Here is a 555323-nt window from a genome sequence, read left to right on the forward strand (position 1 = left end):
AATCATAATTAGGTGTCGTTATCGTGCAATCGTTCTACAACGCGGGACGCCGCCATTTTTATTATAACCTTACTAGTTCCTTCACCGGGTTTTGTTGTGTTGCTGTTTATTTAGGAGTAACTGAAGTAAGACCACTGGGCATAAATATGGAGGAAAAACGTAAAAAAACTTTTCAGACACTGGCACTCCATCGGGAATCGGGATGTCTCGTCAGACCGTGCCTCTCAATGTCCCTTCAGAAACTTTGACTTACACTTTGTCTCGATGTCTCATTAGACAATCCGTCGCGATGTCTAATCAGACGATTACACAACAATTAGTTAAATACACACGAGCGAAGCCGGACCCATATAATGTAATTTTTGCTTTCTCGTACAAATAAAGTAAGGTGTAGGTACATCTACTAATTAGAAAAGGATATATTTTTTAAACCAATACAGAATTTACGAACATACGGACACAGCGACCAATTTAATATAACTCTGAGATAACGTAAGGCCCTTGTTTAAGGGTATTATAACATTTTTATCTGATTAGCCCCAACACCGCCTTACTGTGTGCGATCACGCTTTGGATTATTTGCATGAATTACTCAGTTTGTAGATGGTAGATTGTAATTCAGGAGGGGCAGTGGCTTGGCGGGGAAGTAAATTACGTGATACTTCATCTGTGACCTATTTTGTAACAGTTTTGCAGAATTTGTGTACTATTTGGTTATTTTTGAGGTAATTAATGTAATTATTATATAAAGATAGTTACATGACAAAGAATTAACTATAAGTAATTTTTTTTTTGTTTTTAAGTGCTTATTATATATTAGCACTTGTCTTTGTCGATATCGTTCAAAGCCGACATAAGAAATGTCTCCCATAACCGTCTTAATCATACCAACAAGAAGACAGTCATTTAATTATCCGTATACCTTTTTGTTTACATTGAAAAAAAATCCCCAAATTTGCCAGTGAGCGAAACCCCAGAACAAAAACAAGTGACTCATAACAATTTATCTCACATAATTTATACGCAGTTCGTAAATAATAAATTGAATTAAAATTCAATAAAATCTAAGTAGGTATGTACTCACGCATATTTATCTTTGAGGATTAAAACCGTCGACCCGAAATGCCCCGAAATTAAATTGGTTTCGAATTGATGTTGCTATTGTTTAGTCCGGAGTACTGGGTTCATTTGAATATTTTCCACTTAGCGTATAATTAAAATTTCCTCGCGCCATAACGAATTTCGATGGAGCCCGATATTGGTTGCGGAATTAGCACAGAAGAGTTATTCACGAAGGTTGATAAGGCATACATAGGCATGTCTTTGCCTAGATATGTCTAATCTATTTCTTTTTATTCTATTTTTGAAGTTTACTAAAAATCAGCGGATAAAGTTATTCCATGATACCTACCTATCGAATACCTGCATATCAGGATTATCGATGTTGTTTTAACGGATTTTTGATTTATTGTTATATGGTAATGGAGAATTGTGTTATAAACAATATGCGCCTGAAAAAACATGGCGTGTGTTTTTAAAGGGCGGTTTGGGTTAAAAAATAAGCCTCAGCAGTAATATCAGAGGTGTTGTGATGCGATAACGCCGCTTCTATCTGGGAATTTGTATTATCTCATGGACAAATAACACCAATGTAATCCTGTGCAAAAAAAATTGGACCATGAAATCAAATTAAGTGGTACCTACTAAAATTTGCAACATTGAAATCAGGTTGAATACCTTCCTAATTGAAGTCATAAATGATACTTACTTCGTATTTTAAAACTCATACAGTCAAAAACGTAATTAAGTGTAAAGTGTAAGGGGTGGGGTATATAATTTCAATATTTGTGGTTCACAGAATATACAGGTAGGTATAAGTATATGAAAAACGAGATTTGTTAAAGTTTCTTTACCTAAGTATACCCTGTGAATGCTCGTATTATTTACAAGGTAAATCCCAGTGGTTTTCCCCGATAAGCGACTTTCAATAAACTAGTGTAGTTTAGTAGTTTATCCCTTGATAATCCTGATTTCTAAATCTCGCACACATAAGGAAATCAGTGGAGGCATAATGGAATAGTTTCTTGGGTAGCACAAAAAAAAAAAATCAAACGATACGAAAGAAAGTAATATACCTAAGTTTAACTTGTAGGTATAGGTAGGTATTGCAATAAGCCTTCTAATTAAATAAAATAAATTACATACAAAAAGAGTACTCTTGTTTTTTATTATTTAGGTTTAGGTACGCTACGCCTAAATTTAGAGAGGGATTTCTTAATTAGTACTTTCATAAGAATTATACGTAGGTATTTCACTTTCATTATACGTAAGGAAATAGTTAATATATGTATATATGTACCACATATTTTATTTTATAAGTTAAACTAGTGAATTTATTTAGATATTTTTTTTTCTTGTATGCTAATGATTAGTTAAAACTTTTAAGTAAGTAGGTACTTACTTAAGTTCTCACTTAAGATCTGCCTAATTCAGTAGGCATGTTTGAGACCAAGTCCTTTCAAAAACTTCCCAAAAACACGGCAACATGTCAAAAAAGCGGCAATATTTCACCAACAGGCGCCAATCAAAAGAAAAAGTTGCTAAGAAATAATAAATCACAATCAGTACCTAGAGAGTGACTTATTTCTTAAATTCGCCGATACGGCGTAAGGCCGTAATAATTGATAAATGGCTGTTAAAAATAAAGTTGGGGCTCCCCAGGGTTCTAAAGGGATTCTTCATTCACTCGGCTCCGTCGGGATGATACATGGATGAACATAGATTATGTTCTTTATGGTTTAGTTACATTATTTCAGAAATATTATAGAAGAAGTATCAGTTAACAATTTTATGAGTTTGAAATTTTATTGATTTCTTATAGTCTTCACAGGCTTCATACAGATCTCCATTGTATGTGGAATCGTACAACTCAGCCAACAAATTGTTCATACCATCTGGATTGAATAACTTTACTGTTATGATTTTCACTGTTTATTACCAAGTTCACGAGGACTATGAACATTCTTCCAATATTTTGGCAAGTTCGATACAAAACTTGGGTCGTATTTTTTGCTGTACATTCATTTGTTATAGGTATAATTAATTAATCATTATTATATTGAACTACTTTTTTATATTTAAATGAATACACTTAATGTGGAAAGGCCTTTACAAATATGGCGGCAATTAGATTATGCGTTTAGGATATAAGCAGCTGAACGTTGTAATCTCATTGAATTGAAATACATTGCAATTTCTTTCACGAGAATTCGAAGTGATTGCTTGGTCTCACTAAAAAGATCTAATTTTAACAGAAAAGCTAAATAAAAGAAATGACAATGTTCCTGCTCAAGAGGCTGTTATTATGAAAAGAGTAAAAATTAAACTGCTGGGGGCGGACCACTTAAAACGAGTATTTTTGTCTTATTTTTAACAAAATGGAAGCAGACAGTAATATCCATTACTTTAGCAAAATTAAGTCTTATTTCGCGTGACATCGTTTGCCTTTCTCATTTTGGAATTAAGGCCCTCTATAACGTGGTCTGACAAATTGCATATTTTTCCTTCTTTTTGGAATGGTAATGGAAGCAAGTTTGTGTGCTTTCCTGATGTAAAAATGTTATGTATTATTTTCTTAATTTGGTTATGTATCTACTTGATACTGCATATAAAGTTGGCTTTGTCTACCCCGCAAGGGATATAGACCATCATTATATATATGTATTCATAGAAATCTGTACAATAATAATCGGAATGCTATGAATATACCTATTATCTAAACCAATTCTATCTAAAGCTAAACAGATGAACGTGGCCTATCAGTATTTTCGAGAGTCTGTCCCTGGCTTTGTCTACCCCGCAAGGGAAATAGACGTGATTCTATGTATGTTCACACATCCACACTTATCTTGTATATCCATTTAATATTATAATTGCTAAATATTTTGATTGTAACTTATTTCACGCAAAATCTACTGAACTAAAGCAATGAAAAACAAGTAAAGAAACTGAAAGAAAGAAAGAAAAATCTTACCTCTCTACTGACTTTCGCATTTATAATATAGGTTATTCCTAAGTTGCGAGATAGGTTAAATAAGATAGAATAATACCTTAGTTACAATTTATACCTACGCCAGTATTAATATGAATCTTAAGTACCTCACTAGTTAAGTACAGGTCGTTACAATCAAGATAACAGTTTGGCAGAATTCCAAATTAGGTAGGTATCTGCAACATGTGTCAAGACCATAATTCTCCTAAATTTGTAGGCTTTATTTATGTAGCTAGGTATATGGATTATGTATTATTTCTTGGTAAAATTACAGGTAAAATATGTGTAAGTAGTTCTTAAGTGTATTCTACTTATAAAGTAGGTTAAATGGGAACCTAACCTTTTTAGATTCGCCGAGCTTGTTTGAAAAGATTGATAAATGCGGATGAAACAAAAAAAGTATTCAGGTGTCGTGGCAAGCGGTAAGATGTACCCTAGTAGTTTCTGAGCACCTAGGAAAAGAAGTACCTAATGTAATAATGTAATGTAATGAGATATAAACACCTAATTTATTTATGTATTTTCAATATCGACATGTACCTACGAAATTATTACTTAAACTTTTCACAACATATAAAATCTATTAAAAAGAATTCCCGAGACCCCAATTATTGAAAAGCCAATAACTGAGATTGTATTCGGGAATGTGATATGTCCTTATTCCTATTTTAAATGTTAAGTATACTGGTATCATTCGTTCATTTCAGTAAGATAAATCTGTTTAATTTTCTGTTTAAATATACATATTTCATAAGTTCAAGGGTTTATAAATTTTTTTTTAAGTCTATCTAAGTAAGATAAGATTTCTAGTTAAATCGATCGGTAAGTAGGTACTCCAAACATAAATTCATTCATAGATCTATGAATGAATTTATGTTTGGAGTACCTACTGGATTTTACAGTTACCTTATCTATAAGGTAACTGTAAAATCCATGTCTGAAATTACTGTAGACAATATCAAATACCCACAACAAGCCTCGAAGTAGCTCATTGTGTGTTAAATTAATTTCGCGCGATCCATACGTATGAATTGAGGGCCCTTCTGCAGGAAATAGGGTTGCCATATTTGCATACATATATAAAAAATCGCTTTTTTCCCGGAGAGGTATGCATAGACTACATCTTTTCATATCCCTGCAAAACTCTTTCGCTTCATCCGCATTCAATACGCTTGATTCCGTAGAATTAAAATTAAAAGACTATGGCGAAAAGGAAGATGTAATGTTTTAAAATTTCGTATAGGTATCTTTTCCTGTTCGTTATATATTTCAAACGCTATATTTGATCCTGTATTTTTTTTATTTGAAGTCTATTAAAAATAGTGTTTTAAAAAGTTGCTTAATGACACTGTTTTGCATTTTTTTTTATCTGACACCTTGACAAGGCCTTTAGCGTTAATTTTCATGTAGGTAAACGTTAATCTCGTGCATCAATAGTTTTATATGTAAGTGACAGCCCTAAAGGGAAAAGGAACATTTCAGCTCGTTTGAAATAAGTACTCATACAAACGTGTATCGGGAAATAAAGCAGGATTTGCTTCGTACATACATACGTATAGCTTATACCTTACGGGGTAGAGATACCCAACAGTCTTGAAAAGTCAGATGCTTAATAAATAGAATTGAGTATCAAAGTGTGACAGGTTGCTAGTTCATCGCCTAAAATAAGAATCCCAAGTATTCTTTAAGTAGTCTTTTACGACATCCATGGTAAAGAGAAGGAGTGGTCCTATTCTTTTTCTATTGGTGCCAGTATTTTTGTCGTATTATTAATATACAGTGCAGTAGTCGATAAACCTATACATTCCGTGGCATAGTGTTAATGTTTGCCGTACAAGAACGAGCTTCTCACGTCTTCACTGCAACTTTACTTAATATAAGACGGTACACTTTGGGTTTTGGCAATATTTTAGGTAAGTAACGAGTATCGTGGGATCTCCACGACACTCGTTGAGATACAACTCTTGACATTTAAAAAATAATCTGTATGGATATTCTCAGTTCGCGTGCCAGACACTTACATAGTGTCACTTCTTAGCCATCGCTTCTATTTTCGAATCTGTCAACGTTTCACTTTTTTCAATACCCGTCTTTTTAGGGTTACGTACCTACGTAGTAGGTAGGTACGTACGTACGTAGGTACCTACCTAAAAGGTAAAAATAGGACCCTATTACTAAGCTTACGCTGTCTGTCTGTGCGTCCATCTGTCTGTCATCAGGCTGTATCTGATAAACCGTGACAGCTAGGAAGCTGAAATTTTCACGAATTATGTAATACAAATACTTACTAAAAATGAAAAAAAAAATATATGAAGTGATACAATAAACGTATTTTTTCGTATTGTTTTGCTCAGTTTACAGGAAGGACGATTAATTTTTTTACAGAATACTTATTTATTTGTATATGTTATTATCAATTTTAATAAACAAGGAGAAACGTTAATTTAAAAATAAATATTAAGGTAGCAAAAGTGATGCTGATACTGAACCCTTCGTCCGCGAGTTCGACGCGCACTTGGCCGGTTTTATTTAAATAATAAGAAGAAGTATTAACCACTTTGATACAGTTTTCAGATGAATACATGCTTCCATTATTGAATTTACCTATAGGGTTATAGGCCAATAACCCATAAATTTTAACAAATCGCTCATACTTCTAACCATTGTTATAAACGTTTTCAGAGTTACGAAATATCATTTAAAGAGGAAAATTTCAACAAAGTTACTTTGGAAGCAATACGGAACTCCTTTCACAAGGTTCTTTTATACCACAGACAGTTATTTATGGCGGGATTAACTCGACTGCGGCCGGCCGCGGCCAATATGGCACCCCGTTTGCGACTAAGCCGATGATTTAAACATAAAGCTATCGATTTAGTACGTAGTAATTAATCATATTTTACCCGCTTTTTAGGAAATAATGTTTACGGCCCTGAAAGGAATGAGGTTGGATTAAAAGCGTTTGAAAAATCGACGCAGCGGTGCCAGACGCGCTTAATTATGGCCGCGCGCGAAAAATTAGTTGTGAAATTATTTAAAAACTTAACGATTTAAAGTTAATTCTAAATTTGTGTCTTAGATTCCATGAACTGAGATAAAAAATAAGAGAAGTTACGTTAATATCTAAGTAAATAATTTTACTTTTTTTTTTAGGCAAACAACAATTACTTTGTAAAGGACACGAGTCTTCTTGACTTTTCCACTCTAAATACAATTATTCATACTAAGTAGTTTGTCATACTAGTAAGTATCTTAGGTTAATCTAAAACCAGTATACTACACGGATTTAAGAACATCACTTGCTCAAACGTTGTCACAAATCAACCAAAAAGTGCCACCCTTTGCTTTCTGGTTTATAATGTATCCAATAGCAAAAGTACCAGTAAGCTATTAATTACTAAATTGCGAATTAAAGCTATCGTTAAACAAATAAAAAAGAACAACATACCGTAGTCTTACTCTCAATACTTATATACTTACTATAATATCTTCAAGCCTTATCCACACAAACATAAGATCATCAAGAAAGTTAATATAAAAATGCGGTGAACCTAGTCGGTTAAAAATTACGCTCATTTGGCTTCATTACGCTTGGAGTATATTTGACGGCGTTACGAATTACCTTTTGTCCGGGTATTCGTTTGCGTGGCCATTTCGAGATCAAAATGGTACAGGTAACCAAACAACTAGCTATAACATTCTTATACGGTTCGAAATCTTGAATAGAGGGAGACCACAATATGATAGTAAATTGAAAGGGTTCTATGGGTTGTTTCAAGGCCGTCTTTGCCCTGTTTTCCCCACTGGATATGAGTGGGAAAAAACGTTTCGTTCGTCCATTGGTGTCGATTGGAACTTTTTGTTTGCCACCTGTTCCGTCCGTTAAAGATAGACTGAGAGTCAAAATGCATTAATCGCAACATTATACTTAGTTAATAAAAAAATAAATCTTATTTTGTCTATAATTCTTCACACTTTCATGGGAATAAAAAGTTATTAACCTAAATAAAAAGTTATTCTATTCTCCTAAATACTTATTTCTGTGGTTGACTGAACCCGCAATTTGAAACTAGATCTCGGCCTGCTTTCATTAAATTAGAACGTCCCATTGATATGCAAGCTAACACCCACTGAATGCGATTCATATTGCAAATCGGGCGACTTATGCAATATCACGGCTATGCATATCGGACTTCAAAGGCCTGAGAATTCTGGAGACGTCTTAGGATACCCACAATGGATTGACGAAGATATATCCCGCCTGGATCCACAATTGTGTTTTGAGAATTCGCTTTGGTTAAGACATTTAATTGGTTTAAGTTTCATCTGCCTCATTCGTTTGAAAAGCTAGCTGTTTTGATCACAAAATTTTACTAAGTTAATTGAAATTTCTACTAAAAATCTTTTTTGAAATGAAATGTCAGCTGAATTGTCCAGAAGAAGATAGATTTTACCGTCTGCTGCAGTTTGAAATACGAGTACATTGAATTTTTTTAAATTAAATGAAGATAATTTGAATATTTTTGCCGTTTCCATACAAGTAGTTCCAGGGACAGCCTACACAATAAACTCTCCCATGAGAGACGATGACGGACATTATAATTAAAGGCACATAGCTATTCATAGTGCCAATTTGCGGACGACATTGTGCTATTGCTTTTATCATGACGCTTAATAACCATATTGTAAATTGGAGATTGGATGATGGTATAATGGGTCATCTACAAATATTTATTTCTTTAATTAAAAACGTTATTGCACAAAATAAAATGTACAAAAGGCGGACTTAATGCCGTTTCGCATTCAATACCTGTCAACCAGCTGACTAATCAGAAAAACATTAAATGGGTGGTGCGATATTGCTGTACCTATCGATAAACACAGGCAGTGTAATGGCATAAGAATTCCATGATATATTTTTTATAGGTAAATTGATTAAGATTTTACGATAATATACTTAGCGTAGGTATTGTGTAAAAACCTGACCAGGATCCAGGATCACGGTCAACATGGACCCCGGGCTCCTCTCTAGAAGGGTGGAGAATGTAACCGGAAAAAGAAGGATAATATCATGTTTAGTTTAATTTTATTGAAACTCACTTTTATTAATTCTGACCACGATTAATTAAACAAAACACGCTTTATATTTGTAATGTTATAAAGTATATTCTTCTTTGTCGTAACTTTTTACCTTTTACCACTTTTTACTTGGGGTCGGCACAGTTTCTTAGTTTTTTTTCAATTACTTCTGTCAATTGCCATCTCACTGGTCACTCCCTTTCTACTCATACTATCCTTTACGCCGTCCATACATCAGGTTTTCAGTCTTCCCCTATTTCTTAAACTTTCCAATTCCATATTTAAGGCTTTTTTAGTAACATGACTTTCCTCTCTTCTCGTGATGTGTCCGTACCAACTCAGCTTATTACCAATCTTCTTTTCATTTATTGGCGCTATTTTCATACTTCCTCTTATATACTCGTTATATATTTTATCCATTCTTGTCACTCTACACATCCATCTTAACATTCGCATCTCACTTGCATCCATTTACCTTTCATCCGTAGCTTTCGTTGTCCAACACTCTGTTTCATACAGAATTACCTACAGGTCAGATGACAGTCTTGTAATGTTAAATTAAAAACAACACTATGGTCTCACATAAATTTATTTCTTCATATACATATGTATAATTTTGCGAATCCACTGTGTCCCGAGACGCAGCGCGGGATATTTTTACAAAATAATCGTCTACTAACTCCTACAAATACATTCAATCCTCCCGCCATATTACGTCCGCCATTTTAATTGCACTAAAATAATTGTTTTCAATTTGTAAGCAAGGACGCTTAGCGCGAACAACCACGTCCCCTTTAGCAAATCAATGTGTGCAAGAGGACACAATAATAAAAATATTCATAGGATCGCACTCGTTGAACAGAAGAAATAGAATAGCTTGTAGTTTAGGCGAGATAATTTTAAATAGCATACTTATACATTAAATTTTTAGGTAGGTACATGGGCATTGTCAATAGGCAATGGAAAAAAATCACTGTTCATGATTAATGCATGTTAGTTTCATCACATGATTTTATTTCTTGTGAAAAGAAAAATTAAACAATAAATCATTATCTTTAAAAATATTCATTAAAATATCTCGCACCTAAACGAAGAGCTTTACAAATAAGTACTTAAGTATATTAAAAACGTATACAATTTTCACCGGCAATTAAGTAAAGGTTTACACAAAAATTAATCACAAAACAATTTATTACGAACGAATCAAAATTACAAAAATCAGTCTTTTACAAACGCAACATTTATTTGTTCAATTGTACAGTCAGATTCATAAAAATAAATGAAATAATTTACATAAATTATATAATGCAATCAAATGCACTGGCAACACATGTATTTTGTACTACACTGGAAAAGCACCGTGGTATGGTATAACATAGAATATAATGCAATTATGGCTATTTAAAAATATACACTTATAAGCACAACAAAAAAAAATAACAATATGACGTGTGCGTAATCTTTCAATATGGATTCTTAACATGTGATTCGGAAAATGGAAGATATTTTTACCACCTAACAATAAACGGAATGAATTAATAAAGCTGTATTACTGGTAAAATAGAAATAAAAAAAGCACTCCACTCATTACCCATTTTACGTGGTACGTACGAGATAAATTTAAATGTTATGATAATTTCAACTAAAACGGTTGGACAAACGGAGTAAGTATAATAATATTATTTTAATCTTAATTTAAATATATTTTTATAGTAAATGACTTTGAATGGAGTGCTAATTAGATTAGCTACCGTACTAAGCTGCCACAAAATAATAAAAAAAAAACAAAAGTATTTAGCTCCCCATTCCACTAGCGCGTAGTATATCAAATCCCGCTAACATGATTCATCAACGAGTATTAAATTTCACTATAACCTCAATTTAACAATTATGTCATTAAATCTACGTTTACTCGTATTTTATTGGTTTAAAAATTTACTTTATTTTATAACTAAGTGAAACGATTGGCAGTTCGAACGACCGGTCGCATTAACCGACCAAATCGAGACGTACTTAGTTAACGGTTATCATAATTAGAAAGGAGTTCTTTTTAAATTCTTCGCGTAACTGCGTATAACGTGAGAAAACGCGATGAGAATTTATTCCCTAATTTACATACAAGCTCAAATTTAACTTATATGTAGATAAATAGATACAAGTAGGTATATTGTATAAAACGAGTGAAAAACCTAAAAACCTTATACGATACTAGGCAAGGGGATTACTGTAAAAGATTAATACTTAAAGATAGCTTAATATAGTGAAGTCGCAATCGCAAGTCACACGATCATACGAACGTCCATCGCGTTTCGAAAAAAATAGGAATACATGTTGCGAATTAAAAAGCATGAAATTGCTCGTATAGTTAACTCTTATATATCGCGTTTTCGCGGTTCACAGTGCCTTTAATGTTCTTATATCCTCATTTCTAGCTTAAGATAGTTGACCAACCTTTCCAAACCAGGTCCAAACAATACCACACCGACAGAACATTTTCTACCTACATTTAGATATGTCATTAAATCACGATCATTACTAAAAGCAAGCGGCAATTTTATTCAAAGCATATCCTAAAAAAAATATTATTGATCCATATCAGATACCTAAAGTTTGCTGACAGGCGAGAAAAAAAAAACATTATAAAAATAAAGAGTTAATCGAAAGTAAAGCTATTTACATAAGTTTCTACGCACAGGACTGACACATATATCCACATGACACAGCCGATTCGTCTAAAGAGTTATAATAATGTATTGCAATCATGAAACGAGTTACCACAATATACACTACTTAACATATATGTATTTTAACACCCGATATGAAAAATAAACTTCTAATTACAGCTGCAATAACTATTTATACATTTTACAATAAGTTTGCATATATATGTGACGATCAGTATTGAATATAAGTATGTTAAGTCATTTATGTAATTATCTAAGCGCACTGTTTCAATCACTATTTACTTTTTTTTTGCAAATGATAATTTTCAACGCGGTACACCGATCATTAAATACTTTTGGAAATCTGTCGTAATATTTAAATGCATCTAAGTATACTTTAACTGTATATATGGACTTCAACATTCCGTTCCATAGAGTTATAAATAGCTAGAACAGGCGTAAGGTCTATCATAAGTAGTAGGATAATTAATATTATATTTATTACCCTTTAGACTCACAATCATGTTTAAGTGGTCACATTCGTAAATTTACATCATAAGTTGCGTTCCTAGGCACTCATAAATATGTTAGCCTCATAAGTTATATAAGTGAAAATGATGTTTTCCTAACGGTCAGTCTGAATGGGAGACAACTACTTAACAGCAAGCGTCGCAAAGTACAACCAAGAAATACAATAAAATACTTTCATCTACGCAATAATATATTAAATAATTTATTGTCTTTCTCGGGTGTCTATCAGGAAGGCATTCCGAGAAACGTGCCACAAGATATATTGGATCAGAGGTAATTTTGATTACAATGAAATCGTAGCAATAGTTAATACTATTGTGTGATTTCTCATCAAGTTTCAATCACTAATAAAGTAAGATTCGATTACATAAATGATAGTCGTAAATGTAACCTAAAAGTAATTAGGTACATTTTAAATTAAATTGGTATAAATTACAATTTATGAATATGATGAGATTCATGAGACGATCTGTGCACTCATAAATTATGCCTTGTGCACAAATAATTATGCACCGTGCACAAATAATTATGCACTGTGCGCTTAAAGTTACGCCCTGTGCGTTTATAATTACGCCTTGTGCGCTTATAATTACGGACTGTGCATCATATAATTAAGATCTGTGCACATTTCTCGGACATCCAGCGATCTACACGGGCGATTAAGTACGTAAGCGACAGTTCCGTTAGACGAGCATATCTCATCGTCAGTTGGCGTAGTGGTCGAACGAGCCCAGGTACTCCAGCGCAGCTCGGTAGCAGAAATCGTACTGGTCCTGATTAAAAAAAGATTTGATACAGAACACTATTAAATCAATTATATTTCTCGATAACAAATTGTAATAAAAAGCGACTAAGGGAAAGGCTAATAAACTTGAGATTCTTCCTGTAGGCGATGGACTAGTACCTGTCACTTTTTGAATTTCAATTTTATGATATAGGTATACAGTTGACCGCGGTCTTTCAGTCTTTTAAAGACCCTACCCTGTGAGTGATATAGACATCGTATTCAATTCTCATTTGAAAGACAAAAATGTGCTATTGCCTTATTAATCTTAGATTATATATATAAGTAGAATCATTATGGACTGCCCGGAAGCAAGACGTATTGGTTGAAATTCCATTGCGGCCATCAATGACACTGAAGTGATGTATCACCAAATGATGATCTTAGGGTGAGCGATGGAAAATATTAGCAAAACCTGCACATTCAGTCAAACGTATTTGTAATCTTGATTCAATTTCGTTAGATTCTAGTTCTTTAACAATGAACTCTTTTCAGTTTCAGAATCTCTCTAGCTTTCAGAAAAGACCAAGATAAATACCAGGAGAAAAGTGCTTACAAGTAAAAAGAATAATTTTTCTTCTTAAATAAAACATACCGAGACGACGCTTTAAATAATTAAAAATTAAAAACAACTCTAATACTCGTACCTCTGTTTGCACCATAGCGGGGCGTTGCGTACGTAGAGTGCGCACCGTTTGGAACACGTCGACCACGCCTTCGTATTGCATGCGCTCTAGTACCGTCGATAGCGTTATGAACACTCCAGTGCGACCCACACCGGCGCTGTAACAAAAACACTTATTAAAGTCACGGTATTACATGGCGAGAGCTATTTGTTTGTCATTTTTTTTACGATTCCTTCGTAATAAGTTTGATGGCATAACATAGAAGTTCAAGAATTTTAGGGGATTAACTAAATAAATAAACTTGTAAGTAAAAAGACGATCGTTAAAGATTTGTTTTAACAGTTTTTAAGGTGTTATTTTCATGTTGTCTTTAGAAACTCAATAAATCTGGTAGGATGAGAATAAAAAAGTAAGTACTGAAGAAGAAGAAGAAGACTGCTAGTCTTTCTTATTAACTCTAAGGTGCTTTTAAATAAACGCCATACGTGGTACCAGCTGGAAACTGATTTATGCATATGAACCTAACAAATCTGTTAATAAACGTACCTGCAATGCACAGTAATAGGCCCATCTTGGCCAAACTGCTCCTTGGTCTTGTGCACTTGTCCAAGGAAGTCGATGAAACCTTCTCCGCTCTTCGGGACTCCTTGCTCGGGCCAGTCTGTGAACTGGAACTGACGGACCGTCCGTGATGCCCCGTCACGGGCGTCTGTGACCTACAAGGTAAACATCATCCATGTATGTGACATTTTATGAATTATAAGAGATAAGGCAATTGAGAATGGTCATTTCTACAGGCAATTCGACTAGTGTTTGTTCTATAGGACCATTGTTCTTTGAATGTATGTCATAATAATTGTAGATTTTTTAACAGGTACTTTTATTGGTGTACTTGATAAAGTAACAGATTTGGAGACTTTAGGTTACACAAAAAAATCTTGAAAATTTTGAAGAAACAATGCATCTTATTGGCAAATGGCAAAAGTTAAGGATTTCATAAAGATGCCACCAGGCACATTGAGGTCAAGTACGCGCGAATCTATTATAAAACAACCTGTTAAATAATCAGAAGAATATTACCTTAAACTCCCTCAAAATGTACTGAGGCATGTTGTATTCAGCGATGGGATCAACTACGAAACATTGGTAGCGCACAGAACGATCCGAAGGCCAGTACTGGTGACATTTCTCCTAAAAATGAAGTAAGTTAATTATTAATATTTTAACCAACAAAAATATATTTATTATTTATAAAAAATATATGATACTCACTCTTCCCATTTCTTTCAGCTTGGTGAGCATAACAATGATTGTGGAATTGTGCTCCCAGAGCATCCTCCAGAAATCGTCTGTTGTATCAGGAAGTGGTCCCTGCGTTGCTATATAAGCCGATCGGTATCTATATCCATCAACAAACGACGCGTTAATGTAATCAGATCCGTCGCGCGGAGTCAAACAAACTCTACTCGACTCGTACGGCAAGATGTGAACTAAACGGTTCTTGTGCTTGTTGCATGGCAGGCTAGCAGAAACGAAACGGCTCGAGTCAGCTTTCATGTTAGCTAACTTCTTGAATTCCAATTCCATGCCAGTAATATTTTCAATGGAGTCAACACGCATCAGTTTCTGAATATGAGCGTGCAAGTTACGAGCAGGAACTTCAGTATCGCCACAGACGACAGCTTCAAGTAATGCATCATGGATAAAGATATACTGGTCCTCGGTTTGCACCATGTAATTTCGTTGAGCTCTCAGGCAAGTTACATGACCGTAAATGTCAACAGTGCGTTCATGTCTAGCCCTTTCGAGCATGGAATCAATAACGATAAAGCATCCTGTCCTGCCGACGCCAGCTGAACAGTGAACGACGAGGGGGCCGGCATCAGGAGGATTCAGTGCTCGCACACGACGCAAAAATTGAAGGAAGGGAGCAGGGTGGTCCGGAACGCCGTGGTCAGGCCAAGCAGTGAATTGTAGTTGTTTGATCTCCCTACGCTCGGCACCTCCGTTCCTCGTTACTTGGAAGGTTCGAATGCAATAAGTGGCAAGTTCCTGAACTTCAGCGATTGTTACCGTCATCATGCCATATGTTTCACTACCTCGGCTAGGCCAATATTGGTCGCACTTAATCCTTGTCCGTTCTTCCAACTTAGTCATCATAACTATAGTTGATGTTCGAAGTTCCCAGCACATTCGCCAGAAATCAGTGAAGGTTTCTTGAAGCGGGCCTTGGGTTGCTACATAGGCATTATGTTTACGATAGCCGTCACAGTAGTTAGCATTTATGTAGTCACTTCCAAGTATTCCATCGATAGGCTGGAGAATGACGCGACTATGGTCATACGCAATGACATTAGCGTAACGATTTTTAGGCTTATTAACTTCCATGTTGGAATGGTCCCACGTAAATTGTTGACCAGGTTCTATGCTTTCGTATTCTTGAGAGAATTTAAGGTTATCATTAGATTTTAATCTTTCAATATGTTCGGCAAGTTCAGAGATTGGGATTGGAGGATGTGAAATCATAGCTGGAGTTTGGAAATTGAGACGTCTCATTTCTACTGGATCTGATGGCGCTCCAAATCCAACATCTGCTGACATCAATGGCCGAGTCACTGCCGCTTGGTCCGGAGTTTTACAGGGTTGTCTTCGTCTCTTCAATATGAACAGTAAGACGAAACATAACGACAACATCAGAGCTGCAATGATAGGACCAATAACCCAAACCATACCAGCTTCTTTCCTATTTTCCTCAATTCTAATTTCTGGATCGCCATTTATATCTTTGGGATCCGGTCTGCTTGGTTCTTCGCCAGGTGGGGCTTCTCGCATATCGAGTGACAAATATTCCGAAAATGGACTGGACGTATAAAGATGTTTTTGGGGTGTATCTACAACAGCTCGAACGAACACACGATACTTTTTACTTGGATTCAATTTTCTATTAAGAAAACCTTCATACATTTCGTCATTTCCGAGATGGAATGTGTACAAAATATTTCGTTGCAAGAATTTGGCAGCTATATAAGGAGCGTTTTCGTCGTCAGTTCTGACGTTACTTTTAATTAAATCATCGGTTAGGAACTGATCGGGATGTTTATGATTATGAGCCTTATCATCAGGTACTACAACTAGGTAATAATGAGAAATGGGTCCGTATTCTTCGGATGCTTGAGGTAGAATAACAAGAATTTCATTTTCAATGACACCATAGAAATCCGGTTTCACCATAGGCTTTGGTGCAGCCATCTGAGTAGTTACAGTGATCTTTGTCGGTGGTCTGTAAGAGTCATCGTTGGGTATGGCACTTACATTTACATTATAGGTGGTAAATGGAGATAAATCATTGATAGAATATGACGTTCTGTCATGCTTAACTATGATTTCTCTTTTCGGTATTTCTTGGGTTTGCGTCATACCTAATGAATCAACAAACTCTTTAATTGCGTTGTATGAAATCTTATAGCTAACGGGATTTAAGCGTAATGGGGATGTCCATGATAAAGTCATGGAGTGCGTGGAAACATCTTGAGCCCTCAAATTTAAAGGCACTTCTTCTGGTTTAACTTTAACAGTAACTTTTTCTGATAATCTACCTAGGCCATCTGCAGTTCTGGCCGCCACTGCGACGGCATATTCCGCAAACTTCTCCAAGTTTTCAAGGTCTGCCGAGTGCGTTACATGTACACTTTTCTGTTTCCATTCATCTAGGTCTTCTACTGGTGTCATAGTGTAAAATATGACATACCCAATAATCTTCTTTCTTGATCGGAATGTTTCCCACCATACTTCTACACCAGACTCTGAAGTTGCGACAGCTTTTACAGACATAGGCGCTCTGCCAATATCTCTTTCAGTATGTGCTGTTATCTCTTTACTATAAGGACCAACTCCTTGTATTGTGTAAGCCCTAACTTTGAAAACATAGTGAGCATCTTCCTCTAAACCAGTAAACACAGCTTTGGTTGCTTCAGTTTTCTTTTCAATAACCGACGACTGATCACCTTTCTTGAAAAATTGGACATCATATTTCTTAATCTGACCACTTCGGTCTGCTCTTATAGGCGGTTCCCATGTTATGCTGATAATGTCTGGTGTTTGGAAGTGGTAACTAACATTAGTCGGGGGGCCCTTTGGTGCTCCTTCTGGTGTGAGCCAATATTTAATTGTTTCCTGTCCAATGCCAATATGATTTTTCCCGGCTACCCGAAACTCGTACTGTACGCCTCTTTCTAAGTCATTTATTTTGTGAGACGTGACTTTTGTTCCAAAGTTCTCTTCATCTAGTAATTGATCTTTGATACCATATCGTAATCGGTATCCCAATAATTCTCCGTAGGTTTGTGTTGGCCTTGCCCACTCTATTTCTATAGACACAACCGGCTCTCGCTCTAAGACCCTGAAAAACAAAACGATGTTAGAAAACAATGATTGAAGATTTACTACGAGTATGGAACATAATTTTAAATGACTTACTTCAGGTTAACGGTAGGCCTGTTTGGCACACCGCCGGGTGTCTTTATTGACACCGGCGCACTTCGGTCACCGTCGCCTTTTCTTGTCAGAGCAGCTACTTGGACGTTATATTTGGTATCGGGCTGCAGACCTGAGATGTTCAGCTCGAGTGTAGTTTCATCCATCACGTTGAATCTCATTGGATCATTTAGAAGACTCTTGCCCTAAGAATAGCAAAAAGCAAGAATTACAATAATTTTATAGAACGTTACGAGCGTAATTAAATTTTGGCCAGACCTAACTCGGCTTCGCGTGAATAGATTAAGTAGTCACCCTTTATATTTTAAACTAGTGGCTCACCACGGCTTTGTGCGTAGTTCATAGTCACAAAGCCTAAGAATTTTTTTTTACATTACAAAAACAATAAAGTTACAAAATTGTATCTAATTGTATCTTCATAACATTAGTATAGATTATTTGGAGATGAACAGTTTACCTCTTCCCTGATTTCTTGCACATGAACATGGTAACCTCGGATAATCCCATTCTTCTCTTTTTCATGCGGCGGTTTCCACGTCACATGGATAGAGGTGGAGTTGATGGCTGTTACCTTCACGTCTTGGGGTTCTCCAGGCACTGTGAGCATACAAACAAAATGTGAGACATCTCTCCCTGATTTGCTCGAAAACTGACCTAAATGCCCTATCAGCATCTACGGGAGCGTGCTAGAGAAAAAACTACCTAAAGCGAATTTCAAGGGCCTAAAGTTGGAATTAAGCGTCAAAGGCTGGTCACAGCGCTGGAATTTCAAAAGTTAATAGTTGAAGTGCGGTCGGTAAACGCCGTCGCAGTGCTGATAGAGTATTCGGGTCCGGCGATTGTCTAACATTCGCCGCTCAGCATCTCGATCGGGCATTTGAATACCAACACACACTGAGATTATCATTACGCCCTTTCACATCACCATAACCAATAAAAATCCATTACCTTCCAATCCACATCGTTTAGTACAACTAAAATCGTCAAGCTTTTACATAGAGTGAACATTTAGTAAGTATCATCTATTAGTTGTCCAAAGCAGCATAAACTATAACTATAATCTTGTATCACACACTGCAAGGGCTCATGCTTCGGGAAGTCGGACTTGGGGACGTTCACTGCAATAAAAGTCACGCCAAGTCTTTCCAAACGCCTGAAGACATGCTCAATGGGCAACCGCTTGCAGTTTGTTATAAATCATCAGATTAAGTTGCTAAGAAGAGTTTTAACTACATAAAGCTTAGGCACAAGCACAAACGCACATCAAAACAAGCACTATAGTAATTTGTACTCACTCCTTATGGCTGTACGGGTTACCAGCGGCCCATATAAAGTCAGTGACGAGAGAAAAAAGAGAAAAACGCATTCAAATACATTTAAGACAAATTGTGCGAACATTGCAGGGCGAACGGAACTACTAAGTGAGAGATTACGAGTAGAACGCTTGTCGGCAAAATGGGGGTACTCTTATTTTACTTCCTCGTGTATTTTGAGCTCTTTAGGAGGCGCATTCGGGCTAAGCCGCTTGGGACGCCAGCGACGGGCTAGGTTCGCGTGCATTGCCTTTTTCTGTTCCTAGCGTGCACGGCGCAAATAGCATCAAGTAATTTCGCGAAATGTCAGGAGCTCTATATGTTTGTGCGAAGTCTTTTACAAAGAACATTTAGCACATATTTTAAATGTTTTTGGAATGCGGAAAAGAAAAAGACATGCATATCGTCGTTTCTGGTCCCACGGCGCAGAGAAGACACTCACACGCACATGTATTGATTACGCGACGGCGCCAGTCTATATGTGTGTGCTTCATTGTGTAGGTCTTGTCAATGTGCGCCGATCTTCTGTGTGTGTGATCCTCGTACCTTGTGTTGTCTTCAGTGATGTTTGTGACAGTGTCGGAGTGTCTCTGTTCTTGACTGTGGTCTTCGAAACTGTTCAGTATCTAACCAGCAATTTACAGGAGTGATCAGAGCCGGAATATCTCGCAGCGTTCTTTCGAGTCCCGTCCGTTCTTTGTTAACGGCAATAGCGAACGTTAGCCATAATAGTATTCTGTATGTCACAATATCTAGTGTGCATGCACGACGAAAGATTGATAGAGAATACAGAAGATAGAAGATAGGCAAGAGAGAAATCGCTACTGGCAAGAAGTTGTAGCTTAGAGCAAGTGAGATAGACAGAGATAGAGAGAATAAAGATAGAGGTAGCGCGTAGTCTAGAACCGAGCAGACGGAGTATATACAGGCGAAGAGCGTCGCTCACCTAATCCTTTGGATCCCAAGACCAATTGGTTGAAACTAAATTTTGAGGATCCTCGGGACTTCGCTTCGACAGCCTTCCCGCTAATAGATAGTAGTAAGATAGTACAGTGAGTGGAGAAGTAGTTGTGAGTAGTATAGTATAGCATGCGCGCGTGTCGTGTGGGGACGGTATTGGTATTCAAATGCGGCGCTCGGGCCTGGTGCGTGTCGAGCGCGTAACCGACTGAACGAGCCAAATCATGACCAACTGGAGTTCAACAGTCCTGTCTCGCTTCTCAAAATAGAACTAGGTCTTATTGAAATAGGGTTCAATGTTGAAAAGCGAGTGCATGAAATACGCAAGCTCATACGGTTATCGCCTTGTAGTGTCACGCACTCGCTCTCTCACCTCGTGTCGTCGCTAAGTGGTGCTGAGTGCTTCCTAAAAGTGCAGTCAGCCACACGCAACCACACGAACATACAAGCAAGGTTGCGTGCGCCCGACGTGAACCTAGCTGGGACCTTACTTTCAAGTTACGTACTCCATCGAACGATGAATCTATCCACGTCATAATGAAAACCTAAATTTTCCACCATACCATTGTGCTTGGCTCAATTTGGCTTGACGTTACAACGGGTTAGACTATACATACCATAATGTGCGTAACTCAAAAACAAGCCCTCTGGTGCCTAGTGAAATCAATTGAACGAAAAATGGTGCTGTGTCGTAAGGAAAACATGCAAAATTGTGTCCATCGCTAAATACTTAACAACTGTGCGCCAAAAATTAATATACAGGTGCCGTCGACACTATATCAGGTGCAATATAAAATTTGCATTTCAGTGAGTGCCATCTTGAGCCCGGGCGGCTCGTCACAAAAATAAATCATTACATGTGACAGTGAGTGGAAATATTTGATGCCGCTGCGCACAGCGGTGAAACGGTGAACAAAATGATCATCAGTGACATGATATACGATATAATACATGTTCATCGGCAAGCATAGTAAAATTTCGTTACGAGAATTAACCTCCTTGAATAGAATCCTGCTATATGCTCATAAAAAGGGAACAAAAGAAAAAATGACATTAGTAATTTTGATAGTAAACAGCGCTTCAACGGTTCGTGGTTGTAATGATATAATAATATTTGACGAATAAAATGATTTGGAATCAGATCCCACCACCAATGAGTTAGCAAACATTTGATAGTCATTAGTTTGGAAAACAGACAAAATTGAAACTATTTATAATATTTAATCTAGATAGATTACAATTGATTACTGGAACTCATTAATGATACAATGTATTTCAATTTTGACTCGAATCCCAATGCAAAGGGAAAATCATTCATGAACGAGGTAATTTAACGCTTATTAATGATTGATATAAAACTGAGTGAATATATTTAATCATCTTTCTGACTATCATGAATAATTTTCCTCATTCTCCCAACACGATTATTACTCCAGAAACCTTAGCACCAAAACATGATCAAGATAAAAGATAATGTTATTTTATTTAAATTGAAATGTTTAATCGATCTAAATGTAATATCAGAGGGCATTGTTAACTATAATCTTTCATGATTCCCTCAGGATTTCCTAAAGAGGGTTAAAGGAAGAGTTCCTTATAAAAGGCCTATGATATTACATCGCCAAAGAACTTTGTTAATTTTAGAGATGATTATAATATTGAAAGTTAATATAATCTTTGGCTTTAAAGTCTCAATTTTATGAATAAAATTCATCTGAAATTTAAACAAATGAAGATCAGGATTAGATTTTTTAATAAAATAAAGTAATTTTTATTGATATTAAACTTAATTATAGGTTAAAAATATTAACAACAAAGTCATAAAATTGAGACTGATAGCTAATTAAATTTGTTATTAGTTGCCAATGAGTGGTTGTGACACGTACCGTCTTCGTGCGTGCGCACTGTGACCGGGTAGGAGGCGGGGCCGTCGCCCACGCTGGTGCCCGCCAACACCCAAATGCGGTACTCCGTCCAGCGGCGCAGCTCGTCCAGGGTGAACGTCGTCTGGTTCAGCTTCACCACCGTCGCCTCAGAATCCCCTCTCTCCGACTCCACACAAAGCAGCTTGTAATAAGCGATCCGGCCGTTCGCCCGCTCGGCCGGCGGCGGTTGCCAAGACACCCGAATCGCAGTAGGGGAAATAGCCACGGCGGTTACGTTCATCGGGGGAGCTCCGGGAACTAAACAAGCTCAATTATAAGAAACCGAATCCCAGGACCTGCAACTGAAACGGGCGCGGGCGCTCGCGAGCCGCGCGCCCCGTTAGACCCGCCACCGAACCTAGCCGATGCAATCACTGAATGCGATTGGAAAACAAAAATAACGGTGCCCAAACAAAATGAAAAGACGGCTCAGCCGCCAAAATAAAGTCGAGCATGCACATTGTGTGTGTGTGTGAGTGTAGGATCCGCTCGCCCATACATCTCTTATGTCTCATCCGTCACACTTTCTCCTGTTGGAAGAAAATTGTGATGATTATGTTCGAGCTGACGACCAATGAAGTTGTTATTGTTGAACCCCGAATGTATGTTTGATGATTCTTCGGTTTAAGCGTGATGAATAAATGAGTCCCTTCGTTGGTCGCGTAACTCGCTGTATTAAAAAACAAAATGAAAACAGGTCACTCGAGGCGTTAGCCTCAGATTGAAACTGACCTACGAACAACATAAAGCTACTACTAAAGCCCTTGATCCATTAGTTAATAAGACCGCCGAGTTGCGAGCTCGCTTATGGAGCAATAACATAACTCCAGTTTTAAAATGGCGACTCAGCTCGGCGGGAGTTCGGATCGAACTTCTTAAAACTGCAATTTTGTCGGTGATCCGAAGCGAGTGAGACATTGGCCGGTAGGGCTGCGGCCTCACCAGCGATGGATGGAGGGCTCGAGGTACTGTGTACGCATTTAAATCGGAAAGCGGCATATGTTCGGAAGCGTAACTCGGTGCGTACACTTTACCCGTCCACAATGTACGATTACGAACACATATCGTGATATAAAACTGTGCTTGTGCTGAATTACTGGCAGCGTGCCGGGCAGGTGCTTTTATGTGAAATATTACAGTAGAGTTACCTGGACGACCGATCGGTCTCAACTTTCACACATTATCACAAACCGCCCGCTGGGAAGGCACTCGGTATTGAATTTTCAAAGTATCACCACGCATCCCCTTCCCGTCGTAAAAGAAAAACAGGAAGAAATAGCTGTTTCTCGTTGCCAATTACACTGGATTAATAAAGCGTTGGAACAAATATCAAGATCTTTATTTTTTACAGAGATAACAGTCGGAGCGAGCTTACAAGGGAGGTTTATTAGAACGCAAGAAAAAATATGAAAACTCGGAGATGGAAAAACCGGGAATAATAAAGTTTTTAGTTAAAATGATAATTAGAGCGCTTTCAAAAGTTTTCAATGATAATAAAATCTACTATGGAAGTTTATGTTAGTTTTTTATTTTAAACAGAATTTGTGATTCTTTGATAATAATAAGAAAATATCCATGTAACTTCAGTAAATGAAAGCAAATTAAACAAGTATCCAATGGAAGATTATAATACTGCAAATGAAATTTAGTTTGCTTGCTTATATTAAAACAGCAATCTGATTATCGTGTCATTATACAATTTTAAATACATACTTTATTGTTTAGAATATAATTATAATTATCGGGGTTAAAAAATTGTACCTACGCACCAACACTTTCTTTTACTTAATTAAATTTAAACCCAATTATTTATAGTAGCAAGAATAGGACATGGTGATACTGGCTAAAATTTATGTAATCCTTCTTCTTACAATAAAAAAAAAATATATTCTAAATTTAAACCCGTTGCCTTTCCAGCCGGCCTACACACTCTCACATCACTCCAAGCGGCCAGTAGTGGACATACCATATTGTTTTGTTCGGACCGCGATGGGGGGCGTCGTAGCCCCCTCGCCCCGTTGCGAACGCGCCGCCAACCAGATGTAGTATAAAGTGTTGGGGTATAACCCGTTTAGGGTGTACGTCTCGGCTATTGGTATCCGCCTAGATTAGGAAAATAGGAGTTTATTGACATAGTTAATTGGGCGTACTTAGGATTAAACTAGCACAAACTGTAACGTTTAAAGAAAGAAATATAATAGGTAAGATAGATCTGAAGAAATAAGAAAATAAGATAGATATAAAAAAAAAATGCTAACATTGTGAATGTTTTATGAGAAAATTAGATATTCTCAAAATAAGCTGGCAGCATATATTCGCAAAAATTCAAAATGGCAACTCGTAACAATGAAGATATTCATACTTTATCGTGTATCGATTTAATGCATTCTAATATTTGTTTTTTTTTTCTTATATTTTGCTGGCCTTACGTTCTTTTATGCGTGTTCAAAATGCATAAAATTATTTATATACTTATCAATTCAAAAAAAAATTTTTTTTTCATCACTAAAGTGACAATGACAATAAAAATAAACCGCTGGACTCACTTCCGATGGTGTTCCTTCGCGTACGTGTCATTCCAGTACAGCTCGTAGGACACAATGTTGTCGCCGGCGTGGGCCGGGCGGCGCCATGATAACGTCACGGATGTCTCGCCTGCTTCTACGGCTACTAGGTTCGACGGCTGGGACGGCACACCTGTTTTATGAGTGAGTAAAAGGCTGTATGTTAGGTATGCTTTTGCCTTCTAAATTTAAATTTTTAAACTGACAATCAGGCCTTTTGGCGGGCGTGGACACTTTTAATTGACCGGTGTGGGCCGTGCGACGCCATGATAGTGTCATAGTTGTCTTACCAGTTTCTGCCACTAAATTCGATGGTAGGTACTCCATTTTACTCCATAAGTAAAATAAGGCTGTTTGTTGAGTATGCATTTGCTTTCTACATTTATTTTTATAACCCCGTGACAACATACCTTGCTGTGTCTTCACTTGAACTGGCGCAGAAATGGGTCCAGGTCCTACTGACGTGAACGCTTGCACCCGTATCGTGTAGACAGTGTGAGGTGTCAGCTCACTGATTGTTGTCAAGTGGCTGTTGTCCATCTGTCATTAAAAATAAATTTTAGAGAATTTGCAAAAAGTTTTGAGTGATCCAATCTGCCTAATGGGTAGCAGTCCATCTTTGATTGAAAAATAATTTTGTGAGTTTATTTTAAGAGCATACATACATACATATGGTCACGTCTATATCCCTTGCGGGGTAGACAGAGCCAACTGGCCACGTTCAGCTATTTGGCTTAATGATAGAATTGAGATTCATAAATTTTAAGAGCGTTTTACTAAAATCTGGGAGAATGGGAGAGAATGGTGAATGAGGTCTAAGGTGGTAGACGCAAAAACAAAAAATAAAGAACAAATTAAACTGACAAACGTGCCGACTACATCGCGACCATATTTTTTGTTTCTATTTTGGTCGGGACAACACACACGATTTATACAAACGTACGTATCAAATCTTACCATTTGAGAATGCCAGGATTGTAGAGGTTGTGATGGGTCCGTCGTGTAGTAAATCTTGTAACCCTGTGAAGATAAAAATAATTGAATGATCTGATGAATAAATATATCTCACTTCAAACAGGGTAACAATAAACATATACATACATATGATCACGTCTATATCCCTTGTGGGGTAGATAGAGCCAACAGTCTTAAAAAGACTGAATGGCCACGTTCAGCTATTTGTCTTAGTGATAGAATTGAGATTCAAATAGTGACAGGTTGCTATCCCATCGCCTAAAAAAGAATCCCTAGCCTATCCCTTAGTCGTCTTTTACGACATCCATGGGAAAGAGATGGAGTGGTCCTATTCTTTTTTTCTATTGGCGCCGGGAATCGCACGGCACTAATAATACAAACGGTAACAATATACTACTTCAGAATCTAGTCATTTATATAATTTTTTTATGTACAATATAAATTAGTACCAATGTATATACCTAGCAAAAATACCTACTCAGGAAGATGAAGAAGGGTTAATTATCAAAATCTCCACTCCATAAAGACAAATGTTCATGCTGGTCAACTTACTGTGACTTGTCCATTCGGGGTTTCAGGTTCATCCCACTGGATGACCATAGTGCTGGAGCTGAGTGGACGAACTTGGACGTTTCTTGGCGCGGAACCCGGTTCTGGTAAAAAAAAATAATGTCAACGTTGAGAGGACGCTAATAATTAACAGGAAAATGATGATTTTTAAGAATTTGCATACCATCGTATGGTAGGTAAGTAATTAATATTTTTTAGTAAATAATAAAAAAATATTAAAAGATTGTTGGCGGATATACAATATTTCTTATTTGTTAATTGCTTTTTTCTGATTTATTAATTGCAAGTTTAAAGTTTTTTACGTAAGTAGGAAATCTATTAAAAAAAAACGAATGTTGGTAATAATTTTAAGGTAGAGTCAGCTACTGTCTCATACAACAGACTAAAATTATAACACAAACAGTAAACAACCTTGATAATTACCTAAATAAGCCCTAATCTACACACATACCAGAATCATGCTTGACGAATAAAAAAAATAGTAATGCGATACTATCTTATGAAAACTAAACTTTAAATATAGATTTTTTTATCCAGTATTCATATTTATATTACAAATAAATGATAAAAAGATGACAATTGTTCAATTGTATATTTTATTATTATGCTTATATAAACTTGTCACTAAAATAAGCATCTAGAATTCTACTTTCAGCATTATATTAAATGTAATATAACTCTTATGTTAAGCCTAAGATTAACGAAAACAAGTAATAATAAAGCACAATTTAAGAGAAAAAAAACGGGAAGCATTATATGATGGGCTTTCAATGTCTTGTCGAGTATAATGTCATCAAAGAGCTAAATAAAATATAGACATACATATGGTCGCGTCCTATATCCCTTGTGGGGCAGTCAGAGCCAACAGTCTTGAAGAGACTGAATGGCCATGTTCAGCTATTTGGCTTAAAGATAGTTGAGATATAAATAGTGACAGGTTGCTAGCCCATCGCCTAAAAAAGAATCCCAAGTTTGTAAGCCTATCCCTTAGTCGCCTCTTACGATTACATCCATGGGAAAGAGATGGAGTGGTCCTATTCTTTTTTGTATTGGTGCCTACACCTACACCTGCACATAAATAAAATAGATGCATGAAAGGCATATGCTTTTTTTTTTTTGCGTTTTGTTAACACCTCTGGAAATTCCAGGGCCACTTCTAGTACTCTTATTCTATAACGATACTTCAGGTTTTACGGGATTATGAACAGTTTGATGATTGTCATGTTTAGTAAAGCAGTATTGAGACTTTTAATAATTCGTGATAATAATGTTAGACACACTTTATCTTGAAAGAAAGAAAAATGAAATATCAGCTTTCTGAAATAAAAATCCACCATAGACAGTTAGGCCATGTAAGGCAGTTGTTATATCCAACGTTGCAGCAACACGCACCATTTACCCTAAGCTTAAACCATGCTCGCAAACAACCAAACTTCATTAACCCAAAACTTCAAAAGAAATAAATTCCACAACAACCGTTGTATCTGAAGGTTAAAGGTCTTTTCCATAAAACCGTAATAATTCAAATCCTATTACCATAAAAGTAATAATAAGAGAACTACGCAATATCAAATTAAGGAGCGACTCGGCTCATCTCAATTACGTTTAAAATGGAAATAAAAATGTGACAATAAGCGTCGCGGGCACAATAGAGACTTAATAGGATTTGTAATCGTAGCCTCCAACACAAAAAGGGGCGTGACTCAATGAAAAATCTCTTTTCTGTTTATAATGCCCAGAAAGGACGAAACAATAAAAGTTTTTCGGGGTTGAGCAATATTAAAACGCTATAATCTCATTTGGGAGCGAAGGCAGGGCGACGGCAAACTTTCCGTTACAACAAATATAAAGGAGATAAAAAACATCTCTGAACAATTTTGATACAGAAGCGTTTCATTACCAACTCATCTGAGTTGTATTTTTGTCTGTTCCCTGACACGGGACATTTGAAGCGAGTTTCCCGAGTTGAATTTAATATTATGCCAAGGTGAATTAGATTGGATAGCTTGACAAGATGTTATAAAATAAATGAATTTTGGATTAATTATATCAAAGTAGAATAAACATAAGAAATGCGGACAATAACAAATCTATTTACTACAGCGAAAACTAATACAGTTACAACATTAATTGTTATTGCGCCAGGTAAGAATGTATTAATATCATGCTGTTTAGACACCACTGATTCCCAAATTACTTGTTTTTGATACTTACTGGTACCTCCATACAAGGAATCCACTGGAAGGCGCAACATAAAGACATCATTAGTTATAGAGGACAGTAACAATAACAGTAGGTAATCATAACACACAAACGGTGCACAAAATAGAAAATAGGTGTGAACAAAGTACATATTGTTTTTTCATATATTTCATTCTGGATTGAGGTAACGTAATGGTGCATGAAAAACTGGAAACAAAAATTTACGCACTACGACTAAATTCTACAAAAAAATAAAATAAATGTGCAAATCAAACTGAAGATAAAGAGATTTAAATCACGGTACAATAAGATGACACGTAAAAGCTCCCTTATTGGTAAATCTGGGCTTTGTTAATATTATACTCTTATGATGCTGAACTATATTAATTGTATTTTGAATATATGTATAATTTTGAATAAATGAAAATTCCAGGTATCCATAGACAATAATGATATGATCAAGGATACTAATTTCACCATTATTAGAAACGTATTTTTATATAGCGCATTACTGATCTAAATGCTCTTTTTAAAGACATAAATTAAGATGCCTAGTTCTATTGTACCATGATAACAATAAAAAAAGTTAAAAGCGAAAACTTACATGAAGCGACGGCGTTGTATGTCGCGTAAACGCGTAGGCATGGAAAGACGTTGAAACAAATCTTAAAACTTATAAACCAGCGCAAGAAATCAAAACGATTTTACTTAATGAAAGAAATTAACTAAATCATGATGGTAACAGGCAGCAAGATGGAAACTAAATTTTAATAAGCGTATGGACAAATGCGTTGTATAAATTCCTTTTAAATTTAGACAAAAGCTAACTGTTAACTAAAATAAGTAGTAAATGAAACGCTACAGATGATGACTGGTAGATTTTTGGGAAGTCTTAAAAGATATATTCTATATAGTGTGATGACCAAAAATTCGATGGTTCTTATACGATAAAATATTGCAGAATAGCGCCGGTAGCAGGTATCCATATATAACTTTAATTAATTAATAAACTTTTGTGGTGTCCTAGAATGTCTGTAAGACGGCACTATACCTTGTATGTTCTTCTAATTTACCGATGTGGAAAATACGACCCTAATGCCACGATTCAAAAGCTGATTATTTATAATTTTGTACAATCCTAGATCCCTGAGTCGTTATTAAATGATCATTCGTCGAATAAATGGTAGCGCTTGGTACATTCCGGGATAAAATATCACAATATTGCGACAAGAACAGCCTGTCTTGGTTTTCTTGAGACTTGGTATATAAAGTCAATGTGTTGCTAGTGGGAGATTACAAAACAAAATTATTTCTTACCCGTTTCGCCTGTGGTGATGACCGCTGGCGCAGAAGGCGGGCCTCTACCAATGTTATTGACAGCGATGACGTACATCTCATACTCAGTGTACGGAGAGAGGTTTGTTACCGAGTAGTACTGAGTTATGACGCCGGAGATCTCGCTGAAGGCCTGTTGGACAATGTTTGTGAAGTTACAAGTATTTGCAAAAATATAGACTTCGTATACTCTTGGTTTTTAGAAGGCATCGGGACGGTCAAACCCAAGGCGGATGATGATGGCAAAAATAAAGATGAAATTCTTGAGAAAGAAAAGGTAGTTGCTGTTGAATTTCATTGTATTGTGTTAATCAATTGAAGAAATAATTCAAGATAAAACAATATTTGTACATACCTGGTTAGCATATTTGGGCTTGTACTGTATTACGTAGTACTGGGGCTCCTCAGGACCACTATAAGTCCAAGCGAGTCGCACGGTGGTCGCTGTGATCTCCGAAGCTCTCACTTCAGTTGGTGGTCCAGGTAGTGCTGGAAATTGTTAATGTTTCAGTTTTGCTTTATGAAGATAAATACCATAACAAATATAAAGCAAAGAAAAAAGGAATAAAAAAATTAGTTAATTAAATTTTTAAGATTGCTGACGATAGCAAGTCATAAAATATTTTGAGGATTTACAGAATTAAAATAAAATAGCTTAGGTAATGCTCGTAATCATAAGTTTTAGATACCGAGGTTTTGGTTGGGCTAAAACCATAAAAATTGGCAAGAGGCAATGTATGTACATAGTACAGTACAGCACATGTAAAAGATAAATTCACAAATTAAGCTTAAGAACAATTTAGCAACTGTCCTTCCTATCAAGCAATTTAGCCGGCTAATCTTTATAAATGTTCGAAATTACAAATGGAGCTATCAATATTGAATAGAACTAGATGGAACTTAATCCCGATTGAATGAGAAAACGGAACGCAAAGTAACAATAATAAATCATTGATGAAGGAACGACATTCGTTTGTCTCCGGGGCCAGCAACTTTCCAACCCTTTCAATTATGAATTATAGTACTAATTCATAATGGATGTCTCGACTTGCCACAATTTATCAAATTGATTTTCCCAAATCCCACCACCCACCTCCGAGGAGCTATTAGCATAAATTTGCAACAGTTATCCGAAGAAATTATGAGTGTAATTTGATTCAGTTACTCGTCTCAGCTGTCTCACAGTTTCCTGCGAAAGTGTTAACAAAAACCCGTTAAGGGTTAATAGAACCAAATGTTTTTTTAATAGCCTTTTACATATTATAATCTTAAACAAAGCTAGAAATGTATTCAGAGGCTCCCTAACTCCTTTGACATGTAAAATAGGAATCCGAATAAATGGAATTGCAAAATACAGTAGAGGTTTTAGACAGCGACAAAATTAACAGACAGAATAATCCTGATGAAGCCGAGAAAGAATTGTTAGAATGAAAGACCTAGCTCAGAAGTGTTCATTAATATTACCCGCCAACGTCATGTAAGCCCTGGGATCCAATTTGAGCGATTGGAAGAACCCATGTCTATTGAGGTGAGATATAAGTTCTCGATCGTTGTGATATGTTAACTATATATCTGTGGATTTGGCAAATTTTGTGTGTTGTTTGTTAACTGTGTAAGTTATTTGAAAAGTTATTTTTGTACCGATTGCCCATAATTTTTACTCATTTTTAACTCTGATGTGACAAATAATTATGTTAACAAATACATATCAAACCGTATCAGGTAAGATTTGGATGTATGAATCAAGTAGGACGGGAGATGCTTCGTTAAGAAAAGAATGACTAAAATAGAGCTTTTCTTCTCAATTGTGCGGCCTGGGCTCTATAAAAGTGAGGATCTAACCGGCATTAAAACTAAGAAGTAGAAGTTCTTAGATTTTGATTAAGTTTGCGCTAAAATACCCGATTGTGTACTGTAAAGAGATTGGCTCTCATACGTGTGACACAGATACAGAATAATCATAAAAACCGTTTTATTTTTATTGATTATTTTATAGAGTTATCATATGGTACTTACTCTGTACTTTGACCTCAGAAGTGGCTTCTATAACCCCGAGCACACTGGCTGCCTCGCAGGTGTAGTTAGCGGATTCCCTGATGTCTTCCAGTTTAAGAGTATTTAGGCCCAGTGGAGGATTATCTTCGGGCGTCAGCCATTTTGTAAGACCTGGTAAGAACAATAAGGTTTAATAGTCTTAAAATGACATTTTGCGCAATATAATTTGTATGATACATATCGGTCGTTTGTATGTAAATAATGTAAATTTTAACAATATTTTTACGTATTCTAATGTACATAGTAGAATGCTGCCTGCGTGATAGAAATCCTACGTAGGGGTCCAAACTTAAATAATATTTTTTTTGTTTGTAGTTTAGGAATTTTATGTCATTTTTATTAGGTTGTTTTAATATTATATAGTTCAGAAATTGTAATAATTTTGACACCTCTATTTATAAATAAATTCAAATAGTAAAAAAAACATGGATTATCGGATGTCATAATGAATGAATTTTGCTATATTTCACAAGTATATTTTTATATTTAATTAATTTCAAGATTGTTTACTTATATTTCAATACCTAAAGATATATCAAAGATATGTTATCTTACCTTTCCTCCATTTGACAGTAGGCATGGGTGATCCAAAGGCAACACATTTGAGAGTCAGGTTACCTCCAAGCATGACCTCCGTCTTGGGGGGTGGTGGGATGGAGAACTGCGGTGATACTCTTCTCACTGTGAAGAAAATCATTTGTTTAGGAATATCGAAAAGTATATGTCTCTCTGTTTGTTTTTCTTGATTCAGTAAAGAGTTTATTTATCTGTTATGATAGCTTGATGTGTTTCCAGTTGCACCCTCTGCCATTAAGCTTCGGAACCTGGATCCCATTTGCTTCAAAGATCTTTATTATATAGAAAAAAACGGAAACTCTTATATATAGGGGTCTGCTTAGTGCATTTTTTAATCTCAATTCAGCGAACCTCGAAGACGCATTTCCTAAAATAAAACATTCGTTAAAGTCCCTTAAAGGCTCTATGAATCAATGCTCAAGTATCTATGCAGTTATTAAATAATTGGATACTAATTTTCCTATATTTTTTTCTTGCAGTTTGCAACACAGTTAAACATTGCCGTGTTGATTGTTCTTTAAGGGGGAGTGTCAGTTTTTGTGTTGTGCCCAACAAATAAATTGTAAAAAAAAATATTGACATTAGTGTTGACTTTGATAATAATAAAATTGTCTAAATCAACGATATTTAACATTTTTTATAAATAACTTATATTATTACTATTAATACATGCGTTATCGTAAAAAAACCGTTCTAGCGGTATAGCTCAATAAGTTTCATTTAGAAAAACATGCGTTTAAAAAAAAAACAATCATAGTAGTTAGATATATATTATAAAATTGTAGCTTTACACAACTCCTTTTCGTAAACACTATACGTACATATTGTAAAGAATTTTATTCTAATATATCACCAGTAAAAAAGAAAATGGTGCACCCTCTTAAGTAATGGCGACTACAAGCAAAGGGTGTGACACCCAATCTCGTTAAAAGTGGCAGGTTGCATATTCAAAAGTCCACTTTGTTGGCTAAAAAGGGCGATAAAAGGGGGGAAAGAACAAGGAATAAGGAGTTTTACAGCACACTCAATGTAATTACAGTACGTGTTATTAACAAAGTTTTTCACTAACAAAGAAAACGAGTGTAATATTTTCGGAAAAAGTTAATATTTTCGCTGTGAGTCGTATGGGCGAATTTTTGTTTAATCAGCCACGCCTTTGTCCTAGAAGGGTAGACAGAGACTAAATCTGTCAACTTGCCACAATACCTGCATACTTCTTTTGTTTTGGTGTTGTTATTGACAGGTTGCAAGCCAATCGCCTAAAAGATGAATCCCAACTATATAAACCAATCCCTTAGTCGATTTTTACGACATCCATGGGAAAGAGATGGAGTAGTCCTATTCCTTTTTCTATTGGTGTCGGGAACCACACGACATATCGGCTATCGAATGAAACGACAAATAAATAAGTAGATGTAATTTTCCGTTTATATTCAAAATAAATTTTATATTCGATCTCAAAATGCATGTCTTCGATGAAATGTACTCAAGTGCACTGAAGTCCGCTTATCTTTTGTACTGGGCCAATTTGGTCCACCCGTCGTAACAACCGACCACAAATTCCCCTGTTGAAATGCATCTAATAGATTTACAAAACTTATAACATATACCTTTGATTACCAATATAATTTACAACCTATTGAATGTACACAAGAACGATAAACATGAGAAATTGTTGTACTTAGGTACTTAATTTGTTATTTTTTTTCTTTTTAAAACACAACTAGCCATGGACAGTGATCATTGTGACATAGCGTCTTTAAGTCTCCACACAAAATACATATTACTCCGACGTCGCTCGTCCAATTTACTTTGTTTACACTAATTATTCAAGCACCTCGGACGTGTCAAGCTACAATGTTTTTAAAGTGGAAAGAATTCCCGCCATTTTTAATCAACAGCCTTTAATTAATGATAATAAAAAGAAGCTAGCACTTAAAAGGAAATACCAGGTAATTTTTTTCATACAAGTGTATTTCTTCCGTTTTAACCGTGTTTATTTAAGAATAATGCATTATATAATTTCACGTTTTTGCATTTAATGGGAAAGAAAGAGCCAACAATCTCGAAAAATACGAAGGCCCGTTCAGCTGAATGGTGTTTTGATGGAATTGAGAAAAAATAAGAATAATTGACTTGAATCTTTGACTTTTTCAAGCTTAAAAATATTTTTATTAGTGTGTTTAGGTGTGAATCGAAAAAACACTGTTTCAAATTGGCGCCGGCCGCCATGTTTTTAATTGCATAAAAATATCGATCATCCAGAAACCAACCCAGATTATGTTATTTAAAATTATTTCGAATGTCTTAAAAAAGGGAGATGTTAGGAGTACCCGTAATCGTCGAATATGCATGAAAAGAGTAATGCGTGTGGAGGAAGCGTAGGAGGAGATATCTGTAAGGTTCTCAGCAAGTGGGAATGCATGGTCTCTGCCTACCACAATGGGAAACAATAGATATATCATTCCGGTTATAGTTTGTCAATTTGTACAACCTCCAATGCCCAAGTAAGATATCAGAAGTTTTATTTAAGTTGCAAACTTATAAACATCGAACAAACCTTTGACATCAGAGGTAAGTCCTCAGTAGTTTTATTTAACTTACCAACTTGAAGATAACCTCCAAATTACCCCAGCGAAGTCAATGTTAATCACAAAGTACGGCTTATCGTTCTTTGCAGGCTTCGATTGAACAAATGATTGTTGTCAATAAGAAATGATTGATGAGAGACAATCTAAATTGCTCTGTGAAAGTATTTTGATTTTGATTGAGCTAAGTAATGCTTGCATGTTTTGGTATTTTGGGAAAACTCAACCAAACAGAATGACAAGAGAAAACGTTTTAAAAATATTTGTTTTAAAAGCAAAAAAAATTTATTCGCTTGTTTTTTTTTTAATTTTCCTAAATCAGAACATGTTTAAATTTTCCATTGTTGTTATTTTAGGAATAACGAGTATAAACTTAATGTATTTTAGGAACTGTCATCAAATATGTATATTCGTGATGTAGGTTTGTAAATCCTACGATAAATATCGATTTGTTCTATCGTTATTTTGTGATTTCATGATTAGCCAGTCCGTTGATTAGGGAGTCGGACACGCTGAACATCGATAGGAACAGATAATTAATGTTCTTTGCAACTGGCTGGTAACACGCAACAGTCGAGGTAATTTTAGAAAATTTTAAAGAATATTTATATTTAATTTAATTTTATATTAAATTTAAAAAAGGAACACTTTGGTTTTTATGAGACAATAATGAAGTTGCTAGGTGCTGTGTGCTTTTCGGTCAAGTAAGGACTATTCCATCTCTTGTAGTTTTCATAGAAGGCGATAAAAAATAAAACCTTTAAAAATTGTCAGAGCTGGTTTTAGTATCAAATAGCCAGACAATATGTCCTAATATTTTGACAGCATGATAAAAATAATGTCTGACTAGAGAATCCTGAGATTTGTTCCCAATATATAAGAACTCAATGGGAAAAACGCGATTTTTTGCGTATATTATGCAAAACAGAAACACTATAAACCAAACTATATAAAAATGATCTTCACTGAAGTCAAAGTCTTCAATTTGACGACGAAATCGGTAGTCCCTTTCCGTCAACTTGGAAACTAATTCAATAAAGATCTGTTACCATTGCAAGTTTTCTTATTCCGCTTGTTTCAACTCCAGAAATACGAACGAGCGACGTTTTGTTTACCCTTTCCTTTTTATACGTTAATAAAAAGGACAGATGTAGCTGATTGGTACATTTATTTAGAAAATTCATCTATTCGTCGACATACATATTATACACAGTCGACATTGAGGGAGTATATATGCTTTTTGGCATACGTAGTACGAGCGACTATATATGTGTATTAATGATGAGAAATTGTGTAGTCTAATATTTGAATAAATTGGAGGTTTAAATAATTAATTTGAATTTAAAATTAAATTTGAATTAAAAAGACCAAAAAAAGAACACAAATCTCGATGAAAGGGTGAGAGGTTATTCTGTCTGATATATATTGTTTATCAAAGATTTTGGTTTTAACTTTTAATGAACATAAGATATGTTCTATAAAGGAAAGGTCTAGAGATGAATGTCCCTTAATCAAATCGGGGACATCCTGGCGGAATATCAAGTCAAGATTATCCTAAACTGACGAACTCGTGTGAAGAGTTATGAATTTGGATGAAGCGATTATTAGGGACCGTGGTAAGTGGAAGGATGTAGTCTCTGCCTATATAGGTGTGGGTCTATGTATGTATGTTTGTATCTTCATAATGTCAAAGTTTTGTAAACCACGTCAGAAGCTAAGAGCCACAATAAAATAGTAGACCTAAGAGCGAGTAGAACCTCAAATATCAATTCCTCGTATACCCCAAGGAAATATCAACAAAATCATTCTCACTATATCTGGTCAGAGTTACGGCGTCGTCCGACACTATCTGAGGAAATATATTGTGAATATTACACGTAGCCTACTTTCAACCGCTCCGTGTGCCTGAGTTATTTGAAGCTATTCGCATTATTAATGTTAGAGTTTGTAATGAGACTGCGAAATATATTTACTAGTGTTGTCGTGTACGTAAATTTGTATTTTAATTTTGAGATTTTTATCTAAACCAGTACAAATTGCAGTACCTTTGACATAAATAGCTCATGTTTTCAAGTATAATTCCACACAAAAAAAGTATAAACAAGCAATTTTTACGTCAGAAAATAAGGTGTTTTAAGGGTATAACCTGAACTATCTGAGGCACCTTTAAAATAAAGGTAGCTTACTCAAAAACTCTTTCTAAAAATACATTTAATTAACCTTATTACACTAAGCTATACACCATCACGAGACGCGATCCTGACACGAGATAACGGTGTTTTATTAAAAAGCAGATAGTTCATCTTGAAATGCTCCATTTATACTTTTTTTTTAATCAGTTCGACCTAAATGTTCTCGCAACTAATTAAAATTGGCCGAGCGTTTTCAACATTTCTCGGGGTTTTCGTGTTTTTTCTGGTTATTTTTTCTAGAAACCCTTTTTAAATGACTGAGAATTGCTAACATTAACTGTGTAGGTGTCTAGTTAGGTCAAATATATTGTATTTTTTGAAGATTATAAAGACTTTCCGAGGCAAAAGAAAAAACATATCAGAAATGAAATAGATTCTCACGAAAACATCTTAATGATACTTGTACTTTGTCTGTCTAGACAAAGAGTAAAGCTCTGTTTTTACGAAAAAGTTGTTAATACCCATGAATAAAGTAACATCTCGAGAAATACCTTTTAGAGGCCATTTTGGAAATCTCATAATACTGCGAAGTTGGACATGAAATAAAACTATTATTTTACCTTTTACATACAGAGATGTGGGCTTGGAGAAATCTGTTCCTATTGAGTTTTCAGCGACGCACTCATACTTGCCCTGGTCGTCCTCCTCACTCTTCACTATTTGCAATGTACCTGAAAAGAGACAGAATATATTATGTAAGTAAACCAACTGTGTATATATTTGAAATCTAGCGTCGTCATAAGAAGTACCCTTACTTTTATAGATTCTTAATTTATTTTTTAATTTACTAATTAACAATAAATAATAAAGATGTGTTAAGATAACAGTATATTACATTTCTTTAAAAAAAATAAAAAATAAATAAAATAAAAATAATGAAACTCCTAAAGTATTATGTAAGAAATATTAAGTATCTCTAATCCATTATTTTGGTACTTAAATAAAGGTTTAAATTTTACACACGAGTGATGTTACTTTATTTCAACAAACAGACGAAAGTATGTATCAACATTACTTTTATTAAGTACTTTAACATGGACTATACGGATAATAAATGAAGTGAAATAGTAAAATTTATATGAAAAGGTAAAGGGAAAAAGGCAGTGAGTAATAAATCTTAGTTTACATAATAAACAGTGCAGTCTATATTCAAGACACTGCGCTATTCTATTCACTGTCTTAATATATAAAGATTTATTGGCTAATAAAGGCGCAGTTAGTGGGCGCCATTAGCCACTGCCTTGCTTTATTCATACAATAAAAAGAGTTTAGAAATGAAACTTCCTGTAAAAACTTCTATTGGGAAATGAACCGTAAGAATCAAAGAGCTTTTGTAGTAAATTTCCGACGCTGTAATGGCCATATATCGTATCTTTTGTTAAAAAATCTGTTAAGCCAAGGATGTGTTTTCTAATTATTGTTTTACGACATTCTGGCAACTTTTTAAAAGATCTATTCAAACATTGCTGTCTCACAGAGTAGATTACCTTACTTTACAAATTAAAAAATAAATAAACCTTCACTACGAATATTCACTAACGTTTTTGTTGACACATCGGTTTAAGCCGAATTCATTGTTACACTTCTGTGATCTCTTAAATTTAGGACTTTGTAGTGGCTTAGTGTTCATACGTTATAGCCACACGAATCTTAGCCACCTGTGCGGTTGTTAAAACTGAAAGTAGCCTGTTTTGTACGCTAAATTGCTAAAGAAAAAGCAGTTATGAACACAATTTTAAGCAATTTTGAGCGTTTCAAGTTAAAGGTTCTTAAATTACGTTATTGAGCAAGGATGCGTGAAATTACATGACATGTTTTTATAAGTATTGAAAGTATCATTATCTGAGTCATCTTAATGAGCATATAAATCTTTAACACTTAAGAATTAATGCCGTGATCATTATGTTTTGACACTGTGTGGCTGGTAAGTTGCCGAATGCGTAGTGCACATTTATAGGTAAAAATCGTGGTAAGGTATGCGGATCGCCTTTGGGTATACCACCATTTGTATTTTTAGTGATAATTGGTAAACTTACAAACATCCACTAACATCAAATTAAACTTCTAAAATGAGGTAGGTAGTTCTGAAGTCTTCAATTCCACAAAAATAAAAGTTTCCTGAGTGTTTTCCGATGTTGTTTAAATTTTAACTAAAACAATAAAACGAACAAGTACTCGCGTGAAATACTCGTATTTTTTATCCTTGGAATAAAACGTAGATTCACACGTTTCCAAAAATAACTGCATACGCGATTTTTGCTCGTCGCCAAAATCCGATTTTGTTTCCATTTTTGACGTGCGGCATGTAGAACCTACATCGAAATACTTTTTGTCGAGTCTTTAAATAGTTTGTAGACTGAAAATAAAGGCGGCTTACTACTGCACTTTGAATTCTCCTGTTGTCAACCGTAGTATATCTTCGGCAGAGATAAAGCAAATGATAGCAAACTTTCTCTCATCTTTGCGTGTTCCCTTGGCAGTGATGCTTTGTCAGTTTTGCAGGATTAGTTGTCCAAAGGTGGGCAAGGAAAGCAAATATAACATACAGAAAATTATTGTAACCTAACAAGCGATAAGTTAAATAGCAACTGATTGACCTCCGCCATTTATTTTGTTGTTTCGCCGTTGTTTCTTAGACTAATCTACAGGGTTGGAGTATGATTATCTCTAAGAAAGGACTAACATTATCGGTTCGAGTAACAGGCACTGAAATGCACGGTCGGGCAGGGCCTTTCTATGAGTTTTCATGAGGTTCATCCATTTGTAATTTTTTACAATAGATTTCTTTTGTGAAACTTTTCTCTAACATCGATAGCGCATAATTTTTTCATCATCATTTTTGCCGCATCCACTGCTTCTCCAGCAATTTAAATACCATCATAATTTTCTCATAACTTACAGATTCATTAAGCCCCTTTAAAATACAGTGTCGGGAAATTACGTAACATGGCGGCGGCGGGTCACAAAGAAAATGCAATTACGTCATAATGCGGCCGCCGTGGCAGCCATAGTTTTTAATAAAAACAACACAATAAAACAAAGCGAAATGTAATTCTCCTGTAGCAGGAGCGATGCAATAGCATTCATTACCAGGCTCGTTCAATTTCATTCACTTTTGTTGGCGAGGTTTTCACTTTTGTACGAAGTCGATTGCGCAAATTTTATTTGTAACGACTTTTGTATGTTTTTTTTTATTTTTATGTGACGATCATTAAGCTGCAGTTAGTTTTTAAAGGAGTTAACGTTAATTCTTCTTATACTAATATTCTTCTCTTCGTTTATGAGGAATTTATATTGGACCTAGGTATATATAGACGTACAAGCAACTACTAAACTGATTTTGCTGAAATTCATTTACCTATATCTTTATACGGCATAATTACCGACAGCTAAAGCAACATTTTTTCAGCAACTGATAAGGTAGAATTTAACGGTTAATTCTCACGGATAAAGATAGTCTGATTTCACTACAATAACCACACATTATTAAGTGAAGTCCTCCTATTTTGCTCTGTATGTGTAAATGAAATGATGAGACGATGCGTTAATCTCGGTTAAATGGAGGACAGATTTTTCCTATCTGAAATGTTCGAAATAAGGTTTTCTGAGGAAGGTGTAATATCTATATAAATGCTACACGTGCCGTATGTCGGGGCGGTTCGCTAGTAAATAATTCTCGTCTTGCTGTTTTTTTTTAAAGATAACATTGTCTAAACTGAATTTTAAAATATAAAGAAAGTAGTTGAAGAATATGAGAATGTGAATGTAATCTAAGTATTGTACTAGACAGGTATAAAGGACTGTTTGTTACTAAACAAACTGTATAAACGAAATGTACTTCGCATTAGACATACACGCAGATAAGCTAGTTTCACCAGTTTATTTGAAATGACGAGACAATCTGCAGATTACACATGTTTATTTGCGGATTGTAAATACGCTAGCGCATGACAGAGAGAAAATATATGATATTCAACAGGAGTGGGCGGGAAGGTATGAGTTTGTAGCGTATTTGCAAACACCGGATTAAAGCAAACTAATCTACAACATTAACTAAGCACGATGTATCAGGAAGTATAAGGTTTCTGTTCACTGATTCTGATGGGAGATAGAAAACAATTTTTGATCTTGTCATAACATGTTATCATGTTAATAATACTTACCTATTGGCGATTACTTGATTTATCATTAGCTACGACATAAATTATGACATTTTCATCCGTTGTGTACTCCAAAATTTTACTCATCTCTAATTAACGAAATAAGGTTCAATTTTACACAAAAACATTAAGAACAAGAGTTCTCCACGCGAACATGACAAAAACAGCGCAAGTTTCAATGCGAACAGCAAACACGAACAAAGCGGTTTTATCTCAAAAAATGAAAATCATAATCGGGCACTTGTCAGACCCAGGTTGGCGGCCAAATGGAGGTTCTCTCTGGAGTCCTACTGTAATCAAATAAAACTAGCGAACCCTACGTGGTCGGGCCTATGGGGTCCGTGACAGCCGACGATAGGCCTCGCCTGACGAAGGTAGCTGAATATGCGACCAATGTCTTTTTATACGAAGAAGGTATGTTATGCGAGCGAAAAATGTCCTTTTTTATTCGTAGAAATAGAAGTATTACATGAACGAAGAGTATTTGAACTTGGTATCACGTAAAAAGAGATATCTTTCAGTTAATTATTCATTAATAGCAAGTAGTCGGCAAGTTTGACCATCGAAAGTTGACCTCGGAAATGATGTATATATTAATGGGCTTATTGATATTATCGGGAATGTCGATATTATTGATAGTATACCTTCAAGGAGTCAATAGTATAATATCAGTTAACGGTGCTACCGATACGATAGATTGCTTTAACTCACCCATCGACAGACTATCGATAATGGTCTATCTAGGGGCGACACTAGTTTAAGTGCATAGAAAATGGATAAACAAAACGCGAGCACTTTGAAAACTGATTTACTTATTTGTGAGATATTCACACATACATACGTCAATCACGTCTATATCCCTTGCGAGGTAGACACAGCCAACAGTTTTGAAAGACGTTTATTCATGTATTATTATATATCAAGAATGTATATTTTAAACGAGTATCATTTGTCGAGAAGAGCGATACTGTTTATGAGATAGAAATGAAATCTCCTAGAGTGTTGAATCAAACGCAATGAAATAAAAAAGATCGCGCGCTCGACCGTCTTGATCCTTAGGCTTTCCGCTTTATAACTTGCGCTGTGGTCTATTTTACAAACTGGAGCGGACTTCAGTTTGTTTATATGCGTTACTCGTTAAATATTCCTAATAAAAAAATTAAATGACTAAACAATAATAAAGGTGATAGCTCTATGTTATAAAGATATGTCTTTGTCGCTGAAATAGATTCGTTTTATTTTACCTGCTTGTTTCATGTTAATGGTCAATGAAAGGATTTTTTCAGATTGGGTTATAAATACCGGAGATATAACTTAAAAAGTACATAAAAATACGGTCGAATTAGGAATTCCTTTTTCGAAGTCGGTTAAAAATATTAAATAACAAAACAACTCAATTATTGGATTTGGCTGTGCGTTGAAAGATATCGTTGCTTTTGCTTTTTTCTTTTTTAGAAAAAATATTATAAAATTCGATAGCTAAGTATTTTTAAGAAATTGAAATTTAATTTTAATTAGCCGACGGCCCGATAGCGACTATGCTTTAGTATTCCTTAGAATCCACGGATTTTTGTTAAGCAACAAATAGAAAATAGTTACGAAGAATTATTTTAAGAATATTGTTGAGCTTTATGTTGCAAAAGGACTGTCTTTAGTGACTAATTCATACACATTTCACCACTAAATATTAAAAGCAAATTTTTTTTACAATAAAAATTAAAAGTTTGTGACTTGCGACACCAATCAAGCTGTCTTGGGGCTCAAAGGAATACGCTGCGAACGCCGAAAATTTGGCGGCCCCCTTCACTCTTTGATATCCTAGTAACTGGTTTTAACTCACTTCTCATATTTCAATTTGCATGTGTGTGAAGCGCCCTTTACAACCTACACGGTATTCCGTGTTTGTATTTGTTTTTTTTTCTGATGTACCAATGAATTTTGCGAGTTATTAATTTGCTTTTACGGTAAGAGAAAAGAACGTAAGAAATCCTCCATATTTAAAACTTATCCACGCCTGTTTTTCGGAGGGGTAGACAGAGACTACATTCTCTCACTTGTCACAATTTCCTCCGATTCACACACTTCATGCAAGCTCGTTGGTTTAGGACACCTGTATAAAGTTTGTAAATTGCATAGCCCGAATTACCCGTACTAAAATATCAAAACGAAATACCTTTTCAAATTAGCCAGCGTTCGTAATTAAGGCGGATAATAAATTGTCAAATATTAAAGTGGGATTTCGGGCCACTTGTAATTCTATAGAGCGCGCCTAGCTAACGGTCGCCGCACCCTTTCCATAGATTTGATATAGCGTCTAGACTCGCATTGCTTTATTGTTGGCGCATGACTCGGTTACCTGATTGCTCTCTATACGTTTAATTATCTAAATAAATAAGGTACGTATTTTAAGAGTAAATTTAGCTATTGATTCCGCTATAGATGCCGAACAATCTAAAAATGCGAATATTTATGAAATTATAAAATAGCACTAGAATTATAATAGGAACGATGCCTGAACTAAACGTCGGGCAGGTAACGATTAGGGTTGGGTTCCAAAGAAAATGTTCATTTACATATGGTTAGTTTAGACGTTAGCCCTAAGTATCGTAAATGAAGACTAAGGAATGATATCCCAAATATCCTACGGAAGCGGTTTGAAACGGAATTTCTACAAGTTTTCCAGACGCGGTCAAAGACTAGATAGGAATACCAGAGCCTACTTAAAACTTTCACAATAATTTTTAACGATAATAAATTTCAAGTTTAATCTGTACTCGTAATATCATAAAAGTAAAATATAAACACACAAGCGACTACATACATAATATTATGTACAATACTCGGATACAAGAACAATATTTGCTGTGCCTACAATATACGAACGTTCAAACATTTAAATTGTATGTGTTGATGGATGTAGTTACGTACGATTTCACAGAATGTATAATATGTATGTTAGGGGAAAAATGAATTTCTTTATTGACATGCTTGTTTTTAATCGAATAAAACAGGGTGTATGTATTCGTACTTTTGCAAATAATAAATAAATCAAATATAATAGATAAATCGTAAGTCTATCTTTTTCGCTTTAGTGGCTAAAAAGAACCAACCTATTAATAAGACTAACTTTGATGAAAATTTTGTGTGATAGTTAATTATCCAAGGTTAACTATAGACCACTTTTCTTAGGGAAATAACCACGGGTACGACAATTTTAGGTTAACGAAGCTGCGATCTAACACATGTATGTAACAAACTAGGTATTACAAATTATCAGACACATTCAACAACAGACAAAAACCATCCTTACTCCTAATTACCGAACGGCCGAATAAATCGAAAACGGTAACCATATAAGAGGATTTTCATCTTTAATATAATGTATAAGTAAGAATAATTGTGTCGTCAGATTAAACCAATAAATATAGGACTTCCCTGCGATGCCCTCCTTACACTATTTCCCTCATTGGCAATGTAAACAGCCGAAGTTTACGGTGACAAAATGCGTCAACAGGCGGCAGGGGGCGTAATTAAAAGAAAAATAAGCGCTATTCATAAACGTCCAGGGGAATAGCCGGGTCGTTGTGGCATTATATTGCCACCAGCCACTGTTGAGCCCCCCTGCCCCCTCCTGTCTTTATTAACACTGACCTGAAGGTATAGACCTGGAACTGTTAAGGGTTCAAGGTATGCTGGCATCAGGAGCTTTATCACCGAGGCCCGTTTAATCTGGCTCTTAGAGCGAGGACAGTGGGGTAAAGTATCTAGGACACAAAGGAGGTTCTCCTTGGGGAATGACTTCAAAATGTGGTTTTCAATATAGTAGGTATGATCTCTTGTTAACGCATTGTTTCCTTTCGGTCTTGTGTTACTTAGGAAAATTATTTTGTAATTGATTGCATATATTTTTTCAATTAACGTAAATTCGTTTTCAATACACTTTTTTGATGAGCTACAACGATCATATTAATGTTTCATACATATAAATTACAACAGCAATTATTTAGTGTGAGTTAAACATTTTGATTATAATGTACAATACGTTTCAAATGTTTATGCACTATGGTTTTAACATTTATGAAGCTAATGTGCTTTAAAAGGCATAACATTTGGTGAGTTAATAATTTGTTTGTTTCTTCAAAAATATTTTATTGTACACTAGCTTTCCGCCCGCGGCTTCGCCCACGTGTAATTCGGTTATATATAGCGTTTTTTAATGATCTCGACAGGGCTTTTTCTTCCACAGGCTGAAATCTTGTTACAACTGGAATTAAATATAGCCTGTGTTACTCAGGGATGATGTAGCTTTCTAATGGAGAATGTTTGAAATCGATTCAGTAGTTTCGGAGTTTATCGATTACATGTGTAAACAAACAAACATATAAAAAAATAGATTGTTCCTCTTTATAATATTAGTATACATACAAATCTATATAGAAAAAGTAAAGCGAGACAAAATCATCGTCTCAAAAGAAAAAAAAACAGGATTTATAGGACGAAGAGGCCTTACAGGATTTCCTTCTGTTTAAGTATTTGCGTCTGATAGTCATCATCCCATGTGAATGAGCTGATGATGGAAGGTACAACTCCTCAACGGTTAGGAGTTGAAAGAAAATTCTTACGAAGTTATACGTACATGTGAGGCTATTAGGTTGACCTGATAATAAAAAGTAAATCTCATTAACGTTAAGAATTTAGGTGAAAATGGATGCGGACAAATTTCGTCTCTTCACTTGTTTCCTTTTAGCTGTTTGTATGGGTAGTGTTAACACAAAATAGGGATTTAAAGGCGTGATGTTATTGATGTTATGCATGTATGTACATAATTATGTATGTTATTATGTATGTTAAAGAGACGACTGAAAGTTGTCATACAAAGTCTTTTTATTTAAGGATGGGAAATCATCAAATGACCTCTCCCGCTCTGGGTGGAACGGAAGGGAGTGTCAGACTTTTACTGACTAAAACCCACCTCGTTCCTTCAGTTGCCCTTTGCGTTCCGGGGCCACGGTATCTCGTTAGAACTTTCCCGCAGCCCCGGCTCAGTTTATCCCGTTTCCCCCCCTTGGGGGTTGACATTTCAAAAATCCCTTCTTAGTGCTCACTTATGTTACTAAAGGAACCTCTGTTCAAAATCTCAGACTCCTATACCGAGCGGTTTTGGCTGTGCGTTAATAAATCAGTCACCCAATCGCACCCCCTAAATCACGATTGGAGGGTAGTTTGAAAAAACTTATAATGTCAATCATATTTACTTGCCTATGTACGTGTTCATGCCAAGTTTCAAGTTTATAAACCCAAGGAATAAGATTTTTCATAGAAACGTTTTTACCCCTTTTCCCCCCCTTGGGGGTTGAATTTCCAAAAATCCTTTCTTAGTGCTCCCCTACATATCCCAAGGAACCTACATTCCAAATTTCAGCTGTCTACGACCAGTAGTTTCGGCTGTGCGTTGTCTGTCAGTCAGTCACTCAGTAACGGAAGAGTTTTATATATATAGATGAATTTTTTATTTCAAGTAAGTACCTATGTGTTTAATTTCATTATTATTTTATTTAATTTTTAACAATATAAATTCATCACTCGTTTTTGAGAAAGGTGAAGGAAAGAGAACACATTTTACGAGTGGCAGTGTTTTTGTAGTCTTTATTTTGGTATCAGGAACTTGGTTTACGTCTATCTAAGGTTGATGAAGTGGTATAAGTTGATCTACCGAGACGCTTATATGGCGACGTCTAGTGCGTAATGACTTCGTAAAGAATGATCGTGGGATATATCCCGTATAAAATCGTTTTATTATGACTAAGTTACATTTCATATGGTGAATAATTGTTATCTTGATAATTAAATTGACAGATTACACATCCACACTAACATTATAAATGTGAAAGTGTATTTTTTGTACGCGTTGGGCTAGAAACCTGTCACGATTTGAATCTCAATACCATTATAAAGCCACACAGCTCAACGTGGCCTCTCAGTCTTTTCAAGTCTGATGGCTGCCTACCCCGCAAGGAAGTTACACATGACAATGTGTATCTGTGTGTGTGCTGCCAGACCAGCGTTTCAGTCTTCAAATTTTAATGCACAGAGCACTTTCTGGGTCGTATATTTTCTGCCCCATGACAGTAATGTGCATACGTTTGCGTATTCGCAATATAAAAGTACCGGGTGAACTTTCGCAATAGTTTTTCCTCCAACTTTCCTTGCGTCCGATGCACTGTTCATATCTATTTTATTGTGTGAAGTTTGTCTGGGTATCATGAATTATGATAAAGTAAAATTTTTCTTGTTCTAAAACAGTAGAAGCAGTATTTCAGCTTTTCATGTGAAAATCGAACGGGAACTAAGGGGAAAAAGCGTCAAGAATTAGTGTAATAAAAATTTCTAAAGCAAGTTAGTTAAATGATCGCCAAATCTTTTCGCCCAATTTTTTAAGCCTTGCAATTGGGAATACATTATCATTAGAAAAGTAGAGTTTAAGTACTGGTGACGGTGAGGGAAAATATCGTGAGGAAACCTGCACATTCAGGCGACTGGATGTATAACCATGATCGGCTCAGGTTCTCCTGCAAAGGTTGCGGAGGTCGTATGGGAGTAGCTTCGTGTAAAAACCTGACTAAACCAATGTAGGATCCATGGTCAAAAGCATACTCCGGGCTCCTCTCCAGAGTGGTAAGGATGCAACTGGGACTAAGGCAAAGAGGAAAGACAAAACTAGAGTTAACGTTGAAATGATTGTATAAAAAATCCATTCAATATTTTTTCAAATCTATTTCCCTTTAACTTGTCAGTAGTGTCCGACCGAAGGTCTATTTTTGGCCGAAGCCGAAGCCGAAGCCGATTAATCGGCTATCGCCACAACCTTCGGCCGAAGCCGAAGCCGAAGCCGAAGGTTTATATTCTCTCAGCACTCAGTAATTAATTTTGTTCAATATTGTCTACAAGCTACAATTAATATTAAAATCTTTTCAAAACCTCAATATTGAAGGTTTATATATTGACTGTCTCATATACAAGTTGATGATATGATAGAGGTGGTTGGTTTAGAGATAAACTAGCTGTTGCCCGCGACTTCGTCCGCGTAAATTTCGAGTTGAATTTTAATCATACAGTCAGATACAGACAGACAAAAAATGTAAAAAAAAAATTCTCTATCCGTTTCAGTCAAAATATTAAATGTACAGAAAAAATATTTTTACCGTTTTATTATTATATGTAGTATTTTGATTTTCAGTTTTTTTACATAAAATACTCAAACAATACAAAAAAAATATATTTTTAATAATAAAAAATATCTTGTAATTGTTGGGATTCGAACTTGGACCGCCAACTTCACAGTCTCACGGGCTAACCACTGGACCATCGAAGCCGTTGCGTTGGTGTCGAAATTAAAGTAGACTACATACATATGGTCACGTCTTTATCCCTTGCGGGGTAGACAGAGCCAACAGACTTGAAAAGACTGAATGGCCACGTTCAGCTATTTGACTTAATGATAGAATTGAGATTCAAAAAGTGATAGGTTGCTCGCCCATCGCCTAAAAAAGAATCCTAAGTTTGTAAGCCCATCCCTTAGTCGCCTTTCACTTATATTTATATGTTATAGGTATAATGCCGTCGTATAATGATAAATGACTTTGAATTTTTAATTTCGTAACTTATTTGCAGGCATACTGATGCCTTGAGTTCATTCAAATGTCGATAACTTTTTTTTTGTGAACCGATTTTGATGAAACAAACTTTTAATGTTATTCTGAGTTAAAACAAAGCAATTGGTGAAAGTTTGAAGTAAATCGGTTTAGTACTTTCGGAGATAATCGTGATCATACATACAGACAGACAAACAAGAAATTAAAAAAAAATATTTTTGCTTTCTATTATTCATTCTAAGTGTCCCTCTATGCATTTCAGTCGAAAATACTAAATGTACAGACAAAATATTTTTACTGTTTTATTATATGTATAGATAAAAGTTTGTGATTTACCTACTGGTAAAAAATAATGATTTGATTTCTTACAAAAACACTCGTTTAAATACACGTACGGACTTGTTTTGATGCATGCAATCAGCAATGTGATATTTTGACAGTGACTCCCCGCCGCCTCATGACTTTCGTAACAGTTCGTTCAATCTCGACGGTCGCTCGGACCTTCGGCGAAACCTTCGGCTTCGGCCGGATTTTGGGCCGAAGCCGAATGTTTCGCCGAAGGTGGATTTTTTGGCCGAAGGTGGCCGAAGCCGAAGCCGAAGCCGAAGCTTCGGTCGGACACTACTTGTCAGTGATTTAATCTTTACTAGTATTAGCATTGTGACCTTATATTTCATGTGTGAGCGAAGGAAAGTGCGTTCAAAACATTCACTTTCAAACGCAAACTGTTGAAACCGTGGGTCTGTTTGTTATCTCGTCACCGCTAACTTCACGTTAACGGGAACAAGCACTTATTGTTGTTCGAATTAAGCCCGCTTTTTGCTGGAACAACAGTCAACGTCCATTCAAACTTGGAGGTCCACATTTGTATGTAAATGAATCGTAATCTGGCGCTCGGGTCGCAATCACTGCGTATCTTGCTCCCTTACGAGGGGAATAGGGGAATGATCGCGAAAAGGGAGTATACCTGGCCAGTTTGTTCTATTTTTTAAAAGTTAGAACTGAAATACGAATGTGGCTTTTGTCGGGGAATAGAAACATGGTCGCGATAAAAGGGGTGTACTTGGCCAGTACGATTTGTTCTATTTTTGAAAAGTAGAATTTTTAAAACTAACTAGTACTTTGCTCTGGCCAGAATATATTGTTTTTTTGATCGTGCGAATTTACAAAAGTTACTAAAGTTTTTTTACTTATCTTTATTTTTGCCTTCAATTGATTTTCAATTCCAATTACACGCTACTTATGAGGTATGACAAAGACAAGAACTGACGTGAAAGTCATTCTATCTATCCCTTTTCTAAAATAACAGTGGGAAAAAACTGAAAAAAATAACATGTCTCCTTTTGCGAGTCATAAAAGTCGGAAGCGCTGACTGTAAAAGTTTACTGCCTGAACCTGACGTTACATTTACAGAATTGGTACCTCTTGACGCCTTTTGTATTTTGCAAAGAGTCTTAAGGTAAAGAGAGTACCCTAATAATAAATCGACGAGCTTGTATAAAAAGATTGACGAACGTGGCTGATGCAACGGCAAATGAGTTTGCATAATTTTTACACGCAATACAACTTAAACATTAGAATAATATGCACATGCATAAACGTGACATATGTAGAGGTATAAATGTATGCATCCTTACGGGGTAGACTTGAGTCTACTAATAGTAAGAAGACTTAAAGATCCGTTTACATGAATGGCATAATAATAAAGAATGACATAAATGGCTATGGTTTTATTTTAAATCTATGCGAAAACCGCTAACTGAAGCTAGAATTTTAAGTACTTATTCCTGTTTAAATTATTTTTTTATATTTTAAAATATCAAAATTGCATTGATTAAACCCGCACCCATTCCTGGATTTCCCTTTTCGTATTTGAGTGTATGAATTAAATTTAATTGGTATCAATTTCAAATATTGCTCCCGTCTCGTTACACATAGGTACACATCATTCATATATTATGTTTAAAGAAAAGATTGATTACATATACGAAACTATAACGGTAGCTTGCCGGTCGCCTGAAATGAATTAAGATTATATTATGCTTATATTATGCTAGGTTGAATTTTATTGAACCATGGAGTTGACTATAGCCTTTCAATCTTTTCGAAACCGTTGGTTCTATCTACCCCGCAAAGGATAAATACCTGATTGTATGTATGTATATACGAGTAAGCTTATTAAATAGATTCATTGCACTACATTGTAGCGACTAAATTATTTAATGCATATTTGTATGGACAAATGCTATTATAGGATTAATCCGATATGCATTGGCACTTCTGAATGATTAATGCTTCTATGTTTTCGGCAATATGGGCATTAGTTATATTGTGGTAAAAAATCCAATTAAGTAAATTTAAATTTTAACATTTTTTTTAAAGGCCTTCATGGTAACCGTTCGTTTTTTGTTTAAGTGTGTATATATATATATAAATAGAACTATAGGAAAGATTCGTGTTGTGTCGCAGGATCAAATTGAAGAAAAAGCGTACTTTTTTCAGTCTAATATTCTTCTTAAACCATTAGTCCGATCTGAAGATAAGAAAGTTGGTTCCAGAACCTTAAGCCTACTCATTTGGAGTTACATTCTTTTCATTACACATATAGAATTTTTTAAAAGCAATAGTTATAATAATTGGTATTCGTTCCAATACGAGTAAGGCCAGACAGAAACGCTTCGAGTAAAAACCCGAATTACCTAAAGCACGTTCTTGATCGCTTCTCCAGTGAGGTGATTCAAAAGGGACTTACGCCCGAAGAATGACTCTAATTAATAGGTATACTTAAAAACCAAAAGTTATACCTCTACATAGAGCTATGAAATATCAGACGCGACGAAGAAGAAATAATCTACTCGAATAAATTAAAATTAATGAGATTAAAAGAGCCCACGGCAAGTCGCCGGCCCTAACTGAATGCAAATTACTTTCGCACCTCTCCTCAAGTGCATAATGGTATTAAAATTGAAATTATTAACATTTGGTGGGTCCGTCCGGGGATCCGTACCAACTCGTTTATTTGTATCGTTTAAATTTGACTGCATTATAATACAATTACTGCCACTGTTTACATTTTTGGACTAACAATAGCTTTATCCGGATTAAAATGGAGTATTATCAATGGAGTCCTCAGTAAATTGACAAAGTTAATTTTTATTTTATTGAATTATTGAATCAGAAAAAGCATATGTTGTTAATATCTTCTAACTCTTATATGAACAGCCCTATCATGATGATATGTTTTACTCTGAATAAGAAAATCTTAATCTTAACTCAATCTTATTGTATTTTGTACAATTGTCAAGTCTGTTTCACACGAGGCCAAGCAATCGTAAGGGTTTCCACTTGGTACGAGCATTATCACTATTCCTTTCGCTAAGCTCATCGAATTTTTCATTCAAAAGCATTGCTTCTTAAAATATAAAAAAGTACAAGCAAAGCCGACTGAAGAACTAACCTCAATTGAGGAAGAAAAGGTGCATCATAATTACGCTGCGACGATGCAGCTTCGACTAAATTATTTACCTTACAAAATTAAAGCGGAGTTCTAGAGGTGGCAACTTCGTTTTTGGTGTTCAGTAAAGTGTAGACATAATTAACATTTTGTTGCTTCTTCCCAGTTTTAACATAATCTTTCTTCACATTGTTACGTTTAAACTTTTCCACAACACGATATTCGTATTCAGTGTTGATGAATAACTTCAAAGTAGGTAAGTAAAGTGCACAATTTAATTAACTAAATTAACATATTGGGAACTAATCACACAGATTGAGCTAGCCCCAAAGTAAGTTCGTGACTTATGTAATGGAATATAGTATAGTTGAAATAATCTAATTTCAAATCAAACTCGAGGGAAAGTTAGCGTCGATATTCACTACGTTCAGACAGTTTATAACATTTGAGGATAGTCCTGTAATCCTTACTGTAAGTCCTGACTGTAAATTATAGTGAAAACACTCTCAATCTTTGTTATATGTGGCTAAATCATTTACGAACACGAATTTTTAAAACTGTCCGAGTTAAATGGTTATTTTCTATCATATTAATGTAATGAAGATTCAGTAAAATTAATTTTCGTCTTCCAAGGGTCGTTGTTGGCGATTTCGCTCGCCACTCGACTCGCCCTATCGACTCGTTCGATGTGAAGCTTGTCATATTATGGGAGGCAAGTCGGCAGCCTCAACTTTTATTAAGACGTGAAAATTAAGTCTCCAAGACATTTTTAATTTTCTCATCTCAAAAATTAAATTAGTGGCGTGAGGGTCGATTTTTTATGGAAACTAAAATTTGGCTAATTAATTGTTAGGTAAATTTGTATAATGAGTAAAAATTATAAAAATATTTTGTTTCTTCAGCAACTATGCAATTATAGATTTATATGATATGAATAGGTAAATTTTTCTAAGATTTTATTCTTTAGATTTGTGCATTAGTCGCTATTTAAGACATCAACACAAGGAGATACTTACGTGCTACGTCTATGTAGGTACGTAATTTATTTATTTATATTTCGGAATATTAACAGTACGATAACATGTGAGAAAAGGAAATCTAATAAATATCTTCCTTATGTGGTAAATGTTGAAGTTTTGTTTTAGTTTACTAATCGATTGTTTTATCTATGTTATATACGGTCGAGGTAAGGTAAACTACAATAGTAAGTTCTAAGTTTTGGGTAATAGTGTGTTACAAAAACTTTGAAGCGGCTTCTAAGGGAAGTAAAGACGCTAGAAGTGATATAAATAATAAACGAATATACGAAAAAAAGGATATAGGTATTACATTTAATTCAATTAGGCTCAAAGAAAGGTTTCACGTGTTCTAGAACGATACATAATCAAATGCAATTCACTTTTCAACCAAAGATATTGAATTATATAATTAAACTTATCGTAAAACTTTTGATGTGTTTATCCATAAAGGTACATTTTGTTTTATATATTAACTGTTCACCCGCACCTAGCTAGCTAGCGTAGGTAACGTAGGAAATTTCCGTTCGCACGGGAATTTCGGGAATTTCCTCCGTTACTGCACCTCTAGACTATAAATTTATCATTTAATGAACTCATTTACATATTTAAATATATGAAACTATTTCGCAACGTTTCGTGGCTGGGTAACAAAACTGAAGTATCAGAAATAAATAATTACTATTTTTGAAACCAGTGAGTCAATAAAATTTTCGTAAAAAACCATTTCTCAAACAAAAAGACTAGACCTACAATTTCATTTCGTTTTCTGAACTAGCCATAGCACAGACAAAATCACCGACAGACATGGAATCAAATAGGTTAGCAGTTTGAACGGAATTCTAAAAAAAAATAACAGAGGCATTGCGGGGCAAATTGTCGATGGTGGGATTTATCGGCGTTTGCAGTGTCAGACATTCTAGTTTTATAGTCTATGGTTGGTCTCTTTTTTATAAAGCTCGAATAGCGAATCGGAGTTGTACCCTACAAAATTCAGGGTAGTACGACTTGCTTCTATATTTTCTGTCTACATTTATTTTCACTTACTTGTCTAGTGAAATATATTATTGTAAACAATTTTTATTGTTTAAATCATTGAATTCTATAATGACTATATTATAGTAAATCGTGAGTTAAGATGCAAGCTTGATGGACAAAATTGAGAGAGTAATTTCAACAAATTTCCAAACATGCAAAGATGAGAAAGAGAGAGTGAGACATATGTTTTGAAACATTAAAATTCTAATGTTTTAGATGATTAAATTCCTTTAACTACTAATGTTTCTTGACAGGACCTTTCCATAAATTAGTGATCTTTGTTGGGACTTAACACAAGTTGTTAGAAGGATCAACGGTACAGATAGCTAAGCCAGGTAAGATCGTAATTACAGGGCGCAATCGACTGTGAAGATTTCTATCAGGTGTGGGGACTAATGTTGTCCTAGGGGTGTACTTTATATTGTAAAGTCGGTTAAGAGTCGTTTAATTTTATTAAAACACTCATTTATTTGTAAATTCCCTGGAGCCTTGTTGTGGGTATTTCGAGATAAATAGGGTACTTAATCAGTCTGCATAATCTTGTTCTTTTTTTAATCCTGCTGCGTTCTCCCGGAGGACCCAGGGTCCGCCTATGACCATGTCTTCAAGAATTGCGATTATAAAAGTAGAGGGATGGAAGAAAAGCCAAAGGCGCACCCCTGGCTTCTCACAAGAATTCTTCAGAATGTTTTTCAATAGAATAATTTACTTTATTAATTAAATTTAAAGATGTAACTTAATACATTCTTCGGGGAAATGGAGGTACTAATAGCTATTTGATATTGCTCATGAAAATCTTAGTAACTGGAATGTAGTCAATTGGCAAGACGCCACGGAGCCAGGCCAGAAACACGCTGAGTGGCCTGAACATAGGCAATCACTTTGTAATTGAAGAATCTTTAAGAAACTTTCACACATACATCGTACATATGGAAATTTTAGATATTTTCTTAGAAACAGTACCTTTTATTGGAATGAATCAAAACGACAGTATAATGTAGTATGTATGTTATTTGTTTAGTATACTCTGTAGCCTAAAAGACAATAGGACCAAATCACTTTGTCGCGTAACGATGTGGTGATAATTTTCGAAATGGTACAAACTATCGTATACATAAGAATTCGGATTAAATAAGTATTAATTTAGTATAAGATAATGGTAAGTACTGGTGAATGCGTAGTCGCACTGATGGTACACAATCTTCAGTCACCATATCATTCTTATGTTATTTACACAGCTTTACCACTGCACAGAGAGGCGACACATCACTCCTGTAGTTTTAAAATACCCTATGGCATATCTAATGTCTTATTTTAGTACGATTTCTATGACGTTACCAATTTTCCTCTTTCTTAAAGACAAATAATAAACTTACAAAAAACACTTACCATGCATCTTATCATTGAGCAGCGCGTATCTCGGATTAGAGGCGACATCTAGCGGCAAAGAGTTGAACAGCCACTTGACCTTCGGCGTGGGGTTGCCAGTAGCTTGGCACGGCAGCGTGGCGGTGTGGCCAACTTCTACTACCATGGTAGTTGGTGGAGGCGCGATGCTCGGGAAACCAGGCGGGACTTTGTCAGCTGGAAAGACAATGCTGGATTAGTATGTAAATAAAAATATTGTGATTATTTTGACAGAGACTAATAAACGTCTGAGATAGCAGTCAACATTGTCTATAAAAAATAATAGAAGTCAAAACAAAAGCTCCTCTTCTCGCGCAAGTAAATTGTGAAGGCGATGAGCTAGTAACATATCACTATTAAGCCTCAATTCTATTATTAAGCCATTAAGCAAAAACTGGTCTTGTGTCTATTGTCTCTTATCTATCCCATACGGGATAAAGACAAAACCCGCTTTATAATGATAACGGAAACGAATATATGTATTCAGTTTTTACAGCACACATAGGAATCGTTTCAATACGTGGAGTTTTATACAAATCCCTGCAAGATAAAAGTCACATTCACCATCCTGTAAGATTCCCCATAATCTCAAAGGGACTATTCATTCCCACGCTCAGGTAAAGATATCGAAATTAATGCCCTTTCACCATCTAATTCCGAGTCAAATCCAGGCCAGAATACCCCGTTGGAGATCTTAAAATGCCCGTAAAATTTCAAATAGTGAAATGTTAATTTGCTAAATGAAATTCTCCCCGCTTTTCGGGAAAACTGAACGAAATTTGATTAAGTTAAGGCTGACATTATTTCTTGGAGATTCGCGTTCTTGGTTTGAAGTTTGTTGGGTCCGTCTTATGGCTATGCTATGTATCCATACATGTAATGATTTTTTTTATTACGAAGAAAAACTATATTGGTTTATTAAATTTCATAATCATTTTGGTCAAGCCTCTTGTCCAGTTGCTTTACTTATTATATTTTTGTCACACTAGAGTCTTCTTCAAATATATTTGTAAAGTTTGAGACCTAACATTAACATTGATGACCAAAGCCGATTTCACGTGTGTCGTAATCTTTCTTGACAGTTTAAAAAAACTGTACTAAATTGATTTCCTAACCCAATTATTGAAGTTCTACGTACAAGCAAATATATATATGTATATATATAAAGTAGCCGGCGTAGTAGGCACGTCTGTCTGTCTTGTGGCATTCAAATTGGTAACTTTCCCCTTTTAAAGTAGGTTTAGATGAGAAGATTGCTTTGTGAACTTTTGGATGCTTCGAAATTCATTGCCTTGTAAAACTCCTCGATTAATTGAATAAACGGGCTGGTCTGTTTAGAAATTAGCCAATTTGGAGGCAACTCAATGCAATAGCATTTCCTCTGTTTTATTACCTTACTGGAATTGAAATAGAGACTGAATTCGAATGCCAAATAAGAAACGTTTGGAGTAATTAAGAGTGATTAAATTAAATATATAATGGAATAATAAAGTAAGTATTTGAATAAATTTTCAAGTTTTAAGACTTACTTAGAGGAACGTTTTTAAGTAAAAATGAATGGTTTTATATAATCAGATAATCCTTTGACTTCGTTGTTATAATTATAAGAATTTTGTTTCGGATTTTGTTCATTACATTGAATAATCTTCTACTTTTCATTCATTATGTTTAATTATACATAGGTACAATCACATTTTTATCCCTTGGGTGTATTATCCCGTGGGTAGATTAAACCAATAGTCTTGAAAAGTTAAAGGCTACGTTCAGCTGTATGGCATGATCGAATTAAGATTCAAGATTCAAAAAGTAGCAGGTTGTAGGCGATATTATATATATATATATATATCGCCTACAAGAAGAATCCCAAGTTCAGGAGCCTTATAAGTTAAATCTATACTAATATTGATAATATAAAGCTGAAGAGTTTGTTTGTTTGAATGCGCTAATCTTAGAACTACTGGTTCAAATTGAAAAATTCTTAGTTTTTTTTATGTTTCATGGATTTTTTATCGCGGAAGACTTTAGGATTTTTATCATCACGCTGCAACTATAAAGCAGCGAAGAAATAATGGAAAATGTGAAATAAAACGTGGAAGTCGCGGGCACAGCTAGTTTATTGATAATTACCAGTTTTTAACGTATCTACCCCTACGACTGAATATTGATGTTATGATATATTTACGTCGCTGTAATGGCCGCTAGCTGGTATAACAACGTAATTGGGTAATAGTGAAACTCGAGGGCGCTTGTTACACATATATTTCAAGATTCCCTTTGGGCTCCACATTAATAATAATTACATCGGCCTACATCGGTCCGACCGTTACGAATACTATTTGGGTAGGAAGCGGTAGGCAATGGGCAGAAAATAAGTAGGTATTAGTATTAATAGATAGGTAGCTAGGCGTGGACACATTAACAATTGATTACCCTAATTTAGATTACAAGTTCGAAAAGCCTGTCTAGTGAGTCGTGGCACAATAAAGCACGCGGCAAATCGAAAATCATTTAGTTTTTAACACTAAATGTACCATGATATATCAATTGAATGCAGTCTGACTACTGAGTTTTTTTTACGAAAAACGTTTGGTGATAATCAAAGTATGAAGATGGATTTTGTGCATTGTATACAGTGATAACGACTGAAAGAAATTTGCGAATTTCTTGTGCAATAAATCTAGACTTATATGGCTACTATTAATTATTTGTCTGTAAAGAATGCGCATACAATACGCATAATCTATTTACTATAGAACGAACAGGGCTTCGCCTACAAAATCATGACAAAGGCAAATTTCCGTTCTTGCAGGAATTAATGCACTTCTAAACCACTTAAGGAATATACCATTTATTTGTTTGTTTGTTTGTAATATCTTTATTGCGTAAAAATTTACACAGTAACAAGAAATAGTACATAGTTATAAAAGCAACAAATCACTTGCAATGGCGGACTTATCCCATAATTAATCCCATTTAATAGGTTAATATAACATTTGATTTGGGGTTTGCGTTTATACACGATGAATACTCTGTTGGTTAAAATTTTATCGGAATAAACATAGTTCATGACTCTTTTCCTCTCTTCATACAAGCTTGTCGGTTTCGGGTACTCTTGACCTGATTGATATTTAGCTAGGACGTAATTCGAAGTCAAATTCCGATTAAACGTGATAGTCTACATCAGCGATCTTAGGGGTAAGGTCGGTCGCTTCAAGAACCAGAATTGTATCGAATCAGCGTCATGGCGATCGATCCGATGTACTCAAACAATTTTATCGTGTACAAAATCCGATTATCGTAGATTGTTTTTGCTATGTCGCTGAAGATCCCCAAGTTATGGGCTTGCCTTGGACAAGATGTGGGATATAAGTGATAAGAAACGAGCGATTTTGTTTTTAATTGCCGTGTGGTTTCCAGCATCTTAGAATAGAACCACTCCATATCTAGCCCATGGATATCGTAAGAGACGACTTAGGGATAGGTTTATTACATAGGCACTTCTTGTTATAAGTTTCGTTTTGGTTAAATAAGTAATAGATAATAAGTAACAGAAGTTTAGGTGTTTAGGCACGGCAAACATTTGAAATATCATATTCTGAAATATTTAAGAAAACGTAAAGTTTGCCTTTGATTTTTTAGACATCGGTATGTTGTGCCATAGGTATTATTCGTTTGTGACTTGTACCACACGGCAAGTTTTGAGACAACGCCGTGTTGATGTGATATGATGTGACTTCGTTCAGATACATTATGGACGCGGCCAAATTGGAAGCTGTGCGGGCTGACTTTATACCTACTTCAAAAACAAAGAAGTGTTATGTTTAGGTTATTTTATATTTATTCATTTCTACATACATACATATGGTCACGTCTATATACCTTGCGGGGTAGACAGAGCCAGCAATCTTGAAATAACTGAATGCCCACGTTCAGCTTTTTGGCTTAATGATAAAATTGAGATTCAAGTAGTAACAGGTTGCTAACCCATCGCTTAAAAAAGAATCCCAAGTTTGTAAGCCTATCCCTTAGTCGCCTTTTACGACATCCATAGGAAAGAGATGGAGTAGTCCTATTATTTTTTTATATTGGTGCTAGGAACCACACGGCACTACGGTCTAAATAAAAACAATAATAATATTCGCCATTCCAAACTCAAAATAAAGCAAAACCCCAAAGTTCAGGTTTCACAATAAAATTCTTTCACTTATGCATTTCGAACTTTTTAAAAGGTATCTCTACCGTTCGAATTTCAGTCTTATCATCTACATTATAAAATTGAAAATCGTTTGTCAGATGCATCGCAGCGGGGGCGTACCTTCATAAATTTATTGCAAACTTGATATTAATTACGAGCAGGCCGGTACCGCAGAATTGTTATATATCGTTATATTCTTTGTTCGCCGCTATCTGATACCGCCGCTCCTTGGGATTTTGGCTATTTCTATTTTTATTTTTTCACAAGGGTTACAAAAACCTCTACAGGTTATAAAAAAAGAGGGATACACAAAAAATAAAGACACTACATCGGGCTATCTTTTCAATTTTTACTTAACGTATCTATTAATGTCTTACTATGTATTAAGTTGCATTCAATAACAAATGAGACTGTTTTTTAAATAATAAAATATCATTCTGATAAACTTTTAATACCTTTTTTTCGGGACTTTGGTAAAGGCTGCCTTTTTGAACTAAATAGTCCTAAGGACGCGGAGTAGTAGGAGAGTAGATAAGCCCTATGAAACCCATTTCAAGGCTAAAGATATCGCACTAGGGTTATCATGGCCTTTTATAAAATGTGGGCAATATATTCTGTACTAAATTTAATTTATTTATCCTATAATGTAGCTTTCGAATGGTAAAAGAATTTTTGAAATCGATAATAGTGATAAGCCACCTCAAATATACAAAGTCACAAACGCTTACTTCTTTATAATATTAGTATAGATTAGGATTTATAATTCATATAATTAGGATTTGTAATATGAATTAATTTGTCACTGCTATTTAGGTAATAGCTAGTTATAAAATCATTTATTCATTCATACAATCACGTCTAAATCCCCTGTGAGGTCATGAAAGACTGATAGGCAACGTTTAGCTGTTACGCTATATGATAGAATTGATATTCAATTAGTGACAGGTTGCTAGTCCATCGCCTAAAAGTTAAAAAGTTAAGTTAAAAAACTCAAACTTCAAGTAAGCCTCAAATTTCATTGTACTTATTTATTTGTGTACACAATATTACATACAGGAGCATTTAATACAGTAATTCTAGTACAAAGGAGCTACTTATTGCAAAAGAAATCTCTTTCAGTAGACCCATGAGAGGAGGGATGAATTTTGGAGCGGTATGGCGATTGCATAAATATCGTTCGTTGTATGAAACTGCTTTTAATATCAGGTCTTGATCCGTTTTGGGATACACATATTCATTCAGTCAATAATTAGCAATATGTTTTTTATAATTAGTAACATTTTGGGCAAGTCAAGAGTACCCCATACCGACCAGCTTGCAAGAAGAGACTTATTAATGTGAACACAGTGAAAAAAAATTACACAACATGCAAAATTTCAAATTCTAGACCCATCCATCCATCAATCCATATGATCACGTCTATATCCCTTGCGGGGGAGACAGAGTCAGCAGACTCGAAAGACTGACAGGCCACGTTCAGCTGTCAGCCTTAATTATAGACCCAGCAGTTTCATATATGAGTTTCATATGTATTTATTTATTATTCTACAATGAACCTGCAGGAAAGTGGTCGACGTTATCGTGTTTTTTTTCAAATAACACTCATTGATCATCTCAGGACCCAAACAGCTATCCGAAATAAAGTTAGCTCTCCGATACGGATGTCCATTTGAACAAATCGTATTGTAACTTTTTACGTCTCTCGGGTAATTGTGTTACGGATCCTGGACGAATTATATTGCCCGCCGATATTGATTTATCGGACTTATGTCGTGGGTAAACTGGCCAAGCCAGTGATTTTTAAACAAGCTATATATATATATAACGTGCGTCGTGTGGTTCCCGGCACCTATACAAAAAAGAATAGGACCACTCCATCTCTTTCCCATGGAAGTCGTAAAAGGCGACTAAGGGATAGGCTTACAAACTTGGGATTCTTTTTAGGGCGATGGGCTAGCAACCTGTCACTATTTGAATCTCAATTCTATCATTAAGCCAAATAGCTGAACGTGGCCATTCAGTCTTTTCAAGACTGTTGGCTCTGTCTACCCCGCAAGGGACATAGACGTGACCATATGTATGTATGTATGTATATATAACGTAAACATATTAAAGCACACTATCCCAACACCACCCGTGGATCTACCAACCTTTCAAGAAGAAGTAAACTAAAACATTGAAATGGACTAAGAAATGATACAATGAAAACGCGAACAAAAAAAAACGAGATTATTGTGTGCACTCGCAAAGTGTAATTATGCGGTAATTAGCTTACCAAACAGAATGCAAGGACGGCAGGATTTACATGCGCTTACATGCACAATTTAACTTCATTTTTCTATCCTCAAACTTAGCAGTTTAACAATATTGTTAGTAGGTGTTTTTTACCTAGCGTTAATACATTATCTTCAGGATCATAATGTCACATACTATTTGTCACGTTTCTAGAGGGGTAGGCAGAGGTTGCATATTCTCACTTGCCACGAGTTTGTTGGTTAAAAGTGCTCTTGACCTGACTTTTCACTAGAATGCCCCCGATAACATGAAAATACTTAAAATTTTTTGAAAAACTCACAACAAAATGCATCGTGGATAGTGATTAATATGTATTCTTTGCTTAAGCATGCTTATTTCATACAGAATACCAGCCATACATCTGAACATGTCATTTCAAGACTGTCGGCCCTGTCTAAGGGGCAAAGACGTGATTATATGTATGTTGATTACCTTCCCAGAAATGGGACATTTTATTCTATACATGTATGTTATTTAATAAACAATAAATCATCGCGTGTCGGCTTGCATATGCGTCCGCTGTAATTACGCGTGTAATTTGTGCTGTAATTGTTTACAAAATGGATTTAATGCTCTGTTTGATGACCCATATCATTGTCTCCATTCATTTTTTTTATTACTACTAGATTAAACCTTCGTGACATCGCTTTTGAAGGCTCTTTTAAAGCGAAAGACCCGTTACATTTCCTCCTTCCTCGGAAATCCTCTCAGCCCTAGACAATTCTAGATTCAGCGTTTGCGTTCAGTTAGTGAGCATATTTTATATACATAGAAGATACATAATTAATTATTTAAAATTGAATGCCTTAAAAAATAGCAGACGAATCTTTGAACCACAACTGAGACGTATTTATCATGGGTTTACCCATACATCCATCCGTCCATATCCATGTGAAAGTATGTTTGTTTGTCTGTCTTTCACTTCAAATCCACTGAACCGATTTCTATGTAATTTTACATACCTACATAAGTATAGTGTGGAGTACGGAGAAGGACATAGGGTAGGTTATAGATATATACTAATATACTTATATAGACTAAGTAACTATACCTAAATATAACTGTTTATACTTTTATTAAACTTCTAATAAAATATCTAAAATCGTATCGGAGTTTGCTTATTTTTATTATGGATATATTCAGAACGGTAATTTGTTCCTTAGAAATTTTTGTTATGGAATTTATGTTACAATTAACGCACAGATTGACTCCTACGTAGACAAGTTAAAATTATAACACCCATCTATTTTAAATCGAGTTTTAATTATATATTTTAAGTAACTAAACCTTTCCTACATGGATCAAAGAGTTTCTTGATAACAGACTTAATTATTTCCCTTATAAAGGCTTAGTAACGTCTTTTAATTAATATATACAAAACAGTGAGTAAAATTTAATTGATTTTCGCATTTTAGACCGCATCTTTTGCTGTGCAACCTTTTACGCGAAAAATATTTATTTTGTAAACATAAAATTTTGTTTAACTCAATATATCGGCTTACAAAAAACGACAGTGTCTTTCCCGATTACATCTTTGTATATACAAAGGGTCACATAGAAAAAGGCGACTAAGGGATAGGTTTATAAACATGGGATTCTTAACCCGTGTCTATTTGAATCTCAATTCTATCATTAAGCCTAAGCGCTAAACGTGGCCTGTTAGTTTTTCAAGGCTGCTGGCTCTGTCTTCCCCGTAAGAGATATAGACGTTACCATAGGTATATGTCACATAGAAATGTGTACTTTTGATACTAAACACTGTACATAAAAATATGATATTTTTAACATTAGTGGCGACGTCTCTACGCCACACGTCACAACAGCCAATTACACAACAACTGTCAATCATCACGAAGAAATTGACGCGCTAAACCAATAACAGCGAAGAATCTAAATCGCGCAAACAACATTTTCACGGATAGGAGCATAAATACGACCTCCGACACAACATCGTCGGAGCCGCGGTTCCCCAGGCATCACACCTAGCCTGGCGGAAGATCTTCCCTTTGGTGGCGGTCGAGCCGAATCATCTCCCGCTACACATTCGATATTTTATGTCGAGAGTGTGAAAAGACCCTTCGGCCCTTACCGAATCGTACTGTGAACAATACAGCTATTGTTTATTTACAAATACGCCCTCAATTTATCGACTGAAATTAACAGGCAAATGGAGGGGGAAATTGTTCTACTTCGCCGTTTGTTACTCAGTTATTGAATGACCTAAGAGCTTTTGTTTTCATTAAGTGCTTTGTCGAATTAAATAAGCTGAAATTTTGGTTTTGAATCAGATGTTTGGCCTTGAACTTTATTAATTTACGCTTTTGATTGTAAATTTAAACTCTAAATTGACTAGTTTGCTTTAAAAATTGTTTTTTTTGACAATCTCCTCCTTTTATCATGTTGATTAAAAAAAGATATTAAGTAACTATGTATACAGTAGAATTGAATGCAGCCAACATTTGAAAAATGTAATCAGGAGAAAGTAGATGTTACATGTCACAGAATTATAACAAAGTTTCTAATATATAATGTTCAAATTGAGTCGGAGTCTGTATATAAGTATTTTATTCTTATTGATTTTCGCCACTTATAATAACAGAACAAAAATTAAAAACATCTTGGCATCAGCATGAGTATCATGAATACTACACCAACACATAATAAAAACACATAAACAATAATGAAATTCAAAACAATCCTTGAACACCCAATTTATCACGATAAATATTTCATCAACGCCTCTCAACTTGGTCGGGTTTCGTCAATAGGCTTCTCAAATTTCCCGGGTAACCAGACGCCCGATCCCTCGTGAAGAATCACCCTGATCCTTGATCAAGTAAGACGATGCCTTTGATACGGAAGACGGGTACCTAGTTTTAGAATACGAGAATGTTTGTGCATATTTGATTGTTTCTTAAGGAATTTCGCCATGAATTAAACATACATATAAGTATATGTACATATAGTCACGTTCAGCTGTTTGGCTTATTGATAGAATTGAGATTCATATAGTCACAGGTAAAGGTCAGGTCAAAAGTACCCGAAACCGCCGAGCTTGCATGAAGAGAGTTATGAATGTGGATGAAGCGAAGGAAGTAGGTATGCAGAGATCGTGGCAAGTGGAAAGAGGTAGTCTCTGCCTACCCCTCCGGGAAAGAGGCGTGTTTTTATGTATGTATGTATAGTCACAGGTTGTGGCCCGTGGCCTAAAAGAAGAATCATCAATTTATAAGCCTATCCCTTACTCGCCTTTTGCGACATCCATTGGAAAGACACGGAGTGGTCCTATTCTTTTCTCTATTGGTGCCGGAAACCACATTAGACGCGTGTGGAATATAAATTGAGGTAATATATAAGAATAAATTATCTTATTACAGCATTAGTGGTTGTGTTTTCAGTATATGCTCCGCTAGTAAATTGATAGACTAATACGAGAGGATTAATCCAAATTAAGATGATTTTAGAGAGAATGAATCAAAATATATAAAATACTTGTATAAAATTTTCACACTTACATTTGTAAATAAGAAATGTTAAACTGACGAGTGCGCAAAAGTACAATACATCTCTCAGCTTGGACAACTGAACATGTGGACAAAAAGGCGCAAGAAATACGAGGGGGACGTTCAAAAGTGGGGAGAGATCCTGCTATCTTGTATTCTCACCTGCCGAGGAGCGTTTGAATTGAATGTGGACTTGACAAAAATGTGAGCAAGTAAGTTTTGAGTGCGATCTGGTAGCTTTATCATAACATCTTTTTGTGTAGTTGATGATAAATAGGAAGAAAGCTCTAGATCAAAGTCATACTAGAATATTTTTTTTTAGTTGTGTCCATCAACTAGTTTTCAGTAAAACAGAAAGGGACCATTTTAGGTATTCCATTTCTTATTGGGTATGTTGTAAGTAGTAAAGTAAAAACCTTTATAGCCAGTGTTGATGTCAGTACTAGCAAAGCAAATGATTTTAACAGCAAAGATCACTAAAATGCCTTAAGCAAATTATGAGCTTTGTAGCTCACATTTTAAAATAGATTCGGGAACTATTTAAAAAGTGAGAGAAATACCAAATTCTTTAAACGCAACGCGTGAACATTAACAGTCCTATCTTAAGCAAGTAAACTAAACGCTCCTTCACGGGGTCATCTCACACAATGGCCGCTTGAAATCTCAACAATAACAGAACGAGGGAGCAGTTTTAGGGCTCTTGTCAACTTAAGATTACATGATGACGAATACGTGTGCTCCGAGAAAGTCGACGTGCGCCGGAAAGCGACGCTGTTTTACATTATACCACATTTCTCATAATGGCCGGATTAAGTTACTTGCAAGATATATTTTTACCACACGTTGTAAGCGCGTGGAATCATGTTGTCATATGAATGCGGAACTGAAATGATTTGCCGTGGTTTTGGTGATTTTTTTTTTATCCAAACCAATATTATGAATTCGGAAGTAAGTTTTTTTGTTTGTTACCACTTTACGCGTTACTTACTGAACCAATCTTCCTGAAATTTCGCGTATACGCGCTTTCATTCAGGTTAACTATAGCCCCCGTGGGATTTGTGAAAAATCTGTATTCTTTTGTAGGTGGCGCTAATATCGCAAGAGCGAAACTGCGGGTAAGAGGTACTTACGAGTATTAATATTTTATTAAATGAAACGTATCATGCCGTGTGGTTCCCGGCACTAATACAAAAAATAATAGGACCACTCCATCTCTTTCCCATAGATGTCGTAAAGCGCGCGACTAAGGGATAAGCTTATAAAATTGCGATCTTTTTTTTTTAGGCGATGGGCTAGCAACCTGTCACTATTTGGATCTCAATTCCATCATTAAGTCGAGCAGCTGAATGTGGCCATTCAGTCTTTTCGGGACTATTGGCTCTGTCTACCCCGTAAGCGATATAGACGTGACTATATGTATGTATGTATGAAACGTATCATCCCGCTGGAGTTTGTCTCAGTTGTGTCTTTGGAGACCTAGGGTCCAATTATAACCACGATTTAGGAGTAGAAAAGTCAGGTAATGACTATGGATCATCTTACAACTGAGTTTTTAACCTTACTCATTGTTGATTTGTAAAAAATACCTTACGACGTTTGGCGTCCGCGTAAGAGCATCGTTTAGTAATAACACGAAATACATTACTCAAAAAAGAGTAATTAGGACACGGTTGCGATAGCTATTGAATCAGTGAATTACGTTTATTTATATGGGCAACTTAGTTGTTCGACCGACCACGCTCAATCTTACCTCCGTGACCATATTAATAGTAAACTTACGTAAGTTTTTGAAAAAAAATATATTTTCTTTTCAATCGAACAGAAATCCACCTAGAGTTCTATGAAATGAAATTTATTTGTTTAAAAATATTGTCACGTTACATTATGTTACGCTGTCACTCATCTATATAGACTTATTTCCGACCCTTAACTACCCTGTCTTATGAAATATTCGGATATAGCGTCAACCTAGACTAAGAATTTTGAAGATTCCATTCGGCTTACAGACTCAGCTGCTAATGGAAACACAGTACGCATGTGATCACATAAAATGTTTATGAGTTGTTAAGACTCCGCACTCCTAACTTAAGGGCCATGGATGTCGCCGTAAAGTGAGTGGAACAGAAACTTCGTAAATATACATTATGTTTTATTTTACACAGTACACCATGGATTACATATAAAGATTTGATAAAATATATGCCGTGTGGTTCCCGGCACCAATACAAAAAAAGAATAGGATGTCGTAAAAGGCGACTAAGGGATAGGCTTACATACTTGGGATTCTTTTTTAGGCGATGGGCTAGCAACCTGTCACTATTTGAATGTCAATTCTATCATCAAGCCAAATGGATGAACGTGGCCATTCAGTCCTTTCAAGAATGTTGGCTCTGTCTTCCTCGCAAGGGAACGCTGAGGCCAAACGTCGTAAGGTAGGTATTTTTTACAAAATCAACAATTAGAGTTCGGTTAAAAACTCAGTTGTAAGATGACCCATAGTCTTTACCTGACTTTTCTACTCCTAAATCGTGGTTATAATTGGATCCTAGGTCTCCAAAAACACATGAGAGACAAACTGCAGCTGGATGATACGTTTCATACATTCATACATACACATAATCACGTCTATATCCCTTGCGGGGTAGACAGAGCCTACAGCCTTGTAAAGACTGATAGACCACGTTCAGCTATTTGGCTTTAAGAAAGGATTGAGATTCAAATAGTGACAGGTTGCTAGCCCATCGCCTAAAAGATGAATCCCAGGTTTATAAGCCTACCCCTTAGTCGGCTTTTACGACATCCATGGGAAAGAGATGGAGTGGTCCTATTCTTTTTTGTATTGGTGCCGGGAACCACACGGCACATTGTCAAATGCAGATGATTATAATTATGTTGCTACCACTCGTTTTACTAAGAAATACTGTCACTATTTATAAAGCCATACAACTAAACGCAGTCTTTTTGACTCTTCAAGACTGTTGGCTCTATCTACCCCGCAAGGGATATAAATGTGACTATAAAAGATATACTTTGAAAGTATTACGTAGCATCTGTAGCGGGTCTTACCTGTATTTTTATACCTTATCGTTTGAACCGGGCTCTCTTCTTAGTACTAATTCTATGAATTATTTATTCAAACACTCAGATACGTATCATTGTTAAGGCGGAACGTGATAGGAATTTGCAAGTAATCGTTTTATCTTATTTTGTGTTTTCCTTTTTCAATAAACATGAGCTTAAATTTTATGAAAGGAGATTAGTGAAAGGAATAGCAAATGTTCAATTGAATTATTTTATGTAAATCCGACAGATAGGAATTTAAATCTTGCAAGTAGTAGAAGATTTTCGATCACAGAAACTAGAATAATATTAGTTATTATCTTTTACGCGTGGCTCCACTTCTACCTATGTGCTAAATTTCATCACAATCGGTTCAAAAGTTTTTGAGTTTATTCGTTACAAACATACAAATCTTTGCTTTATATTATTAGTGTGGATATACTGTTCCAATTAAGTTTGGTTAACTAAGTAATGTCAAAATAAAAAAAAAGGTTGGACTAAAAAATATTTGATTTCTGCTTTCACAAATCAGAGATTCGTCTTCTACCTTCCTCCTGGTGACTTTACGGCCATGAAACTGGATAAGGTGAGTCAGGTTACACGAAGCAACTCCCGTCTGACCTCCGCCACCTTTATAGGGGAACCTAACCCATATTTTATCATGGTTACACATTCAGTTGCCTGCATGTGCAGATTTCCTCACAATGTTTTCACTTACTGTAAGTGTAACAGTTAACACTCAAACCAATGTACGTGACTTAGAAAAGAGTCATTGGTACATAATCGAGGTAGGATTTGAACCTGTGTCCCGTCACGCATTTTATCCGGGCACCATAAACGTTCGACCACCGACGCTCCAGCCACCTGTTATTACTTACCATAGTATATAAAATTGTATACAGCTTTAGACCGCCAAAACACGCTTATGAAACCCTACCTCATAATACGCGAATATAAACAAGCGTACTTGCAAACAAAATAGACATTTAATTAAACATTTCCAACCGCGATCTGCATTCTCCTAATACACATTCATAACTTCGGCAATCTCGGGCGCCAGAGATGGATCCGGGCTTATTTTACGCACGCAAAATGCATAATTAACTTTATATTAACATACAGCGTATGAGCCTCCGTACACAAAACATGCGGCAAGATTAAACGGGCTCTGGCAATGGTATCTGGTGACATAACCTCTTTATGCGGAGCGTGAACATAATGCGGCCCTGTCTTACCTTAGATTCCGCACGAGATTACCTAAGGAGCCTGTTATGACGTGTGCGCGAGCAGCGCCCTTTATTTTTCTTATGTTTAAACTCGTGTCGTCTCAATAAATATCCATTTTGATGCTGTACATTTCATTGAACTGCCAAAAATTATATATTTCTGACAGAAAATCTATCTTTAAGCCTAACAGCTGAACGTGGCCCGTCTTTCAAGACTGCTGGCTTTGTCTACTCCGCAAGGGATATAGACGTGATTATATGAATGATTGAATGAAAATTATATATATTCAAACAGTTTTGTTATAAACATTTTAATAAAAACGCAGTTTTTATTCGAAAATTGATAAAGAATCTATTCTGAATTGCTCAATGTACATCTAAAATATAATAATACAAACTCATTCAGGAATTCAAAACAGACGAGCGATAAATTTAGCAAATTTTATTACTTCAGGCGTCGCCTCGAGAGTATTGCGAAATAATTATTTCGAGTGGTTCACGAAAAATAGACGAGAATTCTAGATACTCCTCACTGTAATTCCAAGAACTTCTTTATATATAACGAACGAACTTTAAATGCGAACGCATACCATTTAAATTGTTATTGTATTTCTATTCTTTGACAAATATAATAAAACAATAAAATATATCTCTCAACTTTGGCATGCATGTGCACGGATGGACTCTGTAGCGCAGCGGTAGTGCGCTTGACTGTGACACTGGAGGTCCTGGGTTCGAATTCCGGTCTTTTTCTGATGATCTGAGCCTTGGTTGTTTATCTATATAAGTATTTATTATAAAATACGAGTATAGTATCGTTGAATTTGTCTCCCGTAAAACAAGTCTCGAATTTACTTCGAGGCAAACTCAATCTATGTAATCTGTCCCGTATATATTTATTTATATACTTAAGTCCCACGCTCCACTGCTATGGTTCATGGCCTTAGGTACTTGTATTACTTACAAACCTGTGTTCCATATATATACAAAGAGATAAGGCAGGGCTTCTTCGTTAACTCGAATGGTGATACTTCACACTTTCAAGGCTTATCTATCCTTATTTATTTATTTATAATATTACCAAATCATGTACACAGAAAATATACTTATACTCAAATTAATGATAAACACAAGAAACAACATACAAAGTTTATCTTATTTCTAAAAAAATGACCATCCAATGAAAAAAACCAACAATGGTGTTGGATTGACCTTGCAAAAGATAGTATGTAGTCAAATGATAAGTAGATGACACTAACATACTGTCACCAAAACATGATTTATATATTTGTTTTTATTCTAACATCCAACACTTCTTCATTCACTTGCCATTTGGATTTGAAAAACAAAAGAAAAACGAACTAATCAACTATATATACATATAATGTGAAAACCCAGACCGTACCACAGAATATCATCGGACAGAATTGAATTACTGCTGTCCATAATGACATCTGTTACTGAGCCGAAAGACCCTCAGCCCACAGTACCTACCTAATCCTAACAACATTTGGAAATAGGCCAAAAATACTCTATCGCAAAGGAAACGTATTTACGTCATGTTTTCATAAGGGACAAGTATAACTCGATTCGTCGCGTAGGCATCAATATACCATCTCATTGCTTTTGTGCGTAACGGAATAAATTGGATAATGTAGGGCCCCTCTGTGTGATTCCTGTCAGGGTTGTCACAGATGCGAAACATACTTGGTATGGATGCAGACTTTTCAGGATTCCAGGACATTTTAAGGATCCAAAAAAAGCAGCTAATTAAATAAAATTCCAATTAATAGTATGCCGTGTGGTAATCGGCACCAATAGGAAAAGAATAGGACCTCACTATTGTTTCCCATGAAATAACGAGAAAATTAAACAACCATGTCACATATGAGGATGTGATGACATCTAAATTCACCTTATCTTGATACAAATTAGTGGAGAAGTCTTTTCTGATTACTTACTTGTGTCAGGAAAACAGGGTTGGAGTAATAAAGAATTACATTTTACTAATGACCCGGCCTAGCTAAAACAACGTATGTGTCGTCCTATTAAAAAAAAAATTCTTAACCTTCATGTCATCGATATGAAATTTTAACCATTTAAGTCAAATTTATCGTAAACATTAACCGAACAGTCTTCAATGATACCTGAACATCCAAGGCACAGTTTAATAAATACTTGACATGGCGTAATTCCCACTTAAATCCGCAACCACAAGAATTCCGTATTGAAAGATGCTGATGCATATTTCCGAATTGATTCGGATAATCCGAATATACGTACGTATCAAGCCATACAGCTGAACGTGGCCTTTTAGTATTTTCAAGAATGTTGGCTCAGTTCTATCGTCCCGCAAGGGATATAGATATAAATTTGAATGCGAATAGCATCAACCCTAGATTTCATGTCTTTTAATAATAAGTACAGTACGTATTACGTTGCTTAGCGCCGGAGGTACGTGTGTTTTGCTTTCAAACGAGTCTATTGTGTGATGAGGGTGAAATGTAAGAATTCAGGTGTTAGCCATAGTGATGATCTTGCTTAAAGATCTATTTTTGTACAGATTAGACATTGAGATATAAGATACTGACCATCTGATCTTCATTTCAATTTGTAAATAGAAAATTTTACAGTTACCTATAGGTATCGTAGTGAATTCAAGTAAATTCTATTTCCATGACAGATTTGTTCGGGAAAAATGCTACGGGCACTGTTTTTATATGATTACGAGATAAGAAAGGATTTGAAGGCATCCGAGAGTGCCACCAGCGCCTTCTAAAAGCGGAGGTGTGTTGAAAAACAAGCTTAACATTACGTACATTTGCGCGGAAAAATGTTAGGAAATTACTAACAAAATCAAATATGCTTGTTTTTATGTAGGCAGAGACGTGACTCGGCAATATTTTAGTAAGTTAAGAAAGGATACGCGCGTAATGTAATATGACGTGACGGTACGTGTGCATAATTTTTTTTTTCATATTTTCATATTCTGAGAAGAAATTCTATTGTTTAATTACCTTTGTTCCAACGTGAATGATAACCAACGTGAATGTTGTAAATAATTAATAAATTAATGTATCAAATAATAATTATCTTAATATGATCAAATTGTTTATTGTATATACTCATTATTTGGTTAAATGTTGAAAAAATCTATAAGTAAATAAAAAATGAAATTATTTATTGATTGCAAGAGCAATAAACTGTTTTTTGTAGCCTTAGGCGAAGCAAACTTCATTTTTAATATTTTGAAATATAAACTCCTCGACAAGAGTTTAGTCTTCCAAGAGAGTGGGTATATAAAAACCATAAAGATGGTTTACAAAAAATTTGGAAAGTTCGATGGGTGGTCTTATAGCAATAGCGAGTTCTATCAGCGACCCAGTAGTAAACGCAGAGTAAGTAGGTATTCACATACTGACAGATAATGAGAACACGATCGAAATCTGCTTGTTTGCTACCGCGTGACGCACAAACAATAATCAGCACACGAACGAAGCTGTTCATTAGCTTATTTGTTTCATTAAACAACACTTGATATTTACTAGGAATCGATTCCAAATTGTAAATAGAAGAAACTGTAATTCTGATTCTATTGACGAATCGATATTTCGGTTTAATTGTAACGAACAACATACATATATCGTTTTACCTACACAGGTGGAAATATGACAATGTTTTCTTTTAAACTTAATTTGGTTTTTAGGTTCGTAAGAAATTCATAAGAACCATTCGGTTCGTAGTTAAAAATGCACGTACCATTTTCTATCTCACGTAGAATTTATCTGTATAAGATTAAAAAGGAAAACAACACTAAACAAGGCTAGTACAATACTAGAATTGGAGAATAAAAGATTTTACATTTAAAATTATAATGCACGTACACAGCTAAGATTTCCCAACCGTATATTTTTCTAAAAAAAAAGTAAAGACGGAAGGTAACACAAGCTATTCTCTTTCAAGAGGACACTTCTTTTCATTACCCCTGAGACACTTTGGCACTGCACTGGATAGGTACAGTCGAGCTCACAAGCGCTGAATCAAAAGTTTCTTTACTTCCTTTTTCTTGACTACGTTCAGTCTTCTGGGAAATAATGCAGCATATTTTTTATAACTCACTGTTCTAAGTTTTACTTTGAAATTTTAATACGCTGTAAAATAGTTTTGAAAATTATGAGAACTATTATTTTAATATAAATCGTGACAGAATTCTAGTCTTCTATAACTAATAGAATAATATTAATCCAAAAATTTTGTGTATAAATATTTCACTGGTTGAATGAAATTTTGAATAACGGAGGCAGATTAATGTGTTTTCTTGTATGCATTTTCGAAAAACATTTTCTTAGTAATTGCTTCTGTCATTATCTAAATCTATTTAGCGGGTTTTTAAACACAGTCAGTTCTGAAAATATTTATTTAATAAATTTTACTGAATTGAATCTGGCTGCGAGTGTACAAAGGCGTCTGGTCCGTGAGATAGTGTTAACTAACGCGCCTCTTGAAAACGGCAAGATACTTCTTCGCTGGATGTAACTAGAGATTTTAATAAAAAGAAAATGTTTGTAGATTTTAATGATATTTTTATAATAATAAATTAATTATATTACACCTTAATTTATTTCGGTCGATTGAAAAACATAAGCATATCATTGCGAATATTGCGATGAATAAGTGTATTGTGAAATGGTAAACTCCGATAACATTTCATATGATTTAGACCTCAGTTTTTACTATTTCTATTATTCAAATTACACTACAAAATTACACATCCAAAACCGACAGCTGATTAAATAAAGATGAAGACAAAAACACAATTGCACTTGACTGTACCACTGCAGATGGACGCGAATTAATTTAAAATGTTTTCATTCGCACTCTTTGTTCTTTAATTTTAAAATGTCGGGTGTTTAGTTTTGTTGAAAAAAAGAATTTAATTCAGAAGCTGTATTTTCATACTCGACTACAACAAGCAAGGAGTTTAATGTATTCAGCGATTGTAAACGTATGTCAACGCGTTAAATTTTTATATCGATTATTATGCTACTAATATTCTAATGCAAGAGTTTGTAGGGATATGTAGATGTGAGGATGTGTTTGTTTGTTATTCTTTTACGCAAAATCTACTAAACGGATTTTGGTGTAATTCAGTGCACGGATAGAATATAACCTTGAAAGTGTATGGAAGTGTAATTTTTATCCCGAAATTCTCAAAATGAGCGAAGCCCCGGGACGCAGCTAGTATAAATATAAATAGCTATGTCTTTAGGTAGCTGTAAATGGGATGAAAACATTTTTACGATACTATCGAATATCTTAAAAAACAACCTTTTTTCGTGGTCGGATAAAGTACTGTTAAAAAGTAATTATTTGTATAAAGCTATAATTGTCTACGTATTAATTTTCGACACAATGTGTATTGTTTTTGAAAATGAATAAATATGAATATTTTTAAATTACAACATTTAAGCCAGATACAAAAATAAAATATCGAGTTATTTGATACGATACCATATTTTTCAATAATGAATGCATATTCGAATTTCATCAATGAGGGTGAACATATCCCGAACTCACCCCTAATTAAGGCTGTCGATATAAGGGAAGCATTTCCTCGAGTCCCTATTGAGTTCGAGTAGACCCTTATACAATATCTTCAACTTTAATCAACGAATTTCTATTTATTGATACATTTAGGATTGACGATTTTCATAAATCTCATCGATCGAAGTCGATATGAATTAAAAAGATGCATAAGTAAGAAAGCACACGATACTGACTATAATAATACATACATATAATCACGTCTATAACCCTTGCGGGATAGACAAAGACAATAGTCCCGGAAAGACTGATATATAAGTGATCGCTACCTTTAGCTGTTCAGATTAACTATATTATAATAAAAAATCTATTTCTTATTTTGCATGCTTGATAAAAATATATTAATGTATTATTTTTACTGCATAATATAAATACATACATACATACATAATGATCACGTCTATATCCCCAGCGGAGTAGACAGAGCCACCAGTCTTGAAAATACTGATAGGCCACGCTCAGCTGTTTGGCTTAGTGATAAAATAAATAAGGAAAAAAAATTAGGAAAGGTCATAAATTAGGATTACAAAAATAAATCGAGACCTAATAACCCTTCAAACTCTTTAAAACAACTGAAACAAACAGTATAAACTAATTACAAAGTGAAAGTGAAAGAGTCAGTCATAATTAAAAGTGTCGCAACGGTGCATTCCTGTGTTTCTTCCAGACGAGCCCCGAGAGCCCTCGAGAGACCAAACGAGGTGGGCTCGGGTCTCCAGACGAGGGCGCTCCAATTCGGATCAAATATCCTTGATTTTTTAATGAATCCAACCGAGTCAAAGAAGGAAATTATTCAGCGACGCGTTTTAGATTTTGACTCATTTTACCGCTATAATTATGGTGTACTACTAACTTTCGGTAGGGCTTCGCTCCCGTGAAAATTATCAGGAAAAGTAGCATATGTTTAGGATGATTATTAACTTGTAAATATAAGTAGTATAGATGGATGTGAAATATAGGCGTGGCGTGTATGTGAGTCGTAATTTAGGCCTAGGAGTGTTCTCAATATTGTATCTACCATCTATCCAAGAAACTAAACTATGCACTATGTATATGATATGTGAATAAAACATTACGAACCTCATCATTTGATTTATCCTCACGCTTAAAGGTTTAATGTGATTATGTATGTTCAGAATGTAAGACAGCATTAATCGCAGTTACTAAGAAAAAATTTCTTCTTTATCGATGTTACAAATTTATCGTACAAAATAATGAGCACTTTAAATATCTCTTCTTAGTAATCATATACTTGAGATCTGAGAATGGCGTTCATAAAATAATAACACAAATATATTATCGGCTTTATTCCATACAGGTTATACAGAGTCAATAATTTTAAGAAAGCGGAAGCGGTTTTTTTTTGTAACGAGCTTTTACCCGCAGTTTCGCCCGCGCGAAATTGGGCAACCTACAAAAAAAAAACATGTTGTTTTGTAGGTTGCGAATTATAGTTTTTACTGGATGGTAAAAAAAGCCTTTGTCTTTGTACCTAGGCAGAGACAACAAATAAATAAGTTTACTTTCGCATTTATCATATTAGTTGGGATTTATTTAGAAAACTACAGGAAAGTCTCTTTTGTCTAATAATATACGGCATTTGGGAACATGCAAGCCTTTTTTGCTTCATCAACATTCATCAATCTTTTCATCCAAGCTCGTCAGTTTAGTTTTTTAACCTGACTTTTTTAGAACGTCCTCAAAATGATCAAGATGCATTCGTTCGTTTATTTACAAGCCGTGACAAAAGAGAAGTACTCATAACGAATCGCATAATAAAATTAAGCTACAAATTTATCAGTGTAGCCTCAACAGGGTATCCAAACACTGTAATATATAACGGGAAGCCCCCATCAATCTACTTAATTAACTTATTGCTCTGTCCTTTCAGTTTGGGAAATAATGTCCGTAACTCTTTATTATGAGAGTTGATTAAACAAGGAAGAGAAATACTTATAGCTTCCATGTTGTAGCGGCTTATAAAATTGGGATTCTTCTTTTAGGCGATGGGCTAGCAACCTGTCACCATTTGAATCTCAATTCTATCATCAAGCCAAAAAGCTGAACGTGACCTATCAGTCTTTTCAAGACTGTTGGTTCTGTCTGTATGTATGTATGTATGTTGTAGTGCGAACGAAGATTTCCCTGATTATTAATTTACAAACCATTACAGCCTTTGAGAGAGGGAACACATAGTAAACAACACAAATGCGCAAATCTTCTTCTGGTTTATGTTCGTAAGCTTAACCTCTTATTCTTTAGTACAAGCTAGAAGATTGACAAAATCTAATTCCGAAATTTCAAGAAAATCATTCGTAAACAAACCATTGTCGTCCCACTCCACTCAACAATCTGATTTGCAATATTTGAAAATCTATGGATGGAGTACACTGCGCCGTTTTATTTGCATTCCATCGCGCCACGTTGATTTGGATTGATATTTTCCAGCATTTGCCGAATGGGATTTCGTGCGGTGTGTTATATTTATATTGTGTTTTCGATATAAACTACGACGGCTAAGAGAACGACTTTTGTTTACTTGCTTACAAATATCAACTAAAACGCTACATATAGGTAATAAATAAATATATACGTGACAAATTACACAAATTGAGTTAGCCTCGAAGTAAGTTCGATACTTATGTTATCAGATACTAACTCAACGATACTATATTTTATATCAAATAATTATATAGATAAACATCCGAGACTTAGGCAAATCAGAAAACGTTCATTTGTCATCATATCCAGGCCGGGATTCGAACCCGGGACTTCCGGGGTCACAGGCAAGCAAAATACCGCTGCGCCACAGACGCCGTTCGATACAATAGAACTAGTTATATACACAGCCTATCCCGTTGTAAATGTAGATTTCTTATGTGGTCTTCTCTTCTTACTTCTGTCTTTAGTCCCGGTTGTATCCTCACCTCTCTGGAAAGGAGCCCAGGGTATGCCTTTGACCACGGATCCTAGATTGATTTCTTATATGGTCTAGATGGGCATTATAAAAGTTTATCTGGAATGGATTTTTATTTATTTATTGTACAAAATACAAATGTACACACATTAGTAGCACAATAAGCGGACTTAATGTAAGAAGCATTATTTACCAGTCAACCATCAGGTTTTTTTCGCTTAAACATGCGGGTGTGCTCTAGTATTAGATAATTGATCTTGCAGTTTTAGGGCGTCGTTTTATTATTAAATCCTTTGATAGCAATGTTACATGCTAGCATACGTACTTTGAACCCTAGAGGTATATATTCTAAAGAGAGATGATTTTTCGTACTACGCAAGTTCTGTGGGACTCAACCTTTTTGCGTATTAATATTCTTATTTGAATCTCAATTCCACCATTAGCCATATGGCTAAACGTGGTATTTCAGTCTTTTTGACTGTTGGCCCTGACTATAAATACATACATAGGTACATATAGTCACGTCAGTTATGATAGAATTGAGATTCAAATAGTGACAGGTTGCTAGCCCAACGCCTAAAAGAAGAATCCCAAGTTCATAAGCCTATCCCTGAGTCACATTTTACGACATCCATGGGAACGAGACGGAGTGATCCAAATGGCGTAATATTTTAAATTATCCTATTAATCCGGTAGATGGCGTCGTTAAGCAGGACAGTTGCGAGTGTCAAGTTGGACATAGAGTGACGCATGGGCCCTCCGGGAAGTGCAAGGGACGGGACATTTGGGACCAACTGTCTGGCACTAAATGAATTAATTGCACTTAGATTGATGGCCACTCAATGATGTTGACAGAGGGTTCAATGCTAGTTGAATTACACTGATAAGTAGATATTGGCTATGCAAACTAGTAAATGATTAAATAATACCTTTGATGATGAAATATTTCATACATATACATATAGTCACGTAGTCCTTACGGGGTTGACAGAGACAATAGTGTTGAAAGGACTGATAGGCCACGTTCAGCTTTATGGCTTTTGGATAGTATTGAAATATTTCAAGTGTTAATTAATTGGAAAAAATTCCAAATCTTTATTTAATGAGCTGTCATCTATGCGATAATCTATTATCTGTCCTTATATCTTTTTCTGTGTGTTTGTATAACGCTTCCACGGCTAAACCGTTGGACCGATTTTTATGAAATTTTGATAAGTAACTGAGGTAAAACATAGGGTAGTACTTATTTTTGGAAATGCTAACAGGTGTGTTCACACCTGTTAGAATTTCCACTGGGCAAAAATTACATAATGAATATTCAGCTAAGTTTTTCAGTCAATAATAATTTAATAAATAGGGATACTTCTTTTATTATTTTTCAAATGTCTTGTAGAAATGTAATCACACAACCTCAAAATAAAATCTAGACAACTTTAAGTCCTATCTTAAATTCGCCTGTACTCGAAAGATATTTGCACACAGATTTTAATACGGCACAAACGTAAAGCGGACGTTTAAGCGGGTACTGGTAGCGAAATTACACTGCGCACCGGCACGAGCTGTAATCACAAACAATTTCAAAGAGAACAGTATTGCCGCGATTCGCTATATTGTTAGGTCGAGGGCTGAGTGGCGGGCGGAGAGAAACGCTATCACTTGTTACGTATGATCATATCATATAATAAAGAATATATACGTATTATCATATCATATAATAAAAAATCGGGTGCAGATTTATTTACGAATGCAACCTGACGGTGAGTGCAATGGCGATTGAGAAAAGTCTCCTTTTTTTTTGATAAATTTTGTATTTTGATCAGACCATAGCTAAATAGAGTGGACTACCAACAATAAACAGTTCAACAAAAATTAAATACATTTAGGTACTTTGGAGAGTCAACAAAAAAATATTGCTCAATACTACTAGGTACCAAACGAACTCTCTTTTGGTTCCTGCTTCATTAATATAGTCGCTTAAGCAAACCCGACGACAGTCCCACTATTTTCCAGATTGAAAAGTACCCTTCATCCTTTTTAGAAATCTTTAATATGTTTGTAGGTATGTTTGAAATTTCAAGTACTTTCAATAAGAACAAAATCTGAGAAGAGGTGAAAAAAATTGGACACAAATAATCTCAAAAAACAAAGAACATCTATAATTGGGATAGCAATACCACACAGTACTCGTGTATACACAATCTCATAAGTTTTGGAACTATTACACGAATTTTCTAATACAACTTAATAGAATAACAAAAATAAGACCAGAAATACTTTATCAGTTTACATCTTAACCCCGTGCTTACAAGCAAAAGATCTTTTAAAGTGAAAATACAGATTGCGACTTTCCATAATATGTACTCGTATATGTTGGTAATTTTGCTTTCAGAACAAACTTTGATTGAGGAAATCTCACCGCCCTTTGCTGCCTCGAGTCAAACTTAATGTCAAATATTATGCCTTAAAGTTACTTTCAGGGGGAAGTTTTCATATTATGTGTAACTAAACTGAAATATGTAGTGCGGTTACTGGTTTTTATAATACTTTCTTTTCTATGCTTGTCGCTAGAGGTGACAACAGAATTAAGTCACCTTTAACGACCCCCAGACAGAATGTAAAAAAAAATGTATATACGGGACAAATTACACAGACAATTAATACGGGACAATTTTTTTTTAATGGGAACAGAGAAGAAGTATTGAGCATATGAACCGAGTGCAACAGCCATCATCCAAATTAGGTTAGTTTTTTTTTTATATATAAAAAGAAACAGTATTAATACTTTTATAAGTTGAACCGATGTATCTGCGCAGATGTCAAATTTTTCTAGAGCGCGAAAATATTTGAGCGGTTGTGCCGTATATACCTACCTAAAATAAACTGGAACTAAGAAAAACAAAAAATAGTCAGCCTAAAAATATACCTATCTATTTTCATGACTGGTTACTTTCCCAAAAATATTTTAAGACAATACTGTAATACCAAGTAGCAATGTATCAAAGTCTTAAGGGTCCTTCATCGACTTGATTAATTTTGACAAATGATGTTTCAAATTACAAATGACGCGCTCAACGAAATAAGTTTAAAACAGAAGAATAACCTGTATAGGGCAAGAAATATCATTTATTTATGATAGGGAAAATAAATTATTTATTAACAAATCGAGGGACGTGTGCCAACTTCAACCCGTGAAGAAGAACATAATTTAGAAAAGAGTCATTGAGTGGTTCGCGAATCATCTAGATCGTGGAAAGATTCGAATTCGAATTCGAGCTTTTACAACTCTGTACATCAGTCTTTTTTATTCGGGCACCTTAAAAGAATATAATAGATTTATTCTCAAAATTGGATACAAGGTTACCTTTCACATCACTCAAATCTAAAAATATCTACTACCAAAACAACAAAACAGAAAATGATGCAGTGTAATTTGTTCCGGACGTCAATTTACAAATACTGATCTCTTTTATCTAAATCGTGGATGAGTACATTGTTAACATTAAAAATATGAATGAATAAAAAACTAATGATTTAATACGAATATTTTGTCAAATCGTAATCGTCGCTTTGTAACTACACATCTGAGCTTATTAACTTCATTTGAAATTAAACTACACATTTTTTTTTACAAAAATAGTAAAATCATACGAAGCGCTACATGAAAATATTCGATATTTTCCGTTGACACGGGAGCACAAGATCCTTTGTGCATTAATTAGCGAGCAATCGGTGAACCTCAGTTTACATTGCTACAAGCGGTTCGAGCAAATATTTACTCTGTATACACCGTTTTGTGTGTGCACAGTGACGGCTTTGTCCTGTAATTATGTACTGTCTGATCTTGTGGGTATTATCTATATGTATGGAAAAAAGTGTTGACAAGTCGAAGTAAAACAACTTTGCAACTGATTTCGAAGGAGGTTCTAGAAAGTGAGGCATGCCATTTTGAATTTCTTGATTTCATAAATAACACACTTGTTTACTAATTACCATAGTTCCATTAAAGCTATAATGATAATCAGAATAGCTGCTAACTCTTCAGTTAAGCCAAGTTAGTGTTGAGCTACTAAAATTTTTCAAACTATTGATACTGTTATTGTTAACAATGAAGTCTGAGGTTAACTTTATAACGTCTTTATCGTTACATATTTTCTTTAAATTGCGATGCCCAACAGGGTTTATATTGTACCTATTTATAAGCAGTAACTGTAATTATACTGATGTACTTTATGATATGCAATAAAGATATGAAATTTATTTAAATTAAATCAAAGTTATGGTGCTAATCTGATCCATTTTATCTATAAGGGCTACCGGTATAAATAATCTCAAATAAAAATAAGTCAAATAATCATTTATACATGTTGAAAAATAAATAACAACTTCTATTCACTAGAGGCATAAAAAACACATATTTTTAAGCAGTGTACCACTTCAAAACATACCCTTGGGACTTGTAAAACAAACGACCGGAAAACTCTTTTAAAACTCCCAGCTTACATGGAACGTGTGAAAGAGGTAAGCGGAACAAGTTTGGTATCAATACGTGCTATCAGTTATTTGGGTTCCGCAAATATGTGGAAAAAATACAATTACATACATACATATGGTCACGTCCACATCCCTTGCAGGTTAGACAGAGCCAACAGTCTTGAAAATACTGAATGGCCACGTTCAGCTATTTGGCTTAATGATAGAATTGAGATTTAAATAGTGACAGGTTGCTGGCCAATCGCCTAAAAATAAGAATCCCAAGTTTGTAAGCCTATTCCTTAGTCGCCTTTTACGACATCCATGGAAAAGAGATGGAGTGGTCCTATTCTTTTTTGGTATTGGTGCCGGGAACAACACGGCACAAAAAAAATACATTTATTTTAATTAATATTACAATTGAGAAAGTAGTAGACTTTTTGATTGCCAGGATCCCTGTATAATTATACTTTCGGTTTATCCACATTCCCATTCAAACCAGACATTAACGATTTTTTTATGCCTGAACAGACTTTTACGATAGAAAGGTGTAATGAAATAATAACCCGGCCAATTATAATGTAAAGGGTTTTTAAGGCAAAAATTAAGGCATCATTTCCTGACCAATGTTGACATTTGATTTTGATAAAGTTTCAAAATCGATCACAAGCCTGAATATAAACGGTCAATCTCTATACCAGGTCAACAAAAGGTGAGAATAAAAACAATGAGTAGGTACGTATATACTAACTAAACATACAAAAACTACTAATAAAATATATTAACAGTAGTATTTATAAAGCTTATAGGATTTTTTCCAGCTTTCTGAAAATACTGTCTCGAAAAATGAACAATACTGGTAGGTATTTCGTACAAAGGATTTTTTTGATGTGGGCATTACTTTGTGTACTCGAATGCCCAAAGCGAATTATTATTTCAATGTTAATACATATGTGAATTAAATTTTTGGAAGCTTTGCCTTCCTAGTAACATAAATACATACATAAATGTACTTTGACCTGTAAAAGCACTTTTAACGCAAATAAACTTACATATAATCATGTCTATATCCCTTGCGGGGTAGACAGAGCCACCAGTTTTGAAAAGACTGATAGGCTACTTCCTAGTAACGATGAGAAAATTTAGTGTGTGCTTCTATTCTCGCTCAGATTGTAAAAGTCGATTAAGGGAATCTTCTCTTAGGCGTCTTATGCTTTCATTTTCAATTCCTTCTTTTTCTTTTTGTTTGACCAACGAAGCAAGTTCGTCAGTTTAGGGTACTCTTGACTTGACCTAGGCAACAAAACTAAACCGCTGAATGTAGAGTTTTGAAATTTGGCTTTGGTTCCTTATATGGTCTAGCGGTCAAAGGAGGATTTCCTGAAATTTCGGGAAAGTAAATTAACGGGTAATCACTTTTTACGCGAGCGGAGTCGCGGACGTCTAATACTCAAAACAATATGAAAGCCATACGAATCATAAATCCGATAGTTGCATTAGAGTCACGTGCGTATAATAGACCGGTGGAAATCCTACCTGGGGGTAAATCTGAATATAAATTATCCATAATTAAAGAGGACTCGGACGCGGGCAGAATAAATGCGACCACTTGAAACAAACCCCGCGGGAGCTAAGTGATAGAACTGAGCGATTATTATTTGAGTTTATTTTTACCTTAAGAGCTATGTATATTTTCGGCAATGTTAAAGACTAAATAAATAGTCTCATGTTATGGTAGAAGAGTTTATAAATTTATAAAGGCGTTTCTTAATTTAATAACTTTTGTTAGAAAAAAAGAGAACCGCGTACAATCGATATCCTCCTTTTTTGATTATGATCTATTTTCCAAAATGTAACAAACACTTTCCTGAAAATCGCATCAAAATTGGTTCAGCAAAGCCGAAACGAGTGATGCTTTATATGCTGAAAAAATACATATCACAGATTTTGCGATCATATATAAGGCAAAAACGCAAAAACAAATAAATATAAAATGATAATAAATATATACGGGACAAATAACACAGACTGAGTTAGCCTCGAAGTAAGCTCAAAATTTGTGACACGAGATACCTACTAACTCAAATATACTATATTTAATAATAAATACTTATTAAGATACCTATTCAAGGCTCAGCTAATAAGAAAAAGATCGTTTCTCATCATGACCTGGCCGGGATTCAAACCAGGAAACAGGAACTCCGGTGTCACAGACAAGCGCACTACTGCTGCGCCACAGAAGCCGTCTTGAAAATTTATAATAATTTTCAAATTTATTGCTATTGTCCTTTATTGACCTCCTACGATATTTTTTTTTTTTACACCGCAACACCCTATTACTTGCACCATTCATATTTCCGAGCCCATGTAAAGCTAACCCAAACGGCGCCATATTTTTTCAGAGCTTTTGTGGGTAATGGTAGTAAATTTGGCGTTACGTGTCGCATTAGAGCCGGATGGTAACTATCTAAATGCACTGTCGGACGCCCAAATACCTATAATTTATAGTTTGATAAGAGTTAGGTGGGAAAAATGTGGACTCGGTGACTTTGAGGGTTAATAAGAGAGTATATTTGATAGATTAGATAGTCCTCATCTACATATCTACACTAATATTTTACAGAGGAAAGATTTAAGATATGGATACGAATTTAATGGTTTTGACTTAAACGTAGACAAATAAATACATATACTTGAAAGTATAATTGTCATTATATCATAATGATGGAACCTGCACATTCAGGAAACTGGATGTATAATCATGATCGATCCAATATGGGATAGGTTTATCTGCAAAGGTTGCGGAGGTCAGATGGGAGTCGCTTCGTGTAAAAACCTGACTCACCCAATCCAGGGTCCATGGTCAAGGGCATACCCAGGGCTCCTGTCCAGAGTGGTGAGGATGCGACCGTGACAAAAGTCAGGAGAAAGAAGACTGTAAATACTCATAAATAACAAAGAGAATCAAGTTTACTTAAATCAAACATGATTTTTATCCATTTCCGAGTATGCAGTGTACATGGTGAAAAGATGTAGTCTCTGTCTACCCCTCCGAGGAAAACGGCGTGATTTTATGCTTTTATGTGTGTATGTCACTTAAATCATTGTGTTTATGTCTCATCATAACATAACGCCATTAAAGACAGAAACTCAGATTATCGTTATCTCAATTTATGTGCAATCAACTTAACATAACCCATAAACTAATGGCGAGCCGCGGCGTCGCCTGCTCTCCGCGATTTCAGTTAATCGTGATTTACAATATTAGGCCTGCTTTTAATCCCTTCATTTGGCAACATCGAAAGTATAGAAGTTAAGAATTGTAACTTTAAACAAACGGTTGATAAATTTTTCATCTGATAGTGACGTTAAAGTGTTGGTGATAGTGTTCCCGCGTTTAAACCACAGGGTCCAGGTTCGACCTCCGATTACGACATGATGATAAACTTGTAAGTATTTATTTCTCATATAGATTCGTTGAGTCGATCCTTTGATCTTGCCCTTAGTAAGGCTAGTTCAAACTGTGTGTACGATATAATAAATATTATTTATAAATAAAACAGGTATTAAACGCGTACGCAATGCAGGTACCAGGTAGGTAATAAAGGTACAATGTACCTTTGTTTCATCTCAAACGTTCCGAATCATGTTACAATGATCCGTGGTCACTGTATAATGCAACGCGAAAGTTCAAATCAGTTATAATAAGAACATACATACATATTACCACGTCTATATCGCTTGTGAGGTAGACAGAGCCAACAGTCCAGTAAGATATAAATACTTATTAAAATATGATATTCAGAGAATGAGACATGAAAAACTATTAAAGCTTGTACATATATTTTGCAAGACGCGACGTGATGCACATTACATTTCCCAAGCTTGATCTCTGTACATACTTTTATACATAAATGAACTTAATAGTCATAAAGGCTTATCAGTTTGCAGTTTCGAGTTATATTATTGATGATACTCCAGTTACTAGTAACACGGCCTGGTTTTGCATGGTTATTGACTTATCCTCAAAAAATATCCAGAGAATGGCGAAAACTACATTTTAATCCATGATTAAGAAAGGTTGGTCGAGATTTGAATCCGGGATTTGTGGTTATAAAGCAAACACACAATCAAATAAATATATAGCTCACCTTCTCCAAAAGTGATTAACAACTTACTGTTAATCGAATTTTCTGTCTTGTTTTTATTTATATTTATTTTTTGATTTTCATTAAGATTACTTAACCCAAAAAAAAGAAACTTTTCATGTTCTACATATTCATAATACTATTGAAAAATTTCTTGGTCTGAAACGCACCGGTTGTGAATTAAATGAAAATGGACCATTTCAAGCACTTATTACTCTTTTAACAATTTAAAAGACCTACTTCCGTTTTTATGGCGCGTCTCGAGAAAAATTAAAATGGCGGCAACAAGTGTCATTTTCTCTGTGCCTATAAAACAGCTATTGAGAACGTTTATACCATTCGTTTGGATATTAACTTTATTTCAAGTTAATAAAGATGATATTTTTGAGAATCAATGCAGAATTAGAGTTGATGTGTATTTTAAAAAATACAATCTTATTTGATAAGATACTAACGTATAGATATGTAATAATATAATATTAAAACAAGTCCCTTGAAAAAGAAAGCGGAAAAAATATTACTTTGTTCTGACACGTCAGATTTTATATTTTATCAAGTTTATAACTCGACACAGGCAAAAACAAGCTTTGAAAAGAATTTTGGCAGCCTAAACGAGTGCCGTGTGGTGGCCAGCACCAATACAAAAAAGAATAGGACCACTCCATCTCTTTCCCATGGATGTGGTAAAAGGCGACTTAGGGATAAGCTTGCAAACTTGGGATTCTTTTTCAGGCGATGGGCTAGCAACCTGTCACTATTTGAATCTCAATTCTATCATTAAGCCAAAAAGCTGAACGTGACCATTCAGTCTTTTCAAGACTGTTGGCTCTGTCTACCCCACAAGAGATATAGACGTGACCATATGTATGTATGTATTAAAATTAAAAAAAAAAACATTTACAAACAGACCAGAGACTGCATGTTAAACTAAAAACATACTGAAATTTAGAAGTGGACGAAATGAACAAAAAAGTTTAAATATGTACCTAATTAATTTTTTTCGTTCCATATCAACTTTCCAAAAAAAAAAAAAAATATATCAAGAAACACAACCAGCCAGTATTAAGATTCTATTCACGTCAAACGGAGGTGCAATACAAGTTTTGATTGGGCGTGATCTCGTCAGGTTTCTAATCCGATTATCGGCCAAGTTATAATGACAATCGACGGGGTATGCTAATCGAGCGAATCTTGCCAAGACCGCAGTATAGGGGTTGGAATCTCTATCTATAAACCAAAGTATCTAGTATGACAAATGAATACGGAAGAAATGTTTTTGGTATTGATATTATATGATATACATATATTTAGTGACGGAGTACGATGTTACGGTATTCCGTAATAATAGATATATATTTATTATCAAAAAGAAAAGTAATAAAAAAAGGAAACCGTTCCGATTCACGCAAAATTGGAGAGGCTGAAAAAACGCACAATAAACAAATCACTAGGAACCGTTTGAGTGAAACTGAAATAACAAAAAAATAAAATATCGTACCACGGACATGTGGATATTAATGAATGGAAAAACTTCCGATGAATAATGAGACATGTTGAATGAAAACCATTTGGATACATAAAAGGTATCGTTTCGTTGATTTTTTGTGTTATAGGAAATAAATGTTGATTTTGAACGGTATCGGAAATTGTTGTTGTGAATTGTGTTTTATGAGCATTTTAAGGGCTGAAGGAATTTATTTCACTCAAACATTTAATTTATTTGTAACTTACAATTATCATTACAGGATCCAATCTAATCCAATGCGTCAGCGGAGCAAAACAAATATTAAACATGCATTAAGATATTAACAAACTATGGCTAATTATTGCATGATTCCTTTCAAATCCAGCCTATTGACTAAAAGACAAATTTCAAGTTTATCAGCTTTGATTGCTTATTACAACCTGCGGGAGAAGAGAAGTAGAATCTTTAGTAGATATTTATGGGCGATATAAAAATAACTTAGTAAAATAACAAAAGTTTCTTCAAAATATATATTTATTTCCCTATATTTTTTTTATATCTTAGCATCTCACTGGGTAGAAAGGGCCTCAGGCTGAAGGGTTTTAAAAACAAATGTTTGAAATCATAGTTTATGCTCACACAAATACACCCACGTAAATCTACACTACCGCCTTAACCTGTATCACAAAATAGTGAGAGTATGGAAGTCGAATCACTAAACGTTTTCTTAACTTAGGTAATATGGGAGGGAGCTCTGGAAAAATAAATGTTTAATGACGAAAAGGTTTCTACTTTTTATGTTTAATAATTTTGGGACTATTATATAGACTATAGATTAATCAGTTAAAACCTATTGTACTGAGGCTTATCAACACAATATTAGTACAAAACCGCGTTTTAATCAGTATTGCATTAAGTAGGTATTAACCTTTTTATGGAAGAGCACATAGGTAATCATAAACAACGCGCGAAAGAGTAGTTAGTCACAGTATTATAGGAGTAAATTTTTTAGTGTTGCCGTTGTGTTACGGATAATTTCGGGGGAATCATAGTAGCATTACTTCAATAAAATTAATATGTAAAAACACCATATGTCAAAATAAGCATGTGAGTATATTTCTTTTGTCGACTAAGGGTTAGGTTTATTAACATGGGATTTTTCTTTTAGGCGATGGGCTAGCAACCTGTCAAGATTTAAATATCAATTTTACCATTAAGCCAAACAGCTGAACGTGGCCGATTAGGGTTTTCAAGACTGTTGGCTCTGTATACCCCGCAAGGGACGTGATTAAATTGTATATATATATCCTTTATTTTAGAAGGCTGCTATTTCTTAGTGGAGCTTATTTTCTGCACTTTCTATATTTTATGTTTGTCCCTATAGTACACACGGGCGTCGGTTTAATCCAACTCTTTGTTTACTTACCAACTTTCCTGCTTACTTTCTTGTTTATTCGTGCGTTTGTTTCTACACTGTACGCCTAGGTACTTATTAAAAACGTTTATTTTCTGCTATTTAACTAAAACTAAAATAGAATTAGTTTGTTGTCTTTTGGGATTAAAGTTTCACAAGTTGCTACCGTAATTATACAGGTTTCACTTATTTCTCTAGAGTGGACATAATTACTGGCTCGTGTACATGTCTAAGTCTATCTCATTTAGCCTTAGTTGACCTTAGTAAAAATCACCGAATTAAAAAATAAAATAAGGTAGAACTAAAACTCAATTATATCATTAAGCCAAATAGCTGAACGTGGCCATTCAGTCTTTTCAAGACTATTGGCTCTGTCTACCCCGCAAGGGATATAGACGTGATCATATGTATGTATGTATGTATGTAGAACTAAAATATAATAGAAATAAAATGTTTCACTACAATTTTTGTATTCAATAATTTTCTTATCTTAAAGAAGAAGAATAACAAGTTTTTTAAGCCCTTCCCTTGATTGGCCTTTTGTTAGGAAACAAATCCTTGTAATTCCGCTAGTACAGTTAACTTCCAACAAATTGACACGCAGATTACGGAGTCAAAGCAAATCGGCAACAAATTACCGCATATTAATTATATTGATGTTGATACGCATCTGATCCTTGAGAGCAATTACTATGTGTTCTATTATGTAAATATGCCTTTATGTTTATCTGGTATATCAATCAAGGAATATATCTGCATAATTTAGATTAGGACGGAACTAAATGCTTTGAACTGTTAAGTCGATGGGGAATTGTAGGTTAAACGGAATAAATATAATAAATATATATATAATGGGCTAGAGGAACCTGTCTTTATTTTAATTTCAATTCTATCATTAAGCAATTCTATCAGTCTTTACAAGACTGTTAGCTCTGTCTAACCCGCAAGGGATATAGACGTGATTATATGTACCTATGTATGTATGTATGTATGTTGTAAAAAGAAATGAACAATAAGATTAAGCGAATGAAACCCCGCAAGGGAATATAGACGTGATTATGTAAGTAATACAACACAAATAACGAATCATTCCATTGAAGCTCTATTTATATATATTATCATACAATATATATTACATTACATAATATATAGAAACATAACATTATACATTTAAATTCTATGAAAATAAGTACTACACTAAAAATCTTTATTTGCGTTTTATCTCTAATTGTGTTGCAGTACTATCATTTAAATTACTTAAATATATACATTAAAACATACATAAAACGTATGCATGTTTATACAACATAAAAAAAATTGCTGTAATAAATTGAATATAGTAAAATTATCTCCATAGTCTAATTAATTAACGTTGTACAAAACAGCGCCTTCTTACAAGCAAATATTGGAACGTTGCGAGAGAATATCGGAAAACTTAACATATTTAATTAGAGCACAATTTTACAGCACAAATTCGGGAGTAATAACCTTAAATTAATGTTGAATATAACGGGTATGTAATAAAAATCTTTTGGCACGGCGCCCGCGGCTCTTGTAATGGTTCTTCGGGAAATTCTGGAAACTTTACAATAGCTCTATGATGGAATAATTTAATACACTTTTAGAGTTCGTCGGCCAAGTTGTGAAAATCTTTATAGTTACAATCTATCAGTCTGTTTCTTCCGTGTGTTTTAGTCTTTCTTTTGTTTTCACTTTCTTATTATTGTGAATTTCCATTGATTTACTTTCTAACACACTTCAAAAAAATGAGGTTCTCAATTCAACTGTATTTTTTAGTTCGGACTCAATATAATAAAAAAATCACGTTAATTTGTCTTAGTTTGCGTTAGAATTTCGTCATATCCTCTATTAGTGATGCCCTTTACCAAATCACACCAACTAAGGTCAGAATCTCGTTATATACCTCTGTAATGAGTTGAATGTGTCCCTAAGAGCTGAAATGCACATAATTATAGCGATTTAATCGCCAATTACAGTGGTAATTCTAGAACTTCAGGGACGCTCGTTAATTACAATACTTACTATCATGGATGTGCAGAGTAAATTATGATAAGACTAGCTTTTCCCGGAATTTCAATCTTTTGGGAATTTTTAAGACTCCTTCCTTAGCGAACATTTGTATGATCTCAATGAAAGATTGTGGTCATGATGTATGGCAAAAATTTAAGCGTAAACCCATAAGTGCCTTTGCAAAATACTGAAAATATCAAAGGATCTTTTTTATAAGTGCTTATCTAAAAACTCTCGTAGTTCAAATCTATGTAATTGATTTTTTTAATTAAATATATCATACATTCAGTCAGAAAAGTATCGGGAATGGATTATTTATTTATGGTTCCAAATTCAAATTTTTGTTTTTTTTGTTGTTGTTAGATTGGCACAACTGTTTTCCATTTTGGCGCGGAGTTTGAGTTGCATCTGTTGTTTACATTAAATACAGTGCTATTTTTAGTTATATCATATCTAGTGTGTATTGCTAATTTCATAATGGATAAAAACATCGAACAAAGAGTTTGTCTTAAATTTTGCATTGCCAATGGAATATCGTGTTCGGAGTCACTGAAAATGTTACAGAAGGCTTACGGTGAATCGACTTTATCAAAAACTCGTGCTTATGAGTGGTACAAAGCGTTCAAAAGCGGTCGAGATGTGATGGAAAATTTGCCTCGCTCTGGTAGGCCATCAACGTCTGCAACTGAAGTTAACATCGCAAAAGTGAAGGAAATAGTGACTGAAAATCCTCATTCAACTTTGAGAGAGATAGCCACCGAACTTTCTGTATCTCACGAGTCGATCCGTACCATTTTAACTAATAATTTGGGTATGAAACATGTTGCCGCTCGGCTAGTCCCAAAAGACCTGTTTTTTTTTCAAAAACTCAATCGCATGAGAGTCGCTGAGGACATGCTAGAACGAGTCAATTCCGACCCAACATTCATGAAACGCATTGTTACTGGTGACGAGACGTGGGTTTACGAGTTTGACATGCAAACTAGTCAACAAGCTTTGGAGTGGCGCCTTCCAACTGAACCGAAACCGAAAAAACCACGCCAAAGTCGTTCAAAAGTCAAAGTCATGTTGACTGTTTTCTTTGACTATCGCGGTGTTGTGCACTCGGAATTCTTGCCGGAAGGTCAAACGGTAAATAAGGAATATTATTTGAGTGTTATGCGGCGTTTAAGAGAGCAAATCCGACGAAAAAGGCCAGATTTGTGTAAAGAAAATTCTTGGATTTTGCACCATGATAATGCACCTTCGCACAAGGCCATCATTGTGAACGAATTTTTAACCAAACACTCAACAAATACCATCGAGCAACCACCATATTCACCAGATATGGCTCCAGCCGACTTTTTTCTTTTTCCTAAACTCAAATTACCACTTCGTGGCACCCGTTTTCAATCGGTAGAAGACATAAAAGAGAATTCGCGGCGAGAACTGACCTCAATTCCGGAAACAGCGTTTAAAAAATGTTTTGATGATTGGATTATTCGTTGGCGTAAGTGTATCGTTTCTAAAGGAGCATATTTTGAAGGTGATAAAATAAATTTGGATGAATAACAAACAGTTTGTGTATTATTGATCTTTTCCTGCTACTTTCTTGACAGAGTAGTATATCCATCTTTTCATGTAAGCTTGTCGGTTTAGGGCCTCACTAATTTACTTTAGAGGACAAAACTTGCCAAAGTAACTTACTCGACCAACGAAAATATAAAGAGGTTGCCACAAACCTCCATAAAACAGGGTCGGCGACACAATGATCCTGGCTGAATATAACTCGCCACCAAGACGCTAAATAAATAAGAATTAAACCTCGGACGCCGATAACGACCGCCTAAATTGCTAGTAGGAAACCGCGACAATCTCTTGTAAGTCTCCGTCGTTTTTCGCGAAACGCCGTAGGTATGAGAGAGACAAACTTACTCGCTAAGTTTAGTTCAAAACAGCGAATTTTGAGCTACGTTATTGCTTCTATTTTTAAAATTACGTGTTTCTTTTTTCATTACTTTAATTTTTTTAAACTGCCTGTTTGCAAAACGCTATTGTTGACAATCCCACAAATTTTCCAAAAAACACACGAAACATGGTTGGTGTGTTTTGCACACAAACATTGCATTTGTACAAAAATCTTTAATTTATTTTAGCATCTGGGTAATAATTAATTATAAAAGGCCTTTCAAGAGAGCTCATTGGCCACAGAGATAATTCACGGTGACCCTTAACCTGACACTCGGGTAGCCATAAACCCGAGGATTGAGAGGGTAACCCATAGATTTTCTAGTGATAAGTACTCCGGCCGACTACTGTCGGAAATTCCGCAAATAGAGACAAAATACTAACCATGATTTAAGATGGGCAAGGTGGTCTAAAAACAGCGAAATAAATTCAGTGAACATTCAATTCAATACTTAATAACATAAAAGAAATGACTGATTTTAGCTTAAATACTAAAGGAAATTATCCGGCAGAATACTACTCCAAGTGGGATTAAATCAAGATTTGAAATAGCAGAGTAAGGATAACCAGATCTAATCTATCGCGAAATCTTTTGAGTACAAAATTTAGAGCTATTGTTGTTCATTGCCATTGACTTTGTTGCCTACACCTAAATAGAATGAATAAGTGAATGTCTTCCTAATCATTATTATTTATTTAAAAATTTATTTCTTAAACATAAATAATCCGGTGTCAATTTAAGACTCACTATAATTTATACTATGTTGTGGTGATTCTCTCTTTTTTTTCAATCTCAATACCTGAGGAAAGTAATCTTGAGAATCAATTCCGTATTTTCTTTAAAGAAATTTGTCATTCGTATCGCAAATTCTTGTAAAAATTTAATGTGTATTTTGAGATTTAATTTGATCAAGACGATTCTGGTATTAGACACAAATAAAAAATATTACTTGAACCAAACTGTGCGGTATCAGACGTTGTCTTACAAGATAAAAATACTATCCAAGACTTGTCTCGTATATGTCTTGTCTTGTGTTAATTACTCCTTACGAGTGTCGTCGGGACGTAATTGAGTTTCCTCGCTGCAATTGCAGTTGCGAATCGTGAAATTTTCATTAATAACGACTGAGTAATTACTCTTGTAAGAGTTGTGTTAATATTCTTAGTGGGATAGAAACTGTTTTATGAAGTTGTAGAATCAGGAGGTTCCTATTACTTTTTTGTATGTAAATTTCAAGTGGAAACAGTATAAGACGCAAATGTTTTAAATTAATAAATATTTATTATTGAGATTCAATTTATATATGTATATATTATCCAATAAGATTTTTGTTATTATATTTTGATATGACGAAGAGAACCAACCTCAAATGATTCGTGGTACAGTAAAAAGCAAAATGTTTCATTTTAAAAATATATCGCGTGTACTCCTGTTCTCTCTGACGCATCGTAAGTTTTTATTGTCACGAAAACCACCTTTTAACCAGGCAAAATGTCATTACGATGATGCAGTATGCATAATCCTATTTTTAGAAAGAAAAGTTACTCCAAAAACCGTAAACGTAGCCTTGACCACCGCGTCCCTTACACCGCTGTCTGCGACGCATTCTTACGATTTTCTCAACGCAACCAACGTTGGAATGAAAAAAAAAATACCTAATAGGCTTTACGTGAAAAAAAAAAAAATTACTGCGACTTACTTTCAAAAACAGTGAGCGTAGCCACAGCTGACACCGCGTCCCCTACTCCGTTCTCGGCGACGCACTCGTACGTCGCGTCGTCACGAAGCGCTCGCACCGGTTCGATTCGAAGAACTGCGCCGTTCGCCGCTGGGCCCGCAGCTGCGTCCATCCCGGACACTTGGTAGCGGGATTGCATGTCTGTGGAAGAATATTGAAGCTTATATTTCAAGTTACAATAGAAATCGTTAAATATAAATTCAGTTAAATTCTATTTCTGTAAGAATTTTGAAAAATCCATTTTCTCTTCCTTTTCTACACTTTCTAAGTAACATACATGCTAAATTTCAGCTTTTTAAACCTAGGTACGAAAGTATTATATTTTGATGTATTGATACTTCAGAATACGATTTTTTCCTGGACTATGAGAGGCTTCTAAGAATGTAGGCCCTGGTTTAGGTAACGCATAATCTACCTTAAGAGTTACTAGGATAAACAAAAGGATTTCTTACAACACATTCCTTTTATCCCTAAAATAACATTTACACGTCCTTCCGAACGAAAACGTTGAGCATTATAAATGTATACCATTTATAATACGCTATCCCATTTGTCTGTTGAGAGGATCCGTTATTATCGTCCAGTAAAAAACTTAAAACTACAATATTAATGCGCCTGTTCTTTTGTTAAGCATCCTTGCATTTTGCATTTTTCCCGCCCAGGATTGTCGCCGCGGCAAAACTTGGTTTGTTCTGCGCTCTTTACAACTCTTGTCTATGGGGAGTAAAGTTTAAATTGGCGTGCATCAGCGTCTGTAGTACGTTGTAAAAGTTGGTAGAATGTGGGACGACAGAGCTAAATCGCCACTCGTGGTAAGTGCCAAGAAAATGTATTTCACAACAAGTGAGAATAATCGTTGTCTTGCACTCCCTGGTTTTAAAGAGGTAATGGGTTTGCGTGGCTAGATCGCTGCAGATAAAAACCGTGGTAGTGGTCGAGCAATTATTTTGCAGTAACTATAAATGGATGGTACGTTAGCTAAGTTATGCTTTTTTTTGTGTAAAGATAATTTTTAGGTGCCGTGTGGTTCCCGGCGCACCAATACAAAAAAGAATAGGACCACTCCATCTCTTTCCCAAGGATGTCGTAAAAGGCGACTAAGGGATAGGCTTACAAACTTGGGATTCTTTTTTAGGCGATGGGTTAGCAACTTGTCACTAAGTGGCCCTTTTGTATTTTTTGGTCTGTCACTGAATCATTATCTGGATAAGCAGCACAATATTCCATTTTTCTTTTGTTATAATGCGTGTAATATTCCAACCATCACCAAAAATCATCCATCCATCTCTTTCCCATGGATGTCGTAAAAGGCGACTAAGGGATAGGCTTACAAACTTGAGATTCTTTTTTGGGCGATGGGCTAGCAACCTGTCGCTATTTGAATCTCAATTCTATCATTAAGCTAAATAGCTGAACGTGGCCATTCAGTCTTTTCAAGATTGTTGGCTCTGTCGACCCCGCAAAGTATATAGACGTGATCATATGTATGTATGTATAATTTACATATTATCACGACCGGAGAGACAGAGACTACACCTTTTCACTTGCCACGATCTATGCATTACTCTTCTGTTTCTACACACCTTTATAAAACTTAGCATTTAAGAACTGACCACAGTTCTAAGATGTTCAATAGTATTTAAAACTTATGAAGAATTTTCACTAATAGTACTACTGACCTGAACATTTTATGTAAAGAAACTTTGCCGCTAAAATATGGTTGCTTAAGCCGTAAGGAATAAAAGTTGCTGGAAGCCACCATCCCCAGAGAATCGAGTAGAAAACTGAACGAAAATTTATGTTAGCACTTTAAAAGCACTACGTATCGATTACGTTTAAAATATTATCTTTACGCTAGCTGTGCCCGCGACTCCGTCCGCGTGGAATAGTTATTTTGGGCATCATTGAAGCCCTCAAGGGTAAATAATTTTCCCCGTTTTTGTTTCTCATTACATACATACAAACATATGATCACGTCTATATCCCTAGCGGGGTAGACAGAGCCACCAGTCTTGAAAAGACTGATAGGCCACGCTCAGCTATTTGGCTTAGTGATAGAATTGAGATTCAAATAGTGACAGGTTGCTAGCCCATCGCCTAAAAGAGGAATCCCAAGTTTATAAGCCTATCCCTTAGTCGCCTTTTACGGCATCCGTGAGAAGAGATGGAGTGGTCCTATTCTTTTTTGTAATGGTGCCGGGAACCACACAGCAACTTATTTCTCATTTTCTGTTTCAAATGGTTCTGTAGTATTTGTGTGACAGAGTAACAAATTTCCATACATACATACTCACAAACTTTCGCATTTTTTATAAGTACGGCTGCACAATGAGAGGATTTATTTAAAAATCCTTGGTAAATGAAAATTAGCAACATTATTCATTAAAAGCGAGTGGACATGCGATCGCAACTAATGCAATTGTAACGTAAATTGTGTTTGCAAAAAATATTTTACAAATTGGTATAATTATCTCGATAGTCAAGTTTACAAATGTAACCTAAGTACTTCTGTGGCAAACCCCAGCTTTACAGCGAGACGTCCCCTGGACTGTAATAAATCCAGTCACATTCTGGGGGCGTAAACACCACAAGTACCGCACTCGTAAAGCTTACATTACACGGAGCTGAACACTGCTCATCACAGGTTATACTCTCCCAAAGTATCATGTTACATTAGGAATCTCAAAATGTGTTTTATTACTTTTGCATTAGTGATTATGACCAGAAGAAACTTGAAACTGCTGATTTTGTGCCAGTGACGTTCTCTTGTTGGAGGATCCCAATGCATTTTAAGGTAAACTTTATCACTGTTTTGCCATATCATGTCATATCAAAATCATGGTATAAATACCATGGTATTTATCAACTGTTTTTTTTTAATAAATTAACTTTGTATATAATAAATAAAACATAAACCATACGGCTGAACGTGGCCTTACAGTATTTTCAAGACTATAGTCTCTGTCTACCCCGTGATAGACGTGACTATATGTATATATCTGTGTTTATCATGAAATATGTATAGGTCAAAAGTGAACTGATGAGCTTAAATGAAAAGATTAATGAATTTAAATGAGAAAAGAAAGAAGTAGTCCCTTCTTGAAAGAGGCGTGATTACGTACATATATTTTATTTTTACAAAATTTAACAATGATTTATCATGCGTAAAACCAAAACAATAAAGGTATTAAGATAGCTACACGGGGATTATTTATAGCCCTTAAATTTCAGCGGATTAGATTGCCAGCTTAAAATATATAATTTATTACCATCAGATTTCAAACTGCCATTGTTGTGGGCTCGATATCATGGGAAGGGTTTGAATTTTATGTTATGTTGTTTATTAATTAAATGATAACATTGTTCCTATTTGATTTTTTAATGAAAAACAAAGGGAAGACGGCAATAAATGCACCATAGAAAAGACATATGGACTGGATATAATGTCATGTACATGTCATGACATTACTACATGAAATTTTGCCATTTGAAAACGGAACCCTAAAAATGTTTTTCTTCGACACATCGGACATATTATAAAAATTTTATCACCTAAACATAAAGCTTCAAGCCGCTCTCTAGATCTCGAAAACTATATTTTTTCTAAGGCAATATTCAGGACGTTACGTGAGAGCTCACAGAAATCGAGTCAGCATCATCCATCATGAGGCGCGACTGTCAATCCGGCGCGACGTGACTTGTCGCTTTTATTGTACCACTGGCTGGTAAGAAGGTCACATACAAACGGAATCAAGGAAATAGGATTAATAATATTTCGATGTCTATGTTCGAATTTGAAATCGGAATTCCGTTCGATTTCCAAATAAAGCTTATTTATGGTTATAGAAAAATAACCAACGGAAAACCAATTCAAAACAAAATAACTGTATGAGAATGAAAAGATACCACGAATGTACCTTTTTCTCTTTTCATCTTCTTCAATTTAGGCCAATTATGAGAAGATGATGAGGTAGAGATGAAAAATTTTTCAAGCATTTTTTTTTTAGTCTGGAGTTTTAATTTTCTAGTACGGAATTCACTTTGAGTCTGATACAAAAGCTTTGCAGAATTACGATTGGAAACAAAACTATTTGTGTGACGGACTTAAGAAATAATTTTTTAAACGTCTTCATAAAAGGAGAGGGAAAGTACTTTGTATATTAGTCAAAAAATTTTTTAGTCACGACCGTGTCTATACACACACGAAGTGAATAAATCTTGTGAGTGCACATGTGTGTAGCCTTTAAACTAATACAAAACCCTTGAAGGGCTGAAGAAATAAGAGAAAGACAAATTAAAGCCTTATTGACATAGCACTTAAATTTAACTTTAAAACAAAAACAAGGTTGAGGCCAGACTTGGTTTGCGAAACTTCCTTAGCGTTGCGTGAACTAAAGTGACGTGAGCTCAATTCTAACTCGATCTTAAAATGGCTGTAAGCGGTTATTTGTTAACTGAATAAATAAATAAATAACAAATATGTATATATACGGGACAAATTACACAGATTGAGTGAGCCTCGAAGTAAGTTCGAAACTTTTGTTACGAGATACTAACTCAACGATACTATATTTTATAATAAATACTTATACATATAAAATTCCAAGACACAGACCAATCACAAAAGTTCTTTTCTCATCATGTCCTGGCCGGGATTCGAACCCGGGACCTCCGGTGTCACAGGCAAGCGTACTACTGCTGCGCCATAGAGGCCGTCAAATGAAAATGAGAGAGTTATATCTATCACACATATATTAAAGAAAATATAGAATTGTAATTATATTCTGTGACTTCTAAGAGATTCTAAAATGTTGATCGACTTGCTTTTTTTAATTCAAGAAAAATAAATCCTCGTATCACTCTTGCATATGACTAAGTTTGATTTTGGTGTATTCGTGACAAAATTCCACATATTGGACTGGCCCAAAGTAAGTTTGAAACTTGTGCTACGAAGCCATCCGGAAAAAGTTCGTCTCTCGACCTGACAGGGATTCGGAGTGCTGACTTTCTGATCTTGACGCAAAAATGACCAAGCCACAGCGAGTTCGACATAACTATTTTTTCTGAAATAAGTTTCAAAGCTTCACAAAGAGCATTAATCATTGTAAATTAAGTTAAGTCAATTGGTATATATAACACAACCGAAATGAAAACAAATCGCCCACGACGGCTATATGATCGGAAGTCACGCACCGTACGTCCAACTATCGGAAAACAATGACAATACAATAACAATAATTCAGCATGACTGAATGTGTTGTGAAAACTTGCCTCTTTGGAGGAGTTATCAACTTGGAGTGGCCGTGTTTTGTAACTTATATAATCTGTTTCTGAGTGACGTCGTGAGTTTATATAGAATAGTATTGCTACCCGTGGGGTTACCGCGAGTTTTACGCTAATTTGTATAGAAATTTCCATGGATGTCGTAAAAGGCGACTAAGGGATAGGTTTATAGTCTGTGGAGGGTGCAACAGGGAATATGCAGAGATGAGTGAGGGAGAGGGAGGGAGAGAGAGGGAGAGGCGCTAAATAAGTCACATCAGATTCGCTGTTAATTCGTTCGAGTAAAACTCGTATTAATCCCTCAGTAAAAATTGCCATATAGTGTTACAAATTTCATGTATTATAGAACTGCAACAAAACGTTGTCTGTCAACTCACTACAGTCACTCGTTCAGGAACGAAAGAGATATATATGATACGTCTCAAACAAAAATAGTTAATGATATACCGCATTATTTAAAGGCAAAACGGGCTATGAGTAACAGCCACATTACTTCCACTATTTTTATTCGCGATTGAAATGTAAAACCCTGGGTCCCATAAATATTGGGACCGGTAACGACGGCTATAAGCCCGGGGCAATGAGCTGAAAAAATGTATCGGCCACGCACGCGGGACTTCCTGGAATATGGGGAAAAAATGGGAAGACTGCCGAATCAGCACGCCATTTCATGGAATCCATACTTTCATATTAATGTTATGAATGCGGAAGTGTGTTCGTCATCTCTCCGTGCTTTATTTACTTCATGAATCTACATATGTATATGAAACTTAGCATATAATTTAGAGTACTCAGAAGGACGTAGAATATCTTTCATTAAATATATATATATATATATTGTTACGGAGTTGCGGTATATAGAACTGATATTATAATTATGAAAATGTGTTTGTTTATGCGTCTGTCACTAAATGTGTGTTTATCATTCTGTATTACACGTTAAAACCACTTCACCATAACCATGAAGTTTTATTTACATACAGAATAGAATATGTAGGAAGGATATAGACCTATAAGGACTTATTTAGGACATATAATATTATAGCTGTGCCCGCGATTTCGTCCGCGTGGAATGGTTATCTTGGGCATCATTGAAGCCCTCAAGGATGAATAATATTCCCCGTTTTTTTTCACATATTCCATTATTTCTTTGCTCCTTATTGTTGCAGCGAGATGTTATATATCCTAAAGCATTCCTAGATAAATGGTCTAATCAACGCAAAAATATTTTTTTAATTCGAACCAGTAGTTCTTGAGATTAGCGCGTTCAAACAAACAAACAAACACACTCTTCAGCTTTATAATATTAGTAAAGATTACATTTAACGCAAAGCCGCGGGCGAACCCTAGTACAGAAATCAAATCACAGAAGCAAAAACATTTATGCCGCCACGAAATGGCATATTGTTACAAACTTTGCCATTATACTATATTCGTGATGAATTTTGTTTTAGTCTCATTATCATAACAATATTATGCTAATGAATCTAAAACGTTCGTTTATGGTCAATGTAACAATGCACCATAATAACGATTGCTGCCCGAATAATTTAGATTAATTTTAAGTTAGCTGTTATTATATTTCATATAGTCACTTCTATATCCCTTACGGGGGAGACAGAGCCAATTGTCCCGAAAAGACTGGATGGCCACGTTCAGCTGCTCGGCTTAATGATGGAATTGAGATCCAAATAGTAACAGGTTGCTAGCCCATCGCCTAAAAAAGAAAGTTTGTAAGCCTATCCCTTAGTCGCCTTTTACGATATCCATGGGAAAGAGATGGTGTGGTCCTATTCCTTTTTGTATTGGTGCCGGGAACCACACGGTAGTTTACATAAATATAACTTCCATTTCAGTCTGGTAGCCAAGAAAACTTCTATGGCAGCTTCTTTTCCCCTCCCGTGTAAAAGATAATGAAGAGACAACGAACTGTCTCTATATGAATCTTATGTAACTATGTTAAGTCTGCACAAGACGAATGTTACCATTCTCTTAGTTATTTAGGAAAAGAGATGTCTTATTCTTAAGTGCCGGGAACCACACGGCACAATTGCAAGTATCATTGGCTATAGATAAAAGTCAACCTGTGACTCCTATGATTTGTCTGCCTCCATGATATTGATCTATGGCAAGGGTCCCACCCCGTCACCCCCTAAATAGTTTGATCGTTTTCCAAGAAAAATGTTATCCCTGTATCATTTGCCATAAAGAATAATAGAGGCGATCACACCTCCCGCCATCTTGTTTAATATTCCATGTGATATATCAAATCCATAGATTTATTATACACTAGCTAAAATATAAGGTTGTGTTAATATATCACTTGACATATTTTCAGTATTAAGAGTTCTCAAAAAAGACGAGATAGTGTAAAGAGAGCTTTGAATGTAGATGAAGCAAACCGCTTCAAGGTATATGTAGTCTCTGCCTACCCCTATGAGAGAAGGGGCGTGATGTATATATTTACTATTTATATAGGCGGCCTTTCAGCCTCTTCGAGAATGTTGGCTTTGTCTACCCCGCGTAAGGGATAAAGACGTGATTTCATTTCTTCTTCCTGGCGTCAGTGCTGGTATTGTATACACGCTACTCCGGAGGAGCCCGGGGTACGACTTTTGAACTTAGTTAGGTTTTTAATATACATACATACATACATATGATCACGTCTTTATCCCTTACGGGGTAGACAGAGCCAACAGTCTTGAAAAGACTGACAGGCCACGTTCAGCTATTTGGCTTAATGATAGAATTGAGATTCAAATAATGACGGGTTACTAGCCCATCGCCTACAAGGAGAATCCCAAGTTTATAAGCCTATCCCTTAGTCGCCTTTTACGGCATCCATGGGAACGAAATGGAGTGGTCTTATTCTTTTTTTTATTGGTGCCGGGAACCGTACGGCGTTTTTAATATATTTATTACAACTATGACAAAACAAAAACGCATCCAAATATAAACAAGAAACATTGCGACAATTCGTCGCGACGTAACAAAAAGATTTACTTACAAAAAAATGTCATTGTTCTTTCCATCGCAGTTTTTCCAGACGCCAGTGATGGATGACGCCGACAGAGAAACAGATAACATAGAATACTTACATAAATAAATTGTTAGGTTTTTGTGTCAGTCCTTAGGCGTTTTTTTATGAATGAAAACACGATACGTATGAGTTGAGAAAAGAAACATGTTTTCAATCTCAAAAGTACTGGAAGGCTATGTTCAGCTGTACGGCTTAATGATAGATTGAGACTCAAACAGTGACAGGGTGCTAGTCTGACGCTTAGCAAAAAAAAAAACAAAATAGTTAAAAAAAAAATACTTACTAGAGACGCGTTTTCCGTTTTTTCGCCACTGTATGTTGGGTATGGGGTCTCCTCTCGCAGCGCAGTAGAACGCGGCGATCCCGTTAGCCCGCACTTGAAGGTTCCGCGGGCGTATCGTGATCTCCGGTGGGTCTGCACACAGAGACAAAAGGAATAGTCAATTGAGGGTTTAAAATAGATTCGAAAAATATAAACAGAACATTCGAAATTTAAAAAATATTTTAACAAAAATTAATCAGTCTGAAATCAATGAGTCTGAATGAGAATCAGAGAGTTGGTGGATAATTCGATATTTGAAATTGCCAAAAATTATTAACAATTTTTACAATTCTTTTTTCTACTTTTTAATTTTTCAGTTTATGCAGATTTTAAATTTAAAAATTATACTGCCAACACCAGCCCGCAAAAAAAGAAACAAGATATGTTTAAAGGGTAACGAATAATATTTAATATTTTTAAAGGAAATATTGCTCATAGATTTAAACATAGAGACATTTATAAGTGAAAAAATTGGGAATCAATATCAAAACAAAAAGTAACATACATAACAATTAATGCACCACGAGACATAAACACCCCTTTTTTGTGCATGGTAAAAATGATAAAGTCGAGTAATAACCCTAACATAGTGTAAAGTGGCAAAATTCCCAGCCTGTCATACATATTCATACGAAGACCGTCGGTTGCCGATTACTTATAACATGCCAAGGGACAAATTTGCATTTTGGACAGATGACGTAAAGTTTTTTATTAGATTAACATGAATGTAAAGCGATTCATTATTAATTTCCATTATCTTTTATACCTATGTGGTAACGTGATTATGCGTTTTGCATCAAGCAGAAAATTCCTCTCCTTTTTTGAGTGAAGACTGGTTTAAATGATATCCTACTACTATTATAAAGGCGACAGTTTGTATGGATGTATGGATGTTTGTTACTCTTTCACGCAAAAACTACTGAACCGATTACCATGAAATTTGTTTGTGCAGTTTGTTACCGCTTCTTCTGCACTGACGCCTTGGAAGCGGCATTAAACTTAGTTTTTAAGTAATTTATTTGACGTCAACCAAGTTGTTAAACCATACGACAATTATTAAGCGATATAATAATATCCTATAATAATGAATAAAAATTTTTTTTTATATATATGTTAGAGAAATTTAATTTTTTTTTCTGGTAATGACATATTATTTCAAAAATATTTTATTAAATATAAAACAAATAGTATATCTGTTGTCATTGCCCGTAGGTGAAATTTAACTATTGGTCATTAACTTATTAAAAGTAATTTTTTTTTATTGAAATGTAAAATACATTTTTAAACAAGCCATCTAAAAACTTGGTAATAAAAATGAGCAAAAAAATATTGGTTATGCGTTTTATTTCAAACAATGGAATCAAGTATATATGTATGTATATCTAATATACATTACTCGCAGTTCGCGACCACAAGACAGCCACAAGTTCACAACTTTTAATTAACAAACGCACATATAGTTTACGGCACAATAAACCACAGACACACGGATTTAATTCCGAAAGACTCCGGAAACTTCCGGCACGGAAATGCGGGAATTCCGTCAAATTACTGCGTACATTTTCATTACTCTAGCGAGATTAATGGCGTCATCACCGGGAAAAATACCGACTCAGACTTAACAATTATGTGAGAACATCGGAAACTATCTGTGTTGGGGAAGAAAGACTATAAGATTACACAGAAGAGATAGTTAATAATATTCTGCCGTAGGAAACACGTAAGATGCATTATTTAGGATCTAAAAATGTCTGACATTATTTGAATGACATAAAAATAATGAAATTTAAAAAAAATGATACAATGCTCTGCCACCCGTGCAGTCATGTTGTAGCATCTTCCAAACATCATTATTGTTTTGGTCCAGCCAATGTCAAAACAATTACGTGATCGCGACTAAACGGTCCGAAGCAAAGTATCTGAAGGGGTCCATCGCAAAAAGAACATTGGAGAACGCCGCGGGGATCGTTTGATTTCTGGACTAGAAAATGAAATCCCATTTAGTTCTCTATACGTCGAACGAGGGCCGTCCCAGGGGCACGCGGAATCGACTATGCGACATTAATAAACGAATACGGAACGTACTGTCATGCGAGTTAAAATATTCATGAAATGGACACCGCAGAGGTCGCAGATTAAAGATTTGAAAAAAAATCGAGATCCGCTTTGGCGTAAAGGTGGTTACATACCGGGAGTGAAAAGCTGACTGCGCTAATAACGCTCATTGGTGGAAGCAAACTTGAATATAGTATCGTCGAGTTAGTATCTCGTAAGCTTCGAGCTTACTTCAAGGCTAATTCAATCTGTGTAATTTTTCACGTATATATTTATTTTTTCTCATAAGCTTGACAAGATGTTTCAGACTTTTAAGTAATTATTGTAATTTTTGTGAACTATTTCATACAACTGTTACTTTCTCTTAGAGCTTCATTCTCATTTCCAAACAGGCTATGTCCCACGCTTTTTTACCAATTTGTACATATCAAATTTTATAGAATTCCATGATCATTACCAGATTCAGCTATTCGTCGTTGTCATTTCAACGGGATCGATCATGATTTCAAATGTATTGTGTGTACTAAGGCCTTATAATCAATGGGAGCGTCCAATTCATACCGCGACGGATGTACATTGTTTCTGAATAACCCTAAAATTGTTCTGTGGAAACCGAGAATGGAAGCAGGAGGGCGGATTTTGAAAATGGAATAAACATTCTCGACTCGTTTTGAATTTTCACGTTCGAAAATGGAAATATTTGAGCGAAAAAAATGACAATGATTTCGCTACACATAAGAATTTGTTTCTTTTTTTTATTTTATTTTATGAGATCGTTTTGTGGGTCTGAACGATGTACCGTATTTAGTTTCGAACGAAACCTAGAAATAATAATAGTAGTTTGCTCACATGAATTTAACTTACTGAACACAGTTAAAGAATTACAATAAATTATAACCATTATGTATCTCACATAAAAAAATTGGGGTTCTAAAACCTAGACGAGGCATCATCTATCTGTACTTATAACCAGAAATAGAAGTCTATATCGAATGAAATCGATAACAGTGCGCGAATGCAGTGTAATTGGACCATTCAGATTTGGAATAACTGGGGGTTTTATAACCTCAAATAAAAATGCCATCTAAATTCAGCGCTTTCAAACCGGTGCAATGATGGCGGCCATTGATACCGGCGCTAACTATGCGGATTGTCGAGTGTCCAATATTTGCTTTAAAGCGTGTCAAGCGAACGAGAGGGATCAGTGATCGATATGTTTATATCTCAGAGGACTATATGAATGGTCACGTTTTGTTTACCCGGGATTAGTAAGCGTACTAGGTTTTTTTGTTAAACATCCGACGATATAACGACGGGGTGTTATTATAACGACGTTTCTGTCTGTGTCGAATGTGTGCTTGTTTGTTTCTATGTAGCTCGTGAACGAATTAACATATACATAATATGATCACGACTATTTCCTTTGCGGGGTAGACAGAGCCAAAAGTCGTAAAAGACGAATTAAAGATTTATTTTAATATAAGTGCAGTGTGGTTCCCGGCACCAATATAAAAAAAAAGGATCACTCCATCTCTTTACCATGGATTTCGTAATATAACAAAAATTATGTTGGGGTTTTGAAAAAAAAAATATTATTTTTTTTACCTCGGTTTGGTAAGCGAAGGTACTAGTTTTTTTTTAAGAACGTCGGCATGCATTCGAATATGCGCGGCCATTTTTCATTCGGCCCATTCGCGTTAACCAGCCAGAATTAAATTACGCGGCGCCTAGACGCCCGTTCTAAAATTAAACCGCCAAATTGGAAAGACTTGCTTTGACTTTTTTCGGTTCCATCTAGGTCGGATTACATTGGGAGGCTTAAATTTGAAACCGCGATACGACTTCGCGTTTTTAGAGACCGGCGGATAGTTCTGGAATTCGTGAAAATAAAAATGTTAAGTCGGTGAGTGAGCGCGTTAATGTAATTAAAAAATAGACTATTTCGGCAGCCGACTGTATCTAAAGATTTGTCTTAAATATGACGAAGATAATATTTTAGGTAAAAACTCAGGTCAAGTGTACCCCTAAACAGACGAGATTGTATGCAGAAGAATATGGATGAAAAATAAGAATTCTTATTCTCCGGGAAAAAGGCATTATTAATGTTTATTACCTGACTATTGCGCCTCTTATAAATAAGATTTTTTATAACATATGTTTCTAAAACAAAGTTAGTCCTGAAATACTTATGATTTAATTCATAGTTACTGTCAAGCCATATATTTCCCTAGAGGATTACTTGGAACTGAATTCGGGACTCGTATCCCGAGCAGCATACTAAGGCAACGGACAGTCGAACTTATTTACATAGTCATTCAACGAATACAGGAACGTGTATGTTATTTAGAGGACTTACATTTACATTAACTAGATTTCGTTATCTATGAGGTGGGTATAGAAAGTGTTGTGAATACTATATATTTTAATAATCTTTATACCTTCTTTCTTCTTCTACTATTCCTATTGTTTTTAGAATTAATTGTTATTAACGAAGAAAATAATACCTTATGAACTGAATTATGCTCATGTTCATGTATACATTACAGATAGGTATTTAATGGATTTGAAAATCTATCAATTATATCTTGAGGAAGAACTTTTTATTTCAAAAAAATAGGGGGGGGGGAATGGTTATAAATATTTGAATGGAAATTATTCACGATTAAAGATTTAGCAGCGAATATTTTTAAATTAGACACTAACAAAAGCGCGGACAAAAGCTACTAAACATAATACACACGAACTGAAAGCATAAACACAGTAATTTCGAGCAATCGCGCAAAAATATGTCATGCTAAAAGCCAGACTTGCTATTACCACCACCAGTGCCACTGGGTTCCACATATCTCACTGCTGAATTTCTAGAAATTTCCAGCAAAACGCAACACATTCGGAGATTCCATTAGGAATTATGGGGCAGATTTAGCCGTTCCATATCCTCACCTCGAGCTAGACTCGTAACACAAGTCTTATCTAGATATTATACCTGGAACTGAAGCTAAAAACGGATGTAGGAATTTTAGGCATTAGCTTTTCTCTCAGCCGGTAGGTTAAAAAAATTGTGAATAGATTTTTTATTAATAAATATTGTTTTACGCATAAAAAACATTCAACAGTGTAATGGGTAAAACGGAACGTTACTATCGAGCAGAAATCAAAATGTGACAGACACCGGACGCGATGCAACGGTGAATTGGAACGTCGAATATTGCTATCAATTAACTGCTGAGTACCATTCAGCAAAGCATAATGGCACATTTATGGATGACTGAATGTAATATTTGCTGTAATGTGTTCATGTGTGTGTGTGTGTGTGTGTGTGTATTATGTGTGACTTACAATATATTAAAGCAGCTTTAGCCCGCGACTTCATCCGCGTGGTTGGTTTTTTTTTTCCAATAAAAGTCTAAGTCCTCAGGATCAAGTCCTGTACCAAATTTAATCAAAATCGGTTACTGAACCGAACCGGTTTCGACGTGAAAATATAACAGAAAAACAGAGTTACTTTCGCATTTATAAGTCGAGTTAGTTATATTCGCTACCGACTGTACGTATACGTATAACAAGATACAATTTGTAACGATTTCAACATAAAAAAAATGGCATAAAGAAGTTGAATTGCGCATATGCAAACCAAGAAAAACTGTAGTGGATAGCGTGATTATTTTATAAAAAAGACTTTATTTATGTTAAGTTTGTTCTGTTTCATAAATATTACTTAGAATACCTGTGGTGTGTAAATCATTACCCCCGTGTAAAATATCTATAAAGTGAATTTTGCCGAGTTAAACATTTTGTTCCGATTTCATTGAATTCCGCCGATCGAAATTCCTGAACGTTGCAAATTTTCGAACACAATTTGCAGGCTACGAATAAAATAAACTAATTTTGCCGATACGGCGAATAACCAATTTTTGATATCAACAAATTTAATTTTATTCTTGGGACGCGTTTTATTACGTCAAAATAGGCTTAATTGAAATGTGCACACGCTGCTGGATATATCCGGATAGAATATGTCAATAATCTGGATATAACTAGCTAGAACCGGTTTGGACGCAATGTCCCATATGATAAATATAGTCCGTATGTATTTCCAAAGAAATTGACATGTGTTTTTGCTAAAATGAACATTTTTATGATTTTTTTAAACATCGAATTATCCACCTCATATTGTTTTTAACATTTCTTTGTTCCAAAATTAAACACGCTAGTCTGAATTTAAACAATAGATTCAGCACACTCTTGCTACGCTCCAAATTATCAATGCTGGCAAGTAAAAAACCAACATTCTTAATTCAAACCGGTCTCCGCCAACGCCATCTGCAACAGAAGAGTATTATAAAATACTTACGTGTTAAATAACGTATATAGATATATCCAGAATCGTTGACTAGCGGTATAACAGGGGGCGGTCGCACGGTAGTCACTTCTATAGTTGTCAGCTCGATTTCTTCTTGTATTTCGTCGTCTAAAAGAATTAGTTTAAACTGAGCGGTTGTCGTATTTTTGCAATTCTTTTTTTATATTTTTTAGGTTAACGAGTGGTTTCATTTTATTATGTAAACTTAAACTCATTTTATTCAAATTTTCACTTTTTTCAACATTCTGTATGCTATGTTTGACTCTAATGCCATTTGTGAAACTACGTGAGTTGTTTCCATAATAAAATACAATATCAATAATGAAAATTTGAATTTTATAGCTAGTTATAAGTTCTTACTCATTTAATTTAAAAAATATTGTATCATTATTAAATAATCATACTTCATTTCAATTGTTCACAAAACGTTTTAAAATAATAACTAAATGTAAATAGTACAGAACAATTAAACATGTCAAATCGACATTATCATAATGATTACTTATTGCGTATGCTTAGTCTATATATACAACTGTTTTTTCACAATAATTAAATTAAACTGTTTCACAATAAATTTGGACATGATGTTTCAAAGGCATATTCATTCGTCTTATTTTAGTTTTTTTTTTGAAGTTTTATTTTCTTCGCATACACATACATATACATCCACAATTGAGCTTCAAAAAATGCATGAAATAGTAGTGTAAAATAAAATAATTGCCACTGAAATTATATCAAGACACTTCTTCCTCCTGGCTTTAGTTCCGGTTGCATCTTCAACATTCTGGAGAGGAGCCCAGGGTATGCCTTTGATCAAGGATCCTGGATTGGGTGAGTCAAATTATATCAAGACACTATTACTACATTTATCTATACAGTCTTGATGCCTTGAGTTTGAATAACTATCTTGCATACAAGACTATATAGCCGCCATATTGCAAGTCAAAATCAGCCAACACGAACTCCTAGTTAAGTATATGTTTGTTGACCTCTTTGAAACAGAAAAATGACTTCGCCCGGCCTTACATCATATGCTGAGCCCGCAGAGAAAGTATATGTTTGCATTTGATAGAGTGTGTAATAACTATTGTGAATTATGTTGCAATCCTAAGTATTTTAAACAAAAACGGACTTACTCAATAATTTTTGATGGCCTGAATTTTGAATTGTCTTATTTTTGAACGTTTAGGTATTTTTATGCTTAGGCAACTTTACTGTTATGTATTTAGTGCACACATAGGTATTTAGTAATTTAAGATATAAATAATGATAAATATTATTTTTGATTTATTATAGAGCTAATTAAATCCTTTCACATACACTATTTTAATAAGATTCCAATTGAAATTATTTTTTAATCTAAACAGCTTTAAAATTGAAGTTCCATTACAGAAGAAGAGTGTTCGCGTTCTGCACAAGATATTTGTTCTAAGGGCGAGCCCACTCACACCTTCAAAGCGCTAGAAACGTCGGCTATTTGCAAGCAAACACGCGATCTTAGGAAATATTGCCGGCCATTTTGTATTTTAAACTGTATTTGACGTTCCATATTTTTATTTTACGGTAACCGTTTCCTACTCATAGGGTTCCAAAATTGAAATTCAAATATAAGAAATGTAACAAAGTATGGCTATAGTGTTTTATAACTTTGTTCCTTTTTAAATGTTATTGGTTGAGTGTATAAATTAAATATTCATGAAATTTTCAGTTTCAATTTATAACAAGGTAGCAAAACTTATCAGTAGAATTACTGTTATCTATCCGTAGATAACAGTAAAGCAAATGATTGTACTGGCAAATGTCTAATTAAAAAACTAGAGTATTTTTTCATCTTGCTACACTACACAATAGCTGTTTACGATCAAAGTTTGTGTACAAAAATCGTAAGAAAAATATATCGCCTTTTTGTTTCACCCACATCATGCGAAAAATGTAGCAAATAAAAATCACAGGTATTAAAGGGCAAAGGTTTTCTCCATATATTCTCGGAGCGGCGTTTAATAGAATATTTACCGCACCCGTAAGACCGGTCTCGCACTGTCCGATCGGAATCCGACTCGAATCCGTAAAAAACTCGGATAAGAAAAAAATTAAAAAAAAAAATTATGTAACAGTCACATGATGCGAAAGGTTACTTATTGACGGAGAGAGAATAATGTTGCCATTAAAATAAAATTTTAATTTTGGATTGAATGATTGTCATGCGCGTCACTGCGTGGATTAATGCTAACATAAAATAAGGAAGAAGGGAAATTGGACGACGGAAACCAAATCTAGTGCTTCACCCGTCTGCAAATAGTTCTGAGGTCACTCAGGACTGTGTTTTCACGGTTTGGAATCGGATAGTGCGTACTCGCCCTAACGGTCCACGGCAAGATATTTACCGCAAATAAATCACCCATTGTTATTATTGAGAAAAAAACTCGAGTTTTCGATATTCCGGTATCGATGCAATAAATAAACATTGAAGCAACATCGATTATTGAAAGATTTATATCTCAGCTCTGTCTAGAGTATACGGTTAGGCCATTATTCATATTGTGAAGTTCCATTGTATAAAAGTTTTCGATAAAGTGGATAATGTGTGCACTCCCTTTTATTTCCATATGTATTGAGATATTTACTAGCTGTTTGCCGTATAAATGTTTGCGTGAATTTTGTTTTTATGTGCTGTTTTGATATCGGTTTATCTTGTCTGATGAACCTTGATGTAACCCTTCTGGAAAGAGGCGTATTCGGAAGTGTCATATAAGTAAGATCTATGTGTTTTACGGGATAGACATAGTCATTAATCTGAAAAGACTCGAAGCCACGTTAGTGCCAGGGACAGCAGAGATAGTAGCATGTTGCTTGCCCAACGTGTTTTGTATAACAAGTTTTGAAGTAGATCTTGTATTACTGTCAAAATAAATGTTCGTAAAATTTCTTCATAAAATTAAGATTCCCCCGATTGAATCCAAAATTTGTTCTAAAATTCTAAATTTAAATCTTTGAATCTGTCTTGTTATTTATGCACAACATCGCCGACAACCAGATTGTCACTAATGAATGGCTGTTGTAAGACAAAAAGGTTAAAAATAAACAACAGAAGAACAAAGGCACACAACAAAGAGTGGTCGCCTCAAAGCAGTTGGCGTAAAAAAAAAACCTTGCAAAGGAGTTACAATCCTTATGGCCTACTTCGGTGTATGATGGCGAGTAATCGTGTTATGCCGGCCGTACTGAGGGTTATCAAGAAGTGTCGCTATGTTAAAAAAAAGAAGCGAAGAAAAAACAGGCACAGTCCATTTCTTTAGGTATTAAAATTAAAGTAAATAATCTTGATACGTTTTTATTGAAAAAGTCATTTGTAAATTATTTTATTGTAATAAGAAGATAATTAATTTAATAACTGATCTCATAATTAATTACTTTTGCAATTTGAGTAAAGACTTATCAAGATTTGTTGTACCTTTATTTTAGTACTAACAAATTGGGTACTTATAGATATGACTTGTGTAAATGCAATAGGTTTCAAGTAATTAAGGGAATGACGACCCAACGACATAACGCTAAAGACACTTCGGACATGGACAAAGAACGATGTAAATATGAGAAAATAATGGATTTTGTTTTAGGAATATTCCGTTTATTTGGTTAATCAAAGTATAATTTTCATGTAAGTTAATTTAAATGTAAGTTTGAATGTATTTGTTCTAGAATAATGAGTTTTAATCCAATTTAATTTTTATAACAAATCACGTGATACAAGTTTGTAGCCTAGTCGTAAATAAAGGCGATATCACACAGTTCTCGCGCGTGCGATATTTCAGTGACGCGCGCGGAACAAATCGCTTTCCTATCGCCCTTGGGAATTTATCGTGCGTTCCGAGCCTAATAGCTCGCATTAATATGAACTCCCCTTAACATTATGTGTTCTGTTGTTTACTGATTTTCGATTATGTGGGCCTTTATCACTTTCTAGAGCTTAGTATAAGGTAAAATTACAAAAAAAAAAAAATAACCAGAGGTACATATCTTGATCAAATAGGGGATGTCCTTGAAGGAAGGCTGCTTACCATAAACCGACGAGTTTGTGAAATAAGTATGAAGGGATCGTAGCAACGGGAAAATGAAGTCTCTGCCTACTTCTCGGAGGTAAAGGCGTAAGTATGTTATAAAGGTTTGTGTCTTTTACAACAACCTTTTATAATTACCCACCTTAAATAATGCTTGCTTCTTAGAAAGTCCATTTTGGTAATTATAAAAAGATAATTTCCATCTTATAACTTAACCTGATCAGGACTTGAACCTGACCCTTTTATTCACACGCAAGCTAAAAAGCTTGTTATTTTTATCGACTTCTGGTTTTTACCAGACAAAAATAAACAATAATACACTTAAAAGAGTTTATCTATAAACATATATAAATTTACGAACAAGAAAATATCATAGCCAATCACGCTCTTGACGCGTCTATACAAAATAGCTCCATATATTTCACCATAAACTACGTACAATGTTGCCAGTTTCTATGAAGACTATAAAAATCCATGTTTCAAACATGAGATGAGAGATTGAGCTATAAATCTAGAGCTATGAAACTAATAGAGCTTCCACGGGGACCATTAAGCAGGAACGATGCTCAGTCAATTTCCTGTAATGATGCGAACGGTTTAAATGTTTATTTATCGCTGTGGAGTCAGGGTATTGAGTATGGATCTCATTAATATTTCACACGGATTCGGTTGGAATACGCGGGGTAAATAAATGTGAGAGTTCTGTGCATTATTAAGCTCACGCTGCGTTGTTTTGTCGGCTGATAACGTGGTTTTCAAGCCGTTTCTTCACTCTATTTTTTGTCCTCGTCTTTATTCGTTACAGGTTAGACAGAGCCAATAGTCACAAGGCTTGAACATGCTGTCACCATTTCTCAAACTCAGTTCCGTCATAAAGCTAACGGTGGTTTTTGAGTAATGCGACTATCGGCTCTGTCTATCCCGCAAGGGACAAAACAACGAAAAATTGTGCGTGAGAACCTAAGAACTCTGTTCTACTGTAGCAGGTACATTAACCACTGCGCCACTGTCATAAAATAAAACTGAACATAAATCCTAATATTTTCAGCGTTTTTTTTTTATAGCCAACGTGACTTAAGAAGTTCGTATACGAGTCTGCAACAGTCTCGAAGCGGAGAAATTCTAAGATCAGTGTAATCTATGGCTTTAGAAGTTTGTTCTCCGCGCTTTTAACACTTTTATAACTTATATCTGAGATTATTTCAGCGGTACTCGTAAAATGCTGTTTAATATAGATAGATAGATAAAACTCTTTATTGCACCATAAGAGTAAAACATACAACACAGATAGAGATAGTACAAAGGCGGACTTATCGCTAATGCAATCTCTTCCAGTCAATCTTTGGGTGATAGGAAACCAAACAGGAGATTGGCGTTGGCGCTGAGCAAGATAAAAAAAACATTTAAACCAATTAAAAATATGTTTATTTTTAATTGGTCACTAGAATGAAAGGTTCAGCCGGATGTTCTTCATCGATCTTTTGAACATCTTTTCACTAATATTATTTCATTTTCTAATCGAGTCACAATTGGAATAAATAGTCAGTTATCTTTGTTGATTGTAAACCTAGTCTCACTGCATTAGTTGAATCGTTAACCTCTTTCAAAGCCTTCTCAGAACAGTTTGGTGAAAGTACAGAATTACAAAAGTCAGATTTACATAGTTCTTGTTGTACCTTAAGTAGGTCAGCCATACCATAAATTTATAGCTGTATTTAAATTGAAAACTCTGAGAAATGCCCCAACAACTGTAAAGAAATTACTTTTAGTGAAAAGCATAGTTCAAAAAGTTATTTAGCATACATAACAGAGCAGCTATTGTTGGGCTAAAAAGTTATTTACATAAAATTTGGACTATACTCATACCGTGTGGTTCCCGGTAATTTGGAATAGGACCACTACAATCTTATCCGTGGATGTCGTAAAAGGCGACTAAGGCTTATAAACTTGAGATTCTTCTTGTAGGCGATGGGCAAACAACCTTTCACTATTTGAATCTCAGTTCTATCAGAAAGCCATACAGCTGAACGTAGCCTTTTTAAGAATATTGGCTCTGTCTACCACGCACTATTGACTAGACGAGACTATATTTATTTACCTGATAATGAAAAAATAATATGAATAAAACATTCCATATATTACGACTTAGTGCGATCATGTAACAATGTCAAATATGTACTTGTCCGAGCTAATGAAAATAATTGTATCAATTTCATTGTATCAGTGGTTAAATGAAGCTGTCATCACTATGTTATAGGTGCGATAGTAATAAACATTGGATTTAGTGCCACATTAAACAATGAAATCTGGAGTTGAGTTTGTGTTCTCGTTAATGACTTAATAACTCCACAATCGTCAAAATGATATTATCAAATAGTCTCTTTTACAACTTTAGTGGTCCCATTTAGACCCAGATGTTATTGGTTTGGAAAAGTTCAAGTCTGGAGTGAAAATGCATCTTTGAACTTGCATGTACCATTTTAAACTTACCATTAGGCCGATGGGGTCATAAGATCTCAATTTTCTAAAAATAGATCAATTGTTCATTTCTCTAGACTATGGCCCAAGGTATAAGTATTTTTATACAAAGCGTCACCCATCTGGTCTATGCTATCTTTTTATTTATTCAATATTGGAACGGGAATTTTAATTCTATCTGGACGATGAAGACGAAAATGTTACATATCTATCCAAGAGAGAATCAATTATTCTACTTGCAGGGAACCTTTCAGATCATGGTCACAGAAACAGTTATCTGAAAAAGTTTCCTCACCCGAAGAGAAGAAAGAATTCAAAATAATGCGCGTAACTTAGGTAAGACGTATTATGGTAGGGTGCTAGGTAGGAACCTATGTACCTTAAAATCGTCACGCTTTTGAATCTGGTACGTTAACTACTCGACCACGATACTATTATCTTATCAAAGAAAGTGTATAATACATGAATGTGCAATCATATCATGGAAGTGCCATCACATACTTTACATATTGGAGAGATAAGCGTATTTGTGGTGCATTAACTTGAGTGCACTTTGAGACGCGTCTTAAAATATTTTATGATAGGTATAGTAGTGCAACCTCGATGTGGCTTAGTATTATGGACTGTGGCGGTTATTTCCCTATATTAAATTGCATAAATAAATAAATATAAATATATATACGGGACAAATTACACAGATTGAGTTAGCCTCGAAGTAAGTTCGAGACTAGTGTTACGAGATACTAACTCATAGATACTATATTTTATAATAGATACTTATAAAGATACCAAGACCCAGGCTAATCAGAAAAAGTTCTTTTCTCATCATGCCTTGGCCGGGTTTCGAACCCGGGAACTCCGGTGTCACAGACAAGTGTATTACCGCTGCGCCACAGAAGCCGTCAAAATTGCTGCATTGGCAGTATAAAACAAAATGACCTTTATGCATTCACGCAATCTAGAAAGATCGTAAGCCATATTTGGTGATATGCAGGTAGCTAACTGTAAAACCTATTACTGTGATAGAAATCTTAAAATTTTTGTTAATCCGGTACCTTTACTTCCCCATCAGGAAAATAGAAATTAAACGTGGGTCGAACGCTCTTATACCAGAAGTAAGAACAAGGTGAATCTCTATGAAACAAGACATCAAACAAATAACATTTTATAGATAAACACCGAATAAATATGCCTTTACATTAGAGTTACTAAACTTAAACATAGAAGTCTTAAAAAATACTTAATACTACGGAACTATTTCTAACATCACTTGTTACAATAAACATCAGGATATACAACTCTGCAAGAATAAGAATAATAAACGAACTGACGAAATAACATGTACGATAGTAGAGGTAGTAAAAGTATAACGCGGTAAATGACAAAGTTGTGGTAAGAAAAGTTGTAAAAACTTAACGCGAAATGAGGTTATGCGAAGATCTGGTGGCACTATGCGGAGGAACAGTGTGAGGACAATAAAAATATGAAGTTACGTATGTGTCGACGACCATATTCAAGCTTTTGGAGTTATGACGCGCTGACACACTGTCACTTAGAATGTTGAGCAATTGTTTAAATGTGAGTATTATTTAACAAATTAATTTATAACAAACAAATCATAATGTATTGAGTGGTTATATGGTGAATGACTTTTGCATATTACCGTTACTTATCAATTTTTCACCAAAAGATGTTTAAGTATTTTTTACATTTTTAAGTACCTACTTCAAAAACTGCAGACAAACATAGCAAATCTATTTTTATTATACCATTATTTCATAAATGCAGTTCACATTGCGCAAAAAACTTTGATCTCATTTTGAAGTTGGCCAACCTATTTGTCCGTATGTACATATGTTTGTACGTATATTTGAGCTCATATCCTAACTGTATCCTATGTATATGGGCGCAGTACACCCGTGACAAGATTTTCTGCTTACCATAAACAATATTACTTCGGAATGTGTTCAAAATTCTCTATTTGTGTAGTGCTTTTGCGGCAACTCGGTTTTCAACATAGCTTTAGAAGTTGCGGGCAAAAGAGCAATATTTTACTAAGTATTATAGTACTTTAATATTTGCTTGCTCCATTTTATAAATAAATTATAAAATAAATAAATTTCTAAGTAGCATTTCGCTCTCGTGGGAATTTGTAAAAATAGTTTCTCTTCCGCGATACATACAACTTAGGGATTTTCAAGCCATGAGTGAATAAGCACTATTTGAGCTGCGCGCATCACCTAAGGCCTTATCTTGTCTACCACCAGGCAGATTGAGGTCTAGCGCACTGAAATCTATTATAAAAAAGTTCCTCTTATAGAAAACTTAAACGCTAAGTAACAAATCGTACAATACAGAATCTGCAAGAACCTTAAGGAATTTCGTCATAATTTCTCACACTAATATCGATAAATTATTACGTCGTAATCGAAATAAAATAATAAGAAAAATTGCCCTTTTCAACTTCGTGTTGTTTAAAACGTAGGTAGACATCACCTTATATAAAAATACGGCCAAATTGTGAAGACCCATTCGCGAAGGCTCGTCTTTGGGATTGAAGTTCAATACGTTTTGGCTGGCTTTTGTTATTTTTTCTGCGAGTTATCACGGGAAGGGCGAATGGGGGTTGATTTTCACCAATTACCGGGGTGTGAGAAGGGATGAGCCTGTCTGTGGGGGTATTACCATGCATATTGCATGAGAAGCAATAAGGTGTCAAAGTTGGTGGCACCGGAAAATACGCAGTCGAGTATCAGAGCTGCTTGAAAACAATATGACTTTTACTTTAGACGTATTCTATTTTATACTATATACGTGTAATGTAGTTTTTCTTATGAATATATGTATGTTACCTTGTTTATGTTAGTTCTAGGTTATTTATTTTATATCCAAAATCATAAATATGACTTAATTTTAATTAACAATCAATGATGTCACCGACTTAAAGATGTTGCCAAAAAGTCTATATGAGAGATCAAAATATTATGGAAAAAAGAAGCCAAAAATTTGAGTTTGAAATATTGGGATCAATATTTTTTTAAATCAAATATTAGTCACACAGATTCAGTTCTACGGTGAACAGATTTTTGAAGAGGTTTTAAATCTTAAAACAAAATACCCCTTTTTGAGTACAGTTGGGTAAAATTTAAACCCGTCAACGCACCTTCTCAAAGTCCCAAGTAATATGCCTCGTCACAATTTCAGAACCGAAAGACGTGGAGTGGTTTACTAGCATTAAAAATTCAGAGGCCAACCGTATTTAAATATTAACAAAGCCATACTCTATTAGCCTAAGGGCTTTTTTCGTCCTTTTGTAAGTGCCGTAGTAACCCGTTTTATATTTTATTTTGGCGGTATTTTTTTTTTACTATTTCTGTGTTATCTGTGGTTTTGAAATGGGCTGTCCAATGCTGTTCTTAAAATTCACATTCTTTTTTTAAGTTTTGCTATCTTATTTATAAATATTAAACTATTTAGGGCCCGTATAAATGGTCAATAAAACATAGTATTTTTTATGTCAAGAAGTAATTAATTGATATAGTATTAGTTTCTTTGTTTAGTGAATTGTATTGATGGTAGCAAATATTGTATCTATTCATTCATATGAACACGTCTATATCCTTTGCAGGGTAGACAGAGCCAGCAGTCATGAAAGACAGGTGTGGTGTTTGACAGGCCACATTCAGCTGTTAGGTTTAATGATAGAATTGAGATTTAAATAGTGAAAGGTTGCTAACCCATCGGCTATAAGAAAAATCTAAAACCTGCTAAATACGCACCCTAGTCTTATCGTGTTCGTAAACTAAACTAGTCTCTATCATATTTTTGAAATTTTTCTACAAATTACAGACCACTTCTCCAAAGTCACATTTCCTTTGCCGCGTGTATGAAAAATACGCGTTATTATCGCACAAGATACAGCTCCTTATTACAGCATACAAATTCTGTACCCATCCCTTCAGTACATTACGTGAAGCCACCTGATGCCTGTTTGCAGAGCAATCTAATTATGGCGCGAAAAATGTGAGGCGGCCATAAATCATCCTTCATCATCTTGATCTTGGATGGGGATACCGGTAATTACCGATTCGGGAATTCCTTTTCAACTGATGTTGGTTTGTGTAAGTACTGTATGAAATATTTAATCATAACGCTGAAATAGATTTTAATGTTAGGTTCCAGTGAATTTTGAGTAAGATACAAATAATTGTTTTCCGTACAAAAGACGAATTTGGGAGAAAAGTGAAAACCACCTATGATTACAAAATGTTCAAGCATTGTTTCATGTAGAAATTACGAAAAAAGAATAGTAGATCTCAGCCTATACGAACATATGTAGATTTCGGAACGGAGGGTCAGCCTATAGCAAATGCTTGCATTTAGTCTATATATACAACAGAAAAAAAAATTTAAATTCGGAATTCATAATTTTATCTCACAAATAGAAAAATTGAAATTCACCATGGCACCCAGAAAAAAGAAAATTAATTAAAATCACTGGCAGCAGACAATTTACAAACTGGAAAACTTATTTAAATGTGGATCTCAAAAAGGAATCCTTTTTTTTTCATAAAACGTTTAATATTCACCATGGCGGTGTTATCGTGGCTCGATGTTTATATTAGCACAATAATCTGGCGATGCTTTGTTGTGGTGATTTCATTAGCACGGTGGACGTTGCATAGTAATTGAAGGCAAGCAGGCGCCTTCTATCGCTCGTGCTTCTAATTCCGGTAGCATATTCTCTATTAGAATGTATTATCTAGAGAAAATAGTTATGATTGTAATATTTAACCTAAATTACTAAATATTGTTAACTTTTTATCATATTGTTGACCCGATTGTTACTCTCCTAAGAAGGACCTTTTATTATGACATTACATTCAGCATTTCCAAATACATTATTTGTTTTACAAATTTGATTATAGAATTGTAAATTTGACAACTAATCAATGAAAAAATCATTAAACAAAAATAGAAAAAGCACTTCATCCTAATAGGCACCAAAAAATATGGTCCAATATCTAAAACGTTAAAACAATCGAATCGAGTGGTTACAAAACAGTAACACCGTCTTCAATCAACGATAAAAATAAAGTATCGCCGTAAAACTCCATAGAATTCGAATCACGCGCAATTTTAATTCGAGTAAGTAAATTAAAATGCGGCCGGCCGGTCGGGTGTTTGAATACAAATGGTTTATCGGAACGGTTTCAATTCCAGAAAAAGAGGACGGGGTGGGACTCATTAGGGTCTATGGGGCCCTCTGAAGTTATTAATGGGACTTTTTGAAGTACCAAATCTCGGAATTGGACCTACAAAGTGATTATTGTCTCTCTCTTTCTTGGCGTGTTCTAGGGTGCATCTTCATCATTGGGATCTAATTTCCGAAACGTTTTTCTACTTGTTCCTTCGCATCGCTTTACAAAATGGCGTCCTAGGCGATGTAACACCAAGAAGCAATTGTTTGTCTATGTGAAAGTAACATTATACTTACTATATATTATTAATATATTTTTCTTGTTGATTTTAGTATCAATAAACAACTTACTAACATTTTCAAGAGAAAATGTTTATCAAAAATAAACTCAAGAACTACTACGTTAATTAAAAATATATATGTATTTAGGCTCAGAAGATACCTGAGACACTTTCCATAGACCCATCAAGGCGACGTGTGTAGAAGAATATCCGTGAAAACAAGACGAACGAACAAATAATCAAACATAATGTTAATAACCTAAAAAAATATAGAAATACATCTCCATTTTCCGTGAAACATTATGTGAATTAATATATCTAATATAGCTGCGGATGTACAATGTATTTTTATGCCATTATCTTATATTCAGATGATGTAACGCCCAATCAATCATAAGTTACACATTTCCAATATTATTGAGTGTTACAGGGTACCATATGAATTTTTCAAAATGAAAATTGAAATCATATTTCCCGTATTTTTTCCTCTAGGGAAGCTTTGATGTTTCAGATTACGAATTTCGGGAATTTGAAAAGGTCCTTTTCTTATTTGACTAGTTTCATTATTTACACCGAAGGCTGTATCTCTTTGGATTAAGATGTGATAATGATTTAAGCAGATATATATTTTTATTTACATGTGAATTGTAAGTCATTGTGTTGAAATTCTATCATTAAGCCAAACAGCTGAACGTGGCCTATCAGTCTTTTGAAGACTGTTGGCTCTGTTTATCCGGAAGGGATATAGACCTGATTATATGTAAGTATGTAATTGTATGTTATAAGGGTAAAGTTAATGAACGTGTGTTCAGATGCTGGCAATTTGTCATTTTCTTAAGATTCCATCATTTAAGATATTCAACTGAACTTGGCCTTAAACTTTTCGAGACTGTTCTGTTGACTCGATCTTCTCCGTAAGGGAAAAAGACGTATTATCTGAATGTATTTGGTTGGTTGATAGTGGTTGTATGATAGTGAAGATTTTAAGAAATCTTGTCAAAAAGAAGAACATTTTATATATTATATATATCTATCTGATATACTCACATTTAATTACATTATAAACGACATACAATTTTATGATCCCTCTGTTAATTGTTTTAGAAACCTTTGGAAGGGAGCAGAACAATTCTGTATGGGGTGGGCTTTTTTCAATTTATAGCCGTGCTAAAGGGGTGTCATCGGATTTTATTATACGCGGAGTCAGCAAATTAAATTATAGCGTCAACTGTATATCATTTTGGTATTGGAGGGTCTTTTTTTATATTATCGTCATAATACATACATGCATACATACGAGTATAATCACATCTATATCGACTAAGGCGACTAAGGGATAGGCTTATGAACTTGGGAATCTTCTTTTAGGCGTCGGGCTAGCAACCTGTCATTTTATATGAATCTCAATTCTATCAGTACGCCAAACAGCTGAACGAGCCTATTAGTATTTTCAAGACTGTTCTGGCTCTGTCTGCCCCGCAAGGGATATGGACGTGATTATATGTATGTAAGAATGTTATACCAATAAAGGTTTACAATTACAAAAATGCTTAAAAGTAAAAATTTCTAGAATATTCCGTAGCGATAGCAGTATTATGGAAGAAAATCAAGGTTTCCTTTTTTAGAGATTTAAAAATTCCAACGCATATTTTTAGTTCGCTGCCAGTCTAAATTGAAAACATTTTGTCCGTCGTCGGAGCCAAATTATTTCTTGGGTACTTTGATTAAAATCATATACTAAGTTGGAATTTTGTTAGACTTCAAACAACGAACAGTGATGATCATATAGTGTCTTATTTTCTGTCCCACTCTCTCCCCACCACATTCTCGATAATATTCTCAATTCTTAGCTACAATTTATTGGAACTTTGTTAGTGTGATTAAACCAAAAAAATATAGCATTATCCTATAATCTAGAACGTATCTTGATTAAATCAGGAACGTTTTGGCGAAAGCTCTGGTCAGGAGTACCCTAGACGAGTTTGCATGAAGAGAGTTGGAATGTAACATGTAACATAATAATCACGTCTGTATCGCTTGCGGGGTAGACAGAGCTCATAGTCATCAAAAGACTGAAAGGCCATGTTTAACCGTTAGGCTTAATGATAGAATTGAGATTCGAATAGTGACTGGTTGCTAGCCCATCGCCTAAAAGAATCATCCTGAGTTTATAAGCCTCTCCCTCAACGCCTTTTACGACATTTTTGGGAAGGAGATGGATTGGTCCTATGCTTTTTTCTATTGGTGCCGGGAACCACACCGCACAAGAATAAAATAATAATATTAATAGTTAAAAATGTAAATGAAGCGAATTATTATTAATGTTGGAAATAAATATTTTTTTTCAATTAAATACGAAAGAAATATTTTGGTCTATCTATGGTAAGTGGAAAGATTCTCTGCCTACTGCTCCGGGTAAGTGCCGCAATTTAAGAACTGTATGATTTTAAGAACCTCACTCAAATCTTCCTTAAACATACGTACATCGATAGGCCTTTTCAAACAGTAGGTATTTAATCTGTCCACTAAGCCAGGAGAGACACCCGTGGCGCCATAATGAAACAATATCATGCGAAATCAGGACTAGAATAATTCACGTTGCAAGGAAATTTGGTACCTAAGTGGTATACCTTATGGTTTTAATTTGGCCGAGGGCACAATACAGTTTATCAAAGCGGGCGACCCCAATATTAAACCGTCGGCCATTCGGAAAAATTACTGTTTCGTGGACAAAGTTACACGTGAAAGTGGCGGTAAAGTGCACGAATGTATTTGCGCTATAAATATTTTGGATTAAATAAGTAGATATTTTACATTTATAGTTGGTAATACAGCTAAATGTGGAATTGAAAGGAATTTCTTAAGAAATAAGTAGTGCCTGTGTACAAATCTTTTCATTAGTCTACTTAACTAACTAAAACTGTAACTTTGTGCGGTGTGGTTTCCGGTACTTTAGAAAATAACAACTTCATATTATTCCAATGGATATCGTAAAAGGCGACTAAGGGATAGGCTTATAAACTCGGGATTCCTCTTGTAGGAGATGGGCGAGCAACCTGTCGCTAATTGAATCTCGATTCCATCATTCAGACATACAGCTGAACGTGGCCTTTCAGTCTTTTCAAGACTCAAGGGTCTGTCTATCCCGCAATGGAAATAGACATGGGTATATGTAGCTATGTATGTATGTAACTAGCATCAACTAGGTTGTAAAGTTACAATAATCGATTGATAAGTCAATTTATACTGAGTAAAATGATTGTTTAATAAAAAACAGATTGCTAAACCAAATATTATTACACAACTTTAAGGCTATGATATAATAGTGGAATAATACAATATAATGAGTGGAATTCTGGAATTTCAATACTAATTCAACGCTATGTTTAGTTTCGGCACCGAGATGCTTTTAATTAACTACCAGATGGCAGGCCTCTTGCTGCAGCCAATTTTCATATTGCATTAGTTATCTTATACGTGCCGTGTGGTTCCTGGCACCAATACAAAAAAGGGATAGGACCACTCCATCTCTTTCCCATGGATGTCGTAAAAGGCGACTAAGGGATAGGCTCATAAAATTGCGATCCTTTTTTTAGGTGATGGGCTAGCAACTTGTCACTATTTGGATCTCAATTCCATCATTAATTTTCTTATCATGCTTTTAACCGACCACCTTACCGATTCGATCTTAAGACCTTTAGCCTCTGACTATCCTGCAAGGGATATAGACGTGACCATATGTATGTATAAACAGCGCAAGACTTTCCGCTTCAAAACTTCACCTACAAAATATATCTATATATGTATGAGAGAGGCATAAGAGTAATGAAGTACGTAGAACGCGCGCTCCAATGGTTTTCTTTAAAGCCGTTTCGTATGTGCCTTATATTCAGACGGTCTCAAAAGGGAATATTTGCTACCGGTAAATAAATATCCGATCTGAGTCATTTTCAGCAAGGTTTAAAATGATATCTTCATGCGGAATGTGTTCATTTTGTAAATGAGAGCCTTTGCGACGACTGCCTTTGTGAAATGTTTAATGGTAGGTAACGAACGCATGGATTTTAAGACGACTTTCTTTGAGTTCCTCATAGATATATGTAGAATTCATTGTTTTCAGACGAGAAATTGATCGGCTTCATCTATATATGAATTGAAAATAAATATATTAGTTAGTTAAAGGTAAAGGGTCAGGTCAAAAGTACCCGAAACCGCCGAGCTTGCATGAAGAGAGTTATGAATGTGGATGAAGCGAAGGAAATATGCATAGATCGTGGCAAGTGGAAAGAGGTAGTCTCTGCCTACCCCTCCGGGAAAGAGGCGTGATTTTGTGTATGTATGTATGTAAATTAGTTAGTTTCTTTTTCTCCAGTAACAACTATTTATTTGTCCAGTGAGACAACATACTGGTATTCGATACTGGTTTCATAAAGTTTTTTTTTTGCCTCCCGGGCTGTGAAGAGGGGCGCCGGAGAGACGGAAGCGGCACGACGTCGAAATTGAAATAAAAATTAAAAAAAATCTGCCAGTTGCTCTATGGCTTGTTACAGCTTCAAAATCAACAAAAATATAACAAAAGGAGAACATAGCATTCCTTTGTTCTAACCGAAACCATATAAAACCAACTTTGACGTCTTATTTGCATTCAAACTCCCCAATTCGCAATTAATCGTAACTTGCAAGTACATACACCGCTCGCGCAAATAAAATACACACGGCTTGAACTTTATTCAATACATTTGCCAGCCAGTGTACGTACGCGAACAACGCGAAAATGGAACTCGCCGATGCGATAAAATGATTGGGTTGTATTTTTTTTTGGCTTTAACCTACTAGATGTTTGTATGACGAAGTGATGTTTAGAAAACTGTTTTGCTTTTTAAATATTGCCAATGCTGATAATTTATGAAGAATTGTTACTACCTGGCTACTACTCTTCATAATTAATCGAGTTACTATTATTGTTTCTCTAAATCTTTTTACCTACTGTGCCGTGTAGGTCCCGGCTCGAATATAAAAAAGAATAGAACCACTCCATCTCTTTCCCGTGAATGTCGTAGAAGGCGACAAAGGGATTTGCTTATAAACTTGGGATCCCTTTGATTTGAATCTCAACTCTATTATTAACAACTAAATGTGGCTTATCAGCCTTTCAAGACTGCTGGCTCTGTCTACCCCACAAGGAATATAAACGTGATTATATATACGACTGAATATTTTTTAACATTATTATGATTTTAAACCAACGTCATGTTTGTTTAAAATCGTCATGTTTTGGATAAACAGGTTAAAACCTCGTTCATCAAATACATTACTCATAGTAATATCAAAACGTTTCACTAATTGTATGCGTGTTCCTCCCACCCTCTTCATTCCATTTTTGTATTTTTTTTATCATAATGCTAATTTCACATTTTGCAAAGTTTTCAATGTTCAAGCTCAAAGTTAATCTAACGAATGATATTATTTTGTTTTGGTCCCATCAATACAATAATGTCAGCCTTATTTTTTAAAATCCATTTTTTTAATAAAAAGTTATTTTACATAGGTATAAAAATGATTTCAAAGTATGGTGAATAAAAAATATTTCAGAAGCCGTGTTGTATAATAGATGCGACAGTATAATTCGATTATTTATAAAGTCTCAGTATTCATCGTACGTGGAGTGGACTTTTTCAATATTTTGTCGATCGGTAATAACGATGTTTTCCCAACAAATTGTAATATGCATATGAATTATTGAATTTGGACTACGTTATTGTTGTAATGTATTGTAAAATAAAAATTTAGAAATTGTAACAACATGTTTTATGCATTTTTAATTATCATGGAAAGCATTAACTTAAAATATGAATATGGTACATGACATGATAAAGGTCATGTTAAGTGTTTAACATTTCTGTGTTTTTTTAAGACTTCATAAAAAATAAAATATATAATTCAAAACATGTTGTTATTATCCCTACCCTTCTCAAAAACCAAAACCACTATTATTAATTCTGTGTCAAAAAGTATATAGACCTTACAAGACAGACCACATTTCCATCTCCGCGGTCCAAAGAACTTTCATTTATGTAAATGGCCAAACACATAAAATTAAAAGCGGATTCACTGTGCGATGTCTTTATTATCAGTTAAAAACATTTAATAAAACCACAGCGCCGTTCCGCGGGCCGTTTGGGGCGCGCAATGATCGTGTTGGTGATAAACCAATTATAATTAGGCAATAAAACAACAGGGATTGTAGAGAAAGTTAATTTTACGCTCTTGCGAGTGGCTTGATCTTCATTTCTTTGGCCGACTACGGAGGGGGTAAGGTATTATATCTTTATTCGAAATGTTTTACTAGCTTTTGCTCTGTGACCGTGTGTAAAGTACCCTGTGTCTTTCTCCGTATTAAGTGTATGCATTTGCATGGAGATATCGGTTGAGATGGTTTTGAAGTGAAAGAAGGACACACAAACGCACCAGAAAACTTTTACAATTATAATATTAATATGGATTTATTTTGTGGCTTGACATACATATTTTGATAATCTGTTCTTGTAAAGAATAAATAAGGCGCATGTAAGATGCTTGAGTGGACTGTATGTCACTGTATTTCCAAATAAAAAGGCTATTATGAATTTAAATATATTATTAATTTGACAAGACAATGATACCGATGAGATTGCAAGGATACGAAATCGCGATGATTCGCTCGCCTTCGGTGAAGTTCGGTCTATTTCGGCTTTATGGTGCCGTGGTGAGGCTCACCGGCCGCCAGGAACGCGTTAATTGGTGCGAGCTTGTACACAAATACTAAATTTTTAGGTACTTTTAATACTGTACTATGAAATATTTGCTTTGACAGCTTTGACAGACAGACAACTGTCTACAATCAACCAACCAGCTTTAGGAGATATCAATGCGCTGTTTTATTCAATCTAGACAGCAACTATAGAAATATAAAGAGTTATTTCATTGTTCTACTCTACATAATTTATAGCTCCACAAATTTGAGAAGTTTGGAAGTCAGGATTTCCATTAATTAAATACTAGCATGTTCCATTTGAAACAGTCTTATTTTAACATGCGTCACTTTCAACTGTTAGCTTTGCGGTGTCAGACAATCAAACCTCCGAAACTCCTTGATTAGAAGTCCACGATTAACGAACGAGGGAATTAATTAGAGACTGCCAAGTTGGGAAAAAGTTGCTTGTTACTTCAGACTTTACGAGTAAATGTTGACAACTGGTTGTCGGGTCGACTCGGCGGGTGAAACGCCTTCGGTGACACACTGCCAGTAACATTGACGAGCTGAAACTTGTACTGACTGATCGAGACCAAAGAGTATTAAGTGCTTACTTAACTATATATACCTCCATAAAGTTTCCTGCGTATTTGGAAGTGAAAAAAAAAAACATTTTGTGTGCCAGTTGTTTTTTCGGCATAGATTATTAAGTTCGGCATTATTTTTTTAGGTAATGCGCTGTCAACCTCTAAAAGTCAATTTCAGAATTTAAGCCAACGGGCCTTCGAGTCTTGTGACTCTCTCTTACTAACCTGTAATAGATAAAGACGTGTGCGTTAAGATTCATTGATTGTATAAGTAAAATTTTAAGCAAAAAAGATGTTGAACGATCTAGCTAACGCTGTGTCCAATCCCATTTTGTTAATAAATGGTAATGAGTGACACTCCGTAATGAATAAACGGTTGATCGACAATTTGCTGTTCAGCATGCCATCAATCCATTTCTTGATGGATATTACTTAAATTAAGGGAAAAGTTTTCATTTTGTGCTCGACATGTTTTCAATGTAAAATTAAAGAATCCAAGAATGATATTTAAATACATTATTTTTCATGGACAGTTTATTCCATTCCCTTGTCCAACCTATTAAATAAGTTTAGAATTTTTTGCAGCTAAGCTAGTTTATTATGCTTATGATTTGGTTTTTTTTTCATACAATGCATTATAAGGATTTTGTAGGCAAGCTTGATGCGGTCTTTATGTCTTGTGACTTATTAGTTACAAGATAAATAGGCCGAGGTAATGAATAACGACGTGACAAATGTGTAGCTATTATGTAGAATGATTTCATTATCCCACAGAAATAAGATAAACTTCGTATACGTAACAAAAAAACACGATACGAAGGTACATCATTGGAAACATCGAAAACATCCGATAAAAGTATCGATAAATTAGGAAAACATTTGCCTTGAAACCCGGACAAAAGTAGCAAAAAGGCGAGGGAAGCTTTTATACACATTAAAAGTTCCCGAGGAAACTTGGTCGAGGGCCTTTTATGAGAGAATAAAGAATAAAAACTTGGATAAATACGCATACAAACTAACCGATAATGGCGGAAAAAACGTACGAGTATTTATAAGAATTTTTGTTCAACATTTTAACGATGGATTAATTTTTTAAATGAAAATAAATTAATCATATAGAACTTTTTAAAATACCATACTAGGCAGACCGCGTACAAACGTCTAGTTATTTTTTTTTATAAAACAAAACGTCGTCACTAATTGCTGGAAAATACACGCGGTTTGGTTTAGATAACAAAACGCATGTCGTGTAAAAAGTTTCGTTTTTTTATAACAAACATTTCAATAGCGCAACTTGCTGCTTCAAAATGTTTCATATTTTATAGAATTCAGCGCATTTCGAAAATTTGTTTGAACTTATTGAATAAATTTCCGTAGTGTCGTGTAGATAAGCTCTCATACCATTTTGTCATTTGAAACTATATTTATGGAAATGTTTTTAAGCAACATTACAGTTTTCTGCGTTTTATTGACTAGTATATTCATATTAATAAAAATGTTATCTTCTTTTAGATAATGGGCTGGCGTTGTGTCATTATCTCTTAATTTTAATTATGACATATTTAAAAATAATGAAAAAAAAATTAGATTTTTTTAAATAATGTTAGCATTATAAATATAAAATATTTGTTTGTCCGTTTTTCGTGTCAAAACCACTGAACCGATCTCCGTGAAATTTTGCAAACATACTCTTATATTGCGGAGTACATAGAGAAGGACTTAGGGTTTTATCTATTCGCTTTGATTCTGTCTTCTTTGACCGGCGTTGGCGCTTTTTAAAGGTGGCATTATCTACGCGAATAGATTTTCTATATTATTCACGCGGGTAGAGCGGACGAAAACTTGTTTTCGTAAGGTTAAATTTATTGTCTTAGAATATAACTTTATGGCAAAATAAAACAATCATAACTCTATAACACACTCCCTTTTTGTAGGCGACTCAAAGTAATATTCAGAAATTTTGAACTAAAAGTGATCAAAAACAAATGACATAAAATTGAAAATCAACTTTGTGTAGTCTGGCATGAGTTTTGATTATTCCTCGAAGTAATATCTAAGTAATTATGCGAATATTACGAATGTTACGACTCGCCCAAAATTAAAACAACAACTGCCCACTAAGTTACGAGTATCTTTAGGGATGAATCCGAGAAATAATTACATTCGCTGTTTTCGTAATATGTTTGAATTGCTAAGGGAATGGCGAATTAACATGGCGTTTGTTTTATTTATTCCAAGAGAACAGTATTTAAGAAGATTATGAAGATAAAAAAGCATGATGTAAGGTCGGCTGATAGAGATCCCGCGCAAGGATAAGCCCGTCTTTGTACTGTACTGCTTTTTATAATTGTAATGTGGTCTTTAATTGAAAACATAAAGCATTTACTTATTATAAGTAAGAAAATACCGTGTGGTTCCCGGCACCAATACAAAAAAGAATAGGACCACTCCATCTCTTTCCTATGGATGTCGTAAAAGGCGACCAAGGGATAGGCTTACAAACTCTTTTCTAGGCGATGGACTAGCAACCTGTCACTATTTGAATCTCAATTCTATCATTAAGCCAAATAGCTGAACGTGGCCATTCAGTCTTTTCAAGACTATTGGCTCTGTCTACCCCGCAAGGGATATAGACGTGACCATATGTATGTATGTACGTGTAAGTAAGAAAATTAAAGTAACCCAGCTGCTTCTCATTCTGCACTGATTGTAATGGTTGACCTTTACAATCAAGGAATAGACAAATTTAAGATTCTTCTTTTAAGTGGTGGGCTAGTAACCAGGGCCAACAACTATTTGAATTTCAATTTCATTATTAAAACATTAGGCTTCGAGTTTTTTACTATTGGCTACGATAGCCCCATGTTGGGATAAACGTGATATGGTGTGTGTGTGTATCTGTATGTATCAACACATGTCTTGAAATATTCTCAATAATGTCGTCCTTTCATTTACAAAGATCTTAAGCCACAATTACCTTAATGAACAACGCCACATCACATTAATTGAAGTTAGAAACTTCTGTCTGAATATAAGTGGATACTCTAAGGTCTGTATTTAGAAGTACAATGCGACTTGTTAAAAAGTCTGATGGTGATGTGGTTTATTATAAACTTAGGACTCAAAAGCTATGGGCTTGATACCTGTCGCTATATCTCAATTTTCTCTAAAGAACTTCAATTAGCGATGAAGCTAGTCATATGACTTATTGGTCTGACTACAACGTGATATAATCTTACACAATTTAGAATCTGCAGAAGAGCATGGGGTACTTTTTATCCCGGTTAAAACTATAGTTCAGTAACACAAATATTACACAACATTTTTTTCTACATTATTGGACAATTTAATTTACAAAATTCAACAACATATAAGAGTTCTTCAATTATTGAGAGAATTAGGCTATTTTTATGTTGCCACGTAGCAAAATCACTGCCCGTATTTTGTTGCAATTCAGAAACAGTTTGCAATTAAGCAAATATCAACCCGACCGCAATTGATACGTCGGTCTAACAGCTAAGAATTCGGGACATTTTCTCGGCTAATGTGAATCAAACAATGGGTTCCGCAACTATTTGTTTAATTAAACTCCAGACTGGGAATTTCAGGTTTACTCCGTTTTTGCCCTCGCACTGGGTCTAGCGTAAACTGTGCCGTGTGGATCCCGGTACTCCAATAGAATCGCACCCGTTCTTTGAGTCTTTCCAATGCCATGTTGTAAAAGGCGACTAAAGGAAATAAACCAAATACATAAATCTAGTACAGATTATACCACTTAATGTATAGAATTAAATATAATTATAACTTAATTCGCAGAGGCGAAGTTGCCGGTAAAAGCTAGTTTTATTATGAGGTACTCCAATAGAATCGCACCCATCCTTTTTGTCTTTCCCCTGCCATGTTGTAAAAGGCGACTAAAGGAAATAAACCAAATACATAAATCTAGTACAGATTATACCACTAAATATATAGAATTAAATATGAATATAACTTAATTCGCAGAGGCGAAGTTGCCGGTAAAAGCTAGTTTTATTATGAGGTACTCCAATAGAATCGCACCCATCCTTTTTGTCTTTCCCCTGCCATGTTGTAAAAGGCGACTAAGGGAAATCACTAAATACATAAATCTTGTACAGATTATACCACTAAATATATAGAATTAAATATGAATATAACTTAATTCGCAGAGGCGAAGTTGCCGGTAAAAGCTAGTTTTATTATGAGGTACTTCAATAGAATCACACTCATCCTTTTTGTCTTTCCCCTGCCATGTTGTAAAAGGCGACTAAGGGAAATCACCAAATACATAAATCTAGTACAGATTTTACCACGTAATGCATATAATTAAATATGAATACAACTTGGCGGTTTTCCATGAATTTAAAGAGTAAAATCTTACCGTGTAAAATAATAATAACATATATGTATGTAAAATCTCATGACTGATGTGCCGTAATACTGATGGCTTGCGTAGAACATACAACATAATGTTTTTACGCCCACTGAGCGTCGAGGAAATGTAATAACACGAGATATAAGCGAAACGTAAAATAAAGAAAAAACAGAGAGAGAGAAAAATTGATTTGTGGCAAAACATGTAATAAAGCGCGAAAGTTACCTTGACAAATTATAATTTTTTGTACAAATAATATAATTTTTATTTATTATCAAGATTTAATATTTTTTATATTATTATTTTTTTATCTATAAAACTATTATACGGATGATAAATATTTTTTATACGTATCAAAGTTGTCTGTGAAAATTTGTAAATTGATTTTAGTTTGGTATTTTAATTATGTCAAGAGAAGTTTGCTATGAAAATTTTCTACCTATTGTGTTGAAACTCGAAAAATTAATTCAACAATATACTCGAATTAAGTATTAAGAGTAAGTTAAATATTTTATTATTATATTCTCTAACGTAGTAAGTAGCGACTAAGGGATAGGCTTACAAACTTGAGATTCTTTTTTTAGGCGATGGGCTAGCAACCTGACACTATTCGAATCTCAATTCTATCATTAAGCCAAATAGCTGAACGTGGCCTATCAGTCCGCTCAGGACTGTTGGCTCTGTCTACCCCGCAAGGGTTATAGACGTGATTATATGTATGTATGTAGTAAGTAGCACATGCAGAGCGCCACATCTGTACAACATATTAATGTTTTGTGTAATCTCATAATGTAAGGTAAAATGCGTAAACACGTCAACTGGAGATTTGAAGTAAATATTTAATTTTATTCCATGCATACATATAGTCGCGTCTATATGCCTTGCGGGGTAGACAAAGCCGATATTTTCTGTTTCTGATGGGCCACTTTCAGCTGCATAATGGAATTGAGATTCAAATAGTGACAGGTTACTAGACCGTCGACAACAACTGGAATCCCAAGTTTATAAGCCTATCCCTTAGTTGCCTTTACGACACCCCTGGGAAAGATATGGAGTATTTTTATTCTAAAGTGCATTAAACCACACGGCACAAATTTTATTCCATCCTAATACCTATTGTGTCACATTGCATCTTTCTTTAAGCATTTGGTCCATTTAACTTTCTCTTTCCCTTTTTAGTAGTACCAGGAGTGGATAAGTCTGTATATTACAGAAAAAGACTTCCATCTGAGATTGATTTTAACCCAACCCAGCAATCATCTTTTGCATCAAATTTAACATACTTTATGAAAAACGTTCCGCATTAAAAATATGCGATAAGACGTATTTTACCATTTAAATTTATGAGACTCAATATTTAGTCTCATAGGTTACAGAGCGTTACTTCTGTACTACTATAATTATTTCTGTGTAGTCTCATAATGTGAGTTAAAACGCGTGAACGAATAAGTCGGAGTTTTTCTATTTTACATTCGACCTCGCATTATCAGTCACGCAGTGCAATTATCGTTTGAAAACGAGTAGAAAATGACGGTAGTTGGAAAACACATTTGATATATTTAATCAACAATTTACAAAAGAAATGAGAATGTGTACTTATTTTTTAGGGATACAATTTTCGGTAGCGTTTTTTCTTACCCAATATTATGAATGTGAAAGTAAGTTTATTTGTTTTTTGTCTACTGAACCAATCAAAAACGTGTTTATATTATGTTAATAGTTCACGTGGGATTGGCGAAAACCTGTATTCTTTTGAAGGTGCCGCTAAATTCGTCGCTTTTTGTAGGTGGCGCTATATATTTCGCTTTTTCTTGGTGGCGAAGCTGCAGGTAAAAGCTAGTTTCAATTTGAGGTAAAATATCGAATTTTATTCTGTTATAAATGATTTTTTATTTAGGATTTCAATGCAACAATTTCCATGTTTTATTTTAAATTACTTTTCCGTTGCTCAAAATTTATACAAAATATATTAAATAAAACATCAATTAAAAAACAGACGATTACGACCCATTTAAAAACGGTTTCAGTGTGTAATGTAATAACCAAACTACGCGGGCCGTTGGAGTGTTTCCAAAAAACGCCAACTGCCGCAGAAGTGAACATCTAAAAACTAATTTAACCAAAGACTAAACCATCTTAAAAATATACTCAGGAAATGACAAAATTTTGTCTTTTTTTATATATTATTACCTATATACTTTTATTATACCAATCAATTTAGGGCGAAACATATTTTTTGTATCTATGTATGTTTGTAATGTGATAACTTTTGCAAAATGTAAGATATGTCAATAGAATTTATAAGGTAACAAAATTGGTCCAGTAAATTTTGAGATATTCACAATTTTGTAAAAATTTTAATGTTCACGGAGAATAAATATTTAAGAATAATAAACAGAGTCGCATCTCATAAGGCAAAAGTGGAAAGGCACAGATTCCGAAAGCCATGGTTTATTTATGGTCGCGCTTAAAATTTGTCGCTCCGCTGTGGCGAAATAGAATAAATAGCTTTGATTCCGACCCCATTTTTGTTGACAATTTTTCTTCAAACTTCCCAAGTTTCTTTTTTTATTTTTATTTTTCAGACGGGGTTTTTTTATTACACTTAAGTATTTAACACGACTCATTTATATAACGGTTAGTGATATATATGAGTTGTGTTAAATACTTAAATGAATTTTAATCTTTCGAGGAGATTTCGGAAGAAATTTGACAAAATAAAACTTCTTGGATTCCGTATGATAAAAATATGGGAAGGAACTCAGTGCAGACTGCACTTAGTTAATTTTAGGCGTAAATTAATATCTATATTATTGTATTTACTATACAGATAACGATGAAATGGACCAAAGATGAGTACTCTATAGTTATTTATTCACATCCCATTAAGAAAATTAGTACATATTTAATTTAGATAAGCGCGTCGACGCCGCTTTCGGATTCATACAGTTCTGTCGGAAAATTGAAAAAAAATCATAAATAATATAGGTATTTAACGCGCAGGTTATTTTATCGCGGACGTTTCGAATTATGAAGTCGCTCGGATCATTGTAACATGATTCGACATGTCCAAAATAAAATAAAGGTACGTTACGCGCCAGCTCCATGTCATGACCTGACTATCATTCCTGGATCGTGGTCATAGGGCATAGATCTATATTTGTAAATTGACGTCCGATGAAAATGCTGCAGTGTAGTTTGTTCCGCCTCTTCTTCTACACATGCGCTTTGGAAGCGGTAGTAGTTATAATTAAATGTAAATGATACCTTGTATCCAATTTGGAAATTCTATTCTATTCTATAGAACGCCATATCTTTGATAATTCAACGGTGTAAACAGACCTTTTAAGCTAGCGTTATACTCGCTTTGCGAAGCTAAAAATAAACATTTAAAGAATGCATCCTTATTGGCCGGTGTGGTGTGAAGGAAGCCGCTGGTAAATAATAAATGAACTCGCCAGGGAGGGAATCGGAAATACAAAAATTTTCTTTATTCATGTCTCGAGCGGATTTCGTGGAGATTTCGCTTTTGACCTCAAAAAGTATTAACGGAATGGATTATCTTTTCACAAGGCTTAGGTAACCAAATACTAAATACTTTAATAAACAGAGTAAAATGTTAGTAGCAGTGTTTTGTAGTTAGGTGGTAGACTTTTCTTGCACTAACTTAGTGAAGTTTCAAATGTACTTTGGCAACATCACAGCATTTACCATCAAAGCATATACGTATGATCACGACTTTATCTTATACGAGGTAGCCAGGGCCAAAAGGTCGGAACATTGAACATTCGAAACTATTAAAGCAAATAGCTAAAAATAAATACTTACGAGAATAATAACAATTCTTCTTCTATAATAACAACTTCTTCTATGTGTTCCTTTACACTCTTCCCATTCCTACTCTAAATCTTTCTCCGTAAATGCTGCAAAGCTTTGGAATTCTCTCCCCTTGGACACTAAAAAAGCACAGACCCTCAACATATTTAAAAATAATGTATTTAAGTTCCTGTCCAGTTGAGCACCTAGATCGAACGTCAGGCAATTTATCTTAGTTTATGTATGTTTATTTATTTATAACTTTATACATATATATTTAGTGGATAGGTATATGTCTATATATGTATTTCTGTTAGTATATTATTATATTGTTGCTAAAAACACAGTGACTTGCCGCTTTTTACTGAATTATTTAGTTCCTTTATTGTTTTGCCTGTTGACTGGAAGAGATCCCTTTATGGGATAAGTCCGCCATTGCTAGTGATTTGTTTATTTTATAACTTTGTACTATTTTCTTGTTACTGTGTAAATTTCTATGCAATAAAGATATTACAAACAAACAAACAATTTAACTATAATAACAATTTTTTTGTCGTGTGTTTCCCGGCACTAAAGAATAGGACCACTCCATCTCTTTCCCCATGGATGTTGTAAAGTCGACTAAGGGATAGGTTAATAAACTTAGGATTGTCCTTGTAGGCGATGGGCTAGCGACCTGTCACTTTTTGAATCATAATTCTATCATTAAGCCAAACAGCTGATCGTCGCCCATTCGCTTTTTCAAGACTGTTAATTTCGTCTACTCCGCAAGGGATATAGCCGTGATTATATGTATGTATGTAAAATAACAAAACCCTCTTTCTTGTGTTAAACCACCATTGATTTTCCTCCATGCCCTCGCCTTATTAATATTTTTACTAACGTTACACCAATGTTTTTTCCCTGTCAATTACAATTTCCGTGTGATATGTCAGTGGGCCGCGTTGACGTTGATTTTTTTTTTATATTTCGCACAGAACAAACGACAGACCCACCGGACTATAAATGGCTCCGAACATGAGTAATGTTCTAACGTGTATCATTTATTTGGCCTGTAAAAGTTGATTGAGCAGTTAAACCGGCGTGCTATGCCGTGTGGTTCCCTGCGCTTTAGAATAGGGCCGACGATCAAAACAAGTATATACTTGTTTTGATTTTTCATGCAACCTCGTTATAAAGGGTACTTCTACTCTACCAATAATACGTTACCAATAAAAAATGGAATAGGATCACTCCGTCTCTCTCCCATGGATGTCGTAAATGGCGACTAAGGGATAGGCTTATAAACATGAGACTCTTCTTTTAGGCGATAGGCTAGCAACCCGTCACTATTTGAATCTCAATTTCGTCATAAAGCAATACAGTTGAACGTGGCCTTCCAGTTTTTGCGTGACTGTTGAAAACTGTTAAGTAGAACTAAGAGTATTTTGCAAAACATAGGCAGTTTTGTAGCAGCCATGCTTAGCAACTTATGAAAGTTAAATTCCTAGAATTACTAACTACATCTCCTTTTGATATTCTCTGGCATCGTTATATACAGAACGCGTTATTTAGATAGCTAATCTACTGTAACGTTTAACATGCGAGATCAAAGTTTATACACAATCCATTACTGTCTTGTAACATGATAAGTTTACCGTTATCATACCAACTATGCCATGAACGTTTGCATATGCAAATTAAACGTAAACATTCAATTCGCGTGTTCAATTCGAATATATTACACGAGCGATCATTCAATATGGACGTGTAGGAACAAGTTTATTGTTCACTAAATCTCTTGAGGAGACGCCTTTGCGAGTATTTCACACGTTTGCGTATCACGTCTTCTTATTTTACGAGGTAGATAGAGACAACACCCTTATTGTACGAATTGATGGTATTCAGATAGTTTACAAATAGTGGCTAGTATATCGCCTGAAATTTAAAATCCAATTTTTTAAGTCTTTCCTTTTCTTAATATATTTTCACAATCTGCGTAAAAAGCGAAGCTGTAGGCTGGCATTATGCCTTTTTTTTCTTATAATAATAATAATATCCAATGTTTATATATATTTCCCAATTTGAAAGATACGCAAAGATTTAAGATAACGGGAGTAAAATGAGCCTAAGATTCAAGCGAACAAGAACAATAGGTTCTCAGATTTGAAATCTGAAAGGAAGCGATGTATCTCGAACCGGGATTTCCAACTCGTTAAATTAGATATTCTTTTTATAATTTCTAAATATATGGAGGTACAATCGAACCATAGAGTGAAATCTGATTTGAGTAAATTTAAATTATTTTATTTGTACAAGAATAGACTCTGGTCAGGTGCGCCAGAAAAATAAGGTTTCTAGTGCAAAAAAGCCCTTACACGGGCGACTATATGTAACAAATAAAGTGAAAGAAGGATTTGAAAGATATAGCTATTGAATCTTTACTGCCAAAATAGGGGTTATTGAAGTTATTCAAGAAACCAGGCGAATGGTAGAAAGTTGGGGAATAAGATTTAAAAAAAAATAATTATTAGCAAACTCCTCACAAATTTACTAATACACATAATCTACAAAAAAAATTTAGCCGCTGCCTTAACATCATATAATTATTTAATTAAACTCATTCAAGATCAACCAATCTCGCTATTCTGTAGGCTCTTAGCAGACAGGTCGTAAAGTAAAAAAAAACAACAAAGCAGGAACTTAGCCGCAGAACTGTGGAGGTTCCGCTATGAGGGTGAATAATTAAGTAATAAATCTACTGAATAGCGCAATCGCACGCCCAATTAGTACAAATGTTGTAGTACAAGGCCGTAAGATTGTTTTAAGTTTAATGGCCGCTCGAGTTTCTTTGCAATTTTTATTTTAATTCAGACGAATTTTGCTATAAACTTTTGTACACGTGTGACGAAAACCTTATAAGTTCGACGGCACAATGGCATTTAAGAGTTTTTATATGAAGACTTATATTTTTGCAGTGAGCGGTGATAGAATTAATATCCATAATTGTAATCGATTTTTGCTTGAACAAGGTAACAATGTTTAAACCAACGTAAATTATTTTTTATAACATACCTATAAGTTGCCAGTAACAAAAATGAGATAAAGAACACATTTTAGTATAAAAAAAACTTCTCATTTTGACATACGGAAAACTAAAAACTCGAGTGAAACTCGCACTTGGCCGGTTTTAGACTACTTATACTTTCTTTTGCAATGCGCCATTAGCAAACCCTTTATATTCATTAAGGCACATCGCACAAAATGCTTTTACCTGTTGGCTGAAGAATAAATTTCCCAACCTCGGCTGTTACGGGCTTCGGAATTGTGAGAGTAACGGTCCAACATTCTAAAGGGCCAAATGAGCAAAACGTATAAGTAGGATTGAGCGAACTTGTAAATATAAATACCCTTGTGATGGGCCCTACGTTAGGGAAATATTGGCATTATTGGGCTGATTTCCACGTCAAGGTTACAGGTTTGTTATATATCAAAAAATATTTCAAGCCGATATTTGCAGTAGCTTTGTTGACGGAATAGAATTGCGAGTAGACATTTTAAGTAACTCGATGCAGGAAATATGACAATTTTTGCGTACATTTATTTTCTTTATAAGTAATATACTACTATATCGATTGCTTCCAATTTTTCAATAGTGCAGTGTTAGTTGTAATAGTGTTAGTTGCATTTAAGTATTCCTACATATAGTCACGTCTTTATCCCTTGCGAGGTATACAGAGCCGACAGTCTTTAAAATACTGAAAGGTAAAGCTGAGAATTAAATATTGACAGGTTGCTAGCCCATCGCTTACAAGAAGAATCTCAAGTTTACAAGTCTATCCCATAGTCGCATTTTACGACAACCATGGGCAAGATTTTCTAATTCAATAAAAACCAAGTGAATAATTTCACAATTCACATCTTTCACTAGTCATAAAAGCTGCGTCAAAGACAATTGGCATCGAAAACGGATAGCCTTAACAATATTTAAACTTGACAAGTAATCGAAAATTCCGAGGCGGCCTCGGGGGATGCTCCTCCGCAGGTAGACTTAACGAGGAGGATTCAGCCCAGTAATTAAGCTAATGGTTGTAATTGAAGTCTCAGGATACAGAAATGTGGGGTACTCGGTTTTAGTTTCTGATTTTATTACGTTTTTGAGTGGTTAACTGTTTTATGCATTGAATTTGGACTTATATTTTATGTGATACTAAAGACATACATACATATGGTCACGTCTGTATCCCTTGCGGGGTAGACAGAGCCAACAGTCTTGAAAAGACTGAATATCCACGTTCAGCTATTTGGCTTAATGATAGAGTTGAGATTCAAATAGCGATAGGTTGCTAGCCCATCGCCCAAAAGAAAAATCCCAAGTTTGTAGGCCTATCCCTTAGTCGCCTTTTACGACATCCATGGGAAAGAGATGGATGGATGATTTTATGTAATGGTAAGAATATTACACGCATTATAACAAAAGAAAATGGAATATTCTGCTGCTAACAATTTATCCAGATAATGATTCAGTGACAGACCAAAAAATACAAAATGGCCGCTTACATTTACTGTCTTGTGAAAGTCTGAAGGCTATCTAAGAAACAAGATATTGCAAGTGATTTGTTTCTTTTATAACTATGTACTATTTTATTGTTACTGTGTAAATTTAAATGCAATAAAGATATTACAAACAAACAAACAAGATCTTTGCAAATCGCCTCCGCCAGGCTCAGGTGGAAGAGCCAAACAAATAAATACAGTCTTGATGTCGAGAAAAAAAAAATATTCGTCATAATGATCTAAATACACATAGGACTAAATGAAAATAGAAATGTGGAAAAGCCGACCTCAAGCCCTGAAGCAAAATGTCGGAGGGAGAGAACTTACAACAAACAAAAAGGAGAAAGAGATTGAAAAGTACAATTATCTTTTTGGATTCCGGCACTTTAGAATAGAACCACTCCATATCTTTCTCATAGATGTCGTAAAATGCGACTAAGGGACAGGCTTATAAACTTTCGATTCCTCTTGTAAACGATGTGCTAGCAACCTGTCACTATATGAGTCTCAATTGCATCACAAAACCATACGTGATCTTTCAGTAATTTCAAGACGACTATTGGCTCTGTCTACCCCGTCATGAATATTTAAATGAATTTGACTGTACTTTTAAATATTCAATATAATAATACCCACCAATTTCCTCATGCGATAAACACCGTAAACTATTAAATTTCAATCCTCGTATGAGGAGGGATATTAATTAGTTGGTCAGTCGAGTACAGAGTATTAATTGGGTAATCCAATATGAATTTAACGTTGGGATTCACCCGAAGGATTATTCTGTATAGAGAATACAATATAAGAACAATTAATTAATATACACGCACATAAATATATCACAAACTTCTTCGCGAGGTATACAAAGCTAATTTTCACGAATCTCAAATTTTCATCAACACTAATAGGAAAATGAAGTTAATACTAAGTGACAGATTTCTAGAATAGAGCTCAAAAAAAAGATTAAATTTTTTTGACTATTGTGCCGTGTCGTATCCGGCCCATGAAAATAAACTATTCCATATCTTTCCTATGCATGTGATAAAGGCGAATGAGGGTTTTTCTTATAAAGTCGGAATTCCTCTTGTACTTGATTAATCATAACAATTTACACGAGAAGCCGGTATATACTATAACTTTTCTTCACCACCAGGAAAGCAGAAATTATTTTATCTAAACGCATAAGCGAGCTCGCAACTAAGGCGCCTTAATACTCGATAAGTGGCAAGTTACTTAGTCACCTGATCCAAGCTATTTTCGTATGCTCTTTAGCTCTGAAACAATGTAGTGTTGACTTTGTGTCAACTCCTTAGAGAACGTACTCAATATTCAGGAGAGCAACAAAGAAATAGCTCACCAACCGAAAGTAAACTCTAAGTTAAGGTATTAAGCTATTATTTGTAATGCACATTAAGTTCTGAATAGTTAAAATACTGAGTGCATTGAAATTGACGAGTGTAATCTCTACGGCAATGATATAGACAACTTCGCACTGGCAGTTTCTAAATACAAATTAAAAAGCGAACTGTCAAAGTTGTTTGTCTTTTTTTCCATCTTCGATTTGTTTATAACCAGAGACTATTTTTTATAAAACTTTTATATCTCATTAATTTGAAAAAAAAGAGAGTCAATAAAATACTGACTTACTTTTTTTATCATGTTATCGCAAAAATTATACCAAAAAAATTATTGGAAATATGAAAGGAAATTAACTTTGAAGCACGCAATCACGTTTAGTCTACGTCTACGTATAAAAGATGAAAATATTTCCAACATACCATTAGAAATAGTCACAAAACATGATAGAATCGATAACTGTTAAATTGAAAGTCAACAGATATATCTTACGTATGTTTGCATATCGCCCAGGCTATGTCGATTCTTTTGTTTGAATATTCTAGGCACTCACCAATGTACCGATTGCTCGAATGTAGGATTTGAACCGTTCAAGATAAGCAGGGAAACGGCTGAGTTTTCAATCGCAAAAGAGGTTCTATTTTAAGACTAGATTTGAAGAAAAATTATAACATTATTTGGGTTGGTATCTCGTAACACAACTCGAACTTACTTCGAGGCAGAGTTAGCCTCGAAGTAAGTTCGAGTTGTGTTATCTATGAAAACTGTTCCGTATATATGAATTTATTTATTTATTATTTATATTAAAAAATCACGACACTTTGAGCTGTTTTTACTATAGTCAATTTGTATTGTTTAAGATTTTTCATCAATCTCGTGTGTTCATCATCACTAATTAAAGGCGTGTTGCTGTCTGTCAATGCTGCAGAAGTGCTACGACGTAGATGATCTACGCCGTAGAGGCTCTACGGCGTAGCTGTTACATCTAAAGTATCGCCATTTCGATAGTATCGCACACTTTGAATTAAATATGCAATCAATAAACAAATATATGGCACATTTTGATTGTGCATAACCAAACAAACTGAAATACCACGTTCACGGCTTGCTTGTTTAAAAATCACCTCAAAAAAGAAGACCTTTGCCTTTTCAAAATGGTTTCTTGATGATTACTACATAGATCATTGAAGTGTATTCTCGCAGATACATAACAAGTTTAATACTACAAAAGTGGTGAAAACAAAAGACTAATGTCGGGTATTTGAGACACGTCGCGACGGCGCCGCCGAGCGGAGAAATTGAAACAAATCGCCCGAATGAGCCCGTGAGCCGACGCATTTGTCGACAGTGTGGGGCTGAGATCGACATTCGACAGTTAATAATCCGGCTTTATATAGAAAATAATGTACTGAGAAATAGTTAAGCAGGAGTGGGAAGGCCTAGATAAACGTACCGTGGTCAAATCGAAGACGCTTTGGCAGAAGGTCAGGTCAAGAGTACCAGAAACCGACGAGCTTGCTTATAAACATTTGAGACATATCAGCGCTCTTACCAAACTTCCAGGGCTAGAGATTTAAAATTTGGCTAAGGTAGCTTTCAAAATTCAAATTCAAGCTCGTCGGTTTCGGGTACTGCTGAACTGACCTTTTGCCAGAACGTCTCCGATTTTATCAAGTTACGTTTACCTGTGAGTGAGGGCAGCTCATGCTTCTGACAACAAAGCGGTAGACGATGGCACCGTGTGGTTTTAGTGGGTTAAAGCTCCACATAACCTGTAGTAGTAGAAGTAGACGAAGGTGTCTCTACACGATAAAAAAAAAGAAAAAAAGCCTTTCCAACCCAAATAGTAGCTAAGCTAACAATTGTCTTTCAATTTTAAACTTACAATGTCTCAGCTTAACATCTTATATATATCCAGTTGAATTACGTGACAAGTTTGTACATGCTATAAATGGGTTCTTCACAGAAGTTCCCGACTAATTATCAGGAATGTGAGTTCCTTACTCGGCAAGCTTGGTTTCTCCAACTAAGTTTAGCCTTTCATCAATTTGTAAACGTTATTGTAGGATACGTTGAATTGCATGGACGAGAATAGAAAAGAGTTAGGACCTTTGACTCAAAGGAAAGAATGCTACCTCTCAGTCATCAGAGATATATAAGAGTAGCTATTTGCAAAATTTCATCATTAAGATATTCAGATGAACGTATGGAATAAAGGATATATTCATGAATAAACCACTGGAAAAACAATTGATGACATTTTGTATAAATATAAATAATTATCCGAGGTCAACATAGGCTTATTTTATTTTAATGCAAAAACTATATTAATACGTAGCTTATGCACGGGGCATCACTCCCGTGGGAAATTCCAAAAAAGTAACCTTTATTACTATGAATGTTAATTTTATACATATATATCATCGAGTCTATATGCCCCGCGGGGAAGAGAGAGCCAAAATCTCTTCATCGGTCTTGAAAAGACTGGTAATCCAAGTTCAGCTGTTTGGCTCAATGACAGAATTGAGAATTAAATAGTGAGAGGTTGCTAGCCCGTCGCCTAAAAGAATAATCCTAGTTCATTTATTTTATGTTTTCCATGATTCCAGTAGTTTTGAGTTTATTATTACAAATCAATATACAAATCTTTTCTCTTTATAATATTAGTGTGAATGTAGATCAGTTTCTAAAGATGTTTATGGATAAGTGCCGTATAAAGTTCTAAGCACACCGATTGCTCTGTGCACTCCGTAAATTATTCATGTTCTCGATACGTGTCTAAATGTTTATTCGTATCCGACTTCACCTGACTTGCCTTGAATTATTGATTTGGTGGTATCTCTTTTGATACAAACATTTCTTCGAATATGTTGGAATTATTTCTCTTATAAACACAAAACAATACGAAACGTGCACTAAGACTAAAATAAAATACAGGGCGAGTGTTAATGGGAAATATAGGAGGGGAAGGCTCAGACGAATATATCTTAACTAAACTAGGGACGTTCGGAATCGGTCCGCTATATAACTTTCGCATAGATGCCGTAAAAGACGACAAAGGAATAGGCAGATATTCATCTGCAAGCTTCCATATTGGTAGCGAATTAAACCATGTGTGCTTTCTCTTTCCCGTGCAGATTTTAAAAGTCAATCAAAGGAATAGCTAATGGATTCCTCTTTTAGGCGCTGGATTAGCTACCTGCCACTATTTGAATCTCAATTCTATTATAAAGCCATACAGCTTAACGTGGTCTTTCAGTCTGACTGATAGCTCTCTCCCCGTATTTCGTAAAGGACAGAGACGTGATTATATGTAGCTAAAGGTTGACTGGAAGAGATTTTATTACCGCCGCACAATAAGTCCGCCTTTTGTTTTGTATGTTTTAACTCTTATGGTGCAAACAAGAGTTTTATCTATCTATGTATGTATGTATATTTTATTTATTCACGTCCCAGTGACGATTCTGATGACATGACTCGCGAACCAACCCCGTGACCATGGCGTATCAATTACCAATATCGGCAAATTTAAGCTATTACCCGCGGTGAGTACTGTTCAAATATTTGCGGCGGGCGGTTTGCTCTGTGGTTCGGCATTCATAACACAGCTTTGTTTATTGCCTTTGTTGTTGCACGGCTTGAATAAACATATTTTTTTTTTGTGAGATTTACCTACGTTGCTCTTTGTGTTGATATTTAAGGTTGCTAGCATACGCCAGCTGCTTTGCTTTCGTGTATAACTGTATATGTGTGTCCGTGTGGTTCACGGCACTTGAGAATAGGACCACTACAGGAATGTCGTATAAGGCGACTAACCGATAGGCTAATAAACTTGAAATTCTAAAATTAGGCGATGGGTTAACAACCTGTCACTATTAGAACAGCTAAGCGTGGCTTTTAAGTCTTTTCAAGATTGTTGGCTCTGTCTACCCCGCAAGGGGTATAGACGTCGTTACATATACGCATGTTTGTATGAGTGTTTTGTGTTATTCTGATGTATTTATGCCGAATTACGTATCTACCGAAGTAGATGTGGAGATACAAACATAGGTACATCCTCATTTCACAAACTTTAGCATTAAAAAGTATTTATTATTATTTATTTACGTGATTAACAACTACACGAAAAAGTATAAATTATGATTAAGCTAATGTGTGTTCTCTATTCTTTGGCTTTTCTCTATCATCATCCCAAATATATCATTTGTAAGCGAAAGTACGTTTGTATGAACACATGCATGCATGTATAAGACAATCTAAAAAAATCTTAATAATAAAAAAACACAGCTAAATGGTCTTGCTTATTAGAAAATTTATCGGCACCTCCCATTTCGTGCTACAATCACGATCCACCGTCCATTTTACAACCACTGTTATGAAAAAAACGGGAGAGGTATCCCTAGATGTAAATTAAATGAGGCACAGATAAGTCCGCCGATCATGTGGTAGAAACAATGGTATCAAGTTTAAAGTCGTTACAGGAATTGAAGGTGATATATAAAATAAAATAGGTATGACTTCTGTAATATTTCGTAAATACTAATGGCAAAATTTAAAACCCAGCTTATAAGAAAATCAAATATGACATTACGTTTTATGTATTTAAACTTACGAGTATGTGAAGGTACAATGTATGTATGTACAAGTTAAATAAAAGCTTTAAAAAACTAAAATTTTTTTTTTATTAATTTTCAATTTAATCGATTAATCAAATCAATGAATTCTCTCGTCCACTTATTCTTTTTTTGAATAATTGTGAGGTTGACGGTATTGAAGATATAGTGCATTTTGTTACCGGTTCTTCTACACTGACGCAGACTGAAGTAATTAAATTGACGTCAACGAATATTGTGAAACCAAAAGATATGAAAATTATTAAGTGATGTTTAAAATGTCCCATAATGATCAATAAAGAATTTGAATCAGTTTTAAAATTATACTAATAAAATATATGCGGATATGGAATGTGACCTGAAAAGTTACTAAATAACTTTTTAAGTTACATTATGTTAAGCCCTTTCTATGCTCTCGATAATTTATATCCAAGTTATTTATTCAGCAAGCCATAAATCAAATCGGCACGTGTTCGAAGACGGGACCCAAGATGGAGGCAACAGAAAAACAACGGAATATAAAAAAAAACAAACTTTCATTTTAGGGTTTCTTTTGTATAAGAAATATTTTCACAATGAATCCATACATGTAAATATTGGCTCTGTCTTTCTCGTAAGAGGTGAGGGAAATGCGTGTGAATTTCGCTATATATACATATATATCAACCCGCCCCGGCTTCGCACGGATAGCATTTTAAGGTTTAAACCTTACCAGAGAATCCTCTTTCTTACATTACAAAAAATAACAAAATCCGCCCACAACTTTCTGAGATTAGTACAAACTTACAGACAGAGAAAAAATTGATCTTTATAATATGCAGTGATGAGAAATCATTAAATATTTAAACCACTAAAGTTAGTTTTACAAAAATAAATTGAGATACTTTTAACAATACTGCGACTTCGCAGAAAACTGTTATATTTTTTATATACATAAGCCGTTTGGTTAATATTGGCTATCATTGTGTAAGTTTATTTAGCCGAATGTGTGCCTCTAAAGTATTATTTGTGAATTAATTAATATGCAATGCTCTGACCAAATGTCAGTTACAACAAATACTTGTTTGTATTTACACAAATAATGTAAGCGGTCTGTCTGTATCGCGGATAACAGATATACATACATAATTAATGTTTTTTCATTTACGTTGCAGACAGAGTCAACATCGTGAAGACTCGAAAGTTACGTTTGGATAGAACTAAGGCTTTTATAGGTTAATAGAATAAATAAATATAAGAATCCTATTTTTAGGAGCCTATGTAAAAATCTATAGAAAAATAATAACTTACTTTTATCCGACCATTAGGTGTTCTGGGAATTTCCAAAAGAAACTACACTTATCGAATGCTTTTACTTTGCAACTGCCATTCACAATTTATAATTTTGAGTCATGGGAATTGAACGTCATGAAAAGATGGCCTATGTGGCGTAGTGGGATTAGGATTGTTGCAATAGTCACAAGTTTTAGGTTCTATTCTAGCCATGATATAACGAAATGAACAGTTTTTTATTTATTTGCTTTTGTATCTTAAAAGCTATTTGTTATAAAATAAAGTAGGTATCGTTCATTTGGTATTACGAATACATTGATACTTACTTTTGGGGAGCTGGAGTCTGTGTGATTTTTACCTATAATATTTACATGGGAATTTCGGTAAATCCCCTCTTGGTGACCCCCAAACTAAATAAGGAACCAAGAAAGTATCTGTATCTGACTGTACGTTGATATGTCAGTCAGTCAGTATCCTCATTATTATAATCTATATTTAGACCTTTTAAACCCGCTGGTTATTTTTGAAATGACATAATACGTTAGGTTCCCGACCAAGCGATTGAAACACCCACTCGGCCGTATAGAAATAAGATTCCTGCAAAAAGGGTAGGAAATATGACGACCGCATATCATATGAACCGTGTGATGTATCGCCTTAAGTGAAGACTATATTCTGCGATATTTATTAGGATACGGACTCTATTGGCAACGTTTTAGCTTATAGTCACAGGGTGTTAAATATTTTGGGTCCATTTTAGGAACATAACATATAATCACGTCTACATTCCTTGCGGGGAAAACAGAGCTAACAGTCATCAAAAGACTGAAAGACCACGTTCTCTGTTTGGTTTAATGATAGAATTGAGATTCAAATAGTATTGACAGGTTGCTAGCGCATCGCCTAAAAGAGGATTTCTAAGTATATAAGTTTATTACTTAGTCGTCTTTTACGACATCTATGGGAAAGAGATGCGAGTATGTTACAATCGTATAAATCGGAATATAAATGATAATTGGGATTAAGTATCCTGTCACTTCATCAGAAGAACGTAAATGAAACGAAAGGAGTATGCTGGGATCGTGGCAAGTGGAAAAATGTCTCTACTTACCTCTCCCCCAAAAGAGGCGTGATTTTATGTATGCATAATTGCAGTAAAAACCATTAAAAAATGTTATATAGTCGAGTTAATGAAACATCACCTTTTTTTAACTCGTTTAATAGGCTTATTATCAAAAATTCTCATGAGCTACGCGTACTAAAGTAATACACGTTCGCAAAACAAATAGTTATTTGAAAATATACTTCGCTTGGACTATCTGGCATAAGTCGGGCGATTCCCAGCGCTCCCCGTATCAATAACGGGCCGAGTTCGGCTGGTCAGGAACTTTGTTATATCCTCGCAGTTTGTCAATAAAACTTCCGACTAATTTTACCAAGGGACCGTCTCTTAGAGTTCTATAGAGTTTCATTACTTCCTCATAGATAAAACATCAACAACTTGTTTGAAAATCGAACTCGGAGAGATTTGAAACTTTTTGGTTCGAAAAATAATGTTTTTTTTTTTACTAAAGAATATGCAAACGATTGCGAAACATTTACCACGTATTTACTACTACTGCCTAAATTAAATAAACTAAATATTTTATTAATGTTCGTTAATTTAGTCTTTTTATAATAAGTGCTCCAAACACAGTTTTTATAGCTTAAAGGCAAAATGACTGACATACTTCATGACCAGCGTGCAACCAGCAACAAAGCAAAGTAAAATATTATACAAAACCAATTCTCATAAATATAACTACGAATAATTAAAGAAAGTAACAAAACTCCTACCGAAAAATACAGCTAAAATCGGGAATGTTTGAAAAATATGGTGGTCAGTAATCCGAAAGTGCGCAACAAAGTAAATGTAGAATTTAGCGGCGGCGGGATTAGTCCCCGGGAAGTTTGCGGGATTCGGGAAAGTTTTCATCTCTTGTTGATGTTGGAAAATAAATAAAAATGGCCAGCGCGAGTCGAAATGGTATTGAAGGTTCCGTTGTGTACGTTCGTGTTTATTATTTAAGTACAGAATTGATTTATTATATCAACGACGTATAGAAGTGAATATATAAATACTATTTCTTTTTTTTGCTTTGGAGTAAATATGTATATTTAAATGGTGATAAAGAATCCTTTTTAAGTGTTCTATGACCATTTATGTGTATACAATTGAAATATATCAATTTATTTATCGTGTAATATATATAAATATTTAGTTAACAATGAAGTGGTAACGCATGAAATGAACTTAAATTTCAAAATATTATCAAAAAAAAAAAACTCATTTTTGCAGTGGAAACCTACGAACAGTTTACTTACTTTAGTTATGTTAATTGCATACATTTTCAAATATAAGTAGAATTTCGATTTTATATTTTCAAGTACTGGACCCTAAAAAATAGAGAAGTTGTGAAGGCATGGTGGGATTACAGCTAGCCGCGTTGAATAATCGAGGTCGCGATGGTTAAAACGAATGCCAATTCCAGACAGCTATGAGTTCAAGTTTCTAGTCTACAAGAAGATATTTTCTACGGCTACTATCAAGTAGAGACTCATTACTTTTTAATATTTTAAATAATGTCATATATTTTTTTCATTTATTTATTAAATAAATTTCTGCCTATCCCTATAGGAAAGAAGCGCAGTTTTTTGTATGTGTGATCCGATGTAGAAAGTTAATCTATCTAAAGTTTTTGTACGACTTCACTAATGTCTTAAAAATTAATTTATTTCTGATGTTAGTATGTGGATGTGTGTTTGTAAATAGGCTTATAAATAATTAAATAACCTGTCATTATTGAACAGCTGAAAGTGGCCTATCAGTCTTTTCAAGACTCTGTCTACCCCGAAAGGAATGTTGACGTGATTATATGTATGTATGTGATTCATCCTACCTGATTTGTTATAAAGTTTTACATATATCAAAGATATAATAACATAGATTAAGATACTGGTTTTCACAAAAATCTGCACTGTTCACATGATACCCAAACTAAACAAAACAGTAGTAAACAAATGCAAAAGTCTCCTATTTTCCGAATTCCACAGATTCCAAAAAATCCTGACGCATCTAACGTGCATCCATCGCTCCCAAAAACAATATTTGAAGTGTTGCGCACGCGGCTAACTACTCGTACAAACAGATGCAAACGAAATGCCACTTCTCAAACATAACCGAGAGTGCAGTTTTACACATAAATAAATAACAAGGAATGGCTACTCTATCGCAGTGAGAACCATTTCGTACGTTCGTGCGTTGTTTTCCTAAATAAACTAAAATAGAAAGCTCTGTGCGTTGACTGGGTGAAATAAGCTCCATTTGCCTTCAAATATGTGAAGTATAAATTATTACAAAAGTATTAAATAATAATTTAAAATACTTTTCACTACTTTTTCTACCTTTTTTTTTTTGGAAAATCAAGTCGTATAATTTTTTTTTCAAGAAGTACGTGTATCGCATCTTTTGTATAAAAATTAATGACAAAAGCCTTTGTCTAGGTTTTTTGGACAATAAGTGCGTGACTAGTCAATTTTATTTCTAAATAGAATCTTGGCTAGCATGAAATATTTGATGCAGTTTAATTTTTAATGTTTTAATTTCAATATCAACTCAAGCACAATTTTCTACTAAAGATTTCTGGGAATCGTTGTGGATTGGTAATCAGCTTAATAAAGTGAAGTACACACACAACGCAATAAGTTGAGAATTACAAATGTAATTTCATGTTGCGAAGAGGAAAGTTCTTAGAAGGTAAGTGAAATAAGCCATTTACTACGAAACGAAAAATTAATCAGCTAGCTGAAATATTTTTGATTGTATTTTTTTTGTTGTTTCGGAATAATAAACATACAACTTTGAAGGCTCCAGTGAGATTTTCCGGGAATAAATGTATATAGGTAACTCCTGAAAGACTTCTTTCAGAAAATACACAAACATTTTTTATTAATATAAAAATAATTATAATAAAAAACAATAAACAATAATAAAAGGTTCGGTTACTTTCTAAAAATATAGGCGAAACAAACCCTCACTGCTTCTATTAATGGGATTCTGATATTATAAGCTCATACGAAGTCGGAACATTGATGTGTCATATTATGAGTTAATTTCATTTATTTCTATTACAAAATATGTTTTGCATTCGAGTCATTGAATTTTAGATTCTATTTTGAAGTAGTAGATGTTACATTATTTGATATTTCAATGGTGTAAGATTTGCAAGGCATGACTTAAAATAGCGAGAGACTAGAGAAAAATCTGAAATAAGTTTATAAAAACCCTTTATTCGTAATGTCTTGTGCACTTTCAATAATAATAAAGCATAGAAAGACATCAAAATAAGGAAAGTTTAAAGTTGAATGAGCTCTTTATTCATAGCACTTTCTATGTAAAATTCTTAAATATCAAAATTATCAGTGGTAAAAAATATTCCCCGAAAGACTCGAAAGCCAAGTTCAGATGAATGGCTTGATGAGTTTAGATTGCACTGCACATAAAGACTTGACCGATATCTTGACTACTTTATATAAATCAAATTATATGTGTCGCTAAAGTAAAAAAAAAAAACCAGGAACAATAAAATTTTCAATTAAATGCATGCGCTCAATGAAAATTTACGAATAATTTTCTCTTCAGCTTGTAAATCACGCATTACTCTTGTTTTCTGTATTATAAATGTGTCGTTGTACGGCGAAGAAAATTTGATTTATTCTTGGCAGTATGTCAAGAGGCGTATTCAGTCCGCGGATGCGAAATATTGAAGAGTTGATAAAGCTTTATTTGGCTTATATTGAGCGAAGCCTCACTTGTGCTCGCTTTGGTGTGATACAACATAGTAACGTTACCTACATATAAAAAAAAATCTTAATATTCATTTTCTTATCTTCTTCCTGGCTATAGTCCCGGTTGCATCCTCACCACTCCGGAGAGCACCACCATGGTTCCTGGATTGAGTAAGTCGGGTTTTTATATGAAGCGACTCCCGTGTGACCTCCGGTAATTATTAAAAATAAAAAAAAAAATTAGTTTAAATACACCCAAAAGTACTTGCCTAGAATAAAAACAAATGTTTTAACATTTTCTGTTTAATTTAAAATCAAAGCCAACTGTCGGCAGTTAATTAAAGGTATGAAGTACTCTCCAAAGGATATTTTTTATGGTTTTAATCCTTTTACAGAATGAATTAAATATGAGTTCGTTTTTATATATATACAACAGACGTGGTCCTTAGGGGAAAAAGAAGGATAAATAGAATACTGTGGAAGAAATTTTTTTTTCCGTTTTTATGTTTACTTCCTACTAATACAATAACCTCCTTTTACCCCTAAGGTGTAAAGCGAGGTTATTATATTAGTCGGAGCCTTTGCACAACTGGTACATAATACCAGTTCATTTTTGGTTAAAGGAAGTCTTTCTTCCAATGTTAAAGTATTATGTTTAACCTTGTGTCTTTAGTCTCAAGATTTTGTGCAAAAAAAAAACATAAATACAGTAACGTCTATATCCCTTGCGGAGTAGACAGGGCCAACAGTCTTGAATAGACTGAAGGGCCACGTTTAGCTATACGGCTTTACGATGGATTTGAGATTTAAATAGTGACAGATTGCTAGCCCATCGCCTTAAAGAAGAATTCCAAGTATATAAGCCTATCCCTTAGTCACCTTTCACAACATCTATGGGTAGTCCTGTTCTACATGACATGACGGAAACCACACTCGTGCCGCCTTTAAATTGTGTACAATAAACATAATTTAAAAAAAGCTCTTTACAATATGTCCCAGAAAATAGTTAGGAATATATAGAGAGAAAATTCGAAGATCCGGTTAGATTTTCAAGCTGTCGATAGTAAAAAGTTATGAGAAATAGACAAGTGAGAGAGTGAACAAAGCACGCCCAGGCGGGCAGATGAAACCGTTGCATCTGAGAAAGGAGTTATGAATCCTCGGGCGTTGTGAAAAATAGCGCAGATCGGAACGCATTTGAACGTTCGAATCATAGACATATGTAGGTGAGATGAGATCGAATGAGTTAATTTACTACCCATTGTCAGTAAGAACTCGAAGGATTTTAGGTGAACTTCTTTTTGTAAGACATTCTCATAAGGCATCTGTCCTAAATAAGGGTTGAACTATCGTGCTATATTGCGGTATCTGAGTAAAATCTACCAATAAAAGCAATTATAGGCAGATTTCGTTAGCTTCACGATCATAACGTTGCCTTTGTATAGACTCTGTCTACTCTATAAAGGATAAAGACGTTATTGTCTGAGTGTATATCAAACATTTATAAAAAACATATAACATGTGGTTTTTATAAAGACAGGTGAACTTTCGTTATCTAGCTCAGGCTATGTCTATGGTTTACACAAATGTGAACGTGCTGATAGAACCCGGTATATATTCAAACTTATGGAAATGTATACCTCTAGTTGGTGCAAGATTGATGTGTTTTGAAAGGGGAGTTCTGTCTTCAGGATGAGTGAAATCTTTTCAATTCATTCACCGGCTCTTTTTGTTAGGGTTTCCTTTAAAATTTCCGTCCTTTTTTTTCAATTATTGTGAGTAATTCCATTGATCTATATGTGAAGGAAGAACCGCTTTAAGGAGAAATAGATATAAGGATAAGAAATAAATAAGAATAAGAAATGTTTACTAATATAACTAAAAATAGTCGAGGCCGTATTTTTAAGACAGTTTTCATTGACTGGTAACTCCTTTTTTTATTTTCTTTTTTGTAACACATATAAAATATCAAATTAAAAAAAGGTTCAAAATATTCATTCGCAATTTGCTTACATCACATAAATCATTTGCCCCAGTTGTCATGCCATAAATTTATCTCATAAAAACAAAAGTAATATTAACGAACAGACTTCGAGATACAGAAGTCGTTTTATGCAGTCGGAGCTTATGTAAAATACCTATAAAGGTTGAGAATATGGCCGCCAGGAGCAAACGTCCTCGCTAAACGGCAATCTAATGTATTCCAAAAAGTTATTTTACGAAGGCTCTATAAAAATATAATGGGCCGCTCGTAAATGTTAAAATTTACCCCCCCCCTATCGATGTAAATGCCGCATAAAGGACTTACTGTGAACGCAAAGGACCATTTAGTCAGCTTTAATGCCGTGGACTCCATTTTTTGAACCATTACACAACGTTAACGCGACGCCGTTTGAGTTTAAACTGTTTAATTTGGTTCAAAGGCCTTATTACTAGCTCGGTTTTGGATTTTCTCGGGCTAATATTGCGAAATTGCGATTTTATTTCTATTTATTGCGGCCATTTATTTTTGTGGATTTCACTAGGACGTAGAATATTGCATAATTAAATAGCTATTTATAGAATTATTTAAATTTGACAGCTGTCATTTTGTAGAGCAATACTTAATTGAAAAAAAAATTATGATCTAATTTCAAATGTATGTTCTTTTCGTCTTAAATTCGACGGCTATTCGTATAATTTTAATTTTACTGGCCACACAGAGGAAATAAAAAAGAAAATTTTATTGGATACCCATTCCTAGTCAAGATTTTATGTTCCCCGTACGAGGTCGAACCTCTTGGTATAAGCGGATTCGTTACTTTACAAACACTCGTAAATCCCAAATGTCCGTTCCTATTGTTTCATAAAATGGACATGGCATGATTCATTCCAATTATTGTTTCCTACGTGTTTGACTGTTGGAAAACTACTATTTACTTTATTATTATTAAACCCTTCTTTCTTTTTAGCTTCGAAATTCGTCGAACAGCTTTTGCTTCGTAGTATGGTGCTTTGATAATATTATCGAAGATTTAATTTATTCTGATAAATTCCATCGCGACATTTGAAAGCAACAAAGAGCGCTAAAAACGCTTAAACGTTTTACCCAAAAAGCGTTTTCAAACTGAATTATCGTTAAATGAGCTCACATAACGTCAATTCATGTCACTTTGGGCTTTATAAAACAAAGATGCGAATTAATGGCTCTCATTCGGAAAGGTCTATTGTGAAAGCCGTTCCCTGGGGTGTACCCTTCCATTTTGGGAGAATTGGACGTTCACCAGTACCAATATATTAAGAGTCGCCCCTCCCCGCGTGGATCATATCGATGATAGGCCAAAAGGGGGGTACGGAAGGTCGGCGAGGGGTCATCGTTCGGTGGATGTGTAACAAACTGAATGGATACGGGGCCCGTTTATTAGATTCGTCGTTTTTTCTTTCTTTACCTTTGACAGAGAGGTTGGTATTGTCTTTTGAGAAGGCACTACGGTTTGACGCCTACGTACTGAAGAAAGGTGAAGATTCGATAATCGAAAATCTTATTTTTTGCGCGGGTAACATGCTCTTATTTGTTTATGGATGGCGAGGGAGTAAGACAGTTTTATATTATTGGTGAAAAAATCGTATAGGTATAGTACGCATGGAACATTTTTCGTTATTGAATAACATATTGTAAAAATAAATGTTTTTACGTGTACATATTGGCAAAAATCAATAATTAAAATATCTGTGCCGTGTGGTTTCCGGCACATTAGAACACATAACCACTCCAACACTTTCCTATCAATGTCGTAGAAAGCGACTAAAGAAAAGGCATTAACCTTTAGATTCTAGATGTTGTAAAAAAAATATTGCATTATTCCATGCCGGTATAATAGCGAAGCAGAAAATATAATAAATAAAATAAATATATACGGGTCAAATTACACTGATTGATATAAAAAAAATTGAAAATCGAGCTAAATGCTAACGGGAGATTTTATTTTACTCCTGACAAAGTCAAAATTGTTATAATGTAGGACTAAATATGTTGCAAAACTTTATCATGTATTCGATATAATACAAATAAAATGAGAACATCGCAATAAAATGCCACATCAGCATGAATGGCATGTAAAGCAATAACCTGATAAGTTAAGACTACTTCTTATTCCGTGAAAGTAAAGTAACAAAGTCTGAAATGACAACAAACATAATATGGATTAAGGGATAAGTCCATTGCAACACACAAAATACACATCATCTTTTCATCTTTAAATATATACAATATACATACATAATTTCATCTTTATCCTTAACAGGGTAGACAGAGTCTAGTAAACAGTCCTGAAAAGATTGAAGGCCCACATTCAAAATATATTTGATAATCCTTATTCTATTAAGCCTGTTATTCAACCCGTTATCATCTTTCTTTATAAGACCGTAATGACATTAAAAATATGTAAAAGGAAGTAAACAAAACGCACAGTATTAATATATAATATTTAAATATCTTTGGAATTATTTATTTTACTGAAAACAATAATTAAAAAAATATATACAACACTCTTAATACATTGCCTTATTGCAATTATTAATTAACGCCAAGAAACGAATGAATTGTGAAGTATTAATTCACAGAATCTATGGAACCATAGTTTAAATCGCCGTTAGTGAACGCAAATATGTATTATGACTACTTTTCATTCTAATACAGTCAAGTCATAACATAAAGCTAGGCACCGATAACAAAACGTATGGAATGGTAGAGTAAGGGATAGTACACATTGGTAGTCACTTGTTAGGGCGAGTAGGTATAGCAAGGTAGATTTATGCTGTAAAGCGTGAATGAATAACATAACATCTTTACTGGGAAGACAGAGCTATTATACTCGTAGTTAATAAACTCGAAGGATAAGTTTAGCAATATACCTATCTTAATGATGGAATTTAGGTAAAAATATAGTGTCAAAGTTGCAAGCTCATCGCATAATATGGATCCAACATTATATTATTGAACTAAAACATGTCCGCGGCTTTCGCTTGCAAAAATTGAAAAAAAATTAATTTATTTAAATAAATAAATTTGAAATTTCACAACCCAGCCGTTTGCTGTTTGGGCTAGTTGATTAGTCAATCAGTTTCTTCTTTTCTTTATAGGTTTTCGGTCGACTTCCATTAACAATAGCTCAGCGCTCAGTACAATGTGTGTAAGGCCTTAAACCGGTGACACAAACAGTCCTCGTGCGTATTTCAAGGGTGTTTTTACGATAAGCCATAAAATATTACAGCCAATCGTAAAACGTTAAAATTTGACCGAAAAACGTGATGCTAGTTGGAGGGGTTGTAGGGGTTTGTTAGACTGCAATGCTCTTGCTATGTACATAAGATTGTAGGATCGTAAATTTGAAATTTGTAGAAATTGTATGTGGTGTTAAAAAAAATTTGACTTTAATTGAATGAACGATTAAATAAAACAAAACTGTAGTGTTGGATAAACCATCTTGATTGCCTGACATTTTCCTACAAGAAGATTTAAACAGAACAACTAATAATGCGTTAGCAACCGCTAAATTAAAAAAAAACAAATAGTTATTTTAATTCCAATGAAATAGATTGTTTCAGTATTTAAGTTAATTGATTAATACAGATTTTACTAATGAAAATCAATTCATTCTAGTCTCAAACAGTGTATGATGTAATAAACTGTGTATGTATGTGTATGTAATTATGTTCTTGTCATAATAAAAAGTGTGGAATATTTCCATTTCAACAGTAAACGTAGCGTGGCCCATTTCGGGAGCCAATCACGAAACAACACAAGTCATTAAGGCACTGTGTATGGCCCACAATATTATTCCTACCTTATATTTTTGTGCTGATTTCACTAATACTATTCAGCGACTAAGAGTGTTCTCATTGTCGTGGAAATTAGAAGGAATAGCATAACTAACGGAACGCGACCGAAATGTCCGCAAGAAAGTTTAGTTATACATACATACATATGGTCACGTCTATATCCCTTGCGGGGTAGACAGAGCCAACAGTCTTGAAGACTGAATGGCCACGTTCAGCTATTTGGCTTAATGATAGAATTGAGATTCAAATAGTGACAGGTTGCTAGCCCATCGCCTAAAAAAAGAATCCCAAGTTTGTAAGCCTATCCCTTAGTCGCCTTTAACGACATCCATGGGAAAGAGATGGAGTGGTCCTATTCTGTTTTTTATTGGTGCCGGGAACCACACGGCGCAAGTTTAGTTATGTGCGCATTAAAGTAATTAAGAGACAGAGATGATACAAAGGCGGACTTATAGCTAATGCAATCTCTTCCATATACATATTATATGGAAAGCAATATTTGCAAGCAAATATCGTGTCAGTGGACAATATTTGTACAAAAACAAAGCAAACCGCAGGCGGCCGCTATTCATTAGTATAATTGGCAGTCAAACGCATACATTAGTGATATGAACGAAAATTATAGGTCCGCCTGTCCATTTGTGTCTGCTCCGGTGTATGTATGTTTGTTTGTTTGTTTGTAAACTCTTTATTGCACATAAAAAAGGAAGAAATCCAGATTGGGATAAGTCCGCCATTGTACATATTCTTCTATATCCAATGACCGTTTTATTTTTGTTATATTTATTTTTATGTGCAATAAAGAGTTTACAAACAAACAAACAAAAATTGATATAACAAATTACATAACAGTTACATATTGGATTTGGAAGAATATGTACAATGGCGGACTTATCCCCAATGGGATTTCTTCCAGTCAACCAAAGTGTTATTTTTTGATCGGTATTTTCGTGAACGTTTAAATAAAGATTTTAGTAACCTGTCAATAACCATATGAATATCAATTCCATCACTGAGCTATACAGCTGAACGTGACCTTTCAGTGATTCAAGGCTTTTGGCTCTGTCTACCCCGCAAGGGATATGGACGTGATCATATCTGTGTATTTATGTATGTAAGTTTGTCATCGCCGAGTACTCTTGACCTCTTTCCTAGAAAATTGTTTTAATATTGATTTTAACCCCTCAAGTGGCTATTACCTATATTCACCCCATTTATGAAGCGTGAAGTTTTAAGAGCTCGTGATCCACAATTACTGAATAGATAAATACCGGTGCTAGGCTAGGCACGCGATGTTGAGGAGTTTAACTTTATTGCAACTGTAAATTTATTGCAAAAAATAATGTAAGCATAGTAGTTTATTTGTATTCATACAAACAGTCAAGTTTATATACCTTGCGGGGTAGACAGAGCCAACAGTCTCTGAAAGACCGAAAGGCCACATTGAATAAACAAACATTTATATCCTTACATCCAACGACCGAGCTTCGCTGAGGAAACTTGCTGCAAAATATAAATCTACTCGTAATTTTTTTTAATTATTCACATAAACTTGATATTACGAGTACGATGATATGGACAAATTTTAATAAAGAACTAATACACGCTATTTTTAAAATCACTCAATCCAAATTTGATCCAAATCCTGGCTTTAGTCCCGGTGGCATCTTCCCCACTCTGGTGAGGAGCCCGGGGTATGCATTTTGACCATGGATCCTGGATTGAGTGAGTCAGGTTTTTACACGAAGCGACTCCCATCGGTTACACATCCAGGTACCTGAATGTGCAAGTTTCCTTACGTTGTTTTCCCTCATCATTAGTGTTGAACTTCGAAAATAGTCATTAGTATATGACCGAGGTGGGATTTGAACCTGTGCTATTTTGCGCCTTACGCATTATAGCCGGACACTTTTCCTATCCGAAGCTCTTAAAATTCATTAATTAACACTATTCAGTACATGAGCCTTAATCGCGATTACAAAGATTTCACGGATTTGAGCAAAAAACAGCAAAAAGGATCTTGCCTTTGGTAGCGGTCGAGCTGAAACATCGCTCCCGCTACACTATAAAGTTAAATAAAATTGTTGACCATTTATTATTTTTTATTGTTATTATTTCCAACAAATGTATAGAAATATACCGATTGTGATCTCCCATTTCACAGCATCCGATGTCTATCAAAGATAACGGTTTCAATTTCCCAGTTCAGTCATTTCGTTCCGGGCAAAAATGAAGTTGTTACACAGACAATGTATTGGTAATTTTGCCAAAAAGTCGAGTGATTATTTCTTACTCAATGACAGTATTATACTACGGGCAATAATCTAGTATGCATTTTTCCTAAGTTAAAATTCGAATTTTGTGACGTCTAAAGCAAAAAGAATGAATTTATCTGTATATATGCGTATTTTCTGGTAAGACTTGGGGTTTGCCAAATCTATGAAGCAGTTCAGGCGATTTAAAACTTGGAATGATCCAACATTTAGTTATCTACAACAATAAAGATTCTCCCAATATTTTCCTCTTAGTAAAATCATCGGTTACAATTTAAACTTTACGTAATTCTCAAAGTTGTTGCTATGGTCGCTTCGAACTCGAGTATCTTCGAACGAGTACCCTTACCGAACACCTCAACCCCCAACAAACATTTAGGCGACGATTAGAGCTTATTTTGTTACTTAGTGGGCTACAAAGGCATTACAGTAGCAGCACTTATGACTATTGGCGATAAAGTGGCGTACCAAGTAACGTATATCACTTCTACTTATAATACAGAGTTACAAGTGCGACAATTAGGCGAGCTTAAAGGTTATGGATGTTTTATGGCAAATCTTAACACTGTTGTACATGCACAGCATTTTGTGTTATAGCTTTAAGTGAATCTTAGAACTCTAAGATCTAAATAAGAATAAGAATTAGCTCCTACCTCCAAAAGTGCTATGCAGGTGATATTAAACTCTTTACAAGAACCTTAAGTTGCACAATAGCGTTAATAAGCGCTACCAGCCTTACAATAGTGTTTATTTAATCTTATATAGAACCAAATGCTTGAAGTTATACAAAACTCTCTTGCATTACCTTAAGTCAAATAGGAGTATAATTTTTCGCTATAACAGATCCTCTAGCGTCTATTGTTACTTTTTTGTGACTAAAGGTAAAGTAATAGCGCTTAAGGTCACTACTGTATTTCTTATATTGACTACTTGTTTTTGACAATGGCGTCGCAACCAAAATAAACAAAAATTGTTGTAAATACGTTGAAAAGTTTTCAGTAAATAGACAACATACATCGGGCGCTCGAATTATTTGCCAATAAATATGTAACATATTCACAGTGTACTTCCCTTCGTAGCAAAAATATGCTTCCTTTCGCACCATACAATATCACTTTTTTTTGTTTAATATAAAAATCATTAGTCGTAAACTTATAGCCATTGAAAATAAAATTATTTATTATTAGATCACAAAATTATTTAATTTAATTATCTTGAATAGCGTTCAGACCGTTACAAAACACCTATTTACCTTCCTTTTAGCGCTTGAAAATATAATTAACGCCTTTGTATCTCTACTGTACCGCTTAAGGAGTCAGTTGACGCTTATTTACACCTCTTGTATCGCTAAGAGATCCTGTTACCGCTATAATAACTTTCTTATAGCACTGATGGTACCTCTTAGTCAATTACCATAACTCTTGTATACCGTCATTATACAACCTTAAGTAATATAAAAATTGTGCCTAATTCGGGGGTAAAGTAGGGTTAGAGCGCGCTCTAACACTAATTTGTTACACCCATAAACCACTTTAGAATCTAGTTAGCGCTTTTATAGACTTATTATAAATCTTACTTTAGCGCCTAATTGTTACTTGGGCCACTCCGCCACCTACGCACGTAACATTGAAACGCGTTAGAAAATACATCCATTGCGCCTTTTAGTGGAACCTTTTACTGGTAATGGATGATCTATCAAAAACAAAGAGAATATTCGGGTACAAACTTGATAGGTATCGATATAAAGTGGGTAATGGATTTTTGGTAGGGAGGTTAAGGCCCTTGGGCGCATCTTCCTATTGAAAATTGATTGGTCCAGGCCCGGCAAAATTTGATCTAATGTGGGCAGTCCCAATGGGGTATAAAAAATAATTTCGTTATACCTAGAAGATGTGAGCCGTGAAATATGAACATTATGTGAAGAAGGCAAATTACCAAAGTGTTATTTAAACGTTAGAACGTCGAACGCATCTTGTTCAAATTGAGGACCTCCAAGAAAAATTACAGATCAACATCACCCTTAACCTATGGGCTTGCATGAAAATAATGATGAATAAATAATGAGATGGAGTTAAAATTAGATGCAGGGCATTCAATTTTACCATGGCATGGGAAGATGATGGTTGATCATCTGATTTCATTACCTCTTAAAGATGTGCAATTAGTTCACCTCTAAATTTGATACTAATAAAATTAAACCTTAATACTAAAACAAAGCGAATAGGAAGACTAAGTAAAAACATAAACACTCCTTCCAATTTCAAAGTAAAAATAACTCTGAAAAATAAATAAGTAATCCTTAAGAGTTTGTCACCGTTTTTTTATGCAAATCCTGGGGCGGTAGTCCTGGCACGTAGTTCGCTCGCTCATCGAGGGTCCGTAAGTACAAGTCGTTATCTAGTTTATAATCGGGTAACCGTTGTTTCTTTCAGATTTTTACGACGCCTATTTCTGAGACTCTTAGCGAATTTGTTATGTAGTAGGTATGATATGTATTTGTATGGTTCAACGTCGTCTGTCTCGTGTCGTGTGGTCCAGTTGCAAACTGTATACGCACCGAATATATCGATTTTTTCTAAATTGTACCTGTAATTTCATTAAACGACTGAACTTGGCCAATCGGTCTTTGCGAGACTGTTGGCTTTGTCTATCCCGAAAAGGGTAAAGATGTGATTATATGTATGTGTTTAATAAGAAATCGTTTCCAAACACTCACTTTTGACATTCAAGTCCTTAAATTCGGGGAGAAAATCTCGAAGATCGCAACTCCCGTGGCACATGGCGAGTATATGTATTTATGTATTTCAGCTACTCCCGTCTGACCTCCGTGATTCTGTTAGCAGGGAACCTCAGCCCAGGCAATCTCCAAACGAATTTCATTAATTGGGCTCGTTCATATATAAATATAAATATAAAAGAAAACTATTATATAAAAGAAATACTGGAAGAAATCCCAATTGGAATAAGTCCGCCATTGTACATATTGTTCTAAATTCAATTACTGTTTTGTAATTTGTTATATTTCTAACTCCAACCAAACAAACTATTTTAATACTATGTAGTACAGTATCTTAATCAAGTCGGGGACGTTGTGGTGAACGGTCATGTTAGGTAGTACTGAAAGTAGATGAAGTGCCAGAAGTATGCCGAGTTTATGGCAAATGTGAAGGTGTTGTCTCCGTCTAAATTTTTCGTGAAAAAGTCGTCATAGAAACAGTCAATAAAATTTGTTCTTCTTTCTCGCCCTGTCGCTTTATACAGGGTTGGCTTTCCTTATCATACGGCGCCAGGAATGCCGCTGGACTACTACGTCTTAGGAAGAAGAATGCACCCTTCTTCCTAAGACCTAGTAGTTTCATGTAGCTCTGGACATTCGTCAACTATGCAATTAGGAAAACAAACTGTACAAAAAAACTACATACGAAAATAAAATTATAACTTCTTTCGATAACGCCTAATCAACGTCAGATTTTCCTCAACATATTTTCCTGCCTTTTCAATTCTAAGCGGAAATCCATTCAGTTAACCTTATTGATGGACATAAAAAGTCGATTCTTTGTCGTGCTAAATTAAAAGGGCTCTTAACGTAAGGGTCCAATTAGCAATTGACCTCATTTCTCTTTCACTCCCATGATACTTAAATTACTCGATTGTAATAGTATCTGCTTGAAAGATACCTTTAACTGAGAACTTGTTAGATTAAATAAGTAAACAATCTTGATGTCTTTTTGTTGAAAAATACTTTTTTAAATGTACCTATTTATTTACGCAGATGTGTTATCGAATAATACTCTTACCATTAACTATAGTTTATGTCGCAAATGTATTTTTCTAAATACATTATATGGGTTTTCATAAAATTGTTGTTACTTTATGAACGATACAAAAGTAAAGATCATTACAAAATGATACCGCACGAGTTTCTTAAAAGCATACCAGCCTTCGAGCAATTATATAACCGGCGGATAAAAAAAGAAATTTAATTTGGCGTATTCACGGTTGTAAAAGCAATATGAGACGGCTTGGAAACATTATATTTCGAGTCTTACGGAAAAAAGCTTATCTTTATAATGATTCTTCACGGAGCTTTACGGCTTTGAAATTTTTTGGTAATACCTTTAACTTTGAATTGTCCGATAAAGACACAGTAAAATAATCTAAATATAAAAGAGGACACTGACTGACTGATTAACTTATATATTAACGCATAACCCAAATCGCTGGGCCAACAGTTTGGGCTGTGCTTAGATTTTTATGGCAGATATGAAATTGTTCATGTAAGTTCCTTATGTGGTATCTAAGAGAGGATTTCCGGAAATTCCCACGGCAAAGGAAATAAACGGGCGTAATCGTTTTTTCGGGTGGAACCGTGGGCGTTGTAAAAAATTTTATTTGCTGCACACATCTAAATCTCGATTTCATCATCAGGATAACCAGCTTAACAAGGCCCTCGAGTCTTGAAATTCTTGCTCAGTTTACACTCACAGGACTGAAGACGTGATATCATACATATGGCTGAACGTTATATATTTTGTTGGAATCATAGAGTGGCCCTAAAAACTAAACTGTAAGATAGTTCAAACAAGAAATTTGCCTACCAAATGTGAAAAATCGATTGATCGGGCAAGTCAACACAGATGAAGACTTAAATATGAGCAATATTCGCCAGTTAAACCATAAAGGTATAGCATAAGGAACACAATAAGTTCGTGAGTCTTTCCGAACATAAATTATTCATGAAATATATTTGTGGGCGGCCGAAGACTGAATATTTGAACGGTCCGGTCAATTGTTTGATGGGTAGGGTATTTTTCTATAACTTGTGATTATGGAGTGCTAGGTTTGAAAATAGTGCCATTTTGTTAAAGAAAGAAATATAAATATACAGGTTTCGAGAATAGTCTCTAATAAAACCATCAAATGTTATTAGGACTAGAACCTAACAATATATTCATTTTTAAAATGAATTTAGATAAGAATGTGTGACGTCAGAGGCTTCATCTTTCCACTTACCACTTTCAACTTTACACGATCCACCACGATCCCTTTTAATTTCGATTTACTCATAAATCTTTTATGGTATTCTCGGTCCGTTCCCAAATAACCGGACGTTAATTAAGATAAACAGCAGAGTAAAATAGAACTTCAGAACTTTTCTTCTGAAAAATAAAAGAGAGTACTAAGAGTAGTATTAAAAAAAATAATGCACCAATAATTCCCATGATGGGTCCAAAAGTCAGACGTATTTTTCCAAAATTAACACGGATGACGCCACGCCATTAATTTATTTAAATCACACGTTAATAAGGGGTTCGGTATTAAAAGGTAGAAATATGGTAAAGTTTTCAGGCGACAAATACAACTTTAATAACGTAGATAGGGGACTATTATTATGATTAATTCACGAAAACGTCAATTAAATGTAGCAAGCAGAAGGTTTACTCAGAAGTCATAAAATATTCAACTCGAAAGTAATTTGCTTAATAACTTTTACAAGGACATAGGAAGTCATTTAATGAAATGTTTGGTAATGTATGTCAAAGGAAGAATGGGAAAATCATCTACTTGCTGTTTCAACGAACCAAGTATAATATACACTTTTCATCGAATAATATTTTCAAATTATCTAACTATCTAGCATTAGCATCCTGTCACCATTTGAATCTCAATTCTATCATTTCGCCGCACAGCTGAACGTAGCCTTTCTGTCTTTTTAAGACTGCTAGCTCTGTCTATCCCGCAAGGGATAGAGACGTGACCATATGTAGGTATGTATGTACAATTAAAATATCGGCAACAAGAACCAACAGACAAAACCTGTAACAAGAGCTAGTGTTAAAGCGAAAACAATTTCTTTAGGAAAACCGTCACGCAATATCATATTTAGAGAATCAATTTTGACCCTGGTCGGGCAGTTAAAAGCAATGGATTCGCTTACATTTGCTGCTGATGATTTACCCACTACAAAAAATAGGAAATATGTATTTTCTGGTTTTATTTTCTAATGATAATTGACATTCGCTCGCGGATTTGCTACCGTGGGAGTAAAAAGAAATTCTCATTATATATTCAGTCATAACCCAGATTAAAATGAAACCCGATCAGTTGTTTTGGCTTTCTAATTTTGTCAAATTTTCGTGTATAAACCAAAACATATTTTTGCGTCGTGTGATTAAGTTCAATACCTCTGATAGCAGGTAAATTATATCTTACGTAATATTATTAGAATAGAAAATATGTACATAGAAACATACTAACATATAGTAACGTCTGTATCCCTTGCGGGGTAGACAGAACGAACACTCTTGAAAAGAAAATAAGCCTCGTTCAGCTGTCAGGTTGAATAATAAAATTGAGATTCAAATAGTGACAGGTTGTTAACACATCGCCTAAAATGCCTATCCCATCCCAAGTTTATAAGCCTATCCCTTAGTCGCCTTTTATTATATCCATGGGAAAGAGATGGAGTGGTCCTATATTTTTATTGCATAGGTGCCAGGAACCACACGGAAATATATGTATAAGTGACTTAAAATTACTCTTCGAAATATTTTTTTTTATCCAGATATTTACCATTATATCAAAAATGGCACCAAATTCCCGTGACGTCATCGCCGCCGAAAGCCGCTAATCCCGCATCAATGAAACGAAGCCAGCTTAGCTGAGACGGGATAAATCTCATTTGGGATCACTTTTATTCCTGGCATTAGGTAATCCTATTGATGAGGGCGAGATGTTTTCCTTCATATCTTGAAAACGCCCTAATAATTTCTCCTTTCACTGTTATTTCAATTTCTTAATTTATCAATATAATTTTTATATATCACTAATTAATGTAAAATTTTGTAAATAACCTGCCTTTTACTGTTTTAATATCAATTAAATCAAATCATCATAACAATGTTTTCTCTCGTCCACATTTCTATTCTAGAAGATTTGATAATTGTGAAGTTGACGTTATTGAAGAAAATGCTGCAGTGCAGTTTGTTACCGGCTCTTCTGCACTGACGCTTAAGTAAATATGACGTCAACCAATATTTAAAAAACGAAAAGATATGGCAATTATTAAGCGATGTTTGAAATGTCCTGTAATAATGAATAAAAATTGAACTGAGAACGCCTGTGAATAGGTAAAACATAAAATTCCATTAATTTTAGTAAATCTTCTCTTTGAGCAATAATAGATACAAGTTCCAAGTTCTAGTATTTTTTATACAAAATTTCATCAAAAACGCTTGGCAATAACTTCATAACAGAGACATAAAATAAGCTTTATTAATTTCACGTCTGGATGTCATTCTGAGCAAATATATTTTGTTTATTTAACGTCGGTAGCAAAAATGTATACATTTTTTTAAACCTACCCTAATATTATTAATACATACAAAATAAATAACTCGTATCGGAAAACCTCCTTCTTTGATTATTTTTTTTCCTACAATTGTCTAAGTACAATATTATCTTTTTCTCATACTTTAAAACATACGTTAGGTACATAGCCTTTTGTCCACGGGACGAGAATTTTTACTAATTATGTCTTGGTCCCTAAATCATTCCATCACTATTTTTCATACATTTTCACTTTCAATGTATATAATAATCTCACCTGTTTGCCTTTAAAACTCAATAATTAAAGCAAACATTTAAAGTATCTTTGATAAAACGTTATGATAACAATGTACATATTATTTTATCAATAACGCGATAGACAAAGCCAATAGCCACAAGGCGCCAAGCTTTACTAGACGAACGATTAGAATAACCTTTTAATAAGCATCAATGTTAACCGGCAGATTATAATTGCAATGATCCCGCTACCCTTATTCAGGATACACCGGTGCTATCGAAGTCTGTAAGGTAACGTCGGCCATTTGTGCACCATCCCTTTTATGGCCACTCGTAATAGCACTGCGAATAGAAAAAGTGCTATTCGAAATTCGAAATCGAAAAAATTGCTTTACGGTAGCTTTTCAAATACTAGGTATACTTCCAGAATAACTAAAGTACATGAGACTCAAAAGGATAGATTAATAATTTGATATATATTCCGCTAAAAATCTTTTAATATAAACAAAAATACCTCACGGCTACCATTATTTCGAGAACACTAGTTACAAAACATAGTATCAGCCTAGTTAATACAATTTCTTGGAATGTGTTTATTTGTAAATTCTTTATTGCACATAAAAATGAACAAACTACATAACAGTCATTGAATTTGGGTAAAGTCAACCATATTAAAAAAAAAGTAAAATCCATAATCTGCTAAAAAGGAAGAGCACATTAGAAGCATTGAGGATGGATTAAATATGTGTTGTTAAAACGAAAATAAATATGTACCGAACCTTTGAAAAAGGCAGTTATTCGTAATACTTAATCTACACAATGCCAAAAATAGCATATAAATTCAGCTATAACAACTTCCGAGCAAAATCACAGTCATTCGACTCCATCCAGTGCTGTATAGGTCAATCAAATTAACATACGTACAACCTTCATACCGTTTCAGAACATCGTCGATTTTTTCGCGAACTTTCACCCTTACGACCGCTATAAACGTGAAGTACCGGCCAATAGGCCGCCTAGTACAGTCGATGGTGTAAGGGCCGTATTAAACTATGCTGGGCCTTCGGGCACACATGATTTTGGGGCCCTTTAGTGTTAAGACGGCGAAACAAAAAGATCCCAGATTTTTCTTTTTTCAATCCCATTTTCTGCTCCTGTGAATATTTCTGGATGTTCTTAGTGCTCTCGTAATTGATAAAAAATATACATAGCAAATTTCAGCTTGTTTATCCAGAAATATCGACTGAACATTGTTTGTCAGTCAGTCACACTGACACGCAAGTGTTTCATTATACTCGATCCATTCATAAAATTTTACTGTTATCCGTTTGTGTCAGTTCAGTGACTATAAACTTAAACATACAAAACTCATAAGTTTAGGTAGTAATTATTTTGATTATTTAATTTTCAATTGTATATTTTTCATGACATAAAGAAAAAAACATCAGAGAAATAGGAATCACTTCGGTGCCCCCTAAAAATTATGGCCCTGGGCACTAGCCCTAATGTTAGAGACGGCCCTGAATGGCACATCAACCTGCCCTAACTGGCAGCAATTCCCGTACTATTGCCGGTACATAAGGGCCGTGTAGGATACTTCGATTTTCTATTCACTAGACGAACGTTAGCATCGATTCATACAAATCGACATTTTCGTTTTTGCTACAATCGAGCTAGCTACGCACAAAACCGGTTCTAACCGCTCTTTTGATTTCTGGAGTTTGTTGCAAAAAGAATGGTGCACTATTGGCTGTAATTGGACAATTCGATGATATTTTGTGGTATTCATTGAAGAGTAGATGTCGTCGCTAGAACGTATAAGGAACGATAGTTTGTAAATTTAGGACTAAAGTAAGTAAGAATCCAAAACTTTAAAAAATGCGTGTAATGTAGATTAACAAAGAGATAATGGAAAACTGAAAGGAGTTAATAATTCGAAGTCTTTTTAGTTTCAAAATGCATATTCAATTTTAATTACAGATTTTACTTGACGTCACTAAGCAATACTTTGTATCCTATTTAAAAAAAAAATAATATATTTTGTGTATACCTCATATACTCCAAAAAACAAATGGCACTATAAAGAGACCCATCAAATTATTCATTTATGGTTACAAACTGTTTTTGTTTTTTTGTATATTGTATAAAAATAATTTACAAATAGAAAAACACAAAGAGCTTCCAATAACGCCGAACATTATTATATTAAACAATGGCAAGGTTGATAAAAGATAACACAAGTGGCTATTTATACGGACGGTAACTACAAAAACGATAGTGATCTCGGAACGACATAAAAATCTACAGCCCCATTCATGTAACGATAGTCCAAATTACGTTGGCACAATCAAACAATATTAACTTTGAGAATTACCCAGCATTTATATTGAATAAAGCCTGAATATTGTTATAGTGAAGTCTAAAAAATTAGAAGAAACCTCACATTTCTATATATCCGTAACATGCATACATATAATCACGTCTATTTCCCTTGCGGGGTAAGCAGAGTCAATAGTCTTGAAAAGACTTATAACTCCACGTTCAGACTGGCCGAATGATATAATTGAGATATAAATAGTGACAGGTTGCTAGCCCATCGCCAACATGAAGAATCCCAAGTTTATTAGCCATTACCTAAGTCGCCTTTTACGACATATAGGGAAAAAGATATCGAGTAGTCCTATTCTATTAAAATGCCGGGAACCACACAGCACATATCGGCCATATCCGTAATGTGGAGTAAATCAAAATCCTTTAATTACAGTCATTTTAGTACCTGGGTGATCGAGCGATGCCTTTTTTGGTGAATGGCTATTTCTCAACACTCTAGGTATTTCAAAAGGCATTAGACCCGATACTGGATAGATTCAGCCAACAAAGAGAAGGTACAAACGTTCAAATTGAAAGCTCTCGTATTTATAAGCTCTTGACAAAGAATTATGAAGAACTCTTGAATTTGGTTAGAAGTTCAGATATTCGTAATGTTTAAAGCACCCAGAACCGACAAAACGAAAAGATGAATTTTGATTATTCAAAAGAAGAATGTAAGGATTGTTGAAAGTAGAAAGATGCTGTCTCTATCTACCCTTCCCTAAAAGTGATATGTTAATTCGATTGAAAGAATTTCCGATTTAATTTTTAGATACCATAAAAACATGATTAAGGATCATGAGTTAGTTAAAATAACATAAAGAAACTGTAATAAAAAGCAACAAATCAACAATTATTTCTTCTTTTTTACCAAAAATTTCTAATAACCGCAAAACAGATTTGTATTAAGCGTAAGCTGCTTAACAAAAAGACCGGGTAGTTAAAAAAACAGATTTGTAGACAAGCCCCACCTGTTAATATTTTAACATCTAGCCTACTCGGAAGTGACAGAAGGAAAATGAATCTGTTCATACATACATACAATCACGTCTATATCCTTTGCGGGGTAGACAGAGCCAACAATCTTGAAAAGACTGATAGGCCACGTTCAGCTGTCTGGCGTAATGATAGAATTGAGATTCAAAAAGTGACAAGTTACTAGCCCATCGCCTAAAAGAAGGTAATAAAAAATAAGAACCGTCTTTATAAAGTTCCGACCTCATGCGGCAAGTAAGTCTAATAAATAAATATACATATGTATATAGGCAAATTACATAGATTGAGTTAGCCTTGAAGTAAGTCCGAGACTTGTGTTACGAGTACGAGATACTAACTGATTTACATCGACGTTTATTTCCGTACGTTTTTAACTGAAGTTGTAAAAGGAACATCATTTACTTTTTTGAACATTAAGAAAACACAATAGCCTACACAAATTCAAAAATTCTCCGAGAAATTCTTCGAAACAATTTGCAAATTATTGCAATTATTATTCTTGGCTTTTTTATTAAAAGAATTTACTGATCTGTGACATTGTTCTTTGAGAAAAAGTTTTTTCGAATCTATTATTAGCTGCCAGTCACAATTTTCTTTTCTTTTTTACCAATGATAAACTTAGTGGCAAATGCCCTACTAAGTCGTGGGGACGTAACTTCTACGGCGTTCCAATTTGCCCAACCGTGGGCGGCTGGTGGGGTAAATTGGAAGTCTGGCAAGTTTGTCCTCATCTTTTTTGGCCTCTTTGAAAATTGGCTCAGGGTTCAGTAAGAAAAAAATACGATCGTTAATAAGAGAGAACCGCCTCTTTTGAAGTCGGTTAAAAATCGGGTAAGCGAGGAGACTCCCGTCTAACCTTCAGGAAAGAAAGCTCTTGGATTATACTTTTTGCAAACACACACATACACATATTTTTTGTGTTATTCTGTTCTACATATAACATTAACAATTTAGCCAAAGTTCTCATGGTTATTAGGAAGTATCTCACACAGCATAAATCCCGCTAAGTCTGACGTTATATCATGTTATGTATGACGGTACAGGATTATAGGCTTTATATGACATGATATCGATCGCTGAAATGTGTATACTATAATAAGATAGTGTAGCGTGTGGTAATAATCTCTTTTGACATGAAACACCGTTAAGACTCTTTGATATAACATTGTTGAGGAAATTTTGTGTCTTTTGACGAGTAACAGTGTCAGTTGACTGAAATTTAGACATGATAGTGTTCTTAAAGCTTTCAATGGCATGTACATTAGTTTGAATACTAACCGATGCTCTTACGGTGAGGGATAACATCGTGAGGAATCCTGCACTTTTAGGCAACTGGATGTGTAACCATGATCGATCCAATACCGGTTAGGTTTACGTGCAAAGGTTGCGGAGGTCAGATGGGAGTCGTTTAGTGTAAAAAGCTAACTCATCCAGGATCCATGGTCATATCCTAAGGCATATCCTGGGCTCCTGTCCAGAGTCGTGAGGATGCAAGCGGGACTAAAGCCAAGAGGAAGAAGAGTTTTTAAAGCTATGTATATTACTAAAAGTAGAAATAGTCGTTTTAGGTTACCAGTACGTAACGTACGAGTACGTACGTGTGGTTCCCGGCACCAATACAAAAAAGAATAGGACCACTCCATCTCATTCCCATGGATGTCGTAAAAGGCGACTAAGGGATAGGCCGAGCAGCTGAACGTGGCCATTCAGTCTTTTCGGGGCTATTGGCGCTGTCTACCCCGTAAGGGATATAGACGTGACTATATGTATGTACGTAAAATAACTGGCAATATGAAACAAGACATCGTAGAATAGAGTTGAAATATCCGAAAAAGATGCATTCATTCTGAATGTCGGTCGGTATGGTCACAGGATGACTGGTGAACCGGTGTTATGGCTCCGTCAACGCGGTGGAATCTTCATCCATCATCATCGGTATCATATTGATACTTCATCATATCAATGGCTGCCGTGTGTTCCCGGCACCTTGCCGTGTGGTTCCCGGCACCAATAGAAAAAAGAATAGGACCACTCCGTCTCTTTCCCATGGATGTCGTAAAAGGCGACTAAGGGGTAGGCTTATAAACTTGGGATTCTTCTTTTAGGCGATGGGCTAGCAACCTGTCACTATTTGAATCTGAATTCTATCTTAAAGCCAAACAGCTCAACGTGGCCTATTAGTCTTTACAAAACTGTTGGCTCTGTCTACCCCGCAAGGGATATAGACGTGATTATTTGTATGTATGTATCATATCAATTTGTCATCCTGGTACCACGGTCGGTGCAACCCGTACCTTTCGCGTTAATTACCATTAGCATAAAAGCGCGAAAATTTAAAAGTATTAATTTCCTCATCAGTCAATTTCATTATGGTATTTGATAAACACGGTGGTTTTAATTATATGTATATCTTTTACATTCAGATGGGTCGCCATCTTGGGAGACAGATTGTTTCCCAATTTTGAATTAATCAAGAAAACAATTATCCCTCTGTGATTCACATTGTATTCGCAGATTCTTCCGTTTTGTTTCTTGTTTCTTAAACACTGTATGTTTATTTAAACATTTCAATTATAATAAATTAATTGCCAGTGAGAGTGGAGATTGGCAGAGTTTGTGCGAGTTCCAAATGAGTATTGTTGGGTACGACTTAGTAAATTTTGTCGTAGATTATAAAAGGTACAAGAGTTACATTATGAGAATGTTTATACCAAGACGAGATGCGATGTGATGGTTTGCATATATTTGGTCTAGCGATTCAAAATTTTACTTTATCCACTATACAAAAAGATACATATTCCCGCAGCACACGATGACAAAGTTAAGCCTTTTTTAAATCTGAAATAATTACTTAGAAGGAAAAGGAGGTTGTTTTCTAGCCGTTAGCCATAAATAGCCTGAAAAAGACTCACACAGATATACACATCAAATATTTTGCATAATATTTCATTTCAATCTTGCTCAAAGGACAAAGAACAGAATATTTGACGAATGGCATTCACTGGACGGCGTGTTCAGTCCTTTAGCTAAAAAATAAATAAAGAGGGAATTCCCGGTATTATTTCTAGGATCGTAAATCCAAAGGAATGCTTCGCGGATCGGATGCCTCGATAGTGAGGGCTAAAACGTTCGCATTTACATTTCCTAGTGCAAGCCGAGACGTATGGTCTCTTAAATACCACTTACAATGTCTGGAACGATATATGTTGTGGGGAAGCGTTTAGAAAGGGAAGTAAAGGCAAATTTTGTACTTATCGATGTAGGTATCGATATAGATATCGATTGCAATACTAGTTCTGTGAACCGTGGGAACATTCGAAAATTAAAGTAGCTGTAATTTTTTCTGAAGGTTTTTGCGAAGGTTTTTGCTAACTCTGTGCCAAAATGTATCAATACCTTAAGAAAAAAAGGCTTATAATTTTGGGAGTCACTATTTGAATCGCAATTCCATCATTAAGCTATATAACTGAACGCAGACATTCAGTTTTTTCAAGACTGTTGGCTCTGTCTTCTCTTCACAAGTAGTAAACACGAAAAGAGAATAGAATAGATTTGAAAATAAATCTATTCTATTCTCCACAATACAAATTGTAGATTTTTATCAACAGCACGTGGTAAACCAATAGTTCAGTCGCATCATATCAGTTCAGTGGCTTTCTGGGTTACGGTGTTTAGCCCTGTTTGGGACGCGAACAAATCAATTAATGTGAGACTAATGGATACTAAAAGGAATGGATGACGCCCCGTCAAGCAGAGCGGATTTACTAAGCTCTCCGAATAATTAATATTCTAACGGTAACGTTTCTAGTTAGCTATAGAAGATATTGAAGTGAGATAAGATTGGCTTTTTAGTTTTGACACATACATGTAATCACGTTTATATCCCTTGCGGTGAAGACAGAGCCAACAGTCTTGAAAAGACTGAAAGGCCGCGTTCAGCAATATGGCTTTATAATGGAATAAGTTGTTATTGTGTAAATATTTATAGTACAACTGGCGAATGGCCTTCGCACAGATGATATCTATAGATTAAACCCTCTTCCCAACATTTCAAACAGGAACAAAATCCGTCCACAACTTTCTGAGATTAGCGCATACATACAATCAGACAAGTGGGTTTAAGTTTTAAAAACTAAATAAAAAAGTTTTTTTTTCAACCTTGAATAACATATGATACGACCAGAAGTTCAGGCAGAAGATTTAACGTTGAAAACAAGATGAACAAAAAGCCAAAGGAATAAAACTTATATTAAGAAAGATAAGTTATAACATACTAAAAAGTGAAATTTACCGCGCAAAGAGGAAAAAGTAAACAAAGTAGCCCGTTTTATATTCACAAGTGTGCAAGGTAAGGGTAATATATCAGAAATGAGAACTCGATTTTTACACGGACATACATACATCGATAAAACAAAAAGTCGTACAATTTGTCATTTGGCATCGATAACCGTAGATTTAATGTGGGAAAAAGGTTGTTGGAATAAATTTCGCTTTTTAACCGATTGTTGCTAAGAAGGAAATCATCATCCTTCTGACTGATGGTTGGGTATTCTTGTGGTGATGGTGGTGATATCTTTTTATGAAAGTCTGCGATCATCAAGTCCACCCGCTTTCTTGAAATCCTCATTCAGAATAGGGATATTGTGCTCATGTAGAAACTTTGTAGGAGATCGGAATGCTATTGGATATTATGATTCTCCTTTCTTTTACTTTAGACATGATTGAGGGTGGATAAACCTGGTCTAAGACAAGGTAGCCTCGTTGGTGTAATAATTATTAAGCAATTCAAATACTAAGGCCACTTTTTTATACAAATTCTACAAATGAGATGAAATAAATATAAAGTTTTTGCAAAATACAACAAGAATCTGTTTAAAAGGGGTCTGAAATGTCTCTAGTTTTCGCTAACTAAGTATTTACGGCGTAGGTTCAAAATGTTTGTGACACAAAATATTGAAAGTTCAGAGATAATGTAAAGAAAACTTAGAATGACTTACGTTGGATATCAAAACAAAAATTATTAACAACCGAAAAAAAAATCTTTTAAAACGAAAAGAAAAACACACATAAAATATGAAAAATATCTTTGACAAAGTCATACAAAAAAAAAAATGTATTCATATCTAATGAATCCAAATGCCAACTTAGAAAATGAAAGAAAATAATTAAACTTATTTCTGTGCTTTCCGTACTCTATACTTGAGGTTTCCGATAACTTCGTTCCCCGATAGGTGGAAGCCGCTTCGTCTACATAAACACACAATTTGATACTGAACCCGTATATGCAACAACTTTTCCTATAATGCATTGTACGCGTAAGGTGAGGCAAGAGAAGCTGAACGAAGATTTTCATTTAATTTTCCGAGGTTAATATGAATAACTACGGCGAGGAAGGAAAACCTTATAAAATAGTTTAGTATCTCTAGAAACCTAATATACTTACGTTGAAGCGAGTGGCATGTTTGTTAAATAGAGATCTTAGAAAAACTTTAAGTAAGGGACATCTATGTGTGTTCTAAGTTGCACCATTTGTCCTTATGTGCTTTGGGACACTTGCTTTCTTTCTGCGACATTGTTGAAGTGAATTGATATGTAAATACTTCATTTTAACTTCTTTTAAATATTTTTTCTATTTACAAAGAATAACCTGTCATTATTTGAATCCCAATCGTATCAGTAAGCCATATAGCTAAACATTTTTCGGGACTGTTGGCTCTGTATGTGAGGGATTAAGATGTTATTAAATGCATAGATGCTTCAAGTGCCATAAGGCGCGTGTGAGTCCGACAACAAAAAAGCAATAACGAAATATAAGGAAATTGAAATAGAAACATTGAATAACAAATCTGATCAGTCGAAAAGAACTTGACAATAAACGATCGAAAGTTTATTAAGATAAAGGCAGTATCGCCGGAGGACTCAGACGGAGCGAGAAATTACGTTCGAAATGAAATGCAAATTAGGAGGAATTTATTATTATCCCGCGGTCAAGAGAAAAGAAAGCCGGAATACACGCCGTGATTAATAAAGGGCCTTGTAAAGTTCCCTAGGGGCTTGTAGATTGTATAGTGAGATAGGGATTAAAGAGTAAATTGTGTGTGCTCGCACATTTATTTAAGATTCTACTGCTATTATAGGAATTAAAAGTAATTAATCATTTGAAATCTTTACGACATTTTTTGGGCATTTTTGAGATTTTCTGCATCGGCTTACAAAAGACGCAAACCAAACACTATAAACAAAATATCATAACGTATTGGGTATACAATCTACTATATTATATACACTATATTAATAACTACATACTACAAGATATTAAATTATTAAATAATAAATTTCCATCATGCTTTTAATCTTCACAACTACTCGTTTTAAGCCGTAAAACGCATATTACGGGCTCGTGTAAAACTTAATACAAAAAAAAATCTCTTCCAAAAAGACAAACCGTCAACCACAACATAACTTTTTCACGCCAAGGGCGCAAACATATCGATCTACGGCGATTACTTTAATAAGGCGAGATAAGCCGCCCCTCTCGCTCGTTATTTGCCCGCACGAGCAGGACTACGAGTAGCGGCGAACCTCACATTCGCAGTTGGGTAATTCGGAAAACAATTGGGAGCTATGCCGTGTGGTTCCCGGCACCAATAGAAAAAAGAATAGGACCACTCCATCTCTCTCCCATGGATGTCGTAAAAGGCGACTAAGGGGTAGGCTTATAAACTTGGGATTCTTCTTTTAGGCGATGGGCTAGCAACCTGTCACTATTTGAATCTCAATTCTATCTTAAAACCAAATAGCTGAACGTGACCTGTCAGTCTTTTCGAGACTGTTGGCTCTGTCTACCCCGCAAGGGATATAGACGTGATGATATGTGTATGTGTATTGGGAGCTCATATAAAAGGGAATGCAACGTCTGTGGTAATGGTACAGAATCTTAATGTTCTTTATATCCCGTTTCTGAGGGAATTTGGCATCATGGCAACTAGCCGCATGTCAATGTTCAGCTCGGTTGGTAAAGTAGTTTCGGCTGCCATGATAGATTAGGCACCTTTGCGTTTTACATATTTGTATATATAGAAATATAGATGTGCTAATTAGAATCCCGGCCTTACGTATTATCTAGTTTAAAAAACCGAGAAAAATTAAAAAAAATGTTTATCTTAGTTTGTAGGTATGTGCTCTTTATGTCAGAATAAACATAGGTATAGCGCTTAAGTGATGTCTAAAAGGATTTGGGTAGGTGTTTAAAATCAAAGTGTAATAGTAACTTTGTCGCCTCTTGCGACAGCCGATAAGACTTGAATTTAGTAATAGATTTAAATCATTTATATCTTAATTCATTTAAATTATAGCCAAATATTTTGACGTAACATTACTAAAAACTTCCTGTTCATAAATTAGTTTACGCCGACTTGTTATTATTAAACTTGTACAGCAAGCGCTCCTAATTAATTTTCTTTGCAACTTATCACAGTCTCTCAAGATTTGTGTTCCGAGAAATTTACTTTTCCAATTCATAACATTATGACGCGGTAAGGGTAGTTAACTTTGTTGGTTAAGTTTGACTATGCATGTGAGGGTTATATCACAATTAAGTGTAGCGCAAGCGATTTTGCTGGATCGCCACCAAAGGGAATATCTTCCGCCAGGCTAGGCGTTGGCGACTCAGATATTGGGCCGGAGGATGTACTTTAGCTCCACAAACATACATACATAAAATCACGCCTCTTTCCCGGAGGGGTAGGCGGAGACTACCTCTTTCCACTGGCCACGATCTCTACATGTCGCCGAATACCTACTTTAGCTCCAATCTGTAGATATTATGATACGGCAAAATTTAAATATTTTATTGCACTCAAAATTCAATAATACAGATCATAAATTACAACGTGAAAGTAAAACATTAACAAACACCTATACATTTTGTACAATCAGTACATAGTATAGAGCAAAGTCGCTTCCCGCGTCTGTATGTATGATTATATCGTTAAAACTACACAAGGGATTTTGATGCGGTTTTTTTTAATAGATAGACTGATTCAGGATTCATCAACTGATTCAAAGGTTATATGTATATGTATAAATTCTACCGGTGCGAAGCCGGGACGGCTCGCTAGTGTTGTATAAGATTTTATCCAACGTGTGTTATAATAATTATATCATAATTTGTATATTTTCATAATTAGTTTTTCGGTAATTTATAAACAAAATATTTAATAACAAAATATTTGATATTTTTCTATTTTTACACACTGTTTCCTAAATATTCATAGCCAAACAGCGGTATCAGTCATCGTACGTCAAAAATAATCGAAACTAACCCCTACGATTGTGGCCATCCATCATGGCGACAGATCAGCAGGTTTAATAGATTCAAACCTTGATACCAAGTGAGACAGATCGATTTAATATCAGATAGTTCGCGTCGAAGCATCTATCATACTCTTGAGACGTGGGGGATTGTAAAATATTGGATTAAGTTATTTTTGAAATTGAATTTATTTAATATATTTGATAAAGAGCATATATCTCTTTATCAAATATATTAAATAAATTCAATGTGGGTGAATTTGTAGAGTATGCACGGATTTAGTCAAATAGAAAAGGACTACTTGACTTCATGGATGTCGTAACAAGGGAAAAGCTTATGAAATTGGGATTCTTCTTTTAGGCGATGGGCTAGCAACCTGTCACGATTTGAATCTCAATTCTATCATCAAGTCAAAAAGCTTAACGTGGCCTATCAGTCTTTTCAAGACTATTGGCTCTGTCTATCCCGCAAGGAATATAGACGTGACTATATGTATGTATGTATGTATCTTCCCAAGTTATCAAACCTTTCCTTTAGTCGCCTTTTATTAAAAAAAAAAAACTTAACAATTGGACATTCTTTACTAAACACTAAATTTACAGAGATGGCCTCTACTCTTAGTAGTGTCACATAAGCGACTTAATTTTAAGCACTGGGAGCAAAGCCTGCGGCACAACCTAGTATAATATTCTGATCTTATTTATCCGTCCGAATGTTGAACACTAATCCGAAACGGGATTGACAGTTCATTCTTTGTCTTATAAATTGATACGTCAGGCAGGCGGCCCAATCTCGCCGGGCCTACATCCATCAGTGGGGCTAATGATTGATGCGAGCTATCTACTGGCCGAAGACTTTGTAGTTATAGACAAGACATCGACCATCTATACAAGACACACGATTTTTTGTAAAGTCAAGACTTGGTGCGCTTGTTACATACATACATACATATCGACTCGGTTGTTACATACATACATACATATGGTCAAGTCTATATCCCTTGCGGGGTAAACAGAGCCAACAGTCTTGAAAAGACTGAATGGCCACGTTCAGCTGTTTGGCTTAATGATAGAATTGAGATTCAAATAGCGACAGGTTGCTAGTTCACCGCCTAAAAAAGAATCTCAAGTTTGTAAGCCTATCCCTTAGTCGCGTTTTATGACATCCGTGGGAAAGAGATGGAGTGGTCCTATTCTTTTTTGTATTGGTGCCGGGAACCACACGGTAAACAAACAGTTAGTGAAAACTAACGCAAAAGGTAGGTAGTATATAAAGGCCTTTTATGGTGGTGGGATAATATAACCCTTAATTTCTTTAAAAGTATTGTTTATTTGGTGTGAAACGGGTAGACTTCCTATTGGCCATTCGCGTTAATCTTGGTTGCGTTTGCGCAGTAGATCAAGATTTGTATATTTGTTGTAAACGTTGCAAAACTAGTCATTACTTCAGCTATCCTCTAGACCTCTCGGGAAACAAGCCTCACAACCTTCGCCCAGAAACAAGGTATTTGACAGCAATAGAAATCATATACAATCTTTTTTAAAGTTTTTTAATAAGTGAGAAGGTTTGATGTGAATTTATAGTTTTAAATTATTTCAATATAATATTCCGTAACCGGTATCACGTCTAGTTCATACTAAGTAGTCAATGTGTAAGTCCTCCCGATTTTTAGCCACGTTTATTTTCTTGATTCCCTAGTTCTGATTTCTGCAGTTGCAAACATCCGTGTAAGAAGACTTCTAGTGTTTCTGGAGTCAACTTGATAATACTTTGTAAAAAAATGTAAGAGAATAGTGAGCTTAGAGTGAAATATCGTTGGTTTTTATTGAGTACATTTTGAATCTAGAAATCTACTAAATATATCCGTTAGTATGTAATTTTTTTGTTAACAAATAGATGGTCCTTCTTAAGATAATTCCCGTGGGATCAAAACCTGGGACAAAACCTAGTAAGTTTTAAATTTATATGTTCTACATCATTTCAAAGTACAAACAGACAGACTACATAAATTACGCCTCTTTGTATTCGTCACGTACCCTGCAAAGTTCTATTGCTTCGTCCACTTTCATCAAATTTACAATTAATAAAGAATCAATACTATAATTACTGATTTAAGTGAAGTGTGTTTAAAGTTTACAATAATTGCATTAAAAAATACTCATTATCATTAAACAGGTTATTTCCAACAACAAAGAAATTTACAATTAGTAAAAGCAGCCATGAACAAAGGAAATCAAGTAATGTCAAGTTAAAATTTAAAGTTAATTAAACAGCGAGTAGCGATATTGTAGGCGTTTTGTTTGTACAACAGTAATTTAAGGATTATACGGATGGCAAAGATAGGAATGGATATTAATCCAGCGATACGATAAGTTCTTAAATCTTCTTTATTTACTAGCGGCCTGCCTATAAAATTAAAGTTTAAAAACTAAAACACGCTCTAAAATGTACGAAACAAGAACATAGTCTCCGCTTACCTTCACTATTATGTAAAAATTATTAGAAATTTACCGAATAAGTATTAATCAATCATCTTACTTACACATTTTATATTTTAATGTATTTTTGTACGTAATATTGACAAAGATATATTTATAGGATAGCCGTGGTCGTAAACCACTTTGATATAATTATATAATAATGTTTTGCTATAGTAGATGGCTAGTGATTTTTTATTACATGATTGTGAATTTGTTGTAATTATTTGTTGTGCAATAGAGAGTTATTGTAATGTATTCTATTGTACAGTAGGTAGTTAGTGGTTTTGCTTATAAAAAAATATACATTTTATAGAATTTGTTTTGAAGGTATTTTAGTATACATACCTACTTCTTGTCTCCGGGACAAAGATGTCCCGGATTTAATTCAGAGTAAAGTCAGATAAAATAACTTTTTTTAATATCCCATAATGCAAGTCTCTAATTACGTAACGTTGTCTCTACATAAATATCTAATACATTAATTTTTCCTCCCCAACAAATATTGCAATTTACATACACAAACATAATATGTATAACCATCAAAATACGTAACTTCATCTTAATATATTTCCCGATGATAGGATTAGGTCGGGCGAGGTTATACCTCGATAACCTAATAACATAGGGCTTAGCTCCAGACGTAGGTATCCTAGCGATCGTAGGTCCTAGCACGATTTTTATACTAAGGTATTACTGAACGCGCAAAGGGATTTGAGTCCTGATAAAGTTTTTAATCTGTGGACACAATCTGTTTTTAAATGTTTTAAGCGCCGGAAAATTTTATTTATAATCGATTAACTTTTTGTTTACATACCTATAAAATTGTTTTTTTTTATGAGCTACAATTTTATAGTAGAGAGAATTTTAGAGTATAAAACCTAAAAGCGACGTATTTAATAATGTATTTTAGAGCCACCCGCGCCTTCGCCCGCGTAAAACGATAAATCTAACAGTTCCCGGGGAATTGCCAAAATTCCATTATTAGCGGATGCCTATATCATTAATATACTATATAACTGTCTGCATGTCAAATTTCAGCTCAATCAGTCCAGTAGTTTGGGGTATGCGTTGATATATCAGTCAGTCACTTTTGCGTTTATATATTTAGACAAAAGGATAACGAATATCGCAGGAATTAGGTAAACATAAAATAAATTTAATTAACAGGTAAGTTTCCAACATCGCTGCATAGGAGTCTAGTCTAAATCTGGTTATGACAGAGAACAAAATTATAGTTAGTTATCATAATTTTACTAACTAATTTACGTGAACCGAACTAAGATTTTGAATCTTATTAAAAAGACATAGAGTATGAAGGAAAAAAATCTTTAAAAACATTTTTATGTTTACGATATCATCCAACTTTTTTCTCGCGGGATAAAAACACAATATAAAATGTGAAATGGCGACAATAAATTGTATGAAGGTCGAAATAACTTGTTCGGCAGTTGAAAAAAGTATACTTGGGTTGTTAACAAGTTTTTATGGGCATTTTATTTATTTAAAACCTCATAAATTCATACCGAAACGGCACCGCGAATGTTGTTATTCTGGCTCGCTTTTTAGATAAATAAAAAAAAATGAATACATACGTATCATGTATAACCTAATACAGTCAAATTTAGGTCACCAAGATCATTTTTTTCAACTGATGTACAGACACATATCACGTTTTTATCTTTAACGTTGCTATTTTTATGAATAAATAATATGATATTTTTTTATTTTAAAAAGAGCCACGTCTAGGGCGTCAATTTTTTTGAAGAGGTTTCTTAAGGTTCAATTGGCATTCCGACTATTTGCCTTTGCGTGCAGAAAAAATGAGCACATGTAATGTTTTGTTGTGTATTTATTTAATAGTTTATTTGTCAGCTTAATCACTGCTACTGCATTATATAGACGATTATCATTTCTATAGGTTTGTATGATATGTGTTTTTCTATTGTATTTTATTATTTTTATAATTTGAAGGCCTTTATGGCACAGCGGTAGTGCGCTTGTCTATGACACCGGAGGTCGGGTTCGAATACTGGCCAGGGTATGATGAGAAACGCAACTTTTTTAAATTGGAATGGGTCTTGGGTGTATAAACATAATATCTCCTAACACAACTTTCAAACTTACCTCGAGGGTAACTCACTCTGTATTATTTGTCCCGTTTTATGTATTATATATATTTATTTATTTTATTTATTGTATTCCGATTTTAATGGTCAGACCTTATCATTTTATATGTACCAGTCAGAAGAGAAACTTACTAGTTTGCTTTGATGACAAAGACAGTGCAAACAAACTGACAATTTGCTTTGTACATCAGCTTCGACACGCGTGGCGGCTTGTTGTGGCATTATGCGGACCGCACTGTGTGTTCAGGCTTATCTATTAGTCTATGGCAAAGGTAGGAGTTGACTATGAGCAGCTATATGATGAACTAATAGCTTATATTGAGATATGTGTATTTACATCACAATATGAAGCTGGAATTTTTACCCTGACCTAAGTAATGAAGAACTCACAAAAACTCACATAACTAATTTCAAATTATTCCCAGCTGTTTTGGATGTGTGTGGATATGTCAGTCAGTCAGTTTTATTGTTTAAAACATAGCGGGGTAGACAGAGTCAACAGTCATTAAATATCATAAATTTAGAAAGCGATGGTGTGACGGACATGACTTACCGTAAAATTATACCATTCTTTTATTTATTAATATAGATATGAATGCAGTAGGCATAACCTACAGTGAGCGACAAAATCATGTTCACAAAAGCTTCATTTCTAAAATGTATGCAAACATAAACATATCCATGAACAATATGTTCCAAATTTAAATTGTCATTATAAAATTTTACAAAAACGAAACGGTCTAAATTCAAAATTGCTGCCACTAAAGGGTTCGCTTTTCGAAAATCAAAGTATTTCCATTCATCGAGTGAACAAAATTACTGAGCATACGACCAAATACGGCAACAGTTCTCCACTGGCTTGTTAGACTCGCAATAAATAATACACAGAAGAATAACCGCGGAGCATTGCTAGTGATTCCGGCATAATGGCCGCCGACTGAATATATGAGTCCATTTATTTTCGAGTATTCTCTTCAGGTATCTTTATTTCATTCATTTCTTTGTATACTTTTGTTGGCTTTGTCACTGAGTAATTTAGTATTTCAGATCGTTAGTATTTTATTACTGCTTATCAAATTTACTGTTTGGTGAATACAAATTTCTAAGCCGCATTTTTGCGGGAAATTTCCAAAGCGAAGGCAATAGCTAGTCTACTACCTACTAACCGTCTTTAAGATAAAATCTTATTTCAGTCTAATTCAATAATTCGTTACGGGAATTTTAATTCCATCATTAAGCCATCCAATTGAACGTGGCCTATTAGTCTTTTCGCAGCTCTGTATTCCCCTTTAAAAATAGAATTTATACTAAGAATTTCGTATACAAGATTAATTGCACTTAAATTACTTCCTTCATTAATTAAGTGATAAAACTGTTCCTTCACCGCGTAAATCTCTTCCACTTCACTTACCCACTCCCTTTTATCGTTCACGTCATGGACTCCATTCATCTGATCATCGGCTCCCCCTATTTCGGCACCCATCATATTTAACCGGCCCTGTGATATTACTTTCATTCCTCCACTTGACTTTTCGATATATCATACGACTTATCATATTTATCGGTTGGATACGCACTTTAAATCTGAGAATTGGATTTATTATTCTTTTATCTAAATATATGAAAAGGACTCTGATTGATAAACATAATAACAAATTTTTTGCATAAAAGAAGATTTGAGAAATCTTGCAAAAAGGAGCATTTTTTTTTCATGCGGGTGAAACCTTGAGTAAACTCTATCATAAGACATCCTATTAATATTTATGAGATAACTAAAAAAAAACTTAACAAGAGTTTTTTTTCGTCGATAACAAATACTTATGTAGGCGTAACAAAATACTCATTTTGTATTCCATCTCGCCCCAAGGGATGCAGTCGGTTAATTCAACAAGATAAGAAGGTGTTCGCCAATTTATCACTCAACGATATTCCTTTCACCTGTTGTGAAATTTTACGGTTACGAGTATCATCATGGTTTATGACCAGCTCGTAACCTCCATGCAGGTTATATTAAGAAATTTATACACAGTGGGAATAGTATCGTCTGCATTTCATAATTTTGAGTTGACATACTGGGAAAATTGGTAGTTGATATAAAGAATTTTGCTACTCTGTATGACGTTCTCTTTTTAAGAAGAGGATATTTGTCTTTGAATTTCTTTTAACTAGCTGATTTAAAAACTGGCAATTTAAATGTAAAATATATTATATTTTTGTGAAAATTCTTTTTCTTAAGTTAAAAAATATTATTTTTGAGTAACTTTGTATTTTATTATTCATTTCTTTAGTAAACAATTAATTAAAAAGTAATCTTCAAACCTCTTTACTTTTTAATTCCAAAAATAGTAAAAAAAAAAAGGCGAAGCGAATGAACAATTTTACCGTAGGTACATTCAAACCGAAACCACAGACAAGTCTAATTTTTCTTCCATTGACTGAACAATGATGAATTTACCAACAAACAATGAAAGGCTTATTGTTGAAACGTCATAATCATAATAATATACTTACAGCGTTTTATATCCGCCACATTAACTTACGAGATAAGGTGACATAATTTGCTTTATGGCCTCAGAAGAACGCATAAATACATATTTATAAGTAGGTTTAAAGCTAAGAGTGTTCCTCTTAGTTTATGAAATTTTTATGCACCACGATGTCAGAAAAATTTAAATTTTATAGTTTTTTTGAGGTAACATATAATTTCCATGAAAATGTCGTTTTAGAGTTACCGTGAACATTAACTTCGTTCTTCTTTGACATCTGAAACTGAGAGAATAGAGAGAATTTTCCAAAACTTATACAATATTCAACAAGTTCTAGCTTATAATGTTACGGGCTACAAAAAATGTACCTACATGTGAAAAAGTGACAGTTTGCTGACCCATCGCCTATAGGACGAATCACAAGTTTCGTACAATCTCAAGTTCAATCAGAAACCTTTATTTTTTTTAATCACAAGATTAACTTTTTAAATCTGTTCAGTAAACAAGCAGCTACACTGCTTTTTTCTTACCAGCCCCCGGAAAACTATCGCTGTTTCGCTTTTTATTATGACGTGAAACGAGACAGCGATAGTTTTTAGATCAAAACGGCTTGGCGTGTGTCATGCTACAGGGGCAGCATAAAAGCTCGAGAAATAAGAGCTGAAGAAATGACGTCACCAACCACAGAGCATCGCACCGGTCGCAATGTACCTTGCTCTGTTCCCACACTCGCCACGTTTTGTTTACTACTCGTAATTACTAGGACGTTTCTTTGTACAGTTAATTATGTTGTTCTACTAATTTAAAATGAACCAATTAGGTCGTATAATTACCGTCTTATTTAATAAAACAACTGTGTAGGATTGGTCGGAACCATATAATTGAAATGAGAGAGAAATGTTACGTTTAAACTTTTAACCAGTAAGCATTATTCGTATAAGTATATATATGTATATGTATATATATATATATATATATGTATATATCTAACCACAAGGTTTATACAGAAATACCTCTTGTAAGTAGAGAACCGCCTCCAATCGATTGAATTTCTAAAATCTTCTCCAAAGCGTAACAAACATTTTCCTGAAAACCGCATCAAAATCGGATAAGCGAAACGCGAGATAATCGCGAACAAACATACGTATACATACAGGTCAAAGTGAAAACCACCTTTTTTCCTTGAAGGCGGTTAAAAATAATAAGATTCACTTGACGTCAAATCTGCAATTCTAGGGTGTAAAGAAGAACGTTATTAACCTATCTCTTCGTCGCCTTTTACAACATCCATGGAAACCGGACGGTACCTTTGTTTTAAAAACTTTTTAACAATTCATAAATGCAAACATCATTCTCCATTTCATCATCAATATTTTCAATTTGCAAATATTTGTCATACCTACAAACGTAGACAAAATCGATTCAATTTCCTAGAATTGTGTTGCATTTTTATGCGTTGAAGTGACTGCAAATGTGAAAACTGAGATGTAACGCTTACAGCATTTTGCACGCCAACTTAGTTGCGTCATTTTTATTTCAAAAACTTTATATTTTGAATTTGTGTTGAAAGTCTATTTGTGTTTAGTCTGTTAAAGTCTTCGCTTCTTAATAAGAGGATGTTTTAATCGCAAACATATTTAACACAATGTTTCGCTAATGACATAATCATCAATAAATATCAATCAATACAAAAAAAAATTATGAAATATATCTTTTCCATGAGAATTTTTTTAAAAAAAATGGCGGAATAAGTTGGATAAGACTTTTTGAATAAAAAAAATATGTTTGTTTGACAGCACACCAGTATCATACAGACTCTTCCACACGTAAGAAGTCGCGGGCTACAGCTAACATCAATACATTTCTAGCATCAAGTCACTGTATATTTTATTTTAACATACCCAACCTTACTCCGAACGAAATTATCTTCCTCCATTTAGCCTCATTCGTACTAATGGCGTACAATAAACAAAGCAACAATATAACGCAGACTATATTTCAAACAAGAAGTTGCCAAATTGCCTTAGGATGTATGTTTAGCTTACGGCGCGATTACTATCAAAATGTGGTGTTTGTTAGTTCGCGATACAGAGTTGGTGAGCAAATAGAAGCGCCGCGACATAAATAATTACACGGTACGCGAGTTCTCAGTTTGCCCGAGACCTGCGCGTTAGAACTAGAATTTACCCCGAAATTACGTATTGCAGCGATTTTAATTTCGCAAAATTAATTGTTGTTGTCTACGTAGATTGAAGAACCACTAGAATAGCGGGTGAGTAATACGAAACTAAAGAGGGACTTTGTAGGGAATCCATAAAGGGTGCACTGTTAGAGGTATAAAAAAAAATATAAGTACGAGACAAATTACACAAATTGAGTTAGCCTCGAAGTAAGTTCGAGACTTGTTTACGAGATATTAACTCAACGATACTATATTATATAATAAATACTTATATAAATAAACATCCAAGACCCAGGCCAATCAGAAAAAGTTCTTTTCTCATCATGTCCTGGCCGGGATTCGAACCCGGGACCTCAGTTGTCACAGACAAGACAAGAGGCCGTCAAGTATAAGCGGAAGGTTGGCATAGTCATGGGTGGTAGTGAAATAATGTGTCATCTATGTATGGGATAAACTGTACAACGAAAGTAAGCTTTGTATTTTTAATTTCATAAGCTTATTATTTGATAACACATTCCAGTTTTCCATACCAATAATTCAATACTTATCACTATTTGAATTACCATTCCATCATTAAATTATACTAATATTATAAATTATTAGCTCATTTTTATCTTTTGGATACCAGATCTCCGGAACAAATTCCGTTGAAACTACATTTTCTTACCACCATATTAAATAGGCCAAAATTTCTACGCGAGTGAAACGGCCGGCGGATGCTAGTATATACATCATTGTCAAACACTCGCTATAACAGCGACATTTGCCTAATTGCCCAGAGTATTTAATGCCCAGCCGTAGGTAATGTGTGCTTAGAGTTGAGTTACCCGGTCAGGCATCACCCTCATTAAGAGGACGGGTAGAGATACCTTGTTCAGCCTGACATTCATGTTCGGCTTAAAAGGTCTTTGAAATATAAGAAGGTTTTTGTAAAAGAAAATTTGTATGTGCGGAAGTTAATTTGGAATCTGAACCTGTCTAGATAATTTTGGTATTGGAGTCTTAACTGTTAGCTCTGTCTTCCTCATAAAGGTATGTGTTAGTGGAATTTGAAGGTTTACTACACACAATCTGAATAAATTTTTATATAAAGTTAACTGTAAAATCGATATTGTTGCAATCATTTCATCAGCTCGACGCGTTTTATAGAATAGAACAGAATAAATTTATTTTCAAAATTGGATACAAGGTATCACTTATTGATTTCACATCACTTAAATATAATTATAACTACTACACTACAGCTCACATATACATCCTATACACAAATGGATAGTATTGTATCCTGAAATTTTCAAAGTAGATTTTATTTTTTAACAGAGTACCTATAGGCCAATGGCAAACTAACTACAAAATTGGATAATATTAGTTGTTGCGGTAGAAAAATTAAAACCGTTTCCAAATTCAAGGCAATTCAAATGAGAATATCAAGAGCAATTATTTCAAGTATTTCTGGTAAACCAGGACTATCAGACTGTAAAAACTTTCGTCACGACACGGGCGACACGCGACTGAATAAAAAACGCCGCCGGTCGATAACCTACCTAATTTTGGTGTAAACCTTGTAAGTTAAGGCGCTAATCTACTGATGTAAACTATCTCGCAACGTATCGCTTTCATTTTAGACTGTGTGTACCGATCCAATTGACAGTTGGTCCAGGAAATGTCATAGTTACGCCTTATGTTAATTAATTCCAGTCTTACTTTAAAAATTTACTTCTGGTTCGTAGTTAATGATGTGATAGTCATACGGGAAGTTTTATTGTACGGATTCCACTTCTTTTGTCTCAATAATAAATTTAAATAAGCAAAAAGTCAGGTCAAAAGTATACTAAACCGACCAGCTTGTATGAAGAGTTGTCACTGAGGCTCAACCGAAAGAAATATTCAAGGATCGTCCGGGAAAAAGGCGTGTTTTATGAAGTTATCTATGTATATTAAATTAGCAATTTCTGAGCTCAATATAGCAATATCTTACGATGTAATGGAATTGTGGGTTTATTCCCTTTCAGTGTTATAATAAGTTCAAGCTCATTCATGTTCCGGGAAAGGTGATTTATTATATACGTTACGGACTACGCGTGTACTACCGTTTTTGTGTATTTTTGAGCATAGATCTGTGATAAGGTAAATTCGGACATTATAAATCGAAAAAAAAGAAGGGAAACATTTTTATCATCAGCTCAAAATTCATCAATTATTAAACAATTAATCTAAAAAAAACATTAAGAAAACTATAAGAACAAAAATTTGATTAATGTAGATGAAGCTTTATTTATAATCTACAATGCCTTTTAATATTCATAACGTTAAATATAATTCAAAAGCGTGATACTATATCAAACGACCATCAAATAAGCATATCATGAAAGGGCACACAAAATATCAAAGTGACCGATAGGACAAAACGTCCCGATAATCCTAAAGAAAGGACCGGCATAAATATATACCTCGGGTGAAGAAAAACGGTGTACACCTAATGGCTCCAAAACCAAGATATTCAAATGTTAAAGGGAAACAAAATAAAAATAAAGAATTATTATTATGGTACATGCAAAATGTGCACGGGCCCATTGGGTCATTTGAGAGGCGTTCATAGGGCAGAAGCCAACATGAAGAGGCCTTTTGGTACATTTTGTTCTAAAATGAGATGGCTGCAACTATGAAGAACTGTCCCCTAATGTGGTGCCATTGGGATAGAGTGGGCAGTCCTCCACAGCTGCCAAACTGTTGCTAGGGAGGGATTTACAGGGTTTGGGTTTTGGGTATTATTGTAATTCACAATACCTTTCTAATCTATGTCAATCAATTTCTTTTTAACTTGCTCGTGGTTATAAAAAACATCATGTGTAGTAAAAATAATTTCAAAAAAATCTTGAAGATTATTCACCACAATTAAAATTGCGAATGTAGTAATTAATGCATGATCAAAAACAATAAAAATGGAGAAATAGTTAAAAAAGTGGGTCCAAGAGGAGCAAACCACAAACGGAAAGCCGTTCGATTTGACCCGAAAAGTGAGTGACGTAAATGCGGCCGGGCCCGCCGTAACAGCGGTCGCAATGGCTGGAGACTTAATAAAATATACGGGGAATTGAAACATTGCAAATGTTGATCGTAATGTGGGTCATTCGTAAAGATTGAGACCCATTTTTTCACTTTATGATTTAGCCATTTCTTACTCGCAAAAAAATATTGTGTGGTGCCGGTTTTTTTTTAAACAGGATTTTAGCAACTGTCTAAATTCGCAAGTTTATTAATGTATTGTTCGAATACTGATTAATTTGAGGCGTTTAGGGATATTATGTATTAACTATTGGAAATTACATCCGCATTATGCCCGTAACAGCTCCAATTTCGGACACAGGTTTCACCCAGATACCCGATAATTTGGTCTTGCAGGGTTTCTGACATTGCGTGTATTAAATTGTATGCTCTAGATATTAATTTGATATTTTGGAATATACGTATTTATAGAATAGTAGAATTAAAGAGGATTAGATTTCACAGCCAGATAATACGTATAGACGACGGCTTTGTTTGATCAATCATTTCCCATACCATGCAAAAATAAAAAAGAAAGGGACAAATTACACAGATTGAGTTAACCCTAAATTAAGTTCGAGACTCATGGGATACAATCTTGTATCACTTCAATATGGGAACAATAATTGTAACAATAACGAGACGATTCACGTTTGACCATGTAAGGGATATTACATTTCAAAATGCAATATCCCTTACATGGTCAAATGTTCTACAGAGTGCTAATTAGACAATAACATCTCAAAGACCCAAATTACAAAGCAAAAACGCATTCGAGTTTCCATCTAATTGAATTCTCTTTGAAATTACTGCGTTTTCATGCGCTCTCTACATTGTACATTTTTCAGTCTAAATTTTTACTCGTATTTTTCAAAATGAAGCGTGAAATCTTAAAAGTACAGTCGTAATAACATTTGTGAGTGCATTTGCTTTCACGTCGTAGTCGCCGGACGTTGTCGGTGGAAAGATGAATGGACACCGTGCAAAGGGTAAAGTGGTAGCAACCCGTCATATTTCATGGGATGACAAGACCTTTATTTTTTTTTAAGCAAAGGAATACGCGTCTGTAGTACGTGAGTAGTTCAACAAATACCTTCTGTGTATGCCCGCGGTTCTGTCCGCCTCTTCTCTTTATTCCCGTTCCCGAGGGAATTTCGCTAAATCGTTCTTTAGTAGACCGCATAAGAAAACTTTCTGCTGAATTAAAAATTTCTAGACTAGACCTAGCGGTTTGGGTTGTGGCTTGATACGTCAGTCTATCAATCAGATTCCTCTTTTAAGATATGAAAATATCGAAACTTATTTATATAGTTTTATCACTAGGCAGTTAAAATTTTAAAACTAATTCCAGGTCACTTCCAGCGGTTGTACAGATAGCTCAAACTACATTTATATGCAAACACAGGCCGATAAAAACACTACCAGTTTCAATATATTGCGTTTTGTTCCATCAGATTGGGAGCCATTTGCTGCGCTGATGCAGGCGTGTCCATTGCAATTATTGTTTTTGGGTATTGTCACAGATACAGCGGTTTGATTGCGATTGAGAATGGAAACACATAAATAAACAAATTTCTAAATTAAACTTTTAATATTAATGAAAGGGAACCTAATGAAAATTTGCATTGTAACAAATAAACTCAATAACTACGGGAATGATTTTCACGAAATTTGCCACACAATTGACGTTCGGGAATGACTATAGACGATTTTTCAGAAATTTCGAACGGGAGCGAAGCCTCCAATAGCTATCATAAAAGTGATCCAGTCTGAAGTAGAAACTGATAGATTATTTTCAGGAACATTTCCGAGAATATTATCATAAGCATAACCTAGACGAGGTCTCAGCTAAAGATTTCACGTTTCGCCGAATTCTGTGTAGGATGATTCAAGTATACCTCCTCGTGCCAAGATCAAACATTTGGGTTTCAAATTATTACACTGCACTGTGGAATAGCTCTATTCATTTCGTCTGAGTTTTTCAATCAATACGTGGAATGTGAATGTACCGGTTTGTGGAAGGGTTATGAATTGATAGTCAGTTGTGATGGACACTGGCGGTAGCTTTAAGCGATTTTAATCTATTATTTATTTTAATCTAAAAAAAATATAGAAATAAAATGAGATAAATTTATTTGCCAAAACTAAAATGTGCACGATAACATACAAATGCATTTAGTGTCAAAATTACTATAGTGTTCCAACATGTTTTACAGTGGACAAATATTAAAAATAGATAATGACAATACAAGTAATGTGATTTCACGTGCAAATTACATCGTCAAAATTATCAACTTGTTTTTCTTCATATTTTCGAATTGAATTACATTTCGCAAGCCATCCACCCATATAGTTCACAGTTATTGTAAAATTAATTTGTAAAGTGAGTCTTCTTGGAGTTTTTAGTAAACTGTCTTTAGATAGACGCCTGCCGTGACAATATCAAATATTTAAGTTTATCGAATAATTTCAAACGCACAAAACACTTCAAAACGTATGTTTATTTAACTTCAAGCGCATTCGCGTGAAATAAATCTTCCTCGTACTTTCTAGTTAGTAGTTTACGCGAAAACTTTCTGTAATTATTTTCTAAAACGAAAAAAAACCTCAGTTGCCGCCCGTGGAACTATGTTTTGTTAACGCTAAACGATTTGTTAATTGTGACTCGTTTCGAAGTTACCACCTTTTTGTTCCAAAGCGGAACGCTGCAATAGTGCGGAAAACAAATTTAATGTATGGCGAATAAATCTCGTTTAAATATCACGTTTAAAGCTTACCTTTTAAAATGTAGACAAATATTTCAGCGTTACTTTAATATGCGTACCGTCTGTGTTTGCTTAGCTTAGATTTATTTAATGGCAGAGTTAATATAAATTACGGTCACTTTTCGTTAATTTTGCATGTTTCTCTTTTCGAAGTTTGTTTGTCTAAACGTGCATTACTCACTGTTGTTATTTATTTATTAATAGCACGTAGCATAGCAGGCGCGACGCCGTTTTTATCGCTCGAAAAGCTATCGCTGTTTCGCCTTTTATCATGTCGTGAAATAGGATAGCGATAGTTTTTCGCGGCGTCGCGCGTACAAAGCTACGCGGGCTGTTCATACAACAAGGTTGATAGTATCTCATCAACAAAGATGAATACAAACATCAGACACGTTGTAGACACTATAAACCAACCGCATAAAACCTGCGCTCCCCTTTTATAAGACTCATTAACTTCGGCAAAGCAAGACACGTCTTAACTATGCATGTATCTCTGTTTACATCTCTTTTCAGCCGGCTAGCCACGCTTCACACTACTTAACATTCTGTCGTATAAAAGGAAAAAGGTTCAAAGAGCTGCCAGATACCATCTTTAAAAATGCAGTTCGAAATTCAGAAAATCGATTTTGGAACGTTGAGTTTAAATTATAAATAACTACATAATATGTATGTATGTGTTTATTTTTATGTTTCCATTTATTTTCGGCCAGTTACAAGCAATTTTTTACACTACATGTGTACCAAAATAAAAAGAAGAAATGTATCAAATAGCTAACAAATAGTAATTTAAAAAAAGCTGCTTGAAATTCAAAACATCAATTTTAGATTATCCAGTTAGAATTATGTAACTAATAGTATTTTGTTTGTAATAACAATTTCTTTTCAGCCACATTCTACAATACATCAAAAAAAAAATATAAAATGCTCAAAGAGCTGTCACTCCGAATATTAAAAAAATGCAGTTCGAAATTCAAAACATCGATTTAATTGGAACGTTGATTTAAAATTACGTGCATCACCATTACAAAGGTGACCCTCGACTCGACCAGTCATACCGCAACCCTATCGTCCATTAGTTAGAGGCAGGTTAATAAGGTTCTTTGTTGGGGGCTCTCGTCGCTTTCACAATTTCGCCTTGAATGCAGCTTATCTCCGGCCTTGTTTGCTTGCGTTCTCCGTAAAAGACCTGCACCGCCAATTTTTGTAGCGTTAGTTTGAAATTATGAACGCTACCCGAGATGGTGCTTTGATGAAGAGCCCTTTTGTTCTTAGATTGCTTTGTCAGTTTTCCATTTATTTTAGATGATGTAATTTGTTTAATTTTAACAAGTTCTGTGCCGTGTAATTCTCGGCACTTCAGAATAGGACCAACTCATATCTTTTCCATGGATGTCGCAGAAGGTGACTAAGGGAAAGGTTAATAAGCTTGGGATTGTACTCGTATGCGATGGGCTAGCAAGCTATCCTTCTTTAACCATCAAATATATATGACTTCTCTTGATAGCAAATAAAGATTCTATTGTATTATAACTGTCTCAGCGACTGATAGAACAAGATAAAAAAATTAGGGTTCTTCTTATATGTAGACACCACAAGTTCCAACGGGTTTTAAAAACAACAAAAATTGAACAAGGGCACTTTCACAGGTTAAGCAAACAAAAGTAAATTTATTAAAAAAAAAATAATCTCGCCCGCAGCTCATTTGACTAAAATTCCATTTTTCAAAGGTCTAAAAACCATGTTTACATAAACTTTCATCAAAATTAAACAAACATGTATGTAATGTTAGGTACTTCCAAATTTAAAAAGTTCATTCAATTTTAAAAAAAGAGTTACTAATCTATACCCATATTATTTACAAAGCGCTCACGTGACGTACAATGGCGGACGTTCCGACGTTATTAAACTTAAATAAGGCTGCTCGACCATGCAGAAACTCCTATTACGACATATCGGCTGAAGAAATCTTTAGGCCGTCGACAGACGGGCTTTTGTGAATGAAATCTCCCATCTCGGCTTGTGTTTTGGCAGATATTGCTTTAGGTATACAGATATTCATGCAATCTGCTTGTTCTTGAAAACTTGAATCATATTTATTAGATATTCATCTCTTACGGGGTAGACAGAGCCTAGTCTCAAACGACTTAAAGGTCACGCTCCGCTAAACGGCTTAAGATGGAACTGAGATTCAGATATTATATATTAAGTGGTTGCTAGCAGATCGCCTAAAAATATGAATCCTATTTTAATTAGTCTATTACAATCTTAAAATATAGAGAGCTAGTAGTCATTTTGTTTTTTCTTCACTACGAGAGCAGCATTGAAGCTCTATAACCTTGTTTACACAGTGGTTGGGGCTCTGAAAAGTTACTGCTAAAAATAACGATGTAACCTTCAATACCAACCATATTTGAATACATACAATACATAAAATCACATCTCAATCCCAAAGGGGTAGGCAGAGACTACATATTTCCACTTGCCACGATCCGTGCATACTTCTTTAGCTAGTCGGTAAGGGTTTGAATGTCGAAATTTTTAGGACTGGGCACAATGATATAGAAAAAATGGGGCCGACCAATAAATATAGCTTTTTACTTTAAAAAAAAAGGAAAGTAGTATGATTTATTTTTTTGTATACGCTAGTGGTATCAATTATATCGTATATGCCAGTTTCACAATCGCAATATAAAAGAGAGAACTTAAAATTGCTATCCCGTATTGTACACTTAAAGTCTTTAAGGGCGAAAATCCCTTATCACAAGCGATTATTGGAAGCGGATTAATATCGTTTGAGGCGCCCGCAGCGATAGGAAATTCGCCTTTGTAACAGTTTTTTTATTGGGTCGAGGATGGTCGGTTAGTTAGCTGGCAAGATGGCAAGGTAATTTTATTTGACGACGTAGAAAACGATCGTAACGTTCGGAAAGTGCCTTTTCAAATGAATATAAAATCTAAAAACAATTTTCTCTTTATAGGATCCGAAGCTTATCATACACAAAATACGTTGCTAGTATACAGTAACACTAGATTGCATATTTTTTGTATCATATACCTATTTACTTAATTTTCCGTTCCTCAAATGCCTAATAAAAAACCTCACCATATCTACTATTTCCACTACTTATTAATTCAGACAATGCCCTGTAAGATCATTCTGTCAAAACGTAATCAACACTAACAAAAGCTGGAAATGAAAATTCCATTATCAAAAGTTTATCTCGAAAAGTGGAGTGAAATCCTTTCAAAGAACGGTCGATATCCGCGCGCGTCAATCTGCTCGTATCGTCTGAGTGACGTAGATGTATTAGCATTTAGATTATGTCCTCGGTGAGACCACGTGGCGTTTTCTTGTGGGTTCCTGGCCGTCTTTTGTTTTCGTATACAGGAAATTTATTGGCTTTGACGTTTGTTACGTTAAAAATGATGTTAGAGAGTGAGTAACGTCTGTTAATTTTAATAATATGTAAGGCGATAGAAAACGTATCAAGTTATCTCTAGACATGTAATGTATACGAGTATGTAACTTTTGTTCGTGTGATTTGCGTAGATAAAGATATGTTATCTGAAAAACTTTGCCGTGTGGTTCCCGGCACCATTACAAAAGAATAGGACCACTCCATCTCTTTCCCACGGATGTCGTAAGAGCCGACTAAGGGATAGACTTGGGATTCCTCTTTAATGTAAATCCCTGCCAATCTAAGGTCTGCCGCGCCGATGGATGCATGGCTAGGGGCGAGCCTAGTCTCGAGCGTGCCACTTCCGCCATGGGGTTGGGCGACCCCCAGGTAATGGCTAGCCTTACCCTGGCATGCGGGGCTCTGCTGGGGCGGACAAAATTTTTCCCTAGCGTCTCGTGGGAATCGCATTATGAACCTTAAAAAGCATATAAATGGCGGCGATGGTGTCCGCACCCCATCACGTCTCGTTCCCGGCGGGAGCGGTATGCGGTCTGCTGAAAGCCGCTTTGCGACGATGAATGTAAGAGGAGGAATGAAGGATAAGATTGAGGAAGTATGCCAGATGATGGATGAAAGACGTTTGGATGTGTTGTGCGTGAATGAAACGAAGCGGAAAGGATGCGACGCGACGCAGCACGGCCCTTACACGGCGTATTGGTCTGGAATTTCCAGTACCAGCCGAGGCTGTCAAGAGGTCGGTCTAATTCTTTCTGCACGAATGGCTGAGTGCGTGAATGAGTATGAGTGTGTCAGCCCTCGTCTTCTATGGATTAGGCTGAAAGTTGGAATCACTCGGATCTTCGTTCTAGGTGTTTATGCACCTTGGGATGTGGGTTCGAGGGGTACAACATCAGCAAAAAGCGAAAATGAGGAGTTCTGGAATAGTGTAAGAGAAGTATTGAAAGTTACCAAGCCAAATGAGAAGATTATTATGTTAGGTGATTTTAATGGATGGGTGGGTGTAAAGCGTGATGGATATGAAAAGGTGCTTGGTGCGTTTGGTGACGAAAAGGTGAATGATAATGGAAGAAGTGTATTAGAAATTTGTCTAGAGTGGGATCTTTTTGTGTCGAACTCAATGTTTCAACATAAAGAGATCCACACCTACACAAGAGTGGAAGGTATTTTAAAAAGTATGATAGACTTTGTGATTGTAGATGAAAGATTGAAGAACAAAGTGCTGGATATCCGTGCATATCGCGGTGCTGGCATTGACTCGGACCATTTACTGGTGATATCCCGGATAAGGGGTATCTTCAATCGCTGGCGGCACAGGGTAAGGGAGCAAACCAGCGCTTTGGAAAGAGTAAAAGTAGAAAATTTGCAAGATATGGATGTAGGTAAGAAGTATATTAATAGACTGAAGGATGAATTTGAAGATTTAGAGGAAATGAGCGATATTGAAGATGGATGGAAGGAATTTAAAGAAAGAATTGTGAAAGTAGCTGTTGAAGTGTGTGGTGTAAGTAGAAGAAGGAAAGGAAAAAATCACAAAAATGCGTGGATGAGTAAAGATGTGCAAGAACTTGTGCGATTAAAGAAGAAAGCATGGCTGGATTTGTTAGCAGCAAAAGCTAACTTAAGAATGCAAGAGGTTATAGATGAAGATGTGAATGAAGCACGTAAGGAATATAAGAAAATGAAAGATTTGGTTAAGAAAGCTGTGATTAGAAAGAAAGAAGAGTATAAAGAGGATTTTGATAAAAGGCTATCAGAAGACTTTCAGTCAAATCTGAAAGTATTCTGGAAATCCGTAAGGTCAGCCCGAGGAAATACTATAACCAGACTAGGATCAGATGCCAGGATGGTAGCGTTGTGAAAGGAGAAGAATGTGTACTAAAGATATGGAAGGACTATTTTGAAAGTTTATTTGAAAAAAAGGAAGGAAATAAGAAAGATTTCTGCTATAGCGAAGAAAAAGAGAATGAGATGGAAGGCGAAATTGAAATGTTCGAAATTGTGGAAGCACTTAAGAGTATGAAAGCGGGAAAGGCTGCTGGGTGTGATAGAGTGTCGGTCGAGATGCTTAAAGCAGGAAAAGGCGTAGTAGCTAGTCAGTTGTACTGCCTTTTCAATTTGTGTTGGAGAAGCGGCCGAGTACCAAAAGATTGGTGTAAGGCTGTTATCGTGCCACTTTACAAAGGAAAAGGGTCACAGCTGGACTGCAAAAATTATCGTGGTATAAGCCTGCTTAGCGTCGTCGGCAAATTGTATGCTAAGGTATTGATTAATAGAGTCAGGAATGAAACTGATGACAAAATATGGGATGCTCAAGCGGGATTTCGAAAGGGAATGGGATGTACTGATCAGGTCTTTTCCTTGCGGTGCATAGCCGAAAAGTTTTTGGCCAAGAGTCAAAAAGTCTATTGCACATTCGTAGATCTGGAAAAGGCCTATGACAGAGTTGAGAGGAATGAATTGTGGTCAGCACTTTCTATGCATGGGGTGAGCAGTCTCTTAATACGAGCACTGAAATCCTTATATGAGGATTCGAGTGCTTGTGTCAGGATAAACGGAGCGCACACTGAGTGGTTTAAGATTGAGAAAGGCGTTAGGCAAGGATGTGTTGCGTCACCGTGGCTGTTCAACCTATTTATGGATAGCTGTTTGACAGATTTGAAAGAGTCTAAAAGTGGATTAAGGATGAATGAGTTACTCGTCAAATGTCTGCTCTATGCCGACGATCAGGTTATACTGGCGTCATCAGCGGAGGAGTTACAGGAGATGGTAAACTGTATGCATGAAGCTTTAAAAGAGAAAGGAATGAAAGTGAACGTAAGTAAAACTAAAACACTGGTTTTTGAAATGGAGAAAGAAATGACAGCATGTAATATTTTGATTGGAGGAGAAAAAGTGGAGCAAGTGAAAGAGTTTGTATATCTAGGATCAAAGTTTACATCAGATGGCAAGTATGATAGTGATATTGAAAGGAGAGTGAACGCGGGGAACATGGTGAATGGAGCTTTGCATGCCTTTATGAGCAGTCAGAAACTATCCAAAAAGGCTCGACTGGCTGTGCACAGGGGCGTGTTGGTCCCGACATTAATGTATGGGAGTGAAAGTTGGGTATGGCAAAAGAAGCATGAAAGCAGAATAAATGCAGTGGAAATGAGAGCGTTAAGGAGTATGATGGGTGTGAAATTGAGTGACAGGATAAGGAACAGCGTGATAAGGGAATGTTGTGATGTGAAAGAAGATGTAGTTACAGGAATAGAAAAGGGTATGTTAAGATGGTTCGGTCATGTGGAGAGGATGAATGAAAGCAGGTTGACTAAGCAGATATACAAGGAGAGTGTGGAGGGAAAGGTCGGAGTGGGAAGACCTAGACGAACGTATCTTGATCAAATTAAGGACGTCCTGGTAAAGGGTCAGGTCAAAAGTACCCGAAACCGCCGAGCTTGTATGAAGAGAGTTATGAATGTGGACGAAGCGAAAGAAGTATGCAGAGATCGTGGCAAGTGGAAAGAGGTAGTCTCTGCCTACCCCTCCGGGAAAGAGGCGTGATTTTATGTATGTATGTATCTGAAAAACTTGGTTTTTCATAATCATTGCCGTAATTTAAGCTCGATAAATGCTGTGCTTCGAAAGCACACTACCATTGCTATGTATAGGGTTCACTCAATAGGTTTAAAAGGAATACATCACACGTCTTTCTCCCGGAGTGTTAGACAGAGACAGTAGACTAACTCTTTCTACTTGCCTCGATCACATAATATTATTTCTTCATACACATCATCCACGTTTTCATACAAGCTGAAAATTCTTCCATTATGTTCGCTGCGCACCGACCTCGTTACACCGCCGTCTCCAGTATGCAAATCATTTGTTTTCCATAGAACCATGCCTGCTTTACATCCGATCACTTTTCCACAATATGACAGCTTCGATTCCCGTTATCCCCTGTGCATATTAAAATGCAAATCAAACCGGTGGCGGGCGTAGTCATTTTTTTTTTTCGACGAATCGAACCGACAGCCGTAATCGAGATAGTCAGTATAGTCACGTCTGTGATATATTTTTCGAGCGCCATAAAGACATCTTTAATAGGAAATCCTTATCCTTATTCCAATATGTGCAAACTTATTTTGGGGTTCCCTTGAAGGAAAATTTGCATTACTTTGTTTTTGAAAGAGTCTGTCTTAAAAACTGAAATGTTTGGTCTAGATCTTTCAGTAGGGAATTAGTCATGTTAGTTAACGCGTCAACTTTATTTGTTATTATTCGACATATAGATAGGATTTAGGATTTTTTTTACCAAAAAAACGTAAACGTTCACATTTAGGTAAATGAATGTATAACAAATATTCAATAATGTTTCCTTGAACCTATCAAGACCTACGGAACCCTCTGTGCAATCGAAATTCGCGCTTAATCGGATTTTTCGTCAGAAATAAAATTCTTAAACGAAAATTAATGTTGTGGCAACATTGCGCATGGATAGGGTTGAGAAAAATTGTAATTTGGCGGCGGCGGTGTATCATTTGATACATTAATTGCGTTCCCAGACACGACCAGAGTTTATCGCTTGCGCAGCCGCTTGGCTTATGCAAACGAGGCACCGAGTGTCCGTAATGTCGGAATTATAACAATTTAAGAAGTAAAACAACAATAAGTGAGCCTAATACCCTTATATTTACTTGGGCCGGCACATGGAATCTGAATTAATAGGGTTTAGGGCCGGTTTGTAATTAGGCTCTTCAAAAGTTGTGTTAGACTGATAAAATTTGTATCTGAATTATTGAAGTGAACAATGAAATATATTATACAATACTTTTGCCTCCAATTTTATACGATCAACGAATACTCTTTTTTCTTTCCCGCTATTTAAGGAAATGCTTTTAAGCGATGCACTGTGTTGAGTTTTCTTGTCAGAATTATACAGCACAAGTCTCCAAAAACTTCAAAGGTTGTCAACCTTTCCAATGTTCACGCTATTAAATTTCCTGTACTTCATATATTTCATATCAAACTTTTACGACATTACCTAGAAATATGTACGAAATTATTCCACACGAATGAACACTCAACATTTAATACGGAGACGCAATAACCTAAGTGATAAACTTCTTCGTAACTTAGATCGTCTTGAAAGTACTTCAAATTGTGTATCTTCTTCAATATTTTATTGCTACGCTATAAAAATTATAAATTGAAATTGTGATTCTATCATATTGTATTAGGCATGCTTGTCTAGATATCATTATCTAGCTACGGGACTTTCGATTCTTGTGACTATTGGCGTAATGAGCAACAACTAGCATAAGTAACTCAAGTAGTTTCTTTAGCTCAAGTTACTACATTAGATAAACGATATTTTCACACTTAAAAAAATTACCTCATGGTTTTACGTCAAAAACTTAAAGAGGACAACGGTTACAAATATTACACATCCACCTATAAAACCATTTTTACCTCTCATTTTCATAAAGCTGTGTACATAATTATGCGGGCGGCGTAGCGGGCGCGTGGGACGCGATTTTTGGTCGAGTTTTATGTTAAATACGAACCCTCCGTTCCTCTATGCTAATGAGTGAATATGAGAGAGTACTTATTCATACGGAACCACTATTTTAACCCTTCGTCTGTTACTGTTACGGGCTAACATAAGCAGAAATTGAGTAGCGGGAAGTATGTTAATTTAGCTTTTGTGAATTCAAGGAAAATGTGATTAAATGATGTAGAGAGCAGATGGTAGGAAATGTGGTTGCGTGTTTTCGGAATTACAAAGCGGCCGCGGTTTTTAGTTTTGCCGTAACATTTGTCGGGTTTGTTGTGCGACGTCAAAAGCTAATGCTGGTCAGTCCGCGGTTGCATATTTGTGTTTGTATAAGTTAATTCTTTGTTGTTTTTGTATTAGTTCTATGTTATGGGTTTTCTTTTTTGTGGTATCATAGATAATGTATATTGAAATCTATAGTGTGTATGTTATTTTAGTCTGAAGTGGATTTATATACCTAATGTTGCTTTTAATATGTGTACCCTTTTTCGGAAACACCATTTTCATTATTCTACCGATTATCTTTTTATTGGTGTTTTCAAAATAAATATTTTTATTAGACTTTAATAAGTTTGATGATTTTCGAATTCCAATATTTTGTTAATTACTAAATATTTACGTAATATTAGGTTACCGCCTTACATCTGATACGAGTATAACGATATACGTATTTTTATTAGAAATACCAGCCTTTTGTTTATGAGGTACCCATCCAAACTTAACATATTTACGGAACAAAACATCACACTGGAAGGTCAAAATAATGGCATTCGAGAAGTTTCCGAGACCATTGCCGCTTGCTGAAGGGATAGAAAGTTCTGAACAAACCGAGTGCGTTAATGTATAGGTCGTTAGGAGAAATGGTACATGCTGTACTGTGCTTGTACCTTTTGTTTTTTAGAACTATAAGTAATTGTATAGTGTAGATACGAGTTAATGCAGGTTGCAAATCAAGTATGTTAATTTTTAAGGTTAAGTTTGCGTCTGTCTTTATTATTTTTATCAGAAACGTCGACGCGAAACAAAATATGATTATAAAAAACTTACGGTAATGCACAAAAAAAAATCTAGTTAGCCAGATGCCCTGAATACCATGCCATTAATACAAGAATTAGTTAATTGCCAAATTAGAATGACAGTTACTTTTTTTAAAATCTAAAATGTCTTATGAAACATCCGTGAAATGAATACGTCATTTAATGAACCATTTCCATAATAATTGGCTGGAATCCAAAGTTCATCGTTCATTAATTCTGCCAACAGATTTCATTAATAACAGGAGACCAAAAACCAATAATTTCCTAATAAGGATAATTACTCCAAGCGTTGTCAAATTATCGGAAAGAAGCTTTATAATTAGAGAGCGAGAGACAAAGCTATTAATTCCATAGGTTTTTTTTAAGAAAATTTTAACATTTTTTTATGACTTTCGTGACTCTGGAACAATGTCGTCAACTTTATTGAACATGACAGAGTACTTAATTTGATAAAGCAAAAATTATTGTGTCAAAAAGATTCTCAGATTCAAACCTTAGTGTTGTAAAATGGTATTAAAGTAAACTGAATTAATTATTGGTTTGCTTAAAAAAGTTTATTAGTTAGACAGAAGTATTTATGAGTATTGTAAGTTATTTTCAGAATTATCTTCAATTGCTTTACAATCCAAAACACAAAAGAAATGTATCCAAATCATATCCATTATATGTAACAAAAAGGCCTTTCCATATGTCTAAAATTAGAAATTCGTCACACGATTCGTGATTTATAAGAATTACGTGTAATTCACGTCATTTATGTGTGTAATTATCGTTACGGACTTTTTATGTGTGTTCCGGTAATTCCTACATCATTATGTCGTCAGTTCGTTTTTACATATTAAATTGCCTTATAATTCTTACACTACTTATAGGTAGCATGCTTACTAAGCCCTCATTTGTTTTCAATCAATATGTTCGGTTTAAAAGATAAAAATTAGATTATAATGCATGACTATATGTGACATTAAGTATCATGAACAAATCTTACTTTTAAACCTGTTCATCTCAAAATTATATATTTACTGCAGAAATATTACCGCTTATTAAGTTGGCATTAATCATAATTCAGTTTTGGGTGTACTATTTACGAAAATCAAAGTTAAATGTACTTTGTTCACGTGTCGGAAGTACAAGCTAACGTCTAAAATGATATCTTGTGTCTTTACAAATGAGGGCATAGTCAATCGAAAAAAAAGGTTTTAAACTCACCACTAGCGTCCACTTGAGGGTAGTTGAAGAGGAGGCAGGCAAACAGTAGAGCGGCGGCGGTGCGGTGGAGCGCGCGTCGCCGCTCTCGCATTTTACCGGCGCCCGACCGCGCCTGCGCCGAAAATCACGTGACAACGCAACCTTGACAACATCACCGCGCGAACGCGCGATGTCACACCCCACCCTTACAGGCGTGAAGTCACACCACACCCTTACAATTCTTAACCTTACTTACAACTTACAAACTACACACATCACAACCGAGTTTTGCCACTTATTAATAAAAAATTACGCTATGGATTTTAAGTATCACAAAAATACGACAACCGCTTCGATGATTAAAAAATTCTAAATTGTAAAACACGTAGAAGTTTTAACTATATATACAAGATAACTAATTAATATATTTTTTTTAAACAAGCGTTTCAGGTCCTTGCGTTTAGTTTTCACCGCGCGGCATGCGGAAGCACAGTTCGGTTGGTAGGTTCAACCATATTCCATTTTTTCGTCACTGTTGCTATTCTCAACTTTGCGAATCACTGTGGTCCCACGTTCGTCTGGCGTCACATCGCACACACTTCTTCTCAATCAAACACATTTTTTGTTGTTTGTAGCCAGAATCGGCGGGTCGCTCCCGTTTTCAGCCTGCAATCAATCATATGACAAACGTTACACATCAGCCCCGATTCGTTTCGATCATGCTGACGAATAACGTTTGATTTCTTGTTTTCTGAACGGAATTGGAATGCGCACGAGGTATTGACGATTTTGTAATAGGGGTGTATTGGTGTCATGGCGATATCACGTCAAATGATAACCATTTGAGTAAGGATGGTCCTTGTGCGCTGTTGACGAAGACGCAACATGTTTATTGTGACTGTATTTATTTATATTATTAGTGAAAAATTGGCTAAAAACATTAACATATGATGAGGTTGAAAATCTATTCCATCGCTTAGAATAGAGTGATTTATATATGTTGGTATATACTCGTACCACATACACACTTTCACATACAAATACAGTTTGCATATATTTTTTTATTTTTGTATTCATTTTGTATTATTTTAGTATTCAGTAATAGTTACGTAACGAGGGAGCGAGGTCCTCTGACACGAGTATTCTATACTTACTAGAGGGCCTCAACAACTGGCTTTGTAAAACTGTTTTACTGAATAAACGAATTTTGAATTTGAATTTTTTGAATTTTTGAATTTTTAAAAATGAATAAAGAATTATGGAGAACGATATTTAATAATGAAAAGGAAAAAGAATGAAAATTTTAGTAACCTTTCCTATTTATCTGACAAATTTCATTGTTATCAGAGCAACGGTTAGAAAGTTATCGCGTTACAAATATTACATACACTCGTACATACAAAAAATATGTTTTTTTCCCCAAGTTGATTAGTAGACCCTGATCTTCTCTACTTAAGCTTATAAGTCTATATTAAAACGTTACCGTTGTTCATCCAAAGCTAGTATTCGATTCACAAAATTGAATGCCACATTTTTCTGAAGAGTACAAAGTTACTCTCTAAAGAAAGTTTTCCAATTTTGTTTCAATCCGAAACTCTGTCAAAAGTGGAATATCTCTTGACTTAAGAGGATTGTGTACAACTTCCATTTATATTGCAAAATGCTCTACAACTGTCTCGATACTTCTATTCATAATATTTTTTTGGACGACTGACATTACATTGTTTTTTTTTTTAGTTTAGCTACACATTTATGAAATTATTTATTTATTTAAACTTTATGCACGTAAAATGTACATCAGGTGGACTTAATGCCACAAGTCATACTCTACCAGTCGAACCTTTGGCCCAAACTGAGATTGATTATTTTTTGTTTAAAATTAGATATGTGTAAGTATAGTATGTTGTAGTTTTTAAACGACGAATTCTTAAATTTTTTACTAATTAAATAAATAAACGAAGTACTTTTTAATCAAATCAATAAAGAGGCATGATTACTTTTTTTTTTCAAAATAATTCTACTTTTAATTTTAAAATTTTAATAAATAGAACTTTGTTAAAAAAATATCACTGTTATATTAATGCTGGATATCTGCTTCATACTCAAACAATTGACAAAGTGACTTAAGCACAAGCACACGTTGAAATTTATAACAACCCAAGATAGTTTGAATAACTTGAAGCAATATTCAAAAGTTATGGAGGAATTCAATAAGGTAAATTCTCTGTTGGAGGACGCCGATATCGCGGAATGAATTTTACAGTTTTACATATTTGCGAAATTTGTATGTTTATTCTTTGTATGTTTATTATTTGTATGTCTATTCCCTTGAATAACATCTTTCTACATTTAGTAAGACTATTTGTAAGAATATTTGTAATGTTTGACATGCTCATTTTAGATAACGGTAGAATAAATTATATTTGACATTTGATTTTTTATATAAAATTTGTTTTAATATTATTTATAAAATCTCATCAGAGTAACTAGCAGAATTACCTATGTATTAAATATTTATTTAAAAAAAAGGTTATTTTAAGTAGTAACTTACATTTCAATAAGTATTCTCGCTTTTTAAACCAATTTTTATTTAGTGTAGTATATTGGTTGTATACTACTGCCAATCACATTGTTAATTTAACACGAATAAATCCGTAATTTTATAAATCGCAATGATAAACCTTATTATATCGAATATTTATTGAGTAACGTAAGTGACTTGACAGTTCATAAATTTTGAGTTTAATAGTATCTTTTTTTATTTATATTAAAAGATCTTTTCAACGTATAGACGTATTAGTCTATATCTCTTACGGGATAGACAATATAAAAAAGACTGCATGGCCACGCTCAGTCAGTTGTACGGCTTAATGATAGAATGATTCAAATAGTGAGGTTGCTAGCCCATCGTCTAAAAACACCCAAGTTTATTAGCCTAAAAATTACTTTTCACAACCCACAATAAACTACATTTTACACATCAAGTCATAATCTTTATACCAAATAACGTCAAACCTCATCCGTACTTTTTCGGAATGACGTAACATGATTTAATTTCCTCTCAGTCATATAAACTTATATTAATAGCTACACACAGTTTGGAACTTCGTCGACTGCAATAATCATCTATCATTCGTGGACTGGGAGCGTTTAATCAACACTCAATCTTAATTAACTTACTAACGATCTTATTTGCAAACTCCGTGACATCGTCTAGTTAATATTTTTAAATGCTATTTATTGCTTCCTATTTCCTCTTCGTTGATAGATTAGCTTTTGCCTGGCTTTTATTCTTATGGGAATCCCAAACTTATTCCCTAAGCGCCTTACGGGATTATAACTGTCTGTATATAAAATTTTAGCTAAATCTGACTATAACTTCAGCTGTGTCAAAGATGATACATAACCTTTCCTCTAAAAATCTTTTCCTCTTAAAATTATGCTAGTTTTTGTTTGGGACATCACTCTCGTTAATATTTCCAATACTGTTTCCCTAGCTATCAACTTTTTGTCATTCACCATTGAGTGAAGTCGGCTGTGCGTTGTAAAATTCGTTTATTACTTTTACGCCAGCATTATAATTCAAGCTTATATATAGATATTAGTTATTAGCCGATCATACATATGTTGCTTTTCTGCATTTTTCCCACAGAATTTAGAATAATATGAGACTTTAGAAATGGTAACGTCTACATAAATTTGAATCTTAATTCTGAGGATTATTTGGGGGGCTTTACAATTGCGAGCGATGCAATATTCATCATCACTTCTATATATAGTTACATATGGCATTTCAATAGTCTAATACATACATACAAACATACATAAAATCACGCCTCTTTCCCGGAGGGGTAGGCGGAGACTACATCTTTCCACTTGCCACGATCTCTGCATAATAGTCTAATATTGCTCAGATTCCACGATTTTCACTTACAACTCCATGAAATTGAATCAAAATGATATCGGAGTCTGTGTCCGCAGGCGGGCAGTTCATAACAGCGATCCACTATGCAAATATCTCAATTCCGTCGCACCTGGCCCCTTCTTATTGAAGTTATAAGTTGTGCAAACTGCCGCCTCTATCATTGAATATTTAGTTTCTGTAGCTTTCCTTTTCAGTGCAAGTTTTTGTGAGTTATTTATTTGTGCGGTTGGTTATTTGAATAATTTCCTATAGTTTTGTATTACATAAGAGTGAAAATATTTTGTGATAATGTTCTTGTTGTTTTTTTTTATTTCAACTATTATCACTATTTTAATCTCAATTCCATCATTGATATACCCAGCTGATCGTCGGCTCTTGAACAAATTAATTATTAACACACTATGATTGAAATTCATCGTTAATTACTCTTAAAAACAAAAACGCATTGATAAACGTTGGAAATTCATCCATGTTTGTGGGATTATCAGGCCGAACCCCCCGTAAAAATCCCGCATGTGCGATACAAATGGTGCGTTGTCACCGCGTCGGCTAATCCCTAGCTTACATAATACATATGTATATGTATATATAAACCTAACTTGCCGGTCGGTATGTTAGCATTGTTAGTATACTGCGTAACTTTGCTACTATAGAATTATAGACGTGGTAAGGACTGTTTTATTATCATAGTAAATTATGAGAATCACCGACATAACTGTAACGTTTTTATATTGCAAATTTATTCTGAATTTTATTCACGACGACACATCATTACTATAGAGATTATTTCTATAGTAATATATGCAATGTAGCCTTTCTATTGTCTTACATTATTTTAATTACTATGCCCGGAACGGATATTCGAATTATGAACATATAGAGCTATCTCTCTCTTAATTCCCAGAAAATTTTAAATGAGAAAAGGATAAATATGTTTTTACTTTAGTGATATGATCTTCAGGTGTGTTCAGGATCATAGTTTCAATATTATGGCCGCTATTTTGGAACAATGAATGAACATTAACGGTAGCACTGATAGTATCAGATGGATATTGCACAATTTAAATAAATGCGGTGCGGGAAGCGATTTAAATCCATTAAATTGTGTATCTGTTTATAAAAGCAATTCGATTTAGTGGAACATTGTTGAAATAAATGGTTATTTCAAGTGGATGGCGATTTTAAATTATGAATTCACAGGTTATTGTTGAAAAAAATTGTAAAAAATGCTGATAGTGCTAATGTGTTGATCTTAAAGCTGGTGGAAACCAAGTTAATAAAATAAGAAGAGTGTAATTACCTCATTCTTTTGGGCCTTTGCCTATCAGTACGACCGCACAGACTAAAAAAATATTCATGTGAGCAAAACAGCGAGTAAAAAAAAGAACATATATTCACAGCACGATTCGTCAAACAATTTTCTCCCAGCGTCGCTGAGTCATCAAAACCAGCGCTTCCCAATGGTCCACTGATTTACCGCCGCAACGGACAGTCGACAGCACATAAACATACCCACAGATTGTACTTCAGCTACCTCTCATGGTGCAATTTACGATTTCAAAGACAAAAACAGTGAAACTAATTTTTTTTATATATATTTATGTACATCAAGGACAATGTAAGAATACTTAGAACTTAAACTAAAAAGATATTTAGTATAGGGCACTACTTATTTCTAGAGAAATTAGGAAAATGCTTAATACGCTTTTTCTCGAAGGGTAAAAGACAACAGCTTTACATTTGCTAATATTACTGCTAAAATCTTTCCGTTCATTCACTTTCCTTTACCAGGTAGTCCCGATTTAATCTCCAGTAATGAGGAAGGCTATGCAAGGAAGACGAGGAACGCTGAACGCACACTGCGTGGGCGTAGCAATACGACGCCGCTCTAAAGACGCCCAGTGTGATTGACTCTCAATGCGACAGGAATACGATAAATTCAGCTTATCAATAATAGATAGAGGAGCAAAAAAAAAGAAGATTTAGATATTTGTCTATTAAATTCATAGGTACATATAGTCACGTCAGCATCCGTTATAGGGTAGACAGAGCCCACAGTCTCGAAAAGACTTAAAGGCCACGTTCAGCTCTTAATGATTCAATTGAGAATTAAATAGTGATAGGTTGCTAACACATCACCTATAAGAGGAATCCCAAGTTTTAAGCCTATCCCTTCGTCGCCTTTAACGACATCCATAGGAAAGAGATGGACTGATCCTACTTTTTATCTAACAATAATAAAAAAAAATTAAAGTGTAAAATCTGAATGATGAAAAATTCAGCTCACACAATGTTTCACGTCAGCGTTCCGTTCCACGCATGTGCTGAGCGATGCGGGCATAGACAACAGGGCTGAGTGTTTGAACATACGGGGTGAAACGATCAAAGCATAATTTGTGGTGAGGTTTTTAAAAGCGTTAACACTTTAAATCCGCGTATGTAGGTATATTTAGTTAGTAAATTTGTGATTATTGTTAGAAATTTATATTAAGAAAATTTCTTATTCATTTAAAATTATTTTAAAAATTACAATGATTTTATTATTATAACACCCTTTTTTTGCGTCGGAGATAAAAAATATCATCCCAGATAGTACCAGTCTCAAAAACACCCATAACAATGACGGCATTACCGTTAAATAGCAATGGATATTCTTTGAACGAGGTACCGCCATGAGCTAGTCAAATCCAATAATCCTCATATATTTGTTTGAATATTTGGAAAATATAAATCGCAATGTATTAGCAAACTCAGAGATAAAAAGCATATTATAGAAACTAATGCTTGTCACTAACACAAGGGTATTAATATAAAGTGGAAAAGCAAATGCAGACTTAATAGTGTCAGACGCGTCTGAAAGAAAATAACAGAAAAATAACACTTCTATGCTAAAAATGGCGTATAATGTTTTTGCCGTTTTCACAAAATACGTAGAATTCAGAGCCAAAGTGCTCATACATGATACTTTGAAAAGTATTAACATAAGTTATATTAATAGTAAATAGCCTATTCACCTAAATGTTTATGACTATATTATTATTGAACCCCGCAAATGCTCTCATGCTGTTCATTTCTACGCTTCTAGACGTGATGAAAAAAATTCATTTAAGAAGTCGGGATTAATTGCAATATTATTGAAAAAAATGTAAGTATGTTAATTTTTATTATCTATATTTTCTACAAGAATACAAAGTGCGCCCATTACATTATTTTTATAGCACTCTTAGAAAATTTTAACGTGTCATGTATGTACGGAGACTACGGTGTCATGTATGCCTTTATCGCTCATTGCACCAATCTTTTTCTTCATACCATCGATGTTTCGTGCTATTCCATTGCAGGGAACAGCATACCATTACCATGCTCGGATTAAAAGTAGACGTGTGCAATAAAATTTTACAGCTGTATATAAAACTTTAGTATTCCCCGATAACCATGCCATCCATTCGGGTACTTAGCGAAAACGTTAGAGAATTAAAATTATATAGGCCGTGCCGACGCCATTTTTAATATTACAGAGAAAGAGATTAAGAAGTGAGAAGCTGGTGAAAAAGTGGAGAATACAGACTTTTTATAAATAAACAGCCTCAATGCAAAATTACATTATAATTAAATTTATCCATATTCATTTAGTGGTATATATGATCACCCTTTAAAGTCAAATTAACTCACGCCTTAAAAACTTAAAATTTACGATTTTTTCTTTTACTCAATAATTAATTAATACAATTAATACGAAAAGCTTTGAGATTCGCATTGTCTGCCATTTTTAAAGCACGGTAAAATGTATCACACAGCCACGATGGGAAACGCGTTTTCTAAATATTTTCCGATTAACGCCTCCTCGTTATTACAAATTGAATCTTTCGTTGCATTAATTTCCTGTCAACGGGCGCGCCGGTTAAAATGTGCTATAAATAAAAACGTTGCAATAACAAACGAACGTTATGAAAATTCAATATCCGAAAGGAATGTAGGAACGAATTGAGATTTGCGCACGAATTATTACGGTCCATTATTGTATTTAAATATTTAAACGGTTATTTTGTGATGTGTAGTTGCGGACACTTTAAAAAAGGAACACTCTAAATTTTAAAACGTAACGGCTGAAATCCGTATCATATGATGTTGGTCGCTTACATAACGCCAACCAATCGTGAAAAGTTTATTTCTGCATCATCTTTATTTTATTACATAAGAAATTGACAAATTTCGCTTCTATTTTAGCGAAAAAAATAATTTGAGCAGTATATCAGTCAATTTCCCTCTTTGGAAGTCGGGATCAGCATTTTAATTTCGCTCCTCCCGACGAGTCCCGATTCAATTATAACCTAACACGAAACGTCTTTGTACAGAGTATGCTACGAGTAACATTCACCAACGGGTTTTGCTGATGTTTAAACTTCGTACGATTATTTTATGAATATACTAGCATAGGTTGGCGGTTTTGTTCGGTTTTGCTCGGTTACACTTTTTCCGTGATGTAAAACATATGTGCCAATATAATAATTACAAGCAGAACCTATATACTTTTTTTTCTTGTCTTCATCAATCTTGGCGTTTTCTGTGTACATGAATTTGTACATAAATGCCAATTATAAAAGTCACTACGTTGGATGCATCATTAATAGAAGATGTTAGGTGAGGGGACATATCGCAGCTATAAAAAATATTCAGTTACTTTGCTTGCACATCGCCTAAGAGACAATACGACTTTTCTTTAATGACTCTTACAATCAGCACGAGCTGATAAAATGCTTAGCACACGCTATGTATTTTGTTCGGTATCACACCAAAATGTAAGCTAGAAAACCCAACATTTACTATTATAATTTAATTTGTTTTTTATCACGAACAAAAATTTACTTTTTCAAAAACAAACGAGTAAATCTGTGAACACGAACAAACCAGCGTCATATCGTCAGCTGATATAAATACAGATTAGCACCGTCTCAATCAAATCGCCGTCAATATTGTTCCCAAGTCGGACCACTCAAAACAGGTGACTTGAACTAAGCCAGGCAACTTAATCCAGAATAATTTAACTATTCCATCAGGATGTAAATTCGCTAACTAGGTAAGTTCTGAATGGCGGATGTTAATCAGTAAACACAATGATTAATTAAGTCCGACAGACAGAGATCTTTGTCATTGTAATGAGTCGCGTCGTATTCATATGCTAAAGTCTTAAGGTGGGTACAGACGGGAGCAGATTACAAACCGGTATTAAACGTTATTTTTAGCCAAGTCCTAATACTTTTTAGGGTATGAATACATGATAAGTGAAGGGCGACTTTTGTATGGAACCGCCTGTGCTTAGTCAAAAGTTTCGTTTATAAAGAAATACTCGTAGTAATGGAAGTATTATGTCTAGAATTTATTCTCCGTGAAGGTCCACTTAAACTTCTATTTGTTATTTTTTTTACATATTTCATCAATTAGAGAAACATTTTGCATTTGCTTTAAATTTTGATGATTACATAACTAAATATTATTGTTAGCTTGAATATTTTTATTTATTAAGCGTGTAAATAAATTAAACTGATTATATTAACTTTAGGCGTGAGTTAAGCTGTGTCTGAAAGTATGTAGACTTTGTCGTATCCGATTCAGCTGCTTGCAACTCTATAAACGGTCATGTGAGTGAATTCACAATTGGACACGTCTGCACCACGCTTTGGGATCCAAATGAGTACGATCTAGTTGACAGAGGGGAACTTGTGTAAACATGTCATGCATTTCGCGTTTTGTTTCTGATACCACAACCGTATGTTATGATAGCTACGCAATGTACGTTGACATAATGTCTGTAATGTTAAATGTAGTTTTTGTTACGACTCGATATGTGTCTATGTGGTTAAAGCGCAAATAAGTGGTAATGTTAGCTTTGTTATTTTTTCATTTGTTTTCACGGTATCGAGTGAGCGTTTCGTTTGAAATGGTCTTAATATTAAGTAGAAATGACGTAATCACCTCGGGGTATTAATTTTCTCCTTCAGCTTAGAGACTTGTATCTTATGAATAATGAAACGGAAATAGAGTTGTTGATATAAATACTGAAGAGGCGAAACTTCCGTGAATACTGGCCAATGTAACTTCGACACTATAATTAAGAGTGTAGGAATGAAATTTCGTCTTGCATCAGAATTAACAGAACTACATCACAATCAACAGTACTTATCATTTTTTTCAACAGGAACATTCTGCAATCTTCAGGTAAACAGATCATGGCCATTCGGCGATGGCATGGCTACGCGAGGCGTAATGAGTATCGTCAGCCCACCCTATGGGGGTGAGTAACACACAACTAAAAGACACCAATAAGATTTTTAGGTAGTCAAGAAAGGGTGCGCTGTTAGAGAGCAAACGAGAGACAAGCGCACTCCGAACATGATTCGGCTCGTAAAACCAGAAGGTTGATAAGCCTACCCCTTAGTCGCCTGTTACGACATCCATGGGAAAGAGATGGAGTGGTTCTTTTCTTTTTTCAATTGGTGCCGGGAACCACACGGCACATATTTCTATATTATTTAAATTATTCCTAATTCCAAAGCTAGGTAGACGCTGATTGGCGGTTCGTTGTATTTTGTTTTTTTTTTATTTCTAAACACACTGCGTGTCCAATTCAGATATCGCAGTATTACCCGGCGTATGCACGGCAAACAATACGCCAAGTGCAAATATCCACGATTCTATTTCATTCAATTGTACCGAAGCCGCGTTTATGTTAAAAGCCTGCATAAAATATTGTACAGGTAATGTTTACTGCGGGAAATGCGAAATTTTACGGGTTCTTGTTTGGTTTGCGTGATTTTATGGCGGCGAATTTTTTTTTTTCCTGTAGGTAATTCCCTTTTACGTCGTAATTTATTTAAAAGGAAAAATATTATCGTTCAAGTTATGCCAATTTGAATTTAGTTGAAATTCGTCGTCATGATTTTTTGGCCAGTTTTTTAGGGTTCATACATACAAACACATTTATAATCTCGTCTATATTCCTTGCAGGGTAGACAGAGCCAAGAGTTTTGAAATGTCTGGTAGGTCACGTTCAGCTGTCGAGGTAAGGGTTACCTAGCCTAGAAAGAAGTCTTATACTTTGCCTATATTTATTTGTTATTTCATCTAAAACAAAGCTGACCTAGATACTAGAACTCTGTCTTTTTAGCTTATATTAAAAAAAATGTCTTGATATTTGTTTAATACCGTATTAGAGGATGACATTAGTACGGATTAGATTCATAAAAAAAGTTTTTGGCGTCAATAAGTGAGACATTTGTATTTAATGTTGAGAAGTTAACAATATTTAATTCATTATGAACTTATTTTAAAGAAAATAAAAATTTCTTACACAATTTTTAACGCAAAAAACACCGTTCACCGCAAAGATAAAACAACTTCTCCGCGTGTATTTTACACAAATCATTAAAATTCTATCTTCAAAGTGCCAAAGTTAATGGGGCGTTGTAAAAATGTTTTACGTTTCGGTGTAACGTGGTAATACCGCGAAACAATCTCAGTTTGCGGCCGGCTGATGAATAACCAATGGCGGAGGCGGATTCCGGCGGAGGAAGTTTCGCGGGAACGTTCATTTTATGATAGTTTGAATCTTTTCATATACTTTGTACAGTCAAGAGAAGAAATTAGTATTTTTTTCACCTATGAGTCGGGTACTTACAAAACAAACATAACCACGTCTATATCCCTTGCGGGGTAGACAGGGCCAACAGTCTTAAAAAGACTGATAGGCCACGTTAACTGTTTGGCTTAATGATAGAATTGAGATTCAAATAGTGACAGGTTGCTAGCTCATCGCCTAAAAGAAGAATCCCAAGTTTATAAGCCTATCTCGTAGTCGCATTTTAAGACATCCATGAGAACGAGATGGAGTGGTCTTATTCTTTTTTTTATTGATGCCGGGAATCACACGGCACTTTATTCTTGTATCAGGGATTATTTGTTTGAACACCGACGGTAATACTTTCTACTCACTCAATTTCGAAAAAAAATCCATTGTTTATTTAATTCGTCGGTGTCAGAGAGTGGAATGCCAGATGGAAACGTGACTGGACATGTATGTATGTATGTATCTACAATAAAAATATCAAATAAAGCCAAGAAATGAAATAATAGAATATTAATGGACTTTCTGGTTCTTTTTCTCCCTGAACATCGTTAAATATTTAATACGCCATATCCATGACATGTGCAAAGGAGAGACGCTCATGTCTGTGTCATCAGACTAGACAGAAATTGTATAGTCTTTTTTATTTATTTTGAGTGTAGTCTCTCTATGCTTAATATATATAGTGTAGTCTCTCTATGCTTGAATAATTTGAGAAAAAAAAATTTTTACGGATTGAGCGCTCAATTCGGGTAAATACATACATATATCCTATAACATACATATTTTGTTATTTAATGTTATGAGATACTTCTTCAAATACAATTTTATTCATAAGTACATACATATAATCACGTCTATATCCCTTGCGGAGAAGACAGTGCCAATAGTCTTGGAAAGACTGAAAGGCCACGTTCCGCTAGTTGGCTTATTGATATATTGAGATTCAAATAGTGACAGGTTGCTAGCATTTCGCCTAAAAGAAGAATCTCAAGTTTATAAGCCTACGCCATAGTCGCCTTTTACAACATCCATGGGAATGAGACGGAGTGTTTCTTTTTTTTATTGGTGCCGGGATCCACACGGCATTGCATAAATATTTGGTTATGATAAAAATTTACTTTTTATACACGGAGATAAGGTTTATAATCAACATCAATGACACCGCAGATACTGTTACATATACTCGTACATCGCGCCTCTTTTCTGGACATAATACACCTATTTACTTGGCACTAAAACAATTGAAAAAAGTAACTGCTACCCCCTACATTCAAAGTATCAAAACAGTTTCTTAGACGACGATTTCACACCGATTCCCACAGGGACATAACCACGGCGAACAACTGCTAAACAACAAACGCTCACTAACGTAATTCTTCCTGCTTCCAACCGCCGATAATTCGCGCAAAGTTTACTCAACACATGATATCTCGTGCCCCCGGGGTCCGGGCAACTTTGACAATTAATAGCTGAAACCACACGTTTTGACTGGGAATTAGTTCAGCCGATTGCGGAACTAAACTAAATATCTCGTGTGTTAGTCGAACCCGTTCGATATGAATATTTAGAGCTTATAACCAATAAATATCATCGCAGGCAAGGTTTTGTATGACGGATAATAAAATTTTTAGTGACATCAACCCGATATTAATAATGTAATAAATGCGAAAAGGTAGTTTGTTTATCAAGGTATTTATATTATAAAAGATACACACTTAAAAAAAAGCAGAAGACAAGAATATCTTTTTGTTCCGACAGGAAGCTTGACTAGAATAGAATAGATTTGTTTTCATTTGGATATAAGGTATCGCTTATTGACACTTATATCTAATTATAACTACTACCGCTTCCAATGCGCATGTTTAGAAGAAGCGGCGGAACAAACTACACTGCAGCATTTTCATCGGACGTCAATTTTTACAAATATAGATCTCTTAAATCTAAATCATTCCCTTAAATCTAAATAAACTAAACAAGACAAACTCTTTGTTACAAACAAAATGATAACCTGAAACAATAAGTACATATTTCAAACTGATCTACCAACTAAAATGGACTCATTTCCATTTGATCAGGTTAGCGACATTAATACAAAGTTGGGATCACAAACGGCGCCACGTATGTAAGTAAATCAGCCGGGGAGCTGGCACGTACTCGCAATCTGCAGTTTTTGATTTATGAAAGAGAGGTTACGCTTTGCCACTTCAGTAATGGTTCGTATTTTACGTCTAGTTTAAGTTAATGCGTACTACGTTGTGCTTCCGCGTGAATTTGCTTGCCTGCTGCATATTTAATAACTAGCTGTGCCCGCGACTTCGTGCGCTTGGAATAGTTATTTTGGGCATCATTGAAGCCCTCAAGGATTAATATCTCTTTCTTTTACTTTACTTAATCTTTTACCCGTTTTTTCACATTTTCCATTATTTCTTTGCTAATTATAGTTGCAGCGTGATGTTATATTATTATAGCCTAAAGCCTTCTTCGATAAATGGTCTATTCAACGCAAAAATAATTTTTCAATTCAAACCAGTAGTTCCTGAGATTAGCGCGTTCAAACAAACAAACAAACTCTTCAGCTTTATAATATTAATATAGATAATTGTAATAACGTGAACACCTTTCGTGGCTGTTGGCGCTGCTACCACGTAAGAGGTAAAGATGCAGGTAAGTTTACTTTTGTATGAAGAGAAGGGACTTCTTTATAAGAGCTTAACATCTTCATTACATTATGCTCTAAAAAGAAGTTGCGATCTCGGAACTTCGAAAAGTCAGCATTGACAGAAGTCACTTCAAGTGTACCCAGCAATGTAACGATAAGCATAAATTCTGATACGAAATATTATAACATAGCCGTAGTTGCTAATTTATGTACGGTTAATATTAATTAACTCATCAAATCGCCAAGTCAGCAACACCCAGATGAAAGATTAACACGATTCAGCCTCATTCTCGGAAGATGATCCATACCCGTAGGAAACTTGCAAAACAATTAAAATCCCGCCGGACCCAACCCTATAATGGACGTAATTACTTTAGCTATTGATTTACATCGCTTACTTAATCAAAATAGTACAGGGTTATTTTAATGGAAGGGTTATTAAATTACCTTTACTTTGTAAGAAATAACTGGCAACAACGTAGAAAATTTATTGAGACCATTCATTACCAATCGCGCTGTTTTGTAAAATGTTGATGATGATAAAGTTAAACTCATAGCGAATTTGAGCAGAGATCTACATAATGCTGCAAATTTGGCTCCCAGCATTGAAGCTATACAATTACAATGTTTTGTGAAGGAAACTTCGCGACACATAAATTCATAATATGATTCGCATGAAACCAAGCGTATAGTGTACTTGTAGCGTTCTCACTACCGAGGTTAGGTTGCTTTGTACAGGCAACGACAAAATTGTAACTAAAGCGTTATGGTAAGGCTGAACAGTACAGTTTTCCGAGTTGCGCATTGAGTTTGCGAAGTTTGTGTAACAGTAACAGGAATTTTAGGTACGAAACCATGCAAAATAAGTCAGTCAAATTGTAAGTCGTCAGAACTACGCAGTTTAAAATTATAAAATTAAATCATATTTTTTATAGTAAGTAAACAAGCAAACAGACTTATGAAACAAATAATACAAAGAAGTATAAAAATGTAAACATCCTAAACAGAAGCTGGCGGGTCATTGTTAATTTAAACTAACTACAGCTTAAAAATAATGACCAATTCTATCATTAAGCCAAACAGCTGAGCGTAGCATATCAGTCTTTTCAAGACTGTTGGCTCTTTCTACCCCGCAAGAATTATATACGTGATTATATGTATGTACGATTCCATTGTAAAACTTTTGCTTGTAGCGATTCGCATGACGGTTAATTCTAGTGTGATAAGGCCCTAACATTTATTTCCAACGCTATCGGTAAAAGCAATTAGTACAATATACGAAGCATCCCTTATTCAGCAAAAACTGATAGAAACGATACCTATTAGTAAACAACTGAAAACTATAATTGAATTACAGGTAGAAACTTTTTGCGGCTCAACCTTTTTGTTGTAGGCAGCTGTTATGTGGAATTAATTATTATCTATTTTAAACTAGTTTTTGATTGAATTAACTTAACTTTTGTACGTAAAATTCTGTAACGACTACTTGTTCTACCAAAACTAGGTTAAGTTTACAGCTTTGAAACAAAAGCAAGTTGTTTTTAAATGAGAAACTTGTTAATGTTACTGTGTGAAAAAAAGCAGCTGAAAGTAGAAAGTAGAAGTAGTAATTGTAAATCTTCTTTAAACTCAACAGAATTATCTATATACATTTTGCTATTCAAACACGAGAAACAATATTACAAACGTCAATTACAACCACAATACCAATAACAAGATCTAAACAATTTTACACGAAACTCATCTCGTTAGGAACAATGAACGAAACAGCAGTTGATTCAGGTTGAAATCATGGCAGAATGCATTGAAATAACTCGATGTAGTTATAAATGAAATTCGGAGCGCATCCTGCGTCCAGGTGCTCATTATTCCCGAATATTCCCGAATAAGGCAATAACATTGGAAATGCCACTGGGATGCTTGCCAAATTTTAACAGCTCCCCCGCTAACACTTCTCGATTATTTGCTGGGAGTTGGTCTGTTTGCTTTTTATATAGACATTGATAGTCAATAGATTTGAACAGCTTCCAACTATGAATTTACTTGTTTAATAAATACCCTTGTCTCCAATATGTAATACCGCACTTTTGATGATGAAATTGTGGAAAGTGCTAGGCTTCATCCAAGTATAAGATATTTTTGCAGTATGAAAAACGAATAAATTTAGGAACTCGGTATCAAAACAGCAGAGCGATTTTGATCGAAATTTCAAAGACCAAATTTCGAATGTCTTGAAAAAGGTGGATGGGTACTCCTACCCATAATCGTCGAATATGCATGAATAGAGTAAAGAGTGTGGAGCAAGCGGAAGAGGTCTGTAAGGATCGTCCTGTTTGTGTGTATGTATTGTATTAAATTAAAACTCCGAATAGTACACGTTTCAAAATTGAATTAGACAAAACAACATCATTTTTCTAATGGTTTGTGTTCAGAAACCAGGCAGAGTTTGGTTTGATTTAAAGTTCTATCGCATGATTCGATGGGAAACATAACAAGCAAACAAAGTTAGATATGAGTAAATTGATATAAATCAATAGTTCCATTAGATGCAGCGCGGCGACGGAACTTCGAAATATTCCAGGGAATGATATAGTTTATGCACATTTCATAGCTTGTCGTGCTTGAGTAATTTTATTACACAATTTATAAAGTGATAAAGAGCTACCTTTGCAAATAATTAATATAAACGAACATTTTGGATTACTTACATTTAAAGACTTCTCAACATAAAGCACTAACTGTACGCAGCGTTGGTCCAAAGGTTCGACTGGCAGAAAACGGCATTAAATCCACCTTTTAATAAACAATTAACATATTTGTTTAGGACAATTATATAAATGAAAAGAAAAAACCATACCATTCCAACCAACCAGATTACGCTACAAAACCAAATTCGAGAAGATGATTAACAAACAAACATAGAACTGTCTAATACTTTTATACATTACTAGCTTTCCGCCCGCAGCTTCGCCCACGTGTAATTCGGTTATATATAGCGTTTTTTAATGATCTCGACAGGGCTTTTTCTTCCACAGGCTGAAATCTTGTTACAACTGGAATTAAATATAGCCTGTGTTACTCAGGGATGATGTAGCCTCGTGATAGTTAATAGAAAATAAAATTCGGGTGTTTTATTTATGCATACCGATTACGCCGAAATTTATGGACCGATTTACGTGATTCTTTCTTTGTTCGGTAGAGTATACTTTCAAGTTGGTCCCGTTGTTACCTAGTCAGGATCTGATGATGGTATTCTAGGGAAATCAAGGGCAAACCTCAAATTTACAGGCAATTACGTTTTTGACAATTTCATAGATCTGTTTAAGTATTTGCGTCTGATAGTCATCATCCCATGTGAATGAGCTGATGATGGAAGGTACAACTCCTCAACGGTTAGGAGTTGAAAGAAAATTCTTACGAAGTTATACGTACATGTGAGGCTATTAGGTTGACCTGATAATAAAAAGTAAATCTCATTAACGTTAAGAATTTAGGTGAAAATGGATGCGGACAAATTTCGTCTTTTCACTTGTTTCCTTTTAGCTGTTTGTATGGGTAGTGTTAACACAAAATAGGGATTTAAAGGCGTGATGTTATTAATGTTATGCATGTATGTACAATTGTACATAATTATGTATGTTATTATGTATGTTAAAGAGACGACTGAAAGTTGTCATACAAAGTCTTTTTTTTTAAGGATGGGAAATCATCAAATGACCTCTCCCGCTCTGGGTGGAACGGAAGGGAGTGTCAGACTTTTACTGACTAAAACCCACCTCGTTCCTTCAGTTGCCCTTTGCGTTCCGGGGCCACGGTATCTCGTTAGAACTTTCCCGCAGCCCCGGCTCAGTTTATCCCGTTTCCCCCCCTTGGGGGTTGACATTTCAAAAATCCCTTCTTAGTGCTCACTTATGTTACTAAAGGAACCTCTGTTCAAAATCTCAGACTCCTATACCGAGCGGTTTCGGCTGTGCGTTAATAAATCAGTCACCCAATCGCACCCCCTAAATCACGATTGGAGGGTAGTTTGAAAAAACTTATAATGTCAAACATATTTACTTGCCTATGTACGTGTTCATGCCAAGTTTCAAGTTTATAAACCCAAGGAATAAGATTTTTCATAGAAACGTTTTTACCCCTTTTCCCCCCCTTGGGGGTTGAATTTCCAAAAATCCTTTCTTAGTGCTCCCCTACATATCCCAAGGAACCTACATTCCAAATTTCAGCTGTCTACGACCAGTAGTTTCGACTGTGCGTTGTCTGTCAGTCAGTCACTCAGTAACGGAAGAGTTTTATATATATAGATTTGACAGAACTCCATCAGACCTAACATACTACGGAAATTATAGACGTTAACATTCTAATAGCACAAAAGGCTGAACTGTTACTGAGAAACGACCGCTTGTTAGTTGAACAAGAACAGGTAAGAGAGCATCATAACTCAGGTCTTAACACAAACAGAGTTGCAGCAAAGGAAACCGTATTAAAACTTAGACCAAAAACTTCCGCGCTTGTTTCAAGTGAAGACTGAAATGTGAAATGCTTTGGCGTATTTAGATGAGCCTTAGGCTTTAGACGGCCTTTCACTAAATGCTGAAAATGCGGAAGCGGGTTGATAATTGCAAAGATCTCATAATATTTTTTCCAAAAAATTGACCTTTGGAGAGAAGAACAATGATTTCCAGATTTTGACAAGAGTTTCTTAAAAGCACCACTTTCCAGTGAAAAATAATTTCTATTTTTTTCATTCAAATAAATACACATAGCATAAGAAGAAAAGTTTCCTTTGTGAATGCTAATATCATAAATCTTCATTCAAAGATTCTAGGCTTTGTAACTTCAAATATGTTTAGGATTCTGTAACTCGCTTCAGTTTCATCACTGTGAACAAGGCAAAGCAGAGGGTTAAGTTGAAAATTCTCTATTGAGGCTAATGAGCGAAAGTTTGCAACATTGTACTCGTGTGTAAGTGGGATATGTTCCGTGGTACCTGTGAATTTCCGGCTCGGCTGTAAGCATTTCATAGCAGGGCGATATCAACAGCTGCCAATTATAGAGTCTAAAATGCTTTATTTTTAAAACAATAATGCATTGGAAAATAATGTATTTAGTGTTGATTTATCTGTTTTTCCCAAATTTGACTATTGGCATTATTTGAATTTTGTGAGAGTAAGATTTATTTATATAAACCCATTCCAAAAAATCATCATATTATTGACGTCTCTTCTGGGAAAAATATCTGGTTTCGACATTGTTTGTCCTTTTTTTTCGATAGATACATGATAAAACGTCATTTCTATCTGTGTGTTGTGTTATGAGCTACATTTTGTATTGTTGTTGTCCTAGCCACTATTATCTTGAGTTAATCACAGAACCCACATTCAACACAGACGGTTAGCTAACCCAAAACTATTCTTCGGATGGATTCGTCTGCGGGATATTGGTGAGTGTTTTTAAGTGTAGTGCGGAAGTACATATATATTTATAGGCTTCAATATGTATAATGATATCACAATCTGCAGTCGCTTCTTAGGCCTCTTTTATGACCAGAGGATCGAATCACTACTTCATACTCTAAATGACCCGAGACTTCTCTCATGTCTCTTTGTCTACAGATGTCAATATTACTTTCACAATATATAAAAGAAATCAACTGTAGATAAATATTTTATCACCTAATACAGCCCTGATTTCACAGTTATTACTTTCATCTAACATTGCTTTTTTATTAGATAAGCGAGCGAGTTGCAACTGTTTATCTTCTTAAAACCTCACTTCACCATCACTTAGGTTTTAGTGAAACTAGGATGCATCTAGAAATTCAATCTGATGACATGCGAGACACTCATTTTGCTTTTCCGTCCCTAGTCTATGATTTGGACCCGAACACCCGACATCCGGGATAGTCTAATTAAATTCTCTTCAAGTTTAACCGGTGACAAGTCTGCGCTAAGCTTAAATCGCAATTTCTTTTTCAACTTCATAAGTTATGTTTTAATTTAATTATGAAGTTATAATTCTCGCCCCCCGGTTACTCGCTCGAAAATTGGTAAAGTTTATTATTTATTGTCGAGATCTGTTGCGGGGTTGACAAAAACGATATGGCTATAAAAGTTTGCGAATAAACATTAACATAATTAAAATGTAAACTTCAAGATTGTGGCCGTCCACCAGCAGAGATATTGCTGAAGCAATGAGCTCCTTGATGTCTTTGTAACATCGATAATTGCGTCTTGTGACATGAGATCAAAATGTGGTGACCAAGGTCCATTTTAGCGGGAAGGTTGCATAAAAAATTGGATGAAATACGAGTTAACATGTAATGATAACTTAAGTGTTCGTGAGTTGCCAACCAGTATTAAAACACTCGTAGTTGCTTTTCCACTCGGCTGTAACACGGATTGAGCTAACCCCGAAGGTAAGAATTTCATATCTTGCAGGTAACCTTTGTGGATTAACATAAATTATTGGCATTAAAATAAAAACAAACGAAAACATTAATTAATTTAACTTTTAGTTAAGCAAAACTCGTGGAAAAGCAATAAAACCACAGAAAATACAACCCGAAGCATAAATTGGCGAAATTAGTCAAACAAGCCTTACCTCCGTCACACAGAGACATTAATACCATGAATAAGTGCGGCACAATATATGGAAAGTACAGAATTAACACAAAATATGGGGCTACTAGAGTACACCCATGGTTTCGCCTGTGTGAAACTAAAATTCCATACCCTGGGAATTTTGGTTGATTGATATGTCAGTTTATGTCCTCTTTCGTATATTTAAAGATTTGACACTAGCTCTTGTCAGCGGCGTCGCTTTGCGAACACAAATTTTCATGGGAAGAGTAATTTATTTTGGGATAAAAATTCCGTTATGCTTGTTAGTAGGTCAGTAGTAAAAGGATAATAAGCAAATAAATATACAAAACCACTTTCACTAGTAGGTACTTAATGTGTACTTGTTTTAGAAAATCAGTATACTATTAATCTACTGCGCCTATTACCTACCCATGAAAATGAGCAAATTTCTCATTTAGAATTTATATTTTACAACTACGCCTTATATTGAAATTTGTTAAAATTTATACCGCTTATTTCGCTAATCATTCGCTAAATACAGGAACCAAAGAAGAAACTTACTACGCCCTGGAAGGATTTCATTAATCCAATTTCGGAGTTCGTTATAATAGGTTTAATTATTCACGATTGAGAAAGCTTTTAGAGTTATAGAAAGTTTGCATGGGCCGGTAATGAAAACGTTGGGTTAGGCTGTGTACCGACCTGATACATTGGCAATGTAATCTTTATATTTCAAGTGACATAAAGAGATAAAGGACACTTCTATCAAAGCACATTTTTAACAATTAAATTCAAACATACATATAGTCATGTTTTTATCCATTGCGGGGTTAACAGACCCTACAGACTTGAAAAGACTGATAGGTAACATTCAGCTGTTTGGCTTAAAAGTAGAACCAAGATTCAAATAGTGACAAATTGTTGGCCTTTCGCCTTAAAAAAGAATCTCAAAAATCTATTCAATATAGGTATTCTGACGATTTTATTCTGCTTTCTATGAAGCATCTGCTAAGACGAGACACGAAATCCTCACTGTAGGAAAGCAAGGAACAAATTCTCGTCTAGTATAAGAATAAAGTCAATATCTGCAAATAAAAGAGCTAATACGAGTAAGAACCAAACGGAAAAAGAAAAAAAATAAAGAAAAATTTGCGACAAGATACGTCTTTCAAAGCTGCCAGTATCAATTTTCTTGACTCCACGTTCATTAAAAATTTTTACTAACAAGTAATCAATTAACGTACATGACATTGGTGAATGCGAACCTCAATCTTTCAGGGTCCAGTCCGTTAACCGGATCTCTGAGTTATTCATATTAGAGCTCGTTACATAAATTGGGGTCGAACAAAGTATCCATAATGAGTTACTTGATACCGAAGCAAGAATTGTTTCGTTAATGCGAGTTGAGAAAGTACTGGCTGAAAATTTAATCTGAATATGAAATTTTGAAAAGGTTCTAATTTCGAAAAAAATATAAATGATCCGAAGGTATTTTTCCATTTACCTATTGTGTAGCATCACTATTCATTTCGTATACTCCAGCGCAGTGTTAGACAAGCGGAAATGGATTCAAAATCGCAGATATAAAGATTTTATCAAAGTGGACTGAAAAATATAAGAAAGCGGACTATAGGATCAAAATCATTAGAATCAATAAAAGTTAATGGTGTAACTAGGATCACACATAGTAATAAGATGCGTGTTATTACATACATAATCAAATTGTTGTTTGCAAGTTTCGTGCTTTATCATATGTAAGTGTAATAGTATCAGTTAAACTTCAAATACACAAGGAGAGTGTGGAGGGAAAGGTCGGAGTGAGAAGACCTAGACGAACATATCTTGATCAAATTAATGACCTCCGGGAAAGAGGCGTGATTTTATGTATGTATGTATGTAAACTTCAAATTTTGGTCCAAAATCAAGAATGTCTAAGAAAATTTCTCTTCAATCTAACAGACTATGAGTTCCACGGCATGTTTGGCGAGGATCTTTACTTTGTTCCGTGGATCCTCTTGTTGAAACAAGGGATCATAGTTTAAAGTGCCGGTTGTCACGTATTGGCTCAATTTCCTAATGCACTGGCCGCGACATGTGTACCGAAGGCTGGTTTACGATCCTACAGAGATACTGCAGATGGGCCAGCTCGAAGATATAAAAAGGCTTAATCTAGAAATGGCATGTTAATAAACAAAAGTTAGGGTGCTCGCTCAACTCTTGATAATACCGTTAAAATAAGCGAACCATGTTTTGCTTTTGAAATTTAAGGAGTTTGGTTTCTCCAAGTTCGTCATAATTAGGTATATGACCTAAATCGTAAAGGCAAAAGATAGTTCGCATTAAAAATTAAGTGGAGATGCTGCACATATAGATAATAAATACGGGACATGAGTTAGCCATGATGTAAGTTTGAGACTTGTGTAACTGAAATACTGACCTAACGATACTATATTTTATAATAAATACTTTAAATAGATAAATCCACGAGCCCCGGCCAATCAGAGAAAGTTCGTTTCATATCATCTTCATATTCTGATCGGGATTCGAACCCGGGACCTCCGGTGTCACAGACAAGTGCACAACTGCTGTGCTATAGAGGCACTAAAAGCAGAAAGAGTTTCAAAGACACATCCAGTAGAGTAATAACTCTATGTACCCGAACACATGTCCAGAAGTAAAATTGGATTACGCTGGAATAACACAACCTATAAATTAGAAAGAGATGGCTATCGGAGCTAGGAAGTTGGGATGTTTGTCGAAACACACCTGTGTTTAGTTTGTGTGTTTGTGTTATTTTATTAAGAGGTTCTGTATAGATTAGTTATGGACTTTTGCAGATACATTTAGGATGCAGAAACGACACGTATTTAAAACTTACTAATTTGTTTAACTTGCCCTCACGATCAAATTTGTCTTTTAGGCCCAAAGTTTATACACCTTTTCTTTATTTTGATATATATTAAGGGTTCTTGCCTTTCTATTTGAGAGAAATTGCAACCTATTGTAAACAAAAAGACAAAAAATTCAATGACAAATCAATTCTAAACATATGTTTACATTCGCAAACACATTAAACAAAGTAGAAATTTTAAACGAGAAAAATTAAAAGGTACTTTGGAACTAATGAAAAAGATCTCTAGTGACCCATTACCATCCAACCAATTAAATTTTACATTTATAATAATGTTTCTGCGTGGGTTCAAAGTGCTGGGGCCTTATCACTTTATTAAAATGTTTATGAAGAGCTAATTTCCTTTCATTTCTTTTCGGCACTCCTTTGCCGAGTATTTTCTTGGAAAAACGTAGTCGAAAAGACCCTTAAGCCGTTTCCGGGATTACAAGTGTGATTCTGACGACTTCTGTAAGAATTCATAAAGATTTTTAGTAAGCTTCGCGATGAATGCAAGATTTGGACATTAAAATTATGTTGGCGTGCCCCTTTTTCAGTTAAAGGTTTATCAGATTAATACTTTTCAGGTCGTACCAAAAGGATTATACCAACCGTAAAGCTGTAAGTTATCAGTCAGTAGTTCTGATAGAGTGGTCGAAAAAAACAAGTTCAATATGATCAACAAGAATATTCAAATAAATTTATTTCCAAATGTAACGTCTAGAAATGTAACTCACATAACTATATTTTGTTCTAAAATATCACACTCAAAATAAGTTCACTCGCACCTGATTAACAACCTGAGTTTCTACTTACCCCGTGAGCCATAATTCCCTCATCAATTAGTTGCCTAATGACACAGCATAACATTATACAAAATACAAAAAATAAATTTAATTTCTAATTAAAACCGCCCCACGACCTCTTGAAAATTGATATACCAAAATAAATAATTTAAGAATTCTCGTCGCAAAAACATAACTTGTTTAGTTAAGCACCCTAAAATACACGATACTTTTTATCCCTCATTAAAGATGGTAGACAAGGGACATTTATCAGGGGCGTGATGCAAACTCAAGACTTTAGGTGGAATGTCTTCTCGGTAATTAATGGCCACCTCATCATTCAGAGCGAATGCTGTTCAACGGAATGGTCATAAATTTTGTTTCCAGAGTGGAGAAGAATATTTTGGTAAATACACGTATATGTGGTATTTAGCTTTTTTTCCAGTTTCATTTGACTTGCGACTTATGCTTGGCGATTTTTAAACGCTCTTTTCAAATGTACCTACGAGGTGATTCGGAAACTCTTCCTCATGGCTTTAGTCCATTGCATCCTCACCTATCTGGCACAGGGGCCCGGGGTAAGCCTTTGACTATGGATCCTTGGATTGGGTGAGTCAGGTTTTACACGAAGTGATTCCCATCTGACCTTCGCGACGTCTGCAGGTAAACCTTACCCGTATTGGATTCATGGTAACATTAATACAGATGCCTGAATGTGCAGGTTTCCTCACGATGTTTTCCCTCACCGTAAGTGCATTATATTGGTTCGGAATATAAGCTAATTATATCAAAACTAATAAAATGTAATTTCCTAACAATAACATACACACCCCTAATACAAAATTCGTATCCCATTTAACCGTTATCGAAATTTAACAAACCGAAACTCGATTCTAGAAAAAAAAAATACACGCTCTCCAAAACTAGACTGCAGAGTTGGCAAGCCCTGCGAGCCAATAATTGATATTTGCCATTTGAATTCAAGCTGTGTTCGACCGCGGCAGGCGGGGTCGTTAAGGACAGCTCACAAAGACCCAATTCAATCGACTCGCTGTGTATCTTATGGCCCTGACGTGTGGGTAAACTGGGAAAACGGTTCACCGATTGTGCTCGGTGTGTTCGCAGCCTTATAAAATTACCGTTTTGAAATAGTATGAATGAAGTGAGGTAGGAAAAATTATAAGATATTAAGTTGAATTTTATATTGTTTTGTAGTAATGATGGATAATCATTTATTCGTACCGATGACAACAAACACATTTACTTGTAAACTGGGTAAGAAGAATGCTTAGAAGAAAAATTTGTATCTTACTGTAAAATATGAATTTCGTGTCAATTGAATAATGAAGAATTGATGAATTTTGTGAAGACAGAAAAAAAAACCATTGAGAGATACATGAAATATGAGTTTTCAAAAACACAGGACATATTACACTTACAGATAATAATTATTAATAATTTAAAAAGCAACAAGACTATAAGAAAAATCTTATTTTTAACGTACATACATACCCAACAGTTTCGAATAGACTGAAAGGCTACGTTCAGCTGTATGCTTCATAATGGAATTGAGATTCAAATAGTGACAGATTGCTAGCCCATCGCCTACATGAGGAATCCCAAATTTATAAGCCTATTAGTCCCTTTTACGACATCCATTGAAAAGACATGAAGTCAAACTTTTAAAAATGTATAAAAATTTAAAATACAATCCAGCCACAACAAAAACAGTTAACCTCAACAAACATGATGATCATTCTAGCTGAATAGACACTGAAAAATGTTCACACTAATTGAAAATAACGAAAAGCATTCTGTATTCGACAATTTTTTCAAGCATACACATTAATACAATTTTTATCGTGTTTGATCCATACAATTTAAAAAGTAATGTTATTTTAATATTTAAGATTTTTTTCCTATACCTTGTACCATCGACATGTACATTCGATGAAACATACCATCGATGTGGTGCACCTTCACTCGAGCAGTATCCCAAGTGTATTAGCCATCCCTTAGTCGCCTTTTACGACATTCGCGGGCAAGAGATGGAGTGGTCCTATTCTATTTACTACCTACTCTATTTATGGACTTCAGCAATAAACTAGCTAAATTAAATGAATAACGGCTACGATTTTCACGTGGTAAGCCATGAAAAAAAAAATGGTCGTAACCGTTGCCCATTAAAGTTATTGTATAAAAACCGGGTTATCTAACGGGTCAATACGGCAGTTATTATTCCACGCACTATGCAGGCCGTTGGGATGAATTTTATACAAGCACCAAGCTTTTTGTTTTAATAATCTACGAGGCTTACGCTTTTTTTTTTTTGGTGTTTTCAACAGAAAATTACGTTGGAGAATCTAAATCAATTCGTTTGGAAACTGGCCCCTTTAAATTAGAATTTAGTTTTTAAAATTAAAAGTAATTGTGTTGAAATTCAAGTGTAAAATTTTATTTTAGCCATATTTATAATAAATTTATAAAAAACTACTTTTTATTTGTTACGTATAAATTTTAAAAACTTCCATATAATCTTCAAGAGTAACACTTTTATACATAAATATAGTCACGTCTATATGCCTAGCGGGGTAAACAGAGTCAACGATCTCGAAAATACTGATAGGCCACGTTAGCCACAGCTGTTGGTTTTACTAATAGAATTAAGATTCATATAAAGTGACAGGTTGCTAGCCCGTCGCCTAAAAGGAGAATCTAAAATTTATTAGCCTATCCCTTAGTCGCCTTTTACGACATCCATGTTAAAGAGATGGAGTGGTCCTATTATTTTATCTATTCGTGCCGGGTACCACACGGCACCTTTAAAATAAATAAGAATTAATCAACATAAATGACTTCCAAATCGAAAAACAAACGTTTAACTTGCTTACTTTAATAAAAGTATCCAAATACCAAGAAGCCGATAAGATCATTAACCTTAAGGTGACTTGTAGATCTGTAGATGATATACCTTTCATTATAAAAATCATGCTTTGTAGTTAGACGACAGCCTTTGAACTGTGCCTTAAGGCTGCTTCCTTTATCGAGTACCACTTTTAAGAATGAACGTCTGAAGAATGAACGTTTTATTTTCGTTCAATTAGCAATCAAGGACGTGAAGCGATTTAAATCAGGTGGGATGACACCAGATTTATGATCATAATTTTCATTAATATAAATGATCACAGCTAATTGTTCTTAGCTTTACGTTTATTTGGCAATGATCTATATGTATTTGTACGTATTTAATTGTATTATATAAAGATATATATATTCTGTGTGCATTGTGTTATGTTTAAACATTTATTTATAATGCACTGCGCCAACGCCGTTCTCCTGTTTGGTTTCCTTCCACCCAAAGGTTGAGTGGAAGAGATTGCATTAGCGATAAGTCCGCCTTTGTACCATCTCTGTCTGATTTGTATGTTTTAGCCATAGGGGATTTACATATCTGCATTACGCTTAATAATCAGATGTCTTAACAGTTCGACCACCAACGCTCATCAATAATCAGCTCTCTTAGCATAGCAACTATCGCTGTCCCATTTCACGTCATAACAAACAAGCGAGACAGCCATAGTTTTGCGCGCGATAACAACGGTATCGCGCGTGACACGGCTGTCTAAACATTCAAAGGTCCTAGGCGAACAATTGTAAATAATTCTGTCTATTTGGTGACATATATAATGAGAGTTATATTCAGTTACCACGAGGTACTATTATCATAACAATAAACAGTTAGTACCTACGTCTTGGAAATTCCTTAGGGATGTGTTAACCACAGATTTCTAGGACTTTGCTAAGACTTTCTGCAAACCACTAAAAAGTCTCGGTAGACATACTATGACCCTAAAACTGTTTGGGTTTGGTGCTTAGTTTAATTTGTGTGGACATAATGTTAGGCTTAGATTGCGTATTCCCAGTTGCACCCTCAGCTTTTATTGGTAATCCGAAATGGAATAAACTCAAAAACTAATGGACTGATTATCAAGGAATTTGGCATAGTTATAAAACATACCATCATCGGGAGTTCTACTAGACTAGACCAGAATCGATATGAAATTTGTATACATTTTACAAAATACAGAACACAAAAGCTTATTTATTTGTACTTGTAATCATTATACCTGTTGATTTAATGGTAATTTACTCGTATCTCGTAAATAAAATGAAGTAGCTTTGCACAAAAAACTTAAACATAACTTGCTATCCATCACTCAAAACAAGCCCAAAAGCAACAAAATATCGGAAGTAAACATAGTGGAACGGGATTCGAACCGGAAACCAGTATAAAGCACGCCATTTGTAACAATTAACCGCCGCTCGCTGGCGCGATGCGGTTAAGATACTTATAATTAGCATATTTACTTAACTCTTTCCTTTTCAAAGGGAACCATGTAATATTCATAAGGTTTTAAGCAATGTGAACGTTAATCTGTTCTTTGATTATTTTCTTTGAAGTCGCAACCATGTATAAATAACTTTTTTTTTTAATTTGACGGTTTTGTTTCATGTTACATTTCACTTGGGAAGGGGAAGGAAAACACGAATTTCTTGATAAAACTGGTGAAAGATGAAAAGTTTAATTTAAAGAACTGAATTAAAAAAAACGAATACGTGTTATTAATGATGCGGAAGACGCACAACTATATGTATATCAAATTTGATTTTAATGTTGGAAAGGGGAGGCTTTGACGTAGAAGCCTTGGCGAAAGGTTAGGTCAAGAGTACCTACCCTATATAAAGAAGCTTCCATGAAGGGAGCAATGCATGTAGTAAGAATGAAGCGAAAGAAGTATGCAAAGATCGTGGCAAGATAAAAGATGAAGTCTGCCTACTCCTCGGTGGAAAGTCCGTAATTTATCAATGTATGTCTGTCATAATGTTTTGACTAGAATACAAGTATTAGTTTCTAACCAAAACACAACGTCCTTGATCTATAAATTAGTCAAACGAATGTTTTGTCATTCCAAACCTATGGTTAATCCATGTTGAATAATATCGGTGTACATCACTCGTCAGAGCCCAGCCTTATCTCGCGACAGCCGCACCGCGCGATTTACTGCCAGCCAACGGTTCGAAATCACATAATTTTGAATTTCGAACATAGAATTCTTCTATTTTTTTACAGCCAGCTATGATTTACATTGTTGTAAAAGTTAATGTTGTTTTGAATTGCAAACGAGGATTCAGTTGTTTTTTTTTTCGTTATCGTTATAATCAGCCAGTTTGTAGAATATACTTAGTAATAACTTTATTAAGGTACCTATGGTGAGAAGTCACTAACGTCACAGGCCACCAAGCCTATCACAGCGCGTACGCTAAATCGCGCAAGCAAAGATTTTATCGATTGAAGCATAAATCCAAACTCCGACTCAACATCGTCGGAGCCGCGAATCCTTCGGGTAACGGTTCTAAGATCTTCCCCTTGTGACGGTTAAGCCCAAACTATCGCTCACGCTACAGGGATGTCTGATTCAATTATTAGCATGATAAGAGACAAAAAACTTCGTAGACCCATAAACCACGAATAAAGGGCACCCTAAAAAACGACAATAAACCAACAGCGAACTAAACACTACATCATGCGAAATGTTTTTCGGAATTCCCCGCTGCGGAACTAATTTGCAATACAATGCCGCATTACCCCGCAGTTGCACTGGAGCGCTCGCTTAATACGCGTCGATCTACAGCGTTTAATTTAAGTTTGCGCTCTTAGACAGGACAAGTTAGTCGTGGGGCGTCTTGCATTAATTTATTGCCGGACTACTGTTACGGGTATTAACATCTGTGATGAAACTTGGGTATTGTTCCATTTGTAAATCTTAATCTAGAATCGCGGTTTATAGACGCGCCTCAGATTCGTCTTCGAAGAGGTGAGGATGTACTCGTGACAATAAAAAAATAATGAATTGTAATTCTTTCCTCTTCTCTTTGGTCGCGTTTTTCATAGCTGAAGGTAATAACATAAAGCATAACATATAATCATGTCTATATCCCCCGCGGGGTAGACAGAGCCAACAGTCACCAAAAGATTCAAACAATGACAGGTTGTTCTGGTATACCCTGTTCAGCTTCTGCTTATGGCAGCCATGCAGGGAAGCCTATTATCTCCTTTCCCTTATCAGCCTTTCGGTCTCTAAGTCTTCTTTGTCCACCATTAGCTTTTTTATGTTGCTGGGGTGTTATTTGTGTATTTCTTATACTATTTATTTTAGTAAAGCTGTGTCTAACGTAAATTCAAATTTTTTTTTACACTACTTTTATATTTGGCTGTGTTTTGTTTATTTAACAGACTATAGAAATCCTTGCTCAAGTGGAAAATATAAATCTTAAACACATAAGATTTTCTGTTTATCTACTAAACTCACGTAACAATGAAAATGTTATCCATTTTCCTTCAGCGGTTAATGCGATTACACCGACCACACAAACACAGACGTGCGAGTGCGAGGGAGTTTCCTTTAAATATTGACTATAGAGAAAAATATTACTAGTAGACAGAAATTGAGAAAATATAATCTCATGTCATTTTATAGAGAGACCTTCATAGGGGCTAGCATGTCCTTTTTTATTGCGCGATAAATAGCTGACCGCGCTATTAAATTTCTTCGGAAATCCCTTGTAAAACAAAGCCTCGAGAAAAAGTTTAGTAACAAATTTTACTTAAACTTTTTCCACGTAAAATATGCACTCGAATATCATAATGTCGTAATGTAAAACTACGATATTTAAATCTTGTATTTCGCAGTAAATAGAATGTGTCACAACAAAATACCTACATGTCGACTTGGCAACAAGAAAATTAACATGAAAATGCGTCTCAATAACTGGAGTTCTATATTTGAAACTCGCGACTTCAAAACGGGCAAAGCGAGTGATTTACATTCGACATAGAGAATTCCTGACTTTTGAATAATTCGATTTTCGAATTTCCCACTTTTGAACATTTCGATTTCGAATGTTATAAACTTCAGCAAGTTCGTTGAAAACGCGTTCATCGGGAAAATTGTAAGAATGCTTGTGACCGCTATTGAGACTGAAATTTTTGTAAATAGAACTCGTGTTTCGCCATATATTTTAAATCACTATCAATAATGCATTTAATCTTTGCGATTTTGCTACTAATACGAAAAAGTAGTAGTTGTTCAGTACATTTGCACTTTATGTCACATTGCAAATAATTTAACGTCCACTAAGCTATCCGCATTCAATCGGTTAAGAACATAATCGAAGTGTAAAGATTTCGCTGAGGAGTTTCTCATTTTAAAATGCCTTGCTTTCAAACTAATTAATTAGAGTTACAAACTTCAGGTCGGTTTTAACGATGATCTAAGCAATACCCAAGTTTTGAGGTTTCAAACTTTGTTGTAATTCGATGTTAATACCTAGAATTAGATATCAGTTTCTATAGAAAGTTCCGGATGCAATATAAACTCGTATCGGGTGTACAGTTGGACTCAAAAAAATAATCGTTAATAAATTAAACTAAGCGATCTTTGGAACTGAAAATCGTTTCTTATTTAAAATAGAAAAGAAAAAAAATTATTACATTGCAAACTTAAAAGTCTTTGTAAATAAATGATGCTAATTCATTTAGTTACTACTACACCCTATATTTTGTAACACAACAACAACAAAACAACTAAGGCAGGAAATAAAAAAAATACTTAATGTTTATGTTTCAGTTCCGAATATTCAACGCTATTTAAATAAATGTTAACAGCCCTAGTTTCTGTGAAACTTAACTGTTAAATTCCCTCCATAATTAAACCATCAAGAGTAGAAATAAGGTCATTACTTTGGAAATATATATAATCCCATTGGAAGCTACTCACTTTGTGCTCGCGAACGACCCAACTCCGATCCCTTTATCGTCATTACGAATGCACAAACACTTCCTGCTTATTCACATTATTACCTATACAACAAGGCTCATCAGCTCCGCAACTCACAAAGTATTAAATGTATAGATAATAAGCTCAACTTTTTAAATTTACACTGGTATAATAAATAAAAAAAAAATAAACGGAATAACTTTTCAGATTGGGTTTTCCATGTACCTTGGAATAACAATTAAGAAGAAAATTCACAGTTGTCACCATGTTATAAATAACTTTGCCAAATAATTATAAATGGCCTACTCTTTTACTGTATAATTGAATATGTGAAGTTTTCAAAATGGACGAAGGAAGTGCTAAGTCGATTACTTATCAAGGAGCCTTATTTTATTATTGTTATGTTTGGGAAAAGATAGGATATTGAAAAATAATTAAAAACCACAAGAATTGCCGTGAATGACGCACAGGATATAAAAATAAATTCGACTACCCCAATCAATTTGACCAGCGTGAGCTACATTCCAATGAATCTTATCCTAAACGCTTCAGAAGTTAAGATTTACATAAAGATCACTTAAAGACTGGTAGCATAACGACAGAAGGCGCTAACACGCAAATGAGAAAGTTTATCCAGCTTCACTTCTATACCCACCTTATTTACTTCCTAACACACGCCTTAATCAGAATTTCTCGGGGAGCTTCCAACTTTTTAAATTCTCATGAATTACTTATAGGACACGCAGAAGGAGCCTGAACTTGTTGTGTTTAAACTTTTTTTATTTTTTCTCCATTAAAAACCGGACGATTTAGCGTCGTCCAATGAATAATTACGAAGTATTTCTTGCCTGTCACGGCGCTAATGAATATTTGAGAAGGCTGAAAAATTGGACAAGTGTGAGCTCTTGTGTTTTGAGGTTAGCATTGTATGTTATTAACTTCATTAATTAGTTACTATAACTATGAGAGTTATAATTAACAAAATACGAGTATGTGTTGTGTAAAATATTTGAAAGGCTTTGTGACCTAGTAGTACCGGGCGGTATACGTTGTAGAAGTTAAAACTTATACCTAGTTCGCAGTAATTTATACCTTTGCATGAATTACTGGCTGGGGGCTAAGACAAAATTAACAATGTGGTACTAAATAAATTATGTATACAAAGATTTTATTTTCTCTTGTTAATGTATTTTTTGTAGTTGCAAAAAAAATATAATATCTATCTATTAATATAATGCTTAAATTGTTAAATTTTTTTGCTTTAGGTAGTATAATTATAAAAAAAAAATATTTAGATGGAGATAAATCTCCTAAGATTTCATCCAAAAATGTTGTACATCCTAAAAATAAACAGACTTAAATCCCTGCGTACCAAGAAGTTTTTATTTCGGAACCCTGAAATTCGCTCCTCGAGAAAGAATGCGTTAATTGCGAGTGTTTCGGAGCTAAATAAGTCACTATGCGAGAATTTGTCTATCAGTTGTTTTTGCCGGCCCAAGGAATTGTTTTAGGGATGTTTCTCATTAGAACGGCCCGTAACCGGGACGGGCCAGGCACGGACTGAGGGTCGAAATAATGTTGGGAAGTTTTTGTGGTTTCTACGTATGGGATTCGCGCCTGGAATTATATATTTAAAATACCCCTGATAAAAATATTAATAATGTTAATGTCAGTAACTTACATGGTGTTTGTCACTTTATTTGATTACTGGGACATTAATGTTTCAAATGAATAATTTATTATGTTTGTACGTGTATATTATTGCATACTGTTTTACACCACACATGGTTCTTCCCCTACCTTGCGGTCGTTTCATAACTCTCGGTGTAAAATTTCGTGCAACACGAATGTGTTCCAGCCGTTCCCGCAGTCTGTACTAGTGAGAATCATCCGTTAGTTATCGGCTCATTTTTTCTTCGGTCTGAGTTATGTGCGTCGTTTGTGTGCGTGTATACGGTCCGTCGCACCCGCTTGTGCGTCATTGTAGGCAGCCTTAAGTTAATAGGTACAAACGGGAATGTAGTTTCTCCTTTATTTTTCTTTTCTTAAATTACGCCACCTTCTGGAGAGGAAGGCAGCAAGTACATATTTCCACTTGCCGCGATCCATGCATACTGTTTTCTTTTCATCCACATTCAAAACTCTCTTCAGGCAAGCTCTTCGATTTTATGTACTCTTGACCTGAACGTCTCCGATTTGACCAAGATACGTCGTCTAGGTCTACCTACTAAACCAGTCCTATTCACTATGCTTTTGTATATTAGTAAAGTCAAACTAATTTCATTCATCTTTTTGAACAGACCATATACTATGTTATTATACAATGTATACGGACAATATAAATTAAAAGCGTAGTAATTGCCTTTAATAAAGCCTTCATATGCGAATATATTTTTAGTACTGAAAACTTAATAGAGAATAATACAGACCATTAGTGATCCCTTTATAATTAATCCCGCAAAATTACCTCTTCTTCCGCGTTTAGTTAATTTTCATCAAAATTAATGTGCGGAGGCATATTATAAATAAACTGGGCAGAGCAATAACTGAACGCGCCTAATAGATACAGGAGCCCACATACCTATCAAAGTATAGCCGAAACCATAACGGGATTTTTGAAAACATAACTATCCCAAATTCTGCCCAGGAAGGATTTTAAAAAAAGTTGGTTAAAATCAAATCAATCTATGTATATAAAACTTAAGGAATTGTCTTTATAATTGGGTATGTTATGGTATTATACATATATACTATAATTCCACATCCTCTCTCAATATATATTTTCAGTTATTAAAATAAAAATAAATGAGTTTAATATACTCTTAAATCATTCAAATAACTTGCACTGACTCAAAGCTTCCTTTAATATAATCAGCATGACAATATACCCGATCAATGGTTTGATTTCGATCTCTGATGATCGCCTTTTCGAGTTCAATGGAACGTAAACACCAAATCCTTTGGCGGTCGATTGAGTTTGGAGCTAATAAGTTGGCAGGGATAATTATATGTACATCAATGACTAGAGAGATTAGATGAACTAACCAACCTGACATGTTATCTGTGTTGTGGACATATATTAAGCGAAATAATCAAATAAATAAATATATACGGGACAAATTACACAGATTGAGTTAGCCTCGAAGTAAGTTCGAGACTTGTGTTACGAGATACTAACTTATATAGATAAACATCCGAGACCCAGGCCAATCAGAGAAAGTTCGTTTCTCATCATGCCCTGGCCGAGATTCGAACCCGGGACCTCCGGATTGAAGACAAAATTATTACTAATGTCACAAACTCTCATAACAACTCTCTTTCTCTCTCAGTACCTTTCCAGTTGCATGCTTCGGAGCCTGGACTCCGCTTTCATACTCTATCCGATCTACAGCGTCTTCAGTTTTAAGATTATTGGTACGCATTTATCTTTCACAACATCGATGGGCGATAAGAATGTAATAAGTTTAATGACATATTTATTTTAAGTACTTCTTTTTGTAGAATTGTCAGTGGATTACTTTTAAAAGAATTTATAAATCAATACATTGTTCGTTTCCAAATAATAAGAGCTGAAAAGACTATTTAATTCACATTCGTAGCTAAACTTTGATAATCAGAGACCAAAATATTTTAACTATCATCATTGTTGACTTGCCTACTCTACTGATAGATATACATACATATAATTATTCATAAATCAAATAATTCGTAGAAACAGCCAACACTTGAAAATACTAAAAGTCTGCAGCTGCCCAGCTGTCCTATGTCTTATTAGTCTAGTGAATGATAATATATTAATATCAACTTATTCAAGCATAAAGTGAAATTGTCATCTAGGCGAATATCCACATTAGTGATTACGCGGTCATTGAACCGATCCCAATGCACCAGCAACTGCAGTTCCGTGCACGCGACGAAATCCCGGAATATTTGAAAAATCCCGAACCGCCGGAACATCATTTGGGATTGGCTCAGCTCACTTTAAAACCTTTCCTGCACTCAACTCGGTCCGCTTACTGTGGCAAAGTCAGTGGGCTAGTGATATCTAGAAGCGACTCGCTGGAATAAAGAATCGCTCTAAACGATGCTTTTAGCACCATACATATATTATGTTTTCATACAGAATGTATTATGAAAAATAAATGTAAAAATGTAGCACAATGAACTAAACTGAAACTGAAAGTTACAAAAAACTATTTAAAAAAACCTGGATAATAAAATAAGTGTAATGTAACTGAAGAAAATAACTTGAAAAATAGATAATAATAACAACGAAGGTTGATAATAGCAGAGATTATACAAACAGAAGGCTGTTTATTTTTGTTTCCAGCAATATATCAATAAATTTTAACAAATTCGAATACTTCCACATACCAGCGACGGGGTGTTGTAAAACGCCTCGACACAAGCTGAATGGACGTCGGATTAGTATAACAATTTAGGAAACTGTTTCTTTTTACTTTAACTAAGTACTTTAGTGTAAGATATATTTGTGTGATGATCTAATAAACTTTCATTCATTCACACATTCATTCAAATTGCAAAACAAATACGTTTGAAATGTAAGAGACAAAAGTCATTAAATAGTATTTCACTTACTTCCAAAGAGAACTTCTCTGTTTAATACAGGACAAAAACATAGAGAACTTTGGAACCATCTAGTAAAAATATATCCGTGATACTCCACTCACAGTCCACGACATTAAGGTAAAGAGCTCGGGAACGATCGTGGTCAGACTGCGGTCTTTACTAGTCTTACACGTACCTATTACCAAACACTTATACTACTACCAAGAGTACCAAGTTACTCATGATGTAAGTATATTCCATTCGGAATAATACTTTTTTTCCTTCAATACAAGCATAGGGAAATGATATTACGTCAGAGTATGTAATTTTGAAATGGAAAGGTGCACTACCTTTGACGAAAATGTTCGAGGAAATCATATATCAAGCCGTGAAACACCAAAAACCTCATTTATAAGTTAATACAAAATTATTTTCACTCTAATCCACTATAAAATATTAATTATTGATTTAATTGACCTATATTCTTTGTCCTTGTTATGTACTGTTACGTCACATTACTTTGTCACAGAACAAAGTATAATTAAACGCTTTGTCACTTCTAGACATTGTTAGTGTCAGTTAAAAAGCCAGCTCTGAATATTAGAAAGGCCACGTCATTATTTCTAACTAGAAACTCGTTCTACGTCTCATTAGAATAATACGATCTTCAGTGAAGAGGATAAAAAGGAGCAAGTTAGAAAGGGACAATGCATAATAAAGTTCTTGATAGCACCATTTTTTGTCGTCTAGTGAATAAATGTGAAAATATTATAAAGACGACATTTTAGATGGTGGAATGGACATTTTTAACAAAATTACGCACATCGCCTCGGTGAATAATGGATTCGATGAAAAGATTTTGTCAATGGCCGGAGTGTTCAAATATATGTACATAAATGAGAGCGAGGTCGAAATGTTAAATGTTGATGTGCTTTTTTGGTGATTCAATAACCACGTAATAATTATGAGCCGAATGAAGTATACGATCAAATAAGATCAATAAAAATCGGCAAAAGGTTTAACGTTTAATGTAAGGGGCAAAATAAAATTTGACTAGATATTTCCTTTAGACTTAAATATTTCCTATCCATTTTATACACAAACAAATTTTTAGTAAGTAATATCAGTAAGAAATAAAAAATCTTCCACTAACGAGTAAATAAAATAAATATTATTGACAAAACGTAAAAGACAAGATTATGTTAAAACTAAAAACATTATCTCCTAATGGATATTTTCAGTACATCTAACATTTCTCATGTTTCTAGATATAACTCGAAGTTCTCTCAGTAATTTGATATTACAGAAGCAATCTTCAATTGCGGTCGGAGAATCTGATTTCATAAATTGTGGATAAGTTTCATGAACCAAGTCAGATAAATTTCATACTGTAATGATATTTTTAATATCTCAATATTGGATTTTATTAATAGGATGACATCTTTTATCACAATTGTAAATTATATCTTAAGAACTATCAGACTTAATCCTCTTTTTCTGGGCTCGGTTGATATCTCATTTATCCAAAAGCGAAAGTACCTATGTATGTAGGGATCGAACCCTACATACATAGGTACTTTCGCTTTTTCCACATTGCAAAGGCGGGTTGGACTCCGGCCTTATTTTAGCATAATTTTCATATGTTAAATATAAATTACAAATTAAACATCATTTGAGATCCACGGAAATATTCGGAATTATTTGACACATAAATATGTATTTATTTATTTAATACACTGTTTAACACGTACCCCAAACGAGGTAAGTGTTTCGAGCAAATGACGATAGTGGAAAACATCCTATTAACCCGTATTCATTCCACTAAACCCGCGCCAAAACTCTTTGAGGGTTCATTGACATGCCTGTCATTACAACATCAATTACGTGAACACTAATAAGACACGAATCCGAACGGATTACCCTTTGTATCGATTCAAAACAAATCTCCCGATAATAAACGATACGTATTCGTTCGCAAAGGCTACGATGTATCGGGACGTGAAATCTCTTGCGCGCGACGGAACGTTCTTCCCCATAAATACGTCTGAACTGGTTTACTGCTCGAGAACTCATTCCGTGGAATACGAATTCGATATTCGAAAATTCAAAATAAAAATCTAGAGACATCATTATTGGTTGGTTTTCGAGTTTCGAACGCGCTAGTAACCCTTCATTAGTACGCCGGGTCTTTTTAGCCCAGTCCATTTGAAAGCACCGTTCTTGAGGCGGATCTAATTTGTTTCTTTTCAAGCACGGCCTCGTTTCGTTCGTAGCTGATTGCGCCGGGGTTTATTTTTCTCTCATCTGACTGTATTACCGCTGTCTACAATTTGTTTAGTCAAGACATTTCGTAGGTTTGACGGTTTCGTAGAATATATTGTTCGGTTTTAGCGAGTAAGCTTTAATGAGGACTGATGCGGGTATTTTCGGTACACGAGTATTTGGAAACAAATTGAAGTAAACAAAATAGCATATACCTCGGCAAATAATGTTTGTTTAATGTCTTTCACTTGTTAAAGGTTTATGAATGTAACCATGAAAATGAATAACATTTCGCATTTTATTTTTAAAGCATATCCCTATTGTGAAAAGCACAAATTTAGTTATTACTCTAGTTCATCAACGCTCTTACAATTTTAATATAGCACCCTGTAATTTCCACATTCACGTTAAAACCTCATTAAAAGGCAAATCTTTATTACTTATTCCGTGTGCATCGTACATAGCCGCGTAAGTGCAGCGTTTGTTGAAAATACGTCTAACGAGGAGCCCTTATCGTGTCGGCGAGAGAGAAATTTAGCAACCGTACAGACTTTAAGAATGTTGAAAATGAAATAAGAATGTTGAAAATGATACATTTTTTTATTCGCGTCTCTGGTCGCAAAAGTAACTCCAGAAGGGTTGAAATGACCAAAAATACTATTTATTATACTGAGTATGAAAGAATTCGAAGCTACGTTCCGCTGAACAGCTTTTTTTTAAACAAAAAATTACGTGTATATACTTTGTTAATTGCAATAACAGCTTATTTACATGATAACTTACCTACTTTATCAACTAGATTGGTAGTTTGTATTTTAATTTATAGTATAGTAATAAGTATAGTATCTTAAGTGGATGGAATGATTCAGATGCTTTGCTATCACCTCAAAGAAGGATGCATACATTTATACCACAAATGGAGAAAAATTTTTTATCCCGTGGAATACGAAATTCTTAAAAATCGTATCGTATCACTCTATTTATACATTCTCGATGCTTACTTGCTACTTAGTACATTACATTTGTATTGTGCCTTTCAAATATTAACAGTAAAAAATTGGGTCTTCCCAAAAACATTTGGGCTATTTTATTAGTCATGACATGAGACCTCGTTATTACAAATAAGCACGCTAGTCGCTAATGGCCATAAATCATACGATAAAAGTGCTCCCCTAAACGTCGGATCATAAGCACATTTGATATGTAGTCTAAAAGCTCTTTATAATCTATATTACTTTTATAATCAACATTTATCATCATCATTCTGTATGCTGTATTTATTTCCTTTCCATCCAATAGTTAACTATTAGAAATCACTTTAAGGGGCCGCCCATGATACTTCTAAAATAAATATTCTAAATTACTGTATTTATTTTAGTGTAAAATAAAGATTTAGTCCAGTCCTTCAATGATGTGGTCTCATAAGACTCAGGGCACCACTGGACGAAACCTAGAGGAAGATAATGTTTAAAAGATTCGAGATGGAGAGGAGCAAAGGCCTTTCATACTGGAATTGCAACAACCACTTTCAGATTTAAACAATTATTTAGTTTCAATTCTATCTTAAAGCCAAATAGCTGAACTTGGCCTATCAATCTTTTCAAAACTGTTTGCTCTGTCTACCCCACAAGGTAATAGACGTGATTATATGTATGTATGTATGTATGTATGTATTAAGTTAAAAAAAACGAAGTAATATTTATTGAGATCATATTATATTTACCTGTAATTGGCTGAACAATTAGCGTATAAGTCAATGTATGTATGTCAATATCCGAGTCATTGTATCAATCGTTGTTAAATAAATAAATAACTTGAAAATACAAACAAAACTTGTACAATGGAAGTTAGTAAATTTGAAAACAGCAGAACTAAAATCACACAACACAATAATTAAACTAGCCAGCAGCAGTCCAGTCTGGAACACCACTAAACACACATTAGACTACCAAATATGCTGGAGATAACACTAATGTACTTAAAGTCTGTGATTAGCATCATAGTGGCGAGTTAGGGCGCGTGGGGAACTCGGACATTCGCGATAAGATATTAACAGTAGAAACAGAATACGTGTCTTCCTTAGTCAAATAAAATAAAAATAAAAAACTAAAATCTTCGTTTAGTCTCAAATTTTATGACAAAATATGTACGTGCAATGAATCTTGGTTTCATAAACACTCCATTTTTTTTACTGAATTGAGATTCGTGCTAGGTTAGAATTCTTCATGACGTCAGTGCCTGATTATTAGTATCTTTTAGGTTATGGACACCCATATCCTAAAAGATACAAACTACAGTTTGTTATAGTTTTTTGCAAGGAATTATAAATATTGTCTTTTTACTTTATTAAAACTAGTGTCAGAAATTTAGTAGTTTCACCATAGACATGAAAAAATAAGTCTGACCTCTTTTGCCAAGTTTTACCGGCTACATGACTTCAAAATTGGTTGATATTGCCTTCCAACATACACGTCACTCTATACTACATAAATTAATTGTAGCAAACCATCATATCACTGGAAATCCACCTAGCAAGATTTGATTAATCTGACAAACACTAGAGCAGAACAAAAGTTTGCAAAAATAGAATGCCTTATATCTATACCAGACCTTATAAAACTTGAGTTAATTGCAAACTAACAGCTAATTACGGGGATTTAGGATTTCTTGCTAGTTTCCCTCAGGAAGGGGATGGCATGATTTATGTCTTCACCCTCGCGGATACTTCAACTTTGTTTAAGGGCGTGCTTCTTACATAGTTCCAAGGTTCTAAACATCTTGAATATCGACTTTGCTTGTCGAGTAGGTAAATAAGAGATTTTGCATACATAAAAATCACGTCTTTTTCCCGGAGGGGTAGGCTGAGACTACATCTTTCCACTTGCCACGATCTCTGCATACTTCTTTCGCTTCATCCACATTCATGACTCTCTTCGTGCAAGCTCGGCGGTTTCAGGTAATTTGATTTTGCTAATTGATAAACAGGTACAATAAACAGCAAATTAAGTACAATGCATGGAACTCTTTGATGCGGTAATAGAGGCGATTTTGCAGTTAATTTGTGTTGGTTTTTGAATGTACGGTTGCTACCAAGTCTTCTAAATATAAACTACCTGCTATGGATTCTTTATGCCTGGTAGACTCTCCTTGTTCCAGAAATTCACCCATATAGCGGCTGGATAAAATAAACTAAAGAGATTACGAAAATACGTTTTTTTAACTTTTCCACTGACAAAACAAAAAACAACATTCAAAAAATTACATTAGATATAAAAGAAAAATTTTCAATTCGACCTTTTTGTAATCCCCAACACTACCATCAATTTTTTACAGACTTTCAAATATAATAAAAAAAAGTTTTTAATGTTCGAAAAACTCAACGTTCACAGCACATTACACTATCAAATTAAATAGATACGCCGGTCTACACCGCAAAAGCATTAAATATAATGTTCCTCTTTTAAGAGACTCACAAATTCCATTACGAAAATGAGTAAACACCGGCAGATTCAACTTTTTAGGGTTCCGTGTTCAGAGCGCAAGAACCCTATTACTGAGAATTTGCTGTCCGTGTGTCTGTCACCAGGTATATCAATAACCGTGATAGTTACACAGTTGAAACTTTATTTCTTTTGCCTAAGTAACAACAAATACTATAAACTTAAATTATACAAATATTTAAATGGGGCGCCGATACAGCAAAAGGTTTTTTTTACTCTTAATTGATAATGACAACATGTACCTACACACTTTAATTATTCACAGAATATGTATTTATATAGTAACTTCAAAAATAAATAATTAAAATGAAATAAATATTTAAGGGCGGTTATATTACAAATAAAAAAATATTTCAAGGATTTTTTCGTAAAATTGATACAGTTATTTTAGCATTTGTACATGTGAAGGATTATACGGAACCCTTCGGGCGCATGGTCGACTCGCACTTGCCCAGTTTTTTAGAGCTCCCATTCATTTTAAAGGAGGGAAACGGTGAAGTCACTTACTGCGCGATCTTAAGGCCACCTTATATTTTTTCCGCAAAGGAAACTGTTATAATAATTACTCCATTTTGTGGATGTTTTTGTTGTTTGTGCAAAGGCAGGAAGATAGGTTTGTTCCTGAGTGATGTATTTAAATAATATTAATTTAATTTATAAAAGTACTTATAAGTATTTTTACAAATTTCGACATTGTGGTTTTTAGTTTCAATCTTTGCAATGACCTGTAGCTGTCAGCTGTATTGAACATTCCGTTTTTAAACTTCGATTCTAAACATTTTATTCATATATACGAAGGCATTCATATCTTTCATGGCGTATTTAAAAAAAAACTACATCAAATGGATTTTAAAAGCAAGCGTCAACAAAAATCACTTTCTTAACACCCGATACTCTAAGAAACTGCTAATAAACCTCCATTAAGAAAGCATTTTTTTTTTCTAGACGTTTAAACAAGCAAATATCGGAGGGTTCTAATTTCGTGATAATTATTCTGGCGGGTCGAATCGGGGCATTATCAAATTCGGGGCGGATTCAATTAGCCTGCGCACACAAGCACAGATTTATATGTTTGCATAGTTGATTATATGTGTGCGTTACTGATTGTGTGTACAAGGTTTGGAAGAATTTGATTTTTTTTTACAAAATCTGAAGTATCATTAAACACTTACAGGAAGATAAAATTTTTATTACGTCATTAACAAAATACAGGTATGTAAATAAAAAATTACAAAATAGGTGGCTTTAAGTGTAACTAATATAACAAAATTATAACTACACTGGCTGAAGTTTCGCTTGAGAATTTCGAGGTACTAAAATAGCGTATGCAACTTCTAAAGGTCTTGTCTATTTTTAAAAATAGATAGATAGTTATAAACAAGAATACATTTATTTTTACTAAGATGTATAAGACATTTGTGATCACTGAGGCATAGGATCTTAACTCCTTTGAAATTGGGTTTATCCTTCAAATGAGACGTAATCAATATTTGAATGGTATCGAATTATAACAAGACCAATTGGTCTGAACACGAAACCAATTGGTCGGAAGACCGAAGACGGGGCATCCGAAACACGAGGCAATTTGTTTGTTGTGACCGCAACTGGATGAAGATTAAGCTGTTAACACAAACACAGCCTGAACGGAAGTGTTGTGACTCAGCAGCGTGGGTAAAATTATATTGGGCGAACCACAGAATACTTATGTTTCACACAATTGTCTCAGACTCTTACACATAGAAGAAATTACTTTCATCATATAAGAATTGATGTTTGTGAAATGAATCTTGGAATTTCGCGATAATCTTTATTACGGTTTGTCAGCTAAATTGCTGGTTGATTTCATTAATTTTTTTATGGATGTAGTCAATGAGCTGAGGACAAACATAGACAATTTTTTGTAGAAATTCCTATGATAGCTATTCCTATAAATTAAAGTAACAGCTGTAATAAAGAAACATTTTTAAAAGAATATCGTTACAGAGAAAAAAAAATTGGTAAACTCAAATTTCAGCCAGTCTCAAAAGTTTATTCATTGCTTATACCATATGTAAAGTTATTAATTTTTGTTTTTTGTATTGTAAAAAATTACAAATCATATATTCGTTTATGATGCAACAGTGAACAAATAACATAACATGGGATTTCTCTGTGCCCTGAATGTTTCGTTCTGTTATTCTAACGAACATGTTACTTCATACACATGGAACATAGTATGATTGGTGCGTCGTCAAAAGCATTGCAATAGACAGTTTTGGTTTTGATGTAATCGAATTCACCACGTTGATTTGTGGGAAATTGGAACGAGCCATAGTCGTTTGAGAATATAATAAGCATAAAATATGATGGCATTTCGGTTTGTTATTAATTTCTATGTGACCATACCAGCCTTCTTTACAATGAGGTCAAGTTCAGTTTCAATTCTCTACAAAAAAAATTAACACCTAAAATGTCCGTCAATCAAAAGATCTTAGACGCCAAACATTAATACAACAACCTCAACAACTAGAACAGTACGAGAAAAAAGTTAACAAATTCATTCTCAATTCTCTATTTAAAAAAAAAACTTAAACCCTAAAATGTCTGTCAATCAAACGGTCGTAGACGCCGTGATCCCGTTTATCCCAACAAACGGGTCCAGAGCAGTTTGTACCCGGGGCACGCGCGATCGCCTGTAACCGACAAAGGATGGGACAAAAGCTAACCCCAACATCGGGTGCCCCAAGTTCACAATAAGAGCGGATTATGGTAATGCGCGTATTGTCAAAATATGTCTTTATTCCTTTCAGTATACCCAAAGTTTACGCGGTTGACAATGCTCGGAATAAGATTTATTGTTGTACTAGCTGACCCGCGCAACTTCGTTTGCGTGTATCCCGCTACTTCGACAAATACAGTCAACGCACCAACACATATTGGATACTAATTTTCAATTCACAATAACTTCTCTTTCCCTTAACCGCGTTTAAAATATTAAAATGTTTTTTGGTTTCTGTGACTCTTCTTTGATCGCCCCCCCTATCAGTTTTTGGAAAAAATATTTAAGTAATGTACAGATTTTTTTTTGTCTTATATGTATAGATCAAAGTCGTAGTACCTACTTTTTAATATTATTTATTTTTTATGTACCGTTTTTATAGGGACGCTGCCCCCGCCGCCGCGGCCGGCCCGTACCGTGCCGCAATACTAATATCGTGATATCTCCTAAACTATATGTCTAAATAACACACTGTAAACTGCAAAAATAATCTAAATTAAATGCTCGTGATGATGAACTTACTTATTTTGATAAGGATATATGTATTATTGGTTATATCACCAGTTAAACATCACCCAACGAATTAAATGTTTTTTTAATACAGAAAATTAGTTTTTGTGACTTAAATAAAAAAAGCTGGATATATGTCATCGCGGACTTTTTTGTAGAACTAATAAAGACCAATGTTTTTGCTATACATTGTTCTTACTTGTATCCAACGGTATAAGCGGCGCACGCACAAATGCAATCTTCAATTAGATTTTTTTTCTGACTTCTTGGACATAAATCGCTATAACTCAGCTAATATAGTTTCAATGTATTTCAATTATATATAAAAACCTGTCGGAGAAAATACTCTTTCTATTAGTGAAAACCGCATCAAAATCCGTTGCGTAGTTTTAAAGTTTTATGCATACGAAGGGACTACAGACAAAATGGGCGACTTTGTTTTATACTATGTAGTGATTAATAAGATGATGGTACTATTGTAACAATTATCTTCTCCAAAGCTTCATTCGTGACTGAACAAGGAATAAGATCAGTTTTTCTTCATAGTTGTCAATGAAAAGAGACGTGGCACAACAAATTAATTCTGTCTCTATATCACGTTCTTTCAGGTTAACACTGTTTGCACGGCGTCGTTTAGTTCTGCAAACTTTTCTTCATTAGCAAGTTAAGAGATTCAGGTTAAGAGAAGTCCGATTGTTTATTTTGTAGTTTGTTGATTACGCTGTTCTTCATACATACATACAATTATCAATCTTTATTCAATACGAGGTAGACCAAGCTAACAGACACAAAAAAAATACTTGTAGGCCATATTTAGCTGACTTAATTTCGCGAATGAGATTCAGTTAGTGACAGCTACCTAGCCCATCGCCTTAAAGTGGCATTTCATTTTTTTTATCATATTAAATTAGTGAAAAAATCGCGTCTGCTCAAGACTTGTACCTTCCCCCATAGGAAACAAAAGCGGGTAAACCCGACATTTTTCACCGGCGCGGCTTTGTCTCTTGTTGCATTACCGTAATTGTCGGCGCATCCTGTGGGATAGACAAACATTCGAACTCTTGTTTCCTGTAAGTATAGATCACTGCTGCCTCCATGCTGGCCTGGTAGCGACGGAAAAACATAGTGTTTGCCAGTTGCTTCTCTTTCTTTTTTTTTTTAAAGTCAATTAGGCGAAAGGATAATAAACTTGGGATTCTTCTTTAAGGCGATGGGTTGGCAACCTTCTACTATTTAAATCTCATTTCTGCCATTAAGCCATACAACTGAACGTGACCATTCAGACATTTCAAGACTGTGCACTCTGTCCACCCTGTTCATGTTTGTTTGTTAACATTATCTTTATTGTACAGAAATTTACAAAGTTACAAGGAATAGTACACAGTTCAATATACGTTAATGGAATCTGACATGACAGTAGGTAGGGGAAAGCAGGCCACTGAGTAAACCACTGTTACCTATTATCACAAATTAAAAATATATTGATTGATTGATTGATTGTGAAAAAAGAAGAAATATGAGTAAACAATATTTGGCGTTATTTCCGAACAGATTCCGCTTCAGGGTGGCTTTGTTCCAGTCTCCATTGACGCAAATTGGTCAACAAGTACCGAATTTCAATGGACTGACTGCGAGCCGCAAAGATTGTGTTTGATTTTCATCGTATATTTACCCAGCGTCGTATTAAACCTGAAAGCCGATATGAGAGTGCTTCTATTCATGCTTTTATGTCCGTTAATCCAGTCAATAGATAGAGTGGTTGCGGTTATGAAAATTTATCTTGTCTCTATCTATTTCTATATACTCGTAAATAAATATGTAAGGGTCGAATTACACAGATTGATTAAGCAAGTTCGAGACTTGTGTTACGATATACTAACTCAAGGATATTAATATTTAATAATAAATACTTTTATGCATAAACATCCAAGGCGTAGGCCAATCAGAGAAAGTTCGTTTTTCTTTATGCCCTGGCGGGTATTCGAACCCGGGACCTATTGTGAGACACAGAGGCCGAGTGAAAAGTGCCCTTTGAGTTCTGTGATTGTTTACTCTGTCTGGTGATACGTAGAAAGTAGGACAAGTCCTATGTATAGCTCAACCCCGTAACGGCTAAAGACGTTATCCATCCATTTATATTATGTGTAAATCAGTTTTCATGTTACCGCGACATTTCATACCTTTTCAAAGCAATGCTTGCACGTAACACGCTTCGTATCTAAAGCTCCCGATCGCAGTTCCAAAATCCAGCAGGTGCGCCGCAGTCCAGACCGAATCGTTAGCCTGACTCCCAATAAGTTGCCTGCGGAAAACGTCTCTGGCAATTCTATTGAAAGGCCGAATGAAGATAAATGGTACACTCGGCTCCGTAACGAGCCAAAGTCGACTGTTTTCAATTTGCTCGGCCCGCTTCAAGTTCGATTTTGTGTGAATTCTAAGAAATGTATTTCTGGGTTCTACAAGTCTGGGATGTTTCGTGAATTCTGTATTGTCGGTTTAATTAGGTTTGGTTATATTTTGTATGTTTCTTCAGCTGTTATGTTCAGTACTAACTAGTTAACAGATCTATTTTCGTGAATGTTATCTTTCTAATTTAGTTTTGCGTTTCGGAGGGAGAAACTATCTCAAAGTATCACTGTACAAAAATATAAGCTAATCAATATTAATCAGAGAGCTTGTTTCTAACCAACCATTTTTTTAAAGCCTATAAACAAAAACCTTAATTTATATGAGACAAAGTTTCCCTTTTTAGAAAAAAAAATGAAATCATCGGTTAGAGAAAGTTGACGTGGACGCCTATAAAATATGCTACGAAGTAACTGAACTAATTTTAAGTTTATTAATAGAAAATTTTGCACAGAACTTGTTAGGCTCCGTTGGGAGTTTTATGTTTTTTAGCTGAAGTTGTAAAAATACAATGTTCATTATGAACGTTTAAAACTGAAAGTTCCAGTTTCATAGCAAAAGTTGGAGATAAAACTTATTTGATGTACAATTTTATACAAAATCATGCTAATTTAGATGGTGTTCTTAAATCTTAACTTTGATTAATTTTTATAAAACTATGAAGTAGTAAAAGAAACCGACAAGCTTGCATGAAGAGATTCATGAATGCGGATGAAGCGAAAGAAGTTTGCAGGGATCGTGGTAAGTAGAAGGATTACAAGCAGGTCTCTGCTGACCATGCTTGGTTACATACCATTACATTGGTCAAGATGAATACTGTCGACTTAAAAGAAATCTTATTGAGCATTTTAAAACGCAAAAAGGTTATATTTCCGTTCTCTCGGGAAACCATACCAAAAAGTTTCAGCAATTTGAACTTTGTAAATATTTATGTCATATATAAAATGTAAATATTTATTTCATACATACATAAATCACGCCTCTTTCCCGAAAGGGTAGGCGGAGACCACATCTTTCCACTCGTCACGAAACTCCGTTCGCTTCATCCACATTCATAAATCTCTTCGTGCAAGCTCGTCATGATCTTTTGCTAGAACGTCTCCAATTTGATCAAGGTACGTTTTTTAATTTAAACTATTTAAACAAACATCCAGTCACGTACACTCAAAATAACATTAACAGTGAAACAGATAGTTTTTACATCAAACTCCTGGCGCCGGTAAATATATCTTAGTGAAGTATATTTGCTTAGGACGGCCTCGGCAAACAAGGGCTAATAGTATCCAGTACTATCCAGCGACAATAAGTGTTAAACACACAGTTACTGTACGGAATTTAAGCACAGTTGTGGTATGATATAAGTACATGTATTTATTTTTGGTACATGTATACGATTGTTTTAGGCGATGAGCTAGCAATCTGTCACTATGTGGATATCAATTTATCATTGAGCTAAACAGCTGAACGTGGCCTATATGTCTTTTCAAGAATGTTGCAATGCTAACATTTTTTCCTGAGTTTGATATAGACGTGCTAATATATATGTAGAAACTAGTTTCCGAATTAATGATAATACATACATATAGTCACGTCTATATCTCTCGCGGGGTGGACAGAGCCAACAATTTTAAAAAAGACTAATAAGCCACGTTCGGCTGTTTGGCTTAACGATAGAATTGAAATTCAAACAGTGGCAGGTTGCTAGCCCATCGCCTAGAATAAGAATCACAAGTTTAAAAGCCCTTAGACGCCTTTAAGACATCCAGATAGAGTAACCCTCTTTTTCTATACGTGCCGGGAACCACACGGCATCTACATGATAATATTCGTGCGGTACCGCACATTAGTGATAATATTCGTATGGTAGAGTGCAGGAGTATTTATATGGCTCATAGCCACCCAGCCGAGCGACCTGTCTGTTTTGTATGTAAAACACACGCTATGCTCTGAACCGTCATATTTTCACAGTCGAGTATAGACTTTCATTTACATTTCATGCACATTGCGTATTCCATTATTCCCACATTCCCATTGAAAATGTGTTTTTGGGACTGTGTCGTATAAGTGTGCATAATAAGGATGCACGGTGTTCTCGTGAAAAAGGTCTGGTATTTTATATTCATTCACAAATATAAAAAGAATAGCATCCCTCCATCTCTTTCCCATGGTTGTAGTAATAAGCGACTAAAAATTGGCTTGTCAACTTAGGATTCTTCATTTAGGCGCTTATCGCCTATCGCCTTTTACGACATCCATGAGGAAGATCTATTATATAGTGGTTCCAGCTAAAAGTGCCGAAAACTAAACATGATCTATTAGGTTTTTTTAAGTTGATTAAACTCCAATCTGAACTAATATCATTAATACGAAAGTAAGTTGGCTTTTACCTTTTTACAGTTAAACCACAGAATACATACATGAAATCACGACTCTTCCCCGGAGGGGTAGGCAGAGACTACCTCTTTCCACTTGCCACGATCTCTGCATATTTCCTTCGCTTCATCCACATTCATAACTCTCTTCATGCAAGCTCGGCGGTTCCGGGTACACAGAATATCTATGAAATTTTGTTAAAAGATAGTGTAGAGTACAGGAAAGGGATTAGTTTTAAGACGCAGTCGGAGCCTCAGGGAAAAGCTAGTATTTCCAATAGAGCAGAACAAAAATTGCTAATTATAGTATTTACGTGTACTGTTACCCGAAATGGAGCATTTGCTTCGCGAAAACAGCTCTTAAACTTAATTAATCGGCAAATAAAACCTAATTACAATTCCACGGCCAATCGCTAGTTACACTGCGGCCTTAAGGTGCGGCGCAGACGACGCAATTTCGTTCGATCGGGTCTGCGGCGCACGACAAGTCTGTCGGAAAATTTTTAAATACAAATTTTCAATTATTTTGTCAATCTTGTATGTCACCTGCGGTTAACCACCACTAATGTACGCGGAGGGGTTAGTGCGAGTTTTACTCGACCAAACGCGTCGAGCAAGTAAACGCGAATCCGTATGGAACTCCATTAGTGCCATCGCGTTACCACTAGATGGCGCTGATTAAATCACATACAAATTCGGGTTTACGTGCTCGACTCGTTTGATCGAGCAAAACTCGCACTAACCCCTTCATTCGCAGACTTAACTGTGCATCTGCGTCAGCACGTGTCTGTCGGAAAGCTTTGCACCTTATACACTTTTGTATGGCGCGATGTGTCAAATTGTTACATGGATTTATTCTATGCTAAACAATTACACGCGGCTTATTCACGTGTATGCTTTACTGTAAAGGTTCTTTTTTAGACAAATAAAGCGCGACATTGATCGTCTGTCGTTTGCGCCGCACTGACACTTTAAAAACACATCAATTATAAGGGTGAGTCGAGGGGTTTAAAAAATGCGAGTCGAAAGAAATTACTCAATTCTCGAGATCCTTCACAGCTCATTAACCGGCCAGATTGGAAGCCTATTCTTTAATTTTTGAATCGTTCAATAAATAAGTGTGGCGGGGTAGGTGGTTTAGCATAAATTAAAATTTTCAGAGTTCTGCAAGGAAAAATTGCGTGTTCAATATAAACTAGCCGTTTAATACAAGTATTAAAAGCGCACGTAACGCTCGGTGACCTATGAAAATCTATCGCTGTTTCGCTTTTTATTATGACGTGAAACGTGACAGCGATAGTTTTTCGCGTGATAAAAACGGCGTCATGAGTGCCTTGCTTGACATGGGCTACTAGAATTTAATACGCTGGTAAGGTATTGCTAAAATCTTACTCGTTTTTATTTTACTAAATACAATATTTTAAGTGAATCTTTACCTTTTTTTTGGTCAAATGATAAATTAAGACCGCTCCCCTGAATCCCACAAAAAGATCTAGGTTATTAATACGATCTGTATTTTTCCAACACATATATCTTATTCTCTATACTTCCAACATACATAACATATATTTCCAGAAAGCTTGGACTCCATACAGTTTTCACAGTCGACGCGTTGTCACGCAATATTGCATTCCCCTCCACAAGTTACTATTATTTCACTGGGTCACCTAGTTTTTGCGACGAAGATCTTGGCTATGTCATCTGAAGATGATAATTTAGTAGTATATATTTTAAAAAATAGCATGTCAAATTTACGGATTAGACAGAGCCTATAATCAAGACTAAAGGGCCACGTATTGGTTAATGATGGAACATACATACATATAAAATAGGCCCTATACATATATATAGGCCGTATAACGTTCGTCGAAGGAGCGAAGTGTACATATAAACCGATTATCATCAGAGCCAAAATCATCTGCGTCGGACTGCACACAATATCTATACTAATATTATAAAGCTGAAGAGTTTGTTTGTTTGAACTCTCAGGAACTACTGGTTCGAGTTGAAAAATTATTTTTGAATAGACCATTTATCAAGGAAGGCTATAAAACATCACGCTGCAACTACAAGAAGCAAAGAAATAATGGAATATGGGAAAAATACGCGGAAAATTATTCATCCTTGAGGGCTTCAATGATGCTTCAAATAACTATTCCACGCAGACGAAGTCGCGGGCACAGCTAGTAAATATATAAACGAAAACGTGACAATTGATCATTGAAAGGACCCGTGGGCAAAAACTCTGCTCATAGTGGAACAGGCAACACGCAAAGACAAGTGATGGCAATTCGTAGGAAAAAAAGAAAGGGACACAAAAGCAGAATTATACATACATACATATGGTCACGTCTATATCCCTTCCGGGGTAGACAGAGCCAACAGTCTTGAAAAGAATGAATGGCCACATTCAGCTATTTGGCTTAATGATAGAATTGAGATTCAAATAGTGACAGGTTGCTAGCCCATCGCCTAAAAAAGAATCTCAAGTTTATAAGCCTATTCCTTAGTCGCCTTTTACGACATTAATGGGAAAGAGACGGAGTGGTCCTATTCTTTTTTGTATTGGTGCCGGGAACCACACGGCACGGCAGAATTATTCAAACCTAAAATGGCTTAAATGATTCTTCTTCTACTTAAAATAGGTTTTGATACGTGTGACTGTTGGCTCTATTTATGCCGTAAGGGATAAAGAAATAACATGGAAATTTGTGTATGTGTGGTATAGTTTCCATTGCGTTCGGTAAATTTAACAGTAGTCATAAAAGCTTTTGTCCTTAATCGCGTCCTACGACATCTCCAAGTCACGCGACTTAAAAAAATCATTTCTTTTTTTTAAAAACAAGCATTTTATCTTTCTATTCACGAACTCTCAACACTAAGAACACTTAAAATAACACTGGTAATGTTCGTAAAGGTCAGATGACCGTTTCCCTTTCAGTCGTGGGTGTAGTCTAACCAAAAGTGGTTTGCGGCGACCCTTAGCGCATATACCATTAATTAAAGAGGGCACACATATTAATTATTGAAAAGGAACGCCACTGAACTACGGTTACGAAACTTCCTTTGTTATTTAGTCGGTTTGTTGAGATTTTATATTGATAGTAATAAATTAAAAAAAAGAAAAGATTGTATATAGTCCCGGTTAAGAGTACAAACTCTATTTTTTTTTTGCACTTAAACTAAATATTCTATTTTAAACATACATACATATAATCACGGGGTAGACAGAGCCAGCTGTTTGGCTTAATGATTGAATTGAGATTCAAATAGTTATCATAACATCCCTTCTAGAACTGCAAAGGAAGAACTTCATCAAGCGTATACTTGGAAATACTAATATCTTGTGTTTCATGAAAAAGAAAAATATGTTTCAGTGGAAAATAAAAAAGTAGCAATTTCTTAGGATTTACAGTTAGTATTGCTTCGCGTGCAATGCTTATCGAGCGAGACTTGCCTCATTTTTCGTCGAACAACATTCTGTTCTTATCAGGTGTTGGGTGTTAGAAAGGGACAGACGTAATGATTCTATCCGAAGCCTCAATTTTCATTACACTTTTTTAAATATTTAATGCCGCGGGAAATCATAAATTTCGACTATACCTCGATAAAAACGTGTCATAATCGACAAATTATACGCAAACACAAAAAAATAAAATAAATAAACGGTCAAATTGAAAACCGTCCTGCTTTTAAGTAGGTTAAAAATATAATAAAGAAAAATTTTACCGGCAAAACCAGCTGAACTCACTGAATGGACTTTGAAATGCGATATTAAGTTATATATCCTAATGTAACAGTCATTATTGTTCCATGGTAAATATAATATCGACACCCATAAATATATACCTACCTAAAATTTAAATACCAAAGTAAAAAAGGCGACGCTGTGAACTGTACTGATGCTATCTTTTTTATTGCAAGCTAACTTTACAGTAAAAGAGTCAACTGAATTAAGTACTTACATATTTCAATGGTTTGAACTGTCAGAACAACTATATAATTTTTTTTTAAGCTCAGTACGGAGATGAAAAAATCACATTTTTTAAAATTATATTTCGAACTCAAAGGACTAAAAGTTTAAGTGCGCATTTATTTACATACAATAACGAAAGAATGAAAAAAAAAAACTTAAAATCAATTCGATGACTTCGTAATAGATAAGTTGTTAATGTACATAATTTCATCGGACCTTATTACACACACGGCTTATCTGATCTCTGCTAGTGACAGACTTCGCACACGTGTATTATATGTATGTATATGTTTGTGTGTAACATTGTATACAAACCACAACACTAGTAATAGTGAGGAGAATAGGTGGCGCGGCATTGTTTGCAGCCGAGGGTTACGTCAGGTCGAATCGAGGGTACGTTTGATAGAAACTGTAACAAGTGACACTTGCCAGTAGTAGCAGACCTGTATCTTTTATATAAACCTATACGTTTTTATATGTGATGCTTTTATCCACTCGATCGGATAAGAATTGATTTTCAAGAAGCGTGATACCGTTTAAAGATTATTATGTTATTGATTATATTATTTTATACATTGAAACTTACAATGAAAATTGCACTTTCATGTGAACATGGTCTATGTGATCGATAGCTCTGTTTACCCCGTAAATCATAAAGACGTATGTATATGTAACTGGGTAACAAAGTCTCGGTCTGACCTGACTTTCCCACTCTGAATCGTGGGCACATGCGGACTCCTCGTTTACTACCAAGGAGGAAACATGATAAGAGCAGGGTGAGGTTAAATTTTTCTGAGACTCTGTTGGCTCTATATACCCCGTAAGAACAAAGACATGATTAGAAGTATGTTCAACAAAATAAATTAATTCTTCCTGATTTCTTCTTCCTCCTTAAAGCCAGAAGCCTCCTTAAAGTTCATTTTGTATGAAAATATATTAATTATAAGGGTCTAAATTAAGCCCTTCCATTAGATTAATTATTAACGACAACATAATTTACATATAATAAAATAGAAAAACAATTCGGGAAGAAGAAAGGTTAAAAAATACAAAGAACAAAAGGTTCTTTATATATAATAATATCATGTTAAAAGTATACGATTATAGAAAAAATCCAATAATAGAAACTTTCTTGCTCTTATCACCAGAACTCCCTTGTAACATCCGTTATATGCACATGATCAGTGTTAGTTATTCACATATTATGGTTGTCATTTGATATAACTCAAACTAAATTATACAAAACGTACTAATGGTATTACTATTTTTGAGGTGATATCGCTATGAGAATACACCCAATGGGGCAATTTGATAGCCGACACGGACATGCGACAAGACCGTGTAAAACAATAATTTCATAAATTTTAATAATAATTTTCTTCGTAGTCCCGGGCTGGAGTAATACCTTAACGAGACCACAATGCGCATTCCAATTCCGTAGCACATAACACAAACACAAGAAATTACATAGACACGTTCACACTGCACTCTATCGGTTACGAGGCCGTCGTAGCGCTGCTACGCGGGCGGTCTACGCGGCGGGCGTCGTAGTACTGACGAGGGCGGTGCTACGAGAAGTCGGACGCGCGATTTTCGCCGCTTCAATTAAATGCTTTGTTGCTTTCGCGTCATACTGAGACGGATTTGGTATTAAAATTATGTATAAAACACAATTTCAGATGTAAATTCGTTTAAATTGTAGTTTTAGAAGTAGGACTATTATGAGTAAAACCTATATACATATAACAAATAAAACCTATATATATATAGGCCACGTTCAGCTTTTAGATAAACTCAACAGAATGAATAATGCAAGTAATATTATTTAACCTGTTAGGGAATGTTTTAGTTTGCATCAATTTTAGCAGTATGTTATGCAAACATTTAATAAACGCTTTCATATTGTCATCAATACATTTTACAAATTTAGCAACAATAAAATATTGTCGTATCTTCATCAAATTAAGGACGTCCTGGTAAAAGGTCAGGTCAAAAGTACCCGAAACCGCCGAGCTTGCATGAAGAGAGTTAAGAATGTGGTCGAAGCGAAGGAAGTATGCAGAGATCGTGGCAAGTGGAATGAGGTAGTCTCTGCCTACCCCTCCAGGAAAGAGGCGTGATTTTATGCATGTATGTATAAAATATTATTGTCATTAAATTGACTTGTATCGTATCATATTTTTAAAATAAAATATCATACAAATTGTGCCTTGACCCAGATTATTTAACATCTATTTACCCAAATAATTATTAACACATTTAGTTTCTACTCAATATTTGACAAATTTGATAACTGACAGAATATGTTGTGATACCACAATTTACAAAGACAATTAAATTGAACCCTAATTATGTGTGATACAGCTATTTATCAACATTCCTAATAAAGCCATTATGCATGACTGATATTTATTGTTTGTTTTATAAAGTGTGTACAAAAAATGATCGTTCATACAATTATTTATACGGCCTTCAAATCATAGCATGCAAATTTTAAAGACAACGCTTAAACAAATTACTTTTTGTATCCAATTTTACAGTTGCAACAAAAAAATTAAAATTAATAACAATTCCATAATTTTAATGATAAATTCTACCCTTAATGCAAAAGAAATGTCTCGATAACAGCCTCGGGCGGAGACCCAAGGTTAAGTATTTGATCAAAAAGATGGGCTCACCCGTGAGACCGAACCATCGAAGTATGAGATGATACAACATTTTTGGTCGCTAGTCTCCCACGCAATATTTTCACGACCAAAAGAAAAGAACATACCTTCTTAGTACCAAGAAAAAATATTAAACAGTAAAAATATTTTTGTTTAGGTTTTGTTTCGTATGAAAAATGTTCTTCGATGTTCTTATTTTCTGTAAGCTTTATTTTTTACGGTCAGATTCTGTAATAAACTTGTACCGATCAGTTTCCTTTTTTCTTCTTTACTATAAAAATAATAAATTATATTTAAATTTACTTTATTTCACCTCAAGTGTGTTGAAACGAAAATTCAGTATCAATTTTTTAATTATTACATTTAAATATTTTACATATTTACTGAACGCGCGAATGACCGACCATTGACCTGATTTAAAAAATCTTTAATTGCATTTTGTAGTACTTTATTTGAAAATGTTTACATTTTGTAAGTTATATACATGCAAAATTTAAACATATATGTATAAACTTTATATGTTTAAATTTTGCATTGTGCATGTATTGAGCTACAATAAATAAACTAAACGTCTGGCTGTATGCACTATACGACTCTTAGTTTGTTTGTAGGTTAGCTCATACGTACATAAAATAAAGTCTATATCCCTTGCGGGGAAGTTCAGTTAGTCAGTCGCCTAAAAGAAAAATACCAAGTTTATAAAACTATCCCTTAGTCGCCTTTTACGACATCCATGGGAAAGAAATGGAGTGGTTCAAATCTTTTTTTTTATTAATGCCTGGAAAAATACACTCACTAGTTAATTATCACACTTCCTTCCCAGAGTGGTAGGCAGAGACTACATACGTATATGTATACGTAAGTATATGTATACGTATATGTATTTAGACCTTGTAAATTCATGGCAAGTAAAGACTTAAGAAGAAACTAGCTAATCATGTTATTTCAATACGAGTAATAATATCCGGGGGCATAGTCCAATAAAACGCTACATTATTAACGTACATTAATTTAAACACGGATTTAACTGTATCATTCATGAGACGATTAAAAATTAATTGATCGCCAGATTAATGAGGAATTAGTGTAAACTACAGAATAATAGCTTTTGTATTATTTTAACGCAACATCATTAGCATAATTTTATAAATCACTATATTTATATAAGCATCCTTCTCGTCGTAGAAAGAGACTAAGGGAATATGTATGTTTATCGTATGCATGCGTATGGTTCAATGCATTTTGTGTTTGTTACTTTTCCACACAAATTCTTTACTGTGTTAACTAAGATGGAAAGAAGATTGGCGAAACTGGACCGCATTTATTTACAAAAGCGTGCCCGAACGAAAATGTATTAAATAAAAAAGTTTAATTCGTATTATTTATTACCACAAAATCGTGATTTAAAAAGTAGGGATTATTAAGATAAATTAGTTCATAATTTTATTAAAACCAATTAAAACAAAACGTATTGAAGTGCAAAAATCATGCACAACTAAACGTTTTTTCTTTTCAATAATGTATGCTCCAATCAGCGTAAAGCAATAATTGTCATGTCATTACATACATTCACGTCAAACGTCAAATCGCTATTCAAATCTACTTTCGTGACTTTCTGTGATCGTTCATGCTCGAGTTTTATTAGTGGTTTTTAAATTATTTGACGATTTAACGCGTGTTTTTGGACTTCAACGATTCTTGATTTAATATTAACATTTAGCATTGCCTTCTGGATTTCGATTTGCAAGTGATTGGTTTAGTAATTGCATATTGCAAAAGTTACTTAACCACCATTATCGCAGATTAAGTTCGTCGTATAGAAACAGTAGACTTGCATATGATGTATGTATTCATTACAAATTCATTTTAAACAACAATATATTATAACGAATAGAAAACCACGATTTAAATAATAACCTCACTTGTTACATTCAAGTGTAAATATTTTTGAAATCCCAACTTTAATATAATTAACACCATTAACTTTTTTGTTTGTCTAGATTAGTTCTATAAGTATCAATAGATTTCTTTCGTGAACGGGACTCCTAAGTCCAGGTCTGAAATTGTATAGAAGTTCGCCATTCTTCTTTGCAGTAAATAAGGTATCAATTGCAATTTGCATACGAGCGTCGTGTGGTTCCCGGTAACAGTAGAAAAAAGAATAGTACACCACTCTTATCTCTTTTCCATGGATGTCGTAAAAGGCGACTAATGAATAGGCTTATATACTTGGGATTCCTCTTATACAGTCACTATTTGAATCTCAAATTTATCACTAAGCCAAACAGCTGAATGTGGTCTATCAGTTTTTTTATGACTGTTGGCTCTGTCTACCCCGCAATGGATATAGATGTAATTATATGTAATATTATGTGTGTTTTTATTTGTCCCGATGCACAGTGGTAGAAAAGTGAAGACTGAGGAAATATATATATAAAAAGGAAATGTAGGGTGCGAAAATTATGATACTATTTTCTTTTTATGCATTGAAATTTCGTTGAATTGAAGTAGAATTTAAATTATCTTGAAGTGTTAATATCTACTACAGAAAGTTCCAGACGCTTAAACTGTCCAGAATGAGATATAAACGAGTGACAAGTTAAGACATGTTGCTGCAAAAAGACAGGATTCTCGGAGCAATAAATTGAAAAGGCAATTCGAGCCCGGACTTTCCTTATTCAAATTTAATATGGACTATGTATTTTAATGAGATTTTATAACATTCCAAATTTAAGACAATTTAAATTTATTGCTTTAACTGGTTCAATTATACCACCATATCTTCCTTTGCATTTTGGAAAAAGCGGCTAAAGTACTGATAAAATTTTGTGCAATAATGTATCAAAAATCTTAAAGACTACTTGAATTCTCTTACATACAATTTATCCCTTTATTTGTGTGGATAATGCCGCCTTTGGCTGACCTTAAACTTTAAATATTTAAATACGATTATATGTGACCTTAAAGTTTGCAAGAAAATATTGATGAATGTTAATGAAGCTAATTTATGTTAGGATCCACGTAAGTGAAAAGATGTAACCTTTGCCTATCTAAAAGACGCATGAAGTTCTTATGCATGTATATTTATTTCTTTATTTGAGAAAAATGGGAAGAAATATAAATATTTCACCGATAATCATTATTGAAAAAGATGTGTTATATAAAAGGTTTCTTTTAGAACGTATTAAATGATTTAGGAAAACAGATATGGGTGGAAAACAAAGAAAATAAGAGTGTTTTGTTCGACTTTGTAAGAAATATTTCAAGGACAATCCAAGGTTTGTTTTATTTTCTGTGATAAAACGATACATAATAAAATGATCAAGGTATAAGTAAGTACTAATGAACTACAATAAAAGTATAGAAATTAGTTAACATATTCCGTACAAATCGCAAAGATAGAGCCAACTTGAAAGAGTAAGTTTGAGAATTGTGTCATGGATACTATTAAAACCTGCACATTCAGGAAGCTGCCGAAACCATAACCCAATATCAAAATTTCGCTGAGTTCAGACGAGATTCGCTTCGTGTTAAAACCAGAGATACCTCATCCAGGACATTGTTCAAAGTGGTGGAGATGACAACCGGGTCCAACGCTAGAAGGTAGAAATTTGTGTAGTTATGAAAAAAAAAGTAAAGGATGCAGACGACCTTAAAAATATAACTTAACTGTTGATATAAGTAAGATTTAACTTCAACATCGTGGGTGTTGCGTAGCTTATCTACGGCGCCGTAGCACAGCTACGAACATTGTCTACGGCGTAGCGGCACTACATTTTTCACCAAGATAAAGTAAGTAAATCTTGAGATTACTTTACAAAATGATTTTTTTTTTCGTATTCGCTTCAAAAAATGCTATTTACTTCTTGGTCAGAAGTATAAATCATTATTTGTCTCTGAAGTATATATTTAATCTTAATTCGACTTGTGACATAACAAGTGCTAAATGATAATAATGTAATGTTTGTATTATGTTTTTGATCTATAGAATTCTTGTATTTATTAAGTCGTTCTAACCGGATTAATATTGGTTTCCCATTATGTTTTTGATCTATAGAATTCTTGTATTTATTAAGTAGTTCTAACCGGATTAATATTGGTTTCCCAAATATTACGCAATTTTTCTCCGTGATCCCATCTTACGAAACAATTTAATTTACAAATTACGCTCGCTAATCCTATTACTAACATTTACAAATCAGTTTTGAAATGGCCGCTGTCATAAAATAGTGATGGTACAAAAATAAAACACTATTCGTATGGCATATAGGTATATACACAATACTTTGAAAATAATACATACATAAAATCACGTTTTTTCCGTGATTGAGGAAAAGTGAGAAAGATTTTCTCTGAAAATGGAATATCCAGTTGTTTGTGAAACAAAACTTAACTCTAGCACTTACGATATGAAATTTAAAAATTCTCACGAAATCGATCATGTAAATCATATAGTTGGTAAAATAGAAATTTTTAAATTTTTTGTTTGTTTTCCATACGTTCAATGCTCTGTACCGCCGTCAATCAGAAGACGTACACCTGCACCGCATTAATTACAGTCCAGCTCATTGTAAATGATGCGATATATTATATGCTTTACTTTGCTAATTTCCCGTTAGAGGACCGTTTAGATGAGATTTGTTGTTTAGTTGGCAAGTTACTAAATCAACAAATTATAAATGAAAGCAGAATGAGCAACCAATAGTAATATATGGTACTGTACGTATGTTAAACAAGTACTTTTTGATACTTATTTTTGGTAAATAATTCGTGCCGTGTGGTTCCCGGCACTATTACAAAAAAGAATAGGACCACTCCATCTCTTTCCCATGGATGTCGTAAAAGGCGACTAAGGGATAGGCTTATAAACTTAGGATTCCTCTTTTAGGCGATGGGCTAGCAACCTGTCACTATTTGAATCTCGGTTCTATCATTAAGCCAAATAGCTGAACGTGGCCATTCAGTCTTTTCAAGACTGTTGGCTCTGTCTACCCCGCAAGGGATATAGACGTGATCATATGTATGTATGTATGTAAATAATTCGTTTTGGTTTTGTTATGACCTGGCGAATTTTTGTTTTGTTCTCAAGGGAATATTCGGAATTTTAGAATATATTTTACAAAATTGAAGTTTAGTGTTGCCTTAAACACGAAAAAAGAAAAATTATCAAGTAAAAATGTTGTCAGCAACGCTACCAGTTGATACTATTAAGCTGCTAAATTAGACCTTAATAATGAAGTACAAGTCAACTAAGAACTTGTCTATTTAAGTAGACGAAGCGCGTCTAAACGATACTATTTTCGTGTCGCATTGTATTACAACGGCATGATTATGATTAAATCGTCAAATTACAGCATTTGGAAACAACAGAGCGATCCATTAATCAAATATCATATTTTAGTAGTAAAATAGACACGGTTTTAAACATACGAAAATGTTTTTTTAGGTCTGCGAACCCACGCTAGGTCATTGTTGTTTTATAGTTATTTAAGTACCTACCTACGCACAGACTAAACATAGGATTAAAAATAAGATAAGACTTAGGTTTACTTATTTATAGAAACATATTAAAATATATTTTGGTAATGAATATGGCGAAAAAGAGATGGACGGATATTTTTAAAGAACAAACAATATATAGGGAGGGGGTTTGGCATCAGGAATAAAACTTGTTGAGTATTATCAAAGGCGAAAATATATTCACTTCTTCTTAAACGCTATCTTAGGCGGGCGACGCACTAACTCTCACTTAATAAACCACCGGTTAAAGCATGGGACATGAAAGAAGCTCATCTGCTCATTCTGTCCATTTTCTTAACTTTCGACCGACGACCAAGGAGTCTTTTTACGAAAGTTGCCGTTAACCTAATACATAGAGTCAGAGGGAAGATAACACACAACCATTTCAAAGGGCAGATCAGCCGTCCGATCGATTATCATATAAGCGGTTTAGCCACACTTCAGCGGTCTTTGCCATAGTAACACATTTCCCCAGGATTAATCACCAATTAAAATTAAAGGGCTTGAAAACACGCCGGACGGATCGACTAGATTCATCGGCAATAAGTGATCAGCAAATCGAGGTAAACAGCCACCTGGCCGACGCTCATGATTGCCTTCAATAATGCATTGTTCGCAGCACGAAACGTATTAACCGGGCGAATTGCGAACGCGCCCACTTGCACCTGAATTGGATGCAAAGAACCGGCATTCGATTCGGTCGGTTTGCGCGTCCGCCGTAATAACCGTGCGTTGGACGAGGCAAACAAGACTTGACTGCACTGCCATTAAGATATTCAAAGCTGATACGGATCGACTTGACATGTACTTTTTAATTATATTTCATTTCCGATTTTATGTAGCTTATGATGCGTTTTATTTTTATTTTAGCTCAGAAATATTTCAAAAAACTACTAAGTATCTATTTGATTTTGCTAGTATACCTGATCATTTTTTAATAAATAAAGCAACATCAATTCACTGTGATGTATGCTTAGACGATTTCTGACCAAGAAACGAAATAAGATTCAAACGCTTACTCCTGTAAACTTTGATCGAAATTACACTTTCGTACTTTTATTTTTGCTCTTAGTCATTTAAATTATTTCATTAACATAGCTATGAAAGTAACTAATTTGGCCAAAACACAAATGGCTAGTTCTAGTTAGGTTCGTGTGGTTTATTACGTGAGAACGCCGATTATTTACCGCCCACGCTAATCTAACATAATAATTCATGGCGATAAATATTGACTATGACGACTCATATACACCACGCCTATTATGAAATGCCATATTTACAAAATAGCAAAGCAAAAAAGAGGTTGGTTTTTTTTTAAATAAGGCTAACTTATGTTTTAAGACATTAAACAATAAGTGCCGTGTGGTTCTCGGCACCAATACAAAAAAGAATAGGACCACTCCATCTCTTTCCCATGGATGTCGTAAAAGGCGACTAAGGGATAGGTTTACAAACTTGGCATTCTTTTTTAGGCGATGGGTTAGCAACCTGTCACTATTTGAATCTCGATTCTATCATTAAGCCAAATAGCTGAACGTGGCCATTCGGTCTTTTCAAGACTGTTGGCTCTGTCTACCCCGCAAGGGATATAGACGTGACCATATGTATGTATGTATGTAAACAATAACTAGAGAAAAATCCCACTAATTTCCGTTCCGGAGGGAATTTCGGAAAATTCTTTCTGAGCATGTCGAATTTTAAGCTGATTGGTCCAGTATTTTATTAAGGTTATTACCTATTCGCTTTTATTTTTGGTAAAAATGTATTTACGCCAGTTTTATTATTAAATTACAATCATCTTACTCAAATTTCTTGCGATCTAGCTTCACCAACGGCACTTGAAGGTCGTTGACCTTCAATATGCTTACGACACACAGTATCAATAAAACCTACAAACATGATCAAATTTTAACCATTTTCAGTCTGAAGCAATTGAAATGGCGCTGCAAGCTGCAATTACTTGTAATGAGGCTTTATTGAGCTGTTGCAATACACGCAGATTGTTTTACTACCATATTGCTACTTAAATTCTAGTTTATGGCACTTAAATATGATTCCCCGAATGCAAGCGTCATTATTACTTAATGCGCGTATAACGGAACGCAATATTCCGTTCCGTTTCGTTCCAGTATAACATAAACATTGCAGTTTATGTAGTTCTGTTTTTTTTTGTGTTATCGCTTACTTTATTCAACACATGTCATTGGAATAAGATGACTTCGACTTAAAAAAAATATTTAAATTTTTTTAGTTCAGTTAAGAACCACTACATATCTTTGCTATGGTTATAAACTTAAGTTTCCTCTTGTAGGCGATGGCTTAGATACCTGTCACTAATTGAATTCTATCATTGAGCCAAACAGCTAAACGTTATCAGTCCTTTCAAGACTGTAAACTCCGTCTACCCCGCAGGGGATATACACGTGACTATACCTATATGTTTTCAGTCAATTCCTAGGACTCTAAGAAAAAGTTATCGTATTCTACTGTACCAGAAACGATACGGTTAACTTTTCTCTCTTTTCTTTTTAACTCATTATTATAGCGTATATTTCTTACGCAAGGCACGTTTGATCTTCACTAAGCAGATTACTAGTTTCCTCTGCCAATATTCCTCATATATCTAAGTATTGTGCTAAATATTAACCTCATTTAGACTATATCTAACTTATTTTGGTAGAAGTTTGTATGTTTGTTTATATGACACAACGTTTATTAAGATGTAGATACGAGATAGATTTGATATCGGTTAGAGGTGTGCCGTGTGGTTCCCGGCATCAATTAAAAATGAAGAGGACCACTCCTTATCGCTTCTCGCTATATAAACTTGCTTGCTCGTTTATAAACTTAGAGATCTTCTCGTAGGCGATGGGCAAGCAACCTTTCACTATTTAAACCTCAATTATATCATTAAGGCAAACAGCTGGACGTGGCCTATCAGTCTCTTCAAGACTGTTGGCTCTGACTACTCCGCAAGGTATATAGACGTGATTATATGTATGTAGTGGTGGACGGATCATGGTATGTACGATTTAATGGAAGTCTCGAGTTCTTAGTCCATCTAGAACATTCTACAACATACATACCATCACGCCTGCTTTCCATAGGGGTAGGCAGAGACTATGGATTTCCATTTATTACAATCCTATTATTCACATGATACTGTCAAACCTCCGATTGAATATAAACTTTAAGAAGAAGAATTGTATTGTATAACAAAATCCATAGACAATGAAACAGATCAACCCCAAACGAGTCGGAAAAGCTTATTTAACTCATCGGGGTATTTCGTTCCATTTACAAAAAAATTTAAACATTTTTTTTTATAAAATCAAACAATTAATAAAGGCGAGAGAGCGATCCAACAGTCATTTGTTTTCGACAAAGGCCCGTTCTTCTATCAATTATCGAGTCGGGTGATGAATCACAGTTTCATTCACTGGCGTATATTTTTTTTTCTTACGCTTCGGCAAGTTGAGTGAGAGGTGTGTTTTAATTGCTTGTGTACTTCGTATAATGTATTTGTTAGTAAGGAAACTTTAACTGATGACTATTTTGGGTTCTCTTATTTTTCAATTTTTAGCCCAAACTCAAGGCTAATTTTTATATCATATATACATACATATAATCACGACTTTATCTGATTCTTTATAATTAATTATACAAAAAACTATTTTTTTATAAAAAAAAAACAAAATGCTAGTTTACAATAGACGTCACTTCTTTTGTGTCAACCCTAAACCAGCCGAAACCGGTTGAATCCGGTTGGAACCGGACGGACGTTTGAATAGCGCGAGTCGGCGTTTAATTGAAGATTCAATTCGGAAGGCAAACTTCTAGACTCCGCCAGGCCCGACTGAGCTGCGGTCGTGACTTTGGAGTTCCTATGCCTATATAGCGGCGAATTGCTGATCGTTTTGATAAGTGCCAGTTCGAAATTGTGAACGCAAATCTGCCATGTTGGTCTAATAGCGAAGAAAAAAAAAGAAACTAGTGCGTGCCAGTAACTTCTGTGACAAGGAGGTACTCTTTGTTATTATTCAATAACAAAAAGTACCTCCTTGTCACAGATGTATTGTATGTCCCTCTTTGAAATTCTTTTTGCGCAAATTTAAAAAGTTTATTCTACTCGTACTCGTATAGGAAACGCTTACTTGGGATTATTTTAGGCGAAGGATAAGTAACCTGACACTATCAGTACCAAATTCAAATCATAACTTTATCATTGAGCTATGCAGCTAGGCATAACCATTGAGTATTTGGGTGTAGCCTCTGTGCTTGTAGAGTATAGATGTGCTGTGTGCCTTGAGGCAATTTAAAATTGGAATAAAATATATTTTTTTTAAATAAAGATAATATCTGAGTAAATTACATTTTAATAAAATACAGTTCAAAAATACAAAAATTAAATCCAGATTTTTAATGTAAAATTCGGCATACACTTTCGAGAAACTCAGATCTGGTTACATATATCAAAATAGGGAACCTTGCCACGTTTTTGTTCGTCTGTATGCATACTCTTTTTCCTGGTACATTTACATTTTATCCATGCAAAAAGGGACGAAAGCGCCATTAAGCCAAGAGCTTTGGCGGAGTGACATTAAGCTCCACTTACCAGCTGATTGTGGCATATCAGCTGTCGGTCGACAAACAAGAACCTCTTTGTTTTACGGTGAGCATATAATACATCTTAGTACTTAGTTTTAGACTGAATACTAGCGACCCGCTCTTGCTTTGCACGGGTGGCATATACAAACCTTCCTTAGAAAAACCTATTATTCTAAACATTTTGAACAGAAACAAAATCCGTCCACAGCTTTCCGAGATAAGCGAATACATACGAAGACAGAAAAAATAGTGGGACTTAATAATATGTAGTGATAAGCAACTAAGTAGTCATTGAATAAAAACATATGTATATTATATGATAAGAAATTCCATTCACATAATGTACTCATAAATTTTGTTTTTGTGTACAATATTATAAATACTCTTAGGAAAATAATACTGAAACAGTAAAGGATACATTGAAATGGATCAAAATTGACTAAGAACGTTTTCGATGCGAATTTCGTATGAAATATAATAGCGCCTTAACACGTTATCGCGACGTTACGTTACGTTACGAACACTATAAAAACTACTTACCGGTGTTTTAACCCAGCACTTTGCAAAAATGCAATAAATAGGGAAGTGTTTTGTTACACATACCCATACATACAAATATATTCCTTAAGAGGTAGAGAAAGTCACTACTTTATTTATTTATTTGTAAAAGGAACACCAAAAGTATACATACAATACATTGCTCTTAAGATTTATGCTTTATTAAATTTTATATGTAGATGCCATGATTACCTGTATAAGCTTGATGATGGAATCGAAATTCAGAGAATGTGGCTAGGCAATTTGCTTAAAAAAAAGAATTCTTAGTTTATCAGCCAGTCATTCAATCAAAATATATATATTTAATAAAAATATATTATGTACAGAATATAAAAATTTTATATTATAAATTTTATTTGCAGGGCAGTTTCTGACCGCTTAAGCATCAATATTTTTTAAATTGTCTTAAAAATTTTGATCTTATCATAGTAGTAGGTACCTATAAGTAACAACGCAATGCCTGATTCTGAACATAAATTTCGTTGATGGTTTTAATAACATAGAAATCCGCTAAGGAAGGATTTTTAAACTAACACACAAGTAAAACCTCAGGCGATAGCTAGTTGAATCATAAAATATATTCTCGTCTCTAAATTATGCCATCAAATATGGGCATCACACGATAAATTTGAGGTCGAACGATCAAACCTTTTGGGCGGAATATTAGTTTACCGTGACTTGCGCCATTGCTACAGATTGCTTAAGGAGCTGGAAACTGATAAAGTTGGGCGTTACATCTTCAATTTGCTGTAATAATATCACTTATTATTCTTCTTTAAGGCATTGAAAGAATATCAGGATAGAAATATAGTCACGGGAAGTTCGGTTGAAGTTTTAGTTTCTTGTCTTATGTTACTAAAGCGACTTCAGATGGCAGAAAAAATATTATTAAATGTTAGTAACTTTGCGATACGATAAATACCATGTATGTATATTTTTCATTTTCAGGCAGGTACTTTAAAACTCAAATGTATTGTAGGTGTCCTTGATTTTTGAAACTGATTAAATGTAAATTTGTTTATTTGTTACATGACACTTTATCGAACTACTTTTTATAAAAAAGGTTCTAATATATTCCTAATTCGTGTTAGAGACAAAAAAATTCAAAACCTTTTGACGTTAAGTAAAAAGCATTTGAGAAGTAATAATTTGAATTTAAATGTTCTAATTCCATTGCACTTTGAATAAATATACAGGTTGATGTTCCTGATTTCAAAATTAGAACGAATAGCCGGCGAGTTGATAGCAATAAACGACACCCTACTGCACCCGGGAAAGCAGACGGGGTCGCCATTAATAAGTAATGTTAGGTAATGGATCCGAGCAATGGCGAGTGCCGCAAATTTCAAATAACGAACGCTCAAACAGACGGCGATGGTGGTTCAATGTTTTGAGTATAAAGGCATCAATGTGTTACTGGCCATGTGTAAATTAATACCGCATTTGTAAAGAGTATTTAATGATATATTGCGTGTGATTAAGGCCAGTAATAATAATTTTACATGTAACTAAATGTCGAAATTTTGTGTCTATATTAATTTGACAGAATTCATAAAAATTTTTGGCCCATAGTATGCATTAGTTACATTTCCAGGATTAAGAACTTAAAACACGTTTCTCAATATGGAATTATATGATTTTCCTTGCTTCGACTCTCATTTCCTAACAACAAATTAAACACCGATATTAACTCTATCATAATCTTCACGTGATTCAATTTTACAGTTATTGACACTATAAAAGTTTACGGTAAATAATGACCAATTTTTAAAACTATAAATTAAAATCTCGATCTAACTGTAACACTTAACAATTTCTTAGATCAAAAGCAAAAATCGGGACAAACATGGTATCAGATTTCATCTGAAAGAAACTGACTTGCTCTTCAGTAAGCCGGAAGCCCGTAATTGAGTTAGTGCCAGCACTCCCGGCTCTTCTCGCTGTATGGCCACTAAACATGCGATGCGATGAAATAGGTAAGAACCATAAAAATATTTAAAATAAGATAAAATGTTATTACAATTTTTAAAATAAGAACATAATGTTCTTTTGTCAGTTCACCAGAAAAGGAGCCTGAAATTAATCTCTGACTGTCGTTTGCATTACGAACAGTTCGACTAAATAATTTTTCGCCATCAGGTCATCAGCTGACAGAACTTTTAATTTTCAACAGCTTTAGACCAACGAAAAGGTACACCAGTGTCAGAATTTCTAAACTAATCGCTTCATGGATGGCCTCTGTAGGTAATGTTGCGTTCGCAACGAAGATTAAAATTAAAATATTTGCAGTATGGAATAGGATCATATTTTTGTCATCAGGGGATTCAATCCATATAGGTAAATCAATGTAGTAGCTGAACGTGGCCTATCAGTCTTTACAAGACTGTAGGCTCTGTCTACCCCGCAAGGGATATAGACGTGATTGTATGTATGTATGTAAATCAATGTCCTATCAAAACTGAAAAAAAAAGTAAACTTCTCTCAAGATTTAGTTAATTGGTACCTGTCTTCGCTTATTAGGCGAATCTTAACATTTAGTTTAAGTTATCTTTCCTAAACAAAAATTTGTTTGACTTCTATATACCTATGTAAGGGAAAATCAATAAGCATACTCTGAATATTGTCTTTTTCGTGGCCACAAATATTAAGAGCCCGCAGCGGATTCGAAATCAATGCGATGAATAGACGAGAATGAGTTGCGGCAATCGTCCGAACAAACTTTGTGACAGACAAACTAGACGTTTTATATGTTATGAATACACTAGGCGCCCGCGGTTTCGCTCGCCTAATTAAATAGCTGGTACAATTATGATTTGGGCTTATGCAAGCTGGACTTAATAATAATAGTATAAATGCGAATGTGTTAAAGCTTTGATGTGTTAAACGTTGAACCGATATTGTTGAAATTGTATCTGGTGTTGCGTAACTGTACGAGGTGCAACAGAGGCAACTTTTTTGGTGAAAATACCATTTCCATTTGGCTATTCCATAAAATAATTTTTGATATACCTATTAATTTGCTTTCAAATCCCTCAAAATAATCACTGATTTTTCATTAATAATTTTAGTGCCTATGAATAATTTCACAAACAATTTGTGTGCAGGAGCACATTTTATTACATAAAACATTCATTTAGGTGTTGTAATAATTCAACACTCCTCTTTTCAAGAAGTGGGATACCGACTTTCCTATTCCATTCAGCTCCATCGTCGGATATAAGTCGATATTTAATTGGTGAGGAACTTAGTTCAGAACTTGGAGTCAGTCGGTTCATATTGGATGCCTTGTTGTCATAATGAATCTATTCAAGTCTGTAGCACAGAGCAGTGAACGTTGACCGGGTCACGGTCGCCGCTTTCTTGTTCTGTGGTACTTACACGAGTTATGTGTTCCGAGGGTCAGACGTAAGGGCGCTTTTAAAACATCTGCTTTATAGAATATATGTATGCATATTATCTTCGATTATATTAACTAAACACCAAATAACATTATAATTTTGATTGAAGTGATTGTATGTTAAAACTAATAAAACATATAACATGTGCCGTGTGGATCCCGACACCAAGCAAAAAAAAATAGGACCACTCCATCTCTTTCCCATGGATGTCGTAAAAGGCGACTAAGGGATATGCTTACAAACTTGGGATTCTTTTTTAGGCGATGGGCAAGCAACCTATCACTATTTGAATCTCAATTCTATACATACATACATACATAAAATCACGCCTCTTTCCCGGAGGGGTAGGCAGAGACTACCTCTTTCCACTTGCCACGATCTCTGCATACTTCTTTCGCTTCGTCCACATTCATAACTCTCTTCATACAAGCTCGGCGGTTTCGGGTACTTTTGACCTGACCCTTTACCAGGACGTCCTTAATTTGATCAAGATACGTTCGTCTAGGTCTTCCCACTCCGACCTTTCCCTCCACACTCTCCTTGTATATCTGCTTAGTCAACCTGCTTTCATTCATCCTCTCCACATGACCGAACCATCTTAACATACCCTTTTCTATTCCTGTAACTACATCTTCTTTCACATCACAACATTCCCTTATCACGCTGTTCCTTATCCTGTCACTCAATTTCACACCCATCATACTCCTTAACGCTCTCATTTCCACTGCATTTATTCTGCTTTCATGCTTCTTTTGCCATACCCAACTTTCACTCCCATACATTAATGTCGGGACCAACACGCCCCTGTGCACAGCCAGTCGAGCCTTTTTGGATAGTTTCTGACTGCTCATAAAGGCATGCAAAGCTCCATTCACCATGTTCCCCGCGTTCACTCTCCTTTCAATATCACTATCATACTTGCCATCTGATGTAAACTTTGATCCTAGATATACAAACTCTTTCACTTGCTCCACTTTTTCTCCTCCAATCAAAATATTACATGCTGTCATTTCTTTCTCCATTTCAAAAACCAGTGTTTTAGTTTTACTTACGTTCACTTTCATTCCTTTCTCTTTTAAAGCTTCATGCATACAGTTTACCATCTCCTGTAACTCCTCCGCTGATGACGCCAGTATAACCTGATCGTCGGCATAGAGCAGACATTTGACGAGTAACTCATTCATCCTTAATCCACTTTTAGACTCTTTCAAATCTGTCAAACAGCTATCCATAAATAGGTTGAACAGCCACGGTGACGCAACACATCCTTGCCTAACGCCTTTCTCAATCTTAAACCACTCAGTGTGCGCTCCGTTTATCCTGACACAAGCACTCGAATCCTCATATAAGGATTTCAGTGCTCGTATTAAGAGACTGCTCACCCCATGCATAGAAAGTGCTGACCACAATTCATTCCTCTCAACTCTGTCATAGGCCTTTTCCAGATCTACGAATGTGCAATAGACTTTTTGACTCTTGGCCAAAAACTTTTCGGCTATGCACCGCAAGGAAAAGACCTGATCAGTACATCCCATTCCCTTTCGAAATCCCGCTTGAGCATCCCATATTTTGTCATCAGTTTCATTCCTGACTCTATTAATCAATACCTTAGCATACAATTTGCCGACGACGCTAAGCAGGCTTATACCACGATAATTTTTGCAGTCCAGCTGTGACCCTTTTCCTTTGTAAAGTGGCACGATAACAGCCTTACACCAATCTTTTGGTACTCGGCCGCTTCTCCAACACAAATTGAAAAGGCAGTACAACTGACTAGCTACTACGCCTTTTCCTGCTTTAAGCATCTCGACCGACACTCTATCACACCCAGCAGCCTTTCCCGCTTTCATACTCTTAAGTGCTTCCACAATTTCGAACATTTCAATTTCGCCTTCCATCTCATTCTCTTTTTCTTCGCTATAGCAGAAATCTTTCTTATTTCCTTCCTTTTTTTCAAATAAACTTTCAAAATAGTCCTTCCATATCTTTAGTACACATTCTTCTCCTTTCACAACGCTACCATCCTGGCATCTGATCCTAGTCAGCTCTCTGGTTATAGTATTTCCTCGGGCTGACCTTACGGATTTCCAGAATACTTTCAGATTTGACTGAAAGTCTTCTGATAGCCTTTTATCAAAATCCTCTTTATACTCTTCTTTCTTTCTAATCACAGCTTTCTTAACCAAATCTTTCATTTTCTTATATTCCTTACGTGCTTCATTCACATCTTCATCTATAACCTCTTGCATTCTTAAGTTAGCTTTTGCTGCTAACAAATCCAGCCATGCTTTCTTCTTTAATCGCACAAGTTCTTGCACATCTTTACTCATCCACGCATTTTTGTGATTTTTTCCTTTCCTTCTTCTACTTACACCACACACTTCAACAGCTACTTTCACAATTCTTTCTTTAAATTCCTTCCATCCATCTTCAATATCGCTCATTTCCTCTAAATCTTCAAATTCATCCTTCAGTCTATTAATATACTTCTTACCTACATCCATATCTTGCAAATTTTCTACTTTTACTCTTTCCAAAGCGCTGGTTTGCTCCCTTACCCTGTGCCGCCAGCGATTGAAGATACCCCTTATCCGGGATATCACCAGTAAATGGTCCGAGTCAATGCCAGCACCGCGATATGCACGGGTATCCAGCACTTTGTTCTTCAATCTTTCATCTACAATCACAAAGTCTATCATACTTTTTAAAATACCTTCCACTCTTGTGTAGGTGTGGATCTCTTTATGTTGAAACATTGAGTTCGACACAAAAAGATCCCACTCTAGACAAATTTCTAATACACTTCTTTCATTATCATTCACCTTTTCGTCACCAAACGCACCAAGCACCTTTTCATATCCATCACGCTTTACACCCACCCATCCATTAAAATCACCTAACATAATAATCTTCTCATTTGGCTTGGTAACTTTCAATACTTCTCTTACACTATTCCAGAACTCCTCGTTTTCGCTTTTTGCTGATGTTGTACCCCTCGAACCCACATCCCAAGGTGCATAAACACCTAGAACGAAGATCCGAGTGATTCCAACTTTCAGCCTAATCCATAGAAGACGAGGGCTGACACACTCATACTCATTCACGCACTCAGCCATTCGTGCAGAAAGAATTAGACCGACCCCTTGACAGCCTCGGCTGGTACTGGAAATTCCAGACCAATACGCCGTGTAAGGGCCGTGCTGCGTCGCGTCGCATCCTTTCCGCTTCGTTTCATTCACGCACAACACATCCAAACGTCTTTCATCCATCATCTGGCATACTTCCTCAATCTTATCCTTCATTCCTCCTCTTACATTCATCGTCGCAAAGCGGCTTTCAGCAGACCGCATACCGCTCCCGCCGGGAACGAGACGTGATGGGGTGCGGACACCATCGCCGCCATCTAGGTGCTCTTTCAAAAAATTTGCATCCATGCGATTCCCACGAGACGCTAGGGAAAAATTTTGTCCGCCCCAGCAGAGCCCCGCATGCCAGGGTAAGGCTAGCCATTACCTGGGGGTCGCCCAACCCCATGGCGGAAGTGGCACGCTCGAGACTAGGCTCGCCCCTAGCCATGCATCCATCGGCGCGGCAGACCTTAGATTGGCAGGGATTTACATTAAAGAGGAATCCCAAGTCAATTCTATCATTAAGCCAAATAGCTGTACGTGGCCATTCAGTCTTTTCAAGACTGTTGGCTCTACCCCGCAAGGGATATAGACGTGACCATATGTATGTATGTAATAAAACATAATAATAATAAATGTATAATGAGATGTATGTACTCTACAGCATACTATCTACATAAGTTCAAGACTAGTTTACAAAATATTACAGGACAATTCCTCTTAAAGACTGGTTTCTCACACCAGATCTCCAGGAGTGTTATGACTGGAAGTGTCACGCGCTCCTAACAAACGGCCCGCAACTCGAGCGGTGATAGTTCACGAACTAGAAATTGGATAATGCTGAAATTCGACTCGGCAAATAAGAGTTGTCGTTTTAACGTGTTACAACTGCTCGGGACACACAGCTCATGAGAATGGACAGCAAAAATATGTTTTTTTTTTTTTATTATGATCAAATTAGTCCGATATTTAAGAGTCCCCGAAACCGCCGAGCTTGCATGAAGATAGTTATGAATGTAGAGAGTTACGAAGGAAGTAAGAGATCGAGGCAAGTGGAAAGATGTAGTCTCTGCTTACCCCTCCGGGAAAAAGGCGTGATTTTATGTATGTATGTAAGTTTTTTGTTACGCCTATAAAGCCAGCGGTTTTGGCTGTGTGTGTGTGCAAGTTAGTCAATGAGTTAGTCAGTTTCCTCTATTATACAACATTATTGTTAATGTTAATATCCAACAACTATTACATCAATCATGTATATAATGAATTTGAGCCAAATTGAAAAAATACGACCTCATATATCCAGAATGTCAGCGGAAATGCCTAAACCTTATTAAGGTCAAGACCTACATAAACCCAGAACACTATGACAGCAACGTAATTAAGGGGATTTGCTTACAATCTCCGTCTTGGCACTTCCAGCCCGGGTCAAGTTGGTCCGGGTAAGGCCGCGGTTTTTGATAAATGCCTCGTTGAGCCGGACCTACAAGATATTGTTGTGGACATACATTCGAGATAATAGATTACTGAGATAAGCAATGATACTTTAATTAAATTATTTATCTATTGATGGTTTTTTTAGATTGTAAGTTATTTTATGGCTGATTTCAGTCCTGCGTTTAAACAGAGTCGCTTAGACGCGCGCGCTTTTGATTTACTTTCGCGTATGTCAGACCATCCACAAGTTTTATTTTTTTCTTTTTCTATATATCATAGTGCGAATTAAAAAAAATATATATTTGAATTCATTTATCTGATCATGATAAACAGAATATAATCAGAGCAGTTCGCAAACGATCGAATCCGTGAGACTCGCATAAAATTTTCCAGTAAACTCAAAAGCTAACATGAGACGCTGGAGAAAGTTTGTGAGAAAATATACTGAATTTGAGTTGCGATCAGTGAACGGCATTACAATTGGTTTGACCGAGTAGATGCTTATACTACAACCAGTATATATTGTTATATGCGTATGCATTGTGACAATACAAGGAATAATAAGAAAAATAGAAATAATACAACACTGGCCCTCTAACTTCTCATAAAATGTAAAGAAGTAACTAAAAGTACAGCTTTCTTGCAGTTCGTTGCCAAAAATGAACGACGTAAAAGAATCGAATAGTACAAGTGTATGACATCAATTCAAAGTCCTTTTTCCCCTTCTCTTTTGGCTTTCCATATACTTGGAACTTCCTTATAGGTAAAGAACATACAAATAAATTTCCACGTCTTAATTCTTTCACTATCAATTATGCCATGAAAACTCCCCTCTCCCCTTATTTGAGAGACAGTTTGAAGCAAGAGTTTTTTAGAGGACTAACCTCTAGTTAAAAAAAAAACAAACAAGCCATGTGTTTGTCATCACACCAAATTACTTTTTCTAGTCTCGCTCATATCCGGTAAGTAGACTTTTTCATCCGCCCTCTAAGCTGAAACTCTTTAAAGAACGTAGGAGGACTTGTCCTTATGTTAATTCCTTTGATCATCAATTATCCCATGAAAACTCATTATTTCAGCCAGTTTGAAGCAAGAGTTGTTTAGACGCTCATAATCTCCGATTAATGGCCCTCTATCATTGGTCGTGTCTTGCCCGCGACATTAAGAAGATGAGCAGGTGCTTAACTTGTCATTTCGCGCGTCCGCCCGCGTTCCGTGTAATCCACATAATGCTTTCGCACTACTGACGGTAGTCGTCTGAAACTCGAGTAGAACTCGTTTTCGTTTGGATATAAATGAAAACGCAAAGTTACTGGTTTTTTCATCTCAGTCACTAAATGTTTAGTTTGAAAATTGCGGTAGGTAGGCTGTTATCACTACGCTTAGTGTATGTAAAAAATAAGTTAATCTTTATAAAGAAGTTATTGTTACATATACATAATACATACAGGAGAATATATAATTATAGTCGTATAATAATCTCAATTATTCGAAATAATTAAAATGCAATGAAATAAGAAATTAAATTAATTATGATACGTATCATTGAACCGTCATTAAAGTAATTAGACAAAAATAGCATCGTAAAAATTTAAGTCATCAAAGTAATTGCTAACGGTAGTTCTACAATAAAAGATATTTTAAATACAGAACTCGATTAAAACCCACAATCGTCCTAAGGGAATTAAAGGGCACGCAGAACATTTGAATTTTAATGACATATTCTATGAATTGAACTAAAATATAAATACTTATTAATAGAGCATCATTTTAAAATTTGAACGACCATTATCAATATTGACTAAGAATGATAAGCCCACCTTTATAGTTTACTACTGTTTTATATTTGTAATGTACTCCTTTAGTGAACAATAAAGCATTTACTTACTTACTAAATGACTAAGATTTTATTGATTAAGAAACGATGCGCAGGTAAGAGTAAGACGAAGAGCGAAACTTAAATAAAATAGATGTTTAAAATCCCATTAATATTATGCGAATTAAAAACTACATTACATAAGATATTTAGATAGCACGAAACACTGGCCACAACTAATTAAATGAAAAAACAAAATTATCTTAATCGCCGTCTAAGATGTGATCGATTAAGAATCGAACTTTTTATTTTGTCCTGAAACAAAATCGAGAAACCGTAGTAGTGGTGTACTTCCATCGTATAAGGCCAGGCGCAGGCGAACCCGGGAAATTGCTGGAGTACTTAATGTCGGAGTGCTCCAGAGTGGATTTTAAACATTGTGTTTTATGATGCTGCACAACCTACGTGTTTATTAACATCATACCAAACGCTCATTCTGCCGTATATTACCTGCCTGTTTATTTTGCCTCGTTTCCTTGGTATATTTTGTAGGATTTTTGAAATGAGTTTAAGAATAGAGTGAGTTAAGGAACTGCATTAAAATGAACGGAAATATTTTCGTATTCACCTGGTAAGGGCTAAGGTAATAAGCCGACGGGTCTAGTAAAAACAATTTGTAAGTTGTATATGTATCTCAGCTCTCTGTGCCGTGTGGTTCCCGAGACCAATAGAAAAAAAGAATAGGAGATGGAATGGCCATCTCTTTTCACTAGATGATGTAAAAACCGCCTAGGCTTATAAACTTGAGATTCATCTTTAGACGACGGGCTTACAACCTATCACTTTATATGAATCTCAATTCTATCAGTAAGCCAAAAAGCTGAGCCAATCAATATTTTCAAGACTGTTGGCTCTGTCTACCCCGCAAGGGATATAGACGTGTATGTATGTATATGTATCTCTTGTTCTTAAACCAACCATTTTCCCATTTGAACATTAAAATTCTTAGCACAAAACTTAGCAGCTTTTCTGCAATACTTTGAAAGCACCACCTGGTTGCAATAGGCGTGTTACTCGTTCCTTTATTTTTCCAACCCCAATACAAGATAATAGTGTGCAGTGCGATCACAAAATTGAACGTCAATCCAATACGCAGCGGCGCGGGTGCAGCGCTGCCGGCCTCGGCCGCCTCGAGCGGGGAAGTAACGAGGGTGTAGAAAAGGCACCTCTAAAAAGCTAGCGGTGGACAGTTACGGCTAAAACTGGAACTAAAATAGCATGACGTACTAATGACTCTTTTCTGAGTTATTTACTTAGTTTCTGATACTCTTACGGTGAGGAACGACTTGGGCAAGTCTGAACATTCTGGTTGGATGGGTTACCATGATGGATTAGGTAATTGTTTGCAAAGGTTGCGGAGGGCTGACGGGAGTCGTGTAAAACCTGACTGACTCAATCTAGGATTCATACATATATAAAATCACGCCCCTTTAACGAAAGGGTAGGCAGACTACATATTTCCACTTCCTACAATCAAGGATCCTGGTAAAATACGATCAAAGACTCACCCCTGGATTCTCTACATAGATAATGCAACCAGGAAAAATGCCATGTAATGCATATCATGTACCTATAATGGATATCATACTAATCTAAGAACCAATACTTGTGTACGAAAACAAGTTGCCTACCTCCCCATCTGTCCTATCGCCAATTTTTCCATCGAGCCAGTTAGAACCGGATAAAAGCGGTATTTGCTGCGCCGCAATTATTGTCTTGGTGCAGGTATGTGGAAATTCCGTGTTTGCTTGTCCGACATTTCCAATCAGTTACAGGGACATTGTAAGAGTAAACCGTATTGATGATTTATTTAAAACAAATAGAGAAGAAACCCGCACACTTGAATAAAAAAGAGTTCTTGTTGGATAAATCAATCCAATTTTATTCAATAATATCTTCTCTCTCTTCGCACTGATTTGTTACTTTCCTAAAAGGGCGTAATGAAACAAGGTTTTTTTACAAACATGTGCCCTACTTCCCGGAGGGGCAGCAGGCAGTGACTAAATGTTTCCACTCGCAACGACATCTGCATCATTTCTTTGCGTCATCCACAGTCATAAATTCTTTGATACAATCTTATCGGTTTAGGCACTCTTGATCTCACCAGAACTTAACCTAAGTACATTCGTCTTGGTGTCTCCACATCCATTTTTTTTTTTTTTACCGGTACGTTCTCATGACATTTTAACAATCACGACCAGCATGGATAGCCGCAAAAATGAATAAATCTGTAGGATTGCCGCCGCCGGCGATGTTAGTAACAACTGAACAGTTATTGTTTTAAAACTGCTACTATTTCATTCGAGGGCGTGGCGGCCATCTTTTTCGTGTTTCATTCTGCAATTTTTTTCATCTGAAAAACCTAATGCCTTGTGGTAACCGGTAATCTCTTTTAAACATGGGATTCTTCTTGTAGGCGTCAACAACTTGTCAATATTTGAATATCAAGCCTTCCAGTCTTTTCAAAACTGTTGGCTCTGTCACATCTATATCCCACAAGGACGGGTTTATATGTTTGAAAACCCGAACCGAATATGTTCACTTTGAAATTTCAAAGAGAGTTGTCCATTTACCAATTTTTATAGAAGTTAACACAAAAAAATTACTACAAATCGCGTGGGCAGAATAGACAGCGCCATTAAAAAATTTACTTTGATTTATAATTCCGTGTAAAAATACCTTTATTAAAAAAAAAATGTCGCGGTTATAAGCGTCTTCTGCTTATTAGTTGTGTTGCTATATATGGAGTTCTAGTTAATGCCACCATATATATTTCTTCGCTGAAATCTAGTGACTCAATCAGAACAGAGAATATTTAGCCCGTATCGACCTAGGCTATTTCCGGGCGCACCAAGTTCTAGACTTACTTTTGAGTCTGCAATTTGTATGAGGGGTATTTTCGCGGCCACGGCTCGCCAATTAGTGGAATAATTGTTAGGAGTCCCATTAAAGTTTTATGGTACTTCTAATGGGGACAAAAATATAATGATTGCCTTAGAATGCTTCCGATCCCACTGGGAAAAAAGCAATATTCAATGTATGTACGTCATAATGATATATGGCTCTGTTGTGGTAAATAGATAGATATGCACACACAATTCTTCAGTTCAATGAAGCTGAATTTTTCTAAACTGTTGGCTCTGTCTACCCCGTAAGGGATAAAGAGGAGATTAATGTATGTATATATGTACACATATATATGTACATATATGTACACACACAAAATGGCCATTTAAAACTTCAATTTTTAATGTTTCATTTGTTTTTACTTATTCTATATCTAAAAAATAACACCTACCGTTCCGTTTCACAAGATGTCGTATGTTGCAATGACATCGGCGATATGCAAATTTCCATTGGTCGTTTGAGATATCCTGTCCTCTCGTGTCGTTCCGTTTTACGACTACATTCTACGCAAAGTTCATTTTTTCTCTCTCAATGGTTCTTGTTCTAAAGTCCATTGTGTACTTGGAGCGCTTTTTCTTCGCTAAGCATGCTTTTATCGAGAAAATGTTAGCATATCTATGTTTAGTTGGACGATTGAGTAGACTTTATAGTAACTGTGAGCTATTTGCAGAACCTATACAATCTCAATTATTGTTTCTACGAAGTTATGAAGACGTATTGAAATATCAACTAAGAATAGAAGTTGTGGAATTCATGAATCAGTCTACAGCTTTAATTGACTTATATAAAAACTAGCTGTGCCCTGGGGCTTCGCTCCCGTGGAATTTGAGGATAAAGTACTCTTTGTGTTACTTCAGATTATATTCTACCCGTGTACTAAATTTCACCGAAATTCTTCTAACAATTTTTGCATAAAAAAGTTACAAACACAAACACCTTAGTTGTAATATTTGTTCTACTTTCAACATACATATAATATATGTTTATCTAGGTATTATTTAAATTCTAGGACATTTCAGCCAGGAGACGGAAAAGCAATAAGATTCAGACGCGCAATTAACTTTGAAGGGAATGTAATTGTACTTGCTTACCTATGCACATTGTAGCTTACTTTCACAATATTTCTGCATTTTTTTACGGTATTCCTTGAATACTTTGATTGACTGGGTTAATAAATACATACATTAGATCACACCTCTTTCCCGGAGGGGTAGGCAGAGACTGAAGCTTTTCACTAATGGTTGGTAAGGAAACCGCAAGTTTTAAAATCGGTCTAGCTGTTTCCAAGCTAAATATTCCACAACCACCCATCCAACTCACATCCATACATGATAAATGTGAAAGTGTGTTTGTCCGCCTTCCACGTCAAAACCACTGAACCTATCTCTATAAACTTTTGCATACATATAGTGGGCGTTATGGAGAAGGATATGTTTCACGCGGGCGGAATCACGGGAGAAAGCTAGTAAGCCTCTAAACGCAATATGGTCTCCGTCACCGTTTTGGGTCAAAAACCTTAAGACTTACGATCGTAACAACTCAGGTCGTGTAATATATAGTTTTATGACGACTTATACACATTTTATGTACCATTAAAGCTACGTCAAGTGTTCCTGAGTGACTTATTCTCACGATGCGCACCTCACAACTTTTATTCTGCCACTACGAATGCAGTTATTACAAATTCATTTCCATCTACTTCGTTCATAGAAATCGGAATAAGAATAGATAATAGAAACGCCATCAACACATTTCTGCCTTTGATACTGGCCGCGGCGGGTTTTGAACCCGTATCACACTAGCCACCATGTATAAATAATAATAAATCTCAAAATTGAGATGCAATACGCAAACATTCTCGAGCCACAACTATCCAATTATTTAAATGGCGATTCAAAAGGTGTTTAAAGTACAAAACATCAGCCTGCAACGTGCGACGACACATTCACCAACACTTACCACTTCTGTAGTCTAAAATTATTTTGAATTCTATGACGGCTTTAGTCTCTAAAATAAACCTGAGTACGGCTCTGTATTCGGGAAGCCAGATCCGCATTTAGGCGGCTGTATTGATCCGGAACAAAAATGTCTCCAGCCTGTATCCCAATTAAGGGTGACATTGATTTCGTCTGCAGTGGCGATGGTTAGCCTGAAATAACTGCCGGGCAAGCTCGATCGATTTGGCTGGCCGTTACAGAAATACGATTTTTAGCCTTATTCATATAGGGGTTGAGAATAATATTAAAATAATTGATGCATTCGCAAACCACGTGCAGGATTATATTTAAACCCGTATACTGCTATTAATTGTTTTATCGCAAGTGCAAAATGCAAATTTAGACTTGCATATACATAGAAATAAGTTATTGCTTGTAAACAGAGCCACTATAGTTACATGACTGGCTGCTTTTAACTGGATGACTAAATGATAATATTAAGATTCTAAGTTACCAATCGTCTTAAAAAAAATGTGAGTTTAAAAAAAACTCCGCATTTTTTTCTAATCACATCAATCAGAAAGAGAAGGGAAATTGTAAGGTCATTATATTCGCGTCTGAAGTTTACTTTCGTGTATCATCTAGGTCTGTAAAGAGAGCGTATATCAACTCTATTGTATGACGTAAACAATAAAATATCGATGGTAAATATGAACAGATTGCAATCTGATTGCAGTTTTCTGCATAAACGGTTATTTGCGGATTGGTAAACAATGCCCGTTAATTCGCTGACAACAAAGTGGTTTCGTGGTTGAAAACGCATCACTAGTTATGGCAACATTAAATTCAGTTCCACTTATGATTATTGTTTAATTGATGACTTTGCAAAATATTAAATGTTATAATCATAAATATAGGTATATAATCTTCATCACTCACAAGGTACTAAGAGCCCCATCACCTCACCTAACACTCTCAGCCAGCGTTCAGCGGGATGGTTTAATGGTGTAATTGAGAACTAGGTGTCAGTGACCTGCGTATCACCTACAAGATAATTTATTTGCGTTTGAAAATTTACAGCAATGTTGTATTATTTCGTTCTTAATTCGATTTATATTTCGATTACATAAACATAAACGATATTTTTAAGTCGACGCAGCGGGCGTACATTTTTCTACACTTAATTTACACATTATTCGACCTAATTAAACAAAATTCAACATATACGGTCTGAAATCCTTTAACTTAAATATAGTGTTAAGTTGCAGCGACGTAAGCATGCAACTATGCAATCCGCATTCAGAGCTGGTGCAATCGTATTTAAAGAGAATGCTTGCAATGAGACTCTCATGCACCGACCTGTATATTGTATTCTAGACTTTACAATGGCCATCTAAAAATTACCCTCCTAATGATTTTGGCCAACATGGCGCTGACATTGGCGTGAGTGCATTTGGAACCTAATTTTAAAACAGCGAATGTATTTTTTATAATTCACAACTTAAATTAAGCTGGCCATTTGTATAAATTGTGCCGTGTGGTTCCCGGCACTATTACAAAAAAGAATAGGACCACTCCATCTCTTTCCCATGGATGTCGTAAAAGGCGACTAAGGGATAGGCTTATAAACTTAGGATTCCTCTTTTAGGCGATGGGCTAGCAACCTGTCACTATTTGAATCTCGGTTCTATCATTAAGCCAAATAGCTGAACGTGGCCATTCAGTCTTTTCAAGACTGTTGGCTCTGTCTACCCCGCAAGGGATATAGACGTGATCATATGTATGTATGTATGTATGTATGTATGTATTTGTATAAAATGACATTTTGACAACCATGTTGGACTGGGTGGAGGCGCTTTATATGGGAGCCAAAAATTGGCTTATGGATTGTCATTTTGTAAAACCTAATTGTAAAACATATTAAGTCCAGCGTACTAGTTTTAATCAAGTCAGTGCTCTCATGTGAAATGCAGAATTAGGGTTACCATGTCGTGGTCTTCGTGTAATGGATCACTCGATCTAAAGGAGTTTTAGTTTTAAATTTTGAATAAGGAACGTCTTTTCCGACAAATGAGATTCTTATACATACTATTTAAATGATTAGTATTTCTATGAATAACATAATATAAATGACAGTTTAAAGAATATTACGGTTTAAACGATTGTCATTAAAAAAAACTGGAGCCACATTTGTGTGGGTTTATAATGAAATTGAGATTCAGATAGTGGCAGGATGCTAACGAATTGCCTAAAAGAAGAATCTATTTAACAGAAAAAGTTCTTTCGCCAGCATAAAAGCTTGCATGGATTAACATTATCCCTTATCCGAATACCTATTTAATTTAACCCAACCTTTACATAAGTGACAAATGTATTACATAAATGTAGAGGCACATATTGTAAACACATACGCAAATACGAGTATTAAATTTACATAATATATTCAGAGAAATTCACATGAAGAGTGTTTATAAAAACGATTCCATTTCGCAGTAATATATGAAATCTTCAATACTTTTCCCTCACCTGTTATCGCACTCCCTTTGAACCGTATAATAAACCCGAGGATAATGGATGTACCTACATGTTCGGCTCTATTTTTTTTAACAAACTTCTAAGAAGGTTTTCAATTCGACTGTACTCTTTTATCCGAGTTGCCGTGAGCCGATTATGAATAGAAAGTAGGACATTTGTCAAACAGTTTCTATTCTACAATATGATGTGCTATTCTATGTTTTTTTTAATCTATCGTCATTGTCGTATAGTTAAATATTTCAAAATAACATTATTAAAAGCATGGAAGTTGTTTTAGTTTAAAATAGAGGTATTAAAGCAAATTTTTTTCTTAAAAAAGGACATGAAAAAAAAAATACAACATGTTAATTGATCTTGTGTGTTAAACTTTTCTAAGCATTGATTAACGTATTGCAACAGTCTTACATACATATAATCATAAGTCTATATTCCTTGCGAGGTAGAAAGAGCCGTCTAGAAAAGATGTCACACACGATGCTCTTGGTTATTCCTTAAGTGACCTTAACAGACAGACGATTTTTATGATAAAGCAGACAAAAGAGTATAAATTCAAACAAATTCTTTTTTAGGCGATGGGCTAGCAACCTGTCACTATTTGGGTCTCAATTCTATCATTAAACCATAGCTGAACGTGGCCCTTCGATCTACCATTCGATCGAGACTGTTGGCTCTGTCTACCCCGCAAGGGATATAGACGTGCCCATATATATGCATGTATGTATTCTAACAACAGCCGGGCGAAGCAGTAATGTGTTTATTGTAAGTTATATTTTCAGTCGATCTGATAAAATAACAGTCGCTTAGTTAATCTCCTCTGAGTCTCACTCTGGTGCAACCTGTCCTACTCGACAACGCCATGGCTAGACGAAGCCCTATCGTTTCTGTTTTATTTGAAACTGTCCATTCCGATTTCAAAGCATGCATTATACGAGGAATGCGTGCACCACCATGCGTCATTGGTATCGGAGGAAGCAGGTAGTTTCACTGTTTCTTTGTGGCCGTCGTATGGTAATGCGCTTCCTTCCTGATGTTGGCCCGGGCCCCATAAATTAGGTGCCGACGCCCGGCCTTGTTACTGAAAAATTACCAACTTCTGCGGTTTGAGTTAGTACCGCTGGAAGTGACATAAAGTTGGGTAAATACTACTTTAGTAACAAAACCAAACATTGTGTGTTGTGTACCAGTAATTTGTCTTTTCTCGCAGTAAAATCTAAATAAAAGATTATAAATATGGGAATCTAATTTAAAGCGAAGCAACTTGATCAATAAGATAATAAGACATTACACATGACAGTTAAATATGACCATTTAAACGTTGCCTTTCAGTTTTTTCGAGATTTTGGACTTGGACTTTGTCTTCCTCGTAACGAATAAAGACGTGACCGATATGTATGTATATATACTATATGTGACTGTGTGTATATTTTTATGAACTTTAGATTCTTAAGCAATGGAATTCGAGATTTATTATTATATTTATCAGTTTTTTATGGCGCACGGTTCAAACTGAGAAGAGTAAATTCAACATTGCTGTCTCGGAACAACAAAGTTAAAAGATAAAGTCGGAACCAAAACGGTTATAATGCTATAACGATTGAAATTCAATGGTGTTCCAGCTCAAGTTATAAGTGCGGTCTAGGCCGATTCCAGTCGCCGCATATCCGTGGTACAACTGGCAGGCCCATGCAAAGTAATGGGAGTTTTCGGAGCCAGTTCACGGACCGTTTAGCCAATAGCCCGAGATGAGACCCTAAACTTGTTCTCACTCTTTTCTTTTCAACTGTATTCAGTAGTTATTATTAAACTTTTGGGATAATCTTCCGTTTATAGCGTACAGATAGAGACGAAGAGGAAGTAAGAAGAGAATTTAACTCATTCATGCCGTTACTTCCAATATATCAATAAAACGGAACTGGAAATTAACAGAATCATTCATTTTCCGCGGGAGGACCTTCGGGCGCTGTTACAACACGTACCTATGCTATTATCGTATTTACAATAAAATTCTAAAATTCTTAGATCAAATTTTTCTAGAAATATGGGATAGTATCTAGAAAAACAGGCTGAAATAACCCTTTTCCTAGAACCGTGCTGCCGTATGCGGCATCATGATAGCAGCCTTTTTCTAGCAAACGAATGCAATAAGCGCATTCCATTGGCTGGAGCAATATCTGTTCTAAGCTATATAAAGCCCATCGCATGGAGAGCTCATATAGAAAATGTAACATACTAAGAATGGTAAGGTACCTATACGAATATAACTTACAAAAGTATTTTTACAAATAAATTTCAAATTTGTTCTGTTAAGTCGATATTCTTTGACGCAGCGTAATAAATCTATATTTTCTAAAGAGATATAAATAAATGTCTGAATCAAAATGAACAGGTACGCCCAGGACCGTATTAAGGTGAAATACAAATAAAAATTATATTTCTGGACGACTTGAGGTCAAATTATTAATGATGAGAAAAACTATTTTAATATTTACTCATAAATTCTGGCATGATACATAGTCGGCACGGCTAGTCTATTTCTCGCCGAACCTCAAAACCGAGACCATACGTGCAGAATACGTAAACGATTCGCACTTTGGGGTGAATTTATATAAGTTTCTTTTTGTGAATAGTACGTGTGAATATAACTTTTATATCTGGAAGCCTATCGCTATTATTTTTATTGGTTTCATACAAGATAGGGATAACTACCCATTTTTTTTCTTAAATAGTATTTTATTTCGAAAACTGGAAAATGTAAACGCAAATTTCTCGAAACATTTTCAACACCAATTTATCCAGTCATATTTTCTTACCAAATTCGTCGGTCCATCATCACAAACCGAAAACTGAGCAAAGAAAGACAAATGACCGTCCATATTCGCCTCTGCAGACTGTATTAATAAGGTTTGAAATCAGCCCGAAAAAATTCTATCTTATTTGAATACCGCGTGGAATGGAACGGATGAGCGAAACTTTTAACTGAAATAATATTGTCGTTTGTTCTAGAGGTCGCTCACACCCCACCGGTCCCTACTTTCGCTTTATTGAATAAAATTTCACATCGATACGACCGAAGTACGAATGTATTTCAAATAGATATTGCCGCAGGCCCTGGAAAAGGTTTTATGCGGTTTAAAGTAATTGAAAGTCCGAGTATTTTTAACGTTGAATTTCAAGTATGTTAAAGTTATTTTGTAAAACGTTTTTGAATGAGATTAGGTGTGATTCTTACTAACTATTTATTTATATTACTAATCTAACTCTCTAAATTATTTATTTATATTACTCTAAGCCCTGTAGTTCACGAAAGTATAAGAAGATAGCTGTGTAATATTTATATTAATTAATGTTCTCGTCTAATTGTTCCCATGAACGACAAAAGTTTAATTCAAACTGTTTTCACAATAAATTACAGCCATACATCACTCGTGTTCACACTACAATTTGGCAATTAATTAATATTGTTCACATTAATTTAAATCACGTAAGTATAATTAAAGCACCGAAATCACTTTTATAAATGGCAGAGAATAAAATTACATATTTAAGCTAGATGTTATTGGGTTGCATTGTTATTTAAGTAATTTAACACTTTGATTAATTTGTTGCAAATAAACTAATTAATTGTTTGTACCGCGTATGACACAATTACCTAGACAAAGTAATGATATTACTTTGATAATGGTTTAAACGTGTTTGTTTTATGTTCGGTTCTAAATTAAATTACCTAAGCCTTTACACAGTATAGGACCTGTTTACGGACCTAACGTAAATTAAAATTTGCATAAAGTATATAATTATACACATAAAACAGAGCTAAGCCCATCAATAAACCTCATAACGTGTGGAATGAAAGGACATACTTAAATACGGAAAACCATATCATTGTTCCGTCACAAAAGGGGCTGTACTTAAGTCGGTAAGCCTTTGGATAATGTTTGCCCACTGGCAATAATGGACGGTGTCACTCTCGGCATTTGACTAGGCAAACTGAATTCCCGGCAAGATTTCAACTCTCAATGACTCGGGTTTTCAGGTGGAATAGTTATTACAAGAGGTTGAATGCGGCCCTGGCGAATTTGGAACGCGGATTTTAAATTGTACTTTTGTATATGTAGGGGGGGATCTAATTTTTTGTTTTCATGCATTTATGTCTTTGACGAGGGAACAAATTAAGTTGACAGTTAGATTTTTAAATTTCCAGACCTTAGCCGTTGATTTTATCGATACAACAAAATGCTCTAAACTTACCTTACTGTACAAAACACATTTCGGCTTGTTGAAAGAGTATTTGTTTTCTTGATAACATAAGTTTTGAGATTAAATTTCTAATTTCCATAACGGAATCACCATTTGTTTAAACTTCATAGATTTGAATTTTGAATTATTAGTTTCGTATAGACGTACAAATACATTATTTCAATAAATAACTGTTATTCTAAGATCCAAAAATATACAAGCGAGCTGACTTCTGCATAATGGAACAGATCACACAGCCCGCAAGCTACGACAAAGGCCATCCCAATTGTTGTCCAATGAAGATTCAATTGGGCCACGATAAATTAGTTGGGGTTCGTCCCTTCATTTGCACAGTCACACGGAGCCCTCATTGTGTACGCGGCCTTAGTTTCTACCCGTTGGCACTGTTTCAAGATATTTTTGGAAAGGTTATTAATTATATACATACATTTCGTCACACACCTTTTAAATTTCATCAAAATCAGATCAACGATTCGAAAGTTAACGCGTTACAAACGTACATACATACATATAATGTATTTTCGTCCCTAGTTGATTGATAGACCTCGCTTCGCTCGCTTGGTCAATAATGCGAAAATAAGTTTGTTCGTATGTTTTTCTCTAATGTTTTGTTTCCTAATTTTTATGAAATTTGGTTCAATTTAACTGTAGAAGAAGTAAAAAAACATAGATTACTTTTTAATAATATCTAAAGGAACAAGAACAAAGAAAATCAAAGTGTCCCACAGGTTAATCATACTCGTAGATGGGTTGAACTAGCAGTGACAAAGGAATACAACTTAAACCTTCAGACAAACAGCCAACACCGTTTGCTTTATTGCTATTAGAAATTTGCTAAGAACGCAACGTTGCCATTATATCGGAATTTGAATCATAATTCCGATAATTCCTTTGGAATTGTATCGCGGGAACTATAAGTGAAACAATTATAATTAATTATACATATATAGGTAAAAGGCCATAAGGCACTTCAGTATACATACTCGTACATTCACACATATAATACGTTTTTGACAAATCACGTCTTTATCCCTTACAGGGTAGACAGAGTCAACAATCTCGGAAAGTCTAAAGGGCCACGTTCAGCTATATGGCTTATCAAGGAATTGAGATTTAGGTAATGACATTCGTACAAATTCATGTATTATCATCACCAATATTTTATACAACGTCTTTGGTTCACGTCACTCTTGATTACTTTCAGCTAAACATTCTCGATTTGGTCTACAAAATACCTCAGCAGTTTTTATTTAATTAAATTTTATTGCACTAAGGGGACCCGATTTTTCTTTTCTGTAGTTATATCATTCAATATATATTCTATATATCACAAAGAACATATATACCTTATATATCATTCATATACGTTTTCTATGAATCTAAATTTATACATAGATGTGGATAAATAGAAATTCTCATTTTCAGGTCCATTTAGAAGAATTTTTATTCGACCATTATATCTGAACTATGACAATGAAAACTGTAGTATGCGTCTACTGGGAGACATTAGGGCGCGGAACACTGGCATGATTCACACTCAACTGGCGACTTTAATTAAAATTTAAAGGATTTTTTTAACGGGCTCATACGGAAATTAGCATTTTCAATTTTTATTAAAGATGCAATGTGAAGCTTTATAATAAAAACATAAACATAGTTACGTCTGTATCCTTGCGGAGTAGACAGAGCCAACAGCCTTGAAAAGACTGAAAGGCCACATTCAGCTGTTTTGCTTTATGATGGAATTCAGATTCAAATAGTGACAGGTTTCTATATCACTGCCTACCAGAGGATCCCAATGTAAAAGGCCTCTGAGGGATGACGCCTATTAAAAAATCCATTGGAAGACATGAAAATTTTGTAAAAAAAAGTCTTTCATTTTAATTCAATGTTAAAATAATTGTGTGAAATGTATTAACCGAATAGCACATTTATGTAATAATAGTATTTAAAATAAGTAGCTCATTTATTTAAGCATAAATCCGGCTTTTGTGCCTAATATATTTATACAACTTTGGTAAAAAATAAAATGTTTTTATATACTCTCATTCAAAGATAATATTATGGTATGATTGCTTCACAGATTTTTTCGCTAACTTTTCTTTAACTGGAAGAGATTGCGTTAGCGATAAGTCCGCCTTTGTACCATCTCTTGTCTCTTTTGTGCTGTTTTGTATGTTTTACTCTTATGGTGCAATAAAGAGTTTATCTATACATCTATATGTATTTTGTTAAGATAAATAGTTTATTTAATATAGCAGGCTATAAATGGGGAGTGTACGTCAAAAACAGAATGCCTCTGCGCAAAGGACCTTTTTTATCAAAAGATCTTTTCATCCGGAGAATAAACAAGATTTGGCTAATGTGTCACATTTTCGTAAATAAAAGTAACGTCGACTCTATCTTTTTGTTTAGCAAACTGAAAATATTGGTGAGAACAGTAGAAACTACTATCTGTATTAAGTGCTATTTTTAAAGGAATTTGGTAGTTTTTGGTAAACAAAAACTTTGCTACTACAATAAGAAAAACATTACTTAAAAGCCAACCACAGGGATCCTACAAACTTAATATATGCAATATTTAAAGTAACATAAGAATTGTTTTTGCATTCTAACTTTGACAATATAGTAATTAACATTAAATTGTACTTATTTACATTAAAGTACTATTTCAATAATGTATTCTTACATTAACATTTAAACCAAATATAGAAAAAAATAGTTAACATTTTGCGATGAAAACGGCGAGAAACAATTTAAACACAATCGATAAAATCGAATGCATCCAAAACAAAACGCGAAACATGAAATGCTTTGACAAATATTCTGCACATACGGAACCTCAATAATGGGCAGTAATAAAACAGAGAACAGATAAAGGCCGCCATTTGTCATATTCAAAAAGGAATTCCAGGCTAGACGGCTAAGCATTTCTAATAAAAACACAGCATAGAACAAAGCGCGTAATAATATGGGATATTAAGGAATGGTGGTGCGAAAACGGTTTTGTTTCTTGGCTTTCTTTTAGCTTTTCTTCTTTCTGATCTTATACAATCATTTACAGCTTATTAACAGCTATTAAAGATAATACATTATGTTTGTCTTAGGCATGTACCAAAGAGCAGAGAAAATATTCCCGCCACAGCCGCTCGCCGCTCGCCTAAATTTTTATTTACCCGAAGGCTGGCAATAAAAAAAAATAGTTTGAACTGGCTGAATAGAGAATAGAATAAACACACACCACATATAAATAAAAAAACAAGCAAAAATTCCCAACGTACTTGGTGTTCGAAATTTAAAAAGTAAATTTTAGTGCTTGCTTTCGATATTGATACCGCCGTGTAAATGATGTTACGTAAAGTTTTGTTTTTTTTTTTCTGTAAATAGCAACACAGCGCTAATAAATTTGCGTGCCTACTAGGTAAATTTTCCTGTAAAGCAAGAAGTTTCTACAGGGAAGGTTAAACTACCATCAGTTGGGATTGTATTAGCTACTGTTTTTGCGCTAAGCGGGAAAGAAAATGGCGGGAGTTCGCCGCTTATGAGCAGGAAGCGTGCTAATAAGTCTAACAAAGATATAGGGTTGCTTAGAATGGAAGAGAAAAGTATATTAACTTCCCTGTTTTCATTTATTCATTTACAACATTATTGAGCCTTATAGCGGCAACTGATGAACTTAATACATTCCCTAACACAAAAATGACACAGATAACATATCAGGTCTCAATTTGAATTCGAGATACAAAACACTCAAAGTTTACAAAATTTCACATTAGTATCGACTAAGTATTTTCATGATTCAATTCACGATTCACGATACAATTCACATGAACATGATTTCGGTATATTATATTAAGTAGTCTAGTTTTGACCTGGAGTTTCGCATACGTACACATTACTATCACAGTTTTATCCCTTATTATATAAAGCCTGAAGCCTTCCTCGACAAATGGTCTACTCAGCGCAAAAATATTTTTTTTCAATTCGAACCAGTAGTCCCTGAGATTGCGTTCAAACAAACTCTTTAGCTTTATAATATTATTATAGATAGGATAGGTGGAATCTAAGCCAGTCTTTGGATATTTAAAGTTAGTGACAAATTGCCTTAGTGAACAATCATCAGTTTATACCTTAGCGTTTCCCTTAATTTAATTTACTTAGATAAAGGAAAAGAGCGGATAATTTTTTAACTTCCATTAATCAAACTGTAAATAAAAATACCGCATTTATAATATAGTCCCTTCTACATCCTTGTCAGGTCATATCTACCGCTGCAATATTGAAATGTAGAGGAGATTTAAATATGGAGTACCAGTTTTTACCTGCGTCATTGCCCGCGTAAACAAGTTTGACCCCTTGCATAAACTATGTAATTTTGACAATTACAAACCCAATTTCATAAAAATAGGTCACGCAGTTAAGACATGAAAACATCAGACAGTCATACCTTATATTTAATTTTGCAGATAGTTTATCATATTATTTGTTTAACTAAAACAATAAAAACTGTGCCGTGTGGTTTCCGGCACATTAGAATAGAACCACATTATATTTTTAGTTATTATTATCATACGTAATTCTAATCATTTGTCGTTAAGTTTTTTTATTTTTTTATAAGGAAAACAATTCGAAATTAATGAAGTTTTAAGTGAATAAATCTCGCTCTTAGAATAAATTATTAAGTACTCTCGATTGACGATAATTCTAAAAAGAATACGAGTGGATATTTTGTTACGGGAACATTTTTATCAATTATTGAAAAAAAACATTTAATCAAATACAAAAAAGCTTGGGCTCTGGTTAATTTTATAACAGCAACACCCGAGCTACAGGCACAGGTCTAAACTGTATTCATTTGAGCAGTAAAAGTCTTTACTAGCATTATTAAAAGAACGTTGTTATCTCATCTCACCCGTTTTTAAGACGGGAAAGCTTAATTTATGACCAATTTTGAACGTAAAACTACTTTAATTAGTAGAAAGAAAATAGTTTTACAACTCGGACGTAGCAAAATTAAAATAACAAAAGACTGAACATTACATTTTAAAACTTTTATTTCCATGGTTCTAAAATACAATATAGCTGATGACTTGATTCTTCCTGATTTGTATTTTGATTTACAATATAGTTATGAATTCATAAATATTTTCCAAAGCATCTGTTGAGTCTGTAAAATGTGTGTGTTCTTAAAACATAGCACAAGTCTGGGGCAAAAGATTACATAATAACTCTTACGCAAACCAAAAGCAACACCCTCGACAGAAATATTCTATATAGTGACAAACACATACACGAAATCTACCCTGGACATAATATAATAGTGATAAACTACCGCAAAGCAGGTGTGAGTAAAGTAATGCTACTGCAGACATTGCCAATTGTCAGGACATAACACAGAACAGATAATTTATGGAGCAGGCAATAATGAAATAAGAAATAAAAGAAGTAAGAACCTTAGAAACCTTTATTAAGGTTTAAGACATACTGCAGTAACTTTTGCGCGCATTGCTATATCATGGCGTTTACGTATGTTGTGGCGTTCCTCAAGGAAGCGGTTAGTGTTCTACAGAGATTCTGCAAGGGTAAAATATTTCTTGCGTCGCATTTATTAACATTCATCAATTGTTTCATTGTCTTAAAGCCGCTAGTTCAACGTTATTTTTAACTGTTTCACTTAATAAGACTATGGAGTCAAAACCTGTGTTGCTTTTATTTTAATTACAATTATGTAGGTATCAGCCCTTAGAGTAAGGAACAAATTGAATGTTACTTGAACGAATAAAAATTAATGAGACCGTTCATTCTTGTCACACTAAGTATTTGTGAGAATAGTAGGTGGAATTGTAACCCGTCTGGGCTAAGGTTAGTATTTAGGGGAGGTGATTTTGAATATTTTCTTTTCTTTTCAAACTTTTTAAGCGCGATTGATTTAGTTCGCAATTGTGGCACAAAGATGTCGCCACAGTCGCCTTGAACTAGTACGAACCGGTTCAAATTCCCAAGTTCCAAAGAGAACGCGCCTCGCAATATGGAGCATATCGGTATTATTTGCGGGTCTCGGCGGCCCTGCAAACTTCCAGTAATCGATTGCGATGTTTATGACCGGTTTAAATTTAGAAGAGAACTTCCTCGGCGCAGACGTTTATTTGATATAGCGTTTCGAGTGTGTGAGGATATCGAGTGATACGATTCGACTTGTGTCGTGTGGGCTGAGAATAGGATCTATTGAATGATGAGAATAGTCTATTGCGGATGAAGAGGCTGCTAAGTGGCAAAAGAATGAAAAATATACAAACATACTGTCGAAAATTAATTCATAACATGCTGAAGTATACTCATAGTAGGCGCTCGTTTACGAGTATCACTCTAATTTCTTTCACTATCACAATTGATTGATACGATAAATATGATAGATGCATTAATTAATGCGGATAATCCGCAATTGCGGATATATGCCACAACCCTATTCCCAAGTATTCCCATACAAAGTATACTGAAGTGATCGATACACCCGATGAGGTCTCGGAAGCAATCGCTAATGTATATTTAACGGACGATATAAAAATACGTATATAAAAGTCGGAGTGAACATATGTGCCTTGTCAAACATATATTATGGAATGGATGTTTAGAATAACTTTGTGTTTTATTTATTCTTTATTTGTGTCTGTATATTTACTTTCTATAAAAATATTATAAAGATGAATAATGATTAGTATCTATCTATTAAGAACTCAACAAATCAAATAACAACAAACCTATTTTTTTAATGTAGCTAAGACGGCTTTCCTTTTATACTTAGCAAAAGCCGAGGTCTTTTCAAGTTTGTTAGCTCTGTCTACCCCGCAAGGGATAAAGACGTGATGATATGTATGTATAACGAGAAAATTAACTAAGGCGACTAGGGGACAGACTATCGAAAATATTCGAATCTCAATTCCATTATAAAACCATACAGCTGAACGTGGCCATTCGGTCTATCCAGGACTGTTGGCTCTGTCTACTCCGCAAGAGATAAAGATGTGATAAAATGTATGTGTATGTACCTATGCATGTTTCATAAACTTAAAAAAAATCTCCATTTTACATCAAACTGACCATAGAATTCAGAATCACTGTTCTATATATATATTTTTTTAATATGATAGTAGGTACCCATCCACTAACAGCGTATTAACTCCTTTCTAATAGATTGCTTCAAATAATTCACCCATTACTTCAGGGTGTAAAAACATCACAATGTATGCTCCACTCGGCCCTTTATTCCTAATGGTGTCCCTTTTCCGACTTTGTTCAGGGAATGTTTATAAAAGAAAAAGAAATGGCAACTTAATGAGAGGGTCATGTTACATAACAAAGTAGGAATTGAAAGCAATTATCTTTAAAAGGATCATGTCTCTTAGAACGATTACAAAGTCGATTATTAGCAGGTGTTTAGACATTTTTTGAGATTAGATTAAAGTATTATATAAAAATGCCGTATGGTTCCCGGCAGTTTAGAATTGGACTACACCATACTTGCCATGAATGTCGTAAAAGACGACTAAGGGAAAGGCAACAAACATGGGATTCTTGTAGGCGATGGGCTAACCTATCAGCAACCATACAGCTGAACACTTTCTGTTTTTACCAGACTGTAGGCTTTGTCTACCTCACAAGGAACTAAAGACGTGATTTTATGTATGTTTTAGTATGAAAATGCACTTAAATAAAATGAGAACAAGTACATAAGTGACACTTAAAATCTTTTTTAATTCAACCATCTTAGAAATTTATTTATGTTATCTTTATCATACAAAATACGGTTCATTATCCTCCTGATGTAAGTCCCGATTGTCCATTTATGCACTGAAGTTTGCGAGTCAGGGTTTTACATAAAGCGATTTCCATCTGACCACGGCAACCTTGCAGGGAAACCTAACCCATATTAGATCCTGTTCAGACATTGTTTCCAGAATGCAGTTATCCTCAGATCGTTTCTCTCATCGTCATAGCATCGGTTAGCAAAATACGGTTGTACAACCTTTTAAATACTAGTACATACATACATACATATAGTCACGTCTATATCCCTTACGGGGTAGACAGAGCCAACAGTCCCGAAAAGACTGAATGGCCATATTCAGCTGCTCGGCTTAATGATGGAATTGAGATCCAAATAGTGACAGGTTGCTAGCCCATCGCCTAAAAAAAGGATCGCAATTTTATAAGCATATCCCTTAGCCGCCTCTTACGACATCATGGGAAAGAGATGGGAGTGGTCCTATTCTTTTTCGTATTGGTGCCGGGAACCACACGGCACCAATACAAAGCACCACTTAAATTCTAGTAAGGAAAAAAATCTCCGTTACTTCCTACGATTATAATGCTATTTCGAAAATGGCGTCATTACCGTGCTAAACGCACAGGGGTCAGTGCCCATAACATTTAGCCGGTTAGCCAACACAGCTGTTAAGCCAGGTGGCTGTTATAGCCGTCGGCTTCTAGAATATTCAATAAGGTAATATATGATCAACGCGGCGGCTCAACTATTATTTTGTACGATGCAAGAAATCAATGATCAAGTCTTTATAACTTTTATTTTCAGTGTATTATGATAAGCGTTATTACCCACCTATTTTTTTTATATCTGACATTCCAATAAAAAATTTATGACCCTATAAATATCAAACTTAAATTGTTTATGTATTTTACAACAATACGTCTGGAAAAGATTTGATTGGGTGTTTTATGAATTGAATAAATACAAAAGTACGTTTAAAATAAGTTTTTACGAAAATACAGTTAAGATAACACCTTAGACTCTTCCACGCGTACGAAGTCGCGGGCTACAGCTAGTCATTATATACTTCGCTTTCATGGCATAGTAGCGAAAAAAGATCTGTGTGCCAAATATTCATCTTCTCGCTTAGGATTAAATCAATTAAGTGTTAGCTTTTTTTGTCTTGGACCAATATTTGTATGATTAGAATAAGCTTTGAAGTAATAAAAAAGTGTATTAAAAACTTGGTATTCTGCTTGTAACATACATACATAAAATCTCGTCTATATAGCTTCCAGGGTAAACAGAGTCTTGAAAAGACTGATAGGTTACGCTCAGCTGCTTGTAACTTACGCATTATTTGTACATTGACGTCCGATGAAAATGCTGCAGTGTAGTTTGTTCCGCCGCTTCTTCTACACATGCGCTTTGGAAGCGGTAGTAGTTATAATTAGATTTAAGTGATGTGACGTCAATAAGTGATACCTTGTATCCAATTTTGAAAATAAATTTATTCTATTCTATTCTATTCTATTCTATTCTTTCCGAACCTCAATCCCTATCAATAAAACTAAAGAATAAATCGTCGTTATTTTTCGTTTTCCGATTTCATAAAATCATTTCGATTTCTTCTTTCTTCGTTATCTTTTATTCTTTTGTGACAACATCTCTCACAGTGAAAAGACTGTGAAACGCTGAGCTAAGCAATAATCAGTTAGAATTCTCGCATTGATAAAATAGAAAAAAGAATAGGACCACTCAATCTCTCTCCCATGGATGTCGTAAAAGGCGACTAAGGGGTAGGCTTATTAACTTGGGATTCTTCTTTTAGGCGATGGGCTAGCAACCTGTCACTATTTGAATCTCAATTCTATCTTAAAACCAAATAGCTGAACGTGACCTATCAGTCTTTTCAAGACTGTTGGCTCTGTCTACCCTGCAAGAGATATAGACGTGATTATATGTATGTATAAAATAGAACTCAAACAACGCCGAGGTATATGAATTCCTAAGTTATTCCTACTGTCTGCTGGCGGCCTTACCCGTTGAGACGGGTACAAAATTAACCCAACGTAAATTCCCCAATAAACAGGGTGGGGACATCAAGAGATCGTATCGGATCTCAATACAACGAGGTGTTTTATTAGGGAGCGATCCGAAGCGAGGACAACACTTAATTTATTGTTAATTTATTAAGGGAAGTGCGGCTTTGTTTATTTAATTAACATTTAAATAGGTTGGAATAATGTGTTTTATTTGATGGGGAGGAGGTAACCTTCTTCGTTCCCCACTATACTCTACTCTGTGTTGGGCCTCTCCGATCTACGTATTCAGGAACTACTATAATGTTGTAATTATAGTTACATTAAATTTTTCTTCTCTCCATTTTTGGTGGGTAATATTTTGTAGGCCCTTAGAACATTCGTTAAAACACAATGTATTATTTCAACAGTCAAATGGTTTGATTTAGCTTATAGCTTCCTTTCAACCAAGGGAGCGATCGTATGCTTTTAACTAACTGGCTATAAATTTTTTACGAAATGATTGATTATTAAGAAGCTGCAACTAAAATGCTTCTTATGTTTCGATGAATGAGTGCATTTGAATCAGACAATAAGTAATTCTTAGAATAACTTTTTTAGATGATATTTTTCCCCGTTATTCGTTGCTTGCTTAAAATATTTATGTAAGTGACAAATTCTTTTAAAATTAATTCAAACGCATGAAAAGAAAAACTAAAATGAATAACATTTATATCATACTAAATTACTTATGCTATAAACATACTCTATTACAGAAATGAATTTTTTGAAACTCTTTTCAAGAAAGTACCTACCTAAAGAAATTGACTATTTAACCTCACCCCAGCTTTTAAAATATGAAATGTTGATTAACAAAACATCTAGGTAATTCCTTTTTCAAAAAAACATTAAAGAGCTACAATACTTACTATAGGACGTGCGTGCAGAACCTAGATAGGTACAATAACTAGCTTGGCATACAAGATACAGAATACAACTGAACCATAAATCTTTTGTATGAAAGCTCTATATCATATTTGTAGATCATATAAGTTGCGAACTCGGGCCGCGAAGCCACAAATCACAATAAGTTGCAATTAGACTCCGTACCGACCGTTATTAGTTGCATAGTTTGAAAGAGTGCATTCCATAGATGCTTTGTAAAAATCGCGATGAAATTATTTTTATTTTTCATTTAATGTACATACGTAGCCTCATAAAATCACGTCTTTATCCCTTACGAGGTATACAGATCCAACAATCTCGGAAAGACTGGAAGGCCACGGGATATGATAGAATGCTAGCAATTCTGGATTTTTCAACATCCAATCATTTGCAGACAATGCAATTGTATATTAAATATAATTTATTACTGAGAACACAGTTATTTTCGTGTCAAAATAAAAGGTAGAGTTGTATTGCTTTTACATCGAATTAAAGAAATTCGAACAGACGAGGTGTGAGCGTTCATACATAATCGATGTAAAAACATCTCTCAAGTGAGTGCGCGTGCCCACACTCCCACGGCACGGTGAGAGGTGTGCAAATATCAATACGAGCGAAATTAACAAATACCGCCTGACGGAAGATGGTGGGGACAATTCAGGTAGAAACGAAATTACGCAAAATTACCAAATTTAGACGGAAAACAAACTGAGAGTAAATGCTGTGAGAAATATAACAAATAGCAGAACAAAAATAGCATACGATATGGCAAATTAAATTAAATTGCATTAATTTAATTTGTCATAGTCTCATTGAGTAGTCCAATAAGTGAAACGATTTTATCGCAGTAGTGTTATAGAATAGATGTAGTCCCTGCCTACCCCTCCGGGAAAGAGATATGATTTTATGAATGTATCTGATATAGAACAAATGACGTTTTCTGTAAGTACATCAATTCTGAATAGATAAAAAATTTGGGTAGCTCCATTTTTGTTAGCTTACTGTGGTACATTTACATACACAAAAGTAAGCTAAACACATTCAAATATCTAAACTCGAAAACGTTAACTTCCAAGTTACCCCAACACTTTAAACATAAACGAAAGTGTTGCCATGTGTAAATTGTAAACAGCTTTAAAGAATGTACCACGAAACGTTTATGTATTGTACGAAAGATTATATAAAATGGTATAGTGGAAAAAAAGAAAGAGAAAAGACGTGGAAGTTCATGGTTGTTTAAAAAAAAAAAAAGATACACATAAGTAACTCAAAAATGAGGTTTTAAGACATGAAACCAAGCTAAAAAAAGTAACAGCTTCTAATGTACACAATTCAAAACAAACATATTCAATGAAACCTGTCTTGTAGGTTTCAGAAAATAATCGTGCAATGTAAACGGACATTTCAAACAAACTTTGCGAGCTTCACAGGGAGCAAAGTCAGAACGAAGCGACATTTTCTACGTCAGAATGGTGGACCGGTGCCTGTGACCGGCGCAGAATTAACCGACTATTCTCAACTTACGTCTAAAAACAACCACAACACCAATATACACTCTATCCCTAACACATAAAGCCTCATTTCCCATCCAATTGCAAATCTACGTAACGAAACTACAGATTGCATTATTCAACTGCCCATATGAAAATAGACTTTAACTCGACTGGATAAGATCGACGATGACTGTTAAATAAAAGGTGGTACACGCAGCTAGATGTTGTCAAGAAGCATGAAAGACCAAACCATCCGTGTCTAGGCCAGTCTCCTGCGAACCACAATTTATCTCATAGATTTATGTTTTCCATTATAACGCGAGATCAACGAGATATTATTACAGAAACAATGTAAGGGCCTTATATCTTAGTATTTTGTGGTGTATTCGTTAAAAAAAAATAGTACGTAACTTGGTCGGCTTACTTACGATATGTGGAGTATAACATCACAAATACATTTAAGAGAGATACAATGAATATATATCGTTGACGGTTAATGAGTGGTTAGGAACCACACGGTATTGGTTGTTCGAAAAGATAGTAGACTAGAACCACTAGCCAAAGTTATAAACTTAAAAGTTAAAAGTTATAAACACGATATTAAAGAAATCAAGCTGAAAATTCAAGAGAATTGTTGGCAGGTAAGACTCGGAACTGACCGTAGAAATGTTGTTTTACGTTCCGTTACGCATCATCTACACGCCTACATTCACTGAACTTGTAGGCTAGAGCTCAAAAATAACTCTTTAATTTTTTATTATTTAACTTAATAAAACATTAGCATTAGTTAGTTATTAGTAGCATTTATAATAAATTTCATGCTAACTTTCACCATTCCATTTCTATTGTAGTATCAAGGGGTTGATTAAAGAAACACCCTATATTAGTACGCGGGTTTTTAAAATATGCATACCAAATTTCATTCAAATCGGTCCAGCGCGGTTTAACCGTGAAAGCGGAACAGACAGACTTTTGCATATAAAAGGGTAAGGGAAAATAGTAAGGAACAACTTAACATTTATTTAAACCTATCAGAATAATAACGCGAACCAGCAGCCAGTCTATCGCCGAACCTAATACCATCCTGACATATGGAATCCTCATTTTTCCTCATAGCAATATGAATAGGTATGTGCTGACGCACGTCTTCCCAGCACAGCGCGCAATATACCGGGACTGCAACGTGACCCGGAATCACTCCAGTCTGATAAATAGTCTGCCCCGGACGTGTTTTATTGCGAATCTCGGTGACTTGGTGTAATTGTTTTTCTCCTGTGGCTAGAAGAAATAATTACAATTTATCACTGAAAGAAGTGGTTTTTTTTTTCTGTTCATATGCGTTTGCGAGGAAACCGCAATAGTTCTAACATTATAAATATTTCTAACATTAGTTGGTTGGTTGGTTTTCTTCGGCTTTTAAAAAAAACCATTCATTTACACAATTTTATCACAATGTCTGGATACATTGTTCTACGTACAACAGTATATTCAAGAGCTCATCTCTACATTGCTAAACTAAGTATTGTGTTAAACCCATCGTAAAATTGTCTTAATCTCTGAAACCTACCTTCAGCTAACAATATATTTTTCTATCCATGACAATCTAGTAAATTTATTTGCAAACTCGTCGAGTTGCTCCAGTATCAAGTAGGACAATGCCGACTTAAGCCCGCTTTTGAAGCCAGCGCACTCGTAAGCCGCTAAGTTTATGGCTATTGTTCAAATTAAGACCGCCCTTCAGAGCTTGTATCAACTAAATTGAATTTTGAGACACCTTTGTCATCTGAAACTATGGCATTTGGACCGTTAGATAAAAAGTTGACAATCCAATTTCACGCTATTTTTAAGATGGGTAACTATTTCTATAGTGACGGGAATAGAAAACGCTTGTGGAACGCTTATATTGTTTTGTTCATTTTGGGAGGATTAGGCAGTACTATGAAGGTGTGATGGCGAGCGTTTGATGTAAAGATTTCAAGGGAGAGGTCTAGACGAAACTTTTATCAAATCAGAGACTTTCTGGTGAAAGGTCGAGGCAAGAATACCTTGAACCGACTACCCTGCAGAAGAAGTGAGTATGTAAAGTTATTATTTTTCTTTGTCTTTCCATCGTCAAAGCATATTCTCGGCAGAAGACATTAATTTAATTCGTATCGAGAGATGGAGTGATCATAATCTGTTTTGTAGAAAACCATACGGCAAGGTAATTAATTATTAATGAAATACTTATTAAAAATTTTTACTCTTCAGGGAACCGACTGAATGGAGGTTTTAACCTTTGACTTTTGAAAGGTTTTCTTCTAAATTTAAATGGGTATTTAACGCCGATAATAGTCTACAGCGATGGTACTAAAATATTTTACAGATAAACTGTTTAATATTTAAAAAGCATTACTTATTCAAAACCAAGAACCGATGGTACAGTTATTAATATGTATTTTTATTAAAATTAAGGCCAACAGCTTATAACGAAATCGGTAATACGTGGTGATATTAAAGAGAGAATTATTTCGTGAAGTACTTTTTGTGTTAATTAATTGAAGCGCGAATATTCGCTACGTTTAAAGATTAAGTGCAATAGGAAGACAAACTCATAATCATTTATTCCTTGAATATGGTTACAAAATAGGCTCAAGGAGCTTTTCTCGTAGCAATATGATAATTTATTTATTTATTTAAAACTTTATTGCTCAAAAAATGTACAAAAGGCGGACTAAATGCCTTTTGGCACTTATCTGGAAATACATACGATAGACAAAATAATAATAGGTATATACATATGTATATGTTATACCTAAGAAAATATACAGAGACTAAGCATTAGAATTATACCTGCAGCAATTATAAACCAAAATGCATATATTTTAAAACATTTTGAAAAGCCCGCTTTAATTCTCAACATGAACCAAAAAGTTTCTATGATCACGTACAACAAATCTAAGGTCTGAAGCTGTGTAGGACAAGGTTTGAGACCTCGGTAATTTTATGTGTTGTAAACGGAACGTGCCAACGACACCTTGGGTAGGATGTGTAAGCAATTAGGGGCTCCCAGGTGGCGACTCAAACGCAACTAGCCTGAATTATCTGCTTTAGGTCTGCGACTAAGATGTTGTTTTACTGGATACGATACAGCACTTCACTATTGCTTAATATTCAAAAGTCATTTATTCTATTTGTATGTATGCGCTTAACTCGGAAAGTGATGGACGGATTTTATTTCAGTTTGAAATGTTGGGAAGAGGGTTTTTCTAAGGCAGGTTTATATTTTAGATAGCTAGGTCTAAATGAAATAAAATAGGAGTAGGCAAACTGCTATATCATAAAAAGCAAAACCAAACTCTATATTGTTCAGTGATTCTAGATTAACATTAGAATTGAAAGGGTTCTATGTCGAAACTTCCTTACTGTTTTAACTTCTAGCAATATAATTTTAATAACAAAAGGGGACATTGACTGACTCATTGACTGGTATATTAACGCTCCGCCTAAACCGCTGGGTCTAGAGATTTGAACTGTGGCATGTAAGTTCTTTAGGTTGTCTAGCGCTTTTCCCAGGATTTTCTGTGGGTACGGAAACTAAGGGGTTTTCCCTTTAACGTTGGCAGCGCTGCGGGCGTATTCTATTGCTTTAAAAAAAGGCTAATTTAGAAAGAAAATGGGTTCTTTGAGAAACAACAGCTAAGGACATCAAGACATTGAAATCAATCATGAAAGAAACGATGGACGAAATAGATCTTAGTCGTTTCTAGTAACTTTAATTCATAAATATGTTCTGTAAGTGCTTCCAACGGCCGCTGTAAACATACGGGTAAAGTTTAAACGTCAGGCACCAGTCAGGGCAAGTTATTAGGGTCACCAGTGACATATGCCTTTTGTGAACGGGAACAAATGTTTAGGGAAATGTCCGAAAAAGAAAACGAGGAATTTGAGTTGATTGCGCAAGGTTTTGGAAGAAATTATGTCTTAAATTTCTATTTCAATAAATTAACTTATCACGTCTTTTTGTCTTACAGCGTAAACATAGCCAATAGTCGTAAGACGAGGTGGTTTTATGATGGTATACCATACGAGTAGGTGCTGGTTTCGACCCCGATGCGATTGCGTTAAAAACGTACCCATTCTTATATACCTGATCTTGATTTCTTTATTTCAGTTTTTAGAAAACATGTTAGAGGCGGACCTAAAATCTTACTTTTCTACCAGACATCCGAGCTGATTTAGAGAGAGAGAGTTAAAGGGAGAAGAATTTTATTTGTATCTAAATAAATAATAGTCATGTTCCTAGTTTCAGTCCAGGTCACAACCTTACTATTTTATTTAAAAAACAAATATAGAATAAAATATCTTTTAAATACTATCACTCAATACTCGAACTAACTTTGGGGCTAACTCAATCTTGGGAATGCAATCCACATTACTGCAATACCAGGTATAACTTTCTACTTTGCCCGCAGAACTTATAACAGATACTGTACTATCAATTCCATAGATTTCCAAGCAATTAGAAACGATAATACGCGTATGGATATCTTGCATCTATAATTGTGGGAATTAGCATATTGTTGCGCGCCATTGGCCAGCCGTTAGCACCTGATTGCCATTTCTATGTAAATAGCAGACGTAACAGAATATCGTCATTATAGATCTTGTATTTATCCATGTATATTTTTCCAGCACTTGACATCCAGAAAAAAGGATTTTAAACTTGAGATCCTTCTTTTGGGCGATTTTCTAGATCACGCCTCTTTCCCAGAGGGGTGGGCTAAGACTACATCTTTCCACTTGGCACTATCTCTGTATACCTACTTCTATCGCATTGTGGCGACATCTCTACGCCACTCGCCACAACATCAAATCACACAACAACTGTCAAATCCAATCGCGATTTCAATCCAAATCGCGATTTCAAAGATTTCATGGATTGGAGCTATATATACAACCTCCGCGGTTCCCCAGGCATAACACCTAGCCTGGCGGAAGATCTTCCCTTTGGTGGCGGTCGAGCCGAATCATTGCTCCCGCTACAGCATCATCCACATATGAAGTAACTCTCTTCAAACAAGTTCGTCGTTTTCGGGTACCCTTGACCTGACTTGCCCGATTTGATCTTAATTCGTGAATGTAGATGAAGCAAAAGTAGTAGGGGTCGTGGAATGATACATAGATATAAAACGTGCATACACGTAACGAGTTGGCGGAAGATAAAAATTAAATATTCCCTGGTTCGGAGTCGTGACGCATTACCGGACCGGGATGATCCAGCCGGGGCCGGATTTGGGAACGGCGCCGGAAAATTGCCGGCGGATGATCGATGGGGGGCAGATGTCGCTCGTGATTAGGCCTTAGTGCAAAACGTTAAGAGTTTACATACGTCACGTCTTAATCCCTTACGGAGTAGTCAGAGCCAACAAAGGCTATGTTCAGGTGGATTGAGTAAGTGTAGTGGTAAGTATTGAATAATACATGATTAAAGGCCCGCGAACTATTTAGCGGTACATACTTTTAGATAAATTTACATACATAATTGTGTCATTAATAACTGTTATTTGCCCAATTTTTTTCATATGCATGCAAACAATGGTTTGAGGTGAGGTGGGGTGATACATACATAATTGTGTCATTAATAACTGTTATCTGCCTAAAATTTCATAAGCAAGCAAACAATAGTTTGAGGTGCCAGAGATAATTATTTTTTTTAATAAACAAATAAAATAAATAATAAACAGGCACATTCTGTATCTCAAAGATAGAAATCTAGTTACAAAATGCATTGAATAAATAGAAAAAACAATGAATAAACGTTGACAGATGGAAAGTTATACCCAACATGCGGTTAATTGTAAAACTTCGATGTACGTGTTATACTTCGAATCCAAAAGTAAATGTATGGTACCTATATCATGAAGAGAAATGACTACTAATTTCTGCTTTGTTTCTCTACAATATGTGATTTTTGCATTACGTGGCGAGATCTACAAGAAGGCTGTAATTACAAGAAAATAGGAGTATTCGGAAGAATTAGGTATGTGCATTTGGGATCACAGTATTATTCAGTATATTTTTTACAACAGACAAAATACAATGTGTGTTTTGTGGTTTAGTATTGCTTAGATATTTTTGATGTTTGAAATAATAATAATGAATGAAAATGTTGAATTTGAATTTGTTACAAATTAACTTTTGACTCTTCACATTTTTAATAAACTCATCAGTGTTAACAATTTACAGATTACCTGGAAAAGATCGTTTCTATTGAAAAGGTCGCCTTATGCTGCTATGTTTTTAATATACATACACATGATTGTGATTTGCTGTAATTTATTGTGGTGCAATACAGAGTTATTGTATTGTATCAGTGTATGAGAAGAGGGTAATATATTTATCTCATCATAACATACCATATATAAAACAAAGTATGACACGTTCCACTTTTATGGAAAAAGACAATACGTTTTATTTCAAGACTATCTATATCTTAGACTCCCCAACAAGACCTCAAAGCTTTGAAGTAAAGCTTAACTCAATACAGTTAATCTGTCAGAATGTGTGGTAATCCATTGGCATTAATAAAGTGACTACAACCGACCCATGTGACCTAAATCCGGATGATATTAAGGTCCAGAGTACACAAGCAGAACTAAGGCGAACAATAAAAGGCACACAGTAGACGAAATGCGAACAAAGACCCACTTGAAGACAAAAGGATAGTAGCCGAAGTATTATTGCAAAATGCAATAATCCCGCAAAACATTCAGTCAAAGACATTTGCGAGATATAAAAAGTGGATTTTGTCTGCCAATAACGATGAAATAATACGATGGAGCTGGCAATTGATTTTGTGCTGGAGAAAATACATATAAATTAAGACTCGTTCCCGGAGCGGTAGACGAAGGCTTCATTTTCCAATTGTCAGGATCCTTGCATACTTCTTACGTTTCATACTTATTCATAACGCCCTAATGCAAACTCGTCGGATTAGAGTATTCTGCTGACGAGGAAACACAGAAAATTGACGGATCTCAACTTTACCAATGATTTTACTGTTTTATTGTCATAATAAACTTAACTCTAATACCAAAGTTCGTCAAGAAAATGAATTTGTAGGTACCTAATTCAACAATTAAATCTCATTTAAACTAAGAACAGTTGTAATCATAAGAAATTTAAAATCTGGATAACAGTATACGACGAGAAGTCGGTTTAAAAAAATCAATATGTAATTAATTCGTGTGCCATTTTAATAAACGTTTTTATTGCAACGACTGTTTGTAAGAGGGGCATCCCCCAACAATGAGAAACGCTAAAAGTTTAATAAACGTAGACACACCAGAAGAAAACAAATGTCGGCAAATCAACACAAAGAGCAGTGTCCAACGCGACGATAATGCAATTCCGCACTTGTCCTAGGAGTTAGTAAGAAGTATCGCCGTCTAGTCCGGGAGCAAGTTCTCATTCTGTTGATGAATTGAAAAACATTCGCCTTTAACAATGTTGAGAAATTTAATACTGAGAGATCCTTTGATAAGTTCGAAAGTTTTTTAGACCAGACTTGCTTGTTTGATTAACATCCCGAGATTGAGGCAGCTATAAAGATGAATACAAATTGCATAGATGATAAGTTAAATAAGAAAATACATGTTGTTAAAATCGGAAGCGGTCCCGAAGCTCTATGTTAGAAGATGCAAATTGGAAATGCGCAAACATGAGAGAGATTTGGTAGCTGTAACAGTGACGTTCCATGAGTGAAATAGTTATCAATTTGTCAATTATATATACCGGCATCATTAAATATTTAAACTAATCTTACAAGTCTATTAAAGGTATAGTAACAAATAGGTAGAGTTAGTAAATGCTTTTTATTAAATTACCGCCCACGACTCCAACTCGCGTCTCAACTCAGTGCTACCTATGTTTCAACAATTTAGAACTTACTCGCTTGACACACACTTGGGTACAATTTACAGTTCTAGTAGTGGTTAGCTGAAAAAAGTCAAGAGTACCCGAAACCGCCGAGCTTGCATGAAGAGAGATGATATATGATGAATGTGGATGAAGCGAAAGTTAGTACGCAGAGATCGTGGCAAATGAAAAGTCGTAGTCTCTGCCTACCCCTCCGGATTTACGTGATTTTATGTATGTCTTAAAAAAAGAAATAACGAATGTAAAACAAAAAATCCATGAGATATATTGCACCGTTTCTAAAACCAAGAGCGCGTTGGCTATTTACTTAACCGCAGACTTCCGACTAAGCGCAGCTGGATCGTATTCATAATTTATTCGCAAACTCATCATGTTGCTTCACAATGGACCGAAATTAACAGGCAGCTCACAACGATAGGCAACGCTAAACGCCCCAGTTAGGCTAGCCGCATGTTTTAGACTAAATTTCAAACGACATGGTATGATATTAATGACATTGTGAATTTAATATCGGGTGATGCCCACGACTTATTCGATAAAATCTTGTTATAGTTTTATTATGTTTAAACATTTATTTATCTAGCTATGCGCCGACGCCAATCCTGTTTGGTTTCCTTCCACCCAAAGGTTGACTGGAAGAGATTGCATTAGCGATAAATCCGCCTTTGTACCATCGGCCAAATGCGGGTTATTGTAATACTTAAAGGAATCCGAATAATAAATGACAAGCTTTTTCATTGATATGTGCAAATCGCAGAGCAAAGGCAATTTATAACGCGTATTTTGTTCTCTTAATATCACTTAAAATATACTCACCAAGTATATCATTACTAAGTCTATAATGAAAGACGCAGGTATAACAGACAACAAAATGAATCTGTGACAGTAGTGACTGAAGTGACTGGAAACCTCTAAGAATATCAAAATAATGTCGTAATACGTCTACATCCCTTGCGGGGTAGACAGAGCCAACAGTCATGAAAAGACTGATAGGCCACATTGAGCTATTTGGCTTAATCATAGAATTGAGATTAAAATAGTGACAGGTTGCTAGCCCGTCGCCTAAAAGAAGAATCCCAAGTTTATAAGCCTATCTTTAGTCGCCTTTTGTCGTAATCACTGGTACAATCGCCCATTCGCAGACGACCTAAATCTCAAATGACTTGTTATGTTTGCCGAGTCCTCATCGAGTTACAGTGAATAAATCGCACACTGGGATAAAGGCAAGCCGCTCGAACAAATGAATTTAGCATACCGTGCCTTCAGCCATTATGCGAACTTCCGAAATTGGGGAGTTCTGGCCAAATTTCCGAATTACTCTATGTTCACATTATACTGTGCTCCGTTACGTTGTTCCGTGCACGATTGATTGTAATGGAGTTGTCAATTTGTAATGTTCAGAGCTTAGAATGAGAGGAAAATTCACCAATTCTCAATGAAATTTTTAGTTATACATACATACATACATAAAATCACGCCTCTTTCCCTTGGAGGGGAAGGCAGAGACTACCTCTTTTCACTTGCTACGATCTCTGCATATCTCCTTCGCTTCATCCACATTCATAACTCTCTTCATGCAAGATCGGCGGTTTCGGGTACTTTTGACCTGACCCTTTACCAGGACATACTGACACATTTTGGTTATACATACAAACATATAATCACGTCTATATCCCTTGCGGGGTAGACAGAGCCAACAGTCTTGAAAATACTGATAGGCCACGTTCAGCTGTTTGGCTTTATGATGGAATTGAGATTCAAATAGTGACAGGTTGCTAGCCCATCGTCTAAAAGAGAAATCCCAAGTTTATAAGCCTATCCCTAAGTCGCCTTTTTTTAGTTATACGCGTTTTAAGTTGGATAAGTCTTGTAATTTGGGAAGTTTGTGTCAAACCTGGTCGCAATTTAGCGGTCGCTGAAGCAACTTAGTTAGACTGTGCGAGACTGCTGCGGGTAAGGTTTCCAGACAGTCATCCTACTCCGAAAACTGGAGACATACATTACCTAAATGACACAAGTACATCAGACAATAATTATAGCTATAGGATAGATGGGGAGGACGAATCTACTGTAAACACCAATTGCGATACAAATATATTCATACGCGTAAAAGATACACAAGCAGAACAGACTCCAGTCAAAGAAATAATGCTAAAAGAAAAGTGACCACAAAGAAACTACAGATACGTACAAATTAGAGATTCGAAGATCCGCACATTCTGTAGCACAACATAATGCGATTACTTAATTAAATAACGACGGGTCCATGTTCGTCTATTAATTAAGGCTTTGTTAAGCATCCGCTAATAATTCGCTTAATAATGGTTATTCAGGTTAATCATAAGATTCTCTTGCGGTGTCTTTGCTATTGAATATCATAAACATCAAAACTTTTGTGTTGCGAATGATAAAAAATCGTGGTCTACGCGGTCTAAACTTCAAGTGAAACAAAATTTGAGAAACACTAAAACTTTTAACTTGTAGAATTATCATAACTGGTCACATAAACCACGTTTTAAATCTCTTGAGAATTATCAAATCAACAGCAAAAAGTTCAAAAAGATATTAAAACCTCGTTACTTACAACCACGGTCTAACTAAACCTACAAAATAAATAGCGCTGCAAAACTCTCAATAAATTAAATGCAAACTAAAAGATAGAAAATCCTAGCAAGCTTTATAAACCGTCTAAGGTTGTGTTCAGACAACGCGTTTGTATGCGGTTCCGACGCCGCAGCGTCCGAAATAACGCTGTAGAGTGACCTTACACTAAATATGAAGCGATCTTGGAAAACAAAAGTAAATTGCATAATATTTAATGTATTTTTTATCTGTCTTCTGTTACATAATCACTAGATGTAAAGGATGAAAACGTGAATGTATGTAAATATGTATAGTACTATAAATATGTATACTATATACATATTTACATACATTCACGTTTTCATTGTAATTGGAAGATTATCAACAATCATCAAACTACTATTAGTTTGTAAAATTCAAATTAACATTAACATCAACATTTGAACATTCTAAGAATATTTTTTTTAAATAAGATTAATCTTGATCACTTCATCAATTTTATTTTGGTAACTTAGATATATGCGACGTAAAACGCGCCGTGTGAACCGACACTAAATGCAAATAACGATAGTTACCGGTATCCCCGTATTTATCGCTAATTTACTGGTAATTTCCTAGACCGATAAAACACCAAGATCGTCCCTAAGAGAGGTCGATTGGCGATGAATCTCTGTGTAAATTTGAATCGGTAGAGCGTGAACTGAGAGTCGTTAAGGGTTTACGCAGCCATTAATGGTTACTAGTTAGAACTTTAGTTTCTAAAGGCAAAAAATATGTATGCGAAGTTTGCCATCCTTGTAATCCCTTTTTTTTAAGGTTGATCTTCTTCCTCCTGGCTTTAGTCCTAGTTGCATCCTCACCTCTCTGAAGAGGGGCTCTGGTTATGCATTTAGACTAGATTCTAGATTAGGTCAGTCAGGTTTTTACACGAAGCGACTCCCATCTGACCTCCGCAACCTTTGCAAGCAAACCTAACCCGTATTGGACACATGGTTACACATCCAGTTGCCTTAATGTGCAGGTTTCCTCACGATGTTTTCTCACACCGTAAGACTAGGGAAAACATCGAGAGGAAACCTTTTTTTAAAGGTTGATGACAAAGTGATAATAGATTTATTGACAGCGGGTTCGAATCTAACCAGTGCTGATTTATTGAGAAAACCATTGTGATGAAACTTGCCCTCAAAGAGACGAGGAGAATGAACCGAGTGCTTTAATTCTGATAATCTTCTGATCATAGTATTGATCCTCTATTTCTGATATGTATTTTAAATCCATTGACATGATAAAAACTCTAGATCGCTCGCGATCAATTACGGATATTGTCAAAACTTATAAACTTGCGACAAGTAGAACCATTTTAATTCCGTCACGCATTTTTTCTATTACGTCACAGAAAGTTAGAAGGCTCTTTACGGTTGCTTCCCGTCTACAATATATTATTAACGCTTTTTTTTGTGTGTGTCAAAGTTATACGTTTTGTTTTCGCCCAAATGATACCACAAAGTTCACGCTACCTACTTTTTTTTTGTTTCTTATTTTGGGCGACGGGCTAGTAACATGACACTATTTCAATTTTAATTCAATAATTAAGCCAAAAAGCTGAACGTAGTCTTTCAGTCTTTTCTAGACTGTTGGCTCTATCTATCTCGCAAGGGATAAATACGTGATTATATTTATGTTTTTACTCAATAGCCTGGATGACATAAAACAATATAATACACGTATCAAAATTTTGTGATTTGTTGTTCATCAATCCATAGTTTTACAGCAACCTTTTCCATATTCGTGTCGACAACGATGTGAATACCACCCTTATCGAATGTAACTTTTTTTACTTAAGGTACACAAATTGGCCATTGTAATTAAGATTGTTCTTATTAAATTTAATTATCAAAGACATTGTTACGATATTTTAGTTCATACGTAAGCAATTAACTATTTTATACTCCTACTACTATATTTTCGTTAAATAATGACTTAATTTTATCGAAAAAATAAAATAGGTTTCAATACCTAATGAAAGAATTTATCACTTCAATCTTTAGTAGAAAATAAAATTATAATTTAACAAGGCTCTTAAGATAATAATGTATTTGCGTAAACTGGAATTAATGGAAAAAGAAATTGAATTTTGTCGTGAAATAAACTAATTCGCAAGTTGCACGTGCGTTATCTATTCTTTGTAAATCGTTGTATCACTGGCAATACTTTTCATAAATCACGAATTCAAAAATAACGAGGGTGCAGAGTCATAGGTAATGTACGGAAATGAAGCTATGCAAGGGCTACATACATACATATAATCACGTCTATATCCCTTGCGGGGGGGACATTGCTGTATTATTTTGAATATCTACTGAATTTGTTTATTGTACCTATATGCTTTTACACTGTTCGTAATTTTTTCAACTTTTCAAAGTTTCTACAATACATACTGAGACTATATAACGCGTTAAAGCTGCTTTTTACGCGCCAATTTGAGAATAAAATTAATAATAAAATTAATAATTTTGTATGTGTATGCCGTGTGGTTCCCGGCACCAATGAAAAAAGAATAGGACCACTCCATCTCTTTCCCATGGATGTCGTAAAAGGCGACTAAGGGATAGGCTTACACAATTGGGATTCTTTTTTTTTTAGGCGATAAAGCTAAATAGCTGAACGTGGCCATTCAGTCTTTTCAAGACTGTTGGCTCTGTCTACCCCGCAAGGGATATAGACGTGACAATATGTATGTATGTATGTATAATTTTGTATAATATATAAACAAAATAATTTTGTATAATATATAGGTACATTTCCCGAAGTATGTAGGCAGAGACTAATTCTTTCTACTTGCTACGATCCGTGCATACTTCTCTCACTTCATCCACATTCATAACCCTCTTCATGCAAGTTCGTCGGTCCTAATTTTATAGGATATTAATATTATCTATTCATACAGTGATTACGCGACAAATCTAGAATTTCCATAATTTACAGAAATACGCTGTTGACTGCCTCTGTTTGCAGAAAATTATGCTGATGGAAATTTTGCGGGCATTTTAAAGCGCTTTATCGCTGCCGTGAAATTGAGCAATGTAGCCTATTGTGGCTGTAGGCGTGATTTGACATTTTCTTGTTTAAGCGATTTAATGCTGGAATAAACAGACACAAAATTTTCCGTGTAGTGTCGTTCACAACAAAAGATCTATGAATGTCGTTAATGTAGCTAAATAAATAAAATACTCATCTAAATCGTATCACTTAATGGGTTTCCTAAAAGTACCAAAGTGTAGGTGAAAATTATAACAAAAAGATGATGACAACAAAAAGCAAAGTTACTTTACTTTCACATCATAAAAATGAGCCATTGACTCAAAAAAAAAACTATCCAGCAAATTTTCAATCTTTATGTAATACCATAAAATTCCCTATTTGTAACGCGGACCGCGCAATCTTTCATAGAGATTTTCCCTATACCCAAAAAATGAATTTTCGCGTGCCCTACATTATTAGGGCAATATCAGACATGTTCCCTCTAAAATAAAACGTTGTCGATAAATAAGAGCCATTCGTCTTTCGGCCACTGATCGCGACGAGGCGTCGATAAGCGAGAAAACCCGGGTTGGGATGATAGCTTGGATAGACGACCGTGAGGGAGAGATCTTTATTATTTCAAATTTTGATTTCATGTAAAAATCTAGTTGAAATTTCAAATAAGTAGCTGCTTTTTCATTTATAATAATACTTTTCAGAAATGATAGATGTTTAAGCATTAAAGAGCATGTAACTTTGTCTATTTCCACAAAACATACACATTAAACTGGCATAAGTAAAAGATCTTTATTTAGTTCCATTTAAAATATAAAGAGAATTAAGGATGAGCGATCGGCTTGTCTCAAACATCTGCCGATTTGATTAAAGATTTCGATGAAGGCTTTTTTAACGTCACAATTAATATTAAAGCTGTCTCCGAAGATTTTTTGCTTAATAAAGAACTGGATACTATAGACAAATTTATTTTCTTATTTGTCTTTAACAAACAAAATCTTTGTTTTATAGATAAATCCTTTATTTGTTAGTACAATCGTACACTTAAAAATAAAATAATTATTATATATACTTACAAAATTGAAAGACAGAGTTTGTTTTCTCGTAAAGTGGAAATGATATGAAAACATGTAAAAACATTTCAATCTAAGCCCGTACAAGAGTTACCTAAAATCGAAATTCGTTCTTGATAAACAGCGATCTCAAAAATAAATAGAAACTTGTTAACAATCGGTTACGTTGTTTATCTTCAGGGCTTCACGCAAAGAAAATATTGATGATCCATCGTCTAACTTCAATAATAAGTATAGAACCCTCATTTAGTTGTCGAAGACTTTTTGTTTACAATGGATGAAACAATTTGAAATTATAAAAAGTTTAAATTGAATATGAAGCTGTGTAAGTTTTATTTAAGCTCAGGTAGATGTTAAAGATGGAAATCTACACTAAACTGTAGGGAAACATATATATTTTTTCAAATTGCGAGATCAAATTAATAAAACATACTATGTTCTGTAATATGTGAACAAAGAAACTGAATGATCAAAATTAAGTTTTAGATAGTAGAACATCTTCACATTTAAAAGGCCGCCTATTATTTATAGATTATTTTCTGTGTTTAAGTAAATTTTAACACATCCGTAACCACACATAAAGCAGAAACTAGATCACCTACCAGAGTGGCGTATTTTTCAAAATTTTGATAAGCATTAACTACCAGTATCAACATTCAGTCGATCAAGGATCTCGGTCGCCACGGATCGTGAGTCAAAGGCTGTTCAAAATTCGATATTTTCTAACTCGATTAAATCCAAAGGAATACATTACGATTATAGAACCGCTGAAATAACAGCGAGTAGAGACGGCGATAAATTATAAATTTAAATCAGCCACTTACGAAGTCTGCTCGTGCCGTGTATGCATTCCGTATGAGTTTTCCAACATGATCTGAATTTTGCCCAAATCGAAATCGTAAGACTAATTTGACAGTATAGGGAATATGAAATAAAGTGCAAATCAAGGACGTCAATTGATCTTTTATACGGATTTCGGTAGATGGTAGGTGAAAAAGCATAAATTAAGTTTTCAGCTTGCGCGTAGGAATCCAGCGTTGAATTAGGTATTTTACTCACTTTATTTATGTACGAACTGATGTTGTTATAACTAAGATATGTTTATTTAATGGAAATATACTGGGTTAATAAAATATAAGTTCAATTCAAAGATACGAAGAATTGTAGGGTCAAACAATTTACTGCCGAGCCTTTCATCATTTGGTTTGGAGTTGGTTAAAAGAAATAAGATATTAAAAACATAAACCTGGCCTAATTAAATGTAACAAATGGCTTTGGCTGTCTTAAAAAACCTGTCTACCCCACAAGGAATACGCGACTATATGTATGAATGAAAAAATGGCTTTAGCTAAGCATTAGGACAATTAACAATTAGCTTTAAAAGCTGGTCTCAGAGGAGTTCCCTGTTGGATCCCACCTGGAATTTTAAAGAGTCATTGGACATAATGTGTCTGAACCAACCCACGTGGGTTGGATACTAAGGAAAACTAAGAACACCTACGAAATATTATTAAAATCCTAACGACTTTTCTTTATTATTTTGTAGAAGTTCGTGCACACGCTTGCTGCATTTAATTCGTGCTGGAGGAAATTCCTTTTGAATTAAGCTGCTACTTTTTAATATTAAGTGTTGTTTTGTTCCCTTTTTCTGAGCAGTATAAAATAGTTTGTTAGTTTGGTTAGTAATGACACTTTCAATACACAGTGGTAAACATTTACACATACGGAATTAAATGCAAAAGCTCAATTCACATAAAAAACTAGTAAAATTCCAACCAAAAATTTTTCAAGAAAATCGATTTTTTTTAATTCTAGTTTTACACAAAGAAACTCAAAAATAGGTACCCACTTCTCATGCTAAATATTTTTCCTTAAAAAAGAACCATTCTATTCTTGGGTTAATATGTAGGTTTTTGTTGTTTTTTTCTCACAAATTCACTTCATTTCTAAGTGCCCGGCTTGTAAAGACGGCACTTTGATAATTGCGGTGCGATGGCTCGATAACCCCCCATTTGGCTAATCACCAAGCAATATTACAACTTGGTCGTTCACCCATCAATCTGATTGACTAAGTCATGGAATTATTATGAATTACAAAAAACGTACCTAGTCATTTTTTTCATGGACTTTTAGCACTGATATAGTAGCGCCTGTATCTATAAAAAATTATTATTAAATCTTAATTACTTTTAATTAATTAAAAATATACCTTACCTACCTTAAATTACTGACAATTACAATTAACTTATAATAGTTATAGTAAAAGTTGATTGTCGTCTCTTCAAGTTTTTTTATTTAATATTAACGGCAGACTAGCCAAGGCCTTTCTACCAGTCAACCAAGGCACGTAAAAAAGTCGGAGTGAATTGTTTTATTCTCTGTTTGTATTATTTAAATGTGTGGCAAAGAGTGGCAAATATTTTACTTAAAAAGTTTTTTGATACTTTTAATTAAAACAACAAATTACAATAAACTATAGAGTGAACCGCATAATTTGAGAACACGAAACATAATTAATGAGACTTGAAAGTTCAAGCACTGAACAATAAGTTTTAAGCCAAAAAGCAAGATGAAGTCATTTCAATAAGAAAGCAAACGAAACTTGTTTACGTTTCATAAGTTAACAAGATTTTGAACTCGTCTTAGAGAATTAACTTTGTCTAGCTAGCTTAAGGTTAGATTTTTTATTAAATAAAGCTGTCTACAGAAACTCATTAGTTTAGAGCAAATGATACAGTAAAAAGATAAAAATACTTCGTGAATGAAATTTAACATTATAAATTCATTCTTATTTTTAATAGTGTTTCGGTATTAACGGATGCTTTAACAGAAAAATGAAACGAAGGTACGCATAAACATATATTATTAAAGTTGAAAACATTTCAAAATTACTTTCCGTTGGTACTTTGATGTTATACCGTCATGTTAGCTCAGTCAAATGTTTACGTTCAATTATGCCGAAAGAAACAAAGGAGGGAGGAAAAATCGTTAATTCCACTTAAGGAAGTATTCAAACTGGTTGAGAGAATGTCAGAATTGAATTTCTTCAAGCACGAGTTGCGTTTAGCAATGGTAACTAAGTTATAGACGACAAAACACAGTAAACCTTTGATTCTTTTCTTCCGAAATTTAGACATTTAATTCCGCTTTGACGACCTTTATGGAAGATTAATAACTAAGATCAGAGTATGAATTGAAACATTGATAGAGGCTTAAATTAAAAATAAAAAGTAAGTAACTAAGGGTACACACGTACAAAATTGTAATTGATTACAAGGTGAAAAAACTATATGCGTTTAATACAATTGAATATGTATGGTACATATTCAATTGTATTAAACGCATGTTTTAATCATTTTGCTGATTGCTACTATAAAATATAACTGTCTACAGCATCAAACAGTCATTGCATTTCAATAAACGCGACGTTCTAATAAGATGAAAGAAAACTTACAATTCCTTGTCAGCTTTGAGAGCACTCAAAACAAATAAGCGACTGGCCCAAGAAAACATTTCTACCGAGCACACGTTTTCTTTTCAACAGATTATAAACAGCTGACATTTTTCCTTTCACAAAAGTTTCGGGTCAAATTGTCTTTTGTCTTATATTTGTTAATCAGATTTAATTAACTTAGAAAGTTTGCCAGTTTAAGACGCTTCAATAAAGGTGGTTTTGTGGCTTTTCATTTGTTTTCAGTCGGACACCGGCGGGGGAATGTAAATAAAATTTTTACTTAAAAATTTTTACTTAATGAGGTATTCATCGAAGATCGGACCCATATAGTCTCGGAGGTGACGACTAAACGAGATAACTGATAGATAATTGCAAGCAATGGCATTTTAATTATCTCTGAGGCAAATTTAGATCTGATTACCTCCCTGCAAGTTAACAACTCTCTATTCATACGCAAAACGTCAAGTGTTTAAAAAACGAACTTTAGACGTTGTGACAAAAATTTTGTATAAAATTTGCAGTCGCAAAATCTGACATATTAGCGAATTATGCTCAAAAATATGTTTTCGCTTACACGCCAGCATTATCCCTTGCACATCAAAACCTTTGTTTAACCGGATCAAACCGGACAGGTGTCCAATTAATCTCAACATTACACCGGGGGACGTGTTTTGCAGAACGTAAGAATTTATGTGACTGGCACGCCATCCATCTCGACCCGGGTATAAATCACAATATACTGAACATATGCATATTGTATGCCAGTGCGACATAGGAGATGCACGGAAGAATATATGATGGAGGTTGTACGGTCGTGTTGATATTTGATATATATGACGGCTCTGATTTTTGCACTATGTGGACACTCCATCCAATGCATGACCTGTAACCTGTAACAGACACTCAGAAGCAAGATCTCTTTTATTCACAAATCTGCTTAATAACAGTAATAAAAGAAGTAAATGTATTTTTATTTAAATTTGGATCTGGAAGATTTGCTCCTTAAGCAAAGGTCAATGCAGTACAAAAGTGCTCCTGAATGCAGTTAAGAAATTGTGTGGTTAAGAATCTGAATATCTGTTCGCTCTGTACATTAGTATTATCTGTAGTAATATGCTCCATTTCAAGAAACGCAAGGAATCGAAACTCTGCTTCTTCTTTATTTGATGTCTCTCACAATATTGAGGATTGGGTGTATAATTTTCAAAATTTCCCCTAACGGGCTATATATCGAGTAAGTACTTTTTTATTTTGTCTTCTTGATGAAAGTTGTTGAACGATATAAGGTATTTAAAACTTAGATTCCCGACATCATGTTCTACTAAATTTTAGAGGTATAATGCCTGTAGATACTAAATTGAGTTTATATTTTTTGCACCAGATTTTCGTGTGCACTGGCCGGCATTTTATAAATATTTAAAGCGGTTTGCAGATCGAAGTGCACTTTAAAACAACGGTTTTGAGGTATACATATAACAGGTATTGTGCACAGTTGGATTTTTCAGCCACTTTCCTGATAGTGTTGACCTTTTGAGTGTATCTTCGAAATTATTCGCGGTATGTTCAGGGATTTTTTAAGGTATTGAATTAATTAGTTCCTATTTTTATCTATGTCAGTTGTGCCTCATTGCCGCACATCATATACGACATTTAAAAATTAAAAACGGAATTATTACTTATAATTCCGGAGTGGTCATTTTAATTCAAAAACACTCCAGTCTCTTAGGTATTCTATTTCCAAAACGCTAATTTTCGTAAATTCCAGCCACCTACCATACGTGCGCAAAACTGGAGTTGCCCGAATCATTGAAGTTTTTTTAACATACTTTAATCTGCAGCATTCTATTTCCAAAACAGCTTTATTCGGCATTTGAAAATTGCCACATGTAGTAATTGCGAATATTTTAAATACCTTCAATCTCTGCAAGATTCTATTTCCAAAACGCGTTAATGCCAGCCAGCTAACGCACATCACGTGCATTTCATAGACCAACAGGTCGACGTCATTCATCTCCACGCTACGGTGACATAAATCCGGTAGGTGTCGGGACGGAACTCGGAAATTGGGAATATCCGGCCACCTCCGCAACAGTTTGTCACCGCGGCCACGTCTAGCCCCGTTTTGGCACCCTAGTCACGGATTGGGTTATTAACTTACAACTATTCGCGAATATTCGATTTCTGCTGATGCCAGGCTAGGACTGCATTACCGGTTATTAATGTGTTGATTCAAATAAAATTTCGTCAGTCGAGAAATGAAAACCGAAATAATCAAAATAATATTCGGAAAAAAAACCGTTTTATTTATTCTTTTTTTGGAATAAATTACGAAGCAGACGCGAGATTACATGAGATTCTAGGTAAAACTTTTAAAACACTAAAATTCTACGTGAAATATTGTGAAGCTTACATCTTTTTCCAGCCTTGATTCCTACAGTGACTTGACTAAATATGTTAAATTATTTTAGTATAATCGAATAATAAGAACATTTAAGTAAAGCGGCTAAAGCGCAATACTTTTTATGCTTACACAAAGGTTTAACCCTCAACTATGTCCGAAACACTTTTTTCCGGCCAAAGACAATAGAGCTTAGTCTGAAAATAAAGAAATTGTAGAAATGTCACTTGAAATTATGATCATTTTTAAATGAAGTTATTGAAAAAAGAACATTTAACCTTTTAAAAGCCACAGGTAGTGGTAAAATAAACTCGTGGTATATTATTTTTAATTAAACTGAAAATATTTTAATAATTTTTTTTTATTAACGACCATTTTATATTTCATTTTCCAAAAATATAGTTTCTCGAAGTGGTTACAGGAACGCGTCTTAATTATTATAAATTTGAATTGTCGATTTTAATAACATTTAATTTCTGTATGTGAGGTTTACAAAGGTATTTTTTTACATAGTTATTTATGAACACAAAATCGCTATAGAACTGTAGAATATAAATATTTTTTCGATGACACTGCAATCAGGACGCCGTATCAAAAGGCTTAGCGGAAGAGGGTGTAGTTGGAAACACGAAAAGTTGGGATAATTAAAAAAAATACATGTTAAATGATTTCTATAGTAATTCAACTCATATAACGCATGGTCACTATTTCAATGATAGTTTTAGCCTAAATGATTCCAATCCTGAACTTTCATCATTTTGTGGCGCTACGCCCAATTGATTCATAAATCACAGAATGATAAATGAAGAGGAGGCGTAATCATATCATGAGGTCCGAGGAGAAGCTTTTCTTGTGATGTGTAAATCCTTCCTTTTATTTATCTATAAGTAGCATATTTCCTTTTTATTGTTATAATTACGTCTTTATGATATTGTCTGCAGCTTCTAAATAATTTGAGGGTAGATGAAAGCCATTTAAACACTACCAGGTGCTATTTTCAAAGGTCTCTTCCAAAATTGTACATACGCCTCTGTCCGTTGAATTTTCCATTATCCATTAAAGTCTTGGTTTTTTTTTAATTCATTCAACAATCTTTACATTAAATTGGATAATTTTACTCAATTTCTTGAAAATGAAACTTTACATTGATGACAATGTCGCCATCTGGCGGTCGTTGCCGAAACTATATTGTCAACGGACTACGATACCAGAAACTTTTCACATAATTAAAAAAAACCGTGAATCTGATACTAAGGAGTGCAAGATTAATTCTAAGAAATAATATGGTGTTTCAAAAACTCTACTTTAAATTAATTCATTGCGGAATTCGCGATTAATTAAATTTTGTCTTTGCCATCATTCCGCCGCCATCAGATACCTCACTTGACGGACGCTTCATTAAAATTTAATGATTGTTTGTCATTAAAACAAAAATTACATAGGTCGAGTTATTTGATTAGTTGGATTAGAGAATCCGCAATAAATTTAATTAAAACGCCAAGATTAATGATGGTATTTTTTTTTTATTTTACCTTCCATCATTATTCATATATTAATGCTATCGTTGAAAATTTTAAGGTTTCCTTTAATCAAGGGGGATCCCTTTAAATCATAATGTGAAATGACGACACTTTTAAACCTAGATAAAAAGAAAACCACAATGAAATTGGAATGCATATCTAAGTTCATTTAGATATGTAGATAGTAAGTAGTTAGACAATTCAGTAATAGACAGACTTAATACAAAAGACGTTTAGATTACAGTGTTAAATATCTAATTAAAAAATAACTGTTATAGATATTCAGTAACTAACTCCACATTTTTTTAGAGTTTTTGTTCTAAATTGCGTTATAATTGCGAACCCAGCGTCATTTTACGCTGTATTAAATTATTTTATTTCTTTAATGTAATTATCTACTGCATTTTTGAATACTCATCGCGTCACGTCTATTTTAATAGAAGGGATGTATAGTGTTTAAATATCATAGCAAAGACTACGGTGTGTAGCGGAAGACATACTCAATAGTCATAAGACTTGAAGTGATGGAGCCAAGATGAAAAGGGTATTGCTGATTCTTACGTCTCTCACTTTATTTAGAAGAAGCAGAACAGGCTGAATCAACACTGGGGTGAATTGGGACAGCAAAAAGTTTATTAGGAATGGGCGGCGTCTAAATGACACAGCAGCAGTGTCCGCAAAACACGGTCATTGTGAACTACGCTTTATAGTCAGACGCAGTGTCTCGAGCAAATATTAATTAGATTTCTAGTGGTTTTAGACTGTTTTTGTAAATTTCTGTACTGTTTGTGTGTTATTATCTGACCAAACGGACCTAAACCCTCTTTTGTTGGCTTGATGAGGATCCTTTTTAGAATTTTGTACCTCAGAAAGAAAAACAGACATCCTATAGGAGCACTTTTTTTTATTATTTGATTATATCAAACAATATACACAGACAAAACTATGAGTATTCTAAACCAAAACTATGAAGTTTTCCATCTTGTTACTTCGTGCATATGTTAAAACTCTTAAACCCCTTTGGCTCCCGAAATCATAGGGGGCTCGTATAAATTTACAATATTTCTTAGGACTATGACCTCATTAAATTATTACAAACATGAATCAAAAGAGAAACCTTTACAGCAACTCAAAAGTTTTTGCTTCAAAAATAATGAGCATACGTAAAACCTAATGAATCGCTTCAAAACGTTTAGCAGGTGTATAGCCGAAAAGCTGTCTCTAAAAAAAAAAACAACAGATGCTTTAGACACGACACTTTACGGGAACAAAACACGTAGCACCAACAAAAGTTTATCTTTTAGGAAACAAAAAAGTCGCCGCCTTTCTTTGTTGCGCGACAAGTTGACCTAACACGATCGGTGTCGCTCGCTTTTTTAAACACCTACTGAGGAATAGAAAAGACAAAGGATATTATACTATTTGTTTTGTACTTTTCTGTCCAAATGATTTACATACATATATATATATTTATATTACATTTAGTACCGCACATGTTTTCTTTGCAATGCCTTTTTGTCCAATAAAACAAGTATACAGACAAAATAAATATATAATAAATACGTATTGATATTTACACTATGTATTCAAAGTAAGTTTGGTTTGTGGCTTGTGTTACACATGCATCAAGGATACATGTTTTTCGAATATAAATAAATAGCCATACTTGTTTATAGAGAAACATGAAAACAAGACTTTAAAAATGTACGGGCCGTTGCATTTTCTAATTTTACTTCATTTCATACAAAAAAAAATAGATCACACCTAAACATATGTATGAATATGTTACCAGTGCAACAAAGCCTCTTTATAAAAAAATAATATCGTAATTTAATGCGACTGCTGGCTTCGATCTGATAAAATCGCAATTAAATCAACATACTCAAACATAGCACATCAAATAAAAGCTATGAAAAACATCAATAAACGAAATAGGTCGATTGTTCTACTGATGTACATAATAAACACAACGTTCCATTAAATTTGTGATTCCATTAAGTAAATGAACAAATGGCACTTGACTTAATTTGAGTCATAACATGGATAGATTACCTGCTTTGCGGTCCGGCATTGGTATACGAATACACATGTTTATTACTCGAATGTATTACATATATATGTTTGTCCGTGTGGACGCCTTGATCACAGAAAACATAAACTAATGACGAATTTTGATATATGAAAAATATTTTTAATATTTCATACTTTCTAGGGACTTAATAATATCTCCCGATAGTTGGTATTGATTATTTGGTTTTAAATACTTTAAAATAAAAAATAGGTACCTACAATTAAAAAAAGTTATATTTAAACGTACAAAATAATAACAAAACAAAACAAAAAATATTATAAAAGAACTGAAAGATTTCAACTATACTTTTACGTATCAAAAATATCAGATCAAAAATACATTGGAAGGAAAAAAAAAATTACCGAGCGTAATTTTTAAAACATTGGTTTCCTGACAAGCATTTCTGAGACTGCCGACACAAGCCACTTTGCTTCTGATGGACTTAATTAATTTTTGACACGAATTCGTTATGTAAGCCCGGCCCTGTAATTTGTTTGTCGATCGATTTGTAAGGTCGCCAGGGGCGGAATTGGTGTACGGTTTTTGTACTTAATGACAGGTGGGCTGGGAATTTAAATCGAGAATTACAAAGGTTTTCTAACCGTGACGGTACTTTAGTAGGGTCCGATGTAATGAATCGAGTTTATATCAACAAGTGATGAATCATTCGTTTGCCAGGAATTAATCAACCGTTCCATTTTATATCATTAAGTACTGCTTTGATCATAATTAAGTTACACATTTTGTCATACGCACATGAATGAACAAGCCTTTTCTCAGACTATTTTTTAGATTTTCGAGATCTTTGCATTCTTTTTTGTGATTTATCCACATTCCAAGCATGCGGACAATCCAGAACTACCCGATTTGATCACAGTACGTTCATTCATTCGATCATACAATCATGTCTGTATTCCTCGCGGGGTAGACTAGATTATTGATAGAATTGAAATTCAAATAGTGACAGGTTGCTGGCCCATCGCCTTAAAGAAGACAAATAAAGTACGTCCGTGCGTATAATGATGATGATCCATGAAATTAAAAAAGGTCTATTCAGTTCACTATTACTTACGTTTCCATAAATAATAATTTTTAATCGTTAACCTTTTGGTGTAATTTTAATTGAAGTATTCTGGATATTAAACAGTGGACGGGCAATATGAAAAGTTTATTAGCTTAATTGGATTTATTTTGTGATACGTATTAATTGATGAGTGATGATGAAAAAGCTCGTTAAGCCTTTACTTTGTGAATATGCTTTAATGAAATGCGAAAATATTATACGGATTTAGTACATTGAGCGCGAAACATCGACAAAAGAATGACAATAAGAATAAGATAAAAAATAAGATTTGTCGGGAAATTTATTTGTTTACTCATTGGCCTGAGTTTGTATTACAGCAAAATTTTAATTTAAATGCCAACTGCATCTATGGCAAAACGTGCTCAAGTTCATAATTTTATTTTAACACCATGTTTAATGCGTCATGCTTTTAGCAAATAATCATGATTATGATTGAATTAGTATTGACCCTTTAACCGCCATGGACACCTATCGAAAACTTTATTAACACTCAAGTGGAACCTTTAGGTGTCCAAATATGTCTTCATACAAAAAATATCGTCACTAAAATGGTTTCCACGCCCTATCACTGAAGTACCATGTACAGACAAAAAGTTTAATTGCGGAGCCGTAAACTAGTTTGTCAGTTTTGCCAAATACTATAGGAGGTGTACTCTAACCGTTGTAATAATTGTCGATTAAATCTTTTGTAATTCGTTATATATATGATGTAACGTAAGTTATTAGTTTGCGACAAGGTAACCTTTAATGGTATTAATATGCAGCTGAACGTGGCCATTCAGTCTTTTCGGGACTGTTGGCTCTGTCCACCCCGTAAGGGATATAGACTTTACTATATGTATGTATTCATAACGATTTCAATTAAATAGTATCAAAAACGTACACGTGAGTGGTGTAATAATATTCAAAATTTATTTGGTTGTCGTGTATAATATTATCAAATTTAGTGTTAATACCTTCTCCAATATGAAATTATAGTCCATGGCTTCCAACCAGGCACGAGGGCTGAAAGTTTGCCACCTCACAGCCGGGTGTTTATCATTGTATTCAAATTACATTTTTCAGCGCACATAAATAACAACTAAAACTTTGTCACAGACTTGGTCCGCGGCAGCTTTTGAAAATTGAATGTGATTGAATTTTAAAATTTTATGAAGCAGTTGCTCTATCCTTTTATAATAACATCGAGGAAAACATGTCTTTTAAAACGTAGCGTTTATTTGAAATGAGGACTCAATCAATGTCTTATGTCTTTACACACATTATATACAGTACCTGGGTGACTTCTTCTCGTCACGATTTTTTTTATTGAGAGCTCTCCACTACTTAGTCAATTTTTTCTGTCACGCTTACCCTTCCCATATTTGTCTGACTTTGGCATCGTTAAATGAAGTTTGGTGTATGTAATGATCGAGTGAATTTGTTCGAAGTTTCACTCAAATCGCTGAGGAAGACCTATATCTTGACTGATCTGTTGTAAACTATTACAAAAGTCAGTTTTTCAATATCTTGAGATCTCCGATCCGGCGTAACGTCTAATCCTGAGTGCGGACGTACAAACACACTATAAATCCAGCTACTCTTAGCAAGCAATTTCCTCTGCTTACGAGGAAAAGATTCATGGTCCGTTCGCTCTAAGAAATAGAGAACAATTTCACAGCCATAAAATATAGCGCTTTTAAAGTGCATTGGAGTTATAGATTGTTCGTGAACTACGCTGTTGCGATATTTCTTAATTTAATCAGTCGCTTGGTGTATTCGATCCTAGAACATCCAATCATACGATTTATAGTGTAAAATTTTGTGGAAAATTGCCGGGTATTTATAAATAATTTACAATTAATAAATAAAAAATAGTGTCGTAACCAAGTGTGTGAAAAACTTTCTCTACGACGTACGTTAACCAATCAATTTTTCTGCAATTTTTTTTCACTATTTAGAATGGGAAAGCAAATAAGACTTTTTCACCCTAACCTTTTCAACAACCTAAATAACAAAGCCTACTTTGTTTTATAATTATGTGATACCAACGTCCGCCAGTCAAAATCTTTTAAGTCTTAGCTTACCTTTACCTACCTTTTCCTAAAACTACGAACAAATAATTATTTTTCGAGTAAATGCATAAAACTGTGCTCGTTCAAATTGTACACCTCATGCTATAAAATGCAACCCATAAAGGATTACTTCTCACATTAGGAAATACATCAAAAGTACAGCCAACAAATGATTAATGCAAGGGCACCCATCTGTACGCCGTTTATTCATATTCCTGTTGCCGGGAAAGCCTTCTTATGAAAATAAAAATACAGAAGAATAACACCTTTCTCTATATATATAAATAAATAATAATAATAATAAATATATATGGGACAAATTACACTGATTGAGTTAGCCTCGAAGTAAGTTCGAAACTTGTGTTACGAGATACTAACTCAACGATACTATATTTTATAATAAATACTTATATAGATAAACATCCAAGACCCAGGACAATCAGAAAAAGTTCTTTTCTCATCATGCCTTGACCGGGATTCGAACCCGGGACCTCCGGTGTCACAGACAAGCGTACTACCGCTGAGCCACAGAGGCCGTGTCGGGTTTTAAATATATAGTGTGATATATTTAAAACCCGATATTTTGAATACTAACCGATATTCTTATGGTGTTTCTTATTTGAGTAACTAATCACCTTGTAACCATAAAGCCCTATTTCTCTTCCTGAATGTAAGTACGTGCTTATTTTGAAAGTTATGCACAGATTTCGTTCCTGTTTGAAATGTTGGAAAGAAGTTTTTTCTGAGGTATATATGTATCTATAATTGTAACCGATACGAAGCCGAGGACAGTTGAGAACATTAAATACATGAGTGATTTGTTTAATCGACGATGTCGATTTTGATGACAAACAACTTGATTCGTAAACTTCCACTTCTGTACTATTCATATTTTGCCCCTTCGAACGCACTCTCTTTAATGGCGAAATCCTCCAGGGCACACCAGACAATTTAAAATACCTATCCACTCTCAAATTTGTGGAGCCATGTTGAATGGGACGTCTGAAGTTGAAAAGTGAAACGCTAACTTTAAAGGTAAAAGGATTACTCAGATATTTGTGCGGCCTTATTTTGTCTATGAACGTTTTTTTAATAGACTCACTGCTCTTTCTGTTTAATATATGTAGTTAGAGCGAAATCTGAAGTTTAACGTCTATATCTATACATATAATAAAATAGTAATTGACCGACTGCAAAACATCGATATGGGGGAACTACTTTCTGTGTGTTTGTTATTCGCATCACGCGAAAACTATTACTCCGATTTGAATGTGGTTTTCACTCAGATGTGTTAAGCTTGATCCAAATAAAAAACTGGTATACAAAAATGTCTCCTCCCACCCAGGGCAACAGAGAAGGTTTTTCAGTTAACTTTAACGTCGAACGAAGTCGCGATCAATAGCTTTTCTATGATAAAACGTGAACCAAAAAAAGAAACAGTTCGCTTCTCGCAGTTCACTCGCAAACCACCATTTTAATTAAGAGTTGTCCAAGTTTATTCTTCGATTGATGAAATTTAATTAAAACATAGTCATCTTAACGGGTAAAACGAGGGTCCGTCGTCAAAACTTCGTCGCTATCTCGTCTTGGCTAATCTTAGTTATGTTTCAGATAAACATGACGTAAATATATGTGCCGTGTGGTTCCCGGCACCAATACAAAAAAGAATAGGACCACTCCATCTCATTCCCATGGATGTCGTAAAAGGCGACTAAGGGATAGGCTTATAAACTTGGGATTCTTCTTTTAGGCGATGGGCTAGCAACCTGTCACTATTTGAATCTCAATTCTATCATTAAGCCAAATAGCTGAACGTGGCCATTTAGCCTTCAAGACTGTTGGCTCTGTCTACACCGCATGGGATATGGAGGTGACCATATGTATGTATGTATGACGTAAATATAGAGAAGCCAACAAACAGTTTTGGTAAAGTTCCGTCAGTGCTACGGGTTTTATGTAAAATAAAAATAATTTTATAATGCACTAGCTTTCACCCGCGACTGCCCGCGTGAAAAGTATCCCATGTCCTGCTTTGTACTACTACTACCTATAAACAAACTTTTACATTTTTAAGTATGGATATCTTTTCGTTAGTATAAATAGAATTGCCGTGGATCACCAAGACAGCATAGATAAATATTGACTTAACCTTTATTGTAACGAATTACAAGCTGTTCGGTATAAAGGGCTGAACGCTAAAAGATTTTCCAATTACAATTCTAATTACTTAATAAAATAATTTGATTTTATTTCAATTTTTATATTAATTATTAACATAAGTACATGTGAATTTGCAGTAATTTATTGTGGTGCAATAAAGAGTTACTTATTTTTAGTAATTAATATAAAAATTTAAATTAATTAATTAAACATACCAGCAAAAGGCGACCTTATCACTTATTAAATATAATTCTTTTTTTTCTATTCTTTCTTGTCTCTTAGTCATTGAATACATTACTATATTACGATGGACAGTGTGTCATATGACATGGTATTTGACATTAAATGTCAGTCTAATCAACCTGGTAATAAAGCCAGCAATAATCTTGAATTGTGTCTAATATTCATTGCGATTGTCTGTTGCATACATTGACATCAAAAGAACGACACAGTATTAAGAAAACAATATTTGTTTAACGTAAAATATAAGTATGAAATTTTTGGGCTACGTAAAATGTTCCTAACTTCCTCAAGATACATACATATATAACCTACAATCGAATACATGTCTCATGGTTTTTTTTTTCATTCATGCATATAATCACGTCTTTATCCCTTACGGGGTAGACTGAGCCGACAGTCAGCACAAAATTATCAATTTTTATTTTCTTCTATTCTTTAACTGAAATGCAAGGATCGTGGCTAAAGAATCCACGCCAATGGTACAAATAGAGCACACAGTATTACATACTCCAACCAGAACTACATCCAATATACAGATTACGTCGACGCTTACTTTGTTTTTGTGAGTTGTTGCATAATTGAAGATGGCAAGAAGAAGGACGTCCTGGTAAAGGGTCAAGTCAAAAGTACCCGAAACCGCCGAGCTTGCATGAAGAGAGTTATGAATATGGATGAAGCGAAGGAAGTATGCAGAGATCGTGGCAAGTGGAAAGAGGTAGTCTCTGCCTACCCCTCCGGGAAAGAGGCGTGATTTTATGTATGTATGTAAGAAGAAGAAGAATAATTGTCATATAAGTGAAACCAAACGTAATTATATTTCTAAATTGATATAGATACGAAGGGGTTGTCAGTCCAGTAAAGTTAGGTATATTAAAGTCAATGTTAGAACATTGTGTGATTGTATGTCTTGCTGTAATGGAGCGTTCGAGAATCACAAATCACTACTGTTGTCTTTGTTTTGTGTGTGTGTATCTTTATCCTTCTACATCCTTAATAAACTTAGTTGTAAAGATAAATTGGGAAATAGTAACAGATTCTTTGTTACAGGTAAGGCATAAAAATACTCCGTCCATTTTACCATAAACTCCAACAGAAAAATATTTTCAATCCTTACGGGTTAGACATAGCCCCAAAGTATTCCCACAATCCTATTATATAAGGTGTCCCTTCAAAAAGCTCAAAAAAGCACAAAGTGCATGACTATTACAGACTTCGGATTCTTTTTTTAAGCGATGGGCTAGCAACCTGTCACTATTTGAATCACAATTCTATCATTAAGCCAAATAGCTGAGCGTGGCATATCAGTCTTTTCAAAACTGTTGGCTCTGTCTACCCCACAAGGCCTATAGACGTGGCCATATGTATGTATGTATGCATGACTATCTTAATTATATCATCATCATATAATTCGGGATAAGACAAATTTATATGGACTAGGTAATACTCTTACTGGCTCACTCGTGTGGATAACGCGTTCACCATCAGCCGTCAACTAGAACGGAAGCACCATAACTAGCGCCATTAGCGCCAACCAACTTCCATTCAGCGGAGGAAATTGAAAAACAAAGTAATTTTTATACCTATAGCTGCTGGTTTAATTACAAGCGTAATCCGTTCATACATACATATTATCACGTCTATATCCCTTGCGGGGTACACAGAGCCAACGGTCTTGAAAGGACTGAATGGCCACGTTCAGCTATTTGGCTTAATGATGTAACTGAGATTCAAATAGTGACAAGTTGCTAGCCCATCGCCTAAAAGAAGAATCCCAAGTTTATTAGCCTCTCCTATCATCCGCCCGCTTATAAAATGCGGAAATATGTTTTGTATTTACATATATGTTTGCTATAGGAAATATAAAAAATACGCCCTAACCAAAAGTTGTTCAGTCTTATGAGCATTTTCTTATGAGGTATAATAATTGCACGCGAACGAAGTTGCGGGCACCAGCTCGTTATGTGGCTGCAAAAGGCGTTAGTGGTATAATTTTACAGTACAACCTATCAGCTTTATTGTAATTTGTAACGTCATTTATGAGCACGTCCACTCAACTTTAACGCTTAAAATGGCAAAAGTATCTTAAAATTTCATTAAAAAGATAAACCCCTGGTCACCCTGGCCACAAGAGGCGACATAATTAACAAAAGTCGCGTGTCGCTCGGCAATTATGTGACATTCGCTTTGTTGATTGCCCGCGCCAACGACAATTAGACGTATGCTACCTCTGCTGGACTAATCCAAAGTGATGGTTGAATGTGCATGATCAAATCGGGAACATAGTGTGTATAGGTGAACATACTTTGATCGGATCGGGAACAAAGTGTGTATAGTTGAACATACTTTGATCGGATCGGGAACAAAGTGTGTATAGTTGAACATACTTTGATCTGATCGAGATAAAAGTCTCGGCGAAAGGTCAAGAGTATTAAAACCGAAGAACTTGCATGAAATGAATGTGAACGATACGAAGAAATGTATCTGTAATGGCTGGATTTTTTTGTACGGTTAAGGGCAGACTACAGTTCCCATGTTATAATTATATAATTTGAATTATTTATTATATGTACTTTAATTTAGAAGTTAGTCATTCTATTTTTGTTTCCATTTAAACGTATTCAACCTATTACATAAAAACACAATAAAATGACATACAAATGAAATACAATGTTTTATTTTCAAATTAAGCCGCGTTGTAATTGGTCATAATTGTATAATTACACATAAAAACTGAGTACGATAAATTGGGTTTTAGTAAATTATATAAACAAAAGGTAATCCATAGCAATCCCTATACTAATTAATATAATAAATCCAGAACACTACTAAACATTATTTTGAATACCTATGAATTAAATTAGCATAGAAGTCAACTGTACCTACCTTTAGAACCAACGTCTCACATATTTTTGTCTGGAAACTACCACGGGTTCGAAGCTCCGAACATAAGTCTAATTTATAATATAAACAAAAGCCATATTTTAAGTAAATTTTGTTATCCTAAATTAGGACTCGAGGCAAAAAGTGTCGTGAAGTTAATTAGCTCTTAGAATGCGCAATAACAAAAAGCTTATTTTCTACCACGCTACAATATGCAAAATAATATATTAATCAAATGCAAAATAACACGTATTGTACCTCATTTTACATTGTACTAATTGTTACCGTTGCAAAAATATACAATAAACTTTATTCGTAATGTTGGTTCCTTGTAATAGTTTTGATTTATTCTTTCAACTTTATTTATTTACACGCTTGTTAAGTTTCTTTTCATTTCTCCATTCACAGTAACAATAGACATTCAGAGAATTTCATTAAAACATAATAACCCGCCTTTACTTTAAGTTCTACGTGTACCTCTACTTCTTTAAAAATTTGGTATTCTTAACAAAAGAAGCGTCGTGTTCTAGTAAAAATATTATACGGTAAATAATAAAAAAAAAATTCTTCTTTTTTTACTGAAGAAAATTAATTTAGATATTAACACAACTTACATTTATTTAGTAAGTATTTTTTATCTACATGCAATACGCGAGATATAATAAAACTCGTACAAAAAAGCATCTTTACAAATGTAAGAAGTATTTCAGTTTGTTGAGGAAAACTCGTATCGTACTCGTTTATCTCTTTATTTTTATTAATTAAAATAAAAAAAGAAAAAGTATTTTGTCTTCCTACAAGTCCTAACAACTAGGTCAACACAGGAAAGCTGATAAGCCGAAGCAATGATATTAGAACATAATGAAGCGGGCTGGTTTCGCGTGTTACCCCTGACTTTGACCGCTCGAGTGGCGCGATCACGCGCCTACCCGCAAATAATGTCGCTGATCAAATGAGGGAGGCCGCGGTCTTGGTAACAATGGCGATTAAAAAAATTCTTTAACGGATATAAAAAAAATGTTTGACGATTCTGTGAAGAAAAAGTTTAATAAAAGCCTTCGAAATTTATTTCTATGATACGTTTACATAACGTATTTTTAAAAAAAATAATCTTGTATAGATTATTTTTTTTTAAATACTTTAAACTAAAAAATTTTAACGACATAAGAAAGATGTAGTATAAAACAAGTAGTAATAAATAGAGGCATATAAGAGCATTCAGAGAAGGTTTTTCAGTTAACTTTAACGTCGAACGAAGTCGCGATCAATAGCTATTCTATGATAAAACGTGAACCAAAAAAAGAAACAGTTCGCTTCTCGCAGTTCACTCGCACACCACCATTTTAATTAAGAGTTGTCCAAGTTTATTCTTCGATTGATGAAATTTAATTAAAACATAGTCATCTTAACGGGTAAAACGAGGGTCCGTCGTCAAAACTTCGTCGCTATCTCGTCTTGACATTCTTCACTGCCAAGAACCTAATAAGCCAATCTGGTGATAATCAAACAAAACTTACAGCTCTTTTTTATTTTTATTTGACAGCAACATTGAAAACAGCCATCTAGCAACCCACTCAATGTTTAATTTACGAAACCTCCAAAAATTGCGTACAACTTGAAAGTAAATCCTTAGCAGGATAAACCTTTGACGTGGAACGTTCGGGAACAAATCGATCATTTCTAGAAGCATCCAATTTGTTTGAATTTGGAACCGCTCCACTTGTCAAAGCGGGGTGAGCCTTAATTTCCCGCCTCAAGAGTCGTGTGGCCGTCGCGGGTGACTGCTCGCGGTGTTCAACATGCTAGAAACAACAGTGTTTTATAACACACTGCCCTTCTAATTATGGAATTGCAAATTGTTTTATGAAGCACGTGTTTGTTTCGTTTGTACTTTAAGAGGTGGGCGAGTATGAATGTTAATTAAATAGGTAGAAAGTAATTTTATGGTCATTGTGCCAGATATTACAAATGTAAAAGAAAGGTGTAAAATGATCTATTTTAAGAGTTGTACAAAAACCCTTGTTTTGAAAATAATTTACAATGTTTAAGGCAACCTACTGGCCACATAGAAAACAAAACTAACCAGAAGAAAATTCACGACTGTCATTTGTTAATTTTCATCTCAGTGTTTAGGACGCAATAAGATTATAGGGTAAACCAGAGAGTGATTGCCCACAGGCAGTGATTGCCCGTTTTTAGAAAAAAAATCTGAATCAAAGATTGTGTTCTCACTTGTTTCGAATATAATTTACTAGGTTACTCTATGTTCAATTTAAAGTAGATTTTTAAATAGATAAGTGTTAACACTGAAGAAAAAAAAACCTTAATGGTAGATTTTGTCAAGACGGGTGAACGTGTTACTCAAACAGGTAAGCTTTTTAGCAATTTTCTTAAGGAATTACTTGCTTAGAGGTTCATTTTTTCTGCATTTTATTTGATATTTCATTATTGGTGTATGGTTATGACGAAATCATACGTGTTATGTTATGTTTTTAATGAAAATATTTGAAATCAGATTAGATTCAAAGGTTTTTTAACGGTGGGCAATCGCTATACTTATTTCGGCATATTTTTAGTTATTGCCCACTATAATTTTAGTGATTGCCATGGATAATATCTATGGTTATTGCCCAGGGCAATCATTATCGGCAATTTTTTGATTAAGTCAGAAATGTTGCCGTCACATTTATTAGCTTAATGGCTTGCATACGCGCAATAATATTGTCAATATTTTTTTCACTATGTAATATTGTCAATATTTTTGCCAAATGCACGCAATAATATTGACAATGTAGCAAATATAGTTAACATTATTTCGTGGGTGCGGGTAGCCAATCGCTATGCACAACATCTTATTGGCCGTTATTGTTTTATTTACAGTATGCCAAAGACACCAAAAGTGCAATATAGCAAAGCAAATTTACAGAAAGATATCGAGGCTCTTCAAGATGCTTCTAACAGTTTGTCTACAAGGCAAATTGCTGAAAAATACCCTGTTCCGAGGTCCAGTTTCCGCTACTTTATTACAAATCTGGGCATAAAACCAGTTTAGGACTGTAGGGATCACATTTAAATAGTTGTAAATACTATAAATAAATAAAATTATATGTTAGTAACAAACCGACAACCGTATGTATAAAAACTCATACGCGGACCTCCTTCGTCCCGCCATAAATTCGGCGGACAAGTAAATTTAAAAATGTCTGTTTGACAAGAGTCAAGTTTATTGTATTTTTGGCCTGTTTGTTCCTATACACTTAAAAATTAATTTAAATCTTTCATTTTATCTTATATCCCTTCCCCTCTTCTCTTACTCTGACTGCGCTTCAACTTCAATTAAGTAAGCTTTAAATCTATCGCTATTGGACCATCTTTACTAATTATAAAGCTGAAGAGTTTGTTTGTTTGAACGCGCTAATCACAGGAACTACTGGTTCGAATTGAAAAATTCTTTTTGCGTTGAATAGACCATTAATCGAGGAAGGCTTTAGGTTATATAATATCACACTGTAACTATAAGGAGCAAAGAAATAATAGAAAATGTGAAAAAAACGGGGGAAATTATTCATCCTTGAGGGCTTCAATAATTCCCAAAATAATTATTCCACGTAGACAAAGTTGCGGGCACAGCTAGTCACTTATATTAACTGTCTGAAGAAAGTCGTTTGGAGGATTGGATAATAATATCGGCTAGAAAAGGATTTCCTCGAAATAGACATTTTACACTCCGTGCAAAAGTTTTTGGAAGAAAACCCGCGCCCTAATTAGTTTTTTTTTTAAATAGGCCAGGTGATGGTTGGTGGAAGGCATTTTTGAAGAACATCAGAAGGAGTGACAAAAGTTCAAAGTCTAATTTATCATTTTAAGGTACTGGGCAATTACTGTGCTGTGATGTGGGCAATTAGTGTAAGCAATGGGCAATCACTGTACATTTTTGGATAATTTTAAATTTGTTTATTTATTTTCTAAGCCATGTAAGTTTTAACTAAAAACTGTTAACACTTTGATGGAGATCTTATTTAGACATAAGAAAAAAATTATAAATGGTTGAAACTTGTAATACTTTTTTTATTGTTTGAAGCCAAAGTGTTTGAAGTCCTTAAGTGGGCAATAGCTATACGGTTTACCCTATGTAGTTTACTTTTTTGTCCGAAAGAAATACAGTTTATTTTTTTATACAGTAATTTTATCCTGACTTAAATCTCTATAAAATATTTACATTTTAAATACCAGAAATTCAGTCAACTCGATGTTGAACGAAAATATATTAATGTACCACCGAAAGAGTATGTTTGCACATTGCCAAGTCCGGCCCAGGATATATAAACAGTAATAAGGTTACTTGTTTCCTGCAAACACGGAATCGTGTTCGACAACAAAGCGAACATTGTAACAATGTTACGCACTTTCTGAGTGTGGGCTACTTTAGGCATTCATTAATATAGCCAATAGAAGAGAGGAAAAATTCCGTTGCAAAAATGAGAACGTTTTAACGAACTAAAAGAATCATTTTCAATCTACAGATCGTAAACAATTCAATTTATTTGGAAGATTTAAATTTATTTGGGGACCTAAATAGCAGGACCTAAGTTGATAAAGTAGGTACCAACCTAAAAAAATATAAAACAAGTCTAAAAATCATAACCGCATCTCAATTTTAATCATCATCTCAAAACCATTCAGTTGATACGTTCAGCTGAATGGTTTTCAAACTCTTCTTCACTTTAATTCAACTTCAAACTTCTTAAAAAAACATCACACATAAAATAAAAACTAAATAATTTCTACAGGCCTTAAAAAAAGCAAGTTTCGTCCTAAGTCAATTACACGTACAGAACATGGCAACACAAAGCCAGCAGTGGAGTGGCAGTGCCAACATACGAATAACAACACATTTTATACCATGCGTCTCATCACGATAATGGACACTTGTATGCAAACATTGCAGGCAGTTTGCCATCGCGTCGCTGCGTTCGTGTTAACGGGCGTGTGTGTACTGGCTATATGGAAAAAATAAGATTCCTAATTTAAAATTGTTGTTACTTTTTAATTGTAGCGTAATCGTAGAGCTTAACTGAACGTTAAAAATCAATGCTATGTACATCACACACACGCTCTGCAGTAGGTATGAAAAAAGAAAAACAAGATTCCTAATTTAAAAATTGTGTTCCGTTACATTTTTATTTCTCTAATCTATGAATCGTATCCCTTACGCATTTTATTCTCAAATTTAATAAGTTTTATTAAAAAGTGAACGCAACAAAACACTGGCTATACCGTGGATCTTCGAGTGGCAAATAAAAACAAAACAACTTACTAGGGCAGGGAAAACTGGAAAAGGAAGGTTCTAATGAAGAGTGCCTCGAAACGAGCCTGTACGCTTCAAAAGTAGCATCTTAATTAAGTATAATATACACAGTCCACTATATTTTTTTTGAGGCATTATAGTATACAGCTTTAGCGATAAAGAAAAGCAGAAGCAAATGGCGGTGTAAATTTGACCAATCACAACGCTGCATAATTGAACAAAATAAGATTGATATATTTTTGCAAGTATTCTGCAAGGTATGTTATGTCATATTGTGTCTATCGAGAACAAGTTTAAGACAATAAATATCATTAATTTTAAGCAATAACATTTCAGTACTACGCTTGTCAAGAAGTTAAATCATTGATGAATTAATATTAAACTCGTACTTAAATCTAATGAATTGAAATGAAATGAAAGCTATGGAAATGTCGAGTAATAACGTGAGTCGGTCACTCACTAGTTGAAGTCGTAATTTCATCAATATACGGGTGGACAAAAAGCAGAAAGTGCAATTAACAAGAGTACCTGCGACATGAAAGGAAAAAACTTCCAATTAATGAAACGACATAGGCTTGTAGTGTCGTTGGGCACGCGACCTGTTGTTAGCAAATGCTGTGGACATCTTTTAGGTTTATTTACTGTTATAAAGAATAAGTAGGTACTTCTTTTTTTTAAATTGCTTATTAATATTATCAATTGACATAGCTGCCTGCAACTAAATGTAATTATTAATTCTATTTATAAATAATACAAGTATTGAATGCGCAGGAAAATTAACTTTATTTCATTTTGGATGTTTCGAATCATTTTACAACGATCCTTGGTCAGCGAGCGAGTGTGGCATTACATTATGTATATTGGCAACTACATATTCTTCCAGGAAAGACATAAAGACTTTGATTGGATTAGGAATATAATATGAGAAGTATAAAATGAAATTTATTATTTTAGAATCATTGCATTCAGTGGTATTGTTGATTTTAAACGTCTCAAATTTTTTGGGGTACAACGGGCACTGAAGTCTGTACCGGAGACATGTAGTAAAGTGAAAATAATTTTTAGAATATGTTTTGCTAAGTCATCAAGTACCATCAAGCTTGCATCAAAAGAGTCACGAAAATTGATGAAGCGTAAGTAAATAGGGATCGTGGCAACAGGAAAGAAGTCGTCACTGCCGACCCCTCCGGGATAGAGGCGCGATTTTATTTATGTTTTAGCTGGCCGAAAAGTGGCCGTTTCTAAACCGCCCACCGGGTCGGGCGTTACCCATCTAACAAAATGAAAATACAACATAGCTACCTATCAAAATAACGTGTGCCGAAATAACAATTTTACGCATAGAGTGTAGTTTAAACGGCACGTGATACACGAAATATTACGAAAATCACGCACGTCCCGCCGTGCCCGGCGTTTACGAACGACCTGCCATATTTCAGGGAATATTATGCCTTCGTAAAAAATCATAAACAGAAAGACTGCTATGTATCAGTTTTGGGGAATACATGTATAATTTATCGTTATAAGTTTCGGATCCTTACATTTTGTTAGTTGACCTTAAATTATTATTTATTTTACCATTTTAATACCTTAGTTACATAAGGTTTGTTTTTCGGAGAAAGAATCACTCAGATACTTTTTACCACGTTGAAATAAGCTGAAAGCTAAAACATTGTCGTCTTGCAACTTGTCACAAGTCGTAAATGTGGGAACAAATCGTAAGTGTGTAAAAAAAGAAAAGTGAAGCTTTAACTAGCCATAATCCGTTTAGTGCTAGCCTATCGCCTAAAACATCCCAAGTTAACAAGCGGCCATATTGAGTTATTTTCAACGATGTCCACAATTCCAATTTTATCAAACACAGAGTGGTTACACTAAAACAACAATCAAAACGAACATTGTAGGCTTGTATAAATACAGAATAAAAGTTTACAAACCGTATTTTTGTAATTAACGAAACGGGACAATTTCATTTAGTTTCCAGCAGAATAAACATGTGGGTTTAGTTGAAAAACTTTAATTGTGTGTTAACAACGCTATCAGCATCTGGACTACAATTATTAAGTTAATAATTTAATTAAAACTTCGCTTTGTCCTGACCGAAGTAAATTAAAAATATATCTAGAATAACACAGACTGTTTATTGTTTTTATTTTATTTTTAAGATAGAATCGGAATAATTCTTATACATCCGAATTCATTCGCCAAAACATGCAATTTCTAGTCAATAAGTGATAACACATCTTTAAATATGGAGTTTTAACATCTTTATTCTTCCTATCCGGTACGGTTGCGTCTTCTGGCAAATTCACCTTTGACCACGGTCTTGGATTGGCTATATCAGATTTTTGCACGAAGGTATTTCCGTCTGACCGGGGAACCTTACCCATATGGAATAGTGGTTGTGAGTGAACTTTTCTAAATATAACATTTTCAGTCACTTGTTTGGTTTTCTTTTGCGTTGTTCCAGAACAGGCAGGCGAGCGACGCCGCTTACATAAGCTAGTAAACAAATGATCATTAGAAGTAAACACAGTACGCCACTAATGTCGCGCGTCGCCCGCAATCTATACAACAAAGTTGCAGCAAATTGCGTTACGGTAATAATGGATGCACGTTGCACGTAATCTCACCATCTTGCTGGGGTTTATATATATTTGTTTCCCAATTCCCTTCGTTTTATTGACATGGTTTCGTCACTAAAAAAAAACATATGTCATTGGTCTACTATAAGGAATTTTATAGCGAACATACATACGACAAATATGTTTTCGTAGAATAAAACAAAATCAGTTAGGTATACTAAACCGGCGACGAGCTTGCATTAAAATATTGATGAAGCAAACGAAGTAACCAGAGATCATTGCAAGTAAATGTAGAATCTGTGTACCATTTTCGGGAACGATGTGATTCGAAGAAAAAAAAATATAATTTTCATAATAAAATACATACTGCAATTAAACGCATTATAAGAATGCATTGTGTAAATTTGCATATTTTCTGTAACCGCAGTGTAAAAACGTCAGTACGTTCAGCGAGTATCCAGCCGTGGAGACAGCTGTAGACGACAAAAGGCGCAATTAATACCAAACAGTGTAAGTAGAACCACAGAGTAAGAAAACACAGTCCACAACAAAAAATACTTGATTAATTGCAAAGAAATATTAAACTTTACAAACAAACATAGTTTGATCTCCATTTGCACATATTATGTATTAAATTTATAAGTCATCTTATTGAATAGAAATCTATACAGACAATATAAGTATCTGTGGGATCGGATCGGATCTTTGTGATAGCTTAATTTTCACATGGCATCATTTTATTTAAAAGTCATCTTATTCACGAAGTCGTTAAAGTAGACAAGGCTGATTTGCTCTCTATTTTTGCACTGTAGTTTGTTCCGCCGCTTCTTCTACACATGCACTTTGGAAGCGGAAGTAAGTAGATATAATAAGACTTAAGATATGTTGACGTCAATAAGTGGTACCTTGTATCGAATTTTGCAAATTTTCAAGAACTGTCTATCCCGCAAAGGAAGACTTGTTTATTATGTATGTATGTATGATTAGAAAAAAAACAAGCATCAAAATGTAAAATCAAAATATACAACATATGTAGCACATGTCAAACAAACCGAATTCTTGAACGTGCTAAAATATTACCAAGTACATAGCAGAATGTTACATGAATATGATACGGAAATGTCGTGCATTTGGGAACAAAAGGCGCAATGAATACCAAATAGCTTAGTTCTAGCGCTATGGCTCCGACTACGATTTTAAGTTCACTTGCCTCTTAAATAAAAATACACATAACAAAGTCGCTTTTTAATGTAAAAAGTTTTAAGATTAATTTCCAGGATTTTTCTTAAATTTGTCAAATCTACAAACGATTGTCAGATCAGTATAATATACATCATAACATTTTTACTTTTGCGTTGTTAGTTTGTAAATTAAATGTGTATTAATGTAAATTTGCTTCCCTTCAAAGTGAAAATTAACAAAAATATTAAAAATCTTACATGAAATAGGTGATAAATAATCTCGTCTTAATATTAGGCAAAGCAACAAACAAACACATTTACACTGTGGCATAAACACGATTCCATTAGCAAACCGAGTAAAAACCCTTTCAATTGCTACAACACCGCACGCGCTGATTTAAGTCTTCAGAGTGAGTTTTAAGTATTTGAGAGTGTAGTGAAATGACACCAAACCGTTGTGTTACCATCATTTGTTCCGTTAAAAAAAATATAAATTAATCTAGTTATTTCTCATCTTTATTGTTCAAAAGAAGAGAACATTTGAAATAAAACAGTATAGTACAAAGGCGGGCTTTCTCTTAGTAGCCTCTTTAAACGAACCTGAAATTTAGAGGATAGCTTATAAAATTGAGATTATGGTGAACTAATTTACAAAATGGTACTCAATCTGATTGTTTGACTATGGTTTAAATGGTTAGGAAACTGATTTGCCAAAAAACCAGTGAACTAAATGAGTAGTTAAACAATATGAACCCTAACAAAATCGCGTCTGAACTTCAACCTTAATGCGCTAATTCGTTAAAAAGTCACAACCCTACTACAAAAAGAAAAAAAAAGAGATTAAATAGACAAAGACCGATAGTGCGGTCTAGTTCACTGCTCAAATGAATTAGGCGGGAATTGAAACAATCTGGGGAGACTGTGAACCCACATTTCCAATACAATTGGAACTTACAATTGCCTAAGTAAATAAATTAAAGAAAACTTTGGAACAGTGTGAGAACTATCGAATTTCGTACTGATAACTTTAATTCAGAATTGTTTTATCTTTGTATACTTTGGAACTAAGTTATTACTAGTAATGCGGAAATGTAATAACGTTCTCAATATAAATTAATGTGAGATTTCCTATATAATAACAAATTGACTTTATAGAATATCTATTAAAGTATAGTTATTTTGGGTTTGTGGATAATTAAAATCGTAATAATTATGTCTTTGAATACGCTCATCACTACTTTTTAACACGCCCAACAATAAGAACCCTAACATCAATATGCAAATCTCAACTTTATCTACCATCAATAACAGTTTCAAATGCGGTATATACGACCACTTTACGACTAAAATTTAATACTGCTCGTAATTTAAAACATACACATCATATTTTATATGTGGGCGAGAGTTATGTCTCAATAAGGGCAAAGTAAGGTTGGGGCACTTTGGTCGTCCGACAAAATTTATCGAGTGTCGGCTCCCAATATAATTCTTTTAACGGATGTGTCAATTTAGTCCGCATAAAAATGGCCAAGTCAATATTTGTGAATTCATGTGTGCTTATCGCCAACACTGAATGTGCAATAGCATTGGGATCCGATATTTATGGATATGAGGAACGAATGAATTGGTGTCGGGTGACGGATTTGCAAATGAATCCTTGAACCATGGAAGGATGGGATGTGTGCAGAATAACTAGAAACGCCTAAAAACATAACCGTATTAACATCGTTAATAATTAACTAACCAAAACTTTTGTTTAAGGGGTCTTATACGTTAAAGTTAATTATATTATAGTTTAGTAGGTACTTATAATTTTTACAAATCTTTACAATTTCTTTACAATCTATATATATAAAACTCTTCCGTTACTGAGTGACTGACTGACAGACAACGCACAGTCGAAACTACTGGTCGTAGACAGCTGAAATTTGGAATGTAGGTTCCTTGGGATATGTAGGGGAGCACTAAGAAAGGATTTTTGGAAATTCAACCCCCAAGGGGGGGAAAAGGGGTAAAAACGTTTCTATGAAAAATCTTATTCCTTGGGTTTATAAACTTGAAACTTGGCATGAACACGTACATAGGCAAGTAAATATGTTTGACATTATAAGTTTTTTCAAACTACCCTCCAATCGTGATTTAGGGGGTGCGATTGGGTGACTGATTTATTAACGCACAGCCGAAACCGCTCGGTATAGGAGTCTGAGATTTTGAACAGAGGTTCCTTTAGTAACATAAGTGAGCACTAAGAAGGGATTTCTGAAATGTCAACCCCCAAGGGGGGGAAACGGGATAAACTGAGCCGGGGCTGCGGGAAAGTTCTAACGAGATACCGTGGCCCCGGAACGCAAAGGGCAACTGAAGGAACGAGGTGGGTTTTAGTCAGTAAAAGTCTGACACTCCCTTCCGTTCCACCCAGAGCGGGAGAGGTCATTTGATGATTTCCCATCCTTAAAAAAAAAGACTTTGTATGACAACTTTCAGTCGTCTCTTTAACATACATAATAACATACATAATTATGTACATACATGCATAACATTAATAACATCACGCCTTTAAATCCCTATTTTGTGTTAACACTACCCATACAAACAGCTAAAAGGAAACAAGTGAAGAGACGAAATTTGTCCGCATCCATTTTCACCTAAATTTTTAACGTTAATGAGATTTACTTTTTATTATCAGGTCAACCTAATAGCCTCAAATGTACGTATAACTTCGTAAGAATTTTCTTTCAACTCCTAACCGTTGAGGAGTTGTACCTTCCATCGTCAGCTCATTCACATGGGATGATGACTATCAGACGCAAATACTTAAACAGATCTATGAAATTGACAAAAACGTTATTGCCTGTAAATTTGAGGTTTGCCCTTGATTTCCCTGGAATACCATCATCAGATCCTGACTAGGTAACAACGGGACCAACTTGAAAGTATACTCTACCGAACAAAAAAAGAATCACGTAAATCGGTCCATAAATCTCGGCGTAATCGTTATCGATTTCAAACATTCACCATTAGAAAGCTACATCATCCCTGAGTAACACAGGCTATATTTAATTCCAGTTGTAACAAGATTTCAGCCTGTGGAAGAAAAAGCCCTGTCGAGATCATTAAAAAACGCTATATATAACCGAATTACACGTGGGCGAAGCCGCGGGCGGAAAGCTAGTTAAACATATAATTTTACAGAGTGTTCTACCAATTCTGGAAAATAAATCATCTCTTACATTGCATCTTCATGTTACCTATTGCATGTTTTGTCCAAAAAAAAATTTTTTGTTTAAAATATATTTAAATGTAGAATAACCATAATAATATCATCAACGTATTTTTTTAAAGCCGCTCTCTGTTTTATACATTTCTCATTTTAAACGACGTAACGGATTTTGAGCCAGCCTTTTCTGCATTTTCTATAGATAACTTTTTCAAAGAACATCGTGCGTAGCCGAGTCGGGTCTTATAAAAGAAGCACCCCAAATCTTGTGCGTTGTAACACCGTGCGTGCCCATCATCATTGTATTATGAACCAACCCTATTATTGCATTACATCGCATTATGCCTTCACTAAATCAAACAGATAGTCGTAAAAATGCGCTATCAGGAGAAAATAATACCGCTTTGTTTCATGGCGATTTATCGGGATTTATATCCGCGTAGAATACTGTAATGAGCATAAATTTTCTGATGATTCCATCTCTTGCACATATTTACCTTTAAGTAGTTTACTAAACTTTTAGAAGGTAAACGCAGAAATTTAACACACACAGTGCCTTACGCTGTAACTTACCTATTTTCATTTTGTCCTTAAAAATCATCGCAAAAAACAATCATATGCCCTTGACACGTTCTGTTTTTATTTAATCTTTTAATACATACCGTTACCGTTTTAAAATACTGGCAGCACCACTGTGATTTTAGCGGGGAATGCAACCGGACACTTAGCAGGTTGACACGGGTTGGCGGCCATCATTCGACGGTCGTTGGAGCGGCGGAACTTACCAAAATAAAACATAGATCGATATCATTCACACCGATATTCCATTACGATGGACGGAGGAGGAATATTAAATGAGCACAACCCTATCCGGACGGCTGAGATAATTGGATGATACGTATTATAATCATTTAGTGGGAGCAAGTGTTGCCAAGTTCTACGGACGATTTGGTTGTATTTAAGGTATCTTGATAATCCTCTGCTAAATTTTGCTCAGATTTGTTTGATTTTAGAATTTAAGTTACAGAAAGCTGTGGAAAGGGCGTGTGTTATAATTAAGATTAATGTAAGTTTAATGATTCAAAAAGCTGTGTTTAAAAATTAACGAACTTGTGTTTAGGCTACTAGTACCATTTTGCTTGATGACTGACAGCAATTAGTCCGACATATTATAACGATGCAAATCTCAGAACTTGGCTTCTTCTCGTAAACTAACATAGTCTTTCTCTAGATTATTGGCTCAAAGAGAGACAACTCATGATATATTCATGTCCTAAGTGCAGATGCTAACCAACAGGCAGAATCACGTCAATAGTCAAACGCTGAATATTCAATAAGCCCGACATTCAATTATCTCTGCCCACCATGAAAATGGGGTAGTAAGTGATATATTACCTTTAACGAACCTAATTGGTATGTACTGTCAATTTTCATTCATTCATGGGGGAGGCCCCATTTGAAATAGGCAAGCGGCTCGTTTGTGACACACGAAATGTAAATAAAACATCGAAATAAACCCATGGTACCTAATGGGGAAGCAGCAGACAAGACTAAAAAAGCATTATTTAAGCTTGCTTGCCATCAGGCTGTTTTGCGCATTTTAATTTTCGATAAATAGAAGTAAATTTTCAAATAATAACCTCAGAGACAACGCACTATTTTTTTTTAAATTATTTAGGCAAATAAAACTACACGCCATTGAAATGTAGGTATAAGGTGATCTCACTTTGGAAATTTAGATTGATGATGAAATGAGCATGAAACTACAAGAGCAATAATCAAATATAATTACGGCACAGTGAAACTTAGATAGTAGAAATCATAAACATCTTATTAAGAATATCTATATATGTATATCGATATATCCAATTATTTTTATTATTTAAATTTCATATAATTCAATTAATCACAACAATGTTTTCTCTCGTCCACATTTCTATTCTAATTTTGGAAAGTTTTGAAGAAAATGGCAACAAATTTCTTCGCTTCATCCACATTCATAACTCTCTTCATACAAGCTCGTCAATTTAGAATAATCTTGAACTTAAAACATAAATTTACTTTACTTATATCTTTTTACGTTTAACAGAATACATATAACCATTTATCGTACCTACTAATAACCTGATAATGGAGTCATAAAATTAGAACCGTCCGCCATGAGTGGTAATTAAATGGCGAGTGTCGTTAGTGATAGGTAATGTTCCGGTAAATAGGTACAAAATTAATGGAACCGATCCGGCAATATGTTTTACAACGACGTTTTAGGCATAAACTGAATATTTAATATTTTGTCAATGGCGAAATGATCTGCCAGATAGTTTCGGCATAAACCACTCCATCTCTTTCCCATGGATGGTGACTAAGGGATAGTCTTTTATGAGTTGATGTAAGGTGATGGGCTAGAAACCTGTAACTATTTTAATCTCAATTCTAAAGCGTCTTGTCTTGTGATATAGACGTGACAATGTGTATGTATGTATGTGTAACGTAACGACCATTCGAAAACTTGAACCGTACCTGTGCCTCATAGCATTGGAATTGTGAACTGTGCAAAGGTACAATTCAAAAAATCCCATAACTTACCGGTCCTAACACAACAGAAAAAGTGTATAACAAAATAAACAATAAATACAGATGTTTTTTCGCTTAATCCATTGAAAAACCACAACCCCTCAATGTGCGTCGTCGATCAAAAGGACACGGCTGATACCACATGCCTGTCTTTTTCTTACAAAAGGGTATTACATAATACCATTTCGTTCTATCAATGTCACAGCATCTTAGCGATTCGATTGGGTCGAAGTCGCCGCAGATTGTCGGTACTTACTGGGTCGAGCGGTAAAAGGGTTGCCAGTCGTTTGAGCTATGTTAAAGTAACGGAAAATTGTTGCAAGACCGCTGAGTGAAATGCTTAGTATTAGATACATAGTTCTTCTTTTTGATAAAGATTAATATCACTGCAGTAATCGTTTCAACGGACAATAGTTAGCTTAAAAAGAAATCCGTGCCGTGTGGTTTCCGGCACCAATACAAAAAAGAATAGGACCGCTCCATCTCTTTCCCATGGATGTCGTAAAAGGCGACTAAGGGATAGGCTTACAAACTTGGGATTCTTTTTTAGGCGATAGACTAGTAACCTGTCACTATTTGAATCTCAATTCTATCATTAAGCCAAATAGCTGAACGTGGCCATTCAGTCTTTTCAAGACTGTTGGCTCTGTCTACCCCGCAAGTGATAGGTATAGACGTGACGATATGTATGTATGTAAAAAGAAATCATTGAGGTTGGACCACAACATCCCTCTATGTGATGATTTAAGTAAAAAAAATCCTAAATATAATTTGTTAAATTTATACTAATTTTATCAATACTAACATTACGCCGATAGGAACCGTTACACTTAAATGATCCATTATAATATCCAATAGTGATATTTTCAATTTATCAGCTTTACTACGTCCCTTTAACGGTAGTATCCCCAGTATTATTATTAAATCAAACAATGTAAACCTGATCTAATTCTTACATTAACTAGTGCTCTACCTTACAGCAATTTTAGCATCCGGGCCGTTATAATCCCGGATCAAGTCGCAGGTGCGGCCGCCCGGACGCCACCGATCATTTTACCCACACTTAAGTGCGCCTTCACATTAGTTTGCAATTGCAAATTGTATGTCAACCAAGCTTTAGTAACAGCGCGACAGACGCGCTGTTAGAGGCCGCAAATTTTTATACTAAAGAGAGCAGCGCTATAGTAGCGCGACATTATTATAGTGACCGGCCGCGTGCGAACAGTCGGCAGCTCCGAGTGTGCAAACACATGTTTGAACATAATTTTACTTTGAACGAAACCAGCACTGTAGTCTTGCTAGTGCCTTCGCGGCGTACACTTAAGATGAAGACCGTTACGTCGATGCCGTGTCGACGCTGCTACAATGACGCTCGAAAGACGCTAAGTGTATGGGGGCTCTAATGTGAAGGCGGCCTTAAAGAACGGATTGGCCGGACGCTTTGGCCCAGAAGCGACGAAGGGTTGATAGCCTTAGAGCGAGCAACTTCAACTTAGACATGATAAATTGTTCACTCGATTTCGCTATTGGCATAAAATAATTGCATTCATTAAACATTTGAATGATATCCTAGCAATAAGCTATGGAACTTTACGGATTACAGATGGATAACACTACTTGCTTAAATCAGCACTAGCATTATACAAATATAGAATTTTGAATTATATGTGCATCATATTTAATAGCAGTCCTATCTACGCGCTATTAAAAAGAATCATTGAAACACCATTTGAATTACATAATTTCTAGAATTTTCTCTCTAAAATCTCCATTCCGTCATTAAACCATCCAGCGGAACATGACCTCCGAGTGTTGTGACTATTACCACCTACTCCTTCAGGAATATGTGACGTGTCATGACACGATATTTGTGCATGTGGAATCAACCAATCTCAAGGCTGTTTAGTCCACATTCCAATTTTGAAAGTTTAGCAGCGCCACCCAATCGCGGGTAGTTGCAGGTTGATTGATAAATGCGCGGAAGCACTCGCCGACTAATGAATGGGGTGTGGCACGCACACCGCATGCCAGTGCAGTATCTGCAATCCTCGCTAACTGCGCTGCCATACCATAACGTGGAGATATTTACGGTCTTCGCGTTGTTCCCTCAAACTGTTCGTTCAGAGTTAGTAAAGGGTTCTGCATACGTTGCTATGATAGAAATCGGAATAATATGAGATAATAGAAATGCCATATTTTACTTGAAACTATAGGATGTGCCATCGTCAGTTATCTGCGCAATTGAAAAGCTGTCAACCAAATCTCAGAATTGAGATGCAATATGAAAACGTTATACTGTCACTACCATCAGTAGGGACGTCACATTGATTACTATGCTTACCATTTCTATAGTCTTTTATTATTGGTAATTCTATTCTACCCGTAAGTTGTAAACAAAAAGTTAATACAGTACAAATATTTATTTGGTAAAAATAAAAGTCGTCGACAGATGACAATTCAATTTATAAGGAAAATTAAGGAATTCATCTAAGCTTTTCTTTGGGAAGGATCTTCGGGATTTAGGAGTTCTAACGTTTCGGGTAGGTTCTGAAAACAAAAAAAAAAACAATTGTAGATGAAAGAAATTATATTTGGGAAAGGAAAGTACACTTATGTGTTAACACGTTTTAAAAACGTGTTGCTATAAAGCATGTCAGGAGAAAATCCGTTGAACTTTTTTGTTTATATTACGTGACCTAAAATAATAAAGGTTAAACAATCAACGTGGCCGCCGCATCCCCTGATACCTCGGGCATTAAAACGGAAAGCAATTTCGCGCGGAGAACACTTGTACAGCGCTCCCATTCCGTTGAGCGGACAGCCGGCCGATTCATTTCCCTGATGGCCAACCATTACACCGGTCAAGATGAATGGATAACAAAGCAGCAATTACACTATAAACACGACGACAATCGAATGTTTTCACTAATTGAAAAAGCCACCCAGATCGATCCGTTTGAGAGCACTATATGAAATGAAAGCGTATGGCATGCCGTGACGCGGCGCTTGATATATGAACTCCATTGACTTTACGAGCGGTGGCGACATTTATTAATCTAGCGGGTCACCTCGAAACCTACGCTTCCTTTGAATTAATGCGCGTTCGCAACGTGAAAGACGATGAAAAAGAGTCTACCAGATATAAGGCGACGCGAGTTTTGTGAAGAATGTGAAGACAGTGACAAAGAGGTTTATAAAACGCTCCCGAGTGAGCGGAACTAAAACGATAATGAAGGAATTAGCGAGTCCGCGTCACTTGGCAAAGAATCCTAATCATAATAACTCAAGATCGTATCGCAGGGATAGGCGATGAACAAAAGGCGGCGGAGCAACAATGGCGCCCAACGCGGGCCGAGCCGCGCTAACAAATTACCAACCCGCAGATAACTAAGCAATATTAAATCATAGTAATTTGTGGTTGCACGACGCAGCCCCTTTTCCGAGTTATCTTAGCTCGCGAGCGGCTAAGATATTTACTTTTTTAAGGGAAAGATTAAATAAAGCGCGATACAAGAATTTGAATTGTAAATAGGCGGGATGATTAACAGTCGGTCCACTGACAGTGGGGAGCGGTATTTAAATCAGTCTGAAGCATAACATGCAGGAGTTGGCAACTGGCAACTCGGCGTGAAACTGCAATTTCGCCGCTCATAAAACAGGAAAGCCGGCAGGGCGGGCGTGCTCGGTGCAATCGCATCTTTTCACTCGGCTCCTTCGGAGGCGCATTAGCAATTCTAACCATCGCAATAGTTGCTCGGAAATTGTAATATTTAGTCTTAATAAAGCCATTCGTAACATGGAATATCCGGAGCAGAGCGCGACTCGCCCGGGGCGGAGCCACTCGCGCGCTTCAATTTACTGCACCGCTTTATTCGAACACGTTATGGGCTTTTTCATTGACTGTACCCACGGGTGTAGGAAACTCTTCCTTTACTACATAAGTGAATAGTGATGTTTCTCCATGAATATATGCAACGATTTTTATCATGTTTACGCCCGCCATGTAGCATCTATCTTTCCTTTCTTCTTCGGAGTCTGATCAGTAAACAAGGCCTTCAGTGCCCGAGTTTTCATGAATAATGTTTTAAAAGATAAAAAGAAGACACAATCATTAGCAAACATAAATCACTTGGCTCAAAGTTCGATTTCAGTCAGTTCTTTCCATTTAAAGCCGCATTTCAAACCTCGTCTACACAGGAAGCCCGAACTTGGTCCGTCTGACGTTTCACTCTGTTATTATCTACTGCATCTTTAGACTAACTTATCTTCAACAAAGGAAACTTGTTAATTGAATCGGTTACTACGGAGTGCCCGAAACGAATATTCAAAATACTAACCGCTATAAATTAACCAGTGGAACAATTCTGAAACGTTCTGCGGCTATTGTTTTGCGGCTCCGTCGGATATGGTATATTAATGAACCAATATCGAGCAATATGCTGGCCGAAACGATTTATATAAATTTACTGAATATCCCCCGCGGACAATGGACACTGCCAGTTCAGATCGCGCCATATGCAATCTTTTAAAATATTTTTTAAAGTGGAATCCCGTGCCAAAATGTTTTAATTCGGCACTTATGTAACGGCTGAATGTGGCCTGGTGAAATTGTGCGAAAAATATACGCTGAGGGTCCATGTAGGGCATTAAATTACGCCTGAATGCATGACACCTTTTACGTGAGCTGGAATTTTTATATAACACCGAGCAGCTCTTATGCCAATTAACGTATAATTGCACGCTAAAACGCTGCGGTAATGCTACGACCTCTCTTAGACTATTGCCAATTCATAAAGAAAGGCTTTTTACTCCCAATCCTTTTTGATTTTATAATGATGAATTAGTTTTACTGTTTTCACATTACATTTTTAGGAAAATATTATCATGGGCGCCATCTATGGCGGGGTGCAGTTATTAAGAGCGATAGGTTGGGCAAAACGTGACTAAAAAGCCAGCCTGAATCTGGCGTCGCCATCTATGTGAACACTTGGAAAATAAAACAACAACGATATTAGCGCCATCTACACGATACCCCAAAACTTGTTACAAAACCTCCCCGTCGTTTACCTCCCCAACTAACAGGAACCATTTAACTCCATAAAAATCCGGTAGATGGCGGTGGCTTATTTATTCGAACAAGGTTGTGATGTGTTTAGATTGAAATATTATAAAATTGTATTACATATTCATTTATAAAATAAAACCTGGATTTATATAAAACTTTAACTAAGTACTCACGGGTGTGGTTACGGAGTTCATGCTGAAACAACTCCGTGCTGGAACTAAATGTCTGAAAAGAAAAAAAAAGAACATTAAAAACGCGTCATAATAAATATTTAAGGGCAAATGTGCAGACATAAATATGTCAACATCATATTTTTCGATTCTGGACATAATATTTTTAAGTTTCTGATACTGTTTTGCTGTTACAAGTAAAAGGGTATTTTTAACATTACAATGTGATATCATTCACAAATTTTAATTCCTGTTTATCATCTAGTTATAATCAAAGTTGTTCAGAATATTAGAGATAAAAACCTATAAAACATCGGCTAAGCGGAAGTACCTGGGTACATATTCCATACGTAGAAAGATATTCATTACAGTAGGTACTTTAAGACAAGCAACCTCTTCGAAGAAATCCATTACTAAAATGGATGTTGAGTCAACATGCTCCATATTTTTATCCTTTCATAGCTATGATTAATCTTATAAATAAAAGCATATTATGTTAAGAATACACATAAGTCAAGTCAAGCACTATAAATCAATCAATACACATTCTATTTTGCTATTTTCATCGTATACAAATCAGGTAGGGATTAATGTATTTACAATACAAAATTTCATGAAAGTACCTGACACTCAATACATTTCATTCTTCGCTACCTGACCAGCATTCCTTTAGTCGCCTTTTGCGGCATGGTAAGGTAAGTAAGAGATGGACTGATTCCACTTCAAAGTCCTCTTGTTCCTGGCTAGTCCCGATCACAACCACACCTCTACGGAGCGGAGGCCAGGGTACGTCTTTGACCATGATCCTAGATTGGGGAAGGTTTTAACACGAAGTGACCACCGTCAGCCCTCCATTTGCAGGGCAACCAAACCAGTATTGGATCATGGTTTTAAAAACCGGGAATTCATTGATTATTTATTCCCTCAAATTACAAAGACGTTAGCTTAACTCTGTTACTCAAATTCACGAAACACAAAGATTGTAAATTTGTATTTCTAATACATTGCGTTGAATTGGAACTATTTAATACACAGGATCAATATGTTAACTGCTAGACAGTTCAATGCATAGCAAACGAGCGAACTCTCGGCTGCCTCAACAATAGTACTTATGGAAGTCATCCACGTATATTTTACCAGGACAATTTCGACAGCTCTTATTTCTTAGGGGTTGAAATGGGATTATTAGAGGCCTTACCCGAAACCCTGACCCGGTCGTAGGTCTTAGGCCTTTTTAGTTTAAAACCATGTTCCGTTTTTCATTATGTTATGTATCCGTTTATGTATCGAATTTGGTACTGAGGGTACGCAGATTCATACGAGGAGGATACTATCATCAGAATAACTTGTCTTCAATTAAATATTCTTACAGTTGTTATCATGAAGTGACCGCTACTAATTGTCTAGCTGTGAGTAATAAACATATATACATTGAATTATTTAGACTGTAGGTACGTAGGTACTATGTGCCCTCGCCACGGTACGCTATATTCCCGTTCGCAATTTATAAGATGTTATTAAAACCTGCTTGATCCTACTACTATTATAAAGGCGAAAGTTTGTATGGATGTTTGTTACTCTTTCACGCAAAAACTACTGAACCGATTACCATGAAATTTGGTATGTAGGTAGCTGAAGACCCAGAATAACACATAGGCTACTTTTTATCCCAGAGTTCCCGCGGGATTGATAGGGTTTCCATGCGGACGAAGTCGCGGGCGGCCTCTAGTACTCTATAAGTCTGAACCTATAGTGTTATCATTAAGTCGCCTCTTTCACAATCAGGAAGATACCCTTCATTCAGAATCATTGTTCAAAAGATGATTTTTATCGAAATCGTTGGTTTTCTCCAATAAAATCGGTATCTATATATTTGTATATAGCCAAAACAGATTTTCACATTTCATTAAGCCTGAGAATATGTCTATTTGAACAAAGTTTATGTTGCGACGGGTCCGGGAGACAAAAGGGTGACACTCGTGTCACACGCAGGCTCAGGAATTTATCTTGTAAGTACAAGGACTTGAGCGACCTTTCCTCAAAAACGTCGCTTTACTCCGTATTATATTTAGGTTGAAGTTCTTTGTTTTTATTTGAACAATATAAATAGTTGTAATATTATGTGTTTTATTATATAATAGGGAATTTATTACTTAAAACAACTATTTAGGATGCGTGATAAGCAAATTTATCTAGCTAAGATTCCGTATTCTGGTCTGCTAGAGAAGAAGAGCATAAGAGTAGTGCGCGCCAACCGCGTAGATTGTGAAAGACAATATAATACCAAACAAATTGCACGTAAATGTAACGGGGCGAGTATGAACTACTCCGTTTAGCTTTTTCTAAACTCTAAAGTAACTAAACTTTTCAAATTCAGATGATTTTTTTTTTAATTCAGTTTATCGCCCTTAATGGAACCCTGTTATTTTCGGCACACATACAAAAATGATTCATTTTCATTTTCATTACTATAACCGAAGCACTCTGTCTCACATGCTTTGTTTTAACAACATATATTGTATAGTACAAAATAACAGAATCACGTATTAATTTGTGCTGTCATTGTAAACGGGCGTGTTCGTAATTAATTTGCCACAAAAGGGTGACACGGAAAACATGTATTGTGGCCGGGCATTCTAAAATTTTGATAATGGCTCGGCGGGCGCTGCGATTAATCTTGTACCTATGTGGAAAAGCGCCATTCTGTTGCATCTACGATAATAAAATATTGAGTGTGTAGAACACTATCCTATTCACTGAGCGCTTTCGCTATAAATTAAAAAAATATATATACATACATACATATAATCACGTCTATATCCCTTGCGGGGTAGACAGAGCCAAGTCCTGAGCGGACTGATAGGCCACGTTCAGCTATTTGGCTTTAAGATAGAATTGAGATTCGAATAGTGACAAGTTGCTAGCCTATCGTCTAAAAAAAGAATCTCAAGTTTGTAAGCAAAAATATATATATTTTAACAAAGTCAACTAGATTATTTTATTCCCAACGCAGTGGGTCAAACCACTTCATAAAACGTGTAAAACACGATAACCTTAGAGAAAACTACCAAAGACATCTATTGCTTTTGTTGGAAACACTGAGTCGCACACTAAAAGTTTAAACACTGAAGGAACTAAACGCGTGGCACCTTTGTTTGTTTGTTTGTAATATCTTTATTGCATAGGAATTTACATAGTAACAAGAAAATAGTAAGTACATAGTTATAAAAGAAACAAATCACTTGCAATGGCGGACTTATCCCATGAAAATGACTCTCCTTTTTATCGCACGAAAAACTATCGCTGTTTCGCTTTTTATTATGAGGTGAAACGGGACAGCGATACGAAAAAACGGCGTCGAACGTGCCACGTTACGGGGCCTGATGCAGCAGCTCTGACGAGTTGTTCTCTAATCTAATTGTCTTTAGTCTGCTAAGACACAAGACCAAAGTACTGAAATGAAGACGCCAACTTCTATACTTTCCTTATTTTGCACGCTATATTGTGTAGTTGCAGAGTACAACACAATGCATTTTAACCCAATTATCTCGAGACCTTATTAAACCAGCTTCCGTTTATGTCGTGACGCCGTCCGCGCGATGGGAGTTGGAGATAGCATCTAATTCCCTGTGCTATAAAATTGCAAAGTTAGAAGGTTTGTTATTGAACAAGTGTTGAACATGATGTGAAACATTGTTAAGATTATTGCTATGCTTTTTTTGAAAGCTTTCAAAGACAGTTGGGGTGTTGATTATGTGTGTGTATGTATGTGTGAAATAAGTTAAGTTTTATATATTAAAAGGTTTAATTAAAGGTGACTAAAGTCACCTTTAAAGCTTAAATAAATGAATACAAAGTAAATAGGTAGCAAAGAGATTAACCCTCGTTTCTGATCGAGACTCTTGGCTCTACCTACCCCGTAAAGAATTAGGCCTTGATGTAAGCGTACCAAACGGAAAGCCAGTATAAATTATTGGCAAAAACGAAAATCGCTGGGCTAAACATAAGTTTAAAAACGCAAAAAGCCTTTTCTACTGAAAACCAACAGCATTAACATAGTTACTAATAAAAAGGTAATATAAATTAAACGAACTTCAGACATTTAATAGTCTGTTACCAACACTCCCTGAAGGCTGAGCTGAATGAGTCTGAATAGAACTCGGTGGAGAGATAAATCTATGACCTAAATAACCTAAAAAGCTCCACTTTGTACAATCAACAGCACATCAACCTACCCAAATTCACGGCAAATTCCTCTCTATTACGACGTAATAGAGTTTCTTACAGGGTAACTTGATATGCGGTTGACTGTACACACTTCTCTGTGGGACGCACTTTGAATATCTACCTAGAACGAATCTTGGATCAATAAATTAATTGCCGACGGTTTGAGGATATAGAAATCATAAAAATGTTTTTTTTTGTCTGGTTAATTAATTAGCAGTTTCATATTTATAAAAGGTTTCGTATTTATCGGAACATTATATTTCCCTCTCTTTTCATGTTGTACTTGGTAGCTTTATTTTAAAAATACACTAAGACTAGCAACAGATTTTTTTAACCGGATCCATATTCATAATTTTTTTGGGACTCAAGTATATTGTCAGAGGTTTCGTACTGATGAATCAACATAAAATTACAAACTATTTATTGTAACTATGTAAAGTTCTGTGCCGTGTGGTTCCCGGCACCAATACAAAAAAGAATAGGACTACACCATCTCTTTCCCATGGATGTCGTAAAAGGCGACTAACGGATAGGCTTACAAACTTGGGATTCTTTTTTACGCGATGGGCTAGCGACCTGTCACTATTTGAATCTCAATTATATCATTAAGCCAAATAGCTGAACGTGGCCATTCAGTCTTTTTAACACTGTTGGCTCTGTCTACCCCGCAAGGTATATAGACGTGACCATATGTATGTATAAAGAAATTTCAAACAAACATACAAGACAATCTGCTCGAGTTGCTTCAGTTCATTCCGAATCCCCAGCCTCTGGTGACCTGCGGTAACAAGACGAGCTTTTCCTAACGCCATACTATAGTACACATTCCAATCATTTCCAATATCGAAATGATAGCAGCAGCAGTTAAAATGCAAAACAGAGTAGGTACTCCACGAGTCCTTAGTATTTGCCTATAATAAAAAGGAGAAATTCCTGCATCACGAACGGAGGATTCCAATATTGTGAGAAGTGGACTAGACAATGGTAAAACATGGATTGGAAAGTGGCCAATAGGAAAAAGGCGGCATTCCGTGTTTGATACCACCGTTGATGGTACATTTTGTTTTATTGCTTTTTTATCGGTAAATCGAATAGTGATTTTTAGGTACTATTCGTTTGTTGGTAGTAAATATTTGGCCGTTTTGTAAAACTACACAGTTTATGGACCTATGTATTGGGTTTATTGAATGTTCATATAAAAGATAAGCTGTAACGATGCGAATGTTTTCGCGAGCAGGTTCATCATATGGTAGTCACTTTAATATGATGAATAGCCATAAATATATATATATATATATATATATATATATATATATATATATATATATATATACAACTCGTTTGAAATCTGTAAACATGAAAGGTCTCAAATTAAGTCTTGGATAGTGCGTAGTGTACCTCTTCACAAAAAGATAAAAGTACCTACTACTTAATAATGAAGTACATACATACATGGTCACGACTATATCCCTTGTGGGGTAAACAGAGCCAACAGTCTTGAAAAGACCGATTAGCCACGTTCAGCTATTTGGCTTAATGTTAGAATTGAGATATTGAGATTCAAATAGTGAGTGACAGGTTGCTAGCCCATCACCTAAAAAAAGAATCCCAAGTTTGCAAGCCTATCCCTATCGTATAATGCGTCATATATTTGGGCTGTTAATATGCTGTGAACATTCGTTATGATTTTGTCAAACTGACGATTGACTAACTACCTTATTTGGCTTACTTTGGTTTAAGCTTATCACAAAATCGTTATATTAATTCAAGGAGTGTTTATCAATCGACCTTATTGGTCGAAATGTCGTTAACGTGACAAAGAAAAGCGTCAAGCGCAGGGAGACACTGATTTAAATCTTGCCTTGTCTATCCAACTTCGATCATCATGATCGAAGCCTACCAACCAATGACTCTTTTCGGAGTTATATTGTTAATTTAAGTGCTAAACTGCTAACCGATGCTAATGGTAAATGCATAACTGCAATCCTATTATTGGGTAAGTCTCTTAATTTTTTATACAGAGCGACTCAAATAAAACTCGCAGAACAAACAGCATATCTATATGCAACTAGTGACTCGTCCCACATCGGACAATAGTTAGCAAGTGCTCGAGCGGTTATGTTAATTCGGTAATAGCTGGTCTGGTAAACAAACAGTGAACAGCGCACAGGTACGCTGCTAACACGGCGAACTAATGTAGCGTACAAATCGACTTAAAATTTGAACCGAATTAACAGATAGTTAGGTGCATTTTGGTTGAGGGCTTTGATAGTGGAAAAGTGGCGATGAATAAAGTGCGATGCCTTTTTTCTAAGAAATGTACTCCGTCGTTGCCAATCGATGCTCTTACGGTGAGGAAAAACATTGTGAGCGAACGTGCACATTCAGGCGACTGGATAGCAATCATGAATCTCTATGTGTGAGGTTTTTCTAAGAAACTTTAAAAACTTAATTGTTAAAACTTGACTGGTTCTACCCTTCCAATATCCAGGACTAAGTGAGAGAGAAGTGAGACTGTAACCGGTAAAAACGCCAGGAGGTTAATGTTTCGTAACAATTTCGATTTTCTTGGTAAACTAATATAAACGCATATTATGCCGTTCTGGTCCTCTTCCGATCCACCATAGTCTAAAACGGACAACAAGCGATGTTTTCGCTTGTTGCCGTTTTAGTCTTCTATAGTTTACTATAACACTTATTTGGTGCGAAATAATTTGGTAAAATATCCGAGTATGCGAAGTTTGAAATCTGTACTAACTATCACGACGACTAAATTGTACCGAACTGGGAACTTGTGTTACACTCAACTAGAACGAGAAGTTTCGCAGATATCATGAACAGTTTAATGGTGAGGTTTGAGACGATTCGGGAAAGTGGTTATGTTGTTCTTGCTATTGTTATTGTGTTCAATGGAAAACTAATGGGATGAAAAATCTTTAGAATTTTGGCACTTACAAAAAATTTTGACAGTAAAGTTTTCTAATTTAAATTGGAGCTGTGTCGAAAAAAAAGCAGTTTATTAAGTATAACAAAAACAGGTAAACAAGATTGAACGTGGCATACAATGATATACTATTGCAGATAATAGACTTACAACTGAGGACGCTAAAGACCGGAGACAAAATGTTGAGTGAAAAGTCTGAACACGGACTTAGGGCCCTGAAGTATTGCGGTGGACGTGAACTAGGAACACGCTCAGATGAGAAAGAGATAAATAAATATATAAGGGACAAATTACACAGATTGAGTTAGCCTCGAAGTAAGTTCGAGACTTGTGTTACGAGATACTAACTCAACGATACTATATTTAATTATAAATATTTATATAGATAAACATTCAAGACCCAGACCAATCAGAAAAAGTGGAAAAGTGTAAAGATGAAGTGAGGAATGAAACATACAAAATCATGTATTTACAAAGAAGATTGGCGAAATTCTTAAGTTTTTCTTTTCTGTCAATAAACCGGTATGTAATGCTTATGCATTGGTGGCATTTAAATAAATGCAGTAATATGAATACGTTTATTTTCACTGCAAACCGTATTAAGTGCACCAGACAGAAGGAAGGCGCATATGAAAATAATAACCATTTCTAAATTTAAATTAAAAGCATGTGCAATTGTGGAGTTCGTATCGTACAACGTACGTGTACCTTTTAATTGTAGCGTGGTACAGTCAACCAAGATTATTATCACTACGGAATGCATAATAATAAGGAATACTCCCAGTATAAATTTCGGAATGAAAAATGTCCTCGAAAGGATTTATTTCGATCCAACCATCCATATATTAGGTATGTGAGCTATTAAATTCTTTATAATAGTTTTTGTTGAATGTTTAAAGATTAATGTTCCTTTTTTATTGTATTAATGTTTTGTATCAGTGAGGACATGTAATTGACCATTTGTTTCATATATGTGGCACTATTTTTTGTAAAAGATTGTTTGTCTTGCAAATAAAAAATAAACATAGGAATATAAAGTATTTGTAGTATATATTCAACGACACGAACACAAAATTTGCAGATATAGACAGAAGAACTAGAGTGACAACAGCAGCACAACATAAACTAGGTAGTTTAATATATCTCAGGGTAATTGTGTTAAAATTCATTGTGTAAATTCTGTTACACTCCGCAATTTCACATCACAGTTTGTAGAATAATGATAGGACAGAAGACACATGATACGAGTTGAAATAATTCGACGACGACCCTATAATGCTATAATTTTTATAAGTATTCTAAAAATTTTTTGTACTAGTATATCGACGTACTATTTACTTCTTTGGAACTCTTGTTAGAAATTAAATATATACATTATTTTTTTACATATTTTTATTCCTTACGAGTTCTTACGAAAGCACAAATCTTAGAAATAAATCAAAACATATCATTAACATTATTCAAGTAAGCGCGCAAACATTACAATTGGTTACACTCACTCGTATTGCTTTGAAACTCAACCCTAGACATCTAAAGTCCATTATGAAGACAAATACAATATGCTTGGTAACTATAATATATTATGTATTTCTAGGAGAAATATAACGTAGTTGAGTATCAAATTCTGTTTAAGACGTGTTAATAGTAGTCACCATAATTTAACAATCTGCCGTCAAAATTTGATAACTGTTAAGAAAATAATTCATAGAGCTACATAAATGATCAATACCACTATCAATTTATGGTTATACTAGCTTGCGCGGGGCTTCGCTCCCGTGGGAAGTTTCAGAAAAAAAAAAGGATATGTAACTCCCGAAAGTGTATTCTATACCTGTGCTAAATTTCGCAAAAAACGGTCAAGTAGTTTTTGAGTTTATTCGTTGCAGACATACAAATTATAAACATACCAATCTTTTCTCTTGTGTGTATGAATAGTTAATCAAATAAATGACTTATCTATCTATATATCAGTGGTTTTACATAGGTAGTTACGAAAATAAAATTGACTCGTCGATTTTAAAACCATGTCCAACAACGAACCCACATAGTACTTACAGTAGTAAGAAATCCATACCATAAAATTCTAAAAAAACACACCTGACGCAGCAAAAGCCAAATTACGCGTACTATAAAATATTACATTGATTTATTTTACCACGTTCGAATGTGGAGACCTTTACGTAGGTATTAGTATACGTTCCGGGGCTGACGGAATGGGGGCCGAACACGAAAAGCACCGATTTTTCACCTTGGCGAGATGTCGATCACTTACAATTGGTCGTTCTCAAATAAACGACTACAATATAGATGGGGATCATTCCATTACCTGAGGATTTTGGGTGATATGTTATAACGCAATGGAATAAATGACAAATATATTTTATTGCACTCATAGTAAGGTTTATTTTTAACAGCTTACTAAACCTTCTCGTCATGCCCTTCAATGAAATCCTCACCACTCTGAAGCCCGGATGGATCCTGGATTGGGTGATTTTGAATTTGTATCAGGCCTTTGCAGGGCAAGCTAACCAATTTTGGATCGAACATGTTCAAACATCCAGTTGCCTGAATGTGCAAGTTTCTTTACAATGTTTTCCCTCACCGTAAGAGCATCGGTTAGTAGGTATTCAGTAGTACAATGTGGAGTTAATAAATCATTATTATGTACAGTGTAGCATGACAATAACTTTGAATAAGCACACAGCCCATTACATCTTTGCCAAATGCCTCTATGCACATAATTTGAAAAAAAAAGTGACTATTTTTCGATTGTTTCCTATTGAAGAAACCATAATATAACCATAATATATAATGGTTATATATATATATATATATATATAACGGTTAGTAGCTATAGATGATCGAGCGTGCGCATCGGCAGAGGCACAAATAACGACTGATACGATAAGGGGAGCATCATCAACTGGCGTCGGAAAATGTAATCACAACTTGGGGGATTTTTCGTGAGGATTTTTCATTCATTTAAGAATTTTCTTATACAAAGTACTCAATAGAAAATAATCATTAACATATAGGAATTAACAACAATTCAATAATCGCCATTTAATTAATTCAAGATTTAAGGCGTAATTCACAATTAAAAAAGTAATTAAAGGTACCTATATAATTAATGTTTAAATAAGTAAATATAAATAGTGAAGAATAAGGAATAAAAATCAAAATTTGATCATGAAAATTCAAATAATATAAAGAAAACAGTAAGTAATAAAAATATCATGAGCTTTCGGTACGCAATTAATTCTAACAAAAATTCTCCGTTAAACCACAGCGAAAGCATAACAAAGCTCCTATTCAATTAACCACGAGGATAATTATATAACGACGACCAATTAATAAAATGTTTTCATACTGAAATCACTACTGAAACGTCCGCCTTATCAATCAGGCCAACTCAATAGTTTTTATTACCTTAATTAATGAAACCGTATCGTATGTATCGGGAGTTTTATGATTCGCTAAGGGCAATACAATGTGTTTCAGCTGTCGCACGTCTTATCTACATTCACGTTATTTTATTAGGATACTATCTGGGCCCGCGACTACGCCCGCGTGGAGTAGTTATTTTGGGCATAATTCAAGCCCTCAAAGATGAAAAATTTTCCCCGGTTTTATTTTCAGAGTCGAAAGGCGGACCTTGGTCTCCGAAACACTGCTGTGAAGGATGCGACTGAGAACACGCATTGAAAGAGAAATAGTGTTAAAAAATAAAAAAAATATATAATACTTATACAAGATTTCTATTGAAAAAAACATGAAAATAAAAGTAACTAGGTAGGAAAGTATAAGCAAAATTTTTTAAACTACCGAAATCTATCTCTGTACAAAATTAATGAGCGAGCTACGAGTAAAGCTGTACTACTGAAGAATTCGTATAGGTAGTTTGACTGCTCTTTTTCGAAAAGTGTCTGGACTTTACTACCATCCATCGATGGTCGTATTAATCAGACAGACTGTATCAACATTTACGACTAGCTAAGCTAAACAAATCGAATAAATAACACTGTACAAACACAAATAAAAAGGGCTCAGGTAGGTAGGAAATGTATCATGCTAAGGCAGTAGGTACTCCTTGTATGGCAAATAGCAGAGATAAATGAATTCGCTCTTAGATCTTTATTTAGACCATTAATAATAGAGCTCATTTTCCCACTCCCAAATTGTGGTAAGTACACTTTTCTAAAGCCAAAAATTTTGAAATTGGTGGTCTGATAGTTAGCGTACTTGCAGAACTAATATTAATTTATTCCTCAAAGTAACTAAATATATATTTTTTAAGGAATGGACGGAAAAAACGATGGATGTTTTAAAGAAGAAAAGGAAGGTTTTTACTCAGTAATGGAACACAAAAAATACTTACAATATTGCGCCCTTTAAAATTATTAAGCTACATTTTTAATTATTGGATACTTCAATTCAAATAAACAATTCCAAATTCAATTAAAATAAGACGATAAAAAACATACGTTAATTTTTTTATATATAATTTTTGTAACCTGCGAGATGAACACTTCTGTACTCTAAATATTTTGTAAGGCCACAAGGTTACTCTGTGTTACGCACGTCTCCCTAGATAGGATAAATATGTGATCGGGTGAACGACCGGGGTTTGATAACATGCCAAACCTATCCGTAATCTAACCGTAACTCACGGGCCAAGCTGACCGCTGAATTACATACGGCGTTACGAGCGACTATATCACCACTTATGTACAGGCGGGATAGGCAGAAATTTTTGCATTCATTTTGGATGTTAGAATTTTGAAACAAATTTCCAATTTTAAAACAAATGTTTGAATAACAGAGTCCCATTAAGTATTAATCTTATACTATACTTAAACATATAAAATCAAGTCCTTTTTCCGGAGGGGTTAATCTTATAATTTACTAAATGACAAATAATTCTTGTACTTGAACCTAATAAGGCTTACTTAAAATTATTGTACCAAATTATTTTTGCCAACATTAAAAATAACAAATAATTTGAATTGAAACTAAGCTTCAATGCTTTAAGCTTCTAATTTTAACCATCTGCTTAAATTAAATCTACTTGCACTGGTTAAAGCAATTTTAATAAAATACCATTCCTGGCTGACATTCAAACAAATTTCAAATAAAAATCATCCAAATTGGACCAATCATTTGGCTATTACAATGCCACTGTTGCCAATAATTGTAAAGTAGGTGAACTTATAGATGCTGTGGATATTATTGTGACAACAGCAAAATGGTAATTTAGTGGGTAATTGATGAATCAGTGTCTTCTCTTCTCTTACATATTTAATAAATGATAAATAGATAATTTCCTTTCAATCTTTTGAGACTGTAGTCAACTGAAGTAGACCCTGAGCTGAAGTCAACCCCATAAGGGATAAAAATATGATAATATTCTTCTTTGCAAACTAGCCATTTTAAACATGACAGTGTATCGCAGAAAATAAGTCCTCTGAAAAGATAAGAAGTAAACCTTTTTTTATGAGACATACCTAAACGGTACAATTATTTGACTTATTGAAGTCAGAATTCTATAATAATTAATTGGTTAACAACAATAATAAGATACTTTGATTATACTTTGTAAAAAATTTAATTGATATATTTATCTCATTATATTATTAATAATGTAGATAAACATTATTTACTAACAAAAAACTAATCACTCCTTGTTTTAAGCAGAAACAATTTCTGTGATCAATACAATAACAATAATATTGAAAATATTTTGTTGGATTATTACAATTTTTTTAAGTGTCCATAATATTATACAAGTATAAAAAAAAGGTTTCAAAGAACTAATTTTGACTGGTCGACAAATCATATTTTTAAATAGATATCTATCTTCATTATTTATTCTTAAGCCTTATCATAAATTTTAGAGAGAACATTAATATTGAGACTTAAAACTTGAAGTTATCATAAATCATGAACACATGGCATGTGAATCATGGTATAAACATACACATGTGTCTTTCATAAACACTGGCCATTCTCAGACACTGGCAGCATATTGAAAAAATAAAAGTGGTCAATGTTTTTTTTTTTTTTTATAAAATATTATCGAAGCAGGAAATTGATATTGATTTTAATAAGTAGGTACGTGTGTAGATAGTTACTGTACTTAATAACATTTACTAAATATATTATTTAAGAATTTTAATGTCATAATCACTTAGTTAAAGGTAAACAATAAAACTGTTTTTTAAGGATTTCAAGATACAATTTGATGTAAATTAATAACTTTCCTTCCCAAAACTAATCTACAAACTTACTTTACAATATTACTTATGTCATAGACACATACATGTTCGTTTTTCATGTTAGGCATCCATCTACTTATTTTTGTCGATATGATGAATATTTTATGATATAATTTTTTCAATAATTACATTTTACACCAAATTTTTAAGTCTGACCAACTGGCAAAGATTGACTTATAAATATCATTTCCCCATTTCTACAATTAAAACACAATAAATTTAATAAATAATTTGTTTTCTTTGAATGCTCAAGTTGTCACAAGCTATTCTACTTTTTTATAAACCTGGAGCTTAAAGCTTAGCTATTAATCAGCTGTTTCATACAGCAGATAATGTATGATGCAGTTTCTTTACTAACAGATACTTTGTACGTATGATTGACTATGGTTTATAGATTTTCGGAGTTGAATTCACCAATAATTGGTTGGAGATCCTGTAGTAATCTCGTAAAAGTTATCATTTGGCGATAATGATAACCTAAGAAGAGTTCTGGATTAATGTCGTGAAAGAACTTAACTGTACATGTATTTCATAGGATTTCTTAAACTATTTATTTAACAGATATCCAAGTGTTTACACGGTTAAAATAAAAACACGAGAAAACTTAAATTATAGAATGAAACATATAATAACTACATACCTTTATAAGAACACCGTAGATATGAAATGATCCAAATGTTCAAAGGCAAAAAACATTATCACGAAAAAGCACACAATACACAGTTTTCACTAGCACATAACCATTTATAAATTAATAAATCCACACCCGCGCAAATGTTAAAATCAGTACCTTATTGACATAAACACAAACTGAGGATCCGCCATATGCAGATACGTTCGGAACATACAATACTGTCACTTTTTGCTACCTACCGAGGGCGAGACGTTCAAATATTTCAATTATTTTGTACAACTTTTTGTTTTTATTTTTGATATTTTATCAATTTTTCAATTTTTTTTACTATTTTCATACAAGTTTCGTTTGTATTGTAATAATTTTTTACAACAATTACAGTTATCTTCTTATTCAAACGAGTACATAAATTTGTTCTGTGGTAGAATCTGTTGTAAAATACGTTTTGAACGATCCTTAATTTGCTGCATACTTCAGTTCGATGCAAGTGACGTACGAACTTCACTTCACTCCAATCCCGACGAGCTTTGATTTCGATTTACGGAAGAGTGTCGATGTATGTGGAAAAGAGAGAGGCGATATTGTATTTTTTAAGTCAACGGCCTCTGTGAGCGTACTGCAAGAAACGAGATATTTTACTGAACTGTGGTTTTCTCGTAGCATTTCGTAGCGGTCTTGTGAGGAAGTATTGCTACAAGATTACTGAATTTTCTAATGGTATAGAATTGCTTTTTACCTAGTTTATTTCATTATTTAAAATATATCGATACCGAATTATTAAGACTTATGATGTAAACTCTAGTGGATATATTTTTTTAAATATAGCCGCGCTAGTCTATATGACTTTAATGAATCAGTTATGTTGTCCTTTCATTAATAAAACTGTTATTTAACATTTTGTTTGAATACTTATATAGGTATTATTTATCTCTACGAAAAAAATGACATGAGAAAAACTCTTCTTTTAACATTAGACCTTTTAAATGTTTCTATCGGATATTAGCTATCTGCAGACGAACGTTATTAATGTTTTGTGATTATTAAGACTGGTTCTTAGTAAAAAAGATAAAAATTTATACAGTATAAGAAAAAATCTGCAGCGTTATTAAAATTTACAAGATAAAGGCGGTTTATTTACACATTATATTACCCATTACGACGAGCACTATCACGCTACCTTTAGGTATAGTAAGTATTTTTCCTTTTAGTAATCAATTGAGAGCGATAGTTATAGAACAAACTCATAAAATTGTAAAAAACAAATCTTAATTTTCAAGGCAATAAATATATAGTTTTTTAAAGATTTTGCGACCTTTATTTTCTTCCTGCTAGTCTTAAGGTAAGGATATAATACAGTACATTTTTTTGCAATAAAGTTTTAATAAAAAAATTAATAAATAAATGGAGTAAACCCCAACTATATCCTCACCTCTCTCGACAGAAGTCCGGGGTACGTCTTTTGACCATGATCCTGGAGTAAGTAAGACAAGTTTTTAGACGAAATGCCTCCTTCTTAACCTACGTAACCTGTGCAGAATTCCTTCGTGTCAGTAATTACTAAGATGGACTGGACATAACATTCATATCATCATGTCTTTTTCCCTCACGGAGTAGACAGCGCTACTAGTCTCACGAAGATTGACAGACCACGTTGGCAATATTATAATAGAGATCCAATAGTGACAGGTTGCAAGCCAATCGCCTAAATGAAGAATCATAAAGTAATTGGCTTATCCTTTAGTCGCTTTCCATCCATCCAAGGCACTATAGTGATATTCATTCATAGTTCGGGCTCGACCGCTACAAAGGAAAGATCTCCCGCGAGGCCAGGTGTTATGCCTGGGGAACCGCGGCTCCAACGATGTTGAGTCGGAGGTTGTATTTATCCTCCAATCCATGAAATCTTTGCTTGCGCGATTTAGACTCTTCGCTGCTATTGGCTGAGTGCGTAACATTTTTTCCTATGATTGACAGATGGTGTATGACTTGTGATGTCGCCACAGAACTAAGGAGAAAATCATAGAATACTTAAATGTATGGGAATATTTTTTAATTGTTTTCATGATTTTGCCTACCAGTGACCTTATAGTCTGAAGTAAACTATTTTCTTTGCACAAAGCAGTGAAAACGCGTCCCCGACCGCGACCTTCTGCATTGTTCTGTGGGTCAAGGTGAAGCGAACTCACGTTTGGATTTATTATGAGAAATTGAAATAACAGGCCTTAATTGTTGAGAGTCGTTTTTCGCCATATTTATGATGATTTGAGCGATGATAAAATTTTTCATGATACGAATAACAAAACGTACAATATTTTTTAAAGTTCTTCTATAATCTCTGTCTGTATGTATGCGCTTATTTAATCAACTATGGGATAGGCTTATAAACTTGGGATTCCTCTTCTAGGCGATAGGCTAGCAACCTGTCACTATTTAAATTTCTATTCCACCATAGAGCCATACACTTTAACGTGGACTTTCAGTCTAATAATACTATTGTCTACCCCGCAAGAGATACAGACGTGACTCAGTAAGTGTATTTGTATTAAGCTTTAGCTTACTGGTCTACACACAGACAAATAGTTCGCCACCTTTCACTTCCGACGTACCTACCAGACCCCTAACTGCTAGGACCCTCGCACCGCACCCTAATACTGCATTCCTGCGGGATCCCCTTGTTACCTATTGTGTTTATAGTGCCCATGGGAAATACACGGCGTGTTGAAGAATCTAGATGGGATTTGAGTATCGGAAAGAAAAATATTTATATTTGTTAAAGATAAAGATGTTGTTTTTGATGTTGTGTTTGTCTATTTTTACATACATATTGACACGTCTTTACCGCTTGCGGAGTAGACAGAACCAACAGTCTTGGAAGACTGAAAGGAAACGATAAGTTGTATGGTCGGTTACAATGGTACAGTGGTTAAGTGTGCTTGCTTCTGAAATGCAAAGTCTCGGATCTAACCACGACCAGCCCTCTTATTCGCGAACGTTATAAAGCTTAATAAGTCAGTCGCAAAGCGTGCCAAAAAATTCTGAATATACGTGTACAACATAATCCTCTTCCTGTGACGTACGTATGTAGTCAAGTAAAAAATGGACTGTTATCCGTACATTCACTCATGGTCGGAGATTCCCAAACATGTCCTTTATGTTACCCTCGGGATAGTTGCCAACAAGGAAATCAAAACTTCGCAACCTTATGTAAACATAAACTATTTCGGGTAATTCATCAAAAACAGGGTAGAATTTGAGGTGTTCAGCTGAAATATTTCATGTTTACATAATTAAATAGGTTTTTTATATAAAACTAGCTGTGCCCGCGACTTCGTCCGCGTGGAATAGTTATTTTGGGCAACATTGAAGCCCTCAAGAATGAATAATTTTCCACGGTTTTTTTTCACATTTTCCATTAATTCTTCGCTCCTAATAGTAGAAGCGTGATATTATACAGCCTAAAGCCTTCCTCGATAAATGGAAAAACAAACAAACTCTTTAGCTTTAAAATATAACTATAGATCTGTTTTTAATAGCCAACAGCGATCTGGATACAGTTTTATTGCTGGACGACATAAAAACTATCAGAGAATTCACCTTGAGCATGCAATGTGCAGGCGCACATTCAGGACATGAACAAAACAGATACTTAGCTTCCTGAGTATTGGGTTTTGAAGATAAGACGGGAGTCATATATACATTACATACATATGATCACGTCTTTATCCCTTACGGGGTAGACAGAGACAACAGTCTTAAAAAAGACTGATAGGCCACGTTCAGCTGTTTGGCTTAATGATAGAATTGAGATTCAAATAGGGACGGGTTGCTAGCCCATCGCCTTAAAGAAGAATCCCAATTTTATAAGCCTATCCCTTAGTATAAGACGGGAGTCGTGTCGTATAAAAGCCTGACTTGCCCAATCCAGAATCGTGCACATGAGCGAACCACGGGTTAATCTCTATAGAGAGGTGAAGACGCCGAACGCGCGAAGCCGCGTCCTGCTGTCCCGTTTTACTTCATTACAAAAAAGCGAAAGAGAGATAGTTTTTCGCGCGATTAAAACGGTACCGCGCGTGCCGGCCACGAAGGCTGGAGGAGGCTTACTAAAAGTCGTAATTACCCTAAGAACCTTCTACATTTCACATATACATACATACATACATATGGTCACGTCTATATCCCATCCCTTCCGGGGTAGACAGAGCCAACAGTCTTGAAAAGACTGGATGGCCACATTCAGCTAAGTATTTGGCTTAATGATAGAATTGAGATTCAAATAGTGACAGGTTGCTAGCCCATCGCCTAAAAAAGAATCCCAAGGTTGTAAGCCTATCCCTTAGTCGCCTTTTACGATATCCATGGGAAAGAGATGGAGTGGTCCTATTCTTTTTTGTATTGGTGCCGGGAACCACACGACACATTTCACATAAAACTTGCGTAATTAGAACTTTAACCTTACGTAGGTATTTATATTCATATAGTCACGTCTATATCCCTTGCAGGGTAGACAGAGCCAAAAGTCTTGAAGAGGCTGGTAGGCCACGTTCAGCTGTTTAGCTTGATGATAGAATTGAGATTCAAATAGTGACAGGTTGCTAGCTCATCGCCTAAAACGAGAATCCCAAGTTTATAAGTCCATCCTTAAGTCGCCTCTTACGACATCCATAGGAAATGAGATGGAGTGGTCCCATTCTTTCTCATGTTAGTGCCGGGAACCACACGGCACAGGTAGGTATTTATAAAGTGATTTTATTTCACAGAGCCGTCCTTTAATTACTCGTACTCCGATAGCTCCACTCCGCGTGTGAGTGCATATGAAAGTTATCGAGCACTCGCCCCGAGCGACACACTTCATAATTGCGTTGAAGAGCTGACAATATTGCTGCACTCTGCGACGGGCCTTTATTACCAACACTGTAATGCAATATGCTGTACAGTCTGAGACGCATTTCATGTTAGATTCTCAATTTATTTTGAGGAAACCTACACGTTTTAGCCATGATCCAATATGGGTTAGTTCTCCTTTGCGTTTGCAGAAGTTAAAATGGATTCGCTTCGTGCAAAAACCTGAGTTACCGTTAAGCCAGAATTGTGATCACGTTAATTTTCAGACGACACGCATTTCATAATAGGTAGATTCTCATTTAATTTTGATGAAACTTGCCTAATTTAATGACTGTATGATCTAATATCGGTTACATAAATATATATAATCACGTTCATATCCCTTGCGCGGGGTAGACAGAGCTAATAGTCTCGATAATACTGAAAGGCCACGTTCATCTGTTCGGCTTAATGAGAGATTTAAGATTGAAATAATGAAAGGTTGCTAGCCCATCGCCTAAAAAAAAGAATCTCAAGTAGGTATATAATAAGCCATGCCCTTAGCCGCTTTACGTTATCTATAGGAAAGAGATGGAGTGGTCCTATTCCAAAGTTCTGGAAACCACACGGAAATAAATTACTTCCTATTATTGTATTTGCGAAGGTAAAACGGGAGTCGTTTAGTGAAAAAAAAACCTGAGGCACCCAATCTTAAGGCTAACTCAAACGCCTGAGAAGTCCTGAGAAGTATCACGCAGCCGAGACTAATTAATACGCTCCTGTCTTAAGAAGTATCACGCAACCGAGGCTAATTAATACAATTTTCGGAAACGATTTTATGTAACATAAATTGGTTGTGGTAACATAAATGGTATTATAGATACCATTCTTACTTTTACCTTTTTGTACGAGTTAGATCCTTACTATATTGTAGCAATATGATGTACACTCCGAGGCGCATTTCGTTTTAATAAAATTCTCATTTTGAAGTGGTTTCTTGAAAAATTGTATTTTTAAAAAGTATCTTATAAGTACACGAAATTGCCCGCATTCCGAACTCCTCTCCAAAAAGGTGAAGATGTAACAGGGACTAACGTTAGGAGAAAGAAGACTAAGGAGACGAAATTAAACAGAAATATTAACAGCTAAGTATATAACCACAGCTTTAGCCATGACAGCTCAATATACAATCTTTCAGTATGTAAGGAGTATAGATTTTCAGAAGTAACGATTTTCTTGTGCCGTGCGGTTCCCGAGACCAATAGAAAAAAGAATAGAACCACCCCATCTCTCTCCCATGGGTGTCGTAAAAGGCGACTAAGGGGTAAGCTTATAAACTTGGGATTCTTTTAGGCGATGGGCTAGCAACCTGTCACTATTTGAATCTCAATTCTATCTTAAAGTCAAATAGCTGAACGTGGCCTAATCAGTCTTTTCAAGACTATTGGCTCTGTCTGCCCCGCAAGGTATAGACGTGATTATATGTATGTAACGATTTTCTTACCAAATCCTTATTTCATCGTACGTCATCCCCTCTTCCATTTTGTACCACATGTGATCAAATCTCAGTGGATTATGTCAATCCTCCCAAAGCGTTTGAGGCAGGAAGTTTATCACAGAAAATCGGCTTACTACAGTAGGTACCTACACAGAAATTTTATCATCATTCATTCATACAAAAGACACGTGTGACATATGTATGTCTGTGCCTACCCTGTAATTTGTTATAATTTATATGACTGATTTATATTTCTGATAAGTTCAAAATAATCAATCGTGGATTTATTTACACTGTGGCAAATTAATATACGTAGGTAATGCGTTTTAGTGAACCAATTTTATGATGTTCCAATATAAATGATTATTGGTAATGTTATCAGTCTAATTACTAATTACTTACATCTACGAAACGGGGTGGTAGGCAGAGATTACTACAAGATATCTTTTTTTACATACATACATGCATATGGTCACGTCTATATCCCCTGCGGGGTAGACAGGGCCAAAAGTCTTGGAAAGACTGAATGGCCACGTTCAGCTATTTGGCTTAATGACAGAATTAACTAGTATCTTTTATTAACTTTCCACAATACCTATATAGCAAGGTAGGTTTTGCTGTATCAACTAAGCTCAACCTTTTCTGCATCCATGAACGTGCCGTGTGGTTCCCTGCATCAATATAAAAGAGAATAGGACCACTCCATCTCTTTCCCATGGATGTTATAAAAGGCGCCTAAGGAATAGACTTATAAACATGGGATTCTTCTTACTCGTTTAGGCGGTGGGCTAGCAACCTGTCGCTATTTGAATCTCAATTCTATCATTAAGCCTATCAGTTGAACGTGACCTATCAATCTTTCAAGACTGCTGGCTCTGTCTACCCCGCAAGGGATACAGACGTGATTACTTGGATAATTGGGAGGCTAGGCATAAGAATCTGTTCAATGACACTTCGCTTTCCAATTGTCATCCACAATTAATCTTTTTTTACGTACTTCTCGGTTAAACTACCCACTTACTTTTGACATGACTTTTCACGAGAAAATCGCCATTAATCGCCACGAAAGGAAACATATACCGATTTCAGATCACAGGTAGCTTGTAGCTCGTACGTACAGTCATCAGCAAAACTACAAACTTACTTTTTCATAACAAGTGTGTCCAAAGTTGTACCTACATGGAGTTTGGCAGCCATTTTGTACATATTACATCTATGAAATTTAAAATTTAAACATACATACATACATAAAATCACGCCTCTTTCCCGAAGGGGTAGGCAGAAACTACCTCTTTCCACTTGCCACGATCCCTGCATACTTCCTTTGCTTCATCCACATTCATAACTCTCTTCATGCAAGCTCGGCGGTTTCGTTTCAAAGTTTAAGCACAGATTAAACACGATTTTACGAGAGCGCGCTGCGGCTTGCGGCCCGTGGACCAAATGGAGCGTGATACTCGTATGTGGATAACGATTTGTTTCGCATTAAACGGATTATTTATTTTATACGCCATCGTGTTTTACAAATAGTGGCTAAAATGCTGTGAACAGAATCACGTTATTATGATGCACTTATAGTTTTGCATCCTTTATGAAATTCCGCTAGAGTCAATAATAAAATCGGAATAATAAGTACAAGTGGAAACATGTAGTCTCTGCCTACCCCTCCGAGAAAAAAAAATTATGTATGTACTACTAGCTGTACTCGCGACTTCGTCCGCGTGGAATAGTTATTTTGGTCATCATTGAAGCCCTCAAGGATGAATAATTTTCCCCGTTTTTTTTTACATTTTTCATTATTTCTTCGCTTGTTATAGTTGCAGCGTGATGTTCTATAGCCTAAAGCCTTCCTCGATAAATGGTCTATTCAACACAAAAAGAATTTTTCTATTCGAACCAGTAGTTCCTGAGATTAGCGCGTTCAAACAAACAAACAAACAAACAAACCAACAAACAAAACTCTTCAGCTTTATAATAGGTATTAGTAAAGATGTATGTAGGTAATAATAAGTACATACCTTATTATTATAATGTACATATTCGGATTTCTTTTCTATTATAAACAAAAGATTGTGGTGCAAAAATACATACTATCACGTCTATGTCCTTCACGGGGTAGACAGAGCCAACAGTCTTGAAAAGACGGAAGGCCACGTTCAGCTTTATGGTTTTATATTGGAATTGAAATTCAAATAGTGACAGCTCATCACCTACAAGATGAATCTCAAGTTTATTAACCTATCCCTTAGTCGCCTTTTACAACATACATGGCAAAGAGGTGGAGTATTCCTATTCTTCAGTTCCCGGAACCACACTCTCGTTTGTGATTGTCATCGAAATCAAACCACATCGTCATCAACCCTAAGAACACTGTTCTACGCCAAATCAAAGATGTTTTTGTGAAAAGTCAAAGTAAGATTACGTTAAACCGACGAGGTAACACGAATATAGTGATGAATAGTACGAATGAAACAAAGAGACAAGCCTGACATGTGGACAAATGTAATCTCTGCCTAATAATCATACCCAGTCTTTGTTTGTTTATGTTTATTTTTTATTACGTGCGCAGATTGATGCACTAGCACCTAGGTCATAACTGAAAATCAGCGTATTGCTCTATAGCAATAAATTCGTTGAGTTGTGACCTTTTTGTATTGCTGCAACTCACACCCTAATTAATTTGTATTTCATATGAAATTGTAAATTGTGTGTAGCAAATCAAATAAATAAATAAACCCAATGGTAGACTGTTAGATAATGCTATTAGCATTAAGTCCGCCTATTGTACTTTACAAATTGTTATTGTTACAATAAAGAATAAATAAATAAATAAATTATATATCTATCTATCATATTGTGTGATAGTTTGCGTTTGAAAAACCTAATGTCTCGGACAAAAACATTTGTGTGGGATTCGAATCCACTGCTCCACTGCTTTTCTTTACAATTTGCATGCTATTTAATTAAAACTCTAACAAAATTCAAAGAAAAACTCCTTAACCTAACTACCCCGCATCAGATACAGCTCGGGCCGTATCGGGAACGTCTTAAAGGAAAAACAAGTAATTAGGAGCACCGGCTTCAGAGAGGAACTTGCTGAAAACTCCAAGAATCCCGATTTGATCCAACTAGCCGTCTATCGATCAGATATGCTGCTATGTTTTCTTCTATTTTTCTACACTGTTTTTACATAGTTTGTAGTTAGTTATATGGAATAAACATAAACATACATATATAAGCCGCCCCTCTTTCCCAGAGAGATAGGCAGAGACTACATCTTTCCACTTGCCACTATCCCTGCATACTTCTTTCGCTTCATTTACATTCATAACTCTCTTTATGCAAGCTCGTCGTTTTGGGGTACTCTTTACCTTTTGCGATTTGAACAAGGTACCTTATGTTAAATAGACTACGATATTAAGAATTACATATCTGTCTGGTTCTAAATTGTTTATGGTCATCATTATTAATTATTTGATTGATCGTGTCTTTCCGTTCCTAATTATTCAATATATAAAACTTTTAATGTAAGTTCTATTGAATTCACTTTTCTATAGTCTTCCAAACTCCTAAACTCGTTCGTAAGGTTTGTTTGAACCAATTAAGTGAAGTGATGGTCTTAAATTGATTATAGGTCCTCAGTCACAATCGCGACGCAGGAAAAAAAATCCTCTCAAAATTTTTCAGTTTCCAAACTCATTAAATTCAACAATCTAATAAATAACTCTTAGCCGTTTTCAAAATGGCCAAAATTACTTACTAGTAGTTAAGGACTTTTGATTAAAACCTGTCACGATGATACAACGAAGGAATAGCTAGTTCTCGCGACATTTACAAACTTCCAGTTCCACGAAGGCCGGAATCAACTTAGCTGTTCTTAATCGACCTAAGTAAACAAACGCTTGTTTACTTCTACCGACTTTAAGGAAATTCCTGACATAATTTTCTAATTTTCGAATCCCATGAATGAAGGGCAGAGGAAGTATTCCTGTCATTGAACCAGAGAGCTCGGGTTCCATCCCGGGTTAGTCCATCTAGCTAGCCTAATGTCATTCTACAAACGAAAGCGCCCCGTCGTGAAAGCGATAGCCATACTTAGATAAATTTATACTAGATGGAGTGATACCGTACAATTGGGGGTGAAAATAAGCAATATTAATATTTTGGTTGACTGGAAGAAATCCCATTGGGGATAAGTCCGCCATGGTACATATTCTTCTAAATCCAATAACTGTTTTGTAATTTGTTATATTTTTTTTTATGTGCAATAAAGAGTTTACAAACAAACAAACAAATAATATTTTTATTTTAGCTGCTACGCGGCATCTAGTGGTATAATAATCTATGGCGTTAGCGGCGCGTTATAAAGAAAGAAACGCGTCCGACAGAAATATATGATCGAAGGGCTCCGAGCGTTTGACACTTGTCTAAGGAAGCTGGTCATGCTGAAAAAGGTTACACCCTAACATCTCTGAAGAGTGCCGTGTGGTTTCCGACATTTTCGAATAGAACCATTCCATATCTTTTCTATGGATGTTGTAAAAGGCGTCATATATATATACATATATATATCTAAAGAGGATTTCCCTGGGTACGACTTTTGACCTCCGCAACCTTTCCAGGAGAACCCAACCCTTATTTAATCATGATAATTTTTATTTACTTTATTTTTATTTTATTTATCTTTATTTAGGCAACAAACAGTCGTTTACAAATAGAAATTTACATAAACTATGAGTACAATTTAAAGACCTATAGTGCCCTAAAGTGATGTACTTATATAATAAAAAGGGTTAATTACATGGCAGGAATTTGTAAACAAAATCAACTAAGAATAGCTTACAGTGTTAGGTTAATTAAGTTTGTTATATAAGTATAAGTGTTTTATAAAATTATATTACTATCAGTTGAACTAGATTGAAAACTGAGTTTTAATCGTTTTAGAGTAGTGTTTAGTAGATCTATATTTCCAAACTCTTTATTATATATGGTGGTGGAACGATGTATAAATGTGTTACGAGTATAGTTTTTGTGTAAATGTGGAGGAGAGAAAAGTGGAGTTTTACGTGAGGGGCGTACAGGTAAACGCCTAGGAGTCACAAAGGAAATTTTACTCAGAAGTTTTGAAGAATCAATTAAATTATTAAGAATTTTATATAGAAACACCAAATCAAACATTTTTCGCCTGTCATTTAAGGAAAGAAACTTATGATGAAGCAAGGCCTTATTATATGAGTCAAATTGTGTACACTCACGAAAATTTAAAGATTTTATAAACTTTTTTTGTACTCTTTCGATTCTATCTATGTGTACTTTATAATAAGGACTCCATACAACACTCGCAAAGTCCAAAATAGAACGAACAAATGCAAAGTATAAAATTTTCATTTACGTAAGTATTTACTTATTTATTAATTATGTTATCTTTGATTTAAACCATAGCACCCCATAACAGAGGTATAGTCGTAGAACTTACTTCGGGGCTAGCTCAATCTGTGTAATTTGTCCCGTAAACCAAAACCAATAGACGGCTACCAATCAACTGTCCATTTTAAGGTCGATTAAGAACCTGTCGACTCGCCGCGACTAGTATCCATTCGGTGTTGCCAACTCACCAGTACCTATTAACCGTAGATCAACGGATTTTTTTTTAATATTTTCGACATTTGCCGCTTTGACATCTAGTCTACCCAAATTCTACATCGCATTAAATTCACTTCATAAAATGTTCTAGCCTGGAAGAGATTGTATAAGCCGCCTTTTGTACATCACCTCAGCATAAATTTGGGATAAGTTATTTTTGTTATAATTTAAATGTGGAATGAAGGGTATTCTATCTCTCTCTGTAGTTTTTCATTAGTGTTCAAAAAGAAGATCAACCGAAAAAGAATTTCATGGCAACCAAGAGCTCATCTGTTAGAAAAGACTAAAAAAGGACCCCAACATCTCTAAAACCAATAATACAAATAAGTAAGTTACAAAGAGATTTTTACAGTCTTAAACAATTTTAAAGGAATTCTATTATAAGCGGTGAGCACTATTTAAATCTCAATTCCTTGTGAAGTCATACAGGTGAAACTGGCCTTTCAGTCTTGTCGAGACTGTTATTTCTATCTTCCCCGCAATGGATATATGTACACGTGACTATATGTATGTATGTTATATAATTTTTTGAAAGCTGTTTTACTCCATATTTAGGTTGGCAACACTGGTACCCACTAATCCGCCGTTTATGGCCCGACGCCCGCTAATCCAAACCAATTAGTTGTTAAAAACCACTTACACAAATACGCTTTGACAAATGTATCAGTAACAATGGCCCAGTGTTCCTCAAACTTGGGGAAATTTCGTTAAAAGTAGGTCAAAGACAAAATTTGGGAAACAGAATGGAAGTAAACTTAATTTGGTTTGATAAATTACAATTTACAGTAGGTTTCGGAAATGTAAGCAGATTTGTTTAAAATAGGTTTATAGGAGGCAAGCTTATCGCAAAACATCTACTTTTACACATACATATAAAATACGGGGTAAATAGAGCCAGAAATCTCTAAAATTATGGAGACCAAGACCAGCTGTAGACCTAAATGATAGGATTGAGATTGTAACACCGAAATAATATGGGACTAACATTATTTCGATTTCTGAAGATTCTAATTAACTAACTTTTGTGCGAAGAAGATATGGCCTATCCCCATGTCGTCAAAATCGACAATTTGGCCAATACCTTAAACTAAAGAGTAACAAGCAAATGAAATATCACTTACTTTTGACTGACAAATAAAGATATTTGTCAGACAAATAAAGATATTTGTCAGACAATAGTCAAAAGTCAGTTCAGCTCTTACTGAAAGTGCTAAGTATGCTACTTTTAAAATAAAGGTAAGCACCTGCATTCGTTTTCTTCGCTTACGGAGAACTATCAGAGGTTTCTTTAATTTTATTTTTATTCTCTCAGCTTGTCTACAACTCCCTAACACCTATCAAACAACAGGTAACAAAATAACAAACTTAGACATTGTTTGAAAGACCACAATTCCACAGCTACTTACATTAATTTTATTTCTATCTATTCGTATTAAGTATGTACCTATTTTGATAGAGCGTCCTACTCTTTCTGACTATTCGATTCTCTGACGTGAAGGGAAATATGGTGAGAAAACTGTTTATGTCGGAAGACATTCGTATAAAAAATTCTGACTTACCTGTTCCAGTCGGTGGCCGTAGGCGCACCCCGAGCATCTGTAACCAACAACATGTATCCTGAGGAAAAAGTGAATAAGAATAAGTGGGGTAAATAAAAAAGAACTACCAATCAACTTGGACCAAAAATACATCGTTTTGTATGTATATTGCTATGTAAGTTTATAACTATACTAGCTGTGCCCGCGACTTCGTCCGCGTGGAATAGTTATTTTGGGCATCATATTTATTTTTGCAAACATCCTCCTCGGCTTTATCAATTATAGCTGCTAATGTTTATGCGACTTGGCGACGACTTGGCCCACATCATTACCCGCGACGGAACGGAGACCGTATAGTGAGATGAGAGGCCTTTGCCCAGTAGTGGGATCTTACAGGCTGATACTTTACTTTAAAATAGTAATATCTGGTCAGGCGGTCACGCGTATTAGAAAGAACGCTGGTTCGCCGTATTAAATGTTTCGCTGCAAATTGCTTATAACGACTATATCTCAAAACCTATTCGTCTGATTTATATACTGTAAATGGCAATTTTAGTCTACATGAAAAGCCGAAAGTAATAAACATATTTATTTGGATAAGGATTAATACTGAATTAAAGAAAATTAGTTTCAAAATAACTTATGTTTATAATGAAAAAATAATCTTAAAAAATGAACATAAAAGTGGTTATTGTAAGTAAACCTTAAGAGATAGATATATGCTCTCGCGGACTTTTTTGTGGCAAAAAATGAGTACTTCATATCTTTAGTACATTTTTTTACTATATCTTTGTTGGTTTGCGCAGCGTTCGCGTGAAAAGCTCGCAGATGGCCGACTCATTCAACTTTCACCTGCATTGTTGACGTTTCCCGTAGGAAATCCGGGATAAAATGTAACCTATAGCCTTCCTCGATAAATAGACTATCTAACAGTGAAATAATTTTTCAAATCGGTTCAGTAGTTTCTGAGATTAGCGCGTTTAAACAAACAAACAAAACAAACTCTTCAGCTTTATAATATTATATAAAATATATAATATATATATATATAAATATATATATATATATATATTATATTAGTATTAGTATAGATAACTTTCCAACCGCTCGTCTGATTTCGATGACATTTAAAAGGTATGTAGGATCAGTCAATGGATTTTTTTAAGTTTGGTTGATACATATTGGAGATATTATTTAGATTTATTAAGTAAAAACAAAATAAACTGTTAGCCAGGTCTATCACGGCAAACATTTATTAATAATGCTCATCTGTCTTAATGAAATCGCACCTTAAAAGCAGTGAATTTGCGGAGGACTCGCGTTTTTCCAAGATAAATGAGAAGATTCTGATCTCGTCTTATCTTCAAGAGGCTGTCCAATACACAGCTTCCCAGTTCTTGGATAAATGGCACTTTTCTGTTTTACAAAAATTTTTATACGTAGGCATAAATATTACCGTTCTAATCTTTATGTTTCTCTTACAAGCTAAAATTAAATTACCTAAGTGCAACTTTTTGCCCGTGGTGTGCTTCAGACGATCCATTTAATCGAACAACGGAATAATTACATTGTCCATTAGAATTTGGTAGTTTTCTTGCATTATAATTCGGTCGAATACTGGCTTTCAAAATACAGGTCCATAAAGGTAGTTTGGAAGACTTAAAAACCTATTTCTGCTATCACTTCAATAATTATATACATACATACATACATAAAATCACGCCTCTTTCCCGGAGGGGTAGGCAGAGACTACCTCTTTCCACTTGCCACGATCTCTGCATACTTCTTTCGCTTCGTCCACATTCATAACTCTCTTCATACAAGCTCGGCGGTTTCGGGTACTTTTGACCTGACCCTTTACCTTTACCTTTACTTTCCCTTTACAGCGTGATAAGGGAATGTTGTGATGTGAAAGAAGATGTAGTTACAGGAATAGAAAAGGGTATGTTAAGATGGTTCGGTCATGTGGAGAGGATGAATGAAAGCAGGTTGACTAAGCAGATATACAAGGAGAGTGTGGAGGGAAAGGTCGGAGTGGGAAGACCTAGACGAACGTATCTTGATCAAATTATAATTATATAAATTCACAAATTATTAAAAACATCTTGTATTCCTTCTATACATTTATTATTTTATCGTCTCCATCCCTCCGGCAAGATTCCGAACCATATTTTATTCGCCCTGGTTTGTTTTGTTCTATTTAAATAATATTTCTGCCGGGTCACTACCCTATACTATCAAACCAAATGAGGAGCTTGGTCCTGAATGTATTATCCTCATAGTTCCAATGACTTTGCGTTTTTCTTTTCTTTACTCACAATAGCCTTCCGTGGAACATTATGTTAACAGTTTCTTTATAAAAGTAATCAAGTACCTACTGAGTACCTTTGTGTATAAGATGAGTAGTTGGACGAAGAGACGTTATTTTTTTTAAGTTGTAGCATGATAAGTTCAGTTCTTGTCTATTTTGGGCAAGTGATGATTAAACATGTCCGATTTTAAGTATATATCTAAATCATCTCATTAATAAGGTTACAATTTCCAAAATTTTCAAATTATTTCTACGTACCACACTAACTATCGTTACAATAGTCAATTCGTCTGGTATATACGTTAAAGTAAATATAAAATCGCACCTACTTACTTCTAATTTGTCAACCTCTAACGCTCAGTCATCTCTAAACATAACCCGACTAAAACCAAAAGCGTCTAGTGCAAAACTCAATTAATTCCAAGAACTGGTCCATAAATTTACCTGCATTCCCGTATGCGATTGTCATTCGGCTGTCGATTGCGAGATGAACAATGCGGATGCGTTTAGCTTGAGTACTGCGGGCGCTTTGTGGAAGCTCAGAGCTTGAAGTTGCACTTTACATCGTAGTGTGAGCTTTCTTTTGGAAACAATTGTAGTATGGATGAATGAATGATCAATCTGTCAATTTATTTAGTCTTCTTCATAGTGTGGAATCTTTGTCCTAAATGCTGCTAATGTGACACTTTTAACTTAGGAATCGTTGGTGAAAACGCTCATTAATATTTTACTAAAATATTGACGTTCCATTTAAAGATTTACTACACGCATCTCTTATAGTTTTGACTAACACAGCAGGATGAATCAGGCGTGTGATATGTCACAACTGTATGACAAACAGGATGTCGCGCCCCGGGCGATGTCAACGTGTCACGGCGGTCTTTTAAGGAGTTCCCTTGTTTTTGCTAACCAAAAATAATACCACTATGTACCGCTTATCCATATTACATTATAAAGATAGAATATATTGTGTTTTTGTTTGTAAGGATTTAACGCAAAAACTATTTTACCATACTAGGAACAGACTAGACCTAATTTTTTAGCCTAGCTGTAGCCCCAAAATAAATTCAACATTTGATTTACCTAGGTACTTTAGTAAGTAGTTGTAGTTTTACTTTCAGTTAACTTAAACTCAACGAAAAAAAATATATTATGCATATTTTAGTATGTTAATAAACATCTAAGACCCAGATTTATGTAGTCATGATCTAAGCAGGAATCGAAGTCGAAACCTGTGGTTACAAGACAGGATCACTATGACTACGCCAAACAGGCCGTCTGCTAAATTATCATTATCTCCAAATCGAATTTAAAGTGCTATTTCAAACCACATTTGTCAAGATTTAGATTTGAATTGATATAATGAATGAAACCAACGAACGAATTCCCCACAAAAATCCTCTTATCGGTAAAACATTCAAATTAAATATCCACTCTAATGACGTTCGCTTTCAATCCAACCTAAGGAAAATGGTCGAGAGAACTCCTAATAACATTAAATCGTCAGACAATAACACTTGAATCATTTCGGTCGAGCCAAGTAAATTACATGTCAAAAGGGGCGGAATCCAGAAATATTCGTCGATAATTTTGAGGCTGAGACTCGATGACAGCGGGTATCTAAATGTCATTATAAGTTCGGGAGCTCCGGCTATTTCTAATAATTTCGAGAGTCTGCGGCGCGGGATTATACGTCTAGGAACATCGAATTAATATTCATAGGTATAGGTTGTACTAGTATACTTAGGGTTTACGAAAATAGATTCTTCAATTCTACGCCGTTTCCAATTATTGTTTTATTAATAATATTTAATATCAACTAAAATATTCGTTATATTGGCAATCTAGAAAGTAACTGTGAGGTAGCCTATTGACGTCATTTCAAAATGTGTAGTACTTAAGCCTTGTAAGTTTTACAGCAATTAAGTAAGTAACTAAGTATGCTTTATTTTTATATTATCAGAATTCTTTGGACAATTATTTTATTGATTACAAACTTTATTTGCTATGTTTTTTTTTTTCTTCAACCATTTGCTTGAAACTCTTAAGGTGGCTTCGCATCGTAGACCACGTAATATATTCAAATAACCCTCTTACGGTTAATGGCTGGAGACAAAGGAGAAAATTAGGTATCTGTTATGTTGCCATGGGACTCGCTTTTATTTATTCTATGAAATACATTTGTTAATTCTGTTAATAAGTGATTTATTATTCATGAATACACTCTTAAAATCGAAGAAATTGCATTTAGTAATAAGGTCGCCTATTGCTGCAATGGTTTAACAAAGATTCTGATGGAAAAAACGATGGTTCAAGTCAAAACAGAACAACGTATGATTAAGCGTTGTTGTTAAATATGAGCAAAATCAGCAAAGGGAAAAAAAGGATAATGTCAAATACCTAAATATTTAATTTAACCAGTAAGTAGGTACTCGTTTGCATCAAAACTCAATTCACAAAAAATGTATGAATGAAAATCCTCTTATTGCACGCCGATCTGAAATAAAAAAATCGGAAAATCAAATTTATCGTACCTTAAAATGTCATAAAAGCCTATCCACAACCAGCAGGTCATTTGACATTACTACTAAAGGGGTCTATATGCCTTTCGGGGTCGATAGAGCCACCGGTCTCGCGAAGACTGAGGCCACTTTCAGCTGTGTATGGCTTAATGATGGAATTGAGATTCTAAGGTTGCTAGCCTAGCGCCTAAAAGGAGAATCCCAAGTTTTTTAGCCTTCCATTAGTCGCATTTTACGCCATCTATACAAAGAGATGGATATACTAAAACTATTTGCTTAAAATACAACAGTCCACCAAAAATATCTGACTTAACAAATAAAGAAGTAGGGATTTACCCGACGTAAAATATATTTTATGGAATGCTAAAAAAGGGATGATACGCAACTGCGCTTATTTTGGGGAAATTTTAAGATTATAGCAGTAGGAACAATTTACACTGACAAAATGGAAAAGGGATATTCATATATGCAACTTGAAAGGGTGCGCCCGTGTGAGGTCTTTACGAGGCAGACAAAAAGGGGTGTTATTATTTTTATTTCGTGATTCAGTCAACGCTGTGAGAAGGAATAATTTATCACTTCATATCGTACAAAATATACATATTATAATAAAAAAATATATATATTGTGAATAAAATTGACAAAATGTGATAACTATAGTTTCTAAAATACTCTAATAATAAATCTACCTAATTAAAATAAAAAATATTATAATAATATCTGTTAATAATGGGGTGCACAAGTTCCAGCTTGGTAGGCCTAAAAAAAGTCACTTTTCGGACGGATTTTATGTAAAGTCTAGTATATACAAAAGGTAACGTGAAAATGTGTCCTCTGCCCCAATCTGGGAAAATCTACACTAATATTATAAAGCTGAAGAGTTAGTGTGTTTGTTTGAATGCGCTTATCTCAGGAAATACTGGTTCGAATCGAAAAATTATTTTTGTGTTGAATACACCATTTATCGAGGAAAGCTTTAGGCTACATAACATCACGCTGCAACTATAAGGGGGCAAGAAATAATTGAAAATGTGTAAATTACGGGGGAAATTATTCATCCTTGAGGGCTTCAATGATGCCCGAAATATCTATTTCACGCGGACGAAGTCGTGGGCACAGCTAGTAAATAATACGTAAAAGAAAACAAAACAAATTTCATTAAAATATAAATACCTCTTACAATCGAGCGAGACAATATACCGAGCATCATAAATAATTCTTTTTGACATGACCATTACGTATTTTGAGGTTGTGTATAATTTTTTTACCATATGAGCATCGGTTAGCAATCTAACTAATGTAAGTACATAATTCATTAAAAAGTCACCAGTGCATAGCCACGGTAGGATCTGAACCTGAACATCGTTCTTTTTTATTCGGGCACCGATCACCTATGATCATAATTTTTATTATTTTTGTTTTAATTAAATTTGTCTCGTAATTTTTGGCGTACCGTGTGGTTCCCGGCACCAAATAGAAAAAAAGAATAGGACCACTCCATCACTCTCCCATGGATGTCGTAAAAGGCGACTATGGGGTAGGCTTATAAACTTGAAATTCTTCCTTTGGGACGATGGGCTAGCAACCCGTCACTATTAGAATCTCAATTCTATCTAGCCAAACAGCTGAACGTGGCCTATCAGTCTCTACAAGACTGTTAGCTCTGTTTACCCCGCAAGGGATATAGACGTGATTATATGTATGTATGTATTTTTGGCATGTGTATCCTCTCCCTAAAAAATGCAGAGTGACCGAATAAAACCGCTGCACCGGAGAGCCGGCGAGTTATTCAAATTTATACAACCGCACGAATTCTTGTAAGTTCTCATTGAGCTCAGAGCAATTTTTAAATGGAGCGCGTTTTCATACAATGATTTACCATCTCTTTTCTTTAATATTGCAGGCGGAGACATTTATTCGTGCGTTAGACTAGGCAAGTTAATAAAAAATGAGCAAAGCTCTTCTAGAAGAAATTCAGAATAAGAAAGAGAAAAACTGAAAAAAGTAAAGTTATATTTATTTATTTAATCTTACAATTCAATAGGCCTCTTTAAAAAACAATGGAGAACAGATCAAAGAGTAAGGAAGCATGTAATAATTTTTGCGTATATAAATTATATATACATACATAAAGTCACGTCTTTATCCTTTCCGGTGTAGACAGAGCCAACAGTCTTGAAAAGACTAATAGGCCAGTATGTACTTAGGCTTGATGATAGAATTAAGTTAGTCGCTTTTTACGACACTAAATACATACCTATATAGTATACCTACTTTATTAATTTAAATACAATTGATTACTAAAACTACTTAAAAAACTAAATTAATGATCGTTTGACTATTTAGATATGTCCGTGATATAAAGATATTTTTTTATTTTTTCACCTAAATAGGACATCATGTCTAGTAAAACGTGTTCATATAAATCGTTGGGTTGGCTATACAATACCTGGGTAGGTTTATCAAACAATAAGTAGGGATCCCCAGTGACATGTTCTGATAGCATGTTAATTTATGGTTTATGCTATACGGGTATACATACATATACATATATTGAATAGGTGACAGATGGAAGCATACATATGAATGTGGTCTTTCAGTCTTTTCGCGACTTAAGGCTCTGTTTACCCCGCAAGGGATAAAGACGTGATTAAGTATCGAAAACACTGCAAGGTCACGTTCAGCTCAGCTTAATATGGAACTAAAATTCAAATAATGACAGCCCATCGCCCAGAAGAAATCCAAGTTTATCACGTAGCTTGAAGCATGATGACTTTTACAAGGAAGCCTTTACTGGTATACACTACCTTTTTTTCTTCGCGTTCAAACAAACAAACAAACTCTTCAGCTTTATAACATTAGTAAAGTAAATGTCATCTTTAGAATCACTGTCCATCTTTCTGTATATAATGACGCGAAAACTATTGATTCGATTTCAATCCGCTTTTCTTAATGTTAGGCTTGGCCCTACTTAAAAACTTTTGTACCAAAATTTCTCCTCCCTTCAAGATACAATATAGGGGGTCAGTTTTTCAGTGAACTTTTACGGCGAACGATGTCGCATGCAACAGTTAGTTAGTTTTAGTAATAAATTGGAAAGTTAACGAGTATATATAGGCCAATATGGAAACTATGAAACTTAATTGCCATCTTGTTTTAATTAATTTCTATAATAACGCCCAACAAGTAATTGCAGCTTGCGAGCTCTATTGTACTGTACAATTGGACCGAATGAATGGGAGATATTTACAAAGACCGGTATTAGTTTTGCAACTTTTCTGTAATATTAGTCACTATTTTTCGTCCGTGACTTCGCTCGAGTGGAAAGTACCCTGTTATTGTATAATAAATAGTATATAGTATTTATTATGCGCCCCTGGGCTTCGCTCCCACGGGAATAACCAATATAATAGATTTCTCCAATCCGTGAAAACTTTGTTATCGCGATTTAGATTCTTGCTTCTTAGCTGCTATTGGCTGTGCGCGTCATTTTCTTCGCTATGATTGACAGTTCCATACATACATATGGTCACGTCTATATCCCTTTTGGGGTAGACAGAGCCAACAGTCTTGAAAAGACTGATATGCCACGTTCAGCTATTTGACCTAATGATAGAATTGAGATACAAATAGTGACAGGTTGCTAGCACATCGCCAAAAAAAAAGAATCCCAAGTTTGTAAGCCTATCCCTTAGTCACCTTTTACGACATCCATGGGAAAGAGATGAAGTGGTCCTATTCTTTTTGTACTGGTGCCAGGAACCACACGGCAGTGAGATTTTTTTTACATTTAGTTATGTAGCCACATATGCTATCCCTGATAGGGACACAATAAACGCACAAACCTAAGTTCGTATGCATTAGAGTAATGGCCCCATTACTCATTTCGGTTCCATGCTTCTGTTGTCTCCTGGATGCCATATTTCCTAGATGATGAATGGCTTTGAGGTCTGAAGTACTGTGGACAGCATAGAAATGTTGACCCGCGAAACTAATTAATTTTATAGCTAAACTAGCTACGCCCTAGCACGTCGTTCACGTAAAAATTTCATTTGTCTTACAGCGAATTTAAAAAAATCTGTAATGGCATTTTCTAACCCAAAAATATATTATGAACTTGCAAAAAATGTAAAACGGCTACATTTTCATAATAAATACTTTAAAATACTTGTAAAAGAAAATAATAAAATGTTTTTGACTCGATTCCTGAAAATTTATCTTGGAGATAAAATTATTGACATTTTCTAAAGGTTTACGAGTATTAACATTTTCCCCGAGACAGAATTCCGATAAAGGTTTTATACACATTATTATTACAACCTTTTATATTTAAATAGATATAACAACATATTACATCTATTTAAATATATAAGAGATGGCTCTATGATATAGACGTGACTAAATGTATAATGTATGTAAGAGCGAAAAACACTCACTTAAAACATGTTTCTACTACACAAGTAATTTTTTATGAATAATAAAGATAATTTGTAATGTACGAGTATTATATTATTTATAATGTGTAAAGTATTGTGAACACAAAATCTCAAAAACTACTGAGCCAATAAAGATAAAATTTGGCAGGAAAGTGGATTGTAGCAAGCAGTCATCTGCAAAGAAAATATTTTTGTAAATTCCCGCGGGAAAGGGAGATTTTTCGTTTTAACCGGGCGGAGCAACGGAGACTCACATAAAATCACGCAATTTACCCGAAAGAGTAGAGCCTCTTTTCACTTGCCACGAGCCATGCATAGTAAGGTGGTTTTTTTGGCTGATATAAAAATCATTTCGGTACCTACTCGACTTCCAGTGCCAAGAGCTAACTGATTTTATACAGAATCGTTGCCAACATTTTGGTAACCTATTGTATGTGCATAGTTTTAAATGAACTGCTTTATAAGTAAATATTTTGTTTAGTTTGACCATCATATGATTGATTTTGGACAAATTACACTGGTTGAGTTAGCCTCTAAGTAAATTCGAAACTTGTGATACAATTTCACATCATGCTATTATAATGAATTCGAATGGTTTACCATTGAAACATACTTATAGAAAAATAAAGGAATATTTTTAATGTCTACTGATCTATGTATATTGAAGTAAAAGTTTACCTTTAAAACATGAGCTAATTTCATTAGAAAGCCTTCCGGGAACTCATTTAAAAATTTTATTTGTGCCCCTCAGAATTACTTGCAAAGTTATCCACTTATAAAACAAAATTAATGTTTCAAAAATTGCGATAGAAACTTCAGTTGTTAGACGTTCAATTGTAATATTTTGATAATGTAAACATCGACTTTCGGGGGAAATTTTCAGGAATTGTACTTTTCAAACATATTACCGCTACATGACAAAATATCGGCATGTTACCCACATGACAAAGCATCGTCATGTTACCTACCCACATGACAAAATGTTTTAAAAGGCGTGTGAAATTACGCACTGTTCAAAAATTGTGCTAAGAAGCTCCGCGAAAATGACCGTTTAAAATTTTATATGAAAGTAATATATTTAGGTCAACCGTGTGGCACTTCAGAATAGGATGGAGTGGTCCCATAGGTTTCCCATGAAAGTCGTAAAACGCGATAAAGAAAGGCTAATAAATTTGGGATTCTTCTTGTAGTCGATGGGCTGGCAACCTCTCAATCATTAAGACATGCAATCTGAACGTGGCCTTTCAGTTTTTTTATAACTGTTGGCCCTGTCTACACCGCAAGGGATATAGACGTGACTGTATGTAGGTATTTAGGCATGTACTAAGAAAAACTGTGTTAAAACCCACATCGATAGACACCTATGCATGGGGATATTTCCAAAACAATTTATACTTGTATAAACCCCTACCTTAGAAAACACCCTGAGTAATCAAATTGTGATGAAATAATTAACAAAAACAAAACATGAAAACAAATGAACGACGATGTCAGAGCTTCAGCATTATTGTGACTCACATTATTTCGACCCATTCCCTGTTCCCGCCATTTAGAGACGAATTAACGGATTCTCTTTGCCTCGGATGGTTTGTTCCCTATGAATCATTCGATTCGACCCTGCCAGACATTTGTTAAAAAGTAAAACGCAATTGTTTCGCGATCACATATGACCGCCTGGTGCCATAGTACCACATTTCCGATTGCATTCTAAGCATTTAGGTAATATTTTACACGCAAAGAAGTGAGCAAAGTTGTTACCGTCGTCAGCCTTATCAACTCATTCGGATTTATTGAAAAGTACTTACAATAGTGGTCTAAAATAAAATGTTTAAGTGCCTTTTAGTCCTTTCATTAGTACGATCCATTAACTTTACAGGTATATTCTTGGTATAAAGCATAAAAGAAAAAAAATTGATTTTTCATATATTGAAATAATACAATACTTACTTATTTATTAAGTAAAAAAAAAACACTATCCAATAATAATATTATGTAGTTAAACAATTACAATTGTATCCGAACTATAATAACAATACAAAAACTTTACTCAAAACTGAAATAAAAGAACGTAACACGCTCAAAGTGGAACCACTTAGAACCAAAAGGAACAGACCGAATTAACCCATAATAGGTATACATTCCAGGCACGTTGTCGGCCATGATGCGAAGATTCCTCGTGACAGTAGACCGGGATAGTTCCCAATCTCGCCGACATTACCCAGGCCTCCGAATACAAAGCTTCGGAGATTCGAGAATATTCCAATGTTTTTTTAGGATACACAAACGCCGCTTAACTTGCAAATACCGATTAGCATTTATTACATTATTCAACTGTTTTTGCAAAGATTACAGAATACGGATCTTATAACTAGGTAGCTAGTAGTAAAAAGGGTATAGGAATAAAAGAATTATTTTCCTTCGCTATGACTTCCGCAATTGGGTTATTAACCGATTTAAACGATTTTTATTGACGAGATGATGCTAAAACTAATGCAAATTGAATCAGCCCTTTAGCGACGAGATGGAATTCTACAAACACATATACATGAAGTGTTAAACAGATGATCTAATAATGAAGTTCATGCAGATCACTTTTTTTTTAATGGCAAGTATTAAAGTTTTATTAAAGAAAACTTGACTTTAACTTAAATCAAGTTTTTTTTCTATTTTATCGTCATAAACAAATCACAGATACAATATTTTACACTTTGAGAACTCCAGCACAATCAGATTCACGCTTGACCAAATAAATAAGAAGCTTTACTATTTTATTGAATTAAGGAATTAACTGGCACGCACAATTTGGAACCATATAAAAGTATTCCACACACGATCTAGTTCACAAGTGAGAAGCGACATTGATTGTCGGACTACTCACTTCGTCAAATAATGTTTTTTATTTATTTCTGTACAGTTATTTTCAATTAAACTTGATCGATGTAAAATAGTTGTTACTAGGTACATAAATTATACGCGCCATTTTGAAATACCCTCGCACAAAATGGCGGACAACTATACGGATTACGAAATAGGCCCCATGGCTTTTCCTTTGAAAATGTAAGTTTAGTTTATTTCAAAATCTTTTTAAAATTAAGCAGTTATAAAACATAAAAAATTCGCAACGTAGGTACATGTTGATTTCGACAATTTTTAATTTTCTCTCTGAGTTCATATTTAAGCTGAATTTGTTCGCAGGGTTTTAAGTAAATCTTCATAGCTAAACTACCTACTAATAACTATCATGTTTTATAAAAAAAAATTAAAACGTTTTTAAACCTCAATTTACTTCAAGGGTTTCAAAGGAGGTCGTAGACCACATGCTCGGCTGGAACATCCCCGAAGAACACCAGGACTTGGTTCACGAGCACTGGCGCAACTTCCCGGCGGTCAGCAAGTATTGGCACTACGTGTTGGCTCTCATCTACACGGTGCTGATGATCACCTCCCTCACTGGGAACGGCATCGTCATCTGGATATTTGGGACGTAAGTTTTACATACATACATACATATGGTCACGTCCATATCCCTTGCGGGGTAGATAGCTGAACGTGGCCATTTAGTTTTAAAAAGACTGAATGGCCACGTTCAGCTATTTGGCTTAATTATAGAATTGAGATTCAAATAGTGACAGGTTGCTAGCCCAACGCCTAAAAAAGAATCCCAAGTTTGTAAGCCTATCCCTTAGTCGCCTTTTACGACATCCATGGGAAAGAGATGGATTGGTCCTATTATTTTTTGTATTGGTGCCGGGAACCACACCACACGTAAGTTTTATTAGTAAATAATCCTTCTTATATGAAATATTTCATGTTGACCTCCTTTAATTATTGTGTTCTAGTTTGGGTAGTAAGCGTCCATTTGCAGATGTGATTCATTAATTACGTCTTAATGATGATTTCAATTGTATCTTGATAAAATCAGGAAGGCCGTTACTCTCACCTCACCCAATCTTATAACCAATTATTATCTTTAGCCATTCTAAATACCGATGCCAACTCTAGATATTATCTCTAGATTTTATAGTACCTAATGTTAAGTCTCTATGGGTCAGTACATAAAAGGTACGCACAGAAAAATTTACAGAACGAAGAAAGGCAAGTAAGTATAAGATACAGAATATCCAAACGGTGTAGACGAATCTCTCTCGGGGCTGGTCTCTTTTTAAATCAAAACTTAACTAGGCAATTAGACAAGAAACAGAACATTTAACCTTAACCGTTTCCTTCACCGAGTAACACAAAAACTTCAAGAGAAAGGAATTGAAACGAAGGAATTTAAAACAAAAGAATCCCAAGAGAAACAGTTACCAGCGAGTTAATAATGTGGAACATTTTGACGATAAGATCGAGTGCTGTTGGCGTCACTCACTGATTTAATTAAGTTTCTAAACGTAGTTAGATGGGACGGCAGCTTGAGTGCTGACAACGACCCACTAATAACTAGATTTGTTCAATTTTAAGGCTAAGTACCCAACTAATAGGTATGTATATGAAAATGTATTTGCCAATCGGTCTGAGAAAGTAATTTTTTTACATAGTTACATACATATATCATGTCTATATGCCTTGCGGGGTAGATAGAGCCAACAGTCTTGAAAAGACTGAAAGGCCACGTTCAGCTGTATGGCTTAAAGACGGAATTGATATCTAAATATTGACAGTTTATTACTCATTGCCTAAGTCGCCTTCTACGGCATCATAGGAAAGATGTGGAGTGGTTCTATTATTCACTAAAAAAATTATTTGCTTTCAGTCTTAAAACATACACATATCTACATGTCAATGCACGGCAGTGCCCAAAGACAAATCCAATCTTTAGTTTTATCACCTAGTTATCGAGTCCCACCAGGTTCCACTAATAATTTTACTAAAATTACTGGCACATTTTTGTTCGGAAATTATATTTAAAAAGAATTTAATTTCAAGTTTCGAACATCTTCGGCAGTGTCACAGGCAAAGTTATACACCGCTCGCCTCGAGTTCGAAAACGTTTCCGATGTTCACCGGTACATTTTTATGGCAGTTTTCATTTTAATTGTTTTTAAATTAAGTTGTTAGGTATCACTTTTTTTTAATTGCCTCTTTGTTGAAGTGAATGAACTTTCCTTAAATCAAAGCATGATGAATAATGGTTTATTTCTGATGAAGCATGGTTCTCGAATTTGCGATGGGCAAGGGAACCGAAAATTTGTATTCACATTTGGAAGGTTTCCTATTGAAAATTGAAGCAACCTAAAAAGTCGAATTATTTAACAGAACTGCAAATTTCTATGAAAACAAATTCTAACCTGAATTATTACATGCAAACATACATACAGTGGACCGAGCCAACAGCCTTGAAAAGACTGATAGGCCACGTTCAACTGTTTGGCTTACGATAGAATTGAGATTCATATGGTGAAAGGTTGCTAGCCCGTCGCCTAAAGGAAGAATCCCAAGTTTATAAGCCTATTCTTAAGTCGCATTTAACGACATCCATGGGAAAGAAATGAAGTGGTCCTATTCTACTTCCTGAATTATTAACTTTATTTTAATCAACGACAAATCATTTTGGGAAGAATCATTTTATTTATAGTTATTTCCAATTTCTATCACTACGAATATCATAACTACCTAACTATTTATATAAAATTGAGAATTTGCCAAACGGAGGCATCAAAGCGGAAGGTGGAACACAATACGTACATCGCACGAACCAATGAACGCAATTTCATATCTATGAAATGGTTCAGACGAGAATCTCTCATAACTCGATACTACTCGATTGCAGCCTCCCACTCGAGTGATATCACGAGAAAATTCGAAGCGTTTGCCTATATCAAACATACCAACTTACTGTGGTACAGTTACATTTACTTAATGTTAAGTAATTGCTCTGTTAGTCTTGTTATCTTCTTTATAGATAGAATCTTAAGTTAATTTAATAAAAGCGTGATGTTTTTTTACATCACAAACTTATTCAATTTACTTTTATCTTTGAAAATTCGTTTTTTTACAAAAACAGGTTGAAAATGACATGATATAATTTTGTGCTTAAAAGGCACAACCCATTTTTTTAATGTTTCAAATATAAAACACATTGTTATTAGTTAAATCTAAATAATCAGATTTTTACATTATTGTACACAAAAATTCAAAAGTATAAAGTGCCAATGCAAGATAAAAAGAACCATTACACAATTCTCCATAACAGCCCAGCGCAGACATTTACAATAACTTTTCAAATGCGTTTTCTAGAAAAAAGTCAGTAAATCCGCTTTTCTAGTTTCCAATGGCACACATTTCTTGGAGCGGGCAAAGTTGCACACATAATAAAAGTTGCAGAGTTTGAGCAACTTCATCTGAGCAACTGATTGTGCGACTTAGTCGCGAACTGCCCGCAAGTAGTGCGAGTTAGAATAAATTTACATTTTATCTTCGTTGTAGATACTGCGGTGATCGCATTGGATAATACTCTATAGAGCTGACGTCTGTGGCTGATGTCTGAACTACAGCTTTCATTCTCAATAGCTTCGAGTGATTGAGTAATCAGTGGTATCCCAAAGAATGTCGAAATACCTCTTAAAACCTTTACCCATCTCATCTTTGCGTCTGCGCTGGTAGGTACATCCAAATATAGGTAACGTTATTTAATTGTAGATTTTCTCCATGCAAATGCCCAGAATCATGGGCGAAAAGCACACCCCGAGAAGATACCTTCACTCCAAGAAGATGAGGATGTTACTAACGCCAGAAGCATGAAGGCCTCTCCATGCATTTAACGCTTCAAGTGCGTCAATGTCTTTATAGGCGTTGTAAATTCGCCCCAATGACTCTCACATTGGTTCCCTACTGGTTTATGCGATCTGCTTACCGAAGCTTTCCCGTTCCCAAATTACAACCCATTGGAATTCCTAAATAAATTGTTTTGAATTTTCATTGCATAGCAGTTAATATCTGAATGATATATTTAATCAAACGTTTACTTTCATGATACATGATTGAAATAGATTCGATATCGGATTTTAAGATAATTGAGTTTTTTTGGGTGTAGGTACATTTCTTAGGTAGTCGTTGAAACCAGAAAAGGTGTAAGCATGAGAAGTGCCATCCTTTCGGACTTTAAGCCTTTGCTATTGATCAACCATGCGAGCAAGCAGAAGCCCTTTGGAACTCTTATTTTTGCTGCAAAATATACTTGTAAACACTGCAATTGGCTGCCAATCGACCTTCAGTGAGAGTTCCGTCAAATATTTACCGACCACACAAACCGAAACATATTTAACAGAGAAATGCTTTTAACTTTTCCCGATAAAACATCCCGTTTCCATCGGTTATAGGGTCTCGCTTGCCAGTGACGGTTATCACCCTCGACTCAATATTGTAGTATCAACGCAATCGTAACATGTTTATGGATGATGTTATTACGTAGGGATAATTTACTAATCATTTGTAAAGTTATACCTCAGTTGGATAATCGGTGTCAGAATTTATTATTAAATGCTGTCTGTTTCAGTTTAACCTGACTGGATCTAACCTTTAAAACTCATGATGAAATCGAGATTGCGCTGATGATAGAGATAAACAAAGAGTTAATTCTTAGCGCCTTCCCGAAAACCAATCTTTCCGCTTAATTTAAAAAAGTGCATTTTATACAGCGAGTACGGGGCAGACAATTCAATAATCACAAGACTCATAGGCCATTTAAAATTATAAAACCAGAAATTAAATTCGTAAAACAAAATTAAAAATTTAGATTGCATTTTTACTACACCTGACGGCGATTGAAACGCAAAATCACGGGTTATATTTCACTGAGAGCCAATAAAAAGGGCGTTTACAGTGGAAATTGGGCTGGAAAGTTATTATCGAAGTGAGAAATGCCATTACCCAGTTTGCTCGGGCTCCGTCATAAATTTGGCCGCCGCGACCCTTGCATACCAAGTGCGGGACGCCACAAAACGTCTTGCCCGTGACGTAATAGACCACGCTGGCAGAAGTACCGCGAATTTATTTGAAAGGCCTTATTTTTGTAGAATAACTTACTGAGTAAACATTTATGTAGTGCAACTTTTACTATAACCCTATAAGGGTTAGATTTCCCTGCAAAGGATGCGGAGGTCACGGAGTTTCTTCGTATAAAAAAAAATTAATCCACTCAATTCATGTTCATGGTCAAAATACACACCCCGGCATGATCTTCAGAGCGGTGAAAATGTAACTAATTCCAGGAGGAAGACTATTTTGGTAGAATAACAACCGAGAAAACTGTTACTAACTAACTCCACGTTAACTAGAGTACGCCCGCGGCTCCGCCTGAAACTAAAAACTGTGCGAAACTAAATATCTTATTTATTTCCTTTCCCACTATGAATTGCGGGAAATTCTTTCTTAGTGCTCTTACATTACGAGCGATAATAGATTAATTGATTCAATGTTTTAATTTTTCACAGTTCCAAATCCCTACGGAGCGCCAGTAACATGTTCGTAATCAACTTAGCGGTGTTCGACCTGATGATGATGTTGGAGATGCCACTGCTCATCATCAACTCGTTCTACCAGCGGCTGGTGGGATACCAGCTCGGCTGCGATGTGTATGCCGCCTTAGGATCGCTGTCTGGCATCGGGGGAGCCATCACTAATGCTGTCATCGCTTATGATCGATATAAGTAAGATTATTATACCACAAACTTACCTCCTAACTGACGAAAAATTTTGTGCTATTAGCACCTATCCAAGTGGAGATGTACCTGGGGTTACTTAACGCTTCAAAGGCTCATACCAATTAAACTATCGGGCTCCTCGTTTGATTGATAAGATTGGACATGCCACTTCTCATCATAAACTAGTTTAGTCATCTACATTTATGTGGGGACTCAGGTTTACTAGAAAAATAATTTTCGACATAAATAAGCCGTGTGGTTCCCGGCACCATTACAAAAAAAAATAGGACCACTCCATCTCTTTCCCATGGATGTCGTAAAAGGCGACTAAGGGATAGGTTTATAAACTTAGGATTCCTCTTTTAGGCGATGGGCTAGCAACCTGTCACTATTTGAATCTCAGTTTTATCATTAAGCCAAATAGATGAACGTGGCCATTCAGTCTTTTCAAGACTGTTGGCTCTGTCTACCCCGCAAGGGATATAGACGTGACCATATGTATGTATGTATAAGCCAAAATTTATTTCGATATAACTAAAAGTTTTTTCAAGAGCGCCTTAAACCGATGAGCTTGCGTGTTGAAAGTTATGATTGTAAATTATGATATTTTTATCAACAGGACTATCTCCAGCCCCCTGGACGGCAGGATAAACAGGGTACAAGCTGGACTTCTCATTGCCTTTACCTGGCTGTGGGCCTTACCTTTTACAATCCTCCCAACTCTAAGAATATGGGGACGTTATGTACCAGGTAACTTTCTTCTTTGTACACTTACTGGGTTTTGTTCTTGGACTAACTAGTCTTGTCAATAAATTGGCAATGTTTCTACTCATGTGTAATGGAAAAAGCGAATATTGTACATTGATCTGCATATGTTTATATATCCATTTTCATGGATGATACTCAATTTTTAAAATGGCTTAGAAATATTAAACAAGTTCAACACAATGAAATACCTTTATTTAGAACTTGCTTTTGTTCGGCGATTCGTTCCAATATACAAAAAAAAAGTAACCAATGCTTTTCCAGAATGTTTGGTCTGTCTCGGTCCTAAATATAACCAACTTCGATCCAGTAGTTTTTGAGTTTAACCGTACACATAAAAACAAATATTTTGTCTTTATCCTTTAAGTATGGAATTAAATAAATATGTCTCCAATACATACGTTCATTCTACATATAGGTAATTTATTAAAGGTACGGTTTTTGTTATAATAACGTAAATGAACATTTCCCACCGCCGACAGTCACTAGGAAGTCACCTTATTTCGCTCACTTGATTGAACCATCCGGCGACATTCTAAACGAGGAACAAACTTGCAAACAATTTACGTAATAGGTAATTCGCTTATAAATTTGCATTGCATCGAGTTTAGAAGCGCTATTTTAGAGCTCACGAAAAATCAATGAGACAAATGTTTTTGTTTTGTTGTTTTATAAAAAAAAAAGACTGACCGAGAATGTTTGACTGACTGACTCACCGACTGACATATCAACGAACAACCTCAAACCGATAATCTAGGAAATGTCTGGAAGTTTTTTCGTATAAATATTTTGGTCTAGGAGTGCAGGGCTCCAAGGTAGGATTTTCTGAAATTCCCGTGGGGACGGACATTAACGGGTTACAACATTTTACGCGGGCAAAGCCGCGGACATAATTTAGTTTTTGGTTGGATATATACATATATTTTTGAGGATCAAACCGATTTTAATGAATTCGAAATATCTTCCAAAAAAAAGGAGCAACTTTTTAAAATTGCGTTTACTGTACTCAATTTTAGATGTGTCAATTTTTTTAAAGACTAGACTAGACACAGTGGTAAAACCCCATTTTTCATGCGATCGCTCAACTGTGCCACCCTTCGTCTGGAAAATGACTCAAAAGTACGAAAGTGTTGTCTGTACAACACTTTTGTTCTTCATGGCACTATTGTTCTTCACTTTGGGACGGATTTAATTTTTAATATCGTACATTAATAAAACTAAATAAGTCTTGTTAAATAATATATAAGTACCTAGATAAATGAAACATATTACCTCAGCACATTATTATGTAATTTTACCAAACCAACTTGTTATTATGTACAAGTTATAAAATAAGCCACAGAAAAAAATAACTAAGTATATGTAGAAAAGCGGTTAGGTAAAGATTTGGAATGTTTAATGGACATTGCCTGTAGCTATTGTATGTGGCTAGTATAGATAAAAGTGTGGTCTAGTACTTAGAGAACTTAACAAACCGTACTTACTAATAAAAATAGTACAAACCATAAATTTACTCTTCCATCATCAATATCTATAAAAAAAGCCTTTAGAATCTCTCCCAATTTATAAGGGATCAATGGTTCAGCGAAATATAAAAAGGATATAGCATCTCCTCATTTACAATTGTCACTTCATTACTTCAGAATTTTGAACTTTAAAGTTTGAGATATAGAACCTAAAATGCCTTGTGGCATGGAGTTGTTAATAAAATTTATAATAGGCCACTCATGGAATTAGTTGGTGAAGACAATGATGCTAATCGGCTTTCAGCGGATGTTTACAATTTATAACACAACTCGGGCCACTCAGTAGTTTAATAAATAACTAATCATTAGATAGTAATAAAAGAAAACTAGATCTAGTTTTAAAAAATAAGTTCGCAACGTGTTTAACGAAACTCAACTGTGATTAAACATACATACATACATACATATAGTCACGTCTATATCCCTTACGGGGTAGACAGAGCCAGTAGTCCCGAAAAGACAGAATGGCCACATGCAGCTGCTCGGCTTAAAGATGGAATTGAGATCCAAATAGTGACAGGTTGCTAGCCCATCGCCTAAAAAAAGAATCACAAGCCTATCCCTTAGTCGCCTTTTACGACATCCATGGGAAAGAAATGGAGTGGTCCTATTTTTTTTTGTATTGGTGCCGGGAACGACATGGCACGTGACTAAACCTTACATGAATATAAACACCATGAAAACTCGGGAAAAATTCCTGCTTCTAACCAAAGTTGATAATTTCAAAAAATTTGGTTATAAAGATAAAGCGTGAAGAGTTAAAAAACAAACAAACATTACACGCTTACTTTTCACATTTATTTCAGAATACCGACGAATATGACAAATCCTAAGGACAAATCATTTTCGTTTGAAATTGATTGCACTTAATAAACTCCAATATCAATTAAATTGGTTTTAACGAACTCGATAATCGGCTATTACTCATCGAATTACTTACAACAAATGCTGAAATCCGATTATTGTAGTGGCTGTTAACAATTTATGTCACGATCCAATGGATTTAACAGATAATCATGCGTGTAACGTCATGTTGGGTTTAGTTTCGAAACTCATTTCATATGGAAATTAGTCGGATGGTTATTGGTTGGACCAAAATATATGCTAAATTATTATTTGGTCTAATTCTAGGACGGCCATTTAGATTAATTTATACATACACACATATATCACGTTTCCTGCCCTTAGGGGGTCGATAGAGCCAACAATCTAGAAAAACTGAAAGGCGACGTTTAATTACAATTTCTCTTATAGTAGATTTTGGACGTCAATGACGAATGTCTTTTGGAGACTTTCTTGATAGTCGATTTTAGGGTTTAATGATTATGGTCTGTTGCAGAGGGCTTCCTCACCACCTGCTCGTTTGACTACTTCACGGACGACCAGGACACCAAGGTGTTCGTGGCCTGCATCTTCGTGTGGAGCTACTGCATCCCCATGTCGCTCATCTGCTATTTCTACTCGCAATTGTTCGGTGCTGTAAGTATATGTATATGAACCTTTATTTGTATGTGTTTCAAAAATATCAATTTAAAGATTACCATGATACTGATGATCTCAAGACTAGAAGAAAAAAAAGGTCAAGTTAATAAATTCTTTCCAGGATCTATGTGTGCAACGGAATTTCCAAATTATTCTTTTACACACAAAAGACACTATGTACCCAAAAGACCTTACGTTCCGTTCTTCAAAAATTTTCCATAGCCTGTGGAAGTGTAAGAAATTAAGTTCAACGTTCCATTAAACCTATGCCAACAGAAAATATTCCTTATTCGAAACTTCGAAATCGTAATTTAACACTAATGGAAATCACTTATCGTCATTTTGCCTAGTAATCATGATAATTATGTTTAAAAATTTGGAAGAATTTAATTTAGAATATTTTTTAAGCAACCTATCAGAAGGGAAGGAAGATTTTACACTTTCAGTTTGATTACAACTCAAAGGATCGTGCTAAGTCGTATGTGGTTAATATCTATAATCCGTGCACCATCCTATTTTGAAATCGGTTTGAAATCACCATTGGGAAGGTTAAAAGCTTATTATTATAATATAATAAAAGTTTAGATTTTTCTCAAAATGTTTTTTTTTCTAACTGCGGTAATCATAACACTCAGTATTACGACGAAATTCGTCTCAAGGTTTAGGATGTATATACGTTTGTATGTCAGTAATATTTTCCTTTTACATTATACACGCATATGACATATTCAATTTCAACAAAATAGATAGAATAAAATACCTATAAACAGAAATTCCAGTTCAGCAAATACAATTCAATCGACATCAACATCAGACTCAGGATAATGCGTTTCAACTTACCAAATCATTTGACCCAGAAAACGGGGCATTCGGCAATGGCGGCCATAACATAAATGACGGGACAGAATGCCAACTTTGATTGAAGAAAATTCGAATTCAAATTAATTTTTTTTATTAATTATGGGATATTTCAAACATCATTTAGTAATTGTCATATCTTCTGGTTTCACAACATTGGTGGACGTCAAATAAATTACTTAAATCTAAGTTTACTGCCGCTTCCAAAGCGTCAGTGCCGAAGAAGCGGTAACAAACTGCACTGCAGCATTTTCTTCAATGACGTCAACTTCACAATTATCCAAACTTAGAATTAGAATGGAAATGTCAAGAAGAGAAAAAAAATGTCATGATTAATTGATATAATTGAAATGTGGTCTAGGGTGCATAAAGACTGTAGAATCTGTGCCGTATATATGTATTTATTTCTATTTTATTGTATTTATTTATTTTCTCGCAACACAAGTCTCGAACTTACTTCGAGGCTAACTCAATCTATGTAATTTGTCCCGTTTAAAAAACAAAAAATATATATTACACGCTTTCAAGGGAGTATTAGGTACAGAAGGCATATGAAAACTGATTTTTTTTGGTAAACCTATATTACTTACTGAAAATGAATTACTGTTTCATAATATTTATTATTCGCGCACGCAATACAGATAATATAAATCGTTTCTTTCAAACATTCGGAACGAAAAGAAAAGGAAAGTTGGGGAGAATTGTTTTTAAACTTCGTCACCTTTTATTGTTTCCACAGTAATGGACGCCAGGAGTTTGATACTTGTTTGTATTTTTCGGGTGCTAATTATTTTTATTAGCCATCTGCATCTTCTTCTGCCTCTCTGGGCGGCCTCTGTGGCGCAGCGGTAGTGCGCTTGTCTGTGTCACCGGAGGTCCCTGGTTCGAGTCCAGGCCAGGGCATGATGAGAAACGCACTTTCTCTGATTGGCCTGGGTCTTGGATGTTTATCTATATAAGTATTTATAATAAAATATAGTATCGTTGAAGTATCCCGTAACACAAGTTTCGAACTTACCTCGAGGCTAACTCAATCTGTGTAATTTGTCTCGTATAAATTTATTTATTTATCTTCTTCCTGCTGGCGTTTGTCTCGGTGACATCCTCACCACTCTGGAGAGGAGTCCGGTTCGCTCATGGATACTAAATTGGGTTAGTTAGACTCTCCTCTGACTTCCTCAGCCTTTGCTAATCTAGAAACCTAACCTAACCCATATTTGAAAATGGTAAGACACATTACCCACCGTAAGAGCATCGGTTAGCAATCAAAGTAATATACTTAAGTCAGAAAATAGTCATCGGTACATGACCGAGGTAGGATTTGAACCTGTGACTCCACACGCATTCCTTGGGTATTTAAGGCACCTTAACCATTCGACCGTCGACGCTTTGTAAATTTGAATTTGACGCAACATGCTTGTTATTTTAATTTTAGTTATATATTTGGGATTCCCATTCCCGATTTAGTCAGTTTTTCCGATGGGCTGACACTATCAATGAGCTATCCATCTTAATGTGGACTTGAGTTTTGTAACCATTTGCTGTGTCTTGCCCGTAAGAGATAAAGTAGTGATATACGAATAACAGATAAAGTAGTCCTAATCTATAGCGCTGAAAATACAATTAGGTCAAAAAAACTTTGCTGATTAAAAACATTAAATTTGTTATTTTCAAAACCAGCCCACATGCTTTTGCTAAAAAATATTTACTCTTCAGGAAAAACACAAAAAGGTTTTTTATAGAGTAGCCTTTTAATTAATTTGTACAAGCGAGAAAAGAGTTTTAAAGCGGTCCCGACCGCGTTAACTCGATGAAACCCCGAGTTTCGCCTGTAAAATTAATAAGCTACTTACTAACAGGAACATAAAGTAGTGAGACGGCAAAAGTAAAAATAAGTATATAAAATTGTATAAATAAAACCTAATCAAGTTAAACGTCACGTTCACTTTTTTTGAGACCATTGAATCTATGTATTACAGGGGATAAAGGCGTGATTTATGTATGTGTGTGTATTATTAAACATAAAAATCTCTTAAATTCAACAAAAAAATCACACCCGAAAACAAGTCTCCTACAACTGCAGTCGGGATAAAAAATTATAATTGGCACAAAAAAAGGAATCTTATTAAAATTTATAAACTGTCTGTAACCATACTACTCGTAATATAATCATAAATGTGTATTTCTGTGTTTGTTTTTTCGTCTTTTACGTCAAAACCAGCTGATCCGATCCCTATGAAATTTTGCACACATCAAAGTAAAGGGAAGGGTACTTTTTATGCAAGAGATGTCACGGGCAAAATCTACTAATAATCTAAATCTTATAACCACGTTAAATTGTAAAAAAGTTTAAAAGAATGGTAATAAGTATATACATTTTTGACGACTTTGAAGAATACGAAATTTGTTTTAACCAAGAATCACCATGAAAAGTCCTTACTTTACAGTCCTGAAAATTTAAAATTATACCTTTATAAAATTTGCTGTAACAGCTCTCTGATTTAATAAATACTGAATTCCAAAACTCTCTTTGATGTCAAAATAAATTAATACGCAAAAATACCTCGGCGAGTTAAACCGATGGATTTTACAATCGCCTTTTACAATTTATACGATCTGGGAAATTTATCAACTGACAAAACTGATTAAAAATTATCAAGAAATATTAAATTGTTATTAATAGTGCCGTGTGGTTACCGGCACCATTACAAAAAAGAATAGATCCACTCCATCTCTTTCCCACGGATATCGTAAAAGGCGACTAAGGGATAGGCTTATAAACTTGGGATTCCTCTTTTAGGCGATGGGCTAGCAACCTGTCACTATTTGAATCTCAATTCTATCACTGAGCCAAACAGCTGAGCGTGGCCTATCAGTCTTTTCAAGACTGGTGGCTCTGTCTGCCCCGTTAGGGATATAGACGTGATCATATGTATGTATGTATTAAATTGTTACTTTGTTTTATTATAAATGCGAAAGTTATAACGGATATGTGGATGTGTCTATGTTTGCTGCTCTTTCACGCAAAAACTTCTGAACGGATTTTCATGAAACTTTGCAATATATAATATATAACGTGAAAAGAGGTAGTCTCTGCCTACCCCTCCGGGAAAGAGGAGTGATTTTATGTATGTATGTATAATATATACCTAACCTAGACATAAGTTTAAATTATCTTCGTCGAGATATTAAGGTGGACAAAGTCATGGATAACGACTAGTAGTTAAAGCATGCCATAATCCCAATAAGGTTCCCCTGGAATGGAATGGGTGCCGAGGTCAGGCGGGAGTCATTTTCTGTAAAAGACCAACTTTCAGACTTCACAGGCGAACCCTGGGCTCCTCTCCAGAAGGATGACAACGCAATTCAATTTCTTTTTGGAAATAGTTTTGCTTTTGTAGAGTGGAGAACTGTATATTACATCCATTATGATGTATTTTACATCCATTTGATCTAAGAAAATAATGGAGTGGTCCTCTTCTGAAGTGTAGGGCAGTACATAGTATGTATACTTTTCATACATACATATACTCACGTCTTTATCCCTTGCGGGGTAGACAGAGCCAACAGTCTCGAAAACAATGATAGGACCCATTGAGCTATTTGGCTTAATTGGCAATTGAGATTCAAATAGTGAGAGGTTGCTAGCCCGATGCCTAAAAGAAGAATCCGATGTTTATAAGCCTATCCCTTAGTCGCCTTTTACAACATCCACGGGAACGTGATGGAGTGGTCCTATTCTTTTTTTTATTGGTGTCGGGAACCACACGGCACGGCACACACCATACTTTTCATGTACATACATTTATACCCTTACGGGGTGGACAGAGCCTAGATTCCTGCAAAGATCGAAACCCCACGTGCAGCTGTATGGCTTAATGACGGAATTGAGATTCAAATAGCGACAGGTTGCTGGCCCATCGTCTAAACAATGTACCATTGTAATTTTATACCGTTTCCATAAAATGCTTAATACATCAACTGCCACCCAAAAACCCAATAAATACTGCCCGTTTTCGCATAGATATTTTTTCAGTCGCCGAAAATCTCGTTTCACCGGCGACGACCGGCGCAAACAGTTTGCCGATGTCGGTCAGACGGTCTTTATTTCGTGTTATTAGACCAAGCCAGGGCTGGACTAAACCCAATAAACGTTTTGTTAACCTACCCACTGGCATGGTCCAATAAGCATAAAAGCTTTGGTTTCATTATGTAAATTGATAATAAGGTCTTTTGATGTGAATTGGTATTGTTTATTTTGTAAAAATACTGAACAAGTAGACTGTGCATTCGTCCGCGATTTAGATTTGAGAGATATGTAGATTGATATCCATTGAAAATGCTGCAGTATAGTTTGTTTCGCCGCTTCTTCTGCACATGCGCTTTGGAAGCGTAAGTAGATATAACTAGACTAAGTAATGTTGACGTCAATTAATTTATCAGATGGACTCGTGGTTAATGAGTGGTCAGTAAATGAACCTTTAGTTAGATAGCTTTGGCTCTCACAGCGGTTAGTGACTTACTTAGTTAGTTAGTCTTACGATACGTATGGTTAGGCTTATATCCTTTATTTCCTTAAATTGAATAATATCATATGTACACCTCGGTTCCACTTCGAAGGCAGGTTAAATACTTCTTCCCGTTTCAGTAGATCTACCACCTAAACGAACTCTAGGATAAATGATGCATTTTAGCGAATTTATTATAACTTTCAACTAAAAATACGTGTATATCATAACCCAGCTTTCGCTCGCATTTCGGCTTATCTTATTTCACGCTACCAAAAAAAATCCTTTCGTTTTCCGAAGTCTTCTTTAAATTTGTAAGTTTCATCAAAAATTGTTTAATAATTGTACTGTGAAGCGGTAATAAAACTGCGTAATTAGTTTCAGATTAATAATAGATATTATTTGGAATTTAAATAAATAGATATTTTTGCAATGGTGACGAAAGTAATGTACCTAATTAAAGCTCAGGTGTAATTAAAGATTACAAAGTTTCCATTCATTATTCGGAAACAGATTTGCTGAATCCGATTTAGCGTCCACCAGTTCGAAGAAAATCGTGAACGAATTTCATTTAAAGCATTCCGACGTCCGGCTGCAAAGCGCTGCAGATTAGGCTTTTGGAGAGCTATTTTTAACCGTTTTTAAACTTTTGCGTTGCATGATATTAATGTATGCAAACGCGAAATAACACTGATATGCCGAGTTGCACCGACCGATGACTTCAGTCATCCTGTTCATCAATTATCCTGTTTGACTTCAGTCATCCTGTGTAGGAATACTGTCAGTCGGTCAAAACGTAAGGAAAAAACGGTATGCTCACGTTAAAAAGAATAGAAAAAGATTTCCACTAAAGAAACACTTTGTACAAAGGCACTTTTTCTTCAGACTAAAGAATTTCTAATACGAATTTCTTCACTAAATTCTAAAGAAATTACTTCCGTTAGGAAAATAGATAAAATATTATGGCATCGGCTTGTTAGATTATGTTCATACGTATGAATCAAAAAATATATGCAGGTATCACGATTCCTATTGGATGATGTAGTCGCTGCCTATCCCTACTATGAATGTACTCGTATGTATTTATTTTAACTTTATTATTCAAAAAGTGGTGATACAATAGGCGGACTTAATGCTTAATGCATTATCTAACAGTCAACTTTTGGTAAGTTTTTGTTAAGCAGAGAAATTAAGTGGGTGTTAATATAATTATTTCGGATACATAAATCACGCCTCTTTCCCGGAGAGGTAGACAGAGACCACATCTTTGACCACAATTACATCAGATACGTAAATGTACTTGTTTGCAGGTGCGCCTTCACGAGCGAATGCTTCAAGAGCAAGCGAAGAAGATGAACGTGAAATCCTTGGCCGCCAACAAGGAGGATGCCGGCAAAAGCGTGGAGATCAGGATTGCTAAAGTTGCCTTCACTATATTCTTCCTCTTCATATGTGCGTGGACGCCGTATGCTTTTGTCGCCATGACTGGCGCTTTTGGGGACAGGTAGATAGATAATAATTACACATACATACATATAATCACGTCTATATCCCTTACGGGGTAGTTAGAGACGAGTCTTATAACAACTGAAAGGCTACGTTCAGTTGATTGCTTAAAGATGGAATTGAGATTAAAACAGTGATAGGTTGCTAGCCCATCGCCTAAAAGAAGAGTACCAAGTTTATTAGCCTGCCGGGAACCACACGGCATCATAATAATTAAAGTATAATGAAAAGGGTAATAAGCGAATGGATGACCTGGCGCAATGTCAAGTCAAGAGTACCGAAAACCGACGCCAAAGCCTGAATGACAGATAGGGTACTAGTATTTAGGTACAAGGATACTATAGACATATGGGATTCATATTACCATACTACATTATAATAGCTATATGGGTTTATTACTTTCTTCCATTTTTTTATTTGTATGCTACGCATAGCTGGTTAACTGTGCTACGCAATGCTACGAGAAAGTGCATTAAACATTGTGCTACGAGCAAGAGCTGGCTACGAAACTTCACAGCTACGATTAGGGTCTGCTAAAAAGTCAGCTTAAGAATACCCAAACGAAACCGATGTATGTACATAGGATCAAATCCTATTCTTATTTATTTATTTATTTATATATTAATGTACATCAAGGAAAATAAGAAAAAAAAACTTAAAATAAAGAGAAATTCAGTACAAGGGCACTACTAATTTCTAGATAAATTTCTTCCAGCAGGCCCAATTCTTCTACATTTTCAGGGGTATACTGACGCCTGTAGCGACAATGATTCCCGCCGTGTGCTGCAAAGTGGTGTCATGCATAGACCCGTGGGTTTATGCCATTAATCACCCAAGATACAGGTCAGTTACCTCACAGGTTAAAGAATCTTGCTTCCTTTATGGTCAAGGATTAAACCACAAAAAAAACAAGGCGTTTTCCCGACTACAAACGGTGCATAATCAATAATCAGTATTTTTGATGAACTGAGTTAATTTTTAAGTTGTAGGTAGGTATAGAACAGTATGTCCTTGTACCTGTGGAACCAACATTTGTTGTGTGTATGCGCAGCCAATTGTAAAATATTACGTACTTTTTCGCATAAAACGTGTCGTTCCATTTTATTTTAACGGTTATTTTAAGATGGAAAATGGATTTAGATACTACTTACCAACATTATTTCTAATTCTATTGTACCTATATATTGTTCTTGCGCAAAGTATCCAAATTATTATAATGCTCATGCTTATTTAAACGAACTTTAGGTTTGATGTATCATACCAATCATTTGTAATTATAAACCTTGCTAATATATTTTTTCCTCATGTTATTCTCTAGGGCTGAGCTGCAAAAGCGCCTCCCATGGATGGGCGTCCGGGAACAAGATCCCGACAGCGTATCGACTACCACCAGCGTTGTCACCGCGTCGGCGCAGACGCAGCCTCCAGCTGAGGCCTGAATTGCATGATAACTTGACTGAATACTGATGCAATTTTGAGAGCGTGAAATTATTTGTTTAGGACACTTAACGTATCTGGTTAAGTGTTTTAAAGCCGAATTGAGAACTAACTCAGTTAGACCTGTCTTTGCTTCCTTTATTTATGTGGTGTAGTGGTCCACCGCACTCACGTCAATCATAATAAAAAAAGGTCTAATTTGGAAAAGTTAATTCAAGAAATAAATACAGATGGACATGGAAATTTGTCTAAATAAATCAATTTTGTATTGCATCAGTTACAATTTATGAAAGTACTTCGTCGACGACTTTAGCGAGCTTAATGGATACTGAATATGTTGAATAATTTTTTATGAAGCAATTATAAAAAACAAAAAAAAATACGACCGATCCCAACGACAAAGGCATTACTTTAATTTTTTAATATATTTCTGCAAAGTTATACATGTATTTTATTTAAGCCTTAAGGTAGTTTCAGAAAGATCAAAGTGCTCAAAAGAATATTTAAATTCTTGCAAATATGAAGATAGCGTAGACTAATTTGTACAGTGAATATGTATCTTTGTGGCTGCAAAAATATTCATACAAACATTTGAAACGCAAAAGTGTGTCTGTCTATCTTCAAAGGCTAGTAGGATAATTAGAAAATGTATAAATGAAATAGCAATTTATAGAATAAACTAGAGCGCGCGCGACTCCGCCGCTTAAAACGAAAAAAACCCAGTTAACGGGTTCTGATCCCGGGGAAATCCTCTCTTAGTGCACCCCTAGACCAGATTATGCATTTACATGCCAAGTTCAAAGACCCGCGGGCTGTGCGTTGTCAGTCAGTCAGTCACTCAAAAACGAAAGAGTGATATACTATAATACTTATATACATACATATAATCACGTCTATATCCCTTGCGGGGTAGACAGAGCCAACCGTCTTAAAAGGCTGAAAAGCCACGTTCAGCTATTTGGCTTTTTGATAGAATTGAGATTCAAATAGTGACAGGTTGCTAGCCCATCGCCTAAAAGACGAATCCCAAATTTATAAACCAATCCCTTAGTCGCCTTTTACGACATCCATGGGGAAGAGATGGAGTAGTTATATATCAACAAAAAACAATCTTTCACAGCGGCTCTTTTATTAAGTAAAAAATAAAGTAGGTATGTAGTTACTTATGAGCGAATCTCTATTTAAAATTCAACAGAAAGTAAAATAATGAACGATGAGAAAAGAAGCTTACTCTTGAGTGTACTTATTGAGAGCCATTGGGCCACTAATGAACGGAAAGTCTACATTCATTTTACGACCGCATTTCGGTTATAGATAAGTATCTTTTGTTTGAGAGGATACTATACTTAGGAGTTATTATTTATTGTTGCGATAATATTTACCGTAGATATTATAAAATGAGGAAGAATATCGACGATCGACGACCTCTGTGGCGCAGCGGTAGTACGCTTGTCTGTGACACCGGAGGTCCCGGGTTCGAATCCGGGTCAGAGCATGATGAAAAAGATCTTTTTCTGATTGGCCTGGGTCTTGGATGCTTATTATAAAATATAGTATCGTTGAGTTAGTATCTCGTAACACAAGTCTCGAACTAACTTCGAGGCTAACTCTTGACTTAGGTACTTGACTTAAGGTCCTATGTCCCCTAGCTGGGGCAGAGGGCATCCACAGTGCGTCGCCATCCCGCTCGGTCTTGAGCTTAGCGTTTTATTTCGCTCCAAGTCTTCCCAAGGCTAACTCAGTCTGTGTAATTTGTCCCGTATATTAGCGGTAGCGTTACGGTTAGCATCTATCGCACGAAGCCGGGGCGGTTCGCTAGTGCTAAAATATAAGATTCAGGCCCATTTCGTATCTTAAGGTCGTCATAGTTTATCCCGATTGCCTTAAAGCCTAGATTTGACGTATGACGTATCTGAACTCCATGAACCTGGTCTTAAGGAAACATGGTTGATTCACTAGATGAAACTTCTTAGTCGCCTTTTACGACAACAACAGCAATGAGATGGAATACTATTAAATGCAAAAAAACCACACTTCTTATCTCAGGCAGTTAGCATAATAAAGCGTTCCCAAGACCCATTCACAATTAAACCACGTTTCTTTATTTCGCTTACTTCGCATTCGAGTGACCTAAATTGTTTTCCGGCGACAACATCTCGAGGGTTGACTCAGATAAATTTCAGATAATACATCTTTGAGTAGTAGGAAGATTTTTTATTTTGTTAAATAATTTTTTTTTATAGCTTGAACAAAGTTTTTTTTTTCATGGGTATAGTCAAAGGTTCAGATGTTAATAAATAGATATATAAAATGTACCGGTGTACCTACTAAAAAGTAGTAAAGTTTATCTTTATTTTTTGACGACATTTCATCACATAACAACTAAAATTTACTCGTTTAAGGAAAGTGAAATTAAACATAATAGGTACTTAGAAGTGGAAATACACTTGCCATTTCAGCCTATCAAAATACTTCTCCGTTTTAACTGAGTTTTCTTAAAGAAATTCGTGAACTTCATATGTAAAGATGACGTGGTCGAAACATTTTCAGTGTTATTATTTTTTATCAATTCATACAACCTTTTCAGACATAGGTATACTTATTTATACACATACATACATAAATAGACAACGCGATCAGTATTTCAATAGGACACAATCAAGAATTAACGCACACGAGATAGCTAGGATACATTACTGTAAAAAACCGCAGAGGTCGTCTTCATAAAATAAAAAGGTACTACAAAAAGAACATTACCGTGCAATCGCGCCTCACAAATATGTAGGTACGTATAACAAAAGAATACTGCTTTTATACCCAACCTTACTTATCTGTCATTCTCCATAATTTGTATTCAGAGAGCGGAGTGATGCGGTATGCGCCAAAAAACAAAGCGTAATCTGCCTGTTGTGGGTAACGCGAAACTTGACGAACTCATTAGATGTTGTAACTTGTACTAAGCCCTGCGGCGAACCCGCTTTGAAACGGGGCACTTTATTTGACATACGACCATGAGGCGAGATATGAATTCTGATGTGTGTATAACTATGAAGTTTGTTATGTACAAAGTTAGGTACTTACACTGCGTGTATGTAAAGTTCATACGCATTTAACATCTCATTTATCAAAGGATATGATTAAAACTAACAGGGTTTGCTGCTCACGTGTTGTCGCGTCTTTTTCCTTTGTGGGTAGGACAGAGCCTCGGGTTGGTAATCACATTTTTTTTCAATAAAGCGCGTTATAGCATTGGTTGTAGGTAATTTATGTAAATTTACTAAAGATAGTAATGCTAACAAATGACCTGTGTGAAAATTTTACAAAAGTTGGCTAAAACAAATGCTTAAAGAGCAAGAGCTTAAAGTTGTGTTACTGTTTGGTTATCGTCATATCTAGTATAAAGGTGCAATCTGCTTAAAATATAAGGTTTATATATATAATAAAAGGTTTAGTACATTATAATGTAATTAAATAAATAAAAAAATAAATATCGTAAAAATGTTTTATTCAAATCCATAATCAGGCAGCGCTGCGTCACTTAAATTCTACCTATTTATTTTACAATAATTTCAAATTTCTAAGTACTGTTATTGTATGGAATGTGGATAGTAGGTAATTGAAATATAAAAAAGAAAAAAATTGCCTGCTTCTTGACACTTTATCGTCGAGTTAAAATTCAATTAAAATTTAAAATGTATCTAGTCATTTCAACCGGTCTCGGTGTTGCTTAAAATTGAACATGCTTTAATTGTGACTAACAATAGAAGACAGTTATTCAACAAGCCAAAATGTAGTATCATAAGATAATATTTTTTTTTCACGATTGACAAACAAAAGAATGGTGGTATATTTTGAAGACCAAAAGTCTACAGTTAGCTTTTGATGATCACATAGTCCAAATTACATGTACATGACACATATAATATCAATCATGAAATAAACGATCCAATATCAAAAAGCAGGCCATCTAACGCGTCTATTCAACACTTCACAACTCTAAAAGCATAGTCATGATTCAAACGAGGTCTAGCTGATTCTAACGGGGAATAAAAATGATGTTACTTTAAATTAAAAAAAAATCACACTTACTTATTTACAATAGTGTTTGCATACGTCTTAAAAACATTTTAAAATACTTCGTTTCCCAACTTTATGCCAACTACAAATATTATTGCTTCAATAGTTGCTGTTAGTTTAATAATTTATATCACATTATCGATAACATACGTTAGTAGGTACTTTTTGAAGACTAAAACATGTAACATTTTTTAAGATTTGTAAGTGTAAATACGAAATTTATTCAGTTAAAATTAATTTTTATTCATTCTTATTACAATACTGATCTGTATAAAACTAGTTTACGAAAAATAATGAAACTTATCTGAACGTCTAATTCGTGCACGAAAAAAAAAACATTTTTATTACGGTATTTAAGAAGAAGCTCTTGAAGCATAGATATAGAAGTACTGGCGGATATTCCAGTCTCATACCATATAACATACATACATGAAATCACGCCTCTTTCCCGGATTGGAAGGCAGGGTAGGCAGGTAGGTAGGTAGTACATCTTTCCACTTGCCACGATCCCTGCATACTTCATTTGCTACATTCACATTTCTTTTCATATAGCTATTACACTTTTCAGACAATATAAATCGGATTTTTTTCGACATTATTCCGATTTCTATGTCTCAACAGGTCATAATTAAGGTAAAATCATGATAATATTGCTCTACTGGATCAACTCAACCCTTGCATGCAATCATGAAACCATTGCATGAAAACATTGATGAATGAACCCGTGTACTTAATTTTGTCAAAATCTGTTCAGCAGATTTTGCATGAGAAAGTAGGTACACACAGTCTCACAAACTTTATTATATTAGTTAGATGTTTATATTGCCCATTCCGGAAGTATATCGTGCACGTAATAGATGTATCTTATTAACAAAACTGTGGTAAAAGTGAAGATTCGTCTCAAAACACTAAATGCTTAAAGTTCACATAATGAAGGGAAACTAATGTCTGAAGAGAAATAACGTTAGCCGTGAACTAGTGTTTTTTCAACAACCGTTAACTGATTCCTCGTTGCAATGCGTTTTTTTTTTTATTATATTAACTGTGAACTTTATCATATTTTAGGTCACGGTTTCTAAATATGTGACTGTTGAAATAAGATATAACAGATCATACATATAATCACTTCTTTATACCTTATGGGGCAGACAGAGCCAACGTTCAATAGCCACGTAATATATCAGCTATATAGCATAATGATGGAATAACAAATTAAGGTTGAACCTATGCCTCCTCGCGCACTGTTAACGCAACTTATCCATTCGACTACCGACGCCTTTCAATGGAAATCATAACGATTTAAAAAAGAAATTAGTGTCATGGATCTAAAAAATATTTCACTGCATGTGGGTGAAGCCAAAGAAGTATGCAAAAATTGTGGCATGTGCAACCATCTGCCATCGGAAAAGAAACATGATTTTATGTATGTATGTTTCTTAATAATTAAAAAAAAAATCATCACTCAGACTCAGACAAAATTGAACCTCCTTACAAACTGAATGAAGAAACCATTTATTTCACAAAAATAAACCACATCCGTGGTACCATTACTAAAGAACCTTTTATAGGCAAAAACGACATTGCAACGGGGACTCTCCCTCGGGAACTAAGACCTGTGTTTGTTTCTGTTCATACTCTGCATGAGGCGGCGTCCCCATAGCTCCTCGAGGTTGAATGGTCTGAAGTTGGCGAGTTGGCGGGGCGCCACCACCTCTTGATAGTATCTTGCCTCGTCGCTTCCACGCTCTATTTCACGGGTCACCTGGAAAATAGGGACGATAACAAGGTCTTAAAACAATATAAATTATGTAGTTAATAACATGATAGCATACTAGTAAATAAATACATAACCATATGTTAATTTTTAGTTGTAATTTTGATGTCATAGTTGTTATATATCTATTCAAAATATGATGCGAAAGTACATTTTAATTCTTCAAATTTTTTTAAAAATAATTATGCCAAAAATTTGGAACCAATTTCATAAAGACATCATACCTATGCATAAGCGAAATTATTAAGGTAGCAGTCAAACAAACAAGATTTAAAAAAACCAAACTAACAAATGAAATAGTGATAAAAATTACTCTTATTTAATTTGGATCTCAAGATTTTTTTACAGAAATTATGCGCATATACAGGTCAGGATCTATAAAATTTTGTCAGCATCTTAACTAAAAGCTACCAAATATAAAAATAATCACCTTATTCCAAGATTCATAGATATAATTTATGAGATCATCGTGTTGGGTGTTACTGTTGTTGCTATTACTGTTGTTGTTGTTCTGTGGCGGGGCTGGCGGGCTCTGTGAGGGGGGGCTGTGTCTTGCTCCGTTGTGACCGTGTCCATTGCCATTGTGACGCTTGCCCCCACCCATGTGGGGAAGGGAACGAGGCCCACTGTTTATGTAGCTTGATCTGAAAATTTAGAATGGTATAAGGGATGATTAAAGAAATATCATGTTACTTTGTTGAAAATTATTGTATTGTAAATTTATCAGTGTGGAACTATCAGATCATATCTATCTATATAATTAAAAAAATTATTGTTTTTTTTTTTGTGATTTGTAAAGCTTAGTATTATTGTTCTAACAAATTCTGTAATTGGCCTTTCTATAATCTCTGTTCAATTTGTGAAATAAATAAATAAATCTTTTTAACTTCTTTTGATAATATTTAGTTGGCAAATAGCAAATAAGCACACAACACCTAAAATAGTTCAAATCACAATTAGATATATTTTGATTTTTTGTTAGATTATTCATAATTTACATAATTTTTTAAATCTTTTGATTGCTTCATACTTTAAAAAATGTTTCAAAATACCAAATACAAATTATTTGTTATAATTAACTGCTTTAACTCAAAGAATATGGTATTATCTAATTGTCAATATTATTATCGTCTAATGCATCAAAAATAGGTACTGACAGGCAGTTTGTTTAGCGCGTGCGATCTATCATATCAACTTAACGGGAACAAAAACAATGGGTTATCTGAAAGTTGCTATTTGTATATACCTTGTTATACATATTAAACAATACAAATATAAATTCAAATCAGTCTTAACATTGGTTAAAATATAATATTTGCAACACTAACGTGAAAGCGCGAAAGTAATCGCATTGCATTGCATCGCGTAAATGAGAGAAAGGAAATGTGCACATACCTCATATTGTTTCGGTCCATGATATAAACTAATTATCTTTTAAGACTAATTCTATGTAGGCTAGGTAAAACTTATTTATTCTGATCTTATGCGTCAATACATCTCTACACAAAGGAAGTACCTAAGTAAAAAATCGGTAAATAAATTAAATTCTTAAGATAAATAGACAGGACGCCACACAACACGACACATACAAATGTCATTTAATCAAACGTCAATAGTTAACAGCTGCCTTCGATGCGTAAATGCGATTGGTTGATTTAAATTTTGTGTCCAAAAATAAGCCAATAGAATCACACAGCAGATTGCCATTCGAAATGGCAATGCTGCCAGCCTTCTGGGTACACCAAAAAGTTGATGCTATGCATGATATGATTACAAACTAATATTTTTATTTACAAATTGTACATTAAAATATTAGTAATGTGTAATCATATTTTTTTTCTCTTTTTTATAAGTATTTTTAATTGAATTCATTTTAATTAATTTATAAATAAATACATAAATAAAATCATAATATTTATACGTCGAATCGAAATAATTTTAATAATTCATATTTATTTCGATCATTTTATATTTGATTAACGTTAAAATTTGTCTTATTAACAAAGTTTAGTTAAAAATTATTAATTATAATAAAAGGAGAAAATAATGAATGAACGTCGATCATCTACTAGGTTCATTCATCAGAAAGTTTGGAATCCGTTCGGATAAGGGTGTAAGTCAAAGTTAAGACTTACGAGCCTTTACTGGGCGTGGTATAGCTGAAATTGTAAAAATCAAAACGTCTATCATGCCAGATGTCTCATAATACTTACTGTCTTTGAGTGTATAAACTATAGAAGTACGATATAGTTTCTGATAATCGATAAATTGGTAAAAAATAAACTTTTTAAAATATTGACTTGACTAATTTGACATCATATATATGTTAACGGAAATGTATGAAATCTAGGAATTGCATACAACTCCTAGGAAATGTATACAATTCCGAAGCTATTTAGGAAATGTATAAAATATTGTTTTAAAAATTATTTAATAGATAGATAAGATAAGATAGATAAAAACGTTTATTCAGTTGCTACAGACACAAAATACAGAGTTAAACAAAACATTATAAAAACACAGTTGAGATGCATTTGCGTGCTGCAGCAAGTAGAAAAGGTCATAACTCAGCGGAATTTTTGCACCAATTGAAGTGCAAAACGCTGATTTTCAGTTATCACCATTGAAGTGGGTGCGGGCGCTAAAGTGAAAGAAAGAAAAAATAAAATAATAAATTTAAGTGCAAAAGATTATGGGAATGTGTAATTATAGATATTATCTATCTATAATGGATATATAACAGGAAAATACGAAAAATAAAACATACACATCCTGGGAGTTGTATGTATATGTGTTGTATGTGTTGTAGTATGTATACATTTCCTAGGAATTGTATACATATAATTCCTATAACGTATTAGGAAATGTATAAAAAGAAGGCTTTCTGTAATGAAACACCTTGTTTAAATGAGAATAATATTTTTAGGTTAGGTTAAGTAATTTTTTTTTAAAAGAAGTAATAATTGCTTAGAGTTAAACTCTGACGGTATGATAGGCTTAACAAAGATGCCCTTTTTTATGCTGCCGTATTTCTAGCTGTTGTTTTTGCCGTGGAAACTTCTTCTATTAACTCTTTGTAACGTTCATCTTCGATATATGCGCTGTTCTTAGCGTTTGTTAACATTCTGAATGATGCCCTTCACCTACCCCCGCGTACCACTACGGTTTTTACATTTCCGATTGCTATTTAAGAAATGTATAGATTTCCTAGGAAATGTGACTAATATAATTTATTTCACACATTTCCGGGCTATTTTAGGAATTACATACATTTCCTAGGAATTGTATACAATGACGGATTACATACATTTCCGTTAACATATACATAAAATAACACGTCTTACCCGGAAGGAAATATAGTCTTACTGAGACAGAAAATTAATTCCCTTATATTTCTTTCGAGTTAGATTTTATAAGTAATACGTAATGGCCCAAAGTAATGAATAAAACTTTTGAATTTGAATTCATGATCGACGTCGTGACACTAGCATCAGGTTAAAGTTAAACCTAATCTTTATGCTCATAAAATTAAGATTTATGACATAAATCTTATTCTGTCATCCTGGACACGCCCTCTTCACATTTCTATAGCGTTGCTTGTAGCATAGTAGTTAGGTTTTCTAAGCCCGCAACCGACTTCAGCAACCGACGCTCAAAAGCTGCCAATGTCAAGATAACTGCAACTGTCATAATTTTTTTATGTTGTGGTTTTGTGATGCTTGCTAATTTGTTCATCTTGCTTTGGTTTCTCACTGATTCTTGTATTTATAAACAAATATTATTGTAGAATTCATAAATATGTCGGATCGAAATGGATTTGAGGAACTGCGAGCAAAATACAAGGTATTCCCATATTTTCATTTCTAACCCTAAAATTTGCAACCGGAATACTAATCCACAAATTAACCATTTCTTTATTCACATACTTTACTATCGCGTTTCAGGATGTCCTATCCAAAGCATTTACAACAAACAACATCGATTTGCTGGATTCTTTTTCGAAGAACACTAATGAGACAGACAGAAAAGCTGCTATGGACCAAGCTTTCAGGGACAAGCTGCTGGAACTTTTGGTCGAGGAGCCAGAGACGCTCGAATCTTACGTCTGCTTCTGCATCGAGTCATGTAGACGACATATGGTCACACCAACAATGCCTGTAGTACTTTTAGGAGATATATTTGATGCATTGACATTGAATAAATGCGAGCAGATGTTTACATATGTTGAAAGTGGAGTGAATATATGGAAAGAGGATTTATTTTTTATAGCTTGTAAAAATAATTTGCTTCGTATGTGCAATGATCTCTTACGGAGATTATCGAGATCTCAAAATACAGTGTTTTGTGGAAGAATCTTGCTTTTCCTTGCCAAATTCTTCCCATTCTCTGAACGTTCAGGACTTAATATTGTGTCGGAATTTAATTTGGAAAATGTTACGGAATTTGGTGGAGACAGTTCGAGTACATTAAAAGACTCGCTGGATGAAGAAATGGTTGTAGATGATGAGAAAAGCAAGCTGAGTATTGATTACAATTTGTACTGCAGATTTTGGAGTCTCCAGGACTTTTTTAGGAACCCGAATACATGTTACAACAAGATTCAGTGGAAAACATTTGTTGCGGTAAGTATATATGGTTATCATATCATCATACCTTTGATCACTCTGTGGATTGATTTAGCTCACTATGCAAAAAATTCAATTTTTCCTAAATAGAATTTGTTCTCTCTTATCACTATCTACTAAAAGTCTTGCAATATGTTAAGTAGTTATAAAGATTAAGCATACTGAGGTAGACAATTTTTTTTTTTTATATTTTTATTTACCACAATCTGTCACCACAATGGAACATTGACTTATATTATTATATGGAATTTGTCTTGACATGCTGGGTATGTGACCTGTGTCACATCCTACTTTACTTCAAACAAAATGCACAACATGAAGTAACTTTGTATTATATCATGATAAATATTAACATATACCTTAATCTTTCACTTTTCCAGCATTCTGGAAGTGTTCTGTCAGCTTTCTCGTCATACAAACTAGAAGCTGTTGAGCTTCAGAAGTCAAAGATGAACCGACTGAAAGCAGTCACCGACGTGGAAATGCACGAGAACAAAGAACAGCACTATTTTGCCAAGTTCCTTACCAATCAGAAACTATTGGAGCTACAATTGTCGGATTCGAACTTCCGAAGATGTGTGCTGATACAGTTCTTGATATTGTTCCAGTATTTATCTTCTACTGTTAAGTTTAAAATGTAAGTAGTGATTGATGCATGAATGTTATGCTTGTTTTATAGTTCAGTTATAAACTACAGTAGTTTTGAAATATATAGAATTACAGGTTGATAACCCATCGCCTACTTGAAGAATCTCTAGTCCATTAATCTATCCCTTAATCTCCTTTTACGACATTCATGGTAATGATATAGAGTGGTCCAATTCTTAATCAATTCAATCCATTTATTTGTCATGTGGACACAATAGGAGAAGGTCTAATAGTTAATAATCTTGCATATTCATAGGTCCAAAGGTGTTACCACAGCAATAATGTAAAATTAATTGATATTAAAACTAAATTGCCCAAATTTCAGGGAGTCTCAAGAGCTGAAACAAGACCAAGCCGAATGGGTAAAAGAGACCATGGCTCTAGTTTACAAACTTTTGGGAGAGACCCCACCAAATGGCAAGAAATTTGCAGAGTGCGTCAAACATATATTGAAGAGGGAAGAGCATTGGAATAATTGGAAAAATGATGGGTGCCCAGGTAAATACCATTTATGACTTCTTGTTCGAAATATGGTTTAAAGTTAACTGGCATGGATCAAAAAAGATAAGAGAAGGGTGCCAAATGAAAACTGATTTTGATCTCTTGAAAAATCTAGTGACAGAATTGTCATTGTGGCTTTCCTTTTATTAGCACATTTTAAAATGGTATATACCTACATAGCCATCAGCAAAAGAAGTATGATTTGTAAACCTATAGTTTTGGTGCAGTTATGTTATAGTGTCTAACTAATTTCTCGCACTACTTTTATAATAAGGAATTAATTGGATGGATTTGTCAACAAACAGAATTCCAAAAACCAAAGCCGCCAGTGCAAGTGGACTCGACAGAAGAGATCAAACGGGCGAGCAAAAGGAGGCGCCCCGTCGGAGACATCATAAAAGAGTATGAAGGTCAAAACAAACACTACATGGGCAAGTGAGTACAAATAAAAAACAAATCTTCATTAAACATAAAGTTGACTGACCATACTTTGTTGAGTGACTGACAGACAAGGCAGAGTCGATACTGTTAAGAATTTGTTCTTGTCCCACTCCTTTTTGCTTACTACTTCTGATGTTTATAATTGATAATTTTGTTAATTATTTATATACGTAAGTCTCAAACTTCTTAAAAAAGGAGTGTTTTCATGATAACGTTTTTTTTTCAGTAATGAACTGACAAAACTGTGGAATTTATGCCCAGACAACCTGACTGCATGCCGCACAAAAGAGAGGGATTTCATGCCATCATTAGGTATGTTTATTTATACTCCTTATACTTATGTAGGATGGATAGTTAAGTTTAAAAGTAGACTTTCTTTTCACAATTGTAATAAAACTAGTGTTTACGATTTTCTAAGTCCATATTTAATAAATGATTCAGCTGAATGAGACCTAAGATTTTCTTTGCCTATATCTTCCCAGTAACGGGTAAGGACAGTATATTTATTTATGTATTTCTAAAAGATAATTATATTTATTATCCATAAACGGACTTACAAAGTGTTCTATGATCCATTTGGTGTTTGTCAAGTTAGATATTCTTTTCGCTTACCACCAGGTACCTTTGTTGACAGAATCCTACATGCTGACCGGCGTAGAAAGTGAGTCGGGTCGCAAGCGCACGTCGTGCGGGGGGTGGGGATGGCGAGCGCTGAGACTGCTCGCTCGTCGGTCGCCACACTTCTTTGTTCACACCAATAATCCGATCGGGCGGTTGCCGGACTACCTAGACGATATGGTAATGTTATCCTACTTTTACTATCAGTCCATTTGTGCAAATCCATAAATAAAATTAACCAATCTTGATACGTCATTTTATTGAAAAATACATTTCTCAAATATAAGATAAATACAGAAATATTCTGTTTCTGAGTGTATTTATTAAAATGTATACATTCACTAACCCCTTCATTGCGGTTCTATAGGGATTGAACAGAGTATTTGCTAGTACATCATCTAACATAATAAATAATTCCCACCTTCCATATACTTCACAGGTTGAACGCGTGACTCGCGAAGTAGCAGCAAACGCGGCCGCAGCCAATGCTAACGGGGACGGAATCACCGATAAATCTGTTAAACAGGTGAATATTATTATTCTATTTATATTTTTATAATAAATGCCAGTGCGCTTGTTTGTTTCTCATATCAAAAGAACTTAGTTGAACTCCAGCAAATAATACAGGCAAAAATTTTTCGTTAAGTCGGTGGCATAAAAACATTATACTCTCTGGCCTACCAGCTGGTCTAATTATAATATAACTCTATCTAATAAAATGTGATGAGTAGTGCAAGAATTTTTCTCTCCTTCTCTTCAACTTTTTATAAATAAGCGAAAATAAAAGAACCAAATACACAGATTTTTAATTTTTTACAGAATGTGCAAGGTATGTTTTTGTAACTTTTTATAGAGGCCTGCCTGATACAATACTCTTTGAAACGTTTTGATCCACTACCAGTAATAGTGCTATATATATTGGTTTTTAAGTCGCATTTTACGGTATCGATAACTGGGTAAATAGAAAGCGAGTTAATATTTGAATTATAGTTTAAATCCAATAACATCTCTAATTTTTCATGAACAGGAGGCCGCCGAAGAAGAAATTTCAGAGGAACAAATCGAAGCGGACCTCATAAAGGAGGAAGATACTGCTGACATTGAACAGGTACGGAATAATTTACTACAAAATTTTGCCTGTATTTTCGTTGAAACCATTATAACTTACAGTTTAAGAGATATTTCCTTAAAGAAAAAAACTTACATGTTTCTAAGTATGGAAATAATTGTTTAGTATTCCATGTCATGTGATGTGCGCTCTTAGCTAACCGTTAAAGAACGTCTGTCTAAAGTTAAACCGATAGAGTGATTTTGATGAGGTCCTACATACTGGCCTTTTATCTGGCTGCCGAAAAAACGGGCACTTAAATTTACATCGGGCAGGATCTCGCTAGTAGTTTAACTTTAATCTTTCTCTCTCTACCAAGGTGCCAGACTCCACCCACGCGGGAGAAGAAGACTACGATAAGACAACTAGGTCCCGCGTCACCATGATCACGCCGACTCAACTAGAGGCAGTCTCCGCCAAGCTGACTGACTGGAAGAAACTGGCCGCCAAACTGGGGTACAAAACTGACGAGATACAGTACTTCGAGAGCGAAAACGCTACAGGCAAGTTGCTATATTATCAAAAGCGTAAATAAAATTATATGTTTCATTTTAAGAGTCAAATTGGAGACATCTTGGTTAACAATTTCAATTCAAACAAACTCTAAATGGAAGGTTGATTAATGTTGATGGAGTAAAAGAAGTATGTTGGGAATTTGATGCACGGATCAGCTGTCAATTGCAACAAAGAGGCATGATTTGATTATGTATGTACATATATATATCCTCCTAACATCCACATTTGGCATTTTGAATATAGATTCATTATGTAGTAAAAATCCCACAACTCCCAATTTTTGTTCTGCAATAGTTTTAAATAAATAAATTCCCATGGGGATGAAAATTGTCGTTATACGCTAATATATTATATGTTTAATTAAGGACGTCCTGGTAAAGGGTCAGGTCAAGAGTACCCGTGGATGAAGCGAAGGAAGTGTGCAGAAATCGTGGCAAGTGGAAAGAAGTAGTCTCTGCCTACCCCTCCGGGAAAGAGGCGTGATTTCATGTATATGTATGTATGTGTTTAATTAATAAATAAATTTTATTTCTAATCAGATGCGGCAAGGGCCAAAAATATGCTGCAACTTTGGTTCGATGACGACGAGGACGCTTCTGTGGAGAATCTGCTCTACATCATGGAGGGGTTGGAGCTGACAGAGGCCTGTGAGGCCTTGAAGAGCGTCAAATGACGAATGTTAAAGCTCTGTTGTAAGAGGAAGTTGTAATAAAGTTTTGTATTAAGAATTTTGTGATTTTTTTGACAGTAGGTGACAGTCAAAATCGCTATAACTGCAATCGTTTAACCGGTTGGCCTGAGAATTCTACACTTGTAGGTAGTATATCTACGCATAATTTATTTTCTCAAAACATGGTAAAAAAATTGTGGTTCTTATTATTATACGTCTTTAGACAGAAAAATTGTGTATGAACAAGCTAGGCGAAAATAAGTGCCTGTACTGGGGAATCAGCCCAGTATTTCAGAAGAGGCAGTCCCGCGTAATGCCACGTAGGTATATTGATAAAGAACCTCTAATCTATTTAATTCTTGGTAATGCCATCATTTCCAAACTCGTAAACATCACCAAGTAAAATATATGCGTATGATTCATTCGACGAGACAGTTTGAGCCTGGAACAAATTATGTTTGAGCTAACCTTTGAAGTGTTCCTTTTCGACTGAGTACGTACAGAAAAGATTTATAAAATAATCCAACAATGTCGGCCGCGCCGAAATTATAACTTGCAGCATTTCCTCATCCCTGACTCAGCGTACCCAAAACAGAACTTATTACGAACAAAAATAACCACATGAACCAACGTTCAAAAACCAACCATACCCACTTGAATAACAGACTTCCGAAACGGTAAAAATAAACTTGTAAGACGTTGTTTCGACCAGTGTAAGTTAATCTATCGCGTCTCCCCCTATTTGAGTGTTTGTAGGCGGGTTTGAAGAAGTAGCGATGACCAGGGGTGTCAGTTTAAAGTGGGCGTTACTACCTCCGTGTTTACAGAATCGCGGAATAGCCGCTGCACTGAAATTAGTTTGAAATGAATGCGTCAATGGGCAGACGGAGCTGTGAGTTGCGCGCGCGCGTGAATTTATATTTTTATGACTTGATCTGCCCGAGATTTTTATATTAAAAATATAACGGGGTTGGATTGGACGGCGCTGTGAGGTGCGCGCGAGGGTAACGGACTGTGTTAATTTGTGTTTTGGATAATTTTTATGTAAGTATCACTTTTGTTTTATTTTTTTAGTTTAAGAAAACATTTCTTTAATAAGTCATAAAAATGTAATTTTATTGGCTGAACTAACATTACTTAGCGGTCTGTTGTTTTTTTTTTAAAGAACCGCTTTGTTCCAATTACACCTACTTACCTACCTAAATTTAACTGTCCCTGTAGTTTTTATCAGAGTAGAATAGGCCACTCTATCTCATTTCCAGGGATCTCTTAAATGTCGCCTTTTACGACTTGAGATTCTTCTTTTAGGCGATGGGCTAGCAACCTGTCACTATGTAAATCTTTATTCTATCATTAAGGCAAACAGCTGAACGGCCTTACTGGCTTTGTCTACATCGCTGGGATATAGACGTGATTATATGTATGCATCTCTTCATCTGACAGGCCCTCTCCATCTCCACCTTAGGATCTTGTAGGAATTACTTTGTTTCTACGTTATAAATGACAGAACATGTAACAAATGCATCAATTCTCAAGACTGTATAAGGCAGGCTGTACAAAGTTGACTAAATTTTATTTTATTCATCTTCTACATTGACAAAATACCACAATCAAAAACTATCAATGCCAAAAGTATCTTGGGTCCATTCTCTATTTAAATAGCGATAACTAGTGGTGAATTTCTTTTTAAAATGAGATAAATCACTATCGCGATAGGCGTCCATGCCATCGTTGTGCTGAAGAAATCCACTAAAAAGCGAAAACATAGGTATCTCCAGTTTCTACTTTCGACCACGTGCGTACTTCAAACATTATTCAAATATTATCTGGCAATGTCACCTTCTCGGGATCATAAAATAGTTGTAGAAATGCAGACCTAAGAAATCTAGCGTTCATGACTATTATAATCATACCAATCCTGGTGAGCAGTTTTAATTTTAAAATCAAGACTTCCTAAGATGTAAGAGCAATAGAAGAGATGGCCGCTGTGCGCGAAAATATGTGGAGTATTAGATGTGGCCAGAAACGAATCAGGAGATTTAACAATTCGTAAGACTTTATCGGCCTTAACGAAATCTGAACATTGTTGGATTTTATAAATATGCCCAAGTTTCGATTAATGTGTGGCACATTACTTTTCCTACACACTAAAGTAACTACCTATCTCCCCCCCACAGCTTACTATTTCATTTGACCAAATTTTATCCCCGAATTTTTAGTACAATACCCCATCTCTTTCCCCTGGATTTCTTTGTGACAGTGGTCACATGACGGTACCTGTGTTTAGTAGAAAGACTGATCCACTCCATTGTTTATACGGTCCTCAAACTCTGAGAATAAAATCAAAGAGGATGAATGAAAAAGAGAGGTTGAATCTAGAACAAAGTAATAGAATGAAACATTCATTTACCGCGCCTTAGAAAAAGTGAGTTATTATGAAAATGAGGAATTTGTAACATTTCGGCGGGTGAGTTTGGTCCGCAGTTATTTTCGTACGTTTCAGCACTTTTCTTAGGTATGCCAGACAGTAAAGTTTTACGACGATATGATCTCACTACTCGGTAAATCAGTGTATGAAACATACATAGGTAACTGTCTGAATGATTTACTGGGCGTTACTCTTAAATTATATTCATTAAAGTGGTTTTCCGTAATTTCGTAAAATGTAATAGTAATGCGAAAATATTTTTTTTTGATGGTAGAGATTATTGTTTATAGGTACCTATCGAAAAAGAAAGTAGAAGGATATCCATTGTTTATCTGTGTGCCTTTTGTAAGTTTCAAAATGAGCTTTTGAGGCTTGGTAGAAGTAATAATGTAAAAAATTTTTTTGAAACATAGTCTATTCCCTTGACATACTTCTATGATCTTTGCGAAAAGAACACAGCCGCCTCAAAGTACTTGTATATTTATTTTTGTATATCTTAGCGTTGGAAAATTTGGGATACAAAACCTGCCCTGGGAGCACATCAACGTTTATTTTTTTCTTACCTAAAGCTTTACTCACTCGCTGTTAACTCCATCTCTAACAAGCTTAGTTCAATTAAAAGATCTAAGCTAACAAGGTAACATTTCCTATGGGACAACACTAGAATACTTTTTGACAGAAAGAAAAAAGCCTGAAAATGAAAAAAAATGTAAAGTAAAATCTATAGATACCTATTATAATACCGACAAGTCTTATCACTTTTGACCATTGGCCATCATTACCGTTAGAGGTAAATATATTTATATAGTTTGTGCCTTGTTCCCTTTAGAATAGGCCCACTCAACAGACTTATACCATGAACGCTTTAATCAAAGGAAGACCAAAAAAATTGTTTTGGGATCCTCTGTCGTCGATTTGCAATGAACAGACGAGAGTTTCTTTATGTAATTTATCTCAATCGACACATACTCCAGAATATATAGTTATAGGCTTCCTGTCATGTCAGGAAAATTATGATAGTTATAATACTATTACCCGAGGTAATATACATATGTATTTCAGGATGTAAATCTTGCTGCAATGTCGCATTAGGTCATTTCTGTCATGATAGCTGTAAGAGATAAATAAATAAATAAAAAGTAGGACAACCAGGATAAACCTCATGACACGTGCTTACAAAACAGATACAGTCTTTGTGCATACATCTTCGGACTCGTGACTCAGACAAAATGGACGCATAAAACCACACTTTAACCTTTTACGTAAAGTCGTTGACGCACAGTTTAGTTACCTCAGTCTACAATATTATGAACAAAGCATTGGTCCAGATCGAAAAACTCAAGAAAACTTTTAAACTTGTTTTTCTTTAAAGCAACAAGGTAGCCGAGATAAGGCCATCCATACGTAGTATTCGACTTATTATTAAGTCTGCCTTGAGAGATAAAGACGTGATATGTTAGATATGTAGTATATGTTAGGGTCCAGAGCCACATCCTTTTTTCTTTGATCAAAACTCCTTCCAGTAGATTGTTTTTAGCATGTGGTTCGCTTTCGTGTTATCTATATATTTGCATAATTTCAGCAAAATTCATTTTCGAAATCTGTTTTTTCCTTTGATCTTCGTAATATAATGCTTCTTTTAAGTACCTACTTACTAGCATGCGTCCAAAAAATCGCTTACAAACAAACTGTGTTGAAGTAAAATACAAAAGGCGTTGCTTCAGGCACAAAATTACAAAATATAGGTACCTACGCAAAATACGGTAAATTTACGCCATAATCACGTTTTAGTCGTAAATATCGTCCACTTGATTCTTCCACCCTAGATAATAAGCGATAATGTTAAACACTTGCTCGTTCTTTATACTATGTAAGTAGTGGGGCCCCACAGGGTCGTATACTGGACCCGTTGTTACTTTAACTCGGGAGCTGCTCATCATGTTGTAACGAATATATTATTTACTGGAATACCTAGTCTTCAAGGTTTTTATACATTTGTGTTTATAGTTCTAGTAGATAACAAACAGAGGCAGTTAGCTTCAGAAGATGCCACTTCAAAGTATACAAGGACTAGATGAAAACGTCGGGAAATCGTTAAAACCCGATTCAGGTCGACTTAAAATCTTTAGGTTATAGTTTTAACAAGTTTAGTGCTTGGTTCAAAGACTAGCTTTGTTCTTGAAATGCTCATAAACGTTTGTATAGCATATCCACATGTTTATTTCGATCCGCAAATAAATAGAGAAAGAAAAAAATATTGATTTGTATACAAGATTATTGGAATGCTAGATAATAACTAAAATACTTCTTCCCATTAGTTTTGGCCCACGTAACCCGTGTAAAAAGTACTTGTCGTATAAGTATGTATGTATGCAAATATCGAATATCATAATATCTATCTTAAATATCTAATATCATAATATACTTATATCTTCCAAATATCATTCGACCTCTAGATCCATTTCCTTTCGAATAAAATCATCCTACAATCTGTGTTCTCTATATTCTTCGATATGTTCTTGCAAGTGGTATCAATGTAGACAAATATATAAAAAACTTACAAATAACAAACACATTAAGCAAATAGAGACAGATTGCTAGCCCATCACCTAAAATAATCCAAGTTGCAAGTATTAGCCTCTCTATTGAAAAATAACAAACACCTTTGAAAATATGCTTGAGATCAACACAAATTAAGTGCAGTGAAGCTTGCAAAACGAAGTGGCTAGGTGGACCATTTTGTAGTGTTAATGTGATAGATATTCCAGCAACGAGGGTGGTCCTATGGCTATGTGCCAAGCGAATTCCAACAAAGGCCCTACCACAACGTAGTTAACGTGGACACAAAATTTTAATACTGCAGTAGTAAATATGTCAAATTTGCCTACCGTCGCGTCATTTGGAATGATATCAAATAGAGTGACGTGCGACTTTAAATTTATTAGCTGATGGCTGGTATTTTTATTTGCACCTGGAATATGTTATTTTCAGTTCTTAGATTCCTCATTTCTACTGTTAGTTATTAATGTATCGGCCTCTAATTATTATATTTCTTAGTCGGAACAAGACATTTAGATTTCTGTGGCCATAATAATATATTTTTGGAACTGGTCATCTGATTTCGTTCTGCCAGGCTATTCTCGATCAATACTTCTCGTCCACTTATTTACTGTTTTGGAAATACCTCTGTTGTATTGGCCTTGCTCTATTTATTTCCCATTTATTTTATTTATTTTATTAAAGGACCTGTTTTAATAACCTTGATACATACTCTTTGCTAGCTTTTTACAAATGGCAGCGTTTTCTTTTTTATAAAGTGAATTATGTAATGACGGGTGAAAATATTTGTAACCTACTTAAACCGATGAAATTTACAAGGTTTTAAGTAGTCTTTCATGTATTTTTACAAAGATAAACAGTAGTTCTATACGAGATGGATAGAAAATTACCACTGAAGATGACGACAGACATATGAGTATACCGCGCAAAATCTTGCCAGACGCTGAGATTTTGAATAAACAAAACAAAAAATAACATTTCGCCACGTTCAGAAATAACCGAGTTGCCAATAAAGAGTTAAAATCTAGGCCATACTGGCTGGTAATACATATTTTTCTTAATCCTTATACAAACATCCGTCAGAGCTTGCGCGCCGTATTGCAGCAGTTCATTTTTCAGGCGTTTCCGAACGTATACATACGTATTTCAGTAAAGTGGAACGCCGGTTATAAACATTTCCTAATGCTTCTTGTTCAAAACTGTAAATTACGGTGCATGAGTTTATTTGATTCCAACTTTTCTCTGCATCGGTTTCGCAACCTCCTCAATTAAATAAATATCATTTAATAATTCATTTTCGAAATAAAATCATATTTTATTTAAATTTTCCATAGTAATAGGACAAGAAAGATTAAAATATTTGATGGGATGGATGGATCTTCTTTTAAAAATAGCCACTTTGCGTGCGGCCAGGTGACACCCGAGAACGTCTCTGGAAACACTTAATTGACATGATTTATTTCAGTAGTTTTGGTACTATACGAATTCTGGTAGAAACTTCATAACTCCCTCCAAACAAGCAACAGAGATATTTCCAAAAATGAAAAGTAACACACTTATCACTTTTAAAAAAATATGTACACCTAATTCAATGCTCAAAATATACTATTTTTTTTCTTTAATAATATTTAGAACCTAAACGTTCTGTTCTGTCACTTACTATGTCAGGACTATCCCATTCAGCCATATCTCAGGTCAATGATGAACAAGATCAATCATTTTACCTCATTATGTCTACGACATTCGTTATGTCGACATACAATACGCTAATTATTTCGTTCCTTTGCTTCTTGATTCCCAGTTGAATCCTCGCCTTTGGAGCCCAAGTTCGCCTCTCTTGTTCTCCATTCCTCACAATCATTAACATCATTGGCTTGCTTAATACATGGCGACGTCAAGCCCAGACGGGTTATAATTCGTTCGTCATTCATTATATCTCAAAATAGCGTTGGTTCCGCCGGTGATTCTGTGTGCCGTTTAAATCCCGTCAAATTAACAACGTCAGTTAACAGTGCAGTTGCAGGCAACTATAATTTTAACTTCCCAAAGTAAACAAGGAACTGGTTCACTTCCCGGAGCTATTTGCATATTTTTCAACACCACTGTTCTTTAACTGGGCACCGAACAATAAGATGAAATGCTGTAATGCAGCTATGACTTATGTTAGTTCCTTTAGGTCGAAAACTTTAAAGTAATAGTTTAGTAAAAATCACCCTGTTAAGTTATGGGTACCTGCTGTCAAACTTATTTGCGCAATAAGACAAATTGGGCCTTGTTCTGTTCAGTTACAGAGTTCTTACTGATGATTTGTTAGGGCATACAAATCGGACTAATGTAGACATTTTTGATAATGCCACTTGCCCTATGGGACTGCTGTGACAAAATAGTCCCACTTGTCCCACCATGGGTCAGCTAAATGGGACAAGTGGGGCGGAATAGATGGTATCAAGGAACAATGAATAATTGAAAATCACTACCAAGTAGGCAGGTAGTGCGTCAGAATTTCAAGACGAAAACCTATCTATATAAATTGACTTTATTTGAATGACGTCACCTTGTCTCGCAAGAGGATAAACTATAGCATAGCATATATAACAAAAACTAGAAGATTTATAACGTCAATTTGGTATACATTTTTATACCAAATTGACATTATAAATCTTCTAGTTTTCACTATATTAGTAAGTACACAAAATAAACGCAAATTAAAATAATTATACATATGCCAACCTTTTGAACTTACCGCAAGAATGAAGTCATACAAATCGCATCAATGTCAAAGGCGTCAGTTTCTGAAACCACATTCATCCGAACTGTCCACAACAAACGGACGCCCATCCCAGTTATAGCTCATTAATGTCACCCACAGAATGAAGTGGACAAGAAAAAATATCTAACGCCAGTACGAAACCGCTGATTTCATAGTCATAAGGGAAACGACATAAATCTTGAAATCAACAGTTTTAATAACAGGAGGTTAAGGTGTTTCTTACAGAATATTTTTTTAGATCATACCTAGAGGGGATTTATAAAATGCATGTCGATTTATTTGGTATGTAGGCTTATAAAACTTTTGGAATATTGCATAAGTTTTGTCAATTTTTACGAAAAGAAATTTAAGAATTCAAGAAAATGTTGGAAGCATAGGCCTTGGGTTCAAATTGAAATTTTTGGAAGTCTTACTGAATACGATATATTATACTGAACACGGGTAATATTAATGTTTATTATTATAATCTTACTTTAGCAATTGGGTAGAAGATATAGTAATTTCGTGTTTTTCTTTAAAAAAAACATTTAATATCTTTCTCAACGAAATCAACACCTTTCGGGTGTTAAGAAAAACAAAAACAAAATCGTTTGTGGAAGCGGCCGTCGCCAGGCGCCGTCTGTCTCCATATCACTATCACCAAGCCCCGCCAAAGCACTTTATTCTCCTGACACAAGTTTAAAGGCCATCCGATATTCTGAGAAGTGAAAAAATAAGGGCGTTACCCCTCCAGCCCAAAATAAACCTCTATACTTACTTGCATCGCGGCACATCGACTCAAATAGCTCATTCCCTTCCGCTTACATCTCGATATGTATATTAATCGAAATGAAATGCTTTGGGAGTTTGATATCGTTACGATAGAGGCGATGAAAAGTCGATTAGCATAGGGCGCCTTCCGCGTTTGTAAGGAAATATGAAACAAATGTCCAATGTTTGATCTACTCGTATTAGCTTTAACCTATTTCTTTTACCTCGTGGTTCTAAAGTGTCCCGTAATTTGAGTATTCGAGAACAATCTTTGTAAATTATGGAATTTTCTTTAATTAAAAAACATATTCTACGATAATTGCGAGATGAATGAATCCTCGTTGACAATATTAAACCGGGCGGCGGGTTTGAGATGTTACACCCGCAGTATTTCGAGAGCGCACTTGCGTTCATTCATAAAGAGGCGTCACATTGCAATTAGCGTGCATTTCTAAACAATCATCATTCTTATTGAATCATTCAAGCTTGCCAATCTCCACCTTAACTTATTACGAAGTTTACAAATCTTACTGTTTTTTAGATTATGGAAAAAAAATACTTATATCGATCCCAAATTATTGTAAGATTGGGAGATAGGACCAAGTTTGTCTATGTGCCATGATTTCTACAATCTCCACAGTTTAGGGCTTATGGTAGGGACTCATGACCTAACCTCTTACCAGAATCCAAGGTTTGAACAAGTTACGTTTATCTAGACTCTAGATCCCCTCTAGATTCTAGAGAATATACAGAACAGGCCGTTAGATTTTTTGACTATTTAAATGTGTGGAGATATTCTCTCCGCCTCTTCTAGGTCCCAATACCTTCCAACATAAGGTACCATAAGGTCACTAAGGGCATAAAATATAAAAAAGGTACTTAGGTATAATTAAAATAATAAAAAAAGAACAAGCCTACCGTCACTTTTTAACCCCAGACAAAAAAATTAGATCAGAACGTTTGCCAATTCTCAACAGATGCACTTGAAGATTGTATTTATTTTTATAACGCGTACTATGAAAATAAAACGAGACAATTTTGGATAGTCGTCTAGTTAACAACAACTCAAGGCCGACGGATAGTGACTTATTTTAGGATCGCAGTCTGCATCTACGAATCATTTTTCTCTGGATTTGCCCGTTTACGTCTTCCCTTGGGTTGGATTGGAAAACGACTTTTGAAGGAAAGTTTTGCACTAGGTGAGAGCTACTTACCCTTATTTTGTCTGTCTGTCCGTCCGACGTCATATTGTAATGTACTCAGGAACCATATAAATTGATTTCTGATTTTTTATTTGTTTGCCATTTTCTAAAGGTTGACTGGAATAGAAAGCTTTTAACATTAATTCACTTATTGTATTATTATTCTGCTCCTTCTACTTGGTCGCATTTTTCATTAGAATATACCTACAAGGAGGGTGAACCGTGTCCTTTTTGGTAAGTCTTGGTGGCAGAGCCAACAATCTGCTTCTCACGTCATAAAAATATCACACGTTTTCCTCTTTACCGCGATTTGTTATTCCCAATTCAGCCATTCGGCTACACGCCAAAACCCATTACAGATTTAATCATTACATCCGTTAACTGATACTAACAATATGTAAATTTTGACTCGATGAAAATGCTCCTCAAAAAATGTCTAGCGAGTCTATATTTATTTATTGTATCTACTTTCAGTTGGTGTTCGTCTGTCAGTACATCCCGCGCATTCTTTTTAAAAATTTCCTCTAGCTACTTGTAAATGTTAAGTCGTTGAACGTCTGATCTAGTGTTGTAGGTGTTTGACGCAATGTACACGAAAATAATTTGTTGTCTTAGGCCGACATTAGGGTAGGTGCCAGGGAAATAGATATAACGCAAGCATGTGGACATTGCGAGGCCAACTAAAAGACCATGGGAGGAGAAATGATAAGTTGTAACCCTCTATATATATTTTCGTACTCGACTCTTAAAAGACTCTTAGTCTAGTTAACTACCTTTAGTACAGTGGTTAAAAATGATGAAATATATTTAACTTTAGTTGGAACTGGCCATTGTCATCTATACTATCTATACTAATATTATAAAGCTGAAGAGTTTGTTTTGTTTGTTTGTTTGTTTGTTTAAACGCGCTAATCTCAGAAACTACTGAACCGATTTGAATAATTCTTTCACTGTTAGATAGTCTATTTATCGAGGAAGGCTATAGGCTACATTTTATCCCGGATTTCCTACGGGAAACGTCAAAAATGCAGGTGAAAGTTGAATGAGTCGGCCATCTGCGAGCTTTCCACGCAAACGCTGCGCAAACCAACAAAGATATAGTAAAACAATGTACTAAAGATGTGAAGTACTCATTTTTTGCCACAAAAAAGTCCGCGAGAGCATATATCTATCTCTTAAGGTTTACTTACAATAACCACTTTTATGTTCATTTTTAAGATTATTTTTTCATTATAAACATAAGTTATTTTGAAACCAATTTTCTTTAATTTAGTATTAATCCTTATCCAAATAAATATGTTCATTACTTTCGACTTTTCATGAAGACTAAAATTGCCATTTACAGTATATAAATCAGACGAATAGGTTTTGAGATATAGTCGTTATAAGTAATTTGCAGCGAAACATTTAATACGGCGAACCAGCGTTCTTTCTAATACGCGTGACCGCCTGAAAAATAAATATGATGCCCAAAATAACTATTCCACGCGGACGAAGTCGCGGGCACAGCTAGTACTTACATAATAACAAAATACAGATTGTGCCCAGCACAATTATTTAATCAACCAACCATTGAGTCAGAGAAAACTTGATTCTTGGATAAAAACTGAATAAGTAATAGATAAGTATATTACTTATATATAGTCACAGGGTGATTTTGTTTTAGTCACAATATTTATCTACTAAGCCAAAGTTCGTTGACTGAACCCTAAAAAATGGCTACTTCCGTGTCTGGAAGCGGTGTCTGTATTTATCAGCGGTGGCGCCTACGCTCAGCAGAAATAAATAGACTGAACATAGGCCAAACAATAATAAATAACACGTTCCCGCCCCCATCATATTTTGAAGAGGAAACTAGACAAAAAATGAAGATACCTACCGAAAAATAATCGCTGGTTCGCTTTGTAATGACGTGAAAAAGGACGGTGACAGTATTTCGCGCGATAAAATCGGCGTCGCGCGTGTCATGCTTATAGGGGCAGGGTCCAAACCAGCTTGAAGCTGTGCTGGTGTCAGTTCGTGTAATTTCCATGGATTTAGCCTGTAAAACGATCTTGAGGACCGCGCTGGACATTCAATTTTGTTATTTGATCTACTTACGCATTATCGCCATAGTACGCCACGATGACTGATGATGATTTTTAGATTTTAGTATTTCTGCCTACCTCACGCCTATTAACCTGACCCTGCCGTCGTTACCGAAGCACAAGTAATTAATGTATCGAAACAAATCTGCTAATTGCGCCCAGCTTCCGCAGTCTATATTCTGGCAATGCTACGGAAAGCGAATGACGCCAGCATTAAACCCACCTGTTTATTTCAGTTAGGGAGTCGCCCAAAAATTTTTACTAAAACATAGATGTCGTCATCTCCCTAGTGATTGTCTGTCCCAGGAGTGCCTATGGGATCCACTTAGACCACCATCCAGAATTGAGTAAGTCAAGTTTTTATCGAAAGAGACTTCCATTTGTCGTCATCTGAAATACAATGCATTTCCCTCACGATACTTTCCATCACCCTAAAAGCATTGGCTACGGCTATTAGGAAAATCTCTGATAAATAAAAGTAGCGAATGTTACGTTTATAACATCCGAAACGGCTACCGACGACCTATATATGCTATGTCATTGACTACTTTTATTTGTACGGACCACACAGTGGTGACATCTAAAACTTATCAACCAATCCCAGCGGAAGAAAGTGAAGCGCGCAATCAATAGTATAGCGCAGAGACTAAATCGCGCAATCAGAATTTCAAAGGATTGAAGCATACTGACTCGAAATCGTAAAAGACGCGGTTCCCCGCAGGCATAACACCTAAAATTAAACTTACGCCAGGAAGATGTTCGTCGGCGGTAGAGTCCGAAACTTCGCTCCCGCTACACATACCTACTGTTAAATATTGAAAAAAAATCACAAAAAAGCGTGATCGCTCCAACCTAACCCACGCTTTCTTCCTTTGTATCTTATTATTTGCAGATCAACCTTGGGCTATTTGCGTCGATCAAGCCCGCGCGAAAATATATATCAACTTTTTAAATATACGAACAACTGCCCGAATCGTGAACACCTGTAGGCATACAAGTCTGCTTGGACAGATGCCAGATTGATAAGAACAGGGAATTTATTGAAACAACATTGTAAGGAACGTATAATGATATGAAACCAGTTGGAATTAATTCAATCCAATGATATGCCCAGCCATACTGTGTTGTCAAAATAGATTATAGTTTTAATGGCGAGTTGACATGATAGTCTGGGTATGTTTTGTTGCACAAACTTGCCTTTGATACGAATATATAATTAGTGGTAATTAACATACAAAATATCTTTAAGATTACCCGTATACCCAGTGACAGAGTGGTTACAATTAATGATTCCAAAATCGAACTTCTAGTTAATTATAATAACTGATCTTAAATGCGGTGGAAATTATAAAGAAATATGCGTTTACAAACGTTTAAAATTATATTGCATTTACTATTACAAAAGTACCATATTTTCTACTTTGAGAGGTGGCTACGGTTTTCAAACAACGTTGTACAAATTTTTAAGACGCTTACGCTTACAAGGCAGTTTTATAATACCTAGATGGAAAATCTTTGGGTGTGGTCTATGTGTATGTGCTACAGTCCAGACTTCCTGTGACCGATATAATAATATAATACTTAATTCTATGATGTTCAACACTTTGTCGACATTTCCATTTTTGCATTAACTTTTCGTCATGTAAAAATTAAATGAATCAGATTAGCTGTCTATTATTCAAGACTTCAAATTTAAATTTCTACTCTGCCCAGCCATCCTCACATCATTTCTCATGGCTTTCAGCGGACTCCATTTGCAGCCGTCGGGGCCATCAGCGCCGGCGCAGACGCACTATCAATAACGCCATCTGCCAAAAAGCCGAAACAGATTGCTTGCAGTTCTACGATTTTCAAGAGCAACTGAATAAGAAAACTAAGCTATAATGGTGCGTTAGTTTCAATAAAAACTTTTTTTGCAAAATTATTCTTTAGTGTTAGTTGTAATTTCGTCAATTTCGTATCTAGTCTTATAACTTTAGAACCCATCAAAAAATATCAAAACTTTCTGAGACTTAAGCCAGCTACAAACATGATTTAAGCAAGTTATATCAAAATTAAAATGCTTTGGCAATTCAGACACAGACGACGACGATATCCCAATATACTTATACCTAGTGTGAGAGTCACTTTTCAAAAAAGAATAATTATAACAGTGAACAGTAACTGGCTGATTATGGTTAGAATTTTTCAGAATCCCAATATACTTAATAAGAATAAATAGGCAATAAATAATACTTATCACAAAACGATAATTAAATAATAAACCCACAGTACATTACACAAGGGCATATCCATCGACGAAAAAACCTTTAACAACGAAAATATCTTCGCAATAATAAATAATTTTCAGCCGCAGTCTGTCAGCAGCTCTTCATCAAAAATATGAAAACATTGTTACAAAATATCTGAAAAATATTCCGCCTGTTTTTATTTTCCTTTCTATAAGATGTATGGTTACATTAATTGGAATAAGTAGGTCGTGAAAGTCTCCGTTCGTCACAATAAAGTGTTCGGATTTCCGCTCGGACTGTGTTTTTGTCCAATATAATTTTAGTGCCTCGTTAACATGTCTTTTCCACCGATACGTGAGATTTAAATCTTTCTGTGAATGTTTTATAACAACCAAAACAATAAATAATTTTATTTGGACGACGGAAAAAATTAAATTTGAGAAATATCGATCAGACTGTGTCTATATTCTGATATTCCACGGCTGATTTGTCCTAAGTGGACCTCGGACCTTCCAACTTAAACCTGGAAGAAATACTTAGTGCTTGGTTTCACTGCTCAAAAACAAAACAATTCCATCTTCCGGCCTTAAAAATACCTTGTTTTAAAAAAGGAACTTTAATAAGATGCCAAATTCATCTGTCTGCGAACTTCCATTTTGTTTCAGCATTTCACAAAATGGCGGCCGTGCTCGTAAAACAGATTAAACACTCAATCCCTGCCGTTCCCGACCTTCGTTTCGCATTCCACCACTGTTTATTTACCCAAACGCAAATTTTGTTTACATTTCCCGTGCAATGATATACAACGTACTTTAAATAGTCACCACTGCATTGCCAAGAACCGTTTTCTCTGTTTTAATGGGAAAATTGCTTTTGACGTCATTTCATACACTCAATTACCTTCTTCTTCGCTACCTTCCCTATCCCATTCTTCACCACAGTATACTTATTCATACATACATATGTACATAAAATTACGCCTCTTTCCCGGAGGTGTAGGCAGAGACTACATCTTTCCACTTGCCACGATCTCTGCATACTTCCTTCGCTTCATCCACGGGTACTCTTGACCTGACCCTTATTTAAGTATTTATATCCTGTCATTTTCATTGTTGATACACAATTAATTTCACAAATGATACATTGGATATTGATGAAATTTCGGCAAAGTAGAGAAATCACATCTATACAAATACGTATTTATATCTTTAGTCCAAAAATCGGTTTCTACACTGAACCTTTATTGAAACCTCGCTTGAAAACTTCGGCAAAGCCCTGATCAAACTATAATAGAACCATTACTAGACTCGTGGGATTCAAATCCCAATATAGTTTGTAGTAGTCTGCAAATACAAAACTTCTGGACTAAGTTATTTATTACATACTGATGTTTAATTGATTTATGATTTTTATTATTACAGAATTACTATACATTGATGGCCCAACAGAAGGCTCTAACGAAGACAAAGCAGTGATAGTTCTCCATAAATTTGTCTTTTTCCGCTTTGCTGCTGATAATTTAGTATTTCAACAGCAAAGTGAAAAGGTCTCCTTTATGAGAACTTGCTCCGAATCATGTGACGTTATCACGATCAAGACGATGAAGAAGAAGAAAAAAGAAGATGAAGACCTAAGCCCAAGGCCTTGGTCTGATGAAGACCGGCCGAAATTGGCAAATAGATTAGAAGCTACTTTTAATAATAAAGCTTGGTAAGGTGAACCAATCACAGAGCTCCATTTTTTGCGAACGTAACCTAATTGGTCGATTTCTATTCTAGCGTGTATCAACTTAACTCAGTTTCTGTGAAAACAAATACACAACATACAATAAACCTTTATTTTAAACCGTTCTGTTCCAGTTACGAAACGAACACGTAAGTTTCGCTTAGATTTATAAACGTATTAAACATTTAAATAGATTTAACGAGGTCCTAATCGTATCCCGAATATATTTATGTTAAATTACACCACACAATTTTATGGACAGCGAACTGATGTTACACAGATTTTTATTCCGATATATTTGTAGCAACAAACCAGTTTTTAGACTTCCTATTTCCTTCGCACTCGCAGCTTCGTCGTGGGGTATATACAGAAGTTGAATGACTATCCCACTGCCACCCATGGCTCTGCCAAACTGAGTTATACGAGCTGAATCATGGGAGGAGTACGTTGCTCTAACAATTGCTGTCTGTCAACAGCGCACCCTTTATTGACTACCTACATAATCTTTATATTGCCTTTTATTTCTGTTCTCATCCCCTATGCTAGGGCTGAAGATATACGTTGTTGTGACATCACTAATGTCACACACCAACTGTCAATCAATCAATGTCAATTTTGTACTTATTCTTTAAATATGGGCGGAAAATAGGCACTTCTCTTAAATTAGCGACGGCGCAGTAAATTAAGGGATTCAGGCCAGCATAACGCCATGAAATTCTCTAGATATTTGCACCGCTGTTTATGTATGAGTAAATCATATTTATTTTAGGAAAAAATGTATGTAGACTTAACGTCGCTCGCAAATCAGCGGTTACCCCGCAAAACTATAAATTGTGGATTTGCACCATTTGATTTATTTCGAGATTGCGTAAATAACCCACTTCCCTCGAGTTAATCTAAAAATATATTATGAGACTAATGCATAAAAATTTCCAAGTCTAGATAGTCAAACGTAAGAACTACGTCAAATCATGTAAAGTGTTACATATATTTTGCAGTTTGCTGTCTTAAGTGAATTCTGATTTTTGAATATAAGTAAGAAAGTAAATGCTTTATTGTTCACTAAAGAATTACATTACAAATATAAAACAGTAGTACAGTACAAAGACGGGATTGTACCTAAGTGGGATCTCTTCCAGCCAACCTGACAATAAGAGGATCGCATACGAAATTGAGGTAAGGGTGAACAACAGGTCATTTACGAGGTATGATGCTTAAGAATGCTTAATTGTAGATACACTTTAATGAGTGAGTAGTTTGGGTCACTGGTTTAGGTATCCGACAAGCATGAAAAAACAAAAGCTGCCTTTTCCAAGATTAAGGTCCGCCCGCGGACATACATGGGACATCTCCATCATTAACCAAAGCGTGTTGGCACAGCTAAAACAGATTCTGGATAACGTACATTACATTCATTGCTAACCGATGATACGGTGATGGAAATGTCGAAAGCCGCACATTGATGCATGTAAATCCATGTAAAGGTTGCGGAGGTCAGGCAGGAATCGCTAAGTGTTTACAGCTGAGTTACCCAATCCATGGTCACAGGCGGACCATGAGCTCTTCTCCATGTAGGTGAGTTGAATTATACGTTATGATGGAAGAGAGTTAGTTTTCCAAATGATTGAGTCATGGTTACTCAAAAAAGTGCAAAATTATAATATTTGTATGAATAATGTTTATTCTAAAACAAGAAAATGAAAAGAAAGTATCATCGAATTGAACATAACTTTATTAATGTAATAGGTGATATTTTATAACTAAATTACAAATATATACAAAATCAAATGCAACAATTAAACCAAAAACAACTATAAAACATTTTTTGAACGCTTAAATTTCTGAACCGTTAAAACTTATAAACCTACTCATCGTGTGGAACGTAAATGATGCGTTTATCTTTCAACTGAATGAAGTTTTTAAAGATCTACTAAGCTATAGGTGACAGGTAAATCTTGACCATATTTATAGCAGGGCTGTCAATGAGGGCGCTAGTTCTGCGTTTGATATAGCAATACCTACCCCTCCGGGAAAAAGGCATTATTTTATGTATGTATGTATGTTATATCTTGTCCGGCAAATAATTTTAATTTTGACAGCTCAATTAGTGACTATTACAAAGGTTACCGATGCGATTAAATAAATAACAATGTTAGTAGATAAATGCAATAGAATACAATCTGAATATTTTAAACGACTTATTTTAAAGTTGATTTTCACAAAACGTTTAACGTAGAAGGTAGAACTGCAGCGGCTGCTGTCAAAACAAAATAAAAGAATGGACAAGGTATAAATCGTATTCACTAACAGTGACTCTTGTTATTTTGATTTAAACCGATTTGATTTAGATGATGTATAGTAATAAAAGGAGCCATTAACAAGATTGACCACTTATTAGCGTTGGATTATGGTATGCTATATTCTGGTCAAACTTTAGACAGACACGCAACTTATTATATTGTACACTTTCAGAAGCGACAGCAATTTATATAAAAGTATTTTTTGACCTCTATGTGAAGTCAGTTAACAAAGTTGAGAAATAAAGAATTCGTTTCTGACATCTGACCGCATCTTATAGCGCCATCTAGTATCGGAAACTAAGATTCAATTCGGGTCGCTGAGTCTTAACTCGGAACAGTAAAGTACTAATATTATTCCTTACTTTAGTGCTCATCTAAATGTGCGTAGACTCTCCTTAGTTTTTCTCTCTTGTTCTTATTTGCGTGTTTCTTCTCTAATTTCCAGGGCTTCCCGGTTTGGCCGTCGGCGAGTTGGGCACCGACTACACTGCAAGTGATAATTTTCTTTATGTACAATAGAATAAGATACATTTTTGAGGAGATTTATTTGTACTGTAATAAAAAATTATGTGTAATAAATATATTTGGCTACAAGTATATGCTCGCGGCTCTGCTCGCGTAAAAGGAAACCCCTGTTATCTTTGTTTCCGTGGAGGTTTCAGGAAATGCTTTAAGTGCTTTTATTTATTAACCGTGTGGTTTTCAGCACTTTAGTGTATCTTTCTCATGGATGTCGTAAAAGGCTACTAAGGGATAGGCGTGTAAACCAGGGACCTCTTGTAGACAATGGGTAGCCACCTGTTACTATTTGACTCTCAATTTCATCATGAAACTATACAGCTGAGCGTAGCCTTTCAGTCTTTTCGAGCCTATTGGTCCGCTACCCGCAAGGGATACAGACGCGATTATATGTATGTATTTATTTACCAATTCATTTAAACAGAATTGATTAACACAAGAAGTAAAAGTAGTACATTAGTTCTTCTTATTCCTAAAGAAATCTTTTCCAACAGACCCGAGACAGAGGACATGATGAAAAGGATGTTATGGTACCTTAACACCCTACTGTACCTTTTCCAAGGAAGAAACATGACAAATTTAACAAATTTTCAGCAGCGATACATGGTTGACTTAAGTCCGACATGACAAAACATGCCCCAAAGATTAATTAATCTCTAGTTATTACCACATTATTAATTTATTATGCAGAACACCTGAGTATATGTGGACATGACACATAACATGCAATAGATTTAACGCCCTTGTTTTCTACAGGATGTTTCGAAAACGCATCGATAATTTATTTCAAAGCTCCATCTATTGACATTTCTGTGTAATAATAATGATTATTTAAGCCGTTTGTTCTGAAGTAGAAAAGAACATGTTTCAATTGTACCGTAAATGTCGGAACTTGCAACTTAATAATAAAATATATAAAATTAAACCTATTTTGGACTTGATCAAGGCTTTCGGTGGATGTGTAGACGACAGTCGTTTTGTGTAAAAATCAGTTTGTTTAAGCCTACGGATTCACACAGAGCTTAGAATGCACAGAAAAATATGATATGCAAGTCAATTGACGTAAAGCTTTAGATATTGAAGGCGTGAAAGAAATGTCGAAAACAATTGAGAACACATAAAAACTTGCCGTTTCTTAACTTAATTATCTAGATCCTACCTTCATGGGATAAATCTGCCATTGCAATTGATTTATTTATTATTTAACTATGTACTATTACTTGTAACTGTGTAAATTTTTGTGCAAAAAAGATATTACACACAAACAAAGATGTAAAATAACCTATTTCGGGAAATATACTTACTCCACTTTCATTTCGTGATTGTTTATCTAAACTAATGAGTGGCTTCAACCGTTTTCACACATCAGATGGAACTATTCTACATCTATGTCGGTGTTAACCAGTGAACCGTTGTTCAGAATGTTTGTAAAATTTAATACAAAACCTCCTTACATGTCACTGGCCAGTGAGAGAAATTGAATATGTTTTGTTTCATAATGGAACCTAATGAAAATAATTCAAAATTGTATTACGACGCAATAGTTCACGAGTGCATGTTTACATTTAATATAATAAATAAGTACAAATATTGTTAAATCCAGTGCAATAATACAGATTTCTTAGTTTCATGTACCAAAAGTTTATTTAACCCGACTTATTTCCCTTTTTTTCAAGTGACAAACATATTTATTAGTTCATCAATAAACAACCGTTTTAAATCACCCTGTATAACACACGCAACGATCCGCAACTAGTTTTAGAGCAATTTTCACGATCGTTAACCCCCCGGCGGCGTGTCGTAAAGAAAACTTTATGAATTAACAGTTGGCAGCCGGCCACCGTTACCATTCCGTCTTCAAGCTTATTTAGGTTACCCTTATATCAAATTGATAATATAATATACGGCTATATCTCTTTCATCTCGACCGTTATAAATAATATTGTTTTCATTTGCACACCTCCTAGATTCGAGAAATGATTTAAATTAAGTATCTCGAGTGGAGCGCGCATTTTGCTAAAAGCACGTAGAAAAAGAAGTGACGAAAGTGATAACAGATTGTCATTATCCACTTACCCAAGAACAGGTTTCCCTTTTACATGCGAAGTGCTTTTTTTCATCGCGAAGAACGCGCTGTCAATTTCGGCAGATTTGTTCAGCCAGCCCTGAAACAAACAGAGATGTTAAAATTAAGACTCCTGCTAGCAGAAGTGTGGTTTGATTCATGGCACTAATAGAAAAAAGAATAGAACCACTCTCTCCCTCCTCTCTTTCACATGGATGTCGTAAAAGGCGACTAGAGGATAGGCTTATAAACTTGGGATCCTTTTAGGCGATGGGCTAGCAACCTGTCACTATTAGAATCCACTATTTGGCCTTTCAGTCTTTTAAAGACTGTTTGTTTTGTCTACCCCGCAAGGGATATAGACGTGATTATATGTATGTATGCAAGCAGAAGATTTGGAACCTTATCGGTTATCACGCTGCAACTATAAGGAGCGAAGAAATAATGGAGAATGTGAAAAAAACGGGGTAAATTATTCATCCTAGAGGGCTTCAATGATGCCCAAAATAACTATTCCACGCGGAAGATGTCGCGGCCACAGGTAGTAATAGCAAAATGTGGCACATAAATACGGATTCCTAACGTAGACAGAGCCTGTCAAAGAGGTTATTATGTTTGTATGTAACATTTAATTGGATTGCGGACTACTATTACAATACAACATACCTCGACCATCCTCGCCTCTCTGGGCGTTGGTTTTCTCTTCTCACTTCTCTTCTCTTCTATCAGATCTTCCAGTTTAGCTTCACATCCCGGAGGCGGTTGTTCCCATCGCAGCTTGCCACTGGCGGCTTCCTTCAGAAGGATCCTGGCTGACCGTGATTGGTCAGGTTGACCCGCTGCCGTCATGAAGCCACGGTTGACTGGAACAATACATTAATATCAGGGTGGGGTGGACAGAGTCACAAGTTCATGAAAATAGTAAAATCATTTAGTTTTGAATAGCTGAACGTGGCCATTCAGTCTTTTCAAGACTGTTGGCTCTGTCTACCCCGCAAGGGATATAGACGTGACCATATGTATGTATGTATGTATTTAGTTTTGATGGGCTTGTAGATGGTAAAAAAAGGGTGAGGGAAAACAATAATTATGTGTACACAATTAGACTTCTTCTTAAATTTAAGAGCTAACTCTTGTCAGTGGGGTTAAGTGAAGCTTCCTCCATTTATTTCTTTTTTCTGTAATTTTTTTTTTAATTTGTTTGTATATTGTTACGTTTACTCTTTGCTTTATTTAATTAAAATTAGACCACACACGACAATCAGACAACCATGTCATAATGTAACAAAGGTTGCGGAGGATTTGATATATGTATCACGACTTTATAATGCTACATATACTAATCTTTCAAGGCTCGGAAAGATTCGAAGACCTCATTCTACCTGAGGGCTAGCAACCCGTCACTACTTGAATCTCAATTCTATCATTAAGCCAAACAGCTGAACGTGGCCCATCAGTCTTTTCAAGACTGTTGGCTCTGTCTACCCCGTAAGGGATAAAGACGTGATCATATGTATGTATGTGTCAATACGTACACGCATGCGCAGTAAGGATCTGCTTGTAGCTCGCCTGTGAGTCTTCGTTGTCTGGCAGAAGCAGTCCGTATTTGCATTCAAAAGTGTGTTTGCTCACTAATTGGCAAAGGCGGGCCATGGCGGCGTCGTGTGAACGCATCTGTAAATAGAAATTATAAGTAAGCATATAAAATTACTAGCGACCCGCCCCGGCTTCGCACGGGTGCAAAATTCGAAAAAAAAATTATACATAAAAACCTTCCTCTTGAATCACTCTACCTGTTACAAAAAACCGCATCAAAATCCGTTGCGTAATTTTAAAGATTTAAGCATACAGACAAACAGACTAAAATAGCGACTTTGTTTTATACTATGTAGTGAAGAGGACAATAACTAGATGAGTAATAATGATCTTTTATATTGCCGTGTGGTTACCGGCACCAATACAGAAAAAGAATAGGACCACTCCATCTCTTTCCCATGGATGTCGTAAAAGGCGACTAAGGGATAGGCTTACAAACTTGGGATTCTTTTTTTAGGCGATCGGCTAGCAACCTGTAACTATTTGAATCTCAATTCTATCATTAAACCAAATAGCTGAACGTGGACATTCAGCCTTTTCAAGACTGTTGGCTCTGTCTACCCCGCAAGGGATATAGACGTGACCATATGTATGTATGAGGATTCCCCTGCAAAGGTTGGGGATGTGAGACGGTGGTCGCTTTGTATAAAAATCTGACTCGCCTAATCCAAGATCTGGGGTGACGGGAGTATGTTGGCAACACTCGACTTAAACTCTAAAGTTTGTTAGCATAGACTTCAAATAGATTTTTCTAAAGTGAGGTCCGATGGAAATGCTACAGTGTTGTTTATTCCAACACTTCTTCTAGACTTTCACTTTGGATTTAATTATATAACATATAGTTATTTTTACGGCTTTAAAGTTTGTAGTCTATTTTGAAACTAAACCTATTTCTATTTCAATTTCAAACTGGTCAACGGCGTTAGCTAGCAATACTTGACCGGGACAGTAAAATCTACATACATACATACATATAGTAATGTCTATATCTCTTGCAGGGTAGACAGAGCCAACAGTCTGGAAAAGACTGAATGGCCATGTTTAGCTATTTGGCTTAATGATAGAATTGAGATTCAAATAGTGACAGGTTGCTAGCCTATCGCCTAAAAAAGAATCCCAAGTTTGTGAGCCTATCGCTTAGTCGACTTTTACGACATCCATGGGAAAGAAATGGAGTGGTTCTATTCTTTTTTGTATTGGTGCCGGGAACCACACGGCAACAGTAAAATCTAATTTTAATTTATCATGTAACAATAGTGATCGTAAGCATAGACATCGAACCTGGTCTATAGACAAGACGGCAGTCAACATTAGGTCAGGGGCGACAGCGTAAGCTGGCAACACCAGACCGGGGCAGTCCAACAATTCTAATTGCTCGTCCAACACTAGAGATTGGATGTGGCGGGTGTGACCTGGCATTGCGCTGACGCTGACCTGAAAGAATGCACAATTTTTTTTTTATTAACATAAAGTTATAGAGGTACAATCTGAAAGTCAATGTCATAATTAAATATCACAGAATAAAAAAAAATTACCTCAAATGACCTTGATTTCATTAAATATAATTTGGTTAATTAGAAAGAGGACTTTGTTATTCCCACAACACTATGTCGTGGTGCCTTTAGAAATAAAAATCATGGAAAATATAATTTTAGTATATAATTTTAGTATGTAAAAGCCACATATATAAATACATATGGAATTTCTTATATAATCTAACAGTTTGACAAATATATTACTATTTTATATAACTATTTAATTTACTTCTTTGTTTCTCTTTCCCTCTCAGTGTATTTATCCATCTCTGGATGTCAACCAACTAGGATGTTAAAGTTATTCCAGTAAACTCACCTTCTTTGTTTGCATCAAAACATTAACAGTACTTGATTTCCCTACATTCGGATAACCTATCATCCCAACTGAGATCCTGGGAGGATTCTTCAAACTTTCCAATTTCTGAGCCTTCAAAACTTCTAACAATTTATTCCTGTCATATATTTCATGTGAATTTATAACATCATTTGTACTTCCAACTTCATTTTGTACAATTTCTTCACTATGCAAAGGTTCTATTGGCTTCCCAGATCGCAAGTTTTCAACAACCTTGTCTAATGCAATCTGTATCCTATCTAATTTGTCAGCAGTATTTGATACCGCCTGACCAATATCACCTAATTGCTTTTTAAACAATTCTATATCATCTTCCATAGATTTTAAGGTCTCATTTTCTAAATCATCCTCATCTATATCGGAGACTGCAGATTCTGTGTCCGAATTCAATTCTTCTTTTGATTTTGAACTTGTTTCTGAAATTTTTCTTTCATTTGTCTGTTTTGCTGCCGAGAAAAATATGATTGGTATGTTCTGAAACAAGAGAAATAAAATAATGTTTTTTGTTTTTTATTTTTCTTTGAGTGGTTTCAGATGATATTCCAAAAACTTATATAATATTTTTTGGTTCAGTTTCAAGAATATTAACTGATTAGTGTGAAAAATAATATAATTTAAGTTATAAAGTATAAAATACCTGTTTATTAAAATATTCCGCCCAACATTTCCGAACATATTCGGTGGTCAAGTCAGCCTTATTCAACAATAAAATGAACTTGCATTTCTGTTCAATTGCATATTTTTCTAAATCTTCACATCTGCAAAATAAAAAAACAGTAGATAAATTGTTGGGGTAGGTATTCTGGAAAGCTCAAAGTGTTGTTGGAGACATTACAAATGTCATTACAAATTTTATAATCTATTGCTTTGTAAACCTGTTATCTTCTATGATTGTTAGGCTAATACTTTCCATTCTTCCCTCATTCTGGCAGAGAAACAAAATCTGAACAAAAGTAAAATTTGATAAATATGTCCCTTGAGAAGTGACCACATAGATAATCAATGGAATGAAATAAAGTTTCGCATGTACAAAGAGACAATCAAAACTCATAATAAACTGCGTTTAAAATAAGACAAATGGAAGCAGATACTAACCTGAACAACAAAGGGTTCCTCGCGTCCAAAAGTATGAGAACAATATCGGATTTCTCCAAAGTCCGCCAAAGCTGCCGCCAGAACTCCAAGTTCCTCTCATAGGGTGTCAGGGCTGCTCCGAGTTTAGCTTGCAGCTCATTGAGGTGACGTCTCCATTCGAGGAATGATTCTCTTTCACGGTTCAACTGTTCTTCTGCTGTTATGCTTGGGTTCCATGCTGGTCTGTTATTTGATTTTAAGATGAAGAATATTTATATGAGAGACAGTAATATATTGCAGTTAAATAAAAAATAGAGGAAAGAGCTGGGGTGGGCCGATGACCAGGATATTGGAGAAACCTCACCAGACTTCAATAATAACAACTGAAAAAATTATCAATATAACCATATCCAATCAAATAAATAATTTACTAAAGTACAAATATCCACCACATCTCCTCTCCTGCCCACATTTATTTGCATTCAGCCCAATACATTTGCATTCAGAGAGCAAGTCCATAATCTTCTTTTTGACCAGTAGATTTTCTTATAATCTACAAAATCATCTAACTTATGTAGTGCATGTATGTTTATTTTATTTGGAATATATAATAAAAGCCATACTCATGTATGTTAACTTTTATATGTTAGCGTATTATTATTCATATATACATATATTATTGTATCATTTACAGTTACTACAGAATAGAATAGAATAGAATAGAATAGATTTATTTTCAAAATTGGATACAAGGTACCACTTATTGACGTCACATAACTTAAATCTAATTATAACTACTACCGCTTCCAAAGCGCATGTGTAGAAGAAGCGGCGGAACAAACTACACTGCAGCATTTTCATAGGACGTCAATTTACAAATATAGATCTCTTAAATCTAAATCGTGGACGAATGCACATTGTCTACATTAAAAAACATGTATGAATGTAGAACTGATTATGTCAATATGAATATTTCGTCAAATAAAATAAATATAAAATAAAATATGTACATACTGTACAAATTATGTCAAGATCATGTCAAAAATACACAAGCATTTAAGAGGCCATTATGTCCAGCTCGGGCCACACATGTTTATCATTAATATAATCATCCGTGCTGTAATAGGCTTTCCTACAAAGCTCAACTTTAATATACTGTTTGAATTTTCTGTCATTCATTTCAAGAACACTTTTTGGTAATTTATTATAAAATCTTATACAATTAATCAGAAATGATTTCCCTACCTTAGCCAGCCGATGTGCTGGGATCGACAACTTGTAATTGTTCCGCAGTGATCTACTAGTACATTCACCTACTTTTTTGAAAGAGTCTAAGTTTTTCCTAACATGCATGATGTTATCGAATATGTATTGGGAGGGCAAAGTTAAAATATTTAGCTTTTTGAAAAAATCTCTAAGGGAATCTCTTTGTTTAAGACCGTAGATATATCGAATTGCCCTTTTTTGTAAAATGAAAATAGTTTGTATGTCTGCTGCTGATCCCCAAAGCAGTAGACCATATGACATTAAACTATGAAAATAACTAAAATATACTAGCTTAGCAGTTGCCACATCCGTCAAATGCCTAATACGACGAATAGCGTATGCTGCAGAACTAAGCCTTTTAGAAAGTTTTAAAATGTGAGCATGCCATTTCAAATTTGAATCTAATGTTATTCCTAAGAAAGTAGTACTATCAACAAAATCTAATCTTTTACTACTTATACTAATATCCACATTTGCCTGCCGCACATTGGGAAGTGTAAACTTAATGCATTGGGTCTTATTTGCATTTAACAGTAAGTTGTTGATTGTAAACCAGTTAGAGATGGCGGCTAAAGTGCTATTCACATCATCACAGATTTCGCTACGGCGGTTCATTTTAAAAATTAGTGACGTATCATCTGCAAACAACACGATGCCAGTCTGTTTCTCAATCATGCAAGGCAGGTCGTTGATATATATCAGAAAGAGAAAAGGTCCCAAAATGGAACCTTGCGGTACCCCAATTTTTACCGTCGCTCCTTTCGATTTTGTATTATTTAAATCTACCGTCTGTAATCTATTACTAAGATATGATTTAATTAGTTCAACGGCAGCAGTATCGAACCCGTAATGAGCGAGCTTGAGCAGAAGAGTTCTATGATCTACGCAATCAAATGCTTTGGTCAGATCGCAAAACACTCCGATGGCATCCTGTGAGTCTTCCCATGCATTGAGAATATGAGTGACAAGAGCCACACCTGCATCTGTTGTACATTTCCCCTCAGTAAAGCCGTATTGCTGACTATGAAATAATTTATTAGACTTAAAGTAACGCTGCATTTGATTAAGCATGATTCTCTCGAACACCTTGCTCAAAATTGGTAAAATTGAGATTATTATTATACACCACCTGTACATCCATCTCAGATTAGACCAAAGGTTTGACTAGCAGAGAATGCCTTATGACATTAAGTCCACCTGTTGTACATTTTACGTGCATAAAGTTTTAACAATATTTAACATCAAATAAGAATACCATAGTAATGGATCATTAATATAGTCTTGTCACCTTCTAGGTACAGTCAGAGGTTCATCAAAATCTGGCTGTGAGGTAACCACTTGCACTTCACTTGGCACGGACTTTACATATTTCAGATTTAGTTTTTCTGCTGTAAACTCCCTTTGAGCAAGTTCCGCTGTTGACAGGAACTCTTGAAGTGAGGACTCAGCTGTCACAGATTGTAGATTAAGCCGTCCCCAATCATAGCCATCATTAATCTCAGTAGTGTGTAGCTGTAAATTGAAGGGTTATTTCGTAATGTGGTGAAATCAAGGTAAAATTAGATTTCTTTGGATAAAATTAAAAACATCAATTATTTTATCTTTTTATTACTTCAGTCTGGCTTAAAATAAAAATTTTCGAACATTGTGCCTTGTAAATTATGAGCCCAAAGATTTGAGTGGAATTTTTTGAAAATAATTTACTAAAATTGACGGTAAACAGGTTACCTACCATTGTGTTGTCCTCAACATGCTTTTTGTGGCGATTTTTTGAAAATCTATCCTTGATCAGTGATCGGCCTAAGGATTCTTTATTTTTCTTTCCCATCTTTTTAATATAAAATAGTAATCAATTATTGAAATGAAAATAAAATCAAAACAAACGTGGTCTCATTCGCTCACACTTTAAACTTTTATTTACACTTTTTCTCTCTATGTCAACAATGTCAAAGTCAATCTGTACAATTTTGGCCATTAGCGAGCAGAGCAAAGCAGAGCCGATATAAAGCCCTATGACAAATGACAGAAAAAAAGAACAATGACAGCTGTCATTAATGTGAATTCCGTTTCAAGCAATTCGCGATTTGTTTAAATTAATCGTATTTTATTTTTTCACATGTTTATCAGTGACAAAATCTGTATTGATTTTATTATTATTAAAATGGTGTGAAACAGACCGTGATCTCAGTTTCGTTTCGTTCGTTTCTTGTCGTCCCTCAACTCAACTAGCATTTGAATCAGTTTGTTTGGTTTCTTGGATTTTTGATGGAACGATTGTGAATTAACCTGTGATATCACTTATTTTCATATTATCATTTTAAAACGTATGTACTCTAAGTAATCATGTCGGAGTACTTTGATCATTATCATAGATGGGAGCCACTAGCAGAGTTTCACTTCTCTATTTCTGATGATGACGATTGCGAAGACTACATTTACTGCTTATGCAGCCGTGTGTTTCTACGGTATATATTTTTTTCATTTATAATAACACATCTCTTTGCCTAATTTGAATGATTAAACTTTATAACCTAAATAACATTCATTTCAGAGATGGTTTGAAAACTAACTGTGCCGAGAAGGAGGATGGTAGTGAAAGTGATGCTGAAATGGTCAAAGACTCGCAATCTCAAGATTGGGAGGACCAGTCGCATGTTCATTTTTCATTGGACACTTCTTACAAAGTCAGATGTGAAGTAAGTAATGGAAATTTATATTTTGTTTAGTGTGGTTTGGCTGTGCATCTTTTTGTTTCAAGAGTGGGTTAAGTAGTAGTATAAGTGTGGTAGGTGTTATGTAAATTGCAATTCATGGATTCGGGGAACAAGACAACCTATCAGCTTTAATCATGATTGTTATACCTAGCAAAAGTGCTTATTCTGCTGTGCCTGTGTGCCTTTAATTTGAATAAATGATGGAATGTCATGAAAAGACCAGTTTTTCATTATTAAATGTTATAATAATATTTCATTATGTTATGTGTTTTCCTTTTTATTGTATGTAAACTGGAATCAACATGAACATACCTTTTTCCCTTCGTTTCGACCAAAGACAGGCGCCAACCGTGGTCATGTTGATGTAGTAGATTTCATTTATTCCTTTAACTTACAGAAGGATGAAGGAGCCAGTTGCTACTGCAGTGCATCACACACAGACAACTACTGCTCCACTGATGAGCATGATCCCGCACAAATTCAGGGCACAGCCTCACATGCTTTACAGCCAAGTGACAGCGGTGCCGATCTCACATATCAGGAAGGCCACTCTGACTATACCACCCTCGATCAAGAAAAAATGGACCAAGATTTCCCAACTCAAATTGCAGAAAGCAATGAAAATTATCTGTCTGAAGACTGCTGGGAACAATTCTGGGCTATCAATGGTGAACGCATCATCTGGGCATCTTGGATCAAGAAATACAGTGACTACATCAACCCAGCATTTTTGAATGACAATAATGAACTGATGCTTGATGAAAATAACCTCCCTAAACAACATTCAGCTGATCAGATATTTATTAAAGATAAAGTTGAACTGAATAGTGAAGATGACAGTATGAGAGAGAGGAAATTTTCGTATGATTCAAAAGTTAATCCATATAAGAAAAGTCATGCTGAAACCATTGATAAATCTGGTATTAATAATGACAAAGATGATGCTTGGCAGCCTTTGGCAAGAAAGCGGTCTTGTTCTGAACATGACAGAATTCTGAGTCCAAGAACTGTGACCACTGGTACAGACTCCATGACTAATGTTACAAAAATAACTCTCTCTAGTTATGACGTTACATCTAGTCATGTAACTTCAGAGTCATCACCAACTGAGGATTATAGTGTATCATCGTCAACTTCAGATGATCAATCTAATGATCAAACTCGAATAGCTAATTTTAATGATAGTGTAGATCATACCAACTCGGAAGAACTTGATACAGAAGAGTACTGGCAATTCCTATGGAAAAAGCATTTTGGAGAACAATATGCTTTACATTACGCCAACTACATTGATGCTTACAATAATGAGAATACTGATATACCAGCAATCAATGTTGAAATGGTTCCAGAAGTTACTAAAGTAGTTGAAGAGAAAGTTGTTGATATAGAATGTGAGAACAGTGAAGGGAATTCTCAAGAAATGCCAACTGTAATTGAGGTTAAGGAGGTTGAAATAAAAGTAGATAAGATTAAATTAGATGATAGTATTAAGCCAAAAAGGAGGAACAAAAAAGTTAGTAATCGTTATGTGAGGTCTGTAGGGGTTTTGTTACAGAATTTGCTTCAAGAGGAGCAAAAAAAAAGTGAAACAGAAGAGGTTTTTGATGCCGGAGATGTTGTGGAAAGTAAGGAACAAAAAATAGAACAAACTGATGCTGTGAATGTGATTGTGTCTCAAAATGAACAGCCTGTATTTAATCGTTTCACTCCATGTAGCTATGATGATGGAGATGACGACCCACCAGAAGAAAAGTCAGTGTCATTGAAGAGAAGGTAATAATTTTTAAAAATTTTTATGAATACAGCTGAATGTGATCTTTTAGTCTTTTCAAGACTGATGCCTCTGTAAAGATATTAAAACTTTTTTGATTCAATCAAGATTGAAGAAAAATCAAAAAAGATTAAGTTCTTAATCTATGCTTTATTTTTTGTAAAATGGAACGGATTGTCATTGATTGTAATTTAAGGCGAGGGATTCCCCTCAACTTTGTATTTGCAACTTGTCAACAAAAACAAGCCATGATGATGTCATTTGTCACTGACTTGTCGATTCAGATTGTCATTATCGTAAATAGTTTATTTATCATCAAATATTCTTGACCTGTAGAGGTCTACACGCTCGTGTTAATGTGTGTTTAAAATTCATTGGTTTGTACATAATTTAGCATTAATATATCTAATATCTCAGCGTCGCTAAATATTATCTAAATAAACTATTATTATAACCTCCAAATAATATTTTACAATAATTACATAATTTTTATTTTCAGTCACGAAATAGACGAAGACGAAATAGGAGCTGAGAAAATACAATCAACATTCCAGATAATGGGCTTCTGTGTGAAGCCTGAAAATATGCCCAAAGGACAGTTAGTGTATAGAAGGCGGTTGAGGAAGCTGAGACCGCCGCGGTCAAGAAAGTTTGGAGTAGCGAGAAAGACATATTTTGATGACGATGGAAACCCTTATGAGGTAATTTTTGTCCGCGGATCTGCTCGCGTTAATAAAATTTATCTCAAATCCAATTGAGGCAGGAAGGCAGGAGTAAAATTTGCATGTTCCTCAAATTTTACGTTCTTTTAGGGGTCGAGTTTTATTGGGAATATCAAGACTTACATCCACTATTTTCTGAAGAACAATAATTTATTTTTCTAACATTGCAGCCACAAGAGTCCAATGAAGAAGGAGAAATGCAGACCAATGAAGATACAGACATGGCTAAAACTCAAAACGAACAATTGAATACCAGCTTTGATGTTTTAAACAAAAGTGATGATACAATCGAGGAAAGTGTAGCAGTGGAAGCAGCTAGTGTTGAATTACCACCTGACGTGGATACATTGAGCGATGGACCAGATGAATTGAGTAGTGAGAATCCTATTGCGGAATGTGCAGGTCAGTTTTTCACCAATTTTTTAATTTTACATGGTAAGTGGCAAAATAGTTAAGGTCATAGAACTACCCATTCCAGGGTATTCCAAGGTTCAAATTTTGCTGTGGCATTTTCATCATCTCACTTATGATCTCTCAGTTATATTTCACAGTCATTGGCATAGTAATAAAGTTACTAAGTGTAAAATTATGCTTACCAAAGATTCAAATCCAACACACGAAAGTACCATTGATTTTCGTCTAAGTTACATACATCAGTTGCTATGCTAACCAACTTAATGTGAGGGAAAACATTATAGGGATCATCCGATAATGGTTATCAATATTTTCAAAATCAATATTTCTTACCATTATCGGATGGGGTCGCAGCCAGTTACTGAGTAAAAAACCTGACAAATACCAGGAAGTTGATCCAACCCTCACCTCTTTGGAGTAGAGCCCTGAGTATGCCTTTGACCATGGACCCTAGATTAGGTGAGTCAGGTTTTTACACGAAACAACTCCCATTCTGACCGCTGCAACCAACTGCAGGTAAACTTAACCCATATAGGATCCATAGTTACACTTCTAGTTGCCTGAATAAGTAGTAGTAGAGTATCAGTTAGTATTCAAACTAACTTATAAGATATATATATATAGTGGATAGAAGGCTAAAACTTTATATATATATATATTTTTAGTTCCAATACCAGTGGAGTCGACAAAACGTAGAAGACGCAACAAGAGACACTCGCGAGTCGATGAAGACTACTCAGAAATTCCGGACGAACTGAGAGATGATCCCAAAATGTATAAATATTGGAAGAAGAGGCATTCATTATTTTATAGGTATGTCTTAAATTTACTAAGCTTTTAGTGGATAGTTTTTTTTTAATAATAGTTTTGAGTGCGTTTGACCTCAATCAGCCTGGCGGTAAGCAAGATGAGGCCTAAGGTGGTGCACGGAAGCTAATCAAAATACTTCTTAATCAGAATGCTTTCAGCAGCTTCTGCTTCACTACAAAGTATAAAACAAAGTCGCTATTGTAGTCTGTTTGTCTGTATGCTTAAATCTTTAAAATTACACAACGGATTTTGATGCGGTTTTTTGTAACAGTTAGAGTGATTCAAGAGGAAGGTTTTTATGTATAATAACATTTATAATTTTGCACCCGTGCGAAGGCGGGTCGCTAGTGTCGAATAAATGTTTTTATTTTTTATCCAAGGTTCGACGAAGGAATAAAACTTGACCGCGAGAGTTGGTTCAGCGTGACTCCGGAAAACGTCGCCGCTCATATCGCGGACAAGTGCGCGTACGACGTTGTCCTTGACGCCTTCTGCGGCGCCGGCGGGAACACTATACAGTTTGCTGCCACTTGCAAGAAAGGTAGGTATTGTAACTACTGTATCTCAAGCGTCGACGAAAGGTTTCTTAGGTTTGACAAAGAGTTTCTCAGTGTTAACTGTAAGCTGTATTTATTTTTAATTATTTTCTTATTTATATATGTCCCTAAAAAGAACATTTTTGTATTTTTTTTTTCTCTTAATTTGACACCGGATCATTTATCTGTTTGCTATGTTCTAAAAGTTGACTGGTAGAGAATGATATTATCATTAATAGTATTAATACTAAATAAAGTTTTAAATAAAAATTAAATGTATGTTTTTTTTTCTCAGTGATAGCAATCGACATAGACCCCGCTAAAATAGAGATGGCGCGTCACAACGCGTCTGTATACGGCGTCTCAGACAACATAGAGTTCATAGTTGGAGACTTCTTCCAGTTGGCACCAACTTTGGAAGCTGATATGGTGTTCTTAAGTCCACCATGGGGCGGTCCCAAGTATTCAGAAGTGAGTTTAGTTTAAGTTTTAATTAAACATTAACTGTATTGCATATAGATACACAATAGCATATATATATACATATAACAGCATATAGATATACATGCAGTCAAATCTATCCGGATCAAAGGACCAAAAAAACTATCGTTTTTCATCAAGACCGAACACAGTATTAAGGGTTAACTGCCTAGTTTACTGAAATTAATTTTATTGAAATTTTTAGTTTATTTAAGCGAAAAATGGACTGTATTCGGTCTCTAAATAGTAGATGATAAAAGATATTGCTCTTTTTGTCCTGGATCTTCAATGATTAACTATCTTCATCTAACTTCTTAATTTCAGAACTATGAGTACGACATTGAAACTATGTTGGAGCCGAAACCAGCATCAAAACTGATGGAGGCCGCTAGGAGTATTTCGTCTAACATAGCTCTTTATCTGCCCAGGAATACGAGGACTGATCAGGTATTACTCACTTATTCTACTTAAAAAAAGGGAGATATTATGCATGCGAAAGCATGTACATATATATACATGGTGTCTGATAAATCGCCTGACATATTAAAGGAATTACTAATTAATGAACACGCTTAACTTTATAAAATATAAAATCAACAAAATATTCAATAGTTAAAAGAGAAAATAATCCAAATAACTCATAAAGTGCGCGCATCCGGCACGGCACTGCCGCGTTCGAGACTCGTTTGAATTCGCGCCACCCACGTGGATTCTCAAACTTTTTGTTTTTGTTGGATAATTAGGTGAAATTTTAACCAACAGTTTTCTCTATTTTTTTGTAACGAGTCAAGTCATCAAGTACTGAGTGCTCCCTTTCAATATGTAAAGCGATTTACCAGCCACCATGTATAACTACCTATTACGCTAACACAGCAGATTTTGTATGAATGTGGTAAATTATTCGAAGACAAATTTACGCTTCTTATTTTCTGAAAATTGCAATGGCAATAGGATCGAGATTTAAGCTTGATGCAGGCAAGGCTGCGGAAAACAATTGCAAAGAGTAAATATATGTTTCTATTAAATATTGACACAAAGTTTTTTTTTCAGTTACTATCGATAGCAAAAGAAATTGGAGGTTCGTTGGAGATTGAACAGAGTTACTTAGACAGAAGATTTGTTGCGATCACAGCATACTTTTATCAATAGTTTTCTGTGCGTTTAATCTACAAAAAATATATAAACTTTTATTTAAAAATGGATTTCGCTGCTGACACTCACTGTAAAGGCGTGTACACACTGGGCCATCGAATGAGTTTCAGCATAGCCTCTTTTGGTCATATTTGGACGGACTTTGGTGAACGCCAAGGCCTACATTCAAGAGCCAACAATGCGAGCGTGTATTAACTCCAATGTGTACGCGGTTTTAGAACTTCGGTGAGAGCAGTTTATGTTTGCACTATTAGGAGCAAAAAACCTTAAAAAATATTTAACAGAAGTCCTGTCCGATTCAGAAATATTAGGTCGTCATATTGGGAAGCTTTTGTAGGTTGTATTTATGGTTTCTCGTCAAATCATAATCTAAAAATTCCTCTGTTAAAAAAATATATAATTAGATTTTAGACTGACTGACGGTAACACTTACGTGCCAATTTCCTTTGTCGCTCGATCTCGTTATGGGAACACATGCCTTCGCCGACACAGTGTTGTCTCTTTATACATTGGCACAATTTTGAGTAATGATTGTAAAATTTTGATATTTTCAGATATATTTAGGTATATTTTATCCTTTTTTTAACTTAACGTTTAAGATGTGGCCAATCACCGTGCTTGTCACAGTGTTATACTTGTCACTTTCCATTTCGGGTCGGACCGGATTTTTGTTATATATTGTAAAGTCGGGTTGGAATATAATGTTATAAGCTCGTGTTCATTTTAAAACTTGCGCTCATAAATGTTCTCGTTTTAAATACTTGTACCTACTATTTACGTACCTATCCATGCAATAATTAAATACGAAGTTATGTATGCTTCGAATTTATATTTTAATTAGTGGATCTAACATACAGTGTATGTTAACTATATTTTGTGATTTCACACTTTATCAATGTACAGAACTGCGTATATTTTAAGAACAGCTCAATATATATTATTTAAGATTAACTTCATTGTAGCAATAAATATAATTTGAAGTCTCAAGTTTTTATTTTATGTAGCATTTATTTTATGTAAATTTCTAAATAGAATTGGACATATTGTATAATTGACCAATGAGTATCACGTAATTATGTTGATAATATATTACTTCTTTCTTCTAAACCAAAGGGCCATTTTTATACAAGTCGCATCTGCAATTTTCGACGGCACAGCATAGCGCACCCTACAGCCGAATCAAATCGAATGAAAACTCAACAAAATAAAATCAAGACAAGCAATTTATCTCGTTCAAATGACGCGCGCTGATAGGCTCAAATATTTTCGCGCCATGCAAAAATGGACTTCTGCGCAGGTATACAATGTAACTTTTAAAAAAGTAATACTTGCAAATACATAATATCTTTTTCTATTTACAGATGTAAAGATTTTGGCAAATTACAGGATAACGAAAGAAAAAAATTGACGACTTATAAAACTAAATAGATTTGTTTGTGATAAAAAATGTATTGTTCATGTTAAAAATATACTACTAAATAATAATAGATATGTAGTTACTGATATAAGAAATATTTTATTTTCGCCGCAGCTAATTTACAACCTCCACAACCAGACAGTGTTATTTCATTAAGTGTTTTTGTTTCTCATATAAATATATTTAAAAAATGAATATTTCAATAAAAAAAACCTGTCATTATAGTTTACCATTATTTCAGGAGTTACCTAAAGAAATGAATTAAATGTCCATTTATTTCTCAAAATATATTTAAGCTTTTATCTGCCAGAGACTTGTGAGAAGCTTTACTTTCATTATGATTCTTGTAGAAGTACAATGAACTATAAAAAAAAATGTTTATCTCACTAGTCCCATTGAGTTGTCCCATCGCCTACCTACCGCTTTGGTGCCGAGAGCGTGGGCTACCCTCACTCACATTGCGTGTCCCGGCGACCTCGGCTCGGCCGTTCTTCACGGAGTCTCACCATGATAGAACTCTATACGATAAGTGGCATAGAAAAAATATGATATTGTACTGTCTATGTAGGTCTTGTGACTTTTAATGTTGTGATCTCTGTAAATATTTGTTAATTAAAATAAATCGTTAAAAACCACATCATTTTTTATTAACAATTAAAAAGTAATGGACCACATTTACAATTATCGATATGACTAGGTTCCCGGTTTGGTCCGCCAAATAAAGAAAAAGAAATCCTGATTATCCTGAGTCTTGGTTGTTGGTCTTTATGGGAACCAATCTAGTTTTCTAATATCAGATATGTAATAGGATTGATTAAGATTGTCTCTTACTGTGGAGCAAGGGAATATCTAATACTCCAAAGTCTTTAAGGTGATGGGCTAGTAAGCGCTGACCACCTATATTAAAATCTAGATTCCATCATTAACCATACAGCTGGAAGTTTCTTTCTTTCTGAAACTTTAACCCTTGTCTACCCTAAAAGGTATGAAGACGTGACTTAAGTATGTATGGGGTATATCATTAAATATGAAGTTAAATCAAAGCCAATGTTATATGGAAATTGTTGCTTATAATCTAAATCACAAAGTTAACACTTTGGAAAGTCGCAATGTATGTCAATCATACAAACAACCACACAAGATGACAGTACTTAGAACTATTTTATAATCTATTCTTTCATTTCCCCTTCTTCGTCTTCCTCTTCTGAACCTCTGACATAAAGGACATTGTTACACCTGATCAGCACTTCTCCGAGATTACCTGAAAATAACCAATTCAATTATATTGGTAATTATTGTTACTATGTGAAAATCTATTTTAATAGTGTTTAGTTTCAATTGATAGAGTTTTACATTTTGTAGGGTGCAGGCTGAAGAGATCCTGGCTTGAACTTGCTAAAGATGTATGTATGATATGCATACATACATACATAAAATCACACCTCTTTCCCGGAGGGTATGACTTTGGTGTTAAAATGTGACAAAGGGGAAGGAAAAATGTCGGCTTTTCGACTCCAGTCCCCAAAGTATTGAGGCAGAGGATGCAACGGGAAACATGCAAAGATGAGTTTTTTTGCATTTTGTGTTAATACAACTAACAACTATACTGCTGCAACTCGCATTTATATATCGTCAATCATATTTTTTGTCTTCTCAGGATGTTCAAAAAGATTATGAACAAACAAGTGAAGTTAAAGTCCAGAAGCATGTGTATATAGAAAATTTAAACAATTTATGCACAGCATCTTATGCATTCTTGACCCAAAGATTTACCTAAGTTAATTCAGATATTTATGTTCTCGATGTAATGTTAAATAAGCATGAAAATATAATCACAACTTAAAACTAACCTGTACAGGAACCATCAACAATTTCTTCTGTATTGGCGAGCTGAAGGTTCATATAACCGTCAGCTGAAACTAGTAGACCTTTGTACTCATGGCCCCATTTTAATTTGACCAAAACTGACTTTCCAGTCAAACTATTAAGGAATGGTTTGGGGTTGATGGGCATAGCAGCCGCCATTTTTCAAGGATTTGATCTGTAAAATTCTTAAATTGTAAATTCTATAACACTTATACACAGCAATATCCGACTCATTATTATAAATATATACCTTTTTCTTTGACAAAAACAACACAGAATTGCGAAAATTTAAAATAACCCCTAGACGCAAATCAAACAAACGCGAGCAAGCAAAAGCGAGAAGAGGCTATAGGAACCGGCGTGAACGCCGAGAACTTAGAAGACAGGTGACAGTGACAGTTATCACGCCATTGTCATCATGTGCTAGAGCACTGATGCACTGGACGTCGTGGATCAAGTCCACACAGATTTAAAAATAATGTCTGTGATCACACACGAAGTCCATCAAAGAGATAGGTATGGAGTGCTTCTATTTTAAAGTGGCTGAAACAATAGTACGGCACACCACACACGGCATTATAAAATAAGTAGTAAATCAGAAGTTAGTCGCGTAACGATGTAACGAAACTTGCAAGACTTTGATAGTCAATGAAATGAAGGCAATATATATTATGAATAGTCACAGACATATACAATAATGTTTTCAAAATCTGTATAAATATATAATATAAATATAGCTACGTATGTAACAGGTTTGATAGCATGCTCACGACTAAAGTCTTTGCTCACTACGTTAATTCACTGTCTTAAATGTCAATGACATTTTTTAATGTGATGTCGACGTCGACAACTGACTGTCTGGAGTCTGTTGGACTGTCGGCTAAGTTGTAGTTTGTTTTTTTGTTTAGATTTTTTATAAAATTTATTTCATATTAAATGTTTTCATTTCAATGTTGATGATTGTGCTCTTGACTTCACAATGTCGTCCACGTTTTCTGGATTCAGCGAAGAAGATTTACAAAAAATCAAAGCTGGGAAAAATGAACCAGATAACGGTGAGATAATAAATTCATTAAACTATCGTTCTCGGAAATTATTTTATTCCTGATTTGTAATTAGTTGGGTAATCTTCTTCCTCTTGGTGTAATTCCTGGTTAAATCCTCACCTCTCTGGAGCCTAGGGTGCGTCTTTCATTCACCATAATCTTAGATTGGGTAAGTTTGATTTTTTACACGAACCGACTCCCGTATGACCTCCGCAACCTTTTCTAGATGAATGTGCCTATTCCTCACATAGGTCGCCTTTGGTAAAATAATGTATATTTATATTTGTAAGCAAAAGTAATTCATTATGACAATTGTTTATTTAGATTTTCTTTTAATGGTAATAATTTGAAAAAGTATATTTCAACAAAAATATGTGTCACGATTGTTTACTTTAAAGACGTAGAGACCAAACAGTAAATATTGTGCTATATTACTGCACAGTACAATCATAGCCTGATCTCATTTGTTTACCTGTTTTTATAATCAACTCTATGTTCATTTTGTTCTCACAATTGAATTAAAATTAGTTTTTGGTTCAGTGTAGTTAACCTTTTTTTAGACTTAAATAGGAAGATTTCAATGTTGGTGTAGTCACTAAAATAAAATTAGTAAAAATATGAACATGTGACACAGATTAAGTTAGCCCAAAAGGAAGTTGGTTTGTGGCTTGGATTTTGTACTAACTCAATGATACTTTCTGTTGTATTCATAAAAAATGAACATGTCCTCCAGGCTAGTCAGAAAAAGTAGCTTTTTGCCATAGCGACCAGACTAGAGAAAATGTGATTTGTAACAAACTTATAAATTACTGAAAACTTTCATCTAAATACCAATAGATTTTGTGTAAAAGACTAAGAAAAACACATACATAAAAACTTAAGAATTTGAAAGTATTTTCAGTAAGAAGTAAGATAATAATAATCACATTGAATTTCCAGCTGCACAGATAAACACAACTGTATACAAAAAAATTGATAAAATTGGGGCAAAACCAAAGAAAAACACAACTCTATGTAAATTACCACTGAAGACACAAAATTCTGATGATGCCATAGACCACATAGACTTTGACAAGTGCAAGCTTAGTATTAAGACTCCAACATCACAATGTGAGATGAATGATAGCAATGAGACAAATAATAATGAAGATGTTATGACTGATATAAATTTAAATGAAGAAGTTACGGAAATGAAGAATGGTACTGATGGTCCAGATTTAGTGAGAGGAGTGGAGAATTATACGGAAGATGAGTTGGGAGCACACAAGGTGAAGTTAGAAGAGTTGCAGTTGAAACAGAAGTTGATGGAGGAACAGAATAAGAAGAGAAAAGAGATGCTGGCAAAAGCGCTTGCTGATAGGTTAGTCTTGTCATTACATTTTGGAACTAAAAGGTCCATGAATGAGTATGATTCGAGGATATTCTTTTATGCAATTGGCTAGAAATCTGTTACTATTTGAATCTCAATTCTATCATCAAGCCAAGAAGCTGAATATGGCCTTTAAGTCTTTTCAAGACTGTGGGCTCTGCTACCCTGCAAGGGGTATAGACGTGACTATATGTATTTATATTCCCTTACCCTAGGCTGGGCTTGATTAACAGGGCTACAGTTTCCTTCCTCTGGGAAATTTCTGAAGGACAAACATGTGGCATACATACACATACACAATCTGGAAATCTTACTTTCTGATATACTTTTTGTTACAAGAAAATTGTAGCCATCTCTTATATTATTGCTTTTCCTTATCCTACTGATTTCTATATTGTTCACATCGCAGCTGACAATGCCACAGCCTATTTGTAGATTAAGAAAAGGGCAAGATATCTTTGATAATTATTCAGCTTATATAGAGTGACTACACAAAACTGAGACCTAGCCTACCCTATACTCTATTACCACCATCACATCTGCTTAAAGCCAAAAGGGCTGATTGCAGGATTCACTGAGAAAAAAAAAGTTTACATATTCAACTAGAAACTCCCTACATTGAGTGCAGACATCAACAAGTGTTGAAGTGAAAATATTTTTTAAACTTAATAGTCATAGATCATATAGTAAAAAGATAAGAATCTATCAAAAACAATGCTGGTATTTCTCACTATCTCTTTTAAAATTTGACAACACATTATCTCTTATCATTTGATAGCGCTGTTATCACTTCACGCTTCACTATACTCTCGATGGTAAAGGAAGTGGTAGGCATGCTCGAGTTTTCCAAGTACACAAAATTTTTTCATCTCATCACCAAACCAATATGGTATTGTAAATTTTTTGGTTTACAAATTTTGTAACTTGCTTAGACATTACAGCAATCAGATTTCGAGTAGCAATGAGTTTAGAAAGTAATGCCCATTACCTTTGGGCACCAAACATTAATAGAAGTATTAGTAAATTCAGTGAATGTATTCGTAAAAATTCTAACACAGTGTTCTAGTAAGGAAATATCTCAAACTTAAATTTTATTAATGTCTAAGAAAGCATTAAAGTGCTTATGCACGAGCACAAGAGTTGATGCATTAAAAAATAATATATTTTTACCTATAATTATTTTACTTTTTAATGCAATTAGACTTCTTACGCTGAAAATGTCAGAAAAATGCTATGATGAATGAAGAGAACAGCGTTTATTGATATTTATTTAACTTTAATGCATTAATTCTAATGCATATTATGTGTTCTGCCATAAGAAATTCCCTGTCATGTGAACCTCTACATCAAACTGAGATGGTAGTCAGGGTGATATGTTAGAAATTTAATGAATTTTTATAATATTGCAGGACAAAACAAACCGAGGAAGAGGTTATAAGGCTGGAGAAAATAAAGAAAGAGCTGCAAGTGTTGGACGGACAGTTCTCTCAAGATGTGGCCGTGCTCAGGAAAAAGATCGACCACGCATGTCTTTGTTATGCTGAAGCGGAGTAAGTTGACCATGAATCATTTTACTTATTTAAACATGAAGATAACTACGTCTATATCCTGTACTCTTACTTTTACACCTACTTACCCTACTCTACCTTTAGTCCGTTAGTCGCTTGTCGTCGGTCGGTGACACGCTGTACTGTGCCATTTAATTATATACATTCAATCGTCGGACAAAGTCGGTGGCACGCTGCACGAGCTCTTAATCATTAGATCTTTTGTAGCTCTCATATCCATAGTGAAGCCAGGATTACTTTGGCCTATCCATTGTTGTATTTGATTTGATGTAAAATATGTATTTTCAATTCCTACGCGATATAAATGGTTTTATTATTTTAATACTGCTTGACAACAAGTTAGACATTTGTCCCCTAGACATTTTGTATTTGGCAAATAAAAAAAAAATCTTTATGCTTATGCTTTTACAGGAAACATTACTTGAAGGTGGAAAAAGAGTTCCTGCAAGCGAAGATTCAATTGCAAAAGGAGAAAGAAAAGAAGGAACTTTTAACAGAACACTTATGCGCTTTGATAACACACAACGAAACTAGAAAAGCTCAAAAATTAGAAACATTAATGTTAGAACTAGCCAGTGATAAGAGAATAGAAATGAGTAATGATGTAAAGTCATTAAAAACTGATGGTAACAATGTGAAGGGAATTAAAAAGGATGGTGATGATTCAGAAGTGACAGATGATGAAAATCCTATCATAATTGATGGAGTGGATCAGAGATCTGGTAAGATGGTTGAATTTAATTTATGATTTTCTTATTTAAATTTATAAACTTGTAAAATAAACCATTGAGGCAATTCAATGGATTTTGTCAATTATTCATGCGAGTGCAATTATTGGTGATTTTATTTTGTGTAAGAGTTACAGCTGACATGAAATCAGCATTGTAGGCTGGAAATTTAAAATAGCAAAATTACATCGAAATATTCTTTAAAATGAAAGCAAAGATTGTTGGTATGAAATCTAAAACATACTCAGGAGTCATAATAAATACTTTAGTTCTAGTATTACTAATTCCAAAAAAGATATGGTGCGTTTAACTTTGAAAGTTTTATGAGATTTATTGTAATTTTATGTGCCTTAAGATTATTTATATTTGTAATTCTCATATAAAATAAGTTAATGATAGTCGTGTAGAACATGACAATTCCTAGTTAAGTATTAAATATATTACTTAAAATAATAGTATTAATTTTAACGCCAGTTTTTTAACTTTATGTAACAAACATTATTAATATTAACATGTACAAATACTACGTTATAAAACTCTCAGTTATATGAACATAATATTTATTATTTTTTATCACTTTTAATAAGTCTTAGAATTAAAAATAAAACTATTGTCAATTAAAGAACTCAAATAGAAATAAAACAAATTGTTTAACTATGCATATCTTTTATTTCTAAGCTAATAATTTAAACAACAACAAATGATATATTGTATTCACTATATCTGTTATTGATCTTGAACTATTGAAATCAATGATCTCAGATGATATTAACAGCCATGGAACTATAGGCAACCTGGAAGACCAACACCAAAAAAATATAATGAATATCTTTCAAAATAGGCCAAGTAGAAATTCAAAAGACAGATTCTTTAATTACCTAAAACTTTCAAAGCAATTTTTGCCATCAGAAACTTGATTAGTTGCTTGTCAGTAATTTTGTTTTTATTTGCCCAAGACCACAGCCTGGAAAAGATTGCATTAACGATAAGGCTGCCTTTTCTTGGTGTTTATTTTCTTCTGTTTTTTTCCAAGTGTTTTTCTTTTTGGTGCAATAAAATGTTTTTATTAACGTACAGTTTTTCAGGTTGCATAAGGTTCCATGTTAGATAAATTTTCATTTTAACAGCAATAGCATTGACAAATTAGAAGTATAGTTTTAATACTCTTTGAATGCTGTTTAAGCTGTGTTAAGAACATTCAAAAACAGTATGAAGATATTAACATTTAATTACTACATCTGTTTTGTATTTCACTTTTTATCATCAACAAACTGATCAAAATTATTGCATTTATCACTTCCTTATATGCAATATTGACATACGACAAAATACTGTTAGATTTCCTTGTTCAGTCGTACCCATGGATTTCGGAATAATATGAACCTATTATTACTTATATTATTCAGAATTATGGTTGTACCATTCACTAGAATCATCAATGGTACAAATGATACTACAGTATAGTACCATAATTAACTTGAAATAGTACATCATGAACTTGTTATTTTCTTTAAAGTGATGGGTTAGTATCCTGTCACTGTCTGAATCTTAATTGCATTATTAGGCCATTCAGATGAACTTGGCTTTCGAAGACCTGTCTAACTCTTTAGGAATAAATGTGACGCATTAATATTGGTAGTATGTTATTATGGTACTACTAACCGTCTTCGTTGAGTTTATACATACATACATACATATGATCACGTCTGTATCCCTTACGGGGTAGACAGAGCCAACAGTCTTGAAAAGACTGATAGGCCACGTTCAGCTATTTGGCTTAATAACAGAATTGAGATTCAAATAGTGACGGGTTGCTAGCCCATCGCCTAAAAGAAGAATCCCAAGTTTATAAGTCTATCCCTTAGTCGTCTTTTACGACATCCATGGGAACGAGATGGAGTGGTCCTATTCTTTTTTTTATTGGTGCAGGGAACCACACGGAGTTGAGTTTATATATATATTTATAGAAGAATGCTCATCTGCGCTTGGTAAAGAACATCCTTCTACCCGTATGCTATCCCCAGTTGAAGTAAGAGTATTTCCTCTCTGGTGTTTTAAGAATAGATCTTATGTTAGCGTCCGCATTCTGCAATTCCTTCCGTTTCTCCTTCTCCATTTTGATTAATTCTAAACCACGTTTGGCTGCGCAGTGATATCGTTGACTAAGGGATGCTTCGGATCCTTTGATTCGTGGGATATGACCGGTGTATCCGGCTATCGGTGGAAATTCAGGTGATATTGTATTTTCTGAAAAAAGAAAAATGTAAACATCAGCGGATCTATGATAGGTCCTTGGGAGCTACCATTTCATTTCGCAATAAGATGATAGATATGTTGTGCTCGTATCATTTTGTTTTCATTATGTTTTATTGGTGATTTCGTTAGGTATTTTTTTAAAATTATTTCACAATATATATAAAAATTAAATATATCTAGTGCATAAATAAGAACGTGATAAGTATTTTATACTATGCCCTTTTCCCTCTTGTAATATTTAGTCATTTATGCCGAACGGCAAAAAACATAGCACCACTGGTTTTTATGCAAAGTAACAGTCTTCGATTTCCGCTGTCAAAAGCGTAGTCAAGCACTTATCCTAAGAAAAGCGATCCAAATTTGCGTCTTCATTACTATAAAACACAAAAATTGTGTTAAAAATAAAACTGAAATATTTTGTCTGAAATTTACCTTTGTACTTATTTATTTCTCTAAATCGAGTGAGATCGCGTCGTATTTCGTCTCGCGAGTGGATCGTCTCCATCTTTGGCGCGCTCTTGGATCTCGAGTAGGTTTTGTTGTAATCCGCTTTACGTCTCAGGTCACGTTGTCGTTCTGTGAAGTCCGTCATGCAGTCGTCAGCCGCTCGACCGTATGATTTTCCATATCTAAAACATGGATTTTTTTTTGTGTTATACTCAAAATTTTGAAATATGCAGATTTTATACGTAAAACGCGTATTTATGTACAAAATAAACAAGACTCGTAGTGATTTTAAACATGATGCTCAGATATACAAACAACATACTTTTTTTAATATACCTTAGATGAGAAACATGTGTTTCTCGCCTCTCATATCGTTCTGCAAGCAAAAGTATTGGCGAAACTTATCTCCCTTAGCTATCCGATCTCCTTAATTTGTGTTAAATGCTATTTATTTTTATCCGTCTTCATCAATTGAAATTTTTGGGAATGTGATGCGATTTGCATTAATCACCCAGTATTTTATGTTGAATGCGAATTGTGGTAACATTATAAATATACCTGAAGTTCATGCCCGGGACATATCCTGTGTACCCAGTCATATAGGCCGGCTGTCTATTGTACAATCCGTCGTATACGTCTCTTTGAGGTTTCTCATACCGCGGCATGTTTTCTAATTCGTAGTTGTCCCCTTTGCGGTATTCCAGTGGTTTGCTGAAACATATTATTTTTCTGAGAAATAAAAACAGCATAGAATTCAGAATAAAGATTATAAAAGTTGACTATTGGAATGTGACATCGTATGCAGCAGCAATGGTTGACATATAACACCATAACGTTATCATATTGCATCTTTATTTGACAGGTTGTTATACTAAGGGCTAGTTTTCCAATCGGCGCATAAAAGTTATCTGTTAGATAAATCTCAATACGGCAAAAAAAAGTACCTAATGTAGCAGCGAGAAAATCACAATTGACACTGTTTTCGTTTTTTGCCCTGTTGCCAGTTATCTATCGAATATTAAAGTTGTCGAATGAAAAACCAGCTAAAAGAGAATAATACCCGATTAAAACCTTTATGTTGATGTTTTTTTTTTAATTTTCTGTCAAATAAACACGGCATTAAGAAAAATCTAAGGTTACGCGAAGAACTACACTGGGTTACAAAGGCCGAATGCGAATATTGAAACATCGAACAGTTTTCGTCTATCAAAAGGAACACTTAAATGGAGACCGCATTTATTTTTAAATACGTATTTGTAAGGACTGAAAATGTGAATGTTATCTTACTTAAACAGTCCTTTGGATCGGATTTCCCTGAGGATTTGTCTCGTGTTATCACCGTAACATTTTCCGAAACGAAACTTCAGCATAGGACAGTGGCCCGTGTACCTGGAACAATAAAACACATAAACATTTTTTCTTATTCAATTTTTTTTTAATACGGGACATACCCCAGACTAGTGTTAAGCGATACTAACTCAACCCGTCATGGGTTGAGTTTTTTTTTCAGAGGCGAGAAACTGACAACTACCCTAAACAGACCATCAGATTAGTTTCGTAAACGGGAATAAGGTAAGAAAAATAATAAGAAGCGGCATCACTTTATTGGAATTTAATTAGCCGATATAAATCTGATCTTAACCGAGTTTGTTTGTTTATAAATACTTTATCGTACATAACAAATTAATGGAATTATATGGCAGAAACAATTGCAGAGGGATTTCTTCCAGTCAAAGTAAGTAGGTATAACGTTAAATACTTATAAAAAAACAATACAAAGGTACAAGTAAGATATATTTGTACTTAATAAAATTAAACTAAGAATAATTAACATTGGTAAGGAACTATTGTGAGTCAAATCCTAGGCTCAAGAGCGATTCTGAATTTCATGGTAAATGAAAAGTGAAATAGTTATCCTTAAAATATTACTATACGGTTCGCTAAAACATCCATCAAAAATATTTCACCAATACGCCACGCAACAAACTCAATCAAAATCACATCACGTCGAGATTTCCAGTAAATTGATTGAGCATCGAAGCCTTAAGCTGTTGGAATATAGCAATCGTGTAATGGCAAGTTAAAAATAAGATTTATTCTAGTAAACAAGAAAGTTAAACGGTAACCTTCATCGTCGATTAAATAATATAATACAAAGACACAGACAAAGAAACAAACGGCTTTACTTTTTCGTTTTTATTTTTACTGTTAGCCACGGGTATTCTTCTTACGCGAAGCAGTTTATGCAGGGTGTGTTATAAAGGAAGGGTGTATCATAGAAAAAAAAAACAACTCAGATTGTAATTTATTTTAGAAATTAATTGTGAGTCGTATAGAAATGAAGTCACTAACATATTTTTAAGTTTCAATGGTTAGTATGCATGCAAATCTGAAAAAAAACATTTCTTTTTTTTATTTATTGTGCCAAAATTTAAACAACCTAATCCTTGTTCAAAATAATTGTTCTCACAATTAACAAAACAAATAAATACATAATCAGCGTATTGAGAAACCACTGAGAAACCTTACCGCAACGATATTGTTATTTTGAGGCAGAATTTTGACGAAAAATAAAAAACTAAGTACTTATTTTACATAGTTTATTATTAAATCACGGACAGTCTTCATACGCGAAGCAGTAGCCAGATGCGGGGTGTAGGACGAAAGGGAAGTCGCAATCGCACCGCGACCATCCGCAGATTGGCCCCATGGACTTGGGGACTGGCTCGTCGCATGTCCGCTGCGAAGGCGTTGGACGACACTCGCTGTTTACGCGGTGCATGTTCTCTGGACATTCTTTTACACCTAAAATCATCACCATCAAAATGTAAAAATCTCAATCAATCAATAGTTATGTATTTAATGACTGACAGACTACGGATATCTGAAATTACTGGTCGTAGAAGTCTTTTGGCATGCATGTTCATAATGTCAAAAGCTGCTTTCAGAGAAATAAATACGAATGTTATTTCAAACTCACATATCACTTTATCTCCATACGGTGAAAACAGGGCCAAAATTACAAGAGTCAAAGCGACCACGTTTAGAAGATTTGCATCGATATCTGATAGTGTATCGAAGCTAAGATGGAATTGAGATTCATAGATTGGCTTTTAAATATGGTTTCTTTTTATGATTTATATTTATTTCTCGGCAATCTTACAGATAAACTTTTTCACAACAAACTAAATCTAAAGGTAACAATATACCTACACAATAAACAATAATATAACAATATACACGATAACTCTTAAACCGAATTGAAAATCCGTGAATAATAGTTGAGGTGAAAATGTACTTACAAGTTCCATTATAGGACAAGCACCCTACTTTCCCCACCTTTCCATAATAATAGGACGCCTCAACATCAATGCAACACGCGAATATAATTAAAAAAGCGTTGAGCATGTCTGTCTTTCAGTTGTACTATTATTGAAATGATTTTCAAGTCGATCAGAGGCACAGGAGGTCTCCTGTTACTTTCCTGTTTGGAACTTATTGTCTTTATTGCTTTTGTTTATATCTTTTCTTGTAACTGTTCATTGTTTCTCTTCAATTCATCGAATGCTATACCAATTGTCATTTTATATTGGGAGGTTTTTTTTACCATGAATTCTAATTTCAGTCCGTATCGTCATCATTATCTGCTAACATTGTTTCGATAATTTCTGGTGACTGTTAATTCAGATTTATGTGATTTTTCTGGATAGTTCACCGGCTTAAAGAACCTTAGTTTCATTCTCATTTCTTATTCATATATTTTTTTTATTCTGGACAAGTTAAGCACGAGACTTGTGTGTTATGCGATACTTACTCAATGATACGATATTTAATCCATACAGAAAAAGTTCTTTTTCCATCATTACCTGATCGGAGATCGAACCCGTGATTTTTTTTCAAGTGACGAGAATCGAACAACTGCACCAAACAGGCCGTCAAATTAGTTTTGTATCCAGGGAAATGGTAGAAAAAATAATAAGAAACGGCATCATTTTATTAAAATTTAATTATAAATTACTAAGTAAACTTAAAACAAGTTCTTAAATTTGCAACTTCTTGTCAAAGAAGTCGTCTTCGTCTTCGAGCCGCAGTCTCTTCGGGGACCTGTGCTGTTGCGAGCGTCTCTTGTTCTTCCTCCTCTTCTTCCTCAACATCATGCACTCTGTCAGCTTCACGCAGAACCCTTGCAGTTCGTCGTACAACAATTCGCCGTTGCAATCACAGCGCGACCAACCGCAGGAATAACCTAAAATAATTTGAAAACATTTATATGATACTTGGACAATCAAGGTAAAGGTCAAGGGTAAAGGGGTGATAATCACTTTCTCCTATCAGTTTCTAGTTTTATAATCCGCTTAGCCGATAATTGAATGTCAAAATAACCAAAAACATGTGCATAAGGCTCAATATAGTCTTTTAAAATACAGGTTCGTTCTTTGGATATGCTTACTGCGAGCAGTTTGAATATACTGTCAAGTTCAAAATTAACTCTGTTAAATATACCTACAACAATTTTTGTATTTCCCGTAAAATATTTCCTGTGAGAATGTGAACAGAAATTGCAGGAGAAAGAAAAAGGTGAAAAGGCAAACCTATTTTAAAAAGGAGTCTATTTCGACCATCATTAGGCTTGCTTTTGCGATAGAATACGGGCATTACTTACCAATGCTGTATATTTGTGGAGAAGCACAAGTGCGTTGCGACATAGTATCTTTATCGCATCTTGTGTGATATGGATGCATTTGACGCGGACAGTGAGAAACACCTGAAATTATCAAATAAATTAATTGTCTGTGGAATTTTCTTGGTTATTTCTAATATCAAGTTGATGTACGTACATTCGTCTGCTGGTAAAGTTGTCCTATTGATGTCATAAAAAAGGGGATCATGCTTCCCTGCCGTTGACTTGTACCGTGTACCTACATGGCTGCGATATAATTCGAACTTATGCAGTTATGAACGGACACACGTTTTCAGCCATCATGATAACAGACTCATGTTATCATGATCACCCGATTACCAATGAAGCCGGTACGCCGACTAAGCAATTGAATCACCTTTAAACATTTGTTAACTGAATTGATTGACTGTATCATATTTTGACGTTTGATGAAGGTTATCTATTTATTTTTATTTTCTTTCTCAATTTTATTTATTTTTTATTGTTTAATTAATACTTTAATTAGACTAATTTATTATTACTCTTATTTGACATTGAAATAGTGACAAAATGATCATAATTAGACGGAGCCTTTATACGCTAATTATTTTTATGCTTATTTAAAATATATGTACTTATATAATTCCGACGCCTTGAGAGGTAGAATATGTGTGCACAAAAACTGTACATAAATAATTAAGACCTACATTGTATCCAAATTCAAGGAATAAATGATTATGGTTAACTCACACTTATTCTGATGCAACAAGCACCTTCTCGGAGTAGGCAGAGAATCCACGAGAAACGCGATGGAAAGCAGGGCGGCGACCCTCGTGGCCATTGTCTCCTCAAATAATACGCGTGTACGAGGAATTCGCACCACTTATTTCTCACGACTGTTTACTATTTCCAACTGCAGTGGACTTTGTTTTCAAAATAGTTAATCAATCGCGTTTTTGTACATTTTCTTCGCAATGCCGAGCAGTAGATGTTGCATTTTTCGTCTGAAGTGTCGTATTTATCAGTTGTTTTTTTAATTGAATTCATGGTATGTTATTTTGATGGTATTTTCTTTGATTCAGTCTTTATCTCCCTTTATATCTATTTAATGAGATGAAAATATAGGTATCGTTGATATTCCCGATTACTAGTTACCAATTTCCATTTCAATTGACACGACCGCTTGCTTATAAAACGTCGCTTGATGCCGATGCAAACTAATAACTATGTTTTGCTTTCCGGCAAAAAGTTTCTGAAAGTTTGTTCAGTTCAGTGACGAAGTTCTATGGATGTGATCACGCAACGAAACGGTCCTGTTTACCGCGTTAAATATAGATGAACTAGCTGTGCCCGCGACTTCGTCCGGCATCATTGAAGCCCTCAAGGATGAATAATTTTCCCCGTTTGTTTCACATTTTCCATTATTTCTTTCTTTCTATTATAGTTGCAGCGTGATGTTATATAGCCTAAAGCCTTCCTCGATAAATGGTCTATTCGACGCAAAATAATTTTTCAATTCGGGCCAGTAATTCCTGAGATTAGCGCGTTCAAACAAACAAACTCTTCAGCTTTATAATATTATTAAGTAATTAAGTATATTAAGTATAGATTAAGAGGCTATACCTACCATTCATGCGGGTAGTATTACGAGCTTAACAAGACAAGACTATTTTCAGTTGACCAATTTGATATCATGTTTTTCATTATAACAATAACGCGATTATTTGGTCAGCCTAAAAAGATCTTAGACCCAACTAAATTATAAATGTAAAAGTAATTTTATTTGTTTGTTACCTCTTCACGAGTTATCTACTGAATTAATTTACCTGAAATATTACGTATATGATTTAGAGTCTGGAGAAGGACATCGATAGGGTACCTACCTGTCATCCTTGTTAAAACGATAGTTTGTGTGGGATTTATGAATAACCTTTATTTTTTTATAGGCGGTGTTTAATTCGTTGCTCTTTTGTAGTTTGTGCTAATTTCGTCGTTTTTTTTTTGTAGACGGCATTAAATACGTCGCTTTTTGTAAACGGAGCTCACGCGGGCAAAGCTGCGTGTAAAAGCTAATTAGTTAATAACCACGAAACAAACTATAGAGGGTCAGGATTCTTAAATCTATTTTGGATTTGTACATCGAAACAAGTAGGTAGTAGAAAATAAAAGACAAGTTTCAAGTTATCCTGTCTTCTATGTCAAGTTGGTACCACCTTGGCGCCTTCATTTGTTTATATATCGATGTTATAATGATGGAGATAGCAAACCCAATAGTGCCAGGTACGGAGTTCCCGCGTGCGGCCTCACTACGTCGAATACCGAGATAACTGTAATGGCTTACCTACGCTGTTTATCAGTAATTAACTCCTGCAGTAGAAATGAATTGCCTCATGAATAATCTACCAGTTATACACTGCATTGATTCGGAACTGTTCTAAGGAATTACTCTGTTTTGACCTAATATTCTTAAAGATGCGATATGAATTTTTCAAGGTACCTAAATTGGTTACTTTAAAAGTTATTTGTCTGCCTACCCCTCCGGGAACGAGTTATTTTTGTGGAATCACATTTTGTGGATTTCTACATATATTCTGTACGTACTGTTAACAGAGTGATGTACTTAATTACTCAGGTTCATACATACATACATAAAATCACGTCTATACCCCTTGCGGGGTAGACAGAGCCAACAGTCTTGAAAATACTGATAGGCCTAATTCAAATGTTTGGCTTAATGATAGAATTGAGATTCAAATAAGTACCTAGTGTGTTTTTTGCGTTGCTTGTTGCGTTTGTCTAGCTACAATGTATATAGTTTATTCAATAATAAATAAATAAATTTGATTTGCATACCTACATCTCGGACTAGCTTAAATATCCCAGATGGGTATAAATTTGGCACATTTTATCGAAAATATGAACGATGGCAGCTAGGAAAAATGTTTCGCAATTTATCCAGCAATTTCATGCAGCGATAAGCAGACGAGGTAATAGGGGGCTGTCCATCAACGATTAAGTAGACTCTTGTAACCAGACATTTATCTACCTAACTACTTAGTTCTAAGTTGGTACCTAGAACGATATGCTTTATATGCTAGGAAATCAACAGGACAAATTATGGAGACGAATTAATGGATTTTGTCTCATTGACGCGTACCGAAGTTGTCATACGTTTTATGTGGGCAATTATACATACACTTGTTGGGTCTAGCTTGACTTACGAGTATGCAGGGTAGGCACATTTTATCTGTGAAACGGTTACTAACTTTTATGTGTAAAGCGGTTTAGAAAAGTTGGCTTTGGTTTGTGCAATGCAATGCAACTGTACGTATTTAAATTTTAAATTAGCTCTCTTGGTATCACTGGTAATTATTCCCGGTTGCATTCTCAGCAAGTACTTAGTTGTCTTCAAACCCCAAATGGAGTTGGCTCGGAAAATCTTATTTATTTATGTATTACACAAATTTATATACAGGAGCATTTAATACGGTAATTCTAGTACAAAGGAACTACTTATATCAATAGAAATCTCTTCCAATAGTAATCTTTATCTCCTTGTAAATATTTGATCGGTTTAGCCACTGATAGTTTGACTAATTATTTTTAGTCATTCGTAGGACGTTTTGGTTTGTTGCGTGTTTTATTTTCTGAATTAGATAACACATTGGATAAACTATCATCCAAAAAATGTAATAGTTGTCTATGGTTCTGTTCAGTTTTTTTCTGCGGTTACGCCGTAACACTGTAGCCGCTTTAAATCATAAAACCGGGGTCACACGCACGCGTTGTTAACCCGTAAAAACGGAGGTGACTTTCTAAAGATAGTTTTAAATTTTCATACATTTTAATCTACTTTAATAGACTTCGCGCATTCTAAGTAGTAATAAAGTTCCTGATTGGTATTCTGTCATCGAAGAATTTACCTAATTTTACCGATTTGTTTGTAGGAGCGGCGCTCACTCAATGAACTTCAAAGGGAATGTGGGCATTGTGCCAGTAGGTTGTCGATACTTACTATACGTTATCTACGTCTACTTGTAAGAAACTTAAAAGCTAGGCGCCAAGCGCTTGGTTAGCTAGTACCTTTGTTCCGTAAAAATATTGATGGTTTCTACTTAGTACTCAGATAAGGTTTATTCCACTTTGATCCCAGGTGATATCTCCTGGGTGATCAAATTCCACATTTTTGTATCCTGAAATCATGTAATGGCAAACCTGGGTGATCAAAATCAACCAGATTTGATTTCCTATTTTATAGATGACAGGCTGGGCTACCGATTGTAACTGGCGGTTTTTATTGTGACACACTTTCATCATATTTACAAAACGGTGCATTCACTAATTTTGAGGTAAGTATTAAACGTGCCACAAGGGCTTGTACCTACAAGTTCCTCTACCACAATCATTAAAGATTGAAATCCATCCAATGGTTGTCATTCCCTGCACAGGAATTTCCATCTTGCGTGCTGCATGCCATTGATTCTACGGAAATACACACATTTTTATATGGAATGAGTTAATCGATTGACATGATCCGACCCCAAGGTTACAGTATAACTTTTTTTAAACGTTCGCTGAAGGTTACAGGGTTTTTTGAGTAATACGACAGAACAGAAGAATTTTATGTTTATCTATATTATTTTGTACACCTATCGTTTATTAGGTAACATACATACAATCACGTCTATATCCCTTGCGAGGTAGACAGAGCCAACAGTCTTGCAAAGACTCACAGGCCCGTACACGTTATTAGGTAATAAGAGTTATTTTAGTAGAACTTATCCCGATTCTTACTTTATGGCTCTAATTCAAGCTATTTAAAATAAAAATTACATGACTAACAAAAATATTCCAACAAATCTGTAACGTGTTGACAACTGTAGCAAATACCAAGCAATGTCGATAGTTTTCTTTATTTACGTCACCGATTTACATGCAAAATGCAAGTGTTCATGCTAACTCGATGATAGAATATTAATGTCCCATGAATTATGCAGGTAAGTGGCGTCTCCAGGTATTTTTTATGCTGTTTTCCCTCTTCATCACTTTCATACAGTATTATAAATAGAGTTTTTGCATAGAAACGCAAAGTTAATTTAATTAGCTATTCAATATGAGAAAACATTTCGATATCTTTTGAACATTTATGGACTTGATAGAAATTAAGTTTCTTCCTTATTAAATTTCAGCAATACAAAGATAACAGTAGCGTTGATAGGCAGGTTTATCTCACGTTAATACTTCTAAACCAGTGATGAAGTTAGGTAATTCAGTTTATAAGTTTCTCACTAAGTACAACAATTCTGCGATACAAAATAGAGTTTATTATACCGTGTAGCAGTGAAAATGTACTAAAACTATTTTAATTTTATTTTATAACAGCTTTACCAGGTCATGTTATTCCCACAGTTTTATATTAAACAACGTGTGAAATGGTCATTAAGAAATAGTCTTGACCTGGATACATGAATTTAGGAGTGTCGAAGCTAGGGTCAATGACCAACCTATTTATTTTTCAAAAGAAAATAGATTATCTTTATTAAAAAAGTTAAGCTTAATCAAATTACTTCCATTTAAATTAGGTATTCTAATAATCTAGTCTATATATGTTACATACATACGTAGCTTCAATTACTCCCGTTTCCCATTGGGGTAGGCAGAGACTATGGATTTCCACTTTCTGCGACCCTTATAGACCTCTGCCGCTTCCTCCACACTCATTACTCTTTTCATGCATATTCGACGATTACGGGTAGGTACTCACAACGTCTCTCCTAAACTTGTTACAAATAAAAATAAAAATCTGTTGTCTTTAATAAGTACCAAGGTATGGGTTTTATGTCAATTTAACGAGATAAAAATTGATACCTTTGAACATACTTTCTTACTGAAGTATCTGTTCTATGGCGGGAACAAAAGTTTGCCATTTATATACTAGTTAATGGCAAAGTTGAACACGAACGATCGTTAGCAAGTAATAAAAGATGGTAAAAGTTTGTCTTCACTTTGAATAAAATAGGATAGTTTCTAAGTTTTTTTTCGTAGGTTTTATTTTAGTTCTTTTAGTGAGTTGGGCTTCTAAGATTTCAATGAAATGATGATCGATATAGTTATTTAAAATTATTAAAAAAATATATATACATATATTTTCAATAATTACAAATACCTACCATTTAAAATGTACCTACTCGTAAAATGAAATTATTTCCTTCTCCGGATTCTTATCTCTCTGAGAAAGATTTGAATATCTTTTGTTTTAAATTAACTACTTAGGTAAGCATATTACCTACTTCCTTAGTAGCGAAATTAAGTCAGTATCTACTTAGTTCACATTCTTACTGCTATCTACTATTTGACATAATCATTGCTTGATACATCCTTAACACTTAGATACATTACGTAAAAAGTTATCTCTAAAAATCGTAGAAAAAAATGTTGTAAGTAAGTATAATGTGAAAAGTTAGTTGTCCTGCGAGGTTGCTATTATGCTATAGTAACTTATATAGACGGAAGTCTTCCACGATGTAACACGGTTACTTCGTCTTGTAATCAAAGACACGGAAGATAATGGGAAATTAGTGCCTTCTCTTATTTAACCTTGATTACATAACAAGGGTTTGCTCGGTTTAGCTACGTTTTCCTTGTTCAATTATCTCATACTAAAGTTTTGAGTGTCAAAAAAAATTACGAACCTTTCTAGAAAAGGTAGGTAGTGCTCTTGCGCTTCTTTTGGCTAGTCTTTGGCGTACTTCCAGAATTTTAGCTTTTGTTTCATCTTTTGCATCGCAAACCAAGTCTTATTCGATCTGCCCTTCTATCTGAGTTCGACGGAGACGGCAAAGCCATCTGTGACCCTTTAGCCTGCCAGCTTAAACATACCTACGTAACACATCACAGCTTCCTTGTTTACTTCAGGAGACGCTAGCAGTAGATTAGATAGACGTTTATGTACAAGTTTAACAATCCCTTTAATCCAAGTATAGATTCAAACCAAGACATACATACATATGGTCACGTCTATATTCCTTGCGGGGTAGACAGAGCCAACGTTCAGCTATTTGGCTTAATGATAGAATTGAGATTCAACTAGTGACAGCCCAACAAACATTTAGGCGACGATTAGAGCTTATTTTGTTACTTAGTGGGCTACAAAGGCATTACAGTAGCAACACTTATGACTATTGGCGATAAAGTGGCGTACCAAGTAACGTATATCACTTCTACTTATAATACAGAGTTACAAGCGCGACAATTAGGCGAGCTTAAAGGTTATGGATGTATTATGGCAAATCTTAACACTGTTGTACATGCACAGCATTTTGTGTTATAGCTTTAAGTGAATCTTAGAACTCTAAGATCTAAATAAGAATAAGAATTAGCTACTACCTCCAAAAGTGCTATGCAGGTGATAATAAACTCTTTACAAGAACCTAAAGTTGCACAATAGCGTTAATAAGCGCTACCAGCCTTACAATAGTGTTTATTTAATCTTATATAGAACCAAATGCTTGAAGTTATACAAAACTCTCTTGCATTACCTTAAGTCAAATAGGAGTATAATTTTTCGCTATAACAGATCCTATAGCGTCTATTGTTACTTTTTTGTGACTAAAGGTAAAGTAATAGCGCTTAAGGTCACTACTGTATTTCTTATATTGACTACTTGTTTTTGACAATGGCGTCGCAACCAAAATAAACAAAAATTGTTGTAAATACGTGGAAAAGTTTTCAGTAAATAGACAACATACATCGGGCGCTCGAATTATTTGCCAATAAATATGTAACATATTCACAGTGTACTTCCCTTCGCAGCAAAAATATGCTTCCTTTCTCACCATACAATATCACTTTTTTTTTGTTTAATATAAAAATCATTAGTCGTAAACTTATAGCCATTGAAAATAAAATTATTTATTATTAGATCACAAAATTAGTTTAATTATCTTGAATAGCGTTCAGACCGTTACAAAACACCTATTTACCTCCCTTTTAGCGCTTGAAAATATAATTAACGCCTTTGTATCTCTACTGTACCGCTTAAGGAGTCAGTTGACGCTTATTTACCCCTCTTGTATCGCTAAGAGATCCTGTTACCGCTATAATAACTTTCTTATAGCACTAATTGTACCTCTTAGCCAATTACCATAACTCTTGTATACCGTCATTATACAACCTTAAGTAATATAAAAATTGTGCCCAATTCGGGGGTAAAGTAGGGTTAGAGCGCGCTCTAACACTAATTTGTTACACCCATAAACCACTTTAGAATCTAGTTAGCGCTTTTATAGACTTATTATAAATCTTACTTTAGCGCCTAATTGTTACTTGGGAGGTTGCTAGCCCATCGCCTAAAAAAGAATCCCAAGTTTGTAAGCCTATCCCTTAGTCACCTTTTACGACATCCATGGGAAAGAGATGGAGTGGTCCTATTCTTTTTTGTATTGGTGCCGGGAACCACACGGCATTAAGTTCTTATAAGCAAACCGAAACCAGAAGTCTGTGGACAGTGTCCGCTCTGTACAGTGCCATTAGTAGATATTAAAATTCAGTTACAAAATCGACCTTCCAAGTTATATAATCGCTGCACTATCAAATGCCAGACATGATTTTCCGATTTTTCTGTCAGTTACATTTAGGTTAATAAAGGTCACGTCAAGCGGCGCCCTTTCACCATTTTTCATGGGTTGGGTTGCTTCAGTTGGCTCATATGTGAACTATTTGGTGTATTTAGTCTGTGTGGTATGTGTGTTATTGCGTCAAATAGATATACTAGTAACAGTGAGGAAGTTAGGCGATAGCCATCTGGGTGATCTGATCAATTTTGGTCAAATAATCAAAACCTACCTTAATAAACTTATTTTAAGTTACTCCCGCAGACTGATCTTATGCGGGGACTGTAATTTATATAATTATTCGTTAATTAAAACTAATTTTATCTTAGGTATAATTTTAGTTTTTTAATGGTTTTTAAGTAAATTACTTATCATGAACGAACATACATTCGAATTAAAAATGTACTCACTAATTTTATGGAATATACCTACCTACTTACCATACATCGCTTCGTTATGATAAAAGTAAGTATACCTATATTGAAAGATCAAAACGTATTCATTCTTTAAACAAATCAAGCACAAGCATTCTTTTTCACCGTAACAAGTTATACCTACATATGTATCTGAGCGATACTTAGTTTAAAGAGCTTAAACAATAGAAATCTGAATAACAAATAAGGCAAGTTTAAACTATTTCAAAATGTGTTTCGCATGCAAATAACACAAACAGTCGAAGAAAGTGACATCCTTTGAAGTTAATTTAGTAGAGAAAAGATTTATTTAGAAAAAATGGGGAAATATAAATATATCAAGGAAAACTCCTTATTACATTAGTAGACAAACTTACCGATTTGGCAACATCTCAATCTCGATAGTGGAACCTTAACGTTCGTTCGTGCCATGTGGAGTTAAACTTAGTATAAGAGACGTTTCCGATAGAAATAGAAACTGGGTATTTTTTAGGTTCTTACCCACCTCAAAATAATGGAACCCTCATCTTAGACTTAGAGATAGTAAGTCCAGTGCGCCACATAGAAATGACAATGGTGGATGGAGGTTTTTCCTTCCTAAACATTTTCTATCAGGCCCACTGTACCTACTTACCTACAATCGTTACTTTACTTTTTAATAAAAAAATACTTATTTTTATAAAATAAAATTTGAAAGATTATAAACCTCCGAGTACCTACCTAAGTAGGTAATTACATTTAACTTATAGGTATATATCTGAAGATATGAATAAAAATACTATTTGCCCTGAACTCGCACCCTTCGTGTTCAACCCAACTTTTATTTACATCATAAATACAAACTTACCCGGGTATAAACGATCCATTGGTCTGTGTCATGTAGCTGTGTTTTTCTCGGCTGCTCACATCTACCCACATAGCTTGTTTACACTGATGTTTACATGTGAACTTGTTTGTTTACGATCAGGCCATGGTGGCAGTAAGCGGTTGCTTGCCGAGGGGGCGACGCCAAGACTGCCGCGGACAGAGAAAGTGTCTTTACAAACAACTGTGGGTTTCTTACTTAAAATGCGCGCGCATTTCTTATGTGCATCTCAAGCGGTGAGATAATAGAAATCGGATGGCAATAGTCATGATTTCTATAGTTATGTCCAGAGAAAAGTTTGAAAAGAATGTTTAAGTTTTAAATAACAAATAAGAAGAGGACCACTCCATATCTTTGGGTGGCGAAAAAGATGACTAAGGGAAAGACTAATAAACTAGGGATGACATAGGGAATAAACTAGTCAAATAACGGAGTACGTGTAAGTACTTCTCAAAGGTATTTGTAAAATTCGCTATCCAAGCGGAAGCGAAGAAGCGGAAGGAACTTTTCTCATGTGCCTATTTACATCCATGGAAGTTCGTGCCAATTTCAGTGAAATCATGTAGTACCTAGGAGTCCTAGGAACAGATACTTATTATAAGGCCTAGTCCTACGCTAGGACTAGACCTCAGACTAAGAATCCGCTGTTGCCTCACTTCATCTTTCACTCATTTATAAATGGCATGCGATAGACAAAGATAATAAGTGAAACGATTAAGTCCATGACGTAGGAGTTCATTTTTACATAGCCAATATGTTGGAAGTTCCTTGTTCAGAGATTAGTCCATGAGCGCAAAATTAAGCAAAACGTTACTGGTAATGGCAACACTGATATGAAATGTCACTCAAATTCATTTTGTTGACACATTGACATGAATACAATCAATTTTTGCCCAACTCCTCCCTAGTCTTTGGTTAAATTGTTGTGGTTGTGAGTCAAGCTGCTCGTCGGTGTTTTATTCCATTTTGTTTTCAAATTGTGTTTGAAATATCTTGGAATTGATTGTGCAAATTATGTAAAATGGCTATCAACTTAGAAAAACATAGAGATGCTTTAATAGCGGCGTGGAAAGACGTATTAGACGAGAAAACTGAAACCAACTGGTATGTATAGCTTTCGTTGCGGCGACCTACTTGCTGACGAAATTGAACAACTCCTGATTAAAATTATTAACGATGCATAAGCTTGGCACTTGCGTAGTTACCGTAAACGTGACAATGCAGTTGACTAATACATGAAGGATAATAACCCGGCGTTGGCCTGCTTATTTCAAATTTTAATGCGCTCCCTTATCAAATCGTTTTACTTGCCTATGTGAAAGAAAACTGGTTTATTATAAATGAAATCTTTCAGTAGGATCTGGTAAAATGACATCATTACCAAAACACACACAATATATGAAGAAAAACTTATTAAGAGCAGAACAATCTAGATGAATACTTTTAGTAATCGATTTTTTTTCACTTTTAGGGCTTTATTTGGATATGAAGGCTTAACAAATGACCTAAAGTTTGTCAGCAAAGGAGACGGAGGACTCCTTGAACTGATAGATGATTTTAACAGTGGTAAAATACAGTATGCCTTTCTGAAAGTGGATGTGCCTAGTGGAAGCATATCAAAGTATGTGCTTATCAACTGGCAGGTATGTAGAGATAATATTCTTATCTGGTCATTCAATTTGAAGATATTTCTATTTTTAATTATTTAAATCATTATTTTTGGAATACTGCCATTGTAACAAAAAATGGCATAACTAACTTTTTAAAACAAATTTTAATTAAAAGGCGTTTAATGAAAACATGATTTAGGTGCAATAAAACCCTGTAATTTTAGAGACAATTATCAGCTTGTCCTTTTTGTAATGATGGCAGTATAAAATTATATTAAGCTGTATATGTTGGAATATCTATCACCTAAAAGCAGAATCTCAAGTGTATTAGCCTATCCTAGCCTTCAGTAGGTACAAACCTAACTTTAAGTATTTCTTTGTTACCTTTTCTCACCGTTTACTATGAATGGGCACAGTACTTTAGCTCTTTTCCAATTTATAATGTTTGGCTTAGTGATAGGATTGAGCAAATAGTGACAGGTTGTTAGCCCATCTCTTAAAATAGGAAACCTAAGTATATAAGCATATCCCTAAGTTGCTTTTTAAGACATCCATGGGAAAGAGATAGTGTGGTCCTATTTTTTTTTGCTATTAGTGTCAGGAACCACACGGCAAACATCTGAATGTGGCCTTTCAGTCTTGATGATTGTTGGCTCTGCCTATCCTGCAAGGGATGATATAGATGTGACAACATATATATGTTATGTCCCTTGTCATCTAGTCTCAATTATCTATTCATCTCACAGGGTGAAGGCGCGCCTACTGTCCGCAAAGGGACTTGCGCGAACCACATCAAGCACATTGCTCAATTCTTCACCGGATTCCACTTGACCATGCATGCGAGAACCGAAGATGACCTAGATGAGAAGGTTATCCTGGACAAACTGGCTAAAGCGGGCTCGGCATTCAATTTCAAGCAAAGTAGGCCAGACGAACTGCCTCCAAGTGGACCCATTGGTACAACTTATAAGAAGGTTAATCCAGGTAAGTGGTCTTGCTTGCCATGTTCTTATTAAGCAGAGGCTGGGTTAAAAGATTCTGCATATATTTGTGTCAGTTTCTTCTGTTTGGATTTGAATCCTGTGGAATTCAAACTAATATACGTATAGTCTTTGAGTATAGTCTTTGAGTTAGTATCTCGTAACACAAGTCTTGAACTTAGGAGAGTAACCCAATCTGTGTTATTTGTCCTGTATGTATTATTTGTTTGACTCTTATTTGTAAAGTTATTTTGTTTTAACAATCTCTTTGGTGTACCTTGTTACTATCAAAAGATTAGAATCTTTACATTTGCTCTATCAAAAGATGAAGAGGTTTGATACTTGGGCTGCTACCATACTTTTGAATAGATCAGTTGTTGTCATATTCTAAAGAACAATAGTCAGTCTATTCTGCCCTCTCTATTTTGTGACATCAAGTAATTATTATTTACAAAATAACAATATGGCATTGTTTGGAAATAATGAATCACATCAAATTGTTTACCTTCTGCAAAAGGAAACAATTTGTTCACAGTCTGTGTATGAGAGTCACATTAGATACATATTAAAGTTTATTTGATAATTTTGTGGAATGGTCAGTGTTATGTTTAGATTCAAAGGTTTTCCGCCTATGGTCGGGGAGGATATAAAGAGCAGGAAAAATAGTTTGAGACGAGGTTTGTTATTGAATATTGTTTGTTTGTATAAAATATCTATTATAAAATGAATTGAATAAGAAGGGACACTTTGTAGCAAATAACACAAAAATTCAATAGCGGACTTATCCAATTTAGTGATCTCTTACTGACATTTCTCTACTAATAAGTCATAAGGTATTGTTGATTTTTTTAAACTCACGTTCCCACCCGGCACAGTGTTCTTTGTATAGTATTTTGTATTTCAATAATATATTGTCCCAAAATATTGAAGTCTTCATAGAATAGATATCTATTCTTAAAATTAGATACAAGGTATAACTTATTGACATCACATAACTTAAATCTAATTAAATCTACTACCGCTTCCAAAGTGCATAAAAATCTATAACATGGTTATGGTTATGTTACTTGGCTGTCATAGATTTATGTATTTTTTCAGTCCAAGAAATAAATTCAAAAGAACGCGATCAGTTCTGGTTGAAGGAAGAACAAGAAGAGAAGAAGAGATTGGAAGCTGAGAGGAAAAGGAGAGAAGAGGTTTGCTCTAAGAAAAATTTCTTAATCAGAATCTTATTTAATTAATATCAACTGAACTCTTCTTGAGTAATGTACTTCTCTTCACTACTTAGTATAAAGCAAAGTCGCTGTGCGCGTCTGTCCCTATGTCTGTCTGTATGTATCTTAAAAACTACACAACAGATTTTAATGCAGCTTTTTTTATTAGATAAGAGGAAGGTTTATATAAATGCTACTCATGCGTAGCCGATACGGGTCGGTAGTGCAAAATAACTTACTTGCCAAACTTTTAACTCCTTTAGACCTTTTGTTTGTCAAACACTCACCACTAGGTTTTTTTAAGTATTCAAAAAGACTTTTGTTTTCAGGAGAAAAGAAAAGCGGAAGAAGATGTCAGAAGACGAGACGAGTTGGAGGCGGCTAAGAGGGCTCAAGCTGAGGAACAAAAGTAAGTTATTATTTTAGCGATAAGTCTTAGTTTTTTTTCTGATTTTCTTTTTTGTTGGTGCAATAAAGAGTTTATTTTTCTGTCTATATGTGAAATTTCAAACAAATAAACTTACTTTCGCATTTATAATACCTATTGTATTGTTGACATACGATAAAAATCCAAAATCCGCAGACCGACGAGAAAAAGTTCCAACTAAAAAAAAAAAAACGTTTTTCATGACGTATGTTTTGTGTCCATTAAGCAAAATAGCTGAACGTGGCCATTCAGTCTTTTCAAGCCTGTTGGCTCTGTCTACCCCGCAAGGGATATAGACGTGACCATATGTATGTATGTTCTGTGTTTTTGTCTACCAGAGCGGCCCCCGCCGACGCGGCGCCGGCGCCGGGCGGCAGCGAAGCCCTGCGGCGCCAGCGCTCGGCCGAGGCGCGCCGCCTCATCGGCGCCTCCACCGCCGCCGCGCGCGCGCTCTTCCAGCAGAACCTCAACCAGGGCCAGATGAACAACAGGTGTGTGTCTGCACGACATATGTTCACGTCTATATCCCCTGCGGGGTACACAGAGCCGTGTCATCAAACGACTTGAAGGCCAAGTTTAGCTAGGCTTAATGATAGAATTGAGGTTCAAATAGTGACAGGTTGCTCTATACATATACATATATGTGTGTCTATATCGAGCTTTTATTATGTTAAAAACAGCGTAAGGTTAGGGCTTCAACTTACCAGACCTCGTGTCTAGCCTTTTTTTTTGTCAGGCACCATTGTGGCGTTATAAGTAAATCGTAGGTTAGAGAGATGAGTGATAATTTAATGATCCGTAATATAATTGTAACGACCTTTATGAGGACTATTTTTACATATTTAAAGAGGGCGTGGGTTGGGATATAGACACGAGAGCCAGTAAGTAGCTGCCAGAGGATAGTGAGCTCCTTAGCTTAGTGTGCGTTGTAGTAGACTAAAGGCAAAGGCCCGGGGCGTGCGCCCCGCCTTATGTAGGGCTCCCGGGCTGGGAAAGGGGCGCCTGGGAGACCGCAGCGGCACGATGTGAAAACTTCATAGATTGATCAATAGAATACTCTTTAGTGCACAACGAACTAAACGCCACCTACAATAAGCGATGAATTTAGCGTCACCTCAAGAATACAGGGTTTTCGCAAATCCCACGGAAACTATGGTTTCAATAATTCCCTTCTCCAGATTCTTAATCATATATTAAGTGATATTCAAATCAGTGATATAAAAAATATTAATTCAGTAGATAACCCGTGTAGTGGTAGTAAACAAGCAAACAAATAAACCTACTTTAGCATTTATAGGTACTATTCTCTCTCACTCTTCGCGTCGTATTCCTCATTACTCGTCGTGACTCCCGCAGAATCATTTTTCTTTCTCACGATTTCTCACATTCACTTCATTCACTTCATTACATATAAATTATATACATACATATAGTCACGTCTATATCCCTCGCGGGGTAGACATAGCCAACAGTCTAGAAAAGACTGATGGGCCACGTTCAGCTATTTAGCTTTAAGATTGAAAGAAAATTATATTATGTAACTATTTAATTTCAGGACCAACTCGAGCATACCAGAGAAACCTGTCCGCAGTTCAGTGATAGCGCAACGCATCAACACGTTCACGCAAAACCAAATCGCTTCGCCGGTCACGACTACACCGCCGAAATCGCCATCAAAAATACAACCAAAAGCGGAACTGCACGAGGAGACCATAGACCAACCGAAACTCAGTCCGATGAAGAACATAGACAAAATAAAATTAAGTCTGGAAAGTCCGTCGCAGATTCAATACGAGCCTATAATCGATCCGACAGTCGATTTGAGCCCAAGCACAGAAGAACCGAGCTCGTTCAGTGCCATAAACTATTCGGAATACAACGAGTATAGAGATATTGAGGGTAATCGTAGCGAGCCAATGATCAAACAGAACATTCTGGAAAATGATATGTTCGACGCGTCGTATTCTAGTTCGAATGAGAATGACGATGACGATAGTGATAATAAGTTTAGCACGATCAAGAGGTCGCCGTATAGTAAGAACAATATCGCCGAGGAGAATAGGTCGGAATTGAGTAGACAGAACACGGTCATAGAGAATGTTAATTATAAGAAGGAGAACGGCAATGGGACGCATGAAGGTATGTTTTTTTTTATTATAAAATTTTTTATGTGTTTTATTATAATAATGTGCCGTGTGGTTCCCGGCACCAATAGAAAAAAGAATAGGACCACTCAATGTTTTTTCCCATGGATGTCGTAGAAGGCGACTAAGGGATAGGCGATGGGCTGGCAACCTGTCACTATTTGAATCTCAATTCTATCATTAAGCCAAATAGCTGAACGTGGCCATTCAGTCTTTTCAAAACTGTTGGCTCTGTCTACCCCGCAAGGGATATAGACGTGACCATATGTATGTATGTAATAATTTTTATTAATAATTTGAGTCTGAAACCACATTTTTCAATTGTTCGACATGAATAGTTAAGACGACAGGACTTTTCATCTTTAAATAACTCTTCAACGATAGTAGGAAGTCTAGTGATGAATAGTTTGGAGATGAAATCGACTAACAGCTTTAAAAATATAAATTATGCTTTGAAACTGTTTGAAGCCCAAACGTTAATGGAATTAGAGACTCCTATTTATTTATCATTCTTGTTATATTTGTCTAGGACACATTTTCCCTGTTAAAATTGGGTTTTGGGTTGATAATGACCATGATACTCAAATGAAGTCAGGTGACTGCAGTCAACAATAGTCTTTTTTATGATTAATGCAGTCTAAATATGCAGTGCTGATTTCTAACGATATTATATATATATTAAATACGATATTATATGTAACTATCTCTACGAAAGTTTCAAGTGGTCTGCTGCTGCATGTCAGTTTGCATAATGTACTGTAGATGCACATGGAATACTTAATGAGTGAAGTATTGAGAATAATTACTTGTTCTACCTTTCAGATGTTTCACCTGAAGGTTTAGAGGAAGAGAGTACGATATACGAGGACTTGGACGATGATCCAGGTCTCACCGCGAGAGCTTTGTACGACTATCAAGCAGGTGATATAATATACTTTATTTACATTGTTTTCTGACAATGCCGTGTGGATCCCGACATTTTAGAATGGGACCATTCCATACCTTTCCCTTGGATGTTGTGAAAGGTGACTAGGGAAAGGCTAATGAACTAGGGATTCTTGTAGGCGAAGGGCTATGCAACCTGTCACTGTTTGAATCTCGATAGCATCAATTAGCCGTACAGCTGAACGTGGCATATTGCTTTTTTCGAGACTGTTGGCTCTGTCCACCCCGCAAGAAATAAAGACGTGATTATATGTATGTATGTTTGTATCTCCAACTTCTTTTGACCAGTGTAACTTGAAAGAGACTGAGGTGAATTGGAAAAAGTCAAGGTCCATTCAGACTTCTTTAATTTTCTAAAAGTGATTCAATGTTAACTTTAGTGTAGTTTGTTATAAATGAATAAATGATTATTTTTACAGCGGACTCGTCGGAGATTACATTCGACCCGGGCGACATCATCACACACATCGAGCAGGTATGTTGTTTGTTTTTCCCTTTCACTATATCAAAAAAAGAGAGGGATTACAGGAAAAATAGGATGAAAGTAATTTATCGTGGTCTTGGTTTATGTATGTATTTATGATATAATATATTAAGTACAATTTTTTTTTAACATAATATTATGAAAGTATTTTATTCTGTAACACAAGCCTTCAACTTTATTTGGGTAGCCCCAAAGAAAGTTGAAGGCTTGTGCTCAGTCCGTGTAATTTGTCTGTGCCATATATATTTATCTATTCATTATATTAGCTTTTACACGCAGCTTCGTCCGCGCGAGATTTTACGAGAGCTATAGTTTTTACCGGGATGAAAAGTACCCTATATCCTTTTTCAGTCTCTTATTTTTAGATACGCAAAAAAGTTATTATTATACATTATATACATACATACATATTATCTTTACCTTTATATACCTTTATATCCCTTGCGGGGTAGACAAAGCTGACAGCCTTTATAAGACTGATAGGCCACGTTTAGCTATTTGACTTAATGATAGCATTGAGATCCAAATTGTGACAGGTTGCTAGCCCATTCCCTAAAATGAAAGTCTAAAGTTTATAAGCCTATTCTTAATTAGCCTTTTACCTACGACATCCATGGGAAAGAGATGGAGTGGTCCCATCTGTTGGTGCCGTGTGGTTCCCAGAAAAAGAGAAAATTATTTTTTCGCATTTATAATATTAGTTGTTTTTTTATTTTATTTTATTTTTCCAGGTGGATGCGGGTTGGTGGCAGGGTCTCGGCCCACACGGCTCTTTTGGTTTGTTCCCCGCCAACTATGTCGAGCTTCTGCCCGCTAGGCTGCGGTAAAGAGGCTGAGATACTTATATATACGATAGATATTGTGTCGTTTGGCGCAGAAATCGTTCTTTTTTTGTCATTGAAATCAATGATTTTATCGGCAAATTCGTCGGTATAATCCATTTGCATGTCGAAAATGTGACGTTAATTGATTTTTTTTTCACTAAAATCGGTAAATTTTATAAAATTCATTCAGTTTGTGTGCGAATGCAATAGATTTATTTGTCGGTAAAATAGATTTGTACTGTCGGTAAAGTCGTTAGAAATCGGAGGAATTTATTTTATATTATTCTGATTTTTATGATGAAAACGATGGAAAATTGATTTATTTGTCGAAAATCTGTACTTTTTTTTCAACTGATATCAAATTATCGATGGATTTAATTACTAGTTTTTCTTTAAAAAGTTAAGTGTTCAAAAGTTTGCCACACTTGAATTTCACAGTGTCTTATTGTACCAGATATTTTATTCGTAGCCCTAACCATATTTTTATTTATATAATAGTTGGGCGGAATATTAACAATAGTCGATCAAAATAAAGCGCGTAATCCTATTTTTCCTTACTTTAAACATATTTAATAATTAAAAGTAAATCAGACAAGTGAAAAAGGATTTTACTACTTCCATTAAGATAGTTTGTCTCACTTGTCAGTAATAGGAACTGAATCATTAAGGAGATTTCTTTTTACCAAGGTGTTGGCTAAATTCTCCAGTTCTATCGATAAATTTAACACTTAATACTTACAATGAAACTACAATATAATAGACTTATTGCAATACACTTATAATATTTTATTTTTACATATATTAAGACATATTATTATATATCGTGGCTTTCCTTAATACTGATGCATTTTTATAACTATAACTTTGAAGCGAGAGAAATTAGAATTAGGTATTAAAAGATTTAAGTGTAATATTTTGAAAATAACGTAATGAACGTAGAGAAGTATGAACCACTGTCTGTTAAAAGTCATAGAATTATAGGTACAGTCATAAACGTAAATAAGTAGTATACAGGGCTACATGTAAATTTAAATATTTAACCAAAAGGTCTCTCAAATTTCTGTGTGTTAACTTTTATTCATTTATTTGGTTTGTTAACAGTATAACATTAAAAACAAACATAAACCTTAAATAATTTGTAGCACAAACATTTTATATGTTATATCATTTTTAAATTACAATTAAATTCCAATTTTAATTTATGCAAAATAATTATTTTGGTATATTGGGCTCTGTATAATTATTATTGTTGTTGATTGTACCTTTAATGTATGGTTAGTATTTCGTTGCGGATTGGTTATGGTAGGTTTAATTTTTTTATGTAAATATTTATTATGTTTCAACTTTAGACATTTTTACATGCGTTGTGATTTCGTTTTATTGAAGTTGCAGAATGGTGATATTTATTGGACTTGTATTATGGCCTAACCATGATCCAGGTTGGGTCAGCTTTTCCTCTCCCTTATTTATAAACATTGAAAAGGTATATATCTTCTGTCTCTTACTGCCACTACAAGGTATGTGTCTTCTCTACTTTTCTATAAGTTCGATAACGTCAAGATAGAGAAGATAAGACATATGCCTTAACAACTTGTTTTGTGAATGAGCCTGCCCTGTTAGGGTCACAGAGGTCAGACGGAAGTCTTTTTGCCAGTTCCTGGATCATGGTCACGGGAAAAATAAGCGTTCCTCTCTAAGGAGAACGCGAAAGAGACTTAAGATGAAGTTTGGAAGCCAATACCTCACTGGAATTTCCGAAATCTTTGCCGCTTCTTATAAAAGGCTTATTTCTATTTTTTATTCTAAAATGATAGTAGAAGTCACAACACATAGAATTGCCTTTATGAAAAACATTCTGATAATCAGTATGTTTTTTTTGGAGTATGAGAATTTTTATTTTCAGTAATAACCTCTGTACTCTGTAATACTTAAATGTCTTTATTTACAAGAGACGTTTTGGAAATTCCTGAGGTATCGTGCTAGTGAATGGCCTTTAGTCTTTCATTTTATTGGACTGCTTTAATTAAGTCTTAGACTGCATTGGTTAATGCTTAGATAATTAGGTTGTATTATGCTTATTTATTCTGTTAAATTATTATACATGTTGCTGCCGAATAGCGAACTTCAATTGTAATACCCGTAGAAATCGGAATATAAGACAATAGAAATGCCATATTGTATTTGAAACTATAGCGAAAACGTGTCGACGTCGTATGAATTTTCAGTTGTAAAGCTGATAAATCGCAAAACTGAAATGCAATATGGAAACAAAACGTGCTGTAAATATTGCCCCAATTATCATTGCATCGCTTTCACCAGTATTTACCACTTCTACTGTCTCATATTATTCTGAATTCTATGGTGATCTTACGATATTCGTAAGTAGATAAAAGTTGGCGTACGAAATAAATTACGATTGAATTGAGATAGTCCTCTTTTTAAGAAGTCGGTTAAAAACGTTGCTACAGAGAAAATACAGGTTACCTTACCTATACCTTAAGAAACACCGAGAAATTGAAACGTATATTTTGGCTTCGACATATGAAATGTTTAGTTATCAAAAGTATTGATTCGAAATTATTTGTTAAGAATAATATAATTATATTATGATATATCTAATCCTTTTTGGCCATATTTATAATAAAAATAAAATTAATGTAGCTGAGTAATGTATAATTAATTGATAAAGAAAATATAGCCCAAATTGTTTACAAAATTAATCCAAATTGTGTCTTGGTAGTGCCAATTATACCCCATTTAAGTATACACATGTAAGTTTTGTAACGTCTACACACAAAAATCCCTAGTATTGTAACGTCAAAAGACTCAAATTTTAGAATTAGACCCCTGCACTGATTCGTTAATATTTCGAATGAATTTTGTAACTAATGTTTACGAAGTCATGCGAGTAATTAAAAAATAAAAACAGTTTTTGAAGTCAACTTTAATAGGAGGCAAAGATTGGCAATCGTAAATGGAATGTTCGAGATATATTCTCGGTACTTAATCATTGCCAACTTAGTCCTTCAATGTGTTTTTAAGAGATTTCTTCTCAATAAAAATTATTCGTAACTCATTGTTGAAAAAAATATCACGAAATTGTATAGAAAGGTCACATCATGTCGCAAATAAAGTTAGAAAATATTTCTATTTCAATTATAAATTCTTTTTATATTATTTGACTATGCAGTATTGTTATAAAGATTAATGATTTATTTTAGCTTAACTCGTTATATCTGTTACGCTATCATGTTTGTAATGACTTTACAGCATTATGTAGATTCTAATATTTATATCCTATTTACCTACTAATGTAAATGTACTATGCATTTATTTCTAAAGGAAACTTGTACACGACATCTTTTGTATATTATTTTTATTAAATTAATCTCTTTTTTCCCTTTCTTACAGCAGTGTTTTATAATTCGGTATTGTGTGCTTTTTTTGCGGAAGCGAAATTGTTTAAAACGTAATATTTATACTCTTTGGTGTGCATACTCTTTTTTTTTATACATACCTAGTTGGTTTGAATGTAGTACACAATTCCACATCTTGTAAGTAATCTAGAAATTAGGTGAAAGTAAAAAAGTTTTGGAGAAAATCCTTGTGAAAAGTAATGAGATGCGTGTACAAGTGTGGACGTGCCCCAATAGAAATGAATTGAGACTAAGCATTGCCTTGATTCTTCTATACAAATTAGAGTTAAGTCCTGACTACATTTCTTATGTTGATACAAGTATTTTCTTGTTTATATGTAATTGCAATATTATTTTATGTGTATGGTGCTCCAGTGTAATATAGGTTTACATTTGTATCCTACTATTTTCGAAATAAACATGTCCTGATTCCAATATTTTATGGAGTTTGAATTTCCTGCGCCCGTTTTATTATCGTAAAGAGAAAATAATAATGTTTTTAACAAATATCCTCAGAGTGTTGACCAATTTTGATGATATGGCACAGAGACCGACAAAAGCATCAGGAATTTAAAATAGGATACTTTAATATGTCGCCCACTGTACACATGCCTAAGTGAAAAAAAAAAACATAAGTAAACACTACATCTTTTCACTTGCTATGACCCTTGTACATTTTCGCTTTATTCACATTCGTAACTTTCATGCAAGTTCGGTGGTTTCGAGTACTCTTGAGCTGACATTTGGCTAGGACGTCCTTGATTTGATCAAGGTACGAGGCCTTCCTACTCCAAGCTATCCATTCAGACTCTCAACTTTCATTTATTTAACGTCTAAATCTCTTGCAGGGTAGACAGAGCCAACAGTCTTGAAAAGAAAAAAAAAAAACAAGATTCAAATTAAACTATATAATTCTAATAAACGGAAACACACTTCATCAACTTAAATACTCTTAACACAAGTTATCCTTGGACGGTGGTCCCGCGCAGGATATCAGCGAACACCCCTTGCCGTGGTAACGGGATTTTATTGACCACGTCTGGAACAACCTGGAACAACATGCTTTAGTTCAAATTCGAAATTTTTATTAATTCATCATAGGGCATTTCGACATCACTTAATAAATGTCATAAATTTTGATTTCACAACATTGGTTGACGTCTAATAAATTACTTGAAACTAAGTTGATTGCCGCTTCCAAAAGCAGAAGAAGTGTTAACAAACTGCACTGCAGCATTTTCTTCAATGACGTCAAAGTTTAGAATAGACATGTGGATTAATTGATTTATACAAAATTTTGAAGACATAATGAGTAGCTTAACCTTTTCAGCGCCAAAGTCTGATATATCAGACGTTTAAGTTTCGTGCCCCCGCCGCCAAAGTCTGATATATCAGTCAAATAAATCTTACCAATTTAGCTCTATTTTTTCTTATCTTTATAGTACCTGACGACATATGCATAACATTTTCAGACAGTTCATACTTTAGTTAATCAAAAATAACAATTTCACGATTTATTATAATGTTATTTGAATAATAAATTATTAAAAACAAAACCGTGTTTATCAGAGATTCTGACTTTTTTTTTATTTGAACCCTCAGCGCCAATGTCTTATATATCAGACATTAGTGATGTGACATTACAATGTTACTACTTAAACCATAAATCTGGAACTCTCAAAAGAAACGTCTAAAAAATTAAAAATATTAAAGGTTTTTGTTTTGGGCATTAAAACTATTTAGTGTGTCGTAATTTAACCAAGTTTTAGCACAGAAAGTGCATTTATTTTCAAATGATGTTTTGCATCGAATCCAGTAAATTGCATGGTATGTCACAACACTATAGCGACACGATCATGCATCAGTCTCGTACGCCAACGTCTGATATATAAGACGCGGAAGTGACGTCAGAGGCGTTAGATGTTTCTAGAACTATTTATTTCGTGCTGTACAATGAGGGTAGGAGGTATCGATAAATTATGGTAGTACCCTGTCATGTTATTTTCTGGGTTATCATCTCTGCGTTGCTGTGTAGATTTATTATAATTGCAAATTAATATTTATTGAAATATGCCTACTGCAAAGGAGTTGATTAGGATTTACCTTAAGCCAAAATTACACTTTCAGATGATTCAAGTTAGTCATGTAGGGTAAGTAGGCAAGTCATGTAGTGTAGGTAAAATTTTTACAACATGCAATCAGTCTTTGTCTTTTAAATAAAAATAACCTGATTGAAGGATTTTTAAATAATAATAATACGATCATCAATATTAGTAAAATAATAATTGTCTCCATCATTTTATTAATTAAATCAATAAGTTAAAAGTATATCTTTCGTAAGGTATCGAAGTTTATGACCGGAAGTTGACACATCACTAACACTCGTTAAAAATTCATATTAAGCGTACGCCACTGTCTGATTTATCAGACACGTAGTGATGCAATTAATTATCATGATTACTTGTGCGTATTTTCGCTGTATTAATACGCCATTGAGATTTCAATACATTTTAAAATGTTTCAAGGAGTAAAAATCTATACTAATATTATAAAGCTGAAGAGTTTGTTTTGTTTGTTTGTTTGTTTGTTTAAACGCGCTAAACTCAGAAACTACTGAACCGATTTGAATAATTCTTTCACTGTTAGATAGTCTATTTATTGAGGAAGGCTATAGGCTACATTTTATCCCGGATTTCCTACGGGAAACGTCAACAATGCAGGTGAAAGTTAAATGAGTCGGCCATCTGCGAGCTTTCCACGCGAACGCTGCGCAAACCAACAAAGATATAGTAAAACAATGTACTAAAGATGTGAAGTACTCATTTTTTGCCACAAAAAAGTCCGCGAGATTATATATCTATCTCTTAAGGTTTACTTACAATAACCACTTTTATGTTCATTTTTTAAGATAATTTTTTCATTATAAACATAAGTTATTTTGAAACCAATTTTCTTTAATTCAGTATTAATCCTTATCCAAATAAATATGTTTATTACTTTCGGCTTTTCATGTAGACTAAAATTGCCATTTACAGTATATAAATCAGACGAATAGGTTTTGAGATATAGTCGTTATAAGCAATTTGCAGCGAAACATTTAATACAGCGAACCAGCGTTCTTTCTAATACGCCGGCAGGCGGTCACGCCTGAGACATCTTAGAAGATATTACTATTTTAAAGTAAAGTAAAGTATCAGCCTGTAAGATTCCACTATAGGCTATTTGACTGTATTAAAAATATACATTTCTTTTATGTCATCAGTCTTAATATTATTTTTTTGGAGCGATTTGTAATAACGCGAGATAAAAATATTGCATTATTTAAACAAAATCCGTCTCAGAAAATTAGGTTTTTATATGCAGCTGTCACGTGACTAAAAACGAACGTGATTGGCTATTTCTATTATGACGTCAATTATCCATAAACAGACTGTGGATCGTACCGTTCCTTAGTGTTCGCTATTATTTTTCAAGATTTTATAAGTGTTTGATCGCTCAGGTTTACTCAGATAACATAGGTATTTAATAATGGAAACCAATTCCGCGAAAGCTGACAGTTGAAACCTACCAAAAGTGGACGCAATAATGGTTGGAAGAAGAAATCTGGATTGTCTTCTTCAAAGACAATCCAGATTTCTATGCTGCCGAACTGAGGAATGTGAAAACATCAATATAAGTATATCTTGGTAACCACTGATCTGAGATCATGATCTGAAACCACTTCTTACGAATATTCAAATCCATCGGCATAGAAAAAAACAGTTTCGTAGGAGATTTTATTGTTGTATTAGTGCATTGAGGCACTGCACAACATTTATAGGAACTCATTTTAATAATTTTCACACATATGACGTGGCACAAGTTAAATAAAACAAGAGGAAATCAAAACTTTTCGAAACACCAACAAGCTTTGTATGATATTTACACGAAATTTACGTCACTGCATGCTATGGCCGCCATATTGCTAAAAGTCGCGTTTTGGCGGCATATTTGAATATTTCATTTTCTTTTTCGATTTTTTGATGAAATAGCTGTAATAAAGGCAGAAAAGTATTTTTGTAGGGCTCCTTATAAACAAATAAATACCCTTAGATAGTTTTTAGAACTTTGTCAAATAGCCTATTGGGCAAAGGCCTTTCATCTCACTATATACGGTCTACGTTCCGTCGCGGGTAATGATGTGGGCCAAGTCGTCGCCAAGTCGCATAACAATTAGCAACTATAATTGATAAAGCCGAGGAGGATGTTTGGAAAAATAAATATGATGCCCAAAATAACTATTCCACGCGGACGAAGTCGCGGGCACAGCTAGTAATAAAATAAAACCCATGAACTTAAAATATAACTATAGAGATATATTTTATAATGATTTATTTAATACAAATTAACAATATCGATACTCAATATTGTCAACACTAGTAAATCAACCACGTTTATTGCCGTGGCGTGTGGTGAACGTTTTTGACGAAAACTCTTGGCGTGGAAAGGGTTAACAAGCTATTCCTTAACTAGGAGATGAGGGCACTAATTATGGACGTTGTTGTGTGTGTAGAAAGCTGTCAGCTGACAAAGTTTCTCGGATATAAGAGCTGGCTGCTTTTTCAGAGTATATGGATAGTAAGTACTCTGGACATGCAAAAATATTCTGCAAGATTCCGGGATCTCTTTGACGAAATTGTATATTATATCGATCGATATGCAGAGATCATGGAGTCAGTCTCTGCCTGTCCCTCAGGGTGATTTTATGTATATCGATAAATTAGTTATACAAAATTATTCTTGGTCTTTTACTTCAAAGAAAACTTATTTTTGAAAATTAAAATCTCAATTCTATCATAAAGCCAAGCAGCTGAACGTGGCCTTTCAGTCATTTCAAGACTATTGGCTCTGTTGACTCCGCAAGGGATATAGACATGATTATATGTATGTATGTACTGAATAAAACCTCACCTTAACTCTAATCTCCCTCGGCATGTAATCGTGGAAGAACTGGTAGAAATCGAAGTGCGTGGTGACCACACAAAGCCTCGCCATCTCGTGCTTCAACACCTCCACGGCGTCCGCCGGCGCTACGTCGTGCCTTCGCAAATCCTTGGCGAAATTGTATATCGTTTCTACCAGTTTCTCAGCGCGGATTCTCGCTTTGTAGTCGTAACTGGAAGAAATTATGTAAGGTACAAGGTACTTTATGGTCTGATAAATTTATTTGTTTTGAACCTCGGTTATGAAGAACTGTGATAACGCAACAGCTCTTCTCGCTATGAAGTTCCAAATGATTTTTGTTTGTTACCGCTTCTTCTGCACTGACGCCTTGGAAGCGGCAGTAAACTTAGTTTTTAAGTAATGTATTTGACGTCAACCAAGTTGTTAAACCATACGACAATTATTAAGCGATATAATAATATCCTATAATAATGAATAAAAAATTTTGAATTTTAAAATTTTTTGAATTTTTTATAATTTATTAAAAAAAATTAAATTAAAAAAAAAGTTATGTGTAACCTTTTTATGAATGGTCATACATAATGGTATGACCTTATAAAATGCGACTTGCGATAATTTATGTTAATCAAAATTCTATTATTTTTGTACACAAGTATAAATTATACTTTTACAATTATTTTCACTGTCATTGCCATGTCCTTATCATTATTTTTGCGATATAATCCTAAAAATTGATTTGAGGGATCGAATTCAGTAGCTGACATTATCAAAAATATAATTAACTAGCGACCCGCCCGGCTTCGCACGGGTGCAAAATTCGGAAAAAATTATACATAAAACATACAAAAACCTTCCTCTTGAATCACTCTACCTGTTACAAAAAACCGCATCAAAATCCGTTGCGTAATTGTAAAGATTTAAGCATACAGACAAACAGACTAAAATAGCGACTTTGTTTTATACTATGTAGTGATTACATAATAAAATTACTTACGTGCCCTCCAATTTGCTCTCCAAAAACTTGTACAACCGCTTCGTGATCCACGACGCGTTGCTCGGCTGGAACCTTCTAGGCGGTTTGTATTTCATATCTTCTATCAATTCCTTCGGCAAGTCTTCTAGAGGAATCATAGACCTGATGGGTTTCGTCTTTGGTTTGCTGTGTACCGATTTCGTGGCGCGTTTAAAGACGAATGGTCTATTGGGCACTTTGAAAGGATTCAATATGTCTCTGGTGGGAGCTTTGAGGGAGTTCTTTACTTCTTCTTCCTGCAAAATTTATGTAATTTATGTAAGTAATTTGTGTAGAAAAAACACAAGTTCTAAAAAAAATTATTAGTCATGCCAAGTTTTTTTACTTACTCATTCTTAAAAGTCGTGACTCAATTAATTTTTTAATTGTTAAAAAAGTTATGAAATTATTTAATTGATGCACCACAATCATTTTCTGATAAATAAAATAAAATGACAGCTAAATAAAAGAATACCTTTTAAGCACAAGCAGTGAAAACAATATAGCAATGAAACACTTACCAGTTTCTTCTTGTTTTCCATGTTCTGCTTCTTAATCTTCTGCAAATACATCTCCAGTGTAGTTTGGCGCGTTCTCTTTGATACGTCGTTGGCACTATTTTCATCCACTTCAAGACTATCTTCTACTACATGAGAATTACTATCATACTGATGAGCATTACTCTCATATTGTTGAGCATTACTTTCAAATTGATTAGAATTACTTTTATCCTCGTGAGAATCACTTTCATATTCAAGAGCAGTACTTTCTTCCTCTTCAGCATCATCCCTTTCCTCATGAACATTACTTTGTTGCTCTAGAGCATCATCTTCTTCGTGTGCATTACTTTCTTCCTCTTGAACGTCACTTTCATACGCAAGAGCATTACTTTCTTCCTCATCACCATTACTTGCATATTCATGATCATTACTTTCCTCGACATGAACATTATCTTCTTCCTCAATTTCACTTTCATTCTCAGGTTCATTGTTTTCTACCTCATGTTCATCAGTTCCAACCTCATTAGTATTATCTTCTTCTGCTTCACTTTCAGCAATATGAGAATGTTCTACTTCTTCTTGTTCAGTACTTTCATCAATATGAGCATTTACTTGTTCTTCTTGATCATTACTCCTATCCTCATGAGCATTATCTGTCTCTACAGCATCATCTCTAGCAGGCGATTCCGGAAGTTCAGTTGAATTAGCTCTTGGCATGTCTAAATCATTGATATCATGAATAGCCGTTTGCCGTTTAGCCGATTTCTCCATGACTAAGGCCCGTAAAGATTTTCTTGGAGTAAAATCACGACCAAATGTTTGTCGTAGCGTTTTTCTAGTAGTTCTGTGTGAGTCCCAACCTGAACCTTCACCGCTTGAGTTTTTAGTGCCATCAGACAAACCTGTACTTTCTCTAGGTGGCGCTAAACTAGGTCTAATATTAAGATTTTTGATCATACTAGTTTTCCTTACACTTGTATTACGGCCTTTAGCAGTGAAGGATTGTAGATGTTCTATGTCATGCCTTAAAACAGCCTCAGGCGATTTAACATTAGTATCATTTTTCTTCCTGTGTCTGCCTGTAGTATCATGCGATACATTAGGTGTGTCCTCTTCCGTACCATTTATACTGTTAACTTCACTATTCTTCTCGATTGGTCTATCGTTTCCATCATTAACGTCTTCATTAATTATTTCTTGATTTTCATCTTGTTCTTCAACTTCAGACTCTTGGCCTTTATGTTCTTCTTCAGATTGCTGCTCTTGTTCACTCTCATTTTCAACTTGACTCTCATCTTGTTCTTCGTTTTCATGTTCTTCTTCAACCTCAGATTCTAGCACTTCATCCCTCTCATTTTCAATTTGACTCTGGTCTTGAATTTCATTTTCTTTGTCCATTTCAATGTCTTCGTTATCATCTTTTTCATTATCTACACCTTTGTCATCTTCATGAGTTTTTTCAATTTCTTGACTTTGCTCCATTAATTCCCGATTATAATTTTCTTTCTTCATATCTTGAACTTCTTTTTCTTCCTCAGTTTCAGACTTCTCTTTTTCGTCCTCACTGATTTGATTATTGTCCCATCTTTCTCCTTCGCTATAATTTTTCTCTTCTGATTCATTTACTATCTTTGCATCAGCATCATTTGGAATTTTACCTGTATTTTCTTGACTATTATCTATATCTACTACATTTTTGGGAAGAATATTTTCACTTGAATTATCTACGCTTTGTTTTTCGTAATTTGCCTCAATAGGCTCTTCATCACTGTTAGCGAGAGCTAATCTTATTCCTTCCATTTCATCTAACTCCTTCACTTGGCCATCTTCCTGGTCATTTTGGGACCCATCCTGGCCATTCACAGCAGATTTATGTAAGTTTTTAGTGACTTTCGATTTATTTAAAGAACTGTTCGATTTCGACAATAAAGATTTATTTTTAGAATTAACAGACTTATCAGCCTGTTTAGCATTCTTAATGTTAGTAGTTTTCTCCTGGTCGTCCTGTTTGCCATTTTGGTACACAGCCTCGTCATTCACAGCAGATTTTTGTAAACTTCTACTGACTTTCGACTTAGATTTATTCAAAGAAATGTTTGATTGTGTGGTCTTGTTTACTACAGCCATGCCGTTAGTAGCCTGCACTTGGTAGTCTTCAGCATCAGTTTGGTACACAACCTCTTCATTCATGGTAGATTTTTGTAAATTTTTATTGCGTTTAGATTTATTCATAGAATTATTTGATTTTGACAATTTAGATTTATTTTTAGAAGTAACTGATTTATTTGACTGTTTGGTTTTGTTAACTGCAGCGGTACTATTAGTGGCCTCTGACTCTTTTCCTTCAGATAATTTGCTAAGTCTAGCTTTCTTTGCTGGCGAGTCGGTCATCATAGCTTCAAGTTGATTTTGAACCATTGTTGAAGATGGTAGAAGTTTCCAATCATCCATATCAATGTCAGTAGTTACACTCGATGTTGGCGAAGGATCTCTTGTACCCTTAGAAGTAGTACTGACTCTTCTACTTGGTACGTCAAGTTTTTTTTGGAATCCAAACACTTTAGGTTGAATCTCAGGTTCATCTTCACTTTCCGAAGCAATAAAATCAGCAAACTTGTTCTTTCTTTTCACACCTGCTCTGTTGCCAAACAAGTTCCTGACTTGTCCTTTAACTTCTCCAGCAGTTTTGTTAACTGTTTTATCCGGAGAAAACCTAAGCAGTTCTGTGGGAAATGCTGGCTTGGATCTTGCCTTTGAACTGTGACCAAACAACTTTTTGGTACCAGCTACAATCGTTTTTTCACTTTTATCAGGTTCTGCACCAGTTTTGTCAAGTTCAGCCATATTATCCCTGGTTCCAAGGAGTTGAGCAAACTTATTTTGTGGATGATTTTCTTTCTGTGTGAACAATTTACGCTGTGGGATAACAATGCTACTGATTGACTCGTTGTCACTACTATCTGGTAAATTGAGTGTCTTGTCCTTCTTCTCTTGGCTGAAATTAAATTACAAAGATTATAAGTAATTAACAAATATTATAATTATTGATGGTTAGTTGAAAGAAATTCATTTGTTCAAATAAATGTTGTTTTTATTCCTACAATCAAGCACACGTGTGCTTGATTGTAGGATAAGTATAAATAAGGGTAAAATTACCTCAAAACCTCGACATCCATGTATTCCTCCATAACATTATAAGGCTCATCTTGTTTCTCATTTTCTAAAACCTCCATTATATCTCTAGACGTGTCATTTAGCTTCTTCCACCAACTGTTACCTGCAATGTTGGTTTAATAGTAATTATTTATTTTATTGGGTAACCTTACTTTATCACAGTCTCAAACTAGAGTAGGCCTGTGGCAGCACTATATAAAACTATAAAACCTCTCTCATTGCACACCCTAAATCAGATGAGGAAGATAGGTACCTATTTGCCAAATTTTAAATATTTGAATGAATCATGGTTCCATAACCAATGCTGGTTATAACATTTTTACAGTGAGAACACATTTTTGGGAAGCAATTTAGTGTTGATACCTTGATCAAATCAGAGACGTTCTAGCAAAAGGTCTAGTCTAAAAGATAGTTATGAATGTGGATGAAGCAAAAGAACGGCGCAGAGATTGTGGCAAGTGGAAAGTTGTGGTCTCTGCCTACCCCTCCGGGAAAGAGGCATGATTTATGTGTGTATGTATGTATTTTAGTTTTGGTACATTTTTTTATTGCATGAATAAGATTGGATTGATTTAATAACTAGCAGTTTTTGATTATTAAATTTAAAAAGATACCCACGTTTAGGATCCTCAATATCAGTGTTATCATTCAGCACTGAGCGTCTGCTTGTCAATGGAGATAAACGAAAAGAGTCCATGTTTTTCTCCTTAAAGTTTTGGATTACGGTCGTCAACCTGACCGAGGTGTTGGACCGAGCAGGAGACCCCACACTGCGCGGCCCTCGGGGCTTATAGCGCCGTGGAGTCACCACAGCGCTTTGGGAACGCGCGGGCGACGGAATTCTTGATTTCGGCATTTTGAAAACTGTAAACAGATGTCGCAGATAATAAATCACACTAATATCACAGGATTATTGTTACAATATATGCAGAAATATGGAATTTAGTTCATAATCACTGATAGAAAATAAGTGTTTTTGATTTTGTAAGTATGGATGATAGTTACACAAAATGTAAACGTACTACGTAATAAATATTTGATTTACCGCAATTTTAAAGCATTACAAATCCTCAAAGCCGAATAAATCAATCAAATTCTCTTTTATTAATGATTAACACGATCAAATCAACAAAATCAATGCACGGAAAACCGTTGTCAACAAACTTTTTCAAACATTGCTGTCACCTCAAACTGACAGCTTTGACTGACAGTGACAAGACTTAAAGTCTGCAGATTCAAGTGACAGACGTTACATTGACGTTTTGTTTTGCAAAGAAAAACGTTTTGTTTATACTCGAATTGAAACGGAGAAATATTTACATCCATATAATCACATCTATATCCCTTACGGGGTAGACAGATCCAACAGTCTTGAACAGACTGATAGACAAAATTCAGCTGTATGGCTTAATGATGGAATAGAGATTCAGATAGTAACAGGTTGCTAGCCCATCGCCTACAAGAAGAATTCCAAGTTTATTAGCCTATCCCTTCGTCGCCTTATACGAAATCTCTGGGAAAGACATGAAGTTTTCCTATTCTTAAGTGCCGGGAACCACACAGCATTGATGAAACGGATAAATAAGTACATATATAATGTAAATTCAAACTTTTATACCAGACGTCACCTAGGTAACTATGTGCACTCCTTAGAGTAAGTAGTAGAACGTGCACTCTAATCGTTGGAACGAATTAATTTTTGTTTTGAAGTCGTGCCGAGTAACGGGTTCCTGGCAGTTGAGAATATGATAGGAGCAGTCTGTAGCGGGAGCGATGATTAGGTTCGACCACCATCAAAGGGAAGATCTTCCGCCAGGCTAGGTGTTATGCCTGGGGAACCGCGGCTCCAATTCGTGAAATCTTTGCTTGCGCGATTTAGACATTTCGCTGTTTTTGATTGATACTTTCGCGTGATTTTGTTTTTGTAACTTGTGTAGCGTATAGATGCCGCCAGAATTCTATCTCATTCTCTCGGATGTTTAAAAAGACGACAAAGTCATAAGTTAATAAACTTTTAGGCGATGAGCTATCATCCTGCCATTCTTTGAAATTAGACCATTTACAGCTGAACGTGGCTTTTCAGTCTTTGGGAGACTTTTGACTCTGTCTACGCCGAAAGAGCTTAAGATGTAATTGCACGTATGTTTGTATGTTGTTTTGAAGTTTGGGCACCGTAAGTATAGGTCTCTGAGGCTGGTTTCTTTCGTTTGAAACCCAAGTCTTATTTCCAGTCCACGCGGTCGAAATCGCGGGCGCCCAGGTACTGTGTAGCTAAACAAGAATCATACGTATAATAATGATTGATTGAATGATTGGTCCATCATTTCATAAGGGTTAAGGGACAAAAGTACGGTTATTCACCCTGTTTATGAGAACAATATTAGGTATGTATTTATATTAAATTTATCATTAATTTATTGGTTTAAGTTATCTAGACTAGGTAGTTACATTATTTAGCTAAATATTAAATTAGTTAGCATGTACAGTCGTCTTCCTATTTTATGCCCAACATACATTACACGTCTTTATCCCTTATAGGATAGACAGAGCCAACACTCTTAAACAGTCTGGAAGGCCACGAATAGCTGTGTGACTTAATGACGGAACTGAAATTCGAATAGTAACTGGTTCCTGGCCTATTGCCTGAAAGAATAATCTCAAGATTATAAAACTTTCGCTTCTTCTCTTCTTGTTCACATGGTAAAAGTTAATCGAGGAAAAGGCTTATGAACTTGGTATTCTTCTTTTAGGTGGTAAGTTAACAACCTGCCAATATTTGAATCTCAATCACTGTAGCGTAGAGATTACAATGATGTAGATGTTCCATTATAAATTATAGGTAGGTATCCTACTAATAATATAAATGCAAAAGTTTGGGAGTATGTCAGGATGTCAGTATGAATGTTTGTTACTCTTTCACGCAAAAACTAATGAACCGATTACGATGAAGTTTGTTATGTAGGTAGCTGAAAACCGAGAATCACATTTAGGTTACTATTTATCCTGGTGTTCCCGCGGGATTGATTCCACGCGTACGAAGTCGCGGGCAGCCTCTAGTTTTTAAGTAGGACTGTACTATTTTCTAAATAAAGCGTGGCGACGCCGCCACGTCACCGGAACGCCTCCGGACTGTGGTATTGTATAAATAGCTGACATTATCATGAGTTGATAATAACGTAATAGATTTATTTGTGCACTATTATGGTGGTGACACAAAGGAGTCTCAATGCATAGATTGGTAACAAAATTGAACTCAGTCTCAAACTTATTCAATGACTAGAGGCCGCCCGCGACTTCGTCTGAGTGGAATCAATCCAGCGGGAACTATGAGATAAAAAGTAGCCCATGTGTTATTCTGAGTCTTCATCTACCTACATACCAAATATCACCTTGTAAAATCAATCATCGCAATCGGTTCAGTAGTATTTGCGTGAAAGAGTAACAAATATTATATTACTAGCTGTGCCCGCGACTTCGTCCGCGTGGAATAGTTATTTGAGCATCATTGAAGCTCTCAAGGATGAATAATTTTTCCGCCTTTATAAGCCTATCCTTTAGTCGCCTTTTACGACTGAATACATATCCGTTTTTAATCGCTAACTTTTGAATCGTCGTACAAAACTTACGAGTATGAAACGCATGAGGTTAATGACTCACATAAATAACTAGCTGTGCCCGCGGCTCCGGCCGCGTGGAATAGTTATTTTGGGCATTATTCCTCAAGGGTGAATAATTATCTCCGTTTTTTTTCCATTATTTCTTCGCTCTGAATAGTTGCAGAGTGATTTTATATAGCCTAAAGCCTTCCTCGATAAATGATCTATTCAACACAAAAATAATTTTTCAATTCGAACCAGGTTCCTGAGATTAAAGCATTACGGTTTACCTATACGGGTTAAAACAACGCTAACAGTCTCGAAAAGACTTATTGACCACGTTCATCTGCCGACAGGAACTGAATTAAGTACTGAAATGCATAATAAATGCATGCCCTGCAGGGCTCGTCGCGATAAAAACAGCATCGCGCGTGCCACGCTGAACGTCTAATATTGCGTGTACGTTACATCAGTAGTTCAGTGTGTCCACACCTTTATCTATAGACAGAATGACGATTTTGCACGTGTTTGTTTCAGGACTAAATAATAATATAAGTATGAAGACAATAACACTCTTCTTATTAATTGTACCATAATTGGTGAAGTGACGTGAGTGTAGTGAATAATGACTAAGGAGAAAAGTATTCTTGAAAAAAATGTGGATTACCTAGACTTGCAGCCGTCGACGGCGGTCAGTTGTTATGTTATATACCTTATATACCAGCGTATATAGTCACGTCTATATCTCTTGCCGGGTAGACAGAGTAACAGTCTTGAAAAGACACGTTCAGCTCTTTGGCTAAATGAACGAATGGAGAATCAAATACTAATAGGTGCTAGCCCAACGCCTACAAATAAAAGATCAAGTTTAGCCTTTCCCTTAGAAGCCTTTTACGACATGAGAAAGATAGAAAGAGTGGTCCTATTCTTAAGTTTGCCCGCGTAAAACGATAAAACACGTTAATTTGAAACCTAACTTAAACCAGCGGTTTTAACTGTTCGTTCATTTGTCAGTCAGTCAGAAGATACAATATTAGTAATACAATTATTTATTTACGGTCACTATGTGAATTATATTAAACTTACTTGCAGTTTAGTTGAACTTAGTCTTACAGTCTTTACGAGCTTCGTCTACCCCGCAAAGGCATGATATGTGTAGGTATGTTAGATAGTTTACACAAGTGCCAATATACTTACATATTTTTTTGGTTATCCATGATCCGTTAGCATAAGCTAATCATCATCATCATCATCTCATGGATCATGGGTAACCAACCGTGAGATTCCTCGCGTGGTCGGGGTTGAAACTTTCTCAGCCAGTCTGCCCCAAGTCGTTTGAAATGTTGCCCCTGTTTTATAAAACTCATCCGTTGCTAATTGACAAACGCGCAGCATAAACCGTTGTGTCTAGATATTTTGAATTTAGCATGTAGGTACCTTACTTACTTTATCTTCACTTAGACAGGATTTTCTAAAATTCCCGCGGTAACAGAGTTACCGGGATTTTTTAAATGCTGGTGGAGAACCAGGAAAACGCTAGGCATATAAAAAGTTAAGCAATTTTCAGGTACGGACATACAGACATTCACACGAGTTATCCTATTCTTTTAGTTCTACACTTTTCCTTAAAAAAGGAGTTTTAACACAAGAGCTTTCTTAATGTAAGCTATTGGGTGCAGGCGTACTTATTAGATACATAAATATATTTTTTTCTTGTTTTAGACCAAGGACCGTTTCCCCAGGATCGTACTAATTATAATTTTGGCTGAATTTTGTGAGCGGTTCTCATTTTCTGGAATGAAAGGTACCGTAACTAACTACATTTTAATTAATAATCAATATTTATGAATTATCGATGGGCGATTGGAAAGATCAGTGCTATTATTATGTCTAAATGAAAATGCTCGCTGTACCGAACTTCTTTTTGTTGGCTTTTTTTGATTTGTTGAAGACAATACCTCAATGCACAATGGCGGACGTACACACGGCTCAGAGAATTTCAATTTTAATCATCAGGTTTTAAGCGACATTATAAAGATGATTCACACCTATGAGTAGGTACATCAGTTTTAAAATAAGACACTGTATTTTTTGCCTCAGTGTTGTTGATGTTGCCCGCTACAGTAAATGAAGAGGGGGTCGTGTTTCTTTGCAGGCTACTGTACATTTGCCATGCGCCAATAGGATAATGAAGTATAATCTTCCTTTCAGTGTTCCTGACTTTGTACCTCCGCAGCAAACTGGGCTATACTGACGACGGAGCCACGGAGACGTATCACATATTTAGCACGTTGCTTTACGTGTTCCCCATAATAGGAGGTGTTCTGGCAGACAACTACCTTGGGAAATTTAGGTAATAATCAGGTTATTATTTTAAATAGAAAAATAAGATGAGTGGAGCTTAAAGTTGCAAAAGATGTACCACTCACTTTTTACTGATAGCTTTTATATATAGTTAGCAATAGTTCCCTGATCTGGGGACATGGAAGTGCCCGAGCCAAGCGAACAACCTAACTTTTATCGAAAGGTTTCGTCGTTTTTTTTTCAATATTCATGAATGTATGGGTTTGTCTCGTTTCGTATGAAAACTTATATATCTTCGAAGATAGTCATTGGTACATGGCCATGGTGGAATTCGAACCTGGGCCTTTTTGCGCCACACGCATTTTTAACCTGTTTTTGGGAAACTATGTAGGTACCTATAATTATAAAGTGTAAACTTGCAAGTAAGTCCATTAATAAGAGAACTGTGCTAATTCAGAAATATTTTACCTTAAAAACACGTTAAAATAAATGAATTCACTGAAAAAATTATAATAAAAATATTTTTACAGAACGATTTTATATCTAATGTTCGTGTATGCGGCGGGAAATATTTTAGTGGCGGTGACCGCTGTACCTCAATTGGGTTTGCCTGGACGGTAAGATATAAATTATGAAAATATTTTTTTTTTTTACAATTTAGTTACACTTGAAAGTAGTGAACAATAAGCATTTACCTAATTACCTACTTTTGATACTGTAATCAAAAAGAAATACTCTGGTAATGGTAAAAATACAAAAGTTTTGGAGAAGCTTGTTAGAATAAAACATAATAACAGTTATGTGATTCTGGCTTACATACATAGACCTTAGTGACCTTTATCGACATCCATGGCAAATATATGGAGTATGTAGTTTTATTATAAAGTGTCGGAAACCACACGGCACAGATAGTGAATGAGGATTTAAAATAATACTTATCTTTCAGCTTATGCACTATGCTCGGCTTATTGATGATTACAATCGGTACTGGGGGCATAAAACCTTGCGTCACTGCGTTTGGCGGCGACCAATTCAAGTTGCCACAGCAAGAGCACTTTCTAGCCATTTATTTTAGTATACTGTATTTCAATATATGCTGCGGTGGCCTTATTTCGAAGACTGTGTCACCTATATTGAGGTCCGAAGTGCATTGCTTTGGTGATAAAGACTGCTATTCATTGGCATTTGGAGCACCTGGGATCGTTATGCTTTTGTCGATTGGTAAGTTATTTTATATTTGGAACATTTGAATTATTTTTGTTATATTTTTACCTAGTTTACGGTAATGGTACTTAAACTTTTTAAGTCGAAATTTTCGTTCTTTATTAAATTATTATTCTTACAAATTAGTAAGATACTTAATTATATCAAATTCTTTATTTGAAAACAGACGCCGGCTTTGCACGGGTAGCATTTATAGTCTTAAACCTTCTTAGAAAATTCTCTTTTCAATATTTCAAATAGGAAAAAAATCGTTAATTTATCAGCTATTTATCGATTATAAATGTCAATCTGTTAGTTTTATAGATTGCTAAAATATATTATAGGAAATTAATCTTTCGAATATGAACAAATATTTGTCAACTGTTCTTGTATAAGTCAATAATTATATAATTTTATAGCATGGTTTATTTAAACAGGTTTAAAAATAAATTAATCAGACATGGATTGATCTATAAATATTTTATGTTAATATTTGCTATGTTACGGAAAATCTTATTATATGTTGACGACTTAATTATCTTTGTTTATATGTACTCATATCAAAAAACCTTGGAAAAACATACAATTGATAATGTAAATAGGGAAATTTATCTACCTAATGCTTTTTATTTGACGTCAAATACAAAGCCACATTCACATATTTATGCCTCTTTTTTATTAACATTTGAAAGTATTAATATTTACTAAATTCATTTAATAAATTTATTTTTTCATAATTTGGAATAAAACAAAATATTTTTTCTCATAAGTATAATATAGTATATAATAGCTTGAAAGATTAATTAATAAAACAAATAGTTACTTACTTACCGAAGAAGTGATTACAAATATTGCAAATAGTAACTTAACATACATACATATTATTACGTCTACATCCCTTGCGGGGTAGACAGAGAAAACAGTTTTACAAAGACTGATTGGCTACATTCAGCTGTTTGTTTTAATGATAGAATTGAGATTCAAATAGTGACAGGTTAGCCTGTCTACAAGAAGAATCCCAAATTTATTAGCCTATCCCTTAGTCGCCTTTTACGACATCCATGGAAAAGAGATGTAGTGGTCCCTCTCTTTAAACACATGGTACATTAAAAATTTTATACTTTATAAAATACTAGCTGTGCCCACGACTCCGTACGCGTGGAATAGTTATTTTGGGCATCATATGGCTCAAGGGTGAATAATTTTACCGTTCTTTCATATTTTCCATTATTTCTTCGCTCCTAATAGTTGAAGCGTGATGTTAAATAGCCTTCTTCGATAAATGGTCTATTCAACACAAAAATAATTTTTCAATTGGAACCAGCTGTTCTTGACATTAGCGCGTTCAAACAAACAAACTCTTCAGCTTTATAATATTAGTATAGATACGTAGATCGATGACAACATTCATACAATTAAAAGTATTTTTATATTTCTCTCACACAGGACATAAATCAATCAATCATTTTCAGTTATATTTGTTAGCGCCCGAAGTCGCTATGTTATGAAAAAACCCGAAGGCAACATATTGCTGGATTTCATTAAGTGTATATCTGTAAGTACCTTCATATCTGCCTAACTTTTTATTATATATGCATATTTACATATAAACACATCTATATCCCATGCGGGGAAGATAAAGCCTTGAAAATATGAAGTTAAAGTTGGCTTGAAGTTATGAATATGGATGAAGCGAAGGAAGTATGCAGATATCGTGGCAAGTGGAAAGATGTAGTCTCTGCCTACCCCTCCGGGAAAGAGGCTTGATTTTATATATGTATGTAAGGTTTGAAAATACTAAACTGTTTGGCTTATCGATAGAATTGAGATTCGTATAGTGACAGGTCGTAGCCTACAAGAAGAATCCCAAGTTATAAACATCGACATTCCTTTAAAATTTGCAGCGAAATCTGCACGCCCAAAAGTCACAAAAATAAAAAAATCAAACGCGACGCTATCAATCAAAAACAGTGAAAAATCTAAATCGCACAAGCGAAGATTTCACGGATTGGAGCATATATACAACCTCTAACACAACATCGTCGGAGCCGCGGTTCCCCTGGCATAAAACCTAAGGGTCACTTCCTGACCCTGGGATGGAAATGGCGGCCAGCAACTTACTGGTCGCCCATTACAGCAAGATTCCCGGCACAGAAGCGCCGGGCAGCCAGAGGGTATCGTGGTGAAATGCCTGCTATCCCATAATGCCCTCAAAATGGCAAGAATGGCGAACGGAGGGGTTTTAGTGGGTAGGCTGGTATACTAGGTGCCAGCACTCTTAGATAACAAAAAAAAAATGCATTAAACCTAGCCTTGCGGAAGATCTTCCTTTTGCTTCGCTCCCGCTACAAATTTAATAAATTTTGTTCACAGTTGGGTGTAAAGAACGTGGTACAGAGGAACACAGAGAAGGGCGTCCACTGGCTGGACAGCACCAAACATCGTTACGACCCGAAATTCATAAGAGATATAAAGAAAACCCTTTCTGTATTAGTCTTGTTCAGTGCATGTCCTGTGTTCTGGGCTCTGATCGATCAAATGGTAAGTTGGTAAGAGGTATATAGAATAGAATAGAAAAGAATACATTTATTTTCAAAATTGGATACAAGGTATCACTTATTGACGTCACGTCACTTTAATTGATATTATTATTATCGCTACCAAAGCGGAGAAGCGGCGGAACAAACTACACTGCAACATTTTCACGGCTCTTCTTCTCCGGCTCCGGACGTCAATTGAAAAATACAGATCTCTTAAATCTAAATCGTGGACGAATGCACATTGTCTACATTAAAAAAAACATGAATGAATGTAAAACTAATTATTTCAATACGAGTAGGTATAGGTCTAAAGACTTATAAGCCGTGATAATAACAACTAATCTTCTTCTTCCTCTTGGCGGTAAACCTGGTTATAACGTTACCTCTCTTGTAACTGCGTTATTTTTTCTAGATATTATAATTTAATTAAATTTTTATTAAATACGTTATTTTATTATATAGCTCTTACGTTGAGAGAAAACATCGCGAGGAAACCAGCACATGCAGGCAACTGGATGTGTAACCATGATCGATCCAATACGGGTCAGGTTGTGATGGTTGTGTAGCTCAGACGGGAGTCGCTTCGTGTAAAAATCTGATTCATCCAAAACAGGATCTATGGTCAAAGGCATACACCGGGCTCCTCTCCAGAGTGGTGAGGATGCAACCGGGACTAAAGCCAGATAGAAGAAGAAGATCATATCCTATCCTACTACTATTATAAAGGCGAAAGTTTGTATGGATGTTTGTTACTCTTTCACGCAAAAACTACTGAACCGATTACCATGAAATTTGGTATGTAGGTAGCTGAAGACCCAGAATAACACATAGGCTACTTTTTATCCCAGAGTTCCCGCGGGATTGATAGGGTTTCCATGCGGACGAAGTCGCGGGCGGCCTCTAGTTTTATCATATATATCCAGTATCATACCTTACATATATAGCAATAAAAAATTAAAGTGGCTCAGAACAAGAAATAAAGGTCTGTTATAATATTTTTAAGGGTTCAAGATGGACATTACAAGCTACCAAAATGGACGGAAGGTTTGGTTTTCTAACGATAAAACCCGATCAGATGCAAGTGTTGAATCCTATATTCATTCTCATTATGATCCCCATCGCTCAAAAGGTGAGAGTAATCTACATTATTTTATTAACCCCCGACGGAAAAAGAGGCGTGTTTTAAGTTTTTATATTTAAATTAAACAAACACCCTTCCCTCCCGTCCCTTGCGGGGTAGACAGAGCCAACAGGCTTGAAAAGACTGAATGGCCAAGTTCAGCTATTTGGCTTAATGATAGAATTGTGATTCAAATAGTGTAGGTTGCTAGCCCAACGCCTAAAAAAATTCCAGGTTTGTAAGCCTGAGAAAGAGATGGAGTGGTCCATTTCTTTTTTGCATTGGTGCCGAGAACCACACGGTACATAAGTCTAAGTCGTAGTAGGCTTTAAAATTCGTATATGAGCATGCATAGCCCCGAGCAAAACTTTGTTCTAAATGACTATAATTATATGATTTTTTAAATTAATAGAAACTGATTGAGTGACTGACTGACCTATAGCATAGCACAGCCCAAACCGCTGAAAAGAAAAAGATCGGCCTAAAAATATTTTTTTCCCTTAAGCATGCGGAGTCACAGGCGTACACAATACTTGCATTTTATAAAAAAAGTCCCCCTCTTTTTCTCTGTTCGTATGTATGCGCTAATCTAGGAATGTTGTGTATGGATTTTGTTCCTGTTTGAAATGTTGGAAAGAGGGTTGTCTGAGAAAGGTTTTAGGCGAAGAAGGGGCGGGTCGCTCGTAATAAATAAAAGTGTAAATTCAAAGTAGAACATTCTACTTGGAAAACATTGAATTTTTCCATTCTGTAGCAACATAAGTTTTCTTCAATAAAAATAATTTTCTTTGAAATAGTTCCATAAGATAGCTTAAGATCCACACAAGAAACATTTACCCACGTGTTCTTATTGAAAAGCCTCACAGTTCCGAGAATACATATACAGGATGTTTGAAACGTGTCATTTTCTGAAACTAATACGAGTATTTTTTTTTCCGCTAGACTACGAATGCAATTCCGCCCGCGTATTGCTCAAAGTCCCGTTATTTTCCCTTGCGGCGAGAATTTCGAAAAATACTCTCTGAATGCACCCCAAGACCACATAAGTAATCATCATGCCTTTCTATCCCTTAGGTGTAGTGATAAGAAATTTAACGTTGAAAATGTCAGTCATTCAGTCAATATCTTCTATTTTTTATTGATTCCACTCGAAGACCCCCATTATATGTATAGATGTTTCAATTATGTATTTATTTATATTAACAGCTTTTAAACTTATATGAAAACCAAACAATAATGCCTGTGAAATGCGAAAAGTTTCCTACTTTTCTCAAAGCTTCCGACATCTGATTGACGTAATTTATCAAGTTATATAAATATATGAGTTGAGTATCAATGTAGCTATAAAGAAATATTTTAAGCATTTTTAAAGTCTTAAGTCTAAGTAGAAGTACCTAAATAACCAAATTGTTTAAAAAAAACTAAACCAAAAATTTTATGAATACTTACCTACACGCGTTATCAATTAAAAGAGGCAATGCGGAAATGTTATGGGTGCCTTTGAAGACGGGCACAATCGGGCCTTAATTATAATTTAAACCTCATTTATTTTAGAAATTGTATTTATTAGAACACCTTGTTTGTGTATGCTATCCAATAAATATATCGTATAAAGCAATTCTTTGCTGAAATTTTTAAGATATATAATTTATGAACACATTATGTATAGGCATAGGTATCTATAAAATTTACAAAGATAAAGCTCTACTCATGTTTACATTAAAATTTATCAAATTCATAGTTACTATAGTTTCAAATTAATGCACCTATAGTATGCATTATATCTTTGTTAACATAAAGTGACGCTTTCCACCGGTATATAGAACCTCTAGCGAGCTTCTTGATTTGTTTATCCATATCAATACGGCTGTGCTTAAACTATAAGGCGGATAACTATAAGTTCCTACTCGTATAAGTTCCTCAAAGGCTTTGAGGATGAGTACAGTAGAATCCTATAAATGCGTAAGAGTGTTTGTTTGTTCACTTTTAACGTCAGGGCATTGAACCAATCTCCTTGAAATTTTGCATATTGCATACATAAAATGTGGAGCACGAAGAAGGACAAATGGTGCTTACTTTTCACGCGAGCCGCGGTGCTAATGCTAGTTACACACATGTTTTTTAAATAGGCCTGAGATTACAAAGAAGCTTATATTTGATTCATACTTTATTAAGTCCGCCTTTTGTACATTTTTGTTTTGAGCAATAAAGTTTTAAATAAATAAATACTTTCAGTATGTTTATCCGTTCCTGGAAAAGAGGAATATTTTGAAGAATCCCCTGCATAAGCTCACTTTGGGCGGCGTGTTGGCCGGGGTAGCTTTTATCGCGTCCGGGATAGTGGAGATTTACTTAAGGGTGAGTATTACATACATATATATATACCATAACGCCTGTTTTCCATTAATTTAGGCCGAAAATATGGATTTCTACTTTCTACGATTCTTTTCTGCATGAAATTCGACGATTACGTGTACTTCTAACATCTTCCTTTTTATGACTATTAAAAGTGCGACGAGGCAGGCTCTGTCCCGCCTTTACAGTCAGCTCTGCCTTATAAATTCCTTTCGTTCGTCCTCATTAATTCTTTCAAACATGTCCAAACCAAAATGTAAGTATTATCTTCTTATATAACCCTATACTACTTATCCCACCTCGCTATCTTGACTGAAATATTTATACACACATAGTCGAAAACGATGAATGGATTTTTGAAATATTGCATAAAGCCAACCACGATGATATACATTCTATTAGTTAACGACGGATTTATTCGAAATTCTCGCTGAAGCGAAATCTTGAAAAAAGAAATAAGTGTGCTAAAATTAACCCTCTTAAAAAACCTTTTTCCTTAATAGTCAATTCATGTCTTATTTATAAAAATGTTCATTTAATAATCAGAAAATTACTTGAAATTTTTCAGTATGGTTCCTGGAATCCGCGAAAGTTTTTTTAGCCATTGCGGCGCGTGGGCGTGTTGTTTTTAATGTTCTAATTTTTTTTTTCAGACAAAATATCCTCAACTACCACAGCCAGATTATTCCCAAATCAGAATATTTAACGGCAACCCTTGTACTATCTCTCTTCGTAATAACGATTACGAAACTGATATGTCGTCTCATTCATACTTCGTTAGAAAAGATGTACCGGTGAAAGGGACAACAAATATGACCTTCGAATTGGATGGTGCTTGCATAACATCAAGAAAAGAAACATTCCTACTGGAAGAAAATAGTGCTGTTTCATTTTTTATAGATGGCAATAATATATACAGATACAAAGATGTTTTGGAAAAGAGTAAATCTGGATTTCCTGTAGTAAGGTAAGCAATTCGCTAAATTAGGTTTAGATTCTATTGTGGACTCAATAGTTTTAAACCCACATTTTTCTTTATAAAATCAATTCGATTGGACTTTTATTGTTTCTTGTAGGCTGTAAATATAAATCTTCTATTACGTGCTTTCTGGTCTTACACTATTAAACGAGCAATATTTTATATCCCTCTTACCTATATTTGCACTCGCGTTTTTGAAATTCGCTCTAACGATTTCGATAAAATTTTAAATTTGCACACTGGTTAAAAAGTCGATCTAGCTGTCACATGTCTGAGAAAATTCAATTTTCCCAAACTCTTATACCTATTTAGGTACATATATTATTAACCTTTATAGCTTCGCTCGGTCACCCAAGTACTGCATAACAGTTTGACCTTTCCGACGACAATAGGCAATATCAATTTTGGAATCCTTAGCATTAGGAAATATTAATAGTATAATAATCTTATTACGGTATGGCAATTCGACATGATACATTATTAAGATATTAAAGATCTTGTCGTTATTGGTACATTTTATCTTACACGATTGTTTTTTCCCAAATTACACGTAAGTATCTATTGAAAGTAAACATGTAGGTGGTAGTAGGCGGGCATAATCTATTTCAATATGACATTTATTTTTATTGTACAAGCAACCGATAATACATATACAGAAAATAATGCCTTCACGCCTCTTTTTCGGAGGGTTAAGCAAAGATTACATCTTTCCGATCATGATCTCCGCATTCCCGATCAAGGTCTTCGGTTTAGGGTACTCTTGACCGAACCTTTCGCCAGAAGGCCTACAAGAGGAAATCCCAAGTTCATAAGCTTATCCCTTAGTCGCCTTTTACGACATCCATGGAAAAGGTATGGAGTGGTTTTATTTTGGAGTGCTGGAAAGCGCACTGTACATTAAGACAAAAGCTGTTCGATATGATTTGGTCTTGGTTTCAGATTTTTGGTATCAAACAGAGTATTGGCCCAAAATATAACATTTACTAGAGAACGGAACAACGATACCGAGGCCTATATCCATCATGGCGTGTCCAGGCTAATGGAGGTGTTCACTGACACCTACTCCATAAACGTCATGGAATCAGGTGAAATAGTAGAATTATTTAACCAAACCATTTATTTATGGTCTGACTACCTTGAACAATTTGCAGAAAGATGATATAAGAATGCCGTATTCTTTGTTTATAGGTCAAGATGGATTTGATAGTTGAGATACGTACATATAGTCACGTCTATATCCCTTGCGGGGAAAAGCTCAGCTCAGATTCAAATAGAGACAGGTTGCTAGCCCATCGCTTAAAAGAAGAATCCCAAGTTTATATGCCTGTATAATATATTACTTAGTCGCCTTTTACAACATCCACGGGAAAGAGATGGACTGGTCCTCTTTTTTTTATTGGTGCCGGGAACCACATGGCAAATAATAGTTGAGATGATAAATCTATCTTTGTAAACATAATTGTTATTAGTAATGTGTATCATGTATTTTGCGTTGTATGATAAATCAATAAGTTTAACAATATAATTTTTTTTATTTTATTGTATCAACTTTAACGTAGGTTTTAAACAGCAAGAACTTATTCTACTGACGACATTCCAGTCGTTTTCAACGGCCGATAATGTGTGTTTTTGACAATATTTTTGGGTATTTATTTTACAGGTACTGAGATATATAATCAAACAGAGAATAACACAGTTGCGTTGTCAAATGATACGAGAAATTTCACTAACGCGGTCGCTGCTCGGAATATTAAAATGGAGAGCGGCGGGGTTTATACTATAATGCTGGATAAAAATGACGATGAATTCGTAAGTTTTAGCTTTAATTACAAAAACAATGTTGAGCGCTGAAGCCTATTATTTTGTTTCTTATATACTCTTTCTTCTTCTTCGTCTTTTTAAAAGACTGATGGGCCACGTTGTTTGGCTTTAAGATAGAATTGAGATTCAAATAGTGACAGGTTGCTAACCCATCGCCTAAAAGAGGAATCTCAAGTTTATAAACCTATCCCTTAGTCGCCTTTTACGACATCCATGGAAAAGATATGGAGACTATCTTATTCTTTTTTCTATTGGTGCCGAGAACCACACGGTACTTTATTCTGTTTACTGTTATTTTTATCACTTATATTTATTAACTTATGACAGTTGTTGTTATACTGATACATTTTTACTATTTTATTCCAGAATGTAAGTGTGATCGTAATCACAGAAGCCAACTCAATAACAATGGCGTTGTTGCTTCCGCAATTTCTGATCATGTCAGTGGCTGAGGTGTGTACAAATTTGACGATAATTTGTCATCATAGCAATAGATTTATTTTCAAAATAGGTATCACTTAACGACGTTAACAGAACATGAGTATCTACTACCTATAAATCTACTACCACTTTAAAAGCGCAAGTGTAGAAGAAACGGCGGAACTTCTATACTGCAGGATTTTCACCAAAGACGTGAATTTACAAATTAACATTCCTACGAATGTAAATTGAGAGAGTAAAAAAATGAATCATCAACTGATTTTGGGCCTGGTTGTATCCATAGCCGTTACTTAAGAGCTCATGGTCCACTTCCTCACTTAGTAGAGATCTTGTTGATTTTAATTACATACATAAATCAATCATTTGGCTTCTTGATCTTTCCACGATTCCTGAATAATTATTTCTTTTTCTTCGAAGCAACTCTTGCCATTGTATGGGCAAAAGTTGCTTCGATGCTTGTATGGGAATGATTTATTGCTATTGTTTATTTAATTTTCAGCATTCAGTTCTCTCCTGTAGTGACGTTAATTCTTCTAAACTAATATCATTACAACTCTCTTTTGTTTTACTAATTTATTGTTACTAGTTATCGGAAAAAAGTAACTAACTAAAATACCGCTTTGAAGTTTCTATGGAAAGGAAAGCGTCATTCTCTGTTAGAACTAAACTTTACTTATGTGTGACAGGAAAAAAGTTTAAGAGTCTTGTAACTAAAAGCATTCTTCTGTGGCTCACCTGACAGCCTGAGTGCACTTAAATTTAAGTGTGTCTAGTTCTCTTAAAACTGCAGTATTATACGAGTCTAGAGGCTAAGTCTTTTCTTTACAGTACAATACTTGTAATAGTGCCAAATCGATATCGTGTATAAATAAGTCGTGTTTATAGATTAAAAATGATACAGAAAATGAACTAAAGGGGCACTTAACGGTCTTGTATGGAGACAAGAAAGAACATGCGTACTTAGTTATATATGTAGTAGTTAGTTATCTTTTCTTCCCTGATGAGACTAGTGTTAACGGAGAGTTAGTAGTTGAAGCGTGGGTGGGTAAGAGAAAGTAAATTTTAATATTGTTTATTTTTAATTTTTACAAGAACAATAAATGCAATTGCTAATACATAATACCTAACACTTTTGATAGAATAGAATAGATTTATTTTTAAAAATTGGATACAAGTTATCTCTTATTGACGTCACTTCAATCAAATTTTAACTACTACCGCTTCCAAAGCGCATGTGTAGAAGAAGCTGATATGAACTGAACGAAGGTAAAAGGGCAAATTCTTCAATTAAGTTCCTTAAATAATGCCACTTTTATCTTACGTCATAAAATAGGTACCTTTTTCGAGTTCTACGCTAGTTATGTTACGATCAATTTCTTTACAGCTTTTATTCGCGGTGACTGGTAACGAATTCGCGTTCAAAGAGGCACCGGAGAGTATGAAAGCGGTGATGACAGCCGTGTGGCTGCTGACTGAAGCCATGGGCAATGTCATCATCATAGTCATCACCAGGCTTCTTGTCAACTATGGACAGGTAATTTATACCATTGTGGTTAATAAGTTTATCTGATCGGGGCACAGATGTGGGAACAGGGGTTGGTTGGTTATGATTGTAAGTAAGTACTTTATTGTTTACTAAAGGAGTACATTACAAGTATAAAACAGTAGTACAGTACAAATTATTACTATTCAGTTTCTTCTTTACCGACGGTCCCCGTGCAAATAAATATTGGTTAATAGAAATAACTTCGTAATCAGTCCTGAGACGGGGTTCGATTTCCGGGTAGAGTAAATATTAGCTTAGTGAGCGTTTGGCTCAGTTTCGGATGTTATTGTGTTGTACAAAAATAGATAATTAAGCGCCCAACTATTTAATTATCATGACATTATGATCTTTGATGACGAGGAAGGCTTTGGCTACCCCGCAAGGGATATAGACATGATTAAATGTTGAGTTTTCTTTTTTAACAGCATACACAGTTTTTCGTGTATACCGTCCTCATGTTCATCTCCATCACGATATTCCACTTCCTATCTCGAGGGTACCAGTTTGGCCACGAAGAAGACCATCCGAAGAGGGAGTGCCGGAGTGGTAGTGAGGTCCTGTATCTGCAGGTTAAGCAAACGGAAGAATGCTTCGATCATTAGCCCTAATGCTTATGCCATAATTAAATAAAGTATTCTAGACTTTGGCATTGGATCGAAGCCCCGATGCTCATAAATAAAGTAGCATTTTTGGTCCCGTAGCATGGCACGGGCGACGCCGTTTTTATCGCGCGATAAACCATCGCTATCCTATTTCACGTCACAATAAATGTGTATAGTTTTTACTTACCCTTATCATGCTTACTTCCGTAATTGCATTACTTGGACATCTATTTATCATGATTATCCTTCAAACTATTTGAATTAGCTTTAAAATTAACTCAGACAAGACTCTTTGTCATATTGTTGCATATAACTCCCAACTCTTATATGTGGTATGTGTTTTGTAGTGTGGCACATACCTAAGTCAATTTGATACCTAATTTATGTTTTTTTTTATCTTTTCTCAACTTACAGTCTAAGTTACTGTTTCCAATATTAAGCCAAAATTTGAAATCCATATTTTTAGTTGTATTCTAATTTGATTTATCAAATTCAATAATTGTTTGTAATTATTTCTTACCACATAAGAAGAGCGGGTTCTCCAAACAAGTATTTATACTTAAATTGAGATCCCAATGAAAATGGGATACTGTACAAGAGTTAAACAAATAAACTTCCTTTTTTAATTAAAACCGAAACAGCGATAGTTTTTCGCGCTATAATAATGGCTATGCGCGTGCGTTGCTTCGAGGACTGCTTTTTATTTTGTAGCTTATCCTATGCCTTTTTTAATTTTGTTTTATACATTGCTTGTACATTTTTATATAAATGAATGATAAGTTGTTAGTATTAGCCTTAAAATATCGAATGAAATTAATTGAATGTGATTTATACATATGTTTAGTGATTGCACATTTATTTCGTGAATTTAAGTATTTATATTTATTAATTAAGTAAAAAAAGTTTTATGTAGGCTTATGTATGTATTTACCAAGTATTTTATATATTTACCAAGTATTTTTGTATAAAAAAGTTAACCTATAATAAATATTTAATTAATTATAAAGTGTAATAACCTACCTATTTTTATTGTACAGAACTTTTGTGAAAATTGTAAGAAATAAATTATTAAAAAAGTTTATCTTATTTAAATGCTTGTTTCATATAAGTCCACCTATTTAAGTCTAGTTGTGTAAACTATTTAGCAACAAATAGCGTTTAGAAGTGCGGAGTCCCATATAGCATATAATAAGCATATTTTGTCAAAAAGACCCCGGAAGTTTACCTTTTGTAACTAACAAAATAATTCTTTAATATGGACATAATTTTATAAACAATACTATGCACGGAATATTTATTTTTTATTATATTCAAATTCAAAATTATTATTGTTTATTATGGGACATTTGAAACATCACATATCTAATAATTATCACAACATTGGTTGACGTCAAATAAATTACTTAAAACTAAGTTCACTGCTGCTTCCAATGCGTTATTTATTGTAACAAACTGCATTACAGCGTTTTCTTCAATAACGTTAATTTCACAATTATTCAAACTTATATGTGGACGACAAAATACATTGTTGAATACCTACATATGTGCATACCTACCTACATGTATGCAGCATATCTATAAAATTCAAGTGAAATCTGGAAATATTCTTGTCGCAAGAAAACAAGCTTCCTATTGTCCCGGTTAGGCATTATTTTTGAAAATATGTACACTGGCGACGCGTCAAGTTGTTAACTACCTACGAGGTAGTTAGGAGATGAAATCTTTTCCAAGATGCCTTAGATTTAGGTTTCATTTGTAAAAGATATGATGGATTTCCTTTTTTTTGCTAAAAGCTTTGAGTGATGTGACTATTGGCAATGTCTATCCCGTAAGGGATGAAAATGTGAAATGTATATGTATGACTTTAATGTTCATACTACCAATTTAATTAGGTAGAAAACTATGCAATTGTCATGTTTATTCCTTGTTCTTTTTTAATGGAAAAAGATAATAAAATTATTTCACTGCCAAATTCGATTAAAAATGAGTTTGTAAAATAAAGACATTACAACGAGAAATGTTATGCATCGTAGTTAGCTCCCCATATTTAGTTAGCTTGTTTGACAAAAAAAAAGACATGCCCTCAATATTATAAAGAAGCCCGCAGACACACAGCTGTACATCCAAAAAGATGTGGAAGTTTCATTTCATGCCAGCTTACTTATTTAGGACACGTCTGTCCGAAATTCTAAAATGCAAATGTCATTTCTAAATGCAGTGTCCAGTATAAAATGCATAGAGTTTTCAGCTAAAATCAAAATATGTAAAAATTTTGTCTCACATTGTTTTTACGTTGTTTTTAATCGCTATCACTACAATAGATATAAAACAATGCTTCAACAAAACTTACCGCTTCTGTCCCTCTGTATGTATGTATGTATGCTTAGATCTTAAAAACTACACGACTATTTGTTAAATATACCTAAATGATGCTGATATTTTTAGGTTTCTATTAGGCGATTTGTCACTATTCCATCATTTATCAATCTCGCAACCGTTAGCTTTCGAGTCTTGATATGATTATCATAGGTTCTTTCTATCCGGTATTAATGGATAAATATTTAAAAAGCGCATTTATAAGTTTGTCGAACCGCTTAAGTTCTAAGTATTTGGGAGGCAGCATTATTTTATTTCTTACAAAATGTCTATTATTAAAATGTTGTAACACAGAGCAAAGTACCTAAGTAAAATTGGGTCATCTGCACCCTGTGCGCTGAACCGAACGTTTCCTGCAATAATTATGCCAAAATGGCCGCGGGCGATAAGCAATTTCCATTCAATGTTGCATCAACATATATGTTGCTGGCGATTTGATGGTAAGCCTCTTTTGCTATCCAAGTTGGAAAGCCTATTGGAACTAAACAATCTTAGCAGGAAGAAAGGCAACTTAACTTTTGTAATCTGCGTGGTCAGAGAAGCATCTAGCACGTAGGTACTATATTTTTTCTTATTAGAAAGATAAAAAAAAAATAACAAGTAAGAAATATTCTGTTATGATGTTTTCTTAAGCGGATCTCTGGCACCCCTTGTTAACGAGGCCATTTTCAGAAACATAATACTTGCCTTTAATTAAATCTTTCTGCCTAAATGAAATGTTGATGAATGGGTTCCCAATTGGCCATTGTTTTGATTCGCTGTATTAAAAGATTTCAAGAACAGGTTTTTAATTGTAAAGTGGCGTTGGAGGTCGAACGGTTACGTAGATAAATATAACCACGTCTTTATCCCTTACGGGGTAGACAGAGACATCAGTTACAACTTATTGATAGAATTGAGATTCATATATTGACAGGTTGCTAGCCCATCGCCTAAAAGTTCTTCTTTTTTACCACCAAGTTTATTAGCCTATCCCTTAGTCGCTTTTTACGACATCCATGGGAAAGAGATGGACTGGTACTATCAATTCTAAAGTGCTGGGAACCACACGGCATGAACGGTTAAAACTTAAAATCGAACGACTCTATTCCAATGTCATGATTATATGCTCTTACAATGAGGGAAGTTATAGCAGGGACTGTACATTCAGGCAACTAGATGTGTAAACATTATCCATTATGGGTTAGGTTCACTTGCTGAAGTTGGGGAGGTAAACGGTATTCGCTCCATGTAAAAACCTGACATACGATTATCTGACAATTAGGTCGACAAATTCTTCATTACTTTGTTACCCAGATGATGTAGAAATTAATAACTATATATTTTAATAACACGTTTTTGCTATAATAATTAATTAAATATGACGATTTGGAACCGCAGCGAAAAGGGAACAAAAGGGCACGTTAAATTTACGATCTATATTTTAATCACAGCTGGTACGAAGTGAATTTCGTGTCGTGACAGAGTGCAGTTTGTGCAATATATCAACTTTTTTTGTGAATACGAAAACTTGCGACTGAAACTTGGTATCGAAATTTATAGCGCAGCGGGGCCGTAGACAAATTGCACACACAATTTCAATAAGTTATCTGAATAACTATTAAAACGATTTTCTTCTTTAAGGCGACGGGCTAGAAACTTGTCACTTTATATGAATCTCAATTCTATCAGTAAGCCAAACAGCTGAGTATTTTCAAGACTGTTGACTCTGTCTATCCCGCAAGGGAAATAGACGTCAAACTATGTATGTATGTAGGTATGTATCACTACGATTAGTGTATCACTACGATTAGTGCATCACTACGATTAGTGCATCACTAAGATTAGTGCTGTAATACATTCCCCAGGGAATATACAATACATGTAGGTACAATTTCTTGTAACTGTTTAAATTTCTGTGCAAAAAAGAGTCAAACAAACAAACTTAATAACTCTGTTACACAAGATTTTAATAAAGGTACTTACATGTCGTTTAAAACACACAGACGGCTTCGAAAACGATAATAAATAAATACATAAAAAAAAAACTCTTTCACGGAGAGGTACCTACGCAGTTGATTCCGTAAACATTTGATTAAATTCGCAAGGAAAATATACAAGTGGTACATTCAGACAACTGAATGTGTAACCTTGACCTAATTTATTAAGGTTTCCTTGTCAACAGGGTAACGGAAGCCAGACTATAGTTGTTTATTGTTATCAATTTATCTCCACACTCTTGGACCAATTTCAAGTAGTTAGTTTACTTAGGGGCTAGCTCAATTTGTGTACATACATATAGTCACGTCTATATCCCTTACGGGGTAGACAGAGCCAGTAGTCCCGAAAAGACTGAATGGCCACGTTCAGCTGCTCGGTTTAATGATGGAATTGAGATCCAAATAGTGACAGGTTGCCAGCCCATCGCCTAAAAAAAAGGATCGCAATTTTATAAGCCTATCCCTTAGTCGCCTTTTACGACATCCACGGGAAAGAGATGGAGTGGTCCTATTCTTTTTTGTATTGGTGCCGGGAACCGCACGGCACTCAGTTTGTGTAAGTTGCCTTATAATATTGTCGTGTGTAATTTATTGGTGGACGATGTGTCATCCAGGGCGGACGGAAACTGTAAGGCTGGCATGGCACGCGCGACGCCGACTTTATCGCGCGACAAACTATCGCTGTTTCGCTTTTTGTTATGACGTGACACGAGACAGAGATAGTTAATCGCGTTTTACGTGAGAACCTATTTGTCTCAACTGCTCTTGCTTCATCTCTGAGGATGAACGAAAAATAGACTGCTCTAAGGTTTCGCCGAACCAGTAAACTGTACGACCAGTAAACGGGGAAAAAATATTTCTAAAATTATGATATTAACAATTTATAAAAAAAACATGTCAAACTCACAACATGCCTTTACGTATCGGGGATTTACAAACTTTACCGCAAAGAGATTCCATCGGTTACAGCGGTGCGTTTAATATAATTTTGAATGCGTAGCGAAGTCAGTTATAACTTTCTCATTTGCACGTACGAGTATTTCTGGGTACGCAAGTTTGAACAACCACTTAAAAGGGTTCCTCACGACAGGTTCCCAACTCTAAGTGCGGTGTAATGGTTTATTTGCTATTTGCTAAGCATTCCACGAACTCGGTGAAGCCACAAATAAACATGTTATGAACGACCGTTTGATTAATTTGTCAGTTGAGATAATTCCGAACGATGTCGATCAAGTTGTAGGGTAGAGTGTGGGAATGGTATGTAGGGTAAGAAGCGTGTGTACGTGTGTATTGTATGTGTGTACCTTTTTGAAATTGCAGGCCATATCTCAACATGTTATGCATTTGTTAGACAGTTACGCTTTCAAATTAATAATGATAGATTTAAAATGGTAAAATTTTTTGTGTGAATATTGTGAATTATTCGTGGTAAATATGTAACATATAAATAAATTGAATTAAAAAAAACCTTTAAATTTGGAAATTCCTAAGGAACTGGAAAAACTGGTTTAGATCTATATTTCTAAATTTACGTCCGGTGAAAAAGCTACAGTGTATCCAATTTTGAAAATAAATCTATTCTATTCTGTTCTTATTACTTTTCTAGCCATGAAAAAGAATTGCTCGAAAATATTTATGCTGGAATTAAGCTATAAAATATGCGTAAATGGATTACGGATTTTTCCAATGGATGTAATAGAATCGGGAAAAATCCACACACGGAATTTAAAAATTTTCGAATTTTTTATTATATTCTATACAGATAAAAAATGTAAGTAGCGCCTCTTGCCGTTTGTTTAGAATTATGAAATTTCAACAGATATTTAATATCTAGATAAATTTAAAAGTCAATAGTAAAAATACACCTAAAGAGAGGTTTCCAATTTGTAACTACTTATAAAGTTTTTCATCATTTTTTAACTTTAACTTGTCTTAGGTACGTACATACAAATAGTCGCGTCTATGTCACTTGCGGGGTAGACAGAGCCAACAGTCTTATCTGATAGGCCATATAGGTACAGTTGTATGACTTTATGGTGGCATTGAGATAGAGTAATGTAAAATAAACTATGACTATGCCAAAAAATATTATACATTTTTTTCTTTTACACCAATAACAAAGTTCTTTCTCACCAAATTTTTTCTTTAACCGCACTTTTTATCTGTATTTTTTCACGGAAGCGATGTCGGCAAAAACTAATTCCTAATAGCATATAGATTTATTTTCAAAATTGGATACAAGGTATTACTTATTGACGTCACATCACTTAAATCTAATTATAACTATTATAGCAATTATAGCTCATGTGTAGAAGAAGCGGCGGAACAAACCACACTGCAGCAATAGGGCAATGGCAAAATAGGGCAATGACACGGTCTCGGGAGATAAAAGTATTGCCAAAAACCTGACAACAATACAATTATACGTAGCTCTTGATACGTTGATTGATTGCAATATCATCAATCTTAATAAAACCGAGCTTTCACCCTCGGTCACAAATGTAAATAAGTACTATTGGGAAATAAAACATTAAGTACCTTTATTTTTATCATTTCATTTTTATCAGTAAGTAAGTAAATACTTTAGTGTGTGTTGAACATAGTTAAACAAATTTTTCTATCAATGAACACTTGTTATTTTTGTATAAAATTGTTCTACAGATCAAGACACTTGTCGGTTTTCTCATAAACAAAAACTCATGAAAATATTATTTGTGAGCTCCCGAAAAAGCAGAGAAATCTTCATGAATAAATAGTCAATGAATCGCTTTTAAAAAAACAAATTTGTTTTTGCTTCTTTTGTTAAAATATCAGACTATTTCCAATTTTCCCCGAAGTTAAACTTGTGTACCTATTTTTAGAATTCGAATACAGCGAAGAAATTTTGGGCCTTTATTTGTCTTCTACGATATCCGTAGGAAGACATGAATTGTTTATTTTCAACTCTTACGGTAATTACACCGCTAACTTACAAAGTACATATATAATTAATCGATAGCCAACTAAGTCATTATATAGAGTATTGAAGCACTTTGTAATAGTTAAAAAAATAACAATATTATTTATACCTAGATATCGAATAGTACCGATAGCCTTTTTGATGCAATACTGATGATACAGAACAATTGACTATCGATAGTATCGAAGCTTGACGACGACTAGTCGATCGATACTATAGTAGTTTATTTCATCTTAGATGTGTAAATAAAGCTTAAATGTTCATAAGAAATACATAAACACATGGGTCGTAAAATTTGACAAGTGTGTTACAGATTCCACAAAATGAAACACTACTCGTATGAAAGCAATACACTTTGCAATATTACTTAGTTTATCAATTCTATGGGTGGTATTGATACTATTGAAATAATTCTTTGTCGATAGTGCAAAACTATCCATAGGATAGCAACACTACCTCTTAGGTATATTTAAATATATATGAATATCCATCATTCCGAGTTCCCGGTTGCATCCTCCATACTTTTTTTTGGGTCCCCATTTCTCTATTCGGCATCATTAGTTTTGTTATTTTAAATTGATTCCATTAGAATTATTTTTATATAAATGTTCTATTAATATTTAAATGTTCTATTTTCAATTGAGGTGATGAATGAAATTTCAACGGTCACTGACCGCTAAGAAGTAAGTTATAATTTTGAGAGGAAAAAAATGGCGTGATCGTCTTTTGTTTGACTAAAGTTTCTTGTAACATTGTTCTATATTTAGTACTAGCTTCCCCCCGCGACTCCGTCCGCGCGGATGTCGGTCTTCGCGTGGATGGTTTATTTCTCCATTTTGAGTAACAATGACATCTTATAAATATCTATTGGACCCAATTACGGCTAGGCCTATAATAATTAAGGAGATCCCTCTATTGAGCTACTGCTGTTGAGTTCGCGTTCTGTAGTAAGTAGTCCGGTCAATTTAGACAAAAAAATAAGAATGAAGCTACATTAATTCCCATCAAGCTGAAAATGAGTATAATTGTTTAAAACACAATCAAAAGCATTATTTCAAAATTCCCCATGATTTCGGTTTAAGGAAAAAAAATACCCAAGGTCAAAGGTAAAAAATGGGGTTTTCACAATTTTCTTCAAAACGGTAAGTTTAATTGGAAAATTACCTCAGACATAAATTGTAGATCATAAAGTTATCTGTAAAAAGGAATCAATAATTTTTTTCAATAAAGCTACCGTTTCTGAGATATAACGATGCAAAAAGTTGCAAGCGTCATAATATGCATAAGCACGTTTCAAGTTTAATAATAAAAATGTTAAAAAAAACGCGCTAATAGTACACTACCTCAGAGGTGGCGTGGAAACGTGTGCATATTATGACGCTTGCAACTTTTTGCATCGTTATATCTCAGAAACGGTAGCTTTATTGTAAAAAAAATATTGATACCTTTTTTATAGATAACTTTATGATCTACAATATATGTATGTCTGAGGTAATTTTCCGATTAGAAAAATTTACCGTTTTGAAAAAAATTGCGAAGCACCCATTTTACCTTTGGACCTTGGGTAGATTATTTTACTTAAACTGGAATCATGGGGAATTTTGAAATAATGCTTTTGATTGTGTTTTAAACAATTATACTCATTTTCAGCTTGATGGGAATTAATGTAGCTTCGAATGTCTAGATTGACCGGACTAAAGTATTTTTTTCATATTAATTAGTACCGGCCCGCGTGTGCCACAAACGGTTCAAGCTAACTCCGACTTTCGGTGCTACAGGTTACGGCGCTGAATCCACTGCGGGTAACGTAACGTGTGTTCGCGGTTCTACAGAACAACATCTATGGAAAACTGAAAAATTAAGATTTTTTTTCTTCGTATTTTTCCAGGATAAAAAGTAGCCTATTTTATGCCCAGGATAATAAGGTATAATTATACCAAGTTTCATCAAAATCGAACCGTTAGTTTTCACGTGATGCCTGAACATACAGACAGACAGACAAAAAATTTTTTAATCACATATTTGTGTTTGGTATCGATCCAGTAACACCCCCTGCTATTTATTTTTTAAATATTTTCAATGTACAGAATTGACCCTTCTACAGATTTATTATATGTATAGATACATGAACATAATTTTAATTCGGCTTTTATCCTTAAACGTTATAATTTCTTTACGATTATTAATTATTTATCTGTGCACCCTGTGGTGTGTGAAATAGCGGGGAATAGCTGGTAACAGAATATAGCAAGCAACTCTCTCTGGAAAGGTCTCCTTTTTCAGCTACATTATTTCAGTGTGAATATCCATGGACATAGAATAAAATAGATATAAAAGATAGGTCTGATAATAAAACTACACTACGTCATGGAGATTGACATATTTTTGTACTCGATAATATCAGTGAAAAGGTTAAAAAAAAATTTACGTCCTCCCAAGTTCAGTATTTCGATACCACCTATAATTTAATAATGACATTAAATACTTCTTAACTAATACTTTTTTTACAAAAATTTGTATTTTTGTTTGTAAAAAAAAATACCGGAGTTATGTTGTGACCTGTCAGTTCTTTAAGAAGTAACAGCTAGCCACATTTATTTCCAGAAATTGGCACAGTCATTGACAAAATCTAGTCTAGAATAAGAACCATTTTAAAATTTGAAAAAAGACAATATCTCCTAATCATGTCCCATAAAGTAAATTGATACAAATGAGTTAGTTAGTCTATTATTGTACGTCATCTGTGATGTACATTCGAGTGAAAAATCGTCCGTCTTCGGGTCTATACGATAAGAGGAAGACAGTTATTTGTCAACGACACAATCTTCTATTTCAGTGTACATACAATACTGTTAATTTTAACGTGTAATAAACTTTATGGCGCTGAAAATACGGTGTCATGTGCATTGTAAGGTTTTGCTTGACGAAACAGACATCCCTGTACTGTCATTTACCACAATGTCTCTCTACAGTAAGCAGAGCTTTGTTGGTTAATGTTGGAATCTTATGAAATTTATTCAAAATAATTTTTACTGGAATTATTATGTCTCTTTTCTCTCTTATTTCGGCCGGGTCACCCAGATGAACGTATTATTCGAGTCATGATTACTTTGTTATTGTACACTTCAACATAATGTATACACTACACACATACATACGAGTATAGTCACGTCTATGTCCGGTTGCGGGGTAGACAGAGCCAACAGTCTTGTAAAACTGAAAGGTCACGTTCAGCTGTTTGGCTTAAATTAAAATATTAGGCAGGCAGCATAAAAGTATATACACTACCCACATTGATATAAGCAACCTCCCATGCTACTATGATAGCGGGGAAAAATTTAGTATTTCTGTTATTATCTGCCAGCTTCTTCTCTGCCCGTGCTGATAGTAAAATCAATCAAGGGATAAGCTAATAAATTCTTTAAGGCGAGGAGGTAGCAACCACTGACTATCTGAATCTCTATTACCGGCCTTTCAGACATCTCAATACTGTGTTGGCTCTGCCTACACAGTGAATGATAGTCTCTAAGCGATTAAAACGTTTATGTTTATGTGTGTTTTTCCATTTTTAAGGCCCATTTTGAGATGAAATGAAAAACAAACAACACAACGGATTAACGTGAGGATTAAGACTTTGAAGCAGTCTGGTTTTTTGCTGGACGTGATTAGATAGAGTGTTGAAAGCTTTCAGGCTTTAGAATTTGGTAGATGAACATACAAGTGTCACTTAATTAAATTAAAAGAATTAATGGAAAAATCAATATGTTTTTTTGATTTACTTTTCCCACTCTATTTAATTTAAATAAATAACTTTTGTTAAAAAAAAGAGAACCGCCTCCAATCGATATCATCCTTTATTGAAGGTGATTAAATATCTAAAACAATCTCCTAAGTGCACCAAACACTTTCCTGAAAACTGAATCAAAATCAGTTTAGCGAAATGCGAGATAATAGCGGTCAAACATAATATATATATACAGGTCAAACTAAGAATCTAACTTTTTTTCATACATACATAAAATCACGCCTCTTTCCCGGAGGGGTAGGCAGAGACTACCTCTTTCCACTTGCCACGATCTCTGCATACTTCTTTCGCTTCGTCCACATTCATAACTCTCTTCATACAAGCTCGGCGGTTTCGGGTACTTTTGACCTGACCCTTTACCAGGACGTCCTTAATTTGATCAAGATACGTTCGTCTAGGTCTTCCCACTCCGACCTTTCCCTCCACACTCTCCTTGTATATCTGCTTAGTCAACCTGCTTTCATTCATCCTCTCCACATGACCGAACCATCTTAACATACCCTTTTCTATTCCTGTAACTACATCTTCTTTCACATCACAACATTCCCTTATCACGCTGTTCCTTATCCTGTCACTCAATTTCACACCCATCATACTCCTTAACGCTCTCATTTCCACTGCATTTATTCTGCTTTCATGCTTCTTTTGCCATACCCAACTTTCACTCCCATACATTAATGTCGGGACCAACACGCCCCTGTGCACAGCCAGTCGAGCCTTTTTGGATAGTTTCTGACTGCTCATAAAGGCATGCAAAGCTCCATTCACCATGTTCCCCGCGTTCACTCTCCTTTCAATATCACTATCATACTTGCCATCTGATGTAAACTTTGATCCTAGATATACAAACTCTTTCACTTGCTCCACTTTTTCTCCTCCAATCAAAATATTACATGCTGTCATTTCTTTCTCCATTTCAAAAACCAGTGTTTTAGTTTTACTTACGTTCACTTTCATTCCTTTCTCTTTTAAAGCTTCATGCATACAGTTTACCATCTCCTGTAACTCCTCCGCTGATGACGCCAGTATAACCTGATCGTCGGCATAGAGCAGACATTTGACGAGTAACTCATTCATCCTTAATCCACTTTTAGACTCTTTCAAATCTGTCAAACAGCTATCCATAAATAGGTTGAACAGCCACGGTGACGCAACACATCCTTGCCTAACGCCTTTCTCAATCTTAAACCACTCAGTGTGCGCTCCGTTTATCCTGACACAAGCACTCGAATCCTCATATAAGGATTTCAGTGCTCGTATTAAGAGACTGCTCACCCCATGCATAGAAAGTGCTGACCACAATTCATTCCTCTCAACTCTGTCATAGGCCTTTTCCAGATCTACGAATGTGCAATAGACTTTTTGACTCTTGGCCAAAAACTTTTCGGCTATGCACCGCAAGGAAAAGACCTGATCAGTACATCCCATTCCCTTTCGAAATCCCGCTTGAGCATCCCATATTTTGTCATCAGTTTCATTCCTGACTCTATTAATCAATACCTTAGCATACAATTTGCCGACGACGCTAAGCAGGCTTATACCACGATAATTTTTGCAGTCCAGCTGTGACCCTTTTCCTTTGTAAAGTGGCACGATAACAGCCTTACACCAATCTTTTGGTACTCGGCCGCTTCTCCAACACAAATTGAAAAGGCAGTACAACTGACTAGCTACTACGCCTTTTCCTGCTTTAAGCATCTCGACCGACACTCTATCACACCCAGCAGCCTTTCCCGCTTTCATACTCTTAAGTGCTTCCACAATTTCGAACATTTCAATTTCGCCTTCCATCTCATTCTCTTTTTCTTCGCTATAGCAGAAATCTTTCTTATTTCCTTCCTTTTTTTCAAATAAACTTTCAAAATAGTCCTTCCATATCTTTAGTACACATTCTTCTCCTTTCACAACGCTACCATCCTGGCATCTGATCCTAGTCAGCTCTCTGGTTATAGTATTTCCTCGGGCTGACCTTACGGATTTCCAGAATACTTTCAGATTTGACTGAAAGTCTTCTGATAGCCTTTTATCAAAATCCTCTTTATACTCTTCTTTCTTTCTAATCACAGCTTTCTTAACCAAATCTTTCATTTTCTTATATTCCTTACGTGCTTCATTCACATCTTCATCTATAACCTCTTGCATTCTTAAGTTAGCTTTTGCTGCTAACAAATCCAGCCATGCTTTCTTCTTTAATCGCACAAGTTCTTGCACATCTTTACTCATCCACGCATTTTTGTGATTTTTTCCTTTCCTTCTTCTACTTACACCACACACTTCAACAGCTACTTTCACAATTCTTTCTTTAAATTCCTTCCATCCATCTTCAATATCGCTCATTTCCTCTAAATCTTCAAATTCATCTTTCAGTCTATTAATATACTTCTTACCTACATCCATATCTTGCAAATTTTCTACTTTTACTCTTTCCAAAGCGCTGGTTTGCTCCCTTACCCTGTGCCGCCAGCGATTGAAGATACCCCTTATCCGGGATATCACCAGTAAATGGTCCGAGTCAATGCCAGCACCGCGATATGCACGGGTATCCAGCACTTTGTTCTTCAATCTTTCATCTACAATCACAAAGTCTATCATACTTTTTAAAATACCTTCCACTCTTGTGTAGGTGTGGATCTCTTTATGTTGAAACATTGAGTTCGACACAAAAAGATCCCACTCTAGACAAATTTCTAATACACTTCTTCCATTATCAGTCACCTTTTCGTCACCAAACGCACCAAGCACCTTTTCATATCCATCACGCTTTACACCCACCCATCCATTAAAATCACCTAACATAATAATCTTCTCATTTGGCTTGGTAACTTTCAATACTTCTCTTACACTATTCCAGAACTCCTCGTTTTCGCTTTTTGCTGATGTTGTACCCCTCGAACCCACATCCCAAGGTGCATAAACACCTAGAACGAAGATCCGAGTGATTCCAACTTTCAGCCTAATCCATAGAAGACGAGGGCTGACACACTCATACTCATTCACGCACTCAGCCATTCGTGCAGAAAGAATTAGACCGACCCCTTGACAGCCTCGGCTGGTACTGGAAATTCCAGACCAATACGCCGTGTAAGGGCCGTGCTGCGTCGCGTCGCATCCTTTCCGCTTCGTTTCATTCACGCACAACACATCCAAACGTCTTTCATCCATCATCTGGCATACTTCCTCAATCTTATCCTTCATTCCTCCTCTTACATTCTTTTACTTTTTTAAAGCGGTTGAAAATGTTATCAATATTTTTATTACGGGTTTGCATGCTTGAATCTCGTTTCAAGGGAGTGTTTATAAATACTAAGCATATTTGTACATACAAATCATTAATCAGCTATGTGGCTTAATGATAGAATTGAGATTCGTATATTGGCAGGTTCTTAGCCCGTCGCCTAAAAGAAGAATCCCAGTTTATAAGCCTATCCCTTAATCGCCTTTTTATGTGACAATTACAAGGCCACTCTTATTAGGTACATCGACAGATTACCAAAATTAAGTTAGGTCCATTGCAAGAAAGGTATAAATATAAAATAATAAATTACACAGATTGAGTTAGCTTCGAGACTTGTGTTACGAGATACTAACTCAACGAAACTATATTTTATAGAAAGACATGCAAGACCCGGGCCAATCGGGAAAAGTTCTTTTCTCATCATGCCCTGGCCGGGATTCGAACCCGGTATCTCCATTGTCACTGCGCCACAGAGGTCGTCAAGTATATAAATGTTTGTTGTGTGTAAGGAAAAGGCCCCCGGAATTTCCCATTTGTTCCTGCCCCCTACACGTCAGTACGAGGATATGATATTTCTTGTCATATTTCCGTCAGTATTTTCCTTCATACCTACTTATACACAATAATAGATTATTTTCATTTATATTCATTGTATATGACGGCCTCTGTGGCGCAGCGGTAGTACGCTTGTTTGTGACATCGGAGGTCCTGGGTTCGAATCCCGGCCAGGGCATGATGAGAAAAGAACTTTTTCTGATTGGCCTGGGTCTTGGATGTTTATCTATATAAGTATTTATTATAAAATTTAATATCGTTGAGTTAGTATCTCGTAACACAAGTCTCGAACTTACTTCGAGGCTAACTCAATCAGTGAAATTTGTCCCGTATATATTTATTTATTGTACAGTAAATATGCTGAATACATGCGTAACGTCATCTAACAGTCTACTATTAGGTAAAGAAAAGAAGGTATCTTTTGTGTAAGTTTTATATATGCGTGTGCCGTGTGGTTACCGGCAGCAAAAGCAAAAAAAGAATAGGACTCCATCTCTTTCCCATGGATGTCATAAAAGGCGACTAAGAGATAGGCTTATAAACTTGGGATGCTGGGCGATGATGGGCTAGCAACCTGTCACTATTTGAGTCTCAATTCTATCATTAAGCTGAACGTGGCTAAAGCAGCTGAACGTGTCATCAGTCTTTTCGAGACTGTTGGCTATGTTTGCTGCGCAGGGCGACGTGATTATATGAATAAATCTAGATCCATTTCTTATAATGTCAATAACCAGCTTATGTCCGTCTAAATGGTTTTCCCTGTGTTTGACGACAACAGAACTCTAGTATAGAATTATAACAGGGATAATAGGGATTAGAAGGGAACATTTGCTCACTAATACTTGTTTGCCGTGTGGTGCCCGGCACCAATAAAATAAAAAGAATAGGGCCACTTCTTCTCTTTCCCATGGATGTCGAAAAAGGCGTCTAAGGGATAGGCTTATAAATTTGGGATTCCTCTTTAAGGCGATGGGCTAGCAAAATGTCACTTCTATCATCAAGCCAAAAGCTGAAAGTGGCCTATCAATCTTTCAAGACTGTTGGCGCTGTCTACCCCGCAAGGGATATAGACGTAATTATATGTATGTTTGTACTACTTGTGTCCACAACATTCAAGCATCTTAGATGATTTATTTTTAGTCTTTTAAGTCGTCCACAAATATTTCTTGTTTATTACCTTCAAATTTTCATTAAGCGCATCTTTCAGACTAAGCCCTCAATAAAGAACGCTTGAGGAACAAAATACCATTTTATTTGATACAAGTTTAATATCTCAACAGATTATGTCCGTTGAAATCCCTTTGAAATGGATTTTGGTGTGACTAAACCATTAATAAAGAGATTAGTGGAAGATATTAGTAATAAATAAACGAATATTTTAATCTCCTTTTTAAATCTTGACCTTTTTCATGAGCTTTTTATATTTGTTCTTAAATAACTAAATAACCGATGTTCTTACGGTGAGGGAAAAGATCGTAAGCAAACCTGCACATTCAGACAAGTGGATGTGCCACCATGATCGATTCAATACAGACTAGGCTTACTTGCAGGGAGTTGCTTCGTGTAAAAACCTGACTCACCCAATCCAGGATCCATGGTCAAAGGCATACCCAAGGCTTTTCTCCAGAGGGAAGAAGAAGTGCTTGTTTTCAGTAGTTTGTTTAGTTTGACCCATAATTGAATTTATATTTAGTGACCCGTCCGTACGTACTCGTATTAGAATTTCGCTGAACGCATTCGGGTGAAGAAGACATCGAAAGACATCTCGAGTTCGTTAACCTTAGAATTCTGAAATTTTATACAGAAGTGTTTGCGACAGATTATTTTAAGCTTTCCTGATCCCGCGGATTACTGGCTGAAGTTGTATACTTACCTACTTAGCGCGGACTACACACTACTGATGCAAATATAAATATATAAATACATACGGGACAAATTACATAGATTGTGTTAGCCTCCAAGTATGTTCGAAAGTTGGTTACGAGATACTAATCCAACGATACTATATTTTAATAAATAGTTATATAGATAAACATGAAAGACCTATGCCAATCTGAAAAAGTTCGTTCTTCATCATGCCCTGGCCGGGATTCAAACCCGAGACTCCGGTGTCACAGACAAGCGCGATTGCTGCGCCACTGAGACCGTCAATGTTCCAGAATTTTCTAAAGATGTTAACAGGCTTATAAACTTAGGATTCGTCTTATAGGCAATGGGCTAGCAACCTGTCACTATTTTAATCTCAATTCTACCATTAAGCCCAACAGCTGAACGCGGTCTGTCAGACTTTCAAGACTGCTGGCTCTTTCTGCCCCACAAGGGATATAGACGTGATTATATGAAGATGGTTCAGTTATGTATAGGATAAATAAAAGTAGGTTAACTTAGCAGGAAAAAGTCTAGTGTAAATGAAAACTTTGGAACGAATTTGCTTCTATTCCAAATGGTATCAATTTACCTGTGAAAAATAATAACACCATCCCATTTTCTTTGCAAGTGTCGTAATGCAATTTAGCGTGGCGAAAGAACAAACGTTTCTATTTGTGACTCCTGATACAATCTCTTTCCATTTATGTTGTGTACACAACATTTCCTATCTAGTAGTACTGTAAATCAGAAAAAGTGCAGAAATAACTCTTGTGAAATAAATTTTTGACATAAATCCGGAATGTTTTTGTTCAGATGGTGCCGATAATGTAGGTAATCTTTGTGTGTGATTTTAAACAAATTCTCTAAAATATCCATTGCGCGTGCACATATAGGTACTTAGATTATCTTCTTTTAATGTATTTTTTAATAGTAAACATGCATGTTTCATCAACGTTTTTTTGCCAATCTTCTGTGAAATGCAATTGCCATGTTGTTCTGAGTTTAATTAATATTTCTTCAAAAATGTTTAGTTGAAAAAGTTTTTTTTAGGAAACTAATAAAAACCAATCATAAAATATAGGCATTCTTTCTTAAACCTCAAGTCTCTTACTGTTTGTTTATTTTCACGAATATTGCCCAAATTGAGTTAAGATTTTCATGAGAAGATTAAATGTGATTATGAAATTTGATATGACTATTTGTAAGTTTAACTTCTGCGCTTTCCATGTTTTGTGCTAGTTTTCAGTTGAGAACTATTTCCCGTTTAGTTTTGTTGTTTTCAATCGATGGATACGTTGTATGCATTATACAAATAGTGTCTTTCAATTGTACATGAATTTTATCGTAATATTTCCTTGATACAAATATTGGAAAGTCATTTCGCTGCTGCGCAATTCGGTGCAGTTTCTTGAAATTGATATGTTAAAAATTCATATGTGATTCCTGAACTGAAGCGTATACTAAAATTTCAAAAGCACTTTTCTGTAGTTCTGTGATAATTTTGATGGTTTTAAACAATAGACTGTGAAAAGAGCGAGAATACTGAACATCGTGATAAGGTAATGTGAAAGACGATAGAGTGAAATGATTGGAATAGGGAATGCTTAGCTTCACATGACGAAACCATATAAATAGTGTCGTCATGATAAGAAAGCAATTAGACAAAGCAAAAACGTGAATACAAGGAGTGTTAATGGGTATGCAGAAAGAGACAGGTCAATGACCTTGCATGAACAAGTGATGAATACTTGCTTTACGCGCGCTGTCCGCTTCTTCTACACTTGCGTTTTTGAAGCGGTTGTAGATATAATTATACTTAATTAAGTTGACGTCATTAAGCGATACCTTGTATCCTATTTTGTAAAATATATCTATTTCAATTTTGCAGATCTTAGGATTCATTTATTACCGTTGTCCAATTACAAATTATATCTGACACTTGCTATTTGTATATATATTCAGATTATTATAATTCTTAATTATTGGCAAGTACAAATGCATGTTTTACCGCTATCAACCCTAAGAAAGATAATCATACCATTTTTTCATGCGGAATTCCTTGAAAACCCGACCACGTCGTTTATCTTCGCTAACTACTTACATGATAAGAATGCAAATTCTAGCAACAATTTATATTCTTCCTCAAGCTGTATGATAATTAAGTACTCTGTTAGCAGTTAAAC

General features: G+C 35.0%; 13 protein-coding genes across 16 annotated transcripts; 6 read left to right on the forward strand and 7 right to left on the reverse strand.

Moving 5' to 3' along the window:
• Positions 1-12027: 12027 nt before the first annotated feature.
• On the reverse strand, positions 12028-377608 carry LOC106141380 (tyrosine-protein phosphatase Lar). 2 transcript variants are annotated; one of them, XM_060946412.1, is made up of 25 exons: positions 377406-377608; positions 363323-363374; positions 209065-209176; positions 104831-104962; positions 96186-96365; positions 56193-56387; positions 38044-38154; positions 32683-32808; positions 32089-32238; positions 30428-30561; positions 30055-30205; positions 28750-28773; positions 26518-26618; positions 25948-26010; positions 25401-25530; positions 24973-25123; positions 24393-24529; positions 22388-22684; positions 18686-18825; positions 18211-18413; positions 15007-18133; positions 14815-14925; positions 14281-14450; positions 13756-13891; positions 12028-13097 (listed from the first exon to the last, which is right to left on the reverse strand). In XM_060946412.1, the coding sequence occupies exons 2-25, from the start codon at positions 363341-363343 to the stop codon at positions 13029-13031; spliced, it is 6171 nt and encodes a 2056-aa protein (XP_060802395.1). In that variant the 5' UTR covers positions 363344-363374; positions 377406-377608; the 3' UTR covers positions 12028-13028. The 2 variants fall into 2 exon arrangements, with proteins under 2 accessions (XP_060802395.1, XP_060802396.1); XM_060946413.1 differs by lacking the exon at positions 28750-28773.
• A 25564-nt stretch (positions 377609-403172) lies between these two features.
• LOC106136686 (opsin-3) lies at positions 403173-420897 on the forward strand. Its single transcript, XM_013337312.2, has 8 exons — positions 403173-403228; positions 403464-403655; positions 408604-408819; positions 409433-409563; positions 412444-412583; positions 419263-419456; positions 420200-420301; positions 420777-420897. Exons 1-8 carry the CDS (start codon positions 403173-403175, stop codon positions 420895-420897), a joined length of 1152 nt encoding a protein of 383 aa, XP_013192766.2.
• Positions 420898-424383: 3486 nt separating this feature from the next.
• On the reverse strand, positions 424384-428343 carry LOC106136714 (uncharacterized). Its single transcript, XM_013337342.2, has 3 exons — positions 428142-428343; positions 427177-427390; positions 424384-426734 (listed from the first exon to the last, which is right to left on the reverse strand). Exons 1-3 carry the CDS (start codon positions 428159-428161, stop codon positions 426579-426581), a joined length of 390 nt encoding a protein of 129 aa, XP_013192796.2. The 5' UTR covers positions 428162-428343; the 3' UTR covers positions 424384-426578.
• A 2084-nt stretch (positions 428344-430427) lies between these two features.
• Positions 430428-435932, forward strand: LOC106136706 (THO complex subunit 1). The gene is made up of 11 exons (XM_013337332.2): positions 430428-430589; positions 430691-431368; positions 431752-432008; positions 432345-432517; positions 432826-432955; positions 433188-433273; positions 433596-433759; positions 434019-434105; positions 434607-434687; positions 435007-435190; positions 435743-435932. The coding sequence occupies exons 1-11, from the start codon at positions 430545-430547 to the stop codon at positions 435874-435876; spliced, it is 2019 nt and encodes a 672-aa protein (XP_013192786.2). The 5' UTR covers positions 430428-430544; the 3' UTR covers positions 435877-435932.
• Positions 435933-449119: 13187 nt separating this feature from the next.
• LOC106136707 (large subunit GTPase 1 homolog) lies at positions 449120-464274 on the reverse strand. 2 transcript variants are annotated; one of them, XM_013337334.2, is made up of 11 exons: positions 464068-464274; positions 463624-463847; positions 461091-461312; positions 460633-460753; positions 459957-460469; positions 459387-459539; positions 458045-458183; positions 457176-457372; positions 456521-456609; positions 454288-454412; positions 449120-449477 (listed from the first exon to the last, which is right to left on the reverse strand). In XM_013337334.2, exons 1-10 carry the CDS (start codon positions 464161-464163, stop codon positions 454289-454291), a joined length of 1878 nt encoding a protein of 625 aa, XP_013192788.2. In that variant the 5' UTR covers positions 464164-464274; the 3' UTR covers positions 449120-449477; position 454288. The 2 variants fall into 2 exon arrangements, with proteins under 2 accessions (XP_013192788.2, XP_013192787.2); XM_013337333.2 differs by lacking the exon at positions 449120-449477 and adding an exon at positions 453340-453882.
• Positions 464275-464514: 240 nt separating this feature from the next.
• On the forward strand, positions 464515-471917 carry LOC106136700 (uncharacterized). Its single transcript, XM_013337328.2, has 10 exons — positions 464515-464800; positions 464887-465031; positions 465447-466822; positions 467320-467521; positions 467713-467944; positions 468622-468769; positions 469147-469307; positions 469598-469773; positions 470107-470229; positions 470833-471917. Exons 1-10 carry the CDS (start codon positions 464679-464681, stop codon positions 470929-470931), a joined length of 2784 nt encoding a protein of 927 aa, XP_013192782.2. The 5' UTR covers positions 464515-464678; the 3' UTR covers positions 470932-471917.
• A 612-nt stretch (positions 471918-472529) lies between these two features.
• On the reverse strand, positions 472530-474623 carry LOC106136702 (small nuclear ribonucleoprotein F). Its single transcript, XM_013337329.2, has 3 exons — positions 474468-474623; positions 474202-474392; positions 472530-473612 (listed from the first exon to the last, which is right to left on the reverse strand). The coding sequence occupies exons 2-3, from the start codon at positions 474374-474376 to the stop codon at positions 473521-473523; spliced, it is 267 nt and encodes an 88-aa protein (XP_013192783.1). The 5' UTR covers positions 474377-474392; positions 474468-474623; the 3' UTR covers positions 472530-473520.
• A 434-nt stretch (positions 474624-475057) lies between these two features.
• LOC106136688 (RAB6-interacting golgin) lies at positions 475058-479585 on the forward strand. Its single transcript, XM_013337316.2, has 4 exons — positions 475058-475272; positions 476203-476623; positions 478042-478182; positions 478612-479585. Exons 1-4 carry the CDS (start codon positions 475197-475199, stop codon positions 478946-478948), a joined length of 975 nt encoding a protein of 324 aa, XP_013192770.2. The 5' UTR covers positions 475058-475196; the 3' UTR covers positions 478949-479585.
• Positions 479586-479592: 7 nt separating this feature from the next.
• On the reverse strand, positions 479593-496345 carry LOC106136685 (ciliary microtubule inner protein 2B). Its single transcript, XM_060946599.1, has 5 exons — positions 496164-496345; positions 482919-483020; positions 482190-482342; positions 481617-481813; positions 479593-481175 (listed from the first exon to the last, which is right to left on the reverse strand). Exons 1-5 carry the CDS (start codon positions 496232-496234, stop codon positions 480943-480945), a joined length of 756 nt encoding a protein of 251 aa, XP_060802582.1. The 5' UTR covers positions 496235-496345; the 3' UTR covers positions 479593-480942.
• On the reverse strand, positions 485620-487213 carry LOC106136684 (uncharacterized). The gene is made up of 3 exons (XM_060946694.1): positions 487042-487213; positions 486295-486396; positions 485620-485877 (listed from the first exon to the last, which is right to left on the reverse strand). Exons 1-3 carry the CDS (start codon positions 487130-487132, stop codon positions 485672-485674), a joined length of 399 nt encoding a protein of 132 aa, XP_060802677.1. The 5' UTR covers positions 487133-487213; the 3' UTR covers positions 485620-485671.
• A 736-nt stretch (positions 496346-497081) lies between the features above and the next one.
• LOC106136708 (drebrin-like protein A) lies at positions 497082-508662 on the forward strand. Its single transcript, XM_013337336.2, has 10 exons — positions 497082-497285; positions 497653-497824; positions 498538-498775; positions 499870-499967; positions 500315-500394; positions 500751-500903; positions 501968-502551; positions 503379-503477; positions 503921-503976; positions 504717-508662. Exons 1-10 carry the CDS (start codon positions 497203-497205, stop codon positions 504810-504812), a joined length of 1659 nt encoding a protein of 552 aa, XP_013192790.1. The 5' UTR covers positions 497082-497202; the 3' UTR covers positions 504813-508662.
• A 456-nt stretch (positions 508663-509118) lies between these two features.
• LOC106136713 (probable serine/threonine-protein kinase kinX) lies at positions 509119-519036 on the reverse strand. Of its 2 annotated transcripts, none has more exons than XM_013337341.2 (7): positions 518901-519036; positions 518474-518719; positions 517838-517958; positions 514703-517676; positions 514164-514438; positions 513176-513380; positions 509119-509274 (listed from the first exon to the last, which is right to left on the reverse strand). In XM_013337341.2, exons 2-7 carry the CDS (start codon positions 518709-518711, stop codon positions 509188-509190), a joined length of 3900 nt encoding a protein of 1299 aa, XP_013192795.2. In that variant the 5' UTR covers positions 518712-518719; positions 518901-519036; the 3' UTR covers positions 509119-509187. The 2 variants fall into 2 exon arrangements, with proteins under 2 accessions (XP_013192795.2, XP_060802521.1); XM_060946538.1 differs by having other exon boundaries at positions 518878-518998.
• Positions 519037-521988: 2952 nt separating this feature from the next.
• LOC106136691 (peptide transporter family 1) lies at positions 521989-537454 on the forward strand. Its single transcript, XM_013337319.2, has 15 exons — positions 521989-522142; positions 523174-523255; positions 523663-523804; positions 524286-524372; positions 524702-524976; positions 526431-526513; positions 527332-527499; positions 528502-528627; positions 530854-530976; positions 531627-531940; positions 532892-533037; positions 533613-533761; positions 534140-534226; positions 535599-535748; positions 536186-537454. Exons 1-15 carry the CDS (start codon positions 522077-522079, stop codon positions 536360-536362), a joined length of 2175 nt encoding a protein of 724 aa, XP_013192773.2. The 5' UTR covers positions 521989-522076; the 3' UTR covers positions 536363-537454.
• Positions 537455-555323: the final 17869 nt, after the last annotated feature.

Source organism: Amyelois transitella, chromosome 11 (genome assembly GCF_032362555.1).
Source record: "Amyelois transitella isolate CPQ chromosome 11, ilAmyTran1.1, whole genome shotgun sequence".
Classification (NCBI taxonomy): domain Eukaryota; kingdom Metazoa; phylum Arthropoda; class Insecta; order Lepidoptera; family Pyralidae; genus Amyelois; species Amyelois transitella.

Bases quoted from the DNA above. Each gene is read 5' to 3' on its own strand.
- LOC106136688 (XM_013337316.2), top strand. From the start codon at position 475,197: ATGTCGTCCACGTTTTCTGGATTCAGCGAAGAAGATTTACAAAAAATC. The intron at 475,273-476,202 runs GTGAGATAATAA...TTGAATTTCCAG, and splicing joins GAAAAATGAACCAGATAACG to CTGCACAGATAAACACAACT. The intron at 478,183-478,611 runs GTAAGTTGACCA...ATGCTTTTACAG, and splicing joins CTTTGTTATGCTGAAGCGGA to GAAACATTACTTGAAGGTGG.
- LOC106136684 (XM_060946694.1), bottom strand. From the start codon at position 487,132: ATGGCCACGAGGGTCGCCGCCCTGCTTTCCATCGCGTTTCTCGTGGAT. The intron at 486,397-487,041 runs GTGAGTTAACCA...TGATAATTTCAG, and splicing joins CTTGTTGCATCAGAATAAGT to GTGTTTCTCACTGTCCGCGT. The intron at 485,878-486,294 runs GTAAGTAATGCC...AAATTATTTTAG, and splicing joins TCCACAAATATACAGCATTG to GTTATTCCTGCGGTTGGTCG.
- LOC106136708 (XM_013337336.2), top strand. From the start codon at position 497,203: ATGGCTATCAACTTAGAAAAACATAGAGATGCTTTAATAGCGGCGTGG. The intron at 502,552-503,378 runs GTATGTTTTTTT...TCTACCTTTCAG, and splicing joins CGGCAATGGGACGCATGAAG to ATGTTTCACCTGAAGGTTTA. The intron at 503,977-504,716 runs GTATGTTGTTTG...TTATTTTTCCAG, and splicing joins TCATCACACACATCGAGCAG to GTGGATGCGGGTTGGTGGCA.
- LOC106136700 (XM_013337328.2), top strand. From the start codon at position 464,679: ATGTCGGAGTACTTTGATCATTATCATAGATGGGAGCCACTAGCAGAG. The intron at 467,522-467,712 runs GTAATTTTTGTC...CTAACATTGCAG, and splicing joins ACGATGGAAACCCTTATGAG to CCACAAGAGTCCAATGAAGA. The intron at 468,770-469,146 runs GTATGTCTTAAA...TTTTTATCCAAG, and splicing joins AGGCATTCATTATTTTATAG to GTTCGACGAAGGAATAAAAC.
- LOC106136713 (XM_013337341.2), bottom strand. From the start codon at position 518,711: ATGCCGAAATCAAGAATTCCGTCGCCCGCGCGTTCCCAAAGCGCTGTG. The intron at 514,439-514,702 runs GTAAGTGTTTCA...TAAATTTTGCAG, and splicing joins TGGAAAACAAGAAGAAACTG to GAAGAAGAAGTAAAGAACTC. The intron at 513,381-514,163 runs GTAAGTAATTTT...AATTTCTTCCAG, and splicing joins GAGAGCAAATTGGAGGGCAC to TTACGACTACAAAGCGAGAA.
- LOC106141380 (XM_060946412.1), bottom strand. From the start codon at position 363,343: ATGAACTCCGTAACCACACCC. The intron at 56,388-96,185 runs GTAAGTCGCAGT...TTGTCTTTCCAG, and splicing joins TACGCTCACTGTTTTTGAAA to CTGACAAAGTCCCGCCTGGT. The intron at 14,451-14,814 runs GTAATATTCTTC...TTTACCTTGTAG, and splicing joins ACATTTTGAGGGAGTTTAAG to GTCACAGACGCCCGTGACGG.
- LOC106136702 (XM_013337329.2), bottom strand. From the start codon at position 474,376: ATGGCGGCTGCTATGCCCATCAACCCCAAACCATTCCTTAATAGTTTG. The intron at 473,613-474,201 runs GTTAGTTTTAAG...GGTTATTTTCAG, and splicing joins TGTTGATGGTTCCTGTACAG to GTAATCTCGGAGAAGTGCTG.
- LOC106136707 (XM_013337334.2), bottom strand. From the start codon at position 464,163: ATGGGAAAGAAAAATAAAGAATCCTTAGGCCGATCACTGATCAAGGAT. The intron at 460,754-461,090 runs GTTAGTATCTGC...TTTATTTTGCAG, and splicing joins AGGAACCCTTTGTTGTTCAG to ATGTGAAGATTTAGAAAAAT. The intron at 458,184-459,386 runs GTTCGATGTCTA...TTCTATTTACAG, and splicing joins CCGTCTTGTCTATAGACCAG to ATGCGTTCACACGACGCCGC.
- LOC106136686 (XM_013337312.2), top strand. From the start codon at position 403,173: ATGGCGGACAACTATACGGATTACGAAATAGGCCCCATGGCTTTTCCT. The intron at 412,584-419,262 runs GTAAGTATATGT...ACTTGTTTGCAG, and splicing joins ACTCGCAATTGTTCGGTGCT to GTGCGCCTTCACGAGCGAAT. The intron at 419,457-420,199 runs GTAGATAGATAA...CTACATTTTCAG, and splicing joins ACTGGCGCTTTTGGGGACAG to GGGTATACTGACGCCTGTAG.
- LOC106136714 (XM_013337342.2), bottom strand. From the start codon at position 428,161: ATGGACCGAAACAATATGAG. The intron at 427,391-428,141 runs GTATGTGCACAT...CTAAATTTTCAG, and splicing joins ATGGACCGAAACAATATGAG to ATCAAGCTACATAAACAGTG. The intron at 426,735-427,176 runs GTGATTATTTTT...CCTATTTTCCAG, and splicing joins TCTATGAATCTTGGAATAAG to GTGACCCGTGAAATAGAGCG.
- LOC106136706 (XM_013337332.2), top strand. From the start codon at position 430,545: ATGTCGGATCGAAATGGATTTGAGGAACTGCGAGCAAAATACAAG. The intron at 431,369-431,751 runs GTAAGTATATAT...TCACTTTTCCAG, and splicing joins AGTGGAAAACATTTGTTGCG to CATTCTGGAAGTGTTCTGTC. The intron at 435,191-435,742 runs GCAAGTTGCTAT...ATTTCTAATCAG, and splicing joins CGAGAGCGAAAACGCTACAG to ATGCGGCAAGGGCCAAAAAT.
- LOC106136691 (XM_013337319.2), top strand. From the start codon at position 522,077: ATGACTAAGGAGAAAAGTATTCTTGAAAAAAATGTGGATTACCTAGAC. The intron at 523,256-523,662 runs GTACCGTAACTA...TCTTCCTTTCAG, and splicing joins CTCATTTTCTGGAATGAAAG to TGTTCCTGACTTTGTACCTC. The intron at 534,227-535,598 runs GTGTGTACAAAT...ATTTCTTTACAG, and splicing joins TGATCATGTCAGTGGCTGAG to CTTTTATTCGCGGTGACTGG.
- LOC106136685 (XM_060946599.1), bottom strand. From the start codon at position 496,234: ATGTGGGTAGATGTGAGCAGCCGAGAAAAACACAGCTACATGACACAG. The intron at 483,021-496,163 runs GTAAGTTTGTAT...TTATTGTTCCAG, and splicing joins AATGGATCGTTTATACCCGG to GTACACGGGCCACTGTCCTA. The intron at 482,343-482,918 runs GTAAGATAACAT...AATATGTTTCAG, and splicing joins CGATCCAAAGGACTGTTTAA to CAAACCACTGGAATACCGCA.